The 576,716-nt window shown below is 35.7% G+C and overlaps 3 protein-coding genes and 1 long non-coding RNA gene across 4 annotated transcripts; 1 reads left to right on the top strand and 3 right to left on the bottom strand.

The window, feature by feature from the left end:
- The first annotated feature begins 15,401 nt into the window (after window positions 1-15,401).
- Window positions 15,402-160,616, top strand: HMGCLL1 (3-hydroxy-3-methylglutaryl-CoA lyase like 1). Its single transcript, XM_063632830.1, is given in 11 exon segments — window positions 15,402-15,606; window positions 17,358-17,392; window positions 17,394-17,445; window positions 52,932-53,012; window positions 53,335-53,442; window positions 74,788-74,883; window positions 77,421-77,569; window positions 91,792-91,855; window positions 95,487-95,675; window positions 153,878-154,003; window positions 157,675-160,616. Coding segments are annotated over 11 exon segments (1,110 nt in total). The 5' UTR covers window positions 15,402-15,498; the 3' UTR covers window positions 157,777-160,616.
- LOC134735738 (uncharacterized) lies at window positions 34,614-50,993 on the bottom strand. The gene is made up of 3 exons (XR_010119155.1): window positions 50,853-50,993; window positions 35,370-35,487; window positions 34,614-34,872 (listed from the first exon to the last, which is right to left on the bottom strand). It is a non-coding gene; the product is annotated as an uncharacterized lncRNA (long non-coding RNA).
- A 30,665-nt stretch (window positions 160,617-191,281) lies between the features above and the next one.
- On the bottom strand, window positions 191,282-257,809 carry GFRAL (GDNF family receptor alpha like). The gene is made up of 9 exons (XM_055263905.1): window positions 257,788-257,809; window positions 253,515-253,649; window positions 251,400-251,558; window positions 232,822-232,875; window positions 231,110-231,440; window positions 224,083-224,333; window positions 193,861-193,956; window positions 193,695-193,767; window positions 191,282-191,345 (listed from the first exon to the last, which is right to left on the bottom strand). The coding sequence occupies exons 1-9, from the start codon at window positions 257,807-257,809 to the stop codon at window positions 191,282-191,284; spliced, it is 1,185 nt and encodes a 394-aa protein (XP_055119880.1).
- Window positions 257,810-294,765: 36,956 nt separating this feature from the next.
- Window positions 294,766-554,062, bottom strand: HCRTR2 (hypocretin receptor 2). The gene is made up of 9 exons (XM_055264032.2): window positions 553,941-554,062; window positions 415,096-415,695; window positions 332,172-332,350; window positions 325,665-325,908; window positions 317,279-317,394; window positions 302,228-302,448; window positions 299,424-299,545; window positions 297,422-297,647; window positions 294,766-295,339 (listed from the first exon to the last, which is right to left on the bottom strand). Exons 2-9 carry the CDS (start codon window positions 415,316-415,318, stop codon window positions 295,285-295,287), a joined length of 1,386 nt encoding a protein of 461 aa, XP_055120007.1. The 5' UTR covers window positions 415,319-415,695; window positions 553,941-554,062; the 3' UTR covers window positions 294,766-295,284.
- Window positions 554,063-576,716: the final 22,654 nt, after the last annotated feature.

Genomic DNA, 576,716 nt, shown 5'->3' with positions numbered 1-576,716 from the left:
TGTCATTGAAATATTGTACTGAAAAATGAAAAGCATTAACAGAAATTAAAAGCCAAAAGACAGTTGTAGATTTATACTGCACAATATAGGTTCTTAAAGAAACACAATATCCAGAGTGTTTACTACTCTGTATACTTGGTAGCAGGACTGCTTAGCCTCCATTTCCCCATGTAATTCATGTATATCTTGGCTATAATTTTAATTATTTCCCTCTGACCAAGAGGATTTGTATCCTGACCCCTTCAAGCATCTCATCACACTAGGCACAGGTCATGGGACAACTTGCTGTTAAACCAAGGGACCATCAGGGCAACAGGACAGACTTCTTCTCCCACCACCACCACCACCCAATACCAGAGGGAGTTAGCTGTCCCTAGCTGCTTATCTCAAAGCACATCTTATCAGCTAGCACCCTGCATGCTCTACTTGAAAGGGGAATAGTAGATATGTTGCATCTGGAAATGATCAAGTAAAGAAAGAGGTTTGTTGTTGGTTTTCCTGCACATTTAACCATGTGTTAAAGTGAGAACTCGATTCTCAGAACAAATGTTTCACATACTCAAGAAGAGATTGTGGCAGAAGCTGGAAGTACAATGTGAAGGTTGACTTAACTCACCTTGGCTCATTTTAATGCAATTATTAAGCAAAATTCTTGGTTAAAAATGATAAATTCAGGAAATTCTGAACAGTAGAGGACACCAGGACAGTGTAAACTAGACCTGAACCAGGAAAACTGGGACATGTGTTCTCAGTGACCTAGATAATGTGATGACGTGGGGAAACCCAGACATTTGAACTAGTGAGAAGGAAAGAAGAAAAATAAATCAACTGTTTAAGGAATAATTCAGAATCATTAGATTCAAAATTTTTTATAATTATGAATTCACTTCTTTATAAGATAAAATTCTTACTCTCTGCTGCCAAGAATTTCATAGATGGTACAAGTTTGAGACCAAATATATTTTTTCTCCTGTGTCAATATAAGACACATATTCCAATTTGATCCATCTAATAAAATGATGAATAATATATTTGGTGATGATTTCTCTTCTTTAGGATGGCAGTATATATAAGTAATAACCAGCACAGCTTTGGTGCCAAACCGTTTAGGTTTATAAGCTAGCTAAATCACTTATTAGCTATGTGACTTTAGTCAAGTAATTTACCTCTCCGTGGTTCTGATTTTTCACTTGCAAAATCGGGATATTAAAAATACCAACCTAAGTGATTATTATGAGGAATAAATGGGCTAATACATGAGAAACTGTTAGGGCAGTGCCTGGCACATGGAAATGTAAGTTAGCTATAGGTTGTTATTATTATTTCAATCAACTGTCTAAGAAACTTGAAAGATAATATATACCATGTATTTCAAGTTATATGAATTAGTTGTGTTTGATTAGATATAAAACCTTGGTTATTACACTATATTCCTTTAAAAATTAAAACAAGGTTTAAAACAAGCTAATTCACATTTCCTGAAGACAAAGTACTTACAAAGATGAAAGCCTTATAAATTACGCTGTGTGATAATTTTTGTTATCCCACGGCATAATTTATATAAGTGATGGTAGAAATATCGCTTCTCCCACATGCAGTTCAGATGGAGAGGTAGAAAAATAAATTTAATTTTGCTGGCTGTTATTTGTAAAAGTTAAAAGGAAATGATGTTTGAATGCTGAGAAATATAGGATAAATCCTAAACAATTAATTTTAATTGTTTTCTTCTGAACTACTGACACTAAAAAATAAACATTTTCTAATATTTGAATGATGGTTATGAACAAAGCATGGAAGCAGCTTTGTGATATTCATGGGTCTCATACTCATGAATGTGGTTCTGTCAGGATGTGATCCCAGGAATCTGACTCCTTGACCTGGTCTTTAAATATCTGCCTGGGGAATCTGAGCTTTGAAGGGCTCTCAACAGCTCAGTGAACAGGATGAGGGGAATAAGGAAACTTACTTATCTTGGGAGGTTTTGAATTTGTAGGAAGTCTCCTTTCCAAGGTTTGAATGTTTGAAATCATGGGAAAAAATTTTTTATAGATTTCACTTTAGCTTAGTGTAATTTCAGCAAGACAGCTATAGCCCAACAATTTAAAAAGTGGGCTCTGATGTCAGACTTCTTGGGTTTGAATTCTGGCTCTCTTACTTACTAGCCATGTGTTGGTAGTAACTTAGTTGACTTCTCTGTGCTCAAATGGTCTCATCTGTAACATAGGAATCATAGGACCCTTCTAATGAATTAGATAGTGTCCACTTAAATATTTAGAATGGCATTTGAAAAATGCTCAGCATATGTTAGTACTTGTCCTCATTATCATTATTTAAACCAGCGCTTCTTGTTTAGGAATGATTTTGCCTACCAGGAGGATATCTGGCAATGTCCAAAGATATTTTTGCTTGTTACATATCAGAGGCTACTGGCATCTAGTGAGTAAAAGCCAGGAATTCTGCTAAAATCCCCACCACGCACAGGACACCACCCACAACAAAGAATTATTAAGCCCAAAATGTCAATAGTGCTGAGGTTGAAAAACAACATTTTAAGCTATTCTATTGTTGAAGATGAAGCATAAAGACCAACAAACATTTTCAAAATGTTGCACATAAACTTGAGTAATTCTAACTTAGTAAATCCGTATCTTCTAAGCTTTTGTTAAGCAAACTATGAATTACCAAGAATCAGAAATCTTCATGTACTTATAACTATGCAATAGGGAAAAGTTTCTGAAAGAATAGTATAAAAATTAGGGTAATAAATGGTAGTAAATAAATTAAAAGACAGAAAGGTAAAATAAAAGACATTAGAGGAATGTCTTAATTTCTGGGAGCAGAAATTAAGTGGGAAGAGGGGAATCTGAGGAATATTGCTTTAGGCCTGTTGTTCCATCTCTCCCTGACCTCCTTCCCTCCCAGGTCTTTAGCACTGGCTTATAATTTTGGGGGTAATTTCAAGCTTTAAGTGAATGAGCAAAAAAGTTTTCCAAATGTAATTTGAAAGTTTTACAAATTAGTATTTTATTATAAAATAACTATAGATTACTGCCTTGAAAAGTAATGATTCCATATTGGTGTATTTCCATGTGTAAATTTAGTGGAGATTTGAGATTAGTGAAATATAGGGCATTGAATAATACCAGTTAATAAAGCACTCCTATAACTTTCTGCCCTTACAATATTCAACTAAAATGTTCTTGGAATGATGGCATTCTAGTAAGAAAAGAATTCCATTATTCAATCATTTTAATGAATTCTTTAGAGAATTGTACTTCCATGGGAACTCTGGGAAACTTTTGGCAAGAAAATTATGTTTTCCCTAATGGAAAAAAAAAAAAAAACTTCCTTAAGTGGTAGAGTAAAACTTCATTAGTTTGGGAAAACAAAACAAAACCACATGATATGTGGGAAAATATATTAATGAGTATGCCAGGCCACCAAGGGGAAAAAAAAGTGAAAGGAAAAAAAAAGTGAACAGGAACTCAAAAATCTTAATTCCTATCCAATACATAGATGTTTTTATAAATGTATAGCAATAAAAATATCATGGCTTGCATGATTTACGAAAAGAGTAGTCGCACACCCACCAGGCATGATTATCAAGATGAAATGCCTCTCTGTAAGTTTGCTTCGAAGACCTGGAACTGAAGTTTAAACCCTAGAAGAAGACAGAACACACATCACTGCTGAAGATATTAAGAGTTTTTTAACTTTATGATGTTCTCCTGGATAGTACCTATGATGTTATCAGGACTGAAAACATTCTTGAGCTTCATATTTAGGACAGGATTGGGTCCTTCACATAGTGTGTGAATCTCTAGAATGAAGAGTCAGAAGACTGAATTCAAATTCTAGCTCTAAAGAAGTTCTCTTGGAAAAAATTTAACATCTCTGAGCAAGGGTTTCTTTCGCTAAAAGATATAAGAACTGGGAAATACATGTACATAAAAAGTGTCTTTTTATTATTTATTCTTGAAAATCATGAGATGAAAAAGAAAGAGCAAAGGCTTTGACAGACACAATTTTGAATCCACTTTTTACACTTCCTTGTTACTTTGGAATAGTTTGTTCAAGTTCTCTGAGTCTCAGTTTCTTCATATGTTAAATTCATACACATAGTTAAAATATCCAGTGAAGTGCTTCATAGGTTTAGGCAATTAGTGAATACTATCTTTCCTTCTCTGCCCTTGGAGAAGTGGCATGCCACACTTTAAGACATCTAAAGCTGAATTTCAGAATAAATACTTTAAAATTAGTGTCTTTAGTATATATGTTAAAATTTATGTGCTTATGTTTATCTGTGGAGAAATAAAAAATGATCATTTTACGTATAGTATCCACAGTGAAATAAACATGAGATAAAAATCTCATGAAATCAGACAACTTTATGAAGATTTTTTATTAAAAACTGATTTCCTGTTCACTCTGATTGTAGTTTCTTTTGCTGTGCAGAAGCTCTTTAGTTTAATTAGATCCCATTTGTCAGCTTTGGCTTTTGTTCCATTGCTTTTGGTGTTTTAGACATGAAGTCCTTGCCTATGCCTATGTCCAGAATGGTATTGCCTAGATTTTCTTCTAGGGTTTTTATGGTTTTAGGTCTAACATTTAAGTCTTTAATCCATCTTGAATTAATTTTAGTATACGGTGTAAGGAAGGGATCCTGTTTCAGCTTTCTATATATGGCTAGCCAGTTTTCCCAGCACCATTTATTAAATAGGGAATCCTTTCCTCATTGCTTGTTTCTGTCAGGTTTGTCAAAGATCAGATGGTTGTAGATGTGTGGCATTATTTCTGAGAGCTCTGTTCTGTTCCATTGGTCTATATCTCTGTTTTGGTACCAGTACTATGCTGTTTTGGTTACTGTAGCCTTGTACTATATTTTGAAGTCAGGTAGCATGATGCCTCCAGCTTTGTTCTTTTGGCTTAGGATTGACTTGGCAATGCGGGCTCTTTTTTGGTTCCATATGAACTTTAAAGTAGTTTTTTTCCAATTCTGTGAAGAAAGTCATTGGTAGCTTGATGGGGATGGCATTGAATCTCTAAATTACCTTGGGCAGTATGGCCATTTTCACGACATTGATTCTTCCTACCCATGAGCATGGAATGTTGTTCGATTTGTTTGTATCCTCTTTTATTTCATTGAGCAGTGGTTTGTAGTTCTCTTTGAAGAGGTCCTTCGCATCCCTTCTAAGTTGGATTCCTAGGTATTTTATTCTCTTTGAAGCAATTGTGAATGGTACTTCACTCATGATTTGGCTCTCTGTTTGTCTGTTATTGGTGTATAAGAATGCTTGTGATTTTTGCACATTCATTTTGTATCCTGAGACTTTGCTGAAGTTGCCTATCAGCTTAAGGAGATTTTGGGCTGAGACAATGGGGTTTTCTAGATATACAATCACGCCATCTGCAAACAAGGACAATTTGACTTCCTCTTTTCCTTATTGAATGCCCTTTATTTCCTTCTCCTGCCTGATTGCCCTGGCCAGAACTTTTTTTTTTTTTTTTTTTTTTTTTTTTTTTTTTTTTTTTTTTTTTTTTTGAGACGGAGTCTCACTCTGTCGCCCAAGCCAGAACTTCTAACACTGTGTTGAATAGGAGTGGTGAGAGAGGGCATCCCTGTCTTGTGCCAGTTTTCAAAGGGAATGCTTCCAGTTTTTGCCCATTTGGTATGATATTGGCTGTGGGTTTGTCATAGATAGCTCTTATTATTTTGAGAAACATCCCATCAATACCTAATTTATTGAGAGTTTTTAGCATGAAGGGCCGTTGAATTTTGTCAAAGGCCTTTTCTGCATCTATTGAGATAATCATGTGGTTTTTTTCTTTGGTTCTGTTTATATGCTGGATTACATTTATTGATTTGCATATGTTGAACCAGCCTTGCATCCCAGGGATGAAGCCCACTTGATCATGGGGGATAAGTTTTTGATGTGCTGCTGGATTCGGCTTGCCAGTATTTTATTGAGGATTTTTGCATCATTGTTCATCAGGGATATTCGTGTAAAATACTCTTTTTTCATTGTGTCTCTGCCAGGCTTTGGTATCAGGATGATGCTGGCCTCATGAAATGAATTAGGGAGTATTCCCTCTTTTTCTATTGATTGGAATAGTTTCAGCAGGAATGGTACCAGCACCTCCTTGTACCTCTGGTAGAATTCGGCTGTGAATCCGTCTGGTCCTGGGCTTTTTTTGGTTGGTAAGCTATTAATTATTGCCTCAATTTCAGAGCCTGTTATTGGTCTATTCAGGGATTCAGCTTCTTCCTGGTTTAGTCTTGGGAGGGTGTATGTGTCGAGGAATTTATCCATTTCTTCTAGATTTTCTAGTTTATTTGCATAGAATTGTTTATAGTATTCTCTGACGGTTGTTTCTATCTCTGGGGGATCAGTGGTGATATCCCCTTTATCATTTTTTATTGCGTGTATTTTATTCTTCTCTCTTTTCTTCCTTATTAGTCTTGCTAGCGGTCTATCAATTTTGTTGATCTTTTCATAATATCACCTCCTGGATTCACTGATTTTTTTTGAAGGGTTTTTTGTGTCTCTAACTCCTTCAATTCTGCTCTGATCTTGGTTATTTCTTGCCGTCTGCTAGCTTTTGAATGTGTTTGCTCTTGCTTCTCTAGTTCTTTTAATTGTGATGTTAGGGTGTCAATTTTAGATCTTTCCTGCTTTCTCTTGTGGACATTTAGTGCTATAAGTTTCCCTCTATACACTGTTTTAAATGTGTCCCAGAGATTCTGGTATGTTGTGTCTTTGCTCTCATTGGTTTCAGGGAACACCTTTATTTCTGCCTTCATTTCGTTATGTACCCAGTAGTCATTCAGGAGCAGGTTGTTCAGTTTCCATGTAGTTGAGCAGTTTTGAGTGAGTTTCTTAATCCTGAGTTCTAGTTTGATTGCACTGTGGTCTGAGAGACAGTTTGTTATAATTTCTGTTCTTTTACATTTGCTGAGGAGTGCTTTACTTCCAACTATGTGGTCAATTTTGGAATAAGTGTGGTGTGGTGCTGAGAAGAATGTATATTCTGTTGATTTGGGGTGGAGAGTTCTGTAGATGTCTATTAGGTCCGCTTGGTGCAGAACTGAGTTCAGTTCCTGAATATCCTTCTTAACTTTCTGTCTCGTTAATCTGTCTAATGTTGACAGTGGGGTGTTAAAGTCTCCCATTATCATTGTGTGGGAGTCTAAGTCTCTTTGTAGGTCTCTAAGGACTTGCTTTATGAATCTGGTTGCTCCTGTGTTGGGTGCATATATATTTAGGATAGTTAGCTCTTCTTGTTGAATTGATCCCTTTATCATTATGTAATGGCCTTCTTTGTCTCTTTTGATCTTTGTTGGTTTAAAATCTGTTTAATCAGAGGCTAGGATTGCAACCCCTGCCTTTTTTTGTTTTCCATTTGCTTGGTAGATCGTCCTCTATCCCTTTATTTTGAGTCTACGTGTGTCTCTGCATGTGAGATGGGTCTCCTGAATACAGCACACTGATGGGTCTTGACTCCTTTTCCAATTTGCCAGACTGTGTGTTTTAATTGGAGCATTTAGCCCGTTTATATTTAAGGTTAATATTGTTGTGTGTGAATTTGACCCTGTCATTATTATGTTAGCTGGTTATTTTGCTTGTTAATTGATGCAGTTTCTTCCTAGCATCGATAATCTTTATAATTTGGCATATTTTTGCAGTGGCTGGTACCGGTTGTTCCTTTCCATGTTTAGTGCTTCCTTCAGGAGCTCTTGCAAGGCAGGCCTGGTGGTTACAAAATCTCTCAGCATTTGCTCATCTGTACAGGCAACCTACAGAATAGGAGAAAATTTTTGCAATCTACTCATCTGACAAAGGGCTAATATCCAGAATCTACAAAGAACTTAAACAAATTTACAAGAAAAAACAAACAACCCCATCAACAAGTGGGCAAAGGATATGAACAGACACTTCTCAAAAGAAGACACTTATGCAGCCAAAAGACGTGAAAAAATGCTCATCATCACTGGCCATCAGAGAAATGCAAATCAAAACCACAATGAGACACCATCTTACACCAGTTAGAGTGGCCATCATTTTAAAAGTCAGGAAACAACAGGTGCTGGAGAGGATGTGAAGAAATAGGAGCACTTTTACACTGTTGGTGGGACTGTAAACTAGTTCAACCACTGCGGAAGTCAGTGTGGCGATTCCTCAGGGATCTAGAACTAGAAATACCATTTGACCCACCCATCCTATTACTGAGTATATACCCAAAGGATTATAAATCATGCTGCTATAAAGACACATGCACGCATATGTTTATTGCAGCACTATTCATAATAGCAAAGACTTGGAACCAACCCAAATGTCCAACAATGATAGACTGGATTAAGAAAATGTGGCACATATACACCATGGAATACTATGTGGCCATTAAAAATGATGAGTTCATGTCCTTTGTAGGGACATGGATGAAGCTGGAAACCATCATTCTCAGCAAACTATAGCAAGGACAAAAAACCAAACACCACATGTTCTCACTCATAGGTGGGAATTGAACAATGAGAACACGTGGACACAGGAAGGGGAACAACACACACTGGGGCCTGTTGTGGGGTGGGGGGAGGAGGGAGCAATAGCATTAAGAGATATACCTAATGTAAATGATGAGTTAATGGGTGCAGCACAACAACATGGCACATATATACATATGTAACAAACCTGCTCGTTGTGCACATGTACCCTAAAACTTAAAGTATAATAAAAAAAAAACTGATTTCCACATTTTGTTAGTTTTTGGTAATAATGAGGCTGTTTTCAGTGGCTCTTACTCACCCTTCCCCTGCGCTGTCTCTTCATCATGATAGGCTCTGTCTACCCAATCCTCTCAAATGTGGTCTCTTTCCCTGAAGTGTTCTCTTATTATCATAGCTAAACGAGAAACCTACTGTCTTTACTTCTATGGTTCTAAACTTATTTTCTCACTTGGCACTTATCAACATACTGGCCTATTTTAGTTAGTTAAGCAACATTATATTTCCCTATTAAATTAGAAGTTTCTTGTGTTGACTACCTTGTTTAGCATTACCCGCCACACAATATTATATGGCCCCGTATTTATTTAGCATTAATTATTCAATTCGCATTTGATGAATATGCAAATTATACTATAAGTAATGTTTTGTATATGGATCCTACAGCTTTAGAATTTAATTTCTTATACTCTTCTAATTAAAATAGATATGCTTTGCATTCTTTTATTTTAGTTATTTTTCTTAAGTTGTTGCCACAGGAATGTGAGGTATTTAAAGCCAACAAGGCATATCTTAATCTTAAATATATACTCAAACTTATTTTTCCATTAGCTATTGAGTATTAAATTTTAAAAATATCTGTAGTGGACTAAACAAATGTCCTAAATTTGGTTTTTACAGATTCCCACTCGCTGTAACATTGTTACTATGTCTTCTTAAAAATGGATGAATTTGATTCAATAAAGGCATAAGAAAGCTGAGTTATTGAGCAGTTATTATGTGCAAAGAAAAATACTAAATGCTTTATAATTATAATTGATAGTGAATTGTATTCTCATTCAATAGTACTTGATACAGTTTCAAAAGATGATATAATATCTGGATAAGAGATAATACAGTTTACCTATTAAGATCTTATTATAACCCACCAAAATTTATCAACTAATTGATAAAATATTTTCCAAGTGAAGTTTGAGCTTGTAGTTAATGGAAACAAAGATACTTTTACATCTGTTAGCAAAAAATATGTGGACCGCAACCATCTAACAAAGTAAAACTATGAACAGTCCATGTCTGTGTCTTTTATTTTGCAATATAGTTGGCAAAGCTAATGCTTTTGGATCCTTCTGAATTAGTGAGAGAATAAATAGACTCCTACATCTGGATAAATGTGGTTTATGGCTTTGTTCTGATTTCAGTATTTGCTGCCAGGTACTCATCACCTGGGGTGGGGTGTTATTTTGGTAAAATAGAACTCATTACTTATTCTCAAAAGAATGCTCTATTTCAGAACAATGCTATTGTTAATAGAACTTTGAACTTAGAACCAAATGCCAAGAATGTTTATCAACACTCTGTTATCCTTCTGATCAATTTAGATCAGCCAGACCTAACATATGTGAGAAGTTATCTAAAGTTTTCAGCAATAAAACTGATATGATGAAAGCTTTTTTCCCCTTAGGTATCATCTAGTATTGTTAACCAGGTTGTTCTCGTTGTTTCTTTTTTATTGTTTAAGGCTGTACCACATCACTCTTGTAATGCTCGCCAAAGTTCTATGGAATCATTGTTTGAGATTCACCATATGTGTCTTTTATCCCTATCCAATGGGTATCTTGGCTACATGTCAGTTTGGCATTTGTTACTATAAGAACTTCGATTGGTTCACTTGCTTCTGATTCTATCCATGCTGTCAGCATAGAGACTTTCAAATAGCCATCTCTGGGACCAAAGAAACTCACAAGATACCAACCTGTTTTAACTAGACCCTTCTCACCCAAGTACTTCCCACTTGAGACAATTGGTATAGTCAGTCTACCTAGTTTGGGGTTGACTGATCTCTGAAACACACATCCCTCCTCACTCTGTTTTTGAGACCCTTTGTCTAGAATATAAACAACCCTGTAATGTATTATATGGTAGTAATTTATTGTGGTCATTTTATACAGAGAAGAAATAGGGAGAAGAATGGGAGTAAGTGTAGAGCAGGTGGCTTCTGTTCAGTTTTCTTTCTTGTGAATTAGTCAAGACATCAGAACCATATCATGAGATCCTCAGGCTCTGAGTTAAATCCAGTGTTCTTCATTCTGTTCAGCATCTCTTGTTCCCTATCTTTATTTATAGAATGATAGGAACTCCAGAATACATTGAAAATTATGGAACAAATATAATACCCAGAGAAAATTTCAAGTAAGAATTCTGTTAAATATGGAGCTTATCATGGAGATTCTTTCCCCTCCCCTCAAACTACTGATATCAAGAACATTCTCAGAAGCTAAATATTGCCAAGAGGCTCACAAGAAGGCACAGGCCTTGCTAGTCAGGATCTGAGGTCTTAAGCACCACATAGAAGCATACATTTAAGCAAATGGCCATGTAAGTATGGTAGCTAACTGGGCCATGAACATGAACCATTGGTCTCAAAAGGCCATTCCATATATGAGAGTTGAAAAGAAGGTCACCTGGTTCTGTGGGTGAGGAAGTAAGTCTCCGTAAGAAGACTGAAAGCAAGTGCCATCATGCATGATTTTAAGTTTTATATTTATTATATCGTTATGAGACTCCAAACTAAGATGTTAACAAAAAACAAATCCTAGCACCACCAAATTAAATCCATTAGATATCCCAGTCAAGCAAAAGTAAAATCATCCTTTAGGAATATTTCAATAACCCATGAAAGATTCCTATAGAAAAATAAATGGCTTCATCAAAGATAAGTCTACATAAGCAAATTACCAAGCACGCAAATTTTGCTTTGTATATGTATTCGCTTTGCACATACAAAGCAAAACTTTAAAAATATAAAGAGAAATTGACAGAAACAGAACTATAGTGGAGGATTTCCACTGTCATGCTGTTTTGGCAAATTAATTATACATACAAACGTTCGTATGATCATATTCTACCTACCTACTTCCCTCTCAAAAAATAAATAGCATGCTATACTTTAGAAAGTTATTATAAGAAATGATTTTGATTATATGTGTGTGTGTGTACATACATATATGTATACATATGTACAGATACCATACAGCCAATAGCATCGTGGTTTCAAATAATTTAAATTAAATAAAATGGGAAAAACAAAAAGTATATACAAGAAATATTTTTTCTGTCTGAAATAAAATGTATTAAAATATTTCTAGAATTAGAACAGTGTCTTCATTGATATCTTTATGCATCTTCTGAAATTCTCAAAATTGCTGTAATAAGAAACATAATTAGAGTGATAGGACATGAAATAATCCTAAAACTTGGGGAAATATACATAATTTGATATTGCTGAAGTTATGGATAAGTTTAGAAAATGGGTAGGAGTTGAGACTGCAAAGACTGCTAAGAGTCTCTTCACGAAATATTAATTGAACCATTTTTAAGAAATATGACTTCCCCCCACCCCCAGAGGTTATGGGACACCTCTAAGAATTTTAAGTTCAGAAATGTTTATCAGATATATATTTTCAAAATCTCTCAGACTATACAGTATGAATTGTTGAGCGCAAAATCACCCAGGAAGCCAGACTACTGTATTAATAATAATAATAGCTAACATTTGTTGGCTGCCTGCAACATGCCAGAGACCAAATGTTGAACACTTTATATATTCTGTCATTTAATTTTGGCAACAAGTAAGAACTGTTATTGTCACCCTTTTACACATATGGATACAGATGCTAATGAAGTTGTCCAGGGTCACGCAGTCCCTGTTAGAACCTGGCTCCCATCATAGATAATCTAGAACCAGCTCTTAGGCCCTTCCCCACTGCATTATGGTGTTGCTTGTCAAACAGATAGGAAGTGGAGCAGAGAGAAGTTCTTAGCAAAAGAAAAAGAGCAAGGGATGAGTCCAAGATGTTTAACTCAAATCACTTGTTGACATATCGGTGGGATTAAGGAGAGAAGGAAGTCAAGAATAATTCAGGAGATACAGGTTGAATTGAATGCTTTTGCACATAGTAAAATCATTAATAAAGTCACTAGAGAAAATAGAAAATTTAATTTGAGGTGAATGTTCATATCTTCTTCTGTTTGAGTGAGTGAGTAAAATGCAATGAAATAAAAATGGCTTAGTCATATGATGCAGCAAGCACAGTATAGAGTGCAGTTGCAGGATATGGCATTTACTTACTTCGTAGTTTTTAACAACTGGTTTCTTTATTTTTCTAATGGAGCCCAAGCTTCTAACCTGTTATATTGCAAGAGGGAACTATAGAAACTTCCACAAACTTCCTTTTATTCTCATTTTATCTAGAGCTTTTTAGAACAGGGGTACATATTGAAAATGTTTTATTTGAGTAATCAAAACAGAAAGATGTACATTAATATTAAGTACAAGAACACATGCTTTTCAAATTTATAAATTTTAAGCATTCATAAATTAACATCAAACTTTACTTACCAGTAAAAGCACATCTATTTTAACTCCTGTTTATTCATTAGATTAAACATTCTTAAGATATTTGGTCTTTAAGATTTTGGCATTTGTACAAATTTTGTTTAAAAATGTGAGATCACAGCATTTTCCATATGATAGGAATTAAAATAAAAAACAAATACTTTTATATTTATAAGACTTTTCCATAAAAAACACATATTACTATGGTCAACTAATTGGTATATGAAATTTTCTTCAGACCCTTTTAATTCAGAAAACGATTAAGCAATAAAATTTTTTTTTCCTAAATATTCTTGTTCTTAGTAGCAGAAGATCATATCATATCTGACTTACCTTAGAGGTCTTATTCTCCAAAAGTTTAGACTTCAATATTAATTGCCAATCCTTTTTGAGGTTTAGAATGATTGTTGACTCCATTTTGAAGGTTGCCTTGCTAAATTATTGCTGTTCAAGTTGGATCTTTTAAAATTATTTTAAATATCATGTTCCCTGTTGCAGAATTTAAATATAGAGAGAAAAATGATAGTAAGCATAGATGTAACCAGTACGGTCTATTTCACTTGCAGTGGAACAATAACTAACAGCTGAGCTCTGCTGGTACAGCTAATAGATTTAGCTCTATGAATGTACACCTATATGATAGTCGTGCTTAGGTAAGTAACAACCGGAGTTTTGGTGCTTTACAGAGTTTTAAGCGCATCCAGGAATTGCATAACTTCACTTTAGCAGTTCAGAGAATGTTCTCCAGGTTAAACATCGGGCTGGGCGCGGTGGCTCACGCCTGTAATCCCAGCACTTTGGGAGGCTGAGGCGGGCGGATCAGGAGGTCAGGAGATCGAGACCATCCTGGCTAACACGGTGAAACCCCGTATCTACTAAAAATACAAAAATTAGCTGGGCGTGGTGACCGGCGCCTGTAGTCCCAGCAGCTGGGGAGGCAGAGGCAGGAGAATGGCGTGAACCCAGGAGGCGAAGCTTGCAGTGAGCTGAGATCGCGCCACTGCACTCCAGCCTGGGCGACAGAGCGAGACTCCGTCTCAAAAAAAAAAAAAAAAAAATCCTTGGTTCACCGTGAGAAGACTATGACCTCCTCACCCTCTTTGCCGTTTCTAGTGCAGTTTTACCAAAGGATCTGCATGATTTCTCTTCCACTCTTTGTCTTTTTCCTCCCTTAACCCATTTATTTTTATTACCTGTGGAAGTCTCACCGCCCACCCCCCAAACCCCCACCCATGCAACACACAAGTGATAAGGATGGTTTGACTTTGAATGGTAAATTTCTCCTGTGTGTTTATACCACGGTGTGCATCAGTTGGCTCCTGGTTTACATTTGCTCCATCGGCCATCAGGGCTGGTGGGTATTCCTGGTCATGGACACCCTGGCTGGGTCTCCGGAAGACCCTAGGTACCCTGCACGAGACTATTCTTGATGACTATGTCATTTTAGCTGCAAACCACCGAACCCACTGCGAAGAGTATTAGGGTGTGACAATACACATAAGTGTGCATGTGAAAGTGAGGTGGGGAAGGTAGGCCGGTGGTCTGCTCGAAGGCTATTTTTTCAATCCCTCTCTTCCACTAAAAATGTCTCCAATTCTAAGATCCTAAGAACTTGTTTAGAATTTTCCGTTTGGATAAATCTAGTCCTTAGGGCTTTAATAATTTTGTGCCATGAGACTTTTAAACACGCAGTTCCATTTCAGCGCTTAACTGCAGCACCAACTTACAGCTTACCTCTCATTTAGGAACGTACCTCTGAGAGTACCTCTGACATCTAACCTAATTTAAGACTGTCTTTTCCTTTTTATTAGACTGTTGGATATGTTTTAACCTTGCTGATTGCCTCAAAAACATTTTTAAATAGAGCTTATTGTTATAAAGCATAAACTCCGTGAGCTCAACGGTGGGCAAATCTACACTTCAGCACCCAAGGCTGCAGCTGGGAATGAAAGAACTCATCAACACAAACACTCATGCCCTTTCCTTTTATTTTAGACCCCTTTTCTTCTACACGTGATCTGAGCCAGGTGAGAAGTAGGTGGGCACGTGAAGATACAGTCAGCCCTGGGCGCTCAGTGTAGCGCGGAAAATGAGCCACCCCTGAACGTCCTCTGGCTCAGCTCCTTTCTGTCCTGTTCAGGTGCTCTGCATTTCTGTCTATTCCCGCAGGTGCTCCGTGCACCCGCTGCCCCGGGCGCGGCCACCTGCCACGCCCTGCTCCCCGCCCTCTCGGCGCTGCGCAGTGCGCAGAACAGCTCGCCTCCTCACAGCCAGTGCACCGGAGGGGCGCGCTCCCGAGCTGGCGCAGTTTCCCAGCGCGGTGCCCGCCCCTCATCCTCCTCCAGTCTCCCTCCCCTCGCCGACTGCCGCCCCAGGCTCCGCCATGGGGAATGTGCCATCCGCGGTGAAGCACTGCCTCAGCTACCAGCAGCTTCTCCGGGAGCATCTCTGGATCGGGGATTCAGTGGCAGGGGCGCTCGACCCCGCGCAGGTACCACCTCGCGGCCCAGGGTGTCCCTACCCTCATGCGCACTGACAGCCAGCCTCCCTGCAGCCTCTTGGTGCCCTCCTCCCTTTATGTCACCTCCTCACCCCAGGACCCTTCCTGCAGCAGTTCTGTCGTGTTAGGCCGCACCCCTTAAACGGTTTCCCGTTATCTCTCTTCGGTGAATGTATCGACCCGCCTCTACAGATCAGACCCAGCAAAATCCCTGCCTGTGACAATTTGCTGGTCGCCTAAAGAAAAGAATTCCTTCTCTGTGTTTTCCTGGAAAGGGATGCATTACGTAATACAATTTGTATTCATAGGTATTCCTTCAAGGGTACCATCCTTATTATCAGTGCTCCTTGTACTAACAGACTACAAATTTGTCACAATGTGAGGCAGAAAAAGGAATGAAACCGGTAGAAGGTTAAGAATACATAGTAGGATGAAATAATCCATCAGAACATTAATTATCCCGAATGTATTTGTGCTTCAACAAACTTGAAAGAAAGTGTAAATAACAGCAATTTCAGACTAAAATTTATTCCCACATTGTTCCTGAAAGGCCATGTTAAGACAATAGGCAATTTAATATTATTCATATACTTATGATTTAATGCACTGTCAAACAGTGTCAGATAAATAAAGAAAAGGTGTATAAAGAAATTAACTTTTTCCTTTAAAGAGCTGAAAATCTAAAATTCCACAAAATATTAAGTAACTGATAATTGTTATGAAAATGTTGAAACATGGAATAAAGGAGGAGCACTGTGAGGACTTCTTGTTGAATTACAGGTGCTGGATAGAAGATTATTTCTGATTCGACTAGTGAACAAAATAACTTCTCTTATCTTAATATTTTAGTCATTAAGCATAATTGTACCATGTGGATTTAAATCAACTATTCTAATATAAAATATTCATTTTCTATTGTGTATTCTCAGTTTAGTGTATCATATGTGAAACTGCAATCTTATCTCTACAAATTGGAATTCAGCATTTGTGTTCTTTAGAAGATATTTTGTTTCTCGTTACTTAAAAGATGGCCATGGTCATCTAACTCAAAACCTGTTGATGACAGTGGTAGAGGTGAAAAGTTATCCCTTATCTTCCCACATGTGAACATGTCTATTTAATTTTCCTACCTTCTATTTTGACCTTCCTGATGTAACTTTTATCTTAATGTTCTTGACTTTTTAAATTCAGTCTGTTATTTAATCAGGAACCATTAACTTATAAGTCTGAGACTTTATATGACTTTTCTTTTTGAGTGAATATTATATTTTTCTCTCTCTCTTTATTTTCTGATTTACACATTTTGTGAGTTTTATGGACAGTGATAGAAGATTGGCTGCAGGTAAGGATGTCTTATTTGCCCTGCTAAGATATGGAAGCAGGTTAAATGAAAATGACTAGGATTCCTGAGAAATAAAATTCTGGGGCATTCATCAGCTTAATGAAGACTTTTTTGGCCCATTCTGAAGAAATAATAGGGCTTCTCTAAATATTGCCTTTTTACCCACCAACTGCTTTGCCTAGAAAACTCTTATTTGTCTCTCAAGTACAGATTTTAAAAATCTTTTTTTTTTTTTAGTCCAGCCCTTTGCTCCCTCCAGAGTTGTGTTCTCAAGAATTTTTAAAGATAATTCTGTTTTAGTTCCAATACTGTTGAATTGTAATTTTTTCTATCTCATGCTATTTGAACTCACAGCAGCATTGACATCTGACACTTGGCTTTTTGAACTTTATCTTCCTAGACTTCTGTTCTAACAAACCTTCACTGCTTTCAGCCCACTGCTTTCACTGCCAGTCTCCTTGGCAGGCTCGGTGGCTTGTATCCACTGGGTAAATATCCAGATGCCCCATCACTATCTACACTCTTCCTAGTGTGAGTGTGAGTGACAATCTACACTCACTGATTTGGTTACTGTTTGTGTACCAGTGTTTTCTAGACTTACATTCCCCTGTTTCTCTTGAATTCCAGTCCAGATGTTCAGCTGCTCATTTGACATCATCGCTTGGGTATCTCAAAAGCAACTCAAACTCAAACATTTTCAAAATTTTATTAATGTTCTACTCCTTCCAACACCGGACTTTCTCCAATATTTCCTATTGCAGGGAATGCCATTATAATTTATTCAGTTCTACGAGCCATACACCAGAAACTATCTTCTTTCATTTCCCTCACACCCAAAGTATCACTGAGTCCTGCAATTTTACTTCTTGAATTTCTTTCAAATCTATTTTTCCAACTTCACTGCACCAATCAATTTTAAAATGGCATTATCTCTCATATGGATGACTGGGCTGTTGCAGTAGTCTTCTTACTTTCCAGGAATCCCTCTTCAACCCAATGTCTATATAGCCAGTCGGAAAGTGTTCCCTATTTCAAATAAAATAATGCTATTTCCCTGTTTCAAAACCATCTATGAATTTCCATTGCTTTTAAGAATGGACACCAAAACTTAATGTTTTCTAAACCTCAAATGATCTTTTCATTGCATCTCTCAGCAACATCATCTTAAGCTATTCTTTTTTGTTCTTGCCACTTTAGCCACAGTGGCCTTCTCGGAGTTCTCTAATAAATTGTGTTCCCTCTGGAACCACAGTGTTTGCTTACTTTCCTCTCGGCTAGGAAGATTATTTTCAACAAATTAACTTCTAAGTAATCTTCCGCCCTAGACTTGCATGTTACCCTCTCGTGAAATCTCTCCCAGACTCTCCATGCCAGCAGCTTTTGTTCGACTTCTATGGCATAGTAACCTATTGTAGATAATATACATTATATATTTATTTTCATGATTACTTGATATTAAATTGCTTTGCAGATATTAAGTGTAGTAAAATAAGGAAGCAATTCATCACGGGATTCTCAACACTTATCAGAATGTCTGGTTCATTTTTTATGGCCAATAATAGTTTTTGAATGAACAAATGAATTAATGTTTTCCCTTATAGGCCATAAGCATCACATGCCTATGAAGACCGTGAACTTCTTCTTGGCATTTGTTCAGGTCCAACAAAATGATTGGCACACTGTAGCATTGTGATAAATATTTGCTAAGTGAATACTAAACCAGTGAGAATGGGGACATGGTATAGAGTTTGGTCTTAGCACCAATCGTTGAATATTATTACTGTTTTTCTCTTACCTTTTTGTCTCATAGGACCTCATAGTAGTTGAATGGAGAGATGAGGTAAAAATGGTTTCTGGAGGCTGTCAACACAGCAGAGAGCTTAACTAATTCTCTATTGTTGAATCTGGCAGAGAGAATCATGAATAAACCTGACTCCTGTGATATGAAATAATTTGATTGTAGTTAGAACAGATAGAAAATTCTATATTTTGCACACGTATGTTTATTGCGGCACTATTCACAATAGCAGAGTCTTGGAACCAACCCGAATGTCCAACAACGATAGACTGGATTAAGAAAATGTGGCACATATACACCATGGAATACTATGCAGCCATAAAAAATGATGAGTTCATGTCCTTTGTAGGGACATGGATGAAACTGGAAAACATCATTCTCAGTAAACTATCGCAAGGACAAAAAACCAAACACTGCATGTTCTCACTCATAGGTGGGAATTGAACAATGAGAACTCATGGACACAGGAAGGGGAACATCACACTCCGGGGACTGTTGTGGGGTGGGGGGAGGGGGAGGGACAGCATTAGGAGATATACCTAATGCTAAATGACGAGTTAATGGGTGCACACCAACATGGCACATGGATACATATGTAACAAACCTGCACATTGTGCACATGTACCCTAAAACCTAAAGTATAATAATAATAAAAAAAGAAAATTCTGTATTTTGAAATAATTATGTGTGTGCAATAGAATATTGAAAACCTAGATATTTTTCTGCTACCAACTTATTCCATGGTTTTGTGTGTGCAAGAGCATGGTCAGACCTTAATTTTTCAGCTTACATATTAGAGATAATATATCTCTGACGAATTATTAGACTTAAATTAAATATTGTGTGTATGCATATATACACATATACATATTAGAAGTTTAACAATGTACTATCAAATATAAAAAGAATAAATATGAATGAAAGGCTTATTCTATCACAGGTCCACTAATTAAATTATTTGGGTCTCTGTTTTTGCTAATGACAATGGTTTTGCAGAAAATTCCCTTAATAGACCAAGAGGTTGAAATTGCTCATTCTGTGATTCAAGCTATCTCTTAGGACCTGTTTTATTTTCTGTAGTTGTCTCTGTTAAAAAGAGTATAATGAAGCTGGCTTAATTGGTATGTTTTAAAGTTTTGATTAAATTTAAGTTTCCTAGTGAAGCGATCCACCTTTGATTTTCAAGTGTTCCTTAAGCAATAACTAAATCTCTTCACATATTAATGCCCTTTTGCAAAAATAAAGATCCAGAGACCTAAATGCTAATATAAATAATGCTTCAAACCTATTATATTTCTAAAATAAAATAGTAGATTATGTGAGATTAAATTTATAGTTATTTTACATTCGATTCTAATCCTTTATGTTACATTTGCTGTCAGCAAAAATTATGATTCAGCGTAAAGTTATTTGGTGCTAAAGGGTCTCTGGAATTTAAATATATTATATTTCTGCTTAAATGTAATCAGATGACGATGTATCTTTATACTTTTGGCTTGCAACTGTGTAGTTGTTAGTACATTTACTAAATATCTTAGGATTATTGAGGAGGAATTTTCAGACAGGGACCAAACTGCCATCATACTGTTTTCTATTTGTCTCATGTATTTTTTATTTGTCTCCTTACCATTTTTTATTCTTTTCCAGCTTCTTTTGAAATCATGTAGCATTTTAATTTCTCATTTTCCCCTGAATTGACATGTTAGTGATATACATTTTTTTACTATACTCTTTTTTTTTTTTTTTTTTTTTTTTTTTTTTTTTTTTTTTTTTTGAGACGGAGTCTTGCTCTGTCACCCAGGCTGGAGTGCAGTGGCACAATCTCGGCTCACTGCAAACTCCGCCTCCCGGGTTCATGCCATTCTCCTGCCTCAGCCTCTCCGAGTAGCTGGGACTACAGGCGCCCGCCACCACGCCCGGCTAATTTTTTGTATTTTTAGTAGAGATGGGGTTTCACCGTGGTCTCGATCTCCTGACCTCGTGATCCGCCCGCCTCGGCCTCCCAAAGTGCTGGGATTACAAGCGTGAGCCACCGTGCCCGGCCTACTCTTAATTGCTATCTATAAGATGTCAACATACAACCGTGGCTTATTAAAATAATATATTAGTACTATTACAACCTATTAAAAATGCAAATATGACTCTTTAACTTCATTTTCTGTCCTCTGCCTTTTACGTTTTTGTTTCCATATACTTATTATCTATATGGTGTATTTACAATACATATGTGTACAGTCAATATCCATTTATATTTGTGCACATATTTTCTCTTTTCTCTTTATTCCTTTCTTCATCTCCATTTTTTCCTCAGATTACTTTCCTTCAACCAGAAGTATTTGTTTCAATATTTTCTTTAGTAAAAAAAGTACTAATATTGATTTTTTTCAGTTTTTCTTTGTTTGAAATTATATACAAACATATACACTAATGTATATATATACACACATATATGATGTTTATAAGTATAAATGAATATTTACTATAAACATAAGTTTTATCTAAAAAATTAACAGACATGATAGCAGTGCAAAATGCAGATTTCTCAACAGATACAGTGGAAGCCAGATACATTAAGATCAGCGATTTGTCTTATTTTTGGTCCTTTGATGATAATTTATCTTTCATTCTTTTCTTTTTGTATTTGGTTTCTAATAGTATGACTATGGCATATCTAGGCATACTTTCTTTTGCATTCATCTGGCTAATAATGTACAACACTTCTTGGATCTATGACTTGATGTTTGTTGGGTTTCACATTTTGGAAGCTTTTCAACCATTTTTGCTTCAAACGTTGTTTGTTTCTTGTTTCCTTTTAAACCCTCTCCAGTTAGGCCTACAATATGAAGAATATTAGAACTTTCTCTGTACCTTATTTATTTCTTGCATTCATTTTTTTCATTCTTTCTTTTCTTCTCCATATTCAATCTGAATATTTTCTTCTCATTTATATTCCATTTCAGTAATTTCTTCTTTAGCTTTGTTTAATTTGCTGTTAATCTATTTTATTGAGTTCTTAATTTCAGTTATTATATTTTGAGTTAAAGCGTTTCTATGATTTCTAAAAGATAGGCTTCAGTTCTTTGCCACGATTCTCTATCATATTATAAATTCTTGAATATTTTTTAGAATTATTTTAGATCCCATGTCTGACAACTCCAATATCCAGATCTCCAATTAGTCTGTTTTATGTATTTTCCTTCCTGGTATGCCTACAAAATTTAAATAATATGTTAGACACCTGGTATGAAAATAATTATAGACATAATTTGAGACTCTGAATAATACTGTACTTCTCAGGTGGGATTTCTCTTTGGTGTTATCAAACAATAAGCGTAGAGATAACTTATATTAAGCTAATCAAGTGCTTACCTGATATGAGGTTTAGCCTACTTTACTTGCGAGGGCTTGACTTTTTTCTCTTCATCCTTACTTTTTGTATTCTGCAGGCATTCAGAGGTCCTAACTAAAACCTAAAATGTTTACTAGGGTTGCTCCTCCTTGCTGAGACCTGAATTCAAACTATTTCCACTCCAGCCTTGCTAGGCTCCTGGAAGATCTGATGGTTTTGGCTTCTCAGTTGCTCATACAGAACTGGCAAATGCCTCAAAAACAAAAGTTCTGCTGACTGTTGGGCTCACCACTTTATTTTTTTCTCCTGCATAGTATATTGGCTGCTGAAATACTCATTAACTAAATTTCTGAGACTATTAAGCGAGTGTTTTTCATTAATATTTTATCCAACTAATCTAGTTGTTGTCAGTGAGAGGTTTGTTGTGAACAAGCTAGTCAGCCATTATTGAAAGATTATATAATAAGGAAATTAAATTTAAAAATGCCAATTGTGCAATTGAGTTTAAATTGTAAAAATATATTCATTTACCATACTACTTGAACTTGTTATATTCCATTATATATGTATAGTAGCATACATACTATTCAGATTACCAATTTGAATTACAAAGAAAGAATAAAAAGATTATCTGCCTCATGTAAAATATTGTATGGAAAAAATGACTATTCCAAATGGTTTTTGGTATGAAGAACAAGTTATAAAGGTAATGAATATATATTTTAAATAATGTTAAAAGTAATATTATGCCCAATTTTAGGACCTGCTCTTTGAAGAACAATGTACTATCTACTCCCTCTTTATGTGTGATATACTTTAATAAAATTTTGATAGTTTAATAAAATAGTTTAATAAAGTTTGTTAAATAAAGTAGTTCCTTTATAATATTTTACCTCTATTGGCATAATGTGTATCAAATCTTTTCATTTTATTAGCATAAAGTTGGTAAAAGTATTTTCTTATTATTATTTACTTTTCAATCTTATCTTTTGCATTGCCTCTTTCTGATTTGGGTACATTCTCTTTTTCTTTCTCTCTCTATAAGTCTTCCTACAGTTTATCACTTTACTCAGAAGTATCTTGTAGGCTTGTTTATTCTCTTGACTGTATGTATATGTTTGTATCTGCTTATGCATATGGATGATGTGCTAGCAACTTTCTATTCTTTGAAAAAATTCTTCTCTACTTTTTTTACATCAGTATTTTAATTTTCTTTAAATATTTAGCTCACTTGATTTTAGTCTTTTTAAAAAATGCTTTAAGACTATACCTGCCCATTTCTCTATTGTTTTGCTTTAAATGTATGTCTTATAAGCTGCTTATATGATTACTCTCTAGCTTTAATTAGATGAATTTACCTTTAATCATGTTTGATCTATTATTTTTTATCTTTTATTTTTTGAGATGGAGTCTTGCTCTGTCACCCAGGCTGGAGTGCAGTGGCGCAATCTCGGCTCACTGCAAGCTCCGTCTCCCAGGTTCACGCAGTTCTCCTACCTCAGCCTCCCGAGTAGCTGGGACTACAGGCGCCTGCTACCATGCCCGGCTAATTTTTTTTTTTTTTTGTATTTTTAGTAGAGATGGGGTTTCACTGCGTTAGCCAGGATGGTCTCGATCTCCTGACCTCGTGGTCCTCCCGCCTCGGCCTCCCAAAGTGCTGGGATTCCAGGCGTGAGCCACTGCTCCCCGCATTTGATCTATTACTATGTTTATCCTACTTTCTGCCATATCTATCAGCCTTACTCACCATTTTACATTTTCTATTTTTAAGGCTGTTTATGCCTTTTCAGCATTCTTATTTTATATTTAAATCAATACTATTGTTTAGAGCAAAATATATATTTTAAAGAATGAATTCACTTATTTTGAGGAAAAGATTGTTTAATTGTTACACCATGATCCTTCAAATAACATGTACCAGGCATATTACCATTCTCAAGATTCTTTTTGTTGATGTAAAGCATCTAACAGATGAGGTGAAGGTAGGGAGTTCCAAAGATTTGTAATTTTTACTTGAGGTTAAAGATTTAATCATGAACACAATAAAGTTAGAAAGTTAAAAGGATAGGTATTTGATATGGTTTGGCTGTGTCCCCAACCCAAATCTCATCTTGAAGTGTAGCTCCCATAATTCCCACACGTTGTGGGAGGGACCTGGTGAGAGATGATTGAATCATGGGCGTGTTCCCCCCATACTGTTCTTGTGGTAGTAAATAAGTCTCATGAGATCTGATGACTTTATAAGGGGTTTCCCCTTTCGCTTGGCTCTCATTCTCTCTTGCCTGCCGCCATGTAAGATGAGCCTTCCACCATGATGTGAGGCCTCCCTAGCCATGTGGAACTGTGAATCCATTAAACCCCTGTTTATTTATAATTTAGCTCGTCCAGATATGTCTTTATCAGCAGTGTGAACATGGACTAATACAGTATTTGTAGTCACAGACTTAATAGGTGAGCTGCTACAAACAATAATAAGCCCCTTTTATGACCATATAGATTATGGTCAGAATGGAGTAAAAGTCCAGTGAATTTCACTGAAAACCAAATATTGGATGGAAGGTCCACCAGGACATTGAATAAAGTGCTGAATGGTGTCCGAATTTGGGATGAAGAGAATGATGGTAAATAAGTTCTAATGGCCTTGATATATGAAGGATACCAATCATCAAGCAGGGATAAAGACTATATGGCCAAATTACGTAGATTCCAAAAGCAGGGCCTTTAAAATTAGTAAAAAGAAGTGGGAGTCTTCAAGAAGTAATGGAAATTAAAGATGCCATCCTTAATTCTAGTCTCTAATCAAAGAATAGGAGACTAAACAGTCTCTCCTTGAGAGGGTTACAGGAGAGGTGCCTCCTTCTCAAAGGTAATTGAGACCTCATTTAAGGCCAGGAGATCATAGGAATGTTCAGTAAAGAGGCTGAGAATGTGGTAGAACTTTTTAGGTATGAAGCTGAGTTTATAGCTGGAAAAATAAAGAAGACTTGAATCTTACTATAACAGGAAAGTCAGAGAACTATGTAGGGTTCTACAGAAGGAGGAGACGATTCTTGGGAATAATATATTGGGAAATGACTAAAGAAAGCTGGACTGTAAAATAAGTGGCTTATCAAGTGAGTAAATCTCAGTAGTCTTGAGGTGGCTGTGAGTCTTTTTGGGTATCTCAGCCTCAGCCAAGTCCTGGGTTTATTGCATTTTAAGAGAGTCCTTATCTCTGTAGCATGGAGAATCTAGCTTTTATTTTTTATTTTATTTTATTTTTTTAAATTTTATTATTATACTTTAGGTTTTAGGGTACATGTGCACAATGTGTGGGTTTGTTACATATGTATCCATGTGCCATGTTGGTGTGCTGCACCCATTAACTCGTCATTTAGCATTAGGTATTTCTCCTAATGCTATCCCTCCCCGTTCCCCCCACCCCACAACAGTCCCTGGAGTGTGATGTTCTCCCTCCTGTGTCCATGAGTTCTCATTGTTCAATTCCCACCTATGAGTGAGAACATGCAGTGTTTGGTTTTTTGTCCTTGCGATAGTTTACTGAGAATGATGTTTTCTGACTTGACTTACATGCGCTTTTGAAGGAAAGCTTAAGGTTGTTCACATTTTGATTCCTGAAGGGAAGTGGCTGGCTAGTGCATGCTGAGAACAAGGCCAGCATCCCCGGGGAATCTGGCTTGGTCTCTGTGCCATTGGCAAGTGTGTTCCTTGGTGTTTCATCAGAGATATAGCCGTGTTATGCCCTCCTTATTTTTTATTTTTAATCAAGTCACATATGTTATTTAGTATGAGTTGCTTGTTATAAGGACATTTGTAGCTATACAGCTACCACTACTGAATGCTCAATATGAACCCGGCACTCCCTGCTTACATCCAGTAACTCATTTAATCCTTACAATCATCCATTTTACAGATTTGGTAACTGTGGTTCAGAAAGGTTTAAAAAATGTGCCTGTGATCAACAGCTAGTAATCTAGAATTTTAACTCAGGCAGTTCTAGTTCTAAAGCCTGCGATTTTTGCCATGATACCAGTGCCTCCTAAACTGTTCTTCTGATAAGAGTCACCTAAAGTGTTTATTAAATATAGAGGAAATTTTGATTCAGTAGCTCTGAGTTGGAGCCCAATTATCTTTATTTCTACTTAACCCAATTTTAGTAAACACTGTGTTGGATGATGCTGCTACTCCTCTACCCCTGTATCTGCTGTCAAAGGTCACGTTTCCTCTAATCTGTCTTTCCAGAGCTCCTGGCTCCTGCCCATGAAAAAAAGACTGCTATGAGTTTTGACTTCCCTTCTATCCTTTTTGAGGTTGAGACTAGAGTTCTGCCTGGAATAGAATTGCATTGGATACAAAAGGAAAAACAACTTGGTTTCCAATAAATTTCCTGTTCCCTTCAATCTTCAATACTTTCTGTCCTTGGATTTCTGTTGGCTCCTGTATTCCTTGCTTTCTCAGATTCCAGCTGGCTTTCACGTCCTTCCCTCCCCCTACTCTATGTTCTTGTTTTTTTCATTAGCACTGAGCTCCTCCAAGTCTTCTGGCTTTCTTTATGCTTATTCACTCTGCTGTAACTTTCCCTGACCCTTTCTTCTTTCTGTGTCTGTCCCCTTCCAAGTTTAGCTGTGTGTGTGTGTTTGTGTGTGTGTATGTGTGTGTGTGAGTGTGTGTGTTTCATTTTACTTCCCCTAATCAACCAAGGGGTTAGACCGTGCACACCCCTAACTTCATGGGTTACTGTCATATGACCCATAGTTCTTAAAAGATATAAAGCAAAATTGTGTATTTGGAGGCTATCGTTTTTATAGAAATTCAGATTTGAAAGGGATTGTCCAGCCTGCTTAAAGCCCTAATAATGAAAACAAAGTTTAGAATCCCAGTTTCCTACCATTGTTCTGACTACGTATTGTTAGTCTACCTAGGAGTTGCAAATTAGCAGCCTAGGTGAGCCCAATATAACTCCTGAAGTATTTTGTTTGGTTGAAACTGCAGTTAAAATATAAGTAAACTTGAATGCCTTTAAACAGAATTTGCACTATTTATTAATATACTTAGCTTCCTCAGGAATCAAGATTATCTTCCTGTGATTATAGATGTTTGGTTTTATGATCTTTCACATGAACAATTACATATTTAAATGAGACCATTTCTGAACATTGGATTATTTTTCTACAGGGTGGAGCCTAATCATTCATTATCATTCAGCAAGCAGGAAATTATCTTTAAATTGCCAGTAGGTTGCCATCTTCCCTTTTGGACAATCTCCCTTTTTCTAAGTGATCAGAATTTAGTCCTAAATGAAAACTCGGTGTTTTTAATTTCTTCTCTCAGATATAGACATATTTATAAGCCAATTTTTACATTTTTTTTCCTATAGAAAATAATACCGATTAGTAAATCTTGTTCCCAAAACATTCATTCCAAAATCAGACCTTAAAAAGAATTTTATGTGAAGGTCATTTTTAGAATTATTTAGATTTACGGAGGTTTTTATTTTTAAAATGTTTTTCCCCCCATATAGTTTATATGACTGCCAAGTAATAACAAGAATAGAAAAACTCTCTGAAAATTAAATAAGTAAATAAACAAAAGCTGTGGTTTCTAAGCAATAATGAAGGGACCAGAGCTGTGAGTTCCAAACACATTTTTAGTACAAGGAACTGAGGTTTACTTTCCTGGTTGAGAAAGAAGAGCTGGGTTCTGGCACTCCGATGCTAGCAGGGCTGTAAGTATCACTGTGGAAGAGGAGGGACAAAGTGTTATGAGAAACAGAACGCCTAGAGCTTCTATCTCAAGGGCATGGCCCAGACCACATTTTCATTCTTCATTGCTGTGTTCCTTTGAAAGCTCATTTCTCCATTTTGCTATTTATTTAGATCATGTTAATTTCTTTTCCCTGTAATTCTTTCTTGCGATTCATTTAAAAACACAAGGCTGTAAACTTGTTTTAATTCGGCTTAATTCAATTAATGATAACAATAGTAATCTTTGTGGTGAAGGTGGTTGTGAGGGTCAGGTGGGATTTGGATAGAGAGAAGGCATTCCTGTTCAGAGTAAGATGATTGATGATTTTGGTGGAATTGACAGAGCAAAATCATGGGAGTTATTCATTTAGTTATGTGTGTGTGTGTGCGTGTTTGTGTGTATGTATACCTATAAAAGTATAACTATTATCGATATTCATCCATCTATCTAATCTATCGCTTTACAAAAATAATTTTAAGACCCCATAATCTTATAAATTGTTTTATATATTTTCTTTCAAATTTGATGAGTTTGGAGGTTCACTGACTTTTTACAAGTATTGAGACTATTTCTTTTGTATCCTTCACCTCTCCCAATGGCCAATCTCAATACTTTTATAGTACTTAGGATACCCATCCTTGTTTTCTTCATGTTCCCTTTACAATATGGTTGAATAGAATGAAATATCTCTTTATTAAATGTATAATATTTGCACTGCTATGTTGAGGTCTTTTTAGGGGGTGTGGCTATATTTTATTTAGTTTTCTGTTATCCCAAGGATATAAACACTTAGGTCTTCATTAAATGTTTATAGAAGTAAATATAGCCAACATTTCTGGTATTAAACTTTAGGTGAGTTTAGCCAAATTAACTGCCTTTCTGATTGGCACTATATGTATTTAATTACATCAAATAATATCTTTGAGTAGTAAAATTAGTAGCTGTAGTTCTTGTTTAGTCTTTTTCATATTAGACTATAATGCCTACTTTTAAATCCTGGTGGCATTTTTAGAAAATTTGAAAGCCTATTTGTTTCTTTTCTTGACTGCTGTTGTAAAGATCAGAGAAATCAGATTCCAACTTTTCATTTCTTTTCCATATCTGTGTTTCTATTAAGTTAATTCACACGGTGCACAATATGCATGTTCACATGACTCTGTTTTACAGGAGAAGGAGTAGAAACATTGAAGGGTGTAATGATCCCCTCAGGGTTAAGCAGCTTCTCTGTTGCAGTGTCTGAGCTATGGTCTCCGGTTTAGGATTCAGTGTTCAGGCTCTTTTTTCCACCAATAGTAAGCGCCTCAAATGTCACCTTACGCTTATAACTTTCCAAGTCACGCTTCCTTGATTTTGTGAAGTAGAGAAATACAGATGGCAGAAAACTTCAACTACATAAAAACGCCTTTAACACAAGTTTTATTCTATGAAATCAGCATTTCATAAAGTCTTTTTGGTAACTTTATTAAGAAGCAATAGGGTCTAGGAAGCTTGGCAAACAATGAGGCAGGAAGCCCCAAAGAGAACATGTCTGTCAGACATTTTTCCTTCTGAGTTTTCCTTCCAAATATTTTTGGACCTTGAAGGAAGTGGAGTGGCTCTCTGCCACCACTTTCATACATCTGTAACCCACTGGGTGTACAGAGTCTGGCATTCACTTTTTAAATTCTCTACTCAATTTCATATTTATTTCACTGTGAAATAGAAACTGATCATAGGTTAATGTTGAAGTCAAAATATGAATCTTATTTTTGTTAGACACAATTTCTATTTTTGAGAATTTTGATGTAAGAGCTGATAACTCCTTAATTTTTAAAATGATATGAGACAGTTCAAACCTTGCATTTTATAGAAAACTGTGGACCTGGTCAAATGTTAAAGCTGAGAATAATTTGGAACTCTGCTTGCTTAGGTTTTAGGACTGTGTCTAAAAGACAATTTCAAGACCTTGGAGAAACAGATGTAGTTATTCAGGGTTTCACTCATGAATGTCTGCTATCATTTAGCCCCCATTCCCTTATGACAATATTTTAATATTTAATTTAATTCTGCTAAATGTATGTTCTAGAAAATACTGAAAGGAAAACTTGAGCTAAAAAAGATGGAGCATAAAGCTTGCATAAATACTCATCTCTAGAGAGCTGGATCCCTTAAATCTACTTGCTCTTTGAAGAATGTGTACAGATGTTGACTTTTTGATGGGAAAGGTATAGTGATAATTTATTAAATAAAATGTCAATCATTTGTCTTAATTAAAAAGTGTTTTATAAGGGCAGTAGTATTATTTTAACATACTTGCTGTCAATTTGCAACTTACATCACATGGGACAAATGAAATAATATACAATATACAAAATACTATATTAACCATTCATAGAGTATTATTAATAGGAATCTGGAAAATTATATGATTAGAATCATACTAACTCCTCTTTAACAAATAGCAAAATAATTTCAGTGACTTTGCTGAAGGCTTTACATAATTTTTGAACTCTTAAGAGTTTTGCAAAGGAGATCCTGTTATTCTCACTTTCAATATAAGGAAATGGAGGCTCAGAGAGTTAATAAAACCCACTCTAGGCCACTCACCTGGTAGAAGTACTGGACTTTAACCTACACTAGGTACCAAAGCCTGAATTTTTTTCACTGCATAATGTCAGTCTATTGACTAGTAGGAACTTAGGTTATAATAATACAATTATTTATCTAGTACTCATTGGAAGATAACTTTTTTCTTTTAATATATTAGTCAAGTTCTAGATTAATCTATCACTTTAAGGAAACAAATTGTACTTTGTTACAAATGCTTAGGATGAAGTAGCTCAACTTCCATCATTAATTTATGTTGAGACTCAACATTCACAGGCTGAGGTGGAAAAACCTGAATGAATCACTTTTCTCTCAGAGACAGGTTATTCAGACTCTGTAAAGTTATTCTATACTGTTTTTTTTTTTTTTGAAAATTTTCATGACCTTCTCCTTTTGTTCTGTATGTGCCACACCACCAAATTCTTGTAAGCTTTATAGGCTATTTCTGATACACAGATCCTTCCTTAGTTCTTTAGAAAGTAGCTCAAACTCAAAACATGTACAGTTGACTCAAAGTCATCAAAAAGATCAAATTTATTTAAAATGTATTACTGCATTTATACCAAATATTGTGTAATGTAAATTTCATGTACATAATGAAAATTCTTGGATAACGTCTGTTGGGAAATATATTTACTTTGCTTCAAACCACTGAATATTTAGTCTTGTTTATGAGACCATCTGAAGCCATAGTGTGTAGGGTATAATGCAATAAATGTAATAAGAAAACCTCAGTCACCTAAAAGATGCTGAGGTGCTATTTTGAGGTTAATGAAAATCTTGGTTAATAAGATATGAATTGAGACATATAAAACAATAATTTTCCATCGTCTTCACAAGAAACATAAAAGTAAAGATAATGCAACAAATTGTACATGATTGATCAGAGAATGAAAAAGATAATGTATGAAAAAAATAATGACAAGGCAGTTGTCCTCATACCCACAACCCCACCCGTAAGATAAGAGCTTCATTATATTTTCATTTAGGAAATGAGGAGTCTCAGGAACCCAGAGCCAGTCACACTGTGACCAAACACTTGAACTTATGCTATCACTGAATGCACTTTCATGAGGCTTTGCTGCCTTTCCATTTCTGCTTAGCATTTCAAAAAACTGCTGCACGTGCTGAATGCTGAGGTAGCCAGAAGTTTTCAATGCGTTGTTTCAACAGCTCCTCATTCCTCCTCTCCGAAGGAGCTTCAGTCTGTGATGCTCATGCTGCACCATGGACCTCTCAGGAAGCCCTGAGCCCCATCATATTTGATGGCACCTCTCCCTCTTTTACTAAAGGTGAGAATAGGAGAAGCCTAACAACTTCTCAAACTGTTTGAAAGGAGAATTAAAATATGATCTTTGTCATTAATTTTGTATGAACTCTTATTTAGCTAGTTTTGATGCAGCCGTATGTAAACTTTGGTATCAGGTTCTTTGATTATTCAAACTATAGGTGAAAACTGTCTTCTGTCTTTAGATTCATAGTGTGCTTGGAAACGTTTACTATTAATCAGCAGGGACAGAAGAAAGTGAATGCTGAGAACACTTTCACAAAGTTTAAAATATTTAAAATGGGCTGAATTATACCATAAAATAATGATATTTCACTAATTCCCAGGAGTGAAAAATAAGTGTGAAAAATTAAATTTATGCATAATCAATAAAATATAGAATTTCCATATACAATAGAAATCATAGGAATTGAAAACCAAAAAAACTGGGCATCTCTTACGCAGTTTTTCTATCTGGACTGCCATTGCAGCAGAACATAATTATATTTTGTCTATAGGGTGTATGTTTAATTTTTTACATTTTGGCTTTAATTCCTCCCACCCCTTGCCACCCAAGCACATGCCAATACTTCTTAGATCACTAATTTATAATTTATCGGTTATCAGCTAAACATTTGAATACTTTCCAAGTGTTTATAAAATTTAGTTGTTATAATTTTCATAAGAGCAAACATTTATTGCTTATAGACTTGTTTTGTAAATATGTTTTTATATATCACCATGTGTGTGCATATACACATATCCCTGAAATTGACACGATCCATATCCAAATATATTTGTGAGTATATGAATGTGTCTTTATGTATGTAGGTTTATGTATATGAATCTACATAATATATGGACATATTTACTATTGTTGGGTAAATGGTAGTATATCAAAGCATTTTTTTTTCTTGGAATTAGAGCTCTCAAGGGGAAGTAATGAGTTGGCCAAAGAGAAATTAGGAACTTTAGCAACTGAGGACATTTGTGTATGAGATTGGTATAATGAGAACCGAACAAACCACTGAAAATTGGGTATATATGAGAAAGCATTGATAGAGTAGAATCTCCACTATCCTGCACTGTTTCATCAGCCTTGTAGTTGATCGCTTAGCCTGTTCTACTCTTGTCTTTGAGTGTCCTTGTGACTGTAAAACAGTATCTCAAGTAAGTTTCCCAGTGACCATTTTAAGTTTCTAAATTTCTTAAGTAGCTTTGGACAGTAAAACGTAGTCTTACTATTACTGGACAAAATCCATGTAAGTCAGCTGTTGATGTTTCAATGTTTTCTCTCCACAAGAACTGAAAGGAAACCCTTCCAGGGCAGGGCATCTGGTGGTGGCAATAGATGTTGAGGCCTTTACTGAACAATCATCTCTCATTTTTTTCGAAGTACTCAGCGTTAAAAATAATGTCTCTCTGTGTGTTTCTTTCAGTGCCCTGTAATACATGTACTGGTACTTCTAAAATACCACTGGAAATTTAAAGAAGGATAGAAAAATTTAAATTTAGTCAATCAACTAAATTATCCCAACACACTATATATTCTAAACAAATAGTATGTAATGTTTATCAAAATTATTACTTCCCAGAAGATTCTCATATTAATAACAACTTGGAATATATCTAAACTACATTATCTTACAAAAATCATCTTGAAAACTTTGATCCTTTTCATCCTACAATCTCAGGAAATTTGGGTTCCTCACCTAAAAGAAGGAAATCTATAAACTACATTAGAGGCTTAGTTCACTTATAACCTGTTTGTTAACTATTCCTTTGAGGGGAAGTTGAAATCAACCACTGTGGTTTGTTTTTTACCAGAAATTTAAAATGACTTATGAATTTTGTAAGGAAATTTATAGACTTATTTGAGAATATTTATGTTATAGTTTATAATTTCTTCCATCATTTAGTTTACTGTATGCTGAGAAGACCTACCTGGAATGGTCCAAGTGAAGAAAGATAAATCATTTTCACTCAAAAATCAAAGAGTGGTATGAAATGAAATGAAATAAAATGAAAGAAGAAATTAGAAAATGCTCTTCAAACTTTGGAATTAGAATGGATAATAATATAAAAATTGGAATCTAAATTTTTATATGTGCTGCATTATACTGATAGAAGAATTGTTTAAATCAATTTTACAGCTGATGATAAACTTATTTAACCATAATCATATACCTTTTTTAAGTTGGCTTTTAAGTGAGATCTATGGTTTTCAAATAGTGCTCCTTGGATCGACAGCATCACCATCATCTGTGAGCTGGTTAGAAATGCAAATTCATGGACCCAGTCTAACCTAATGAATTATAATCTCTGGAGAGCGATCCCAGGAAATGGCTTTAACAGGTTCTACAGGGGATTCATATGCACATTAAAGTTTGAGAACCACTGATCTATGAAAGTCCATGGCTGAAGGGCCTTATGATCTATATAGCAAACAGCTGGGAATTAGCAGGTTGGGTTTCTTTTCTCAGTTTTACTTGTAGGGCCCTTATTTCCTTCTTTTAGATAAGGAATCTAAATTTCCTGAGATTGTAGGATGAAAAGGATCAAAGTTTTCAAGATGATTTTTGTAAGATAATGTAGTTTAGATATATTTCAAGTTGTTATTAATATGAGAATCTTCTGGGAAGAAATAATTTTGATAAACATTACATACTATTTGTTTATAATATATAGTATGTTGGGATATTTTAGTGAATTGACTAAATAATGCTGCTGAAATGAACTGTTAATATACAGAATAAAATTAAACATAATTGACCAACCTGATGAATTGTGTTAGAGATTAGTTTTCCAAATAGAGGCTTAGTTCACTTATAACCTGTTTGTTAAGTATTCCTTTGAGGGGAAATTGAAATCAACCACTGTGGTTTATTCTTTACTAGAAATTGAAAAGAAAAACATTGATTTATTGTCTAAGATGGCTGATAAAGTTTGCATCCAAGTTTAGCAGAAGTGTGCACATTTTTTTCTTTGTTTTGGTGTTTCAGTCTGCAGATGTTAGCTGTTTTTGTGAGGAAATAATGGTGTTAGCTATGAGTTTTCTTGGAAAGAAAGAGCTTAAAAGCTTTGGTGTGCTGGAATCACAGTCTGCACAGCCAAATGAACATAGACGGAATGTTAGGTGAAGCCCATGGGGAGTCATTCAACAGCAGCATCTGGAAGGAAACAATAAGTGACTGGAAGGTTTACTTTTCAGGCAAATGATTAAGAGGCGATTAAATGAAGGTGTTAGGATGTGAGGGAGGGAAGGAAGCACTGAAGGTGTATATATAATATGGAACGGAGGGATTATGGAAAAGACTTAACAGAATGAACTACAGATCACAGCTGAACTTATAAAAAACTGAAATTGGAATTTGGACAGAACAGCTTATAGTTATCACATGAAACAGAACATGAGATTCACGTAATACAGAACATACTGGAAAGTATTTTTCTGGAATAGTAAAGGACAGTGATGATGTTTAGTTATTCAGAGCCACTGGACATCATTTCCTAGAGTTGCAAAGACATCCTGCTATTACACCTTTATAGTTTTGCTCTAGTTATATTGGCCCTACTTTAAAGTCCTAAGAAAATGCTGGCCTTTGGAAATGGAAATCCAAGGCTTTGATCAAGTGAGTGGTTTTGCTTTAGAAGTTTGATAACTTACTTATACTGCAGCAATGTTGATTTAAGTTACTTTGAACAAAAATTTTGTTTTACTCTTCTCATGAACAATCATGTCTTCTGGCTCATTTATCTTGCCCAATGACACTTTCCACTCTCAACTGTGAATGAACGAATGAATTAGTGAATACAGGAATGAATGTATATATTAACAAAGCTCTATGTTTAGATGATATAAGAAGTAGTTTATTTTTTCCTTAAAGGTTCATGTTTATTTTAAAAACAAAATGAAGTTTAACTCTGAATATATCCTTTTCTTCTTGATGCCAGACATTTGGGCATCTGGAAAAGTGAGAAATTACAGAGAAAGGTAAGGCAGCATTATGGAAGCCAGTGTTCTTCTCTAGCCCCTGTCCTACTTCATAATCATCCCTCAGAGGTCGTTTAATTTAAATGTATGGAGATTTTGCAAACACAAGATTCCATCTCTGCACATTGAAGAATTAGATTTAATTAGCCAGTATGTCTAAACTCTGTAACACACAACTGCGTATTCTCTGTGGCTTATCATAATTGCAGGTGAATTTTTGCTCAAGTCCAGTGTGAATGATCTGGTCATTCCAGGACCCATGCTCCTCCTTGGGCCCCTGCTCTCCTCTAGGTCATTTCCATTTCTCTGGGAAAAGAGACCATGGGAGGACACATCCACTTCCTACCACTTCACTCAGAAAGTAACATGACTTTGCTTCACTCCATTGTCCAGAAAGAACTTCAATGGTCACACTCAGATGTGGGGATGGCAGCAGAATTTTACCTATTTATGTTCACAGTAGTCTCTGCCAGATAGACTTAACCTTCTGGTCAAATCTCTAAGAAGGCTCCTCTTTTTCTTGATTATAAGGAAATGTTAAGCTAATTGGGCACATTTAGAAACAAACAAATGCGGGCAAATTAAATAAAGGACTATATTTGTAGTATTTGCTCTACACTACAACTTAGGGGAGCAAAACGTTTTTGTGGACTTTTTTGGCGGGAACAAAAAGTCTCATTTAATTGTATTTCAATAACTCTCTGGCTTGTATTGTATTTCAATAACTCTCCTCCTGTCCAGCCTTGCTGCTTGTCTGTCTCTTTAGAGTGGCGTTCCCTTAGGGTGATGGTTTCATTAAGTGCCTCTGAGAAGTCAAAATGTGTCTGCTAAAATGTGTCTTAGGGTTGGATCCATTGCTAAATGAAAGGTACGGAAATGCCTCCCTTCCCAAAATGGCTACCTTGGGGTGAAAATCGGGTTTAGATAACCAAAACCATAGTCCTGACAGATTATAAACAAGGTTAGATAAATTGTATTGAGATTTGGAAGGAGAAGCAGTTTGGATACTTCTGGTCATGGTGGAACCATTAAGGGATAGAAAGAAAATTGTTTTAAAGAGCCAAGGAGCAGCTCTTGGGGAAGCACGGTTGAAAACAAAGTTCCTTTTTCGCATGTTTGCCCAGAGCTTACCCTCTGGAAAAGAAAGTGGAAAAAGCTCAGTCTCCAGGATGGCCCACGTATGGGATTAAGGGATTCTTGGAGCAGTGGCTCTGCTTATTTGTGATTGTTATTGGTCATCATATTCACATGGAAGGACTGAGATCTAGAAACAGAGCCAGGTACAGTGATTTTGTTCTGTCACTGTGAAAGCTATGGATTCTGATAGATCTGGAAGGGAAGTGTAAAATCATTAAGTCTGTATTCTTTCAGAGTAAATTTATATAGTAAATTTAAGTGGGACAATCAAGTAACTTATGGTCCAAACAAGGACCATATGAGAGAATATGGGGATAGGATTAATTACCCTCCGAAAACAGGTATAAACCAGGACCACCTCAAACAAACAGAGATGTATAACCACCTTACTTTTAAAAAGTGATGATGCATTCATCTAACAATAACCCACAAGTATTGAATGGCCCTCACTTTAAGAAGCTTTCATCTTCAACCTATAGTTTAAATTTAATCCTATGTTAAATAAAATTTGACAGAAACATTAACCTAGTAGGGTAACCCTTTGCACATTTAAGTTATAAATTTGCATGTTAGTTTTCTATCCTTCTGGTTATGCATTTCCAGTATGTTTTAGCCTTGCTTGTCCTACCTATAAGATGTGCTTTAATCATTTGGCTGACCTTTCCTAATTCCCTTTCTCCATTTAAATGGAGCCTGAAGCATGACAGGGTTCTGTAGCTAGTTTTCAACCAAACCTGAGTAAGGCACCAGTATTTTAGACAGACCTAGACCTAAACTTTTATCTAAGTATCCTGTTTCTCACTTGTTCAGCTTGAGGATAGAAGGTTGTGGAACAAATTAGGCACAGCCTGCAAGTACATGAAGCACTTTTAAGTACAGTACGGGCACCAGCTGTACTTTATACAGGCAACATAATTTATTGCTAACCCCTTTCCCTCTTGTATACGGAAAACATTTAAGCAGGGCTAGATTTAGGTTTACATGGAATGAGCAAATACACACATGATGTGATTTAAGAAGGATTAGAAATTCAGTGGCCCCAGACCACCCCTCACCAGCCTGCTCACATTCCCAACATTAGAGACACCTCTGGGGTTCAAAATATGGTGTCTCTAAAATGAAATAGGCCACCTGGAAAGGAAAGTATGATAAAGCAAATAGTAACCTCATCAGCTGGGTACAGAGCCCTAAAGAAAAAATATACAAGTTTTAATTAGAATCGGGGCTAGCAAAGGTCAGTGTGTTAGAAAGCGAAGCCAAGTGAGGGGTCAGTGAGTGAGAAGCAAACTAGATATGGCTGAGAGCAGAGCTGGGGTTGCTGATGGCAAGCACCGCCCAGGAGCACAGACGCGCTGCCAGGCAACCTGAAGTGCGGTTATTTTGTGGCGCACCAGCCTGATGTTAGATGTTACAGGCAGGAAGACAGAATAAGTTAGTGTCTGGCTTAAAGGCTCATCCCCTTAAGTAGGATCAGATTAAAGACAACCATATACTTTAAAGCTTAGTGGCTGGAAAAATATACGAATAAATCTTCGTGTAAGACTATGTAATATAAATTGGTATCTGTAGATGAATTCTCAGTTTGGGGGTTCTTGGGAGTAAAATGGAGAGAGCAAAATATTGGTATCATTAGGGTGATTGAATCTAACTTTTGTGACAAAGCTTCTAGGAAAATATTTAGTAGTATTCTGGGGGAAGGGAGGAAAGTGTTTAACTGAGAAGCAGGTTTTGAATACATTTAACAATTTACTTTACTTTCTATTACATTTGGGACTATTTCCCTCTCATAAGTATTCCGACTTTCTATGCATTTTACATCAAACTTCCAGGGGAAATCAAGATGTAAAGTATGCATCTGCCCTGCCCAGCCTGGGAGTCAGGAGACTTATTTTGTCAGGGTGAAAAGTTAATGTACTCTCAGCGTCTCCACTTGGCCCTCGTACCCAAAAGATCCTAATCCAATCGGCTGTCATCTCTCATCTGGATTATTTCTATGAACTCCTAATTTTTAGTCTCCTGGTTTTTGCCCTGGCATTTTCAGTCTATTCTCTATAAAATCCCAGAGTGAGCGCAGTCCAATGTACCTCAGATCATATCATCCCCCTGCTGCCAAGCCCACTCTCTAGTGGCTTTCCATCTGCCTGGGAACAAAAATCTTTACCCAGGCCCTCTTTACACTTCCAGTACCAATTTGCTATTTCCCTACTCCTTGCTCACTCTTCTCCATCTAACACTGGTCTTCTGGTTCTTGCTAGAACAGTTAACACCCTGGGCACATGTCCCTCAATCAACTCACAGAACATTGTGCTGGCTGTCCCCTTGAATAGAAGGCTGTTCCCCAGGACGTCTGTATAGCTTTGCACCCATCCCCACCACTTACTTCATTTTATTCTTTGCTCAAAACACAATTCTTACACACAATGGCAACCTATTTCTTATTCCCTTAGTTCCTCTCCTCTTTACTTGATTTCTTTGTTTTTATAACACTTATACTATATATTTTAATTATTATTATTTTTTGCTATTGTCTGTAAGTTTGTGAAGACAGGGACTTTTGTGTGTCCTGTTTACTGCTGTCTGCCAGGTCTCATCAAATAAAGTAATGATTTGATGAGCTTTTTAATAGCTTATCAATAGTCACAGAACTCCATTGGGCCTTTGGTAAGTTGATGCTGCTAGCAATTATTGCAATTTTTCTCCTTCCAGTTTAGGGAACCCCCTCAAAGATCCTGCATACTGGCCTTCAGGGTCAAAAATCTTTATTATGGCCAGTAATGCCAATGGAAATGTTCACCTCTACCTCATCCTGCCCGAAAGAACCCCCACAACAGAAACATATGTATTCCTTTAGACCATGGGACCTACAGTTTAAAAGAGCAGTGATCCAGGCATTCAGCCTTCCTTTTTGTCGACATTTCCTCACCAGATGCAGCTCCCATTCCGAGTGTTTGTGAAGGCTTCCTTGAATAACTAACACGCAAATAATGATTCTACTTGTCTTCCCCAGAGTATCAGGGCACACCATGTATAGTGAATTCTTGTTAGTTTTCAAAGCCATAATATGAATATGAACATCCTTCATTAAGTGGCTGACAAAAAGTTCATCACTTCTTTGAAATCTGATTGGGTGAATTATACCCATTTATTTATTCCATAAGTGTTTACTGAGTGTGTGCTATACACCAGGCTCAGTTCTAAAGATTGGGACACAGCAGTGAACCTAACAAAATTAAGAACCCTCAAAGGGCTCTTAGTTGAAGAGAAGATACAGGAAATAGACAGACAAATAGTTGCATATATAACATGCTAATGATGAGTGCTAGAAGCATAATAAAGAGCAAGGGGAGTAGAGAGTGGAGTTTCCTTTTTGTTGTGGGATTATTGTTGTTGACTTTTTGATATTTTATGGAGTATTTTTAAGGAGCAGAGCCCCTGTAGGCAGTGAGGAAGTGAACCACAGACACATGTAGGGGAAGAACAGTCCAACAGGGGCAAATGCAAATGCTCAGGTGTTCAAGAAATGGCAAATAATTCAGTGTGGCTTCAACAGAGGCAAAGGGTGAGTGGGAGAAGGCATAAGAAAGGTGGTAAGATGTAAGTTCACGGGAGCCTCCAGGGCTGTGGCAAAGACTTTGGATTTTTCTCTGAGGGAAATGGAAAGTTATAGAGGATATTGAACAGAGAAGTGATGTGATTTAGTTGATGTTTTCAAAGTGCTAGGAAGGCTGCTTTCCGCCTTGCAGAGGAGGTGGCAAGAGTGGAAGTAGAGAGATTGCTTATAATGTTCTTGCAGTTATCCAAGTAAGAAATAATTATTTTAAAGATAGAATATGATCTGCTGATAGATCTGATATAGGGTGTGAGAAGAAGAGAGGAATCAAAGATGAGTTCATGTGTATTTCCAAAGAACAGGAAGTCTGTTGGGGAACAGAATGTAGAGGAATGGATTAAGTATCAGTTTTAGAACAAACCCCTTAAACCTGGGCAAGTAGGACCCCTTCCCTGGCCATGGTGCCTAAAGGGGTCCTGTGTATTGGCATAGCTTCCTCAAAATGCCTAAGTCCCCCTCTACTGCTTGGATTGTTCTCAGCATATTTCATTGCCCTTATAATTTGAATGTCCCAAATATTATGGTTTCTGAAAATTCTGATACATTTTGAGGTCAAGTTTTTTTCATTGCATTAACTATAGTGGCAATTAGAATCACTAATGTACCCCAAGAATGATGGCTAAATGAATAATTGGGATGCTTAAAGGAATCGTGAAGTCTCTTTTGCTTGAGGGTGTAGGTGAACTCAAACCTTATCCTGTGATGTGAATGTCTAACTATTCATCTGCCAGCTCCGTATTCTGCAAGAGGATCTGCATTAAAAAAATTTAGATCTTTTACACCCCAAAACTATGTTTTGAAGTTACAAAGAAACTCCCTGGGGTGAAAGAAGAAGTTAAAGCCTAGCTTGTGAAGAAGATAGGACTTTTTTGATACTCTTGCCTCTAAGCGTATGATGCCAATCAGAATTATTAATGTATTTAATTTGCTTTTTACATTAGTATTTTTTCCACAAAAACATTTCTAACAAGTAACTAGCTGTGCCGCCTGTATTCACTTATGGCATTATTGAGCCAGGTTTTGAATACGAGCTCTCATTTATCCTCATGTTGAAGTGAGTGCCCCTCTGTTGCCTCTCAAAGGTTCAAACTGATGTTGACATTGCCAAGTGGAACAGGATGGGTGGAGTTGATGTTGTCAGCACTGGAGGTGGATAAAAATGTTGGCAGGTTCCAAAATGGGATAATGTCTCCAAAGTGTTTTGAGCTCCTTGCTGAAAAAACTTGAATAATTTCCAGGTATTATTTTGATTGTGGCAAGAACTGTGTAAGGTAATCTGCTCTACTATCAACAATGATTCCTTTCACTGCAAATTTTAAACAAGTAGTTATATTTTAAAATGATCAATGGAATAATTTAAGTTACCGTTTTTGCAAAATATCAGAAAAATATGTCCCATGTCTTCAAGTTAGGCTTACAAAAGGGAAGCGACAAACGTTGATGAAGTATTAATTCTTCATTAAACACCGTGCTAAATGCCTTGTATACACATTCTCATTTAATCCTTAAAACAGACTTATGGGCTAAATGCTATTAGTATTCCCACTTTTAACAGAGGAGAATGAGGAAGACTACATTATTTTCTCATGTTTTCTCATCAGTATATGATAGAGCCAGGTTGTTTGTCTATAGAGTTTTTCATCACCAGTCTGGATGCCCTACTATACCATCATTTTTTTTTTTCTTTGGAGACAGAGTCTCCCTCTGTCACCCAGGCTGGAGTTCGGTGGCCCGATTTCGACTCACCACAACCTCCGCCTCCTGGGTTCAAGCAATTCTCCTGCCTCAGCCTCCCAAGTAGCTGGGATTACAGGCATGCACCACCATGCCCAGCTAATTACACACACACACACACACACACACACGTATATATGTAAATACATGTATATACATATACATATATACGTGTGTGTGTATATATATGTATATATATGTGTGTGTGTGTGTGTACATATATATATATATGGAGAGAGAGAGAGAGAGAAAGAGAGAGATGGAGTTTTGCTCTTTTTGCCCAAGCTGGAGTGCAATGGCGCGATCTCAGCTCACTGCAACCTCCTCCTCCTGGGTTCAAGTGATTCTCCTGCCTAAGCCTCCTGAGTAGCTGGGATTACAGGCACATGCCACCATGACCAGCTAATTTTTTGTATTTTTAGTAGAAACAGGGTTGCACCATGTTAGCCAGGTTGGGTCTTAAACTCTTGACCTCAGGTGATCCGCCCGCCTTGGCCTCCCAAATTGCTGGGATTACAGGTGTGAACCACCACAACTGACCTATACCATCATTTTTAAAACCTTTCTAAGATTTGCTTCAGTAGAGCTATTGGAAACACAGCTGCTAAATAAACTAATGATTTATTTTAGGAATATTTTAACTAGGGTATCTCCTTCAAAATTAATCTCTGTATCCACATAGGCTTTCTCTGACCAAATTCTAGCACAGGGTATTACACATGTTAAAGGTCCAGTCAATAGTAAGTGGATGAATAAATGAACAAAAAATAGTTTTCTGTACCTATTATTTGTATAATGGTCATCACATATATACATACAGCACTATGTGTGGCTTTGCCACAACTCTTTTTAGCTATTGTAACCTCCATTTTTTATAGATGAGTAAATGAGGTACAGAGTAGTAATAGAATTTTTCACTATACCAGGGATGGAAAATGGATTTTTTCTTGCAGAGTAGAGTCAATCATTGATGGTAGATACCTGAATTTAGGTAGTAGTTTCTAGCTGGATAGCAGATACTGGAGTAGGTGGCTCTGTTGAGAAGGTCTAGCAGATGCACCTGTACTCATTGTGAAAAACTGCCATATTGAATTACTATTGTCTGCCCCAAGTCTGAAATGGAGGACTGGTAGCATTCATGTTTAGGATTTTAAATCTCTGTGCTACATGTATATGCCCTAAAGAGATAGATCAGTATAGGGTTGTCTATTTGACACTTTAGATTCTGTAATGAGTATTCAGCAATCATTTTTCTTTTTTGTGTGTGTTTGTTTTTGGATCCCTGCATTTTTTTAAAAGGCCCCTTAAATTACTTTTATAATTCATTAATTCATTTTAATTGAGTTTCCTTTCATATAGTTAGAACTTTGATTGGTCTTGATACAGTGGATCAATGTGATGTTCTGCAGAATGTCCAGCTATTTCAGGTCCCTTTGAAATATATTATGACAGACAATAGGTGAGTGAATATAGCACTGAGAGAATTCTATAAAATCTACTCTTGTCTGTCCCAAGCAAATTGGAATTTTAATGCTGTTTTTTCTTTCAGGTATAGAAAAGAAAGCATTCATCCATTGGAGGCTGCATACCATTTAAATAAGGCAGTGTAAATTTGGTTTTGCAAAAATACTGCAACTGGGACAGAAGCTACAATTGGGGTTTATTTATGGTAGCTTAATGTCATCTTCCAAAATCATAACATCTTTCTGGTTTGGGTAGAGGCTGTCCTGGCGATTAGGGGAGTTCCTGATGAGGCCATCACCCCTATATCTTTTACTTTCTTTAGATTCTTGAGGATGGTAATAATCTCTGCTGGTTCTCCTAATATGCTTTCTTCTTCTCCTCTCCCTCCTTCCCCTTCCTCTTCTTTTTATTTTTTTACTATTTCAGCTGAAGGAGAGGAGGGAGAGATTTCAGAAGCTTCTACTTGCCCTTCCTTGTTACAATAGCTCTTACATTACAAGTCAAGGAACTAATATGCAGGAAGGGCTGTTCCTAATACTAAATATGTTATTTCCAATTATATACTCAGGGACTGAGAAATAACCACGGGGAATAAGGACCCAGGACTCCACTTATTATGTGGCCCTTGTATTTCTCATTTTAACAAGGGGGATATAATGATACTTTGGGTCTCCAAGTATCATTGTCATATTGAACCTTGTATCCAAGAATCTGAAATTTTTGGTATTCTTCTTTACCCAGTGTAAATTTACTCAAATGAATGGCTATAGATCTCTTTGGGGAAAGATTATATGAATTACTTTATATAGTTCTCTTAGTATTACAAGGTCCTCATCATAAACATCTGGCTGCTGGCTGCTTCTTCAGTCAGTTGTTGTGGTTTGTATTTTTTTTTTTTTTTTTTTTTGGTCTGAAAATTGGCTACGATGTATAGACTAGGCAAGGGATCATGACTTTTACATTGAAGCAGCTAACCAAAGCTAATTGATGAATTATATCCTTCATTAATTTTTATTGTATAGGTCAGGATGGCTTAACCTTAACACTATGGATTTTGGATGTCTTCTTTGTTGTGGAGTCCTGTCTTGTGCATTGTAAAATTTTTACCCTGCTAGATGCCAGTAGTGCCCAGCAATTTTGACAACCAAAAATTTCTCCAGACATTGCCAGATGTCCCTTGGGGTGCAAAATTGTCCTGAATGAGAACTAGTGAATATGTTAATAATTATACTGCTGCAGGTTACCAGGGAGTAGCAATATCCCACCTACTTCGAAGAATATGAAATAACTGAAAATTAACCAGCAACTCATCTAGCTCCCAAATCCCATTTTAGAGACCACTTCCTCAGCTCACTCCTGGCACTAATTTTCTTAGGTCTGGTTCCCTGGGAACAGTCTCCTGGACAGGGATTTGTTTGCAGGATGTTATTGCCGTTGGATTCAATAACTGTGGGGAAGTAAAGGATATAAAACTAGGTAGAAGAATGAGTTGAACTATGATGTACTCACAACAGAGGCTTCAGTGAGTCACACAGGAATCCCAGGAGCTGGTATGGCCCTTCCAATTGGGATGGGGGCATGACCTGGGATAAAGTGGTGCTGTAGCTGAGGGCAATTACAGAAAAGAGGCCCAGTGAAATGCCATCAGCTGCCAAAACTTCAGTTTCTGAGAATTCCTCCACCCTAGGAGTACCTGAGCAGCATCTCACAACATCCGCTATAGTCTATTAATCAGAAATAAAAATTTCCAAAGGTATAGATTTCACCTAACTTCATTAAGATACGGTAACATTTTTCTCAACCCCTTCTGCCACCTTTAGCACTCAATAATTCATCTCCAACAAATATAAAACACTGTTCACGTATCAAGAAGTATAAGGAACCATAGATTGTTGTTTTCTGAGAATTTTTGTTGTGTGTCTGTAATCATGCAAATGCTCATTTTTATTTTTGCCAATCAGAAAAGAAACATTACATAAAGCTGTATTTTGATGGAAGCTTCATTAATGTCTCAAAAATTTTATTTGAACTTTGAATGGATTTGGGTCGATGACTGTGTGGATGACGGAGTAGTCTTACTGTGCTTAATAGAGTGTATTATAAAGCCGAAAACTCACAGCACATCACTGATGTGATTTGCCAACTTCACATTGTTATATAACTAACATGGCATAACAAAAAAAAATGTGTAATGAAATTTGATTGCTTTTTGTAAATAACAACAGCCCCAATTTGAATAACTATTTAGAATGATGAATTAGGTCTTCTTAGCCAAATATTAAACCAAATGTCCTCAGCTAACACACTGCTATGCCATCTTAGGAGTTTGACTTGAAAACTCTGGCAATTTATGCATTTCAGTAGTTTCCTTCAACTTTGTGGCTATCAGGACATGCTGCTGGTATAACTGGCTTAATATGAATAGTTTCGTTTTCTATTATAAACCACAGTTTTCAGAAATGTATCATCCCAGAAAATATTTCCATGAGGAAACTTGGCATATCACAATTTTATCCCAGAAAATTAAGCTTTACCAAATACACACACACACACACACACACACACACACACACACTTCTGTATTTGCAGAAGGCAAAAACAATTTTAGTAGTTTTCAAAATAAATTTTGGGACTGACAGCAAGATGGGAGAATGTGAGATCAAACAAATTTTGTTGGTGAAGACACTAAGGAGAGGAAATTTTCTATATAAAATATTGGAAGTCAAACATTTCCTTTTGATTTTCAAAGCAACACTTTTATTACTATCTTAACCTTCAATATAGCAATAATGTTTGTAATTGCAATGAAACACCTATAGGTCATGTTGGCTATTTTTCATAGTTTATTTTGTTTCAATGTTAAGTTGCCATGAATACAAGAATGAATAATTTTATTAAAATAATGTAAATAACAGCCACCATTTAAAGAAGCATTATCATGTTTACAGCATCTCATGCTCTATCAATTCATAGAAGTTTTTCTGTTTTGAATTATTTTAATGCTTTATTAAATTCTTGCATTAAAAATTCCTATTCTTGATTTCTTTGATTTTTTTCTTCTTACCTGTACTTTGTCTCATTTTTGTTTTTTCTACATTTTATTACTATCTATGTTTAATAAACTTAATATTCTCCATTTTCTCTATTGATATTCTCTAATCTACTTACTATTACTTATTTTAATCTACTTATATTTTCTATTTTCATCTTTCATAGTTTGTTTTATTCATGATATAGTTGTTTTATATTAAAACAATAATTGATGAATAGTAAACACCTGGCTGCATCTATTGCTCAAGCTACTTTTTTTTTTTTTTGAGACGGAGTCTCGCTCTGTCGCCCAGGCTGGAGTGCAGTGGCGTGATCTCGGCTCACTACAAGCTCCGCCTCCCGGGTTCACGCCATTTTCCTGCCTCAGCCTCTCCGAGTAGCTGGGACTACAGGCGCCCGCCACCACGCCCTGCTAATTTTTTGTATTTTTAGTAGAGACGGGGTTTCACCGTGGTCTCAATCTGACCTCGTGATCCGCCCGCCTCGGCCTCCCAAAGTGCTGGGATTACAAGCGTGAGCCACCGCGCCCGGCCAGCTCAAGCTACTTTAAGAAAAATTGAATTTATTTAACTAGTAAGTGAACACATATGGTAAAGATGCTAAAAACCTCATTTTAAAAATTAGAATAAACAATTTTAGGTGATCTTCTCTTGTCCATCTTTCTACTACATTTCAATCTGTCACATGTGGCAAATGCCCCTTGTATAATCTTCTTTTGCTTTTTTGTAACTACTCTTGATTGATTCAAGTGTTCATGAAATGTATATATTTCCAGGAGAAACTTGTATTTATTTATGCTGTATGTCTACACTGACTCTGTACTGATTTTCCATTGAGTTCCAAGAGTTAATATTAGGATACATATACAGAGAGGGCTTTTATTATTTCTAGAGCTTGTTTTCAATCTCTCCTAAAGCTTTTACTGAAGGCTGTTGAAAACAAAGTATAGCACAACTCTCCACTTCTCTTCTGGCTGTCCAAAAACTGCTAAAAAGTAAGCAGATACCTTCCTTTACTTTTGGATTTAGTAAACAAAGACATATTGTTTTTGAGTCTTAGATGACATAATGGTACATTACCAACTTATTTTTACATGGTTACAAATAAATTCTTATTAACCTGCCAAAGATTGCCTGTGAATCAACACTGGCACATAGGTATTCTGAAAGAACAGTTTCACTGTCAGCTTTGTTGAGTCAGCCTTCCATTCTAGAGAGATACCCAGGAAGAGAAATGTCTTTTGATTGTTCTGGAGGATCAAGGTTTCTATGGATATTTGCTATATAAATGATAATAGTCTGAATTTCTCATTATATTTGATTAAAACAGAAATTAATATCTAAGAAGCAATAAACAGCAGAATGTGGAGAGTTTAACATTACCACGAAATGCACCATGTGCATATTTCAAATGAGACAACAAAAATAGATTTTCTTGGAAAAGCTGATTTCTAATGCCCCCTTAAAAAGCCTAATTTAATTTTGAAAGAAAGTCACACAATTTCCTGATTCAGCCCTCTCATTTGTGTAATGGGAACATTTGATTGGAACATTATAGCAGTTCTTGGGAATACTGGCTATGAAACAGAATATTTCAATATTCGTAAAGACCTTATTTACACAAGAAGTACTCCTCAAGAAATGAAGTGCATGAAACATAAGCAAATCTGTCTAGAAATTTCTACTATAGATGAAGTTATTTTCCTAGGGAAAAAAAAGCAGTACTTGTAGGGTGACTAATAAGCAATCATATCTATCACTATTAGAAGGGTTGATTGTATATATAGAAGTCATCCATTATTACTGCGGAGAAACGTGTGTGTTACACACAAGCATACACACACTGGCATACACCCACACACACTCTAAAGATTTCAGAGAAATCCCAATCAAAATATGCCTTCCATTTAATTTTATGTAATATTGAAAAATGTGAGTGAAGCACATTACTTATGTTCTGTATAAAAGAATGATTCATTATTTTCTTCAACCATAACTCAATAATCGGTGATGTATTTAATCTTAACCTAAAGAAAACTAGAATAAGAGCCAGGGAGCTTAGCTGGGTAAACTTAGGAAGTCATTTAATCTCTTTCAGGTCTGCCTACCTCACAGAGTAGCTTCACAGATGAAACGTAGATAGAAAAGTTCTTTGGAAAAGTAAAGTAACATATAAATTCAAGATAGTGTTTCTTTTATTGTTACTCTATGAAAGTGAACCATTAGAAATCTGATGCCAAACGTGGGCATACACTCAGCCATAAAACATAGCCTTTTGCAACATTCACTCTGGATAAAACATCTTTTGTTTTTTCGCTGGTATCATATACTATACTGCACATTAAACAGGATACACTGAGCTCTGTAATGTAGGACGTTAAATGCTGTAAAAATAAATTTTAGACTATTGGCCTGTTTAAGAAGTATGTTTCTAACTTCTCCAGGCTACATTAAAATGCAACATAATTCCTTGTAACTTACAAGTCATTCGTTAATTTTCATATATTCAGTGTGTAAGAAAAGTGTCCCTCCCCATCCCTGCCTCACAGTTGCTTCCAGGTCTCTATAGCACTAAAATGTAAGCTAGTTATGGGCAGGAGTTTTGGTTGACTGATTCACCTCCTATACCCAATAGCTATAATAATGTTACTTAGCATGTGTTAGCTAAAAGAAAGGTCAATTTTACTTGTCTAAATTTTAGATGTGAATTTATTCATTCATTTAGTCATTCATTTAACAAACATTGATCAAGTGCTTACTATGTATCCATTGTGATAACTCTGAGGGTTTTAATCAAAAAAGGAGAAGCAGGCAAGCAAAGAAGTACTCATAGATATGCTTTAAAATAGGCTTCTACAAAATGTTATGAAAATATAGAAATGAAATGACTTAATTCCATCTGTGGAAGTCAGAAGTCTCTTGAGTAGATGACAAATTGAATCTTGGATGATCAATAAGAAAATAATTGGGTATTAATGGAGGTAATAATAGTATTGAGAAACAATTTTTATGGAACCCTTGCATATCTGCATGTTTTATTAGCAAGGCACTGAGTGCCTTTCTTTGAGAATACCTTTTCAGGAATGTTTGTCTAGCAAACAGCCATAGAAAGAGAGATAGTATCTCTCTCTAAGGCAAAGGGCAGGTATGCCTGCAGCCCATTGTGAAATTCTGAGGTTCCCCAAGTGCAGCTCCTGCAGTGTGACCCACTGCATGTGCTGGTGTTACCTGGTCCTTCTCTAGTTTCTCATTTTTAAACGGGTTGCCTTTCATACTTGTTGACTATATGTGATTTAAGAGCTCTCTTTTACTGATCTTTAATCTCTTCCTGAGCATTACTATCTGTGTATTGACTTTTTTTTTCTAATAACCTTAGATATGCACAAGCAATGCCTAGTAGGCAAATCCAACTAAATGTTATACTAGCATGTGGAATTCAATAATTCAAAAATAAGCTCATTATTTCCCCACCGGAACATACTTCTCCCCAGATATTCCCCAGTACATGCTGTTCCTTACCTTCTATCTTACACTTACGTAGAATTGGACTGTTTATTACTGGGTCTACCTTGGCATATACCAGCCCCAGCCCAATGCATGACATATGGACTGTGCTCAATAATTACCTGTTGATCATATTGGATAATTTCTTCTGTCACTTCTGTCACTGGCTTAATTCAGATAGTCTAGAAAGACTAAATACTAACATTAGATTGAAGAGTAATCAAAAACAGTATCAAATGAACACATATTCTGCTTTGACTGAAATGGCCATAATTGTTAATAATCAGTGGTTTGATTTCTTCAGATTACTTGTTAATAATGCCAGCTACAATACATTGATGCAAAGAAAGGTCCTCAGTTCTTCAATTGTATTCAGGAGGCATATGGTTATTACCTTAAAAAACACTACGTACCTTTTTTTTTTCTTCTTTTTTTTTTTTTTTTTTTTGGCAAACATTGTCATTGAGTAAAAGAGAACTCTTCTGCCATGCATGTGCCAAGCTAATTGTTGTTGAAATGCAGTTTCAAGAAACAATCAGTGATAATGAGACCACATGGCTTAGGATTGCCTAGTTTTGTTTTTTGCCAACTGAAGACTAGAGGTAATAAGAAAGAGGAGAGAGCTTTTCTTATTTACTTCACCTTCCCATGTCATACCTTGTATTTATTGTTCGGTTGAAATTGTAGACATCTTGTAAATCAGGCATGATTTCATGTTGTCATCCAAATGGAGTCTAAAGCTGAGGAACCCTAGGCCTTCCTGTCATCCCTCCACTCTCTCAAGTTAACTTCATGCATCACAACCTGCACAGAAAATGCAGAAAAGAAAATCATTTTTCTTCTAGGTTGCTTTTTCTGCTTATTGAATTGACTAATTTCATGGACATTGTAGAGAGTGGTCTGTAAACATTGTAATGGGGACCATCTGGGCTCTTTTGCTGATAGCTCAGAATACTGATAAAACCAATAACAGCTCTGGACCCTAAAAATGGCCTTTGAATATTTTTTGTTCCACAGACTTGAATTTGGTTCTGCATTCAAAACAGCCACCTTACCCATGTATGCTGTAATTTTTACAAGGACAGAGTGTGACAATATAAACTGGTTGGCTTGAATTCATCATTCCTGATAAAAGGCAAAAACAAACAAACAGAAACTTTTGAAGTACAGATTCTGTCAACTATCCACTTAAAGAACTTGATAATGGGTTACCCAAACTTAACTCGGCTCAGAGGTACCAAGAGACTATGTTGGTACAGTCTGAAAAGATGGAGTATGCTTCTGGCTTTAACTGCAATATACAATTTCAAAGGCTGTTAAATTTTCCCCCAATTTTAAATAACAGCCTTCTAAATGGGCATATTTAGAAGGCAAATATATCTTCTAAACTAGATCCATAGTACCTAGTCTAGGGGCAGAGGTTTCAGAAACCAGACCATTTACCATCTCAGATTTTAGCAAAAGGTAGAACAAGGGGTTTGTTACATTTGGCTGGAGCTAGGCTGCTCCCAGTGGGTTATTGTGGTATAGGTTCCACTAGGGATGGGTCTGTCTTTCAGGGAGCGACACTTAGGTGGTAACTGTGCTGTGTGACCTAGAGAAAAAATAAGCAGCACATTGTCTTTTCTAGCCTCAGTTTTCTGGGCCCAATTCCCAAACCAAATTCATATTCAAGTTCAAGGTATAGAGGGTGGCATCCTGTATACCTCTTCATGGAAGTAGAAATAGTCTTTTAACTTAAAGAGTTATTTATTTATTTAGACAGGGTCTTATTGTGTCACCCAGGCTGGAACGCAGTGGCATAATCACTGCTCACTGCAGCCTTGATCTCCTGGACTCAAGCAATCTTCCCACCTCAGCCTTCCAAGTAGAGTAGCTGGGACTTTAGGATGCAGCACCCCCACCATGGCTGACTAAGTTTTGTATTTTTTTTTTTTTAAGAGAGATGAGGTTTCACTATGTTGCCCCGGCTGGTCTCAAACTCCTGGGCTCAAGCATATGCCTTGGCCTTCCAAAGCGCTGGGATATGTATGTATGTATGTATATATATATATATATATATATATATATATATATATATATTTTTTTTTTTTTTTTTTGAGACGGAGTTTCGCACTATCGCCCAGGCTGGGGTGCAATGGCATGATCTCAGCTCACTGCAACCTCCGCCTCCTGGTTCAACTGATTCTCCTGCCTCAGCCTCCCAAGTGGCTGGGATTATAGGCACCTGTCACCATGCCCAGTTAATTTCTTGTATTTTTAGTAGGTACAGGGTTACACTATGTTGGCCAGGCTGGTCTGAAACTCCTGACCTCATGATCCGCCCACCTCAGCCTCCCAGTGTGTTGGGATTACAGGGGTGAGCCACTGTGCCTGGTCAACATGTAATTTTTAAATGAACTCTAACAGTAATTAGTTTATCGTCATATGCAGACTCACCCAACAGATTTGCTTTTTACGTCCTGAGTAGATCAATTATTCTTCAATTATATTTTATAAATTAATCTTTTGAATTTTCATCATAACTAGACTAAATATCACTTGGTTATAAGGAAAAAATACATCATGTTGCAAGTAATATAAATAGTGCATTTTCATGATATCATTGTATTGATTTTTCAGTATTTTAATTCTCTGGGGTAAGAGTATAACAAAGTGCAATTGTTTAACTTTTCAAATAAGCAAGTGTAACAATCTAAAAGTTACATTTTCTTGTTCTTATGTTTTGCATTTCAGGAAACATCCCAGTTATCTGGACTCCCTGAGTTTGTTAAAATAGTAGAAGTTGGGCCTAGGGATGGATTGCAGAATGAAAAGGTAGTTTTACATCATTTACTTCAAATGCTGTCTAAATATTAATAGATTTAAGATTGTAGAGAGGCGGAGCTTGCAGTGAGCCGAGATCGCGCCACTGCACTCCAGCCTGGGTGACAGAGGGAGACTCCGTCTCAAAAAAAAAAAAAAAAAGATTGTAAAGATTTACATGGATTTCATATGTTATGTGATTATATATTTTTTCTCAATGCTACTTGAATTTATAAATTACAAATAATACTCACTTTGACTTAGGAAGTAATTTTCTGTTTCTGCTTCAATAGAACCTATACAATTTACTTATAAAATATTTTTGTTTTCATAGGTTATAGTTCCTACAGATATAAAAATTGAATTTATCAATCGACTTTCCCAAACTGGCTTGTCTGTAATAGAAGTGACTAGCTTTGTGTCTTCCAGATGGGTACCACAGGTATGTAAATCCACAATTTCTTAATTAGATCCTAATTCAACTTCACCAAAAATTATTTGGTAAATACTGTGATATTAACTTGATATAATTACTAATTTTCCATATTCTTACAAAATATTAGCCTGTGGACTGTGATATGATTAAATAAAAACCCTTTGATGAAGTCCTACAAGTTACTTAGAACTTTATACTAAGCCTGTGTGAGTATGGTTCGATATAATGAATAGGGGACAAGGCTGTTAAATAGCATTTTAGGGGGTCTGACCTTTCTTTATCATTTTATGGCTGACTTTCTAAATAATGTGCACGTCTCCAAATGCATTAGTCATTTTGTCTGTTAGAGGCAAATGATAATAAGTAGGCTGATAGCTTCCTTCTAGAATCCCATATTAAAGAGTGAGAAATGGAGACACATACTCCTTTTACTTTGCTTTTTTTGACACTTGTATTTGCTACAGGGGTATGTCATCAAATATATCATTAAAGATAAAGCAGAGAGTCATCTAGAATTTTGCCTTGAAAGATGATGAGAGAGCTTTCTCTAGGGTTTTCAGGCATGTGGCAGCAGTCATTACTTCTGAGACTTGACTCTGATCTTTGAAACATCACTAGTAATTAGCAACCAGTAAAACTCGCTCTCTTCCTAATCCAGTGTCTGTTCTCAGTCTTTGGATCCCTTAATTTCTCCACAGCACTTAGTTTCACTGACTACTCCTGATATCATTTCCTTAGTTTCCATTATTCTCTATTCTAATGAATCAGTTATTTCCCCAATTGCTCTTTCTCTGTCATTTCTGACATCTTTCATGACCTCTTAGTTTAAGGTTCCCCTAAGATTCTGTTTTCAGTGCTTTTCTCTGCCTATCCTCTCTCCTTTGGCTGTCTTTCCAACACGAACAGTCACTTCTATGAGAATGACAAATTTGCATTTCTAGTGCTGTCTTCCCTGATAAGCTTCAGGTGGATGTACCATCTCCACCTCAATCTCATTCGGTTAAAATCAAACTCATTGTCCATCCTGCTTTATGCCAGGAGTGCAAATCTTTCCTATAAAATCCTGGATTTTAAGAGCTGACTTTGTATCCAGTTACTGTTATAGTCAGTTAGGGATACTATAACAGAATAGCATAGACTGGGTGACTTACACAGCAGGAGAACTATTTCTCACAGTTATGGAGGCTTGGAAGTCCAACATTTAGGTGCTGGCAGATCCAGTGTCTGGTGAACACCCACTTCCTTATTTGCAGATGGCCACCTTCTAATTCTATCTTCATATGGTGGAGAGCAGAGACAGGGAGCACACTCATGTCTCTCCTTATCATGTTACTAATGTCATTCATGAGAGCTCCACCCCCATCACCTAGTTATCTCCCAAAGATCCTTCTTTTTAATATAATCACATCACAGGTTAGGATTTCAACATATTAATTTTGAGGAGGTGCAAACATTCAGTCCATAACAGTTACTGATTTACGAAATGTCTTCTTCTTCAGTATGGCCTATACTTGTGTCTTCTTTTCAGTCTCATTGATACATTAGTGATCTAGGCCCTCATTAAATAATCATTGCAGTAGTGCCTTAAATGGTATTTATAAGGGTATTTATAAGCACCCTTCCTTCCTTCCTTCCTTCCTTCCTTCCTTCCTTCCTTCCTTCCTTCCTTCCTTCCTCTCTTCCTCCTCCCTTTCTTTCTCTTTCTTTCTTTCTTTCTTTCTTTCTTTCTTTCTTTCTTTCTTTCTTTCTTTCTCTTTCTTTCTCTCTCTCTCTTTCTTTCTTTCTTTCTCTTTATTTCACTTTAGGGGTACAAGTGCAGGTTTGTTACTTATGCAAACATCTGTCGTGGGATTTTGTTGTACAGATTATTTAATCACTTAGGTCTTAAGCCTAGTATCCTTTAGTTATTTTTCCTTATCCTCTCCTCCTCCCACCCTCAACTCTTCGATAGGCTCCAGTGTGTGTTGTTCCTCTCTATGTGTCCATGTGTACTCATCATTTTGCTCCCACTTGTGTATGAGAACATGCAGTATTTGGTTTTCTGTTCCTATGTTAGTTAATGTGCTAGATAATATGTTCGATAATGGCCTCCAGCTTCATCCATATCCCTGCAAAGGACATGACCTCATTCTTTTTATGGCTACATAGTATCCCATGGTATATATGTACTACATTATCTTTATTCAGACTATCATTTATGGGCATTTGGGTTGATTACACGTCTTTACTGTTGTGAATAGTGCTGCAATGAACATTCACATGTGTGTGTCTTTATGATAGAATTATTTATATTCCTTTGGTTGTATACCCAGTAATGGGATTGATGGGTCAAATGGCATTTCTGTCTTTAGGTCAAAAAGTCACATTCTAAGTTCTTTAATGGTTCCCTTCCTTCCATTGACAAAGTCTGGAAACATTGGTTGGGTGTTCAAGACTGTCTATACCTGGCCCCTTTTTTTCCTTCTTAGCGTTAACTGTATTACTTTGTGGAAGCTACTGCTAAATTAACTGTTTCTTGTCCTCTATTTACATGTCCTGCCTCTTTGTCCATATAGCACTTTACCTGTACTTACTTATGTATATCTGTATTTCTGCATTTCTCTGCAGTTAGAACTCAATTAGATAAAAAGGCTTAAAACATTAAAGGCTTTTTAATTGTATTACATTTGAAGTAACAGAAGCCACAATAGGATTAAGAGTAGTAGTAATATGTCACCTTTCACAGCGGGTTACTTTTATTTATCCTCAAAAGAAACTAATTTTCTCTATCCCATTGTCACTGTTTATAGTGTGTGTGTGTGTGTGTGTGTGTGTATTTTGTTTTGATTAGCCACTACCTGTACCATAAATATTATAAAAGTAGTGATCATGTATATTTTATCTTCTGCTTATCACTGTACACCCATTTCTTAGCACATAGTAAGTAGGTGCTCAATAAATAACTGTAAAATAAAAAAAATAAATCAATCAGTCTGAGAGCACAATACCATATTACTTTCAATTCTCTGGTATCAGCAAATGACTCTCACTTTGTTCATGTATTTGGTCCTGTATAATGAAGGTCACAAAACTATTTTTTAGGAAAACACTACTAGTTTGATTAGGCTAGATACATTTCCTTGAAATTGTCAATTTGTAAAATGCTAGCCATTATTTCACGAGCCACCATTAATTTTAAGAGAGCTCTAGGCATTTTTACTATCATTATATCTTCATAAATTTACTTCTGTCTTTAATACAGTCTTTGCTAATTTCACATATTTGATTATTGCTGGAGAGAAACTGAATAGGCTGGTATAACTTTAGAATTAGTGTTAGGAAAGAGAATAGATTTTGCTAATATTATTTGATGAATATTGACCAACTGAAGTTATATTTCAGGTATGAAATGTTGCTAGCCCTTTTCAAAATTCTTTTTTGTTTCCCCAGTGGTTTTATAAAGCTGCCTACCAAATAGTCTTTCCTATAGTAATGTTCATGGCCACATTCTAGTATTATGCAAGAGTGGAAATTGATGATAGATTTTTTAAAACTGATTTAGGACATACTCAGTGACATTTAGAAGGATAAGGCAGAAATCCTTTTTAGAAGGCTACACTTCTTGCATAGCTAGTTAAGAGAAAAGATGGACAAAAGGAAAAAAAAACAGGTAGTCCCTTTGTGAGAAGTAATTGGAAAATGCCTCCTGACCTTACATTAAGTAGATACATGTGATAGGACTATAAAATGATATGATTTATTCTAGGTTTGCTCCCAAGTTGAATTTAGGGCTTAACCTATTGAAATTTAATGAACCCTTCCAAGGCTCAAAGTATTATTGAATAAGTACCTGAATTCGCCCACATAGCTTTTGAGGACAGCTGTGGTGAGAGGAAGTGCTTTGAAAATTGTGTCCCTGTTCACATTCTGCCTTGAAGTTGAGTAAGTGACTTAACCTCTCTGAACCTTGGAAATCCCAGCATCGATGCCTGCAGTATCAGAGTGTTGGAGATTATAAGGCACGTGAATAGTCCCTGAGTGTGAATGCCCACAGCCCAGAGCACCTGACTCCTGACCAGTGCTCAGTACTGTTATTTAAGGGAATGCCTGACTAGTAGACAGACTGATGGATGGATCTTGGGCTCTACACAAGTTAACTGCCTTTTCTGGTAACTAGCCTTTATTCTGAAGATTAAAGTATGTGTATAGTTACAATATTGAGTTGAGCTCAAGTTGAATAATTGAAGATATTTTGCCTTTCAAATACTAAAGACTATGTTATATATTTTACATTAATATTCATATAGTTATCTACATTCCAATTTTTCAGGAGTTTAAATAAATCACATACTTGTAAAAGATCAGTGTGCCTGAATCCAAGACAGATAGGAAATTTATCTTCCAAAGTTGTATCAGTCACTTACTATATAACACATTAAATGTTTGTCAAAGGCAAATATTGAGGATATTCTACTTTTCCAATTTGATTTTAGATTTCAGGGAGCTTGTCTGAGCAGACCATTTTAAAATTTCTCTTTTGAAATTTTATATTACTCTCTTATTTTAGAAAAAAAAATCTTACGAAGTCAGACTTGTCTAACTTAACATCTGAGGTTTTGACAATAATTTTAGTACAACAGCTTAAGTATATATTGGTTGAAATAATTCTACTTTTAAGGACAATGTGTGTGGATCTAAATTGGTATTCTATTAATTCTCTGCATCTTATATTTTTTTCCTCAAACGTAGGTCATGGGAATAGTCCTCTAGTTGATGTTTAGATTGCTGCTTGATCACTTATTTCTTTTTTTAGGATTTTAAAACTTTTTTACAGTTTCCCTCCTACTGTTTTGTTTGGCAAAGACTTTCTAACTCAAACAGCTAAAAGAAAAGTTCCACAGTAGCAGGGTGCCATATAAAACAGGATCCCACACCTATAACCTGAATGGCTAGAGATGATAAAATACCTGTCATTAAAAAATACATGTTCTTTACAACTTATCTGGAAAAAGCTTTCCTTAGAGTGACATGAAATATAAGAACATTTGAAATGAGTCCAGATAGCCCCTTGCTCAGATGGAGTGAACAATAGCAGCAGAAAGAAAACATGTTTATAAAAATAGATAAAGTTTATTGCAACTTTAGAATGTGGCTGTTAGTAGTAAGCTATTTAAACTGTAAATACAATAATCTTTTAAAAAGTGAACTAGAGTTTTACATTCATCTTTAATTTAGCCATTTGATTGTAAATATTTTTATTCACAAATGATTAAAATGAATATCACTTATTTAAAAATAAAAATACATTAAATATACATAACATATGCCATAGGCAAAGGCTTAGTTTAAAAATATTTGCTCCCTCATTAGCTATTTTTTAACTATTGAAATAGATAGGTCACAAGTCCCAACACCAGGGAATAAAAATAGATTTTTTTTATAAAAGTAGAAAGAAATGTATGTGAAAGACTAATAATTATTTTCAAGTCACTCTAAAATTTAAAAATATGGCCTAAGCACAATGTTAGCAAGAAGGAACGAGTAAATTACCCCTACTCTCCTTTTGGTGTGTGATACAAGTAGCCTTTATTGGCACTGAAGACGCATTTACTGGATTGAAGTTTAAAATTCAGATTTACGTTGATGAGATGCAGGAGGCTATACCTTCTGCTACCGAGTCCAATCCTGATGTCTCCTCCTAGCTCTTTTCTTTTTGAGGAAGGTAGCTGTGGAAAAGAGTCAAAGAAGGAGGTAATTTTGACGAGGTGTATGTGAGGGTGCATGAAGGGGCTGAAAGAGAGAGTGAGAAAGAAAGGAGGCAGAGAGCCCCCAGATTGCTTGCTTATAAGGCACAGTTCATTCAGAAAAACTTTACATTTGGGAAATTTTCCAGAGTAAGACTCATCCATTATTACCCAGATGAGTTGGCCTCTGTCACCTTCCCAAAGAGGCTCCTGGTGAAATTTACCAAGATCACAATTCTTATTCCCTGGTGCTATAGGAGTCCTTTACCCAGGTAGGTAGAGGAGGAGAATGTAGGCTGAAAGAGGGAGGGAGACTTAAACCAAATTATCTCCAAATGAGCCTGAATTAAAATACTCAATTCTGTGCATAGAGCACTATTTCCTCCTGCACACTAAGATGCCAGCATGGAGGTCAAAACCATATTATGACCCAACTCTCACTTAATTGATGATCATCTCAGAAACTGTGGGTCTTCCACATATTTTTATGACAGAAGTAGATCTATTTAATTATACAGTTATCCTTGGGAATCAGCTGATTAAAATCACTGAGAATATTTATTGGTGAAGTCTTCATATTCTTGTCTTTTCTCCTGAATTCGTAGAGCAGGTATGCACACTAGTGTTGCTTCCTTGTAAGAGTTGTCATGGTTCATTTTCTGTTTCTAAATATGTGAGGCTCGTTTTGTTTTTCAACTTATATAAACGCGTTGAATTTCTTATATAACAAATAATTGCTGTTTGTCCAATATTTGGTTTCAGAGAAGCAATGAAGACACTTAGTTCTTTAGTAAATGATCTCAAATGGTCATTGAAAGTTAAATGTAGGTAAAATTGTGCTCTGAGAGCTAGATCCACATAGATAAAATATGTTAGCTCTTCCAGAAAATTGAGAACAAACATACACCATTTGCCACCTCGTTTTTCCCCAGTGCTTAAATGGCCTGAACCATAGACTCTACACTGCTTCAATCGGTCTAACGTGTTTTCACTGACTGTGCAGCTTGTGGGAAATATTTCATGTGTTTGTGCAAATGTATATATTCAAATATATGTAATTGCTACATATCCTTGAGTGTTAGTAAATTTGTGTTGGTTCTTTGATTACCCGCACACCAAATAATCTTAAAATTTAATGGCTTAAAACAATAACAACATTTGTTTTTGCTTATGGTATTTGTGTATCAAGAATTCAGTAACGGCTCAACTGAGCATCTCTAGCTAGAGATTTCTTAGGTACTAACAGTGAGATAGACAGTGGTCAGAGCTTGAACAGCAAGGGCAGGGGGCTGGGGCAGCTTCAGGCTTGCTGTCTACCTCTCTCTTCCTGTGTTCTCAAAGACTCTCCACGTGGTCTCCCGCAGGGGCTAGTTTGGACTTTATCACAGCATAGCAGCTTTAATCTAACATAAATGGCTCAGAGTTCCAAAGATGAGTGTCTTAAGGGGTAGGCAAATGTGGTATGGCTTTTATAATCAAGCCTTGTAAATTTTATAGCATTACTTTTTCATAAGCTATTAGTTGAGGCAGTTACAAAGCCCATCGAGTTTCAAAAGGAGGGGACAGATACCACCTTTATATTGGGTTACAGCATTCTGGAAGAGCAAGTGGGAGAGGAAATACGACTGAGGCCTTTTTATAATCTGCCACTTTTATGTTTTTAAAACTGGCCTAATAACTAACCTAATTATATGCTTTTTCTTACTAATAGTTAAATAGTAAGTACAGTTGATAGATAAACAAAAAACTCCCAAATTAAAAAGAATACCTATTTTAGTACTGTCATGGCTACCAATACTCACCTCACTCCTATCCACTCCCTTTATAAAATTAATTGCTTTGCTTTAAATGAGATTGAGGTGTTGAAAACAGTGAGCACACACTGCCACACAAATCACTGTCTTTACTGTAGAATGAAATTATGTCCATGTATTTCTGAAGCTGTTTTTAATGTCCGGACCTGTTCATCAAAGTCCTAACTCTGTACTGACACCATTTCAGAGTCTGTTGTAACTTCTATGGCATGTCTGGCATACACACATCATTCAGTTCTATATGTTAACTTATTTATGAATACCTATTTACTTTTGAAATAATACACACTAGAAGGATCTCTTTTCAGAGCAAAATATCAATGTACTCTAGAAATGAAAAGTAGCAATTAGATTTTTGTTGCTCTTTTGTTAGCACAAACACCCTGAATTATTTTAAGTTGCTGTGTTAAATGTTTCTCTAAATTTGCAAACTTATCTCTTATTGAATGAAAATAATATAATAATAGTACATATTTTGGATACTAAAATAATATAATAATAAATATTCTGAATACTATCCTAGACACTCTATAATGTGGCAGTATATTTGATTTATATCCTATACAAGTGTTACTTATGTAATAGTGGTATTATTTACTATATCTTTACAAATAGTGATGATATAAATTCCTGAATTCCTCTGGTTAAGAGTGGGGGCTACTAATCAATTCCTGTGTTTTTAGGTAGGGATTAAGTGGAAATGCAATACTTTAAATCTATTCCACTGTACAATTAAATCATTGTTTCTGTTGCCACATAGGAGAAACAATTGCCCAAAGCATATTTATAAATGTTTCAAACACTCTTTGTCTCCCTCAAAAAAGAATATGGAAATGTTAACATTATTTTTGTTGGGATGGTGGAAACTATTTTTTTTTTTTTTTTTTTTTGAGATGGAGTCTTACTCTGTCGCCCAGGTTAGAGTATAGTGGTGTGATCCCAGTGCACTGCAAACTCCACCTCCTGGGTTCAAGCGATTCTCCTGCCTCAGCCTCTCAAGTAGCTGGGATTACAGGTGCCTGCCACTGCACCCGGCTAATTTTTGTATTTTTAGTACAGACGAGGTTTCACCATCTTGGCCAAGCTGGTCTCGAACTCCTGACCTTCTGATCCACCCGCCTCGGGCTCCCAAAATGTTGGGATTACAGGCGTGAGCCACTGCACCTGGCCACTATTATTTTTTCTCTTTGAACTTTTTTTAAGGTTAATATGCAATAAAATGGGGGAAAATACTTGTTGCTAACATCATTTGGTATTACTCAGCATTCAACAACAACTTCTACTGTACCTGGGATGTAGTTTCACTACTGTATCCTAAGAAAAAGCAAATCTTATAATGAAAGCAATAATGTCAGCAATTTTATTGTTTAATATGCTTATATTTTCAAGCAGAACATATAATTCAAGCTTTTTTGGCCTTTTTACTCCCACTAGTCTAAAAAGTATTATACTCAAAGATTATTATGCTCAGCATGTACTACTTTTCAATATGATGAAAATTAATTTGTTCAATTACACTTTGACTAACAAGTTGGGTTTTCTTTGTTCTTAGATTTATAAAAATAACCAAAACATAATAATAAAATAAAATATTCTACTTCAGAGGTCCCCAGCCTTTTTGGCACAAAGGACTGGTTTTGTGGAAGACAATTTTTCCACAAACAGCAAGGTGGGGGGTAGTTTCCAGATGATTCAAGTGCATTACATTTACTGTATCTTTTTCCTATTATTAATATGTTACAATATATAATGAAATAATTATACAACTCACTGTAATGTAGAATCAGTAGGAGCCTTAAGCTTGTTTTCCTGCAACTAGACAATCCCATATCGGGGTGATAAAGACAGCGACAGATCATCAGGCATTAGATTCTCATGAGGAGTGAACAACCTAGATCCCTTGCATGCACTCCTATGAAAATCTAATGCAGCTGCTGATCTGACACAGGAACTAATGCGAGTGACGGGGAGTGGCTGTAAATACAGATGAAACTTCACTTGCTCTCCTGCTGCTCACCTTCTGCTGTGTGGCCCCATTCCTAACCAGCCACAGACCAGCACTGGTCTGTGGACTGGGGGTTGGGTACCACTGCTTTACCTTATCTTTTATTCAATTGTATTGAGTTCATCATGTTTGTCAATTTTGTAAATAAGCTTTTCCATGAGAAAGAGAAAAAAAACCTTTGAAAGCCGTTTTGGTCACATTAAAATTCCACTTTTGTATCTGACTAAAAGTATCTTAAAATTTGGTCTTGTAGAACTGTATGCATGCATTGACATTTGAAAGATCTGTATATAATTGTTTAAAACCCAAATAGAGGTCCAGTATGGCTCAGAAAGGCTTGATTCTGACTCTTTAGTGGTCTTTTTTGCATTACTGTGATTAGTCTGTTGATAAACATTGTTGATATTATTTTAGTGCAAACTCATTTCATTGATATGACTCCTAAGCCACTTAAATGCAATCCAGTTTGGGAAATGCAGAGTATGCCCTAGGGACTAGACTAGAGGGAATGAAAGTATTTAGTAATACTTATTTCCAGTGTGCCATAGTTACAACTTGCTCACTTGGAGATTCACATCCATTACTCAAAACTTGGTTTAAACTTTAAAGCATTAAGATATTAAGCGTGGTCTGGATAGCCCAGTTTTGAGTATGTTCTAGCAATACTTATTTTCAAGAATACATTATCCTTGTATCCTTGAGCACTTAAAATGAAACATATCCTAGCAGTTATTTTTAAATAATTAAGATAATGAGTTTTAAAGACATATGTTTTGGCCGATGTTCATAAAGAGTTATGTTATTTGAATATTTTTTAAAAATAAAAATAAAGTGATTTTTCTAATTTTTAGGTACACATGGATTGATCTAATATTATCTGATTAAACTGCTGGAAAATTCTCTAGAAGTAATACGTAGTAAACATAGAGACTTAGAAAGAGAAACATGAATGCCAAAAGTAATATTGTATCCCGAATATCACATTAGACAATGGATTTTACATGTCAAAACCTACACATTAGTGAAATGTATATATGCTAATGTTTCACTTGTTTTACATTTGATAAAAGAAAAAGAATATACATTTTTTATTTAGAGTATGCCTGTAAATCAAAAACATATTTCATAAAATATTTGATTTTATTTTGCTTTTAAAAATTTTATCCAAACTTATTTATCTTGAACATTTGACCTATCAAATCAGCACTGATTGGAATTATAATTTTTAGAATAGTAGAATATTTTGTAACATCCATGGATATTAGGTATTTTCATTGTTAGTATATAAGATATATTTTGAAGAATGCTATTTATTTTATAAATGTCTTGGACAAATTTAAATTTGTCATTGCAAAAGCTTGTAGGTTATAATTAAGAACTTCGAAATATCAACTTGTTGAAGCAAATTCATGCTAATAACCTTATAGCACTAATACTACTTACTTCAGACCTTCTTATACTGCTATAATGTGCAATCTATTTATAAATTTAACACTATTATTAGTCAAGATGGATGCATCTTATATTGAATTCTGCTTATAATACGTAGTAAGAAATATATTTCTGAGTAGCCCAAATACAGTAATCCGCGCCCCCACTCTGTCCCCCTCCAGATCCTCCAGGTTTCAGGTTTCCTGAGGTTTTTATCGTCTGTTTAACCCATGCTTTCTGGTAGAGAAATACAAAATCTGAGACCTGACTCTTACTCATGTATGATGTGATTTGGCCAAGTATTTTCATCTCTCTATGCCTTGGATTGTTTCCATTTATTCACTCACCCATTTATTGCTTTTATTGTGTCTCTATTCAAAACTGTATTGAGTTCTTTGTTGGACCCAAATGTTGAATAATAAGTAGTTGCCATCAATAACCATAATATATACCTAATAAGGTAAGTGTAAAGTTAAAATAGATAATTGGAAAAAATTAATAAAAAAATCAAACTCATACAAATGGTGTTTTAAAATCAAGTGAATATCTGTAAATGAGTTATAAAATAGAACTTAGTGGCCGGGCGCGGTGGCTCACGCTTGTAATCCCAGCACTTTGGGAGGCCGAGGTGGGCAGAACCTGAGGTCAGGAGATCGAGACCACGGTGAAACCCCATCTCTACTAAAAATAAAAAAAAAATTAGCCGGGCGTGGTGGCGGGCGCCTGTAGTCCCAGCTACTCGGGAGGCTGAGGCAGGAGAATGGCGTGAACCCGGGAGGCGGAGCTTGTAGTGAGCCGAGATTGCGCCACTGCACTCCAGCCTGGGTGACAGAGCGAGACTCCGTCTCAAAAAAAAAAAAAAAAAAAAGAACTTAGTAACCAGGGTATGTTAAGCAGTTTGTCATCGAGCACTCTGGCCAGTGTTTTTAAAGTTCTGTCTTACATCAAAACAGAGATCTCCGGATCTATATGATGGCCAAACCACAAATTTGCCGTGATGGCATTGCTTGTTGTGGTAATAAGACCCTTTTTTTCCACAGCCAGTGTCTTATTACTTATTTCCAGTGTCTTATTACCAGTGAGTTAGTCTCCTTCCAACAACCCAGGCCTACCCTCCACTCTGGGCAAGTTGGCTTACAGAAAGAAGTGTAAGTATAGAAGGGAAACTGCGTTTACAGTCTGTATACAGTAACTACAATTAGATACAGTATTTCAAAAATCACTTCTGCTTTCATGCATGGGAAATAACAACTTTGACAGTGTTATTATCAAACATAAAGACATGATATATGAGAGGCAGCACAGTTGAGTGGAAAGAAAATTATACTGGGAGCTTTGAGACTTCTTGCCCTACTTCAGAACGATGTTGGGAACATGATTGTTTTGACATGGGAAGACCAGGAGGGTGGTCACAAAAGGCATTAACCTGAACAAAGAATAACTAATGCATATGTATTATGTTTATCTTAGGAAACTAGGAAATGCTATTGAATAAAATGACTTTTATTTCTTTATCCGGAATATTAGTCTCCCAGTTTATAACTCCCAGATCCATTTGGGTAGCCTGGGTCTATTTTATTAATTTAAAAAATGAATACTTGTAGACATTAGTGGATCATGACTGAAATGTCTTGCCTGCATTTACAACAGAAGAGTATGGGTCATATGCTTCCTATTTTGGTCACTCTTGAGACATGTAAGCATTTCACCCAATAGAGGGCAGTACAGAGGTCCTTAGTACACAAAGGTAATGCTGAATAAGGAAGTACAGGAAATTATACACAAGACCAAATTAGTTTCAAGACTTCTGGACTTAAGAAGTTTTGTGAATATGGTGTCAGTCTATTTTAGCTTTGGCAGCCAAGGCAGGGTATTGGGTAGAAAAAAAAAAAAAAAACTGGATGTTCAATTTTCCAGAGATTTCCTGTGTTTATTATTGTAAGACTGTGATTTATTAAAACTGTCTTACTTCTTCAAGCAGACCAAGATTGCCTCTGTGCTACTGAGGCTAAGATATATGGGGTTTGTGCAAGGAGTCCGTGAATGACACAGGGTTGCTGTACCCAGGCTACAGTGCTATTCATAGCTGGCTAGAACATTTTCACCCAGGGTTGTCAGGAAGAGCTCTAGTCTCATTTTTTCTCATCACTGAATTTACGAATGTATCGCCTTTAAGAGGAGTTACTGCTCAAATTGAGTTTTGAATTATAGGGTCTGAAACCACATTATTTACATTTTTATAGTAATCGATGGCATGTGTGGAAGAAATTGCATGCTCTATGTCTCTTTCCTGTTGTACGCCTGCATACAGAAAGTAATACTGTCAGTTACGTCTAATCCAGCTACTAGAGATTGTAGACAAATAGCTTCTGACATTATCTGCTCATTTTGAAGAGATAATGAATATTGTCCTGGGTGATAGAGTTGGTGGTGGGGCAAAGAAAGCAAAGAATCCTTCAAAAATATATTTTTAAAATTATTTAGCAATCTATATTAGTGAAAAGGAAAAATGAGGGCTTATAGGTGCATGAGTTTAAGTGTTTTCCTAGCAAAATTTAGGATAGTTGATTAAACAGAGAATTTATGAACATGAGATGTACTCGGAAGTCTTATGGATGTACCAATAATAAGACACTGTCACTTAACAACAGTGCTAACTTAAACTTTTAATATTTCCACCCCATCACACAGTTAAATTTTCTCATCTTCAGCAGAGCTACAGAAACACATTGAATAATTTCTATGGTAATACAGAACACACCCAAAACATTCTCCTCTTCTGTAGTTTGCAAACTTGTAGTGGACTAATCTCTCATTAAGTTAAAATAGTAAACGTAGAAGTGACATGTATCATAAATGGGTATGAGAGAATTACATATAAAAAGTGTATTACAAATGCAGCTCCGGAATTTAGAGACCTGTACATGGAGTAGCTTTGTAATTGCATTTGTTCAGGGCCGGTGCAGTGGGGAGTTAATCACTGATTAAAATCTAAATGAATAGGACAACTCTTGTCAAAAATTGAATAGGAACTCTCAGTTCCTTATGTACTTCCATCTAAAGTAAATATTTATTTCACTTTATTGAACATCCCACATTGCATGTTATCAGTTGGGACTGAGTAAACTTTACTCAGTGAAAGTTCTATTTTCTCTAACTGTCATTATGAAGAGAAGTAAAGGGTGATAGGTATTTTTACCTTTAATTTTGTGGGACTTGAAAATGAAAGAATTGTATACTTGGAAAAATGTTAAAAATTAATTCCTATAAATAATTTCGCCCTATAATTTTTTGGAGTATTTTAATAAACAGTATGCTTTAAGTTTAGGGTTATTAAACATTTTTCTTTTACAATACACTAAAAAGTAATAATTTATCATACAAATATATGAGTATATATAAATAATCTTGCTCTTTAAGTAGTTTTCAATAGTTTCAAATGCTATGAATAATTTTACTCTCTTGAAAAACAGGCCCCTGAGTTATTTACATTTGGCCTAGATAAGGTGTGACTTAAATATTTGTCATAATCATACCTTGGTTTGTTTGTTAAGAAATATGCTTCTTATCTGTGCTGCATAGAATTTCAGATCACATGATAGTTGATTATTTTGTATTTTGGTATATATTTGTATATAATATGTACACATGCATGCACACACAAACATATATAGCTTCGCTCACTAGCCTATATATTCTATCCATGTAAGGACTGCATCTGCTTCATTTTTCTATGCCATGATGTTAGATATGTAGTAACTGTATAAATATTAAAATGGAGCAATATTCAAATATTGAAATTAATTTTAAAAATCAATTATGAGGTCTCATAATATTTTAAAAATTGGTTAATTTTTGTATCCCCCCAATTGTAAGTTAGTAGAGGCATACCTTAGAGATATTATGGGTTCAGTTCCAGACCACTATAAAAAAGCAAATATTGCAACATAGCTAGTCATAGAAATTTTTAAGCTTCTCAATGAATATAAAAGTTATGATTGTAAAATGTGGTAGTCTATTAGGTGTACAATAGCATTACATCTAAATAAATAATGTACCTACCTTAATTTTAAATACTTTATTATTAAAAACCTTCTAATAATCATCTGAGCCTTCAGCTTTCTATTGGAAAATGCCATGTTTTGTCTACATCGAAAATCTGTTGTTCAGTGTAGCTACCTTAATTAATAATCTTAACTAGACCTTCTGAATAACTTGCTGCAGCTACTTCATCAGCAACTGCTGCTTCACCTTGCCCTTTTATGTTATGGAGATGGCCTCTTTCTTTAAACTTCTGTGCTAGCTTCAAACTTTTTTTCTGCAGCTTCCTCACCAATCTCAGCCTTTATAATATTGAAGAGCGTCAGGCCTTTCCCTGGATTAGGCTTTGGCTTAGGGGAATGTTGTGGCTGGTTTGATCGTCTGCCTAGACCACTCAAACTTTCTCCATTTCAGCAATAAGGCTGTTTCACTTATTATCTGTGTGTAAACTGGAATAGCACTTTTAATTCCCTTCTGACTTTTTCTTTGCATTTAAAACTTTTCTAACTGTTTGGCATAAGAGGCCTGGTTTTTCACCTGTCAGGGCTTTCAACATTCCTTTCTCACTAAACTTAATCATTTTAGCTTTTGATTTAAAGTGAGAGATATGTGAGTCTTCCTTCACTTGAACATTACAGGCCATTTTAAGGTTGTTAATAGGCTTAATTTCAATATTGTTGTGTCTCAGGGAATGGGGAGGCCTAAGGAGAGGGAGAGAGGTGGGGAATGCCCAGTCGATAGATCAGTTGAACACACACAACCTTTACTTATTAAATTTGCCATCTTTTTGGGTGTGGTTCATGGTGCCACAAAATAATGACAATAGTAAAATCAAAGATCAGTGATCACAGATCACCATAACAGATATAATAATAATGAAAAAGTTTTAAATATTGTGAGAATTACCAAAATGAGATACAAAGTGAGCACATTCTGTTGGAAAAATGATGCCAATAGAACTTGATCAACTCAGAGCTCCCACAAGCCTTCAATTTGTAAAAAACACAGTACCTGTGAAATACAATAAAGCAAAGCTGAATAAAGCTAGGTCTGCTGTAGCCTATTTACAAAAAAACAGTTGAAACTTCCAATATGATTCTCTTTCAGAAGTTTTTGAGAAACTCTTTCATTGTTTAGCACTGCATTCTCATATGCATTATCTTTTTTTTTATATATTTTTTTTATTTTTATTATACTTTAGGTTTTAGGGTACATGTGCACAATGTGCAGGTTTGTTACATATGTATCCATGTGCCATGTTGATTTCCTGCACCCATTAACTCGTCATTTAGCATTAGGTGTATCTCCTAATGCTGTCCCTCCCCCCTCCCCCCACCCCACAACCATCATTCTCAGTAAACTATCTCATATGCATTATCTTGAAATTCCACTAATCTCAGGAAATTTGGGTGAGCTGAGGACACTAACAACACTTAAACTGTATTTTAGCCATTGCCATTGTCTGGAGAACATATTGAAAGCCTAAATATTTAGAACACATTATAGTATTCAGGTAATTACAACATCGTAGGATGTCTAAATGTGTATAGTATGAACTATCCCAGTTTAATTACGTCATGATAGAGTTAGTAGCAAATAAAATCTATAAGGTTGTTAGGCTATAATTCTCGTGATGCTTTGCATATCTTGAAAACTCTTGCAAAGTGTTACACAAATATTGTGATGATTTGGATCTATATCAAAATTTGCATGCTTAAAACAATTCTTAACCATGGTAGGCCTATTTTTTTTAAATTTTTTTTATTTTTTTATTTTTTGGCTAGAGATATACAGATATTGCCATTTCCAGACTGTGTGCTGGTGATGGCAAAACTTGTTACTAACCAAATCATGAGGATTTTTATCATCTTAAATTTAAAAAATCACTGCAAAATCTGAAAAAAAAATTTGTTAAATAAAACCAGATGTAGAAAGGCTTTTTAAAAATGTCAAAACAGTAATGTAAATGAATTGTTAGTTTCATTGTTTAAATTATAGTTAAACTTTAGACATTAAAACAACATTAAGATTGAAGTATAACATAAACTCCCCAAGAGAAAAAAAAAATAAAGCAAGGACTTTGTACCTTTAATTGGAACTTGCCCTTTTTTATTCATTGTAATAAAATGATATTCCATCAGGATTTCCCAAAACTCTTTACTTACTTGCCTTTACTGACTAGATTAAGACAGAATACTATTATTTTCTTGAATGGCCTCATTATATTGTGACCATTTTTAAAAATGTAAAAGTAGTGATTTTTTTGGATTCTACTTTCTGTATTTATCATAATTTTATTAAGATACCTTCAGTGATTATCAATTTTTAGTTTTTGTGATCTGGGAACTTCATTATCATCTCTGTTCATTTTCCTTTTTTTCTTTCATTTATTTATTATTATACTGTAAGATCTGGGGTACATGTGCAGAATGTGCAGTTTGTTACACAGGTATACATGTGCCATCATGGTTTGCTGCACCCATCAACCCGTCATCTACATTAGGTATTTCTCCTAATGCTATCCCTCCCCCGGTCCCCCACCCCCTGAGAGGCCCCGATGTGTGATGTTCCCCTCCCTGTGTCCATGTGTTCTCATTGTTCAACTCCCACTTATGAGTGAGAACATGTGGTGTTTGGTTTTCTTGATCTATTGATTGAAACATCTATTTAAAAAAAATTATTGGCCGGGCGCGGTGGCTCACGCTTGTAATCCCAGCACTTTGGGAAGCCGAGGCGGGCGGATCACGAGGTCAGGAGATCGAGACCACGGTGAAACCCCGTCTCTACTAAAAATACAAAAAATTAGCCGGGCGTGGTGGCGGGCGCCCGCAGTCCCAGCTACTCGGAGAGGCTGAGGCAGGAGAATGGCGTGAACCCGGGAGGCGGAGCTTGCAGTGAGCCGAGAGTGTGCCACTGCACTCCAGCCTGGGCGACAGAGCGAGACTCCGTCTCAAAAAAAAAAAAAAAAAAAAAATATTGTTTGCTTCATTATATAAGCTTCTTCCCACTGTCTCAAGATTTTTGTTAAATTATGTGCAGAATTAATTAAATATAGGCCAAGATTATCTATATTTATTGTAGATTAAAATTTGTTTATTTGCCCATTATTCTGTTTTATGATATGCCGCCAGTTTCTATCCAAATCTGTATTTGGTTAGGGACATGCTCTTAATTAACTTTTGTTATCATGAGAATACATATGCCTCTAATAAATACTTACACATACTATGTTTACTTAGGCTTAAGCATTAATAATATTGATTAACATTATTCTTTAGTGTTGTTTTACATTTTATTATAATATCCTAAAGCTTTACTTTTCTTTCTGCTTATTATCGGAAATCGATTTGCTTATTTTCTTTTTGTAATTTGTGTGTGCATGCACATTTGTGTGTGCATGTTAGAAAAACAGAGACAGAGACAGAGAGAGCTCACACTCTAAATAGCATCAAGCACAAAAGTTAAATTCAGGGATATGCAATCAAGAACTGTGTTTAAATATGTACAAACTATTTACAAAGGAAGGCTATAAAATGGTGAGAATTACAGTTTTGAGTAAAGTGCTCCTCTGTGTTATTAGCCACTGTGTCCTCTTCATTTTTCTTTAGTTTTATTCCCAGTACCATCTTTTTCTACCACAGAACTTGTCACAAGCTGGATTCTCACAATTACCTGAGAGTTGGCCTCTCCTATCTCGATTATCCTTTGCACCTCCCCTAAATTAATTGTTCTATAATACTACATTTAGTCCAATCTTCTCCTTTCTCAACGCCCATTCTCTGTGGCTTTCTATTGCCTTCAGGATAAATCAGGATCTTTATACTAACGTGAACCTAACTCAAAGACACATCACAGTGTGTGATTTCCTCTTCGTTTATAAGCTTATCCCCAATTGTTCACTAATAATCTTCTCTAGCCAAATAATATGTTACCACTTATGCAACCGTCTGTCTTTCTTTTCCAACCCTATTGGTTTTTCAGTGTTGCAGCTTTAATAGCTGTAAAATGAATTACCTGAGAACTTAGTGGCGTAAGTAAACATTTACTATGCTCACTAATTCTGTGGGCCAGGATTTGAACAGGACATGGGGGACAGGTTGTCTCTGGTCTTCAGTGTCTAGGGCCTCAGCTGGATGACTCAAATGCTGGAGGCAAAAGTCATCTGGAGGCTACTTCAATCACAAATTTAGGGGGTGACACTGACTATTGGATAGGGGCCTCAGTTCCTCTTCACATGGGCTCTCCATGAGGGTCCCCTTATGTGGCCTCTCTGTGTAGGCTAATTTGAGCTTTCTTACAGGATGTTGGCTGATTTCCCCACAGTGGCTTTCCCCAAAAGAGAAAGCCATATGGAAGCTGTATCCTTTTTTATAACCTGGCTTCAGAAGTCATGTAGTAGATTTCCACTACATTCTAATAGTTGGAGGAATCACAGCCTACCCAGCTTCAAGGAAAAGAGTAAATAAAGTCTACCTCTTTGTGAAAAGTGGTGAGATCCTTGAAGAACATACAGGACCAGAAATATTGGTGTGCCCATTTTTTGCTGGAACAATGCCACAGTCAAGGACTGCAGTTTGTATTGCATGTGCCCTTTCAAACCCTCCCAGACTTTTATAGGCCATACCAACCTTTATTCATTCCGAACTCTTATAATCTGTGATCTCATTTACAACCAGTATATTTCTTTGAATTGTTAACATTCCATGTGTATCTGTTTTGTCTCCCCAACTATACTACTAACCACTTCAGCACAATAACCTCATATTCCCCCAGGAATGTAAGGTCTGTATTTTTATTTTCCACTGGACCTAGCATAGAGCTTTGGACATAGTAGGGGCTCAATAAACAGCTAGATTAAAGTCAGATAGATTTAGAATGAAATGAGAGATATCACTTTTGTGCATTGTAAATGAATGTGGTAGATACTGTTTGGAAAAGACGGGAATGGGTGAGGTAGGGGATAGTGGATACAATAGTATAGAAATAAGTGAGAAAGGATCACCTGGTAAACACAAATAAATGTGTTTATGAATGAAACACGAAAGCTTAAATGTAATAAGGCACGATGGCAGTCAAAGGAAGGTACTTCTTTACATCTTAGGTATTTAATTTCAAATTTATATGTATTTGAAAACTCATTTAAGTAATCCAGATTATACTAATTGAAAGCATTAAATTTAACTCTGCTGGCATTTGAGAGTTGACAAGATGAATGTATCAATAAGAGTAAATATTGTAACATGTATTGTTATATTTAATATTATAATATTTTTCAAATGTGTTTAACTGTATTTTAAAAAGCATTTTTTGTTTGGATTTATTTGCTTTTAATTTTTTAAATTTAAAAATAATGCATTCTGATGATAGCAAGCCAAATTATATAAAGAAAACCCAATAGCCCCTTTTCTGCATTTCTGTATTGAGGATTCCAATTTTGGTTTGGTATGTTTTCAAAGCTTTTTGCATGTTCATTTTGTATACTTTCCACTGCTTATATATTATTCTTCACATTTATTGTTCATGCCACAATTTATTATTTTTAAATATGTAAGGTTCATGGTTATGTCAATGGTAATTTCTCTGTGTGATGATTATGGGATCTGATTAATAGTTATTGTTTTAAGAAGCTAATTCTTAGACTTTGTGGCAAACTGGTAAATTTGATATTTTAATTCAAAGTTGAGTTTTTAGAGATACAGAAAACAAAGTGTCGACAGGGTAGGTTAAATTTTTCAGGTGAGAACTCTACTGTATTAATTTGTTCACATATGAAAACGTGCTAATACTATGATAGTGCTACATAAAGCTTTATAACTATTACTAACTAAAACACCAATGCTCACCAAATAACATTCTGGGATCTCAGCCTTGTTAAGCTGTTCTAAAGAATATGTGTAATTTACATTTTACTAAGCATTGTAAAATTTCATACACTGAAAATTATTTGGACATAAAATTTTCATGTGTGTGGTAAATGAATAGCATATTGCCTTTCCAACTCTCCCCAATCTCAGGAGTATTTCAGCCTTGGACCATGAAATGAAAGGAAGGGAATAAAGATTGGTCAAGTGAAAATAGTAAAAGTTCCAAATTCCTATCTGTAATAACTCATTTTACCAGATCCCATTCTGTAAAACAGTTAAACTCATTTCTACTTATTATACATCTGTGAGACTCAGAACTACTTTCCTTTACATTCACTGGCATAATTTTTTTATTTCAGATATTAATTTAAAGACTCTAACTGTCCATGTAACTAGAACCTACCTGAAACTAAAATGATTCTCAGTAACATATTCGAAGTTACACATTTACATATAATTATTATGTATTTAAGATGGCTGATCACACTGAAGTAATGAAAGGCATTCATCAATATCCAGGAGTTCGCTATCCTGTCCTTACTCCTAATCTTCAGGGTTTTCACCGTGCTGTAAGTGTGCTACTAATATTCCTAAAATTGATATGCCTCTTATTGTTTAAAGATATTTACAAAGTTAAAATTGTGTCATATGTAACTCACCTGTTATATAAATACTATGCTAACGTACTAACATAAAGACATAGAGCTCCAGGTCCTCACAGCATTGTTGGGGACTAACGTGGTCTATATACCTGGCTCTTCCAGCTTCACCGTTCAAAAATCAAAACACAAAAGTAAAATTCTGCATTTTTTTGTGAAATTTCTTAGAAGTGTATTTTGTGCTTCTTCTTAAATAAGTAATATAGAATACTATTTAAGCATTTTTCAATGCAATTTTTATAGTTATTAATATTGTTGAATTTGGTAATTATTTTTGTCAACCTTTGTTGATCAGCTTTTTGTGTCTGTTATTTTCTCCCTCTGGGTGAAAAGCTAATTGTCATTTTATCTGGCTCTAGTTACTTTCCCTATTTATCTTCTGGTTTGTTTCTTTTGATCCTCTGTGACTTAGAAATTTATATAATTTAAATAAAGCTTTAATAATTATACATATGAGATGATCCTCTTCAATTTTAAGGTGTTATCCGTATATGGGCTTATTGCGTAGGTTTTGCAGCAGCTATTTCTGGTATTAATGAATGTTAATGAAAAATATTCATTATGTGAAACTGCATTATGTAAAGTTGAGATTGTGGGGTATTAATCGTATAGTGTATTTTGTTAGAACTATTTATTTTTCTCTTGGGTTTGATTTGATAAAATTTTTATAGCATTGTTTTAAAAAATTATAAATATTGGTGTCATCTAGTAATCCTAACAAAGTAAAGAATGTATCTTACCCTGAAGAAGATACCAAAAGGACACTCTCATGTTAACTTAGAGGGGCAAGCACTGGAGTGGAACTAATTTTGACTTCGCAGTCAGGCAATTCGGTGCTCAAAACGTGACTCCAGAACTTTTACTCCCTGTGTGATCTCATGCTAAGGATTTACCTTTTTTACGCTACAGCTGTTTCATCTGTAAAATTGGCATAACAACATAGTTTACACAGTTGTTTGTAGGTCACAAAAAGCACATCCATAGTACTAAAAACAGTACAGACAAATAGTAGGTGTTCACTAATAGGGTTTTTATTTTAGAAATTGAAAATGTATTTTGGATAGAGGCATGGAAGCCAGTATTTTTTAAATGTTTGAGCAAAGATGAAAAGATAGCTTTTAAGTTTTTCTCCCCCCATGTATTTATTTATTTATTTTTTTGAGATGGAGCTTTGCTCTGTCACCAGGCTGGAGTGCAGTGGCGTGATCTGGATTCACTGCAACCTCCTCCTCCCAGGTTCAAGTGATTCTCCTGCTTCAGCCTCCCAAGTAGCTGGGACTACAGATGTGTGCCACCACACCCAGCTAATTTTTTTTTTTTTTTTTTTTGAGACGGAGTCTCGCTCTGTCACCCAGGCTGGAGTGCAGTGGCGCGATCTCGGCTCACTGCAAGCTCCACCTCCCGGGTTCACGCCATTCTCCTGCCTCAGCCTCTCCGAGTAGCTGGGACTACAGGCGCCCGCCACCATGCCCGGCTAATTTCTTGTATTTTTTTAGTAGAGACGGGGTTTCACCGTGGTCTCGATCTCCTGACCTCATGATCCGCCCGCCTCTTTTAGTAGAGACGGGGTTTCACCATGTTGGCCAGGATGGTATTGATCTCTTGACCTTGTGATCTGCCTACCTTGGCCTCCCAAAGTGCTGGGATTACGGACGTGAGCCACCACGCCTGACCTCCCACCATGTGTTAATGGGGGATTAGCAAGAGGGGAGAACATAGGCAAAGTGCTAGAAATACGTTAACAGAAGGTCTTAAACATCCAGCTGAAAGACTGAGAGGCTTGATATTTGAAAACAAGTCACTGGAGAGACTGGAGGAAGGAATAAAGTTGACAAAAAGTGCAAAAAGGAAATTGACTAGATTAGTATTTTGGATTTAAAGACTGGCAAAAAGATCAAAGCATTAGGTACACAAGAGTATGGCTGTATAAGTCAGGATACAAAAAAAATAAAAGCTAGGTTAGGAGATCAAAGAAAAACGGGGCAAAATCTAAATGATGAATTGGAAAAATATTTTTCTGTTGGATTGAAGGAAGAGAAGAAAAACAAAGTATTTAGTATCTTCAATTTGATAATTGGTTTGAAAATATTTTTTCATGGAGGATAAGGGTTTTATTGGGGTGCTAGTATTTTCCGTAATTAGGGTTACAGTATTTCTGAAGATAATACATAATTTATAAAAGGCATAATTAAATAGAACATCCTCATTGTGTTTTTGTGTCTCACAGACTTATGAATATTGCCGTCTGTGGATTATTCTGTTATTACAAAATGTTTTTACATTTCAGAAGAGTATGTGTGGCAAGATGAGAGGAATCCAATTTTAAATTCTAAGGCAAATATTAAAGAATACATGTATGCCTTCATAGAGTAGTTAATCTTTCTTCTACCACTATCATTCACATTTTTGAAGTTATTAGCTTTGGCTTTAAATTCTATATTTTTCAGGTTGCTGCTGGAGCTACTGAGATATCAGTTTTTGGAGCTGCATCTGAGTCCTTTAGCAAGAAGAATATTAACTGTTCCATTGAAGAAAGTATGGGAAAGTTTGAGGAGGTTGTTAAGTCTGCAAGACACATGAATATTCCAGCACGAGGGTACTTATGAAATCCCACAAATTCTGTTTTGTTAATGTTTATTGTTAAAGCTTACTCATACATTATCTAGAGATTCTTATATCATTTATAAAAATATGCATAGAATATTGTATTTCTATTTTGTTTAATCAAGGTAATCACTATATAGTTACATCTCGTTAACATCACTGATGATTATTAGTGAGTATCTAGCTTGTGGAATGTGTAATGCAATTGAAATGAGACGAACTAGCATGCAAATCTGGCATTATTAACTATTTTATTAACACTGTATCACCCAAATGCAGCCCTCTTATCTCAGCCTACATGTGCTGATAAGTTGGTATAAACTCACAACAGCTTTTGGAAAAGAATCACCTAACTTGGTTTTCAAATTTTTTTTAAAACATGACTTTTTCTTCAAAGAGTATTTTATGTAGAACTTCAATAGAATACAGCAGATATAAAATTGAGCTGTTCTGGGAAATCATTTTACCCATTCTTTCTCCCCCTCAATGGCTGACTTTTCTACTTCCTCTGGGTGATCCCAAAGCACCTCCATAGTATCTTGCAGAACACTGTTTAAAAATACTTGATAAATTGCTTATAGAAGATAAATATAAACTTTCAGTTCTTTACTATTTTCTATTGTATATGATTTCTGTAAATTTAGGGGTATCAGAGATATCAATCCTTTTCTCCTCGCCTTGCCTTTTTCTTGTAGAAACTTACCAGCTCTTCATTCTAAGAGATGTTGATTACAGGACATGGCAAATAAAAACTGACCCAAGATCCACAAACCTAATTTTCTCTCTTAGGAGTTTAGAAATGGAATACCAAACATGGTTACCTGTATTGAAATATTATGTGATTTTGTCACTGAGTTCACTATTTTGGGGTTCCTAGGATGGAGCCACATGCAAATCAGTGACAGGACAGAGCAGTAGAAAGCAGAAATGGAAAAAGGAGGCTCCTAGCGGTGATGAGAGATACTGGGGAAGGGAGGAGAGACAAAAATCTGCCTTGGTGCTTGCCTGCTTCCAGGACCAATAGTTGCTTCAAGTATTATAACCAGGCCTATGTGCTGTGAAACCTACAATGCATTTTTGTGTATGTTTGTTACTTAAGGAAGAATTTGTTTCTAAGATATTGGCTATTTTTTCTATTAATTTTATAAATATGGAGATATGATGAACACACATCTTAACAAGTTAAAGTGCATAGCGATTGGTAATAGAAGGTTGAAAGCTGGGGATGGATTTTGGTGCAGGCTGTACTTCCCTTAGTTGAGGTGAGCAAAGTTCATGGTAGCGGGCAAGATTCAACAGTTAATGAGAAATGCAAGTGAGTCAATTTTGACTGAGAGTATTAGTGAAATGATTGGAATTTCAATCAAGGTGTTTTGGGGGAACAATTAGAGTTAGACTATACCTAGTAAAATATTTTGTTGGTTTGTTTTCTATTTATATTTTTCTTGTCCTCCATAGTAAGTCTGCATGAGTTTCTAAAATTCGAAATTACTTTTGTAATTAAGATAGATACATATCATGTAAGGACTATATGAGAAAAATTTAAAATCCAAGACAATGTATTTCCAAAGACATAAAATAAAGGATATTTATTTTTCAGGCAAAAGTTACAAAACCACAATCAAAAAGGAGAGATATACTATCGGTTTCTTAATTTGAATATAAATAAGTTGTCTCAATTTTCTTTAAAATAAAGAGAAAGATGAAGACCCTATTCTATTTCAATATGTGTTTAAAGTGTGGGGTATAAGCTTTAGAATAAAGTAATTCTCATTGGAAAGTTAAAAAGCATGTGAATATAAGAAGTAAAGTGCTTATGTAGCTTGCTCTTCAAATAGGAAGGGTTTTTTTAGTGTCGAAAGATGGATGCAAATATAAGTTGTAGGAAGTAACCTTTTATTATCTTAGCTTTCTCTTGTAAAATGGAATAGTTAATATAACTGGGCTAATAAAAATCTTAAACCCTCTTAATACTCGTTGTTTGACAAATAATACTGGCTCATCAGAAAAATGAAAACTTCTAATCGTGCTTTTGCTTAAGTTTTCCAGGCTTTGATGAACAAGAAGTGACCCACAGTAAAGCAAAATGACTAGAGTACAGTGGGGACTTTACTGTAGAATTATAGACAAATGTGTGTTTTCCATTGTGGATTTTGTTCCTTTGGAGTACAACTCCTGAATTTTCTGAAACACTCTCATTTTCAGAAATATGTCTTTCAGTATTAGAGTTCAGTAGCTATTTGTGTAGTTGAAAATATCTTATTCCTCCCCACAATTTATACAAAATTTAAATAAGATTTTATTTTTACTGGCAATCTGATTTTAGGTATTCACCATTCTAAGTCATAAGCCATTAGTACCTATTTAAGGAAAGGAGCCATGCTCAGCTAGTTGAAACTGCAGTAGATGCTTCAGCATGTCTTGCATGGCAACAGCTGCATCAACATATACTTGATAATCATCCAGAAAATTTATGTTGTCAGTTGTCAGCTTTAAAGGCCATAAAGCAGTACCCGTTTTATAAAAGCACACTAAAACTACTTACATTTGTATAAAATAGTTAACATGCGTATAGTCCAAATAGTAGCTTTTATTACAGTTATGAAGGCTATTGTTAAATTCCCCCCCATGCACACACTGAAACACACACACAACACATGCATGTGTACACACTTTTAACACGTGCTCAGAACTGTACATAACATCTGGGACACACTGTGAAAAGATACCATGCCAAATCAGTGACATAAAATGCAGAGTCAGCTAACTACTGGTGCATATACATTATATGCGAATGCAAAATGAAATATCTGCAGTTTGGATTTTATTTTTTAATGTGCAGTTCATGTGACTTTTTTTAAATCTAGATAATTTTTCTATTAACTGTCTGAATTGTAAAAGGTTAAGAGGGCAAAGAAAAATAAAAGCCTATGACAAATGTGATTATTTTCCTTTTATCAGTGGTATTTATTGAAAGAAATATCTATTGGCTTGCCAGGATCCTTTTAAAATTGAAATTCTTCAAGATATGAAATAGTGCTTTAATATATAAGACATGCAGAATTTATTATTTTGTCTAAAGTGATTATCAGCTTCTCTTTATTGAAATGACATTAATCACATGTTCACTCTTTGTGGGAGTATTAATTTAAAAAGGAAATTCTTAGTAAGTTGTGATTATTAATTTCATGGTTAAAATGATTATAAATAGAAATTATAAAATTACAAAGTCAGCAGGTTTGTATATTAAAGCATAAACCAAGAAAGTTTCTTTACATAATTACATCTTATATTTCTCCTATAAAATGGCCTAGAATCATTTGATTCTTGATTAGCCTTCTGCAAGTTTATACTGAAAGTTCAAAGAAGAGTATATTTAACATTTTTCCTAGGAGCCACACAAAATTATTGATTCATTGTTTTAAAAATTATAAAATTTTAAAATATTTATCTGTGAATTGTAACTGGTTGAATTTTTTTCAACTAATACAGACAAACATAGATTACTTTCAGATACAGAAAAACAAAGACAATTGTCAGGTGCGATAATGTCATACTTTAGTCATAATTTTTTAAATAAAATGTGCTTAGTTTTTAGGAGGAGGTAAGGAGTCAGATTTTCCTAGAACTGTAATGAATCTAGGGTGTTCATTTTGTCCATCTCTTCATCTACTATTTTTCTCACTGTTGACTTTCTTCTTATGCAAAAGCAGGGAAAACTTAATTTGGTCTTAAATGCTTCCAAAAGGGATTGCATTACATACAATCGTGAAGAATTCCTTTGATAAAAGATCCTCAATGTTAGGAAATTCTTCCTGTGTTTAGTTATATTTTTTTAACCTATTCAGCTCTATATAATTCTCATCCTTTAAAATGGCAATCTTCCCAAGTGCCATGAAATCAGGGCACAGTATTCTCCTTTAAAACACTGGTTTTTTCCCTTTGAGAGATAATTTATAACTAAACATATTTATTCATAAACTTGCAACCTACTTGCTGAGTTAGCCAAACCATCTAGGTCACGTTGCATTGAGTTTGTCTTTCCTGTTCTCCTTGTCTAATGTAGAATCTCAGTATGGACTCAGATCCTGACCCTGAAGAAAATAGCAGTCTTGTTGAGTGAGATAATGAGTCTCCTTATTTAGGGCTCCATTTTTAAGTACACTGTGACTAGTAGCTAGCGTTTCTTATGACAAAGCATCAAATCCCTTCCATTGGATGAGCTATCTCTATGGAACACTTGCATTTCTAGCATCATATTCTTGTAAGTGGGCAGCAAGAAGCTGCCCACAGAAGTTCCTTTCCAAATTCTATGGTTCAACCGAGGCCTAGGTCTGGAAGAACGATTCAATCATCACTATGTATCACCAAAATATGGTACATAAAACTCTAAAAATAAGGCATCTGTTAAAGCTATTTTCTTTCATACATATGGTTTAAGGGTTTATACTTTTTAAGCTTTATATATTCTTCAGGCACTGCTGTGTGCCAGAATAACACATACCCAGCAGCAGTTAATATTTGTAAGCTGGGTTTGTGCAGTTGTGTCTAAATAGCCTTCATTTAGACATTTTGAGGTAAGAATATGTTTAATCATTTCTCATCAAATTAGCATTAATACTTTTTCGTTATTAAATATTCTTTTGCTAGATTGTACCTTGCCATACCTGGACAAGAAGTAGAATTTTAATTTACACAAGTAATTTCAAGAAAGTTAATGGTGTCCCTAAGGTGTGAAATTAATTCACATGGATTGTGGTTGAATGGTATATGTTTATAGTCCATACATTCATTTACAATAATTTAAAATTATTTTTAACATGCTTTTTCTTTTATTATATATGTCAATGTGAAACAAGTATATAACAAAGTGAATTTAATAAGTATGAAAAGAGAGTTGTGCAACATATGAAATAGAAAAATGAACATTTAGAAGTTTTTATCACGAGATTAACTTTACTATGAATTCCTTAAAAGCGTTTACAAATTTACTTTTATTTAGAAACACTATTCATATGAAATTAGAACACAGAATACCTGGAAGAAGTACTCTGAATAAAGTTTGGAAATACTAAGCATTCGATGAATTTATTTTTAATCCTATTTAACTTTGTCAATATAATTCAGTAGAAAACATACTTAATCCTAGGCATTCTTCAATTAATTCAAAATTGAATAAAAAATTTATTTTAAAAATGTAGTTAGGGATTGAAATGAGTCAGTCTCAGAGCTTTACCTTGGAAACATCTAACCAGATTCTCTCAAAGCATTACTCAACATGTTGAGTAGGGTTACATTAAAATTAAAACAGTAGTGGAGGTAGAGGTAAGGGGAGAATTCATGGTTCAAAAATTTGTGGACACCTGGATTAAACATGGTTATCCTTGTTAACCAGGCCCTCCAAATATAGGACTTCTTTAAACTAGGGCTGGAAGATGGCTGTTGTGTTGGACTGAGTTTCTCAGATTTACTGATCTTTGGAATCCCTTTTTCACCCATCATTTCATGTGGCCAGTGCTCTGAAATTCTCACTTCTACATTCATCAATCAACTGGAAGCTAAATATTTTGAGTGGGTAGGCCAAAAAAAAAAAGTGGCGATTAAAGTTTTAGCACTATATCAAAAAGGCAAGATTAGTTGGGTTTCTAGTAGCTGAATTTAACATTGATGCTTTTTTTATTGTTTTCAAAAGCAGACATGCTATTGAAGTTTATGAAATAAAATATAATGTGGGAGCTATGAAACGAAGTGTCTTTCATATTGAACATAAGAGAACAAATTGCACAGTGATGTAAGTTTCAGGTCTCAGAGATTTGGGTGGATCATTAAAAATTTGAGAGCTTGGCTAGAGACAGAGACAAAAGCCAGGACAAACAGAACTCTGAGAAAAGTCTCTGGAACTACATTGGTTTAATTTGGTGAATAAAATAATATTTTGTACATAATCATGCTATTTAAAAAGAGAGACTATTTTACAAATTTCTTCTAAAGAACAAACAATATAAGTCATCATAAAATGGAACCTGAAGTATTACCTGAAGTGTCTGGCCCAGATCATTGGGAAAATATTCAGATATTGAGTTGGGTTTAGTTTGAGGGCTGGGGGAACAGGGAGTCTGCCATGCAGGTCCCATTTAGAATTGTCCCAAAGGACACTTAGAGTAGTCCCCCTTGTCTGCAGGAGATGTATTCCAAGCCCCCCAGTGGATGCCTGAAACTGTGGAGAGTATTATACCAAACCCTATGTATACTGTTTTTATCCTTTACATACATATGTATAATAAAGTTTAATCCACAGATGTAGCCTCTCCAGTAATGTTTGTATGTTTGAGTCCAAACCTATTCCTGAATCTGTGAAATGTCCTTTACCTGCAGTAATGGCTTGGGGTCACCAGTTTCAGGAGATCCCTTGCTGAAGTCTTACAGGTTCAATGCTTTCTGGTACAACACACGGTCCTCAGTCAGAACATGTTTTCTGTTCATGTCTTCCACACACAAATTTAATGTCTTTCCCATCTTAACTAAGAGCTTATCACATACTGTGGCTGTGATTTTTGTAGTTTGAGGTACGACAACAAAACCAGCATGAATTTATTTTTTCCTTCTTCACAATTCTATTGATAGGAGTTTTATATTCTTACTATAGATGTTAGCAACTTCAGCATACAATATTTTTTTTCTTTTTAAGTTGAAAACTCTCCCCATTTTACTTAAAGGAGGCACTTTGCAGATTCTTTTTGGTGTATCCAAGTTGCCAACCTCACTACTTTTGGGCTTTGGGTCCATCATTAAGTTAAATAAGTGTTACTTAAACACAAGCACTGAGATGCAGTTGATCTCATAACTGAGAGAACCATTAAGTGACTAATGGGATGGGTGCATCTACAGCATGGATATGCTGGTCAAAGGGAAGAGTCACATCTCAAACAGCACGGTATGAGATTTCATCATGTTATTCAGAGTGGCCCACAATTTTAAGCTTATGAATTGTTTATTCTGGAATTTTCCATTTCATATTTTCAGACCATGGTTGACTGCACGTAACTGAGACTCCAGAACGTAAAACCTTAGATAAGGGAAGCCTACTCTACCAGTATGGGACTCTTAACACTTTTCCACATGGCTCTGGGTGGGGCTGAGGCCATTTATTAAAAATTACTCCAAGGATTCATCATTTTAAGAGGCAAAAACACAAAGGATCAAATGAGGTAGTTTATCAATTAGAGTGGAAAGACAAATAGAGCAAAAAGGTATAGAAAGTTTCACAAGCTATGGCAGAAAATAAGATCAAGGTAAAGATAATTTAAAAGTCAGTCTGAACCAGTCTCTATGTCTGGCTTCCTCGGTCTGAGCTTGTAGTTAGTGTGGGAATCTGAGCTTGACACAGGAAGCTTTCTCATTGTAAACAGCTCAATTGATGTAGTAGAAAGACCCAGCCTTCAAGTTGGACAGACAGTTTGGTTTTAAAGCCTAGTTCAGCAGTTTACTCTATTTGTATTCTGCAACCTATTTAATTTACTTGAGGCTCAGGTTTTCCATTGGTAAAATGGATTTATTGTGGAGATTACAAAATTTTAAGCAAATGTCTAGCCCCACATATGATTAAATATTTTATGCGGCAACTTTTCCAAGGATGAATTGCTGAAGGAGGTTATGCCATTTTCTTTCAAAGAAAACCCTAAAATATTCTAACTTGAATACAAATTTACTTTTTAGTTTCATCAGGAACTAAGCAGATAAATTAACCTCACAGGCATATACAGCTTTAGGAACAAAACTATATGTAAAGTAAGATATCACATGAAATTTTTTTTCTAAACTTTGCATATATTTATAGAGAGATCACAGTTTATACAGAAGATATTTTTAATACATGGTATTCTAATAGTAGGCTTAGGAGAAATAAAATCAGTCAAGTATTCTAGAGCAAAAATTGAATCTTAGCAGAATTACTCCTTGATGCCATGAAACAGTCTTTAATTTTTATGTTATCCACAATGATAAATGCATTACAGGCTCTCAAAATATACTGTTCATTCACTTAATAATAATGGCATGTTATTTTGTGTTGCTTACAGAACGGTATATTCCACATGAATGTAGCAAAGTAGCTCCTATGTTTATATATCTTAATTCCCTTTATTTGAGATTACATGTAATTTCATCACTCCTGGCATTGTTCTCTTCTGAGGATAAGCAATAGTTGACTCCACTCCAAATGTTTGTGACATTTATACATGGCTTCTACTTATACTTTTTGTTTCAATTTTTGCCAGGATGATTGGAGGAACATGGGATAATTGTGAGAAGGTAGGCTGGGATAAGGTCTAACTGTAGATTCTTTTTCATGATTTAATTCTTCTAGGTAAGGTTATTAAAGACTGAAACATTTCACGTCTTGTTTTATATCATGTTTTTACAGACTATTAAAAATGACCTCAACAAGCACAAATACAAATAAAACAATTCATATTCATTTCCACAGGATTTATTGTAATGCTGTGTTTTTTGTTAATTTTAGCAAGATTCATTTCAATATGGTTGATGACATATTCAGAACTATGTCATCTGAATAATGTTTAAAAATGGATTTCAAGTTCTGATCTCTCAAATGTGTGCTATTATTTCTGGCTACAGGATTTAGAACGTAAATAACCCTTACATATTTGTTTACTATAAAAATTAGGAATGTCTCAGACAAGTATTCAGAAGGTAAAAATGACATTTTAACTAACGTATTTGTGTATTAATTCATACAAGAAATAGGAATTGAATACAGTAGGCCCTCAATATCCACGGGTTATACATGTAGGGATTCAACCAACTATGAATCAAAAATATTTTTAAAAATAAAGAAAAACAAAAATACAATATAGCAACTACTTACATAGTATTTACATTATATTAGGTAATATAAGTAATCTAGAGATGATTTAAAGTATATAGGGAGAATTCCCCACAAACACTGAGGGACGACTATATTTATTTTAAACAATGTGCTGTCTTGTGATACCATGTAAACTATGAAAATGAAAATTCAGCATAACTTCAAAGAGTTTTTACCAGACTGGGAAAATAAAATATGTACGAAAATAATGATTGTACTGCCAAAACCAGCAAGTATATTAAGAGAGATAAAGATGCATACTATTGAAGTTTAAAGTAATTCTAATCTCTGGGGTGATTTAGAGAAACTTCATAAAGAAGGTACCAGTACAATGAAGTCATTAAAAATATATGAATATATGGAAACATAATCAAAATAATGGCTTTTTCAGGCAGGGCAGGGAATCTACAAAGAGCAAAGACATAGTGAAGAGAAATCTCAGGAAATGTTTGGGTAATAGAAAGAAGTTTACTTTTATTGAAATAAAGTTTTTTGTAGATGTATAGTAAAAGAAAGGTAGAAGGTTAGATTGGAGTTTCACAGATTGCTAAACTTGAACACCAGCTTATTCAGTAGAAAATAGCAAGCCATTAAAGATTTTCAAAGTGGAAAACTAAGTAATCAGATCCATGCTCTAAGAATATAATTTTGACATTAGAAATTGAAGTAAAATGGAGAGCCATGGGACTAGAAACAAGGAGAGCACTTAGGAGAGGGTTCTTGGGAATGGTTCTGTACACTCAAGCTGCTGCTGGCAGAGGCTAAATGCCACAGAGGCTAAAGGGGAAGAATCAGCTAACCTTTGGTTATTGAATAAGTTCACAAAGGTGTCCATCAAGTGACTTAGCAGGACTGACCCTGAGAATAACTATGTAATTTTTTTAAATGGCAAATGCAGGGGAAACAGGTTTATGTGAAAGAAATAGGGACGATGACCGCTTCAGACATGTTTAACTAAATATGCTATGTGAATGCATCAAGCTTGTAATATACATAAGGCACTTTGGGGTTGATCCTGGGGTTATGGGCATAATGGTGAGCGAGACGGACTATGGAGGACTTAGCTAACCCATAGACCCCCTTTTCCATTCTCATTACACACACAGAAATTTTATAACTTTTAAAACATATCACCTAGCTGAGAAAAAAAAATCTCAGGTTTCATCAATGAAAATGTGGCAATCATGTAGGTTGATACCACAGAAGCATATGGGGGTATCTATCCCAGAAAGAGTACCTAGAAGTATAGTAATGGGATTTTAATATCTACATGGGAAAAAATTCAATGTTCTGCTAAGGTATGAATTTGGAACTATGTCTTGGAGTCTGGCATCACCTCTTTGCCAATGCAAAGTCATTGAGATCCATGCCAGCTATTTTTATGGGTTGTGGATTTGTGACACATGAGTGTTGTGGAAACCCAAATTGAGAAATTAAGGTAGAAATTTGTTCAAGAATTGATAAATTCCACAGGGTAAGGGCAGAAAGCAATCAGATTCTTTTGATAGGATCATTTAAATAATTCAAGATGCTCATAGAATTCCTACAGAAACTAAAATTACCATGAAAAGTCACTCACAATAAAAACTATAAAGCACATGAGAAAACAAGCTAACTTAAGGAAAACAAGCACAGGAGACAACAGAAAAAAACTTTAGCAGAACAGAAAGTAACAGAACAATCTGAAAAAGATTATAAATTAACCACATGAAATGTTTATAGAGGCAAAGGAAGCACATAAGACTTAAAGTATAATAATAAAAAAAGATGTAACATCTTTGTGGATGAGAAAAATAAAATTCAGAAGATGGATAAACTTGAAACAATTTAGCAGTCTAATCAAGTATAATAAATAGCAAAATCATGTATTTGAAATGAATCTTTAAAAAATTAACAATGTAAGCAAAAAAACAGATCTTTACAGAAAACAAAATTAGTATTTGACAAAATGAAACATTATCTATAAATGGGAATATATTTATTAAAATACAAAAGTGAATGAATTAATTGAACAGCAGATTACATGTAGCCAAAGGGAACAGCAGATTATGTGCAGCTTAGCCTGCAATTAAGATTTGAGAAAACTGTAAGAATGAAGCCCAGAAAAATAAATTAATAGAAATTATAAAAGTAAGGTTAGTAGAAAATGCCTAATAGAATTTCCATATGGAGTAAACAGAGAAAATAGATATGAGAAATATGTTTGAAAAGGTAGTACCTTGAGAATTTTCTAGAAATTAGGAAAAGTACTAATGTTAATATTGAAGAAGTATAGCAGATGCTGAGATAGCTAATAGTAAAATGCAGATAAGGTAGAAACAGAACAGTAGAGAAAAAAATAGACTACCCTAAAAGAATTAGCTTGACAGTAAAATTCCTATCAGCAATAACTGAGACCAGAGACAGTAAAATAACATATTCAATGTGCCAAGATAACTGTCAACATAGAATTTTATACCTAGTCAAACTATTGCTCAAGAATGAAGATGAAATAAAACCACTTGCTGACAAAACAGTCTGCAACATCTACCACACTCTTGCTGAAAGAACTACTAAGTATTCACTTAAGTCAAAAACATTGAACCAGAAATAAGGGATAAGATGAAAAAATAAATGGAGCAATTGGAGTTTGCGGCTTCAGAAAAGTAGAAATTATTTGGAACGGGTCTGGGTAAAACTTAACCACCAGGCAATCAAAGCTGAACGAAAATATTAAGGCATAGTTGTGAGGAAATTCCTGAGATTAGTTAGATATGGTCAGGTCCATGTAATACAACTTTTTACACAAGGGAATCAGTAGAGCAATCCAGGTGATGCAGTATTGTTGAGTGATTTTCAATGTTGGCAGTATAATAGAACTTTAAAAATTATGTAAAATAATACATTGGTGGTTGGATTTCATTCCCGAGGTTTCTGGTTTAATTGTTTTGGAACATATCCTAAGCATCAGTGTTTATCTTTTTTAAAGCACCAAGGTGATTCTGTGCAGCCAAGGTTGAGAACCACTGTAATAGATTGTTAGAGAAGAGCAGAAGTCCAGAAGCTGGCTTTGGCCACTTGTCAAAGACGAGAATTCAGTTCATATTCATGATGGTAGAGGCCTTTTCTCACTCAGGAAAAGTAGCTTGACTTCTTTAGAAAGGGTTGGCAAGCTTTTTCTGTAAAGTTCCAGACAATAACATTTTAGGTGTTGTGGGTGAGATGATTTCTGTTGCAATGGCTCAACTCTGCTGCAGTGTAAAAGCAGCCATAGATAAGTATGCAAACAGATGGGCATGGCTGTATTCTAATACAATTTTATTATTAAAAGAGCAATAGTCAGGATTTGGTCTCTGGGCCTTAGTGTACCAACCTCTGCTTTAGAATGTTAAAGTATACAGTTAAGGGAACATAGTTGAGAACCATCACATTAGCCTTGGAGAAAGTAGCCACATTCATGACTAGCTCAAAGCAGTGTTCCCTCACAAGGTAAGGAAGAGCATATGAACATGAAATGAGACAGAGTGTGAAGATCTCAGAAATACAGGCATGGAAATGTCCTGGAGGGAAAGTGTGAATAAATAAAAATGTCCACATAAAGAGTTAAGGTTCTGTCAGTAAAGTGGTAGCTGTGGCCAAATAATAATTTGAAAATGCAGGAGAGCTTTGTTTTGTTCTGCATTTGTTTTATGTTTGTTTTTCACATTTAGAAGAAGAACATGTAAATAAATACCTTAGATTTTCTATTTGCTCACATCTAGATGTTTTGGGTTCAAAAATCAATGTATTTATATATTAGCACGTTATTGTAATCATTACATTTGTATTAAAACTTTTTCTCCTTTTCCATCCTTAGCCACCTTCTCCAGTGTTATGTTCATTTAAGAACATTTTATTTTCACACATCTTGATTAAATTTACAGATTATCTAAAGCATCAACTTAGATTATAGTGATTGGAATAACGGAGGGATGAGCTTCCTGTCTGGCATAACTTTTCAATTTTACTTGAATTTTATCCTCTTTTATCCTTTCCTATCCCTCATAACCGCTTGAATGGCTTATACAACTACTTAATACTAAAACATATTTTAATTGACATTTTAACACTTCTATAATTTCTGTAACCTAATTTCGTTACATCTTAGAATCAATAGCTATGTACTGAGTCATTGAATATGTATTTTATTTTTCTACTCCAAAGACTGTTAGGAATTTATTTCATAGTGCATCTTCCGATCAATAGCATATTAGAATTAAGGAAATAGGATATTTCTTGTGTTTTTGCCTCTACCTTTTCTCTGGCATCTGCTTCCACTGCCCCCACAGAGTTATATTTCTGGGAAACAAATCTGATCTTGCCACTACCTTACGTAATAATTCTCAGTGCCTCGAAACAATTTTGAGTGATCTCAAAGTCCAGACAACTTGGAATGGCGTTCAAAGGCTTTGCTTTCTAAACCCTTTCGTATTGTGACCCCCATATTCGATCTCCAGCCTCATTTCCCCCCATCCCTCTCCCTTTTATGCAGCTTGCTTCATTCATTCCTAAATATCATACTCAATATGCATTATTTCAATACAAGAATTGTAAATGTCTCTGAAGTAAGTTTAATAAAATGGGATTGATGTTCAGCTGGAAATAGCTAAAGCAGGCTTTTCCTAAAACTTAATTATTTAAGATTGAAATGGATGTTTGTCTTTGCAGGAAATGCTTGACTTTTTAATGTTAGAACGAATTACAAAAGAAGCTTATAGAATATCTTTATTCTGAGCCTTCTAAACACACTAGACACTCTTCTGTTTGGAATGATTTAGGTAAACCCATGAGAGAGAGAGAAAAAATGAACTCTGAGGCTATGCCCAGTTCCAAGACCTTTGGATGATTAATGACTGTATCTAAATGAGGCCAAAATATCCAGATGGGAGTAAGAGGAAAAATTCAGTTAGTTTCCTACATGGTCTCCTTGTATGTTTCCAAAGACCCAGATATTTAACAGTTGAGTGTATGTAATTATTTAAATAAAACCATATATTTCACTGGTATTTTCTGCTTTGAATGTTAATATGTTGCTATGGTATGAATAACTTTACCAGATAATCACTTACTATTTATCCACATCTGTCACAAAAACACGTATCAAATTGTAATTATTATAGAAAGATAAAAATGTGAGCTGATTGAAAATGCTTCAAACTTTATTTGGTTTGGTCTAATGATAAAATAATAATAAAGTAATAGTGCAAAATAAATTTTCTTGATGCAGTTTCAGCTAATTCTTAATTTTTATAAAATGGAAATGGCTTATTTACCATACGCATATTTATAAGGCTCTATTTTTAATCTAGGTATGTGTCTTGTGCTCTGGGCTGTCCATATGAAGGAAGTATTACACCGCAAAAAGTGACAGAAGTAAGCTACATCTCCAGCTTTTTTGGTTTATGGTAACATGATATATATTATTTTTAAAAGTGGGCTTTCTTAATATTTATTGAATCTGCATAGCATGAAGCCATAGATTAAGAGACGAACCCTGAAGACCTATTTGATCACTTAACTAATAGTTTCATTTTAACAGTGAAGTCCTGTACATTGGCTATAACTTTTCAACGTTAAGGGACAGTTGAGTCCTATAATTTGGGTGCTCAAAGGTGGAAGGAATAAAAATATCTATTTTGTTTTTTTGTGGCTATAGCATAGTTAGTGGCCTGTCCCATCTCCATCAGAATGTCAGGGCAGTTTTTGGAGAAACACTTCAACTTTGCCTTGGTCGCTGAGGCAGCATCCCTGTTTTTCTCCTGCATACTTTGGCACATTATATCAGAGTATACACTATTTTTGTGTTTTTGTCCTTTTGTGATCCTGTAGATCTTACTGCTGTGATTAAGTTGCTGTTATTCCAGAACAATTTTACAGCAATAGATTATAGTCATTAAGGCCTTGATTACTGAAGTTAATTTTCTTCCTGTCCTTTATTACTTATTTATACCAATGAATACAAAATGCACTGTCTTTGAGATTATATTAGATTGTCTCAGAAATTTATTTGCATATAAAGTATATTAATGTAGACCTGTTTTAAGGTTAATTTTGACAAATTTAGTAACTTTTGAAAAATTTGGCACCAAAGCAGTGAAGATGGCCTTATAAGAAAATCCAAATTTAGGCAGGATAAACTTTCAGTTTAGCTAAAGCTGTTCCTCTTTTGTGCTTTCATTTGAACTTTTGGAATCTACTGCAGATTTTTCAAATGAAACATATCCTTTTATCTATTATTTACACAAGACCCTTGCACACAGAGGCACATATACTAAAATAACACAATTCAGATTTTTTAGGTTTTTCACTTGCATGGGACCCTTCCAAGGCTCTGTCATTAATTTGCATTCCAATTGTATATATTTTTTTAAAGAATACCTCCAAAGGGCATAACTTCAGGCTGGCCCAACAAAACCTGGATGCACCTTTGCTTACCAGCACACTTGCTTTCTTGCTTTTGCTGTGCGCCACATAGGAATGAACCACACACACCTTGGGTGAGGATCTCCATTTCTGTACCTGAATGCCTAAGGTGCTACTGCAGAGTCATGAAACAGGAATAACTCAGGACCAGAAACTTTAAAGGGGCCTTTTGTGTGATTCTAATACATTTTGTGCTTAACTCGCTCTCTTCTCTCTGAAATTACTACTTCAAACTGTGATTACTCTGTTCAGGCCTCTGGTCGTTCCCCTCATTGTCTCCCTCCTCAGTTTTTGCTTTCTCATTACACTGTCCTTTGCATTTAGCTTTTTCCCTACCTGGAATGTTCTTTGCATTTTATATGTCAGCTGCCTGGAAGCCATTAACATTTGCATTTGATATTCTTCCTAGAACATTCTTCTCAGATCCTTCCTTCTCACCCTCTTCAACGAGTTAGTAAGCACTTTATAATAAAGCTTACTTTATTTCAAGTGGTCACATAGGTCCTATGTGACAGATCCAGGTCAATTTCCTTTGCTACATGCTCTTAGAATCCTGTTTCTTTGTTTGAAAATTCTTATTTTAGCTAGTATTTATTTATTCCTCAGTAGGGTTGACTAAGATCTATCCTCACTTGACTTCAGGATCTGTAATAACATAAGCCATGTCAATATTCATTTCCCCATTATATCCCGGGACCTAGCACAGCACCTGCCATAAAATAGGTATTGAAGAAATACGTATTAAATGAATGAGCAAATCAGTATCATGTGCCAGATTGTGTGTCAAATGGCTTTTATACATTCTCATTTCACTTTTACAACCAAAAACATCTTCATTAAAATTGTTTTTATCTTTTTTTTTTTTTAAGAACAAAGTAACCAAGGCTTAGAAAATATGCTAAAAGAAGGTGTTTTGTTGTCTGTATTCTACAGATTAGGGACTGAGGCTTAAATAGGCTAATCTTCTGCCCAGTGTCACATGAGTAGGATAAGTGGGAGCTGAGATTGAAATTCAGACCTCTCTGATTCCAGAACCCATGTCTTTGTCAAAATACCATGCTGCCTTTATGCATCCATATTGCTCTTTGAAAGTAACGTTATTCAGCTTGAAGAGATTTTGCAATTTACCTTAAAGTATATATATTTATGAGCCAGATAAATTAGGCCAGAAATATTAAATGACTCTACCAGTTGCAAAGCTACTTAATGAAAGAGCTGAACTTAATATAGTTGATCCATGAACAATTTGGAGGTTAGGGACACCACACTCCACATACACAGTCAAAAATCTAAGTATAACTTTTGCTCCCAAAACTTAACTACTAATAGCTTACTGTTGAGTGGGAGCCTTTTAGATAATGTAACCCACCAATTAACACATATTTTGATTTCGTTATCTTGAAATGGTGGGCAAATGTAGCTGGAGACCTCAATCTATGGTGCATATTGAGCAATTCAGCTTTCTCTTATGCCGTGACTTTTTTCTGCTTCTTGGGAGCACTTCCAGCGTCACTAGTTGCACTTCCTATGAGTTCACTGGTGTTATTTAAGGTTTATGGTATTGCACTAAACATAATGAAAAACACATCAGAACTGCAAGAAATCACTTTGTGCTGTGATATGCAATTTACTGGAAATATGAACTGTTCATACAGAGATGATTAGCATCACCAGGATTTTAAGTGGATACCCTCACTGGAGCTCACTGGAATAGCAACAGAAGGTGGCTACAAAATTATTACAATAGTACAGTATGTACTATAATTAATTTTATGCAGTTATGATTTAGTACTGAATCATTACATGCACATTTCTCTTGAATGAGAATGGCACTATCTACAGTCTGTGTGCTGAGTTTTGATAAATTTTAACCTTTTAAAATACATTTGTATTATTTCATAGTAAATGAGAAAAATAGATTAGTATTAACATATATTTTATATATTCATGACATACCTTTTTCTTTTTTTGGCATTGCTATGCTATGGGATTTGTCTGCAAGTTTTTTCAAATTGTTGAAAATCTCCTAAAAAAATTAATATAGTTATTTTAAAAAAATTCACGTACAAGTGGATCCATAGAGTTCAAACTTGTGTAGTTTAAGGGTCAGCTGTATATATATATATAGTGAAATATTTGTAAATTTCACATTTTTTAGGGCAATGAAGATCTCTTATTACTGTTTTGACCCCTAAACTAATAGCTTGAGAAATACTACTTCCAAAGTAGATCTGTAATGCTTTGGTTTGATTATAGTGTTGAGAAACATACACCTCCCATAACTGACACTGTAGATTATAATTTCATAGCAGAACAAACAGCTGGATAAAAAGATAGGCAGATATGACTCTAAGGCAAACTTGAATATTAGAAAAAGATAACTGCAATAATCTCAAAGTCTTACATAATGTTTAGAATATCAGAAGCAAAGAAAAAGGACCAGAAAATACATTATATATTTTTCATGGACATTGCTGGTCTCAGTTGTAATTTTTACCTTTAGATGATGTTAGTTGTGGCACAAGAGGGTTTGAGTCTCTTCATTTCCATTATTTTACTAGCACTTCACCTTTATCAACAGGTGTCTAAGAGATTGTACGGCATGGGTTGTTATGAGATCTCTCTAGGAGACACAACTGGAGTGGGAACTCCAGGAAGTATGAAAAGAATGTTGGAAAGTGTGATGAAAGAAGTCCCACCAGGTGCTCTTGCTGTTCACTGTCATGACACATACGGACAAGCCTTAGCAAATATCCTTACGGCCCTTCAGGTATTTTGTACTCTTTGTGTGTTGTGTGTGCATAGGGTGTTCATCTTTATCTGTAATATAAACATACTGAGAGCTGTATTGTTACAATTTTTATAAAATATTATGAATCTAATTTTAACCAGTGTCTGCACATGGCAGGCACTTGGGAAATATTTGTCAATTTCACATTTTTTTAGAGCAATGAAGATCTCTTATTACTGTTAGTTTGATTTGATAAAATCTGTAATCTGTTCTTTTGAAAACTATTAATCTTAGCAGAGTTATGTCTGCTTGTTTCTCTTCCCATATTCTATCAACCGTAACATTTAATAGACTGAAATATGAGGGCATTTTGAGCAGTGCAAAACACAAAAATAGTAGACTACCAAAATCCTGAAACTAATGCTTTCTTTGGTGATTTCATGCTCTATGATGGGAAGATATGGTGCTGAAATATATTTTGCTTAAAATGTTTTCCTGGGGTTGGCAAGCTTACTTTTGACAGAACTTTTGTCTTTTAATCAACTATATTCCATTATATGATAAAGTGAAGAGATCTAGAAAGTTGGAAGATTATGAATTGCTTATTACATTCTGTGTTATTTTAAATGTATTCATTTGAAAGAATTGCTATAAGTAGCATTAAAAGAGTATTATTTTAAAATTAATGTCAGTTTCTTAAATGCAGCTAAAAATGATTTGTTTGATATTCTCAGAATCCAAGATTTTGACATCCAGAGATAAGACTATATAAAAGCTTTCTGGTTGGAGGCTGAAAACCAATATGTAAACTTAGTATCGCAGTCCTAAAGTATACAGTTGTTGGCAGAAGTTAAAAAACAATGGGAAGATCAAGTTCCACAAGGGCTTGTATTGACTTTGTAACATATGTGTACAAATCCTTATTTATCCTCTGGAAGCAAGCAAAGAACGTTCTATTGAATCAGAGAAAAGAGAAAATGTTATTCCATGGTCTTTGGGGCGTGGGAATTTTTGCAATTTTCCTTCCTTAGGTATTCTAGTTTCTGAAACAATAGAAAACTAGGCAGCACTTCAGGATCCTGTGTTCAGCTGCAACTGGAAGTTGTTTCTGAAGGGCTGTTTCTCTCTCTTTCTCATTTCTCTGTATGAATATATCTTCTATATTTTAACACTTTGAGTAATCATTTATTTGTGTAGCATATTTATTATAGAATGAATGACAGTTTAGGTCTTCAGGATAAAGGGCTGTAGAACAAGATCTGGGACCCCAAACTTCTGCTTCTGGACTATGTCTGCCTCTTGAAAATGCCCAAGTAACAAAACATTGCTAATACTCCAATGCGGTTTTAATGGTTAAGGAAGGCCTATCTGAAGAAGTAATTGTTGAAATCATATCTAAAGAATGAGAAGGGGCCAGGTGCAGTGGCTCAAGCCTGTAATCCCAGCACTTTGGGAGGCTGAAGTGGGCAGATCACGACGAGGTCAGGAAATCGAGACCATCCTGGCTAACATGGTGAAACCCTGTCTCTACTAAAAAAATACAAAAAAAATAGGTGGGCGTGGTGGCGGGCGCCTGTAGTCCCAGCTACTTGGGAGGCTGAGGCAGGAGAACTGCGTGAACCCAAGAGGCGGAGCTTGCAGTGAGCCACTGCACTCCTGCCTGGGCGACAGAGCGAGACTCCTTCTCAAAAAAAAAAAAAAAAAGAGAAGGAACTAATCCTAAAATGGTGTGTATGTGTTGTGGTGTGTGTGTGCACGTGTGTGAAAAGAATGTTTTAAGCTGATGAAACATCGTTTGAGCAAAAGTCCTTGGGAAGCAGAGGATTATGTCCTAGTAATTAAAAGAAGACTAATGTATTTAGATAAATTAAGGTTTATAAAATTTGCTAAATTGGTTGAATTGCATTGTCTCTATTTTCTGAGAGATTCGGACTGAAATTCTGGGCCATTTTTCCATCTTATAACAGCCATACAGGGGACAGGAAACAACCTTGGGCCCAAGCAAGATGAGGAACATGAATGAGAACATATGTAATGACAGGACTCCCCAAAAGACCACAACCCCAGTCAAAAGGTGAATCAGCAAAAGATCCATCCCATAAAGGGAGAGAGCAAGCATATTCACGTCTCATGGCCTCAGCTACGAGTAGAGGAGAAATAGGATGTATCTCTTTATACTACACAACGTTTTGTGGATTTAGGGTTCAAGTTCACATACCTGCAGAACTGGAAAGACCTAAGCAGATGAGTTATTTTCAAATACTTATGGGTTAGTAGCACTGCAGGTGCCAGAAGAATATTCTTATAAAATATACAGTATTAACGTATACATATTATATATACATTATATGTACATATTATGTATATATTGTAAGGTATTTTATATGTTAACCTATAATATATAAATATATTTTTTAAGGAACATATTTTCAGCTTACGCTAAACTATTTGAGATCTGTGTGTTTCTGTGGGTGTGTGTGTGTGTGTGTGTGTGAGGGGAGAGATTGATACTATACCCCTCAGTGGCTCCTGTGATAGTAGAATGTCTGTCTAATTGTCAGGATCTGAGGATCTGTGTTTTCTGTTTTTCTACCATGTGCAGAAGCTCTGTTGTGTGCCTGGGACGCTGGGGCAGAAGGGAGGGAAGGGGGCTAGGAAAGCAATAGTATACTCTGTGTTACATTGCCCCAGAGCTTATTTTATAGCCACAGTGTAAATACATGAATAAGAGAGTAAAAGTGGCTTGTGTAATAAGCAACATGATATGAGGCCAGAGAAGCTACTATAAATGAGTGACTGAGAAAATGTTTAAAAAGCAGAGATGTAGAGCTTTCTGTCTTTTCCGTCATCAGCTGGCGTAGAGTTTGATAACGCATTGACATCCTAAGAAAGATACATACACAACTGCTTTCTTGAAACTGTATGTAACTGAGACAGTATTCAAATGTTTTGAAACTTTTATGTTTATGAAAGACAGCCACATGTGGTACTGGAATGTCACAGCAAACACACATGTGGACTGGTCCTGAGTGGCGCTGAGTGAGGTGTTCACCAATGCTCTCTTCTCACTCCTCTTCCAACAACAACAAAAACACAATAAGCAGGTTTAACTTTAGAGGAGAAGAAGAAAATATATTGAAGAAAACTGTCAGTGTTTGAATAGAAGGAGAATCAGAGAAAATCTAACTGCATTATGAACAAGGCCAACCTTGGCTTCAGGAAGCAGAGGCCATACTTCATTTTTAAAAAGTGGAATCTTTGAAGTGGCTTCTAGTAAGATTGGTGGTGGATGTGGACTAGCTATCATTTGCTTTAATTTAGGGGTGGAGAAACAGTTTACAGTGCTTCAGACTGGAAGTTAATATTAAGGCAAGGAGACATGTAGTAAGTGGAAACTTGGCCACAATGATAGGAAACAAATGAAAGTTATAAACGGAACATCCCCCACTGTCTGGAAAGCACACACTAATAGTGTAGTAGAGGGATCTGAGGGATCTTTCTTGGGTTCCTGGGTTTTATTGTTTTTTTTTATTACTTAAATATATGATTAATGGGACCGGAGATGGTTGTATGGAATTCAAGAATAATTATCGTATTATTTAATATAGAGAAATTATTCTGAGCATGTCGATCCCAGTGTGGGATATTTATAATCCCTCAAAACCAAAAGAGCAAGAAAATGAGGTGACAAAACATACAGCATTTTAGTAACGGAAGAAACGGATGTGGCCCAATATACTTATCTTAATTTTTAATGTAAAAATTTAGCTTCACCCTTCTGCCAAGTACCTAAGTAAAAGGCCAGTTAACAAATTGTTTAATCTAGTTAATTTCTCAGCCTCTATTTTTCTCCACTGAAATGAGGAAACAAATGAGATCCAGTACTGAAATAACAGCTACACATTGATTGGTAGCATAAAGACAAAGAACAGGCAATATTTACATTTCTTCTTCTGAAGTACTATGTTCCCTTTTTTCTCTTCAGCTTAATACATCTTAATGTGCCTTTTCTCATAATGTTTTTCATATGTTTACTATTCTCTTTTAGAAAGACCAAATATTTACCTAATTTTTACATGAAAAGCTTTCAGTTTTCAGATTGACTCTTTTTTTATTATTATACTTTAAGTTTTAGGGTACATGTGCACAACATGCAGGTTACTTACATATGTACACATGTGCCAGGTTGGTGTGCCGCTTAATAAACCATTTTTAAAAGCTACCAAATAGCAAATCTTTCTTCATGTAATTTAGTTTTGAGTTTCTCAAGAAGAAATTTTTTAAATTCCCATTACTAGCCAGATAAACCTGTTTGTTTCTCAGTTCTATATTTGTAAGAGTGGATGTAATGATGTCTACTTCCCCGAGTTGTGCAAAACTGAGATGAGATACAGAATTTCTAGAATGATGCCCTGATAACAATACATGTGGTTGGACTGTTGAATTTTCAAGTGTGTGTAACCTAGGGTCCTGAGCCACAGAAGTCTGAATGAACAAAGATGAACAAAGTGCCTTTATATATGCTTTTTACAAGTGGCTGGATTGTTTATATCAGTGTTAAAAAAATGGGTATACATTCTAATACTTTTATTTCCTTCAGTTCATCTCCAACATCTTTTTATTAATATAAGCATCTCTCTGATTTTGGCAATAGGTGATCAATTAGTTTTTGTCTTTAAGGATAATATAATCTTCATGTATTTCTAGATATCCACAGGTATAATGCATAGTTGGAAAAAGCTGTTTTTGAGCTACAGGAAATTTTAAACTGACATTCATTTAATCAACATTTACAAATAACACATATAAAAGTTCTGATTCTACTGTAATAAGCTAAAAATGAAAGTGGTTAATCTTCATGCAACAGACTATACTTAGATCACAAACTTCAAGCTTACGAAGAAAGCAAACATGTCTAAACCCACCCTCCCACTCCCGCAGCACTTCATCCATGCTGATCAAATGGGCAAGTAGAAAAATTGATTGTCAAGTGTTTCCTGAGTCAGAAAAGTAAAAAAGAATGAACACTGGATTCATCAGTAGACGGGTTTTTTGTTTGTTGCTTTTCTTTTTAATCACAGTTTAACAGTTTTTTGTTTGTTGTTTTTGTTTTTTGTAAATCATTGTTTCCACACTTACATCAGCACCATTAATTTATGTTGGTTGACACTCTAGGATAAAAGGGTAGGCGCAGAGAATAACATACATTGTAATCTCCATTCTCACAAGTCACAGCTCACTGGACCAGGGAAACTCTTTTAACACATATCTGATAGTTAGAACATCTTTTTTGGGATCCAGAGGCTGAGAAGGTCATAGGCAGAGTCTTCGAGTGCAGATACACACAGAGAAGTAAAGTCGAGGCTCATGAAACTGAGAGATTACAGGACGGAGAATATGGCTGGTAGCTTTTCACTTTCCATGGGGCCAAGTGTTATGGTTTTCTGCTTCATTTTCTTGAAATTCTCCAGTGTCCTCCTAATGGGTACTTCAATTTTTTCACTGACTTTTCCATTATCTACAGACTACGATATTGGGATAATTGCATTTCCTCATATGCAAAAGAATTCTGTTACACTAGAAGATAAATCAAAGTATATGCCCATACCCTGTTCATGAAAATTTCTTAGATTCAAAACAAATATAGTTAATCAAAATATTTTGTTTGCTTTTCTTGGCAATTTTGATTAAATTAGTGTGATTATAGTAATTCCAAAAATTAAAGATATGGATGTTTCTTTGTTTTTATCACTAATTGCACCTCATATGACATTAATCCTAGGTTTCAGCTGTTATTTTATTTCCTTCAGACATAATAATGCAAGTTTAAAATCAGTACAACTCATTGTGGTTAATTTTTACCTTTTAAAAATAAACATTCTTAATTTTAAAATGATTTTTTCTTGCTGTTATCTCCTTCAAGAAAAGAAATCTGTTAATACTATTAGTTTCTTCTCAGTCTAATCTTTCTTCTTTTGGGGACTTAAATTTGGCTTTTATAGTATAGTAAGAATAAAGGCCAGAAAATGAAATGATTCTTCCCTTGGCATAAGAGATGGAAATTTCAAAACTCATTACCTTTTTGATCAACTCTTACCCATTCTGTAAATGTCTCATCTTAATAATCTTGTTTTCAATATCTTGTTTTTAACCAAATACTTGTCACATACTTCTTAACACATATGGCCTTAATTTGGAAATTTTCTTGTTATGCCATGGTATTTGCATAAAACACATTAAGCTTTTTATTTTTAAATTTCTTTTCATGTTTATTTTCAATTTTTTCTCACTTGAAAGTTCATATTTACAAGGAAATTTTATGCACATACATTCTTGCCCCTGAATATAATGTAACACAGAATTTTCCTTTGGAACATTGGTTTGAACTGGCCAGTGTTGCATTGAACATAAACTATTATCACATGACTCTTTTTTAGCTTAATGTAACATAACCAGTTAATGGTTATATGCCCAGCCCTTAGACACACCACCCCCAAAACACACAATTAGAAGCACTGATAACTCCAGTAGCCCAAATTCAGGAATCTCTTAGCTTTTTAGTTGAACAACTTTCTCATATATTGCCAAAATATTTCTAACTCAGGGTTTAGACTAAATAGAAGTAATATATATTGTTAGATCACTGTGGCTCATTCTTATAAAATTACCACTCAGTTTAGAATACCAGACTTATTTAATAGTATCAGTGAAGGTTAGGTTAAAGAATGAAAGCCAATGGAATGGAGGATGTGGAGAATTTAATAATCTTCAGTCAAACAGTTGGAACCCTCTTCTAGAAGTGACAAAGGTTTTTTTTTTCCATTTACTTATAAATCTCTCTTCAATAGAGAGCATAATATACAACATAAATTATTTCTATCAATTATGACCATTTAGAATTATTTTATGAATTATTTAAAAATACTAATTTAACCAAACAAAGGTTTATTGGTTATCTTCTGTGTGACAGTCTCTCTGCTGTTAGGCAAACTGGTTAATTTAAAAAAGCATGATGAAGCACCATCCTTTTCCTCAATAATTTTTTAATCTATCAAATTAAATGTGAAAATCATGTCAAATTGCGTAATCAGGAAGTTGTATTTATCCACATTCTAAATTTGTTGCACTGACTTAACTTTTAAAAAAGTCGGTATAAATATGATTAACTGTAAGAATCATGTATGGCTACATACTTCTACTAAAGACTTTTCAGGTTAAGTAATACTATTTTATAAAAATTGTGTCTTTTTCTAATGGAACTTTTAACACATTTCCCAAGAAATGTAAAAATCATAGTACCCTCTGTCCTCCTAGCCCAAAATTACATTATGCATTTTATTTTCATACATTGTATTGAAAAATTTTCTATTCTGCTTAACAGTTTATTTACTTTATATACGGGTGTATGTTTGCATGTGTGTGTGTATGTATGTATGCATATATCTAATTCAAAGAGTGAAGTGGTCTAGTATTAGGAAGGATGCATACAAGAGTAAGCTCAGATTACTGACCTTGGAGAGTTTCCAGTAGGAGCAGAGACAAACTTAAAGTGTCATAATAACCCAGGGGAGATACTTGGAAGCAAACCTGGGGTGAGGTATTTCTTGTTTTTGTCTTTATTTTATTTTTTTTTATACTGAAAACAGTGGACAGCTACTGGAGGTTTTTAATCAGGGATCATTTGATTAACACTTTGCGTTAGAGAACTTAATCTAAATTTTATTTAGGAGATGGACTGTCATCCTGGGTACTGTAAAGATCAATTATAGACTGGATTAAGAAAATGTGTCACATATACACCGTGGAATTCTATGCAGCCATAAAAAAGCATGAATTCATGTCCTTTGCAGGGACATGGATGAAGCTGGAAACCATCATTCTCAGCAAACTATCACACGATCAGAAAACCAAACACCACATGTTCTCACTCATAAGTAGGAGTTGAACAATGAGAACACATGGACACAGGGAGGGGAACATCACACACCAGGGCCTGTCAAGGGGTACGGGGTTAGGGGAGGGATAACTTTAGGAGAAATACCTAATGTAGGTGACGGGTTGATAGGTGCAGCAAACCATCATGGCACATGTATACCTATGTAACAAAACTGCACTTTCTGCACATGTATCCCAGAACTTAAAGTATATATAAAAACAAACAAACAAGATCAACAAAATTGACAAACTTTTTGCTAGATTGACCACGGCAATTAAGTAATAAAAACAAATAAAAGGCACATAAATTGTAAAATAAAGTACAAAAGGTCTGAAGACCAGAGACCCGGAGACTAAAGAGAACACTGTTGCAATAGTGTTGCTCCTGGTGAAAAATGATGAGGGGTGCTATGGTCTGAATCTTTGTGTTTCCAAAATGTTTATGTTGAAACCTAAATCACCAGTGTGATGTTCTTAAGAGGTGAGGCCTCTTGGAGGTGATTAGGACTTCCTTCATGAATAGAATTAGCTCCCTCATAAAAGAGGCCCAAGGGAATTTATTTGCCACTTCTGCCATGCGAAGACATGGTAGGAGGAAAGAAGATGCCAGGCACCATCTACAAAGCTAAAAACAGCCCTCACCAGATACCGAGTCTGCCAGCACTTTTATCTTGGACGTCTCAGCTTCTAGAACTGCTAGAACTGTGAGAAATAAATCTCTTATTATTTATAAACCACCCTGCTTATGGTACTTTGTTATAGCAGCCCAAACTGACAAGGGGGGAGATAAGGTGGAAGAATCATATGATAGAGGTTATTCCCATGCAGAAGCAGTGAGACTAAGAATTGCTTGTGAGTGTATGTAAGGTGAGGGTGCTAAAAGATAAAGGTTTGAGAGAAGGACAGTGAGTGATGACTCGAAGGGTGCAAGTTTGGAAAATAGGTGGATGTCTTTAAAATATTGGTCTTTCCAAGGCATTGGCAGCTTCATGAGAACAGATGCAGAGATCTATTTGCTAATGATAATAATCCATATTTTATGAGTTCACCTTCCACAGGGCCACAAACCTGCTGCAGAGTTGCCCCCCAAATTATAGTGGGAATAATTTTAAGTTGTATCTCAGCCTCTTGGGCAAGTAGACTTCTGGAAGGCCTGCCTGCCAAATAAAATAGTGTGTACTATGAAACCTACATTTTACATCTACTACTTTATTGTTGACCAAAGCAGTTGTAGTGGAGTTTATTGGCTTGTTTTCCAATGATTAAAAAAATTATTTTTTAAATATTTAGAAAATATGGAAAATCACAAAAAATACTTATAATTCTACCACACAGAGGAAACATACTAAATTAGTAAAATAAGTATTAATATATAAGTATTATATATATAGTCATAGACTATATATATATATATACACACACACACATACATATTGTGTATGTATGTGCATATAGGTTATAGGAATGAGGTACATGTTTATTTTGCTTAATATACTATGATTAGCATTGTTATTGAAACTTTTCCAGACATGATTTTTAAAACCAACATAGCCTACCCTTAACATGTGTGTATGTTAAATGTGTATGTTAATTTAACTGATCCCACTTTTGATTGGGAGCAGTTATTTTAACATAATTTTAATGAACATTCTTATTTCTAATATTTTATTCATCTTAGAATGGATTTTCAGGGAAAATATAGGATCATTAGAGGTGTTTTTATATATTATGTAAGTCAAGTGTTTTTAGAAAGGCTATTTCCGGCCTATGCACTCACCAGGTTTATATAATATTGCTAAATTCAGCAAACCTCACTTATAGATTATATTATAATGTAAAATGTATGCCAACTCGATTTGCATTTGATATGCCATTGTAATTTCTATTTGCATTTGTTTCGTGGGGCTGAACAGTTCTTTCATATGTGTAATGATTATTTGTACTTTTTAAATTAATTGTTGTTCTGTCTACTCTGCATTGAAATGTTTTTTCTCACAAATTTTAAGAGCTATTTATATATTATCTCTTAAATATTAAGGTATCTAACATATATATGTATATATGGTAGGATTATTTTTCAAAGCTTGCTTTTGTGTTTTAATGCATATTTGCTTTACATTTATATTTACTAGTTTATGAATTTATTTTAAGAAACATATCTTGAATGCTTACTACTATCAAATATGTTCTAGTCACACAGCCACGATAAAAGGCATTGTCATGTCTTCAAGTAGCTCATATTCTGGCAGGGGAGTACGGATGATTAAAAACACCCCCCCCCCCCCCAACACACACACACACACACACACACACCTAATATAGAAGTACAGTTTAGAGCATATTAATTGGTGATAAAAGCTATGCAAAAAAATAAAGAGAAAGTGCAGTAAGATACAGAGGATGGGAAATTTGGAGGGGTGGTGAAAGGGGGCAGGTTGTAGTATTAACTAAGTGGTCAGGAAGGCAATTTTAAGAAGAGATGTAAGCAAAGAACTGGAGAAGATGCGGGTATTACTCCACTTCACAACTGGGCACAGAGCATTTCAGTCTGAGGGAATAGTTACAGTCAAGATTCTAACGTGTGTTCAACAAACAACATGTGGCCAGTGTGGCTGGAGATAAGTGAGTAAGGAAAAGAGTAAGAGAGGATCCTTGAAGGCTATTGTAAATCCTTTGGCTTTTTCTTTGAGTGAAATGGAAAAAAAAAATTACAGGGTTTTGAGCACTCCTGGCTTGCATTTCAAAAGGGATCATTCTGACTGCTCTGTTGAGACTAGACTATAAGGAGGGGGCAAATAAGAATTAGGAGACAAGTTAGAATGCAATTGCAATAGTCCAGGAAACAAATAATGATGGTTTGCATAAATGTGGTAACTACAGAGGTGGTGAGCATATTCTAAGTATATTTTTAAATTTGAATTGATTTCATGATGAATTAGATGTCGAATGTCTAAAAGGGAAAGAAAATGATCACAAATACATTCGAGTGAGCAACTGGAAGGACAAAACTGCCATCAACCAAAATGGAAAAAGCTATGAGTGGACAATATTTGCGGGCAAATATTAGAATTTCAGTTTGGGGCATGTTATATTTGAGGAATCTGCTACACATCTAGATGGATCTTTTGAGTAGGCAGTTACATATAAAAGAATTGGGAAGGGATATGAAGTCTTCAGTGAGGATATAATAAGCGGCATATAGATCGTATTTAAATCCAGCAGACTGTACAAGATGATAAGTGGGGCACCGAGACATTCCATCCTTAAGAGATCAGAGCAGTTTGAGGAGACTGAGAAATAGTGATTTATGAAGTAAGAAAAAACTGAGAGTCTTGAGCCCTAGAGTCTATAAAAAGGGTTTCAAGAAGAAAGAGGTGTTAAATGCTATATATGGGTTACGTATGATGAGGACCAAGGATTGTCCACATTGTCATCCCTTTATGGCTTCTGCTTTTGGAGTTATGCTTAGAAAGACCTTTAATACTCCAAGAAGAGGTACATGACTACCTATCTTTTCTTTGGCTTCATTTCTTACAATAAAATATTTAACCCAACTGGACTTTATTTTTATTCAAGGTGCAAGATAAGAATCTATTTTCTATATAAACACATTTTTTATCCATTTATTACCTAACCCATTCTTTCCCTACTAATACGAAATGTTCACCCATGACACATACTGTGCTTAAATTGGGTCTGTCTCTGGAATTTCTATTCTGTGATAACAATAGCTGATCCTAATAATTTTTAAAATCATGTCTTACCTGAGTTATTCTATGTTGTCCTCATGACAATCCCATGAAGTAATTTTTGTAACTTTTTTATTTCAAAAAATGACATAATTGTAGCTTAGCAAGGTTAGGGAAGTTGTCCAATGTTTCCTACTGGAAAAATAGTAGAACTGGGATTTCAACCCAACTCATCTTGTGTCTTTCCATCTCTTTAGTCTATTTATTTCGTGCAAATGCCACACTTTTCATGAATGTGTCTCTATATTACATTTTAAATCTGACATAACACGATGCCTTAGTCCTTTAATAAAATCCTTCTTGGCTGGGCTTGGTGGCTCATGCCTGTAATCCCAGCACTTTGGGAGGCCAAGGTGGGTGGATCATGAGGTGAGGAGATCGGGACCATCCTGGCAACATGGTGAAACCCCGTCTCTAGTAAAAATACAAAAATTAGCCAGGCATGGTGGCACGCGCCTATAGTCCCAGCTACTTGGGAAGCTGAGGCAGGAGAATCGCTTGAACCTGGGAGGCAGAGGCTGCAGTGAGCCGAGATCATGCCACTGCACTCCAGCCTGATGACAGCGTGCGACTCCATCTCAAAAAATAAAATATAATAAAATCCTTCTTGACCATTTCTATGTGTATTTTGTCTAATTGAATTTAAATTTGTTCAAAACTACATCCCCCAAATATCCATTATATTAAATACGTAATTTACAAAGAGTTGACTTAATGATAATATTCAGTCATCCCATCCAAGAAATTAGTGTATTTTTCAATTTATTCAGGTTATTATTTGTATAAAAATGAGATTTGGTTATTTCTTTTCCTATCAGAGGCCCATGATTCCATAGATTTCTTCTGATTGGGATCATTGTAATACATGTTTCGTTTATCTTCCTGATTTGAACTGCATCTTCCTTGAGTTTTATGAATCGCTCTTCCCTTCATTCAAATTTTTCATAACATTCTTATATTTATTTGTATATAAAAGTTTAAATTTATTTATATTAAGCATATGAATACCTTGAGAAATTTCTTGGGGGGAAACTTTCCTTGCGGGATATGGAAAATATTTTCATGACATCAATTTCCTGAGGTAAAAAAAGTTGAGGTTTGAAGAGGATGCTTTGAGAATTAGGTTCCTTTTACTTTGATCTCACAGTAACTACAGATAACTAAATAAAGCTCACATTTCTTAGTAAAATGTTTTCGGTTCGGTAAACATTCTTAAAGGAAACATTTGCTTCAGTAACCAAAATCCATGACTTTCAGTTGAAGGTCCAAATTAAAAGAATACTGTTTCTATTCTGAAAGGAAAGAAAATGTTATTTATTTTTCTAAATAGACATTTTGGAACACTTTCCTCTGAAAATATGCAAGGCTTTATAGATAACAGACCTTAGAGTTATAAGTGTTAATGCCCACTTCAGTTGTAAGGGGGCCAACAGGGTAATTTTAAAAGAATATCCATGGCTGAATCCACTAAAAAATATGAAATATTAAAAAGAAGGAAGACTTTTTATTTGCTAAGATGCAACTTCAATAAAGAGGTGAAGGCAACTTCTTAAATTTTACCCTGATTCATTATTGCCTCATTTGCATTCTTTTATAAAAAGACACAGAACTCCCTAAGGATTAAGGGTATACCTAAAACCATGTTAATTCAAAATAATTGTGATTTACAAACATTAATGTTTGCCAAAGTGATAATAGTGTTTGCTTACTTAAAATCATGGTGTCTTATTGTAGAATCAGAGTATTAGAAGTGTGTTTCTGTCTCAAATTCTAGGTGAGTGAGTTCATATAAGTGGGAAGATGTGACTACTTTATGAAGAAGTGGAAATAAAAGCACTATTTTTTTTTAGGAAATTCGTATGTTCACTGGGTAAAAAATGGAAGAAACAGTAAGAGAGAGGCAGATGGAGGAGGAGCCTCTCTTGAGCATTTAACTTGAAATGTTCAATTGAAAAAGAACACTAGTAAATAAATATCTTACGGCAAATATTAATACTGCTTTACCCTTTGGTCTTGGTGCACAAAGATAAATAGGTAGGTAGGTAGATAGGTAGGTAGATAGATAGATAGATAAGATTGATTGCTTATTTTCCAAAATTGTGAAAATTCATATTGAAATTCTGTTTTATTGTGAATTTTAACTTTAAACATGTCTACAAAGTGAGTTTATGTTATTGCATGGCAAAAAAAAAAAAATAGATTGGAACTAAGTTGCAAGTAGCCCCTTGAAATAGGGCATGCCTTCACTAGCTTACACAGACTGAGCCTACTCTAAGAGTGTAGATATCACTTGTCTCTTGTATCCCACTTACTTATTATTTTTCATTTTGGGGAGTACATAGTAGTTATATATATTTATGGGATACATGAGATATTTTGATTCAGGCATACAATATGTAATTATATAAGGATAAATGGGGTATCTATCACCTCAAGCATTTATCCTTTCTTTGTATTGCAAACATTCCAGTTCTACTCTTTCAGTTATTTTTAAATATACAATAAATTTTTTGAGACAGAGTCTCACTTTGTCACCCAGGCTGGATAGCTCACTGCAGCCTCAACCTTCCGGGCTCAAGCCATCCTCCCACCTCAGCGTCCCAAGTAGCTGGGACTACAGGCATAACAACCATAACAACCAATTTTTGTATTTTTTTAGAGACAGGATTTCACAAGTTGCCCAGGCTGGTCTTGAATTTCTGGGCTCAAGCAATCCACCCACCTTAGCCCTCCAAAATGTTGAGATTCTAGGCCTGAGCCACTGTGCCCAGCCTGCAATAAATTATTGTTGACTGTAGTCATTTGTTATGCTATCAAATACTAGATCTTATTCATTCTCTCTATATTTTTATACCCATTAACCATTCCCACTCCTTATGACATTACCCTTCCGAGCCTCTGGTAGTCATTGTTCTATCTCTATGAGCTCAATTGTTTTAATTTTTAGCTCCCACAAGTAAGTGAGACTAAGTGAAGTTTGTCTTTCTGTGCCTGGCTTATTTCACTTAACATAATGACCTCCAGTTCCACTCATGTCATTGCAAATAGCAGGATCTCATTCTTTTTTATGGCTGTATCTATATACCACATTATCTTTAATGATTTGTCTATTGATGAACACAGGTTGCTTCCAAATCTTGGCTATTGTGAATAGTGCTGCAGTAAACATGTAAGTACAGATATCTGTTAGGTACACCAATTTCCTTTATTTTGAATATACACATAGCAGTGGGATTGCTGGATCATATGGTACCTCTATTTTTACTTTGAGGAATCTCCAAACCACTCTCTGTAGTGGTTTTACTAATACAATTTCTAACCAACAGTGTATGAGAGTTCCCTTTTTCTCCACATCCTCAGCAGCATTTGTTATTACCTTGAGTAAAAGCCGCCTTAACTGGTGTGAGATGATATCTCATTATAGTTTTAATTTCCATTTATCTGATGTTCAGTGATGTTGAGGACCTTTTTATATGCTTGTTTGCCATTTATATGTCTTCTTTTGAGAAGATCTTTTCAGATCTTTTTTCCATTTTTGGTTGGATTGTTAGATTTTTCCTGTAGAGTCATTTGAGCTCCTTATATATTCGGGTTATTAATCCCGGTCAAATAGATAGTTTTCAAATATTTTCTCCCATTCTGTGGGTTGTCTCTTTGTTGTTTTCTTTGCTATGCAGAAGCTTTTTAAGCATATGAAATCCCTTAAAATTACATTATTTTAAGTTGATGTAATTTGTCCATTTTGCTCTGTAGGGTATTACTCAAGGAAGACAAATCTAAGACCTCAAACTGAAACTACTAAAAGAAAGCATTGGGGAAACTCTCTCACTTCTTTAACCTCTTCAAGCATTTGAACCTGTTTTAAATTTTTGAAGAAAAAAAATGTTGGTAATGGGGATGGGAAATGGTAAATTCATAAAAAGAATTCTGAGCTTCTTAGTAACCCAAGATCCAATTAGAAAGACTGCCTTCTTTAGTAAGCAAAGGAATTCTGGATTCGATTAGTGGGTATTGGACTTTATAACAAATCCTGTTGAACTGTGGTAAGCTAAAGTGAATAAAAGCAATCGACATGCACACACATTTGCAATTAACTTTCTGCTTATCCTTTAAATCTTCAGGCTTTCACATACTGAAGTCAAGTTTTCTTTTTTCATTCTAAAAAGGAAATCATTAAATGTCTGTCAGTGAGTGTCTACATTGTTCTGACCTACTGTGCTAATATAAAAAATGAAAAATGGATATAAAGGAAAATATAAAGAGAAAGAATAATATTGCATGAAGATCACTTATGATTACATAAATGAAAAAGGTAGGATGAGAGTGGCAAGTGATTAGTAATTGTTCTGTGAAAGTGATTCAGGAAATGTATTAAACTGCCCAGATTTTTTTAGGAGTCCATATTTTAAATAAACCACATCTCATAGTTTCACATATATCCCACCACATAGTATAATGCAAACAAAATAGGCAGCACCAAAATACAAGCATAAAATAAGGAAAAATGTGTAGTTTATATGTGTATAAAGTGTTGTGGTTAAGAAAACAGGACTGGCAAAATTGTTCTCAGCAGATACTAGACTGCCCGACAGTTAAAGTTCCCATGACAGATGTGGAAAGGCTGCCATAGGACTTTCCTGTTGCATGGTAAATGGTCCTTTTATGAAGCCCAAGCCTGGTGAGGATAGTCCCTATCTCCATAAACTCAGTCTTTTCAGCTGCAAAATGCAAGTGTCAACTAGGTGATGAGAGATTTCTTTCTGCTTAAACTTGGTTTAAGATTAAAACTACTTAAAGCTGTACATAGTTCAATTCACTGGCAGATGGTAGGCAAAAAAAAAGAGCAATTCAGAGGCACAAGGATGCTCAGAGCCATAGTATTCCTTTTTTGAATTTAGGTAGAAAGATAATAGTAAAGAGTAAATTTCTAGAGAAAGATTTCTTCCTTAGCATCTTTAATGTATCTATTTACCATGAAAAAAAAAGATGTGAAATTCTCGTCCAATCAGTACAGTCCTATGTGAGAACAGCCTAAATAAAAATTAGTTTGGTAATTAGATCAACAAGCTGTCCACTACAAATGCAAACTTCGACTCCACAGAAGACAAGCGATGACCTTCACTAAAGACTTGAGTGTTTTGCTATATTATAGGGAAAATAAATATATATATAAATATATATATATGAAAAATTTTTAGGTATCTACATGACTACTCATCCATATCCATATTTGTTTTCAGGTTTCTGCTAAATAGTTTCATTTTTAAGAATTAGTTTTTGGATTATATGCAATATTTTGGTAATACATTTTTAATTATTTTAAAACATATATTTGTTCCTTTATAATCTGTGAATCTAAAGAAGTCACTGCTCAGTAAATGTGTAAATTTTCTCTCTACCCTATCAAATTTGTAGGATTATTCATATATACTATTTTATTTGTCCTTTCACTTCTCTTCTCCAGTTTAAAATGTCTGTAGAAAGTAAGCTACATTTCTTACCAAATTCTGTTCGAAAGCCTTTATTGATTTTCGGTAGAACTTTGAATTCCTTCATGAGCCGCTTCGCAGTGTCTTATTTTTGATGTCATACGGAGAGGTGAGAAGGTAGAGGGAATGAAAAAGGGCAAAATATTACAGATGTAGCAGAGATAAAAATGTAATGAGATTATTATGAAAAGGTTATGCCAACATATTTGAAAATTAGGTGTAAAATAAAATTCATAACGTTATATAAACTATGAAAAATGAAAAAAAGAAATAGAACCTCACTGAATCAGTAGCTCACATATTTTTCCACAATAAAAACATCAAGCCCAGATGCTTTATAGGTGAGTTATATTGAATGTAAAATAAGCAAGTAATTCCTATATTATACAAACATTTTCAGAGAATGTTAAAATACAGAATCCACTCTGTTTGATTTTTAAAAGTAATATATTCTTGGTTCCCAAATCATGTAAGAACAGTATGTGAAAGGAAAATTACGGCTATTGTTACTCATGAACATTGATGACAAATTCTAAACAAAACAGTAAACCAAATTTACTAACGTATAAAAATATAACATCACAGAAAAGTTTTTTTTGTTCCAGGGATTCAAGTTTGGCTTTACATTAGAAAATTTATTAGAAGTCACTGCTTTAAAATACTAAAATTGTAAAGATATGATTACCTCAATGGTTATATAATATATATAAACTGTAACTCATATATTTATTTATCTATTCCCCCATTAAAAGACATTTAGGCATCCGGTACTTTTTACTATTCAATTTTTGTGGGGGGTTTTTTTGCCCATAATTTATATATATATATATATTTTTTTTATTATACTCTAAGTTCTGAGGCACATGTGCACAACGTGCAGGTTTGTAACATAGAAATATCATTTGACCCAGCCATCCCGTTACTGGGTATATACCCAAAGGATTTTTGCCCACAATTTTTATAAACAAGGCTTACACATAAGGACAGCAAATTCATAACTTGCTTTAAGAGCAGCTGTTGTTGTAGGGGCCCCAGTGTGATGTTAGATGCAGTCATTCGGAGTTCCACTGTTCTACCCCCTCCTAATTCATTTCCTGAGTCCAGTATAACCTTGATCACAAATCCTACAAGATTATTACAAGAAAGGAAACTCATAGCCAAATCTATTTCACTATATCCTAACAAAATATTTCAAAGGGAATCTACTGACATATTAAAAGACTAATCCATTTCAACCAAGTTGGATTTATCCCAGAAATGCTAGTTCAACATATAAAACCAATCAGTAGAATTACCACATTAATAAAGAAAAAAATCTTGTGATTATCTCAAATGATGTCGAAAATTATTTGACATACTTAGCAAAGTAGGAGTTTCTAGCCAGTGCAATAAGGAAAGGAAATGAACAAAATGTACGAGTTGGAAAGGATGAAATACAATTATCATTATTTCAAATGTCATAATTGTGTATTCAAACTTCCAACATAAGTTATAGGTATACTATTAAAATCAATACATAAATTTAGGAAGACTGTGGAATATAAGCACAATATATAAAAATTACCAGTACTGTTATATATACTAGTAAAAAATATTCATTATGAAATGAAATGACACATTTCCAATTGCAATATTATTAAAATATAGTAAGGCATAGATTCAACAACAGACATGTTATATTACTGTATAGAAAGTAACATAACACTATAAAGAGAAGTTTTATAAATATAAGTAAACGGAGAGATAAGTTTCAGGCTTGGAAGGCTCAATATTGAACAAATACCAGTTTTCACCAAATTGATTCATAGATTCAATGCAAGCTCAGTAGATCTGTGTGTGTGCAAGGAATTGACAAATGGATTCTAAAATTGATGTGAGAATGCAAATGGCCTACAATAGCCAAAGCAATCCAAAAGGGGAATTTCAAATCTGAAGAACTTATCAGATGACAAATCTTAATATAAAGCTAAAATAATTAAGACAGCATGATAGCAATACAAGAATGGACATATAGACCACAAAGACAGAAAAGAGAGCTGAGAAAGAAATTCAGACTTATACAGTCACCTGATTTGTGATAAAAGCATCACTACAATTCAGTGAGAAAAGCATGATTTTTTCAATAAATTGTGCTAGTTCAATTGGATATTCATATAGAAAAATACCTTAATCTTTATATACAAAGATTATAAGTCTAAATATAGAAGTAAATAACATGAGAGTAATATTTTGCATAGACAGAGACTTATTACATAACACATGAGAAAGGCTAACAGTGGAAAATAATTGATAAACAGGCTATATTACAATTAGGATTTTCTGCTCATAAAAGGATACACTGAGTTTCTATGTTAGCTCCAAATGTAAAGAGTTTGGAAATCACCCTTATTTTTACAGCATGGACAAGCTTGAAAAATTGAACTGAAATAACTTTTCTTGGATCTATCAGAAAACAGAGGTTGAAGAGCAAACTTCTGCCCTGAAATCTAGAGAGAGGCAAATCCAGAGCTGAACATTTGAGATCTCCCTAACTAGTAATTTTGACAAATTGCCGGAGTCTGAGTGTGGATAAGCATAAAAGTGAGAAACACTTGAAGCCAGAGTTTTAAGGGAGTCACTAATTTTGTGAGTTTTACCTTCTATCAGGGTCTAAAAGTGAGAATTTGAGAAAGACCTTTCTGTGACTCTGGCAAGGAGAGGAAAAGAATAATCACTTGAAATATTATCAGAATATTCTTCATTACAAAGGCCTATTCTCAATAGAAAGAAATTACTAGTACCTTATCTCAGCTGGGGAAAGGGTATTCATCATTCTCCAGCCCACACTAGACTTCCTGTAGTACCAAAGGGATAAACAAAAGTTGATACCACTGGAGAAACACTTGGGAAGGTCAACATTTAAAACACACAGGCCCACTACAAGTCTGAAATTTAATCACCAGATTAAGGAATGCTTCTCTTCTTTCACACCTTATCACCACACCAAAAGGGCTCCAGTCTAATAACAGTGGATTACAGCAGAAAGAACTACAAGAAGCAGACCCATTTATCTGAGAAGGAATACTTAGGAAAGCCCGCCTTATATAAAAAAGGCAAAGACGGGGAAACTAGAGAAATTTGAAGCCTCTGGCAGTTACAGCTGCAGCAAACATTAAACGCAACCAAGCTCCTAGCCAGATAAACATATAATCTCACACTTATAGCCTGTTTACCTCAGTTACTATTACCAGATACAATGTGTAGGCTTTCAACAACAACAACAAAAAAAAAAAATCAGAGGCAGATGAAAAGCCAATAAAAAATACAGCCTGAAGAGGCAAAGCAACCCTCAGAATCAGACTCAGATATGACATAGATATTGGAATGATAAGACAGGAATTCAAATTAACTATGACTAATATGTGAAGGGATTTATTGGCGGTAGTAGACAACATGCAAAAAAGAGATGAGAATGTAAACATGTAGACGGAGGCTCTAAAAGAGGAATAAAAAAGAAATGCTAGTATTCCATGGTGTATATGTGCCACATTTTCTTAATCCAGTCTATCATTTTTGGACATTTGGGTTGGTTCCAAGTCTTTGCTATTGTGAATAGTGCCACAATAAACATACATGTGCATGTGTCTTTATAGCAGCATGATTTATAATCCTTTGGGTATATACCCAGTAATGGGATGGCTGTGTCAAATGGTATTTCTAGTTCTAGATCCCTGAAGAATTGCCACACTGACTTCCACAATGATTGAACCAGTTGACAATCCCACCAACAGTGTAAAAGTGTTCCTATTTCTCCACATCCTCTCCAGCACCTGTTGTTTCCTGACTTTTTAATGATGGCCATTCTAACTGGTGTGAGATGCTGTCTCATTGTGGTTTTGATTTGCATTTCTCTGATGGCCAGTGATGATGAGCATTTTTTCCTGTGTCTTTTGGCTGCATAAATGTCTTCTTTTGAGAAGTGTCTGTTCATATCCTTCATCCACTTTTTGATGGGGTTGTTTATTTCTTGTAAATTTGTTTGAGTTCATTGTGATTCTGGATATTAGCCCTTTGTCAGATGAGTAGGTTGCAAAAATTTTCTCCCATTTTGTAGGTTGCCTGTTCACTCTGATACTATGCAGCCATAAAAAATGATGAGTTCATGTCCTTTGTAGGGACATGGATGAAACTGGAAATCATCATTCTCAGCAAACTGTCGCAAGGACAAAAAAACCAAACACCACATGTTCTCACCCATAGGTGGGAATTGAAAAATGAGAACACATGGACACAGGAAGGGGAACATCACACACTGGGGCCTGTTGTGGAGTTGGGGGAGGGGGGAGGGATAGCATTAGGAGATATACCTAATGTTAAATGATGAGTTACTGGGTTCAGCACACCAAAATGGCACATGTATACATATGTAACTAACCTGCACGTTGTGCACATGTGCCCTAAAACTTAAAGTATATAAAAAAAAGAAATGCTAGGAAAAAAAACTCTAGTAGAAATGAAGAATGCCGTTGATAGACTCATTGGTAGACTAGACGTGGCTAAGGAGAGAAACAGTGAGCTGAAAAATATGTCAGTAAACACTTCATAAAACTGAAATGCAAAGAGGAAAAATTAATGAAAAAATTCAGAACAGACTATCCAAGAACTATTACACGATTTTAAAAGGCTCTGTAGAGATCCATTATGTATGTGTAATTAAAATGCCAGAAGGAGAAGAAACAGAGAACACAGTAGCATAAATATTTGAAGCAATAATCATTGACAGCTTTCCAAAATTAATGGACAGCCATGAACCCATAGATCCAGGAAGCTCAGAGAATGTCAAGCAGGATAAATACTGAAAATCAACAGCTAGGCATATCATATTCAAACTTCAACAAAACAAAGAGAGAATTTTGAAAGAAGCCAGAGAAAAATAAACACCGTACCTATAGAGAAATGAAGTTAAGAATTGCATTTCAACTGTCCTTCAGAAACCACAAAAGCAACTAGAAAGTAGAATGAAGTAACGTACTGAAAATAAAAACCCACCAACCTAGGATTCTATGTTCAATAAAATTACTCTTCAGAAGTGAAGTAGAAACAAAGACTTTTTCAGAAAAACAAGAACTGAAGGATTTCACCAATATATCTGCCCAACTAGAAACTTAAAAAGACAGTCTTCACAAAGAAGGATACTTATGTATGTATGTATCAGAAAATTAGTTCTACATAAAGAAAAATAAGACACCAGAGATGCAATATATGAAAATAAAATATAATCTTTTATTTTAATTATTCTTAATTAACCTATTAACTGTTCAAAGTAATAATAGTAACAAGGTACAGGGTAATTGTAGCATATGTGTAAGTGAAATGAAGGATAATAATGTTATAAAATATGGGAGGAATGAATTTGGGATACTTTATTACAAGGTACTGGTGCTACACATGAAATGTGTATAGTATTATTTGAAGATGGACTTTAGTTAACAAGGTGTATTGGAAACTGTAGATAAATCACTAAAAATTTTAAGAAGTATAAATGATATGCTAGGAGATAAAGTACAAAAGAATCATATAAAATTATCAATTAAAACCAGAGAAGGTTGAAAAATGTGGAGAAAAAAGAATGTAATGAATATAATACATTTATAAATATGGTGGATATTAATCCACCTATAATCCAACTACAATCATTTCAAATGTGAATGGTCTAAATTTGAAGACAGAGGTTGCCAGAGTGGATTTTAAAAAGCAAGACCCAACTATTTGTTATCTACAAAAAATCCATTATAAATATTTAATATACTCAGGTATGTTAAAAGTAAAGAGATAGAAAAAGTATACATGACATACTAACACCAATCAAATGAAAGCTGGGGTAGCAATATTAATTTTAGAAAAAAGTGGACTTCACAACAGAAAAAAATTATCAAAGATATGGTAGTATATTACACAATGATAAATACATTATCCAAGAAGAAATAACAGTTGTAAATGTTTATAAACCTAACAACACAGCATCAAAATTCATGAGGTAAAAGAAATAAGAAATAGGCAGATTCACTATTATAGTTTAAAACATTAACATTCTTCTTTTGGTAATTGATATATCAAGCAGACAGATAATCAACAAGAATATAGTTTATTTGAACAGCACTATCAAGCAGTTTGTTTTAACTGACATTGTGAAATCATCCATCCAATAATATCAGAATACATACTAATGCAAGATGTTAATAACAGGAGGAATTGGGTGTAGGTCTATGGTAATTCTCTGTAATCTCTTTACAATTTTTCTAAAAATCTAAAACCCTATTAAATAAAAATTAAAACAAAAATATATGAGATTGAATAACAAGTCACAATGTGGGAAAATGTATTGAATTAATATATATGACAAAGGAATAATATCAAGAATACATGTAGAACTCCTACTAATCTATGATAAAATAAATACTGACAGTGGAAAAATGGACAAATAACTTGACACTGCACAGAAAAGGTGTATTAATAGCAAGTAAGTTCTGAAAAGTCATTACACTTCACTAGTCGTCAGAGAAATGTAAATTAAAACTACAATGAGATACCACTACACAGCCACCAGACTGGTTGCAATTATAAAGTCTGAGGATACAAAGTACTGGCGAAAATGTGGAACAAATGGTACTCTCACACATTGCTGCTGGGAGTTTGAAGTGGTGCCTCCACTCTGTAAAACATGCATACTTTAGAACCCAACAATTCCATTCCTAGGTATACAACCACTAGAAATGTATGCATGTATTCACCAAAAGATATGTTCAAGAATGTTCACACTAGTACTCTTTATAGTAACTCCAAATTGGAAGCAACACAAATACACATCAGTAATAAAATTTGTACATAGCTTGTGAATATATATATTCATCACTTATGAGAATGAAAAACTGCTACATACATGATTGAATTTCAAAACAACATGTTGAATGAGAAAAGTCAGATATGATAAAGTATATTGTTTGATTACATTTTTATAACATTCATGAACATGCAAAACTAATCCACGGTTATAGATGTTTACATGGGAGTAGGATAATAAGGGAGAAGGTGTGAGAGGGACTTCTCATGCTGCTAATGTTCTATTTTCTGACCTGGGTGGTGTTTTTACTTTGTGAACATTTATTGATCTCTATACTTATGATTTGTGCTCTTCTCTATATGTATGTTATAAACTTAATAGTTATAAGTTAATATGTTATAAACGTAATAGCTTACAGAATTACATCAGGATTACTCAGAAAAGGGAACACAAATGTCACATAAAATATGTTCAACATTAATCTGAAAAATGCAAATTTAAATGTGATTTCATGTTATACCTGGTATATTGACCAAAATAGAAAAGCCAGACAGTATCTAATGTTGGTAAAGATGTAGACTTACAGAAAGTCTCACATACTATTGGTGATTTCAGCATATGTGTACTCTATGACCCAGCAATGTATTCCTTGGTATATACCTGATAAACCTCTTGTATGCAGCAGAAGACATAGAAAAACAGTTTGTAGCAGAATTGTTAATAGTGATAAAAACTGAAACAATTTTTCACCTCAAAGGAATTGGATCAAACTGTGCCATATTCACACAAATAAAAACCATGTAGTCAAGACAAGGAATATTGACAGCTACGTGCAGTCACACAGGTTGAACTGAAAAACCCAATAATGGGTGGGCAAAGCAAGTTATTGAAGAATAGAATAATATTCTAGTTATGTAAAGTCCAAAAACAGACAAATTTACCAATCATATTATATTGTAACATTTTAAAGTAAAACAGGAAATGATATGCAGAATTTTCTGGGACAGAGGGGTCATTCAATGAAGGCAGGCTTACATGGAGATTCTAAAATATTGTAATGCTGATATGGTTTGGCTCTGTGTCCCCACCCAAATCTCATCTCTAATTGTAATCCACACGTGTTGAGGGAGGGACCTGGTAGGAGGTGATTTGATCATGGGGGCAATTTTCCTGATACTGTTCTCATGCTAGTGAGTGAGTTCTCATGATAACTGACGGTTTTAAAAGCGTTTGGCAGTTCCCCCCTTTACCCTCTCTCTCCTGCCACCATATAAGACGTGCCTTGCTTCCCCTTCACCTTCCACCACTATTATAAGTTTCCTCAGACCTCTGCAGCCGTACAGCACTGTAAGTCAATTAAACCTCTTTCCTTTAGGAATTACCCGTATTTTATAGCAGTGTGAAAACAGAATACATACTCTTATTTCTTAAACTGCATGGTGACTAAAATTATGTTCATTTTATTGTATTGTGTTTTAAACTGTGTCTACCTTAAATATAATTGTTATATTAACGGTAGCAGAAATCTAAAAGTTAAAGAAAAAAATGAAATATGTCAATATAACCATTTTGGGACTTTTTGCCAAGATTTCCTCAACCAAAACTATCAATTACAATATTTTAAAAAACATTGTGCTAACTCCTAAAGTTATTTTAGAAAGTGTCCATCTGGTATCTTTCAGACCATGGTCATTTGAGAACACAGTGAAGAGACCAACAGAGTAAATCACCAGGACCTGTTTACACAACAAAAAATGTGGCTGGTAAAATATTCTCTACTGATATTTCTGAAACCAGAGACCGGAAACGTACAGTGGAAATGAAACCCTGTACTATTCTAGTGCCAACACAAACAAAAATTATCGTGCGATGTGAGAAAAGTTTTAAGAAATATTTCTGGGTTTCAGTGGTTCAACCAAGTCAGCATATTTCTGTAATTGTGGCAGATTGGACCCAAAACTTTAGAGTCTTCAGCAAGGAATGACTCTTAGACATTAAAGTGATCCCTGATAAAACAACCCCAGGGTCATGAGAAGGCTACTCTGCCAATTTCATTTCACTGTGGGACCCACTGACATCTGGCTCAGCTGCGGAAGCTGGAAAACTTCTTTAAAATTCTCTCGACAGTAAAAATGGACATGTGGAAAACATTCTAATCGGTTAATCTTTGGTGCTTCTGAAAAAGGGACATTTGGCTTTATACTTCATGATGATAAATATGAAACCTCCAGATCTAGTCGTAAATAACTTAATGGCATTTGAATATGGAATAGAATTTTCATTTTCCAAATGTGCCAAAAGATGAATATGCACCTGCATCAATCCCATGACATAAGAAGCCCCCTGGATTCTTTATTTACACTTGAGTTTTATAATTTGTCCACCTTACATTGGTTCCATTTGGCCAGTGAAAATCCGTGAACAGTAGCAAGTCATTTATTCTCTTTCCTCATCCTCTCTTCCTTTCCTCTCGACTTTGCTAACTCCCATGCTTGCTCAAGCAATTCCTCTCTCTCCTCCCCTTCTTTTCTCCCTCCTTTCCATTGTGTTACATATAATCAATGATATCAAGATAACTAACTTCACACATATATACATGTATGTATATATACTTATAAGTCTACATATATGTGTATATATGTACATATATATGCGTATATACATATATACTTATATATGTATACTTATACAAGTATATATGTATATATAAGCATATATGTATATATAATATACATATATTAGTATATTATATATACTTATATAAGTATATTATATATACATATATAAGTATACTTATATAAGTATATATACATATATAAGTATACTTATATAAGTATATATACATATATACATATATACATATATAAGTATATATACATATATACATATATACATATATACATATATACATATATACATATATAAGTATATATACATATATACATATATAAGTATATATACATATATACATATATACATATATAAGTATATATACATATATACATATATACATATATACATATATAAGTATATATACATATATACATATATACATATATAAGTATATATACATATATATACATATATAAGTATATATACATATATACATATATACATATATACGTATATATACATACATACATATATACATATATATACATACATAAGTATATATACATATATACATATATACATATATACATATGTATGTATATATACATATATACATATATATGTATATATACATATATACATATATACTTATATAAGTATATATACATATATACATATATACTTGTATAAGTATATATACATATATACGTATATACTTATATAAGTATATATACATATATACTTATATAAGTATATATATATACTTATATATACATATATAAGTATATATATACACATATATACATATATAAGTATGTGTATGTGCATATGTAAGTATACATATATAAGTATATTATATATACATATATAAGTATATATACAAATATATGTATATTTATATAAATATATGTATATTTGTATATATACATGTATATACATATATGTATATTTGTATATATACATGTATATACATATATGTATATTTGTGTATATATATATATGCATACATATATATGCACTATCGATAAGTGACCTTTAGGATCACTGCATAATATATTAAGATGTGTGAATATGTAGATGGGAAGCAAAAAAAATTGTACTTACCATGTTATGGGCTTTTCTTTTTTTCTTTTTTTGAAGAAATGAATAATTTAATTTTCAGTGTAGTGCTGGAGGTGCTCCTATCTATGACATCATATTTCTTTTATTATTAGTAGTAGTAGTAAATAAATGTCAGGCTTCAAGATCAACAAATTATAGAAGTTGTCCCTATCTTGTAGGTTTTTCTTTTTGTTGTTTAGACTATCTTTTTTTCTTTTTTTTTCCAGTTCTTATTGATTCCACTTAATTCCTCTTTCAGCATTAATATTTGTTCTAATTTCAAAATACTACTTCAAAAGCTCTGGGTTTAAACTCAGAAAACTAATTAGTGAAGGAAGGAAATGCTGCACGATTAAATAGAGGCCTACATAGTTTCCTGCTAAATACATGCTATTCAACAAGTTTTCTTTCCCCTACCTCCAAACATGTTTTGTAGTCTCTAGTCAAATATGCACATAAATAAGTGCATAGCTAAATGAATTAAAGGAAATTAAGTGCAGCTATTGCTTCTGATAAATCAACTCATGATTTTTTTCTTCCTGATTCTATCTGGTATATATTAGGTGGTAAAAAGGAGAGTGTAGCATAGTAGTTACAAGCACTGCCTCTAAAATCTAAATGTCTATGATTAAATTTTGATTTTTGTTTTCTTAGGCAAATTACTTAATTTTTCTATGCTCCATGTTCCCTCGTCTGTAAATTTTGAATTTGTAAAGTTTGTACTTGTGAGCTGTTGTGATGATTAAATGAATGTGGGCACATATTAGGCACTAGGGGTGTTAGCTTTTCTTGTCCTTCTCTATTGGCTCCATTCCTCAGCTAACAGTCAATCTAATCTCCATATCAGAATCAGAACAGTCACTCCATCATTCTACCTTTCCACTAGAAGGTTGGCTTCTCTCAATCCTGCGTCTAAAAGATAGGTATTATAATTGGATGTTGACACATCTCATTATGACAGCATTCTTGTATTCCTCATAGGAATTCATCAAACATCGATTGAACACCTTCCATAAGGCATTGTTCTCTGCTAGATGCTAGATTTGACTGGTTGTTCTATAACTTTATGGTGGGATGTGTTTGTATTTGGGAGATGCTATCAGGCCATTCATTTTCAAAAAATTCAAAAAGCATTAAACCTAAATTTATCGTTGCCTTATAATATACATCGTTACACAGAACTCAAGTTCTGCATACAGCCTTTAGTGGCTCCATTGCAACCTTAATATCAAGTCTGCAAAAGAGATCCCAACCCTTATTAGGTTGCCCTCGATCTGCTACTACAGCTTTGTCTCTTGTCATGCTCCTTCTCATTCCCAAATCCCCTGGACTGGGGGCCTTCACACAGGCATTCTGTATGGTGCACTTCACTTTCTTTACCTCTAGACAATGCCTATTTAAGTCATAATTTAGAAAGACTTCCTGAAGAGGTGTTTCTAAGCTATGCTCTTGTACCATATGGCACCTCACCTGACAGTGTGCTGTTCACATAGTGTCTCCACTGCTTATTTACATATCAATGCACCACTCATTAGTAAGGAGAAAGACTGTGCATCACAGTTGATTGTAGCCTCTACCACTGGGCCTAGCATATCGTATATGCTTTATGTTCAACACCTATCTTCAGGGAATGCTTCAATACTGTCAAGATATAGTTTCAATAGAAACACTCCATTTTTTATATCCCGATGAGTAATTTGTTTTAACTCGCTTAATTTCCTTTTGGAATTGTAGATGATTACTTGATGCCATAGTAGCTAGGAATAGAAAATGAACAACATACCTGCACTTAATGAGGGTATACTCTGGGAGTCATTGCAAAGTGATTTAAAATTCAGAAGCTCTCTGTTTCTAGGTGTGCCAGTTTTCCTTAACGGAGCTCTTGCTCTTATCTGTATATAATTTAGTTCTAGTTGAGATTGGATATAAAGTGGAGCAGAAATGAAATAATATCCATTCAAGTGGCATGGCAACATATTTCTACACGCTTGTACATAAGAAGCCTAAAATGACATTTGGTTGAAACATTTGCAAAAAAAAAAATATGAAAATATTCACATAGAAAAAATGTATTTTGTATTACATGGAGGCAATATAGTTGATCTACACGTGTAGGAATACATAGAATAAATGTTTTTACACGTGTCCAGGAGCTTCTTAAAGTGAGACCTTTATTAGTTGATGCCATAATTTCACTTCAGAAATGTGGCTTATTAGAAGAAGCAATGCCTTGAGTTGAGGAAGAATTACCTAATTTATAGACAAGGATTCCAGGCAAAAAGACATTATGGTAAGGCCATGGAGGTTAGAAACAGTGTAGGGGAATTTACAAGAAATTTTGTGTTGTCGAAGCATCAAGTTCAAGACAATGGTAACTTAAACAATGGTAAAATTATATCATGTAAGACGATGATAAATGATGAGGCTGAAAAACACATTCTGATGCCAAAACTTCAAAGGCCTCACTGATAAGGGTAAAACTCTCGAACTTTATCCAGCAGGTGATGGAGGACCACAGGAGTTTTAAGCAGGGAAGTGGTATTTGCACTTCAGATTTGTATTTTAGAACTCTTTCTAGTATATCTATAGAAAGTAGATTTAAGGAACATAGGACAAAACGGATCAGATCATAGACTCCTTCAGTGAATCAAGAAAGAAATATTGAAGGCCTTGTGTGTAAGGTGTGCATAGTACAGAGGAGTGAAGGGCATATTGGAAATTCATTTAAGAGGTAGTAGGACCTCAAGATTGACTTAACATGGAAAGCCAGAGAGGGGGAAGAAACAGCTGAGTTGCATACTTTTTGCATGAGTGACTAGGTGACCAGTGATCAAATGTTGTCATGTAGAGACATTTGTTAAATGTGTAACTGTCCTCCAGAGCAGACACTTGGGCCTAAACTATGCCAGGGCAGTAGAAATAAAAGAGGCAAAGCATAAGGGTCATTGTAGATTCTCAAAGCAGATTCTCAAAGCAGATTCTCAAATTAGCTCAAAGAAATGGAACTTGGTCATCAGTTTCCTGTGGAACTTGACAAAGCTCTTGTTCTTGATGCTGCCTCTCTCATTCCCTTGAGACTACTGCTCTCGGGTTCATCTCTCTTCAAGCTTCCTACAAAACCATGTTTCCCCCTGCATAGCTAGTGATATTGCCTCTTAATTAGTTGAAATAATTAAGTCCATCAGGCATAATCTTGCTCAGATTCCTGCCCCACTTCCCATAGAGGCTTGTAGGGTTCTGGATCTCAATACTACTAGGCCTCAGAAAAGCAAGATCTCTACAAATGGACCGTGTTGTCTAGAATCTTACAGTCTGGCATACTTTCAGCAAACTTTTATTTTTACCTTGATATGTCTTTGGAAAATTGTTAACTTCTATTAGTAATATCCTTATACAATAAAGGTTAAGGGCAGTGGTTCTGGATTCAGACAATCCTTAAAGCATAGATGAATATACATGGAAGTATAAAAAAAAATCCTCATGGAAAACAAGAGTTAGTTTCAGTATCACTGATTTTAAACTGTTACAAAATGGAATCTCCTAAGAATGAATACATTACCAAGTAAGGTTTATACCAGAAATAAATGAAAGATTAGTTCAGTCTCTGGGAATTGACGTAATCAGAACATTACCAGATTAGAGGAGAAAAACATTTCTTAAGGAATACAGAAAAAAATTGATAAAACTAAACACTGTCTTATAATAAAATTTTATAAACTAAGAGTAAATGGGAACCACCTGAAGCTCATAAAGGGTATCTATCAAAAACTTCCCATGAATATCAAATTAAATGATTAACTCTTAGAAATAGTATCAATTTAAAACATTAAGCAAGGTACCCATCACTGTTTCGGCATTACAGAGGAGATTTAAGCCAATGTACTAAAATAAGAAAAATAAATGATAAAAAATAATTAGGAATACAAAAATTATCTATATCTGCAAATGATTTATCTATAACATGTATTCTCTTTGATTTTCATATAGTAATCATATCATTTGCAATAAAGATAACTCTGATTTTGGGTGTGTGAAGTAATGGCTATATATATAATATAATGGACACATGTATTAACGTGTATATTTATAGTAATAAGAGCATTTGACAAAATTTCAGTTGGAAATAGTAACCAATCAAACATAAGAGAAAAATGTAATATTCAAGTTAGCAGCAAAAACAATAAAGTACTAGAAGAAACCAGGTATGTGTTTAAACCAAATACATATTAAAAACTTTATTATAAAACCTGTATATCACAATTCCAAAATGTTTTTGAAAGAAATACAAATAAATCAGAGTAAATGACTAGATATATAATGTTCACAGATGAACGAATTTGGTATCTTAAAGATGGCAATTGTCCTGATTTTGATTTATAAACTTTCCAATGAAATCCCTAGCAGTCTTGTTCATGAAAGTTGATGATCAAATTTAACTTCAAAAAGAGGAGTAAAGAGCACAGAGTAAACAAGACATATTTTAGAACAAGAGAGGAGAACTTGCCTTATCAGGTTGAAAGAATTAACTATGATAATAAAGCAGCCTCCAGGACTGATTCTATCCTGAAACCAAGGTAGGCTCACAGCGCCTGGGATGAGATGAGTGGCAACACGTAATTCCAAAAAGGCTGGAAAGAAGGAGAGTGTAGGGGAAGACCTGGGCTCTGAGTGTCAAAACTCTTAAAATTGTAGGAATTTGAGTTTACCTGTAGGAAATTTTGGGAGCCTCTGTAGATATGTACAAGGAGACGTTGTTTAATCATTAATCTTGAGTAGATTGTTAATCTGAATGAAACTGAATCAAATTCAGAACTGAGTGTGAGGCTGATTATTGTCATGCAATTTGCCTGTGTTTTGGAGAACTTGGTAGTAGGTTATATTTATTAAAAATATCCTGTAGGTGGTTATCCATGTATGTACACAGAAGCCTGGCAGTAGAAACGGCCTTTTAAACTCAAAAAATAATTAAACCACTAAAAGTCACATTAGTTAGTGTTATGGTTGCAGGATAGAATTTTTACATCTTTCACTTTTTCCTTTTCAATCTGATTTCTACTTGCAACTAGGAGTCTAATGTTTTTATCTAAAATAATCTTGTGAGATTTTTTAAGACAGTAAGTTATCTTTATAAAAATCTAATGACATAGACAGGTTTAATTATGCTTTCAGTCGATATTATACATTAGTAAATTAAGAGAACTAAATTCTCTTGGAATTTAATGTTAATATTATTCACAGCTGTTGTCCTTCAGCATGCATATCTTTCAAAATGTTAATTCTAGATAATTCTACAGAGCCCCTTTACCAATTTAGTATTTAAAATTCAAAGAGTATGAACAAGTGAGGAATGAAACAAGCTATTATCAAACTATTTTAGTCTAAAGCATTGGGTGGTTTCTGGACTTCCACCTTTTTATATTCTCATTTTTTCTTCCTATTTTTTTTATGATTCTGAACATACAAAGTATTGCCCTGGAGGTGAGACTTAAAACATTCAAAAGAGGTTGAAAATGTTTTATTCTGAAAGTATATCTCAACTATTCTCTCAGGAAAGCAGGAATACGTGGAGCAGAAAAACGGACAGCTCAATCAGAAACAGAACAACAAACAAAGCTCACTTTCTTTCCATGATTATTCCATCTGGAGAGATGCCTAGGGGTTACTAGATTTAGGAAAAGAGGAAAGTAGACATTTTGTTTTAAATATGTAAATGTCTGCAGTTGCCCCTATGTTTTAAGCCAAAAATGTTGTATTTCTATTATTATATTTTGAAGCAGTTGTATTACAATTTATTTCACTTCAGGGGGCTCTTAGAAAATGTGTATATTTTAGAATAACTTTTCTGGAATTTTCTCTTCAATAGAGAGTTCTAAAGTAAGAAATCTGAGGCATAAGAGTGAATAACTTAAATCATGAAATATAACTTTTAAAATTTATTTTTAAATAACCATGCAATTTTCACATTATAAGGGCCACTTTTTCATGTATCATTTATCTCTTCTCAGCTAAAGGCTGTTTGCGGCCGGGCACAGTGGCTCATGCCTGTAATCCCATGACTTTGGGAGGCCAAGGTGGGCAGTTTGCCTGAGGTCAGGAGTTTGAGACCAGCCTGGCCAACATAGTGAAACCCCGTCTCCACTAAAAATAGAAAAAAATTAGCCAGTCATGGTGGCACGTGCCTGTAGTCCCAGCTACTTGGGAGGTTGAGGCGGAAGAATCCCTTGAACCCGGGAGGCAGAGGTTGCAGTGAGCTGAGATGGCGCTACTGCACTCCAGCCTGGGCAACAGAGCAAGACTCCATCTAGAAAAAAAAAAAAAAAAAAAAAAAGAAAGAAAGAAAAAAGAAAAGATTGGACTCAACACCAAAAGCCCAGCATAACTCCTTTGTGAGTTTTGACCCTGCATATTGTTCCACTTCTGGGGAGATTCCTTGTACCTTTCATGCACAACTTTCCTTTACATAAACGATGTTTTTAATTGTGATGGAGTCAGTGCTGTGTCTACATGTTCTGCAGTTAACTACTCCTGAGAAGCCTATTGACTGAAATGTATAGCAGCAATATACTACCTAGAAAACTGATATATGTGAGTTACACCTACAACATAAGAAGTTTGTATAATCAGTTTAATATTAAGTGGTGTTCAAAATAATTATTAGACCTTTCCATGGCAGCTTACCTAAGCACAGGTAAAGATGGCTGGCATTTTCATTAAATGCTCTAAGTCTAATAATTATTTGCATGCTGTAGGTTAGATACATTTAAATAATTTATAAGATTCTATTGGCACAATATATATGGATTATGTTTTGAAACTTAAGTCTCTAGAAAAATTAAAGTCTCTATTTAAATGTAAATTTCTGGACAAATTAAAATCATGCAATTGTTATTCCCAAAATAGGGTGTGAAGGCAGATATGTGAGGGAGAGAGGAGAATTCGAGAGGTCATGGGAGCAGGGGAGACAGCTAAGATGTGGTATAATTGAGAAAGGGAACAAACCCATGGACTGAAGACATGAGCATACATGGTGAGCATAGGAAGGGAGGAAGTTATTTCATATGTAGTTGCAACAGATAAAGATGACAGTTTTAAGAAATGGAAGGTCCCAAGAGAGCAGATGGCAGCATTTGAGACGAGAAGTAATTCATGTTTTAGAAAGGTAAGCATAGAGAAGCAAAGCAGTCGTTCTTACCACATTTCCACATTTATGAGGTATTGTCACATAGTCTTCCTTATTTATTCTAATTTTTGACAGAATTTGGCATTAAATTACCCAAAGGCCCCATAATCACATGAATATATGGCATATCTGGTGGTCTGGAAAGATTGTTGGTGTTGATTTGCTGTATTTGGTAGGAATGTCATTCATATGGACCACAATGAATCACATGACCCTACTGCCAGATTAGTTAACAATCAACCTGAATTATATTCTTTTTTATTTTTTCCTGCTACTTAATTGTCTTCTTCTAAAACTAGAGATATTATCATTTTCATTAGCAAGGTGCTATTGAGTAGTTCCTCACAGGTATATATTTTGGAACATCCAGGGTAATCACTTTTTTATTGACTATCTTGCGTACTTTTTATTTCAGTCTAAATAGTCAAATCAAGTGTACCTACATTTAAAATACAAACTATTACTTTGCTTATATCTTGATCTAATTTCATGGTGCTTTAAGTTCTGATAACATCATGGTTACCTTCTCTTGTTTACAGGATGATTTTAATTTTAAATGAAATACCAAAAACAAACCAGTTTATAGCAGGTACATTTACTAGTCAAAGCAACATGAAAAATAAGTTAGTTATATTCTTGTTCTTACCATATTTCAAGTATCCTGCCTAAACCTTACTGTATTTCAAATTTAGCAGCATTTTCATATTTTTGATCGCAGCATCCCCCATCTAGGCATTGAAACGCTAGCCAAACTTTCATGGTAACAATAGTATTTGGTGGACATAGTATTATTTTACTTGGAGAATTACAATGTGATTTGCCTTTCTTGTTTCATTTCTTTAAACTTTAAAAGCACTGTATATGTGTTTCTCCCAGTTGGAGATTTAAGAAAGCTAAGGAATGGGTTCCACATATTTCTTCTTTTGACTCTTTAAAAAAGCACTTACAATAAAAAAAATCTTTACTTCCTTAGATAACGGTCTAGATTACTAAAAAAAAAAAAAAGTAGATCATTATTCTTTAGAATGTTCACATTGCTTGTCAACAAAGCACTCCAAAATAGATGCTTTTTAATACAAGTTAGATTTTTTTTCTTACATTCAGGGCAGAGAGTTAAATTATTTTTCTTCCAAATCCCGTAGCAGCGCCCTAAGGGCAAAGAGTCTTAATAAAACACATTAAGTTGCTTTTCATGAAAAGATATTGTGTCTCATATTTTATATGTCTCCTAGATATTTCTTACTTTACGTGGTCAAATAAATATTTCATTGTTGCTAGTGTTATAACAATAAATAAGCAATGTTGACATTAAAAGTTACTGTCATACTAAATTTCAAAAATTGCTGGGTTAAAAAATACTGACACCAAAAAAGTTGCATATCCGGACTACAGAGCTCAAGATACAACAGAATAATACTGTCCCCCTTACTTTTAGATATGGATGACAAGTAAGTGAATTCAATAGATTTATTTTAGAAAAGTGTTTTGCCATGGATCGGATAAACATATACAATTTTAAGCGTGTGTCTATGTATGTATTTTTTCCTAGTAATAAGATATTATGTTTTCTTCATGTTCTTAGAGGAATCTATGACTTACAAAATATTTAGAATTGTGATTTACAAGAAGAGCTTTTTTTGGTCTTGAAAAACATGAAGATTTATTGCATCATAAACATGCACTTTTTGTTATAATGTTTATAAAGATGTGGCTGATAAAAACAGATAAAATATGATTAAAATTAAACTTTAGTGCTTTCTATGAGTTTCAATTGCCTGTCATTTGTCTCTAGTAATGTGAAATAAATTGGTTGTATACATAAATTATTTGGTTTAGAGCTAAACACCAACTTGAAAATAAATGATATTTTTGGTTTTATATGTATTAAAATAAATCAGCCCTTGTGAATATAGCTATACTTTATGGTACTTCATTTTGTGCATAGTTTTCTACATTTGTTATCCTTAGTGAGAGACTGCCTGGAAGAGTCCCACCTCTCTAAAATTTCTAAAACACAGCTATATATTACAGAGGCATGCATGCATTCGTTAGATGGTTCAAAACCCTTGATATATATTCCTCCTGGACACATGGGGTCATGTGAGTAATTGATAAAAGATTAGGTACCAGCCTAAAATACTGAGCAATAACAGACGTACTTTTATTAAGAAATGCCATAGTACTCACAGATGTTCTATAGACATTAGCCGAAATGAAGTTTCTCTAAAATGACAATTCGAAGTTAAACAGTTGCTCTATAACATAACCAAAATACAAACATATACACACACATGTACAGAGTTATGTAGCCAGATACAGATATATATCTATATATTTACCTACCTATATATTTATCTGGATATCTACATATTCAACAATATAACATTTGAGTGAAATTTGAAAAGTGTGTGTTTGTATAGGCATCATAATTTTATATAAAACTTATTCTAGTAAGCATCTGATTTATACATCTCAATTTACTGCATCTTACTCTTATTTGTATTCTCTCTCAGTGGATTGTACATAGAAACCACTTAATAAATGCAAATACATTTTAATAAATCGTTATTAAGTAGTATTTTGGGAGACTTGTACCAAATTGTGCTACATAGCAGGAGGGATCCAGCATTATGTCAGAGCTAACATCAAACATCAGTAAACAGGAACCTGCTATTAACAAATTCAGTCATTGACGTTATTTATATTTTTTAAGGTCTGCTCCCCATGCCTCACTCTTTGCTTGTAGAATCTCCCTACTTTTCAAGGCCAAGTTCAAATGTCATTTCCTCTATAAAACCTGCCTCAATTTAAACAGTCTAAAATAATTTTCTTCCCCCTTAAACTCTTAATATTTTCCTAGTTGGCCTGAATTAACACTTCTCATAATCTCCCTTTTAATTATTCATGTATACATTATATCTTTTCTACTAGATTCTAAGTTGTTTTGAGTCAAAGGCTTTATATTAAATATGATAATGTGGTAAGCCTTTTGTGAGTGAATAATTAGTACATGTTGGCTGACTGCATGATTTACTCCTTAGCTGACATAAATACAAATGCTGTTCTAAAAGCTAACGTTCTGTACTAATTTTGACAGGAGAGGAGGCTGCTCTGTGAAATTTGAACTCATTCAACTAATAGATATTTATAGAATTCATATTGCATTCTCTAGTAAGAAGCTAAGATCAAAATACAGGAGATTTTTGTTTAAACATACTTTATTGGGCAAGAAAGTATACATGTGACCCAAATTACCCAAATTAATTTGTTAATGGCTTCATCTCAGCCTTGGCCCATAGCATACTCCCTAGTACCTGTGGTTTATTCATCCAAAACACCGTAGTCTATCGAACAGCAAAGTCTTTTGTGATATGGAAGAAAGTGCAATGCACAAATATATAATATTTTCTATTCTATTCTTATTAAAAAATGCTAGTGTGGATTCCAAAGTGATTCACTAATGATACTGACTTGATTAGCAAACACTTATTCATAAGACACGGCCCTGCTACGTGTCTGATATTACTTTGTAACACTGTCTTTGTGACTCCCTCTACTCCAAGCACAGTGGTCTCCTTAATTCTCTCTAAACACACCAAATACTCCACCTTGTCAAAGCATTTGGTCTGACCGTCTTCATTTTTGCCTAACACACTATTATTTCAGACCAGTTCATAGTTAACCTCCCACTTCATTCAGGTTTCAGCTCAAATACTCCTTTATCAGAATAAAACTTTTGGGACAGTGATTTTTATTAACCCACCTTGAGTCACACACGCATCTCTATCCTGTCACTTGCTTTCCTGTATCATTATTATCTTGTTTAGCCTTCATAAGTGTGTTTCTTCCCCATTAAAAACTGGCTCCTTGAAAGCACAGATTTTGTATGCTTTATTTTCTACTACCGTTTATACGTGGCACCTAGAACAGTATAGGAACTCAATAAATATCTGTTCAATGATATGATGAATACTTGCCACTAGCAAGCATCACATGTCATTTTAAATTTCCTAAAAGCAAAGACTTAAGGAAAAACATGAGAGTTTAACACTAATAAATCTTTTTCTGGTATTACACTTCCAATGGAATATATTGAATAGTTTCTAGAAAAGGTATCTAGTGAATATTTATTGTTTAGTATGTTCAAAATATACCCCACTTCTAGGAAAACATGTCTTCATCACTCCAAACATGTGGTTCTAGTGAGGACCTAGGAATTGCAGCATACTTCTCCCTTCCTCCCACAATGTCTAGCTTACAAAGTGCACTCATGGCCCCAGTGAGGGTGCACTGGCTTCAATTTCTGGTCCACTGATGGATGTGAGACTCACGGTGGGTTAATAAAAATCACTCTCCCAAAAGTTTTCTAGTTAGAGCTTATGAAAAACAGTTCCTTTCTCTTATATAAAACTCTGTGACTTTTGATATAGCTGACTTGAAAGAATAAAGCCAACACACAGAGAAGAAAAAAAATAATGAGAGAGATGAAGAGAGAGAACGAAGGAAAAAAGAAGGGAAGAAAGAGACAGAAAGAAGGATGTTGGAATCTCTGGTTCAGTGTTTCCCAAGATTAACCAACCAAACTTTTTCTATAATTCACTTAAGGGAACCAATGAATTTCTCTCCAGCCCATTTCTTGGCTTTGATAACTCAAACTATTTATCCTGGCTAATATATAACAAAATAAATGGACAGTGTCTCCAGTAGGGGTTTTTAGAATAAATGTGGGGGGAGGGAAAGTCCTCCTTCACAAGTCTTTTATTTCTGTGTGTATTTATTTATTTATTGTCATGACTTTGAATAACCTGAAAATGGGATTCAAGGAAGCTATCTCTGCAGGAGTCTGAGCTAATGAGATCCAGAACTTTCTGGTGAAATTGGCATAAGGATAGAACTAAAATACTTAGAAGATGATAGACAGTGAATCTCATAAGGTGCCTTTGTTTAGTGTCACTTTGCCCAATCTGCCTTTGATAAGAGTTTGGTAGAAAATAATTCAAGATTCAACTCCTTGGAAAGGATGATTAGGTTTTTCTGGGATCAGTCAGAAAGCAGAAGACACAAAAATAATTGAATGTAGGAAACACAGGTGAGAGTAAAAGTATAAAACTGAACATCAGACAAAAAACCATCCCAGAGGTTAGCAGGACCTAGAATAGGGTAAGGCAAACCAGGTAACTAGAACACAACATTTAAGAGGCAGCTGAACATCGGACAAAAAACCATCCCAGAGGTTAGCAGGGCCTAGAATAGGGTAAGGCAAACCAGGTAACTAGAACACAACATTTAAGAGGCATTCTTTCTCAGGTGCTGAGGATTTTCAACTTGCTGACCAACTGAGTTGCTGAATGGTTTCCTACAATTTGCACCCTGTTTGCTTCACTGTTAAGGAGGCCCTCCTGGAGATTAGCAATAGCAGGAGACCACCGTTGCAATAGGAGTGAGTCCTATAGGCTGGATGGACAAAGAAAGAAGCGCGTTACTGGAGCCCAGCATCCAGAGTCACTGTGAGAGAGCTGGAACCATGATGAGACTGTCCATGGTCAGCAGAAGGCATTGGAGACCACAAAGAAAATATAGGCTCTGCTTGAGATACCACCTAAAGCTGTTAGTGGGAAATATTATGACTTCTTCCTAACACCAGAGCTTACTGTTGGCTGAACTCTTCAGGAATCCAGCTGATATGAGAACTGGGGAAATGCATCCTGAAGGAATCAGTCTCCTGTGATGAAGAGCAAAGAAGTGACGGACAAGAAAGAACTCTTGTTCTTCATTGGACATTAATCTGTCCATGATGAATATTTTGTGTATTTTCCTGCATACCCCATTTTTTTTAAATTATCTAGCCTGCGAGTGAAATAGCACTTGAATTTGACTCATATCTAAAGATTTTAATCTCTTATATATTTTCATTTTTAAGTAAGGATGACATTGAATTTCAGGTATTTCGAATCGTTGAAGTTAAAACAGAAACGTAAAATATGTTACAGGTTACACAGGAGCTTTTGTAAGCCTAGTGGTATTTGGCAGTTTTGCTACAGCACCAAATATGTGTGGGTTTGGCACTCCTCTGTGAGAATCTTCAGCAAATGTTTTAGGAGTTTTGTCTTATATGACTTTTTTTCTTGGCTATCAGCACTGGCCATCATGGTTGTATGCCATCTGGAAGCTTATATGCATGCGACCTTCCCATTAAGTCACTATGTCTTTGCTTGGCATTTGGTCTATGTCATATCTTCAGATGCCAAGGGAATGAACCTATCACAATAATGCTGTTGCCCCAAACTATAATAGCAAAAGCCCTTAATATTCTAATTTTATTTGGGTATGTTTATAATTTGATGACATAATTAGATAAAATTGAGCAAACCAACTTCAATATGTATTCATAGAAAGCCATAGGATTGGAGAAAATCCTAGAGCCGTCAAAGCTGATGGCTTCACTAACAGTAGAAGGGATTCCTTCTGCAACCTTCAGATTGTCTTTCAATACTTCAGTGGCAAGGAGATCATTATTTTGAAAGCTAACCCATTTGTGTTTGGGCAGCATTAAATGGCTAGAGAGTTATCCCCCATAATCAACCAAAATCTACATCTGTCTATTTGGCTCTGGAATCATACAGAATATGTCTACTTTCTTGACCACATAATGATCTTGAACTATGCCACTACAACTCTCATCTATCTCTGAGCTTTTTCCAAGGCAAATATGCACAATTGCCTCAACCATGGATTATATTATGTTTTTTAGATATGCGAGTTTTCTCCAAATCTGGTTTTCTTCTATATATTTAACTGTAATTATACTTATGTTTATTTTCCTACCTTCTTTGAATAACTGGCTTCAACTGCACCATTTCGGGTGCCTTCAGCTGGACTATTTCTAGTGGCAGAAAAAAAATTATTTTATATATTCACAGCCTTCCCTCTTCCTCCAAGTTGTACCCAATGCTTTAAAAAATTAATACCATTGTTAACATAAATATCTCATTAGATATTTTGATCAATGGTGGGTCTCAAGCTAGCAAGGTCCTTGGTAAGTCGTTTAGAAATCAAGCTGAACTTGAGCTGTTTGAAATTCACAATAAGAATGTGAATGGTAATATTCATATAAGTAATATCATAAAATCTTCTATACTTTTTTGCTTTTATTTTTTTAGAGATGGGGGTCTCACTCTGAAGCCCAGGCTGGAGTGCACTGCTGTGATCATAGCTCACTGCAGCCTCAAACACCTAGGCTCGAGTGATCTTCTCTCCTCAGTCTCCCCAGTAGCTGGGACCACAGACATGAGCCACTGTGCCTGGCCTGTAATATTTTTTGTACTTTATAGCATACATAATATTTTATATCTATGTAAAAACACAGCAGTGTCCAGTTTAATGAATTCTGAAGTTTACCCCCCAAATAGATGTATCCTAATAAATGGTGGAATACATGTGTAAATCCGCTTAGCCACTTCTCCTTTAAAACAGGTTTCAAGTTCCTCCTATTCTCTTCCCCCTCCCTCCTATGAGTGAGCTAAGTTTGAAGAGGGCTTAAGTATCATCCTGGCATTAGTGGGGAGTTACCTGGTCTGCAAACATTCTTAGTCCTCCCTTGTTTCCCCTGAGATATGACTATTCGGCCCATTCAGCTCTGTCCTTGTGATGGTACCCAAACCATGATCCACCCAACTCTAGCCCATACTCTGTACCACATCCTGGTCATGATTTTAATTCCCTCTTGCCCACCAGTGATCTTTCAGCTCTGCTAGGGAAAATGGGAAATTGTTGTATGCTTTCTATGTCAGGTGTGAGTGTTCTGTATTCTTTGAAGTTACCTGAGAGCCACGGGCTAGGTATCTCACTCAGCCTTTGCTGCCCTGTTCCCTCTGTCAGCTGGATGCTGAGCTTCTGAGTCTTGTATGCCCTCCAGTACACACCTTTGAAAGCAAGACCAGTCTCCTTTGTTATAGGGCTCCCCAAAACCCATATGAAATTCCTATCACTCATTATCCCTGCCCCCACCCCAGTACTCAGCAGATGGGAAGCCTCGTGCTTTTCCTAGAGACCTAGGAATCACTGTGTCATATCTTTTAAATTACTGACCAGTGGAGTCCAATTATTTGAGTTACAAGAATATTAAACTATAAATATAAACATTACCAAAGACATGAAATCACTCCAACTGCAAATGGGGAAGTGGAAAAAAAGTTATTTAACGAAAGATAAACGTGAATTTAAATTAGTTTTGAATAATTAGGAATGCTTCAGGAAACATGTGGTAAATAGCCAGTTTTCTTTATCTATAATGATTTTCAAGACAGCAACTTTCACCTTTCACTAAGGACGATTCTACATCCCACTCCAGTTAATGGATCACCCTCTATTAAGTTGTTGCTAAGCGAGAGATCTCAGTGCTTTGTTAATGGTATTTCTTTCTTTAGTCATTCCTCATTCATTTAGACAGTATTTTACCTAGTAAATTTATCTCAAATTTATTCCTTAACAACAATCTTTTTTCTTATGCTTCATTTTAAATAGTTGTCACGAATGATTTGATGTATTGCACTAATTTTCTAACAAATGTTTCTACTTACATATTTCTCAGCCTCTATCCATCTCAATTATTGCTCCCTTGCTAGCAAAATTAGAAAAAAACAAAGTGCTGATGATGGCATGATTATTCATAAACCTTAGCTAGACCTTCATTTCTTACAGAATAAAGCTCATATCCTATAGCAAGGCACAGGGACTTGCTCCATCCATATCCCAAAAGGCCCTACAATAAACATCTCATTAAAATCTTCTGGCCAGGAGCGGTGGCTCACGCCTATAATCACAGCACTTTGGGAGGCCCAGGTCAGGAGATCAAGACCATCCTTGCTAACGCGGTGAAACCCCCGTCTCTACTAAAAATACAAAAAATTAGTTGGGCGTGGTGGTGGGCGCCTGTAGTCCCAGCCACTTGGGAGGCTGAAGCAGGAGAATGGCGTGAACCCGGGAGGCGGAGCTTGCAGTGAGCCGAGATTGCGCCACTGCACTGCAGCCTGGGTGACAGAGCGAGACTCCGTCTCAAAAAAAAAAAAAATACCAAAAAAACAAAACAACAACAACAACAAAAAACTGCTTAGTACATACTTGGCATGTTCATCGTATGTATGATTTTCCACGTTGCTTCTTCTCTGTAGAATACCTCTTCCCACATCCTCTCCCCACCCTTGTCAATATCCTTCAAAGCCCAATTCAGAGGCAAACTATGTGACAACATTTTCACTATCCCTCCTCTCTTCCACCCGTTCCTTGCTCCACTACAAAATATACAAACCATCTCACTGGTGTTTCTGAACAGCTTTGTTTATAATTCTTATAATAACTATGACATTCTACTTTGTATTAAAGTTCTTTATATTAATGAATATCTTCTCTGCCAGGTCATTAACTTAATGATGCTAGTTACTAGTCTTTGTTTCCCAGCAACAGTAGCCAACTCAGGCTACCTTAAACAAAAGAGGAAAATTTATTATGAAGACACAGGGGTGTCTCAGGAAACTTCTTGGATAAATTATGCACACAAGTCAAAAACAGAGATTTAGAAAGAAGTCTTTTTTTACCTCATTCTGAATCTCAGCTTTACCTTTTACCAAACATGTAACATTATATATGATCATATTAAACATTCTATTCCTCAGTTTCCTCAATTAAAAAATGAGGATGATAATAATAGTACCCACCTCCAAAAACAAAGCTGGTAAGGGAATGAAGCTGGACCTCAGGAAGGACTGAAAATCTGTCTGAAATTCAGGCCATGTTTCTCTGATTCACCTATGCTTCACTTCTCATTTTACTAGAGATTGAATTTCTCTGCTCTCCATTATTCATGGAAAAAGTTACTGGTCCACAGCTCATTTGCTGTACATCTCACCTCTTATAAAGATGCATTCTGTCTTTGTCTGTTCCAAGTCTGGGTGAGAAGACTGTGATTGACCAAATTTAGGTCCAATCAGCTGCAGCCAAGATTAATAAAAGAGTCACTGAGCAGTTTCCAGAAACCCTTCTTTATGAGAGGCACTCCCAAGAGGAGAAGGTTTAAGGAGGAAATGAGATAGGTAGTGATCCACTCCAATGTTTCTTTATTTTTGTGTCCTCAACCATGTAGTGCTGTGTCTTCAATTTTTACAATATATAGGCCTATATGCACCCTGATCTTGATATTACATATTGTGCCATACTCATTATTTGTTCAATTATGCCTTCAAGAATATTTGAGTAATAACTTATTATGTTCTAGGTATTATGCCATATGCTGAAGGTATAATGGAATGAGATAAAGTGAAATTCCAGACATCATGAAGCTAATATATACTGCCTGCTGCTTTTGCTATTTTCAAAAATCTGGTCTGTATATTCTCACAAGCCATCCCTAGCTTATTAATATTTATAACATTGCTCATTCTTTGTCAGAACCACTGTTTTCAATTCTTTTGTCTTTCAATATACTTAAAAAAACTTATTAACATTTAGTTGTATTTTCACAACATTAGGTACATCTCGCACTAACATCTATATTGGAACTGGAAGTTATTTACCTCCTACCTCCTAGTGAAATTCCAGGAACAGAAAGGCCTAAGTTCTAAGTTCTATATGCATCACTATAACTGCCTATAACTGACCACCTACCTGACCTTTTTTTTTTTTTTGGAGATGGAATCTCACTCTGTTGCCCAGGCAGGAGTGCAATGGCGCGACATCGGCTCACTGCAACCTCTGCCTCCTGAGTTCAAGTGATTCTCCTGGCTCAGCCTCCCGAGTAGCTGGAATTATAGGCATACACCACCATGCCCAGCTAATTTTTGTATTTTTAGTAGAGACGGGGTTTTGCCATGTTGGCCAGGCTGATCTTGAACTCCTGACCTCAGGTGATCCACCCGCCTCAGCCTCCCAAAGTGCTGGGATTACAGGCGTAAGCCACCGTGCCCAGCCCTATGTGACTTTTGATAACCTCCAAAAGTTCTTTGTTAAGAACTATGGGGCCTAATTCATTTTAAATCAATCAATCATTAAACATATAAGGGATTTTGGCTAAATTATCTAGTTGTAGAAGTCTGTGATTTGCAGATTAGTATGAAAAATACATGGGGACCTCCACCTGAATAGATATTGTCAGTACAATACTGTTTATGGTCTCTCTCCTTCTCTTCCTACTTCTCTTCCCCATAACCATTAGCTCCATCCCCCTCTCTTTGTACACACACTGAAGACTATTGTGAGAGCAGGGCAGGGCTGAGTCCACAAGAAGCAAGTGTTAGGGAGCTAGAAATGAGATGAACTCTTCGTAGGACTTTCAGCCAATGAACTCGATTACTATGTTTTTGAGATCGGTTATTTGTTTTCCACAAAAGCTTCAGGGCCCTTGTTCCTTTAACATATCTCTGTCAAGGGATATATATATTGTCGCTCCTTACACCCTAACTCAAAGGACAGTTTTTCCTATTTATTTCCTGGCTCACCTCCTTGTTTCTGCCCTGGTCCCAAAACTCATCCTAATCTATAAGATTTTTTCTTTGTTAATTTTATCCTCTGTTCATGGCATCATTCCTTACTTCCATTTAATTAGCTGTCTTTTATGGTTTTCTACTTACATTTCTCACATAACCTTGATATCTCTCTATTCACATACCCCCCTCAACTTCTTCCTCAACTCTCTTCTTCCTTTTATCACATGTCTTCTGTCTGCCTCTACATCCTTGTTAGATATTTTTAAAATCCAGCATTTTGCTATGTGCCAACCTATGTGATAAGCACATCCCATGAAAGACCTCATAGAATCCTCAACAAGCCTGTTAATTGGTACTATTATACTCATTTTACAGTTGAAGGAACAGAGGTAGAACAACATTATCAAAATCACACAGTTAAAATGGCACAACAGGTTTAAATGAAAGTCTGTCTTCTGAAACTGACAAGCAGTAGGCTGCATGCTCTTCATTTGTTCTGAAATTTTCTGCCAGCTCTACCCTGTCCTACTCTGCTGAAATGATCAAAACTTCAAAATTTGTCAATGGCATAAATCCAGTGGATTTTCTCAGCTGTCATTTTCCTTAACCATCTGTTGCACTCATCACTGTGATATGTATTTAGAGAAACTTTTTCTACCCTGGCTTGTGACATTGAACTTCCTCCTGAACTCCTTGTCTCTTTCATTAACCCATCTTCTTTCTCCCACCTCCAAAAAGTGAGTGTTCACCAAAAACCAGGATTTGAATCTCTGCCATTTTTATTCTAGCCAAGTTCCTTCAGGGAACTCAGAAATGGAATAAGTCAAGATGAGATCACTTTTTTCCTTATTTTTAATTGCTCTAAGAGATAACTGACTACCTAACGTAAAAAAAAAATAGTAGCAATATATTATCAGTTTATTTATGTAAAAGTAACAGGGAAACAAGAGCACAAAGGCTGCATGGAAGGAATTGAGAATATACTGTTAGCAGCTCCTTGCCTATGTGTGACTGGTTATTTGAAGATAGATTATGGTTAATTAAAGATGTGTATTGTAAATGAGAAGACAACTACTAAACAATTTAATGAAATCTAAATATTAAGTCAACAGAAGAGATCAAATAAAATCATAAAACATTCAATTAACAGAAGAGAACGCAGAAAAGAGGAAAAAAAATAAAAACGTGGAACAAATAGAAAGCAGCCAGCAAAGCGGCAGATTTTAATCTAACCTTTTATCAATTGGTATATCCGTTCCAATTGGCTATGCTGATATAAAAACACATCTCGAAATGAATAATGACTCCAACACATAGATGTTTGTTTCTCACTGGTTTAACAGCCCACCACACATGTTCCTGGTAAATGAGTGTGTTGTCTCCTCCAAGTGGTCATTCAGGAACTCAGGCTGCTTCCATCTTGTGGCTCACCACTCCCTAAGGCCTCAGTGTCATCTGTGTTTGGCTATTAAAGAGGAAGAATGCTTGTAGTCTCTAAGAAGACTTGTTTTAGAAATGGCCTGTATCACTTTGCTTGCATGTCATTGGCTAGACTGTAGTCACATATCCATACCTAAGTACAGGGCAGCTTGGTACTATCAGCTAACTGAGGGTCCTGGAAGAAGAAACTGATTTTTGGTAATGAACTAGCTCTATCTGCCACAGATAAACAGTTCAGCCACAAAGTTAGAAATTTTCACAATGTTTTTATCCATAAAAACCATCTTGGAGTTTGAAACAATAAATATACTTTACAAGAAAAATTCAGTTTTGGGGGTAGCACCTTTTTGCATTTTTAACTAGGACATCAGGTGACTCCAATACTTAGATGATATCATTCTGAGAAATACTGCACAAGGCAGGAGGGAGCCACTGTGACTGAAGCTGGATATATTAACATCTGAGATGTTTCCAGGAAGATCTGTTGTCTCTTGCCACTCAAGTGTGTTCTGGGGGCCAGTAGTATTGGCATAATTCAGGATTGTGTAAGTGATGCAGAATCCCAGGTACCACCTCAGACCTATTAAGTGAAACCATATATTCATTACAGTTTTAGGAGCACTGGTCTAATTATTTTATGCCAAGATGTTAGAGAACATGGATGGCTACAGAAGTAAAGTGATAGGAGCATTATCCAATCAATAACAGGAAAAGCAGATGATTCTGAGATGAATCATCTATAGAATTTGAATGGAATTCAAGCCATGTGAGCCTGAGGTAGACCAGAATACTTTTGGGGGTATGATACTGGCAAAAGAAGGAAATGACTATGAAAAAAAGTAGATAGACCCTTATTAATAAAGTTCATTTGTCGTAAATATATGAGTGGTATATATTTATTATAGAGGATTGGAAAAAATCTAGAAACACAAATAAATGGAACTATAGTTATTATCCTGTTCTTTTATCTTCCGCTTTCTCCTATTCGTTTTTTCATATTATATATTTTTGTATATATATTGTACTGTTTATATATTTATATATTTATATTTTTTGTATATATAATATTGTATTATACAGAAATATTTTACTATTTCATAATAGTCAATCTTATGTAATTTATTAACTATCTCTGTTTTTCCACATCTAACCTATGAACTTATTTTCACTGTTAATATTGAGTAATATTACAAAAAATATTCATCCTTGAACATAGATCTATCTGAATATTTCTGGCTGTCTTCTTGGGCTAGCTTCCTAGAAATACAATCACCAGGACAACAAATATTTACTTTCTGAAGTTGTTTGCTAATGTTGCTAACTTGTGTGGAAACTTTTCAGAAAGTCTCATAAGAAAAGGAAGTTTTTTGATTTGTCCATGTTATTTTTCTAATTCACACCCTGCCTCCTGGAGTTGTTATATGGATTCAATGAATCAATGCATGTGAAGTGTTTAGTAATATGTCTGGGATATAGTCAGCATTTTGTTAACTATTAATATTGTGCAGTAGCACACAGTTGTTAAACCTGGATTTGCATTCTTACCTTGCCTCATACTAACCATATGAAGCACTTGCACTTCATGAATCTCAGTTTACTCGTGAGTAAAATGGGCATGAGTTACTAACCACTTCAGGTTGACTTTGTGGAGCTTTATCATATGTGAAGCACATGGTACAATCCTTGTGAAAAAGTAAGCAATTCAGCAAATGTTCGCTAATAGTATTTATTATTTTTAGTCTTATAGAAATTGAAAATTTTCTTGCTTTTTTTCCCTTACTCCCTTCAGTGTACACACTCCCATTTCTATCTCAATCTGAATGTATCCAATGAAGGTAGAAATATAATCTGTCTCCTTTTGAAGGCAAGGAGGAGTGAAGCATTTAGGAAAACCAGTTTTAAAGATGAGAAGTATAATTACTTTGATTAATAATCACAGTAGCTTAGTCATTCCTCAACATAGCTCTCTCTTTACATCTATATATAATCCTATTATTTACTTACCAATTTTTATATATGCTCCTGTTGACCAAAACGTTGACATTATTCATGTATGCTAACTGTTCATTATCTATGGCTTACCTATTGCATATATTATGTTCACAATACACATCAATGGCAAGTAGGGTTCTCTCTCAGGTGGTACAATAGCTCATATAGTATCTATTTAGAGTCTTGGTTGAGAAGCAAACATCTGGACTTATTGGAAATAAGCCTGGCCACTGGAGTCCGAGTAATTCTTCATGTATGGGTAATTTCAATCCTTTGGTAGAGTGAATATCCGCTATGAGAAACAAGTTGAGAATAAAAATATTGGAAAATAAGCATATTTTGATATTTTATTCTACATGAATATTGATGTTAAAATGAATAATTTTCACTTTCAGAAATTTTATTTTAAATTAAATCTAACATTTCTATAGATTATTAAATAAAATACTGATCTTAGGGGATAAAAAATGTAGATGACTTCAAAAATAATAATCCAGATCTAATTGTTTTTTGGGACTTTAGTAACCTCAATAACTAAAATTTTAGGTTTCATAAAATATTTTGAAAACATGTATAGATTAGAAATTTTGCAAAATGATTTTTTACTCCCTTTATTGTTGTATTTATTCATTTTATTTGGGTTATAAGATCATATAGCAACAAGAAAAAGTTGTGATGGTACCTTCAGTTAGCATATCAGCAACATCAGACCATTAGAACATCATACAGAATCAATACTCCCCGGAGCTCACCTAAGATTAGAATACAGACATGACATGTTTATGATATATCTACAGGCAATTTGCTCTCCTCCAGAAAAAGTTGCCAGTAACATTTTATTCATTTCCCTCTGGCCTTAGGTCCAAGCACATATGCAGAGAGCTCAGGTAGATAGAGCACACACAACTGAATTCACCAGGTTTATGGTATCCTGGGCCACTGAGTTAATAGCTTTGATTGTCAACTTTGAGAAAACGAGAAGCCAAGGACATCTCAGTCCTTAGAGTTAGAATTATATAAATGTATTTATATATGTTATATAAAAATATATTTATGTATTATGTATGTTATAAATATTTAAATATGTTATAAATATACATGTTATATATGAATATATAAATAAACATGTATATAATTTAGAAAGCATTGGTTCCCTGAGCACTAATAACAGTTGCTTCCCATTAGATAATCATAAGCTACTTCTCAGTAACAGCCAAAATATATAGTCACTTTAATTTATAATGCTAAATTCTGTGAGCTACAGGACTTTTATTTATTCCAAGTCCCTGGCACAAAGAATGTGCTTAATAAACACTTTAAGTCAAAGGAAAAATAGAAATATGCTGAATATATTGAACCACATTTCCATGTGTTCTACACCATTAGTAAGAGTGTCCTTATTTTAAATGCAGAAAACCCATTTGTTTGATAAATATAAAACTATTCACTATTTACAATTTTGAGGGACTGCAACACAGTGGGGTTGTAAATGTTTGACTTTAACTTGGTGGATTTTGGTGCTGTGTTGCCACCTTGTGGTTACTCAACTAAAAATGGACTTTTCAAAAACAAAAATCAAAAATAGACAAAACAAAGAATAACTGTTTTGCTTTTGTGATATATGGTGCAAACAGAAGTTTGTGCTGTGTGCTTACACACACACACACACAGACACACAGTCACACACACACACACGCATGCACACCAGGAAACTGAGTCTGAAAGTAGTGATCACTCTTGAAAAGGAGAGAAACAGAACAGCTTTCCAAGAGTAATCCTTTAATGCCGAAAGTCTCTCGTATAGGAAAATTAGCTAAGTGGCCTATTATTTTCAAACACAAAATGATATGATTTCAATGGTTAAGTGAAAATGTCTTTCCACTCTTTACAATAAAGAATTAATAATAAGAAATAATGTTTTTCTTCCTAGTTTTTTTCAGAGCTTGTTTACATCATATTAAAATTATTTCTGATGAAATAAGGTAGTAGATGTGAAGAAAACATACGTAGTGAAATCAAATTTTCTTAGAAGACTATGACTAGAAATTTCCAAAGCAGCTTGTTTAGAAAAACGAGCATATAATTTAGTATAAGGATAAAAGTATCATTGAGAAAATTTTTATTTCTGAGAAGAAAATTACACACTTAATAAAGTAGAGAATTTAGGGGAACTTGTATTAAAATATTTTTAAAGTACTGTGATTTTTTTAAAAAGAGAGACTTTAAAGGGAATTGAGGCCTTAATATTCTCCTTTATAGGTCATATATCCTTGAATAAACTCTTTAAAATTGCTTAAACTTTAAATCCACATATTGCATTTAGAACTGAGTCAATTAATTTGTGAATAGAGCTTGCCGAAAGAGAATCTGTGTCTAGCGCTAATCTGGTACTAGAAAATCAGAAAGACCAATTTACAAGTCAAGTCCTCTTTTACTCAGATTATGTCTGCCTTCACCAGAGTATGTTTGCAGATTAGTCTTGTAGTCTTAGATCCTAGAAAGATCCATTATTGCAAAATATGAATAAATTCAGAGTCTCGGATTTATTTACATTCATTTTCACTTATTTACAGTCATTTTACTACAGGTTAAAATTTCCAAAAACTTTTATATTTTACTTTTTCTACTTAGGTAGGTAATTATCATTCATCGTGGAGGCACTGGAAAACAGAGATAGAATTAAAGTAAAATAGGCCGGACACGGTGACTCACGCCTGTAATCCCAGCACTTTGGGAGGCCGAGGCGGGCGGATCACGAGGTCAGGAGATCGAGACCATCCTGGCTAACACGGTGAAACCCCGTCTCTACTAAAAATATAAAAAATTAGCCGGGTGTGGTGGCGGGCGCCTGTAGTCCCAGCTACTCAGGAGGCTGAGGCAGGAGAATGGCGTGAACCCCGGGGGGCAGAGCCTGCAGTGAGCCGAGATCGCGCCACTGAACTCCAGCCTGGGTGACAGAGCGAGACTCCGTCTCAAAATAGTAATAATAATAATAATAATTTATCTGTAATCACAGCACCCATGATCATTACTGTTAGCACTTTATGTATCTCCCAAATCCTTTTTGTTTTCAGGAAATTGTATCATGACTCTATGTACTGTCATAACATCTTCTAACCTGTTTTTCCCTTAATCATGCAGTTAAATAGCATCATCATTTTGTTTTCTAGCTACACCATAAAGCTATACTCCATTGGGAGACATTTGGATGGTTCTCAAATTTTCATTCTTAAAAAACATACTGTGATGAGTCTTTATATAGATATATGTGTGTGTGTTATATATCCTATACAAAACAAATATACAATATACATCACCCATATGTATTTGTTTTTATCTAGTTATTTTCTTAGGATTCGTTAAATATTTCTAGAAAGGACTCTTTGATAAGGAACTGTTAGGACAAAGAATATTGACGAGTGAAGATTTATTACTAAATAATTGCTCACCCAAAGAATTCCAATTAACTGTACATTCCTACTCATTTAGGTTTGACTGTTTACCTTCAGTTCCAACAACACTCCCTTTGTCATTGATATTTATTGAACTATAATGCATATATGGAAATGTGTACAAATTATAAGCTCAATGAATTTTCACAAACTGATACTATCAATGTAATCAACTTAGTTCAAGAAATTTATTGCCAGCACCCTCGAAGCTCTCCTTGTGTCCATTTATATTCACACTTCAAAGGATAATTATTAACCTCTCACTGCTTTGATTAGTGTGGTCTGTTTTAGGACTTTATCTAAATGAAATGATGTATGTCTTCTTTTGAACCTGACTTTTTTTTTCAAGCAACCTTGTGTTTGTGAAATTAGTCCATGTTGTTGAAGTTGTAGAGTGTTTCATATATTTGAATATATTATACTATATTATACTATTTCAATGCCAGCATTCTTTTTTAATTGTTGTCAGTCTGAAAGTGTAAAATACAGTGTTATAGTTTTCACTCACAATCTTTGATTTAATGTGAGGTTGAACTTTTTTTTTGGCTTCACTGGTTATTTATATTTGCTCTAGTGTGACATTGGTCATTTATTGTTCCTCTGTGATAATACTGGTTTCTCTATTGTAAATAAATCTTTCACTTTTGCCCAAGCAATAGGTTACATTGGCCTTTAGTTACAAAATAGAAGAATGGCTGTTGTTTCCTCACTCTTTCCCAAAAGACCAATTAAGACTAAAAACTGTTCTTTTGACAAAGTAACAAGTTTTCCTTCTGGGACTCCTGTAGTTGCAGGGTCTTGATCCTCAGTAGTGAGAAAAGGAACATGATACGTGGATTCCAGATCCCAAAAGTGAATCATCCACATTTCGGGCTGAAGCCATTTCTCACCTATCATGCTGATTCCTCTGACTTTTGCTACTTTATACTTTTTTGGGTATTTTTTCAAAACCTGCTTTTCTTTAAATGCTGACCAGTCCTGGTTAACTGTTTGCTGCCCCAGGGTACAAAGTTTTTCTAAAGTTAAAGCTGACCCATACCCCGGATTGATAAAGGGTGAGATAGATAAGAAACTCTACTTTAGGGATTTGAGAATCACTGGGTAACAGGAGATTCTAGGACAGAGACTCTGATTTAATTAATTTAGGGAGAAGCTTGGACATTGGTCATTTGAAAAGGGTTCCAGGTGATTCCAGTGGGTTGACAGGGTTGAGACTAATGGAAATTTCTGGCTCCTAAGCTGATACATTCGGGTCCACCGAATACATCAGTTTTAACCTATAAGTAAAGAAATGCCCCTGCCTGTTTATATCATGGCAGACTCCCAGAGACGGGTCAACATCTTAATATTTGTCTCTTCCAAGTACTGAACAATGCCACAAATTTCACTTCTAAAGTATAATTCCCCATTCTTACTGCTTTCATAGTAAATGAAAATTGTCCTAAAGGTACCAGTATTTTACTGCTGAATATGACTGAACCTGTCAGATCATTATGTGAGAAATGTTGTGGTGATGGAAAGAAGGCAATAGAGACCTTCCCATGTTGGAGAGTATAAGAAGAAATGGAGGTAGAGAAACAGTCTATCCTTTGTAAACTTTCCTTAGGTCCCAAAGAAGTCTAGGGCTTTTTAAGGACTGTAGTTCTTCCTTTGTGAGACTTTGTGAGTATCCTTTTCAGTCTTGCAAAGGAAACTCTACGAAAGTGGTTGAAAACCCACAGTCCCTTTGGCATGCCTAAAGGACACGGGAGCCAACTGAGAGAGCTCCCCAATGGCCAAATGTTGAACAGTTTGAGCAACAAAAGACATAAATTGGTATTACATTATAACCCAAAGTGCAAAATAATTACCTATAATTAGCTATGAGTCCTCCCTAATATAAATACATGTTAGAATAAGTAAATAAATGAGAATGGACAAATTTTCCATACAGAACAATTCAAAACTTTTGTGTAGATACTTCCCACTCTTTAAGTGTGAGCTATGTATAGTGACATTTTTCCAAAATGAACAATATAGAAAGACTTTGGGGAGACTTTATAGTGCTGATACCTGGAAGACACCACCTCAGCCAGACAATAAAAGTTAATACCAGCCATCATAATTTATATTGATATTATGTATCCTTGATATAATGCTTTCAGGATGGCACTTTACCTCTGTGGTCTTCTCCCAAAACTCTATAACTCCAGTCTTAACAGGAGAAAAACTTAGACAAACGCAAATTTAAGGACATTGTACAAAATACATGATGAGCACTTTGGGAGGCTGAGGAGGGCGGGTCACATGAGGTCAGGAGTTTGAGACCAGCCTGGCCAACATAGTGAAACCCTGTCTCTACTAAAAATACGAAAATTAGCCAGGTGTGGTAGTGCGCACCTATAATCCCAGCTACTCAGGAGGCTGAGGCAAGAGAATCGCTTGAACCCAGGAGGCGGAGGTTGCAGTGGGCCGAGATAGCACCACTGCACTCCAGCCGGGCAAACCAAGCAAGACTCCATCTCAAAACAAAACAAAACAAAACAAAACAAAATCATGACTTATACTACTCAAAAAAAATAGTTCGGAGAAACTGTCACAGCCCCTAGGAGGCTAAGGATACCTGACTACTGGCCGGGCGCGGTGGCTCACGCTTGTAATCCCAGCACTTTGGGAGGCCGAGGCGGGCGGATCACGAGGTCAGGAGATCAAGACCATCCTGGCTAACACGGTGAAACCCCGTCTCTACTAAAAATACAAAAAATTAGCCGGGCGTGGTGGCGGGCGCCTGTAGTCCCAGCTACTCGGAGAGGCTGAGGCAGGAGAATGGCGTGAACCCGGGAGGCGGAGCTTGCAGTGAGCAGAGATCGCGCCACTGCACTCCAGCCTGGGTGACAGAGCGAGACTCTGTCTCAAAAAAAAAAAAAAAAAAAAAAAAAAAAGATACCTGACTACTAATGTGGTATACTGGTAGGCTCCCAGAACAGATAAAAGACACCAGTTTAAAAATGTCTTTAGAAATGTCATTTTAAAAGTCTAAAGAAATCTAAATATTGCATGGATTTTAATAAAAACATGTCAACGTGTGTTCTTTAGTTATGACAAATATACCGTAATAACATAAGATATGACAAAGAAGCCAAACTTCAGTCAGGTTTCTAAAACTTCTCCTAAGCCCACCTCTTCACTTCCTTGTAAAATCCAGTTTTAGCGATTCCTACTAAATCAGCTTAACAAGAACCCCTATAGTCAATATCCAAATGCCCGATCTGATTAGGTCTGTCCTCCTCCACCAACCCGAAGGTCATGTCTGATCACCCTATCCTGTCTTCAGCAAAAATCCTGGTAGGTCAGTTGAGCCAGAATTCCTTTCACTCCTAATGTTTTCTCCTAGTAATTTTTAATCCACTGACCCCCACCCCACTCCTTGGCTATAAATTCTCACTTGCCCATGCTGTATTTGGATTTGAGCACAGTCTCTCTCTCTCCTGCATTGCATGTGGTCCCTGTACCTACTGCAATGTTCCTAAATAAAGTCATCCTTGCTGTGCTTTAATAAGCATCATTGAATAATGTTTTCTGTAACAGATGTTAACCATAGAGAAAACTGAGTGTGCAATATATAGGAATTCTGTTTTATCTTCACAAATTTTGTGAAAATCAAAAACTATTTTAAAATTAAAAGTTTATCAAAAAAGTAAAGAAGGAAAGGAAGGCAGGAAGGAAGGGAGAAAGACATTCCCACATGAGCAGCAGCCGTCAGAATCTTGTCAAAATTTAAAATTCTCAAGTCGCAGCCCAGAACTTCTGAGTCAAAAATTCAGGGGATGTAGCCGCAACCTGCGATTGAGAACCATGATCTAGTTGGTTGGACAAGAGCTCTGCTTCCAGGTGCTTCTCATTTTTGATGTGGTCATGTTACTTTTTCTTTAATGCCCAAGAGTGAAGAATCAGATTAGGCTTTGCTGTATCTTCTGATTACCGAATTGTTACCCTTCACAGAGGAATGGCGTGCCTGCCTCTGTTCTTCTCATCTTATTAACATTTGAACTCCGGGGCCCTTCTCAGACCCTGTTGTGCTCATGTCTTCCCTAACTTCTCCAGCACACACAGACAGCTCTTCCACCTCTGATATCCCCAAGCACATAATCATGTACCAACACTCATGTTTCCAGAGGCTATAAATCAAGGCAGAGTGTAGATGCCCTGGAGACAGAAGATTTCACCTACCAGATGGTGACCTTGGGTAAATTGTTTATTCCCTCTGTACCTGAGTTTTCTTTCTGTGAATTGGGGATGCTACAAGAGTATCTACTTCATGGGTTTGGGGGAGAATTGTGAATTAATACACATAATTTGTTAATAACAGCATCCAGCACTTAGTGAGGAACCAATAATATAAGCTGGTGTTACTGCTGGTGGCAAGTGTTTTGTCTCTTAAATATTTCTTCCTTCTCCCAAAGTAGTGGAGTTTTGTGTGCAAAACAATGGATGTCTCGATAAAGACTGGGTGAGTTGAATGGGTAAAGTGAGCCCACAAAATCCTATTTCAAACCCAGTGACTTCTCTCTCCCCTGCCCTCACATACCAGTCATGTAAGGCATTTTGATGTTGAATTAGAATGTTGAAAATATTTCATATTGCTTGTAAAATGCTTTTAGAATTAAGCTAGAGAATTGGATAATATGTGAAAATCTGGAGTAAATTAAGCTTACTCTAAGCTTCACCACCTACAGTTGAGCTGTTACCAATGAACAACACCATTTTGCTTTTGATCAAAGATTATTCTAGTTCCAGAGAGCCTTAGCAGAGTTTCTGTTAGCCTCAGAGACAAGATTAGACATAAAAGAAATAAGCACCCCGGGGACCGTTCTAGAGGCCAGTGGGTAAGTGAATATGTTTGAACAACCAGTTCAGATTTTCCTTATTTGCTCTTTACCACAGGTAAAATAGAAATGCAACAATTTACATGCCATAAACATACAAGCTTTAGGTGGTTTGGTTTGTTTTCCAGATGGGAATTAACGTGGTGGACTCTGCAGTATCCGGATTAGGTGGCTGCCCTTATGCAAAAGGTGCTTCTGGGAATGTAGCCACTGAGGATTTGATATATATGCTTAATGGCCTGGGGCTCAATACAGTAAGTTACTTTAACATATTTTAATATTCATGCATTCCTTGCAGCTCCAAATTGCAATGCTTCTAAGATGTGGGAAGCAATTTTGAGGTCAAAGTTTTACTACACTTTTGCTATTTGCTAAAATGCACAGTTGGAAAATGCAATAAAAATTCTTTTGGGGTCTTTATAAAGTAACTCATTGCTATAGCTCAATCACCAATAATGCTACCATTTCACATTTTTATAGTGCTTCATGACCTCTAAAGTACTTTTTCATGTATTATCTGATTTGATTTTATACACTTTGTGAGTTGGAGCCTGTGTCTTTGCTGTTATGATTGTTGAGTTTTGCAGTTTTGTTTTCTGTATGGATGTTTTTCTTGGAGAAAACTGATATCTTGATTGTCTCAGTGACAACTATAGCTTCTGGAAGAACTCCCAGGGCACTTTTTATATGATCAGTGAAAGAGGGGAGCTTCATAATACTTAGCATGTGAGACACTAGATGGCAAGCATAGTCTCTTTGCAAGTTTACCTGAAAAGTCACATGCTATGTAACCACATCCACTAAATTCAGCACCTTGTTTTGCCCTGTGATTGTTAACACAACCCGTTAGTCTATAGAACAGATTTATTTAGGAAAAAAATAAAAATTACAGATGATTAGACATTTAGAATTTCTGAGATGTGAAATAATCATCTGTATTGTAAAATGAAGTTTTTTACTCTCCACTGCTCCTATTCCTCCTTTTTCCTCACTCTACTTACATTGATGCTCCTGCTTCATTAAACTTGCTTCTAGTCTACAGTTCTATACCATTTTATTCCTCACTTCTACTCCTTGCTCAGGTTTTCACTACCACATGAAATGGCCTTATGCCTCGTATTCCATTTGGCCTGGAAAGCAAGACACCACCATCCTAAAAATAAGCCGTCTAGCATCTCCCTGCCTATCCTCCAGGTCAAACTGTTAGGTCCCACTCCTTAGTGTTTTCATGTTTTCCTCTGAACTTACCACAAGGTTATGTAATTATCTTGTTTATGTGTCTAGCTTCCCTTGCAACCACAGAGCAATTATGACAGCTTATTCGTACTTTAGCTTGGTGCCTGTGGCATAAAGATGCTCCATAAATATTTATTGAAAGACTGATTTCACTTGGCACTAAACACCAACAGCTGTTGCCCATAAACACCAAAAACTATTGCCTATTTTCTCTGGTTAGAAATAAATGTTATTTCATTTATATTGTATCTTAATCATTTATATTGGAAGCTAATGACATAAAACGAGCATAAATAGTTCCTTTCTTAGAAATTTAGATGACTGAATTGAACTCCATAGCTGATAGCTGATGCTTAATATATACCAGTTATGTTCCATAACTCTGGAGTCCAAATGCAAATAAGTCAAGTCTATTCCGAAAAATTTCACCATCCAAGGATTGCTACATTGAGTAGCTGCCACAACTCAACTAGTCACCCATGGCAACAAACCAAGATTCTCTATAGAATTTAATCTCACTATGGATTCCATGTCCAATCAGTTACCAAGAGCTGCTAATTTGACTTTAAAATATTTTGGTTGTTTGTCCCTCCCTTATTACCTCTGCTATGACTACATTGATGCAGGTCTGCATCTCTTCCCTGGGTGTTCATCCTCTATACTGGTCGCTGGCCCCAGACTTGCCTTTAAATCTATCCTCCATGCTACCATCAAAGGGTTACACCTAACGTACAAGTATGAATAGGCTCTACGTCTGCCTGAGCACGGATCAGTGGATTCTAATTTCCTGAAAGCAAGCCTGTGCTCTATCACATAATCTGGCCTATTATTACCTTTTCCAGGGTTAATGGTATATTTTACCTTTATCCATGTATGCCATAGATATTTAAGATATCTTGGACTGCTCTTTTCTCTGCCTGCATACAGTGCCCCATACATCCTCCATCCTCTTTTAAACTTTTTGTATAAACCTCGGGTCAGGCTTTACCCTTCTTGGCACTTTTCCCTGACACATTCCTTTCTGCATTTTTTTCTCCTCAGTGGGTTGGTGGCCTCACATCTCTGCCTCCATAATAACCTGGGCATATCTCTATTTGTGGCTTTAACTATGGTACAGAATTTTCTGTTGTGAGTCCACATTGCTTGCTTGAACTTGAAGGCAGAAACCACATTCTACAGGAGGTTCTTGAAACTCCAGAATCTATCATAGTACATGAGACATATTTAAGCACCTGATAAATGATTTAAGAATACATGCAGTGTTGTTTCATAATGATATCTACTGATTAAGTAAAATGGTAGAGAAAAGCCAAAATAAAATTCTACTTTGGTGCAATATCAACAAATTCTACTGTATAATTGTGACAAATGGAATTACTGAAAAGAGAAGAAAGACATTAATGACAAAAATCTTTCTATCAACTCTTGCTGGATGTAATTTATACGTGAAAGCCATCTGAAGGATAATTGTTTACAGAATTTAAGTATCATTGGATTAAGGATGTTAAACAGATACTCCACGTAAAGCCATTACCATGACAAAACCAAATTTCTCAAACCAAAGCAAATGTTAGTATCCTGAAAACAACTTTGTAATAAAAAGATATCATGAAAATAATTTACGAGTATCATTTTACAAAATATTTTTAATTCTTAAAGAGATAAGTACTTAGCTATATCGAAATGTCTCCAATTTCTAAAAGGATATTCATCGTTATGAAAAGCCCCTGTGAGTTTTTATATTTGTCTATTTTATGAAAGTGACAAGTTTTCATAGATATTAAAAAGTACTTTATAATAGCAAAGGAAACTGAATATTTTCCATTTTAAGCCCACATTGTTCTAGTCCATATTGAGGGGGAACATAGACGCTTATGAAATGCCACATAAGGGCAAGTTTGTGCTTAATCCACTTAATGCTTTGCCTCCTCCTGTGACAACAAAAGTGCCGGGTGGAAACTTTGATAGTGACCCTTTCATTACACCAAAGCCAAGAGCATGCCCTGAACTTGGCCTTTATACCCAACTGCATATCTGTCATCCATGGATTTACCTGAGCTTTTGTTGATCCTATTTATACTTTCAGACAGTACAACCTCTCAGGCAAACAAGTTCCAGATGTGTACTAAATACCACTTCATTTTATTTCACTTGCAACTACCTCCTTCAGTATCATACTAGTAATAGTATTTCTGGCCTTGGTTTAAAAAATATATATGTATATATATGCATTCACCTTTTCTGTAATCCTTATGGCTTTTTCAAGTTTGTTTCTTCGTGTAGTAAAGAGGATAGTTTTTTTTCTAAGTCAGTTCTTATCTATAAACTGCTCCAAAACATTATTTTGATTGTCCTTCACTGCTGCTTTGTCGACTGTTTTTGTAGTTCCATTATTGTCCTTCCTAGACTCTAGATCCAGCCTGAATTATGATGTTTTTCACGTGTGTTTACCTATATTATTATACAAGGGTCAGATTCAAGATATGCTGTAATAAAGCAGAAAAATCTAAAATGTTAACAACGTTATTCATGAAAACAAATGTTGCCCCAAAATTGATAACGACCAACACCGCTTTGTTTAGTAACTTTAAATGGTTAAGTAACTACTAATAAAATTTAAAAGGCTATGTTTTATCTTTTTTCTCTGTAATCCCTCTGCCTTCCTGATATTCCTTCTTTTCCTCACTAGGGTGTGAATCTATACAAAGTGATGGAAGCTGGTGACTTTATTTGCAAAGCTGTGAATAAAACCACAAACTCTAAAGTGGCACAAGCCTCCTTCAATGCTTGACTTGAATGGATTTATGACATACAGTTGAGAAGATCAATTTCAGCCCCAATACTCATCTGAAAATCATTAATGTCAACTTGCTCTGCTATGTGAAGTAATGGACAAGAGTGGGAGAAAAGAGATCCTTTTCAAAAAGATTATAACTGGATAGATTAAGTCAACAAAATGCAATATCAGTCATCAGGTAAATTGCAAGCTGAGGATAAATAATAAAACTTGTCATACTTTTGAACTTGGAAAAAAGTCTCTTTTGCTCTTGTAGAAATAAATTTTTAATTTAGTAGATGGGAAAATTGACTTCATATTTCCCCAAGTATCAAATACTGTGTTAATACTTAATCAAGCAGGCTTAACACAGTGTACATATCATCAGTAGTTTATGAGCTTCTGCATAGTATGCAGAGTGTGTGGCCTCAATGTTATGCATTATGCCTCTGGATCACAACTATTCGTTTGCCAAGTCAGTTATGCTATGGACAAAAAGCCAAATCTCCATCTGACCCTACATAATTTTAGCAATAGAACTTTTATATTTCGAGTATGGCTAACATCTGTTAACTATTTCAGTGACTTTATCTGGTTCCAAGAGGCTGTGGCCAATGGCAAGATGCCATAGCCTGGAAACATATTACGACCTCCCATGTTTGTTCCATGCATCCAGTTTACCATACTTTACCTATCATCAGTTATAGTAAAAACCAGCATGGGGTTACTCAACTATTGAGAAATTGTAAGCTATTATTTTTGTCCTGATGTCTAAATTGCAGTGATAAGAATAGGTTGATACATGTATCATAATCTACCTTTATAATTTTCAGATCACTTTCAAATTGCCCCGTGAAATATTGTGATCCTAAGAATATTACGATAATTTTAGGTTAATGAAATACCTATTTTCCTTTGATTCATGGTGCTTTGAATACCCACATTATCTTTTGGTGTATTTTTTAGTGGTTATTTTAAAAGTTGAAGTGACTGAAATTTTGTCTATTGTCCTAGAAGTGATTGCCAGAAATTGCAAGATGTAATATATCAAAGTCAGAGATGAGGAGCAGGAGGACTATTCAAGATAAACTTCTGTAACCTATGCAAATTTTATGGGGGCAGTATTATTACACATGGATCTGAAATGTCAGTTCTAGTATTTAGAGAGACTTCTCTAATAATACCGTGATATTATCTTTGAGTAAATTTGAATATAAATTGAAACATAAAAATGAGTACTGTGAACTTTCTAGGAAATATTCATTAAAATCATTGAAATAAAAATAAATTCAAGAAAGAAAGAGAAGTACTGATTGTAACTATGTTGCACGGTTCTGGAGGAGGAATACTGAGAGCAATTCTCTGCTTTGGGGTTAATGTTTGGGGGTTGGGGGAAATGCAGGGAGCAGACAAAAATCAAAGCTGGGTATGAATCTTTTTCAGTTACATCTCCCTGTGCATCTCTCTTCATGAAACACATGACCCTGCAGACTGGCAGTCATGGGACACCTACAATTAGCGTGTACAGCTAGATATGTACCCCATATTCTGAGGAGACTGACTTCCTATCTCTTACAAAGCTATGCAGTTCTTAAGTTGAGATATTTGGAAAAGCATCTCTTGTTACAAACTGCCTATATTAACAACTAAGGGGATGATGGGAAAGCATTGCTGTTTTGAAATGAAAACCATGGACTTTGAAAGGCAGAGCAAGTAGTCAGAAATCCAGGTACAGTCTAGAGCACAGTTACATAGCATCCATATCCCTCTTGTCATTGAGGTCTACTGAGTCACTTCCATGAATACCTTGATGCTACTGAATCACATTTGGTATGGGAAAGCTTGTTGTAGGTATTTGGTATCCTTTCTCCACACAAACCATCTAAATCCCTTTGATAGTTTAAAGAGGGTTTCTTTTCTGGTTTTATTTTCTCCACCTTATTTATCTTTTGGCCTCTTCCTTCTCTATGTTTGACTGCAGACTCACAAATGCACAGTTGCCTTCATTCTTATAACTCAACATGTGGTCCAAGACCAGCAGGATCACCCCCTGGGACCTTTTGAGAAACAGAATCTGAGACGTCACTCCATACCCATTGCATCACAGTTTGCATTTTAAACAAGATCCTTACATGACTTATATGCAAATTAACTTTGAGAGGCACTTGCCTATTTGATACCTCCACTTGGGTATCCAACAGGCTTCTCAAGCTTCATATATATTCAAAATTCTTGTACCATTTTTCACTTTGTGCACTGTAGTCTACCCCACTGTCTTATCTCTGTTTTTGGAACAAGGCACACTCAGATCCATCTCAGGTCCTTTACCTTAGTTTTTTTCTCTGCCTGTTTCCCTGGCTCTTTCCTTGGGCATGATTGGCTCCCTCTTGTCATTGAGGTCTCAGCATAAATTTTACCTCCTTAATGAATCTTCCTGGACAAGTCAGTTTAAAGTAAGTCCTGTTACATTCTCTCACATCAACTCATTGAATTATTAATTATAGAATTTTTACCTTGTTTGTTTATTCTTTCTTTTTCCAACAGAATATATACACCATGAGAGCAAGGGCTTTGCTATCTTCTTCACTCTTAGTTCCACAGTGCCTAGAACATAGTGCTAGGGTCTGGCACTAAATACCAATAAATGTTAGTTAGAGTGAAGAATAGAAACGGGTTTAATTCAAACATTTGGGAATTGAAGAAGGAAACTATTCTGCATGAACTCTGTTTTCTGAATATATACATATATATTTCCTGAGCCCTTAATAGATTTTTAAGGTTTATTTTTTTCCAGTTTATATGTTGAATGATTGAATTAAGGAATGAATGCATATATACACCAAAGAGGTTGTTAAGAAATGTTGGATAAACCAAAATTGTAAGTGAAATACATATCTTTTTAAGCAGAATAAAATAAAAGTGAAACTGCTGGAATTGATAACAACAAATGGACAATATCAATAACAACAAAAACCTTCCTGAGGTAAAGAGGCAACAGCTATAATAAGCAACTAATCAGCTTTGCTGTGGGCATGCCATTGCTTTCTGTGTGTCTTACACACATGCACACGGGCACACACACATGCATACATAATACACCATTCCAGATATGGCCAGAAAAATTGTTTTCTCAAATTTCTGTAACCTGTCTCTTCTCTATCAAAGAAACAAGAACTTCATTGCCTATTTAAAAGTCCACTGTAACATGTTATCAAAGAAAAGCGAGCCTGTTATATCAGCTGTCATCTATATTATTAAGAGATAAAAATTTCATAATGACTTGATATCAAGACCTCATTACTTCAGTATTCCTTAAATTCCTCTAGTAATTTATAGGTATTTCAGAGTCAAGTCTTAGCAGAGACATACTCTTAATTTTCTGTCGCTGACACATAAGCAAACTTATTCTCTGTGATCTCAATTCATGTTGTACAGATTAATCAGTGGATGATGGGAGAGGAGTTTAACAATATTGATGCCTGAACTTCACCCTCGGATATTTTGATTTAATTGGTCTGGAGTAGTACTTCAAGCATCAGCATTTTTTAAAAAATGTATACAAAGCAATTCTCATGTGTAAGTTTAGTTGAAAATCTCCAATTTAGAGCAATGGTTTTGAAAGTGTAATCCCAGGAGCAGCAGCAGCAGCAACATGGCCTGCTTTTCTCAGGAGCTTCATCCAGAGAAAACTGCATCATCTCAGAGTCAGCTATAAAATCCAGATTGTGAATCTGTGTATACTACAGAGATAAAGGACAGTAAGAGGACACCAACTGTATTAGCCCATCCTTGCCTTGCTATACCTAAGACCAGGTAATTTATAAGAAAAGAGATTGAACCCCATGGTTCTGCAGGCTGTACAGGCAGCGTAGCACCAACATCTGCTTCTGGGAGGGCCTCAGGAAGTTTTTACTCATGTTGGAAGGTGAAGCAAGAGCCAGCACTTTACATGGCAAAAACAGGAGCAAGAGAGAGAATAGGGAGGAGGTACCACACTTTACAACAACTATCACCAGGACAGCACCAAGAAGATGTTAAACCCTCCATTAGAAATCCACCTGCGTGATCCAATCACCTTCCACCAGGGCTCACCTCCAACACTGAGGGTTACAGTTCAACATGAGAATTAGAGGGAATACATATCCAAACTACATAACCAACTCATTAGAATTCAAATTAGGATTCACTAGAGATGCAAATTCTCAAACTCCAACCTAGATGTACTATATCAGAAGCTCTGTTTTTACAGATCCTCCAGGGGATTCTGAGGAACCCTAAAGTTTGAGAATCACTGACCTTCTAAGGCAGTGATTTTACCACACTTGTAATTGGTAGAGGAGAAAAATGGATACGATTTAGCTTATTGTATGCCCTATATCCACACAACAAAGCATCATTTTGAACTAGCACTCATATAATCCAAATAGGCATACATTTCCAATGTGAACAGTGCTTTCAAGAGAAGAGTGAAGTATAAAAACAGATGTCAATGTCCTCTGCCACATTCCTTCCCTTGACTCTGTTTCCCAGCTTCATAAGTTGTAAGAGGCATATGAATAGACTCATCATTAGATTTTCTCGAGGAGGCTTGAGTCTGCGAAAAATTCCGCCAGGGTTCTATCGATTCTTCTTTGGCACCAACTGATCTTAGGGTCTGGAAGCACACAATCCAGTTTTGAGTCTTGGCTCTATTACTCAATGGCTATGCAAACTTGTTCCATTTACCTAAGGTCTTTAAACCTAATTTCAAACGTCACTTCCCTCACCTGTAAAACTCAGATGATAACAGCCTTTATTTATACAGCTATTGGAAGGATTTCATGAAATAATGCTTATAAGTGTTTGGCAAAGTGCCTGGTACTTAGAAAGTAATCAATAAATGTTAACAATCATAATTTTTGTTATCCTTTCCTATAGCACTGCCCTGGAGTGGAACTTCCCCTCCACTGAGAGTTAACAATTAGAGAGGTTCTCTTTCTATATCCTGTTCCATGTAAAGTGTGTGTTGTCTTAAAGGGCCTGTAATAATCCCCAAAAAGGCTGCTCGTCATCAAACTCCAGGGCCATATAGTCTTAAATTGGCACCAGAGTCCCATGCTTTCCTTATTATGCTATACCCCTGAGGTATGTGTGCTGAGCTAATTCTTTTCTGCATTTCATATGACATTAGTTTCCTACAGGAACTTGTTTTGAGACTTTTGCTGAGTACACTTATCTAAGAAATATCACAGTACGCTTGGACTCTATATCCTGCGCATCATCTAAAGTCAAAAACTTCATGAACATTAGGAATTTGTTTCAGTCTTTTGGCAGTTGGACAGGTGAGCAGATAGATTTTGATATCTATTTTTATATGAGTTGTATTTATTTGGTGGACTACCTAGAAAGCTTCTGCTTTCTTCTTATTCTTCCTGGTTCCATTATAAAGTAGAACTGTGTGCTTAGTGGAGTATTATTTTCTTCCATGAGGGTCATCTTTCCTTTGACTTGAGCCATAGTATGAAACTTAAAAGGGATTATGCTCCTCTAGGAATTAAGAGGAAATAAATCAAAACTTCTGATGATCATTCCATCTAAACTTTCCTTTTCCAGCTGGTTATTTAAGGCTCCTGTCATTAGTAAGGCAGAGCAAAATATCACAGGTAGCCAGCCAGACCATTATCCTGAATTATATGAATCCTGAAAAGGTGGCCTCAGTCAGAAGGTTTTCACAGTGACCTCTCACTATCTGTACACTAATACCAGTATATTGGATTGTTGTGCAGACATTCCAGCAGCATTCGGAGGGTTCCACAGAATTACGAGGAATCACTGCCTGCTTTTTGCAGTAGCTTCGTTTAGATAAAACCGAATTATCTGGTAGTCAGCTCACAAAATTTGTACTGTAAATGTGTGTATACTCCAGAGGTGAAGGGAAGCTGTAGAGTGCCAATGCCTGTCTCCTTATAACAGCCTGTATGCTCAGTACCTATCACATTAGTATAAAGGAAAACATATCTATGGACCTTCCTTTAATCATAGAACAGTATGTCTTTGTTTTTCTCAACTGTAAACATCTTCAGAGAATTTGAAGACCAAAGTAGTTCAGGCTAGAATTATCGGCATGAGGAAGAAGTGAGAAACATGTGATAACAAATGCTAAGAGAATAAGTGGGGATAGATGTGTTTCTGTAAGGGGTTTGTACGTATATGTAGAAGATATGTCCATCTAAACATTAAAAGCCTCTTAGTATTGTTCTACCTCGTGGACATTTTCTTTTTCTTTTTCTTTTTTTTTTTTTTTTTTTTGATACAGAGTCTCACTCTGTCACCCAGGCTGGAGTGAAGCGGCAAGATCTCAGCTCACTGCAACCTCCGCCTCCTAGGTTCAAGCGATTCTCATGCCTCAGCCACCAGAGTAGCTAGGATTACAGGCATGCACCACCACACTTGAATAATTTTTGTATTTTTAGTAGAGACGGGGTTTTGCCATGTTGACCAGGCTGGTCTCAAACTCCTGACCTCAAGTGATCCTCCTGCCTCAGCCTCCCAAAGTGCCGTGATTACATGCATGAGCCACCTAACCTGGCTGGAAATTTTCTTTTACCACTAACTGATTAGAGGCTGTTCCCTGAACTTTCTGGATTTCTATAACAGTACACCATTTTTATTGGGTATTTAATGTTTGCAGTCATGATTGTCCTTCAAAGTTGTCATTTTGGGAAGCTATGCATTCATGTTAATGACATTATCTTTCAGAATTGGAATTACATTGAGTCTTTTCCATAAAAGAAACTAAATGTCACTACTATAGAGTCATTTTGTTTTTATATTGTTCTAATATTGTTAACAAAGACAGTATTAACCATATTTTTCTTGTTAATTTAGTTAACATGTATTTATCAATTTATTTGTCTACTTTATTCACACCAGATTTTTGTCCAAATGACATTCAGTTATTTCTAAAAATCGAATCCAGGCTGAAAAAGAAAAAACAAATTTCTACTTCCTAGGTAATTCAAAAGAATATGTCATATGTTTCTAAGACAATTTCAGTGAGCAGTAAATAAACACATTTGCTTTACCGGCAGAATGTTTGAATAGTTGTCTAGAGTTGCAAGACAATAATTTTGAAAAGGTATCATTCACTTCTATATTAGTTTAAAAATCATATTTTACTTTTAAATTTCTTATAACCCATATATAATACCATGTTCTTTATCTAAATAAAGATGAACTATTAAATATATGTGATTCCCAGGTAAGTGAAGTTTCCACTTTATATCCCAACTATTTAAAGAATAAACATACCTGTAGGAAGTATTGTTGTGGTCGGACTTATCTTTCTTTAAATCAAATATAACTTATTTTCCCCAGTTTATAAGCTCTTTGTGGTACACAGGGCCAATCCTAATGTAGATTCTATATACTACCTAGCAGAATTTCCTGGTATCTACTTCCACCCTCCCTTTCACCACCTCTGTTCAAACCCCCTCAAAACAAATCAATAGTTTTGAGTTCCCTTCTTTCTTTATATTCATTTCTTCTCCCTGAAGTATCTTGTACCCACCCAGCACTTTCCCAAGGCAATTTATTCACATTTGATCACTCTTTTGTGTGATTATTTGCTATGTGTTAGTCTTGCTCACTGGACTATGGGCTTCTAAAATGCAGAGACTGTATAATATGTACCTGTATATCCCCAGTATTTCTCATGATGTCTAACACATTATAACATTTCAAAAGTAATTAACATGACTTTGCTATCTTGAGATATTGGGAATGTTATTATAAGCTTTAGTAATAATTGTAGTTGCTATTGAGATGTGTATGGTAAAATATAAGCCCTGTTCTGAATAACCTGAATTATTCTGTTTTGAAAAGCTGTGCCTTTATTTTCCTGATTTGGGAGTGTACTTCTTCTTAAGGGACCTCTTGAAATTTTCCATTTTAATTACTATTTGAAACACCTGAAGATGGAGAGTCCTAGCAAAGTGTAAGTAGCCAAAATATAGCTGATGTTTGAACCGCTCTTGCTAGACTGGTCTCACATACAAGATAATAAACTGTGAATGAACTTGTAAGTTCTTCTGAAAATAATTTCAATAGCACAAATACAAATCAGAGCTTACTTGCCTATAAGATTCAGAATAATTTTGTTCATTAATTTAACAAATGTTTCTTGTGCGTATGTATGAAATAAACATTTTGCTATGTTCTCACGTTTCAATGGTAAATAAGGCAGACACAATGCCTGTCTTGATGGATATTATACTGTAGTGCTGAGAAGGTAATTCAGTGCAAGTTTTGTGTGCACTCTGTAAGTTGACAGGTTTAGATGCACAGGTCAAATGACTAGATGCAACTGGGTAACTCTAAAGTATATCTGATGTACTTGGCAGGGTCTTCCAGGTAAGACTTGTGGAACCCAAGATCTAGACCAGCCTATGTTATTGGGGATCAATGGTACTTAGGTGGAAAAATATAAAGGAGTTTCTAAAAGAATTTAGTTAAGCTTAATTATAGTTCTTTCTGGCAAATCATATACTTCTATGTACTTGTCTATTTTTATGTCAATTTCTATCTTCCTCAAGATTATTTATCTTGGTTTTGACTATTTGTCCTCAAATTCTAACATCTGTAGACAATCAGGTACTATTCATAGGTTTATAGTATCAGTTCTCATATCTTTGCCACAACATCAAAGTTAAAGAGCATAAAGTGCGCACACACACACACACACACACACACGACAAATTGAGACTCTGAAAGTCTAAGCCATTGACTACCTTATAAATTCCCATTCATTTCTTCATCATTTAAAAATATTTACTGAGCACTTACTGCACAGTTAGGATTGTGTTTACCTGCAAGTAATAAGAATACAGAGTACATGGCTTCAGTTATTGTCCTAATGCCCTGTGTAACAAGCATAGGTAAACACCGACAACTTTCAGGTCTCCTTTTTCTGTGCTACATGTGATCAAGAAGGTAAGAAAGCCAAGGTACTCTCTCCATTGGTACTGGTGAGGAAACTCAAACCACTACATGATCACCATGAGTTTCATTGGCCATAACTGTGTCACATCACAACTAATCACTTAGTTGTTAAAGAGTCTGGGATTTCAAGAATTGTATTTTGGTGTATTGCCACACCAAATAAAATCATAATTCTATGTATGAAAATGGATGAGACTGAATCCTGGTAAAGCAACTATTTAAGTCAACCTTACCAAGTAGGAGCAAGGATGTGCTATGTGCTAGGGATATAACAATGAATAAACTTATCAATGGTTCTTTATGGAATGGTCTAATGGGGGGATCACAGAAGTTATGATACAATGACAATTACACTTGTAATAAATGCTATGAAGGAGAAGTTCTTTCTCTAAGTTCATCTTTCTCTAAGAAGTTCATCTTTCTCTAAGTTCATTTTTCTCTAACTTGGGTGTTGTGGCAAAGATCTGAGAACTGATGTTATAAATAAATCTATAAATGGTACACGATTGTATATAGATGCTAGAATTTGAGGACAAACAGTGAGTCAAGGCCGGGCGCAGTGGCTCACGCTTGTAATCCCAGCACTTTGGGAGGCCGAGGCGGGCGGATCATGAGGTCAGGAGATCGAGACCACGGTGAAACCCCGTCTCTACTAAAAATTCAAAAAAAATTAGCCGGGCGTGGTGGCGGGCGCCTGTAGTCCCAGCTACTCGGAGAGGCTGAGGCAGGAGAATGGCGTGAACCCCGGGAGGCGGAGCTTGCAGTGAGCCGAGATTGCGCCACTGCCCTCCAGCCTGGGCAACAGAGCAAGACTCCGTCTCAAAAAAAAAAAAAAAAAAACAGTGAGTCAAACCAAGATAAGTAATCTTGAGGAAGATAGATATTGACATAAAAAGCACAATTGTACCTTGTACTTGTAATAAGTGTTATGAAGAAGTTCATCTTTCTTTAAATTCATCATATTCGCTAGAATATAACAAAACATGTCCATGCGAAGGACATGATTCATGAGATGAGATCTGAAAGAAGAGCAAGGTGTTAAATAGAAGATGAAGGGGAGAAAACATTTCTTGTGAAGGGAACACGTGGAAGAACCCTCTGGAAGGAGGACGCACGATGCATTTCTGGAAACTGAAAGTAGGCTAATGTGGTTGAAGCACAGGAGAAAATGGAGGAAGCTGTATGTCCAATTAAGAAGCTCATAAATTATAATTTGCAAAGAATTCATTTAGACAGATGCTTGGACATTATGTTTGGAGATTCAAATACCTATGATCTTGTGGTTAGTGTTTGAGACCACATCACTCACCCACTTATGTATTTGTTTAATAAAATAAGTCATAAATTACAAAAGACAAAAATTACTTAACAGGAATTTTACTATATGATATGATAACATTAGTTCAATAAATGTTTCTCAAACAACACTTATATTCCTTAGGATTGAATAAATATAAAGGAAAGAGACATTTTTTTTTTCCTTCTTCCAATTGTCGGGCTGCTAAGGAGCATTTGGAATGATGACCATCTTCATGACCATCTTTTTAAATTTTTGAATTACCTTAAGATTCTTGTAGTGGAAGGAAGGGGATGAATTTCCAACTCCTTCCCCATTATTGGCCATACAGTTGATATTCTACTGGAGGCTAGGGGCTCTAGCAAGTATAGCAAAAGAAAAATTACTATATATTTGGATATGTATACTGAGACGTGAATCGGTAGGTAAAGCTGTAAAATATGATCCAGGAAAATAATAGGGTATAATAACAAACTAGAAAAGCATAAAGACCAAATATAGGCATACCTCATTTAACTATGCTTTCATTTATTATGCTTTGCAGATATTGTTTTTTCCTTTTTTTTGGAACAAATTAAAGGCTTGTGGCAACCCTGCATAGAGGTTGAGCAAGACTATCAGTACCATTTTTTTAACAGTGTGTGCACGCTTTGTTTCTCTGTTACATTTTAGTAACTCTCACAATATTTCAAAATTTTCACTATTATCATATCTATTATGGTGATCTGCGATCAGTCATCTTTGATGTTACAATTGTAACTGTTTTGGGGAGCTACGAACCATGCCTGCATAAGATGGCAAACTTAGTTGTGTGTGTTTTCTCTTTCTCCTTGGGTCTTTCTATTCCTGGAGACAAAACAATATTAAAATTAAGCTGATTAACAACACTGTAATGGCCTATATATGTTCAAGTGAAAGGAAGAGTCACATATGTCTCTTTAAATCAGAAGATAGAAATGATTATGCTTAGTAAGGAAGGCATGTTGAAAGCCCAGATAGGCTGAAAGCTAGTCCCATTGTGCTAGTTAGAAAAGTTTGAATGCAAAGAAAAAGTTATTAAACAAAATCTAAAAGTGCTACTCCAGTGAACACACAGATAATAAGAAAGTGAAATAGCATTATTGCTGATACAGAGAAAGTTTGGGTGGCCTGAACAGATGATTAAACCAGCTACAACATCCCCTTAGTGAAAGCCTAATCTAGAGAAAGGCCCTGATTTTCCTTAATACAATGAAGGCTGAGAAAGGTGAGGAAGTTGCAGAAGAAAAGCTTGAAGCTAGCAGAGGTTGGTTAATGAGGTTTAGGGAAAGAAGCCATCTTCATAACAAAGTGCAAGGCTAAGCAGCAACTGCTGATGGAGAAGCTGCAGCAAGTTATTCAGAAGATCTAGCTAAGATCATTGATGAAGGCAGCTACACCAAACAGATTTTCAATGTAGACAAAACAGCCTTCCACTAAAAGAAGATACATCTAGGACTTTCATAGATTGGAGAAGCAAATGCCTAGCTTCAAAGCTGGAAAGGACAGACTGACTTGTTAGGGGCCAATGCAGCTGGTGACTTAAACTGAAGCCAATGCTCATTGACAATTCAAAAAATCCTAGGACCTTTTAGAATTATGCTAAATCTACTCTGTCTGTGCTCTGTAAGTGGAACAACAAAGCCTAAATGAAAGGACAGCTGTTTATACCATGGTTTACAAATATTTTAAGCACACTGTTGAGACACACTGGTCAGGAGAAAAAAAAATTCAAAATGTTACTGCACCTAATCACCCAAGGGCTCTGATGGAGATGTTAATTCCCTTATGGGAAATTAATGTTTTCATGCCTGCTAACAAAATACCCATTCTTCAGCCCATGGATCAAGGAGTAATTCTGATGTTCAAGTCTTATTAAGAAATATGTTTTGGCCAGGCGCGGTGGCTCACGCCTGTAATCCCAGCACTTTGGAAGGCCGACGAGGGTGGATCACGAGGTCAGGAGATCAAGACCATACTGGCTAACACAGTGAAACCCCATCTCTACTAAAAACACAAAAAATTAGCCGGGTGTGGTGGCAGGCGCCTGTATTCCCAGCTACTCGGGAGGCTGAGGCAGGAGAATGGCGTGAACCCGGGAGGCAGAGGTTGCAGTGAGCCGAGATCGCGCCACTGCACTCCAGCCTGGGTGACAGAGCGAGACTCCGTCTCAAAAAAAAAAAAAAAAAAAAGAAATATGTTTTGTTAGGCTATAGCTTCCATAGCTAGTTATTCCCCTGATGGATCTGGGCAACAAAAATTGAAAATCTCCTGAAAAGGATTATCTCTTCTAGATGTGATTAAGAACATTTGTGACTCATGAAATGAAATAAAAGTAACAATATCAACCAGGAGTTTAGAAGAGGTTGATTCCAACTCTCATGGATAGCTGAGGAGTTCAAGACTTCAATGGAGAAAGTAACTGCAGATGTGGTGGAAATAGCAAGAGAACTAGAATTAGAATTGGAAACAGAAGATGTGACTGAATTATTCTAGTCTCATGATCAAACTTGAGCTGATGAGAAGTTGCTTCTTATGGATGATCAAAGGAAATGGTTTGTTGAGATGGAATCTACTGATGAAGCTACTGTGAATATTGTTGAAATAAAAAAGGATTTAGAATATTAGTTTATAAATCAGAGGCAAGGTTTGAGAGGATTAAATCTTTTTTTTTTTTTTTTTTTTTTTTTTTTGAGATGGAGTTTTGCTCTTGTTGCCCAGGCTGGAGTGCAATGGTGGGATCTCAACTGACTGCAGCCTCCACCTCCCTCCTGGGTTCAAGTGATTGTTCTGCCTCAGCCTCTGAGTAGCTGGCATTATTGGTGCCCACCACCATGTCCAGCTAATTTTTGTATTTTTAGTAGAGACTGGGGTTTCACCATGTTGGCCAGGCTGGTCTCAGAACTCCTGAGCTCAGGTAATCCACCTGCCTCAGCCTCCCAAAGTGCTGGGATTACAGGCGTGATCCACCACTCCCGGCCAATTAACTCCAATTTTGAAAGAAGTTCTATTGTGGGTAAAATGTTAACAAACAGTACAACATGCTATAGAGAAGTCTTTTATGAGAGGAAGAATTCTTTTTATGAAAGGAAGATCAATGTGGCACACTTTGTTGTCTTATTTTAAGAATTGCCACAGCCACTCCAACAGAACCCAAAAACTGTGTGCAATTATTTATTTGATATTTTTGTCAGTATGTAGGTCTTTTTCAAGAATATTGGGCATTAATCTGGACAACCATCTGTATTAGAGGTTTCCAAATGTAGTTATATAGAATCATGACAATGTGAAACAATGGCAAGTACTTAGGATGAAATTAATAAGAATTTTATTGATTCAAGGTGCTTTACCCCAGCTGTCAAATACAGCCTAGACTCCCTCGCTATTCTTTACCCTGAATTCATAAAAAATAGTATCCCCATAGGACAATTTTAATTGGAAGCATATTTTACTCCCATGATGCAAACTCAGGGTCAAAACAGGTAACCTGAAAGATTGTTCCACCATATGTTATCCCCAGAAAATATATTCCCCAAATAGCATGATACACAAGGGGCAAAAATTACATAAGTCTTAAGATAAACTTCCCATCAAGTCAGTTTACCATAACTGAATGGTTGGGTTTCCAATGAAGGAAAGATGCAATTTAGATTCAGGTATACATTAGGAAAATGAAAATTATGTTATCCACCTGTGTGAGGGCCTGTAACTTTTACTCTAAGCTACATAGTATGTATCAAGACATTCAAAGATTAGCTTAATACATTGTCATATAGTCTGGAAATCAGAAAATTTTAAGTTTTTTTATTCAATAATTTAAATAGATAACACTATTTGTTTTCAAGATAGACCCTAAAAGATGTCTATTAGTAACATAATCATAGTTCTTATAAGAAAATGTGGAAGAAATTTTAATCAACAAAAGGTATCTTCATATGTTATTGTTTACTTATAAATATATTTAAAATAATTTCTGAATGTTGACACATGCTTTATAAATTATTAAATATAATCATTTAAATTTTATGAGAAATTTTTTAAAAATTTAAGCCTTCAAAAATGACAAGCTTCAATGTATAAGTTTTCAATTCTGATAAATGTGTTTCCAAATCTTTGCTGTATAATTGTTGTGGCATGAATTGTTACATTCAAGACTAACAAATACCTACCTTCTACTGTATAGTGTAATCATCATGTTAGAGTCAAGGTAATTAAATTCGCATATTGATTTTCTTTCTAATTCAGGATACCAAGTAAAGAGAGTGTAAATAGAATGTGCTGCCAAAGTGCTTCAATGTTGCCAGAGACTAATAATGATTCGCAAAGTTATTTATGTAATTACATGTTTAAGTCACCTCCATTTGGCTTTCAGCTTTATAAAGGCCAGGCTTTTGTCACATCCAGGTCCAGCACAAGAACTGACACACAGTAGTGTCCCAAAATTTGTTTAATTATCCACTCTCTGTGGGATCATAAGAAATCACTCTGAAGAATAACAGTGGGAAACCAAGGGCCACAGTGTATGGGAAAGAAGAAGCACTTACCAAACTATTAAGCTGCCTATTCAATAATTCTAAAATGGGTTAAGTCTTTGATTGCCTAATTAGGATGCCAGTGACTTAATCTAATGACTACAGTTCTGTTTTCATGTGTAAAAGGATGACATCTTTAAAAAGACAAAGGCAATCAATATGTTTGATCTTAATTCTCCCTTTGGTACTTTCTTGCATATATATTTTAATGTACATAATTTTTCCGTTTCAAAAATCTGGTTTTGACCTCTTTGAGCCATCTCAGTTGACCTCTTATTTTATTGGTCTTCTGAACACCAACTGATAGGTGCCCCCAGGTTGCAGATTAATTAGCTGCCACTGAGAGATTATTAGCTCATTAGCAGCTACTTTGACCCATTGGCAATTGATTCCTCAGGCAGGGTTAGGGGAAAACTCACTGCCATCAGACTGGATTTTCTTAAAACTGGAGTGGTAAAGTGGATCATTCAGCTTCTTATTGGTTTCTTGTATTTAAAAATGCATCCCCCTTCTTTATCTCAGGACAGGTACCATATACAAGAGTAAAGACTGGGTTTAGAACAGAAAAATCCAGTTCCAATCTCAACTCTGTTTCTTACCAACTGTATAACTTTGAACAAATGTCTTGGTTTCTCTAAACTCATTATTGTTCATGTATAAAATGAAGAAAAACCTAGTACATACCAAACAGAAGTCTGATGAGTATTAAATATATAAATATTGCATGAATGATGCATTGAATAATTACTTAAGTAAATGCAATCTATTTTATTTGACTGTATTGTTATCCCCTGGTGCCCCTTGGCTTCTCTTGGGGAAGAGTACAGTTGCTTGCCTTGCTGATGTAGGCAGCAAAGTGTGAGCAGGGAAGATGTGTTACTCCTAGACAGAAGTTTTAAAATGAAACATGTGCTTTGTTATAATCTTTAATTTCCTTCTAGTAGTATCCCAGAGAAAAGTTGTTTTGTCAGCCTTGGCCTCCCAGTGAAGGCAATAGAGCAGTCTGAGCTGACTTGTAATGGGCTTGTAGTGTGAGCAAGAAATAAACCTTTGTTATCGTAATCCACTGATACTCCATTGTTGCTTGTTACTGTAGAATAACCCAACCTACCCTACTCGATACACCTACCACTAGTAGCAGTATTATTATATGTAATGTTGACAATGAAGGCAAATACAGATACTGAAAAATAAAAATATAAAAATCTGTACAATCAAGAATACTTTCTAAAGATTAAATGCAAATGGAACTCTAAGGTTTCTAGCAGCTATGTAATAAAAAAGAACATATCTAGATACTGGATTCAATGTCTGTGATATACAAAGAAATCATTTACTAAAGGGAATCCAACTACTTCTAGTTCAGAAATCTTAGCTTCTTATGGATCTTAACAAAAGGGATTATATTTGACCAGCCAATAGAATCAGATGTGGGGAAATGTCTGATTTGGGGTCGTCTTCTCTGATTGATCTGTGGCAATAATAACAATGACTTACAAGATGATAATGAGGCAACTAGCCTACAAAGTCTACGAAAGTTGTCTTACAGGTGGTTTTATATTTGAAGTTCTTTCTACCATAATAATAACTCTTGTCTTCTACCTGCAATAGAGTTAAGACAATATAGGAGATGAAAAGAGGAAAAGAGGTACAATTTTTTATTTTTTTTAAAAAAGAGTCTCACTATCGCCAGGCTGGAGTGCAGTGGTGTGGTCTTGGCTCACTGCAACCTCTGCCTGCTGGGTTCAAGTGATTCTCATGCCTCAGCCTCTCGAGTAGCTGGGATTACAGGCACGCACCACCACACCCAGCTAATTTTTGTATTTTTAGTAGAGACAGGGTTTCACCATATTGGGCATGATGGTCTCGATCTCCTGACCTCTTGATCCACCCACCTCAGCCTCCCAAAGTGCTGGGATTACAGGTGTGAGCCACCACGCCCAGCCAAGAGGTACAATTTTTAATACCCTGTAGCACCCTGTTCTTTTTTCCTTTCTGTCTTCTCATCTCATTTCTTTTACTTGAACTAGCTTTTAATTGAGACATTGTGTATAAGTTATAGGAAATAATGCATAATCTTAAACCATCAGTATTTAAAAATTTTCCTGAATTATGAGGTTCTACAGCTCCAGTGAAGCAACAGTGTTCATCACCCCTAGGATAGGTTGGGAATTGTCTTAGAATGAAGAAGTCAACGTTCAGTTTGAGCTTAAAAGCCAGTCTTTTCAACAACATTCAAAAAACAACAGCATTGAGAGTCAGGCTTTGTTGAGAGCAAGTGAGCAGTGTTTTCTATATTTTTAAAACTTCCTTGTACGTATCATGATCCTACTCTGGCAGACTTGAGTTGTAAAACCATACTAAAATTATAGTGCAAGAACAGTGGAGGATATGTTGCAGGAAAAGACCACAGTAGATAGGAACTTTCGACATTGGAGAAATCGAGGGCAGGCCTGTCCCAAACCCTTCCCAAGATTACTTCCATCTCCCCCATCACCATCCCCTCCCACCCACTGTTGATCCCACCATGGGCTTGGGGTCAGGATAGAAATGAAGAACAACTCTCTCACCTATATAAGTTTTGGGGAGATTCCAATATAAGAGGGCCTTACTTCTTGCCTCTCAGCAAAGCTGTGCATTGATATTGATTATATTGCCAAATCAACATGGCACTGAGACTGCAGCAGGAAAGAAGCCACTGCTGAGGGAGGGGTTTGAAGTTAGCTTCAACCAAATATATCAGTGTGCAGAGAAAGTAGCTATTTTACTCTCCAGAGGAATGCAGTAGAGTTGAGATCCTCTCTAGAGAGCCAGAAGAGTCATAGAACAAGGAGCCATTGTATATAGAAGCCATAAAACTGGAAGCCATTAGAAGAAACCCTGGTACCCAAATTATCAAGATGAACCAGCCCCTCCTCAGCTGGCTTTGCTGCAGTATGACAAGAGGCCAGACAAGACAGTTGTCCCATAGCAGAGAGCACCAAAGATCCAGAAGGCAGCATGCACACCTCAGCATTCTCTCCATTCACAAAAATACCCTCTTGGGGAGGGAGAAGAGTAAAAGAGATGAGAGTTCTCCAATTGAGAATTCAAAGTTAAAATAGTTGATTAATTATTCTACAGGGATTTAGTTAATATGCATATTCGGGTTGCCTTTCTTGGTAATTTTTTTCCTTTTTTTTTTTTGAGACGGAGTTTCGCCCTGTCGCCCAGGGTGGAGTGCAGTGGCGTGGTGATCTGGGCTCACAGCAAACTCCGCCTCCTGGGTTCACGCCATTCTCCTGCCTCAGCCTCCGGAGCAGCTAGGACTACAGGCGCCTGCCACTACTCCTGGCTAATTTTTTTTTTTTTTGCATTTTTAGTAGAGACGGGGTTTCACTGTGTTAGCCAGGATGGTCTCGATCTCCTGACCTTGTCATCCACCCGCCTCAGCCTCCCAAAGTGCTGGGATTATAAGCGTGAGCCACCGCGCCTGGCCCTTTCTTGGTAACTTTAAGATATGTTTCTTATCAGGAGCAACAGAGTCTTCTCAGATCAGATTATGAATAAATATACAGATAAATATTTACTATCTTTGGGTACACTATGTAATAAATTGTAAAGTAATAGCATAATGTTTTGATCCTTATTTTGTACATTTCTTTGATTACATAGAACTAACTGTCTCAGATGTTCTTGTGTCAGGCAAGTTATGAAGTTATTAGAGGTGCCACTATAGTAAGTATAGAGTCAACAACATAAAAAAATCCCCAAGTAACATATTGCAAAGCAGAAGATGGGAATTTGGCATTATAAAATGATGATCTTACAGGGAGAAACATCCATCTGTAAAATTATGCTTCTCTTCCTAAAATATTTACTTAAAATTTTTTTATTCTTTGTATACTTCCACCTCCAAGTCACTCAAGGAAGACGGAAAACTAAAGTTGAAACCAGTAGCAAAAGCCAACTTCTCCAAGTGCTGCCTGTCCAAATGGGCATTACATCAAATAACCCAGATTAATGGTGGTATTCCTATACTTTAATGCTTGGTCCCTAACGATTCCAGTTAGCAATTTTATGAATGTTTATACACAAATATGTAAATTAGTTTTAATAGTGCTGTTTCTTATTCTTTCCTGCTGAATGATTCAAAGACCCAAACATAGAATCGAATCCATTTTGGATGTGACTGAAAAGCAAAGTTAATTCGGAACGAAACTTACCGTTATATACTTATGAATTTAACCCATGTTCACCCAACTTAGCAGTTGCAAATTTATAATAATTTCTAAACGTTGTTTCTTATTTGTTCAAAACCCATGCATTTCTCTAACAGGAATTGCACCAGGTATTGCTGATATACTGGTGAGCAAAGCAGAATAGGTCTCTGGCCTCATGTAGCTTGAGGGTGTAGAGGGGGAAAGAGCTTAATCAGATGACCACACAAATATATGATCACACATTTAATAATTGTTTTAAGTGAGAGGCACATGGTGCTAGAAGAGGGGCTACTAAACTAGTCACAGAGGCCAGTGACCATTTCTCCAAGGAAGTGACCATCTAAATTCTGAATGATGCATGGGAATTAACTCGTGGAAGAGAGAACTAAGGATTCCAAATGGATAGTAAAGCTAATATGACGGTTTACTGGTAAAATAATCCTATTCATTGTAAGGGATGAAAACAAGGACTTTATGGCTGGAACCCAGTGAGTGAGTGGTAGCCTCATGGGAGATGAGTGTGGGGGAGACAGGGACAATCACATAGAACCTGCTTGGAAGAGCATCAGTAATAGCGAGCATTTATAGAGCTCTTGCTCCACACCAACACTGTTCTATGCATTTTGTAAGTACCAAGGAATTTAATCTTCATAACTTTATGAAAGAAGTATTATTTCTTCATTATACATAAGCAACAAAGGCACAGTTTAACTAACTTGCCCCAAATCACCCAGCTGATCATTATGAAATAATTAACTTCAACCCCAGGAAGTCTTGCTCTGGGGACTGGGCTTTCAATCACGAGTTATGCTAATTGTAGCTTTAGAGCTATGGTAAGTAATTTACTCATCAACCTGAAAGCACTGACTAGCCACTGAAACATTTTAAGTAATACGTGGACAGGTGGAAAATCAAATTGTCGGCCGGGTGCAGTGGCTCATGCCTGTAATCCCAGCACTTTGGGAGGCCAAGGCAGGCAGATAGGCTGAGATCAGGGGTTCGAGACCAGTCTGGCCAACATGGTGAAACCCCATCTCTACTAAAAATACAAATTAGCCAGAAGTGGTGGTGTGCACCTGTAATCCCAGCTACTTGGGAGGCTGAGGCAAGGGAATTGCCTGAACCCAGGAGGCGGAGGTTGCAGTGAGCTGAGGTCGTGCCATTGCACTCTAGCCTGGGCAACAAGAATGAAACTCCATCTCAAAAAAAAAAAAAAAAAAAAAAAAAAAAAAAAAAAAGTTGTCAGATTGGAGGGACATGCAGGCAAATGGGCACAAAAATTAGGGAGCTATTATATTACTCTAAATAAGAAATGATGACAACATGACCTAAGTTCCTTCTTTAACTAAAACTTTTTTTCATGTTGAAACAAGTACCAATCAGCAGGCCCGAAGAAACTGGTTTTCTTCCTGTAGTAGCAGGCTTTAGAAATGCTTGTAAACTGAGCCTATTTATACCTAGCTGTCCTTCAGTTGCCTATTTTCAACTGAACAAATCCATTATAGCCAACCATGGGGCATCAGGGAATCAGATAATTGTTCATCCATTTCTATTGTCTTTGAAAAAGGATTTTGTATTTATGTTTGAATATGAGTTATCACTTGCAGATTTTCTTTTAGTGCTTACTAAGAATAGTACTTCAAACCATATAATTGTGCAACACCTACAAGGTCACAGTTTGCAGGGGCTTGGGACACTGCTTGTTTCTCCTTCTCCCTTGAAAACTTCCTTTCTTCTCCCTATGAGGAAAGAAGAATTCATGTCTAATGATCTCTCCAGCGAGGGGCAAGACTGGCCACTCTGAGTTCTTCAGACAGCCACAACATTCCAGCTTACATTATATCAATTATTCCAAGATCCTTTATTCATGGTGATTTCCAGGACAAATCCAAGAGAGCCTCAAATGCTATGGGAAGACCCAGCTTTCCAGACCAACCACTGTCTTGTGCTTATTTCTTCACTCTGTGTTTCCCAGTAGGATCTTGTCTTCCATTCCTCTTTGCCCTTTCAGATCCTTCCACTGGGCTTCAGGAATTCACTCCTGGCTATCGGCCAACTCCCTTACATCTTTAACCTCTTCATGCTACTTTCTCCTTGCTCTCATTAAATTTCAGTTATACAAGGGAAATACGTTCAAGAGGTTTATTATAAATATGGTGACTACAGTTAATAACAATATGTTGAATACTGAAAATAGTTGAGAGTAGTCTAAGTGTTCTTGCCACAAAAAAAAAGCACGTGAGGTAAGGCATATGTAAAATAGCTTGATTTAGCCTTTCCATACCATGTATGCATATCAAGACATTATACATCATAAATATATACAATTTTTACAGAAGAAAAGCAAGAATTAGAGGGTGGACTGAGTCAAACACTGGACTCATGAATGAGAGGGGATTATAGGAAGCATAGTAAGTGATATGGTTTGGCTGTGTCCCCACCTAAATCTCATCTTGAATTGTAGCCCCCATAATTCTCACATGCTGTAGGAGGGACCCAGTGAGAGGTAACTGAATCATGGCAGTGGGTCTTTCTCACACTGTTCTCATGATAGTGAATAAGTCTCATGAGATCTGATGGTTTTATACAGGGGAGTTCCCCTATACAATCTCTCTTGCCTGCCACCATGTAACATGTGACTGCTCCTCATTTCTCTTCCACCATGATTGAACTGTGGAACTGCGAGTCAATTAAACCTCTTTCCTTTATAAATTACCCAGTCTCAGGTATGTCTTTATCAGCAGAATGAGAACAGACTAATACAGTAAATGAAGTAGATAATAAGGAAAAAAATAGCTAACCAAGTTTAATGACATTCTCCTCAATGATTTGGAGTATTTTTAAGCAGCAATAAGGAGACACATTTTGGAAGCAGAAAAAGAGAATCAAGGAGAATATAAAACATACCTCAAGGTCCTGACATACATGAGCTGTGGGAGGAAACTGCCAAAAATAATGGGACTATGGGGTGGAGTGTCCAGGCACCAGCCATATTGCAGTTGGCCCAGTGCTATGATTCTTAAACATTAGTCTTCATCAAAATCACCTAGGGGGCTTGTTAAAGACAGCTTTCTGGGTTCCACTTCCAGAGTTTCTAATTTAATTGGTCTGGTGAGGTGAGAATTTGTATTTTTAACAGCTTCCACATGATACTGACACTGCTGATCTGGAGGCTAAGCTTTGAGTACCATTGATTTAGTGGCTTTCAACTCTGTCTGCCCATTATAATCACCTGAGAAACTTTTAGCGTCATTGATACCCATGCCTCTTCCTAGAAGTTCTGATTTAATTGATGTGTCATGGTCTTAAAGCATCATTGATTTTTTATCTGAGGATCGACATCTCTTTATTCCCTTCAACTTCCTGTCTCTGGTAACCACCATTTTAATCTAATTTTGATTTTTTTTTTTTTTTTTTTTTTTTTTTACACTCCACATGTAGGATTGTGCAGAATTTGTCTTTCTGTGCCTGGCTTATATCACTACTCTTATTATCCTTGGTGGCTTTAATATTTCCACACATACCCTGACCTCTTAGTTCTTGTACACTTCATTTATATGTAATATTTTCTCTCGATGCCCCCTCCAACTCAGGCGACCATTCTAACACTTTTAGTGACTATAACTTCTGAAATTGATTTTACTCCCATCCCCCATTTTTTCCAGCTTTCTCAAACTGTTAGCAGTGGAAGAGATTCAAGTTCCCGTCGGTGAATCCATACCAATTCCATGGCAACTTCAGTCCTTGCCTCCTCAGAAGAAAGAATTCAACTGAGGGGCATGCAGCAGAAAAAGAGACCAAGGCAACTTTCAGAGCATGAGTGGAAATTTAGAAAGGCTTTAGAACAGGAAAGAAAGGAAAATTCTCTTGAAAGAGACCCAATCAGGCACCTGAAGTTGGAAGAAAGAAAAGAGAGCAAAAGAAGACAGCAAAAAAGGACCTTTAACCTTGATCTTGGGACTTGCAGGCTCACCTCTTTCCCATGATTCTTTCCATAGGGTGGGCTTTCTGCATGCCCAGTGCTTTCCTTATCCTTTGGGACTGAGCAGGCACCTTGTGTTTAGCAAGTTATATGCAGCCCCATCTAAAGCTTTCTTTCCTCTTCCAGTGGAGTGTGCTCCTGAAAGAATATACTGCACCATTTTTATCTCTTGATGCTCAGGCCTAGGGAGTGTGCTTCTCCTTAGGGCCTGTGTTCAATTAACATTCTGATGTTAACAGGTGTGGATGGAAATGGTCTCTCCCTGGTGCTGCCAAATTATCATTTTAGAGAGGCAGAGATTTTTAGTGGGTGGCAGTAGAGCCCTCTCCTGTCCCGCTCATGCCTAATAACTACCTGTACCAAATCCAGCATTTTTCTTTCAACGACTCTTGATTTCCAGTGAGACCACTATGCCTGGCCGCCCCAACTATCTTTAAGTGCCCATGACCCGTTTGCTGTATTCCCATCATCCACCAGAAGGGTTCAACCTTAAACCACACATTTGTAGGTAACTTCTGCTGCTGCAGCTTCTTCTCTCCATCGAACTTACTTCAAAAAACTCCAGCTGTGGTAAAATCTAGCTCTCTGCATCTAATGGAGAAAAATCACTCAACTATACTGACGTATTTTGTGTTTTTGACCAAAAAATCTCAAAAAGTCAGGTGATTTGAGAAATTGTAATCATTACCTAGTAGAAAATTCACATGTACCTCTTACTAATGACTTTACACATATTAGCAAAGTTATTCCTTTCAAACCCTGTAAGGTAAGTGCAATTAATTTCTTTGTTAGGGAAATTAACAGGACATATCACTGTTAGTTGAGAAGACTGAGGTTCAGATAATTTAGGTAAGTTGACTCAAATTATAAAACAAGTAAGTGAGTCAGTGAGGATTTGAATGCAGGCAGGCTTAGCAATATTGCTTCTCCTATACTCCCTAGTAAATTTATCTATTCCCCAAGATAACCATTTCACATTCTCTCTCTTCTCACATCTCTAACATCTTCCTCTCAATTCTGTTGATGATCTCGTGCTTTACAGAAATTCCACATAAACACCCATTGTAGTGCTCCTCTTGAGTGCAAAACTTCTCACAAGTGTTGTAAGTATTCATTGCCTTCGTTTCCTCAATCTCTCTTCAATCTACTGCAACTGGGCCTCTGTCTCCACCACATCTATAAGATCGGTTTAAAATCTCAGTGACTTTCCTTCTACCAAAGCCAAAATTACATTCTAGACCTTGTTTTATTCAGTCTCTTGGCAATATCCGACATTGTTGAACATGCCCTCCGTCTTGAAAATCTCTACAGTTTTGGCTTGTTTCTGCTAGCCTTCATTTCTCATTAGCCACCCATTTATAGTAGCCTTGCTTTCTCACTTTCTCATCTTCCTCTTCCAGACCACTAAGTGTTATAATCATCCAAGTCATTTTTTGGTCATTTTCCATCTTTTCTCAGGTTTTTTTGTTATGTGGTTTCTTCTACTGTCATGATTTTAAATAACATTCATACACTAATTTGAGGTAGACTTTATTATGGGTCTCTACTTTCATATAAAAACTGCCAATTAAAAATATTTGAACAATTACATCTACCTTAAAATAACAGCTGGATACAAACAAAAACAAAAGATCAAACACATATTTTCATTTTCAGCTAATCACACTCTACTCCAGGCAAAAAAAAAAAAATGCCTGGCTCGGTGGCTCACATCTGTAATCCCAGCACTTTGGGAGGCCAAGGCGGTCAGATCACAAGGTCAGGAGATAGAGACCATACTGGCTGACACAGTGAAACCCTGTCTCTACTAAAAATATAAAAAAAAACTTAGCCAGGCATGGTGGCGGGCACCTGTATTCCCAGCTACTCCGGAGGCTGAGGCAGGAGAATGGCATGAACCTGGGAGGTGGAGCTTGCAGTGAGCCGAGATCGCACCACTGCACTCCAACCTGAGCGACAGAGCAACACTCCATCTCAAAAAAAAAAAAAAAAAAAATCTTGTGTATCCACATTGAATTCTAGGTTTTCCCTATTTCCTGTATCTGTTACATCAATAAGCATCACTAGCTTTATTTCCATCAAAATGTATTTGTGAAAGATAATTGGGTATTAAATAAAAGAGTTGAGCTAAGCCGGGCACGGTGGCTCACGCCTGTAATCCCACCACTTTGGGAGGCTGAGACGGGTGGTTAACCTGAGGTCAGAAGTTCAAGACCAGCCTGACCAACATGGTGAAGCCTCATCTCTACTAAAAATACAAAAATTAGCCCTATGGGGTGGTGGGTACCTCTAATCCCAACTACTCAGGAGGCTGAGGCAGGAGAATCGCTAGAACCCAGGAGGCAGAGGCTGCAGTGAGCTGAGATCGAGCCATTGTACTCCAGACCGGGGGACAGAGTGAGACTCCATATCAAAAAATAAAAATAAAGTTGAGCTAAACTTGTTAGCTATTTTCAGAGCATTCTATTTATTGCCTGTTGCTAACTTTCCTAAGCTTGTTCCCCTCCTGTTATGAAAAAAGAAAAACAAGATGAGAGAAAAGGAAGAAGAAAAATAGAAAAAGATCAATACTATGATGAAAGAAATTTGCAGTATTTCTAAGATGATGAAGTAAATGAATAATTATATAAAACATTTTGTTTCCTTTATTACCTAGTTGCATGGTTAAAATATTAACAAATACAATAGAATATATTACTTCATATGAAAAATACTTCATTATACAATAAACAATACACCTGTATTTCAATATTGCTGCCAATAAGGACTCCCAGTTCTATTCACTACTACCCTATACCCCATCCCCAGTTCCATCAAGTTTCAATGCAATCATGAAAATGCTAGATAAATATTTATCTTCCATTCTATCATTTCATTCTGTCAAACTCCTCAAAACTTATCTCCATGTTCTTTCTCTATTATTGAGATGTTAGGGGCAGTAACACATTTTGTTTTCCTTTCCTACTACATATCTTTAAATTCTAATATTTTATTCCTATCACTTTTTATTTGCAGAGACTAATTTTGATTCATCCAAGAGAATAGGGTATCTGTGAAGACTGCCTAACAAACAACTATTTTAAGTTTCCACTTTTTAGAAGTTATTTCCCATTGTTTCCTTTCATATATTACATCTCACCTTTGGCTTCTAAACACTCCCCTCCTCTTCTTAATGGTACACTGATTTGGCCTATCTTTTTTACTACCGGGGAAGCATTTATTCCTTTACCCTTTCTGATCTACTAAGGGAAAGGTGTCTAGCCAATAGATAAGTAGTCTAAACAGTACTTTCAGGTGGAATGGAATTATCAGAAAAGAGGAGTGTATTAGTCCATTTTCTTGCTGCTCTGAGGATACCTGAGACTGGGTAATTTATAAAGAAAAAGAGGTTTAATGGACTCACAATTCCACATGGCTGGGGAGGCATCACAATCATGGTTGAAGGTGAAGGAGGAGCAAAGGCATGTCTTACATGGCAGCAGGTAAGAGGGTGTGCAGGGGAACTCCTCTTTATAAAACCATCAAATCTTGTGAGACTTATTCACTATCATGGGAAAAACCCACCCCCATGATTTAATTACCTCCCACTAGGTGCCTCCCATGACACATGGGGATTATAGGAGATACAATTCAAGATGAGATTTGAGTGGGGACACAGCCAAACCATATCAAGGAGAAACCTAGGCAGTGGTGATTCCTCCACTACTCACTGTATTCTGCAACTCAATTGTCAGTTGCATAGCCTTTAATCTCTTTCCTTCTCAATGAATGAATGATCCCCAAGTCTCTGGAAAAGTTTTCATTAAAAGGTAATATTTATTTTGCTAATAGAAAACAATCAACATTTTTTTTGTAATAGACGAATGTTGTTCATTAGTAAATAGAAAATCCTAAATTGGTAGAACTTGAGCACTTCCATAGATGTCAACATAGAGAAACACTGTCTTAGGTGTGGACTATTTAGTTCCAAATAACAAAATGAAAAGTAGAACCTATTTGATTTATTTATTTGAAGCCATTTTACTTTGTATTTAATTGGTGAAGTTAATCTAGACTTTTGTAGCATAAACTATTGGCTACCTACCCAAAAGCCCTCTCCTGTTCATCCTTGCTAACAGATTTTGTTTGGGAGTCCACCCTTCTTCTAGGTAATTCAGGGTCAATTCTGACTAGACTAAATCAATTATAGTAATTTGAATTCCTTTGTTTCTATGTCTTCAAATAAATCCTGAACTGTACCATCCACTCAGCAACTGTAAGCATGGCAGAAATGAAAAATTCGAGTCCTTGAAGGTATCATTGAGCCATTAAGTTCACCAATCCCACGGATGCTTTCGTCTGGAATTTATGTTATAGGAATTATGTATTTTTTATTAAGATTTTTAATTACAGGTAAAAGTATTCCACCTCATACATGTGATTCAGACATGCAAGTTAATAATGATAATACTTTAGAGAAGAATATTTAAAATAGATATTTCCTGGTCCTTTTTTAAAGTATAAGAATTACATAATTACAGCTGGAGATGGCTGGTGATAAAGCTTAGAAATTAAGATGGAAGATTCTGAAATCTGATATATCTGTCCTCAGTTACCAATTTTCTGCTTTGAAGCTTGGGAAATTGCTTAACTTCTTAATTATCAGGGTTTTTTGTTTTTTATTTTAATTCTGTAAATAGACAATTGGCACAGAGTTTGTGTCAGAATTAAACTACATAATGTATGTAAAGCATGTAGAATAATCTTATATAGTTTAGTTGCTTTTACTATTTTCTGTAATCCCGCTGATTGAAATAATTATATTGTAATGAGTATGTGATGTTTGTAGATGTGTGTTCCACCTTTGAATTTATGACTACTCCTTTTCTTATGTTTACATTTCCTTTTTAATACCTTCTGCTACTCTTAAGAGGCATATTATCTTCAATACTCACTAAATTAGAATTTTCAGGCAGAAGAGTAAAAATTACATTTGTTTCCAAGTATTTAAAGAATGTGGCCGGGTGTGGTGGCTCACAGTTGTAATTCCAGCACTTTGGGAGGCCAAGGTGGGTGGATCATGAGGTCAGGAGTTCGAGACCAGCCTGGCCAATATGGTGAAACCCCGTCTCTACTAAAAATACAAAAATTAGCCAGGTGTGGTGGTGGGCACCTGTAATCCCAGCTACTCAGGAGGCTGAGGCAAGAGAATCACTTGAACCCAGGTGGTAGAGGTTGCAGTGAGCCAAGATTGCACCACTGCACTCCAGCCTGGGCAACAGAGCAAGACTCCATCTCAAAAAAAAAAAAAAAAAAAGAATGTAACACATGTAATTAAGCATTCACTAAGCATTTAATTATACTGACCTTATAAAAATAGACTTCTGCAAAACCAGCAATGTAACTTACATTAGAAAAATCAAGTGAAATCTCAAAAATATTTTAATGTAATTTTGTTTGACTGCCACCCTAAATAAATACATAGAATTTTTCTGTCTTCCAATATTATTTTATGGAAAGTAATAGACAGCTTTTGGGTAACCATGAGAATATATTCTCCTTAACTTCTTTCAAGCATGTATATCCATAGAAAATAAAACATGTAAGTTTTATGTTAAAAAGCATTAAGCTGTGAATCAAAAACTCTGCTTACTATGTACTATATACATATATCCAAAGCAAACTGGGTTTACAAATGAACATTTTACTCGAAAGATGGCTGTTTTATATTTATAATTGTTTTTACCCAGACATAAAATATTTAGAAAATATACCTAATTATGTCTCTAGTGCCACTGGTATAGATTTTAAAATTATATGCAAATATTAAGTAATCCATTATACCCAAGATAGTTATATAATTCATAGACACATTAACGTAATTATATGCACTAGTTGGAGAATCTCTACAGTTCTATGAAGTTTTATGACTCTATTATCTATATTTAAATCTGACAATATTGCCAAAATATAATTTTAAACCACTGTGTTTTAAAGGCACGTTTCCTTCTTAGTAGAACGAAGATTATAAACAACTGTATTATGGAAAGTCTTATTAAAGATACATTTATTGCAATTGACTTGTGTAAGGTTTTGGAAACACCAATTCTACTACCCTAAGTTTTGGGGTGCAATCAGTGTGGTCTGAATAGACATTGAAGCCTCAAAGAGGCACTTTGGGAACAACTTGAGAAACTCCAGTGCAGTAAATCATTGCAGCCCAGATGGTATTCATCTCAGAGTTCTGAGGGGGAACAAGTTGTGAAAGAACAGAGCAAGCAGACAGGGATACGTAAAAATTGCAGTGTTGGTTCACACAGGGTACATGCCAACCCGGCACTGCCTTTAAAGCAGTGGTGCCATCGTTTGACCATCAGTCACTCAGATTTGATTCCTGCATTTGTTGAGCTCACAATTTGAAAAATTTAGAATATTTTTATTCTAAAAAATAAAAAAGAAATATTCTATTCATTCATTTGTATTCATTTCACTGTACATGGCAATGAAAAAGGATGCATGTTTTAATAACCCCAAGATCTATTTCTCAGGACTCTCACAGGAAATTCAAAAGTAGGAACAGACACAAGCCTCAGCTTTGGAGTAACCACAAAGTCCCTGTTTTCCTACTGCCCTAAAGCCCTTTCCAGAGAAAACTTTCTTACTCACCTTGCAGAGTTCTAGCTGGTACTGCTCGGCTGACTCCCGGGTCCCAGGAACACCTGTGGGTTTTATGGAAAGGATTCTGTGAAGGAAAAGAGGCTGTGGGTAAATATGCAGAAGCAGCTAGGGGTACAAAAGCTTATTAGGAAAGAGACTACTCTGGAGGGAATTTAATCAGTGGTGAAATTATTCTGCGGGTAGGTCTGTGATCTGTGCCACCTGGTGATCTGGCTATCCTATCCTACAGCATTTTCCCCCCCAGAAATCACAGGGGTAAATTTGCTTTCTCATCTGTTGTGAGAGAGAGGTGTAAGGAAGATATTGGACATCTTGAAATTTAATTGTTCTAGCTTGATCCCACTTACCAGTGCCAAAATCATATTTTCCAGTTGACTATTAGGTGACTCCACATGGATACGTCACTGGTGTTAGGAAGTCAATTGATCTAAACTTGAAATATTTACCAGTGTCAGTCAGGGAACCAACAGGAAGCAGATGGCGTACTCCAGTAGAATAAACTGCAGGTTATCTGAAATTGGATGACTCTTAAGAATGCTTGATTTAGCTAGTCTTTATACAGGTGTAGGTAGTTGAAAAACCTCAAGGCATAGTCCAGTAACTCAGGAATGGCAATGACTGAGCTGTTAACACCACTAAGCCTGCAGGGAGAAGGCCTGGAAAGGTTTACTGCCATCCAGGAAAGATGTGTGTAGAAAAGGCCACACTGATAGAAACACTTGAAGGAAACAGCCAGCCTGTGGGGACATCTCAGCAAGGAGTCCAGGAGAATTTCTCCCCCATTTTCCACCATTTTTCACTATCGACAACCAAATGGAAGCCAGAGGACAAAGGGGCTATGTTGCATATATCTCAGCCTCCTAGGGGTGTATGAGAGGTGGAGGAAGATTGGAACAGACCCTAATATAACTAGCATATTCCCCTTTCCCATTCCAAGTTCCACTTGTATGAGCCAGTTTTCTAATTGGCAACATGGTTTACCTAATGGCACAAATCAAAATATACTCAACATTCATTCCTACCATGATCCTTACAATCTCAACTCATACAAATATCTGACCCCAAGTTTCCGTTGATTCTAAATTGTGAGATTTATGAAGTGCCTTCCATTCTCTCACATCACTGCTCATTTTTCTCTTCACATCACTCTACCATCACTCCAGCCTGTTCACTTCTTTATGGCATCTATCACTTTCAAAAATTACGTTGTTTACTTTGTTTTTCAAATTTACTGGAAGACTGTGCTCAGGTTTGTATCTCCAGTTCCTAGTATAGTGGCTGATACATAGCATATGCTTGATAAATAAGTATTGAACGAATAAATTGGTGCAGGCTTCCAATATTTATTAGCTAACTATTTTAGTACACTTTAAAGCAGTCTCTTCAGCATCAGTTTTAGTCCTTTATAGTCCACCATTTCTATGTCTGCTAGCATAACTTTTTTATTCAAAAATCTGCTTAAAATTATTTTGCAGCACTTTGTAGGATTCCAAATGAAGCAATTCTGTCACTGAACACTTATTTATTGAGCATACACTATGTGCTAAGGAATCGAAAACAAAGATGAGCCAACAGACTCAATCAGGGTGTTTACAATTTACTAAGCAAAGATAATAAATGAAGCTGCGGCAGCGAAGTGGAGTATTCTAAGATGGGGGAGCACCAGGTGCTGGGATGCACTGAACAAGAATCTATGACCTACAGGGAAGAAAATATTAGGAAAGGCTTCCCAGAGGACTGAAGAGTAAAAGAGGACAACGAACATGGTGGCCATGTCCTAAGGGGCCCACACTCCACTTTTATAGTGTCTCCTCAGCCTGGTATCTCAGTGTCTTAGTCCTGATGTTTACTAGCTGTATGTCCTACACTTTCTCAGTTTGGACTCTCTGCTCTAGAGACAGGTGACTATTTAGTGTTCTCTAAATGCTTCATGCTGATTCCCCCTTCTGTGATTTTGCCTACTAATTCCTGCTGTCCTAAGAGCCAAGATTCTGTTTCCTAGGGAAGCCATCCATTTTATACTCTGTTCTCCCCTTCTCTGCGCAACACAACATGTTTCTAGAAGAAACTTGACTTCTTTTCTCAGTTTTCCAGAGAACAGTTTGCATTTTCCCAGACATTACCAAGCCTAAATTAAATGGCAGTGATTTGGAGAAGGAAATCCCTGCATTCTCTTCATGTTAATACTCTGCATTAGCTACCGGAATATATAGAACTCCTTGAGAAACATCTGTGACTCATCAATTTATTCTTCTCTGTTTTAAAAGATAAACGATGGCTTCTCAATTACTTTGAGTAAACATAGCCAAATGTTAACTCCAAATTTAATTTAATGTAGACAGTTTAATCTGAAGTGTAGTGAATAGCGATAGAAATGAGACCAAATGAGCAGAAAATATTTGAATTTTAATTGTATATATGCCACGGTTAGTATGATATCCTTAGGTTATTGAATATTTGTGCCTCTGTGGCACTATAGATAATACAGCCTCATGGTTATTCTGAGTAATAGGTACTAGTATAATTGCAGGCGGTTGAAAAGCAAATATGTATTAAAATTCTAACTAATAAACATATTTTCTACAATTTTCTAATCACAATTATACTCTGATGTCAAACCAGGCCGAAAGTCACAGTATAGGAACATTATAAAAAGTAACAATTATGGTGTTACTTTATTATTGCAGAAGTTCCTCATAATTAGCCTAGAAAGATTTAATTTAATTCACAAAAATCTATGATTATTGAAGTGCACATTTTCTTTCAGCCAGTGTAGTTGTTTTACATTTTATGGTAGTAAAATGAAGATATCAAGGTCAAAAAGTAAAATTCAATAGTATTCAAATTACAAAATTCAAACTGTCACTTCCAACTGTTTAAGGCTTTCATTTAATCAAATATATATAGGAACTTAAAGTCAATGCTAATACGTTAGTGACTGATTTCAAAATGGTCGAAAATATACAAATAACACAGACACTGGATATATGTATTAAGTTTTTTTTGGCAAGTTAATGGGAACTTATGTAATTGATCAGAAAACCTGCTAACTATGTCATATTATGATGCAAATAATTAATATGATATGCGTTTGTATTCATCATAAAGCAAATTATGCAAAATGTGACTTGGGATAACACTTTTTGCCTCAAGGGAAACTTCATTTCTGTTCCGGTGTTGTGAAAGATGCCATCATATATTTTTTCTTGAGTATTAAGAAAAAATATAACATCATCATGCCATATTATTATACTTAATAAAGCAATATTTTTAAGTCTATTTTAACATTTTCCTTCTCGATGACAGATGGAATAGCGTGTTGACTGGCTGTAGGATTTGCTTTAAAGAAAGTGATTGTTGGCTCGACGTGGTTGCTCACGCCTGTAATCGCAGCACTTTGGGAGGCTGAGGCAGGCGGATCACCTGAGGTCAGGAGTTTGAGACCACCCTGGCCAATTTGGCGAAACCCCATCTCTACTAAAAATACAAAAAAATTAGCTGGGCATGGTGGCGGGTACCTGTAATCCCAGCTACTCGGGAGGCTGAGGCAGGAAAATCGCTTGAACCTGGGAGGCAGAGGTTGCAATGAACCAAGACTGAGCCATTGCACTCCAGTCTGGGCAACAAGAGCAAAACTCCACCTCAAAAAAGAAAAAGAAAAAGAAAAAGAAACAGAGAGGGGAGGGGAGGAGAGGAGAAGTGAGGAGAGGAGGAGAGGAGAGGAGAGGAGAGGAGAGGAGAGGAGAGGAGAGGAGAGGAGAGGAGAGGAGAGAAGAAAAGAGGAGAGAAGAAAAAAGGAGAGAAGAAAAGCAGAGAAAAGAGTGATTGTTATGGGTCCATGACTCCTGATGAATCAGAGTTCTCCAGGTATTTGGATCGGTGAAGGATCTCTTGCTTTACTTGATATTCTGGAAGTTCTGTATAAAATAAAAGTAAAAGTTAACGACATGCCATTTTAAGGATTTCACAAATGTGCTTGTATGTGTTTGCATTTTTGCTGGAGTCTGCACCTGGAGGAAAAAAATAATCAAGTTCCAGAATGTAAAGTCCCAATAGTAAAATATCATATTGTCTTTCTAGGGAGCATCACACCTTTAACTATGATGTCCAAGTAATCATTTTTTAAAAAGTCCTTTCTTTTCACAAATATTTAAATTTTTAGTTGTTTCTCTGCAAACTTCTTTGAAGGCTCAGGGCTATTTGAATATAGCATAACATGAAACAAATGCAACTATCTTATTCCTTACAGAAGACACATATTCACATGGGTTAGGCCTGACCATTAAGTGAGTGAACAATGTCTGAAATAGCAACCATTCTTCTTTCTTTAGGGAGCATTATTTATCTCCAGGTGTGGGGCAACACAGTTTTTGTTGCCAATGATGCTTTTGTTTCGGTTTGTTCCTTTAATAATGGCTTTAAATTTTGTCTCTTTTATCCTGGGCCTGGAGTTTTCAGATTACACATTATGATAAATTTTAAATTATATGAAAATAATTTGTAACTAAATACAAATATATTTAATAGTATGAATAATTTGCTTTAAAATACACATTAGAATAAATGCAAAACATTTGTCCATAATAATAACACCCCCACTGCCATCCAAAAAAGGGGTATGCCTTCTATGCAGGTGAGAAAAAAGATGAAGTTACAGCAAATACATAGGGAATTATGAGTAGTCTATACCTTGTATCTGTAGCACAACAGTAATATCTAAAAACCAGTGGAATCATGGGACAGGTGTAAATTTTATACATTCTGTATGTAGTTAAGAAGTAAAGATTGAGAACCATTAAAGTATGATGTTTTTGCTGGGCCAGAAAACTGTCCATATTTTTTTGTGACAATGTTTGTCATGGAATATCTAGACAGGAACAGTAATTAAACCGTGTTCTCAAGTACTTAAAACCAAATAAAGTAAATTTTAATAAATTCCAAATGCTATTTTTCCCTCTTAGCAATGGACTCTAATTATTTGGCTTTCAACCCATATCTTAGAACCCATGGAATGTCTTCTTGTCCAAATATAACTTTTAAGGCCTTGGCGAAAAGCAGTGTGTTTTGGTACTGGTTTTAGTTAACATCAAATTAAATGCTTAGAGGGGTTGGGTCCAAATAGTGGATACATTTTGTTTAGCTGGCATTGCATTTAAAAGTAAATAAATTAGGATGTCTGTATGTACCTGACCCCTTGGTATCACCATACACCTTCTCATGCCAGTCTTTTATTTGCCTAATTGTCAAGGCCTTTTTAAGTCTGAGATCTCTGGAGGAGAAAGGTATGTTTACATGCATTGTATAGTTGACTGAATTAATCTTTCTAGGTGTCAGATGTCATAAGGTAAATCTCCGGTGAATACTTCTGTTCCTCTGAAGGCCCAATCTTACTGATATAGTTTGTGTATGTACTTACATGTATATATGGCTGTATACACACTTATGTATATTACTTCATTAACATTTATGCTACTCAAATTTTACAGACATGTACCCATATGTATAAAGAATAAGCAAATGAACACGATTCATGCTTAAATATGAGGGTTTTTTTTAATTAAAGGCAAGTCTACACTATTTTATGTATAGTTGTAAATGCTAAATAGTGGAAAAATTTTAAACACTAGACATTTAGAAATCTAGAGGTTGATGTATATCTCATCTCAATGTCTCACATGCCTGCTGGAGTATTACTACATTCCAGCAATAAAAGCAGCCAAGATTTGGAGAATAAATTAATGTCAGGCAATGGTAATGTCTTTCTAGGGGCACTCTGTGAGGCCTTATTAAATGTCTTTTTCAATAATTGCCTATTAAAAATGAATAAAATGTATTAGCATGTAAGAAATTAGAGTGAAGAATACATCTTCAGGTAAATATAAACTGTATGCAGTAAACAATAGGTCAGTTATGTCAGCCTATCAGTCATGCAAATGATTTGAATAACAAATGCAGCAAAGTTCAATTTGGATTTGGTAGGGAAGCCAAGGGGAAAGATTGATAAGAGTTTAATTGGAAGGAACATACAATGCATGTGTGCTTGTAAAATGCAACATAAAGAATCTCCTATGATCACATTTTCCTTACGTAGGAAGACTGAAAGTAACGTTTCCATGGACCTATGCCACATAAAACTTGATTTAGTATGTCTTAACAGAGAAGCTTTCATTCTCAGGCTCTTTGTAAGCTCAGCCATTGTGCAACATGCTTTAACACAGCTAAGTGACTCCCTTTCAGACCTTTCCTTCTAATTTATATTCAGTTACCTAAACTTGACCATAACCAAGAGAAGGATTCCACAGGTGACTGTCATGCACATGGCAGCATAGATTACTTCTCCTAGGAAAAAAAAAAAATTAAGAAAAAATAGTCACTGGATTTTTAGAGGAAATAAATAATATAAATATTATAGAGGATTGAATTTTAACTGACCATTGAAGGGGGAATGAAATCCAGTTAAAGTGATTTTGTTTGCATGTTTTCTTGCATACGATGCCATGCCTTTGACATTAGGCAGGGTTGGATAATCTGAAAGAAATCGTAAACATGAGATTAGTTACATATCATACATTATTTTAATTTTATGGATTACAATTTGCTTTATCTTTTAAGGCAACAATTTATTTCTATTACATTATTTTAATCTGATAGATTTGAATAAAACTAGGAAGAATTTTCTTAAATTTTAACAGCCTGTTTTTCCCCTTTTAATCAGATAATTTCCCTATATAAGCTTTTATTTTTTGCAAACCAAGATAAGTACAATGATTATATTTTATAACATAAATCATTGTATCTTATATACAGACAAGAAAATAAAAGATGGTAACTTTAGGCCATCTTTGGGATATTGAAAAAGATCCTTTCTTTACAAAAGTGATTGCTTTAATGTACCTCTGCACTCAGATACTGGAATACCTAGTTTTGCTTTTTTCCCTTGTTCTGTCTCTTTTTCTCTCCATTAGCTAAACCTTCAGTTTCTCCTGTTACCTATTTTTGCCTCCCTTCAGAGCTATTCCTGGCCAGTCTGAGGCGCTAGTCTTCTTGGCCATGTTTCTGATAAATACATTCCCACCAGTTTCCAATAGCTCACAACTTTAGAAATCATGCTTTAGAGTGACCAGGTCATAAAAAGAAATGTTTTCCCATGAGGACAGTCTTTCCTCTGGCTTTTCTACTTTAACAACAGAAAGATGCAATTGTTAAAATTAACTGATATATCTCTTTTGGTGACTTTTATCAATAACTTTAAAGTGAAATCACTCCGAGTTTTGACTTAATTGGACACAAATACGAATGTCAAACATACCAATAGTTTAGTAACCAATTTATGTAATGAAGGTTAAAGTTGGTTTTGAGGCAGTAAGAAAAATGAGATAAAGCTTCCATTTTAGAGAGGTTTTGCTGTCTTCTGTTATAGATGCTTCATGCATTTTTGAGACCTGACACTAACTATGAGTAGACAGTTGTTTACAAAAATGAATGTATCAAACAGTGGAATATTACATCCGATGAAAACTAGTGACAACAGACTCTGAGCAGGAAGGGAGATAAGAAAATCTACAGTGATGCATTGCTTAATGATGGGGATATGCACTGAAAAATGCATGCTGAGTGGATTTTGTGCTTGTGTGAACATCACAGAGTGTACTTGCACCAACCTGGGTGGTATAGCCTACCACATGCCTAGGCCATATAATACAGCCTTTGCTTTTAGGCTACAAACATGCACAGTGTGTGCTATTGTACTAAATACTTTAGGCAACTTTAATGCAATGGTAAATATTTGCATATTTAAACACATAAACATAGAAAAGATACTATAAAAAATACGGTATTATAATCTTATGGGACCACTGATGTATAGTCTGTCTGTCTGTCTGTCGTTGACCAGAATGTCCTTACGAGGTACATGACTTTATTACCAAATGTTTCATTCAGTTATCTCTCCACCCAGGGCTGCTGCTGTTCAGAAGACAGCTTATTGGGAGCCAAGATTTGAGCACTATGTTAACAATAATCGGTAGACAGATAGATTGGAGTTTCAGACCAGTAGTAAACCTCCCAGAGTGGGTTGGAAAGCAGCAGCCCAATACAAGACTAGAAAAGTGAGGATTTTGTCATCAGAAAACTCATTCTCAGGGTGTCTGAACTCAAATACAGTTAAGGCATTTTTTAAAATAGTTTTAGTCTCCAACTTGCATATTGGATTACCATCTATTTAAGAAACCTCCAATGTGGCTGATGCATGTAATACCAGCACTTCGGAAGGCTAAGGTGGGAAGATCACTTGAGCCCAGGAGTTTAAAGCCAGCCTGGCCATCATAGCAAGACCCCATCTCTAAAACGTTTAAAGATTAGCTGGGCATGGTGGTGCACACCTGTAGTCCTAACTTCTCTGGAGGCTGAGGTGTGAGGATCACTTGAGTCCAGGCGTTCCAGATTGAAGTAGCTGTGATCAAGCCACTACACTCCAGCCTGGGTGAAAACACAAGACTCTGACTCTAGAAAAAAAAAAAAAGAAAGCCTCCCCCTTGTTAGAATGCAAAATAAACCACTTAAGAATGTAAAAGTAGTAGAGGTAGAATTTGTGAATTATTTTGTTACTTTTGTGATTGTAAAATTACTTTTGTATTCACTATAAAGTTGAAAGCGGACAAATGAGAAATTTTAAATAATACTGTTTTTTTATAAGGGGTCCTTGAAAAAAATTAATTTTAATCACATTGATCATACAGACCTTTAGCATAATAAATGATCACAATAAAATTGTGTATTTAAATCAATTCAGAATATGAAGAATCAATAGTTTTACTTCTTTTTAAGTTATATGGCCTTTTTAAGAAAGTTGTAGCTAATATACATTAGATGATTAATTATTTAAGTGATGCTATGGTTTTTCCTTATGAAATTCTATCCCTAAGTACATTTAGTCTAGTTGGGTGTTACAGTTCATCTTTGCAAAAGAAAAAAGTATTATTTTGAAACAAAAAAGGCTTTTTTTAGATATGTAAGTGCCTTAATTGTTAAACGCTCACCTAGCAGAGTTTAGAAAGAATCATCTCATTTACTAAATTTCTCTCACATGGAACTCATTAACAGAGTTATAATAGATCAGTGACAGAAATGTTAGCTAATTATCCCAGTGAAAATTTAAATGCATCTAGCAATCACTCCACAGTCTTAAATATTGCACCCTAGGAGGATACCGAATATCAGTTAGAGAGATTAATGTTACTGAGGGTTTCTTGGCTACTGAAGCCCACTGGAGTTCCTTCCCTGCCTTTTATAAACAGTGAGGTTTACAGCGTTTTATAACCACGAAATTAAAGTCAGCAAAGTTGATAACTAACCTCAGTTCCACACCATCTGCTCTATTTATAGATAAACACTGTCAGTGACTTGTTTATCTTAACTTGTACCCTGGAGAAATTAAACAAGATTATGAACTATATTGTAAAATCCTTGTACATTTGATGGGAAATCAAGATTAATTTCAATCTTGCATTGGGAACAAATTTAGGTAGTATTCTCCCCAAATGAGCTATGGAGAGGTGAGCCTTACTATTTCTTTTTTTTTTTTTTTTCCAAAATCCTTGTGCAACAGTAGTTGAGAGTTCGTGGGGACTGAAACTGCTTGTATAATTCATATGAAACAGTAAATGCATTGTAAAAGTTATGGTTGATCAGAGACAAAGCAATGATTTAGAAATAAATGTCAGAATACTTGAGATATAATTCGAAACAGAGATTTAACATATCACAAACTGCAAATTTATAAACCTTCATTTCATTTTAATCAAAACATAATTTAGAAGAGTCAGCTTGGGGGAAACAATGCCTGTATCTAGAATGAGTTTCATAGGAAAAAAAATTAGTTCACAAAATTAAACAGTAATTTTTACCTTGAATTATATTACACAAGCACTAGGCGAGTTTGTAATAAATAAGACAAATGAAAGATAATGAAAATAGTTTGTACTATAATTTATAAATTTCAAGACTTTATATTTCATATGTGGAGGTTTCAATGTATGGAATACTTTCAATGAAAAAATATATAAGTGACAGTGCCACTGATCGTCCAGAAAGGTTTTGATGTCTTCATTTGACATTGAATAATTCACTTATAGCTACGCTTTGGAAAATGTGTAAAATTTTACCTAGCTGCATTATATATATATATATTTTTTTTTTTTTTTTTTCCACAGGGTGATTGAAAACAACAGGGGAGAGTTAGGAAAAAATAAAGGAAAGAGAACACTCTTTTGGAGAGTGTTCATAGTCATTTCGAATGATGAGATAATCCAGAAAGTTTTATACATTACTGAGTTTTGAAATGGAGAACCTCCATCAGAAAGAATGCACAATTGTAATGAGAGTAGAAGGGAAAACAAGGATAAAATATGGGATTTCTTTTTGGTTCTTTTTCTCATTTTTCTTTCTTTCCTCCTTCTCCTCCTTCTCTCATTCCTATCTTTCTTTAAAAAGTATTTAGTGAGCATTTACTATTAACAGACAGTGGAGATTTTTTTAAAAAGTGATCCACGTGTACTTTTTCAGTATTGTTGAATGTGGTGTGAAAATACATCAGATTTGCTGTCTTTGCAGTCATTACCCAAAGACCACTTAAAAGCTGACGGCTCAGGAACCATTTTGTTACCTCTAGTTCTCCCTCCTTTCTCATTAGTATATTTTCAAGCCATCTTGAAAAGATCCCACGCTACTGCACTAAACTGTCAATATGACAACTACCTTCCACCTTTTGTGACTATCCTTCAGTAGCCAAATGTCTTGAAATAGTTGTCTTGATAATTGTCTCTGATCCTCAACCCATTTCACTTTACAACATTTCCAAACAGGTTTTTGCTGCACTATTCCACTGAAATTATTACTTCAAGATCAGCTAAGGCCTACTTGGTCATTTCAAATATTCTTCTTCATTGGCTTCTTCTGCTGTCTTCAACTTCTAAAGGCTGGAGTTCGGTCCTGGCCCTTCCCTTTAATAAGGTTCAGTCCTGCCCCTCCCCTTTAGTAAGAAGAAACCTAATAATCTCACTGAGTGTTCTCAATTTTCCAATGATTTTAAGTAAACTACAGATTCATTTCAAGCTACCTTCTTGATATTTTTGCTTGCATATCTTATAACCATCTCAAATTTAACAAGTTCTAAACCAAATGTAGGTTTCCTCCTACTATACTAACTTCTTTCACTGCGTTTCTCATCTCAGTAAATGATATGACCCATCCATATCATTCAGGTAATCTGGAAATTATCCTTGATTTTTTCCCTTCTTTCAATCGTATATCCCATTAGCCAGTTTGTCTTATTGATTTTACATAAATAAGTATCTTTATTCTTCCTCACTGCAAACTCCACTGAACTAGCTAACGTGATCATCATATTCCAGGATAGGTGCTTCAATAAATACCCCCAATAATCTCAACTTTTTTCCTGTTTTCACTTCTGCCTGACTCCAGTGAAAGCAATCAGGGTTATCTATTAAACATCCAAATGAAATCATTTATTTCCCCTACTTCAAATCTTTAAATAGCCTCTCATTGAACTTAAATGAAAACCTAAAGCCTCTACCATGTCTAGAAAGTCCCACATGACCTAAACCCTAGCAATTTCTTTGGTATATTAAGTCTCGTCTTTGCCCATTTCATTCCAGCCACCAAGAGGCTTCTTTCCTCCGTCCTTGCCTCTTTTCCTTCCTTCCTCTTTCTCTTACTTCCTTCTAGTTTACCAAACACATTAAATATTTTCTTTACTGCTGGAGCACTTAATCCTTGCTATTGCCTCTTCCTAGAACAGACTCCTTCTCTTTCTTCAGGTGTCTGCCTAAAGACCACCTTCTGGGAAAGATTTTCCCAGGCCATTTTACTCGAATAGAACCCTCTGTCATTTTCTGTTTTCAAGGGGACACAGTAAATTCAACATCTTTTTAGAAGAGGCAGAGTTTTTAGAATTATGTGCCATAAAACACTGGCTCTGCAGAATACTTTTATGGGTTAGGCAAACAAAAGATCCCATAAGTAAATGACTTTAAAAAATTTTGGGTTAGATGTAATATATGCATTTAGTTGCAAGTAATTTTCAGTTTGTTTTAATATAATATAGTGGCATACATTACCTAAATTTACTTTCTCCAGGGGCTATATTTTAGAATTCAAGAAAACAAATTGGAAAACATGGATATATGTGATTAAATGGCAAGGATTTATAAAATTTGTGCAGGCATAAGATGTTCATTGAGGATTTTATTTTTGCTTAGTCAATGGAAGGCAAGAGAACACCACACTGAAAATATTGTGTGTTGATAAATGTAAGTACTAATTTATAATCCTTACGTCTACTAGACACACATATATACAAATGCTAGGTACCACAATTTCTCTTCATCTGTTTTTCTGGGAGCCAAGCAAATTTTTCTTTTCTTTTTTCTTTTTCAGTTATTTATTTTACGTTATGTTATTCTATTTTTCTTTTTAATTTTTAAGTTCAAGGGTACACGTGTAGGTTTGTTACATAGGTGAACTTGTGTCATAGAGGTTTGTTGTACAGATTATTTTATCGCCCAGGTATTAAACCTAGTACTCAATAGTTATTTTTTTTAATCCTTTCCCTCCTCCCACCCTCCACCCTCCAGTAGGCCCCCATGTGTGTTGTTCCCCTCTATTTGTCCATGTGTTCAAGCAAACTTTTCACCCTGAGGTTTGAAAGATGCCTGACCTTTCAAGTGCTACTCCTATTGTTGCTTACAGAGGGTGATGAGATGCAACATCAATCCCACTTTTGCTGCCAGTTAATCTGGCATTCTTCAATTTCCCAACATGTCCCCATGAGATATGGAGAATTTAGAATCTGCTTTCTATTCAGGAGACCCATTACAGCAGAACCAGAAATAAATTCATGGATCATTTATTCCTAGTTACCTGTAAATGTCCACAGAACAATGTGATGAAAAGCACCATATATGGACCCAAGTAAAGGTTACCTACGTAAGTAATTACTTCCTACTTCAAAGCTAGCATAATGACAATCAATACGGAGAGATATTCATAAAATGATACATGACCTTGCTCTCGTAAAGTTCTTGATCTAGTTTCCAGTAAGGGGAAAAATATAAATGAAGCAAGGTTGAATCAATAAGGGACAACCAGGTAAATGGTACACCTTGAGGACTAGTGCGAAATAAGAATAATTTGCACTCTGGGTGTCCTTGGAAATCAGATGAAGGAGTTTATATGAGGGAGGGATGAAAGTAGGAAGAAGGGAGAGCAATGAATGTCTTCTGCACACAAAAGTGATCAAGGCAGAGTTTAAGAATTAGTCTAGTCATGGTATATAGGTTGGTTTCATGAGTGAAATCCAACTAGAAAGCAACAGCAGAAATTTAGGCTTAAGAAGATAAAAACTAACAATAGGCAACAGAAGCTGGAGTCTAGAAGAGAGAAGTGTAGGATATATTTAAAACAAAGAGATTTTCATTAGAAAGCAGAATGATGCAGAGCGTAGAAGCACAAGTGTTATCATCAGATATGGATTAAAAACCAGCTCTACTTCACTCCCGGTCAGTCATTTTAGGCAAGTTATTGAGATTTTTTCCTCAGTGTTTTTATCCTTTTTTATTGAGATAAGGTCTTGCTTTGTTGCCCAGGTTACACAATCATACTTCACTGCAACTTTGAACTCCTGGGCTCAAGCAATCCTCCTGTCTCAGCCTCTTGAGTAGCTAGGACTACAGGGGCATGTCACCATGCCCCACTAATTTTGATTTTTTCTAGAGACAAGGCCTTGCTATTATTGCCCATGCTGGCCTCAAACTTCTGGCCTCAAGCAATCCTCTTACCTTGGCCTCCCAAAGCTCTAGGATTACATGGATGAGCCACTATGTGTAGCCCTTTGTCTTTAAAGTGATATGATGCCTACCACAAAACTTATGGCTCAAAATTAAACAATATGTGAAGAGAGTTTGAAATAGTGTTTGGCACAAGTTAAGTGCTCAAAAAATTGTATCATTATTAAGCATTAGACAATGTAGAGTTTTATTTAATATGAAAAAATGAAGAGGATTAAATCAAAGATTATTCCTAGATCCTTAAGGTGACATGATGTTTTAGAAAATATTTGGAATGAAAGATGAAAAAATAATAGAAGAGAGAACTAAGTCTGTCTCCCCTCTCTTTAACCTGGCTATGCAAATCTAAGAACAGTGGCCGTGGAATTAGAAAAACATTGACTACAATCTTAAATGAGTCGTCCACTAGATGCACTACTCTTGGACAGTTTAACCTCTGAGCCTCATGTTTCCCCTATATAAAAAGGGTATTGCGATAGATTGTATTTTTTTTATAAAGATTCACTTCTCTTTTGCTGTAAAAATATATGCATGCACCATCCAATGCCCTGTGAGTTAGAGCACTACTTTTGTGTGTGTGTGTGTGTGTGTGTGTGTGTGTGTGTGTGTGTGTGTGTGATGGAGTCTCGCTCTGTCGCCGAGGCTGAAGTGCAATGGCACGATCTTGGCTCACTGCAACCTCTGCCTACTGGGTTCAAGTGATTCTCCTGCCTCAGCCTCCTGAGTAACTGGGATTACAGGCACTCGCCACCACCCACGCCTGGCTAATTTTTGTATTTTTAGTAGAAATGGGGTTTCACCATGTTGGTCAGGCTGGTCTCAAACTGCTGACCTCGTGATCTGCCCGCCTTGGCCTCCCAAAGTGCTGGGATTACAGGTGTGAGCCACCGCGCCTGGCCTAGAGCACTACTTTCTATGGGAAGTGTATATTTACTACTCCACTGATATTGGGCTTCACCTTGACTTGCATTTGTCAAAAATGTAAGAAAGAAAGGACATATATTATATTCACGCAGATATTTAAGAGTGATCTTGTTGCTTGTTTTTATCTTTTCCATAAAAATGGCATGTTCCCAATGGCAACTGTGCCTTCAGCCTGAGTCTAGAAATGGGAAGCAGAACCCAGCTGCCTACATGCAGCATGACCTAGAAATCAATCTTTGTTTTTGTATGCCACTGAAATTTGGCAATTGCATGTTAGTGTATAACATAGCAAAAGCTAATTCAGGGGGGTAATCATAAACCACAAATGAAAATTTTTGACAGATTGCAGGTGCTTAATAAATACTAGCTTTTTCTTTTCTCTCCTCTTACATACCTGTCAATAGACTTGCAGGTGAAAGGACTATAAATCATGCTGCTATAAAGACACATACACACGTATGTTTATTGCGGCACTATTCACAATAGCAAAGAGTTGGATCCAACCCAAATGTCCAACAACGATAGACTGGATTAAGAAAATGTGGCACATATACACCATGGAATACTATGCAGCCATAAAAAATGAGGAGTTCATGTCCTTTGTAGGGACATGGATGAAACTGGAAAACATCATTCTCAGTAAACTATCGCAATGACAAAAAACCAAACACCGCATGTTCTCACTCATAGGTGGGAATTGAACAATGATAACTCATGGACACAGGAAGGGGAACATCACACTCTGGGGACTGTTGTGGGTTGAGGGGGATGGAGGGACAGCATTAGGAGACACACCTAATGCTAAATGACGAGTTAATGGGTGCAGCACAACAACATGGCACATGGATACATATGTAACAAACCTGCACATTGTGCACATGTACCCTAAAACCTAAAGTATAATAATAAAAAAATAAATAAAAAAAGAAAAAAAAATAAAAAATAAAAAATTTAAATTAAAAAAAAAGTGAAAAGGGGTTAAAGAAAGGTGAGAAAGGAGGAAACTGGAGAAAGGCAGGAGAGCGTTGAAGAACATTCCCACTTTGGAAATAGGAAGGCTTTCCCTTCTCTTTTGGGAAACATTAGGCAGTGAGGTATGCATTAATTGCACTCACTCCTTATTTATTATGCACCAGTGTTATTTTAAAGTCCACCATATTCTCAAAAGTAAGTATGGAATGCAACATCGTTATCTCTACTGAGATTTAAATTATTCCACCTCAGTCAGGGCCACATTCCTTTTATTCATAAACATCTCACAGTACTGCATTACCACATGAGGTAGTAGCACCTTTTGTAAATGTGGATTTTCCAGCTGATTTGTCACTTTACATATACACACAAATACATAATGAGAATTAGAAATAAAAATACTAGTAAACATAGATAATAGAGTGGAGTGAGGAGTAGTGTAGCATAGTAGAAAGGGGGTCAGCCTTTGACTTCCAATCATGGATTGAAGACCTTGCTCTAAAATTTGTACTTTTGTTTTTCCTTCTTTATTCTGACTCATTTGTGCTCCAGTTTTCTATCCTAGAAAATTTTAGGATAATAATACTTACTGTTTTTTTTGTGAGGATTAAATGAGGCAGGGCATGTAAGGTAACTTGCAGAGGGTAAACATACAACAAGAGCTATTTTTTTTTAATTAAGAAATTATGTTTTGCTAGTGGTTACACATTAGTATTACCTATGGAGCAATGAGAGATTTCTGGGTTCTATTGCTGTAGGTTTTGATTTAATAGGGCAAGGGAAATGTAGAGATAAATACTAGGCATTTGTAATTTCAAATATTTTTCTATACCCTTTCAATATATGGTCAGACACATAGAGGGAACAACACACACTGGCTGGGGCCTTTAGGAGAGTGGAGGGTGAAAGGAGAGAGAAGATCAGGAAAAATAACTAATGGGTACTAGGCTTAATACCTGGGTGATGAAATAATCTGTATAACAGACCCCCACGACATAAGTTTACCTGTGTAACAAATCTGCACATGTACCCCTGAACTTAACATAAAATTTTTAAAATAATAAAACAAAAACATGTAAAACATATATCTATACAGTCAGGATGTAGACCATTGGTAGAAAGGGGAAAACTCATGATTCTGGAAATGAAAAAGAGAAATCAGATCATAAACAACATTATAGTGGGCTAGTGGAAATGAAATACTTAATTAGTGAGGGGAGCTGGGGGAAGAACAGGAAGAGGGAGAGGTTGGGGAGTTATGTTTCTTAGGAAAACTCCTTTAAATATAAGCTGGTAGAGAAGAACCAGACATAATAACGGTAACTGCTAAGCCAGTTTTACCAACTGAAGAAAAACATATTTGGATCAGTAAGAGACGTTACCACCTCAAAATTTCCCTTTCAGCTACCTGGCAGTATTAAAATAACAAAAGCAATTAAAAGGAATAATATTTCCATTTTAGGGTAGGGGTGCTGGAATGGCAGTTTGGGCCAAAGAACAGTGAGAGAAATTGACTGAGTCAAAGCAGTTGTGTAGAAGTGTTGGAAGTAGCTATTAGGGTTGTAGACATATGCTTAGTGTAAATTTTCAATGTAATAGCTACCATATGTTCTTTCAACAAAATACCATTGTAAGTTTTAGACTGTCTGTCATACTAGAAAGAGCTAGTGAATAGAGATTCAGGGATTGAATCATGTCTGGCCTGGAAACTTAAAACATCAAGAGTAGCATCTTCCTACACAGACCCCAGTGACGCACAGCAGTGTATCACTAAGATGAGTCGCCCTCTGAGAAAACACTGCAAAGGGAGTCATGTGGCTTTTCTTGTTTCAGATTGCCTTCACTCCCAGCTAAAGCAGACACGCACTCAGGAACTAGTGGACTCTGGCCTCCTTTGCAACTGAGTTTTTTTGAAAGACACTAGCATGTGTCTACAGTTAATGTCTGGCCACCTGACTCAGGTGCTAATGCAGAAGTAGAACATCAGTCCCAGACTTATGGCAAACTTGAAGTGCATTGATGCTTGGGAAAGCTTAGTCTCTAGCTTCAGCGGCAACCAAGGGAAAGCATTCCACCCTAAGGCAGCAGCTAGAAGAAAGGACAGAGACAGTGGGGAGCAGTGTCTGTCACAGAGGCTCAAAACACCACCAAGGGCTGACATGTGCCATGCAGTGGCTTTCATCCATTCTACATTCTTTTATCTAGTTTGAGAACTAATTTGTTTACTAATGATTTGTACAACATACCCTAAATAAATGCTTTCCAAAGAGTAATGGTTGCACAGAATAAAAATTATGTTGTGCTCATTTTACAGCTTATTAGCTGTAAATGTGACATTAAAACATTCTTGCGACTTTTAGCCTGAGAGATATTTATTGATGTTTGCAATGTTGTAAAGGATTTTCTTGGACCCATGAAAAGAACTCTAGCAGATGGGTTGAGAAAATCTGCTACTAATGGAAGATGAACTGTTGCCATCATCAATGGATTCTTTACAAATGTCTACTCATTACTCACCTATCTCATCCAAGGAGCTTTATCTGTCTAAGTACCAAACATTATTTTTTTCTAAAGAGTCCCTCTTTAAGATGATATCCCAGCATGTAGGTGCCAGGGCAGTAACTATTAAGTGCCCACATATGGTGTTTTATGGCAATACATCTGATGCTATTATATTGTTGTCACAAGAATACTTGGCTCTTTAAGCCAAGAATACACATGCTCATAATAAATGATTTTTATGACTTCGCATACACAATCACGATGCAAAGAAAGTATAGAGGAAAGGCTGCTTGTTTTATGCAGCTTTGGCACTAACCCTATCCCCAATTATAGGCAACAAGAGGATTGTGTGAAGCCAATGAAAATATAAGGGTGGAAAATGGAAAAGATAATACTATGATTTCACGTACTGAAGGCTGTTATTGTTCAAATTGCAACAGTATTGTTTTGTTGTTTCATTTCCCTCCATGATCTTAAATGCTCCTTTCTTCTCTAGTAATGCCAAAATGTGAATTGTCTCACTCATCAATGGCAACTCTTTAATCTTTATGTTTTGGTTTTGAGCAAACAACAAAGGTAGTCAAATGATGATTCATACAACATTTCATGTTCAGTGGAAGATTTTCTCCCCTCCCTTAACAACACCTATGCCTTAAGAGTAGAGTTAGGAGAAAATGAAGGTAGAAGACAGCCGTTCTCCTGTTGTTTCTGTTCAGGGTTTGTACACTTCAGTATTTCCAGATTATAGCCCTGTGAAGCATTTACTGCAAAATAGGAAGCCTTGGCCAAATATGCAGTGTTTCAGGTCTGCAGACAAAATTTAAACCAGCTGGATTTTATTGGGAACTTTTGAGTGCAAGTAAACCTAGTGGTGAAACTAAAGCCCGTATTTGTCTCCATTGGAATGGGCTGCCTCTTTAGGAACTACTCCTCCATGTCTCCTCTCTTGAGGGAATTTTGAATTTTGAAAGGTCCTAAGATAAAATCTTCCAGATAATTCCTTAGAGTATCTGGTTGAAATCTTAGCCAACAAAGGTGGAAGTTGCAGCCAGGTATGATGCCTCTGTTAGTTAAATCTTGAGAGAGATGAGGGGAAGCTGGGTCTCTCTCAGTAATCTAATTTTAAGTTGCCCAAATTAAAACAGATAAAGATTCCCTATACACATATACTTACAAAAACAGAGCCAACAGACACGCATTCACTTAAACTCACACACATTTACAATAGTGTCTGGTCAAAGTGGCAAATAATGGCCAACATACTGGATTTGTAGATGACAAAAGTTCCACATCATGATTTTGAATGTCCCTTAGGTGAAAATTATTGTGTTCCTTGCTTAAAAATAAGCAGTTTTATAGATTCAAACACGTAAGTACTAGAAGCAAAGAAACATGCCTTATTATGATTGTTTATTGAATCTGGACACATTATTAGCTATTTAGAATTTTTAAAACAAAGCAATAAAAGGTAAGGAATCTGGAACTAGAGAAAACTCTCTTATCCCAAATTTCAATTTAGCTCTCTGAAAGAATAAGTACTTTTTTCAAGGGCAAATAAAGAAATAATACAGGCTTTCTTAAAATTTTAGTATAATATTAGGAAAGGAAAGTTATTTGTGGGCTACTGGTCTTTTTAATATTAAATAAATTGTCACTCCAGAGGGGGCCACATACACAGTCAGTCTGAAGTTTGCTTAAATGGCCCTGAACTTAGCCTCAGTTACCTAATCCAGGACTATCAGAACACATCTAATATCAGAGATCATCTATTTCTTTGAAATCTTTACTAGCATTTAATACGTGAGAAACCTGAGCTCTAGGGAGAAGATAACTAATTTCCTCTACACCACCTGGTGGAGGTAGGGATGGAACTTGCTTCCTAGGCTGTTCTTCTTTATATTGCAACAAATTGCCTCTCATCAAACAAACTTTTTAAATAGTCTCTTATCATAATCCTGTGTTCCCTGTGAAATGTAACATTTATAATCAATTGACAATTATAAGGTTTATATCATTGGACGAGAGCAGTATATTATGGTGAATAAAATCACAGCTTCTGGTGCCAAAAACAGCTGTATTTAAATTCTGGCTCTATTGTCTTTTCTGTGATTTGGACAAGTTACTAATTTCTAGGCACCTCTGTTTTCTTTTGGGTAAAAGAAAGAGCACCTACTTCACATATTGCTTGTAAAAATTAAATTAATTAAGTCACATAAAATGAATAGAACAATGTCTGACACACAGCAGTCAATTAGGTCTCAGCATCTCGAGCAAACAAAAGACAAGTCAGCTAGCATTAGTAGTCAGAATGTAGCTTCAACAGGGCAAGCAATATCTTTAGATGTTTATTAAATCTCCATTTTTAAGATACATCTTTTATAGCTTCAGTTTTCTCCATGTCATCATTTTACAATGTTGAAATAAAGTGACAAGCAGATCCATGAGAAGATTCTTTACAGTTGGTCCAATGGGATAATTATTTTCAAGAGTTTGTCCAGATTCTTACACTATTAATATTAATGTAATGTTTTCTTGATATGCTTCTGGCCGTTAGTCATTCACTATTTCTGTAGTTTCTTCGAGGAAGGCAGTAGTGTGCTCAAAGGGAAACACCTGATTATCTTAGTGCTTTCCGTCAGAAGTGACGGCAAATGTAAAGCCAATTGCACAGGTGGATCTCATGTATAGGCTCCATCTCTATTCTAAAGACTGATGCTTTCCAGGATAGTCCCAAGTATACCATCAGCAAGGTTGGAGCATTCCTCATAGTCTAACCCCGTAGCTGAGTCTGACTCTTTTTTTGCTGCTTTTTGGAGAAATTTAGGAAAATCTAGAATGAAATGAAGGGACTGAGATTTTCCTATTTGCAAAGTTCTGATGCAAATTCCAACTGCCATGACCAAAGAACCTCTAAAGTTACAAAAGTTACTGTGGAAAATATGACTTACTCAAATATATTCAGGTTTGACTTAAATGTTAAACAACTAACCTTATCCAGCTGATCTCTCCCCGACACACATCTGTTGGTTGCTCTTTACTTCCAAGTCTAATTTTACCCAGTGCGAAGCAAAAATTCTTCACTACTTTCTAAACACAGTGTGCTTGATGCTGAAACTCAAGTGATGACACTCAGTGTTCAGATGTTTTCTGACTCTTGACTTTTATCTGTCCAATCAGTTGTTATCAATGTAAACAGTAAAATTGTGGGGCCAATGGGAATTCTTCCAGTTATCCAAGTCTACTTTTTCATGTTTATAACACAATAATCTTGATACTAATGCCTCTGGAATATAGTAATAGTTTATTTTTAATTAATAGAAAAAAAATAATGCTTCTCTTTCTGTTGAGTCTGGGGATGTTTTATTGTGTGGGGATAAATGGAAGTTCTTGAGGTTTTTTTTATATACTTTAAGTTCTGGGATACACATGCAGAACATGCAGGTTTGTTACATAGATATACACGTGCCATGGTGGTTTGCTGCACCCATCAACCCATCGTGTATATTAGGTATTTCTCCTAATGCTATCCCTCCACTAGCTCCCAACCCCCCAACAGGCCAGTGTGTGATGTTCCCCTTCCTGTGTCCATGTGTTCTCATTGTTCAACTCTCACTTATGAGTGAGATCTTTTTTCCATTGACTTAGTAAGCAAATTCAAAAACATTGGGATGGTATCTCAAAGGAACTAGTGTTGAAGTTCTCCCTATGGAGTTAACAGTAGTGTATGCTATGTTTATGATTTACGTAAGTGAACATTGCCAGATTCCACCTGATTTTCCGAAAAGAATCAATGAGTACTCTAAGCCAGTGTTTCACGGAGTGTGGTACCTGGACAAGCAATTTCAGCATCACCTGGAAACTTGTCCTAAATGTAAATGCCCCAGTTTTCAAGCCCATTGGATTAGAAACTGTATCATATCAATCAGGTTAGTCTATTTCCCAGTAAAGGGCAGGAAGGTATGTACAATCATGTGTAGCTTAATGATCAGGACCAGAATACATTCTGAGAAATGCATCATTAGGAGATTTTGTTGTGCAAACATCAGAATGTACACAAACCTAGCTGGCATAGCCTACTACAGATCTAGTCTATGTGGTCTAGCCTGTTGCTCCTAGGCTGCAAACCTGGACAGCATGTTACTGAATACTGAATACGGTGGTCAACTTGTAACACAATGGTATTTGTGTACCTAAACATAGAGAAGGTAAAACACAGTATAACAAGGTATAACACTGTAAAAATATGATGTTATAATTTTATGGGACCACCATCATTATGCAGTCTGACTTTGACAGAAACATCATTATGCAGCGCATAATTGTATATGAGATTGGATAGTAAATTCATTTCTTCTTAAAATGTCCTCAAGAAATTGTTGAGGTAATTGCTATTTAAAATGTGATCCTTAGACCAACAGCATCAGCCTCACCTAGTTGCTTGTAGAGATGCATATCTCAGGCCCTACCCCAGACCTAATGAATCAGAATCTGGATTTTAACTGGAAACCATGTGATTCTTATGCACAATGAAGTTTGCAACTAATAGCCCCAGTTGATTATCTACCCTAAAATTATTCAAAGATAACACCATACTTAAGAAGTCACTTATTCTAAGAAAATATACCTTAGATCTTCCAGAAATTTTCTACCCATATTACCTGTTTAACATCATAATTATTCAAAAAGTATTGATTTGCCTGATTTTTCAAATCCCTCAAAATCTATGATAAAAGATAGTATTTACTGCTTTTTACTATGTTCCAGATATTTCTTTACTGATATAATCCTTGTACCAACATTCTCAGTTAGAAATGTTTATTGTGATTTTCATTTCACAGACTGGAAATTGAAGGAAAGTGAGAGAAGTAACTTGTTTATGGTTACTTATCTTGTAAAAGATGGAAAAATTATTTGAACCCAGACATTTTCGTGCTATATTGCCTCTCTACGTCTATGCTCTGTAATAAGGTCTATTTACATTTCCAAGCACAGAATTTGACTTTTACAGTCATTGTTGCCGATCATTGTTTTTAATCAAAAATGTAAGAGTCAGGCTGAGGAAGGAGAGTGGAAGAAGGGGCACTATTTATATTTTAAATTTGAAAGCTAATAATGGTTAAATACACTGATTTTTCCCTGAGGACCCAACCCAAAGAAATATCTAGAATTCTAAGTGTATATATTAAATAGCATAATACCTGAAAGTTGTAGAGCTTACTATAAATCGACATTTTTACATTGGATGGTATTTAAAGTAATTTTAAAGAAACAGTTTATTTGTTATTATTCTCTTTATTGCTAACTTAAAACACATATGCCTGTTCTCTACAGAATTCAAAACAATGCAAATAAAAAAAACAAGATCCTTAAGGAATAATCCCTTATTTCTAAGAGGAAAAACAAACATTTATAAGTGAATGTCTATGAATCTGATGGACTACAAATTCACCATGGAGCCATTTTAATCCAGAAAATACCAAATACTGGACTGTTTAGAGGCTATGATAGAAATATGAATACAGAGTAGAGAAATTCTGTTGAATGTTCCTTGGAAAACCAAGAAGCTTTTTTAGCACCTGGACTGAATTTGAAGGAAACTAGACTTGAATTAGAGTTTTGTGTAGAAACCAAGAAAAAGTCAGTGGTTTTGGCTAGATGAAGTGATTTATTTAAAGCCAAAACTTAACATAAAGCTCCTGAAATCCTAATTTATATGAATTGGCTATACTAGAAGGTGATGTATGCGCATTTATGTATATATGTATGTATATATGTGTGCATAAGACAGGGAAAGAGAGAGAGAGAGAGGAGTTTTTGCAGGGGAAGTGTCTTTCACAATTCACTTAGCTCGGGGTTTTATTTATAGTCTGTAATCTTCTTTCTTCAGACAGTCAGTGATCAGATAATAGTAAGAATTATAACATGTAATTACAAAAGTGAGTTTGAGCCTTTATTAATTCATTTTACACAGTTTTCGCATTATTTTGGTAAAATTAAGTTTAAATTTTTATGTACTTAAAGAAAAAAATGTAAGACTATGTATCATGCACCTCCATATATAAATGGGTGTATTTAAAGTACTTTCTATAAAAGTGCTCACTAATGGAATGTTATTTTTAAATCCAGACCTTCACTGGGAGTAGACAGATGAAATGTCATAAGGCAGGATGAAATGCAGCCAAATAAATCATCTATCCATTGAATGCAGACAAGTAAGATGAATAAACCAATCTTACTAGCATCTTGACATCTAACATGAGGGATCAATAGACAGATGGGTGAGAAGTATGGCAATAAAAAGAAATGAAATGGTAGACACAGGTACGGAAAGGCTCTTTTCTAAAGCTTCTTGAAAAAGACTATATACATTTTGAGGAGTTTTTATGTTAATATTTCACAAAAGCCAGCTGGTTCTGGAAATCAGTTGGGAACAATCTTCTGTCATTCACAGATGGGGCTAACCATATCAGTCATTAAAGGAATGCACACATTTAAGAGCAAAAAATGTGTTAGGGTCAATTGCTTATTTACAATGATGACACCACTCGAGGATCAACTGTAAAATTATTTCCTATTACTCGAACTTTTTGAGAGCAGATCTATAACAAGGAAAAGTGTTGGAAAATATAAGGAGCTTGAAATGTTTTTATTAAAGTGAGCAGTAGCAGCCTGCTCTTGTTAATTCCTGATTCTTTTGCTCAAATATTTGAATGAAAAATTCCAGCCTGAGTGGAAACATAAAGAATTGAGGCTCTAAATAGAGAAGCAGTATTAGGATACTTCCAAAAAAGCAAGGAAAAACTATTGAATTCAAGAACAGTGCTGCCATAGAACTATGGTTGACTTTTATTCATTTACTCATTCATTCATTCACTACCTATTGAGTGGCTAATGTGGACCAACAATTGTCTTGGGCACTGGAGCGAAGCAGGCCACCTTGGGAGCTGCATGGCATTAGTCTTATTGGTCTTTCCTTTCTGAGCACAGACTTTTCTTATTCCCTGAGAGGTGTAAGTGAAAAGAGGATCTGGGCCCTATGGCTGGCGACTGGGTTTTCCCAAATGTGGATTAGAGAAGTGGTGCCCAAACTTGCTTGAAAATCAAAACCACCTGGATAACTTTTTAAATACATGTTGCTGAGCTCTACCCCAGGCCTACTGAATTAGAATTACTGGGGTTAGGGCTAAATACCTATATTTTCAACATACTTTCTCTATATTTCTGAGGATTAGCCAGATTTGAGAATCAAAAATTTAAAGTCCAGTAATACTCCTCAATAGTTTGGGCTTGTCTTTGTGACTATGTTTCTTCATTAATAGTGGAAAGATTGTTACTAATAGAGTTGGGGAACCAGCTGGCTTTAGTAAAACCTTAATATAGAAACTCCTAGCACACTGTTGGTGGAAATAAATTAGGACAGCCATTATGGAAAACAGTATGAAGTTTCCTCTAAAAATTAAAAATAGAACTACCAAATGACCTAGCAATCCTATTACTGGGCATACATCCAAAGGAAGTGAAATTAGTGTGTTGAAGATATATCTGCATTCCATGTTTATTGCAACACTGTTCACAAGAGCCAAGATATGGAATCAACCTAAGAAAATGTGATATACATACATAATGGAATACTATTCAACCATGGAAAAAAAAAGGAATTTTTTTTATTTGCAGCAACATGGATGAAACTGGATAACATTGTGCTGAATGAAAAATGCCAGGCACAGAGAGACAAATACCACATGATCTCACTTATATGCGGGATCTAAAAATGTTGATCTCATAGATACAGAGAATAGAGGGATGATTATTAAAAGCAAGGGTTGTTGGGGAGATATTGGTCAAAGGATGCATAACTACAGTTAGATAGGAAGAAAAAATTCAGGAGATGTACTGTACAACATGGTGACTATAGTTAATGAAGATATATTACATTCTTGAAAAATGCTGAGTGAATGCAAAGTGTTCTCATCACAGAAATGATAATTATGTGAGGTTATGTATGTATTAATTAGCTAGATTTAACCATTCCACAGTGTGTGTGTGTGTGTGTGTGTTTGCGTGTGTGTATTTCAAAACATTATCTTGTGTATGGTAAATACATATAATTTTTATATCAATTTAAAAAATAAACAAATTTGGGGAAAAAGCAAAACATAAAAAATAAATTCCTAAAAATGTGTAGCAGTATTCACTATAGCCTTTGTAAGGCATCAAATAAAAGAAGTCTAATGGTTCAATTCTTAATCTGAATCAAAATAATGGTTTTAAAGGCAGACAATTAAAGAAGGAAACAACAGACACTAGGGTCTCCTTGATGGGGGAGGGAGGAGGAGGGAAACGAGCAGAAAAGATAACTCTTGGGTACCGGGCTTAATACCTGGGTGATGAAATAATATGTACAACAAATCCCCATGACACGTTTACCTACGTAACAAACCTTCACATGTACCCCCAAACCTAAAATAAAAGTTAAAAATATAAAAATAAAGGCACAATGTTTAACATAGACACAATATTTGCTATTTAATAGTCACTTTATACACTTAATCTCATTCAAGCTCTCAGGTTGGTATATGGAGTCTCTGGCAAGAAGTTAATAGGAGAGTTACAGCACAGACACGTTGGGCTCTGAAGCAAAGCCATTCCATCTGCAGTAGAATGCTCCTTGCCATTTGAAATTTAGTGCCCATTGGATATTATCAGATCTGTTAAGTAAATGATTCCCAAAAAGATGAACCCGGTATATCAGTGTTTACTGTCCATGCACAGGTGACTACAAACACTCACAGAGGTGGCTCTAGAAGACAGTGGTAAAAGGAAATCCATCCCACAGGCAGAACATGAGCAGTACTCTTGACTGTTCACTTTGTATGGAAAGACAAGTGGCTAGAAGTAAGACTCATGGTCAGTGGTAAATTGCTTGGTCAAAGGGATTAAAAAAAACAGCAGACTTGGAAGACTGTAGAAAAGGGAATGAGGGAAAAAGACTTGTGGAAGGACCCATGGTAGTGGCAAGACGTGGGCAAATTTTTATATCTCAGATTTTTGCCAGCAGAGAGTATCTGCCACAGAGAAGACCCTCCATGACCATACTTGTGCAATGAGCTTGAAGAATGTGGCTATGGTGGCAAGGATGGCAGCTATGCATGGGCCTGACAGAATGGATTTCCTCTCCATAAGTCTGATCAGTTAGTGTTCTGCCAATGCTGAATGGCAAACCTTCCAGCAACAACAGATACCTATACCAAGATCTTATTTTAGCAGGTTGATGGCAGATTCATAACACCATAACCCTTCTACTTGAAAGAGGTAGTGATGCTTTCCAACTAGAATTTATACTTACTTTGGATATGAATTTGCCTTCCTTCCCTACCGTCAAAATGCTTCAGAGAATGCTTAATCTTTTTTTATGCAGCTACAACCTAAGAGTGCTTCGTCTTGGACATTGTATCATGCTCTTCATTTTTCTTTTCCCAGTGCTTTTCTGCCACTGAAGCACGAAATGTGGGGACCCACTCAGCACTCATGCATACACTGTATGCAAGTTTGAGGGAACCAAGTCTAGTGGGGTCACCCCAAATCAGTGAGGGACAGGATCCGAAGGTCAAATGCTTTCCCCTTTCTTCTCCTATGAATAAAGTTCAGCGATGTATTTCACAAAGCATCTTAGAAGGTCCCAAAAGAAGCAAACTTTAGTAACCTGAATTAGAAAACAACTCAGTATTGCATCTTTGTACTGACTATTGACACCCCATCTCCTTTATATGTGCTCCCAGATAAACTACTGCACACAAGTCATTGCTTTATGCTTTGTTCTCTGTTATATGTACTGGCCATATTCAAAAATAATTTCAGATCTTTCAGTATCTATCTATGATAGAGTGGTACAAATGATAATTAAATAGGACTAGTTTTAGGGAGACAGATTATACACTTTGTTGGAAATACTGTGGCAAAGACTGACAAGCCACTCACCAAACTCACTTTTCTTCCTCCAAGGTATAAACTACATTTCCCAGCCTCCCCACAGATAAGCATAAACAGAAGTACATGTGCAATGCACTTATGACTGGCCCCTAAAAATTTCCAGTGTAATGTCTTTTTCTGAATCTGCAGGATGAATGAAGAAGCATATGTGAACTTAGAAGAGGGTGTGGCCATACAGTAGAAACATTTGGAATCACTAAATAGCTGTATAACACCTAAATTCCTCTAACTCACTCAACCCATCCCACCTCTTCCCTCTGTAGTTATATTTCATGTGAGTCAGAAATTAATTATCGTCTCCACCTACTGGTATTTGATGTGTTATCGGTGATGGCTTAGTGATGCCTAGCCTATATAAAAATTGACACCTTGAAGTAGGGCAGCTGCCATAGTTTAAACCTAAAATATGGAGAATTGTCTTAACAGTCAGGCGGTGAGAAACTGCCTATTGGGGGCTGGAAAGATAGAGACCCTTTTTAAATTGTGAATTGGCAAATTATTTGGTACAACTTGCAAAGGAGATCAGATATCCACCCGGCCAGTAGCACCACATGAGGTTGTTTGAAAGAGCTGGAGTGAAAGTATGAATGGCTCACTCTTGGCTGCTTGAGCAGGGTTTTACAAAAGAGACATGAACTCAGGTAGAAATTGGTTGTCAAGCAAAGATTAGAGGCATTAAAATAAGAATCCCCTAACATTTAAAAAGCTGACTACTTGTAGGTCTGAAATAGTAAAAGATAAGATTGAAAAATATCCAAGAGCAAATAAACCCCAAAGCTAGCAGAAGACAAGAAATAACCAAGATCCAAGACGAATTGAAGAAGATAGAGACATGAAAAACCTTCAAAAAATCAATAAATCCAGGAGCTATTTAAAAAATAAAATAAAATAGCTAGCTAGACTAATAAAGAAGAAAAGAGAGAAGAATCAAATAGACACAATCAGAAATAGTAAGAGGGATATCACCACTGACCCCAGAGGAATACAAACAAACATTACAGAATACTATAAATGCCTCTATGAACATAAACTAGAAAATCTAGAAGAAATAGACAAATTCCTGGACACCTTCACCCTCCCGAGACTGAACCAGGAAGAAATTGAATCTCTAAATAGACGAATAATGAGTTCTGAAATTGAGGCAATAATAAATAGCCTACCAAGCAAGATGGTATTAACACCTGAATCCTACCAGAGGTACAAAGAAGAGCTGGTACCATTTCTACTGAAACTACTCCAAAAAATTGAAAAGGAGAGACTCCTCCCTAACTTATTCTATGAGCACAGAATCATCCTGATACCAAAACCTGGAAGAGATGCAACAAAAATAAGAAAACTTCAGGCCAATATTCTTGATGAACATTGATGCAAAAATCTTCAATTAAATACTGGCAAACCGAATCCAGCAGCAAAAAAAAAGCTTATCCACCACGATCAAGTTGGCTTCATGTCTGGGGTGCAAGTTTGGTTCAACACAGCCCAGTCAATAAATATGATTCATTACATAAACAGAACTAAAGACAAAAACCATGTGATTATCTCAATAGTTTCAGAAAAGGCCTTTGATAAAATGCAACATCGCTTCATGTTAAAAACTCTCAATAAACTAGTTATTGAAGGAACATACCTAAAAATAATAAGAGCCGTCTATGACAAATCCACAACCAATATCATACTGAATGTGCAAAAGCTGGAAGCATTCCCCTTGAACACTAGCACAAGATAAGGATGCCCTTTCTCAGCACTCCTATTCAACATACAATTGGAATTTCTGGCCAGGGAAATCAGGCAAGGGAAAGAAATAAAGGATATTCAGATAGGAAGAGAGGAAGTCAAATTATCTTTGTTTGTAGAAGACATGATCCTATATCTAGAAAACCCCATTGTTTTAGCCCAAAAGCATCTTAAGCTGATAAGCAACTTCAGCAAAGTCTCAGGATATAAAATTAATGTGCAAAGTGACACAAGACAAGGTTGCCCTTTCTTAGCACTCCTATTCAACATACTATTGGAAGCTCTGGCCAGGGCAATTGGGCAAGAGAAGGAAATAGTGTATTCAAATAGGGAGTCAAACTATCTGTGTTTGCAGATGATACGATCCTATATCTCATTGACTGAGCCCAAAGGCTTCTTAAGCTAATAAGCAACTTCAGCAAAGTCTCAGGATACAAAATCAATGTGCAAAAATCACTAGCATTCCTATACACAAACAACAGACAAGCAGAGAGCCAAATTATGAACGAACTCCCATTTACAACTGCTACAAAAAGAACAAAATACCTAGGAATACAGCTAACAAAGGAAGTGAAGGACATCATCAAGGAGAACTACAAACCACTGCTCAAAGAAATCAGAGAGGATGCAAACAAATGAAGAAACATTCCATGCTCATGGATAGGAAAAATCAATATCATGAAAATGGTCATACTGCCCAAAGTAATTTATATGTTCAATGCTATTCCCATTAAACTACCATTGACATTCTTCACAGAATTAGAAAAACGCTATTTAAAAAATTCATATGGAGCAAAAAAAGAGCGAAATAGCCAAGACAGTCCTAAGCAAAAAGAACAAATCTGGAGGCATCACACTACCCAACTTCAAACTATACTATGAGGCTACAGTAACCAAAACAGTGTGATACTGGTATAAGAACATATGCATAGATAGATAGAAGAGAATAGAGAGCTCAGAAATAAGACCATGCAGCTACAACCATCTGATCTTTGACAAACCTAGCAAAAACGAGCAGTGGGGAAAGGAATGCCTATTTAATAAATGATGCTGGGAGTACTGGCTAGCATATGCAGGAAATTGAAACTGGATTCCTTCCTTACACCATATACAAAAATTAACTCAAGATGGCTTAAAGACAAATGTAAAATCCAAAACTATGAAAATCCTAGAAGAAAACCTAGGCAATACCATTCAGGACATAGGCATAGGCAAAATCTTCATGATGAAAACACCACAAGCAATTGCAACAAAAGTGAAAATTGACAAATGAGACCTAAACTAAAGACCTTTTGCACAGCAAAATAAACTATCATCAGAGTGAACAGACAACCTACATAGCGGAAGAAAACTTTTGCAATCTTTCCATTTGGCAAAGATCTAATAACCAGAATCTACAAGGAACTTAAATAAATTGAAAAGAAAAAAAAACAAACAACACTATTAAAAAGTGGGCAAAGGAGAGGAATGACACTTCTCAAAAGAAGACATTCATGTGGCCAACAAACATATGAAAAAAAGCTCAACATCACTGATCATTAGAGTAATGCAAATCAAAACTACCATACAATCATTGTGAAGACAGTGTGGCAATTCCTCAAGGATCTAGAAGCACAAATACCATTTGACCCAGCAATCCCACTACTGGGTATATACTCAAAGGAACATAAATCATTGTATTATAAAGATACGTGCATGGGTATGTTCACTGTAGCCCTATTCACAATAGTGAAGACATGGGGTCAACTTAAATAACCATCAATGATATACTGAATAAAGAAAATGTGGTACATATACACCATGGGATACTGTGCAGCCATAAAAAGGAATGAGATCATGTCCTTTTCAGGAAAATGGAGGGAATTGGAAGCCATTATCCTCAGCAAACTAACACAGGAGCAGAAAACCAAAGACTGCATGTGCTCACTTATAAGTGGGAGCGGAATGATGAGAACACATGGACACACAGTGGGAACAATAAATGCTACAGCCTGTCAGGTGGGTGGTGGGAGGAAGGAGAGTATCAGGAAGAATAGCTAATGGATGCTGGGCTTCATGCCTAGGTGATGGGATGATCTGTGCAGCAAACCACCATGGCACACGTTTACCTATGTAACAAACCTGCATATCCTGCACATGTATCCCAGAACTTAAAAAAAAAAAAAAGTTGAAGAAAAAGAAGGAAAATATCTCCAGTCATAAAAGGCCTAGTATTTCTAAGTTAAATACATTGATTCAATGATGGAGAAAATCTCAGATTACGAGTATTACCTTATTATACAGTCTATTGTTTAGATTAGCTTAAATTATTAAATGAGAGAGAGAGAGAGGCACAGAGGTGAGGAAGGAAAGAAATAAGGCAAACTTGGGAACTAAGTCAAGAAAAATTTTTTATTGTGAATACTGGCACATGTAACTGATAAAAAGCAAGTACATGAGAAATCTAACACATTTTTAAGAGATTATATTGCCAAAGGAGCCACAAGTCTGCTTGCAAAAGTCAGTGACTGTTAAGCTTTAAAACAACTTTCAGTCCTTCAAACTATATGAACAGGATTTGGCTACGAACATTCCATGTTCCCCGAGGAAGGTGTACTCCGCCAAACCTATTTCAGATATGGCCGTGGAAAAATATGGTCAAGGAAGAACCTTTCAGAGGATAAAATAGGAACCACAGAAGGTGGTACTTCACAGATATCTGATTCAGGTTCTCCTTACTGAAATCTACACTGCCAGGGAGGCTGCATAATGCCTATGGTATAGGATCTCACTGTGTGTTGTTGTTCTCCCATTTTTCCTGATTTTGAATAGAAGGGCTTTTTTTTTTTTTTGAGGTTTTGCTGTCGCTGATGCTATATGTAGGTATATAGTGGGGGTTTGGGTGTGTTAGTGTTTTGTGTCTGTGTCGGGAAGATGGCAGTGGGTTGCCTGTCTATTACAAGGTGCCACAACATTTAGCTTGCACATCTTTTAACATTCAGGGCTTCGAGTTGGTGGCTGATGCTGAATAAAAATTTGAAAAACATTAAGATGTCTCCACTGGAGAAGGAATAAGCATATTCTCTGTGTGAAGAGAAAAATGCAATGGAAATTTGGGAAGAGGAAGGGTAAACTCTGGCAGAGACTTACTTGTTGATTAACAATTACAATTGCCTCTGGCACAAAGCTAGGAGATAGGTCTGGCCTTGTGACTGAGTTGGGGCCAGATGACCATGAGTGTGTGTGATATGCACTGTTGCCACCATCAAACCATAAAATGCCCCTTTATGACTGTGAGGCAAACTACATTTTTTTATTTTCCTATCCTCTGTTGAGTAGAGAGCACTTAGAGGTCCTATGCTGAGGTAGAGCTGCATGTAGGAAAGAGGCTAGTCCTCTAAATGACCAACGTTAATGCTGATTGGACTTATGCTCCCAAGAAATGAACTTCCATTCTGTAAAGCCACTGAGCATCTGGAGCTTATTTGTTATATCACAATCTCAAAATCCTAAAGAATATATCAAGTAGGAGGACAGGCAATTGGGCTGGAATCTTAGAAAAGATGTCTTCCTTGAAGATTGTAAGTCAATGTAAGAAGTGATGATGCTATGACCATGGATGGGATCTCCTTGGGGAAGATTATAGCGTTACTTTAGCAGAGAATCTACAGCTGAGTCTTGAAACACAAATATTAATTCGCCAATTGGAAAAGCCTACAAAGTAGAAATAAGAGGATCATTCAGGGTGATCAGAGGAATAGGAGCCAAGGTGTGAGGGGAGTACACCAAGAAAGAAAAGTATATCAATTGTTCTTGAAGGTAGCTTAAAATCCAAATAAGACAAGGACCTCCAGGCCCTCTTAAATGGATGTGGTTGATAACCTATGGGAAAGCTGCTTTTGTGAGTGGATCTATACCCAGAAGCCAGACTGGAAAGGGTGGATCAACCTGTTAGAGAAAAAGAAATTGAAACAATGAACCCAGGCAACTCTTCTGGAAAATTTGTCTGTGAAAGGGGAGAAGACAGGGTGCTAATGAATAAGTTGGGTTTATTTGTGTCTGGTTTTTTTTTTTCCTTTTTGTACAAATAGAGATTCTTGAATGTGTTTAAATGAATACTTTAGTTCTATTTCTGGTAGTCTAACAATATTAGAACCACGACCAGTCACTCTACCACAAGACAATGACTAAAAAGTACTAAATAAATTTCAGATGAGATCCTCAAATGTACAGTAGCATTTAATAAAATTCATCATTCATTTGTTGTTTAAAAGAGATTTGCATTCCATGAATAGAAGAGAACTTCTTTATTCCAATCTGCAGTATCTACAAAAAACTTGTGACAAATGTCAGACTTAATGGTAAATGATGAGATAATTCTCTTCAAGATCAGGAACAAGGCAAGGGTGTTCACTATCACCATTTATATTTCACTTTTTTTCTGTAGATCCTAGATATTATAGGAAGTGGGGGGGGGGAGGATTAAAAACAAGCATGAGTATTGAACAAAGGAAACAAAACTGTGATTATTGAAGAGTATATGGTTATCTAAAAGGAAGAACAACATAATTCCGTACATTGTCAAAATCTATGAGTGTTTAACAACTTTGCTACATATGAATTTATGTGTGGAAATCAAATGAATTTCTATAGTTCAACCATGAAGAGTTTGACAGTGTAATCCTGAGAAAATATGACTTTCAATAACAATTGTAATATTTGGGCCATACCTAGAAATAATTGTAGACAGAAAAAGCTATGAAAAAAATTATTTAGAAATTATTTTTCATTGTGAAAGTAACAAAAATTTATTATAAGACAGAAAAGAAAAAAATATATATCTGTGGATTGGAAGGCTCAATATCACTTTTTAGAAAATAGACAAATGTCTGGCAGCAGTTGCAGGATGGCAAGGTGAAGGGGTGTTGGGCAGGGCCCAGCATCAGAGGATGGGGAGCAGGCAGCTGAGAACTTGCTTGCCCCTAGGAAGATGTGAAATGGCAAGACATAGAAACACACATGTGCTGAGGCTCCAAGCCACCTCTTGTGTGTTTTATTGTTTCATTGAATTTCAAAAACGAAAGCAAAAGAAAATTATTAAGAATTTCGACAATGACTGCAGAGCATTGAACCCCAGATCTGGGATTCTTCTGAGCACAAGGCCTATGTAACTACACTGGCCACATGCCCATGAAGCTGGTCCTACTGTCATGTCCTGTCATTATATAATGTGATTTTATTGGTTTATGGGACATGAGAATTTTTAATCTCTCAATGATTCTCATGTTTAGCAAAGATTGAGAACTGCTCCCTAGAGAATATCTTGCATGTGCGTATCAAGAAAGATGTACTAAAATGTCAAACATTTTCAATAAATATAAAGATTTGGTTTGCTATGAAACAGTAAATATCCATTACCTCCTTCTAGAAACAGTATCTGCAGATATGGTAGTTACAGCTAGGGATCTAGGGGTAGGGGCCTGGGGAAGTTTGGGGACATCGATGGCTGCATGGTCTAATCCTGAAGATGGATAATAGAGTGGTTTTGAATTATTACATGATCACATCCTTAGGTTCTTTCCTTAAGACTCACAAAAGTCCTTCTTGACCATTTGCTCACTTTGAGATGCTGAACAAATTATTTAAATTCCTAAATATCAATTTTCTTGTCTCCAAATTAAACAATAACTTTGGAAAATATGTTTTCCATCTCATCATTATAGGTTGATCAGCAGATATGTTAAAGACCAAGGGGAGAAAAACTAAAGAGTGAAAATATTGTACATAGGCCAGGACAGCCAATTATAGTAGGTTGTTAGAGTAATGATCCTTGATTAATCTGACCTTGAATATTCACATCCTTATGTAGTCCACTCCCACAGTGACTCTGAGGTTGGCCATTGTGATTTGCTTTGTTCAGTGAAATATTTACAAATGTGACAGTAGCAGATACTAGATAGCTGCACAATGGGGTTTAGCCATCAGGAACTCTTCTGCTTCCACGTTAAGAGTTTTTGGCTATATTGCTGAAGATGTCATATTGAAGTGAACCACACCACACCAGAAAATGGTGTCTGCTAATACCATCTTGGATGAAACAGCCTCAGCCGAGCCTATAGGTACCAGATGACTATAGGCACATGAGTGACCCCCCAAAAGACCATCAGAAGAGCCATCCAGCTGAACCAAGTCCAATGTGCAGAATTGTGAGCAAATGAATGGTTATTATTTTAAGCCATTGTTTTGTTAGTATAGATACTTGTGGTTTGTTATGTAGCAATAGATACTTGATATATCCATTTATCTGATAGAATAAATCTTCTATGCTTTTTATATTGAAATCAATAAATGATAATTAAGAGTGACCTATCATATAAATTTTAAAAATGTACTATTTTCAAGTAAGTGAGTAAAATAGCAAATACACGGAACATAATCAGAAAGCAAATTTTCAAATGCAATACCAAACACAAAAATGTCTGTGCTGGATTACCTCTTTGTACTGTATAGGCAAAAACAAAATAGATAGATAGATAGATAGATGATAGATAGATAGATAGATAGATAGATAGATAGATAGATGATAGATAGATAGATAGATAGATAGATAGATGATAGATGATAGATAGATAGATAGATAGATAGATAGATAGATAGATAGATAGATAATTTTAGTTGGGGAACTTACTGAAACATGATTTTCTATGAAGCATGTGCTGGAAAATCTTGCACAAAGATTCCTCACTTTGTGTAATGGTCCTACAGGTACATTGCACTTGAAGGACCGTCCCAAGGATATCTATGTAAGCAGCTTTGCAGTCATCACTTCCTGAACAAGTGAGGTCCTGTTTGCTTAAGGCGCTAATGCAATTCTCATCTTCATGGCACTTTCTAGTCACACGCTGCCAGCATTTTGACTGAAATGTTCTATAGTGCCTCCTAGAGAAAGAGTGAAGAAAAATAATTAGTTTTGAATAATATTATTTCACATTAACATGCGATCCCCCATCACCTAATGAAAGACATGGAACACAATGCGTTTGAGATGCCAGTACATAGTTGAAAAGTAAATTTGTAATTTCAAAAATCAGTATAGGGAGTGTGGAAGAAATTGTAGAGTAATCTTGTGAATTATTGTCCCTTTTTGTGATGAAAGACAGTGGTTAAGTTGAGGATTCCACGGACGGATTTTCCTTTATTACTAATTTTATTCCAATGTATGACAATTTGAGGCATGAACTACTTCAGAGATTTATAGGCAATTTTTTATTCCGAATATAGTTTTGTGGCTAGCCTTTGGCCACTGTGTCACACCAAGTGATTTCAAATAAGGTATTTGACCTTTCAAGTCAGTTATCCCACAGGATGGGAAGTGCTTTAGTCAAGGGACTAAGCAGACTAATTAGAATTTACAATATGTTGTGAGGTATAAGATTTCTGACTATGTACTTGATTACTGTTGTAATAAAATTGAATAAATTCTGGATAATGCACACTAATTTCATTTTGCATTTTTTACAATAAGAATATATTTTTATTAATGGATGCAAGAATAAAATTCTTTCAATTTAATATTTGTCCCCTAAAATTGCCTTTTACTCTTTCTTGAATAGGTTGACATCAAACATGTATGAAAGCCCTATAAGTACATGACATTTTCATGAGGTTATTTGTCCACATGGATGCTGCTATGTTAAAAAACCAAAGTCACATTGTTTTTAATAATTAAATATGTAAGTCGTCTTAAAGGATAAGCTTTTAAATATAATAGTGAAGATTGAAGATTAATTCATGTATATTAAATTTATAATAAAGGAAGTACTACAAATTTTCTGAACATATAATTATTAGGCCAGAAGAACAAACATATTCCTTCAATGCAGTTAATGGTTACATATAAGATATCTTCTAAATTTAAGTTTTGGAAGTATTGATTGTCATTCAGATAGAGAATAGATCTGTACCTACATGCTATTTATTCATTTTAAATATGTGTTTTACTAAGTTTAAATTGCATGGTTTATCTACTTATATATAAGTAGATAAATTTTCACTCAGGAAAAAAGCCATGAAATTTTGCCAGAATGATGAACGAAAGAATATTTAATTAAAAATAAAATACTACTTTGGTACACTGGATTCCAAAATTATTTGAAATGTAAATGGACTAAAGTCTCCAATTAAAAGACATAGTATGGCTGAATGGATTAAATGGATTAAAAACCAAAAGAGCCAATGATCTATTACCTCTAAGAAACATACATCATCTATAAAGAAACACATAGATTGAAAAATAAAGGGATGGAAAAAGATATTCTATGCCAACGGAACCAAAAAAAAGAAGCAGGAGTAGCTGTACTTTTATTAGACAAAATAGATTTCAAGAAAAAAACTATAAAAAGAGATAAAGAAGGTGATTATATAATGATAATAGATTCAACTCAGCAAGAGGATATAGCAATTGTAAATATATATGCACCCAACACTGCACTACCTAGACATGTAAAGCAAATAGTATTAGACCTAAAGAGAGAGACTTCAACATCTCACTTTCAGCATTGGACAGATCATTCAGACGGAAAATTAACAAAGAAACATCAGTCTTAATCTGCACTATAGATAAAATGTACCTAATAGATATTTACAGGACATTTCATACAATAGCTGAAGAATACACATTATTCTCCTCAGCACGCAGATTGTTGTCAGTGATAACCCATATGTTAGCTAAAAAGCAAGTCTTAAAATTTTCAAAAAATTGAAATCATATCAAGTATTTTCTCTGATGATAATGGAATAAAACTAGAAAATCAATAACAAGAGGAACTTTGAAAACTATACAAATACATGGAAATTAAACAATATGCTCCTGATTATCCAGTGTGCAAATAAAGAAATTAAGAATAAAATTTAGAAGTGTATTAAAACAAGGAAAATGAAAGAACAACATACCAAAACCTATAGGATATGGCAAAAGCAGTATTAAGAGAAAAGTTTATAGAAATAAGCACCTACATCAAAAAAGTAGAAAAACTTCAGATAAACAACTTAGCAATACATCTTAAAGAACTAGAAAAGCAAGAGCAAACTGAACCCAAAATTAATAGTAGAAAATAAATATGAATAAATATCAGAGCAGAAATAAATGAAAGTGAAACAAAAAACAATTCAAAAGAGTAACAAAATGAAAAGTTGGTCTTTTGGAAAGATAAAATCTCCAAACCATCAGCTAGGCTAATAAATAGAGACAGAAGACCCAAATAAATGAAATCAGAGATTAAAAAGGAAACATTACAAATGATGCCACAGAAATTCAAAGGATCATTGGAGACTACTATGAGAAAATATATGCCAATACATCAGAAAATCTAAAAATGGATAAGTGAATAAATTTGTAGACACATATAACCTACCAAGATTGAACCACAAAGAAATCCAAATCCTGAACAGACCAATAACAAGTAATGAGATCGAAGCTATAATAGAAAGTCTCCCAGCAAGGGAAAACCTAGGATATGATGCCAAATTTTACCAAACACTTAGAGAAGAACTAATACCAATTCTACTAAAAATATTTCCAACAACAGAGGAGGGAATACTTCCAAACTCATTCTTTGAGGCCAGTATCACCCTAATACCAAAACCAGACAAGACATATCAAGGAAAGTAAACTACAGGCCAATTTTCCTGAACATTAATGCAAAAATCCTCAACAAAATCCTAGCAAACCAAATTCAACAACACATTAAGATTTTTCATCATGACCACGTGGGATTTATCCTAGTGATGCAAGGATGGTTCAATATATGCAAATCAATCAGTTTGATATATCATATCAACAAAATGAAGGACATAAAACATGATCCTTTCAACTGATGCTGAAAAAGCATTTGCTAAAGTTCACTACATTCCTTCAAGATAAAAGCCTCAAAACCAGGATATAGAAGGAATATACCTCAACAGAATAAATGCCATATATGACAGACCAGACCAATAGCTAGTATCATATAGAATGGGGAAAAACTAAAAGCTTTTCCTCTATGATCTGTAATGAGACAAGGATGCCTACTTTCATCACTGTTATTCAACATAGTGCTGGAAGTCCTAGCCCAGCAATTAGACAAGAGAAGGAAAAAAAAGGGGGGGCCATCCAAATTAGAAAGATACAAACACTTGTTTGCAGATTACATAATTTTATATTTGAAAAGACCCAAAGACTTCACCAAAGAACTCTTAGAACTGATCAACAAATTCAGTAAAGTTGCAAGATATAAAATTAACATACAAAAATAAGTAGTATTTCTATATGCTAACAGCAAACAATCTGAAAAACAAATCTTCAGAGTAGTTCCATTTACAATAGCTACAAATAAAATAATTGGAATATGTCTAAATGTCCAAAAAAGACTAAGCAAATTAATTAAACTACATCCATGCAACGGCATACTCTATAGCCATTCAAACATTTGAGAATTTTCCTTTTTTAATTTCTTCTAAGAAAAATAAGATAGATGTGCAGAACGTGCAGGTTTATTTCATAGGTATGCATGAGCCATGGTTGTTTGCTGCACCTATTGACCCATCCTCTAAGTTCCCTCCCCTCCCCACCCCGACTCCCTAACAGACCGTGATGTGTGAATTTTCTTGTACGCAATTATGGAAAGATCTTTAATCCACATTTAGGGAAAAATAACAAAAATAATGTATAGAGAAGTATATAATATGATGTCATCTGTTTTAAGTCAGTTGAATAAAGAATACATACATATTTAAAAGTATTTAGAATATTTTCTAAGCAAATACCTTGTCATTACTTTTTTAAGTTAATATATAAAAATATAATGTATTATAATTTTCTGTAAATACCCAGACTTTTGTGAAATTGGCAAGACATAGTCTCACCTCCCAGAGGGTATCTGTACTAGAGAAAGGTAATTGAGAAATGGCCCTTAAATTGTCCTCTTTGGCTGTTAATAAATAAAGGAATTTCAAAGCCCATCGTGAATTGAAAAATTTGGAACAGGGACAGAAGTTGTATTTTAAAACTGAAGTGCCCTGTTTTGCCTATGTACAGGCTCTTCTGCAAAAAAGATAAGTATCATAAGGGGCTTAATATTCTCATTGAAGAAGTGGTTTTCCACTTGGAGATTTGTTTTTCATCTGAATTACATTAACAATAATTTAATATAAACTCTGGAAATCTCCCTAAGGCAAAATGTGCTCAGGAAAATGATAGGATTTGTCTTTTCACATTGACTACTAATATTATATAACATTTCCATCACCGCTATGAAGTACTCATTAAGGGACTATTTGCACATAGTGAAAGGAAATTGAAGACATACAGTCCTTACACTTGAACTAATCTAAGAAAGAAATTACATGAGAAGAAATACATATATGTACATTACAATATAAAAATTAAGTGTACAATATTCAAAAGTGAGAGGAAGGGAGATGACGTTTTTGGAGTGCTTATCCCACTCCAGACCCCACACCAAACATTTTGAAAAGGTGGTTAAATCTGGGGGTCCTTGTTGAGGAAAATCATCAACTCTGCCAGTCCATCTGAGAAGGTGTTGATACCAAGGGGAGGTTAGTGTAAGAGTGTGTGCTTCAGAGTCTATCACAGGAATTATCAAGGACTGCAGCAGCAGAGCCATCACTTGCTATTAAAATATTTTCTTCGATGTGGATGCTCAGAAATACCATGCTTTGAAGGTTGAATGCTAATGGCTTCCAGATAATTAGATAGCACCTCTAAAGCCCTGGCACTGGAATCACACAAAGCTGGGTACCTACCTGTGGATAAATCTGATATTTTTATAGTGATTGCTATTGAAACAATGGTGTCCCCTGGCCCTGGCTGGTTAAAATATTATTAGGTTTCATTGTTGAGGTAAGAATATGATAGAAAGGCAGAATAGTAATAGTTTTAGTTTATTTGATGTGAGAAAAGTAGTGTAATCAAATGTGTTTGATATTTCATTGATTTCATATTTCATTGATTTCAGAAGATATCATTATTTTATGTACAACAACAAAACAACAAAAAACAAGTGTTGGAACTTAAATTATGACAAATGTCTTTGTTATTGACCTTAAAGGCTTGATCTTAAAAATATGAAAATTATGATATAGGTCGGTTCACACCCACTCAATTAAATCTCTCATCTTGCCCCTATTTCTCTCCTCTTTGCACACTCTACCCTCACTGCTTTTCTAAAATGCCATATACATGTTTTCCTAAGCACTGGCTGGTCAGTTTGCTTAGTATCTCCTCGCTCAGTATCTACTGTTTGCCTAGTGTTGTTTGCCTTAAAACAACACATACATTTTTAATTTAATATCTGTCTTCTCTCTGGACTATAAGATCCACAGGCATTTGTTTCCCTTATTCACCATTGCCTATAGTAGTAGTAGGTGCTTGATAAACTTGTTTTGAATTAATAAATAAATGACTAACATTACTCCCCCAAGAATTACAGGTGTGAGGTTGGAAAGAGGAGAATGAATACATTTCTATGGTCATGGCATACATGTGTGCTAGGGATGTCCAAATCCTACTTGTATAGAGCACCCTTGACATAAATAACTCCAAAAAAGACTCCATCTTAGATTTCATAGGGTGCTTTTCCAACAGGGACAAAATATTTTGCTAAATAAACAAGACTGCATCCAACCAGATAAGGACATAAACAAGCATACTCTTCCACTATCAGTCCTCTCAAGAGGACTCTGTGGCCATAAAGAGAGTAGGACTTTAGCAGCTCAAAATGGCCATCTTGCCTGACTGACACCGCCTTGCTCTCGCTCATGATAAGCACCCAGCATCTGCTGCCAACAATTCTCCCCACATCAGACTCTTCCTTGCAAGATCGATGGACAGCCCAGATAAGACCCATAGAATCTTTGTTTTTGTCACTCTTCCTGGACTTGTTTGTTAGCCCTTTTCTCTATCCCTTTTCTCTTAATGTTAAATGTTACTTTGTTGTGGACTGTTTAACCTATAACGCTTATATATTGATTAAGTATACTATTATGTGTGGTTTGCAATATTGACTGATTTGTGGAGTGGCTTGAGCCCCTATACCCATGGCTCTGAAAACAAAGTGAATGAGAAGTACTGAGAACTGCCTCCTTGGGAACTCCACGTAGCTTGTGGCTTTTGTGATTGAACAGTATTAAAGCCTGACATTGTGAAAAGACACAAATGTGTGTGGACCTGGTTATCTCTGACTTTGCACCACTCATATGAGTATTTATGCTACCTTCTTCTTCCTGATCTCCAGCCTAAGACAGAAAGAATTTATTTCCAAGTTTGTAGAGTCTCCTTGCCAAAATAATAAATTCCTAACAGCCTTATATAATTAAACAAACAAAAAAACAAATTGAAAAGCGGATATATGTCAGGTCTGTTAACCAATTCATTAGTCTAACTTGAACACATAATTTTTATAATATTATTTCATGGCTACCATATTTTGACATGCTGATTTTTTATTTCAAAAATCTATTCTGCATTTGAATTTCAAAGATGATACTGCACATGTACCACAGATTCAAAAAAATATTAATTGTCTGGCTTTATTTACACCATGTTGGATGATGGTGGGAACTCTAGCTAATGTAATGAGATCAAGTGTTAGTTACGACTGGACTATAACGAATCAGGTGCCGAAATAAGAAAGTAAGGTATGAGTGTTTTTACCCACCTGCATAATTCATCATTTTGGCAGCTGCGAATTACATTGAGGCAAGTAGGGGGAGGAACCATGTTCACTGCACATGGCTTGCTGTGAAGAGCTTCTTTGGACTGCTGACAAGGTATATCAGATTGAGCACAGTCACAAAAAGCCAACATCTGGGCAATGTTAAAAGGTATATTTTGATAGAAGAACCGTATGGCTGCTTGGCAGTGTTTCACATCACACGGATTTCCATTTGCTGAGCAAGCTTTAAGGTAAGAGGCCAACTGTGCATTACAGACCACATCCCCTACACATGCCTCTGCCACTTCCAAACAGGACCACATCCCTTTGAATCCTGAAAGAAATGATATGCCCAGATCGTGGAAAAGTAAACACAAAGCTGTACATACAGAATCTGTAAAACACTGTGAGAAGTCTATGAGCAAAATACAATGATGTACCAATGTCCTATTTTTGGCAAACATTATATCTTTTAGAGTAAGGATGAATTTACTGAGACCTAAATCGTAGACTTACTGGAATCATCTTTCATCTATACAGGATACACATTGTGATCTAGAGTGATGAGAAGTATGCAGGGCCAAAACTGAGCTGAAGGAAAAATCTCCCAGTCCAAGGTTTTCAAATATAAACGATAAATCTTCAGAAATTGCATTTGAACTATATAGCTTATGGTTAGCTCATTGGCTCAAGGCAAAATGATTCTTGTTCTGCTGCACGTTTTTGTGAGGGGAATCTTGAATAAAGGCTCCACATAGTTATTCTAGCATATATAAATGTTTATACTCCTACAGATACACAAGTGTACACAAAAACAGTTGGTGCCAAATAACTTATATGATCACAAATACCCATTAAATGTAATCAATATCTACTATCTGGGTTTTTGTTTGTTTGTCTGATTTTTGAGACAGGGCCTTGTTGTACAGTGGCATGATCCCAGCTGACTGCAGCCGCCATCTCCTGGGCTCAAGCAATCCTCCTGCCTCAGCCTCCCAATGAGCTGGGATCACAGGCACATGCCTCCATGCCCCGCTAAGTTTTGAATTTTGTTTTTGTTTTGTTTTGTTTTCGTTTTGTTTTGTTTTCGTAGAGACAGGGTTTTGCCATGTTGTCCAGGCTGGTCTCAAACTCCTGGGCTCAAACGATCCACCTACCTCAGCCTCCCACAGTGCTGGGACTACAGTTGTGAGCCACTGCGCCCAACCTAGTATTTGGTTTCAATTATTAAGCATTTCTTAGTGCATGTATAAATTGATAATGGATGGGCAAAGCAATTGATTTGATGCATCATTAGTAAAAGAAATGAAATGATTTTGTTGCATTTTATTAGAACTGTTAAACCACATGATTTATTTTGTACTGGCTTATCTTTAAGAAGCCTGGTGGGAGGCCGAGGCAGGTGGATCACGAGGTCAAGAGATCGAGACCACGGTGAAACCCCGTCTCTACTAAAAAAAATACAAAAAATTAGCCGGGCGTGGTGGCGGGCGCCTGTAGTCCCAGCTACTCGGGAGGCTGAGGCAGGAGAATGGCATGAACCCGGGGGGCGGAGCTTGCAGTGAGCCGAGATCACGCCACTGCACTCCAGCCTGAGCGACAGAGCGAGACTCCGTCTCCAAAAAAAAAAAAAAAAAGAAGCCTGGTAACTGCATTTTAAATTATATTATCAGGTATTTGCAATGCAGATCAAAATAATAACTTATAAACATTACCATGATGGGAACGTGTAGTTAGATTCCATTTGAATTTATCCTCTTTCACCTTATCTAGAAGGAAAACAAAGAAACTATTTCATTATTGAACAATTTTCTGAATTTCCTAGGAAAACATGGGCCACATTTATAAATGAGTAAAGTCCACATATATTTAAGCAAAAGTACATACAAGGTTATGTAACATGTATTTAGCCCTTGATATTCAAAATTAATGTGGTATAGATGAAGAAAACAAGCCTCTGAAATATCATTCAAGTGAGCTAAACAGCCCTGCTCTGAGGATTTAGTTACTTGAAGACTTAAATAAATGCTAGTGATTAGACTGTGCACAGAGTAAACAAACACTGGACGCTGACTGGGGGAAAAAAAAAACAGAAGGAATATTTTCTGAACACTGCCTCTCACCCCACCCAGCATAAAAACTCTTCTCAGAAGGGTCTTCATTAGTTTGAAATGCAATTTTAAAACCAGTTTGACCTCTGATTATCTTATCCTCCAAGAGTTCTTAGAAATTATAATTATAGTATTGAAAAAACTCATCAATGAAAATGAACTCGGTTTTCATCTAATTCCAAAATCTTTAAAGGAACATTGGTTGGTTCCCTACTATGTACCAGGTGACAAACTGAGGATGCAAATCTGCTGTCCCTGTCATCGAGCATCCCACAGCCCAGAAGGAAATACAGACATATAAAACAAAGCCAAAAGAAACTCTAAGGAGCACTAATGTATCCATAAAGTGGCAGGGGAATCAGATGATAAGATTTTCATTTTGAAATGAAAATTATTATTCTTTTTTTTTTTTTTTTTTTTTTTTTTTTTTTTTTTTTTTGAGACGGAGTCTCGCTCTGTCGCCCAGGCTGGAGTGCAGTGGCGCGATCTCGGCTCACCGCAAGCTCCGCCTCCCGGGTTCACGCCATTCTCCTGCCTCAGCCTCTCCGAGTAGCTGGGACTACAGGCGCGTGCCACCACGCCCGGCTAATTTTTTGTATTTTTAGTAGAGACGGGGTTTCACCGTGGTCTCGATCTCCTGACCTCGTGATCCGCCCGCCTCGGCCTCCCAAAGTGCTGGGATTACAAGCGTGAGCCACCGCGCCCGGCCTATTATTCTTTCATTGGATATTAAGATATTAACTTTTGTTATGGCATAAATGTCCCTTCATGATTCAGTATGTCCTAATCTGAGCTGTTTGTTCGTATTTCCTGCCCTCTAGTCTAGTGCACAGGTAAGATGGTACTATCACAGGAAACTTACTTCTACCCACAGGTGTGTCATGGCCTTCCAGACTCCTTATATTGTCAAAGCTATTCTCATTATGCATTGTTTTTCGTCTTTTTCATTGATCAAGTCTCAGCTTGAGAACCATTCTTTCTTCTTGATCCCACCCATTATCCCGCCTCTCTGAGGAAAATCTGGAGGTTCCAACTTCTGTGCTACTATTCCTTATCTAATAAAATCCCAACAGATCCCAGGGAGTCATATAGCTTTTGTAACAGGTACAAAAGTCTAGGCTAGACATTCTTTTATGGATTAATACCCCTGCATTGGGTCTGATTGGTAAGGCTGTGCCACTGACTAAAATATATTCAAGAAACTACTGTGTAGACCTAAATAGCAGCTTCACTCACTGTTATTGACTGAATGTTTTTCCCATTACCCTTTAAGTTGGAGCCATAATCTCCCTGTGCAGTTGTGGGGTGATGGTGTCTTTAGGTTAAAAGAGGTCATAAGAGTGGGGCCCTGATCGAATAGGATTACTGTCCATATCAGAAGACTTCAGGGAGCTAGCTGTCTCTCTCTCCTGGAGCACTCACTGAGGAAAGGTCCTGAGAACACAGGGAAAAGGTGGCTGGCTATCTACAAGCTAGTAAAAGAGGAGTCCTGGCCAGGAACAGATTCTGGGGACCTTTATCTGAGATTTTTCATAATCCAGAACTGGGGAAAAATACAATTTTTGCTTTTTAAGCCACCCAGCCTGTAGTATTTCGTTATGGTAGCCAGAGCAGTCTAATTTACTTACTATATGAGTACTTGTTACCAACACAACAAAACAGTTATTTTTAGTGTCTGAAAATAAAGTGCTTCATAGAAGGTATTACATTTTAATACTTATACATTAAATGCTAATTTTGTATGAAATTAACATTTACACATTAAATATAAAACTAGCATTTACACACACACACACATACTCACACACACACTCATACATTTTTTCCCAGAGGATATTTTAAACAGTGGCTTTTACTGAAAGAGGAGTTGAAGGTCAATATGTTTTGGAAACGAATAAAATTATTCACCAACAAGACCTACATGTGAGTTATAAAATCCTATACAATTCATCAGAAAATATCCAACAATCCCTAAAATCTGATCTAATATCTAATATTAGAATCAGAAGTACTTCCATATATCTTCTTTTTCTTGACATTGATAGTATCAGAAACTAAACTCTTGTATATGTAAATATTTCGATTTATATTTTATAATCTGATAAGAAATATGCTTACAATAAACTAGTAGACAAACATGTTTCTATAAAATGACTAGTTGAATTAAATGCAACAGAGATTTCTTTTTTAGAGAGTATGCAGCAACTTTTAAAGCAAAAGCAAAAGAAGATGCTCAAAGGAGACAGAAGAATCACCCATGGAAGCAAGAAGAAAAACAGAAGAGTGTAGTATCGGGGAAGCCTAGCTTTTCTCTAGCCTCACTTCCCTGTAGCTCTTGCTAGTGAATCCCACCCATTTCCCATATAGATCATACCACGATATCATCAGAATGTGTTTATATCTGCTTTTCCAGCTTTGTAGCTTCCAAAATATTAATTATTCATCCTTATAAAACATTTCTCCTTCTTTGAATTTTATGCTATCTGGTTGTGCCTCCCTCTTTTCTTTTGTCAAATATTAACCTCGAAGTCTTGCCCTGATATTCAGCGTTGACTCAGGTACTGTCTCAATATTCTCCTCTACCTCAGATCTTGTCATTGTGCTAAGTTATCTCTATGTCTTTTGGGAAAAAACCATCTTCCACCCTTAATTCACAATTCTTTAACCATAGCTCTTATGACCTTCACTGACACTCCGACTATGCCACACCAATGATCAATTTCTAGACCCGACATTGACATGAAGTTCTCTCTCTTTCAGTTGCAAATATTAATTACCTTACTCGCTTCCAAAGCTTCACATTCTTGATCACTTCAAGTGCATATATACTTTCAGAACTTTCATCTTTTTATTCATTCCCAATCTTAGCATCATCTCCTGGATTCATAGACTCTTTCCAGCTTAAATCACTCACCCATTCAAATAAAGGAACAGTTTCTTGTTATTGTCATTTCGTCCTTTCTTCTTTTACTTTCTCGTGATTCTCTATAAAACTCCAATCCTATGAAATTTTACTGAGTGGTTTTTCTGCTCCTTTATACCGTTTGGTTTTCTCGCAGAAAAGTCACACTATCATCTTAACTAGCATCCCAACAAATTAAAAAAATTACCCCCAATTTTGCTTCTAATGTGTACAATTTCAGATGTCACCACACATTATGCATTTACATCAAGCTGCATATCCTACCATTTCCTTCATCATTCTCATAAGATGACCTTGACTCATATGTTAGTAGAGTTTCAACTGGGAATCTGTTTATGCTGGAAGACAATGCTGGGAAAATGGCATGTGAGATCCATGAGACCAGGGACTATATCTTATTATCTCGTATTTCCACTCAATATTATTCAATAAACATATTTGAATAAATATCGAATGAATATTATTCACCATTTAACCCTGCATAATCAATTATACCACCCTATCTAAATCATTCCCATTCACATACGGAATTTATTTTTTCCATCTTACAGGGAAAAAAAGCCCTCTTCTTACCTCAGTTATTTATCCAAGCACTGCCCTATTTTCTCTCCTCTTTATAACAGTCTTTCAAAGTGCTGTCTGTATTTTCTGGCTCCAATTTCTATCCCCTTATGTACTCTCCAACCTCCACCTCACATCCTGCCATTGTGCTTACCCTGCCACAGATACTGTTCTTTTTTTTTTTTTTTTTTTTTTTTTTTTTTTTTTTTTTTTTTTTTTTTTTTTTTTTTTGAGACGGAGTCTTTCTCTGTCCCCCAGGCTGGAGTGCGGTGGCGCGATCTCGGCTCACCGCAACCTCCACCTCCTGGGTTCACGCCATTCTCCTGCCTCAGCCTCCCGAGTAGCTGGGACCACAGGCGCCCGCCAGCACGCCCGGCTAATTTTTTTGTATTTTTTAGTAGAGACGGGGTTTCACCGTGTTAGCCAGGATGGTCTCGATCTCCTGACCTCGTGATCCACCCGCCTCGGCCTCCCAAAGTGCTGGGATTACAGGCTTGAGCCACCGCGCCCGGCCTACAGATACTGTTCTTATCCAGCTCATTCATAACCTCCACAGTGGCAAGTGCAATAGCTGATTTCTGACCCTGAATGTCTCTACCAAATCATTTGATCTTCTTGAACTTTCACTCTTCCTTGAAACTCTCTTCATTCTGCTTCTGGAGGCAATACTTTCCTAATTTACTCTTTCTGGCAGATCCTTATTATTTCTCATTGCTGATTCCTTCCTCTTCTCTCATACTAGTACATGTTGAAGTATCTCATAGACTAGTCCATGGACCTCATTAATTTCCTCTTTTATTGACCCACTGGTATCAAAATATATCCAGAGTCTGATATCATCTCACACTGTTACCACTCTGGTCCAAGACGCCATGCATTTCTTTGTTAATCTCAACCTGAAACAACATCCTGATTGAATCCATCTTAGTCGTCATAGAAGGCTGGAACCTCATTCATTTGAGCATCCTGTATACACATTTATTCAAACTTTCCCAAATCTGAATGCAGTCTGCTTTTGAGGAATCACTGCATTAACAATTCCACAAAATAATTTCTTTCAGGCTTTTTCTTAATACTGCACACATTTGGCCTTCATCAAGGGTCTTTGATTGTTCTGTTTCTCTCTCACAGATTTTCCTAATATTCTTTTCCAACAAAGTAAAATGTTCAGATTCCTGACAGACATGTGCTGCTGCTATTACAGTCTTGTGAAGCCGAATCTGAGGACAGGGCTGATTCTCCTACAAACAGAGTAAGGTTGACTAAAAATTAAATAAACTAATTTACTTATGACTTTTTAATACGTTTCAAAAGTGTACAGATATACTTTTATAAATATTCCAATATCTGTTATCTTTCAAAAACCATTTAAAATTATTTCAAGAGAGCTATAACAAATGATCTTGCATTTTTAAAAACTGACATGTAAAACACTGATAAATTACAGGTTATAGAACCACATAATGTTAATGTTCAATTTCTTTTAGTGATATTTTTCTTTATCACTTATTTGGTTTTTTCTTTTTATTGGGGGGGGATTTTCTAGTTTATTTTTTGTACTGATATCTAGGTTATTTCCACCGAGATAAAATGACATATTTCTAATTATTTCAGTGTCTTAAAATTTGTTGATATTTGCTTTGACTCAACATATGGTCAACTTTTTTTTTCTTTTAATATTATACTTTAAGTTCCAGGGTACATGTGCACAACGTGCAGGTTTGTTCCATATGTGTACATGTGCCATGTTGGTGTGCTGCATCCATTAACTCATCATTTACATTACGTATATCTCCTAATGCTATCCCTCCCCTCTCCCACCACCCCACGACAGGCCCCAGTGTGTGGTGTTAACCTTCCTTTGTCCAAGTGTTCTCATTGTTCGATTCCCACCTATGGGTGAGAACATGCGGTGTTTGGTTTTTTTGTCCTTGGGATAGTTTGCTGAGAATGATGGTTTCCAGCTTCATCCATGTCCCTACAAAGGACATGAACTCATCATTTTTTATGGCTGCATAGTATTCCATGGTATATATGTTCCATATTTTCTTAATCCAGTCTATCATTGTTGGACATTTGGGTTGGTTCCAAGTCTTTGCTATTGTGAAAAGTGCTGTAGTAAACATACCTGTGCATGTGTCTTTATAGCAGCATGATTTATAATCCTTTGGGTATATACCCTGTAATGGGATGCCTGGGTCAAATGGTATTTCTAGTTCCAGATCCTTGAGGAATTGCCACACTGTCTTCCACAATGGTTGAACTAGTATACAGTCCCACCAACAGTGTAAAAGTGTTCCTATTTCTCCACATCCTCTCCAGCACCTGTTGTTTCCTGATTTTTTAATGATCATCATTCTAACTGGTGTGAGATGGTATGTCATTGTGGTTTTGATTCGCATTTCTCTGATGGCCAGTGATGATGAGCATTTTTTCATGTGTCTGTTGGCTGCATAAATGTCTTCTTTTGAGAAGTGTCTGTTCATATCCTTCACCCACTTTTTGATGTGGTTGTTTTTTTCTTGTGAATTTGTTTGTTTGTAGATTCTGGATATTAGCCCTTTGTCAGATAGGTAGATTGCAAAAATTTTCTCCCATTCTGTAGGTTGCCTGTTCACTCTGATGGTAGTTTCTTTTGCTGTGCAGAGGCTCTTTAGTTTAATTACATCCCATTTGTCAATTTTGGCTTTTGTTGCCATTGCTTTTGGTGTTTTAGACATGAAGTCCTTGCCCATGCCTATGGCCTGAATGGTATTGCCTAGGTTTTCTTCTAGGGTTTTTATGGTTTAAGTCTAACATGTAAGTCTTTAATCCATCTTGAATTAATTTTTGTATAAGGTGTAAGGAAGGGATCCAGTTTCAGCTTTCTATATATGGCTAGCCAGTTTTCCCACCACCATTTATTAAATAGGGAATCCTTCCCCCATTTCTTGTTTTTGTCAGGTTTGTCAAAGATCAGATAGTTGTAGATGTGTGGCATTATTTCTGAGGGCTCTATTCTGTTCCATTGGTCTATATCTCTGTTTTGGTACCAGTACCATGCTGTTTTGGTTACTATTGCCTTGTAGTATAGTTTGAAGTCAGGTAGCGAGATGCCTCCAGCTTTGTTCTTTGGCTTAGGATTGTCTTGGCAATGCAGGCCCTTTTTTGGTTCCATATGAACTTTAAAGTACTTTTTTTCCAATTCTGTGAAGAAAGTCATTGGTAGCTTGATGGGGATGGCATTGAATCTATAAATTACCTGGGGCAGTATGGCCATTTTCATGATATTGATTCTTTCTATCCATGAGCATGGACTGCTCTTCCATTTGTTTGTATCCTCTTTTATTTCACTGAGCAGTGGTTTGTAGTTCTCCTTGAAGAGGTCCTTCACATCCCTTGTAAGTTGGATTCCTAGGTATTTTATTCTCTTTGAAACAATTGGGAATGGGAGCTCACTCATGATTTTGCTCTGTTTGTCTATTATTGGTGCATAGGAATGTTTGTGATTTTTGGACATTGATTTTGTATCCTGAGACTTTGCTGAAGTTGCTTATCAGCTTAAGGAGATTTGGGGCTGAGACAATGGGGTTTTCTAAATATACAATCATGTCATCTGCAGATAGGGACAATTTGACTTCCTCTTTTCCTAATTGAATGCCCTTTATTTCTTTCTCCTGCTTGATTGCCCTGGCCAGAACTTCCAACACTATGTTGAATAGGAGTGGTGAGAGAGGGCATCCCTGTCTTGTGCCAGTTTTCAAAGGGAATGCTTCCAGTTGTTGCCCATTCAGCATGATAATGGCTGTCGGTTTGTCATAAATAGCTCTTATTATTTTGAGATACGTCCCATCAATACCTAATTTATTCAGAGTTTTTAGCATGAAGGGCTGTTGAATTTGTCAAAGCCTTTTCTGCATCTATTGAGATAATCATGTGGTTTTTTTTTTTTTTTTTTTTTTTTTTTTTTGAGACGGAGTCTCGCTCTGTCACCCAGGCTGGAGTGCAGTGGCGCGATCTCGGCTCACTGCAGGCTCCGCCACCCGGGGTTCACGCCATTCTCCTGCCTCAGCCTCCCACGTAGCTGGGACTACAGGTGCCTGCCACCTCGCCCGGCTAATTTTTTGTATTTTTAGTAGAGATGGGGTTTCACCGTGTTAGCCAGGATGGTCTCGATCTCCTGACCTCGTGATCCGCCCGCCTCGGCCTCCCAAAGTGCTGGGATTACAGGCGTGAGCCACCTTGCCCGGCCAATCATGTGGTTTTTGTCTTTGGTTCTGTTAATATTCTGGGTTATGTTTATTGATTTGCATATGTTGAACCAGCCTTGCATCCCAGGGATGAAGCCCACTTGATCATGGTGGATAAGCTTTTTGATGTGCTGCTGGATTCGGTTTGCCACTACCTTATTGAGGATTTTTGCATCAATGTTCATCAGGGATATTGGTCTAATTCTCTTTTTTTGTTGTGTCTCTGCCAGGCTTTGGTATCAGGATGATGCTGGCCTCATAAAATTAGTTAAGGAGGATTCCCTCTTTTTATATTGATTGGAATAGTTTCAGAAGGAATGGTACCAGCTCCTCTTTGTATTTCTGCTAGAATTCAGCTGTGAATCCATCTGGTCCTGGACTTTTTTTTTTTTTGGTTGGTAGGCTATTAATTACTACCTTAATTTCAGAGCTTGTTATTGGTCTATTCAGGGATTCAACTTCTTCCTGGTTTAGTCTTGGTAGAGTGTATGCATTCAGGAATTTATCCATTTCTCCTTGATTTTATGGTTTATTTTTGTAGAGGTGTTTATTCTCTGGTGGTAGTTTGTATTTCTGTGGGATCAATGGTGATATCCCCTTTATCATTTTTTATTGCGTCTATTTGATTCTTCTCTCTTTTCTTCTTTATTAGACTTGCCAGTGGTATGTCAATTTTGTTGATCTTTTCAAAAAACCAGCTCCTGCATTCATTGATTTTTTTGAAGGGATTTTGTGTCTCTATTTCCTTCAGTTCTCCTCTGATTTTAGTTATTTCTTGCCATCTGCTAGCTTTTGAATGTGTTTGCTCTTGCTTCTTTTAATTGTGATGTTAGGGTGTCAATTTTGGATCTTTCCTGCTTTCTTTTGTGGGCATTTAGTGCTATAAATTTCCCTCTACACACTGCTTTAAATGTGTCCCAGAGATTCTGGTATGTTGTGCCTTTGTTCTCATTGTTTTCAAAGAACATCTTTATTTCTGCCTTCATTTAATTATGTACCCCGTAGTCATTCAGGAGCAGGTTGTTCAGTTTCCATGTAGTTAAGTCGTTTGGAGTGAGTTTCTTAATCCTGAGTTCTAGTTTGATTGCATTGTGATCTGAGAGACAGTTTGTTATAATTTCTGTTCTTTTACATTTGCCAAGGAGTGCTTTACTTCCAACTATGTGGTCAATTTTGGAATAAGTGCAGTGTGGTGCAGAGAAGAATGTATATTCTTTTGATTTGGAGTGGAGAGTTCTGTAGATGTCTATTAGGTCTGCTTGGTGCAGACCTGTGTTCAATTCCTGGATATCCTTGTTAACTTTCTGTCTCATTGATCTGTCTAATGTTGACAGTGGGGTGTTAAAGTCTCCCATTATTATTGTGTGGGAGTCTAAGTCTCTTTGTAGGTCAATGAGGACTTGCTTTATGAATCCGGGTGCTCCTGTATTGGGTGCATATATATTTAGGATAGTTAGCTCCTCTTGTTGAATTGATCCCTTTACCATTATGTAATGGCCTTCTTTGTCTCTTTTGATCTTTGTTGGTTTAAAGTCTGTTTTATCAGAGACTAGGATTGCAACCCCTGCCTTTTTTTGTTTTCCATTTACTTGGTAGATCTTCCTCCATCCTTTTATTTTGAGCCTATGTGTGTCTCCGCAGGTGAGATGGGTCTCCTGAATACAGTACACCGATGGGTCTTGACTCTTTATCCAATTTTCCAGCCTGTGTCTTTTATTGGAGCATTTAGCCCATTTACATTTAAGGTTAATATTGTTATGTGTGAATTTGATCCTGTCATTATGATGTTAGCTGGTTATTTTGCTCGTTAGTTGATGCGGTTTCTTCTTAACATCGATGATCTTTACAATTTGGCATGTTTTTGCAGTGGCTGGTACTGGTTTTCCCTTTCCATGTTTACTGCTTCCTTCAGGGGCTCTTGTAGGTCAGGCCTGGTGGTGACAAAATCTCTCAGCATTTGCTTTTCTGTAAAGGATTTATTTCTCCTTCACTTATGAAGCTTAGTTTGGCTGGATATGAAATTTTGGGTTGAACATTCTTTTCTTTAAGAATGTTGAATCTTGGCCCCCACTCTCTTCTGGCTTGTAGAGTTTCTGCCAAGAGATCCACTGTTAGTCTGATGGGCTTCCCTTTGTGGGTAACCCAACCTTTCTCTCTGGCTGCCCTTAACATTTTTTCCTTCATTTCAACTTTGGTGAATCTGACAATTATGTGTCTTGGAGTTGCTCTTCTCAAGGAGTGTCTTTGTGGCCTTCTCTGTATTTCCTGAATTTGAGTGTTGGCCTGCCTTGCTAGATTGGGGAAGTTCTCCTGGATAATATCCTGCAGAGTTTTTTCCAACTTGGTTCCATTCTCCCCATCACTTTGAGGTACACCAATCAGATGTAAATTTGGTCTTTTCACATAGTCCCATATTTCTTGGAGGCTTTGTTCATTTCTTTTTACTCTTTTTTCTCTAAACTTCTCTCCTCACTTCATTTCATTTGTTTAATCTTCAATCACTGATACCCTTTCTTCCAGTTGATCAAATCGGCTACTGAAGCTTGTGCATTCATCACATAGTTCTTGTGCCATGGTTTTCAGCTCCATCAGGTCACTTAAGGACTTCTCTATACTGTTTTATTCTAGTTAACCATTTGTCTAATCTTTTTTCAAGGTTTTTAGCTTCTTTGTGATGGGTTCGAACTTCCTCCTTTAGGTCGGAGAAGTTTGATCATCTGAAAGCTTCTTCTCTGAACTCGTCAAAGTCATTCTCCTTCCAGCTTTGTTCCATTGCCGGTGAGGAGCTGCATTCCTTTGGAGGGGGAGAGGTGCTCTGATTTTGAGAATTTTCAGCTTTTCTGCTCTGTTTTTTCCCCATCTTTGTGGTTTTATCTACCTTTGGTCTTTGATGATGGTGACCTACAGATGGGATTTTGATGTGGATGTCCTTTCTGTTTGTTAGTTTTCCTTCTAACAGTCAGGACTCTCAGCTGCAGGTCTGTTGGAGTTTGCTGGAGGTCCACTCCAGACCCTGTTTGACTGGGTATCAGCAGCAGAGGCTGCAGAACAGTGAATATTGCTGAACAGCAAATGTTGCTGTCTGATTGTTCCTCTGGAAGCTTCATCTCAGAAGGGTACCCAGCTGCGTGAGGTGTCAGTCTGCCCCTACTGGAGGGTGTCTCCCAGTTAGGCTACTTGGAGGTCAGGGACCCACTTGAGGAGGCAGTATGTTCATTCTCAGATTTCAAACTCCATGCTGGGAGAACCACTACTCTCTTCAAAGCTGTCAGACGGGGACATTTAAGTCTGCAGAGGTTTCTGCTGCTTTTTGTTCAGCTATGCCCTGCCCCCAGAGGTGGAGTCTACAGAGGCAGGCAGGCAGGCCTCCTTTAGCTGCAGTGGGATCCACCCAGTTTGAGTTTCCCAGCTGCTTTGTCTACCTACTCAAGCCTCAGCAATGACAGGCGTCCCTCCCCCAGTCTCGCTGCCACCTTGCAGTTTGATCTCAGACTGCTGTGCTAGCAATGAGTGAGGCTCTGTGGGCCTGGGACCCTCTGAGCCAGGTGTGGGATATAATCTCCTGGTGTGCCATTTGCTAAGGCCGTTGGAAAAGCGCAGTATTAGAGTGGGAGTGACCCAATCTTCCAGGTGCCATCCATCACTGCTTCCCTTGGCTAGGAAAGGGAATTCTCTGACCCCTGTACTTCCCGGGTGAGGCGATGCCTCACCCTGCTTCAGCTCATGCTCGGTGGGCTCCACCCACTGTCCTGCCCCTGCTGTCCAACAAGCCCCAGTGAGATGAAACCAGTACCTCAGTTGGAAATGCAGAAATCACCTGTCTTCTGCGTTGCTCATGCTGGGAGCTGTAGACTGGAGCTGTTCCTATTCGGCCATCTTGGAACCACCGCCAAACACTTTTGTTTGCTCATTTCATTTGAAAATGCTCTTTATATCCTCCAGGGTTTACACATAAATATTTTATGAATGGAAACATGATTTTGATGCTCAATGTTTAGTTAATGAAAAATATTTACATTATATATTTACTAATCATTTGCTAAGTGTCAGGCATTATGCTGGGTGCTTTAGCATATTTTTAAAAAGAAATAACAAAACTGATTTTCTTGAGAATAGAAAAGTGCATGTCTGTGTACTCTGGAGAATATTTTGAGAATGCAAAGCACAGAGAGAAAACCATTTTGTTGAAGTGATGATTAGAAGGTTTGTGGAGGATGCTGCAGTTGACATAGAAGGAATGGCAAGATTTAAATTATCATGTTCTTTCTCATATTTAAATTATCATTTTCTTTATAATTCTTTTTCACGAATTATAAGAAATCAGCTGAATGCTTTCTGTAAACAGAAAAACCAGGTTAGGTCCTTTACTAAGTCCATCGGGAATATTTAGGCCTTCTCCTTTAGGTCTTCTCCATATGAAACTCTCATTGAGTGCAAGGTTTTTGTATGCCTGAATCATCAATATTTCCACATAGCAGTATTTAATAAATTTCTATTGTGGAAAAAATAGTTTTAGTATGTAAACTGATTTCAACTTAACTGCTCTAAATATGTATAGTTCTGTTGATATACAATATTTTGTCAAAATTTGATGTGCTAAAAGTGGCAATTAAGGCTACTAAGTTCAGATGTCTTACCATCTTGAAAAAACTCAGTAAATATTTTAATAAGCATTTCAGCATGCTAACATTTCAGCCTAATTAATCTAAAACTGGTAACATCTACTAAGTAGCAAATTAACGCCATTATCAGGCCCTATCTTATTTGACTTTTCAGAATTGTGACAATTTTCTTCATGTCCTCTCTTTCATTGGCTTCAAAAATTCCACTCTCTGTAGTTTCTTTTCCTGTATTTAAAAAACTTCTATTTGGTTTCTTCAACTAGATCATAAAATTCTTCTGAAAATATCTTTCTCCTCCCTTTGTGTTTTTCCCAGGCAGTCTTACTCTCCTTTATGTTTTTTATCTACTCATAAACCTCTGTATCTCTGTTTTAGATTTCTCTCCTCAAGATCCCTGCTTCCCAATGCCAGCTTGATGAGACATGTTCCTTTACATTTTTAGACTATTTTTTATCATTGCAAATTTAGAAAAACAATACCAACATTCCTAACTCGAATATTCCAAAGCATGCCTCAGATGAAATATTTTCAGAATACAACTCATCACTTTTGTCCCCAAGTCCTGTACAATTTTTCATTTCTTGGCTCAATGTACAGCAATCCCCTTGTCCCAAGCCAGCCATCTGGAGATTATGCTTAATACATTTTAAACTCCTCATATCCAACTGGTCACCAATTCCTATTGATTATTATTCATAAATATACCTTAAGTATATGTTTTATTATAATTCTCAGGACCAATGCCTTAGTTCAGGCATGCATTACCTCTCTCTCCAATTATTTTGATGGCTTTTTAACTGATATTCTTGACCTGCATCTTTCTCTGCCCCCCATTCCATCCTCTCTACGTTACTGCCTGTGATATCTTTTGAGAAACTGATGATACATTCCTCTATTTAAAATATGTAATAGCTCCTCATAGCAATGGTTTAAAATCTAATCTCTTTAGAAAGATATGTAAGTTCAGCTTTCCTCCTTTTCATAAATATCTGGTTTCTTTCCAGTGTTAACAAATACTTTTCCATTCTAGTATCCAGCTTAACAAGAGAATTGTTGCTCCCCAAATGTTCCCCACTTCATTCTATTTCTTCTGCTTAAAATATCCATTTTGTTTTGCCTCCCTAATGAAACCAACTTACCCTAAAAGACCCAAGTCTGACAATTCTGTGAAGTCTTCTGAGTTACCATTATTTTTCACTCTATGGCTTCTGGTACTTTGTCTGTGTGTGTGTGTGTGTATGTGTGTATCCTTATCATGTGTGTAGCATGTATCACATTGTACAGGTGATATTTGGAAATTATTATTTTAATTAAGAATCGAGTTCATACAAAATATGTTATATGATGATACTGAAATTAAACTAGAAATCAATAATGAAGATATCTGAGAAATCTCAGATATTAGGAAATAAAATAACCTTCTGGCTGGGCGTGGTGGCTCATGCCGGTTATCCCAACACTTTGGAAGGTCGATGCTGGCAGATCACCTGAGGTCAGGAGTTCGAGACCAGCCTGGACAACATGGCAAAACCATGTCTCTACTAAAAATACAAAAATCAGCCAGGTGTGGTGGCAAGCACCTGTAATCCCAGCTACTCAGGGAGCTGAGGCAGAGGAATAGCTTGAACCCAGGAGAAGGAGGTTGCAGTGAGCCGAGATCACTCCACTGCACTCCAGCCTGGGCGACAGAGAGAGACTCTGCCTCAAAATATAATAATAATAATAATAAAATAAATCATAACAAAGAGGAAGTCACAAAGGAAAGGAGAAAATATTTTGACATAAATATAAATTAAAACTACATATCAGAATGTGTGGCTATAGCTAAATCAGTACTTGGAAGGAAATTCATAGTATTAAATGCTTATATGAGGAAAGAATAAAATCTCAAATCAGTGGTTCAAGGTTTTATGTTAGGAAGCAAGAAAATGGGGAACACCTTAAAATCAAATCAGACATACACATAAAGAAACAATGAATAGTAAAATCGAAAGGACACAAATTATACAAATTATCAATATGTAAACATAAAAAGGACATCACTGCAACTGCTACAGACGTTAAAATGGACAATTAGGAAATACTAGGAGCAATTTTGTAGGGAGATAGAAACCAAAAAGAAACAGTAAACTGAAAACTTTAAGGATAAAAATCCAGCATAAATTCAGCAAACGGAAGACATAAACTACCAAAGCTCACTCATGAAGAAATAGATAACAAGAATAGTCTTACAACAAGTTAACACATTGAATTTATATTTTCAAACCTTTCTAATGAAGCATGGGCCAGATATCTTTACCGGTTAATGAAACAGATGATGTAAGGAAGGAATGGCACCAATTCTTTTTGTGCTTTTCCAGAATACTGAAGAGGAGGAAATACTTCCCAATTGATTTTACAGGCCAGCATAACTTAGATACCAAACCAGGCAAAGACATTGTAAGAAAACAAATCAACATGCCAATATGCTTTATGAACATAGCTTTTTAAACAAAATATTAGCAGTTGAATCTAGAAATACAAACAGAATAATACACCATGATTGAACAGAATTTAGCCTTGAAATGAAGGGCTGGAACAACAGTCAAAAATCAAATAATGAATTTTGCCATATAAAAATCTAAAGGAAAAAATGTGATCAAGCTTGGCAGGACATGGGGGAGGAGAAATGGAGAGAAGTTGGTTAACGGGTACAAATATACATTAACATAGAAGGAATAATTTCTAGTACTTGATAGTACAGTAGGGAGACTATAGTTAACACTAATCTACTGTATATTTTAAAATAGCCAGAAAAATTGAAATACTCCCAACAAAAAGAAAAGATAAATGTTTGAAGTAATTAATAGTAATAGAGGCAAAAAAGTATTTGCAGAATTCAGCATTTATGCATTTATGATTTTAAAAATGAAGAAAACCCAAAATATAAAGGAATTTCCTCCACTTGATAAAGAGAACCTGCAAAACACACACACACACACACACACACACACTCTTTATGGTACAAAACTGAATGCCTTTCTCCTAAGACAGGTGAAAAGGTAAGATGTCCACTTTTGACAATTCTATTTAATATATTGAAAGCTCTAGTTAGGGTAATAAAGCAAGGAAAATAAATGAAAGACTACAGATTGGAAAGGGGAAAATGAAACTCTATCATAGATGACAAGACTACTTATGTAGAATTTCCTGCAGATTCTACAAAAAAAAAAAGAATAATTGCATTTAGCAAGTCATAGGCTATAAGTTCCATATAGACAAATCAATTGTATTTCTATATAATCATTATAATCAATAGAAAGTTAAGATGTAAAATAAATTACCATTTGTAACAGCACCAAAAACTGAAGTGTGTTTGTAGAAGTCTAAAAAGTTGTGCAAGGACTATATACTGAAAGCTATCAAATACTGATGAACTAAATCAATGAAGTTATAAATAAATGAAGAAATATATCATGTTAATAAATCTGAACACTCAACAGAGTAAATTGGTTTATAATTTCAAGGTAAGTTCATCAAAATGTCAGCGGGATTCTTTGCAGACATTGACAAGCTGATTCTAAAATGTTTATGGAAAGACAAAGAAGTGATCCGGCCTAGTGGCTCACACTTTTGGAAGCTGAGGCGGGCAGATCAATTGAGCCCAGGAGTTGGAAACCAGCCTGGCCAACATGGCAAAAACCCGTTTCTACTAAAAATACAAAACTTAGCTGGTGTGGTGGCACATGCCTGTAATCCCAACTACTTGGGAGGCTTTGGCATGAGAATCACTTGAACCCAGGAGGTAGAGGCTGCACTGAGTGAAGACTGGGCCACTAAGCTCCAGCCTGGGTGGCAGAACAAGAACAAGGCCCTGTTTCAAAAACAACTACAGCAACAACAACAAAAATAAAATTAAAATAAAATAAAATAAAGACAAAGAAATAGAATAGCCAAAATTATTTTTAAAATAACAGTTAAAGGAATCATACTACTTGATTTCAAGACTTTCTGTGAAGCTATAGTAAGACTATAAAATATTTGCAAAAGTACAGAATTAACTCAATGGAACAGAAGTCTAGAAATAGAGCCACCAACATATGGCCAAATGACTTTTGAGAAAAGTAAAATTAATATTATTTTCCACAAATGTGGGTGGAACAATTAGATATTTGCATGGAAGAAAATCTGACTTATATCTTGTACTGGATACAAAAATTAATTCATAATGTAACACAGGCCTAAATATAAAACCTAAAACTACATCATTTCTAGATCTTATGAGAAAATCTTTGTTAATGTGAATTAAATATTTATTAGATGCAACATCAAAAGTATGATCTATGAAAGAAAAGATAAACTGAATTTCACTAAAATTTTTTAAATTCTGTTTTTTAAGACACTCTTAAATGACACAGACTAAAAAAATACAAAACACATATTCTGATAAAAAAGTCTATTCAACTTACAGAAACAGCTCTCAAAACTCAATGCAATAACCAAACACCAATTTAAAAATAGGCAAAAGTTTGAAGAAATACTTTACCAAATAAGATAGATAGATAGATGGCACACAGCACATAAAAATATGCTTAACATTATGATTAAGTGCAAATTAAAATCACAATGTGGTACCACTAAATATATATTAGAATGGCAAAAAAAAATGTGTTGCTGGGAATGTGAAGCAACTGGAAATTTTATACATTGATGGTTACATTAAATCTGGATTACAGTTTAGAAGCTTTTTGTAACATTAAGCATATACTTACCATGTGACCCCACAATTTCATAAGTGAAATAAAACTTATGTTTGTCTGAATCTTGTATGTGAGTATTTATAGCAGCCTTATTTTTAATCCCTGAAAACCTGGAAATAATGCAATTTACTTTCAATAATAAATGGATAACCAATCTGTGATATACTCACACAATGAAATACTACTCATCAATAAAAATAAACTTACACATGAGAAAAATTAATGAATCTCTAATGTATTATGTTAAACAAAATAAACTGAATTAAAACGGCCACATGTTGCATAACTTCATTTGTTGATATTCTGGAAATGGCAAAATTATGGGACAGAAATTTGTCCAATGAGCCCACCATGGATGGTTGAATGGGTTGGACGATGAGACCATTCCGTGTACATGAGAGGTAAATCTACCTCTTGTAAAGTGAGAGAAGGTTGATTGTGAAAGAATTGAGGACTCTGTGATAACAGGTGCATTCCTCTGCTGATTACTCTTCAGAGTATATAGGGACATTGAAGACTGGAAACTGTTCACTTTAGAACTGTTTGATCTTGCACATCTCTTGGAATGTTGTACAGTTAAGGGTACATGCAGGCTAGCTGATCACCACTACACCATTGTATTAGCCTGATTAAATGTCCCCATGCAAAGGCAAGTATAACTCTAGCAATTATTTACATTTTGATTTCTCCCAGGAGACTCTGAGTTCCTTAACAACAAAGATAATATCTTATTTGCCTTCTATCATCTAGGTGTTGTGCAAGGCCACAATAAACTCCACAAATATACGAATTGAATGAGTGAATCTATAATTCCACTGACTGGAATGAAGCTTAGAATTGTGGCTACCAATGAAATAAATATGTCATGCACTTACTGAGGTCTATGGCTCACAGAACCCCAAGGTACATCAAGAACTGTATCAAAACTCCTCACGTACCCCTCAAATATATACACCTACTATATACCAAAAAATTTTTAAAATAATAAAGCTTTGAAAAGAATTAATCAAATTACAAAAACATTAATCAGATTACATAAATGTGGTTAATTTTGAAATTGTTGCTTTCTTTCTCATGACTATAAACATTTCTTATAACAAAATATTACCTGATTTATTGATACATTTTTTTCCAAGCAGTTTGTTCACAGTACAATAGAAGTCATCAGTGCAAAGACACTCTTTAAATTGGAAATTGCTTTCCACTAAGTACTGGATACTCAGGTTGCAATATGATGGATTCCTCGTCTTGCAGGGGTCACCTGGATCTCACAATCAAACACATAACACTATAGATAGTAATCTGATTATAATTTTGAATTCTTCCTCCCCAAAGTACTTTTAACATATTAACCTGAATAATGAATTAATATGGTAAAATAATCTGGGGTTGCTGCAGGATGTCCATATAAGTGACTTTTTATGAAAAACCTGTATTTTCATTGAATATTTTCCATAATGTACTTTCTATATTAAAACTTTCTGCATTTCAAAATAGCTTTTTCCTACTTAGAATATCATTTCTTGCTTTTCGGTAAAAATAAGGCTACTCTTACTGGAGGTGACCAGAATGCTCTCTAATCTTAGCATTTTGTCAGCTTATCTATTTTATTAGCCATTTTGTCATAATCTGATCTTTTATTTTCATGTCATTCTCAGACTGTAGTAAGATATGTGCAGATGGCTCTAAATTTATCATTAAAAATTATGTGGTCCTGGCACATAGCACTCAATAAATATTATTGAATAAGTCTTTCATAATTACCAATATTTCATTTTCTGCATTAATTTAAAAATACATAATCCTCTACCTGAACATTTTCTTTTATTTATTATTCTGAATAAAACTACTTGAGTTTATTTCATTTGTACATTTGAGAATATGCATGTTTCAGCTTCATACATAAAATAATTATGCAAATATTGCAATTTACTGCAAAAGACTTACTATTTGTATACTGAAATTAAATAAGGTACAATCTGTGACACCTAAATATAATATTTTGACAACATATTTTAAATTGCCTTATAAAATGTAGCAAGAAGGTTAATCATCAAAATAGACTATTTTTAGATTATACTGTAGAACAGATTATACTGTAGAACAATGTTCTACTGTATAAATTGACTATGTTCTACCACATAGACAGTTTATTCTATTTACTTATTCTATTTACTTTATTCTATTTATAGTTTATAGTATTCTATTTACTTTATTCTACTTACTTTTAAAGAAAGGAGTCTTACTATAATGTTCTCATTCAAGGCTTATTTAGCTACTTGAATATTCAATATATATATATATATATATATTTTTTTTTTTTTTTTTTCTTTTTAAGGAAATACAGGCCAGGCACGGTGGTGCACGCCTGTAATCCCAGCGCTTTGGGAGGCCGAGGCGGGCAGATCACGAGGCCAAGAAATTGAGACCATCACGGCCAACGTGGTGAAACCCCGTCTCTACTAAAAATACAAAAATTAGCTGGGCGTGGCGGCATGCACCTGTAGTCCCAAGCTACTCTGGAGACTGAGGCAGGAGAAAGAATCATTTGAACCGGGGAGGCGGAGGTTGCAGTGAGCCGAGATCACGCAGCTACATTCCTGGCGGCAGAGCGAGATTCCGTCTCAAAAAAAAAAAAAAAAAAGAAAAGAAAAGAAAATACCAGTCACTCCCCAATCTTCACATTCTCAACTCTTGAACATCCCCACAAATGTCTGTAAGGTAGGCCAAGTTAAAAACAGAACTATAGCTTTAATTGTTCTTGACATAGAATTGGAAATACTGTATATATGTTTCCAGAATATAAATTTTACATTATACATGGACAAATACACAACAATTATTATAACAAATCTTATTTTTTCTATTTTATCATTGACATATGTAATCAAAATTACCTCTTATTTGAAAAAAAATACTGCCATGTTTCTGAGAAGAATGCATAAAATTGTGGCATTATACATGGTGAAAGAGGTAAGAAAATAATCTGAAATCTTGAATAATGCTGCTCTCAGCATCAGTAATTAAAGTCCTTTAGTAACTAAGAAAATCCTTTTGTAATTAAATTTGCTAATACATGATTAAAAGTGAATTGATTGGGGGTCAAGATTGAATAAGATACTTAGAGAAAAACTTAGTTCTTAGGATAATGACAAAATGTCAAATCCTGTTTTTATCTTAGTAAAAATAAATCATTTGAGTGTATTTTTAGCAACTTGTTTACCTGAATCATTGCAGGCATCTTCCATTACTCTCCAAGAGTGTTTACATCCATTTGCATCACGTAAGCATTGCTCTCTTAAATACGTGCAATTATTGGTTTGTGAAGTGTATTCATTTTCCAAGCTTAGCCCCATAGCTTGAATAACAACAAAAACACGGTTGTAATATAAGTCTGGCATCCGTTTTCTTCAAATCTAAGTTATTAATGATAAAGAGCAGAATTATGGAAAATAACATGTAGCGAAATTATTGATGGTGGGAATAACCTGAACCTCCTCTCTAGCTGTAGATCTGTTTTTCTTTTTATAGATTCTTAAATGAATATTTTAAATTTGCTCATTTTGACTTCTCATCATCTATTTATTCCTCAACTTATAATTTATTTTTATTACTATCGTTCCATTAAAACTGCTCTTAAAAATGTCTCTAATTACCCCTTTAAAATCTAACTTAATGGCTTTAAACTTTATCTCACCATTGAGCATTTTGTTGACTTTTTGTTTTTGAAACTCTTCCTTTGCCAGCCCTCCCTTCTTGTTCTCTTGATATTTATCCACTTTGTGTTTTCTGACCATAGCTAAAATCCTTCCCAGGATCATTTTATTCTTCTAGTAAAGTATAATTTTAGCTTAGGTTCTCTTCTCAGACCTTTTCTATTTTCATTTTATACATTCTCTGCAGAAAATTCCATGCACTCTTATGGTTTGAACTAAAATCGTTAGTCTGATGATTCTCAAATGTGTAATTCAATCTCAGTATTTCCAGTTTTCCTGTCATAGGTACATAATTGTTATCTCTACTTGAATGTTTCAGAAACACTTTCACAGGATCTTCATCATCATTGTTCCACTGTGGACCACTCTACTTCATCCGCAATGCCACAATTAACATAAGAACCCAAACTAGAAATCTTGGTTTTGTGGAAGACTGTTTTCCATCCTCAACTTCACTCTCCCATGTTCACTCTTATTAAATTTGCTGACTTTCACTTTGAGCATTTGTTTAACTTATTAGTCAGTCTGCCTCCAGTTTGAATCTTATTCAGAACCTTATTCAGACAGGTTCCTTATAACCCCTAATCTACCTAATGCACTATTCCAGTCTTGCCATTTTTCTGTTTTATATCCTTTGAACTATTTCTCATATCAGGGCTCTGATATTTCTCACCATGTGCTATCTGGAAGGTCTCAAGCATTTATCGTTTCCCAAATGATCCGTGCTGTCTTCTACCTCTGCATACATACTGTCTGGTCCCCGATAAGCATTTTCTTTCTTTTTCTTCTGGAATAACCCTTTTTGTTGTTTAAAACTGAACACAATCATTAGCTGTTTTCTGGAAACTTTACTTGAATTCTATACTCCCCTTTTTCCACACTCAAATTGAATTTGACATCTTCCATCCATTTACTAGAACTGTGGGGATCCCGCAATTACAGGTTTTGCTGTTCTGTAGTGTATATATTCATGTGCCTGTCTCCACCACTGGATTGTACAGTACAGCTTTACCCGCAGACATTAAGGATAATTTATAACTGTATTTTTGTCACCAAACACAATGATGCAGTATAGGTATTCAATAAATGAATATTGACTTATACCCAAGTTATTAGTTGTTTATATGTAAGATATGTAAATAACTGATAACATCTAAAAAATAATACCTTCCAGATATTTACAAGTTACTTTTGCTAGAGGAGAAATCCAGCAAGTTTTCTAAAAGCAATCAAGAAAATAGCAGTGTTAATTTAATATGTTACACGGATTAGTCAAATTGATTCTGCAAACATATGAACTGACACTAGCCAAATCAATTAATAGAAAAAAATTTAGGGATTGCAATTGTGTTACAGAGACAGTTACAGTAACTGTCATCAAGAGAGTCAAGCTATAACTAAATAAGAGCCAAATTATTTGAATTTTTAAATGCTGTTGTTAATTATGAATCACCTGTGACAATGTAGAGTGATAGGTTTCAAGTAAGGCCTTGAAATCTTTTTTTTTTAATCTTACCTCTTTCCAAATCTCATCTTATAAGAAGAATCCAAGACAACTGATTGGACCATGTGTACTACTTGCTGGGTCACTGCATTTGGAGATTAGGCCCATGGGTGTAGCTTGGTAACATTTTTCTTGCTGAGGGCTGGAGTGGAAATGGACATATCAGCTTTCTGTTTTCTCATGGGTTCATGGACAACCTCATCTAGCCAAGCCCTTGTACTCCTTAGTTGGCTAGCCCAAAGAAAGAAAAAGAGGACTCTTTTGATCCTAGCACAAAGTTACTTGGTCAAATCCAGTTTTCCAAAGACCCAGACATAGAAATTTGAAGACATAAACTCAACTTACAAGCAAATGGTATTTTATTTGCCATTAATCATTATATCTTGTGAAAAGCCCCCTCAAGAATCTTATAAGTGATAATATCCCAGATATATCATCAAAACTTCATCAGCACTTCAGAGTAATAATCACTTAGAAATACTACATGTTATCTTCCCCAAATATGTTTTACTTCCTTTCACATTTTCAGTTTTTAATGTTTTACTTCCTTTCACATTTTCAGTTTTTGGTTGAACGAGCTACTTAATAGATTATTTTATAGGATTTTCCACACTTTCTACTCAACAAAATATTGACTCAACTGAGAAAACCACCTCAATGATTTGGTCCACAAGAATCAAGAATATATTACCTTTCCAAAATCTGCCTTATTCATTCCTGACTATGATTTGTGGTTTTGTATTTAACCTAGGATTTTTCAAGAATTTTCCTGTAATACTCAATGAAAAATAACTTCTGTTTTTAAATTAATAAGATGGATAATGCTGCAAATTATATCACTGTTTTTAAGATGTATGGGGTTCATTATCCTATTAAATGTTCTGAGATTTTAAAATTCACTGTTTTCCACATTTCTTTATCAACAGACATTTTCCTTATTATAAGACCTATTTAGATAATGTCAAACGAGCATTCTAAAAAATATAATACTGGAAATGTTGGTACAACCTATCAAATAGTATAATTTTAGTTCTAACAATGTTAAGAAGTTATTTCCCTCCTTCATGCAACCTGGTGTCAAGTTAATTTAGAAGTAAAAGATGAAAATAAGAGGCCATTGCCTTTTCAACTGAGGCCATAATGAGTCTGTAATGTATTTTGTGAGCTTCATTATATTGCTGCCTGATCTATAAAAATTAAAGTTTCCCATATTTCTCTTTACCACAAAAAAAGAACTAAAGAAATATTAACAATCTTTATGAAAATAAGAAAATATTTTAGGAATAATTACAAAAAGCAAAATTATGGAACAATGGAAAAATATTACTTAAACCAAAGAAAAACTGCAAATATAAGGGATTTCTCTTCTTCTTAACTTGTTTCCTTGAATTGATATGACTCTCCTTTTATGTTCAATACAATTTAAAGTAAACTTTTTTGCTTTCTTGCCCACAATTATGCCTTTATTCATCAAGTATATATTAGCTTAAACATAAAATGTCATATTTTTAAAATTATTATCTAGCTACAATTACAATTATTCCTTTTCTGAATTCAGTTTATAGATTCTACCAAATGCTAAAGAAGACATAAAATATTCTCCAGTCACACATCTAGCAAATAGATTTTCATGGATTCTACATTAAATAAAAATAAATTATTTTTCATCAACATCTTATAATACGTTCATCAGATGCAATACAAGAGAAGTAAGTCCACACTTGAATTTTAGGTCATAAAAATTAATCAAAATATGAAGCATTCTGATATGGTGTTAAGTTGTTTTACTTCACTAAATTACTTCTAGTTAGCAAATATTAACACGGTAGGTAAATTGAATGTTTTAAATTAATCTTATTTTTATTTAATTTCAAAGCAAAATAAATAAAATAGATAATAGTTTGAAATTTTTCATCTTATAACTTGTAAATAGATACTGGAAGGTTTTATTTCTAAAAGGTTCTAACACATGTGTGAATTCCATTAATCCTAATAAGTAACTCAAAGTCATTGGGTCACTCTATACAATAAAACAGAAACAAGCTAAGAGATTAATGCAATTTTCACATTCTGCATTGTCTATAGAGTTAGAAATAAGTGAGTAAAAGTGAGTGTACATTTTTGCAAGAAGAATAAACCATGTTAAAGCATAAATTTGTAATTTACTTGGTACTTCATATTATAAGCCCCTGTTAAGCTTAAGTGTGATGGTATTCAATTTACAAAGAATTAGTATTATGAATAATTCAGATAAACCAGAAGCACCGTTCACTTACCCAAGAAAATAAACACTATCATGCTGGACAACTCACGGCAGTTCACCTGGAAAAAAAGGCAGATGGGTTTCTTCTGACAACTTTCTTAACAGTAACTGTCCAGAATAAGGCTTCAGCCTCTGTGTTTGCTTCCTAAAGGCATTACCAATTCAAGTCAGCTTCCTATGTCATCATTTCCTCCCCAGTGTTTCCTAAGCTGTGAACTGTTCTAATTATATTCAAATTCGATTATTCTCCTGAGGGTGCTGGTCTTGAATATTAGGATATTATGCCTCTAAGAAAGCCCATGAGCCAAATACTAAGAGAAATGATACATAATCTGCACATTCATGAAAAAGGTTTATTTTCCTTAACTAAAATACTACACTACGTAAAAGCCTCCCAAATATGACCCAAAATTTTCAAAGACACTTGAGTATACTCAGTCTCCACTTGTTTAATTAGCCTCATTAAGGCAATTTCATGTCATTTGAGGATATAGAAAAGCAGAAAATGCATAATAGCCCTGGAAAATGTTTGCAAAATCCAAGTTCTACTAGAATTAGCCTGATATACCTCAAACATACTGGGAAGCTGCTTCCCAAACAAAGAATGTTGTATTACATGTGCCACAAACCCCAGTATGCTTAAAACTTATGCCACCTCAGCTACAGTATCTAATACCCTCCAAATACAGCTACAGTGTAAAAAACATATTCTTCCCAGTGATGCAGAAATTCTATGTTCCACTGGAAAGATAATCATCTACATTTATGTTCATCACTTGACAACTATTTTTTTTCCTAGTCTCAATGAAGGGACTTATTTATCTTATGTCTTAGTTTGGCTATGCCCTTCCTCATGTAAACCTACAGCACATCATCTTTCTTGGGGTGTCATGAGACTTCTATTTTTAAATCACTTGGAGGCCTTTCTAGAATGAATGCTTAAAAAATAAAATGCTGCTTTGGCAAGAAATTAAGAAGAGATAGGGATGGGAGAGAAGTATTTGTGCAGTTACGCAATTGAGTTCTTGATTGCATATTGTTCATGTTTATTTTATACCAGTAGAGAAGTTATACTATATTTTGTTTTCAGCAGGCATAATGAAAAAACACAGACTCTAGAGTCCAACAAACAAAAATTATAACACTGTTTTTCTCTATAGATCTAGATGAGTGACTTAGCATTGGAAGTTATTCACTCCTTTGTAAAATGTGCTGATTGTATTAATTCTTGCTGTAATATAAAGTATGTATATGAGGGGCTTATCTCACAAAAAATTGATTATATTACTTTCACTGACTTAATTATTACGTAATAGAAGGATTATAATATCATAAAATTAATCCATCTTTTCTTCTTTTCAAGGGATTGAGTCACTAAACTTTCCTAATGACTTCTACCAAGATAAGCTTAGATATAAGCCAACTTAAAAGGGCTTAAGCTAGAACAGAGTTGGTTACTACCATAGTTGAAGAGTCCAGGGGAAGAATTAATTTCAGGTGTGTTTTAAACTGTTTTTTCTGGGTCTAAGTTGTTTGTTTCCTCCTGTCTCTTACCCGCATTCTTCTCTACCGGTCCTATTCCTATAAAGGCTCTTACCTTCTGGTGGGAAGATGGCTGTGAAGCCCTTGGCAAACATCCTTCTCTCAGAAAGCAGGGTAGAAAGTGTGATTCTTTTCCTATTAAAGTTGCAGAATTAAGTCACATCAGTTCTAGATGTGTCAAGTGCCAATCAGTTTTACAAAAGGAACTTACCCCATGTCAAGTATCACAGATATAGGTTGTCAGTGTAGTTGGCCCTTTTCAAAGCACAGAATCTGATGGTGCAGAAGGGGTGCATCACGAAGGAAAATTATGGTATTAGAAGAAGCAGCTGAAGGGATCTTGGGGCAGCAAAAACCACATGCTTAGTAAAGTATCTAAGTGCTGAGTTTAAGAAGAACAAGCCCAAGGAAAATAAACTTATGAAACAAAGGAAGAGGATAACATAATTTTCTGTTCAAGGAAGGCGATATATTTATGACTTTCTAGAGTGCAGTGTAAGCCCCGTGAATGGTGCTAATCTTTGCCAGACAAGTACAGCTGCTGAGGTCTATAACTTATAGGTATAGAAAGCACCTGCGGTCATATAGCTGTTTATCCAACACAAAATACTATCAGCTGTGTTACCGTTGAATGCCTGTTTATCGAGCCATCAGTCCTCTTTGTGTATAGACTCCTTCTCAGAATAATATTTTCAGGGCAAAAAAATTTTTTAAAGATTACAAAGGAAATTAAGTGTGTTAAAATATACTTGTCAAAATATGTTTTAAATTTGTGATAAAGTAATACATATGCTTCCTCATTGCAGAAGTAAATATCAAGATCTAAGTGAGTCTAAAAATATTGTTGTTTCAGTGTAGTGATTATCATAGATCCTAATTTGAGAGAACTTCCACTAATAAAGTGTTATATAAAAATATCTGTAACTTCTATTAGTGACAAAGATAGCACAGGAAGTACTGAATTTCAATGAGTTTAGTAAAAAGATAACACAATTTTACCCCAAGCAAATTATAGACACCTCAAATTAATAAACTCCAATTTAATGTCAATGAAAATAATATTCTCGATTATTTAAATGAAAGCTGCTATTGAATCAGAACATTGTAGAAATAGAATCATCAATTTTGATAGTTTCTAATTATAATGTGTGCCTAATTTTAAAATGTATTCTACATTTCAAGTAAGATGTTGTAATGTATAAATGAAACAGAAGAAAGTACAGCTGCTCTGCTGGGAGTTTTCATGAGTAGTCCTAAGCTCTACTTATTGGGCTTTGCCAGCACATCCACAGCTGCTACTGAGGCATCCAAAGGCTCTGAAATTCCCATTCAAAATTCTCTAAATGTGCGTAATTGCTGTTTGATAAATTTTGTTTTAGCTAACGTATCATTCTCATGACAGTTAAATGCACTAGACCTCACTCCTTGGCAAAAGACATGTAATATTTACTAAAAGACTTTTGTATCAAAGACTCTACAAAAACAAAAATGAGGAACAGACACTAGTTGCATGAATTGGATAAACTAGAATGCAAATTAAGCTACATATAAAAAGGGAAAAAAATTGTTAAATAAAACTATGATAAATCAGTGAAAAAAACTTCATATTAAAGGGCATTTCTTTTTGGAACATAAAGTTGTTTAAATCTTTTGTTCGATGACATTTGACTTCCTCCAATCACCTTTGCATTACCACTATATTTGTCTACTTAAAACTTTTGTCGCATGCTACTGTCTGGAGGAGTCTGGTCAGCTCTAGCCAACCTAAAACTGACATTCTGAAAAGAATACATACATATGGTCATGAGGTTCTTGGCTAAAAGACCTGTAAACAGAGTTCTAAGATGCCGAGTAATAAAAGCAGACACGATGCAGTATTTTTTGGAGAAATTAAACAAACAAACAAAAAAACCTCTTGCTTTTTTTTTTTATTGGAGGACCCCACCAAAAAAATAATAATAATTAGGTATACTTAATAACCCCACCATAACTTGCCCATCAAGCTCCTCACTAACAACCTGTTGAGATGTGGCCAGGCATGGAGGGACAAGGCCACCAAAATTGGGAGAAGCTGAGAAACCACAGAGAGGCAAGACTCTGAGGTTTGTTCTGTGGACTTGAGATGGACTAACATTACTGAGACTCAGTGGATGAAGAGGAAAAGATAAGTGCTAATTATGGGTGGCCTTTTATGCCTTACCAAGAAGACTAGGGTTTAACAGAAGAAAGAGAGGCTTTTGTTGAGTTCCAGAATGGAGTAACCTGGTTGGGTTTTGAAAAATTGCTTAAGCAATGCTATGGAAGATGGTTTGGAAACAAGGCAAATTGCCTGTCACGAAGCTATGTCAGTAGTTTAGGGGAGAATGACAAGGGCTGAACTAAAAGTAGTAATGCTGCAGAGAAAATGGTAGGTCCAAGAAATTTCAGAATTTAAAATTTACAGGATCTGGCGACCATTTGAGATGGTGGGCGGGTTGAGAAGGAGGAATGAATTCTTACTTTTGTTTTGTGTTACTTGGTGTTGGTTGTCACCATTTATCAAGGCACAAGACTCACAGTTCAATGCTCTATATACAAAATCATTCAATCCATTGATGAAGTTAAAAACTTTAATTAAACAGCCATTCCTTTGGCTCATGTCATCATTTGGGAAGATAGGCTGGCTGTCTTCAAGAGAATCAAAACAGCTCCAAAAAATAAGATTGCCTTAGAGGATTATTATTAAGTTCTGGCCCTCAGTCTAGTATGAAATAAAGAACGGACTCATTTATTATTTATTCTTTAAACAATGATATTAATGGAAGTGTTAATGGTATTGCCAATTTATTTACTTATTAAAAAAAGCTAAATGCTAGCCAGTATCTTAATGTAGGTATGCTAACATAAAAATGGTGGGTAAAAATATTTAAAGAGGATTAGTTCCATAATTCATTCTATATAACCTGAATATTTAATGGCATCAGGTTAGAATAAACCCCATGTAGCCCTTCATGATAAGGAAGTATATGTCATATTCTGTCTTTTTTGGGTAAATTAATATTCTCAATCATATCAGTCCAATTTGGCTGAGACAGTGCTATCCCCTTTCAGCTAAAATTGAGCAAGTCTCTGTGGTTGTGTTTTGGTGATGGTTGTCTTACTCTATTAGTTGGGTCTGATTTTCAGAAATTTATTACATCTCTAAGACCATAATTAAGACCAACTATTAAAAAGCATTCTTAACTCTTTTAAATTCCTTATCTTAACTCGTTTGCTGCTCTGTTTCCTATTTTATGTAACTGTTAGAGTCTAGTGCACATTCTAATTATCACCATGAAAAGATGTTATGTACCTGCTGATCCAGCGAGGTTATTACTAAATGAAGGAAGACCAACATCTTACCAGATCACCTCAAAACATTATACATTTGTATTCAAATTTATATGTTCTAGTTCTTTTTTTTTTTAAATAGGAGAGAGTAACCTTTGAATTGCGGCCAGACACTGCCAGCATTGTCTTTCAGAGAGACGACTGAATGGGGGTAGTGTATGGTCCTGCTGAATTCCAGACTGGGCAATTTTGTAAGGACAGTTCTCTCAATGATGCATGGGAAAGGGGCTTTGGACATTCCATGGGGGAGATGTCCAACAGGAACATAAAAGGATTGTTAGTAAGTTGCTAAGGCTACTGAAAACAGATCTATAACTGTTATAATTATCTTTTCCTTTTCAAAATAGTTTTTACATTGTAAAGTTTTGGTATTTATATATATAGCATTTGAAAAATATAAGAAATAAAAGTAGCTGGGTCCAGTGGCTCACGCCTGCAATCCCAGCACTTTGAGAGACCAAGGCCAGTGGATCACCTGAGCTCAGGAGTTCGAGACCAGCCTGGCCAACATGGTGAAACCCCATCTCTACTAAAAATACAAAAATTAGCAGGTAGCAGGGCAGGGTGGCGCATGCCTGTAATCCCAGCTACTCGGGAGGCTAAGGCAGGAGGATCACTTGAACCCAGGAGGCGGAGGTCACAGTGAGCAGAGATCATGCCATTGCACTCCAGCCTGGGTGACAAGAGCGAAATTCCAAAAAAAAAAAAAAGAAAGAAATAAAGAGAAGGAAAGAAAGAAAGAGAAGGAAGGAAGGAAGGAAGGAAGGAAGGAAGGAAGGAAGGAAGGAAGGAAGGAAGGAAAGAAAGAAAGAAAGAAAGAAAGAAAGAAAGAAAGAAAGAAAGAAAGAAAGAAAGAGGAAAGAAAGAAAGGTATTCATATTTAAGACACCCAGATGTATCTACTGTTACTTTTTGATGAACTTTCTTTAAACTGTTTTCCTTAGACTGATGTCAGCAACTTGGCAGAATAGGAAGCTCCTGGCACTCCCAATACTCACAAATGCACAGAATGAACATCTCAATTAATTCCCTGTGAGAGAAAGTCAGAAATAAATTGAGAGACTCCTGCCTACCAGGCAAGAAAGAAAACATGCATGGCCGGGCGCAGTGGCTCACGCCTTTAATCCCAGCACTTCGGGAGGCCAAGGCTGGTGGATTATTTGAGTCCAGGGGTTCGAGACCAGCCTGGAAAACATGATGAAATCCTGTCTCTACCAAAAACACAAAAATTAGCTGGGAAAGGTGGTACGCATCTGTAGTCACAGCTACTCGGGAGACTGAGACAGGAGAATCGCTTGAACCAGGGAGGCAGAGGCTGCAGTGAGCCAAGATCGTACCACTGCACTCTAGCCTGGGCAACAGAATGAGACTCTGTCGCAAAAAAAAAAGCCAAAAAAAAAAAAAATCAAAAACCAAAATAAAAACCCAAACATGCACTTCAAATGGGTGGGCAAATCTGAGGCATACTTGAGCATGGACCCCCTTCCAAGTACTTCACCATATAACTGGAATCACTAACACTCAGATTCTTCCTGTGGAGAGGATTGGGACCTTACATATAGCACCCCAATTATAAGATGCCCAACAGTTTGGCTCTTAATTCACCGACTCTGGGAGTTAGAATTAGACATACGCAATTTTATTTAGACCGCAGGAAAACAGTGGCAGTTTTATATGTGTGTGCAAGCACTTATTCAGGTGCTTTAACACTGTGAATTAGTACAGAGACAGGACTCAAAAATACCACTACCTGTTTCTCCCTGGAAGAGGTTTACAGCATACTCCACTAGTGGCTACTTGACAGTCTGGTTTCTAACTAACGCACCTGAGAGTTAAAGGGGCAAGCAAAAAGCAGCTTTCTAACAGCCTGAGCAGCAGCTTAGCACTTCCTGAGACTCTTCCTCCAGCTCAACTCAGCAATAATCCCAGCTCTCCCAATTCTCCCTGGAAGGAGTGTGTTCACCCACAAAATGCTCTTTTACAGCATTTACCAGAAATACTGTATCCCAAAATTCCTGGCTCTAAGAGCAGAAGAGACTAGGCGTATACGAGTCTCCCTAGATCACAGAACAAAGAGGTGGTTTTAAACAGGCATGCTGATTCTTCCAGGAACTGTATCTCTTGGAAGCAGTATAGAACAGGAGCTAGAATGCACAGCTCCCTTTTTTTTTTTTTTTTCTCTAGCAGCTTACTGCACACTCATCCAGTGACAACTACATAGCTTAACCTCCAGCTTGCATCAGGGAGCTAACAAGGCAGACTAAAAGTAGCTCTCAGGTAGACTAAGCAGAACTTGGCATGTCCCTAGCCTGTTTTTCCTAAAAGGAGTTTGTTCACACACCAAGTGTCACAACTTCTATAGCTCTATTTATTTCTTCTATTATTTTATAGTCTACCTATTCTTCTTGAAAAGAGTTTGTTCACAATTAAGTGTCACAACTTCTATAGCTCCCGCCCAAAGGACTGAATTCTTAACAGCCTAAGCTTGGGAGTGGTGGGGCTTTGCATTCCTAACTTACTCTAGATCACAGATAACAAAGATGTAGACAAACAGTGGCCCCACTTCCAAAAGCTATCTTCCCAGAATCAAAAAGTGTGGCCTGAACACAAATGCAGACAGTTTCCGTAGAACCTCTCCCTGGCTTCGTGCAGAAAGAGTGGAGGAGTAACACCTGCACCCAATTTCAACATGAGGATAGAAGGAACTGGACCACACATCTAATACTTGGCATTTTTCTGGCTACATTTTGAAAGTCTGGCCTCTATCTTACAGTTCACAGAGTATTGATAGGACATGGCATATCCCAATCTCCTGGGAGCCACCAATAACAGAAACAGTGGCCTGGACAAACAAAGCTTTGAGAGGCACATTAAAATTTTTTGTCAAATGGACAAGTGATATTTTTCTTCTTCACAAGTCCTGTTTCATAAGACTGGGAAAGGCAGCTGTCTTATCTAATGTGCAGTAAACAACACAGAGTCAAGGAAACTAAAGAAGCAAGAAATATATATTCCAAATAAAGGGCAAAATAAATGTACAGAAGTTGACCCAAGTGAATGGAAGAGATGTAATTTACCCAACAGAGAATTTAAAATAATGATTATAAAGACTGTCACTAAGGTCCACAGAGAAATGCAAAAACAAACTGAGAACTTTAACAAAGAGAAAGTATATGAAAGTATCAATCATACCTTAAAGCTGAAGAATATTAAACTAAACAGAAAAAATCAACAGAAAGTTCACCCACAAATGAGATTAAGCAGAAGAAAATATCAATGAACTCAAAGACAAGTCACTGGAAATCATCCAATCTAAGCAGCAAAAAGGAAAAAGAATGAAAAAGAATGAACACATCTTAAGAGACATACTGACACCCTCAATCAGAGCAGTATACACATTATAGGTGTTCAGAAGGCAGAGAGACAAGCACAGAACATATTCAAAAAATAATGGCAGAAAATTTCCCAGTACTGGGGAAGAAAATAGAAAGCCAGATACGGGAATCCCAAAGAATACCAAATAAAATGAATCCAGATAAATCCACATCGAGTACATAGACATCATGAAATACTGTGAAGCCATAAAAAAGAACAAAATCATGTGTTTTTCAGCAACATGGATAGGCTACTGGAAGGTATTATCCTATGCAAATTAACACAGAAACAGAAAACCAAATATTGCATGTTCTTTTATGTAAGTAGGAATTAAACATTGGGTACACACATACATAAATATAGAAACAATTGACACTGCATGCTCCAAAAAGGGAAGAAGAAGGGTCTAAGAGCTAAAAAAAAAGAAACTTCGTACTAGATACTATGTTCACTACTTGAGTGGTGGGATCAACAGAAGCCCAACGCCACAGAATATGTCCTTGCAGCAAATCTGCACATGTACCCTCTGGATCTAAAATTTAAAAAAAGAAAAGAAACCCACACCAAGGCACATCATAACAAAACTGTCAAAATTTAAAGACAGAGTATGGAAAGCAGCAAGGGAGAAGTGAATTGTCACATATAAGAAAACCCTGATAAAACAATCAGCAAATTTCTCAGCATTAACCTTGAAAGCTCAAGGGAATGGGATAATATATTCAAAATTCTAAAAGAAAAAAACCTGCCAATCAAGAATAGTATACCTAGCATATCTGTCTTTAAATAATGAGGGGTGTTAAAGACTTTCTCAGAGAAACAAAGGCTGAGTTTCTCACCATTAGACCTGCATTATAAGAAATGCTAAAGGGAGTTCTTCAAGCTGAAGGAAAAGGATTCAAAATAGAAACATGAAAACATATGAAAGTATAAAATGCACTGGTAAAATTAATGGCATTTTTCAAATCCAAAACATCCTAATATTGTAATGATGGTGAACAAATCAAGGATTTCTCTAGTATAAGGGTTAAAAGGCAAAATTCTTAAAAGCAACTACAGCTACAGTAGTTTGTTAAGTATACATATTATAAAAAGTTGTAAAGAATGACATCAAAAACATAAAATTTAGAAGGAGGAGAGTAAAAGTGTAGCCTTTGTGTAAGTGATCAAACAAGTTGTTATCAACTTGGCATAGCTTGTTAGAGGTATAAGATGATTTATGTAACCACAAAGCATGAGTCTATAATAGATACACAAAATATTTTGAAAAATTCAAAATATATCACTACAAAAAGCAATCACATCACGAGAAAGCAAGATATAAGAAAAAAATGTAGGATCTAGAAAACAACTTGAAAACAATAAAATGGAAGTAGCAACCTCTCATCTATCAATAATTACTTTAAAGCTTAATGGATTAGATTCTGTAGTCAAAATGCATACAGTACCATGATACATACCAAACAAGATCCAACTACAGAAGACTCACCTTACCTTAAAGGAAACTTGCAGGTTGAAAATGAAGTGATGGAAAATGATATTCCAGGCAAATAAAAGAGAGCAGGGGTGGCTATACTTATTTCACACCAAATAAACTTTAGGTTAAAAAAAACTGTAAAAAGGGACAAAGAAGGTCAGTATATTATAATAAAAAGATCAATGCATCAAGATAATATAACAGTTGTAAATATATATGCACCCAACACTGAAGCACCTAAATATATAAATCAAAGATTAAGAGTTCTGAAAAGAGACATAAATGCAGCACAATAATAGTAAATATTTTTAATATCCCACTTCCAACAACAGAACTATTATCTAGACAAAAAATTAATAACAAAATATTAGACTTGAATTATACCAATGGAGTTAATAGACACATACAGAACATTTCATCCAACAGCAACAAAATATACCTTTCTCTCAAGTATACATGTAACATTCACTAGGATAAATCAATTGATAGTCCACAAAAAAATCTTAACAAATATCAGAAGATCAACATTATATCAAATATCTTTCTCAATCACAACGGTATGAAGCTATAAATCAATACAAGGAGAAACCAAGAAAAATTAACAAGTATATGCAAATTAAACAACATGCTCCTGAAAAACTATTGAGTCAAAGAGGAAATTCAAAAATTAATTTTAAAAATATTTAGAGAAAAATGAAAATGGAAACAATATATTAAAACTTATGGGATTCAGCAAAAGCAGTTCTAAGGGGAAAGTTTGTAACACTAAATGCCTACATCAAAAGCGAGAGTGAGAGAAGGAGAGAGAGATCTTAACATTAACAACTTAATGTTACACCTCAATGAATTAGTAAAAGAAGAACAATCTGAGCCTAAAGTTAGTGGAAGAAAGGAAACATTTCAGAGCAAAAATCAGTGAAATAGAAATTAGAAAAACAATACAAGAGATCAGTAAAGCTAAGGGTTGATCTTCCAAAAAGACAAACAAAATTGACAACCCTTAGCTAAATTAACCATGACAAAATAGAGGTGATTCAAGTAAACTAAATCAGAAATGAAAAAAGATGTCACAATTGATAATACAAAAATACAAAGGGTCTTATGAGACCACTATGAACAATTGCATGCAAACAAATTGGACAATGGAGAGGAAATAGATAAAGGCTTTGATACATAACCTTCCAAGATCAAATCATGAGGAATATAAACGGAACAGTAATGAGCAAGGAAATTAAATCAGTAATGAAAAGTCTGCCATCAAGGAAAATCCAAGGAAAAGATATTTTCATAAATGAATTCTACCCAACATTTAAAGAAGAACTAGTAATAATTATTTTCAAACTTCTTCAAAAAATTGAAGAGAAGGAAATATTTCCACAATCATTTTGTAAGGCCAACATTAGCCTGAGACCAAAGCCAGACTAACAAACACTGCGTGTTCTCATTCATAGGTGGGAATTGAACAATGAGAACACATGGACACAGGAAGGGGAACATCACACACCAGGGCCTGTTGTGGGGTGGGGGGACCGGGGAAGGATAGCATTAGGAGATATACCTAATATTAAATGACGAGTTAATGGGTGCAGCACACCAACATGGCACATGGATACATATGTAACTAACCTGCACGTTGTGCACATGTACCCTAAAACTTAAAGTATAATGAAAAAAAAAAAAGAAAGAAACTACCGGAAAAGAAAATTACAGGCCAATATCACTGATGAACATGGATGCAAAAATCCTCAACAAAATACCAAAAACTATATTCAACAGTACATTAAAAGGATCATTCACCATGGTCAAATGGAATTTATTCCTGGGATGCAAGAATGACTTACCATATACAAATCAAGTGGGGATTGTTAATGGGTGCAAAAATATAGTCAGATAAAATGAATAAGACCTACTATTTGATAGCACATCAGGGTGACTACAGTCAATAATAATTCATTGTATATTTTAAATAACTAGAAGAATGAAACTGAAATTCCCTAACACAAAGAAATGATAAATGCTTGAGGTAATGAACACTCCAAATACCCTGATGTGATTATTATACATCATATGCCTGTATCAGAACCTTGCATGTACCCCATGAAAATATATACCTATTGCGTACTCGTAATAATTATAAATAATATTTTTTAGATTCACTCTGCGTCTAGGTCTGCAGATGTGCTTTTCTACCTATCACAAAATAAATTTATGGAAGTAAAAAACAATTAAAAATGTGAATCACCATAGTAACAGAATGAAGAATAAAAACAATATAATCACCTCAATAGATGAAGAAAAAACATTTGAAATAATTTAACATCCTTTCATGATAAACTTTTGAAAATCAGTTATAGAAGGAATGTTTCTCAACACAACAAAGATCATATATAAGAAGCCTGCAGTGAACATCATACTCAGTGGTGAAAAGTTAAAGGCTTTTGGATCAGGAGCAAGACAAGGATGTCTGCTTTCATCAATTATGTTCAACATAGTACTGGAGGTCCTAGTCAAAACAACTAGGTAAGAAACAAAAGCATCCAAATAGGAAAAGAAGAAATGAAATTGTTTGCTGATGACATAATCTTATATATAGAAAACCCTATAAGACCACACCCAAAAAATTGTTAAAACAAATTAACAAATTTAGTGAATTTGCAGAATACAAAATCAACTTACAAAATTAATATTATTTCTATACACTAACAACATACAACCTGAGAAAGAAATTTTAAAATTACAACAGTATCTTACACACACACACACACACACACACTCTCATTCACTTGGAAGTAATCAATGGAATATGATAGAAAGCCCAGAAAAAAACCCACTTGACTATGGTTAGTTGATACACACACACACACACACACAAACACACACGTGAGTAAATTTAACCAAGGAAGTGAAAGGTCCGTATACTAAAACTATAAAACATTGTTGAAAAAACCCGAAGATGACACAAATAAATGAAAAGCTAGCCCATGCTCATGGATTAGAACAATTAATATTGTTAAAATGGTCATACTACCCAAAGTGGATTCAATGTGATCCCTATGAAAATTCCAATGCATTTTTCACAGAAATAAAAAAATTGTAAAATATATATGAAACCACAAAAGACCACAAATAGCCACAGATAGCATTCTTGAGAAAAAAGAATGGGGCAGACATCACACTATCAGACATTAAAATACATTACAAATCCATAGTAATCAAAGCAGCATGGTACTGGCATAAAACCAGACATATCAATCAATGGAATATGATAGAAAGCCCAGAAATAAACCCACACACCTATGGTCAATTAAATTTTCATAAAGGTAACAAGATCACACCATGGGGAAATGACAGACTTCACAATAAATGGTGTTGGGAAAACTAGATATACACATACAGAAGAATCAAAATGAACCTTTATTTCAGCCTTTGTACAAGAATCAACTCCAGATGGATTAAAGACTTAATATAACATAAGACTTGAAGCTATAAAGCTACTAGAAGAAAACACAGGAGGAAACCATCATGACCTGGATATGAGCAGAGATTTCTTGACCCCAAAAGCACAGGAAATGGAAGCAAAAATAGACAAATGGAATTGCATCAAACTAAAAAGCTTCTGCAGGAAGGAAAGGAAACAGCAGGCTAAAGAGACAACCCACAGATTGGGAGAAGATATTTGCAAATTACACATTGGCTAAAAGGCTAACATCTAAAATATGCATGGAACTCAAACCCCTCAATAATAAGAAAACAAATGATCCTCTTAAAAATGGGCAGGCAACTTAAGTATACATTTCTCAAAGGAAAACATAAAAGTGGTCAACAGATATATGAAAAAATTCTCAACATCTCTGATCATCAAAGAAATGCTATTTAAATCACAATGAAATATTATCTCACACTTGATAGACTGGCTATTATCAAAAAGATGAAAACTAACAAGTGTTGATGAGGATGTGGAGAAGACGGAACCCTTGTACATTGTTGATGGTATTGTAAATTCGTACAGTTATTTTGGTAAACAGTATGAATGTTACTAAAAATCTAAAATTACCACACAGTCCAGCAATTCCACTTTTGAGTACATAGTCAAAGGAATTAATATCAGTACATCAACAAGATGTCTGAACTCCCGCATTCACTGCAGCAATATTAACAAAGCCAATATTCGTAAACAACCTACGTGCCCATCAACAGATGAATGGATTTTGACAATGTGGTATATACAAACAATGGAATACTATTCAGCCTTTGAAAGGCAGGAAATTTTGTCATTTATGACAACATGGATTAACCTAAAGGACATTATGCTACAGGAAATAAGTCAGACACAAAGCAACAAATACTGCATGATCTCTCTTATGTGTGCAATTTAAAAAGGCAAAGTGATAGAAATACAGGGTACAGTGATGGCTACCAAAGGCTGGGCTAGGAGGATGGACAAAGAAAGGGGAGATGTTGGTCAAAGAGTACAAAGTTTCAGTTAGATAGAAGAAATAGGTTCTGGTGATCTATTACACTACATTGTAAGTAAATATAGTTAGAAAACAATATATTTTATATTTCAAAATAGCTGAAAGAATGGATTTTAAATGCTCTCACGAAGAAGAAAGGATAAGCATTTGAGATGACAGATATGTTAATTAGCCTGATTTGATCATTCCACAGGGTATGCTTGCATCAAAATGTCACATTGTATCCCTTAAATAAATACAACCATTATTTGTCTATTAAAGATAAAATATTACTTAAGAAAAAAAAAGATAGGCTAATTCCCCTTGAGGAAGGGCACTGAATACCACAGTAAGTGTGTATGCTAGTGATTCCTCTAGTTCTTCCCCAAGGGGACCAATTGCCAGAATTTGCCGGAATTGGTTAACGGCAGTATCAGTATTTGGATAAGAAGAATACCTAGATCTATTGTGGAATCTTTAAAAAATTCAAAAGTATTTTACTTACATTTATTTATTGGATTTTTAAAGCGTGGTTGTTATATTTGTATACACATTTGTACATTAAAATGTAAATAGCCTCTTTATTATTTTTCTTGCAAAATCAAGAAAATGAAAAAAACACCATGATTTGACTACTTATATGTATGTAATATTAATATTTGGCTACATTTCTTAGATTTTTGCCATATATACATATGCACCATATATATCATTGTTTGAATGCATAGATAGTGCAGGATTATTCATTCATAAATTGTAGATGAAAAGAATGTGAACAAAGGCTTGGTGAAAGTTAGTATCAATTCTGAGTTTCCAGCTGACTATTTCCACCAAACTTCCACATTTACTTATTGGATTTAAAGTGTTAATTTTTTTTTTAAGAAAACAGACCCTCCAAATTCTACATGTTAAAGCAAAAATTCAAGTGACTCAAATTCTGTGAAGAGAATATAAACATTATGTCCATGTAATAGTACATTTTTTGTTGTGGAAATTAGTTGTACATGTGGTACATATACACCATGGAATACTATGCAGCCATAAAAAGGAACAAGAGCATGTCCTTTGCAGGGACACTGATGGATCTAGAAGCTGTTATCCTCAGCAAACTAACGCAGGAACAGAAAACCAAACACTGCATGTTCTCACTTATATGGGGGAGCTGAATGATGAGAACACATGGTCACATGATGGGTAACAACATACACTAGGGCATGTCAGTGGGCCAAGGGGAAGGAGAGAATCAGGAGGAATAACTAATGGATGCTGAGCTTAATACCTCGGTGATGGGTCGATCTGTGCAGCAAACCACCATACCACTCATTTACCTATGTACAAACCTGCACATCCTGTACGTGTACCCCAGAACTTAAAATAAAAGTTGATGAAGAAAAAAAGAATTATTTAGCTGTCTTTTGTGATTATACAAGTAACCTGTAATAACAGACAAAAAATAAAAAGAAAATTTTAAACAATAAATTGAAAATATGCAATTAGCCTTCTAAAGATAAATGATATAATATTTGATACATAGCTTTCAAATTTTTCTAGACATATTTATAAACATACGCTGTATGTATTTTATACAGCTGTACTCTACATAGTGTTCTGTAATTTGGTTTGTTCCCTTAACAATGCACCGCAAAGACCTTTCCATGTCCATATGTGAATAACAAAACTGTCATCTTGACATCTACCCAGTGTTCTATTATGATGTTTTAAACTTTATTTAGCCTAGTATTTATTCATTTATTCAATAAATATTTATTGAGCACCTATTACATACCAGGCCCAGCTTTTGCTTTAGAGATATGTATTAAGCCAACCTTGTATTGCTATAAAGAAATACCTGAGACTGAGTAATTTATAAGAAAAGAGATTTAATTGGCTCATGGTTCTGCCAGCTGCACAACAAGCATAGGGACATGTGCTGCTGAGGGAGGGCCTCAGGGATCTTTTACTCATGGTGGAAAATGAAGCAGGAGCAGGTACTTCACATGGCAAAAGCAGGAGCAAGTGAGAGAGGAAGTTCAGGGGAGGTGCCACACACTTTTAAACAACCAGATCTCGAGTGAAGTCAGAGCCAGAGCCCACTTCTCACCAAAGGGATGGCCCAAGCCCTTCATGAGGGATCCGCCCCATGACCCACATACCTCCCACCAGACCCCATCTCCAACACAGGGAATTACATTTCAACATGAAATTTAGGTGGGAGCAAATATCCAAGATATATTAGATAGATAATAAAAGAGAAATAGCTCCTCTTTTGGAGTTTATATGCTAGGTGATTAACGCAAGCATAAAAAAAAAAGTAAATACTATCTACATCAGGTATCTGTAACTCCAAGAAAAAAACATAAGGCAAGGCAAAGAAGACAGGACATAATGGAGTTATAGGGGTAAGAATTACTATTTTATATAGGTCAAGTAAGTAAAGCAACTGCAGAAACAAGACACTCAGAATAAGTAATGAGAGATTACAACTAGAGAAAAGAATGATTGAAAAAGCCTTGCGATTAAGTATGTGCTTGATGTGTTCACAGACCAGCTATTGGGCCACTGTGGCTGGGCAGAATGGGCAAGGGGCAGAAGGGACAGGGGTCAGAGGGGCTATGGGGCCAGACCCTATGGGAATTTACAGGCATATAGTAAGGACTTCAGTTTTTTACTTGAATAAAATAAGGACCCCTTGGAGAGTATTGAGTAGTGACAGAGTTTTACTGACATTTTTAAGGGATTATAATTCCTTTCTTGTAGAGAATAAACCATAGGGAATTAAAGTGAAAGTAGGAAACCTAGTTGGGAGGCTAGCAGGGCGCATTAAAAATATAAGATCAACAAGATATTGAAAAAACAAACAAATGACTGATGAAGTGAAAGGAAATCCATGAGATCAGGGCATCCTAGAAGCCAAATAAGGAAAGTGTTTCAAGGAGAAGGGGGTAATTAACTACAAATAAGTAAAATGAGAACAAAATACTGATACAGCAATGTAGAGGTCCCACGTGACCATGATAAGACAAATATTTGTGGGATTTGGCAAGGAAGATCTAGATGAAGTGGATTCACGATCAAATTGAAGCAGAGGAATTTCTCATCCAGGTGGTCCCTCTTTCAAGGGAATTTGCTGTAAAGAGAAGCAGAGAATTGAGGCAATATCTGGAGAGAGATGTGAGGTCAACAGAGAGACACTGGAAATACCAGGTTATACTTGTTCCATACCTAAAGCACTTTTCTGACTAAAAATAAAAATCAAATTAGTTTTTAAGTCATGTCTATGATATAACTTTTGCTGTTTGCTATCATCTGTCTTTCTCTAAATTAGAAGTCGCTGCCAGAGACCAGCTTTCTCCTTCCCTGTTGTGGTGTTAGTCCTAGTTTTTCTCTCTCATCCATATTCTAAATTGGTCTGATTCTTTTACTGGAATTAATACAATGTTATTTCATTTTATTTTTTTTTCTTTTAAGAAATTTAAAATTTTGAGATGGAGTCTCTCTGTGTTGCCCAGGCTGGTCTCAAACTCCAAGTCCTCCTTTGGGAGGTCCTCCTGCCTAGATTTCCCAAAGTGCTAGGATTGCAGGCATGAGCCATGGCTCCCAGACTGCTGTATTATTTTTAAGCAGATCACCTCACCTTCATTTTAATCCCTTTCCTTAAAGGACTTTGTCTATTTAATGGAATAATCTTAAAAACTTTTCCAATGGCTTTTATTCTTTTTCTTCTTCTATAGATTTCTAAATAAATTTAAGTCGATCTTCAATGCATAATTTACAAATAGTTGACTTACTACAAATAGAATTTAGCATTAATGATATTTGTACCTGATACCTTCCAATTTAATCTGACCTTATATTCATTAAGTTGCTCAGAAAGAAATTTCCTTTTGATCGTCATCCTATTGCCTATTTTGCGCAATACTACTTTCCGCTCCTTGTATTCCTCCCCATTTTATTCTATTTGCATTTCTCTCCATGTTTCCCATTCATCAGTTTTTTTTTTTCTGTTGCTGTGTGTAAATAACCCCCCAAAACGTATGTGCCTTACGACAACAATAGTGATTTACTATCATTCATGTCAAATTTGGAATTTGACAGTGGCCTGGCTGGATGGTTCTGGCTCAGGGACTCTTTTGAGGTTTCAATCGGACAATCATTTCAGAGGGATGATCTCGAAAGCCTTTTCTCCACTTGTTTGGTGCCTGAATTGGGAGGCCTTGAACCTCTGAGACCCCTTGAACATAATCTCAATATCTATGTAATTTCTCCACTTGGTCTACCCAGTAGATAAACTTTAGGATAGCTGAGCTTCTTGCAAATAAGCTCATGGTTTCCATGGCACATGTTCCAAGAAAGAGTCAAATGAAAGCCATTATTTTCTTGTGTGTATTAGCCTTTGAAATCATCCAGCATCACTCCTACTGGAATCACTTGATCAAGGCGATTACAAAGTTTCCTTTGGTTTCAAGGGAGGGGACATAGGCCCCACCTCCAGATGGAGGAGTGTCAATACAGCATGGTAAAAACAGCTTGTGGAATGAGACATATATTGGTGTAGCCATCTTTGAAGGATACAATCTGCCACACCTCTCAAGCACCAATCTCCTTCTTCCTTGACTCATGTTTCTCACTCTAATTATGTTCTTACACTTCAACATCATCTCCAGTCTTGTATGATTTTCTTATTTTCTAATCATCTCCTGGCTTCACTTCCTTGCCTTCTAGTCTGACCCTCTGGTTAGGAATATCTTCCCACTCTTCAGTACCCTCAGATGTGTGTCCCTTGTGATCCTTAAGTACTCTAAATATAGTCTACCCTCAGTAAATGTGGGCTCTGTATCCGTACATTCAGCCAACTGTGGATCAAGAACAATTTTTTTTTTTTTAAAAAGAATCTGTTACTGAACATGTACATATATTTTTTATTGTCATTATTCCCTAAATAATACAACAACTATTTCCACAGTCAATTATAATGCATGGGTATTATAAGTACTTTATAAATGACTTAAATTATAAAGAGGGTGTGTGTAAGTTAAATGCAAATATTATGCCATTTCATATAAGGGACCTCAGCAAATTGTGAATTTAGGTATCCATAGGGAGTCCTGGAACTAATTCCTCATGTATGCCAAGGGACAACTGTATGTCAATTTCCAGGTTTCATTATCTCTCCTTCTCCACTACTGAATCATACTGAAAAAAAATTGCATTACTGAGTTTTTTTGGCCCTATTATTAGCATTATTTTAAGTTATATTCTTAACCAGTGTATTGACACTGCCCAACAATACTTCCTCAACTAGTTACAAATATTCTGTGTTCCTAGGATGGCTATTACAAACATTTGCCACATTTATGAAATCATCTTTTCACAATTCTCTGTTACTAGCAGAAAATTCAGCTGCTGCTAACAGAAATTTCTCTTATTATCTGACCTAATCCCTCCAACATTTAATTTTTAAAATTCTATGTTTTAGTTTATTTATTTTTATAATTTTCAAAAACATTAAGAACATGTAATACTCCACATTTTTGTCTTTTATTGGTATAGCTGCCTTCCATCCATACTGTTTAAAGTCTTCTCTTTTTTTGTTATTTTTAAGTTAGTAATGTCATTTCAGTTTTGATTTTATTCTAAATCTAGTATTATTTAAGATCACAGTCTTAACTTTTTAGGCTGACATTGATTTATACTGACATTATTTATACGTACTATATGTTAACAGTGGATCTAAGTGTTGGATAATACATACGAGTCATTTATTCCTCAAAAAAAAACACTGATGATGTAGAAACTATTGTTATCCTAATATTACTGAAAATTAAGCTGAGGTAGAGAGAAGATAATTAACTTTCCCAGATCACAAAACTAGGAGAATAGAGCTTATGTTCACAACCACAATGTGATACTTCTTCCATTTTTACCCAATGTTATTAAATTATTAAGTTGGCCTATAATATCTCTACTTTCCTTGCTTTACCAAGGTTTTCTGAGTGGCCAAATTATTAATTATTGTAAATGTATAACATTTTAAGAAGAAATCGTATATTCTTATTTTGTAGGCTGCAAAGTATAGTATACATGTAGTAGATACACATATATTCTTATTTTAGTTTGATATATTACTTTCTGCAATAAATATATTCTTGTTACCTGATAATTTGCATTTTATCAAGGTATTTTAGTTTTATATTGTTTGTGTTTTGTTAATATAATTTCAAGTTTATAAAAGTTTGTCACCATCGATTGTACATTTATCCTTATTTAATGTCCCTCTTTGTCATATTTTCACCTTAAATTTTACTTTGTCTAATGACAACAACATCTGACTTTATTTTTGCTTTCACTTCCCTGGGAGATCTTTGCACTTAATTTTAGTTTCATTTTTTCCTAACCACCTTAAATACACTTTTTATAAACAATGTATGGCTGGAATTTATTTTACTAGGGTTATTCAATCCATTGATTTTTACTCTAATAAAATATAGTTGCTTTTATGCTTTCTTAGTAATTTTGTGATGCCATTTTTCTTACTCTTGCATGCCTTGTTCAAATTCTCTTTTTCTCCCCAATTCTCTACCAATTTTCAGATTTTTATCTTAAATTTTTTAAAGTTTTTAGTCCCAGGCTGCTAAGAAGCTTTTTCTCAACGATTACTCCTTGTTTTCAAGGATCTTAACATTTATTTTCCAGAAATGTAATCATTATTGCAGAAGGTACTGTTTCCTATCAGATATCTGTTATTATTTTCCCCCTAATTTTATTTGAAGTGATGTCATGTGCCTTTCTGTTCCTTCTTCCTTTTCTCTTTCTTGCTACAATTTGGGCATAAAAAATGGAGCTTTAGTAGTCACCTTGCACATAAGGCAATCCTGAGGCGGAAACCTTCCCTCTAAGGATATTGGGCAGAAACACAGGAGCCTGGCACCTTGAGAATGGGAAACCCACGAACGAATCTTCCCCGCAACTCCCCAGATTGCATGTAAATGAAAACAAGTAAACTTTAGCTTTTTAAAGCCAATCATTTAAACTTTCTAATTTCTGTAGCTAAAGTTAATCCTATCTAATAAAAAATCAATTTTTGACTTGACTCTGTCAATGTATATGCAAATGTGAATATTTATGTCGTGAGATGCAGCTTAGCCTAATTCTTGTTAAGTTCATTTTTCCTGTTTTGAGATCTCAGTTCAATTGTATTTTAGTTTAAGTGCTTCAAAAAAAAATCTTCCTAGGAAATAGTCTCTGACTTATTAAATGTCCCAAAATGTCACCCTTCGGTTTGACACATTCTGGATTCAGAATCCACAGACCCCTGATTCTGCTGCTGCCAAAGCACAGATTTCAAGATGTGAGGGACCGCACGCTTGGAGTACTGTAGTGGGTTGTTAAAATCTCAACTGACAGCAAGGTAGCCCTTGAGAAGTAACAACCCAAGTGTAGGCTGTGCCAGTAAAGAGTTTCTAAGGCTTGGAGTTAGGACAGGTTTTGATGTGAGACACTCCGGGAAGTGTATAACATGAGTAGAGAAAATGTGGCCTGCTTTCTTCTCATTACAAAAGACACACACACTCAAAGAGAGAAAGTGGGAGAGAACAGAACCCTCAAAACCTACACTTGTACATCAAGGCCAGTATTGGCAGGAGAGCAGCTAGCAGAGCAGGCTGTGGTGGGCCAGGTGGTGGCAGATTCTTGGCTCTAAGACCAGCAGATTGGCAGCAGTGTTAGGATCTTGAGGCAACATATGCCAGAAGGAAGAGGTGGGGATCATTGTTTGGGGGAAAAGAGAAAGAAAGCATTTCAAAGACTGAACTTCTATGTGTGATCCTAACTCTGCCTTCCCCATCAACCTACACACAGACAATAAAAAAGCATGTTGACAATGGGAGGACAACTTCACAAACGTATCTAAAGCACCTAGTCCTCTTAGCTACTGGAAAAGCACCTCTGTGTTAAAGCGGATGGTGGCTGGGATCCATTGTAAATAGAATTAAACATTAATGTGGCCTTATTCCCCAAATCTTCATCTAGATGTGAAGTCTAGTGTTTATTTTCCAGCCCCATTGCCACTGCCTTGATTTAGTTCCAAATCATGTTTCTTGAGGATGAATACTGCCATAAAAACCTATTTGAGATCTAAACTTTTGAGGCCCAGCTTTCAAATTCACCAGCGGTAATGCTATTATTATGCTCCCCAGAACACAAATCTAACCATGCCATTCCTCTGCATAGAATTTTTAAATTGTTCCTCATTGTATACCGCAAGTTTCAAATGTCCTTGAATATTATAAAATGCTTTTTACTATCTACCCTTTTCCTGCTGTTCAATTCCATTTTCTGCCATGGGCTCCCATTTTCCTTTTAAATTATGTGTAATTTCCTGAAGGGTTCATGCTGTTTCATACCCCATCCCATTGTGGGTCTGTCCTTGTGGCCAGAGTGGCCTTCCCCACCTCTGCCTTTAAACTACAGCAAAACCTCTCCCAAAGCCACTTAACTCTAGGCAGAGCCAGAAGATTTTGTCCTGTCTAATCTCTAGCACCTAAAAAATGCATTTTTGACTTTGTTTACGTTCTTCTTTACAAAAGAGTTAGCTTAATACAGGCAGAGATTTAATCCTTTTGATCTGTATATCCCTTCTTAGTAGAGTGTTTAGGTAAGCAGTAAATACTATTTTTTTTCTTCATTAACAAGATCTCCACTTGTTCTTAGCACTTTTAACAATTGATTGAAATAGGCCAGGCGCTGTGGCTCACGCTTGTAATCCCAGCACTTTGGGAGGCTGAGGCGGGCAGATCATGAGGTGAGGAGATCGAGACCATCCTGGCTAACACAGGTGAAACCCCGTCTCTACTAAAAATGCAAAAAATTAGTCAGGCGTGGTGGGGGGTGCCTGTAGTCCCAGCTACTCAGGAGGCTGAGGCAGGGGAATGGTGTGAACCCGGGAGGCAGAGCTTGCAGTGAGCCAATATTGTGCCACTGCACTCCAGGCTAGGTGACTGAGTGAGACTCCATCTAAAAAAAAAAAAAAAAAAATATTGAGTGATAGGGGCTTTTTTGTTAATCTATTCAACAAGTTTATTGAGAGTCTACATCTTATGAGGCACTGTGCTAGGCCCAGGACATGACTCACAAATTTCTCAAAGTAGTTCTTGTCTACAAACTTAGATCCTAATAACTTAGGTCCTAATAACTTAAGTCCTAATAGGGAAAAAAAAAGCTCAAATTAAAAGGCTAAGATCTACAATTAATTGAGAAGAAAACTAGTCCTGCAAGATTCTAAAATGGTATCTAGCCCATTATTGAATTAAAATTTTGAGAGAGGACAATTCCATATATATATATATATAAAATATTTACTTTTTCAATCCTTTTTTTTTTTTTTTGAGACGGAGTCTCGCTCTGTCACCCAGGCTGGAGTGCAGTGGGGCGATCTTGGCTCACTGCAAGCTCCTCCTCCTGGGTTCACGCCATTCTCCTGCCTCAGCCTCTCCGAGTAGCTGGGACTACAGGCGCCTGCCACCACGCCTGGCTAATTTTTTTTGTATTTTTAGTAGAGACGGGGTTTCACCGTGGTCTCGATCTCCTGACCTCGTGATCCGCCCACCTCGGCCTCCCAGAGTGCTGGGATTACAAGCATGAGCCACTGCGCCCGGCCTACTTTTTCAATCTCAAGAAAATTATAACTGAGATGTTCATCAAGTCCTGAAATCCATCAATTGGAAAAGGATTTTAAATGTAGTTGGCATTTCCAAGGACCAAACTAAGAAGGCAATTCCATTTATAATAGCTACAAAAAGATAAGATAAAGTAAAATGCCTAGGAATACATTTCACCAAAGAGGTAAAAGATATCTATAAGGAGAACTACAAAACACTGATGGAAAAAAGCCCTAGATGACAAAAACAAATGGAAAAACATCCCTGGCTCATGGACTAGGAGATTCAATATTATTAAAATGACCATGCTGTCTAAAGCAATCTACAGATTCAACACAATCTCTGTCAAATTACCAATGTCATTTTTCACAGAATTAGAAAAAAAAATTCTAAAATTCATATAAAACCAAAAGAAAAAGAGTCCAAAAGCCAAAGCAATTTTATTTTATTTATTTATTTTTTTATTATACTTTAAGTTCTAGGGTACATGTGCACAATGTGCAGGTTTGTTACATATATATACATGTGCCATGTTGGTGTGCTGCACACATTAACTCGTCATTTACATTAGGTATATCTCCTAATGCTATCCCTCCCCCCTCCCCCATCATTGATAGATTAGATTAAGAAAATGTGGCACATATACACCGTGGAATACTATGCAGCCATAAAAAAGGATGAGTTCATGTCCTTTGTAGTGACATGGACGAAGCTGGAAAGCATCATTGTCAGCAAACTCTGGCAAGGACAAAAAAGCCAACGCAATTTTAAAAAAAGAGAACAGAGTTGTTGGCATCATATTATCTGACTTCAAATTATGCTACAAAGCTATAGTAACCAAAACAACATGGTACTAGTATAAAAATGTACACATTGATGAATAGAACGGCATAGAGAACCCAGAAATAAAACCACACATCTATAACCAACTGATTTTTGACAAAGCCAACTGAAATATTTACTGAGTAAATGACTCCATATTCAATAAATGGTGATGGGAAAATTGGATAGCCATATGCAGAAGATTGAAACTGGACACCTACTTCTGACCAGCTACAAAAATTAACTCAAGATAGATTAAAAGCATAAATGTAAAACCTGAAACTATAAAAATACTAGAAGAAAGCCTGGAAAAAAATCTTCGGGACATTTGCCTAGGCAAAAAATTATGACCAAGTCCTCAAAGGAAAATGCAACAACAAAAAAATAAACAAATGGGACTTAAACTAAAGTTTCTGGACAGAAAAATAAACAATCAACAGAGTGAACAGACAAACTACAGAATGGGAAAAAAATTGCAAACTATGCATCTGACAGAGGAATAATTTTCAGAATCTACAAGGAACTCAAACAACTCAACAAGAAAAAAAATAAATAACCCCATTAAAATGTGGGCAAAGAACACGAACTTTTTTTCAAAAGAAGACATACATGCCACTAGCATAGTGATGTTGAGACAATACTCAACATCACTAATCATGAGAGAAATTCAAATTAAAATCACAATAAAATATCATCTCACACTAGTCAGAATGGCTGTTATTAAAAAGTCAATAAGCAACGGATGTTTGTGAGGATGCAGAGAAAAGGGAATGCTTATACACTTTTGGTGGAAATGTAAACTAGTACAACCTGTATGGAAGACAGTATGGAGATTTCTCAAAGAACTGAAAATAGTTCTCAAAGAACTAACATTAGATCCAGAAATCCCACTACCTGGTATATATCCAAAGGGAAAGAAATCATTATTTTACAAAGATACCTGCACTCACATGTTTATCACAATAGCAAAAATGTGGACTAATCTAAGTGTCCATCAACAGAGGGTTTGATAAAGAAAATTGAGATACACACACACACACACACACACACATACATATAATGGAGCCATAAAAAAGAATAAAATCATAACTTTTGCAGCAATGTAGATGGAACTGGAGGCCATTATCCTAAGTAAAATAACTCAGAAACAGAAAGTCAAATGCTGCATGTGTTCACTTATAAGTGGAAGCTAAACAATAGGCACACGAGCATACAGAGTGGGATAATAGACCTTGGGTACTACAAAAGATGGGAGGGTGGGGGGGATGAGAGTTGAAAAATTACTTATTTGGTACAAGTTCACTGTTCAGATGATGAGTACAGTAAAAGCCCAGACTCCAACACTATGCAATACAGGCGTGTAAGAAATCTGTACTCTTACACCCTAAATATATAAACATAAGAAATTAAAGTATCTGGCATTTCAAAAATCTTTTATGAGAGACTTGGTTAATACAAATTATTAATGTGATGTGTTATGGCATAGAGGGTTACCAAATTTCATTTGGGAGGTTTTGAGATATATATAGTGGAGATATTCACTCTTCAGCTCTGACACAGCAGAAACAACTTGTTCAATCACCTGTGGAATTTGGAGCCAGTGCAATCTCTTCCATAGAAGCCACAGTCTGGGAGACTGGGACCCCAAATCTGCATTTGTACCTTAACCATATTTTCAAGTTCAAGTCCACTCTCTGTGATACAGGTTAGAATTTTTAAAAAGAAATAACTTGCTAAAATGATATAAACTTAAATGTATCTGCAGCTAGTTTTCAGTTTTACATAATATTTAACTCCTTAACCTTTTCCAAGTACTTTTATTTTTTTGCTTTCTTTTTTTTATTATTATACTTTAAGTTCTGGGATACATGTGCAGAACGTGCAGGTTTGCTACGTAAGTATACACGTGCCATGGTGGTTTGCTGCACCCATCAACCCATCATCTACATTAAGTATTTCTCCTAATGCTATCCCTCCCCTAACTCCCATTCCCCAATAGGCCCCGGTGTGTAATGTTCCCCTCCCTGTGTCCATGTGTTCTCATTGTTCAACTCCCACTTATGAGTGAAAACATGTGGTGTTTGATTTTCTGTTCCTGTGTTAGTTTGCTGAGAATGATGGCTTCCAGCTTCATCCATGTCCCCGCAAAGGACATGAACTCATCCTTTTTTATGGCTGCATAGTATTCCATGCTGTATATGTGCCACATTTTCTTTATCCAGTCTATCACTGATGGGCATTTGGATTGGTTCCAAGTCTTTGCTATTGTGAATACTGCTGCAATAAACATACGTGTGCATGTGTCTTTATAGTAGAATGATTTATAATCCTTTGGGTATATACCCAGTAATGAGATTGCTGGGTCAAATCTTATTTCTGGTTCTAGATTCTTGAGGAATCACCACACTGTCTTCCACAATGGTTGAACTAATTGACACTTCCACCAACAGTGTAAAAGTGTTCCTATTTCTCCACATCCTCTCCAGCATCTGTTATTTTCTGGCTTTTTAATGATCACCATTCTAACTGGTATCTCATTGTGGTTTTGATTGGCATTTCTCTAATGACCAGTGATGATGAGCTTTTTCTCATATGTTTGTTGGCTTTGCTGTTCTTTTTTGTGCTTTGTAACGGACTTTATTTTCTTATTTTATTTTTTTATTTTTTGAGACAGAGTCTCGCTCTGTCGCCCAGGCTAGAGTGCAGTGGTGCGATTTCGGCTCACTGCAAGATCCGCCTCCTGGGTTCACACCATTCTCTCGCCTCAGCCTCTCGAGTAGCTGGGACTCCAGGCGCCCACCACCATGCTTGGCTAATTTTTTTTTGTATTTTTAGTAGAGATGGGGTTTCACCGTGTTAGCCAGGGTGGTCTCAACTTCCTGACCTTGTGATCCACCCGCCTCAGCCTCCCAAGTGCTGGGATTACAGGCGTGAGCCACTGCGCCGGGCCTCTTAACAGACTTTATTTATATTTATTTCTTCCAAAAATCATTTAAGTAAAAAATACAATTTTAAAACATTAAAATGCCAGGAAATGGAGGCAGATAGGAATATAAAGTGAAGCCAGATAGAATTAGCACATTACAATGTTTGTCATGATATCATGTATGCAACGATGGGATTGGGCATGTTACAGATCTGCCTCCAATCCTTCCAGCAGGCAATTTGAACAGCAAGCACAATTTTTAAAAATACTCTATTGTGCAATGTTCTTAGGAAGAAAGCAAGGAAAGTACAAGTATTCTTGGCACTAAGTCCAGGCAGAAATTTCTTTTTATATATTCTTTTATATAACCTTGGAATGTCATGAGCAATGTCCTCAATACTTTTTTTTTTTTCTTTTTTTGAGATGGAGTCTCACTCTGTCACCCAGGCTGGAGTGCAGTGGCGCCACCTTGGCTCACTACAAACTCTGCCTCCTGGGTTCAAGCGACTCTCCCGCCTCTGCTTCCTGAGTAGCAAGGATTACAGATGCGTTCCATCATGCCCGGCTAATTTTTGTATTTTTTAGTAGAGACAGGGTTTTACCATGTTGGTCAGGCTGGTCTCTAACTCCTGACCTCTTAATCCTCCCACCTCAGCCTCCCAAATTGCTGGGATTACAGGTGTGAGCCACCACCCCAGACCTATTCTTTTAAGTAAACATAATAACATGTTCTTATATTCTTTTTGCAAAGCTTCTCCATGAAGGGTGCTATCATCATACCAGCTTGATGGGATACACACACACACACACACACACACACAGACTCACGTACAGTGCAATAAGAGGACACAGCTCCACCAAGGGTTATACTTTAAATAAGCTGGAGGAAAAGAAAGGCGGCCTAATCTTACAGAATATTCTCCAAAAATATTATTTACTGTCGTAGCTTTTGACATGCAAAGAATAGTTGTGAGTTCCATAAGTTTTTCTAAGTACCTCCAGTAGGTTTCTGAAAAACCATCTGGAAATCCACTTACAGGTAAGTCCAAAGTAATGTCATCTGCTGGTGGTAGAAAGAGTTTTGCTTTGGCTTAGAACTTTTTTGTGATCAAACAGTGTTAGTTACAAATTTGAAACTGGGAGAATATCTCTGAATCTTGACAATATCCAGGAATGCAGCTATGGTACCAGACAAGAACCGAGTCATATAATTTAGCTCTTAGAAAACTGAGATTGTACGGGCCTCGTTGGTGGTATAGCGGTGAGCATAGCTGCCTTCCAGAAAACTGAGATTGTGTTAATATATTCTGAGCATTAAGAAGCCAAAAAGGACAGTGTCTTGAATGAAACTCTGCCTGATCCAGTCAGAATCAGGCAAAGAGGCCCCAATCAGAAGTGGACAGAGAAGCCCACAGACTACAAACATTCTCCTCAATTATAATGAAGTCTGCTCTAAAACATATAAGTGGTTGACTTTCCTAGAATCCCAGATGATAAATCAATGGTCAAATGCTAGTCTAGATCAATTAAATCAGAATCCTTGAGTTTCATCTCAGACTAAATAGTGTATTGGGAGTGGTATCAAAGAATCTGCATTTTTAACAAGAATCTCACGGGAGTTTGAAGCAGAAATGGCTTGGTAGTCCTTGCCAGAAAATCCTGATGATATAGTTTGGATAGTCGTCCCTTCCAGATCTCATGTTGAAATGAGATCCCCAGTGTTAAAGGTTGGGCCTAGTAGGAGGTATTTGGTCATGAGGGCAAATCCTTCATGAATGGCTTGGTGCCATCCCCCTGGTATTGAGTGAGTTATCACTCTGTTAGTTCATGTGAGAGCTGGTTGTTAAAAAGTGCCTGGCACCTCTCCTCTCTCTTGTGCTTCCTCCCTCTCTTGCCATGTGGCATGCTGGCTCCCCTTGCCTTCTAGCTGAGTAGAAGCTTCCTGAGGGCATTACCAGAAGCAGATGCTGGTGTCATGCTCTTTGTACAGCCTGCAGAACCATAATCCAAATAAACCTCTTTTCTTTATAAATGACCCAGCATCAGGTAGTCCTATATAGCATTTCAAAACAGACTAACACACCTGGTCACAATATTTTTTAGCTTGGAAACAAGGTATAAGCAAACATCCCAGTAAATCATGCACATAAAGCCCAGCTTTAAGTATTACTAGTTTGTTATAAGCTCCAAGATCATCTGGTTGAATAATAAACACAAGCTGATTGGATAAAGCGCCCCATTAAATAGGAGACTGATTTATACTAGCTAAAAATCTTAGAGTGGGGGCATCTAATCGTACAAACATTGGTTGATGGTTTTATTGAGGTTTAGCTATAGAAAATAATGTTATTTAATTAAACTATGTTATTTTGTTTTGATAGTGGTAGCTTGAAGGCTGTTTCAGTGGTCTATTCTGGACACTCCTAGTGGCAACATGACTTTGCAATATATATGTAAAATATTAACTATTATTCTGTGCTCTGTAACAGGAAAAAGTATCCTAAATTCATCATATTTAAACCTTTTATTAAACCAAAATTTTCAAATACTTAAAGGGGGAAAAAGAACTCATTAATGTGTCACCCCATTGAAAAAATCTTGTTAAGGGAACATCTTGACAGACTCTGGCTCTTAAGAAAGTACTGAACTTCAAAACTGATATAAGCATTCATACGGAGCAGGACTTACCCACACTCTCTGAGAAATAAAGAGCCAGGAAGATGGCTCCTGTTATCTGAACAAGTAGCATTCAGGGTTGTTTTTTTTTTAAAAATTATATCTTAAGTTCTAGGGTACATGTGCACAACGTGCAGGTTTGTTACATATGTATACATGTGCCATGTTGGTGTGCTGCACCCATTAACTCATCATTTACATTAGGTATTTCTCCTAATGCTGTCCCTCCCTCCTACCCCCACCCCAAGACAGGCCCCGGTGTGTGATGTTCCCCGCCCTGTGTCCAAGTGTTCTCATTGTTCAATTCCCACCTATGAGTGAGAACATGTGGAGTTTGGTTTTCTGTCCTTGTGATAGTTTGCTCAGATGGCTGCATAGTATTCCATGGTGTATACATGCCACATTTTCTTAATCCAGTCTATCATTGAATGACATTTGGGTTGGTTCCAAGTCTTTGCTATTGTGAATAGTGCTGCAATAAACATACGTCTGCATGTGTCTTTATAGTAGCATGATTTATAATCCTTTGGGTATATACCCAGCAACGGGATGGCTGTCAAATGGTATTTCTAGTTCTAGATCCTTGAGGAATCGCCACACTGACTTCCACAATGGTTGAACCAGTTTACGCTCCCAGCAACACTGTAAAAGTGTTCCTATTTCTCCACATCCTCTCCAGCAAGTGTTGTTTCCTGACTTTTTAATGATCGCCATTCTAACTGGTGTGAGATGGTATCTCATTGTGGTTTTGATTTGCATTTCTCTGATGGCCAGTTATGATGAGCATTTTTTCAGGGCTGGTTTTAACCTGCATGTAAGTTGATCAGTGATAAGCATGGAAGAATCTCCTACAAGAATACATGGAATGTTGTTAACTTTTGAATCACAGATTACTGCCAATGGAATGAGGGAAGAATTTTTCTTTCTCAATCCTCTTAATTCTACGATCTCACTCCATTCTGGTTGTGTGCAAAGTAAGTTATAAGAAGAACACAATTTAGGGACAAGAAGGTAAGAAAGAGATGGGTTCTTTCAACAACAGGAATGTAACAATCATGAGGTAGCATTTGAAGCTGAATATTCATAGTCTATTGGAAACAAAACAAAACAAGCAAACAAATGAAACACGGTTGATAGATACTTTCTTGTAATAATACATTCTGAAGGCCTAGACTACATTTTCGCATAAAGAAAGTGTGCTTTTAGAATTGATAGACTATATAGATGCAACAAATAATACATACTTTGTAAAGAGAAATATAATTTTCTAATACAAATATTTTCATTAAATAAGTCAACTCTTTTTTGTTTGTTTTTTGTTTTTTGTGTGTGTTTTTTTTTGAGACAGAGTCTTGTTTTTCGCCCAGGCTGGAGTGCAGTGGTGTGATCTCTGCTCACTGCAACCTCTGCCTCCTGAGTTCAAATGATTCTCCAACCTCAGCCTCTCAAGTAGCTGGGATTACAGATGTGCACCACCACACCTTGCTATTTTTTTTTTTTTTTTTTTTTGCATTTTTAGTAGAGGTGGGGTTTCACCATGTTGACCAGACTGGTCTCCAACTCCTGACCTTAAGTGATCCACCTGCCTCAGCCTTCGAAAGCGTTGGGATTATAGGCATGAGCAACCACGCCTGACCTAATAAGTCAATTCTTAAACACCAAAATGTTTGACCGAGCACATGAAAGTTTTTCTTAGAAAAGAAAAAAAATGCAGTATGATTACTTCAATAATCAGATAAATAGTTCTGCTGCCTTTTCAAGATGCCAGCATACAGTGAGGTAAGTTCTGTTATTTTAACAGTTCTCAATGGAAGTAATAAAGCTACAGAATGTATGTAAAAAGTCCTTGCTACAGATGCATTTAAAGTGGATACTTTCCAATTTTAGAAGATAAATTTAAAAATTATTAATAGCTAGTACATTTTTAAAAATGAGATTAATTTATTTCTGCCTCAAATTGTACCCAATTAAAAGCAAAGATTGGACAATAAGAAGTGTAAGTTTTAGAGGGTTTGAGAAATCAAACTAAGCAGTTTCATATGGTTTAAAAATAATTTGTAAATAATAAAATTATTTTTTGCAACAATTTCTGAAGCAGAAAAAAAACTAATGTGGGCTCATAATAGCAGAGATAGGGTATAAAAAATGCTGTGGTTAGTGCCGCGGCAGGCTTCCCATCTGGAGTATTAGGAGTGCAATTCTGAACAGGAGAACAGTGCTTAGCTCTGCTGGCCTAGCCACCTAACTCCGTGAGGGCCTTGTACCTTACTTCAACCATTTCTTTTCAGTTCTCTTCTAAGAGGGCAGGCTTTCTGTTGTATGAAAACTGTCATGAATTTCATCAGGACAAAATAGTAAGAATTTGTTTGAAGTACATAATATCTAGTCATAAGTGCAATTCTACCTGATCATCTTGCTTTTCTCTAAGCAGAGAAGGAAGGAAGTCCAGGATGGGGCTGGTAGACTGGGATAAAATAAAAGGGTAAAGAATCCAGTAGTCCCTTTGGGGTTGAGAAGGGAAGCTGTAGCGAGAAGAAACGTATAGGAGGAAAGGATGGAGAAGGAGTTGTTGGCTTAACATAGAGTTTTGCATTTCAGTGGAGGATCTGTTGTTACAGGAGGTAATAAGCAGACGGTGCAGCATGTGATCTGCACTGTGCAAAACTGTGAGACTGGTTTGATGAAGAAATGTAGAAATAAAGGTCAGTCACATCAAAGAGACCAAGGAAGAGTTAAGTAAGCTGTATTCCTGGATGCATTACCCACATTGACCCACGGGCTAGACAGTATGACTTCAAGCCGGGTGCCAATGTGTATAAGTAAGGGGAGGAGAGCCCAAGAGGCTGAAAATGTCAGTAACAAAGAGAAGTTTACCATGATAAATCCTCTTACAGATGCCAGGTTTTATTCATGAAAGAAACAGTAGATGCCTGGGCATAAAATTGGTGAGCAAAAAGAACACTGGTGCTACCTGCCAGTTTGATGATGGTTAGACATTAGGATTTGGTGCTTCAAAGTATAGTTTAATTTTAATAAAAGGAAATATGTGCTTGTAGACACTGAGAATGTAGAGTGTTTTGTTCTCATAGAAAGATAGTTCCACAGACACATTGAAGCAACTGTGAGAAAATGAAGCAAAATGATGAGTTGGGGAAATAATTGTCATGCAGTTATTATTAATTCATTAATTGAAGAGATATTTATCAAATAACTTTTATGTGCCAGGCATTGTTCTAGGGAACCAATGAAACAACAGGCAGCAACACTCATGAGAAGGTCTTTGGCATCACAGAACTTTATATTCTTAAGGATTATTGGCAATGAATTTCAAAGGAGATAGGCGGTTTACAGATCACTCCTTTTCACTTGTCTCAAATTGTTATAACCATATGTTAGTTAAAAACAAACAAAAATAAAGAGAAAGAAAGAAAGAAAAAGAAAAATATATTCTTGAAGGAAAAAGCTCTCTAGAAAAGCAGAAATATAGAACCTGGATATTTGTAAAAGAGTGAGGAAAACTAGACACCAAGGAGTGAATTAAATGAAGAGACATTGAAGAGCTGACAGATGAAACTGATCTACACTGTGGGATGTATTTGGACTAATTAACTGAGTGTTGCATATGGAGAGACATACATAGACATACACACACACACGTTTGCATTTAGAAATCATGTAAAATTTTTGGATGTATTGACAATACTCTAAAATTGCAATTTTCTCACTTTATAATGGGGCTTGAAAAGAGAGTTGTCACAGATTCAGAAGACCACTGATAAGCATAAATGTTCTGGGAAGAAAATGAATGGGTTTTTAAAAAATGTATGATCTAGACTCAGCTTTACAGGCAAGTCCTTCACTTAGTCTACAAAAACCATATAAACAGAGCTTTTAAATCTGTACCTCTGTTTTAAGGAACATAGCTTCTTTTCTGAAGATGTTCTCGTTATCTCATCTATAATAAGTAAAGTAAGTTTCATGTTGCCAAGCACTGAGGATTTTCCAGTCCACGACATTTTGTTTGTACCATTCTTCCTTGGTAATTAAAATATTACCTTAAATATTTTGAAATTAATTAGAAATCGATCACCTAATAAACAACAGTTTAAAAAAATAAGTATTATCTTTTTGCTATTGCTCAGGGCCTAGGCCTATGAGATGTAAGGCAATAGCTGTTTTGTTTCTGAAGGTGTCACAAGCGGTACCTCCTCAGATATATCTCCCCACTGACCTGCCATGGCCTTAACACAAGACTCAAAACTGGGATTCCTTCTGGCTTGAGGCAAGAAGCTTAGCTGGGGCTTGAAAAGAGAGTTGTCACAGATTCAGAAGACCACCGATAAGCATAAATGTTCTGGGAAGAAAATGAATGGGTTTTAAAAACATGTAAAATTATAAAATTTGGGATATGAAAAAATAAATGTTTTACTTTTTCCTTCAGCTCTGCTTTATTTGTTCTCAAATTAGCTACTTGCCTCTTGTTCATCTCAGGAGACAACAAGAACCTAGGCAATTGGATGGGGTTGGGCTAAAGGAAGGACCAGGAGTTCTATAGGGCAAGGCACGCTGTGGAGGGAGGTCTGCTGATACTTAGCTTGGTGGTAAAACTGGCAGTGAGCATTACAGGTGGAGAGTGAGAAAAGAGTGAAAGAAGAGCAAGAACAAAGAGATGCTTCAAGAATTTTGCTACCCAACTTCTCATGCATGGCCATTGGCCTGGATAAAAATGAAGATGCTGTGACCACTCTTCAGGGCTGGCTCCAGAAGGAAGAGTGGCCAAGTAGCTAGTCTGTGCTAATGGATTACTTAGAGCAACACATTCTCACCACTGAATAACTTGTTTTTCTCGTAATTTCACCACAAGAAGGTTCACTTCCTCTTGAGATGCCTACTAAAATCACATTTTCCTAGGAGTCAAGTATTTACCTTGACGGGTTACTTTGGCTTCATTTTTTATAAACGTTAGAATAAATAGTGCTGAATAAAAATTGATTTTTAAATCAATATCCTTAGTATCTGATTCTGTAGTTTCTCAGAATTATTTCGAAAAAGTTTGAAAAGCTGAAAATATATATTTTAAAATTTATCAGTGAACATAAAATAGTCCTAAATGACTTATACAAAATGGCCCAGAAAAAAATTAATTATGTAAATGTCACTTATTAGTCTGATAATAAATTGAAAATTATGAGTTCATCATTTCATCTCAGTCAGTGTAGACTAAATCTCTCAACTCAGATAAAAGCTCCAAAATTTAATGCCATATTTATCTGGTTTTCATAACTTTCATGAAATATTTCTGTGCCAGTGTTAACCTTCTTTGTTATAGTACCTGCTCTTAAAAACAACATTAAAAACCTTTTATATCATTATTATCCTTGGTTATATAAACTTATTGGAAAAAATGTTTTGATCATTAGGTACCTCACCAGAGGGCTTAATTCAATCCTTAACTGCAGAGATTTGACATTAACTATGAGTGAATATCCAACTTATCTAATCAACAACAACAAGATTTTTCATACAATAGAGAGGGCAGTGTGAATGTGATTATAGAATTCTCAATATAGTTTTTACTTAAAAACTACATAATGCGCATCCTTTACAGCAGTAAGTGTGTAATCACATTGGATTTGATAAGAAATTTCTTCATGAAGACACAGTACAATCAGGCATAAAGAATTTCAAGATATAAGATAATTGTTAAAACAATTGACATAATGTTACACACATGAAATATAACAATTATAGAAATATATTTCATGAAAAACATAAAAGACATTTAACTCCAAAGATTATAAAGAAAACTTAAGAGAATAAAAATACGTGGCAAGTGGAGGGGGTTGTTGTCCCCTCGTTAGTAGCAGTAGTTGTGTAGAAAACAATTCCCTTTGAAGTTTGGGAAATAATAATGTTTTTCATGCCTTTGTACTTAATTTTTTTGTGGTACATAAGGTAATAGAGAAGACTTTTACAATATTTTCTCTATTTATATATTGTCTCTAAAAAATCTATTTTTTGCTTCATGCAATTTGAAAACTAATTGAATAAAACTTAGTGGAATTTACTTTTTTTGACTTGTGACTTGTAGAAAGTAGAAAAGGCATTTGTTGTAAAACTAACTGACACTGAAAAGCTTTCTAAATTGTAATGGCTAGCGAAATTTTTTTTGAAATGCAGTTGATGGCTATTACAATTTACATCAACTGCATTCTATTATTACACAAGTATTAAAATAATAGCCCTCCTCACAATTTGGGTCCATAAACAACTTTGGGGATTTTTGCCATTCGGCTATTTCAGGTTTAACCACAGCCAGACTAAATTTTATAAACATATTTACCTTAATCTTCATTAAAACAATGTGTATTAGGAGTGGAATTCAATATCATTGTGTCTGCTACTTGCAATTAACTCATCAATAATTTATAACAGGTGTTTAATATCCAATAAATTCTCCAAGCTTTGGAAACTCAGAAGTTAATTTCCTCACAAACTGGGAGTAATCTTTAGCCAGGAATAAATAAATTCAAGTATGAAGGTTTCTGTGGTTTTATAGAAATTCAGAAATAACAAAGTTAAAATGGATTCAATGTTAGATAAAATTATATCATCACTATTGATAACAAAAGCTCAATGACATTGACAACTTACATTAAATCTTTGAAATATAGCAAAAAAAGAGAGATACATTTTCAAGGTACAGCATAAAACAGTCCCAACACATTCCTTTCAAAAGATGTCTTTGCATTTGTGTCATTAGCAAATAATGAGGTAAATGGTTGACTCTTTGTTTCATAAGATTGGCAGGGTTTGGGAATACCTATTTCTTTACCATTTGTCCTATTAAGGTAACCATACTAAATCCAGACCTCTTAGAAGGATTCCTGGATTCACATGTTGAGTGCTATGTACATGGTCTATTACATTCCCAGAGTTTAAGTACTGGTTTTATTTTATTTTATATCTCCTTCCATGAAATGAACATTCTTAGAAACTATCTGCCTCTGCAAAACAAACTTTAGTAAGTATAAATAAGATAGGGATTTGAAAGTTTTAGTTAAAAACTCAAGTCATCTGGGTGGACATAAAGCACACAAGTGCCTTAAAACCAGTCTTTCACACTGCACTTATCAGTAGCAATTGTTTTGTAAACTGTATTTTTTTTAATAAGATGACATGAGTGAGAGTCAACATTGATACTCAGCGTCTTCTTTCAGACATCCAACCACGTTGATGGTAGCGATGATGGTGGCCCCTGTTGTAGACACCTGTGCAGTAAAAGACTATTTCACACAGGCTGATAAACTGATGTCAGATGGTATCACTTAAAGCAGTGGATCTCAAATCTTAAAATGCTTCAGAATCACCTGTAGGGCTTAACACACAGCTTCTGGGCTATCACCCCTAAAGTTTCTGGTTAAGTAGGTGAGGGATAGGGTGGAAGTCAGCATGTCCAGTAAGTTCCCAGATGATGCTGATGCTGATGGTATAGAAACCACATTTTGAGAATCACTGATTTAGAGCAAAGGAATTCTGACTTCGCATCTGTCACATAACTGCTGCTGAGTCAGTTTTTTCCTCTCTCTCCCCCTTTCCCTCTCAATCTCTCTCCCTTTTCTCTCTTTTAAATTATAAGTAGGTATATTTGGGTCTAAGGAATTTACTCTTCCTCTGAGCTATTACTTGGCTATTAAGGCATATTATCAACGTTATTTGAAGTTATCCTCAAACTTTTTAAAGTGCTGTCATCACGATCCGAAATTTACAACTCTCATGCAGCATAAATAAGAAAAGAAGTTCTGAAATATACAAAGGGGAGAAAGGAGAGAGTTAAAATACTTTGCTTTCCTGATATAGTGCTGATATTTTACAATATGATCTCAATAAACCTTGTATAAGAAGATAGTTTTTGCTTTGAGTCATAAAAGGCACAAGGTAACAGAATCCCAAGTTCCAAGATTTGAAAACAAGTTGTGGATAATTAGGCTGTATTACTTTTCTCTGAGAGTAATGGAAAAATGAAAAAACAACAAAAATTAATTTTTTATGGAAATTTTTCTTAAACACTGTGCTCCATATCTTTTGTTTCAATACAATCAGAACACCTATTACCATAATATGAGATGAAAATCATCTTTCATAAACACTTCTTTTACTTTTAATTTAATTTTCAAGTAAATATTTGAAGCAGAATAATTTTTCAGGGGAATAAGTTTGAATATTCAGTGCTTTGACTCCTAGATCTTACATTTTCTACAAAATATACGATAGTCTATTCATGTATGTGTGAGTTAAGAGCAAGCCCCTCTATTTTTTAACCACCTGGTACTCAGCCCCAGGCCCAGATAGAACCCACTGACATCAACTGTCATTGTAATTAAATTGAAAAAAAAAAAAGTGCAACTGCACTACAAACTTTCTGGTGAAGACCACTGTCCTTGGTCGCTTCACTGCTCTGCCATGACCAATAATTGTCCCCCAGATTGTTTGCTGCCTTGCACTCTGTCAACATGTCTCCCTCACTAGACTGAAGCTCTTTTGAAGGCATGTTTGCATCGACACCACCTCATTCCCCAGCACCTAGCATATCCAGCAAGGCTGACTATATCATTTTGTTGTTGTTGTTGTTAAAAGAACATAATGATGTGATTTAGCTTATTCTTAAATGTTGAAGTGTTAGAGATGGAAATTACGTTAAAACTTTTACTGTAATAGAGTCTTACTGGCCATATGTTGAGACAAGAAATGTTAGCAATGGTCAATTTGCAAACCTGAGAAAATTGTGTAAATGAGTGAGTATATAGTTTTGTAAGATAGTTTTTGAATTACCTAACACTGTATGCTATTTTATATATAAATATTTTCTCAGATACCACATAACAACGGTCTTGTGATTTTTTAAAAAAAAACTATTAAGTCAACTAACATGTCTGTTGTTAATTCATAATTAGTAATTGCTACTTCTTTTAGTAGCAAAAAAAATCATTGGATAGATTCTGGTAATTTTTAGGAACCAATTTGAATTTGAGAGATTAAAATAACAAGGGATTATAAAAAGAATTAGAAATGTTTAAACATTTAATTGACACACATTATAATACATGAAACTAAAAGTGAAATAGCCTGAAAAAAGCTCAGTTGAAGGTTAAACTTCCAAAATATTTAAATCAAAAGTTAAGAAATCATTTTAAACTGACTTTTTTTTATTTCCAAAGAGCAATAGATTAAAAAAAAAAAGATCCACAAGTAATTTTAGCTTCACATCATAGGATAATAAAATTTCTGTTCCCAGTGATTTTAAAAAGGATAGTTTTACTCAGGTATCCTTGTCATATGAATAAATATTCTACCAGTTTTGAAGTGGTCCTGCTCCATTGGCTGCTGGGAGTGTGCTTATGCTAGTGAGCACAACTTGCTCAGAAAGTTTTGATATGTTATCAAAGTTGCTGATTTGAGTGGTCAAGGACTTCCGGCTCTCTGTGCTAGTTCGTCCCCTGGTGAGCCGATCCTCCTGGCGATGGTGAACTCCAAGGCAACAGCAAGAAAACGCAGCTTTAAATTCCTCTCGAAATTTTCCTGGCAAACAGAGAGAATGAAAGGAAAAGGAATTATGCATAAATGCTTCAACAAATTATGAATAGTGTACAACTGAGTTGCTCCCTTGAGCCAAACTAACAATGAGGTGTAATATTTTGCAAAGATGGGGAAAATAGAAGAAGGAAATTGAGTTTATTGGAAGCTTGGTAGACTCTTGAAACAATGAGTATTTTCAAAAACTAATGAGGCTGCCTTTCATGTATGGTGCTTGGAATTTGCTTCATTCCTTTATAGTCAAACCTCGTATATTTACACATATTGGTATATGTTATCTACATAGCTATAATGGAAGTGATCATCAGTAGAAGAACGCTCAGAGATATTTAATAATTAAACACAATGAAACTTTACGTCATACAAAGCCAAAATTATACAAAAATTACCCCTGCATCTTACTCTAAATAACTGATACTGAAACAATTAAATCCACAAAATACCTAGAAAAATACACTCAAATATCCAGAAAATTTTCAGTTTCATAATCTATATGAGAAAGAACAAAAACTGAAGGGGGAAAAATACTGTAGAAGGTATTCCTTGTCTTTAAATTATGGAGGAGATATTGGAGAACTATGAGAATCAATCAATCACTTTTATTAGTGTGAATGGCAGTATTGTGAATCGTTTCCTCTCTCTTAGCCTCAGCTACCCACTGAGTTAGCAGTGATTAAATGAGAAGATGAATGTTCACGGGCCCAGCACAATAGCAGTCACATAATGAGTTATCAGTGATTATCAGTTGCCTCCTCTAACTCACTTTTATCCTCCATACTAGGACTTTGACCTGGTTCTGTGACTTCTGCTTCAAACACTTCTCATTACAACTTCCTCATAGCCTTTACCTGCTTAGTGTGAGGTTCAGAGCTTTCGACATTGTGCTAGATTTTGTTTTAAATAGAACAAAATTATTCCTCACCAATCTAATTGGTTGCCTTTTTTTTCAACCTATGCAACCAGAAGGCCAAAGATCAAGTTGGAAGATGCACAAGCTTTATTAAATATGCCACAAAATGAATTTCTATTCTTCCACATAAAATCACCATATATTTGAAGATAGAAATAACAAAGAAATCGCCAATGAGTTGGAGATTAAGGCAATGTAAAAATGTAGCTAATTAAAACATAATTCTAAAAGTCAGGCAAAATGTGAATAAACAATAGTGATTTAAATGACTTTTATAATTGTCTTGATTCCATAAACAGATATAAATTGTATAAGTTACATGTATATGTATGTGTGTATCATTTAACTTACGTGTTATTTAGGAGTAATACTATTTTTGGTAGCCAGTGGGAAATATTGAGATAAATCCAAGAGATGATACTGACAAGAGAAACGTGAATATAGCAAAATATCTAAAAGTGAATAGATCCCAATTCTGTCTCAATTAGGCTACACATTTTGGCAAAGGAATAATACAGCAAGGCAAAACAGAACAAAGTACTTTATATTTTTGTAAATCATGAGTTTAAAGTATGTCATGTAAGATTTTGTGTTATTGATTTCTCAGAACATTTACTGTTCTTCTATTATAACATTTCTTGTAAGTTTTACATGGAAAAAATCAGTTCATTTTCTCTAATGAGTTCAGTAACAAATATTTTGCCTCAAAAGAGAAGAAACTCAAGATAAATCAGGTCAGGGAAAAATATATCTCACATAGCAACTAAACTCTTCATAAAATTGAAGAGTGTTCACTGATTCCTCATCCTTAGTTAGAAATGTCGCTTATGGAAGAAAAGTTGAAAACTCACCACTGAGAAAATTATAAATAATTGGATTCGCAGCACTATTGGCATATACAAGCCAGTGTGAAAAGGTAAACCAGGCATACACAGTCTCTCTGTCTTCAGTATGGGTAAACATCCCAAATACCCTGCAGGAAAAGAAGCAACAGAAAAGTATCTTTTAACTAATTAAATTCAAAGGTGAACAAGGCTATTGGTAGAGGTTGGTCTGACCCCTGTCCTCTCAGGTTGCAGGAATTGACCACAGATTGGTTTCTGACCCCATAATTGGTTTAGAATAACTTCAGTGCCTGAACAGAAACTCCACAGCACAATCAGTAAATCAAAAGCCAAATCAGGTCAGAGAAGGGTCTCTCCCTCCCACAAATAGCAGATGCAGTATTTCTTTTAAATAAGAATACAGAAGTTGAATATATATATCGTCTTTATTTCATTTTCTTTCTAAATACAATTGAATAATGTTGTATTAATATTCCATTATGTGTATCATTTAAAAATCACTCCTAAATGATAGTCTTCAAGTACTTCTTCCTACTTTCATTTATGTATTGATCAAAGTATCATATGCCTTCAACTCCAATCTTCCTGGACTATCTGAAACTTGCCTTCTGGGACTCCTTAATACCCAGAGAAGAAACAGTTCTCGATGGGCAGAATTTTGGTAATTTTTAAAAATTAATGAGTGTTAATTTTTCATGTATTATTTTAAACTTTAAAAAATGTTTTATTATGCTATCCTTAAAGACTATTTAAAAATTTTCTTCATACTTAGTAATATTCCATCTATTAAATTCTAATCACTAACCTACAACAGATAACTTACAGCTACTCAATAAGATTCTAGGCCAAAAATCATATATATTTCCTGCTGAAGTCTCCATCTTTGATTGTCTGTGTGTGTGTGTGTGTGTGTGTGTGTGTGTGTGTGACAGCAAGAAGGCATGACAACAATGCATTTCTGGTATAAGGTGATACTCTAAAGAGTACTAGAGTTTTACAAAAACACTATATAGAATGAAACAATATGGACAAAAGAAATTTGTACTATGTTATGACCCTTTATCTCAAAATGTCTTTGAAATCTTGGACAAACCTGAACTGTTGTAAAGAAATTGGTTTTGACTAATTCGGCAAAAAGTTAAGTTTTAAGGAGAAGAAGCTAGGAATGGTTTTTGTGGGAGAAAGAAAAAACAAATTTCATATGCAAGGACAAATAAATACAAGCATTTGAAAAAAAAAGTGTGTGGTAACAAGAAAAACAATTTTCAAGTTCTTTTTTTCAAAAGTTTTTATGTTGTGGAAAAGAGTAGAATGCCCAAAAACTTGAAATATCTTAAATTTAACATGGCCTTGCTCCTTTGAAAGTTATTTGTTTTCCTTGGAAAGGAAGGGATTTGAGTCAGAAGAATAAGACAAATATTATTGACAAAAAAAAGTATTTGGAAATAAAAGGAAAGAGCAAGCTCTGAGATACAGGAAATCCAAATACGTAACCAAGAGAGAGGTAAATCCAATTTTCATTGAATTTACACTGACTAATGGAGAAAGAAGATTAAAAAGACAAAGAATAAAACCCTTCCAGTAATATAACATGTTTATAAAGTTCTTAAAAGCAGAAGACAGTATCTAGCAGGTGGCCATAATAAATTTGTATTAAATTTCTGTTAGCAATAATAATAATAATAAGAGGCAAAGCACAAAAAGATACGGAGGGCAAAATAATTTCTACTTTCTTGTGAGCTGGCATATGTCTCAAGGACCCAGGCCACAAGAAAATCATATCTCTTTAAGGCTGTGACTGTAGTAAATGGTATCACTGAACAAAAGTTTGCTCTCCATTTCTTCTCCATTGAAAAAGCCATTAAACCATCAAAAACAGGGGCCAAAGAGAATGAGAATCCTTTGCAGCTGGTTATACCACCTTTCTTCTGACTCCAGCCAAAGCTGCCGCTCTTCAGAGTTCCCAGCTGTGAGGAATATAATATTGATTCTGGATCAGGCAAAAGTGAGATGAGCAATTCTAGCTTCAGTTCGAAGCCCGTGGTAAACAAGAATTGGTATTGCCTTGGGAACAGTCTATGTGGAACAGTTTTGATAATTCCCAATAAAGTTGGCTGGCCATGAAGTTTAGTGTGTACCACTGCCTCTGCATCTGCTGTTCATGTCGTGGGTCAATATTTTTAACTTAATAGTTGTGCCTGCAGTGTAACAAATAACATACTTTCCCTCATTGATTTTTATTAATATCTGTCCTGAGCTTGATTCAGTGACTTCAGGAAATGAATTCTTCTGTTTAGACATTCGACATACATATCTGCCTTGATTGCTTTTTAAAAGTGCTCACCAATGCACTTTTAAGTATAATTAGAATACTAACATAAGCTCTTTTTACCCTTAAGATATAATTCTCTCACAATTGCCTATGTTTTTGAAAACGAAGTTTTGAAAAACCCGTTTGTTCTCATCAAGAAAGAACTGCAAGCTGTAAATGAGTTGTTACGCATTAGAACTTTGTCTGCATCTAAGGTTTAGCAACTAGCTTGAAGAGACTGGAGAAACATCTGTTTTATGTCTGCCATGCAACTGAGAATACGCATGACAAAAGCTCACGTCTGAGCACTCTTAAAGGCTGTTCGCCCTACCTGCTGGTAACAACATAACTGAGTCATCTGGCCTGACAAGGTATCTAGGCAGAAAGTTTAGATTTTTCACTGGCTTAGTAAAAAAAAAAAAAAAAAAAAAAAAAATGTTAATTAAGAATCAAGTTAAAAGGCAAGCTATTTCACTTTCAAATAACAGATAAGTTTTACCTCTTTAGCACATTGAGGATGCTAATTGGTAGATAGCAAATTGCAAATACCAAAAGCACAACCATCAACATCCGGGCTGTTTTCCTTCTGGCTCGGATCTGCTTTATTTCAGCTGCTACAGCGCTTATCCGGGACTTTGTGGGCTGTCCTGGCCCTCGAGGCTGTGAAACAGGCTGCAGGGGCTTCCATTTTCTCTGAACTACAGATGATGTTCCAGGGATCTGAAAGGAGAAGAGACAGACCCTTATTGCAATTTGACTTAGGAAAGTTCCACTTCGGGGAAGTAATTAGAAAACACAGTCAGGAAAGGCTTCCAGACGCCTGAGGTGTGGGAAGTTTGAGCGCCTGTTTCTCCAGAGCATTTGCTGAGCTTACTCTGTGCTTGGTATTAATTCAGACGAATGCCAAATAGGAGTTTGTGTGGAAAACAAAGATAAAACATCAAAATTTTGTCAATGTCTAAAGAAAGCTGCAAGTGGGAAAGATATTTCCTTGTAAAAAGAACAAAGCTTGGAAAAGGAGAATGATAAAGAGATGACAGCCATATTATCTCGTTAGGAATTTTTGTTGAGCTCAGATAGCAAAGTTTAAAGCAAAGGAACACCCAGCAAGTAACGTCAAGCAACCCGCATGGATTTTTTTTCACGGATCAATACTGCCATCTGCTGCCAGACAGAGAGATAGGACTTAACTACCTGTAGCTTTTCAGGTTTTCTGCTTCTCAAGTTCGGACACAGCAAACCTTTGAATAAAAGCATAGTTTTAAAAAATCAAGTATTTTTTTGTTATTCACTATTTGTAGTTATGAAATTGTTTGAAATCAATTTTGTGGTCCAGCCCTTTAAAATGAGCACAAACCCACTGAGGATTTTTTGTGGTCTTACATTAATATTTCAAATAGCTGGAATTTATAACAATAATTACACAACTTGTACTTTTCCATTTCTTTTCAAAGTTATTTGATAATAGCAGGGAGTCCCTCCAAGTATAATATTTTCTTAATTGTAAGCTCATGAAGATTGATAGTGTTTAGTGAACAGAACAATAAAATTCAGCATGCATAATTTTTTAAAGAGGAAAATGTGCCAACAAGTGCAAGAAAAGGCCACCTTAGTTCTGTTAAGATTATTCAGCTTTTGCTTTCTGTCTCTGTGCGGCAAACCAGTGCTGACCAATGTGTCCTTGTGGTCTCTCAGAATGGATGTTCAATGGATTTTGTTGCTTTTTACACCACAAGATCAAAGTCTGTTCAATAATCTTTGAGAACAGAATTTTACTTATATGTCCACACAGATAAATTAATATGACATTTCCTTTGACCATCTTCTTTCTTGAAGAGGCAAATGACGTTAACAAAAACCTGTCCTTGAATGGAAAATATCGGATAAATTATTTGTCTTCTCACTCTGTATGTCTTGTCATATAGACAATCTTTTTCACATAGTAGTGGTTCAACTCAATCTTTTAACCCACTGGTTGGGGACAGATAGGAACTTTCTCTTCTGTGACTCTCATTTTAAACAGCAATTTTAAAAAATAACTGATAAGAATGAGCAATGGATGCTGGAATGTTCCAGGAGACTTCTATCATGAAAAGCCTGTATGTGTCTGCTAAATTATCTTGAACTAAATGATCTCTGATAGATCAATTAAACTTTAGTGATTCTATCACTGACTGTTCCCCTGAAGGAGAGAATCAACATTCTGCATCTGATGACTTCTGCAGCCATTAGAAACAGTTCTGGGTCACCTGAGGTTGGGAGTTCGTGACCAGCCTGACCAACATGGAGAAACCCCGCCTCTACTAAAAATACAAAATTAGCTGGACATTGTGGCACATGCCTGTAATCCCAGCTACTCGGGAGGCTGAGGCAGGAGAATCGCTTGAACCCAGGAGGCAGAGTTTGCAATGAGCCGATGAGATCACACGATTATGCTCCAGCCTGGGCAACAAGAGCAAAATTCCATCCCCCACCCCCCCAAAAAAATACAGTTTTCATAAAGAGAAAGCTATGGTCCCTGAAATCGGGAAAAAAAAATGTAGTGATGCCCTTTTTAGACAATGATCTAAATAAGGATAGAAGATGCTGAATCCTGCATTCATTTTGAAGAGACATAAATTTCTCCATTGATAAGCTGTCTAGAGACACTGAGAATTCAGAGAAACTCGGTATAAAATTAAGAGGAATAACTGACATTACTGAGCTCCAGGAACTATGCACTAGTAATCCTTAATGCATCCCTAAAAGTACGTTATTGTAAATCTCATAGATTTCAATCAAGCAGGCACTGAGAAGGATTAAGTAAAATACATGCACCCCACTTTTATTTCACGATTATAAATAAACTTTATAAATTATATTTAACACAAAAATACACCCTGAAAAATGTATTACCACAGTTATGAATTGGAAATAGCATGTACATGATGGACCTTAAAACCTACTCTGTCTTAAAAAGTGTTTGTGACCAGGATAAAGTTATAAGGAAGAGGCAAACATGCTACAAACATTAAAAATATTATGAATAAACAATGAATTTGCCAACTTACATGAAATGGACAAAGCCTTTGAAAGACAAAGATGACCAAAACTGACTCTGTACTTACAAACTATGCTACAAAAAAATCTCCAGGCCCAGATAGGTCCATTAATGAATTCAATCAGACAGTAAAGAATAAATAATTCCAATCTTGTTCAGACTTTTAATGAAATGCACAGAAAATATAATTTTTCAACAAATTTCATGAGGCCACATTTATCTTTATAAGCAAAGATATGATAACAAAAGACAGCTAACAAGTAAATATCCTTCATGAATAGAGATAGAAAGCTCTTTAAAAATATGTTATCAAATTAAAGCCTGCAATATATAAATAGGATAATATCATTTGCTCATTCAGATTTATTCTAGCAATGCAGTGTTGGCTTACCACTCAAAAAATCAAGTCTTCTCTCACCACTTGTACCCAGCATTGTACTGGACTTTGAGCCAATACAAGAAGAAAAGAAAAATAAATAAAATGCCTACAGATTGGTTCTATTGAGAAGAAATTATTGCTTACAAAGATCATCCTAAAGAATCTACCAAAAACCCACTAGAACTTATAAAAGAATTTAGCAAGGAGCAGGTCACTAAATCAATAAACAAAAAAATCAATTATACTTATATATACTAGCAATAAATGGAAAATTAAATTTTAAAAGTTTCAATATCAAAAGAATGTGTTTTAGGCATACATTTCATAAAATATATATATGTATATATATTTCATAAAATAGATGTATAAATATATATATTTCATTATATATATATATATACTGAAAATGATGAAACATTGCAGAGAGATAATAAAGAACTCCTAAATAAATAGATTCACTGTGGTCATGCATTAAAAGGCTTAGTATTGTTAATATGGCAATTCTCCCCAAATTAATCTATAGAGTTAATGCAATTAATCACGTTCAATACCACAACAGTCTTTTTTGTGGAAATGAAAGTACTGATTTTAATTTTTTATGAAAGTGCAAAAGACCTGGAATAGCCAAAACAATTTAAAAAAAGAATTTATTCTTTTTTAAACTTTGGTTGCAGGACTTATAAAAACTCATTTCAAGATTTATAATGAAGGTACAATGAGTGTTTAAGTGTATTTGTGACTGTGTATATCCCAGAGGACTAGTCTGCTGTATATATATATTTGATACTCACCTCACTTAAAAAGTGCCTGGACAAGGGACTACCTAAAAGAAAAGTATGCAGCTGTGAAGAGACCTAGCAAAGTGGCATTTACTGGTCAGGGAAGGAAAGGTAAGTATTCGAAGCAAAAAGTATTCAAATCAAAGTAGGAAGAAAGTATATAAGCAATGAAACCACGAACAACATTGCTTAATGCTGCCAAAAGATCAATAAATAAACTTTAAAAATATATATTCTTTAGAAATCATTGGTAACTTTCATGTAAGCTGTTTCACTGTAATGATGAAAGTTGAAGCTACATTGACGTGGGCTGAGACATCAGTGGAGGTGGTGGTTAGTGAGAAAAAGATGACAAATGGAAATAAGTCGAGAATTTTATCTGGGAGGAGGAGGAACAAAGAGTTAAGTTTGTGGCTGGATGAGTCTGAGAGTTTGGATGATGCTTATTTTTTAATGCATAGCAAATGCCTGCTCCATTTGCTAAGTGCTAAGAAACTTGTAGGACAAGTCTCCTTTCCCCTTACCGTATTCCTTAACCCATTACCCATTTCATCATGATAGAGTATAACGGATATTTGGTAGGCACTGGTGGTCTTCTATGAAACAATAATCTCCTTACATTTCCCTGTTCAGCAGGGACCATGAAACTTTTCCTTGCCCCTTACAGCCACCACCATATGAAGATGACTGTGTTCCAACTCCGAGGGAGTTTTTCACATTAAATTCCATGATTTCTTGACACTTCTTGTTTACCTCAGTACTGCTCTGATAAGATTTGCATGCTAAATTCTTATAATGAGGACTATAATTTTATTTGTTCCTTTTCTTAACATCATTCTCACTATGAATAGCTCCAGTTTCAGAGTGTACAGATGGCCCTTATGGATGACAACTGCAATACCTGATCTTCTCACTATGCCTTCTGCCCCTGTCCAACTCCAGATCTGTTGTCTCGCAACATTATTCTGTCACACTGTCTATGACTTCTTCTTTGCAAAAAAAAAAAAAAAAAAAAAAAAAAAAAAAAGGGTTTTCCCTCTGCTCTCTGGGACTTGATACATGGTTTCATGGAATAGGTTCTCTCATTTTTTGCACGTCTATGGACCATTTTAAAAGTCCATAGAAGTACAGAAAAAAACTTTAGTCAGAAAGTACAGAAAAAACAACTCGTGGATAATTCCTATTATAGTCTCTCATTACATTAACATGTCAAATTGTGTGTTCAACCTTTTTTCCTTCCCTGTGGTTTCAGCAGCAGAACTTTCTAAAAAAAAAAAAAAGTCTTCAATTTTTAAAATTTTAAAATATCCCATCATTTTTGTTCTTTCTTTTTAAAAGAAAATGTTTTATTGAGATATAATTCACATACCATAAACCTCACTGCTTTAAGGGGTTCAAAAAATGATTTTTAGAATATTCACAGGGTTGTGCAACTATCACATCATCACTATCTAATCTAGAACATATTCATCACCGCCAAATGAGGCTCCAAATCCATTAGCAGTCACTTCTCATTGTTGCATTCTGCCAGCCCCTGCCAAGGACAAATTCTTTTGGCTCTATATATTTGCCTATTCTCAACATTTCATGCAAATAGAATTATGTAATATGTGGCCTTCTGTGCCTGGCTTCTTTCACTTAGTATGTTTTCAAGATTCATCAGTCTTGTGGTATCTATCGGTGCTTCATTTCTTTTAGTAGCTGAATAATATTTTATTGCTTGCATATAGAACAATTAATTATTCCATTTATTCATCGAAAACATTTGGGTTGTTTCCACTTTTTGGCTACTATGAATTATATACTGTTATGAACATTCATGTGCAAGTTTTTGTGTAAACATGTCTTCAGTTCTCTGGGTCTATAACTAGAGATTGAATTGGTGGGTAATGTAGTAATTCTCTAAGATTTTGAGGAACTACCAAACTGTTTTCCAAAGCAGTTACATAATTTTGCATTCCCACCAACAATGTAGGAGGATTCCACTTACTCCACATCCTGACCAATAATGATTACAGCCTTTTAAAACAAATCTATCCTGTTGAGTATGAATAGGTATCTCATGATTTTGATTAATACTTCTCTAATAAGTAATGATGTTAAGCAGCTTCTTATGTGCTTATTGACCATTTGTATATCTTCTTTGCAGAATTGTTTATTCAAGTCTTTGCCTACTTGTAATTTTTTTAATTATTAATTCATAAGAGTTATTTGTATATTCTGGATACAAATTCCTTAACACATATATGATTTGCAAATATTTTCTGCATTTATATGGGCTGACTTTTAACTTTTTTAATGGTGCAGTTTGAAGCACGAAAGTTTTTGTTTTGATAATGTCTAATGTATCTATGTTGTCATTTGTTGCTTGTGGTTTTGGTGTCATATTTAGAACCTATTGGTTAAGCCAAGTTCATGATGATTTTCTTCTGTGTTTTCTTCTAAGAATTAGCTTTTACATATAAATCTATGATTCATTTTGAGTTAAGTTTTGAATATGGTGTGAGCTGAGGTTCAACTCCATTCTTTTGCTTGTGGATATACAATTGTCTTAACACCATTTGTTGTCAGGACTATGATTTTTCCCATTGAACTGTGTTAAGACCTTTATCAATACTCAATTAATCATAAATATGAGAGTTTATTTGTAGGCCATGATTTCTATTCCATTGATCTATATGACTAACTGTATGCAAGTACCACACTGTCTTAGTTGCTGTGGCTTTTTATTAAGATTTGACATTAGGAAGTAAGTTTTCCATTTCTTTTTCAAGATTATTTTGGCTCTTCTCTATCCCTTGCATTTCCACTTTAATTTTAGGATCAGTTTGTCAATTTGTGTCCAAAATACAAAGCCATCTGGGATTTTCATAGGAATTGTATTGAATTCATAGATTAATTTGAAGATTGTTTCTATTTTAACAAGATTGAATCTTCCAATCCATAAACACAGAATATCTTTTAATTTACGTAGTCCTTCTTTAAGTTTTTTCAATGATATTTTGTAATTGTAGGTGTACATGTTGTGCACAGATTGAATATCCCTTATCTGAAATTCTTGAGACCAAAAGTGTTTCAGATGTGAGTTTTTTTTGATTTTGGATTATTTTCATATACACAATAAGATATCTTGTAGATGGGACTTAAGTCTAAACCCAAAACTTACTTACATTTTATAAACACCCAATACAAATAGCCTTTAAGCAAATTTATATAACATTTTTAATAATTTTGGATATGAAACAAAGTTTTGGTTGACTTCTGACACGACCTGTCACATGAGGTAGCAGGGGAATTTTCCACTTCTGGAATCATGTTAGCTCTCAAAAGTTTGGGATTTTAGAGCAGCTAGAATTTTAGGTTTTGGGATTAGAGATGCTTAACCTGTACTACATGTGATTCAAGGACTGTGTTGGTAACCTTTCTGAGACTGAATATGATGATGGAGAACGAAATGTTACAGAAATGGGCTATATGTTGCTTGAATGGAAATAGTTCCGAATTGGCTCGAGAAACTTGTATAACTGTGGGCTACTCATTGAAGTTGCTAATAATTATGATTGTAAATGATATTCATGTATAGAACTTGAAAATATTGAAGGAACCTTATCTATTTGATTGATTTGATCAACATACTATTTATTTTTAATAATCCAGAGCTATTTCCTTTTCATTATTTTTGTTGCCTATATAGAGACTAGAACCACATCATTTAATAGATGCACCTTTTTAAATACAAAAATAGGGTAATTTTCTTCCTGGATCTTTGGTGGTTATGTTAGAATCCTCAGCAATACAGTGAATTCATAATTCTCTTTTTAGGGAATTATAACTGCTGCATGGAATCCATGTTTCTATGATTTCTGGACATTCCCTAAATATACATGTTTATGTTGAAGAATTTTTTTTTTTTTTTTTTGGACAAGAGTCTAACTCTGCCACCCAGGCTAGAGTGCAGTGGTGCAGTCTTAGCTCACTGCAGCCTCCGCCTCTCAGGCTCAAATGATTCTCATGCCTCAGCTTCCTGAGTAGCTGGGATTATAGTCTTGCACTGCACCACCATGCCTGGCTCATTTTTGTATTTTTAGTAGAAACATGGTTTCGCCACGTTGACTATGCTGGTCTTGATCTCCTGCCCTCATGTGATCCTCCTGCCTCAGTCTCCCAAAGTGTTGAGATTACAGGCATAAGCAATCGAGCCTGGATGAAGTCTCTTATTAAGCTTCTTTAATTAAATCTACTTCTAGGTATTTGATTAATTTTGTTGCTATTTAAATGATTTTTGTTAATTTCATTTTAAATTTTTCTTTGCTAATGTATAAAAATGAAATTGATTTTTGTATATCAATCTTTCATCCTGAAAACTAGCTGAACTCATTTATTTGTTCTAATGTACTGTTTTGCAAAATAATTCGTTAGGATTTTCTATATAAAATATCACATAACCTACAAGTAGAAATAGTTTACCTCTTATTTTGTGATCGTCATGCCTTTTATTTTTTATTATTGTTAATATTATCTCTTGCCTGTTTGCCCTGTAAAGAATCAGTTCTATTCAACATTGAATGAAAATGGTTGTAGCAGACATACTTATCTTGCTTCTGACTTTAGTAGGGAAATATTCAGTCTTTCACCATTAAGTATGATGTCAGCTATGAAGTTTTCATAGATGACCTTTGTCAAATTGAGGAAGTCCCATTCATTCCCAGATGGTTGAGTGTTTTTATCGTGAATGCATATGGTATTTTTTCAAGTGCTTTTACTGCATCTATTAAGTTGATCGTGTGGTTTTAGACATTTATTTCATTAATATGATGCAATACATTGATTGATTTTCATATGTTAAACCCACCTTGCAATGGTGGGCTAATTTACAGTTGATCATTGTGTATAATTCTTTTTACATATTGTTGGATTTGATTTGATAGCATTTTGTTGAATACCTTCACATCCATATTTATAATTATATTAGTGTGTAGTTTTATTTTATTGTAATGGTTGTGGTTTTAGTATCAGGGAAATTCTGGCCTCATGGAAGGAAATGAGAGTGTTTCCTCTTTTTGTATTTTTTGGAAAAAGTTGTGAAGAACTGGCATTAATACTTGTTTAAATGTTAAGTAGAATTCAATGGGGAAGCCACTTGGGCTTCTCTCTGTAGGAAACTTCCTGATTACTAATTCAATCTCTATTCAGATTTCCTAATTTTCTTTGAGTAGGGTACAGTAGTTTCTGTCTTTCTATGAAATTGTCCATTTCATCTAGGTTATTTGTTGGCATAGACTTTTTTCTTACTGTTCTCTTATTGTCTTCTTATCTCTGTAATGACAGTAGTGATAGACCAAGCAAAAGCAAATCAAATGGGGAAGATAACTTCTGATGTTAGTGATTTTTGTTTTCTCTCTTTTTTCTTGATTAACTTAGGAAAAGGTTTGTCATTTTCTCTGATCTTTTCAAAGTACCAACTTACTGTTTTATAGGTTTTTTTCTATTGTTTTTCTATGCCTCATTTATTCCCTTTCTAATCTGTATTATTTCCCTCCTAATATTTGCTTTGGTTTTGATTTTTTCTCTTTTTTTGGTTTCTTTTGGTGGAATATTAGGGTTTTCTATTTAAAAGCTTTCTTCTGTTTTAATATAGATGCTTATAGCTATCAGCTTCCCTCTCAGCATTTGCTTTGCTGCATTTTGTATGTGTATATATGTTGTGTTTTCACTTTCATCCATCTAAAAACATTTTCTAAATTCCCTTGTGATTTCCTCTTTTACCTATTGATTATTTAAAAGACTTAATTGTCATACAGTTGTGAATTTCAAAAATTTCTATAATTAATTTCTAATTAATATAATTCCATCGTGATAGGAAAATGCATTTTTTATTATTTTAATTGTTTAAAATGTACTGAGGCTTGCTTTAGAGCATATCTTATGATCTAACCTGGAAAATGTTTTATGTGCAAACGGGATAAATATGCATTCTTCTGTTTTTGGTGGAGTGTTCTATAAATATCTGTTAAGCCCAGTGGTTTCATAATTTGTTTAAATCTTTTATTTCCTTGTTGCTATTCTGCCTGTTTATTCTTTTTTTTTTTTTTTTTTTTTTTTTTTTTTTTTTTTTTTTTTGAGATGGAGTCTCGCTGTTGCCCAGGCTGGAGTGCAGTGGTGTGATCTCTGCTCACTGTAGGCTCCGTCCCCTGGGTTCACGCCATTCTCCTGCCTCAGCCTCCTGAGCAGCTGGGGCTACAGGCGCCCCCCACCTCACCCGGCTAATTTTTTGTATCTTTAGTAGAGATGGGGTTTCACCGTGTTAGCCAGGATGGTCTGGATCTCCTGACCTCGTGATCCACCTGCCTCAGCCTCCCAAAGTGCTGGGATTACAGGCGTGAGCCACCGCGCCCGGCCTGTTTTTCTATCCATTACTGCAAGTGAGTATTAACATTTTCAACTATAATTTTCTAGCTGCCTACTTGTCTCCTTAATTCTACTGCTTTTTGCCTGGTATATTTTGGGTTTCAGTTGCTAAATGCATGTATGTTTACAACTTTTATATCTTCCTGATGGATTGACTCCATCATCATTATGAAATGTCCCTCTCTATGTATAGTAATATTTTGTTAAAATTTATTTTGTCTAATTTTAGTATAACCACATTAACTCCCTTTTTGTGATTGTTTTAGTACTTCTGTTATTTTACATTTAATCTATTTGTATTTGTATATCTGAATACAAGGTATATCTCTTGTAGACAGCATAAAGTTGGATCATGCATTTTTTTAAATTATTGGTTGGTTTTTATTTATTATGTCAATCTATGCCCTTTGATTGAAGTATTGTATCCATTTACACTTAATCTAATTATTAAGAAAATATAATTTATATCTGCCATTTTACTATTTGTGACATATATATTGTATCTCTTGTCTTCCTCTATTTCCTCACTACTGCTTTATTTTGTGTTAAATATTTTCTGTATACTATTTTAATTCTTTTGTTGCTTTACCTATATTTCTACATTTTTCAAAAAATTATTTTCTTAGTGGTTACACCAGGGATTAAAATTAGCAACTTAATCTAAACAATCTGCTTAGATTATGTCAATGTAATTTCAGTAGTAAAAAACCAATTTGCTCCAATATAGCTCCATTTCCTCCTCCTTTTTTGAATTACATCTGTATACATTATAAGGTGAATCTTCACAATTTTATGCAGCTGTTCTTTACATTAGATAACAGAAGATAAATATGTTTATTCTGTCTACAGTATTCACCTCTGCAGTTACCTTCACTGGTGCTCCTTATTCCTTTTTGTATGGACTCGAGTTACTGCCTTCTTGATTCTGCCCCTGCAATTGTAATTTGTTTGCTGTCTATTTTCTCACACTAGACTGATTTGTCATCATCAAATATTATTTATCTTAAGTTCTCTTAGAAGAGTGCTGAATAAAGAGCAGCAGAAAACTTTGTGATAAGAGCTGGGAACAGGAAGGTCTTCCAAAGGCCTTGAAAAGCTGAACTATAGTTTCAGACCCAAATATCCATTACAGTCCATCCTCGGTACCTCACACCATAGCTGACACAGAGTATGTGCTTAATGAATGTGAAATAAATTAACACAAGCACATGACGATTAAGATAATAGTGTTGAATTATATGAATGGTCTGAACTAGAAAAAATGCTGACCGATAAATGAAAGGGTCAAGCAAGATAAGTTCTTTAAAAAAATAAGTTTTAGCAAATAATCTGTAGAATTTCCTGAGTACTCTGAGTCAAACTGCCAAAAAAGAGAGAGAGAGAGAGAGAGAGAATTTAAGTAGTTCACAGCAATGCATTAGCTAATTCTTTTAATGAGGCTTAAACTTCTTGAGAAAGTCAGACAAGGACACACAATTTGCTCACTAATAATCTTACACTTACTAATTCAAAAGTGCATAACAGAGTTCATGCATCCCTGTAATTTTAAGCAAATAGGACAAGCTCTTCATTTGATGGCTCACTTGATGTAGGCTATGGCACACATAATGCCTTACAACTTTGTTTATAGACACTAACAGTTGGAAATTGAGAGTTGCTCAAGCAGAATTCTATGTAATCACCCATTTGGGGTTAATTCACTTTATTGTGGCTGCTAAAGTGAGTTCAGCTGAACCTAGTATTTTTCTATTCCAATCTGTTTTGTAAATGACTTTAGTTTCACAGCCCAGGCATTTTACTGCAAATCTTCTGAATCATGTGGCTTGTACTAATCAGGATAATTCATGAAAAGAATGTGGATTATTTATGAATCTGTGATGCAGTTTATTTTAAACTTTATTTTAGAGTTTGGGAAATGTCAAACTATATGCTTAAATGGTGGAAAATTAAATTGTTTGGATTTTGGTGTCACTCATTCATTTAACAAACTTTTTAAAACATTTTCTCTGATGGTACCATGTAAACTTTAGGGTAACCATGGTATCATGGTAAAGTTTTACCATGTAAAAGTAACAAGACAGATACATTACAACCTTGAAAGAGTTTTAAAGGTATGTCAATTTGTAAATAAATGAATAAGAAATTATAAGCATATCTTTTATACAATGCACACTAACTAGTAAAAATAAGGAAATAGGGGATAATCTTAACACTGAACATTCCCCAACAAAATCTGAATCCAAATCTAAAATATCTTCATTCCTACTTGCTCATTAATTGCTTTTCCCCTTCAAGAAATTTTTCAGATTCTAATCCATTTCTACAAATGTTTATCGGAGTAACTGGGCAATAGATTCTCTATGTCCTCTCTAAACTTCCCCAGCACTTTCTCCTCTTCTACTCACTTTGTTCTTATGAAAAAAGCAACTGATGTGTGCTGAGCACGTGCTATTTATAGGGATACAAAGATGACAGCGAGACTATCTTTATCTTAGTAGAGGAACCAGACAAATAAGAAGCACTATACTGGTATTTCAATGTGCATTTTTTAAAAAAATAGTCACATATACCAATTCAACACATGCTTGCTATTTAAATATAAGTACAATTAGTTGAGAGGCCATTATTCAACAACATCTATTAAGATATTTTGTTTAATGAGCACTTTCTGTATTTTAGGCATTTGAGTTAATTCATCTAAGCAAGCTTGTCCAACCCACCTTATTTTGTTGTTGTAGTTCTGTTTTGTTTTAGGCTTTTAGCAGCTTGAAGCCCTGGTTTTTAGTTTCTGTCTCTAGTATTAAGCAGAAAAGAGAGATGAGGAAGGGGTTTTACTGGCCCAAGCAGAAATAGAAACTAAGAACCCACGACGGTGTTCTCTCCCTTGGACACCCCTGAAAGCATGTAACAAACCTATGAGGAAGATGCTATATAACCCCATTTTAAAGTTAATAAAGGGAATCACAAGAATTTAAGCCATTTATAAAATTCATGTCAATGCTAAGTGGTGGAGTCAGGATTTAAATTCATGCAGTCTGGCCCTGTGTTTTTGACTTCTCTATAGTGTATCATGCCAGATCATTCATCCCCAGCTTGTAGGAAGCTCCCCATTGCCCTGTGATGTGGGATGTCTTTCTGTCAGAGAAGAATGTGTCCCCTCTTCGTGATCAAGTTTAACCACGTGACTTGTTTTAGCCAATGAAAAGTGAGATGTAACACATGCCGGTTCATAAAAGACATTAAGAGAAAATATACTTTTCTTCCAGTTTTCTTTTTCTCTCAGTCTCAGAATGGCATGTCCCAGAAAGTGCCATTTCTTCAGACTAGGTTCTGGAACGAGAAAACAAATGGAGTGCAGTGGCCCAGCGAGCCCTCCCCACTGACCTCTAATAGCAGTGAAACAGAACTCTTGTTGCAAACCACATTTTTTAATAGAAGAATAATAACCTAGCAGAACCTGACAGATACAATAATAGGTACTAGGAAGCAGGATGCTGCAGTAACAAACACCCTAAAATATAAGCATTGGCTTCATAGGGAGGTGGAGAGTGCTGAGAAGACTGTCACCAACATCTAGAAAATCACCACTCATATTTTATAGTAGTCTATATTAGTTTTTATAGTAAAAAATGATGGGAAACAAAATGTTAATAAATGTTGCTACTGGTTTCACTTATAACGTCATAAAAGAAATGACTTCTTTGTAAAAGTAGAGGGAAAGAGAAAATATTGAAGTTATGAGCCATATAGTGTTAAAAAAATATGAGTGTTGCTCAAATCCAGTCAGTGAAAGATGATCTTGAAAAACGCTTCGAATAACAAGGGTTGATTAAAAAAACAAAGACACATCCTCAAAGACCAAATAAAGTGTTTGTGTAATCTTTTTAATGAATTAAAGTGACTCCAGTAAATCTTTTCAGTTGGATAAAATGTGTCAGAGAAAACAGACTAATGGCATGGCCTTCCACAAGCCTCATAAAGTAAGTATTGGCAGTAAGTTTAGAGAACGAGAGAAATACATCTCTAAGAATTGTGGCATTTTAAGATACATTTTACAAAATGCCAGAGACCGAGTATTTTGTCTCTATATTACAAACGACTAAATGTGTTCGTTGGTGATATCCTTCAAATCATCAAGGTTTAAGTTAAATGTTACCTTTCCTGGATTAGATACACTTTTAGTACATTTTGCTCTGATTACCTGTGCTTATATTTAAAGTAATTTTCACCCTGCATCTGACGATGCCCCTCCTCTAGACTATGAATTCCTCAATGGCAAAAAGTAGAATTTTTAGCTTTTTTGTGAGAAATGTATGTGAAAGTTTCATGATATGTATTTGAGGAATGAATAACTGAGTAAATGAATACAAACATTCACTGATACAGCAGAATTATCTAACAAAGTGTAGTAACCCCAAATCAGCATTATATACAGTTTTTATATACATTCTGCCTGATTCTTGTAATATTCTAAAAAATGAGATCTTTGAAGTTGGAGATTTAACCTGTATGTTCAAATGTTTTAAATAAATCTGATTAAAAATATAACCTTTCAGACTTAGAGTCTCAAAAAACTCTAAAGGAATTTTTATTTGCTATTTCTCATAGAAAGTGAAATTAATGTTATTCCTAGACAAAAGACAATTAATCACAGATATTAAATTTTATTTAAAATGTAAAGTACTTAATCAGTTTATATAATACATTTCCTGAATATTATTCTAAAAATGCCTAGACATATTTCTATGTCTAGGTTCTCATTACTTTAGAAGAACACACAATATAATACTTTTCTGAAGATGTTATGTTGGTTCAACGCATTCTTAAATTTTGTTTATAAGTGCATCCTAAAAAAAAAAGCACAGACAAATTATTTGGAAGCAATAACAAATAACAAATTATGTGTGGAGGAATAACACACGCAAAATATTTGAAACTATATACCTGTCGACACCAGAGTTTGCGAAATATTTGCAGATAAGCCAACACCATAAGACACAGTGGTGCCATGTATGTCACCAGAAAGAAACAGATGTGGTACATCTTGGGATAAATTTCACCTAGGATGAAAGTCAAAACAACAAAACCTTACGTTACAATTGATGGACTTTTTAAAAAGATACATGTCAATGCTTTTCTTCAAAGTGCATATTTACCTTTTATATGATTTCATCGTCATATACTCAAAGGGGAAAAATAATTCATAATATTTAACAACTTATTTTACTCAGTATATGGGTACACACATGCCAAATGTGAAGTCGTAATTTCACTTAATATACTCAGAGAAATAAGAATTAGCTATTTCTTAATTTGTGCTATGCAAAGTCAAGTGTTCAGTTATTAAAAGGACCTTTATTTGACTTGATTACATCTGGCTAAGTAACAAAATTAATTTGGGTTGTTCTAAACTTTTATTTACAAAAAGGGACATGAATCAATGAAAACCTAAAAACTAATGCTTTGGTTAAAATGGGAAGAAAATATAAACTCAGTTGGTTGTTCCTTATTAGAATGTAAGTTCCCTGAGAAATGGGAGGCTATTCTCAGTTGTATCTCCAAATATAAATGTGAAAAAAATTTTGAAAACTAAATACAATAAAAATGTGACAATGATTCTTTTTGTTGACTTATTGGAACACATACAAAATTCCTCTTTAGCATAGTATGCCTGTGGTGTATGTATGCTTTTATTAAAAATACATATATATACTTTTAATAAAAATGAGAATTTTAAGGCTTTATAACATTAATTTTCTCCAATCCAATATGAATATTTTCTCACTTATTAAGCATAAACACCTCTAGGACTGTAGTAATTTTTTATTTATAATTAATCCTATGTACACAAATGATACACATCACAGATTAGCCACTTACTAACAAGTCGATTAATCACTTCATGGCATTGTGGTTTAATATTTTAGCTTTTCTAAATTATATTGATTACTAACTTTGTAAATGCTCTAGAAGATATATATTCCCTACCTAATACATACATATATTCCCTACCTTATAGATATACATAAATACATAAATAAATTCAGAGTCCCTACATAATATATATTTTATATAATCATTATATATTTATATATTTATATTTTATATATTAATATTAGATATAATATTCATATAATATATTAATATATTACATATTTAATATATAAATATATAAATATATAACAAATTATACATTACATATTTAGATGTAACATAAATAATATTATATATTAATAAGTATATGTAATATATGTAACATATACTATATTATATAGTATATTTTATATTTTATATATAACATATAATATATTTATATATTATGTCGGGAATCTGATTTTATTTATGTATGTATTTTTTAAATTTTTTATTCTGATAGGTGTTGGGGGAACAGGTGGTGTTTGGTTTTACTTCAGTAGGTTTTGGAGGAACAAGTGGTGTTTGGTTACATGAATCTTCAGTGGTGATTTCTGAGATTTTGGTGCATCCATCACCCATGCAGTGTACACTTTACCCAATCTGTAGTCTTTTATCCTTTACCCACTCTCCCACACTTTCCCCTGAGTACCTGAAGTCTATTTTATCATTCTTATGCCTTTGCATCCTCCCACTTATGAGTGAGAACATACGTTGTTTGGTTTTCCATTCCTGAATTACTTCACTTAGAATAATGGTCTCCAAATCCCTCCAGGTTGCTGGGAATGCCATTATTTCGTTCCTTTTTATGGCTGAGTAGTATTCCATGGTATATACATACCACATTTTCTTTATTCCCTCATTGATTGATGGGCATTTGGGCTGGTTCTATATTTTTCCATTTGCAAATTGTGCTGCTGTAAACATGCATGTGCAAATATCTTTTTAGTATAATGGCTTATTTTCCTCTGGGTAGCTACCAGAGTAGGGGAATTGATGGATCAAATCGTAGATCTACTTTTAGTTCTTTAAGAAATCTCCACACTGTTTTCCATGGTTGTTGTACTAGCTTACATTCCCACCAGCAGTGTAAAAATGTTCCCTCTCCACCACATTCATTCCAATGTCCATTATTTTTTGGCTTTTTGATTATGGCCATTCTTGTAAGAGTAAAGTGGTATTGGCCAGGCAAAGTGGCTCACGCCTGTAATCCCAGCACTTTGGGAGACCAAGGCAGGAGAATCGTTTGAACCCGGGAGGCAGAGGTTGCAGAGAGCTGAGATCACGCCACTGCACTCCAGCCTGGGCGACAGTGCGAGGCTCCGTCAAAAAAATAAAAATAAAAAAAATAAAGTGGTATTGCATTGTGGTTTTGATTTGCATTTCCCTGATTCTCAGTGATACTGAACATTTTTTCATATGCTTGTTGGCTATTTGTATACCTTCTTTTGAGAATTGTCTATTCATGTTCTTAGCCAACTTTTGATAGGTTTGTTTGCATTTTTTCTTCCTGATTTGTTTGAGTTCCCTGTAGATTTTAGAAGATATGTTTGTACTAGTATTCGAATATATCACAATGGTCTACCTCCTTTTACTGCAATGTAAAAGAGGAAGCAATATATCTCGCATAGACTCCATAGATATTAAACGTAATTAACTCATTATAATTCTAATTGAATGCTAACACAACAGAGCTGTTTTGTTTTTCTTCTAAAACTTACATATGTTATTTTGACTTTTCTATTGACAAGGGGGTTTGTCCCATAGTATTGTTGATGAATAATGCTATTACCTCTATGCATTTTATTCTTTTCATTACTTCATAAAGGGGGTGTAGAAGCATGAAAGCTTGGTTACGTGATCAAATTTGTGATAAGGGCAGTTTACAGTCGGGATTAATCAATAATAAGCATGATGATTGTCATAATAATAGACAATATTTATTGAGCAATCATGCATTTGATTCTTGCTGAATTTATTTTAACATATTTATGAGTTTAATATCCTCCACAATCTTATTTCCATAGGCTGTCTTTCAGATGCAGTTGAGTTTGAGTCTAATTTTCTCCATATTCATCCTTCTAAACCTATCTTCTCTTTCGGTTTAGATGTCTTTATCCACTGCAATCTTCAGCGGGGTCAGTAGGATGCATGTGTTGGCAGGTCTAAGAGACCAATTTGAGGTGTCATTTTTAGCTACTCTATGGCCCAGGTAGCACTCACCTACCTCATCAGTTTCTAACTTTCTTTCAAGTTGATCCTGTAAAGCAGGCCAGTTACATAAAAAGTGATAACATTCAAGCACTCTGACTGGAGGAATAACAAACAGTCTTTCCCTTTGAAGTGCTACAGCCTACACAGCATTTGGTGGGCCAATTTCAAAGGAATCTGAAAGTGACCTCAGCACTTCCCAGGCACCTAAGAGGCTTTGAACTTTTATTTGTTTTGAAGAAGTGTCACATGAGCTTTCCTCATTAAAAAGTCTATATAACTTTGAAGCTTACATACCTGTGAAGCCCTGTTGCCTGCATAAGACAAATTGAGTGGATAGAGGAAAGTAGATTTGACAGGTAAATTTTTTCCACTGCAGCTATGGATAGTATCACTGTGATAACAGTTTGACGTTTTGAATAGATGGTAGCAAAAGCTCCTATGTGGTTGGTATATTTATGAATAATTAGAAAAAATATGTAATTGACTGCTATGTAATATGTAAATATTGACTGCTATGTAAAAATATGTAAATGACTGCACATTATGATAATAAACACTGATATGGAAAAAAGATCAAGCAAAATTATACTTCCAGGATAGGATAGATTGTTTGAATAAGGAGATTATAATAGATAACCAGGGAAACATGATTGTCTAAGCTGATTAAAAACTCAGATATGCCATTGAAATTTTAAATTATGTGTGATGAAAATATCTTTGAAGTCTTTCTGTACTTCATAAGCAATGTCTTCAATGCATTTAAGACATTTGTATATAACCTAGAATATAGCTACACAAAATTTGTTTCACATAAGCATTACTTTAATTAAAAAAAGTTTTAAATATTGATAATCATTAATAATTACTCTTTTTACTCAACTGATGAATAAGCACAATCTAAATAAATTATATATATATACGAAACTAACTAATAAGGAACAAATGTGGATCTTTAGTCTTTGAAATCAGAGATTAAAGAGTTATATCATATATTTGACAGGCAAAACTTAATTTCTCTCAGATGAGTTAAGGTTCATTATTCAGCCAGCATGTTATCTTAATTATCTAGAAACTAGAAACATTCTCTTTCATGGTACACTTATCAGGAATTGAATGAACAAGTAAATTATATATAATTTCCCAGTATTCAATTTGGAATGTCTTTTCAAAGTTTAGGGGTTCATTAAGTTTACCTGAATCTTTAATATGTTTTACTATCTTCTCCCTAATAAATATGTTTAATAAATCTTCCCATTAATAGACATATACACATATTTATATGCTTTCAAACCTCATAATAGGCCAGATGCCATAATTACTTTGACTGTAAAAAGGGTTCCATTTTTTTTTAGCCTATCAAAGACCAATTTGTCAGTAATATTCAAAAAGAGAGATGTTACTAATCTCCAGTGTCCAGAGCAATTGACCAAGGGTACATGCTAATTAAACACTGGATGAATGAATAGTGAAGAAAATATAACTTTGAGTGTATAAAAAGAGTTATTTTCTTTCTTTTTGAAGACGGAGTCTCCCTCTTTTGCCCAGGCTGGAGTACAGTGCCGTGATCTCGGCTCACTGCAACCTCCGCCTTTGGTTTCAAGCGATTCTCCTGCCTCAGCTTCCCGAGTAGCTGGAATTACAGGCGCCCACCACCATGCCCAGCTAATTTTTGTGTTTTCAGTAGAGACGGGGTTTCACCATGTTGGCCGGGCTGGTCTCGAACTCCTGACCTCATGATCCGCCCATCTCGGCCTCCCAAAGTGCTGGGATTGCAGGCTTGAGCCACCACACCCAGCAAAGAATTTCTTTCTATAGGATCTTTCCTGTAGAACTATGCATTTACAAACCAAGCAAGAAAGAAATTGTGGGTTAATTTAATAATTTTAGAAGTATGAAATGATGTGACTGAAGCAAACAGTGAACACATACAAATGTATATTTTAAAGATTATTAAAATGAGTATTTACATTATTTATATGTTCTTGAGTGTTGTGTGTGTCTGCCAGAAATCATGGCGTATGGTTATTTTTATGAAGAAGTAATAGGCAATAATGAATATAATTAGTTTTAGAAATCATTTATCCATATATAATTACATATTTCTGGTAAATTTTTTAGTTAGACAGAGTTCTCAGTTATTTTGCACCATGAGTAAAACAGCATTTACAGAACTTTTCCAAAAGTTATTTGATAGATATGTATCAACTGACCAAATTGCTTTTCCAAATTTTTTTCCACTGCCATATTGGTTGTAGAATAATTATGATACTACTCTCTACTTTTATAACTACATTATTGATTTAACTTAGAATAAAGATAAGAAACACAGTTTATGAATTAATCTCAAATAGAAGATATTTTACAATAGTTTTAAAAATCAGGCTAAATGACAGTTGGCCTTTAAAAATGTTTGAATTTGGAGAGATGACACTGTAAAATATACTTTCTTACAGTTTTTTAAAAAGTTGTGACAATCACACGTATGCAAAGGTTTAACATTGTAAGTTGAACATGGACTTCTAGTTTACATGAACAATGATTTTACATGCTATGTAGAAATCATCATAATAAATGTCTAATAAAAAAGATAAAAATCTGCCTTGAATGATTTTTTCTTAAAAATATTCTTAGCAATTTTATTTAAAATTTAAATGACTATATAGCTTTTATTAAGTTGGATTTTGTAGCTAATCAATTCAGTCCAATAATACTTAATTTTAGTCTTTATAAGCATTTAATTATAGGCTATTATAAAATCACCTTCAAATAGTTTTCTTAAATGACTTCCGAAGGCTAAGTTTAGATTTTTACATATTCAACAATTGTTTCCTTTTTTTTAATGAAAATGTCCATGCTAGAGTTATGTAATAAAATATCAGAGTAGAAATGAGTTTTATGTACTTATATTTACCACTCAGAGGTAGTTTAAAAATCATACATCTATTTACTTAATCATAATAACTGAACAGGAATCCATGACTTTGCAATCTTTTTGTTAACGGAGGTTACTGTTACTTGATTATTCAGGGAAACATTAAAAAAAGAAAAGCTTATAAAAGCAACCCATAAACATATAAGTGAAACTAATTGCCGGAATATTAGAGAAAATACTGCTGACACATATTGAAAAATATTTTTATATTTTATCTAATTGCAATCTCTATAAAACTTAAGGAATCCCAACTTACGAGTAGGAAGCTTTAGATTTAAATATACCTATTTGCTTCATAATCTTGAAAAAATAATATAATCTTTCTAGGGCTAAATTTAGTCTTGAATTTAATACAGGATTCTGAGAAATACCTTTTTAGGCTTTCTAAATATAAATCAGTGTAAAAGGATCATATAAGAGACATGTCACAGTCAGTCCCCAACCCATCTTCTTTCAAAACTCAATTATTTACACTACCTGCCCCTATGCTCCAGAAACTACAAGTGCTGACTCACTTTCTTTCTGCTTTGTAATGTAGTATCCATGATGTGGATTTTCTTGCTTTCTGGACATCCTTTTCCCTCTTCTCAGTCTGGAGAATTTTTGCTTATCTTTAATATTCTGCTGGAATGTTAGCAGCTCCTCTGTAAACTTTTGTTCAAGTGGCCAGAACTGAGTTTGTTCTCTCATTTGTGTTCTCAGCATTTTGTATATAAATATATTAAAATACTGATTACCCTATAAAAATGTGTTTATTGGCCTTTGAGCCTTATTATATAGAGTGTGCTCCCATAAGCAGAGTCTGTTTCTCTCCAGGTGGGCACAATGCCTGACATATACTAAGTTCTCAGGGTGGTGTTTGAGCATTAAATGAATGGGACATAAGACACTTCATAAATATTCCTACCATTTTGGAAATTTCCATTTATTTTGTTTTTGTCTACACTATTAACTCGGAAAATTGGAAAAAACTGAAAATTATACAGAGAAAAATACAACAAAAAAAGTTGCAATGTTAAAAAGGAAAAGTAAATCCCAATAAAAGACAGATATTTGATATTTGGGGTAACGGATAAAGCAAATTATAAAATTTTAGTTATTATAGGTCTTACAACAATATATGAAATAATCCCAGCCTCTCTTAAATATTATCTTGCTGTAGATATATCCTGCAGTATATGCCTAATATATCAGTGATTGGCTTTTTTTCCTTTTGGTGTTCTAGTACAAACACCAAGGTAGGAAATAACAGAAATTCAAAGATTACAATATTTAAGAATATTATCCTTAATCAATCCCTGGCGTGCACTGCTTGTTTTGATACATCTTTCTAATAAAAAACAATCTTAATGTATGAATTCTCTAAATATGAGCCATTTTAGTATGTTATCTAGAAGAGGTCAGATTTTATATATATATATATATATATATATTTCATGTGATATATTGGAATCAGTGCATGTTATGCTGACATGCAGGGTTATTTTAGTTTCTGTCATTCTTTCCTGTGCCCAGATTTGTGCTAGCACCAGGTGTTGATAGCAGTATTCTCACTGTTACAGAAAAACCTCAGACTGACTCTAAGAATTTCTAACCAAAGAAACATAAAACCTTCAAGCCTGATTGTTTAAATTTCACATCATACATGTCAGATGGGAAACCAGATTGATTCACAATTAATATAATTCTTAAACTGGATAATAATTATGTGAGTAGCAAAACTCACCAACTGAATGTATTATGAATAGAGAAAACAAATTTGGATTATTTGACTTAGAGACCCACATGCTGACTCTGGCCATGTTCCCAGGACCATGCGATCCAGGACATGCTCTTAAAATGAAAAAATTCAGCTGTATTTGAAGCCCATTAGGGACCCTGACACTAGTCAACACAGTGTTGAACCATCTTATAAATCGTGGATCATTCCAGAATACATAATTGGATTTGTATTCCATATTGCTTTTTTGTTTAAGGAGTTTAAGAAAAACTAAAATAACCAAATCTGAATTGTAGAATAATCTCCTTTCATTTCCTAGCTGAAAGATATGAAAATGAGAAAATAGTAGATAACATTACCAAAGGATTCAGGTAGGTAGAGTTATTCTGTGAAATTGTTTTGAAATTCAAGTTGGCTTTCACGCTCTCGCAAAACTGTATTCACAAATGTCAATAAAATATATAAGCCCAGCTTTACGATGGCTATGCTAATCCAGTTTTCAATTTGCTGCTGTAATATAAATGTCAGTTGCTGGGCCATAAGGTACTTACCACCCCAGCGCTCATCACACACCGTAAAGAGGGTGGTTTTATTGGCTAAGCCCGGGAGCATGGTGCTGCACTCCATGACGATGGCCTGAGGAATCATTATAATGCAGGAGACAATCCAGATGATGACGATGCTGTTACGGGCCCGCTTTGCTGTGCTCTTAAACATCAAAGGGTGACAGATCGCATACCACCGATCCAAGGCGATACAGCTCAGTGTGAGGACAGACACAGACACCGACACGGTCTAGAGAAAAGAAAGATCATAGTAATAGAGAAGCACCAGCTGTTAAAAGAATTACTCTTAATATATTTACTATATGAGAAAGGTAGTGACAACATATGAGCAAATTCAAAGTTGCCAAAGATAAACAATCCATGCAAGTGCTATTTAAAAAGAAATTATATCAAAAAATAAAATATTAGAAATATACTTTTAAATGTAAATTTATTGTTAAACATGAAAAGGTATGATGAAAACTTTGCAATCTTTTTTTATTCCAAATGTCTTAATTTATAATATGGCATTCTTTAAATAATTACTTTAATTATTTTGTCCTGTAACTTTTCGACTGATTGGAAGAAATCATACCCTCATATAGAAAAAAAATAAAACACATATGTTTAGTCCAAACTGGTAAAGCCTCACTTATAAAGAATAATGTCTTTCTTTTAAACTATCATATAGGAATTTGATTGAAATTATATTTAATTAACATTTTTTAATTATGGGTAGCTTATTTCATACTTTCAAATAATAAGGGCTATTTGTACATCAGTGCATTTTCAACATGTAGCACCCAAGGGAAGTTATGAGTCATGTTAAAAGAGAATTCTGTATGCGGATCTCCTTATGACAGTTTGCTCACTGCTAGCCTAGTCAATGTGATTCCAAAAACTAGGTAAGTTCACCCAGTCAAAATTTTTATATAATTAGCAATGCCACAAATCATTCTTTAACTTGGCACTTTAAGGAAATAACAACAAAAAAACATGTTAAAAATACCTATATCCACATGATTAGTTAATGTAATTATGTTCAATGTGCTCTCTTATACTGGATGAAATATTGATTCTGATATCACTCTCAGAATAACCTCTCCCTTTAAAAAGACTTTTGATTTCTTTTACATTTTTTTACAGATTGTTATTTATTTTCCTTTCAGCATGTATAAGGCAGTAAATTACTTGTTTAATTTGCTTATTTATCGTCTGCTTTCTCTATTGGAACAAAGCTCTATGGTAGGAGGGACTGCTTCTGTTTTTTTCACAACTGTGTCCCCTATATGTGATAGAACGTTTGATGTCCATTATGCATTTAAGAAATATTTGTTTTTAACTTCTATTTTAATTTCAGGGGTACATGTGCAGGTTTGTTACATAGGTAAATGTCTGTCATGGGTGTTTGTTGCACAGATTATTTCATCACCCAGGTATTAAGCCAAGTATCCACTGGTTATTTTTCCTGATCCTCTCCCTCCTCCCACTCTCTACCCTCTGAAAGGCCCCAGTGCATGTTGTTCCCCTTTATGTGTCCATGTGTTCTCATCATTTAGCTCCCACTTATAAATGAGAACATGTGGTATTTGGTTTTCTGTTCCTGCATTTGTTTGCTAAGGATAGTGGCCTCCAGCCCCTTTCATGTTGCTGCAAAGGACATGATCTCATTCTTTTTTATGGCTGCATAGTATTCCATGATGTATATGTACCACATTATCTTTATCCAGTCTATCATTGATGGGCATTTAGGTTGATTCCACGTTTTTATTATTGTGAATAGTGCTGCAATGAACGTATACTTGCATGTGTCTTTAAAACAAATATTTGTTAATCCATTAATAGTGGTGAGCCTTAATTGAAGACAGTAGATGTAGTCCAGTCATCTTCTTCTATTTTTCTGTCCTGGTTATATTGATCTCATAATATGTGGAAAGGGTAGATATCTCTGTCTTTTACATGAGACCTTTCTTGTTGATATGTTGATTATAGGTACAAATGAGTGAAAGAGATCTAAGATCCAGTGCGACAGTGCAGAAAGTCTCTGGGCTGTCAGGAGGATCTATCTGTTCTCTCTCTCTGATCAGCTAGCTGCACACTATTGAGTCACTCACTTTACAGCTTTGGGCCTAATGTGTGTGTTGTGTGTTGTGTGTTGCGTGTGTGTGTGTGTGTGTGTGTGTGCTAAATGAAGGAAATCAACAGGATAAGATTCTCATCAAGTATGATTCTTTTGTTTCTCCATGGGAGAGGCAGAAGAGTATAGTCAGAATCAAGTCTGCAACCAGGTTTTCTGGGTATGAATCCCAGCTGACTTATGGAGTCATTTTAGGGAGATTATTTAACCTCTCCATTCCTCAGTTTTCTCATCTGTAAAATGTGGATGATTAACAGTACCTAACCATGGAATTGTATGGACAGTTAGTTGAGATGAACATGTCTATTCCATGGCTGGCATGAAAGTGCTATGTGTTTCCTCTTACTTATGATTATAATAATAATAATGATGATGATACTATTAGTTTTATCTTTCATTCTTGAGTCTGAAGTTCTATATTTTAATTGGAACAGATTGCTTTTCAGAGAAGAATATTCATAGAAATTAGAAGTGAAAGCCTAACCTTTGCTAAATTATTGGAGGCTGATTTCATTTTAAGTGTAATTTTAAAGGGCTGGACTCTATGAGAATGGGCTTAAGTTGATTAGTGATGCCTGGAAATTTCTTAGTGCTACCTTAGGGTACCTTCAACTCTCTTTCTCAAACCAATCTCACCTTATTCTCTACAACCTCCATTCCTTCTCTGCAAATAAGTTAAGCACCTAGGGCTCCTCAATACCATTGCTAACCTGGGAATAGAACTATGGTTGTATAAATTTGCACAGTCACCTTTTCATAGCTTCTGGGCTAGAGATATATCAATCCTCTACAGGAATTAGAAGTACAAAGTGTTCATCAAGGCTTAGTAATTTATAATCCATTAATTTAATCAACGTGGATAAATGGGATAGATGTAGCATGGTTCAAATATCAATGTCATTTCTAGTGTTTCCTAATGCCATTAGGTCATAATAATCAATTCATATCAGTTCACTTGAAAGACTGACATCCAGTGCCAACAGTGACCCAGGGAGCACTGCCCTTCGTCACACAGAAAAGGGAGGAATATGCTAGTGTGATTTATCTAATAGTAGAATGAACCAATCCATTGAATGAACCCTTGACAATCAGTGTGTTAATATTCATTGTTTGAACTACTATATTTGCTTGTGCATTTGACACATTAATATACAACTATGTGTAATGTATAAGATTTTCTTGAGGTGATGTAAAATTGCATTTTATCATGAGTAATTATAAGTGAAAGTTTTGTTGTTGCTTTTAACTTCTAAGAGTGCACTTCTGGGTGTCTTTTTCATTTGGATTCTGATATTAGCTCAAGTCAGTCGAATAGTAAGTCATTTGAGAAATGAATCTAGTGTGGATTATGAATGTTGAGAATGAAGTGGAGTGAGATAATGGAACTTTCTTCTGCCTTCAAGTACTTGGCCTTTGACCTATACTATGGGCACCCTTCGCACAGGATAATGTTTGGGGATTTCCTTTAGTAGAGAAGTCCACTGTTTTATACTAGCAAATAGATATGGCAAAGGGATCTTAAAGATTCACTATAAGGAGAAATGAAAATTTTGCCAAATCACAGATTTGGATGATAAGCACTAATAGGTAGAAAGGTTGCAAAGTATGACTGAAAGAGAGGGAGCTTGTTTGACCACCCACTACCCACCTCCCACATCTCACTTGGCTTCTTTTTTTTTTCTGGCATTTTCTGTGTAGGGCGTCTTCTGCAGTTAAAAAAAATCACTCTGAAAAAGTAACCAATGCTCTTGTCATTGGTGGAAGAGAAGTGAAATACATGATAATTATTCAGCAAATAGCCGAATACATGTTAATGGTCTTGGAGTTATGCAATTATTAAAGATACAAAAGAGTCATTTTAATTATTCAGCTAAGCTTTACAAGATTTGTGAGACTTTTAAGATTTTTGTGCATTTGCCAATGCGTTATAGCATATCACTCATAAATCTAAAGGCTGTACTGTATTTAGAAGAAAAAGAACATATAAATTATAGCAAATTAACAAATGTCCAAATAATCTAAAACGCAACCAAATAACTTTAAAATGTGGCTGGGCATGATGTAATGTGTTTTTAAATATTCAGTAAGACATACATATCATATCAGGGATGTAAGTCATTAGTTTCAGAATGTCACAACTAGGGAGAAAAACTGCTCAAATTTAAATTATATGTTTATTGCCCATTGGCACTGTTCATCGCATTTGGGAACATTCCATGAAAAATGAGGCAATAAATATGAAGAATTTGGAGATACTAGCTTTACCCATGCACCAATCTCTTGGTGCATTTACACCTTTCCGTCAAGAAGTAATGTTGGATGGGGTAACAAATGGATCTAGTCTTTTGCATCATGTGGTTACCCAGTAGTTTTTTCCCTTGCTCTGTGGAGAAGAGGATCAGCTAAGGAATTGATTAGATTGGACACTGTGTTCAGAGAGGCAGACAGAATCCTTCCAGAGATGAGGATGTTTCTTGGACTGTAGGACTGGTTAAGTAGTTCTGCTGTGTGAAAGAGGACTGTCAGTGATTACAAGAGATACCCATGCTCTGCATCACTCACTGGTTAGGCTGCTTCCATTGTGTCCTCTAATGCAAATACTCACAGGAAACTCTGACATGCCTGCTCTGCAGAAAGCTATCGCTGTGCATTAGCACATGACTGCACCTGCCCTTATCACTTCACTTCCCACCAGGGAATCTTCTGGTTCACAGAGAGAACACGAAATGTTACCAGTCAGTTGAAGATTCTGGGCAACTGCAGCCATCCCAAAATTAAGAGAATTCTCAAAATATTCTCCTGGGTAGTTATTGAAATCGAGAGAGGTAAAAGGCTTTCTGGAAGTACCACAGAGATAATGAAATATTAGAATTATCTGAAAGGTATTATTTTCCTAGTGCCTCTATGCAAACACCACCAGAGCCATTCATTTCTTACTAACTTTTCTTCTATGAGAATATTTTTCTCTATTGTCCCATGTACTATTTCTTCACACACAAAAAAATGTGCTCCCGTTCGTTTCATAATCCATTCATGATTTTCAGAAGGCTGACCCAAACTAGCTTTATAATTAAACATAATATATGCATGGAGCTTATAACTTCTATAGTATTTTCCACTTACTATTCTATAAACAATGTTTAACCTTAAAAATTTTTCACTTCTTTTTGTAAGAGGTAATTGAGGAACTATTGAACTAAATATCTCTTTGCAACATTTCGTTCCAAAAGCCTAATCAGCGTAATGTCTAGTAATAGGCTATTTGTGCCCCCCTCCCTAATTTTTTGTTACTGGGAGCTTATTTTCTGTTTTCTTAAAATATTATAATCACCATCTGAGAGACTGCGTGGAGTAAAAACTGAGGGTGCAGGAGGGCTATGGGAAGACAAGTAGAGAATGGTCACCATTTCACTTGCTGTCCAATTCCTAAGGGAAATCCATCCTTTACGATGGATGTGTGAATGTGAACATTATCTTATGAATCTTTTGTTTCAAACATTTTAGAGCTATAATAACAATCAGAACACTAATCTCTGAAAGTATTCATTCTTAATTACTGAAATCGCAATTAAATAGAAAAAGAAGGGGTTTTCACTGTTAAGGAAAGAAAAACACCTAGTAATGATGATTCTGATGCTGATAATTGATGTTTATTGAGAACATACTGTTTTTATTAGATCATCATCTTCCAGAGGGTAATCGCTGCGCCAAGTTATTTATATGAATTATCTAAGTAAATGGTCACAGCAACCATATGAGGTAGATCCCATTAAAATTATTCTTTTAAATAAGTGAATTACAACTATTTGGCTTGACAGCATAAAATTGGTGAATGGCAGAACGGAGATTCCAAATCCAGTGGTTCGAATTAGAATCTACACTAAAACCTGTTGATGGCACTGATTTGACCAAGTAGGTCTTAATTCTTCAGTATAAAATAAAATCACTTGTAAAAACAAATATCCTCAATGATTTGGACTAGAAGATCATTAATTGGTTCAAGAGAAAGATCAATAATTGGTTTGGGGAGATCACTAATTGGTTAAATCATTAATTGGTTCAAGGTTCTTATTTAACAATGGGGAAATTAGGAATCAAAAAAGTTTGTGCAAAATCAAATTTTGGAATCAAATTAGGAATCAAAAATGTTGTGCAAAAATGTTTGTGCAGCATCTAATGATGATTTGGCAGTTTGTTGCTTTATTTTTCCCAGAACTTAACTTATTTCTCCAGAAATTCTCAAGCATTATTTTCGTTCAGTTTGCCAATGCCTTAGGCAAATATATTTCTCAACTCACTAGTTAATTTACCGTAAGGGCCATCGCTATGGCCGAACATTTTTTTAGTAGCTTCAAAAAAGCATAAAAAACAATTACCTGTAGATAAGGAATCACTTTGCAAAGGGACTGTCCAAAAAACCAGGTCTCAGTGATATCCACGACCAGCGTGGCTGGAAGGCAGGTGATGGTCACGAGCACATCAGCCAGAGAAAGATTGACTATGAAGTAGTTGGTTACTGTCCTCATGTGGTGGTTCTTCCACACTGCCACACAAACTAATTTGAAAAGAAAAAGGAATAGTCACTCAACAAAGAAAATAGGTATTGGTGAAGAAACACTGTCAATATTTCTATAAAGTCCACAAAAATGTATTTAAAAGGAAAAATAATTGAAGGCTGTGCCGTGTTTTCACTGAATCTGTCAATCTGTGTGAATGCTAAGTACATGCTTAAAATCAGTTCATTTACCTTGCATGACATTTCTCAATAAATCATAAGGCTGTATTTATTTTTACTTGATTTTGAATTGCAAGTGCCAGACGTTTTAAAATGGTCTTTGATTCATCTTTCTATCCCCTCAGTACTCGATATGTAGTAGAGTCTCAAGAAACAGTTGCTGAGTTAAGATAAATTAAGAACTAACAATTTTTATTGAATTGTAGTGTTTGCCTCATCCATGACCTTGACCCATATCTGCTCCTGAACGCTGCATTTGGAACTTTTAACAAATAATTTTTTTAAGGTAAGAGCCAACAATTATTCAGCTCCTACCATTGCCAAACACTGAGCTAGATGGTTCATATACTTATGTTGTTTAATGCTGACAACAATCTTAAGGGACAATGATATTACCCACATTTTATTAAAGAGGAAGCTGAGACACAGGAAATTAACTCATGAAACTTGTCTGAGGACATATGGGCTCACAAAATATAAAACTACAGCTATAAGTTGGCTTTAGCTCCAATACTTGTGGTCTTCTCACCACATGGGTTGCCTTCTTTGGTGAAAATGAGAGTACTGTAATAAAGTACATAAAAGTTCCAGACACTCAATTTTGCTCCTTTCTATTACCTTAGGGCCTCTAAACATCACCCTGCAATCAAACATATTTTTGAATACTTTCACAGCCAGCCTCCCTCATTGCCTTGTAGTATATCCCCAGTTCAAAAGCTGTACTGTCTCATTCAGTTGCTCTTTACTGAAAGAACACCCAATTCCTCCATTCTCTGTCTTCCCTCGGTCTGACCTATGTAAAAGTTACATAATCACTAGCTCTGGAATTATATAGGTGTACACACTACCATCACATTTATTCATGGGTTTGCTTCACTGAAAGTTACTGAATTTGTCTGGGGCATCACAAACCTGTCAGAGCTGTCACCCATGCACCCAAATAATTCAGAGATTAGTATCTTTATATAGTGAATAAATAAAACCTAATTTTGTTAAATTTGAATCACTGAATGAGGATTTCTTTTGACAATTATGTGACATTTATTAATAGTTTCATAAGCTGGAAAACGTTCTTACTAGTTCCTGAAGCTGAAATTGGCTGTTAGCTACCAACAGATGTCAATTTAACAAGATCCTTGGATTTCAGAGGATTTAATTTTGAAAACTCCACATCATCCTCTAACTCTCAGGTGATAATATCCAAAACTCTGGTGAACCTTAATCAGGGTAACTGTAGTCTTTATTATTTGAAAATGATGCCATTGAGTGATTTATTTTCTATAAACACTTGAAACACACACACACACGTATTCACACACACACAAACCCATCCTAGCAGTTGACAAACACATTATCACAGTTTGTTATGAGAAAATTGGCAAAAATATTATATTTCTGGTACTTGGTCAACAAATTTCCAAATGGTACAATATTGGATCTAGAAAAATGCACAGAACTTTTAGAAAACATTCAATTATTTCTAATCTTTTAACTCTGTATTTTGGACACAAGGAATTGCACTGGTGGGAAGACTTAATGCATTGTATCTAGACAATCTAGACAACAGTAGAACAAATATATGTTCAAAAGCACTTCTTTCTTTAGTCATTACTATGTGCTGTGCCTTGTTCTAAGCATTTTTTAAATTATTAACTAGTGTCATCATAATAACACTATGAAGTGAATAGTATTAATATCTCTGTTTAACAGGTGGGAAAATAAGGAGAGAGAAGTTAAGGGGCCTACCTAAGAAAAATTAAGTACTACAGTAAGTAAAAACAAAACTAAGTACTAGATCTTGAATTTAAGTGTCATCCACCAAGCTATATCATCCATATATCCTCTTGATTGAAGCAGAAAATGAAAAGGAAGCCACCAACCTCTATTTGACAGGGCTTTAAGATAGGATCATATAATTTTTTCACTTGGAGATTATTCAGTTTAACCTTCCTTCTGATGCATGAATAATCACCTCTGCACCATCTCTGATTCATCCTGTTTGAACATTTATAATACTAGGTAATTTAAAACCTGCTGGAGCCCTTGAGTTCATTTTGTAGTGGCTTTAATTACTAGCAAGTTCTTGTTCATATTCTGTTTTCCCTTCATTTCTGCTTACTAGATCCTAATTATTTCTTGGAACTGAACGAATAAACTTTACCTATTTATGTATATTGTATTTGTTTTCTAGGGCTGCTGTAACAAACTACCATAAGCCTGGTGTCTTAAAACAATACAAACTTATTGTCTCACAGTTCTGGAGCTAGAAGTCTCAAATCAAGGTGTCAGCAGGGCTATCCTCTCTCTGAAAGCTGTAGTAAAATTCTTCTTAGTCTCTTCCTATTTTCTTATGATTTTCAGGCAATCTTTGGTGCTCTTTGGCTTGCAGCAGTATAACTCCAATTTCTGCCTTTGTCAGTGCATGACATTCTACTGTGTTTCTATCTTCACATGGCCATCATCTTATAAGGATCCCAGTCATATTGGATTAAAGGCCCACCCTACTGCAATATGACTTTACGATATCAAATTACATCTGCAATGACCCCATTTCCAAATAAGGTCACATTCTGAGTAATGATCATTAGGACTTAATCATATCCTTTTGGAGAAACACAATTCAAATCACAAAGCCATTCATTCAAGTATTTAACAACCACAGCTATGCCCACTTCCCTAGCCTATGCTTCTCCAGCCTAAAGATAATCAGAATCCATCATGTGAAACTTATGGGTTTTTCATTCCCCATCACCCTGGTTATTTTATTCTGAACACACTTCAGATTATCAGTAATAGCTCTAAGTGAGCTATCCATAACTGCAATCATTTCTCCAGGTGCAATCTACTCAGAGCAGCAATGAGAAGGATGATTGATTTGGTTACTGTCAGTCTATTAAGACAGTTTGAGATCTTGTAAGCTTTTTTAAAAGTATGCCAAGGCACACTTTTGGGGGAAGTTTATCTATCTATCATCTATCTATCTATCTATCTATCTATCTATCTATCATCTATCTATCATCTATCTATCTATCTATCTATATCTTCCTATGTATTCTATGTGTATATATGTATATATACATGTATGTATTCCTGTGTATTCCTGTGTGTGTGTGTATATATATATAGTACATAGTTTATATATATGTTTGTGTGTGTATATATATATACACAGATCGGTTCTCTTGTGTAGATGCTAGGATATTTATCTTTCAATGCTAAGAAGAAATAAAAAGAAAAAATATTTATAAAGAAAGCTACTGGGACAACTGGATACATTTGAATTTTGAGTTTGTGTTAGATAATATTACTGTGCCATTTAAACATATCTTAAGTGTGGTTTTCACATTATGTCCATTCAAATATTTAAAGACTGTGGCTATGCCCAAATAGTCAAATGAATCTTAAGCAAAATGAACAAAGCTGTAGGTATCATATTAACTGACTTCAAATTATGCTGTAAGGCTATAATAACCAAAACAGCATGATACTATTAATAGTATAAAAATAGACATATAGATCAATAGAACATAATAGAAAACCCAGAAATAAAGCCACATACCTACAGGCAATTTATTTTCAACAAAGTCAACAAAATGAGACACTGGGGAAGGACATCTTACTCAATAAATGGTGCTGGGAAAATTGGATTAGCCATATGCGGAAGAACAAAACTAAATCCATATCTCTCACCACATACAAATAGCAACTGAAGATGGATTAAAGACTTAAATGTAAGACCCAAAACTCTAGAAACCCTGGAAGAAAACCTAGTATCTGTCTTTAAATGGACTATTCAGAATTACATATATATCTACAACTGCACATCCTCTAAATTTGTGTTACACAAACATTTATTTGTTTATTCAGTAACCCACTCACCCATGCAAGGTTCTAAAAGTACAAAGTAAACATCACCTTCTCCTGAGAGCACATTGAATTTATACAACTTAAACTTATCACTGGACTTTATGCTTCTCTGAAGTATAATAAGCTTCCATTTTCTCCCATTAATTATGCCTGAAATCTCCAAAATATCTCTTTCCTCTATTATATTCTTTCTATTCGTATTGCAAATACCCAATGTCAGATTGTTGTAACCATTAGCTAGAGTATTGCAGTGACGTCCTAATAGTTTCCCCATGCATTGTGCCTGTCTGTACTCCTATATATTTTATCCATTATTGTCATTAATGGATAAATGTCATAAAATAATAAAATAAATGTCATAAAATGGATAAAATCCATTAATACCTTTAATGGATAAAATAAATAGGAATACAGACAAGCACAATGTCTTGTTGTATTAACTCTTCCATTTCAATGAGAGCTCTGTTTTCTCCTGGACAGTACAAAATTCTCAGATGGACAATAGTAACTGGGTTTCTGTTGAATTTTTACCCTTTATCCCTTATAATGTTTCCTGTAAAATACACAGAGCATCAGAGTGAATCTGATATTTCACTGTGTATCAAACATATTCCATGCCCAGACCATCACTCATGCCATTCCTCTGTCTGGGAATGGTTGATACTCCATTTCAATAGCTTTTTAACTAATTAAATAGTACCCAAAACTATCCAAATCAACTGATCAACCAACCAAATAAAAAGCTTTCTGCTTCACAAAATATCTTTTAATTAGCCTAAATTAACATGGCTTCTTTATTCTTTGATACCCAATCACATGTTGTACCCTTCATGGCCATAAATTGCATTCTAAAATTATTGTGGATCATTATGGATTTCTTTTGTATTTTTTCTTATCTCTCTACTGGCACAAAAGCTCTTTATCATTATGAGCTGCTTTTTCTCTTTCCCTTACTTTGCTAAGTTTCTGCTGCTTTTCTCCCAACAAAAATACTGCCTATAATATACTCTGCAGTAACTATATATGGAATTGATTTGCTCATAAACTTAGAGTATGTTGCTGCCATTTGTATGGTATATTTTCCCATGAGCAAATTCTTTAAAAGGAGAAAAAAAGCCCAAAGGCTAAACAGAGAATTTACTTTCTTCATTTCTTCTGAGTGAAATCTGAGAGCTCACAGAGAACTTAGCTGTTTGTCAATATTCTCTTAGACATAAAGTAGGCTATGGTTCTCAATTCGCCATGTACTGTCCTCTGATGAACTTTGGTAAATCCCAGGACCTGAACTTGATACCACATTTTAAATCAGTTCTGTGAATAACCATTAAATGCCAATATTAAAGTCAATTTATAGTTAGTCTGTAGTTAAAAGCCTGCCTTCATTAACCAGGAGTGAGGAATAATTGAGCATATGAGGGGGAAAGAAGATAGCAGAAGGCAGGAATGCAGATTCAATGAATTCTTGAATTCCACCTCTAACATGGACTTTACTGAAATAGTATTTTTGAAATGCAGAGGTGCCAAGAAGATACCAATTCTTTTTTTCCCTTTATCTTTCAGACTATCATTTGTCTTACCAGCTCTTTCTCTGAAAGAATCTGATGATATACAGCTCCTGCACATTCGCCGTAAGACACGGAAAGTGGCTCAAGCTGCATGAAAACCTCTGCAGCCATGATGCAAAGGAGGATATCTTTATAAAATATGTTAAATAATATTCAGATATAGTCTTTATGATTTATTTTCCTGTTATTTTATGGGCTAAAGACTAAACTGATTTTCAAATGAGAAAATAATACAATATTTTTAAAACGGCCTTTGCCATTATTTCACTTATAATAAACTAGCTTTTGTTTTAGTATCTTACAGATTGTATATGAGCAAAATTACATTCCAAACCAATACTTGCACTTAGATAAATGTAAACTAAGGTGATATGCTGGTGCTAAGACTTGATTAAGAACATGTAAACTGCATATGTAGGATTGCATCTCTTATTAAATATATACTTGGGCCTTGAAATGTCAACTAATAATTGACTATAAAATTTATGATATTGTGATGTGATTGGACATGGTACATAATTAGTGGACCACTGAGTGTCTCAAAAGGACCTATACTAAATATATCAATTTTATTTTAAGAATTTGCTTATTTATTTAGTTTTGGTTATATTAAAATAAGGTAAAAACAGAAAGGGAAAATGATTACATGATTCCACTTATATGAGGTACTCAGAGCACTCAAATCAGACAGATAGAAAGTAGATTCTTTTTCCCCAGGGGCTAGGAGAAGAGGGGAAGGAGACATTATTGTACCATGAGTAAAGAGTTTCAGTTTTAAAGAATTTTAAATGTTCTGGAGGTGGATGGTGACGATGGTTGCACTATGAGGTGAATATACTTAGTGTCATTGAACTATACACTTAAAACTGATTAGGTTGTTGAATTGTATATTATGTATATTTTACCACAGTTTTAAAAATCAGTTGCTGACTAGGAGTGGTGGCTCAAGCCTGTAATCCCAGCACTTTGGGAGGCCGAGGTGGGTGGATCCCCTGAGATCAGGAGTTCGAGGCCAGACTGGCTAACATGGTAAAATCCTGTCTCTACTAAAAAATACAAAAATTAGCCGGGCTTGGTGGCGGGAGCCTGTAATCCCAGCTACTCAGGAGGCTGAGGCAGGAGAATCGATCGAACCCAGAGGTGGAGGCTGCAGTGAGCCGAGACTGCACCACTGCACTCCAGCCTGGGCGACAGAGTGAGGCTTTCTCTCAAAAAAAAAAAAAAAAAAAATTAGTTGCCATGATAAGACAGACTACAAAATGTGAAATACACTTTGAATTAATAATGATGTCCCTCAAAAACCTTCAATACAGAATGAAAATGCCCAGAGATAATCTTAATGACTCATTTTATAAATATGGTATTTTTTAAAAGATTGAAAGAAAACACGATTTTTCCAAAAACCTTAGTTCCAATATATCAATGGAATGTTAATCACAGCAATTGTGATTTTTATATGCAATTCAAATTATTTTTGAAACAAACTATTATTTGCAGTAAGTTGTGATATTTCAGTTTAGATATCATCTTAATAAAACACTTCGTGATTTCTTGGTTAATTTACAAATAAGTACATAAATAGCATAACAATTTCTTGATTGTTATTTGTTATATTATACACATAAAAAATTTATCAGGAAACAACTTGGAAAAACAAACTGTAGTTCCACAATTTGCCACAAAGTGTCAGGGAAAGCATTTGAACCTGCTTCCATCGTCACTTCCGGAATGAGTTTTAAGCGTTAAATTCATTGTAATATTTTTTATAATGTAGAACTGAGTATATTTGTTTGAAGTCAGATTTTCTAGATAGAAAATAATGTTTAAAGATGGATAAAATGTCCAACACCTTCTCAATTAAATATAAATAAGGGAACGTGAAATAAAACAACATTTCTAAATGAAAAAGAAAAAAACGCAAATGAATACATAGGGAAGAAAGCCTATATTTAACTCCTATTTTCAAAAAACCTACCTTAAAACAGGTCATGGAATGCAGTCATCCAAAATCATTACAGTGTCCAGACTTAAGAAGCTGGGAAGCTGACCAGGAGTATTATCTTAAAAAGGCGAAACAAACTCTCCACCAAATCCTGAGGCATTTTTCTTTTTCTTGTTTTCACTCCATCCCACTGCTATGGCATTGGCCCTCCTTTCTATTGCTAGTTTTACTCCCTTGTCTTCCTGGGCCAATATGCCTGTCTCAATCTCCCATTCTTCCACCTACACACCTTGGCAAAGTTGTCCCTAAATCTCCGTCTCAGAAGAACTACATGCAAACGTGCCACTTCCTTTTTTACAACGCTGACGGATGGAGGACTTTTAAGAAGTGCATCTGTGTTGTGAAATGTGCCACCCAAATGGTTATCTAATATGAATATAAATAAAACTATTTTTTTTTTTTTTTTTTTTTTGAGACGGAGTCTCGCTCTTTCGTCCGGGCCGAACTGCAATGGCGCAATCTCGGCTCACTGCAAGCTCCGCCTCCCGGGTTCACACCATTCTCCTGCCTCAGCCTCCTGCGTAGCTGGGACTACAGGCGCCCGCCACCACGCCCGGCTAATTTTTTTGTATTTTTAGTAGAGACGACGTTTCACCGTGTTAGCCAAGATGGTCTCGATCTGTGACCTCATGATCCGCCCGCCTCAGCCTCCCAAAGCGCTGGGATTAAATAAAACTTTAAAACTATTTACTGGCTGGGCGCGGTGGCTCACACCTGTAATCCCAGCACTTTGGGAGAACGAGGTGGGTGTATCAGCTGAGGTCAGGAGTTCAAGACCTGCCTGGCCAACATGGCGAAACCCCATCTCTACAAAAATACAAAAATTAGCTGGGCATGGTGGTGCGGGCCTGTAATCCCAGCTACTCCGGAGGCTAAGGCGGGAGAATCGCTTGAACCCAGGAGGCGGGGGTTGCAGTGAGCCGAGATGGCGCCACTGTGCTCCAGCCTGGGCGACAGAGCGAGACTCCGTCTCAAAAAAAAAAAAAAAAAAAAAAAACCAATTTACCACATATGTACAAACAGCAATATATCTTAAATGTATTTTGGTTTTTATTTCCTCAAGAAAAGAAAATATAAAAGTCTCTAATTAGACAAATATTTTCTCATTGCCACTTGCTCATTATGTTAATGTTGACAAAAGCTCTCACTTTTGTCAACCAATGGTGCCTCTGTAGTGTTGATAACCGTTAGGTACAGTGGAGAATAATTAATATATCACAATTAATAATTTGTCTTGAAAGGGATTTAGAAAGAGTATCTTCACACACACAAATGTGCAGGGAGAAAATGCATAGAGGAATGCTATACCACTGAATCCTGTGATTATCTCTACAGAAATCAAATCCATAAACAAATTCTTCAGTCAGGAAAAATACAGTGAAGAAAGTGGGAAAATAGGCTTGACTTATCAGCTGTCTCTGAGTGGCATGATTTCTCCCAGGGAGGGGCTCAACCACAAATTGGCACCAAGCCTTCTGGCACCAAGAGCTGCCAGAGAACAAAACAGCAGTGTTATTAATAGATCTTCACAGGCCTTTAAGGCTGGCCTGAGGGGAAGGTTAGGAAGACGGAAGGTTCCATAGTCTTAGTGTCTGTAGTTCTATTAATGGCTATACCTGGTAGTTACAGTTTCACTTCAGGAAAACTTGTTTTGGAGGAAATGACAACCTTTTGGTTACCCACAACTTTTTACACTTTGTAGATAAGTCATTACAAGTCCCCGTTCCCAGTGTGATGTCTTAGAAATGCATCTGGATTTTGATCCTGTTCTCAGAGCTCTACAGGGCCATAAAGTCAGTCCTTCTCTTTGACCCTTTTGCATTAATTAACATACACAAGCAACCAGTCCGATCCTCCCCAAGACATTTGACTTCTGTTCACCTTACTACCTGCAATTAACTTATTTTGGGGGTCTTTTCTGTAGAAATGCTTTTCTCTTTCACCACATATCTGTCTTTAATCCACTTGTCTTTTGTTCTTTCATTATCTTTCTTTAGTTGTTCTTACTGACTCTCACAACTTTATGTCTCATCTATAGAAGACCAACCCAATATTATAATTCAAAGTTATACAACTAATTCTTGGCTCTCTCTCCTACTTTGCATACCAGAATCTCTGACTACAACTGTTTTCGTCTTATAGATGTTCTGTCTTTCTATCAAACTCAAAGTATGAATCATAAAATGTGTGTGAGCATGTGTGTGTGTTTGTGTGTGTGTGTTTGTGTGTGTGTATTCAGTTAAAACATTTGGATATTGTCCTGCAGACCATGGAGAATTGGAAAATTACAAAATTACTAAAGGATTTTAAGCAACAGAATGGCAATATCCTGCTACTATTTTTCAAAGATTACTTAGGGGGAATATGTGGAAAATATATGTCTTTATGTTGGAAGTAGGGAGATTAATATTGACAGTTCCAAAATTCCAAGGAAGCAAGTTGGTAACCAAAACATGGAAAAAGCTGAATGCCAAAAATAATAATGAGGTTGAAATATCAGGCCTTAGTGAGGGATTAGATATGAGGATGACAGAGTAAGGAGAACTGAGGATGATTAGCAGGTATATTGCTTGACGGCTGGGGATGCTCACTGAGCTAGGGGATAAAGGATAATGAGGTAGCTTTGTTTGGAAGAGTAGATAGAAGATGAGAAATTCAACTTTGTATATGTAATTTTGAAGCACCTGTGAGTTATCCTAGTGTCAATATCCAGTTGGCATTTAGATTTATGGTTCTATGCTTCAGGGGATACAATTTCTTTACATGTAAATATTTGGGATTCATCAGAATAGAAATTGTGATTAAAGCCTGTGGAGTGGATAAGATCAACCAGTGACAGAATTAGAGTAAGAAGGGAAGAACCTAAATCATCTCCAGAAAACCGTGCAGTTTCAACTACATATTCCTGGTTGGGAATATCCAGAAAGTGCCAATTGTTCTCTGAAGTACTAAATATTGTAGTACAAAAGTATACATTTGTTTTACTATTACAAAATAATTTCTATTTCTGGTAATGTCAGATAAGCTTACTGCAGAACAAACTTCCCACCTAAAACAACCAGAAGTGTTACACATTTATTTAAGACATTGGAAAGCTACTAAGGCAGAGGGGACATCAAAGGCCAATATCCTGGAGAAAATGCAAGGGGGAGATGCTCTGGCATTTAGCACCTCTTTTCTTCTCAAAGTTTTTGGCAATTTGCAAACACTAGCTAAAAACAGGAGAAGAGAAACAGAGAACAAAGCTGATAATATGAGATGCTGAGCAGGAAATTTAGTAGTCTAATCAAAAGTAAGATGATAATTGGAATTCAAGGCCTATCGAGTAGGTATACAACCATGGCTTTCAGCTGTAACTCCAAGTTATGAACTCTAATAGGGATAAACCTGAAATAGACAAGCTCTCCTAAAGAATGAAGCCCAGCTTCCAATGCCTCCAGTGACTGACTGACGGGATATGGTTTTCTGTCCCAACACTAGCTGCTGGCCAAAGCAAAAGCAAATTCTCTATGAAAGAAGATAATATTATCTAGAACATCAAATAATTTCTACAATTTTTCATAAAATATTTCAGAAATTTTAAAGTGATTGAATCAATAATGTCAAGAAATTAGATATATTATAAAGAATATAAAAAATAGAAAAATAGTCCAAGAAAATTACAGAATTTAAAAATATGTGAACTGGAAACACAACAAATAGATTTAACAGAAAAAAAGATTAGATAGAACCATCTAATAGGAATATACAAACTAATAGAAAACATCCAAGCTAAAGAACAGAGAGGAGAAAAGGAAAATGCAGAAGAATGTGCATAACACATGGTGAAAATGCTATTATACATGTGATTGGATTCTCAATATGTGTGTATAGAAGTAGCATGAGGCAAAAGGAATCTTTAAAAAGATATTGGCAAGGCAAATATATTATCTAAGAATTTTTCAAAACTAATTAAAGGTATATATTTATAGATATAAGAAGTGCTATAAATTTCAACCAGGATACATGTAAGAGAAAATCACACCCACTTATATTATCATAAAACTGCTGAAAAACCAGTGACAAAAGGAAAAATCTTAAAGCAGGAAGAAAAAAAATGCATCACCTCCAAGTTGTCATATTGGGATTGACAGCTAAATTCTCAAAAGTTAATATCTACAAATATTTAACTAATTCACATAAATAGTCTTTCCTCCAGTGATCAGGAGTAAGTGCACAAAGTCTTCTATGGTAATTTCTACTTAGCATTGTGCTGGAGCAGGGGTAATAAAGCAATAAAAATAAATAAAATAATGAAGTTTGGAAAGGATTAAATAAAACTTATCATTATCCACAGAGGTCATACTTATTAAGTGTGAAAGAATCTCCAGATAAACTACTAATCTTAATAAATACTTTTGTAACACTTGCTGAATATAAAACAATATATAACATAAGAGCTATTTGAAATTGATATATAAAATATAACATATGCAAAATCAATCATGTTTCTATTAAATAAAAACAACAAGAAAATGCAATTTAAATAGATGATACTATTGACAATAGAATAATAAATGTTCAACATCTAGGAAAAAATTAATGAGAAACACATGATTTCTACATTGTAAAATATGAGGAATATGAAAAATAACCTAAATGGATAGGGGGATATACCATACTCATGGAATAGAAGAATAAGTATTGTAAGGCTGTGAGTTTTCTCTAAAATTGATATATGGATTCAATGCATTCCAAATTAAAATGCTAGCTTTCTTTTGGTAAAGACTGGCAAGCTGATTTCAAAATTTATATAAAAATACAATGGGCCAAAATTAGTCAGTATTATATTATGGAAAAACAAATTTGAAGGATTTACATTAGCTACCAAACATTAATACAAAATGTCAGTAAACAAAACAGTATAGTACTGGTACAAGGATATAAATGTAGATCAAGGGAATAGAATAAAAATTGAGATCCAAAACAAAAACTAAACAAACAAAAATAGTTGAGATCCACACCTAGGTATATAAGGACTCTTGACATATGACAAAAGTGCCATGTACTGCATTATCAAAGAAGTATCTTTTCTACAAATGATACTGAGTAAATTGATATTTACATAGAAAAAATAAAAATTTGATTTCTACATCATATACAAACATACACAAACATAAATTCCAGGTTACTTATAGATCTAAATTTGACAGTTAAGAAAATAAAATTCCCATTGATAAGATGATGGGGTAGATAAGCATTTCTTAAGCAGATTTCCTCAAATATATTAAACATAAAGGACATATTTGAAAAATTAAACAAACCTAAAATTAGGATATATCAAAAGAGGACAAAAATATATGCCAAAGAGAGAGAAGTTATTTACAATACATTTATTTGAAGAAAACAATTTATAGGATTATCTCTTGCGGTTAATGGGCTTTGTTGTTGCCACTGCTGTTGTTGCTCTTCAGATATTTTTATTGAAGTATCATACATGTATAAAAATGTACAAACCATCATGTATCACTGGACAAATTACAGCAAAGTGTACATACCCTTGTAACTACTATTCAGACTGAGAAGTACAATATGACCAGCACCCCAGAAGCTCTCTTCATATTTCCTCTCCAACAACATCCCCCCTGCCAACCAAAGGAGATCCATATACTGATTTGTAATACCATAGATTAACTGTTACCTGTTTTTTACTTTATCTACGTGGAATCAAAATTTATGTGTTATTTTGTGTCTAATTTCTTTCACTTATGATTACGTTTGTAAGATCTAGGTTGTATGTTTAGTAGTAATTTCATTATTTTCATTCCAGTGTGTGATTATATTATCATTGAAATACTCTACAATTGATGGAAATGTTGGTTCATTCTAATTCAGGGCTATTGTAAACAGGGCTGTTAGTAACATTCTTATGTATGTCTTCTGACACATATGTGTAGATTTCTGTTAGTTATCTATCTAACAGTGGAATTGCTATCATAGAGTATGCATATGATCACCATTACTACATAACTGCCATTAAGTTTTCTAAAGTGCTTGTTGCAGTACTAGTTTTTACACTTACCAGCTGGTATGAGTGTCCCAGCTGTCTGCATTTTTGCCAACATTTGGTACTACCTGTTTTTTTCCATTTTTTTAATTAGATATTCTGGTGTACCCATATTATACATTTGTTGCCAATTAGAAAATGGAGTTGAACATTACTCTCTAGGGCTTTCATTATCTTACAGAAGTTTTATCCACATTTATGGGGCAATTTCATGCCTTCTTTAGGACGTGATCTTTTTCAGAATTAATAAACTTGATTTAAATCTGGACTTATTTTAACACTAGGTAATCCTCAAATTAATCTAGTCATTTCTCCCCTCTCTTCTTATAGTATTTTATAATCTTCTTTTAACTATCGAATATAGATAGCCTATTTTTCCTTAAATTGTATGTGTCATTTTACAAAACCAATCTTTTACTTTTTTTTCTGTAAGTCAGGTGTTCCATTCTAAACATAGTAGATTCTCAATGGTTGCTGAGTGACTGACATTGATTGTGTAAAATTTACATGACCCAGGTTTTATTTTTTGACATTAGAGAATCTATCACTAATATCTGATCCTGGAGAGAAGAAAATAACTAAATATAGGTAAAGCAGCATAGCGCCTATTTCTACTTTGGCACCTTATATAATTTTGCTCTCATAAATTCCTGAAATAGTATCTGAGAGTGTCTTAGATGAAGGCTGAAAACAACAGAATGACCTTTTAGATAATAGGATGGACCACATTAAATGAATTTGCACCTAATCTAGAGACTGATGGCAAACCTTTCTGTGATGGTGTAGGTACAAAATGGTGTAGATAAAAAATCTAGGTCTCTGCTACAAACCACACTGATTTATATTTTATAGTAATGAAAACATACACGGATTTGCAAATTATTATAACATGTTTAACTTACTAAATAATATTAAATCATGTTTTACTTCCTATTTTTGAATATAGTTTCAATAATTGAGTAAATAAAGCAAAGACTATTTGCATATTCCCCAAATATTACTGATTCTAGGCTTGTCCAGACTTTATTTATTTACTTATTCGTTATTCTTTAGAGACAGGGTCTTGCTCTTTTGCCCAGGCTAGAGTGCAGTGGCACGATCCTCCCTCATTGTAACCTTGTCTCTGTACTCAAGTAATCCTTCCACCTCAGCTTCCCAAGTAGCTACAACTATAGGTGTGCACCACCATGCCTGGCTAGTGTTATTTTATTTTTGTTTTTGTAAAGATGGGGTCTTGCCATTTTGTCCAGGCTGGTCGCAAACTCCTGGGCTCAAGTTCCTTCTTGCCTCAGAATTTTTGACATTCAAATGAAATTTGATAATAATGTACAATGACCCCTTTTAAAAACCAGCTTTGGCCATGCGCGGTGGCTCATGCCTGTAATCCCAGCACTTTGGGAGGCCGAGGTGGGTGGATCACCTGAGGTCAGGAGTTTGAGACCAGCCTGGCCAACATGGCAAAACCCCATCTTTACTAAAAAATACAAAAAATTAGCTGAGTGTGGTGGTGGGCGCCTGTAATCCCAGCGACTCGGGATGCCGAGGCAGGAGAATCACTAGAATCCAAGAGGCGGAGATTGCAGTGACCTGAGATCGCACCATTGCACTCCAGCACGAGCAACAGAGAAAGACTCCATCAAAAAAAAAAAAAAGCAGCTTTATTCATTTTTCAAAAATCCACTTTTTGTCTGTCACTTTTCTTTTAAAATGTACCTCACTTTTCTTGAATCATCAGACATTCATTTCTTCAAATTACTGTTAAGAATCTAGAATTGCATAAAAATATTTTCTTCTGAAATAAAAAAGCCTCATCTTTAAAATCATTCTCTTTGAAGACAGATAATATAGTGGTAAAGTTTATGCACTTCAGAGTTAAAAATCTATTTCAGACTTCACCTTCAATATCTTGTTTAGTCAAGTTATTTAGCATCTCTGTGCTTTAGTTTTGACATGTATAAGATTGAGATACTTGTACCTATTTTATAGGACTGTTTTAATGGACATAAAAACAGTTGTCCCAAAGCTTGGAACATAATGGATGATAGATGTTCACTAAAAATTATATATTTTTCAACCAAATAAAACTTAATAAATTTCTTCACAAGTGATCTCTGTCATCCAACATCAAGATTTCTATCTCTGAATATTTTAAAAAATTTTACAGAAAAGTTAATCTGTATCTGATAGTTAAACTTGATCTGCAATCAGAGATTGATAAACATTTCCTAGTTTTAGGGCTCACACTGAGTAGGGTAAGATGATATCCTTTTAGACAACATGTCAGAGAAAGTTAGATTTATAATTTCGCCTCTATTCAAGGAAAGAACAACAACAAAAAAGAATGTCCACTTGGCTCTATTGGACAACAAGAGCAACGGCATAAACAGCTGCAGCTGTTTCAAAATTTACATCCCATAGATTTAGTGAGAACTCCCAATAAATTAGGAATTGTGTGGTGCATTTTAATAAGTGAATATATAAAGATTGTATTAATTAATTGCCCATTTGACTAATATTCATATCCCAGTGAATGAGTATGAAACTGAATTACATGCAAATTAATGTAAATAGTCACACATTGACAAAGAGGGGATGCTCTTTGAGGCAACTATTAAGTATTGTTAAGTTTTTAATTACAGGTTGAAGCCAAATGTTTGTCAGAATAGATCTTTGAAATAAAAAAAAATGGAAATTATTTTGTATACAAAAATGTGTTTAGAAAAATGGGTTAGGACACATTTGTTCTGTAGAAGATGATGGACAATGAACAAAAATGGAGAGATTGATCACAGCAGGAGGAATGAGGTGGATGGAGATGAAGAGATTATGAGTTTTCTTTGGAACACGTTAAATTGGATGTATTTAAGGGACATCCATTATAGAATGTATAAGGTAAGGTTAAATTTAGAGCAACAACAAAATGTATGATTAAAAATAGAGAAACAACTAGATCGATACAGCATTTATTAAATGGAAGGCACGTCAAACAAAATAGCTCATATTGGCTAGTCTTTAGTTTGTTATTTCACCACCTCACAAGTTTGCAAGCCTTGGCAATCTTTTCTCTTTAACAAGTAAGTCAATTTCTTTTTCTTTCACTCAATTTTTCGGATGGAGTAAGTCTTTATAATAACTGTCTGCTGTATTAAGATGATACATTTCTCTTCTAATTTGGAAAGGCACACAAAGCAGATTTTTACTTTATAAAATCTTGGCTTTCTTTCCTTAAAAAAAAAAATACAAGTACTTTCCATAGTTAAAATTAGAAATAAATAAGTGGGACACTTTCAGATATTCCGTTAAATAAAATGGGTTATTCCTTTTGATTCTATTTGCCATTAAAACAAAGAGAATAATGCAGTGTATTTCATATGGATATTTCATTCTTACTTCTCTTAAAAGAGAGTATTAGTTTCCCTTCACATGTTTAATTTCATTACAATAACTTAAACTTAATAAAAAGGGATATTGAAATTTTTACTTGTCAAACATTAAAAAGTTCCTTTAATAGAATACCTGTATGTCTATTATTATAAATATAAGTGAGGGTTATGTATAAATTTCATTTTTTTACCTCATTACTGAAGTGTATGTAGTTGACTTTTGTAAGTAGAATATTGATTGGATCATGTGTTTTGGAAAAACTGTATATCTTTCCTAGTGCTTGCCTAAACCATATTTCTGAATGACACTCAAGTCTAGAAATAGCGAGGGCCTATGGGTATCAGAGTTATGGGAAGTACCAACTAACTTGACTAATTATGGAAAAGATTAGATGTGATACTTCTTACTGCCTCCTCGCAGCCCCCAACAAAGGATTCTATACAGAGGTGAAGTGAATGAACCTTGGTCTTATTGGCTAGAAATCAACCAGAAAAAAAAAAAAATCTTTGACCTGTTTCATTGGATAATAACATTCAGATGACTGAGCCACACCTGAGTTTTTGCCTGAATTTTTATTCATTAATTCATTCGTTCAGCATATATTTATGGAAGACAACGTTTCAAGTTTGCAAATATGCCTTACACATGTTTTAAAATGTGATTATCCATTTCGTACAAAATACAAAACTGTGTACTGTGGTTTAAGTCCCATAAATCTGTTTATCGGTATTAAATGGAAGAAGAAATTTACGTAGTAATTAATCTATGTCAGTCATCAGGCTAGGTGACAGTGAAAAATGTTTTGATGTATTCTTTCAACACATCCCATATTACTTCAATTCAGGGGAAACAATATCATTTACCCATGTTTTCTTTAATTTAGATTATACATTTTAAAGTGTTAAACTCTTGGGAGTTTCTGGGTTAGATGATGACTGCTGCTTTCTAGGGATTATTCTCTGAGTAATGAAGTCCTAAGAATCCTGTCATCTTTTTTTTTTTTTTTTTTTTTTTTTTGAGACGGAGTCTCGCTCTGTCGCCCAGGCTGGAGTGCAGTGGCGCAATCTCGGCTCACTGCAAGCTCCGCCTCCCGGGTTCACGCCATTCTCCTGCCTCAGCCTCTCCAAGTAGCTGGGACTACAGGCGCCCGCCACCACGCCCGGCTAATTTTTTTTTGTATTTTTAGTAGAGACGGGGTTTCACCGTGGTCTCGATCTCCTGACCTCGTGATCTGCCCGCCTCGGCCTCCCAAAGTGCTGGGATTACAAGCGTGAGCCACCGCGCCCGGCCCCGAATCCTGTCATCTTAAACTCATTTTTGTTATTGCTATTGTTATTATTATTAGAGGCATTAGTGTAAAACTGCCCATAAAGCAAACCATTTATTATGCTTATAGTTGTTGCTCAAATCTTAGCAGTTTATTACATCTAAAATCTGTACTAAAGACTTTAAAACAGAATGGAGATTTTATGGAATTAAAGGAACGTTATTTAAAGTTCTCAGTCTATTCATATCCTGGTTAGTAAACATGAGCTCTCATTCTCAATTATCTCAGCAGTAAACTATAATTAAGGCATGAGAGTATTGCTGGTTGGTGCCTGACCAGTCAGAGAGCTCCAGGTACTGCCATTTTGACCATGTACCACACCCTACTTCCCTCACGACTCTAGGGACCTTCCATTTTGTTTCCCAAGTAGTTTTTGCCTGTGAAGCAGTGTGTGTAAAGCCTGCTGTATTATATTTCATTTCATTTTACTGTACTTTCATTATGAAAAGAGAACTCAACATGGCATCTACTCTCTTGATAAATGTTTAAGTGCATAATACTGCATCATTAACTGTAGGCACAATGTTTTACAGCAGATCTCTAGAACCTATTCATTTTTTCATAATTCAAACTATATACTCATTGGACAGCAGTTCCTCATTTCTGCCTCCTCCTAGCCCCTGGCAACCACCATTCTAGTCTCTGTTTCCATGAGTTTGACTATTTCAAATACCTAACATAAGTAGAATCATGCAATAATTGTCCTTCTATACCTGGCTTATTCCACCTAGCATAACATCCTGCAGGTTCATCTACGATGCTGCATTCAGAAAGATACCCTTCTTTTTTAAGGCTGAATAATATTCCATTGTATGTGTAGGCCACATTTTCTTTACCCATTAATCCATGGATGGACGTTTAGGTTGTTTCGTGAATAGTACTGCAATGAACGTGAGAGTGCAGATATCTCTTCAAGATTTTGATTTAAATTATTTTTGATATATACCCAAAAATGGAATTGCTGGATCATTTGGTAATTCTATTTTTGATTTTTTGAGGAAAATAAAAAAATTCCAAGCCAGCACAGTGGTTCATGCCTATAGTTCCAGCTCTTCAGGAGGCTGAGGTGAGAGCATCACTTGAGTCTCGGAGTTTGATGCCAGCTTGGACAACATAGCAAGACCCATTCTCAAAAACAAAAAAATTTTATAGTGGCTGCATCATTTTATATTTCTATCAACGTATACAGGGGTTCCAATTTCTCCACATCCTTGCTAGCATTTGTCATCTTTGGTTTTGCTAATGTTTGTTATCCTAACAAGTGTGAGGTGATAGTTCTGTGGTTTGATTTGCAAAAATCCCTCCTTTTAGCATCCCACCATGAAAATCAGCCTAATAAACATGCACAGTAACCAAGGAAGTGAAGCAACCCTACTTAGTGGGTTAATAAAATGAATATGAAGTTTGTTCCTGAACTCACCCAAAAAAAAGTGCTGAAGAGCTGTGAATAGCTAGTTTTGGTTAAGTCATTTCTACATGTTTACTTTCATTAAAATATGTTATTTTGTCAAGAATAGGATAAAAAAACCTTGAAAAGTATTTGTACAACAATTGTTTTAGAAAAAGAGGTTAAAAATCTTAATTTTTCATTCTGTGAAGTTTTAAGAATACAAGTGAACTTACTAATTGCCTAAGAAATTTCTTGGTACTTAATACAGAAAGTTGAATAAGACTTCTGCAGATAAATGGAACGTGATAAGATCTCAGGGGCTATTGGTGTGATAGCTGCAAAACATTGGGGCATGTTATTGGATATTTTTTGTTTATTTATCATGTCTACTGACATTATTATTGAAGAAAATATTGTGGTTCCAATAAGAAAGAATGAATGTACTGAATAATATGGCATTGACTTCTCAAGAATCACAGACTGTAAGATACAGACATTCTTACATTTTGATATACATGTCAAGCCAAAGATGCTAAGAAGCAGCATCAAAAACTGAATTTCAGTTTTAAAGTATTCAAATCCTACAATATTACATATTAAAATTTAATATTTTGATTTTTTTCTTCCTAAACTCTAAACTCTCTTGCTTTCTTTTCAACTCCTATGTAGAAATTCTTTGTTGTATAAGTTTTATTAATAACTTTCTTCATTTAACTCTTATACATAAATTTGAAACCTTTTTTCTATCCCCATTCTGCTTGACTTCTTTTCCCTTGGTCCTATCATTATTCATATGATGCTGTGGGTCCACATGCTCCTTCTGCTGAGGTTCCGTTATTCATCACTGTCCTGGAAATCCTCTCACTACCTCAACCATGACTTCTGCATTTGTATAAGTCTTAATTGACTCCTCCCTCACTGTCTGTTTGTACTGCAATGCCTGAGGCCCAAACAAGTAAGCTACCACCTCATCTTTGAGACTATAACCAGTGCTTCGATAATCTCTTGTCTTCCAACTGCAACGACACTACTTATTAGGAAAAATAATCACTGTTATACCCTATCTTATTTCTCTTCCTATGTTACTGACATCTTCATTACATAGATTTATCTACACTCTCAATTTCATTTTTAATTTAATTCCATTTATCTCTCCTTTTGCTTTTTGCTTTGTTAACAATAGAAATTGACTCTTCCTGTTTAGTGTCCCCTTTCCCCCCACCAAGTATAACCAACAGCATCTAATTTATATCAAGTATTATGCACCATGGGGAGACTAGTGATGCATATGATATAGTAGCTGTTCTCAGACTGATACAGTTTTCATGGGAATAGAAAACAATTCAATGAACATACTAAGAGAGTCAATAGTCAAATATTTGATTGTATGTAATATACAGGAATAATCTTTAATGCAGTACAAAATTCCCTGTTCAAACATACATGTTAAACATTAATGCTTTCCATGTTGCATAAAATTAGAATAGGTTTTTATGTGTGCAAACGCACACACACACACATACACCCATTCGAGGGATAGGGAAAAGAAATAGAATTGGATAGAGTTAGATTTCAGTTAAAGTCCCCATAGTAATAGCTTTTGTGAACTCAGCTAACCTATTTAAATAATCTAAAACTAATCCTGACGGCTTGGGAGTAATGTAAAAAGTAATCAAAATAACCCGTTGATATCTCCGTGACTAATTATCAATCAATAAATATTTTTCAGTAAGTGGATATCAGCCACTTAACATAATGCATTACTTTGGCTAGGTGCTTAAACCTTTCTAAGCACTAACTGTAACACATGGATAAAAAAAATCATAGAATACTGCAAGGGTTAAGTAAGGAATCCAAGTAACAGAATAGTAAATATCAATTATAAGTATTACTATGTTATGCTGATTTTGTTTTTCTTCATTCATATTTTAAAATTTAAATTCTATAACTTTTATAAATAGATGCGTTAAATTTGAAATAAGAAAAGTTACTTTGTTAATGAAAAGAATCCTTCACTAATCTTCATATCCTGTTTTCATGAATTCTTTGATAATGTAAAGAATCGCAATTAGCCGGGCGTGGTGGCAGGCGCCTGTAGTCCCAGCTACTCGGGAGGCTGAGGCAGACGAATGGTGTGAACCCGGGAGGAAGAGCTTGCAGTGAGAAAAGATAGCAACACTGCACTCCAGGCCTGGGCGACAGAGCGAGACTCTGTCTCAAAAAAAAAAAAAAAAAAGAATCACCTGGAATTTGGTATCACTCTACAAGCAGAGCCTAAGCATAAATACATGATTTTGGATGTTTTTATGCTTACCTGTGCCCTAAGATAAAAATTGCAGTTTTGGGTAGGGCTCGGTGGCTCACACCTGTAATCCCAGCACTTTGGGAGGCCAAGGTGGGCGGATCACCTGAGGTCAGGAGCTCTAGACCAGCCTGGCCAACATGGTGAAACCCCATCTCTACTAAAAATACAAAAATTAGCCGGGCGTGGTGGTGCATGCCTGTAATCCCAGGTACTTGGGAGGCTGAGGCAGGAGAATCACTTGAACTCAGGAGTCGGAGGTTGCAGTGAACTGAGATGGCACCATTGCACTCCAGACTGGGCAACAGAGTGAGACTTTGTCTCAAAAAAAAAAAAAAATTGCAGTTTCATTTTTCAGACTTCATCCTGAAAAAATAGGAAGCACTTCAGAGCACTATTATTTACTTTGTATTGTAATATGGGATTAATGAAGCCACAGAGGGACAAAGAGAAAGTGGGAGGAGAATAGAAAAGAAGGAAACTAAGAAGAATGTCAAGGCATAAGATTCAGCACATCTTTTAAAGATACGTGAGTTGGTGACGTTTTATAAAAGCTGCTCTTACAAATTTCCCAATGATGCTGCAATTGGATGTTTCTGACCTTAAAACCACCTTGTTTGTCCCTCTCATTGCACAAGAATGCCCAACTAGGGAGGAAGCACAAAACAGCTTAGGCTGTCTTTTTAACAGTATTGTGGTGAGGACCAAATGAAAAGATTTTGAAAATGTTTTGTCAATGATAAGCCTGAGTAGGGCTTCCCAAATGTCTTAAGTATAAAGATCCTTATATAATGTGAAGAATGTGCAAGGCATTTAATTGCATTTATACTTAAACGGAGTTGACGGAAATTATACTTTTAGTTTCTGTTCATTAAGAAAATAATTATAATTACAGTTTGATTACAGTAATTTTAAAAATACATTAAGACTATTAATTATAACATAACCTTCATATATATTAAAAATATTAGTTTATGTATATGGAATTATAGAACACTGCATTAGCATTACCAGGTACTTGATTATTGTTGAATGTATGAATGGGGAGTGGCTGTGTGGGGTGCACATTTTTATTTTCTATGCCTTGTGCAAGTCTAGCACATATTATATTAGAATCTCTCAAGAAGCATTTGTGGAGTTATATGCTTTGCCTACACAGACCATGCTTATGACAACTCATATGCCTTTGTCTCACCATATGGTCTGAGAAAGTAGAGTCACTAATTTAACTCATAGAAGGATGAGGACAAGAAAAGATGTTTTATTAGAAAAAAAAGACAGGGCTAAAATAATAACTAGGGACATAAAAGATCAGATACACCATTTGTAAAGTCATGTTTCTAGATGGGTGTTTGTATAACGCACTTATGGAGGGAAACAAATACTATGTAAACATAGACCAATAATAAACACTATAAATAATTTTTGTACCTTAATTCCTAATTTTCTTTCATTTATCTACATTAAATCTTTAATATTTTTTACTTTGACAAATAAAAATTGTATATATTTACCATGTACAACATGATGTTTTAAAATATGTACACATTGTGGAATGGCTAAAGGGAGCTAATTAAAAAATGTATTACCTCACATAATTATCAGTTTTTGTGTCAAAAACACTTAAAATCTACTCTCTCAGCAATTTGAGGATACAAAATATTGTTACTAACTATATTCAACATGTACAATAGATCCCTTGAATGTATTCTTCCTCTTTAACTGAAATTTTTTATTCTTTGACCACCGTTTCCCAACCACATCTCACTCCAACTCCCAGCACCTGATAATCACCATTCTACTCTGTATTTCCATGAATTCAACTTTTTTAGATTTCTCATATAAGTGAGATCGTTAAGTATTTGTGCCTGGCTTGTTCCTCTTAACATGTTTTTCAGGTTCATCCACGTTGTTGCAAATGACAGGGTTTCCTTCTTTTAAAAGGCTAAATAGTATTCCATTGTGTATATATACCACGTTTTCTTTCCTTTTTTTTTTTTATTTATTGAGACGGAGTCTCCCTCTGTCGCCCAGGCTGGAGTGCAGTGGCGCAATCTTGGCTCACTGCAAGCTCCGCCTCCCGGGTTCACGCCATTCTCCTGCCTCAGCCTCTCGAGTAGCTGGGACTACAGGCGCCTGCCACCATGCCTTGCTAACGTTTTTGTATTTTTTTAGTAGAGACGGGGTTTCACCGTGTTAGCCAGGATGGTCTGGAGCTCCTGATGTCATGATCCACCCGCCTCGGCCTCCCAAAGTGCTGGGATTACATGCGTGAGCCACCACACCCAGCCCATGTTTTCTATATTTATCCATTGATGGGCACTTAGATTGATTCTATATCTTGGCTATTGTGAATAAAGCTGCAATGAATATGAAACATCTCTTTGACATACTGAACTGATTTTCTTTGGATATATACCCAGAAGTGTGATTGCTAGACCATATGGTAGTCCTATTTAATTTCTACTGTTTACAAAACAAAATTTATTTAATACGACACTTTGAATTGACTTTCATTTACATTTAAATTAAGACTAAAGAATACTTACAAGATAACTCTAAGATGCCTCATTATCTAATAAAATCTCTCATTGAAAAAATGTCAGCAACTGTCTTTGAAGTGTGAATTTTGGGAAATTCACCCATATAGAAATATACATTTGTTCAACTATTTCATTGCTTATCAAGTAGAAATTTGGCATGTAGATTGCTGCCATTAACAGCTCTGCATATAAATAATTTCCCTGCATATAAATAATTTTCTCCATATTGATAATGAATAAAATTATTTTTAAATGGCTGATTAGGTAAAAGAAGTACTGAAATGTAACTACTTTTTTTTTTCTAGGTAAGTTGCCAGAATTTTTCTGCATCATAGCCAGATTTTTAAATCAACCTACAGTTTAACCTAAATTTGGAGTGATTGCCCACCATATAGAGGTTGAAAAACTAAAATATTCTCAAGTGATAAAAAATATCAACAGAGAATAAATCTAGAGTTGAATTTAGACACAAGAATAACATAAGTAACAAAAGTAATTACAAATACATAGTAATAAAAAGACCCTTTTCTTCCCTCTTCCAATTGAAAATAATTTTGCAAGTGTAGTTTGTTCCTGAATGCTAATTAGGGTCAAAGAACACCAAACAAAGGAAATTTCTTCTCTTTTGTAGTGTTAAAAATTACTTCAGGATGTTTTACAAGTGATGCTGTATTTTTAATTTATGGTTACAGGATAATGGTAATTTAAAGAGAAGGCACAAAGGAGAATAGAATCAATTTACGAAAGGTAAGTAAGGGCCTATTCACTAAAGAAACCAGATGGCTTGTTGTCACAGAATTGATCAATCTAATTGTTTGGCATCACATAGATACAGCTGCAAGGATCCCAGTTACTAATAAAAAAGCCAGAAAAAACGGGAAACATGGTGCCAATAATTTTAGGAGATTAACTGGCAGTCTAGCTACATAAAAATGGGAAACAAACTAAAAGAAATGGATCATTAGAACAAAAAAATAGTTTATATACTCTACTTTAGTAAAAATTCCCTAAAATGATAATATGGGTATATTAACAAATTAAGTAAACTGTACTGTTTCTCGTTTTTAAATTTTATTTGAACTCGTGTCACTATAATTCCATTTGGCAAACTCTTTAGCAACTTGGTTTCAAAAAATGTGGTAAAAATCACATAACATGGACCTAACACATTTTTAAATGAACAGTACAATATTGTTCATTATATGCATATTGTTGTACATCAGATATTTAGAACTTTTTCATCTTGCATGCTTTAAACTCTATACCCACTGAAATGCAACTTTCCTCTTACTCTTACTCCCAGGACCTGACAGCTGCTGTTCTGCTTCCTGCTTCTATGACTGACTACTTTAGATACTTCACAGAAGTATATTCATGCAGTATTTGTCATTCTGTGACTGGTTTATTTTATTTAGTGTAAGGTCCTCAAGGTTTGTCTATGTTGTAGCATGTTATAAGATTTTCTTCTTTTGTAATGCTGAACAATATTCCATGATATGTACATGCCACATTGTATCGACTCATCTGTCATTATATATTTCATTTGTTTCCACCTCTTGACTATTGTAAATAAGGCTACAATAAACATGAGAGTGCAAATATCTCCTTGAGTTCCTATTTTCAAATATTTTGGAAAAATATCTAAAAGTGGGATTACTGGATCATATAGTTTTATTTTTAATTTTCTTGAGGAACTTCCAAACATTTTTTCACAGTGGCTGTACAAAGGTTCTAGTTTCTCCACATCCCTTTCAACACTTTTTTTTTTTTTAATTCTCTTTCTTTTGTTTCATAATGGTCGTCGTACCAGGTGTAAGATGATAGCTCATGTGGTTTGGTTTGCATTTCCTTGATTACTAATGATGTTAAGCGCTTTTCATATATCTGTTGGCTATTTTTACATCTTCTTTGGAGAGATATCCATCAGGTCCATTGTCCATTTTTTTAAAATTTTATTATTATACTTTAAGTTTTAGGGTACATGTGCACAATGTGCATGTTTGTTACATATGTATACATGTGCCATGTTGGTGTGCTGCACCCATTAACTCGTCATTTAACATTAGGTATATCTCCTAATGCTGTTGCTCTCCCCTCCTCCCACCCCACAACAGTCCCTGGAGTGTGATGTTCCCCTTCCTGTGTCCATGTGTTCTCATTGTTCAGTTCCCACCTATGAGTGAGAACATGCGGTGTTTGGTTTTTTGTCCTTGCAATAGTTTGCTGAGAATGATGGTTTCCAGTTTCATCCATGTCCCTATAAAGGACATGAACTCATCATTTTTTATGGCTGTGTAGTATTCCATGGTGTATATGTGCCACATTCTCTTAATCCAGTCTATCGTTGTTGGACATTTGGGTTGGTTCCAAGCCTTTGCTATTGTGAATAGTGCCGCAATAAACATATGTGTGCATGTGTCTTTATAGCATCATGATTTATAATCCTTTGGGTATATACCCAGTAATGGGATGGCTGGATCAAATGGTATTTCTAGTTCTAGATCCCTGAGGAATCGCCACACTGACTTCCACAATGGTTGAACTAGTTTACAGTCCCACCAACAGTGTAAAAGTGTTCCTATTTCTCTACATCCTCTCCAGCAGCTGTTGTTTCCTGACTTTTTAATGATCACCATTCTAACTGGTGTGAGATGGTATCTCATTGTGGTTTTGATTTGCATTTCTCTCATGGCCAGTGATGATGAGCATTTTTTCATGTGTATTTTGGCTGCATAGATGTCTTCTTTTGCATTGTCCATTTTTAATTGGGTTAGTTTTTTGCTATTGAGTTGTAGGTGTTCCTTATGTATTTTGAATACTAACCCATTATCAGATATATGGTTTGCAAATATTCTCTCCCATTTCATGTTCGCTTTTGTACTCTGACCTTAAAACCACCTTGTTTGTCCCTCTCACTGCACAAGGATGCCCAACTAGGGAGGAAGCACAAAACAGTATTGTGGTGAGGACCAAATGAAAAGATTTTGAAAATGTTTTGTCAATGATAAGCCTAAGTAGGGCTTCCCAAATGTCTTAAGTATACTCTGACAACTTAATGTCTTAAGTTGTACTCTGTTTTTACTTTTTATTTATTTTCTGTGCATCAGTTTTTAATCTTATGTAGTTCCACTCATCTATTTTTTGTTGCTTTTACTGCCTGTTCTTTGGTGGTGTATACAAGAAATTATTGCCAAAACCAATGGTATAAAATTTTTCTCCTGTTTTTCTCTATGAGTTTCATAGTTTCAGATCTTGTATTTTTTTTCTTTTTTTTTTTTTTTTTTTTGAGACGGAGTCTCGCTTTGTCCCCCAGGCTGGAATGTAGTGGCGTGATCTTGCCTCACTGCAAGCTCCGCCTCTGTGGTTCATGCCATTCTCCTGCCTCATCCTCCTGAGTAGTTGAGACTACAGGCGCCCGCCACAATGCCCAGCTAATTTTTTGTATTTTTAGCAGAGACGGGGTTTCACTGTGTTAGCCAGGATTGTCTCAATCTTCTGACCTCGTGATCCGCCTGCCTCGGCCTCCCAAAGTGCTGGGATTACAGGCATCGAGCCACTGCGCCCCACCCAGATCTTGTATTTTTTAATCCATTTTGACTTGATTTTTTTGAGTAGGGTCTAATTTCACTCTTTTGAATGTGGCTATCTAGTTTGCCCAACACAATTGTTGAAGAGACTATCCTGTCCATAGTCTTTGCACTTTGTATATTATTTTACCATGTATGTGTGGGCTTATTTCTGGGCTCTCTATGCTGGTTTGTTAGTTCATGTATCTGTCTTTATGCCAGTGCTAAACTGTTTGTATTACAATGGCTTTGGAATATGTTTTGAAGTCAGGAAGTATGAGACCTTCTACTTGTTCTTCTTTCTCCAGATTCTGTTAAGTATCCAGGGTTCTTAGATTTTTTTTCTATGTCTGAAAAAAAATGACATTATAATTTTGATAAGATTGTATAGGATCTATAAATTGCTTTCAGCAGTGTGCACATTTTAACAATATCAAGTTTTCTAACCCATGAAAACAGAATTATCTTTCTATTTATTTGTGTCTTTTAAATTTTTTTTTTTCGGTAATGTTTTTATGGTTTTCAGTGTATAAGTCGTTAGCCTCCTTGGTTAAAATTATTACTAAACATTTTAGTCATTTTGATAATATTGTAAGTGGGATTGTAATGTCTTTTTCAGACAGTTTGCTGCCATTGTATAGAAACATAACTGATTTTTGCATTTTGATTTTATATTCTGCAATTTTGATGAACTTACTAGTTCTAACAGTTTCCTTGTGTGATTTTTAGAATTTTCTACATATAAGATTATAGGGAATAGAGATAATTTTCCCTCTTCCTTTCTGATTTCAGTGCTTTTTATTTCTTATTCTTGCGTAATTGTTCTAGCAAATACTTCTAGTAATATGTTGATGAGAAATGGCAAGAACGGGCATTCTTACCTAGTTCCTGATCTTGGAGGAAAAGCTTTCAGTTTTTACCATTGAGTATGATGTTATCTGTTAGCTTTTGATATGTGAAGTACATGCCTTCTATGCATAGTTTGTTGAGTATTTTTATTACAAAAGGGTATTAAACTTTGTCAAATGATTGTTCAGCATTTATAGAGATTATCATGTGATCTTATCCTTTGTTCTGTTAATATAGTTTATCACATTGATTGATTTTCATATGTTAAACCATTCATCATTCCAGAGATAAATTCAACTTGGTCACAGTGTGTGACCCTTTTAATGCACTGTTGAATTCAGTTTGCTATTTTTTATTGACAATTTTTGCATTTATATTCATCAGAGATAGTGGCCTGTAGCTTGTGTGAGAGTGTGTGTGTTCCTTGTACTATCTTTGTCTCGTTTTGGTATCAGGAAAATGCTGGACTCATAAAATGAGTTTGAAAATGCTTCGTCCTCTTCAATTTTTTGCAAAAGTTTGAGAAGAATTGGCATTTTTTTTTCTATTAAATGTTGGCAGAATTCTCCAGTGAAGTTTTCTGATCCTGGGATTTTCTTTTTTGGGAAGTTTCTGATTATTGATTTAATCTCCTTACTAGTTACAGATCTGTTCAGATTCTGTATTTCTTGATGATTCAGTCTTGGTAGGTTGTATATTTCTGAGAATTTATACATTTCTTCTAGGTTATCCAATTTGTTAGTGTATAATTGTACAGAATAGCCTCAAAATCTTTATCATTCCTGCCTCTTTGATTGTAATAGCTCCTTTTTTATTTATAATATTATTTATGAGTTTTCTCTCTTATTCTTAGTTATTCTAGCCAAAGGTTTGTAAATTGTATTGATCTTTAAAAAGCGGCTGTTAGTTTCATTAATTATTATAGTAATTTTCTACTTTCTATTTAATTTATTTTTTCTAATTTTTATTATTTCCTTTCTTTGCTAACATTAGGCTTAGTATTTTCTCCTTCTTCCACTTCTGAGGTGTAAAGTTAGGTTGCTTACTTAAAATCTTTTTACTTTTATAATGTAGTCACTTACCACTATAAACTTAACTCTTACCACTTTTGTTGCATTCCATAAATTTGGATATGTTGTTTTTTTATTTCATCTTGAGACATTTTCATTTATCTCAAAACATTTCAAATATCCCTTATAATTTCTTCTTTGACCCATGGACTGTTCAAGAATTTATTGTTTAATGTACACATATTGGTGAAATTGCCAATTTCCTTTTGTAATTCATTTATAGTTTCATTCCACTATGTTCAGGAAAGATATTTGGTATGATTTCAGTATTTTTAAGTTTGTTAAAACATGTTTTGTGACATAGCATATGATCTATTCTGGATAATATCTGTGTGTGCATTAGAAGAATGCATATTCTGGTGCTGTTAGATGGAATTTTCTGCATATGTTTGTTAGGCTTATTTGGTCTACGTTGTTCAATCCGCTTCTCATTGATCTTCTGTCTGGATGTTCTATCAATTTTTGAAAGTTGGGTCCTGAGCACGGTGGCTCATGCCTATAATCCCAGCACTTTGGGAGGCCCAGGTGAAGGATCACTTGAGCCCAAGAGTTCGAGACCAGCTGGGCAATATATGAAACTTCATCTGTACAAAAAGTTAAAAAATTAGCAGGGTATGGTGCTGCATGTCTGCAGTCCCAGCTACTCAGCAGGCGGAAGTGGGAGGATCACTTGAGTCTGGGAAGTGGAGATTGCAGTGAGCTGAGATTGTACCATTGCCCTCCAGCCTGAGTGACAGAGTGAGACTCTGTCTCTAGAAAAAGAAAGTTGAGAATTAAAATCTCCTACTATTGTTATATTGCTGTCTTTCTCCCTTCAGTTCCTTTAATGTTTGTTTATATATTTTAAAGCCCTAATACTGGATACATACATGTTTAAAATTGTCATATCTTTCTGGTGAACTGACTCTTTTAATATTACGTAATGTCCGTCTTTGTTCCTTGTGACAGTTTTTGACTTACAATTTATTTGTCTGATATAAGTATAACGAGCCCTGCTCTGATCTGGTTACCATTCATGTAGAATACCTTCTTCCATCCTTTTAATTTTATCCTATGTGTGTCTACAAATTTGGAGTGGGTTTTTGTACTTCTTGTAGACAGCATATAGTATTTTTTAAATCCAGTGGGCTACTCTTTGTCTTTTGTTTGAGTTTAGTTCATTTATGGCTAAAGTAACTATTGACAGATAAACTCCTATTGTTGCCATTTTATTGTTTTCTATATATCGTATAGCATTTTTATCCATATTTTGCTCTCTTACTGTACTCCTTTTCAGTAAGTAAGTAAGTTTCACAAGCATTCTTGTACACCAATAACAGACAAACAGAGAGCCAAATCATGAGTGAAATCCCATTCACAATTGCTTCAAAGAGAATAAAATACCTAGGAATCCAACTTACAAGAGACGTGAAGGACCTCTTCAAGGAGAACTACAAACCACTGCTCAGTGAAATAAAAGAGGATACAAACAAAAGGAAGAACATTCCATGCTCATGGGTTGGAAGAATCAATATCGTGAAAATGGCCATACTGCCCAAAGTAATTTACAGATTCAATGCCATCCCCATCAAGCTACCGATGACTTTTTTCACAGAACTGGAAAAAAACTACTTTAAAGTTCACATGGAACCAAAAAAGAGTCCACATTGCCAAGTCAATCCTAATCCAAAAGAACAAAGCTGGAGGCATCATGCTACCTGACTTCAAACTATACTACAAGGCTACAGTAACCAAAACAGCATGGTACTGGTACCAAAACAGAGACATAGATCAATGGAAAAGAACAGAGCCCTCAGAAATAATGCCAAATATCTACAACTATCTGATCTTTGACAAACCTGACAAAAACAAGCAATGGGGAAAGGATTCCCTATTTAATAAATGGTGCTGGGAAAACTGGCTAGCCATATGTAGAAAGCTGAAACTAGATCCCTTCCTTACACCTTATACAAAATTAATTCAAGATGGATTAAAGACTTAAATATTAGACCTAAAACCATAAAAACCCTAGAAGAAAACCTAGGCAATACCATTCAGGACATAGGCATGGGCAAGGACTTCATGTCTAAAACACCAAAAGCAATGGCAACAAAAGCCAAAATTGACAAATGGGATCTAATGAAACTAAAGAGCTTCTGACAGCAAAATAAACTACCATCAGAGTGAACAGGCAACCTACAAAATGGGAGAAAATTTTTGCAACCTACTCATCTGACAAAGGGCTAATATCCAGAATCTACAATGAACTCAAACAAATTTACAAGAAAAAAACAAACAACCCCATCAAAAACTGGGCAAAGGACATGAACAGACACTTCTCAAAAGAAGACATTTATGCAGCCAAAAAACACATGAAGAAATGCTCATCATCACTGGCCATCAGAGAAATGCAAATCAAAACCACAATGAGATACCACCTCACACCAGTTAGTATGGCCATCATTAAAAAGTCAGGAAACAACAGGTCCTGGAGAGAATGTGGAGAAATAGGAATACTTTTACACTGTTGGTGGGACTGTAAACTAGTTCAACCATTGTGGAAGTCAGTGTGGCGATTCCTCAGGGATCTAGAACTAGAAATACCATTTGACCCAGCCATCCCATTACTGGGTGTATACCCAAAGGACTATAAATCATGCTGCCATAAAGACACATGCACACGTATGTTTATTGTGGCACTATTCACGATAGCAAAGACTTGGAACCAATCCAAATGTCCAACAACGATAGACTGGATTAAGAGAATGTGGCACATATACACCATGGAATACTATGCAGCCTTAAAAAATGATGAGTTCATGTCCTTTGTAGGGACATGGATGAAACTGGAAATCATCATTCTCAGTAAACTATCGCAAGGACAAAAAACCAAACACTGCATGTTCTCACTCATAGGTGGGAATTGAACAATGAGAACCCATGGACACAGGAAGGGGAACATCACACTCCGGGGACTGTTGTGGGGTGGGGGGAGGGGGGAGTGACAGCATTAGGAGATATACCTAATGCTAAATGACGAGTTAATGGGTTCAGCACACCAACATGGCACATGGATACATATGTAACAAACCTGCACATTGTGCACATGTACCCTAAAACTTAAAGTATAATAATAATAATTTAAAAAAGTAAAAAAAAAAAGTCACACTTGGTATAAAGTAGCAAACAGCTTACTGGAACTATGTCCATACTCTAGGGCTGTGTGGAAGGCCAAACTTGACAATAATAAAGTAAAATATCTGATAGAAGAAATTTTTAAGGAGCAAAGCATTCACGATGCTGTTTGGCTACTTTTGGCTGTGTGGTTACTTTTGGCCAATTCAGGAGCAAAAGGATGACTTAAAGACAGATGTATAATTAAAGAGAATCACAGCAAAATGATTTGAAAAGTTTGCAGCTTGCTTAGCCATGTAAACAGCAAAACTGCTTGCTAAAGAGATTAGCACTGATAGAAGGGAGCCAGATGTTATTCATTAAGACAATGAGGAGAATGTTCTAAAAATATTTTACATATTTTTAAGACTGCTCTCATGAAAAGCCCAGGGGCCAAGGAGGGTAGAATAGTTTCAGGGGACAGGCCCAGTGTACTCTCCACTGGCTTGCTGCCCAGGGTTGCTCAGGACTCCTCCGCTCCCTTCATGTGAGCACATCATTCCTCAGCCACTCCAACTGGCTCAAGAGGCTCCAAGTGTAGCTCACGTCACTGCTCCAGAAAGCAAAAGCCATAAGCCTTGGCAGTGTCCACCTGGTGCTAATTCTGCAGGGATACAGAATGCAAGAGTTGTAGGACCACTATGGCCTTCACCTAGATTTCAGAGGATGTATGTAAAAGCATGGGGACCCAGGCAAAGACTTGTCACAGGGACAGAGCCATGGCTGAGAGCCCCACTACAGCAATGTTGAGTGAAAATAAGGGGTGAGAGCCAGAGCTGCCTTTGAGATCCTAGAATTATAGAAACACCAGCAGTGTGCAGTGCCCACCTGGGAAAGCTGCAGGCACCAACGAGCAATTCCAATCTGAGAAAGCTGAAGTGTGTTCTGAGCACAGCAAAGCCACAGGGGCAGAGTGGCTCAATGTCTTCCCTGCATTGTGCAGAGAATGCTTAACATGGACCCAAAAAAGAATATTCTTTAACTTTACAATTTAATATCTGCCCTGTTGTGTTAAAGACTTGCTTGGGGATCATTACCCCCTTCTCCTAGTTTATTGTCCCTTTTGACAAGGGAATGTCTGTCTTATTCCTGTACCACCATTGTATTTTAGAATTATATTACTTGTTTTGATTTCACAACTGAAAGGGAACCTGCCCAAGGATGGATCATGCCTTGAGTCTCAGATGAGACTCTTGACTTCGTATTTTAGAGTTGGTGCTAGAACAGGTTAAGACTTTGGGGCTATGGGAATGGAATGAATGTATTTGTATATCATAAGGACATAAATTAATGGAGGTCATGGGTGAAATGCTATGGTTTGAATATTTCTAGACTCTGAAACTCATGTTAAAACTCAATACTAATGTAACAGTATTAAGAGATGGGTTTTTTGAGAAGGGTTTGCGTCATGAGGGCTGTCCCCATATGGATGTATTAATCTATTCATGAATTAAGGGATTAATGGGCTAATGGCTTAATGAGTTTTCATAGGACTATGTAAGGTGTCACAAACTAGGCCTATGATAAAAGCCAGTTTGGCTCTTGCTGTTGCTTTTTTGTCATGTGATGCCTTCTGCCATGTTATGATGCAAAAAGAAGGCCCCTCAACAGAGGCAGCCACTAAATCTTGAACTTCACAACCTCCAGAACTGCAAGAAATAAATTTATTTTCTTTATAAATGACCTAGTCTCAGATGTTTAGTTATAGCAAAAGAAATGGACTGAGACACACTTTCATTTCTTTCTCAATTTCTTTTGTTTATTACCTGTAGGTATTTTCTTTGTAGTTGCCATGGGGCTTAAATCAAACATGTTATAATTATAACAATCTATTTTAAGGTGATAAAAACCTCACCTCAGTCTTATTTAAAACTCTACACTTTGACTTCTCCCTTCCACACATGGTATGTTATCAGTATCACAAATTACATATTTTTACATTGTGTATTCATTAATAATTTTATAGTTACAGTTATTTTAATACTTGTGGGGTTTTTTAACTTCTATGCTAGGATGAAGTAAGTTATCCACCACCATTATAATATTCTGTTGTTTTTCCTTTATATCTATCTTTGACCAAGGAGCTTTATACTTTATATGCTTTTGTGTTGCTGTGCAGTGTTCTTTTATTTCAACTTGAACAACTTCATTTAGCATTTCTTGTAAGGCAGGTTTAATGGTGATGGATTCCTTTGGCTTTTGTTTATCTGGAATAGCCTTTATTCTCCTTCATTTTGAAGAAAATTCTTCTGGATAAAGTATTGTTTGTTGGCAGACTTTTTTCAGCTCTTTGAATATGTAATCCCACTGATTTTTGTTTTGCAAGTTTTCTGCTGAGAAATCTGCTGATATTCTCATGAGAGCCCTCGTGTATCTGATGAGTCACTATTTTCCTTCTGCTTTCAAAATTCCTTCTTTGTCCTTGGCTTTTGATAATTAGATTATAATGTGCTGAAGTACAGACTTTTCTGGGTTCATCTTAGTTGTAGGCCATTGTGCTCTGGATACGGAATGTCTATTTTGTCTTTCATAATTGGGAAGTTTTGGGTCATTATTTTGTCAATGATGCTTTATGCCTATTTTTCTGTCTTTTTCTTCTAAAACTCTGATAACACTTATATTGGTCTACTTGATGATGTCCTTAGGGTTTCTTCACTCCTTTTTAGTCTTCTTTTTGTTTCTCTGACTGAATAATTACAAATGACCCATCTTCAAGTTCCCTGACTCTTTCTTCTGCTTGTTCAAATCTAGTATTAAACTCCTCTAACGTAATATTCAATTTGGTTATCGTATTCTTCCACTGAAAATTTTGTTTGAATCTTTTTACATGTATCTCTTTACTTATAGTTACATTTTGTCCATTAATTGGTTTTCTAAGCTCATTGAGTATCTTTATATTTGCTATTTTGAAAATTTTCTGAGTTTTTTACAACAAAACAAAACAGGTCAGGCATGGTGGCTCATGCCTGTAATCCCAATGATTTGGGAGGCTGAGTCAGGAGGATCACTTAAAGTCAATAGTTCAAGTCCAGCCTGAACAACAAAGTGAGACCGCATCTCTACGAAAAATAAAAAATAAAAAATTAATCAAGCACAGTGGCATGCGTCTCTAGTCTCAGCTACTCAGGAGGCTGAGGTGGAAAGATCACTTGACCCTTGGAGTTTGAGGCTGCAGTGAGTTATGATTGCACCACTGCACTCAAGTCTGGGTGACAAAGTGAGATCCCCATCTTTTAAAATAAAAATGTAAAACAAACAAAAACCACCTCACCCAGTCTTTAGGGACTAGCTTGATATAGAGAAAGGCCTTCACCAAAAAACCCATCTACAAATTCTGGGGCTTCTATTGTTTTTTTGCAGATTCATCTTCTCTGTACCAGTGTGTGTAAATTCTCAATTAGAATGAATTGCTTATTTCCTTTTTCAGGAGCTTGTAATCTCTTCCTCCCTTTGGTGTCTATCTGTGGTACCACAGTTCTTCTGGAGCTGCTGAAAGTTGCCTGGCTCTCTTTTGTTCTCAATGGCCCCCAAGCATCTAGAATATGCTAGGTTCCATCTACACTCTGAGATTGGTGTGGTAAAAACTCATTTTTTTTTTGATACATCACTCCCACAAAGCCATAATATTGGATAACTGCTTTGACTGTTTCTCTCCCCAGGAAAAAAACCTTGAGAGTTAAGGTTCTTCTACTCATTCTACGAAGTGAGGGGAGGAACTATGGCAAATGAGTGCATGCTAGTCCAAACTGTTGCCCTTGTTTTCTGCAGCCCCCAACATTGTGGCCTTCCCTATTAGCACTTGTATTTAGGCATGACAGAAGCTAGTCCTTTGAGCAGCCCACACCCCATCCCCATCAGAATATTAGACATATAGTATATTTTTCTCTTTCCTTTCCAAGAAAGTAGCCAGGAGCTGAGAATTTCTTCTATATTGCACTGTGCTATGCCAGAAGAAGTAACCATGAAGAGTGAGTACAACAAATTTTCTGCTGGCTTTGTTGCAGCTGGCTTTGCACTCATCTGAGATACAGGAGCCTCTTAACTGGCTTCTTGATTTCTCAGAAAGTAAATTGTTTCCATTTGTCATTTCTGAGTCAGTGGTTCCATGGAGGGAAGGAGGTCCTGAAGATTGCTATATCTCCATCTTGCTGATGTCACTCCCCAGCAACTAGTTCAGTTTTAATTCTTCTTAAATTATAAATAAATGACAAGACCCATATGAGAGGTAATTTAAATAATTATTGTTTGTTTTATATGTTGATAATTTTAAGAAGATGCCACAAGGTAGATTGTTGCCTATTCTAACCTTTCCTAAACAGTATCCCTGAAACCCCAAGATTCTATGTGCTGCTATTTAGTGTTTTTTTCTTTTTCACTCCACTCTACCTTTCTATGTTCTCCAATACCTTAGGCATTTGCTTTCTGTACTAGCTCCTTCTTATTTCTACCTAGGGTTTGACCTTATCCTGTTGTTCTTCCTTTTCTTCCTTCTTGTCTGCTCTCTCTCTTCCTCTTTTCTTTCATGTACTCTTACTTTCTTCTCGCCCTTGAGAGTCACCCTGCAACCATCTGATTCACATACAATTGGAAATCAAATGCCATAGCTACAATACCAATGAAAGAGGATTGGAAGTTGTCCCCAATGGACACATGAGAACTTTAGTAGTATATTTTTTGAGATACCGACTTTGTTTGAGATGTCTACATAGCTGGAATTTTAAATTAGATAGCCATTTGTCAGATGCATTTTGATTGCCTTAAAGGAAGATTACATCACTTATGATATGTTTGTTTGCAGAGAACAGCTTAAACCACAAAGACACTAGTTATTTAAGAATCCAGATAAATTATGTCTCAGGGTTGGTTCAGCATCTTGTGAAGTAAAACAGACTCAGTCTTTCTCCATTCTTTTATATGTTTATTTATCCTTAGGTTATTCATCACATAATTATAAAATGTCTACCTAAACTTTGGGTATCATATGCTCTCACAACTACTTCCACACCGGGAAGTGGGAAAGAGGCCCAAAAGAATCTTCTCTTGTTTCTGCTTTTGATTTACATCAGAAAGCAAAATCTTTCTTAGATGCTTCAAAACAGAATTCACGTTATTGGCTAAAACTTGCTGAAATGTTCACTTCCATACCAATCACTGGGGAAGGGAAAGAGGATTGATATTGTTGCTTTAGAAAAATCATGACTCATTTCTGAAGCTGGGCATGTTACTACTTGAACAAAGTTGGGATTCCTATAGAAATAAAAAAGGGGGAATGGCATGTGTAGTTATCTAACCATGTTTACTTTGGAGTCATTTCCAAATTTGTATGGTCTTGAGTAGTCAAAGTTCCTACTGTCACTCTAGCAGCAAGCCTCACACTCAGGGAACAACCACAGCCATAACTGGGTTCTAAAGATACCTCTTATTCATCTTTCATTCTCAGTCTTCGCACAGGAATTTGTTCATGAATGCTGGCTTTTCAGCATGATCTTGAGATATGGAGAAAAACAGGTATTTCTTTGTATGCATGTGTGTGTGTTTGTGTGTGGGTGTTTATTAATGTGACACTTTTTGTTGTTGTTCTTGAGCACTTACTTTTAGAGAAGCCCTGTGCTAAACAGGGGACAAGATAGCCATAGTTTCTGCTCAGACAATACTCAGGGGCTCCCTGGCAAGGTGTCGCTGATCAAATACTAACAATAAAACGAGGTAGCCATTGTGACATCAGCCCAGCATGCTGTGCAAGAACACATCCCAGTACCTTGGGAATAACAGAAAGCTTCCCAGAGGAAGTGATGCTTAAATTGAGGCCTGAAGGAGAATTAGGAGTTGGTCAGGAAGCTCCGCATCAACACTGTATGTGCAAAGGCTTAAAGGTCAGTGAAGCATGCTGTGTTTAAGAATTTGAGAGAAATCAGATAAGGCTAGAGGGCACAGTTGAAAAGGAAAAGTCATAGAAGATGGGGCCACATCATGAAGGGCTTTTAATAACATCAAGGCATTTGGAATGTGTCTTCACTCCACAACAGATAAAGATAAGTAGCATATAACCCCTGAAGTAAATGAAATACTGAGTAAAATGTGGATTGTAAGAAGAGAGGGAAAAAGTCTATATTCTCTCGTCTATATTTACAGAATATGCCTTTTCCAGAACTGAGTAGCATATTAATTCCAAGTTGCCTTAACAGTGATCTGATTTATACCATTTGATGCTTTGCAAAAGGCTTGTGAGATGGAAAGTAGAGAACATTCAGGATTTGAGACTTATTGTACTTCTAAAAATTATATTTATTTTCACATATCTCATGATCAAATGCTATAGAATAAAATAGACCTAATAATAGAGTCTGTCTTTGCTTAATGACTGGGATATATGATGAGAAATGCATCCTTAGCTGATTTCATCATTGTGCAAACATCATAGGGTATGCTTACACATATCTAATGGTATAGCCTACTACACACCTAGGCTATAGGGTATAGCCAATTGCTCCTAGGCTATAAACCTGTACAGCATGTAACTGTACTGAACACTGTAGGCAATTATAACACAATGATAAGCGTTTGTGTATCTAAACATATCTAAACATAGAAAAGTACAGTAAAACATGGTATTATAATCTTATGGGACCACCGTCGTAGATGCAGTCTGTCATTGACCAAAACATCACTATGTGATGCATGAGCGTACTCTTAGGAAGTAAAAACAACACCAATCAACATTTAGAAGGGCTTTTAAATCCAGAAGTTAATAAAATCAGATTGTACCCAACAAAATTTTTTGTTGTCGTTGCTGTTGCAAGTTAAAGAACCCAAGTCTAGTTTATGAAAAGAAGTAGAAATTTGTCGTAAGGATGCAAATATGTCTTACAGAGCCTAGAGACAGTTCCTTATCCAGCCACAGGAAGGGAAAGTGATCAGGAAATGGAAAACTATCAGGGTCATGTCTGTGTGTTTTGGCATTTTTCCTGTTCTCATTTACTTATTTTATTCTCCATGTTTGTTCTCCCTGTGGACTGGGTTTCTCAATTCCCCACTGCAACAGTGGATCTTATTCTACTATAAGTGATGGCAGAGATGAGTTACCACTTTTGAATTTGTAGTATAAATTTTAAGAAAAAGTAATTGAATTGCCCCAGGCCAGATGTCTACCCCTGATATATTCAGTGAGGATCAGAATTACAGCATCACAGAGTGTGTCTGCAGGCCACCTATTCCTGTGTTTGCAGAGCAAGTGCCTACCACATTGTATCAATCTAAGCTAGGAAGAAAATCCAAAAGTCTGTTCCAACACTAACAAACTAAGAGCAATCCTAATGACTGTACTACTAATTTATTTGTATTTAGTAGTTTAAAGTATGTATGCATACATACTTTAAATAAGCATACCTGCCTAAGAAGTAACACATTTCTAATAATCCTTTTTATATATGAATTTTATTATTACCATAAAAGTGGCCATACTGAGTTTCCAATGGTGTCATTCCAAAAGATAAACAAAAAGGCATTTTGTGGGTGGACGGTCCCTTTGAGTGAGGTAGTTTTTTTATCTAAAAGTTTTCTACTCCCTTTATTAGTTCACAAACTTGACCAACGTAATAATTTATCAATTACAAACCATCATAAGCTCTATGCAGGAGCTCACTTTTGTTCTAACCGAATACTGTTCTTCAAAGACGCAAATGACATTAAATGTTTTGTAAATAAACTCACTGGAGTGCAGGAAGAATATTATATTGGAAAACACTAAACAACCTGAAACAAAAAGCAGATCATTTCCCAACCACAAATTGCAAGTTAATGAAAAAAAAATTTAAGCTAAGTATTAAAACCTACTTTAAAGTAAGTACTGCCAACACTTGAAGTGGTAAGATTTACAAAAACAAAGAGAAGAGAGTAAGGAATTTCAGCATTTCTTTGGGGATGTATAATACATTGGAAAGAATCCAGTTTTCAAGTTTTTGTAACTAAGCCTCATTTGTGGCTACCTAGTTTAAAAGTGTGAACAGCCTGGCCCTGCCTCCTACAGGCCTCTCCTTTCTTCATAATTGATTGTCTGTGTGGCATGTGAACAAACACACACCATAATAAAATGACAGCCTCTTCATGTAAAGGAAAAGTTTCTGACATCAGCTTATGGGGAAAAACAAAAACCAAAACCATGAAGCAATCCTATAGAAACCAAATATTGTAAAAACTTGAATTTGTTTCATTTTCACTCATTGTCCAAGTGGGCTTCCTGACATTTTATTTTCTTAGTGAGATATTTTATAACTTTTTTCTAATTAATTTTTCCCGACCAATAAACTTTTTCCATGACACTTAAATGGCATGATTAAGCCTCCTTTGTTATATGACTCACTAGTTCTTGAATTCTGATAGTCTAGAGATTAAATCATGTCTCCTGAAGCATGCCAATAATATGCAGTAGAACATAATTGTTTTAACTCCCTTAGGGAACTCTATTTTAATGAATTTAGAAAATATTGTTTGATTTACCTTATTATTATATTAACATAGTACAAACTAATGCACAGTAGTTATCTTAGAAAATGCATATGTAATAAAAGAATCATGATAAGTAAGATAAAAGTAGTCTTCATTTTGTAAATATTTTTCAGTACTTCATACCTCCTTTCTGAAAGTCGCCTCAGTACCAGTATCCACATTTGGGCCTTGACTTAAGGCCCAAATAATGCTTTTACACATTTGTCATTTTAATGCATGGTTCTTTTATTTATATGGTTCCTCTAAATCTGATGCTCATTAAAACATAACTCATCATTGAGTTCATCTAAATGTACCTATAAATAATCACGGCTGCATTACATTACAGATGTAATCTGGAGATCTTGAGTACACATCACAGCAGAAAATGGGAAGACTGACACCAGCTTAAAGTGTGAGGTGTAACTTCATCCACATGAATCAGAGCAGAAATCAATAGATGACACAGATAACATCACAAATAAAACTTTGGATAAACCCTCTCATTTCCATCAAAAGACATAATCTTGCAGGATTAAATTTAATCATCAGTGAGGTACACTTATGAGTAATTCATTCTTTTATTGTTTTTATTTTATTTTATTTTTTTGAGGTGGAGTCTCGCTCTGTCACCCAGACTGGAGTGCAATGGTGTAATCTCGGCTCACTGCAACCTCCACCTCCCAGGTTCAAGCGATTCTCTCACCTCAGCCTCCTGAGTAGCTGGCATTACAGGCACACACCACCACACCTGGCTTTGTGTGTGTGTGTGTATTTTTAGTAGAGACTGTTTTTCACCATGTTGGGCCAGGCTGGTCTGAAACTCCTGACTTCAAGTGATCCACCTGCCTCGGCCTCCTGAAGTGCTGGGATTACAGGTGTGAGCCACCGTGCCTGGCCAAGTAATTCATTCTTAAATGGAGGTTTATAGATACAATTAAGAATTCTGCTCCTTTTTGTAAAGAAATTGCTCTTGTTTAAAAGACTGAATATCATCTCGTTAGGGTAACAATCCGTGATTTTTCAAAGCTCTTCCAAATATAAATCTCAAGTCATATCACATGATGATGCCATTAAAGCTCAGCTAGTTCCAAGGAAGAGATACTAAAACAAAAAAGTTGACATGATATTAAAAGCTAAATTTGTTCTAGGATCACGGATACTACAAACTTTCTCTTTTATCTGTAGTTGTAGCAGACTTTTAAAATGAATGCAGATATATATTAACATTCAGAAGTAGTTTATTGCTCACTTTCTTTTGATATTAATATACTCTTAGAGGTTAGAAAAAAAGTGAGTTGTGCTATTTTATCATTAGAAGAAACTTTATCAGTCACTTTGACTGATCTTCCACCCAAGACAGAAAATCTTTGCTACAATGGCCCTGGTACAATGAACCGCTTAAATATTTGAAGTGTTTAGGAGGTTATATCATTCTTTCAGCCTGTTCTATCATTTTGCAACAATTCTTAGTTCTTCCCTATTGTAAGCTACAATTTTTTTCCCCATTGTTTCTACCCTTTTTTCCTAATACAATCCCACAAAACTGTCAATATGGTCCTCGTATCCTATATGCTCATAACCTAATTGAATCTTTTGATTTACTTCAAATGGTGAGGTTTAAAAGAAATCACATCCATATTTCTCAGACTTGATATGGAAACCATTGAAAAGAGAGATAATTATTAAGTTCATGAAAATGCAAATCCTTAACTTATTAATTTCTACATTTAACTGAGTTCAAGGCAAAGAAAACATTCTGTTCTACACGTTACATTTTTCATTCAAAATGCCAATAAATGCTTTCATAATTGAGCATTTTTATTTCATGAGCTAGACACACACTAAGGTAAAATAAATTTTCCTTATTGTATTAGTGAAATGTAACAATTTATTGATCAATATAAGTGAAATAAAATTTATAATTTATTTCCAGCTTTGCTACAATGCATAGCAACGAGACTCCATCTCAATAATCTATAAATTTCCATATCTAAATCCAAAGATTGTTAGATTTATAAGATAATTTGAAAGTTATTTTCTATCCTCCCATTTTATAGAAAAGCAAACCAATGCCTGGAAAATTAGGCATATTTTAAATGGTCTTACATTAATTAATTGTAAAGAGAGGAATATAATGAAGTCTCCTGTCTTCTAGACAAGTGTATTCTTTTTCACTGCATGATAAATCCTGAACTTGGAAACTTACACTAAGTCAAAAATACTCACAAAAAAATTATTCTACAATAGTTATGCAATTATTTTGCCTTTTTTGATGCGATCTTTTCAAGAGGAACATGTCATGTTAAGAAGTTTCTGAAATTAATTAAATGATAAAAATATTTCTGCATATAGAACACTTCAGGTTTTCAACAAATGTCACATACATTTATTTGGCCTTCTTTATTTTTGATCTAGTTATAATGAGCTAAGAACATAAGCCTTAATTCTGGGTTTGCTGATATTTTTAGAAAAATTACTGGCTTTGCAAATCCTTATAGGTAGATGCTATTTTTCACCATACTCCTTGCACTCATTAAAAAAAAAATAGAAATAACTATTAAACTCTTTATAGTCTCACACAACTTCCATTAATTCTAGTTTATGTTTGAAAATCTGTATCTTTTCTACATAATTCATCTTAGCTAGTTTCATAAAATAACTATAAATAGATGTAATACTTCTCTTACTAAGGAGATGAAGAAATTTCTCAGGTACTATCACAGTCGTGAAATCATTTTTTTGTTTTTAATTGTCTTGCAATTTTACATTTTATGACTATTTTAAGTGATTCTTCAATATGAAAATGGTTTCAGATATTACAAATTCAAATAAAGATTTTAATGAGTAGTTTGTATAACTCCACTCACACTTATTAAAAAACTCTTGAGCCATAACTCAGTTCCTTCTACTACCAAGATATTTGAAATTTCCTTCAACTAATACTTGGTTATTTATTGGTCTTATTAAATCCTTCTCAAAGTCTGATTAAATATTTAATCAGACCTGATATTCCAAAAAATGAGAGAATGATTTCAATAAATAAAAGAGTTAGTAAACGTTATTTAACAAATTTTTAAAAATCATAATTTTTAAATTTTTTTATTTCTAATTTTTGTAGGTACATAGTAGATGTATATATTTATGGGGTACATGAGATGTTTTGAAATAGGCATACAATGCTACAATTATAATAAGGGTGGAAAAAAATTCAAGCTAGGGAAACTATAATAGCAGAATAACAAATAGAATTGCATTATACCAGGCAGCTAGGGCAAGGCTGAAAACATGGGTAAAAACACAAATAAAAGTATTTCTCCAATCCCATCTAAAAAATAAGCACACTAATCAATCAAAAACAAACAAACAAACAAAAAACAAACTCAAGAAATTATTCTTGAGTATAAATTGGCCTCCAAACACTTGCCATTTCCCTTCTTTTTTTTTATTTTTTTTAATAGCAGAAGTCTTGGAAGGAATTGTCAAGATAAATGTCTTCAATTCCTCTCTTTCTATTCTCTGTTGAATTTGAATTCACTCTACTCACCTTCTGCATCTTTCTATTATTACACTAAAAGCACCTTCTTTAAGGTCATTAATGATCCCTATAATGCCAAATTTTATGGTTGACTCTCATTCTACATCTCTCTTTACTTATCAGTAGCATTTGAGCTAATTACTCTCTTCTCTCCTTGACACATTTCAATCTCTTCACTACCTTAGATTTCTTCTCCCTCAGTCATTCTTCTCGATCTCTCACATTTTCTTGTCTTTTCAACATTTATGATAGTACTCCATGTCTTGATTATTAGATATTTTCTCTAATTCATCTATATTTACCTACCTAGTGATCTCATCTCAGCTCACAGCTTTAGATACCAAGTATGTGCTCCATTTCCCAAAAGTACATCCTCAACCCAGACTTCTCTAGAAAACTCTATTCTCATATATTCTAGTTGACTTCTTTACTTGGTTATCGATTAGACATTCAAAACTTAAATATTTGAAAATGTTGGGCCAGGCACAGTGGTTCACACCTGTAATCCCAGAACTTTGGGAGTCTGAGGAGGGTGGATTGCTCGAGCTTAGGCAACATAGCGAGACCTCATCTCTACTAAATATAAAAAAACTAAAAAAAATCAGCTGGGCTCATTGGTGCATGCCTGTAGTCCCAGCTGCCTGGGAGGCTGAAGTAGAATTACTTCAGCCCAGGAGGTCGAAGCTGCAGTGAGCCGAGATCGCGAAACTACACTACAGCCTGGGAAACAGAGCAAGACCCTATCTCCTAAGGAAAGGGGAGGGGAGGGGAGGGGAAGGCAAGGGAGGGGATTTTGATATTTTAGGATTTTTGATTCTCCCGAATCTAAGTTTCCACTTGCTTAAGACAACTTTGGTGACATCCTTGACTTTCTCTCCCACTCTTTTTATTACTTCTCACAATCCATTTTTCCACCAAACCTCTTGGCTGTGTCTTCAAAATATATAAAGAGTGTGATAGCTTGCACAATCTCCTTTGCTACCACCTTGATCCAAGCTATCAGGCTCTGTCCTACATCACTACAACACCTACAAAATATTTCCCTGCTTCCACTCTTTGCCCCAGTCTTAGCTCAGGTTTGTATAGAAGATTCTAAGAAAAATATTCAAGTAAAGGTAATTTATTTTGGAAGTGTTCCCAATGAACACTATTAGAAAAATGGAGAAGTAAGGTCAAATGGGGAGAAAATTAATAAAAATTATGTTAGTAAGCAAGATACTAATGTCAGCAACTTGAGCTTAATCCAGAGGGTGCCCTCTGGGTAATGGTGCAGAACACATATCTCAGAGCTCTTCCACCCAAGGAATATGAGAGCTGGGGTATTCATCTACCAACTTCCATGAGTCATAGGTTGAGAGTGCTCCTGGTGAGTGCTCTGTGTCATTCCCAGCCTGCTGGATAGGTAAGCAGATTAGGCCCTCACAGCCCTTATGAGACGGAATAGAAAAGCTCTCAAGCAAGAAGTCACAGAAGTTGGCAACTGGACTATTTAACAGGCTTGTGTGTTAAATATTGAGCAGAGAAGGGTAAGATCAATATAAGATCATATACACCCTTAGAGACAATTTTCAATTCAGCAAAAGAATAGTCCTGTTAAATATAAGTCAGATCATGTTACTTCTCTATGCAAACCCTTCTAATGGATCTCCATCTCATTTGGAGAGGAAAAGAAAAAAAAAAAAAAAAAACCTTAAGTCCTTACAACGACTTACAATTTCTTACCAGAGATTCTTTTTGGTTTCCAAGTACATCTGTCTTTCGTGCCACTAATTTCTTACTGTTACTCGTATACCTAAGGTATGCATCTGCATCAGGGCTTTTGCACTGGCTGTTACCTTTGCTGGAAATGTTCTTTCGCAGGATAACTGCATGGCATTCTCCCTTCCTTCTGAAGACTTTTGCTCAAATGTCACCTTATCAGTGAGAAGGTGACCATCCACTTGTAAAGCGAACCCATACCCAAACAGGCACTCCGTAACACCTCTTCCATTTTACTTTTTTCCATAGCACTTAACTTCATCTAATATTTTAATGTACATATTTTACTTACTACTTGTGCTTATTGTTTCTCAACCCCCAATGAAGGTGATCTCCAGGAAGACAGGATTTGTTTTGTTTTTATTTTACCAACCCCTCACTATAACATAGTTGGGCACATGGTAGGCCGACAGTATAAAAAGATAGAAAGCAAACAAACAAAAACCCGAAACCATGGTTGCAATATTAAATGTCATTGATTAGTAAGAGAGATATAAACCAATCAGGAAAAATAAGCTATTCTTTGAGCTTGGAGCTATGCTTGTTATTTGTCAAATGAGTTTTTATGTAAAGAACGAAGTACAAATTCTATCCTTCAGAGAAATTATATATATACATTCATACATATTTCCTTTATTGAGTTTTGATAAAGTTTCAGTTTTTCTCTGTATAGAGGCAAATTTAGAGAGGGGTTCCTAATTATGTAGTTCCAATTTGATGTAACAGTAAAACTGGAAGAACTCTGAATAATGAAAAGGGAATAGGCTTGGCTTTTTAAAGCAGTGTTTTTACATTTTTTTAAGGTAATGGAAGTATATTCAAAACAACTTTGATGTGGAGCCAAATATTACACAGATAAAATTGGAGCTGCTGAAGCTTAAGTGGGATGTGTGTGTTGGGTGGTGGGGAGAGTTTTCCTCATACCACTTATCCCTGCCATGCTTTAAACTGCCATATCAGATGGAAGTTTTTCCACAGGCAGCTCCTGGAGATAGGCACTGCTATAGATTGAATGTTTACCAATCTCCCCCTGGCTTCATTTGTTGAAACCTAATCCCTAATATGATGGTCTTTGGAAGTGGGCCGTTTGGGAAGGAATAGGTCATGACAGCAGAGCCTTCATGAATGAGATTAATATTCTAAAAAAGAGACAACAGAGAGCTCCTTTGCCCCTTCTATCATGTGAGGACATATAAGACAACAGACGTTTATTAATTAGGAAACAGGCCCTCACCAGACATAAAATTTGATCTTGGACTTCCCAGTCTCCAAAACAATCGGAAACAAATTTCTGTTGTTCATCAGCCACCTAGTCTATGGTATTGTGTTAGAGCAGCCCAAACTGACTAAGACAAGAATGTATAAAACAAGATAATAAAGACTAGGATTTAGATCAACTATTCCATTGATGAAGGTCTATCACCTCCACAAAAGGGAGCATATTGTATTTACAGGTAGTTGATAAATATTTTCCAATGTGCTTTAATTTCATGAGTGGGTTGAGAGTATTTAGCAAGAGTAGGTGGTGAAAAGAGACAAAACAAATATATGCAGCTATCAAGTAGCATTTCTTGTCTGAAGAGCAAAAATGGAAATAAAAACAATATTTATTTTATTAAGATCACCAAAGCTGTTTTAGAAACACAATTAACACATTATTTAATCTGAAAAGTTTTTTCTATTCTCTTCTTTCCAAATCTCAGAATCTATAAGCTCTCTTATAACCTTGAACATAGCTCTATTGTGAGTGCAGGAACTTATGTTTAATTTTTTAATATTATTGTATCTATAGTTTCTTTCTAAGAATATTACATTCTTAAAGTTGCTTCTTGAATAACTTCATTATTCAGATCCATGGTCAAGAAACATTTCAAAACCAACAAAAGCAGAAATCATATATTAAATTTGAGCAATGTAAGTAGCTGTTAATAGTATATGCTTCTGACTTACTTTTCTTACTTGCTATAAAATCTGAGTTTGTGGATGTAAATAATTTGGAAAACTAAGTCTTCTTGAAGTATAAAATATTTTAATTATCTTCTGGCTAAGCAAGAAGTTGAATATCAGTCATAGATTTATGCAAATTCCCCTTAAGCATTGCATATGTAACTTACTAATTCATTTACACTCATGAAAATTAGTTTTGCTTAACCTTTTCCACCACTAGTAAATCAATGCAGCTATGTAAGGAAAAGCTTAATTTATATATTGTGCTTACCATTTAAAAATATATTTATAAATGAGCAAAAAGAATTACCAGAAAAAATCCCTTAGTTTGTTCTCATTGTAAATGAGAATTGCACTATTGAGATTTGCATTTAGAATTCCACAAAAATGTGCTTTTGAAGTGAACATATATGAGTATTCTAGATGTACCTTATTCAAGTTTTCTGTACATGGTACTGTGGAAAACTGCCAGAATCATTGGCATGACTTAAAACAAGCAGAGAAAAGAGAACAGCAAAGGTCTAAGTTTAAGTAGAATTCTACTACTTGTATTATTGATGTAGCTGGATAGAAAAGCACGTTCTTGGACTACATGTGCTTCTCTGCCTAAAGCAGAGAAGGAAAAATGGCACCAAAGAAAAATAAAAATATTTGATACATTTTCCCTGCCTACACTTAATCCAAAATACAAAAAAGCTTAAATGACCAAGGCAGGGGAAAAAAGATGTCTGTCCTCTAAAATCTGGGAGAACCTACCAAACAGGTCTATCTTAATTCCTACTCTCATCAGCTTAACTCTTTCTCTACCCATGAATGTATGCAATATGGCAGCAAGCAGAGGAGATATGATTCTTACTTATCCAAGTAAAAATTGCATTCTCTGATGGGAAAGAGGAATTTGGATACACAAAATCAATACACATATCAAAATCAAGACAACACTAGATAACAAAATATTAAACTATAATTGAATATTGAAATAAATTACAGAATAACAACAAATAATTTCTAAATATCTAAACAGAATTAAAGAACATGCTGAAAGCTATTATACAAAATAAGATTCAGAGAATATACAATAATATAGAAAATATATTGATTCTGTAATTGCAGACAAGAAGCATCAAAATTCTACTAATTGTCTTGTCATGAATACCAAATATCAAAAATTAGTTTTTAATTTAGTGAATAAGACTAAAGACATAGTAAAAAGATATATGGACTCATGGAAAATTATAAGCAGGGCAGAAGAAGAAAGAACAGTGGATGCATTTATGAAGCAATTGATAGACTGAAAGACAACCATTAGTAGAATTACAATTGTGAGTCCCATCTTCTGAATCAGGAAAAAGTCTTTTTAAAAAACACCAGTCTGGCCAACATAGTGAAACCCCATCTCTACTAAAAATACAAAAAATTAGCTGGTTGTGGTGGTGTGCGCCTGTACTCCCAGTTGCTCAGGAGGCTGAGGCATGAGAATCACATGAACCCAGGAGGCGGGACTTGCAGTGAGCCAAGATCCCACCATTACACTCCAGCCTGGGCAACAGAGCAAGACTCCATTTCAAAAAAAAAACCACACACACACAAGAAAGCAAACAAGTACAAAAACATATATAGTAAAATTGAAAAAAAAAAAAAAGGACTTTTTTTTTTTTTTTTTTTTTTTTTTGAGACGGAGTCTTGCTCTGTCGCCCAGGCTGGAGTGCAGTGGCGCAATCTCGGCTCACTGCAAGCTCCGCCTCCCGGGTTCACGCCATTCTCCTGCCTCAGCCTCTCCGAGTAGCTGGGACTACAGGCGCCCGCCACCACGCCCGGCTAATTTTTTGTATTTTTAGTAGAGACGGGGTTTCACCGTGGTCTCGATCTCCTGACCTCGTGATCCGCCCGCCTCGGCCTCCCAAAGTGCTGGGATTACAAGCATGAGCCACCGCGCCCGGCCCAAAAAAGGACATTTTAAGGAAAGAGAAATTATAGAAAAGATTTTGGGGTGGGGGAGCCAAGATGGCCGAATAGGAACAGCTCTGGTCTACAGTTCCCAGAGTGAGCGACTCAGAAGATGGGTGATTTCTGCATTTCCATCTGAGGTACCAGGTTCATCTCACTAGGGAGTGCCAGACAGTGGGTGCAGGACAGTGGATGCAGTGCACCATGCACGACCCAAAGCAGGGCGAGGCATCGCCTCACTTGGGAAGCACAAGGGGTCAGGGAGTTCTCTCTCCTAGTCAAAGAAAGGGGTGACAGACAGCACCTGGAAAATCGGGTAACTTCCACCCTAATACTGCGCTTTTCCAACAGGCTTAAAAAAACGGCACACCAGGAGATTATATCCCGCACCTGGGTCGGAGGGTCCTATGCCCACATAGTCTTGCTGATTGCTAGCACAGCAGTCTGAAATCAAACTGCAAGGTGGCAGCGAGGCTGGGAGAGGGGCGCCCACCATTGCCCAGGCTTGATTAGGTAAACAAAGCAGCCAGGAAGCTCGAACTGGGTGGAGCCTACCACAGCTCAAGGAGGCCTGCCTGCCTCTGTAGGCTCCACCTCTGGGGGCAGGGCACAGACAAACAAAAAGACAGCAGTAACCTCGGCAGACTTAAATATCCCTCTCTGACAGCTTTGAAGAGAGTAGTGGTTCTCCCAGCACACAGCAGGAGACCTGAGAACAGGCAGACTGCCTCCTCAAGTGGGTCCCTAACCCCCGAGCAGCCTAACTGGGAGGCACCCCCAAGTAGGGGCAGACTGACACCTCACACGGCCAGGTACTCTTCTGAGACAAAAATTCCAGAGGAACGATCAGGCAGCAGCATTTGCGGGTCACCAATGTCCGCTGCTCTACAGCCACCGCTGCTGATACCCAGGCAAACAGGGTCTGGAGTGGACCTCTAGCAAACTGCAACAGACCTGCAGCTGAGGGTCCTGTCTGTTAGAAGGAAAACTAACAAACAGAAAGGACATCCACACCAAAAATCCATCTGTAGGTCACCATAATCAAAGACGAAAAGTAGATAAAATCACAAAGATGGAGAAAAAACAGAGCAGAAAAACTGGAAACTCTAAAAAGCAGAGTGTCTCTCCTCCTCCAAAGTAACACAGCTCCTCACCAGCAACAGAACAAAGCTGGATGGAGAATGACTTTGACGAGTTGAGAGAAGAAGCCTTCAGATGATCAAACTACTCTGAGCTACAGGAGGAAATTCAAACCAATGGCAAAGAAGTTAAAAACTTTGAAAAAAATTAGAAGAATGGATAACTAGAATAACCAATGCAGAGAAGTCCTTAAAGGAGCTGACGGAGCTGAAAGCCAAGGCTTGAGAACTACGTGAAGAATGCAGAAGCCTCAGTAGCTGATGTGATCAACTGGAAGAAAGGGTATCAGTGATGGAAGATGAAATGAATGAAATGAAGCCAGAAGGGAAGTTTAGAGAAAAAAGAATAAAAAGAAATGAACAAAGCCTCCAAGAAATATGGGACTATGTGAAAAGACCAAATCTACATCTGACTGGTGTACCTGAAAGTGACAGGGAGAATGGAACCAAGTTGGAAAACACTCTGCAGGATATTATCCAGGAGAACTTCCCCAATCTAGCAAGGCAGGCCAACACTCAGATTCAGGAAATACAGAGAATGCCACAGAGATACTCCTCGAGAAGAGCAACTCCAAGACACATAATTGTCAGATTCATCAAAGTTGAAATGAAGGAAAAAATGTTAAGGGCAGCCAGAGAGAAAGGTCGGGTTACCCACAAAAGGAAGCCCATTAGACTAACAGCTGATCTCTTGGCAGAAACTCTACAAACCAGAAGAGAGTGGGGGACAATATTCAACATTCTTAAAGAAAAGAACTTTCAATCCAGAATTTCATATCCAGCCAAACTAAGCTTCGTAAGTGAAGGAGAAATAAAATACTTTACAGACAAGCAAATGCTGAGAGAATTTGTCACCACCAGGCCTGCCCTAAAAGAGCTCCTGAAGGAAGCACTAAACATGGAAAGGAAAAACTGGTACCAGCCACTGCAAAAACATGCGAAAATGTAAAGACCACCAAGGCTAGGAAGAAACTGCATCAACTAACAAGCAAAATAACCAGCTAACATCATAATGACAGGACCAAATTCACATATAACAATACTAACTTTAAATGTAAATGGACTAAATGCTCCAATTAAAAGACACAGACTGGCAAATTGGATAAAGAGTCAAGACCCATCAGTGTGCTGTATTCAGGAAACTCATCTCACGTGCAGAGACACACATAGGCTCAAAATAAAGGGATGGAGGAAGATCTACCAAGCAAACGGAAAACAAAAAAAGGCAGAGGTTGCAATCCTAGTCTCTGATAAAACAGACTTTAAACCAACAAATATCAAAAGAGACAAAGAAGGCCATTACATAATGGTAAAGGGATCAATTCAACAAGAGGAGCTAACTATCCTAAATATACATGCACCCAATACAGGAGCACCCAGATTCATAAAGCAAGTCCTTAGTGACCTACAAAGGGACTTAGACTCCCACACAATAATAATGGGAGACTTTAACACCCCACTGTCAACATTAGACAGATCAATGAGACAGAAAGTTAACAAGGATACCCAGGAATTGAACTCAGCTCTGCACCAAGCAGACCTAATAGACATCTACAGAACTCTCCACCCCAAATCAACAGAATATACATTTTTTTTTTCAGCATCACACCACACCTAATCCAAAATGACCACATAGTTGGAAGTAAAGCTCTCCTCAGCAAATGTAAAAGAACATAAATTATACCAAACTGTCTCTCAGACCACAGTGCTATCAAACTAGAACTCAGGATTAAGAAACTCACTCAAAACCGCTCAACTACATGGAAACCTGCTCCTGACTGATTACTGGATACATAACGAGATGAAGGCAGAAATAAAGATGTTCTTTGAAACCAACAAGAACAAAGACACAACATACCAGAATCTCTGGGACACATTCAAAGCAGTGTGTAGAGGGAAATTTATAGCACTAAATGCCCATAACAGAAAGCAGGAAAGATCCAAAATTGACACCCTAACATCACAATTAAAAGAACTAGAAAAGCAAGAGCAAACACATGCAAAAGCTAGTAGAAGGCAAGAAGTAAGTAAAATCAGAGCAGAACTGAAGGAAACAGAGATACAAAAAACCCTTCAAAAAATTAATGAATCCAGGAGCTGGTTTTTTGAAAAGATCAACAAAATTGATAGACTGCTAGCAAGACTAATAAAGAAGAAAAGAGAGAAGAATCAAATAGATGCAATAAAAAATGATAAAGGGGACATCACCACCGATCCCACAGAAATACAATCTACCATCAGAGAATACTACAAACAACTCTATGCAAATAAACTAGAAAATCTAGAAGAAATGGATAAATTCCTCAACAGATACACCCTCCCAAGACTAAACCAGGAAGAAGTTGAATCTCTGAATAGACCAATAACAGGCTCTGAAATTGTGGCAATAATCAATAGCTTACCAACCAAAAAAAATCCAGGGCCAGACAGATTCACAGGTGAATTCTACCAGAGATATAACGAGGAGCTGGTACCATTCCTTCTGAAACTATTCCAATCAATAGAAAAAGAGAGAATCCTCTCTAACACATTTTATAAGGCCAGCATCATCGTGATACAAAAGCCTGGCAGAGACACAACCAAAAAAGAGAATTTCAGACCAATATCCTTGATGAACATTGATGCAAAAATCCTCAATAAAATACTGGCAAGCCAAATCCAGCAGCACCTCAAAAAGCTTATCCACCATGATCAACTGGGCTTCATCCCTGGGATGCAAGGCTGGTTCAACATATGCAAATCAATAAATGTAATCCAGCATATAAACAGAACCAAAGACAAAAACCACATGATTATCTCAATAGATGCAGAAAAGGCCTTTGACAAAATTCAACAACCCTTCATGCTAAAAACTCTCAATAAATTAGGTATTGATGGGATGTATCTCAAAATAATAAGAGCTATCTATGACAAACCCACAGCCAATATCATACTGAATGGGCAAAAACTGGAAGCATTCCCTTTGAAAACTGGCACAAGACAGGGATGCCCTCTCTCACCACTCCTATTCAACATAGTGTTCGAAGTTCTGGCCAGGGCAATAAGGCAAGAGAAGGAAATAAAGGGTATTCAGCTGGGAAAAGAGGAAGTCAAATTGTCCCTGTTTGCAGATGACATGATTGTGTATCTAGAAAACCCCATTGTCTCAGCCCAAAATCTCCTCAAGCTGATAAGCAACTTCAGCAAAGTCTCAGGATACAAAATCAATGTACAAAAATCACAAGCATTCTTTTACACCCATAACAGACAAACAGAGAGCCAAATCACGAGTGAATTACCATTCACAATTGCTTCAAAGAGAATAAAATACCCAGGAATCCACCTTACAAGGGATGTGAAGGATCTCTTCAACGAGAACTACAAACCACTGCTCAATGAAATAAAAGATGATACAAACAAATGGAAGAACATTCCATGCTCATGGGTAGGAAGAATCAATATTGTGAAAATGGCCATACTGCCCAAGGGAATTTACAGATTCAATGCCATCCCCATCAAGCTACCAATGACTTTCTTCACAGAATTGGAAAAAACTACTTTAAAGCTCATATGGAACCAAAAAAGAGCCCACATCACCAAGTCAATCCTAAGCCAAAAGAACAAAGCTGGAGGCATCACGCTACCTGACTTCAAACTATACTACAAGGCTACAGTAACCAAAACAGCATGGTACTGGTACCAAAACAGAGGCATAGATCAATGGAACAGAACAGAGCCCTCAGAAATAATGCCACATATCTACAACTATCTGATCTTTGACAAACTTGACAAAAACAAGCAATAGGAAAGGATTCCCTGTTTAATAAACGGTGCTGGGAAAACTGGCTAGCCATATGTAGAAAGCTGAAACTGGATCCCTTCCTTATACCTTATACAAAAATTAATTCAAGATGGATTAAAGACTTACATGTTAGACCTAAAACCATAAAAGCCCTAGAAGAAAACCTAGGCAATACCATTCAGGACATTGGCATGGGCAAGGACTTCATGTCTAAAACACCAAAAGCAATGGCAACAAAAGCCAAAATTGACAAATGGGATCTAATTAAACTAAAGAGCTTCTGCTCAGCAAAAGAAACTACCATCAGAAAGAACAAGCAACCTACAAAATGGGAGAAAATTTTTGCAACCTACTCATCTGACAAAGGGCTAATATCCAGAATCTACAATGAACTCAAACAAATTTACAAGAAAAAAACAACCCCATCAAAAAGTGGGCGAAGGATATGAACAGACACTTCTCAAAAGAAGACATTTATGCAGCCAAAAAAACACATGAAAAAATGCTCTTCATCACTGGCCATCAGAGAAATGCAAATCAAAACCACAATGAGATACCATCTCACACCAGTTAGAATGGCCATCATTAAAAAGTCAGGAAACAACAGGTGCTGGAGAGAATGTGGAGAAATAGGAACACTTTTACACTGTTGGTGGGACTGTAAACTAGTTCAACCATTGTGGAAGTCAGTGTGGCGATTCCTCAGGGATCTAGAACTAGAAATACCATTTGTCCCAGCCATCCCATTACTGGGTATATACCCAAAAAATTATAAGTCATGATGTTATAAAGACACATGCACACATATGTTTATTGCGGCACTATTCACAATAGCAAAGACTTGGAACCAACCCAAATGTCCAGCAACGATAGACTGGATTAAGAAAATGTGGCACACATACACCATGGAATACTATGCAGCCATAAATAATGATGAGTTCATGTCCTTTGTAGGAACATGGATGAAACTGGAAATAATCATTCTCAGCAAACTATCACAAGGACAAAAAACCAATCACTGCATGTTCTCACTCATAGGTAGGAATTGAACAATGAGAACACTTGGACACAGGAAGGGGAACATCACACTCCGGGGACTGTTGTGTGGGTGGGGGGAGGGGGGAGGGATAGTATTAGGAGATATACCTAATGCTAAGTGACGAGTTAATGGGTGCAGCACACCAACATGGCACATGTATACATATGTAACAAACCTGCACATTGTGCACATGTACCCTAAAACTTAGAGTATAATAATAATAAAATAAAATAAAAGATTTCTAGATTCGGCTATAAATTCTTTTAAAGTTTTAATGATACATATTTTAATCTTGTTATTACAACAGGGTGGGCCTGACAGGTGGAGAAATCTGATGGATGGCAATATTTACTTGGGCAGTAAGTGGCAAAACTTGGTCTACCCAGCACCAAATACCAACCATGCTCTGCTCATTTACATTCATTGTAGAAGATGTGGATTTCTTTAATATATTCATTCAGGTAGTGAGCAAATTGATAGTATGCAGTGAATAAACCTGTGATGTATTTAGAATTTTGCCTGACTGATTAAATCCTTCCCTTTTATATTTTTCATTTCATTCATGCAAACAAGGGATAAACCTAGAATTTTAATATAATATTTTCCCATATTGTCAATTATGATGAAGGCTTTTTTGCCAGCTTTAAATTATCCCCAAATTACAATTTCTTGTTAATATTTTTTTCAAAATAAAACAAATGTAATTATTTTGAAGTACACATAAGAGATGTTGAACACATTTAGAGATAAATGCATAAGTGCATTTTGTTTTCACCTTCCCACTGCTATTTTTGTAATGCATAGAATGTATTACTAGCAAAATTAGTTCAATACATTAATTTCAATATGTGTACTATAAGTGGGTACATTAGGAGAAGAAAGGAGATAACTTTACAGTCTGACATAATTCATATTAATGAATTAGAAAGAAAACAGTCATGAGTCAGCTGTTTTCTAGCAAGCATCTACATTGCCTGAGACAGAAGACCACCATTTACATTCCTAAAAGAATTCAATCCTCCCCTTTGTAAATATCTTTTAAGTACTCTCCAAATTTTCAAAGACAAAATGTGAACTATTCCCAACTTTATGACATGCTGCAACAAAAAAAAATAACTGGTCAAAACCACAAAATTAGAAATTAGAAAGTTGGGCTAGATGATCATAAAGGAAAATTCTTTCTCAACATTTGTGGTAGTCATGTGTGTTTTTGTCATTACAATATCCGTTTCTCATTCTCCCATTAACAGTAACCTAATTTTCCTTTCAGAGAACCCCCTTAACCAACTCTCCCACTCTTCATATTAGTGTTCCCAGTTGTAGTAATCCCTTACCTGAGCAAAGCTAACTAGGTTTGATATAAACTAATCTTGGAATTTAGGCTTGAGCAACCAGGGAAACAGAAATACTATCTTCTGTTGTAATCGATCCTAGTGTGTTACAGGCCTGAGGCCATTTCATCTTGCCACAGGAAACCTAACAATGAATCCAACAGGGAGGAGGAAGCGATTGAAGTGAGTGACAGATTGGATCCTGATGGCAGTATGGGGACTAGGGAATCCAGGTATTTGTGAAACTCAGTCCTGAATTATTCTGTTCCTTGAGCCAATAACTCTCCTACTTCTCCCCTGCGCACACATTTTTATTTTTTTCCTTGTTAAGCTAATTTTCAGTGTTTTATCACTTGCAGCAGGACAAACTCTGGATAATACAATAATTCAAAGACCCTGATTCCACACCACTATTTTCTGATTCATTATCCAAAATTAGTAAAGAAAGCTGGATGAGAGTGAAGCAAAGAAATGACACCCAGAACACTAGTGGGTGCTAGTATGCCCAAGTCATGATCCAGATTTAAATTTAGTGTTTGGATTAGAGGTAGGTTTAAGGTTAGGGTTGAGTTTAGGTGCAGGATTTTGTGTAGGGTGAGGGTTAAAAGTAGCCTGAAGGTTAGCATTAGGGTTACAGTTGGAGATAGTGTTGGGGTTAATTTTAGAGCTAGGGTAAGAGTTAAAGTTGGGGTTAGGTTTAGAGCTAGATGTATGATTAATGACATGTTTGGGGTTAATGGTAGGATTAGGGTTGGAGATATAGTTAAAGATAGGTTTGGAGTTAGTTTGAGACTTAATGATTAGCATTAAATATTGGGATTTGGGTAGTGTCAGTGATGGGGTAGAGATGCAGATTGGGGTTTGTTTTAGCATTAGTGTTACTGATAGGATTGGGGTTAGGGTTACATTAGTGCTACATGTAGTTTTGTGAAGGGTAAGGTTTGAGGTACATTTTGAGTTATGTTTAAGTTTAGATTTACTTTTGGGATTGGGTGGAATTGAGATAGGATTGAGTTTCTTGTTAGAATTAGAGGGACCTTTGTAGTGAGTCATCAGGTTAGGTTTACAATTAGAGTTACAGCTAGGTTTACAATTAGAGCTACAGCTAGAGTTACAGCTAGGGTAGGTTAAGAGAAAGGGTCGGCTGGGCACAGTGGCTCACACCTGTAATCCCAGCACTTTGGGAGGCCAAGGCAGGCAGATCACAAGGTCAGGAGATTGAGGCCATCCTTGCTAACACGGTGAAACCCCATCTCTGCTAAAAATACAAAAAATTAGCCAGGCATGGTGGTGGGCACCTGTAGTCCCAGCTACTCGGGAGGCTGAGACAGGAGAATGGCATGAACCCTAGAGGCAGAGCTTGCAGTGATCCGAGATCACGCCACTGCACTTCAACCTGGGCAACAGAGTGAGACTCCATCTCAAAAAAAAGAGAAAGGGTCAAGTTTAGTTTTAGGATTATGGTAAGTGGCAGTCTGGGGTTTGGGTTATAATTAGATGTAGAGTTAGGTCTGAGGTTAGTTTAGGTTTTGGGTTAGAGGTCGTGTTAGACATAGGTTTGATGATAATTTTCGGATTAGGATTACAGATAGAATTGGGGTTAGTGTAAAGGTTGAATTTCAAGATAAAGTTTGTTTAGTTTTTGACTTTGAGTTAGAGTTATATTTGGGCCTATGTTTAGAGTCAGAGTCAGGGTGGGAAGTAGAATTGGAATTTGTGTTCTGATGAGGGTTTCAGATGGATTTGGGATAAAAGGCTTGGGGGTGGGTTGGTGTTTAGATTACAATTGGAATCAGAGTTAGATTTGAGGTTATGGTTAGGATTAGAGTTAGAAGTAGGTTTGTGGTTAATGTTAGGTTAGAGATAGGATTAGAGTTAGGTTTGGGGTTAACATTTGGGTATAGAGATAAAATTGTTAGTTAATTCTTAGTTTTAGGCTTACGTTTAGAGTTAAATTTAGTTTTACAGTTGGTTTTAGGGTAAAAGGGGCAGATGGGAGTAAAATCAGAATTAGTTTTAGTTTTGAAGTATAGAGGTAGGGTTGTTAATTGTAGGGTGCAATTAGGGCTGTAGATAAGATTGGGTTTAGTGTTAGTGTTAGATTTTTATCAGGCTTGCAGCTAAATTTGAGATTACTGAGGGAGCAACATACTCCTTGCCTCATTCAGTCAAGGCTTCCTGGAAGACCAACCATGCTACAGTGCATACATCATCCTCACTCTAATCTCTACATATATTTAGAGAAGAACAGTCTGTCAGAAGTGTAAACTATGTCAAAGAGGAGAGGTAGTCAGAGTTTCTTGTTTTCCTTCTTTCTTTTTCTTTATTCTCTTTTAACCTCATTTTCTCTCTTAACCTCATTTTCTCTCTTTTTCTTCCTTCTCACCACCTGAATAATACAGGTTGGTTCTTATTTTAATCAGTACTTTGAAGCACAGCCATTCAAATCTGATAAATGTAAACAAAATAAAGCTCAGGTAACTGGGAAGGAGTAGAGAAAGCCTGAGTGACTAGGTCTAAAACTAATGTCATGGTTCTCTGCATCTCTTTGTGTCTCTGAAAGCTGGTCTTGTATGCTCCTACCATAGATGATTTGTTTTTAACGTGGCAAAGGGAAAGATCTTAGGCACCTCTAGGTTTAATCATCCCAAGTGGCTAAAGGTTAGGTGGGGAAAAGTTCATTTATCTCCCACAGGTGATATGTAAAACCCAACACACAAGCTCTGATACTTCCTTGTGCATCAAATTATAATTCATTTGCTGCTGTGGTTGGGGGATGGGAGAAGATCAGGCATTTTTGCCGCTGGTCCCAGCTGCTGGGGTACTGTCATTGACAACTCCCCCACTCCACCATATGCATGAAATGGCAAAAGGATAGTTTCCTAAAGAAAGATGTAGTGCTGTTAGAAGAAGGGGGAGTGTGAAGAAACAGGAGTGTAGTTGTTGGGAAGACAGAAGCAACAATGATCGACAAGTATTAATTAGCAATCCCTATGCTATAGTAAAATTTTAAATTACTGATATTTTATTTTATTTTAAAAATAATTTATTTTAATTATTATGAATACTGTTTGTTGTTGTTGTTGTTGTTGTTTTATCGAGACAGAGTCTCACTCTGTCGGCCAGGCTGGAGTGCACTGGTGCGATCTCAGCTCACTGCAACCTCCGCCTCCTGGGTTCACCCCATTCTCCCGCCTCAGCCTCCCAAGTAGCAGGGACTACAGGCGCCCGCCACCACGCCCAGCTAATTTTTTGTATTTTTAGTAGAGATGGGGTTTCACCATTTACAGGATGGTCTCGATCTCCTGACCTTGTGATCCGCCCACCTCGGCCTCCCAAAGTGCTGGGATTACAGGCGTGAGTCACCACGCCTGGCCATGAATACTGCTTTTATATAAGCATACAATGTGTAAAGATCAAATCAGGGTAATTGAGATATCCATTTCCTCAAGAATTTATCATTTCTTTGTGTTAGCAACATTCCAATTCTACTCTTTGAGTTATTTTGAAATATACAATGAATTATTGTTAACTATAGTCACTCTGCTGTGCAGCCAAAAACTGGATCAGTTCCTGACATTTTAGACATGGTTAAGATGTTCAGGATTGTATTCCTCCTTATTTTCTTTCTATGCCTGCTTCAGTCACCTTCTCTCTATCTGATTTTAATTTAAGCTATTTTTAGTTTTATCTTCAGTGATTACCTAGAACAACTTGATCACTTTCCTCATGGTATCTTTACCTAAATACATTTTAAAACTTTGTCAGTCCTCAAGTTGTTTTGATATGTTTTTTTCTTTCAGTTTATTATTTTCTTGGGATTTCCCTTTCTGAGGTGTTTCCTATTGTGATATTTCTGTCTTTTAAGAAAGTCGCTATCTTACTGATTTTTCATTTTATCTTCATGCACTCTTATTATACTATATGGTTACTGTGTTTCCTCTTCATTCACTCTTTTCTCTTCCTGCCTTTAATTCTGAAAGTAAATAATCTGATAATTATCATTTTCCTGGTAAGTTTGGTGATCATTTTACTGGAAAACCCAATGTCTAGCGGAATTAATGTGTCTCGATCTGTATTATTCAGTTTCTAAATATTTTATATGAGTCACTCCATGTTTGCTTTTTAATCTAATTTTGTCTTCTCATATGATTGTACTTTAATTTAAAGCCATAAAATTGTGTTGTTTTATAACAATCCAAGAGGCCAACATCTCTTTCATTAAAAAAAATTACCAGATTCAATGATAAAGCATTGTCATTAATGTCTCATTGTTTTGATCTCCCACTGGTCATAATTCCAGCCTACTGAATGACAAACACACATAATTAAATACCAAACTCGTAGAAACTGAATATTATGAAGCTGAACGGAACACAACAGAACCCCCCAAAGTAAATCTCAAAATTTTTCCATAACTTTTTTCATCATGTTTATTAGAAAATCAGACTCATGTTAAGATTTGGAGTACCATAGTATTGATAGTGAAGTAGAAATCACACCTATAGTTAAAGATTAGTCAGCATCTCAGATATATTTTATTATTTGAAATTTGAAAACGAATATCCATATTTAATTATACATAGAATAATTTTTAAAATTTCACTAAATTATTTGCATTTCTAGATTATATGCCTGCTGTTTTTTAAACAGAATGGGTAATAATATAAAAGTATGTGTTTAAAAGGAACTCAACTTCTTTTACTATTGTTGTTTAAAGGGAAAGCATTATTATCGTTTAAAGGGAAGTCACATACTTAGCAACATGAAATATTTTTTCCTATTAGACTTTTAAATAGGTGAACTTGTAAATAACTGATGTTTCTAATAATATATGCATCCTAAAGGTATTGTCAATAAAACTCAAGCCTGCAAGCTAGCTTGGAAACTCCCATTCTAAGGTTTTTAAGATTCTACTTCTCATTCCTAATAAAGTTAATAATACAAATGTAGGACACAATGCTTATTTTTGTTTTTTCTTTTTTCTTTTTTTACCTCAACTATCTATGATCATGGGAAAGAACGGGAATTCAGACAAATGAAACAAAACATTTTTAGGGCACTATTTTTAAGTCTGTTAGAGGAAAAAAAAATCTTTATTCAGTGTTAAAGAGACAGACAACCTACTTGAGATTTTTCTCCCTTTTCTGTTTCATTGCTGACATGATAATAAGCTCAGAACCAATCATCAGGGAGAAGCAGAGGAGGAAAGGTCAGAGAAACCCATGGTATCAACATATCCATTAATGAAATTCACACTGTACTATTGTATTCTTACACTGATAAAATTAGTGATGCTAACATAGGTCATGAATGACCTATTTTATTAAATCAACTAAAAAGAAAGTAATAATAGAAAATTAAACTAATGTATTTTATGAGAAATGTGGAGACAGTATTTTGATCAAGTTTCATAGGTAAAACAGAAAAATGGGGTGAGGTGAAGACCATAGGAATGACCCCTAAACTTTGGTTTGCTAGAAGGTAAATCCAAGGTTTGCAACTTGGAATGAGAGGAAAAAAACAAAAGAAAAACAAAAAACTCTCAAATCCAAAGTTTTGTTGTTGTTGTTGTTTCTTTGTCATTCTGTGGATAATAAAAACTGAAGGTAGCAAAGGTTTAGCTCCTTTATGCCCTGCCTCTGCAGCACTGTCTGCTTTTTCTTTTGCCCCTCCTGTCATTCACTTTCTTAATGCTCTGCCTCCTGAAGTTAAAGTTGCCTTCTCATCCATTAAGGAAATGTTACATATATGATTCTAGATCATAGTACTCTGTTTATATCTCTTTAATAGTAAACACTACACTGTGTTTTACTTTAATATATTGCATTTCTGGCCTTCCCATGATGCCGTCATGTCCTTGAGGTTAATGATAATATCTTTTTTATCTTTGCTTCTTCTAATGTCAGAAGAGTGCTTGCCAATTAATAGACTTTCAATATTTGTTTGATGAAGGAATGAATGAGTGAATACATGAATGTTCTCTCACTATTTTTATTTAGTTTATACCTATTCAATAGTAGGACACCCCCAGATTAGATCTCAGCAGAACATCAAGTTCTAGACTGAAAGATGTTGACATATTCTCTCCGAAAATGGTTATCGCTGAGCTTCCAAAGGAGTCAGTCCCTGTGACCTTGCAGTCATTATCCAAAAGACCTCCAGTATATTTTCTTCATTTCTTAAATCTGAGCACAGATACTGTTTCCTCATACTCATGCTTAGTGCTAAATATAACATTTAGCAGAAAAATGGGCGACAACTACAGCATATATCCAGTTCTTATGTAGACTGAGTATGTAGATCAACGTGATTCTTAGAGACTGCATGCAAAAGAGGAAGGCCATTCGATTTAGTGAAAAATGAGTTTGAAATGTTTTATCAATCAATACTCATCTTACTTATCCATGTTCTATGTAAATACAAAACAATAATTTGGGATCTAGATGCAGAAAAGTGTGTATGCACAGTGTTGAAGATAATGACTTTCTTTTTGTCACCCAGGCTGCAGTGCAGTGGTGGAATCACGGCTCACTGTAGCCTCGACTTCCTGGGCTCAGGTGATTTTCCCACCTCAGCCTCCCAAGTATCTGGGACCAGAGGCGTGTAATCATTCCCAGCTAATGTGTGTGTGTGTGTGTGTGTGTGTGTGTGTGTCTTTAGAGAAAGGGTCTCACCATGTTGCCCAGGATGGTCTTGAACTCCTGAGCTCAAGCAATTTGTTCACCTCAGCTTCACAAAGTACTGGGATTACAGATGTGAGCCACCATGTCCAGCCAAGAATTACTTTCTTAGCAAAAGCCAAGACAGATCCTAATTTTTTTTTTGTTGGAATGAAAACAGAAGATTAAAATTTGAGTAGCTTGAACTGAATGTAAAAGAGATGCAAGTTATCTATTACTAATGCCTCTGATATTTCCTTAAAGTTCATATGAGTATACACAGGATTTTATGTATATATAAGATATATTTGCAATGAATAGGAAAAAATTTAGACTTACATATTTTATATTTTAAATCTGAATTATTACAATTTAAAGTAAAAATGTCTTGTCTCTAACCTACTATGGCAAATATATTTCAAATCTTAGAAATCTTGCACACAATGTTTTGGTAACACCTATTCTTTGAAGGTAGAATATTTGCAAACTCCAATATATTGAAGAAAAGATAGGTAACCATATGTTTGCAAGTGGATTAGATGGAGCTTGCTAAAGTCTTATGTTTTCTTCTCATTTCTATATAGAGGATTAAGGATATTTCCATGAAAAAAAAATGCATTTCTAAAATCTTAGTGTAGACTAGTCCTTGGAGGAGATTTTTATTCATTGTCTTAATCCTTATTCTTCTGGTACTTCCATATCTTCACTATTATTGCTGGTTTTTTGTTTTTGTTTTTAGACTGTCATATAATTCTGGTGTTTATTTTGTGACCAATAACTCCTGACATTTATGATTTAATATATCAGAGATACTAGATCTAAGTCAGCGCCAGTATTTCACAATGTTTTTGAATAGTGAAACACCTTTAAATTTATAACAACCCTTCAATTCTTTCCATGACATAATTGACTAATATTTACTATGTATAGCAATATGTGTATAGATTTTAACAGTTTAAAGGACACACGGTAAAAAGAAGTGACATTCATTTTAATCCTGAAAGACTGACTTTATATAGAAAATCATAAGCTAGAAAATATAGAACAATATTTTGCACTACTGATTCTATTATGCATTCTACTTAGTAGCCCAGACTTCTGATTTGAACTTTTTTGCAAAGTTGTATAAGTTTAAAAGTATATTGTTGGCTTAATATAATAATAAATTACACCAATGTACACACTAATAACTCTACTTTAAATTTAATATAACTAAAAATATAACTTCAAAGTTGTTACTAAGAAAACTTTTTGGGTTCCCACATCTTTGCTCCTTCCTTCATTGCCCCTGATTCCTCTTATTGTTCTTTTTGCTGTAATTTCTTGTTTTCTTGCCAAATTCCATTTCAAGGTAGGTGTTTTAATCTTCTCCCCTCTGATAGCTCTTCATTGGTACAATAGAATTTTTGTCAAATGGAAAACTACTTGGCTTGTCAATTGGCCTCTATCAAATATAACAGGAGGTTACTTTTCCCTGCTACATGAATTCTCATATTTGGTGAACTGAGGCTCTATTTAAAGTGTAGATTCCGGGGTCTTCGCTCCCTGAAATTCTGACTTGATAAGTCAGGCATACGTTCTGAAATCAGAATTTTTACCATGCACCCCTGTTTTTGTTTTCTGGATGTTTAAATGCATCGTTCAAAGTAATGCTTTTTAAGATTTTAAAAAATGTAACTGTGATGATTCACACAGGAGAAAACCAAGAGCAAAATAACCTGTAAAAAAGAATTTATGTATAATCACTTATTCACTATCCAGTCCCTTCTATAGTCTTTGATATATATGGGGAATGTATAAAAAGGTACAGACACAAAAGATAATACTGGTTATAAATATCGGATTTATTTCACCATACCTATCTCCTTATCTGAACTCTTACCTTCGTGTTCTAATGGCCACCATACACTTACCTGTACTATATCAAATTTAGTATGCTCAAAACCAGACTTCTGAGTCTTCTCCTTCCCTGCTGCAAACATACTCCTCCTCCACGGCCCCTTATCTCAGTAAATGGCACCTCCATCAACCTACCTGGCATGAAAGAGTGGACTCCTCTCTTTCTCTTATATCCATAAGGCAATCCATCAGCAAATCCTGTTGGTTCTATTGTCAAAATATATACCAAATATCACTAGAGTATAAGTTCCCTACAAGAAGGAGCTTCATCTGTTTTGTTTGCTGCAATAGGCACACAATAAATATTTTTTGAACCAATGAACTTATTTATTGTGGCAAAAAGGTCTTGCCACATTAAGAGATTTACATTCCCTTGTATGCTTTTAATTATTCTAGAAGACATTTTCTAAAACATTTTCACATAAACTGTATCTATTGCTTGCATAGCCACACAGAAAAACAAATACCTGAGAGTAGTAAACTGATTGTGAATAGCATGTTGGGGAACAAGCCCTAATTTCTGCTGGACAACTGCACATGGGTACTCCTCTAGCAATTCAAACTCCACATACCTTTGTCCAATTCATCATGACCCTTCTACACGCTACAGTTGATATATATTATATATTTCCCATTTTAAGAAAAAAAAACGAATAAGACAAGCACTGTCTTTTTCTTTTTTTAATAATTTAATTTTATTTTAAGTTCTAGGATACATGCGCAGGACGTGCAGGTTTGTTACATAGGTAAACGTGTGCCATCGTAGTTTGCTACACCTGTCAACCCATCACCTAGGTATTAAGCCCCACATGCTTCAGCTGTTTATCCTGATGCTCTCGCTCCCATAGTCCCCACAACAGGCCCCAGTGTGTGATGCCCCACTCCCTGTGTCCATGTGTTCTCATTGTTCAGCTCTGCTTATAGGTGAGAACATGCAGTGTTCAGTTTTATGTTCCCATGTTAGTTTACTGAGGATAGCCACTGTACTGTCTTTGGCAGAAAATTTCTATTAATCAGCAGGTTCTTTTTTGTTTTGAAACGGAGTCTCACTGTTGCCCAGGCTGGAGTGCAGTGGCGCGATCTCGGCTCACTGCAAGCTCCGCCTCCCGGGTTCACGCCATTCTCCTGCCTGAGCCTCTCCGAGTAGCTGGGATTACAGGCGCCCGCCACCACGACCGGCTAATTTTTTGTATTTTTAGTAGAGACGAGGTTTCACCGTGGTCTCGATCTCCTGACCTCGTGATCCGCCCGCCTCGGCCTCCCAAAGTGCTGGGATTACAAGCGTGAGCCACCGCGCCCAGCGGTTCTTTTCTGTTCCTATCAATTTCTCACATTTGATGAGTTGCCAGCTTCCATCTTCAGACTGCCTATCATATTTGTTTCATTTTTTTTCATATTCTATCCCATTGTCTTGACTTTATTCTCACAACAACTGCCCTGAAGCGTCTCAACAGGCTTCTAACTGGTTTCCCAGTGTCTGGTCTCTCACAACTTTAATCCATTCTTACCATTGCGCCAAATTAATCTCCCTTTAGGAAACTCTGATATAACACAACAGTCATTTTAAAATCACTCCAGAGATTGCAAAACATGTTTAATCCAATCCACCATAATACACTACAGACAAGACTGGGCCAGATATCCACAAAATAAAGAAGGCCACAAAAACAATTGAAAGCAGTAGAGGAGATTAAGACCTTATTACTCAAAATTACCCAGATATGTGTTTAAAAACCTGTGTATTATTGGAATTCCTGAATGATTTTTGGAATGGTTTATAAATAATTATTTTTGTGTCTTCAAGCTATCATGCATTTAATGTTACTACTTCACCAATGCAGGTGGAATTTTTCATTCTTTGAAACTTTTCAAAATCGTATTCACGTGTCAACAATAACTCAAAATGCTACCTCCTCAGCGAAGGTATCTCTTTCCTCATGTCAAACCCAACTCTTATATTTCAATGTTCTGAGACTTAGCATATGCTTCTTCAGTAATCCTCATACTAAAGTTTATTGTTTACATGTTAGTCTCCCCGACAAGATTAGAAATTCCTTGTAGGTAAGAACCATGCCTCATTCACTTCTGTATTTCCTCCACAGAATGTAATAGAACAGATTACACATTGTGGGTGTTCAATAAATATTTGCTGAATGAAATAAGAAAAGGAAATAGCTCCAAATTAGATAAGCCCTAGAAAGTCAGCGTGTTGGTTCAGGATGCTTTATTTTTCTGTGTACCTTTTGCTGCTACAGTTGGATTTAGCCCACTGGTGCTTTATGATGCTTTTGCCTCCATTTGGATAAAAAAGATATGTTTGCATGACTTCAAATCAACAATCTGCAGATATTTCTATTATTGCTGATGCTAACTCAGCATTCAGAGCCATCTTCTGAACTCCTGTTTACAAAGAGATAAAATCTGTGTCTGGCTTGACTCTTGCTCTTATATTCATCGCTCCTCTTTCCCTTTAGTAACTGTGATCAGGTACCTATGAGGAGTTACAGATCACTGAGGCATCAGTGATTAGTTATGGAACCCAAGTCCGTTTTGGTTAAGTTTACCAGAAAACGTGTATGACACTGTGTTTTGTTTAAATCCCACAGGTCATATTTTTTCAATTTGCTACGCAGACTAGCATAGCTGTACTGTCAAAGGAGGAATGGAAGTGGGGAACACAAGACTGCATTTATGGCTGGGTGTGGTGGCTCACGCCTGTAATTCCAGCACTTTGAGAGGCTGAGGCGGGTGGATCATGAGGTCAGGAGATCGAGACCATCCTGGGTAGCACGGTGAAACCCTGTCTCTACTAAAAATATAAGAAAAAAAATTAGCCTGGCATGGTGGCGGGCGCCTGTAGTCCCAGCTACTCGGGAGGCTGAGGCAGGAGAATGGCGTGAACCCGGGAGGCGGAGCTTGCACTGAGCCGAGGTTGCACCACTGCACTCCAGCCTGGGAGATAGAGCATTCACTCACAACTCAGGAATGGAAAGGCCAGTTGATAATATGTAAAGGTATTCAGACAACTAACACAATAGCAGCTCTCTAATACTGAATGTCACTACCTGTAAAAAAAAAAAAAAAAAAAAAAAAAAAAAAAGATCAAATAATAGTCCTATCACACTAGTTGTTGTAGAATTAACTAAAATAGGTATGACAAACACTTTTATTGAAGAATTATGTAATAAGGGAAATGTAACAAAATGTAATAACTCCAAAAAGTCTATTCTGTAAATTTTATTCATTACTGATTTTCAATAATAATACATATTAATAAATTTGGTTCAATTGTTCTAGGGTCTGCTAGAATTACCAATATCTGCTTTCTTTTCTTTTCGTTTTCTTTTCTTTCTTTCTTTTTTTTTTTTTTTGAGACGGAGTCTCACTCTGTCACCAGGCCAGAGTGCAGTGGCTTCATCTTGGCTCACTGCAACCTCCGTCTCCTGGCTTCAAGTGATTCTCCTGCCTCAGCTTCCCGAGTAGCTGGGACTACAGGCGCATGCCACCAAGCCCAGCTAATTTTTTGTTTGTTTGTTTTTTTGTAGAGACGGGGTTTCACCATGTTGGCCAGCATGGTCTCGATCTCTTGACCTCCTGATCCACCCGCCTCGGCCTCCCAAAGCGCTGGGATTACAGGCATGAGCCACCGGGCCTGGCCCTAATATCTTCTTTCTCTGGGTGAGGTTACACTTTGATTTTTTTTTTTAATTTATAATGATGAACATTTTAGGAGTTTGAAAGCAGACTTAGATGGGATTAGTGTTTCTCTTATTCTCTATTAAATAAAGTGTCTAGAACTATGCATCTACTATGAACATTGGTTTTGTGCACCACCTGAAAGTATTATTTTTTCCATTGTTTGCACAATCCAGAACCCTAGAATTGGCACAAGTCACTGGCAATGGAAAAGAATGACAGAGGATTCCTAAAGCTTAGGCTTTATGGCATGCCTGAAACATCCCAAGGCTCAGGTGAGGATATGTCTGTCCCTTTTTATTATAGAAAGTACAGAGTCATAGTAACATTCTGTCACAGCTATTTCACCTCATTTGGGACACAGATCATTAAGTATTTGCTTAGACTTTTATCAAAACAACCAAGACTTATTTTGAAACGAACAGAGTTTAAGAGTTTTGCACATTACACGTTCTTCTCAGTTGTCGCAGAAATATAGCATATCGTTTAAAGAAATCTTGGTGTATCTTACTTGAGAAAACAAAAGAACAAAAAGCTACCAAATTTGTAAATTTCATTTTGCTTTTCTTGAGAAGAGCAATGTAATTACATAGTATAAATCACTTGGTAATGTCCAGGAGATCTCGGTGTTGGGGAAAGATTTTCAAATGGTCTTTCACAATCATTACTAGAATAACTACAAAATAGTTGATGTATAAGTTACTTAAGATATAAAACAAAATAATCACAAAAGCAATTCAAATTATTGAAGTTTTAAATATTTATATAGAAGAAATTTAAAGCCAGCAATGCTTAATTTAAAAAATGTATTTATATCTAAAAAATTCCTCCTGCTGGAAGTCTTACACTTTAATTCATTTGCTAACTAAAAACTCTGTATTCCTGACCCTGTTCTCGGCACCGAGGATACATCGGCAAACAGGAAAAATAATGAAACTATTCTCATGCAGCTTACATTTTACTTAAGGGAGACAACAGAAAAATGAACAATAAATTAACAATTCAATTTCAAATGGTAATCAATTCTATGACAAAACTAAAATGGGATGCTATCACACACAGCACATGAGGGAGCAGTGATTCAAAGCTGGCATTCTAAGAGAATTTCCATGAAAGTGTGGTGTGAGCTGAGCAGAAGCCAGTCATAGGAGGATCAGAAATTGTGAAAACTCTGGAGCAGCCATATATGGTTTAGGGAAACATTGTATTCTGTTTACAGAAATATTGTCAAGGAATATTGTCTGCTCAAGGAAAAGAAATCACGCTACAGTGATCAATCATCCAAGGGATGTGCCTTCTTGTGTGGCTGTTAATTCAAGGACTTATTCATCTTTAGTGTATTTATCATTTTTACTTCTGTAAATGTTATAGTTCATTTACTCAGGGGATAGCTGAAAATATATCTTGAATTTGGGAAACTCAAGGCCTTATGTCCAGTTTTTAGCATTTTTAATGTTTGGAAGATACTTTCTTAATCCTGCATGAAAAATTAGGGTGTATTAATCATATTATTCATATCATCCAATCCCCAAACTGTGTGTGTACACATGTGTGAGGTATGCACATGTTTTCATTTGTTTTTAAGTTCTTAAATTTTTATTTTCCCCCTTTTCTCTAAGATGATTTGGCTTCTTGTCAGTGACAAGTTATACAGTTCATTATGCCTGGGGGAAAAAATAACACATATGTCTATAAACTAGGGTAATCTCACTGATTTTCAGGAATTTGTGAGTCACCATCACCATCTCTAATGATTTCAAAGAACCAGGTCTCTCTAGGTTTTCCTGTGTCCAAAGTATAAATCAAGCCCAAACACATAAATGTCTCAATAATTATGAAGTTATTTTCCTGAACCAGCTGGTAAGATTTGTTAATGTATTTTTATCTTCAGTCTACACAAAATTGGAAACTTTTGTATAAAGTATGTTGAGGATGCTAAGTTTTTATCTATTTTTAATAATAAGAAGTTGATTCAGTTTAATATAATAACAAAATGGTTTCTTAAGCCTTTAATCACACCTCCATACCCCTGCCCAGAAAGATCAGCACAATCTTCACATTTTATGAAAAACGAATTGCCTTCAAAACAGTATTTATGAGCAATATGGTTCCCTACCAAAGTGGTTGACTCATCAAATTCATTCCGAATTGATGAACTAAATTATTAAAGCTGGTGGCTTTCTGACCCCATTTCTAGCAATGTAGTAATAAAATCAAGGCCTCACGTGGTTACAAACCATGTGCCTTATAAATTCATTTTAGAGTCACTGAGTAGGAATAAAAGCTAAGAATCTACAAAAGGATATTACAATTTTTAATCATTGTTGTATTTCCATTGTGAACTAGGAACAGCAAATAAAAGCTTCTAAACTATCCACAGATTTAGAAATTGTGAAGTGTGTTACCATGCCAACCTGTAGGGAAATGGTCATGGAAATTCCCTAAGGGCTCACTTGGGGTCAATGTAGCATCTTCATTGATTATTTGAATGAAATACATGTCATTTAAAATAAATTTTCAAGTGAGAATGTTTAGGAAGTTGTAGAAAATTTAGAAAGAAGTGGGGATTTAGTTGGAAAATGTGAAAATTGTTTATTAGATCTCAAATTTTTAATATTTTGAGTTTCAGTGTGAGGCCAAAATGTGATGTAAAAGCTAAAATGAGAGATGGTTAGGAGTACAATGATGCATTGAAACCTCAATCACTAACTAATCATAAAAATGATTTTAGTAAAAAACCATGTAGAATATTGGAAAATACTAATAGAGCTATCGTATGCAAGATTCCTACATATATGTTCCAGGAAAGATATAATTAAAACATCATAAAGAAAACTTGGGGCTGGGTGCAGTGACTCACGCCTGTAATCCTAGCACTTTGGGAGGCCAAGGTGGGCGGATTGTCTGCGCTCAGGAGTTCAAGATCAGCCTGAGCAACACAGGGAAATCCCATCTCTACCAAGAATTCAAAAAATTAGCTGCGCGTGATGGTGCATGTCTGAAGTCCCAGCTACTGGGGAGGCTGAGGCAGGAGAATCACTGGGACCTGGAAGGCGGAGGTTGCAGTGAGCTGAAATGGCGCCACTGCACTCCAGCCTGGGCGACAGAGTGAGACTTTGTCTCAAAAAAAAAGTAAAAAGAAAAAGAGAAATTGCTTCTCAAATTTAAATATTCAGCAAAACAAAAACAGCAACAGTTTTTCCAATATGTATTCTTTCTTTCTCTTCTCTCCTTGTTTTTCCTTAATTTTGTCACTTTATGTTTTTCTTTCTTTGTTTTGTATGCAGCACGTAGAAAGCCTCCTGGAAGTAATTATCTGGAGAATTTGGATTATGTTCTTTATTGTTTGTTTGTTTTCATTAAAACAAGCTTATTGCCAAAACAGGATGCAAACCCCAGTGTGAAAACCTTCACTAGTCTTTCCCCTTTTGTATTTATTCTCTGCATTTTCCTCAAAATGCTCTCATGGAAAATGCAAACCAAGGATGGTACGCTAATTTAAAATCCTTTAACAGCTCACCCTAAACAACAGTGTCAAAGCCTAGATCTTAAGAATCGTACACAAGGTCTTTTATGGCCAATCCTTATCTACTGCTTCAGCCTCATTTCCAGACTCTCCTCATATGCACTTACATTGGACTTACCCAATTGCCTAACACTTTCTTCATAGCTCATTCTATTTCACGCCTCTTTGATTTTGCTTATGTTGTTTCCTCTGCTTAGAACATCCCTACCCAATTTTCTTCACCTGGGTAACTTGAATTCATCTATTAAAACTCAGTTTAGGTATCGTCGCCTCCTGTATCTCTCTCTAATCCCCCAGCAGAGCTAAGTGTCCTTCTCAAATACTTCCACTACATTCTGTGCAACCATCTGTCATAGTGGCACTTACCACGTTATTTTGAAAGTATGTGTTTATGTGTCTATCTTTCAAAAAGAGTGCAGGTTCCTTGGATTCTATTACCTTTGTACCCTCAATCCAGGCACAATAATTGGCACATAGTCTCCTAATATTACCAATTACCTCTATTGTCAGAGACCCAAATTGCACTGATATATCTATCAGCTTATCTTAGTGGTATGCCATTAAGTATTGAATTCTTCCAAATTCTCTTGTTCTGAGTCTATGCAACTTAAAAATACTTTTAACTATTATATAGATTCTATGACAAAGACATCACCATCTCCCAATTCCCTTTGTAGTTAGGTTGATACAATATGATTGATTTGGGCCAAATGAGTATGAGCATGACTGACAAGTGTTAATTTTTGGCGAAGGTGGTTAAGAGCCAGTATACTTCTTCTAGTTCACAACTTTAGAGGCTGTGCAACAACTTATCCCGAAACTGAAGTCAAACAACAAAAATTTATTATGGCACAGCTTCTGAGTGGTCAGGAATCTGCAAGAAGCTTAGCTGAATAGTTCTGACTCAGTGTCTGTTACTAAGCTGCAGTGAAGCTGGGGGTGGGTTGGGGTAGTGGCTGTTGCAGTCACCTCAAGACTCAACCTGGTCTGAAGGATTTGCTTCCAAGCTCACGCATGAGGTTGTTAACAGACCGTATTTCCTCTCTGGCTGCTGGCTGGAGATTTTAACTGCCACAAGCCAGCCTACTTCCTCCAGAAGAAGAGATCCAAGAGCTAGAGAGAAAGTGGATACTTGAGCCAGAAGCTGTAAGCTCCTGTTATGTAATCTTGAAAGTGACATCGTTTCACTGCTGCTACAAGCTGTTGGTCACCCAGACCAATTCTGGCATAATATGGAAAGGGACTACACGATGGTATGACTATCAGGAAGTGGGGCCGGGGCCTGGGGGCGGTCATTGGAAGCCATATTGGAAACTGATTACCACAGAGTCCACCTTTTAGGGGTAGTGCACAAAATGTGGAGGCTGCCTGAACCGTGACTCATTGGATGAAGCAGACTCTCCAACCCACCTTAGATGTTAAATGAGCAAGAAATAAACTTTCGTGATACTAAGCCAATGAAAATTCAGGGTTTCTTTGCTACTATGGCATAGCCTAGCTATTCAGAACAATAACAGTCCACATGGATTTCTGTCTACTGAAAAAGACTATGATAACTGAAAGAACTTTGGGTATTTGAGGACTTGTAAGAATAAACTCTTACTGTAAATTAAAACATCGAAATTATTACCTTATGTTTAACAAGTTTATGAAGTTTGTTAATGTGAGTTTTTCCTCATAGTTTTGACACAATCACATATCAAAGACAGGATAGCTGAAGACCACTAAAAGGTAATTACACGCCTCATCCTGGCCTCTTGAAATAAAGGAAATTTGCAAACTTTTCCCAAGTCGACACACAACCACTTGGTTTTTCTGTGTGCCCACGCTTTTCTTCCACGGTGATTTTAAATCACTTCAAACTCTTGAGTTTTTTTCATTAAAAAAGACCTACCTCATAATGTCGTTGTGAAGAATAACTGAGACAGAATATGGACAAATATCTTCTGAAGAGTAAAATACTATATAAATATTAAACATTGTTCTCATGTGTTTAACATTGAAGGCAAATTACTTGTAAAGGCCCAATAATAATAATCTCTAAACATTTTTTAGAAATAAAGATATAGTCATTTATTTTGAGCAATTTATTTTTTGTTTATGAAAGAACAGTTTTTCTGGCAAGAAATGTAATGTTATTTTAAATATCGATTTAATTCATTTACTTGGTTAAGAGATCACTTCTCATTGTGAACAAAGGTGAAATGAAAAAATTTTATCCTCGGAGTCAGCAATTCAAAAGACTGGTCATATGTGTCATGTGTTTCATCCAATAGCATCTCAAACTGTTTCAGAGTCAGTATCTAAAGGTCATTTCATGTCTGATGTAATAGGTAATGATTCTTTGTACATATAATACATTATTCTGCTCCAGGAACACTGTCCGGTGATATAGAAATTGACCCATTCAGGTTAGGCACAGTGGCTCATGCCTGTAATCCCAGCATTTTGGGAGGCTAAGGTGGGTAGATAACAAGGGCAGGAGTTCAAGACCAGCCTAGCCAAGATGGTGAAACCCATCTCTACTAAAAATACACACACACAAAAAAAAATAGCTGGGCATGGTGGCATGTGCCTGTAATCCTAGCTACTGGGGAGGCTGAGGCAGGAAAATAGCTTGAAGCCAGGAGGTAGAGGCAGCAGTGAGATGAGATAATGCTACTGCACTCCAGTCTGGGTGACAGAGCAAGACTCCATCTCAAAAAAAATTTTTAAAAAAAGTTGATCTATTTAATAAAATCAATAGCAACATGATTTGTTTAAATAAATACTAATTATTTATTTGACAATGCATGACAAAAAGAAAAATAAACAAATATCTTTAGATTATGTGAAGTGTTAAGTGTTTAGGCTCTCAGGCTCAAATTGTGTCTAAAAATAGCACTTTCAATAACAAAATAATCCTTGGCCACAATTATCTAACATTTTTTTTTCCAGTGAGTCACCCCTCTGAACAGGTAAAAGCATTTTTGGCAGCACCTATTTTACCTTGAAATTTTCTCTTGTAAAGTAACCCTAGCCCGACCTTGATTAGCTTATCAAATGAGCTCATCCTCAGAGCTGAAGAACTGTAGTCTATCAGAAAAATAGCATGGCAACATGCCCAAACAACTCTGTAAATTGTCTAGAGGGCACATCTAAGTATCTCTTCCTGCCTCTTTTTTCCTATGCATCTCCAGTCAGGGTTAGAAGCTACGGAAAGTGGCAGGATGAAGTAATGGAACAAGCGTGGACCATGGAATTTGTTAAATCCATATTTGAAACCTAACGCTGCTATTTACTCCCTGACTAAACTTTTGAGTAAGTTAACATTGCTCTTTGAATTCATTTTTCTTATTTATAAAACCTATTAATCTTCTCATTATAAGTTTGCTGTAAGGCATCAATAGAGTATAAGTAAGTGGAGCCTGACATATAGTACCTGGCATATAGTACCCAATAAATATTCAACAATTTCCTTTGCAGGCAGAAAAGGAACTGAAGACAAATACCGTCAGCTTCACCAAGCACATGTCATTGACTGAACCATACTTAATAAAGCCAGTATTCCTTAGGGTGTAGAGGATGTCAGAATGCTATAAGAAGAAACATGGAAGGATCTTCTTTCACTAGTTAAATAACATCAGCAGTGGATGTTTCAGAGCTGAGTGAGAATATGGAGACTTTGAGATACTAACATAGCTGCAGTACATGAAAATTTTCAAATATAATCTAAAATACAAAATAAGGAAAATTAATATAAATCCTATGATACAATTTAGTATGTAGGCACTACTAAAATCAAGACAGTTTTCTAAAAACTGGAGCATGGTGTTTATATTTGAGTTTTAGATTTGGTCTCTTGAAAATTGGTATTTTTAATTATCCCATTTCCCAAATATATTTTTTTGAATACAGAAATAACTCATTACATTTAAATTATCAGTTGCACATGATATTCTCATTATTGTCTGTCCATGATAAATGTTGCTGTTACCTATGAAATAGCCATCTTAAAAGTTATCATTGGGATCTTGTTTAAGTCAAAGATATAATTTATTTTACTAAGTAAGACTAAACAGTTATGATTTTAGCAAAAATGCAGAGCCATCAGATTAATTCTTATTCAGATAAGCATTTTTGCATTTTAAAACTAAAATGTACAATAGGTTTAAAGCTTAATAGTTAATATTACCTTTTACAGTCACTATTCATGATTCTATTGAGTCTTGGCCGAGATGAGTGATGTAATATTTCTATATCTAAAAAGGGTTTAGAAATAACCCCTTTTTGCTTCCTGTGTAGGAAAGGATGGGTTTACAAACACCCACGAAACTAAAATGGGCATTCAGAGAAGCAGAAAATAAATGTCTCCAGGCTTAGGAGTAACATGAACTTGCAATTCTGCCACTTACATATCTGACACAAGACTAACTCTGTAGGAAGCAAACCCATTACAAATATTTCCCCATTCCACACACCTAACTTGGGTAAACTGTTATTAGGTAAATTACTTAATGGATAATGTATTTTAACTATGAATACTTCACAATGTATTTTAACAATGTATGAGTTAAATCAACATATTACCAATGTGTGTGTTATTTAAAACATTAGTAGTGATAGACCTGCCTGTCAACAGCCTATTAACAACTCAAAAACTCTAAATGAATGGGACCCAGCACAGGCAAATTTAAGTTGAGAGAGAAAGCAAAGTATTCCAATAGTTAGGAATGGCTTTCATTTAAAGGCAAGAAGGCAATGTTAAGTAATCAGTATGAAGGAGATAGGTGGCTGGAGCTAGTGTGGAAGAGGAGAGTAATGTGTGCCAACACCATGTTATTCACACCTTTTAGGAAAATATGCAATTAAGGAAAAGGCTGGGGCAGAGGCCATAAAGAGCTACAGAAATACAGACTGGCCATGAAGGCAGAAGCTGGCTATACACCACATCACAAAAAGTTCAGTCATGAAAATTAAGGGATAAAAATTGACATTAATTAGTGTCTATGTGTCAAGAAAAATATGTATGTGCCTGTGTCCCTTTATATGTCTTTATAGAGGGTATATGTACATTATATCCTGATACTATTTCTATAATGCAGGCATTATCAATCTTAATTTATAATTATAAAAAAATTGACTTGGATAGCTCAATAACTTGCTAATGGCACACCAGAAGCAAGAAGCATAGCTAGACTGATATTGACATTTATTACATATTTTCCCATTTTCCATATGGAGACAACAACAGATATGATAGAAGCATACCAGGTGAAACATATGATATCTTTGAATGCAGATATGAGAGGCAGAAAATTGATCATTTTCCCCAGGTACTTAATGTTTAAACTGACTAGAACACATTTCTCCTTACAATTGTCATTCAAGGAATCAGGAGTAAAGATTAACATCAGTCACATTTCTTTACATTTCCCCAGTGGCTCCCCGATATTCCCACTAGTTTTAGAAAATGATAATGCTCACAATATACCAATTGAATAAGCTGATACATCTACTTAGCTGTAGTAGAAGACATAGTTAGGACATAGTTAGGAATAGGTTTTAGGTGGCATTATTCTGAAGATACTGAAAAGATACTCCTTCCAAAAAGAACCTTATCCTATGCTCCTTCCCTAGAATTTGAAATTTCACAATAAACATGCTTACAGCTTTTCATTGAATGTAAATACTCATAACATTCTATTTAAAACTTCACTCCCCCAGGAAACTGCTTTCCATCTTTGGAAAGAGTATATGAGAGTGGAGAGGTAGCATAATGATAGAGAGGGACTATGGGGAGAAGAAAAAGAGATGAAGACAATCAAGACATTGTCATGCTACTCATAGCATATCCTATTACATCACTTCACGAAAGGACATCGTGGGGAAGATGACTTCTAACTGATGGCATTATATGTGTAATCCCAAAAAGGTTGAGATTTTCCAAGTAGTTATATGAAAGTACAAATGGTGACTGGACCTGAAGGCTCAGTGATTACATCTGCTGCCTACACTGTGGTATTTTACCTTCGTATTTAATATTGCATCTTTATTTTGCATAAATCATGTGACATCCTGTCCTACCACTCTATGTGTAAAATTACTTATACCAGAGGGGCAAAAAAGCAATTCTCAATCTAATTCACTTTGCAAATTTGACAGTGACATCAAAGAGCAGGGAGTTGTCTGTGAGTAACAACACTACTCGTTTGTTTAAATGTCAAACCTAAACCTCATCAACTTTCAGGCAGTATGTCAGAAAAGAATGCATTTCAGTTCAACCAGAGAGGATTTCAGTGTTATTCAGTCCTGAGGAAAATAGCTGTCAGTTTCTTTAAGGCAGAGTGCTTTGAGTAAATCTTTCTTTCTTTTTAAGCTGAATGGAATTGGCCATTTCAGCACCTGGGGCTGTGGACAGTGCTATCTTCCTTGACGTTATGAAACAAGTAGCCTTACTGTAGAGGTGTTTCCTTCTTGAAACTAAAACTCCCCAGGCTAGCAAACATGTATCCCTAAACTATGCAATTAGGATATGGAGACTATTCACTACAAGGTCTGTGCAAGGTAAAAATGCAATAACAGCAAAGAAGAGCACATTTTACCACGAAGATTCAGCCTAAAATTAAAATAAGGAAGGCAAATAGTTACTATTCACAGCTATTCATAAAAAAATTACTGCTTCTCTGGACAGGTTTTTGGTGAAGAGAATGACAGTGCCATTAATCCCTCATTGTACTTTATTGGCAGTGGGCATTGATGCAGGGGAGAACAGAAACACATCCAATAAGCTTGCAGACAATCAGGAGCAGAGAATCTATTCTCTATATGCTTTCTAGCTCTAGAGTGGAATAATAATAGAGAATTCTGGATCTGAGGTCAGAAAAAATGGAGCTGAATCTAAATTATGTCCCTTAATACGTCATTTTATTTCTCTAAGTCTTGTTTCTTCTTCTGGCTAATGTGGGTTATTTTGATGTTTAAGGTAGAGAATGTACATGAAGGGCTCTGGCACACAGTAGGTACTCAATATATGTTCAATTTTGATTATTCACTTAGCAATAAGTGTTGGCATAATGCAGTAAAATGTTGCTATGCTGGTAGCCATGTGTCTTAAGAGATGTAATCCTAAGGATGGGTAACAAGAAGAAGGAAAGCAAGATTGGGATTATTATCAACAGAATTATGCTTATAACAACAGTTCCAATCCTGTGTATTTCCACTTTTGTTTCATTTTGTTAGTATCCCAAAAAGATTTCCTTTATTTTTACTTTTAAATCAACCAAAGGAAAACAGTCTAAAAATAATATTTAAAAATGTACTAAAGTTCTCAGAGGTTTCTTGTCTCCTCAGATAACATTCTACCGACTCTCTGGAGAACTCCTCTCATTCACATACTATCATCTATTCTGCCTGCTGAGTTGGCGAGAGACTACTCGGGATGATTTCTACCCAGACCAACACACTTAGGAGAGAAGGTCAAAATCAGGCTAGTCTGAAAGCCTGATAATTTCCTTGTCAGTCCCTATTGCAACTACAACTTCTTTGCTTTTGACTGCAAAGCCTTCCAGCCTATCTCACCTCACTCACTTTCTTCCCCTTTTATAAATGAAAATCAAGAGCAACTCCTAGCCTCCTCCATCTCCTGTCATTTTCAGCAGAGACTTCCTCCACACTGCCCTCTGCATGTGAAAAGTCTCCCAGCCTTCTACTCTTCATTCATCAAGGTACACTCTCCTTCCATTCACAATTTATTTCAAGTTATCCCTCCCTTCCAAAGCGTCTTTTCTGGAGGTATATTCACCAACTGCCCTAATACATTCCACCATCGCACTCACCATGTTGCCAACTCACCCCTTCCCCAACCCTCAGAAATTGTTTAGGGTGAGGGGGATGGGGGTCCAGGAAACCCATGTTTGCATACAGACCTAGACAGGGACAAATAGTCCAGCATTAAGCTTAGTCTCATCTTTGGGGAAAACAAAACAAAACAACAACAACAACAACAACAAACAGTTGATGTGAATAATTCCTGAGCCTGGCAACAAGCAGACTGAAAGAAATAAAAAACAATATTTGGCTGAATGGATGTATGAATGAATGGATGGATGGATGATTGAGATCTCTGTGGTACTTTTCTCCAATGCCCCTCCTTCTCCTTGCTCCGGGCATGGATGCTGTTTAATTCAGCTTCTATGAGTGAGTGCACTTCCCTGCTTTGCCTCCGTCTCCACTCCCTGCTGGTTCATTACCACCTCTTGAGTGGAGACTAAATCTCCTCGCCAAAGGGCAATACCAGCTAGCTCACAAATGCTTTGTGACTTCCAGAGCCACAGAGAGCTTGCTCCTTAGGGATGTAGCTTTGCATTCTGCAAGCTCTGCCTCGTCCCAACCCCCCTGAAACACCCAGCCACGTTACACAAAGGGATGACTGACTCCCCCACCCACACACACACACACACACTCAACAAAATCCACCTGGAGATCCCTGCCGCGGCCCCTCTCCCTGCGCTTGTAATCTAGGTGCTCGAAAAAGAAACGCGGTTTCCCCGTTATTCCTGCAACACAGGGAATAACCTTTCCAGGGCTCTGTCCTGGTTCGGAAAATCAGAAAACTTTTTATTATTATTATTATTTTATTAGAAAACCCCATCCGAGAGCAGCGACCTCTTTGTTTGCTTCCCAGGGGGAGGGAGGGGTCTCTTCAGAGCCTTCTCAGCCCGGGGAGGAGTGGGGGTGATAGCCCCTGGGAGGGCTGTCTGGGAGAACACTCACCCAGGACGTTCCCAATGAGAGCCACGACGAACACGATGATGTACCCGGCGATCAGGACCCACTCATATTCTTTCGGGTGCAGGTATTCCCTCCACAGGTACCGCAGGAATTCCTCGTCGTCATAGTCGGTGGGGTTTAAAAAGGGCTCTTGAGTTTCATTCAGCTCCGAAGCAGATGACCAGTTGCGACAAGGGGGGGAGTCCTCCAATTTGGTGCCGGACATCACGGGCTCAAGTCCGGTTCCGCTCAATGCTGCAAGCTCCTCTCTGCCTGCCCCATGAGCACTGGTGGTTTGCGGTGGGAAAGGCTGCGCGGAGAGGCGACAAGGGGCTCCCTAGCAGAAAATGACGTGAAAAGTTACTGAGCCAATGCCTCCGGAGTCTTCTGCCGGGCAACTTCTGCGGCGGCTTTGCTGTCTTTACAGGCGATGTTGCACCGGGAAGAGAGGCAGATGAGGAACTAGGGACCGGGCACTGGAGGCTGCAGCAATCACGCCAGGAGGAGAAAGCTACGTCCGGCTCAGCTGAAGCTCAATTACTCCTCATTCCAGCACTCAGTCCGCAGCCTATAGCCTCCTCCCGCTCGGAGGGAGAGCTGAAGCTGAAGAAAAAAAAAAAAAAGTAATGAAAACTAATTTAACCTGTGTTTTTGTTGGGGGGGCGGAGAGTTAAATCTCTCTCTTTTTCTACTTATTTTCTCTATTTTTACGTGCACTTGTTATAAACCATGCACAGACATGCATCAGTCTGTGGATATGACAAAAATGTCAACATACAGTTAATACAGAGCATGTTGATACATTTGTCTTTGTAAAGCAAATATAAAAGTAATAAGGAGGCGCCTCTGTGTTTCTCAAGCAGGACAATGAAAAAGTCATTCCAGGCAAATACTTTAACATTTAATATAAACTTATTTTAACATTTGACATTTGCCAACTTAGTACTTGCCGAGTCTTTAAGACATCTCCGTCTTTGCTTTCTCCTTAAAATTTGAGAATGAGACTGTTTTTAAATTGAAGGGTATATGTAGCTGGAATTTGTGTTTGCGATAGTTAAGTGTCATATGAAATACAGCAACAAATTCTTGAAGGACGCCAAGGATCATAAATATGATCACAGTTAATGTTGTCAAGCAAGACAGACCACCAATATACTAAACGATATTAAACATTCATTGTAGGATGTAGTAATCTAAGCAGAAGTGCTCTCTCTCGTAAATACCACATCCCATTGGGTCTTTCTTCCCATTGATTCAGGGCTGATGTCACCTGCCATTCTCTCATGCATTGGTTTTGTCTCTAATAATAAGTATTCTAGCATTTGTCAGAATGTGAATTCATGATCCTTTTATTCTTAATAAACATGGTAAAAATATTGCATTTGAGTAATTACAATCTTGCACTTGAGAAGAGCCTGAAAATCTTGTCTGAACTTCAGCTTAAGGGTAGAAGCCTCCTGATAACATTGATGAAATGTCCCCATCTGGCTTGAATGTGACCACCATAATTCACTACTTCCACCCTTATGGGAGTGCTCTAAAGGTGAGAAAACTGTTTCTTACATTAAACCAAGGTCTTAAGCCACGATTTGCCTTTTTGAGACTTTTACCTCTAATTCCTAGTTTGCATCTTGGTACTACACAGAATAAATCTTCCACATGACAATGCTTCACAGATTCAAAATAAACATCACAGCCCCAGCGCTCCTTATTATGCCCTCATGTTTCTTTTTTTAGTATTTTTCTTTTCAGTGTTGTTCAAGTGACAGTAGCTTCCAACTACATCTGTTTGGTCTTCCTTTAGACAATTGTCAATATCTTGCAAAATATTTAACTGGGAGGAAGTAACAATAATATGGTTTGAGTCTTGCCAGTGCAAAAAGTACATTATTCTTTGGATGCAACCAATTTTTATATGTAATTATTTTTTCAACACACACAAGACATTGGTGGTTTACACTGAGATTTAACTACCCCACCCCCTCCTCCAATCATAATTTTTCATATTTGTTTTGTACTTTATGGTTTATAAAATTATTTCATATGCATTTTTAAACCCCTGAGAGCTTAACTATTACTAACCCTCTTTAATAGATGAGGAAGCTGTTCCTGGGGAAATTAGATGATTTACGAAAGATCAATGGATTAATCAGCAGCAAAACCATCTGTTCTTTCTTCTATTTATAGAATACTTTTTGGGACCTAGTACTTCTGTTATTGTATAGATATCATGTTTTATGAGAAATACTGTTGTATTTCCCCAATCTGCACTAATTAAATTTCTTTTTAAGAGGAGGGCATCAATGGGCATTTTATTATTTTACCAAATATTTCCTGAGGGTTATTTTTCCACTCTTAGTGATACAAAGTTAAACGGGTTGCTGTTTCCATGCATTTTACTTTCTAGTTAAGTTAGATTAAAAAAACAAACTAACAAATACATAGGGAAAACATTAGGAAGAGATAGATGCTATAATGCAAACTAAACAGGATGAGGTGATGATGAGTAGAAAATCCCAAAGGTCACATTAGAAATGATTGGTCAAAAAGGCTCTGTTAAGAGATGATATATAAGAAAAAGACCCAATTGATATGTGCATATATTAATTTAATTCTGTTAATTTGAAGTTTAAACAGACCTTAAATTCTAATGCTATTATCCAAAACATTAGCCATTTCTCCAGACCTGTTGTCACCAGTAAATTTGACAAGCAGGCCTTCTGTGGCTTCGTTCAAGTTCATTGGTATAAATCTGTCAACTTTATACTCTGATACAATGTCTTCCTCTGATTTATTAATATCTGCATTTTACTCTTCCACGCACTATTCATCTCAAAGTGGGAAAGGTTGTTGCAACTTAAGTTCAGATCTCTATTCACTAACATCTGCAAATTCCTTGTCATTGACAATCTATAAATATGGACCCAGTCTGCTATTTCCTAAGTAGTCAGTGTCATTTCCTAAGTAGTCGGTGTCATTAGCTTTCATTTTGTGGCACTTCAACTTGTCTATACTTCAGTCTTCTCTTCGTAAATCTTCTACCTACAATTAATCATCACAGTAAATTGAAGTTATAAATAAGGAGAAATGAAAATATTTTCGAGATTTTATCCTGATACCTGCTTTATCTTATGACAAGCCGAATTTATCTTGATCCTACAAATATTCCATTTCCTTCTATCTATGATTTCTCTGGTGCTTTCTTCTAAATATGTGGTACTCCAATGTCATAAAATATTCACTTAAATCTTCAAATTATTACTTGTTTTCTTTTTTGCAAGTGCATCATAGATAATAAATATTATAATATTAATTTTTGATGTGAACATCTTCCTTAGATCTTTTGATATCTTTTGAAACATAAGAAAGGAATTTCTAGTTCTTAGGTATTACTCTTCTCTTCAATTCAAATATTTCTGCTGGATGTAGGGAAAAGGAATCAATCCATTTCACAAACACAAAAGGAAGCTCTAAATTTGTCCCGTGATATCCCCTTAAGGTTGTTAAAAGAATTAAATGAATTGATATTTTTAGACCAGTGCCTGATATAGAAAGTAATTGGAAAATGTTTGTTAAATGACATTTTAAAAATATGTGATATCCCTGGCCATCAGAGAAATGCAAATCAAAACCACAATGAGATACCATCTCACACCAGTTAGAATGGTGATCATTAAAAAGTCAGGAAACAACAGGTGCTGGAGAGGATGTGGAGAAATAGAAATACTCTTACACTGTTGGTGGGACTGTAAACTAGTTCAACCATTGTGGAAGACAGTGTGGCAATTCCTCAAGGATCTAGAACCAGAAATACCATTTGACCCAGCCATCCCATTACTGGGTATATACCCAAAGGACTATAAATCATGCTGCTATAAAGACACATGCACACGTATGTTTATTGCGGCACTATTCACAATAGCAAAGACTTGGAGCCAACCCAAATGTCCAACAACGATAGACTGGATTAAGAAAATGTGGCACATATACACCATGGAATACTATGCAGCCATAAAAAGGGATGAGTTCATGTCCTTTGCAGGGACATGGATGAAGCTGGAAACCATCATTCTCAGCAAACTATTGCAAGGACAAAAATCCAAACACCGTATGTTCTCACTCATAGGTGGGAACTGAACAATGAGAACACCTGGACACAGGAAGGGGAACATCACACACTGGGACCTGTCGTAGGGTGGGGGGATGGGGGAGGGACAGCATTAGGAGATATACCTAATGTAAATCACGAGTTAATGGGTGCAGCACACCAACATGGCGCATGTATACATACGTAACAAACCTGCACGTTGTGCACATGTACCCTAGAACTTAAAGTATAACAAAAATAAATAAATAAATAAATATGTGATATCCTATTGCAAATATTATTTGCTATACATATCAATTAGTCTGTGTTAATGATAGTTAACATCAATGTACATTTCAAAATAGCTAAAAGCGAGGACTTAACATGCTCCTAACACAGAGAAATAATACATACTTAAGGTAATGGATACTCTAAATACTCTGGCTTGACCATTACACATTCTATGCATGTAACAAAATATCACGTGTACCCTATAAATATATACAAATACTATGTATAAATAAAAGGTAAAAAAGAAATGTAGCTCACAACATTCCGAATAATTCTGTTTAAATACCTAGGTTAAATTTTTCTTGTCACTTATTTTAGCTCTTTCACTAACTGGAATATATCAAAAATGAGACGGAAAAATAAATCTCAACTCAGGTATTTTTTTTTTCTTGGTGGTTATAGGTAGGTTGTTTAGAGATCTCATATATGGGCTGTCCCAGATTTTATTTTCTTATTCCTGGTGAGAGATCATCTTTTTTGCAGGCACAACTTTCTATATGCATTTCAGTAAATGTATCTGAGTATCTATTGTGTGTCCAGGAGTTCGGCTAGGAGCTGGGGTATAAGGATTAATAAGACTAGTCAGCCTCAATGATCTCTCAGTCCATTGGTGACCTGGAAATGTTGCCATTATTAAGAAACTCTGTGAAGGTAGAGAGATGCAGAGTGGCATGGAAGCATGAAAGAAGTTGCTTTCTTTCCTTTGCTGTTGGAATGAAAATGAAATCAAGTCTAAGCACTGTTGGTAATGACGATACTGAGCTTATATATTCCCAAAATAAATGCATTAGCTTTGCAGGAAGTTATCTGACACCTCTAGGCTCCAAATACTACATTTTAAAAAACAATATGGTCTTCAGCTAAATTCTTCTAGAAAAGTCTCAAATCACAGGGAGTCTAGAAATGTATAAAAAGGGAAAAGGGGACTTACATAACATGTGTCACTGTATGCACTCTCGGTGGGCTACAGAGAATGAAATAACCTCATGCCCTAAAAGATTAGGCCATGAACAATCGAAGCTACTTGTCACAAATTACCACAAACATTTGTGTCTCTCTGTCTCTTTTTCCTCCAATCTTTCTATTACCTCCCATGCCCTGTTTTAATTATGTCTCTTTTCAGACAAGGTTCTCTTCATTCCATCTTGCCTCCTGTCCTGAATTATTAGATCTGATATTTTCCCCTTATGTTTTTTATTCAACAAATATATGCGAAGTTCCCATTATATTCCTCTGTTATGTTGAGCATAGATAAACATTCTTCCTGTCTTATTTAGTGTGTCGTGAAAAGCACAGAGTAGGGGGCAAATAATTTTGGTCAGTAAAGCAAATGCTCTAAGGTATACACCTAAAAAGGTCTGAAAATGCAATCAGAAGAGACCTCTATTTTCCCAAAGTGGCATCAATAAAACCACATGGAAAAGACATTGTTTAAGCTGAGAACTGAAGAATGAATGGTAACCAGATTGTGGGAAGTGGGAGAGGCAGTTGGTGCCAGACGGAAGTAAGTAACTTTTTGTGAGACAAGTAATGTTAGCACTCATTGAGAGATTACATGGGCCAAGCTCTGTGCCAAGTACATTACATACATCAACTCAATTGATCTTCACAACTCTAGGAGGAAGATTTTATGAATTATTCCAATTTTCCAGGTTAGACAACTTAGTGAGACACTATTTCTACGTAAAACCTAAAAAAAGAATCACCCAGGCATGGTGGCATGTGTCTGTGGTCCTAGCTCTCTGGGAGGCTCAAGTTGGAGAATCACTTAAACTCAGGAGGTTGAGGCTGCAGTGAGCTGTGGTCACGCCACTGCACTCCAGCCTGGACAACAGAATGAGACACTGTCTCAAAAAAATCATCTATTATTCCAATTTTCCAAATGAAGAAACTGACACACAAAGAAGTTGAGTAACTTACCCAAGGTCATATAGCTAGAAAGTGGTGGAGTGTTTAAGCAGAGTTGTCAGGGTCCAATTCCAGAAATACGCTTTTTGCTGTTACTCTATTCTGTTTCCACAGTAAAGAACCAAAATGTTTTCAATTTTCCAGCTGTGTCCTTTACTAATGATAGTTTTAATTCTTAACAAAAACATTTGTAAAATTATATAAATTTTGCATATTTAAAAAAATCCAGTTGTATGTTAAACAGTACTGAAAAGTAGAATTATGGGGGAACTTGTTATACTCTTCAAGATGACATCTCCCTCAAAGAGAATCAATCTCCTTCTCTATTCTCTGAGATAAAGATATTTGTTTTTCTCCTAAGGGCATAAATATTTTCTCATTCATCTTTGTATCCCCAAACTTAGCACCCACTTTGCATTTAGCTGTTGGCCAATCACTACTTGTTGATCAGGCCTGAACTCAATTGAAGGGAGGAATTCCTTCTTCAAACAGTGAATATTTTGTGACAAATATACATATGTGTCACCTTTGTTTATGTAACACCAAGGAAATTCCTGGATATGTATATTCTAGCCTATTACTAAATCTTTAGACTGGAGATGGATTAGCAATCTTTATGTATGGTGTACTATTTTATTAATTCACTTCCTCTTTCCATATTCTAAAAATTCTCTTTCTTTTCAAAATAATAAATGGTTAAAATGCAAAAATAATAATAGAGGGCAGAAAAAGAGTGGGTTCAAGTCTTGCAGTACAAACTATAACTTTGGGGGTACTTGCCCATTCCAGTCACCCTGCTAGAAATTATCCATTATCATCAGGTGCTCTGAAGGGTGGGATCTGGGGAAGGAAAGAGTAGGAGCAAAATATGTGTATTTTCAAACATCAGTCCCAGGGTCACATGAGAGTTTTCTACAATCTTGGGTTTGAGTTCATTGAAATACTTCTGTGTTCTTTCAATACATGTTATTTCTTCTGGATCTCAGTTCTCTGGGCTTCTATTCCTTGAAAATAATATATTTGTCTGAGTTAGAGGAAATTTACTTTTAGGTGAACAGCAGGTGATGCATGTAACCATTAAGGCACGTGTTCTGATTTTCCACATTAAAAAAAATGATCCATTGTGTTGCGAAATTCATCTTAATTCTATTTTAATAAATATACATACAATGAACTCCATATAGTTATGGTGAAGGAGGTTTGCATATTGGACTCCAATGTTAAAAGCAACGTGACATGCTTTTACTCCAATACAAATGCAATCGCTAAACTGCACTGAGTAGCACTGTGGAAGCGATCCCACCTTGTGTGGAAATTTCTTTTTGTTATTGATAAGATTTTTTTCTTTTCTAATTGAGATAAAATTCACATAACATAACAGTAATGTTTTAACCATTTTGAGAGGTATCATTTAATATTTTACAGTATATTCACAATGTTTTGTCACCATCAGCACTACTAATTCCAGAAACCTCCTAACTACTCATTTTCCTCTCCTCCCACATGCTGGCAAACACTCATCAAGTTTCTTCTTCAGTGGATCTGACAATTCTGGAAATTTCCTTTAAATTGAATCATAACATGTTGAGTTTTGTATCTGATGTCTTTCACTTAGCCTAATATTTTCAAGGTTCTTCCACGTTTTAGTGTCTATCAGTATTTTATTATTTTTGTAGCTGAATAGTATTTAATTATATGGATATACCACATTTTATCTATTCAGCAGTTGATGAATATTTGGATTGTTTCCATTTTTTGCCAATTATATATAATGCTGATCTGACTGTTCTTGTACAAGTTTTTGTGTGTACTTATGTTTTAGATGCTCTTGGGTACATGCCTGGGAGTTGAATTATTTCATACAGTAAAACTCTATGTTGAACTGTTTAAGGAATTGACAAACTGTTTTCCACAATGGCAAGATTCTTTTACATTACCACTGGCAATGCATGAAGGTTTCAAGGTTTCCACATTCTTATCAACACGAGTTATTTTCCACTTTAATAAATTTAATGGGTGGAAAGTGATACTTCATTTTGTATGCGCGTTGTGTGTGTTTTAAGTCCCTTAACAAAGAAAAGCCCAGAACTGGATGGCTTTATGGCTGAATTCTACCAAACTTATGAAAAAAACTAACAACAATTCTCAAACTATTCCAAAACACTAAAGAAGAATTGTTTTGGACTTCCTGACACGCTCAACAAGAACAGCATTACCCTGATACCAAAATCAGATTAGAATACAACACAAAAAGAGAAAACTACAGGCCAATATCCTTGATGATTATAGATGCAGAAATCCTCAACAAAATATCAGCAAAGTTAATCCAAAAAACATCAAAAAGAAAATACACCATGATCAAGTGGGATTTATCCCAGGGGTGGAAGGGTGATTCAATATATGCAAATCAATAAATGTGGTACATCATATCAACAAAATAAAGGACGAAAACCATATGATCATCGCAAAAGACACAGAAAAGGCATTTGACAAGATGTAACATCTCTTCATGATAAAAACTCTCAAAAAATTAGGCATAGAGGGAATCTAACTTAATAAAGTCTATATATGACAAATCCATGGCTAATATCATTGTGATATTAATCTGTATTTGCCTCCTGAGTAAAGATGATGAGCATCTTTTGATGAACTTGTTGGTCATTTGTGTATCTACTTTGGAGAAATAATAGCTATTCAAATTAGTTGCCTTTTTTTTTTAGATTGGGTTATTCATCTCTTTATAGTTGAGGTGTATGAGTTTATATATATATATATTCTGTATACTAGTCCCTTAACAAATACATGATTTCCAAACATGTTCTCCTATTTTGTAGGTTTTCTTTTCATACTCTTGATAGTATCCTATGATGCAAAAAAGTTTTAAATTTTGATAAGATCCAATTTATTCATGTTTTCTTTTGTTGCTTTTACCATATTTTATCATATTTAAGAAACCATTGACTAATCAAAGGTCAATTTACAAAATTGACCTTCGTAATTTTGTACAAAAAAACACATGTAAATACAAAAATTTACATGTGTTTCTTTCTAAGAGTTTCATAGTTTTAGCTCTTATACTTCGGTCTTTAATGTATTTTGGGGTTTTATGTACATGACACAAGAAAGGTTTCCAAATTCATTTTTTGCATATCCAATTGTCCGAACACTTCTATTGAAAGGACTTTACTTTTCACATTGAATGAGAGTTCGATTATTAAATGTCTTGAGGTAGTCTTCTTTGGATTAAATCTGAATGGTGTTCCATAACCTTGTATTTGAATAGTGATACTCTATTGTTATCCCTTTGAATAAACTTTCTACCCTGTCTCTCTCTCTCTTTCTGTCTCCTTCCTATTTAAGGCCAGTAACTCTTAGATTTATGCTTTTGAGGCTATTTTCTACATCCTGTAGGTATGCTTCATTGTTTTTAATTTTTTTCTTTTGTCTCCTCTGACTGTATATTTTTAAATAGAGTGTTTTCAAGTTTACTAATTCTTTCTTCTGCAGGATCAATTCTGCTGGTAAGATGCATGCTTTTGTATATCAATTGAATTTTTCAGCTCCAGAATTTCTGCATGAATTTTGAAAAAATTATTTCATCTTCTTTTTCGAATTTATCTGATAGAAGTCTGAATTCCTTTACTATGTCATCTTGAATTTTGTTGAGTTTCCTCAAAACAGCTATTTTGAATTCTCCATCTGAGAGGTCACATATTTCTGTCACTCCAGGATTGGTCTCCAGTGACTTATATAGTTCTTTGGTGAGGTCACGTTTTCATAAATGGTCTTTTTTTTTTTAATACTTTAAATAATGGGATACATGTGCAGAACGTGCAGGTTTGTTATGTAGTTATACACGTGCCACGGTGGTTTGCTGCCCCATCAACCCGTCACCTACAATAGGTATTTCTCCTAATGTTATCCCTCCCCTAGCCCCCCACTGCCCAACAGGCCCTGGTGTGTGATGTTCCCCTCCCTGTGTCCATGTGTTCTCATTGTTTAGCTCCCACTTATGAGTGAGAACATGTGGTGTTTGGTTTTCTGATCTTGTGATAGTTTGCTGAGAATGATGGTTTCCAGCTTCATTCATGTCACTGCAAAGGACATGAATTCATCCTTTTTTATGGCTGCATAGTTTTTCACGGTGTATATATGCCACATTTTCTTAAACTGGTCTATCTTTGATGGACATTTGGGTTGGTTCCAAGTCTTTGCTATTGTGATTAGTGCCACAATAAACATACATGTGCATATGTCTTTATCATAGAATGATTTATAATCCTTTGGGTATATGCCCAGTAATGGGATTGCTAGGTCAAATGGTATTTCTGGTTCTAGATCCTTGAGGAATCACCACACTGTCTTCCACAATGGTTGAACTAATTTATACTCCCACCAACAGTGTAAAAGGGTTCCTATTTCTCCACATCCTCTCCAGCATCTGTTGTTTCCTGACTTTTTAATGATTGCCATTCTAACTGGAGTGAGATGGTATCTCACTGTGGTTTTTATTTGCATTTCTCTAATGACCAGTGATGATAAGCTTTTTTTTGTATGTTTCTTGGCCACGTAAATGTCTTCTTTTGAGAGGTGTCTGTTCACATCCTTCACCCGCTTTTTGATGGGGTTGTTTTTTTCTTGTTAATTTGTTTAAGTTTCTTGTAGATTCTGGATATTAGCCCTTTATCAGATGGACAGATTGCAAAAATTTTCTCCTATTTTGTAGGATGCCTGTTCACTCTGATGATAGTTTCTTTTGCTGTGCTGAAGCTCTTTAGTTTAATTAGATCCCATTTGTCAATTTGGGATTTTCTTGCCATTGCTTTTGGTGTTTTAGACATGATGTCTTTGCCCATGCCTATGGCCTGAATGGTATTTCCTAGGTTTTCTTCTAGGGTTCTTATGGTTTTAGGTCTTACGTTTAAGTCTTTAATCCATCTTGAGTTAATTTTTGTATAAGGTGTAAGGGAGGAGTCCCGTTTCAGTTTTCTGCATATGGCTAGCCAGTTTTCCCAACAACATTTATTAAATAGGAAATCCTTTCCCCATTGCTTGTTTTTGTCAGGTTTGTCAAAAATCAGAGAGTTGTAGATGTCTGGGGTTATTTCTGAGGCCTCTGTTCTGTTCCATTGGTCTATATATCTGTTTTCGTACCAATACCATGCTGTTTTGGTTACTGTAGGCTTGTAGTATAATTTGAAGTTAGGTAGCATGATGCCTCCAGCTATGTTCTTTTCACTTAGGAATGTTTTGGCTATATGGGCTCTTTTTTAGTTCCATAAGAAATTTAAGGTAGTTTTGTTTTTGTTTTTATTTTTGTTTTTTGAGATGGAGTCTCGCTCTGTCACACAGGTTGGAGTGCAGTGACAGAATCTCAGCTCATTGCAAGCTCCGCCTCCTGGGTTCAGGCCATTCTCCTGCCTCAGCCTCTCTGAGTAGCTGGGACTACAGGTGCCCGCCACCATGCCCGGCTAATTTTTTGTATTTTTAGTAGAGACGGGGTTTCACCATGGTCTCAATCTCCTGACCTCGTGATCTGCCTGCCTCGGCCTCCCAAAGTGCTGGGATTACAAGTGTTAGCCACCGTGCCCGGCCAGTTTTTTACTAATTCTGTGAAGAAATTCAGTGGTAGCTTGATGTACATAGCATTGAATCTATAAATTACTTTGGGCAGTATGGCCGTTGTCATGATATTGATTCTTCCTATCCATGAGGATGGAATGTTTTTGCATTTGTTTGTATCCTCTCTTATTTCCTTAGCAGTGGCTGGTAGTTCTCCTTGAAGAGGTCCTTCACATACATCCCTTGGAAGTTGTATTCCTAGGTATTTTGAATGGGAGTTCACTCATGATTTGGCTCTCTGTTTGTCTATTATTAGTGTTTAGAAATGCTTGTGATTTTTGCACATTGATTTTGTATCCTGAGACTTTGCTGAAGTTGCTTATCAGCTTAAGGAGATTTTGGGCTGAGACAATGGGGTTTTCTAAATATACAATTATGTCATTGGCAAACAGAGACAATCTGACTTCCTCTCTTCCTATTTGAATACCTTCTATTTCTTTCTCTTGCCTGATTGCCCTGGCCAGAACTTCCAACTATGTTGAATAGGAATGGTGAGAGAGGGCATTGTTGTCTTGTGCCAGTTTTCAAAGGGAATGCTTTCAGCTTTTGCCCATTCAGTATGATATTGGATATGGGTTTGTCATAAATAGCTCTTATTGTTTTAAAATACATTGCATGGATACCTAGCTTATTGAGAGTTTTTAGCATGAAGGGCTGTTGAATTTTGTCAAAGGCCTTTTCTGCATCTATTGAGATAATCATGTGGGTTTTGTCATTGGTTCTGTTTTTGTGATGTATTACATTTATTGATTTGTGTATGTTGAACCAGCCTTGCATCCCAGGTATGAAGCCAACTTGATCGTGGTGGATAAGCTTTTTGATGCGCTGCTGGATTTGGTTTGCCAGTATTTTATTGAGGATTTTTGCATCGGTGTTAATCAGGGACATATTAGCCTGAAATTTTCTTTTTTCTGTGTATGTCTCTGCCAGGTTTTGGTGTCAGGATGATGCTGGCCTCATAAAATGAGTTAGGGAGGAGTCTCTCTTTTTCTATTGTTTGGAATAGTTTCAGAAGGAATGGTACCAGCTCCAGTTTGTACCTCTGGTAGAATTCAGCTGTGAATCCATCTGGTCCTGGGCTTTTTTTCGTTGGAACGCTATTAATTACTGCCTCAATTTCAGGACTTGTTATTGGTCTGTTCAGGGATTTGACTTCTTCCTGGTTTAGTCTTGGGAGGGTGTATGTGTCCAGGAATTTATCCATTTCTTCTAGGTTTTCTAGTTCATTTGCATAGAGGTGTCTATAGTATTCTCTGATGGTAGTTTGTATTTCTGTGGGATCAGTGGTGATCTCCCCTTTATCATTTTTTATTGTGTCTATATGATTCTTCTCTCTTTTCTTCTTTATTTAGTCTGGCTAGTGATCTATCTATTTGGTCAATCTTTAAAAAAAAAACAGCTCTTGGATTCACTGATTTATGAAGGGTTTTTCGTGTCTCTCCCTCCTTAGTTCTGCTCTCGTCTTAGTTATTTCTTGTCTTCTGCTAGCTTTTGAATTTGTTTGCCTTTGCTTCTCTAGCTCTTTTCATTGTGATGTTAGGGTGTTGATTTTAGATCTTTCCCACTTTCTTGTGTGGGCATTTAGTGCTATGAATTTCCCTCTAAACACTGCTTCAGCTGTGTCCCAGAGATTCTGGTATGTTGTGTCTTTGTTCTCTTTGGTTTCAAGTAACTTATTTATTTCTGCCTTAATTTCATTATTTACCCAGTAGTCATTCAGCAGCAGGTTGTTCAGTTTCCATGTAGTTGTGCGGTTTTGAGCGAGTTTCTTATTCCAGAGTTCTTATTTGATTGCACTGTGGTCTGAGAGACTGTTTGTTACGATATTAGTTCTTTTGCATTTGATGAGGAGTCTTTTACTTCCAATTATGTGGTCAATTTTAAAATAAGTGCAATGTAGTGCTGAGAAGAATGTATATTCTATCGATTTGGGCTGGAGAGTTCTAGAGATGTCTATTAGGCCTGCTTGGTCCAGAGCTGTGTTCAAATCCTGAATATCCTTGTTAATTTTCTGTCTCATTGATCTGTCTAATATTGACAGTGGGGTGTTAAAGTCTCCCAATATTATTATGTGGGAGTCTAAGTCGCTATAGGTCTCTAAGAACTTGCTTGATGAATTTGTGTGCTCCTGAATTGGGTGCATATAAATTTAGGGTAGCTAGCTGTTCTTGTTGCATTGATCCCTTTTTCATTACGTAATGCCCTTTGTTGTCTCTTTTGATCTTTGTTGGTTTAAAATCTACTTTATCAGAGACTAGGATTGCAACCTCCGCTTTATTTTGCTTTCCATTTGCTTAGTAAATATTCCTCCATCCCTTTATTTTGAGCCTATGTGTGTGTTTGCACGTGAATTGGACTCCTGAATACAGCACACTGATGGATCTTGACTCTCTATCCAATTTGCCAGTCTGTGTCTCTTAATTGGGGCAGTTAGCCTATTACATTTAAGGTTAATATTGTTATGTGTGAATTTGATCCTGTCATTATAATGCTAGCTGGTTATTTTGCCCATTAGTTGATGCAGTTTCTTCATAGTGTTGATGGTCTTTACAATTTGGTATGTTTTTGCAGTGGCTGATACTGGTTTTTCCTTTTCATGTTTAGTGCTTCCTTCAGGAGCTCTTGTAAGGCAGGCCTAGTGGTGACAAAATTTCTCAGCATTTGCTTGTCTGTAAAGGATTTTATTTCTCCTTCACTATGAAGCACAGTTTGGCTGGATATGAAATTCTGGGTTGAAAATTCTTTTCTTAAAGAATGTTGAATATTGGCCTTCACTGTCTTCTGGCTTGTAGGGTTTCTGCAGGGAGATCCACTGTTAGTCTGATGGGCTTCCCTTTGTGGGTAACCCTACCTTTCTCTCTGGCTGCCCTTAACTTTTTTCCTTTATTTCAACCTTGGTGCATCTGACAATTATGTGTCTTGGGGTTGTTTTTCTTGAGGAGTATCTTTGTGATGTTCTCTGTATTTCCTGAATTTAAATGTTGGCCTGTCTTGCTAGGTTGGGGAAGTTCTCCTGGATAATATCCTGAAGGATGTTTTCCAACTTGGTTCCATTCTCCCCATCACTTTCAGGTACACCAATCAAATGTAGGTTTAGTCTTTTCACATATTCCCATATTTCTTGGAGACTTTGTTCATTCCTTTTTATTCTTTTTTCTCTAATCTAGTCTTCACACTTTATTCATTAAGTTGATCTTCAATCTCTGATATTCTTTTCTTTGCTTGATCGATTTGGATATTGATACTTGTGTATGCTTCACAAAGTTCTCGTGCTGTGGTTTTCAGCTCCATCAGGTCATTTATATTCTTCTCTAAACTGGTTATTCTAGTTAGTAATTATTCTAACCATTTTTCAAGGTTCTTAGCTTCCTTGCATTGGGTTAGAACATGCTCCTTTAGCTCAGAGGAGTTTATTACCCACCTTTTGAAGCCTACTTCTGTCAGTTCATCAAACTCATTCTCTGTCTAGTTTTGTCCCCTTGCTGGTGAGGAATTGTGATTCTTTGGAGAAGAGTTATTCTGCTTTTTGGAATTTTCAGCCTTTTTGTGCTGGTTTTTCCCCATCTTTGTGGATTTATCTACCTTTGGTCTTTGATGTTGGTGACCTTCAGATGGGGTTTTTGTGTGGATGTGCTGTTTTTTTTTTTTTGATGTTGATCCCATTCCTTTCTGTTTGTTAATTTTCCTTCTTACACTCAGGCCCCTCTGCTGAAGGTCTGCTGGAGTTTGCTGGAGGTCCATGTCAGACCCTATTTGCCTGGGTATCACCAGTGGAGGCTGCAGAACTGCAAAGATTGCTGCCTGCTCCTTCCTCTCAAAGCTTTGTCCCAGAAGGGTGCCTGCCAGATGCCAGCCAGAGCTCTCCTGTATGAGATGTCTGTCGACCCTTGCTGTGTGGTGTCTCCCAGTCAGGTGACAGAGGGGTCAGAGACCCACTTGAGGAGGCAGTCTGCCCCTTGGCAGAGCTCTAGCGCTATGCTGGGAGATCCACTGCTCTCTTCAGAGCTGGAATGCAGGAATATTTAAGTCTGCTGAAGCTGCACCCACAGCTGCCCCTTCCCCCAGGTGCCCTGTCCCAGGGAGATGAGAGTTTGATCTATAAGCCCCTTACCACAGCTGCTGCCTTTCTTTCAGAGATGCCCTGCCCAGACAGGAGGAATCTAGAGAGGCATTCTGGCTATAGTGGCTTTGCCGAACTGTCGAGGGCTCCACCTAGTTTAACTTCCCAGTGACTTTGTTTACACTGTGAGGGGAAAACTGCTTACTCAAACCTCAGTAATGGTGGACGTCCCTCTCTCCACCAAGCTCAAGCATCCCAGGTTGACTTCAGACTGCTGTGCTGGCAGTGGAATTTCAAGCCAGTGGATCTTAGCTTACTAGCCTCCATGGGGGTGGGATCCACCGAGCTAGACCACTTGGTTCCCTGGCTTCAGCCCCCTTTCCAGGGGAGTGAATGGTTCTGTCTCACTGGCATTTCAGGCACCACTGGGGTATGAAAAATAACTCCTACAGCTAGCTCAGTGTCTGCCCAAAGATCCACCCAGTTTTGTACTTGAAACCCAAGGCCCTGGTGGTGTAGGCACCCAAGGGAATCTCCTGGTCTGTGGGTTGTGAAGACCAAAGGAAAAGCATAGTATCTGGACCAGAATCCACCATCCCTCATGGCAGTCCCTCACAAATTCCGTTGGCTAGGGGAGGGAGTTCCCCATCCCCTTGTGCTTCCCCAGTGAGGGGACACCCCACCCTGCTTCGGCTCACCCTCTGTGGGCTGCACTCACTATCTAACGAGTCCCAATGAGAGGAGCTAGGTACCTCAGTTGGAAATGCAGAAACCACCGCCTTCTGCATTGATCTCACTGGGAGCTGCAGACCGGAGCTGTTCCTATTCAGCCATCTTGCCAGCCACCTCCTGGATGGTCTTGATGCTTGTGGATGTTCATCAGTTTCTGGGCATTGAGGAGTTAGGTATTTATTGTAGTCCTCACAGTCCAAACTTGTTTGTGCCTATCTTTCTTGGAAAGTTTTTCAGGTATCAAATGGGACTTGAGTGTTATAATCTAAGTTTTTGATCATTGCAGCCATATCTGCACTGGGGAAACCTGAAAACCAATAATGCTTTGGCTGTTGCAGACTCTTAGAGGTCTTGGATAAGATCTGGAAGAATTCCTTGTATTACCAATGGAGACTTTTATTCTCTTCCCTTACTTTCTCCCAAACAGAGTCTCTCTCTCTTTGCTGGCTGCCTGGAACTTAAGGAGGGGTGACACAAGCACCCATGTGGTTACCACCCTTGGGTTGTGCTGGGTCAAACCAGAAGCCAACATAGCACTGGGTCATGCCTGATGCCCATGGTAACTGCTATCTGGCTACCACCTGTGTTCCCTGAAGGCCCTAGGCCTGTACAATCAGCAGGTGGTAAAGCCAGTCAGACTTGTGTCCTTCCCTTCAGGGCAACAAGTTCTCCCTGGTCCTGAGTGGATCCAGAGATGCCATCCAAGAGCCAGGATCTGGAGTCAGAAAACTGCAATGTGCTTAGATTATCTTTAATTATTTTTAATGACTTTTTTTTTTTATTTTTCAGCACATAAAACTTGTACATTCTTGGTAAATTCCTTCCTAAGCTTTCCATGCATTTTTGATGCTCTTGTAAGTGGAATTGTTTTGTTATTTTCATTTTTAGACTAATTTGCTAGTGTATAGAAATACAAGTGTATTTTGAGAATTGATACTGTATTCTGCAACTTTGCAGAACCCATTTATTAACTCTGGTAGTTGTGAGTGTGTATGTAATCTCTAGGCGTTCTCCATGTATAAGATTATGTCATCTGCCAGAGATAATTTTACTTCCTTTCTAATCTAAATGCCTTTTTTAAATGATTAATTGACTAGAACTATCTTTCCAATGTTGAATAGAATTAGTAGACCTCCTTGTCTTTTTCTGATCTTAGGGGGAAATATTCAGAGATTTTAGTCTTCCACCATTAAATATGATGTTAGCTGTGGTTTTGTGGTAGATATTCTTTGTAAAGTTGAGGAAGTTCCCTTCTATTCCTAGTCTGTTGAATGCTTTTATATTGAAAACATGTTGGATCTTGTCATTTTTTGTATATCTAGTAAGATAATTATGTTTTTTAATTACTATTATTTATTGCACTGGTTGATTTTCATTAAGTTTAGCCAACTTTATATCCCAGGAATAAATCCCATTTGTCCATGGTGTATAGTCCTTTAAAAATACTGCTGGATTCGATTTGCTATTAATGTTTTGAAAATTTTTGCATCAACATCCATAAGTTATATCGATCTGGTGTGCGTGTGTGTGTGTGTGTGTGTCTCAGAGAGAGAGGAAGAGAGAGTGAGAGACAGTTGTCTTGCTTTAGTATAAGAGTAATACTGGCCTCATAGAGAAACTCTAGTTTTAATTCCAGTTTTACTATTGTTTAAAGCTGGAATAGTTGCTTGATAATTTAGAGTTTTAGATTCCTCATGTCTGGATTAACAGTAACTCCACAGAAATTGTTGTGATAATTAAATAAGATTATTATGTGTTCTTTATAAGTTTTAAATTTCAGTATTTATCAGATTATGAGAAGAATTGGTGTGAGTGGTAGGAGTAAAAGCAGCAAGCGGAAAATGTAATTAGAAATGGCTGTACCTTAACTAGGATTATTATGCTTAATTTCTCTTGGTCTCCATCGCAGCATCTTTAAAATGAGCCACAACAATTCCAGTCATGTTCCAATAATATTAATAAAAATAACAATGTAACTACAAATAACAATAATATTACTAATACTAATAGAAAGTGCATAAAACCTAAGCACTTAATATATATTAACTTATTTCATCCACATAACACCATATTAAAGGTGCTGGGGTTTTTCCCCTCATTTTGCAAGTGAAGATGGTACCTGAAGTTTAGATGACTTTTCAATATCACACAGCTTAGAAGCAGAAGAGAACCAGTTAATTCTATGATATAACAACGGTCACAAAATTAGTCATTTTTCACTCACATCTAGGTATTTCTCTCATGTCTACATAGATAAGATGAATCAAACTTTGTTCATATAGTCTTCAAAAACAATGTGAATTTCCTAAGATAGCCAACGAGTTTAAATTAAAATAAAATAAACATGATTCAATCTGATTTTTCTGTCACCTTGAAAATTAACTTCTTTACAAACTTTTTTTCTATAATGTTTGAATGAATTAACATTATGCATGTAGAAAATGTCTAACTACCACCTCCACAAACCTCTACGATGAATAGCTCTTAGGCCTTGGGAATTCAGAGAAGTGTTTCTGAAATAAAACACCGCACATTCATATAAAACATTTAATACCAATGGTTGAATATCTTCCCTGAAAGACAACAGCAAAATTATCACCTGATGTTTTAGATTGCTAGTAATGATGTGAATTAGTGTTGATTTAGACTCTTGGCTTTTTTGTGCAAATATGTAACACACTATTTAAATACAAGTTTGGCTACTAAAACTGGCTCAGAGCTCATTAAGCGGGTTTGTTATTTGGTATTTCATGTGAAAATTAGGAACCAGGCTTTGAAATTTGGAAGACACAAATTCAAAATAATAAAAGGAAATCCATTCTAACACATTTGACCAAATTGAAATCGTAGGTTTATTTAATTGGTTTAAATAGAGTCAAGATTGTGTTTTCATTTCTGTAAAAAAAATATATTGGTATTTTGATAGGGATTGCATTGACTCTACAGGTTGTTTTGGGTAGTAAGTACATTTAGCAATATTAATTCTTCTAAACCATGACATGGAATGTCTTTCCATTTATTGTATCTTCTTTAATTTTTTTATCAGCATTTTATAGTTTTCAGTACACAAGTCTTTCATCTCCTTGGTTAAATTTGTTCTTAAGATTTATTATTTATGATGCTATTGTAATTGGGATTGTTTCCTTAATTTCCTTATGAAATAGTTTGTTGCTATTATATAGAATTACAAGTACTTTTTGTATATTGGTTTTGCATTCTGCAACTGTACTGAATTCATTTCTTTGCTCTAGCTGTTTTGTTTGTTTGTGTGTTTGTTTGTTTTTGTGGAATCTTTAAGGTTGTCTACACATGAGATCAGCTCATCTACAAACAGAGGTAATTTCACTTCTTCCTTTCCAATTTGGTGGATTTTCTTTCTTTCTTTCTTTTTTTTTTTTTCCCAATTGTCCAGACTAGGACTTCAAGCACTGTGCTGAATAGAAGAAGCAAGAATGGGCATCCTTGCTTTGTTCTTGACGTTAGAGAAAAGCATTCAATTTCTCACCAATGTCAAATTTTGTTATATGCTTTCTCTGCATCTATTGAGATGATCATATGGTTTTTATCCTTCATTCTGTTAAAGTGGTATATCACATTCAATTTTGTATGTTGACTTATCCTTGCATCCTAGGGAGAAATTTCATTGGTCATGCTATATGATCTTTTAAATGTACTGTTGAATTTAGTTTGCTAGGATTTTATTGAGGATGTTTGCATATGTATTCATGATAACTCCCACATTTGTAGTTTTTATTTTCTTGTATTTTTGCCTAGTTTTGGTATCAGAATAATGCTGACCTCATAAAATGAGTTTGAAAATATTCCCTCTTTCTTTTTGGAAGAGTATAAGAATGAATGATTGGCATTAATACTTTAAATGTTTGGTAGAATTCATTTGTAAAGACTTCTGGTCCTAGCCTCTCCTTCTTGGGAAGTTTTTGATTATTTACTCAGCCTCCTTACTTGTTACTGGTATGTTCAGGCTTTCTATTTCTTCTTGTTTCAGTTTGGTAGACAGTGTATTTCTAGGAATTTATCCATTTTTTTTCCAGGTTGTCCAATTTGTTGGTGTATAGTTGTTCATAATAGTACCTTATGATCTTTTTGTTAGCATCAATTGTAATGTCTCCTGTCTCATTTCCAATTTTATTTATTTGAGTCTCTTTTTTTAGTCAAGGTAAGGGTTTGTTAATTTTGTTAGTCTTTTCAAAAAAGTACGTTTTAATTTTGTCCACTTTTTCTAATTTTTTCATTCTCTATATTATTTATTTTTGCCCTAACCTTTTTTATTGTCTTTCTTCTGCTAACTTGGTCTTAGCTTTTTCTGTTTGTCTGTTTTCCCTAGTTTTGAATAACTAGACTCCACCAGTATGGATCTCAAATGACCAAAGCAAATTTGAATCATAAGAACACAGCTAGAGATATCACACTTCCTGATTATAAAATATATTACAAAGCCACAATAATCAAAACAGCATGGTACTATCATAAAAAGCAACATAGTCACAAATTGTATAATGATGTTTTCATCAATGACTGACTGCATAAATGATGATGATTCCATAAGATTATGATGCCATATTTTTACTGTATCTTTTCTGTTTAGATATATGTAGATACACAAATGATTACCATTGTGTTACACAATTGCCTATAATATTCAGTATCCAGTAATATGCTATACATGTTTGTAGGCTAGGAATAAAAAGCTATACCTTATAGCCTAGGTGTGTAGTAAGCTATACCATCTAGGTTTCTGTAACTACACTCTGCAGTGTTTGCACAATGATGAAATCATGTAATAAGGCATTTCTCAGAATGTATCCCTTCCCTGTAGTTAAGTGATATATGACCATATGTTGACCAATAGAACAGAACAGAGAGCCTAGACATAAACCCATGAATTTACAGACAACTGTTCTTTGCTGAGGGTAACAAGCAGTGCTGTGAAAACTGGATATCCATATGCAAAAAATAAAATAAAATTGGACGCTTATGTTGCACCACACATAAATATCAACTCACAGTGAATTAGATTTAAACTTAAAAGATGACCATAAGCTCCTAGAAAAAAAACACACACACAGGGAAAAACTTTAACATTGGCTCTGGCAATGATTTCTTGGATATGACACCAAAAACACAAGTAACAAAAGCAAAAATAGACAATTGGGGATTTTTGTGCAACAAAGAAAACAAAAGAATGAAAAGTCAACCTATGTAATGTAATAAAATACTTGGTAACCATATGCAAATATTTGTGTCCTCTCAAAATTCACATGTTGAACTGCTAACTGCCTGTGTGATGATACTAGAAGGTGAGGCCTTTGGGAAGCTTTGCCCTCGTGAATGGGATTATTTTACTTTTCAATGGGACTTCAGAGAGCTCTCTTGCCCTCTTTCTACCATATGAGGATACCACCCCAAAAGAGGGCCCTCACCAAACCTACCATGTTGGCACCCTAATCTCAAACTTCTAACCTCCAGATCTTTGGCAAATAAATTTCTGGTTTTTATAAGCTACTTAGGCTATAGTATTTTGTTAAAGCAGCCGAAACTTACTAAGACACTGTATATCAGATAGAGTTAATATCCAAAATATATAAGGAACTTCTACAACTCTACAGCAAAAGACAAACAAACAAACAAAAAAATATACCAATTAAAAAATGGACAAAAGATCTTAATATATAATTTTTCAAGAAAACATATGAATGGCCAAAAGGTATATGAAAAGGTGCTCAACACTTCTAATCACCAAGGGAATGCAAATCAAAACCACAATGAAATTTTACCTCACACCTGGTAGGATGGCTACTATCAAAAAAACACAAAGGATAACAAGTATTAGCAAGATGTAGAGAAAAGGAAGCCTTGTACAGTGTTGGGAAGAATGTAAATTGATGTGACCACTGTGGAAAGCAGTATGAAGATTCCTCAAATAATTAAAAATAGAACTTGGTTATGCAGGCATATCCCTAAGAATTAAGCTAAACCTACTCTGCTTGTGCTTTATGTAAAATGGAACAACAAAGCCTGGATGGCAGCACGTCTGTTTACAGCATGGTTTACTAAATAATTTAAGCCCATTTTTGAGACTTACTGTTTAGGAAAAAAGATTCCGTTTAAGATAGTACTGCTTATTGATAATGCACTGGTTCCCCAAGTGGTCTGACAGAGATCTACAGGGAGATTAATGTAGTTTTCATGCCTACTAACAAAACACCACTTTGGAGTCCATGAATCAAAGAGCCGTTTTGATTTTTAAGTGTTATTTTTCTAAGAAACAAATTTTGTAAGACTATAGCTCCCATAGATAATGATTTCCCTGATGGATCTTGGGAAAGTAAATTGAAAGCTTTCTGGAAAGAATCCACCATTCTAGGTGCCATTAAGAACATTTGTGATGCATGGGTGGAAACCAAAATATCAACATTAACAGGAGTTTGGAAGAAGCTGATTCCAACCCTCATAGATGACTTTGAGAACCTCAAGATTTCAGTGGAAGAAGTCACTGCAAATGTGGTAGAAATAGCAAAAGGAAAAGAATTAGAAGTGGAGCCTGAAGATGTGACTGAATTACTACAATCTCATGACAAATCTGTACGAGATGATTTGCTTCTCTTGATAAGCAAATAAAGTGGTTTCTTAAGATGGAATATACTTTTAGTAAAGATGCTGTGAACACCATTGAAATGACAAGAAAGGATTTAGATTATTACTCAAACTTAGTTGATAAAGTAGTGGCAGACTTAAGATTAACTTCAATTTTGAAATAGTTCTATTGTGGGTGAAATAGTATCGATCAGCATTGCATAACACACAGAAATTTTTTGTTAGAGGAAGTGTCAATCGATGTGGCTGGCTTCGTTGCTGTCTTATTTTAAGAAACTACCACAGCCACCTCAACCTTCAACAACCATTACCCTCATAAGTCATCAACCATCAACGTTGAGGCAAGACTCAGTGGTCTGCAAAAAAGATTATGATTCACTAAAGATTCAGATGATTGTTAGCATTGTTTTAGTAAAAAAATGTTTTTAGTCAGGGTATTTCATTTTTAGATATAAAGCTATTGCTCACTAAGTAGACTACAGTATGGTATAAACATAACTTCCACATGCACAGGAAAACCAAAACATTCGTGGGACTCACTTTATTGTGATATTCACTTTATCGTAGTTGTCTAGAAACAAACCTGCAGTATCCTCTAAGGAAAGTGTACAGGGACAAAGGAATTGAAATCAGGATTTCAAAGAGATTATCTGCACTCTCATGTTTATTAAAACATTGTTTATAATATCAAAGGCATGGAAGCAACCTGCATTTCCATCAATGGAAAAATGGATAAAGAAAATATGACAAATACATAAAATGGAATATTATTCAGCCTTTAAAAAGGACATCTTGCCATTTGCAATGATGTGGATGAACCGGAGGACATTATGCTTAGGGAAATAAGCCAGACATAAAAAAGACAAATACTCCTATCCCACTTATACAAGAAATATGAAAAAGTCAAACTCATAGAAGCAGAGAGTAGAACAGAAGTATCCAGGGCCGGGGGATGTGGAAATGGGGAGGTGTAACCAAAAGATAGAAAGTCTCAGTTATAGAAGATGAGTAGGTTCCAGAGTTCTTCTGTATAGCAGACTTCTTACAGTTAGCAATGTGTATTGTATACTTAAATATTTGCAAAGAGTGTAGGTCTTATGCTGTGTTCTTATCACACCAATAATAATAATAATAAGAAGAAGAAGAACAAGGAGGGTAGGAGGAATCTTTTGGAGGTAATGAATGTGTTTATGGATTTGACTGTGGTGACAACTTCCTGGGTGTTTACTAATCTTCAAACTCATCAAGTTGTATACATTGTATATATTTACAGTCAACTTTTAATGTCAATAACATCTTAAGAAAATGTTTTTTTAATGTAGAATATTAAATGTATGTGATGGGTTGCCAGCAGAATGAGAGCTGATTGATAAGCACACTTCGAGGCTGCATCCTGGAAACTGAGGTCGACCTGACGGTGACATCATGATGTGTAATGTTCCTTAGTGCTTCTGTAAAAGATAGAATCTTTAATTTGATTGCAATATCTATTTTTTGTTTTTAACAAAAAACATTGATTAGAATTTAAAAATTTAAAGTTTAGTGAAATACAACATTAAAGTGATTTAGCTTTATCATTCTAAATGATTTCCAGTCAGAAGTTCTGAAAGCCAAGTACATTTGTCTTGTTTAACTAATGTATTCAAATATTTTCTGAGAGTAGGTCTTCACATTTTATATAGATGTAATTAAATATAGGAATTAAATATGAGTAAATACCCCTTCAAACTATGTTTAAATTTATTTTTATCATTAAAATATTTTTAAAAGTTCTTTATATGGCCAAGGTGTTGGTTTCATGATCTCAAGATATAAATGCTGGCTTGCAAACTTTATTTAAAACCTGCATTAAAGGGTTTACATTCAACTTCTAATTTATTGTTTATTTATGGATGACCTGTTTGGCTTTGGCTAGATATTTTGATATATCCTCAATTGACCTTTCTTGTACTCATGCTTTATAGAAAGAACAGAAAGAACACTAAATATTAATCATAATAGCAATTTGCTCACCTCACTTTTTACCCACAGTTGTGTCCATTTTCGCTTGTTGGAAAGAGTGGCCATATCTGCACTGTCTCAGAGAAAATCCCTGCTGTGTAGTATTAAACCCTGTTGGGTGCCCATATTGGTACAAATATGAAACACATTGATGACTTCTTTTGAAATACTGTAACAGTTATGAGCAAACATATTTTGGACTTTTAGCATCAAAGTAATTTTTTCCACAAAACAAAACTGTATTTGGTTGAGAAAAAAAAAAACAGCTTTAGAAGAATAGCAAACATAAGAAATGACAGGGAACAAAAGATTTTAACGGTCTCTGTGGTGGGAAAGCTTACTTTTTTATAAGGTTCTCTGGCTATGTTCACACTAATCAACTAGACAATTGCCCTAAGGTTATAAGTATTCATGGAAATGTTTTGAGTGAAAGATATTAACTTTCCCCATTTTATGGCAATATGTAGGTTCACAACTAAAGCATAAAGCAGGAAAGAAAAGAAAGTATCTATCAGAAATAGTCATTTTATTTTCTTATCATTCAAGTTCTCTGTCTGTAAAATTACACTGCAATGCAGTTATCCCTGTAAAATAGTGGTTCTTAAAATTTGGTAATTCCCATATGTGTTTAAGCATGAAATAAAATGTCATAGATCCTATCCCTCTTAAAATGCTCATATAAACATATACTACCTGAATCCCAGCCATGGACTTTGATGTTCACAATCTCAGCCTTATAGAGATTTAATTGGAAGCATCTCAGAGATACAGTATTTTCTAGCCATAATAAGATGCTCCCATTAACTAAAACTTTGTAGGAGAAGCATATTGGCTTCCCAACACATCCCAGAGTTTCCTCAGCAGCTATCCTGCAGGCTACTCTAGTCAACTGCTTCTGAAACAATTCTTACACTCAAGTTTGAAGTAACATGGAGAAGCACATGGTAGGTGGGTAGTAAGTAAGGCTGTTACTGCCTGACATCCATCTGATATAAGAGCAAGGAATGCCCACTTCTATAATTTCCAATCAACGACTGATAATCCAGAATTTTAGATGAATAATGTGGGAGGAATTGAGTTTTGAAGACAGCTGCTGTTTACCAAAACAGACCCTCTAGAATTCTTTTGGTCATCATTTACTTTTAAAAGAGATTGATACAGTTCCCACAAAAATAAATGAGTAGAAACACACACACATGCGCGCACACACACACACACACACACACGATCATTACACAGTAGAAAACAATTTTTGAGTATTTTAACATTTGAAATTAATTTTGCCCTTTGCTGCCATTTTTAATAACTCTTGCAATATTAGATAATTTGGCTAATTTAAATAAAGGTACTATAAACCTTGGTTTGCCTCACCGTTGGAAACATCAATGACATTAGTTTCTATTGAAAAAGAAATGATCTCCAACAACAAACTCTAACAAGTCCATTCAGGCAGATTCTACAAATCCGTTCTACCTCCCATCATGATTTCACTAAAACACCTTTCCCATTGGAAACATCAATGACATTAGTTTCTATTGAAAAAGAAATGATCTCCAACAACAAACTCTTAACAATTCCATTCAGGCAGATTCTACAAATTCATTCTACCTCCCATCATAATTTCACTAAAACACCTTTCCCAGAGCTAAACTGTTTACATCCTGAGCCTATACAAAGTCATGTAAGATACAATCAACTCTTTTCTTATTGCAAATAACTCTATATCATCATCTTTATGCAATAATTTCAAAGGGACACTACATTAAAAGGAAGAAGTATCAAACCCACCCAACAGATCATCAAAATGAATTATTGAAAGATAGCATCATATAGCAGTCTATTGTACTGAACCTGAGAGACCCTTGAGTTAAAATCTCAGTTCTGCCTCTTGCTGGTTGTGTCACTTAGCTAAAATACCTCTCTGTGTCTGTTTCAATACCCTTAAATGGGGATAATAATAGTACCTATTTCATAAGATTGGTGTGAGTTTATATGTAAAGCACTTAAGTCATTATCTGACTCATAAGTGCTATATACATCAGTAAATAGCTGTGTGTATGCATATGTCTGTGTAAATCTATAGTATTCTTAAGCCACTGTATTTATTAGTTAGCATATATTCCCCTTGTACATTCACTAGAAAGAGTAACAATATTTATTTTTATCAATTATGTAGATTTTTGGTAAAATATGATGAATTAATGTATATATTATACTTGTATCCAAATATGAATTCGCAGATAATTTACAAATATAACTAATAAAATAGCTATATTTTGTATTTATAATAACTGAATATAAGTAATTAAAATAGCTTTATTAGAATAGATTATTACCTTACATTTTGGAAGAAAATAAGTATGTAATAGTTTTAAATATCCCCTAAGCTGATAGCTCCCTAAATTTGCTGTCTCTTAAAAACATTTGGGATTTTTTAAAAATTTCAGTGCTTAGGTAGCATCCCATACCAATTAAATCAGAGTGTATGGCAGTGAAAACTAGGCATCAGTTGTTTTTAAAGATCCCCTGGCTATTCCAAGGTACAACAAAATTTAGAAGTACTGCCCTAAACTCTTTGTTCAAAGTATGGTGCACAGAACAAAAGCATTGGAATCACCTTGGAGCTTGCTAGGTATGCAGGAACATGGGCCCCACTCCAAACCTACTAAATCAGTGACTATATTATTAGCAAGATTCCCAAGTAATTCATATGTATGCTAAAGTTTGAAAAACACTGTTTGAATTTTGAAAGAAATTAAACAAAATCCCTGGGCAGAATAATGTAGAGAAATTAGTTTGGACAAATACATTGGCATCAAAAATGGTTGTAACAGTCATCTTAAGGAGAAAAAAAAAAACGCTTGACTTTTTTTTAACCTTTGCTTTAATCTGATGATTTTATTAATCAAATGTCAGGTACTTTATCTGCAATATTAATTATTCCAACTTCTTTCCAATAAGGCATTCTTGCATTTGCCCAGGAATGAATTAGCATTTTTGACCTTGAAATGTCATTGTTTTGTCATAGATCTGTATTGTGAAAATTAATGCCTGCAAGTCTTTTTTAGTACAGTAATAAGAATTCTATAACCATGTGGCATTTGTTTGCTACTATACAAATGAATTATTACTTTTGCATTAATGCCAGTGTCCTTCCTTCAGGTTTTATGGCATCAAACTAGATGTCTTAAACTGTATATTATCCCTCTCTGAGATAAACATGGAATATATGCCAATTCCATATAAATCTTATAATTGTTCTCCACTATTCAATCATTTATTAGCTTAGTAGCATTTGTTGCATGTTTACTGTGTACCAAGCAATTTTACAAGGGAAGTTTTTTACCATAGCCTGTGCAACTAATAATATATTTTTTTCAACTTGGAACTTAGGTTGGAAAACCAATAAATTAAGAAAAATAAAATTCAACAACTCCTTTCCAGCAGTAGATGGAAAACAAAGTGCTATCAAAGAGATAAAAAAGGCATATTTTTCCTGCTGATGGTCATTTTTTTGTTGTTGAGGGATTACAATTTATATGATGAGTAGAAATGTAGGATTATTCTGTTATACGTATATGGTGAAAGAGAGCTCCAAGAGATTGGATACCAGTTTTTTAAAAAAATAAGTAAGAAGTGTTATATACAGGGAAGAGAATATGGTATGGTATGTGGCTATGGTGTCATGTGAAGGGAGAAAGGGTAAAGGAGGTTGGTTAGCAATGTTAAGAGACGGCCGGGCGCGGTGGCTCAAGCCTGTAATCCCAGCACTTTGGGAGGCCAAGGCGGGCAGATCACCAGGTCAGGAGATCGAGACCATTCTGGCTAACACGGTGAAACCCCGTCTCTACTAAAAATACAAAAACAAAAATTAGCCGGGCGTGGTGGCGGGCGCCTGTAGTCCCAGCTACTCGGGAGGCTGAGGCAGGAGAATGGCGTGAACCCCGGGAGGCGGAGCTTGCAGCTAGCCGCGATGGCACCACTGCACTCCAGCCTGGGCGACTGAGCAAGAATCCGTCTCAAAAACAACAACAACAACAAAAAAAACAAAGAATGTTATGAGACGACTTTGTATGCCATATCAGAGAGCCAGGACATCTTCCGTGGATACGTGGAATGATTAGACATTGACATGCAACAACGTCAAGAATGTGTTTTGGTTTTTCTTTGTTTTGTAAAGGGATACCTGGTTTTAAGGTGAAAATGAAACCAGTTGAGAAAAGAAAACTAAGACCATTTAGGGTCTATTACACAATTGACATATCAGAATAGGAAGACAAAGTAAATGAGTAAAACAAGGAACGAGAAGGAGGGAGCACATTTAAACAGAATTTGGTAAGTAAAATCTATGTACTTTGTAACTAGAAGAATATGACGGGGAAGGGCAGTAAAGGACGCAACAAAGTAGACTGGTAGCTTTTCTCTGGGGTTATATGCTAATGGAGAGGATAATTAATTTAAAAAAGAAAAATGGGAAGAAAAGACAGTTTGAATAGGGAGAACACGGACGACTTTAATTCTGGCATTTGATCCCTGTAGAAGATCTCAGCATAACTCTTAAAGAAACAATGATATATATTAATCCAGAGCTCACAAGATAAGCATGGTCTAGACAAGAGGATTTGGAAGCCACTAATGCACACAGGTAGTGTTTGGTGTCCACTGGTCATATCACTTGGAAATTTATGGAGAAAAGTCCTGAGCCAAAGATCCTCTAGACCAGGGGTATTGGCGGGTGGGTGGGCAGGCGAGGGAGCAGATTATCATAAGAGCGTGAACCTATTGTGAACTGCGCATGCGAGGGATCCAAGGTGCGCTCTACTTAGGAGAATCTAACCTGATGATCTGAGGTGGAAGTTTCATCCTGAAACCATCCCTCTGCTTTTCCTCTTTCTGGTCTTTAGGAAAATTGTCTTCCACAAAACTGGTCCCTGGTACCAAGAAGTTTGGGGACCGCTGCTGTAGACCACCAATATTTGAGGGACGCATAGAAGATGAGTCTGCAGAAGACAGAGAAAGAGCTGTCACGGTGGAAGACAAAAAGGCAGAAGATCCCAGCACTTTGGGAGGCCAAGGCGGGTGGATCACTTGGGGTCTGGAGTTCAAGACCAGTCTGACCAATGTGGAGAAACCCTGTCCCTACTGAAAAAAAAAAAATACAAAAGTAGCCGGATGTGGTGGCGCATGCCTGTAATCCCAGCTACTCGGAAGGCTGAGGCAAGAGAATTGTTTGAACCCGGGAGGCGGAGGTTGCTGTGCGCCGGAGATAGCGCCATTGGACTCCAGCCTGGGCAACAAGAGAGAAATTCCGTCAAAAAAAAAAAAAAAAAAAAAAAAAAAAAAAAAGGCAGGACGGGAAAGAATGGCGTCACACACTGATTTTTATAAAAGAACTGAAATGAAATGCATCGCTATCAAACTCTGTTGTGGTTCCCTTTTCCCAAACATGATGCATGACTAATATGTGACTTCTATTCATTGTTTTAAGGGCTTGAGAATTATATAAAACTAATATAAAAGCCTAGATTGAGAAGAAAAGCTGATAATGACTAAATGCTGCCTAAAACTTGGCTTTAATCCGTATCATAGAAAAGCTGGAGTGAGACCCGGCACCAGGCTACCTGCGTTCATATTTTGGCCCTACCCACAGTACATAAGTGATCCTGAACATGGTGCTAACCCTGCAGTATGTCTCATTTTTCTATGTATTAAATGGAGCTCATTGTTACCCATCCTCATCAAATTATTGTGTAGATTAAGTGAGATGCTAAAAGTCAAGTATTTGGAAAGAGTTGGCATAATGCACATGCACTAAATAAATGTTAGCTATTATTATAATAAAAATGTTTCATTAGCTTGGCTGCGATCCTGCAAGGTTACATCAGTCACACAATTCCAAATAAAACAAAAAACCAAAAAGGAATAGAAAACATTTTCTAAGCAAGGCAATAACTTTCTGGTCTTAGGTAAATCCTCTTTTAGAATAAATTGGTTTTTGTTTTAATCTTGCAGGGAAGGCAAAGACATTTGGAATAAAAGTTTCAATAGCAAGACCTAAATGATGGGTCTGTGGGATACATTATATTGACATAATTACAAAAACTAAAGAGAAGCATTTTATTCTGTCTTCTAGAGAAAAATACAAAAGAAAACATTGTAGATAAGGATGACAGAGTTCTTAAACTAAAAAGCTAGATACCTAGAACATACTATAAGAAGTCAGGATAATTCAAGGGTTGACTTTCTAAGGTATCCAGGGCATTATTTAATTATATTATAATTGGTAAATACTGGAAACTTTTATTCTATTAACTTAAAAAATATTTGAATGGTCACATTTTGCCAAATAGTTTAAAACCCCCTATGATTATCTAGAAATAGTTATTTTTATATATAATGTTTCACATATAATATTCAGGCTGTTCTATCTATCTATCTATCTATCTATCTATCTATCTATCTATCATCTATCTATCATAATCTGCCTCTATCCATCTATTTATTTGTAAATTGTGCCCAAATTCTGAGGTGTTATGGGAATAGAAGTGTGTACAAATTCAAAATGTTATTTCCTCACCCTAAAATATTTTTCTGTTGACCACTTTTAATGGACTTGAATCATAGGTGTTTCCTTGAATAGAAATAAACATAGATGATTCATGGGTCTGGTAACATACACAGTGGGGAAATAATACATTATTATTAAATCTCGGTGTGCATTTTATCTCATTGCTACCTCTTTAATTAAAAAAAAATGCTAAACTACACATGTGGAAAACGCTGCAAAAACAACAAAAATGATGTTTTCTATTAACTATTTACATATACTTATATAGTAAGATTTTAAAAATCTTTGATGCACAGCTTTATATCCAAGAAAATAAACATACCATTAATGTGCATTAAATATAAAAATATTTAAACATGAAATGGTCATTTGAGGCTGGGCGCGGTGGCTCATGCCTGTAATCCCAGCACTTTAGAGGCCGAGGTGGGTGGATCACGAGGTCAAGAGATCGAGACCATCCTGGCTAACACGGTGAAATCCCCTCTCTACTAAAAATACAAAAAAAAAAAAAAAATTAACCAGGCATGGTGGCGGGCACCTGTAGTCCCAGCTACTCGGGAGGCTGAGGCAGGAGAATGGCTTGAACCCAGGAGAGGGAGCTTGCAGTGGGCCAAGATCGTGCCACTGCACTCTAGCCTGGGTGACACAGCAAGACTCCATCCCACCCAAAAAAAAAAATGTAAATGGTCAGTTGAAAAGTACTCTGACAAATGCCATCGAAACGATGGTCTCTTAAGGACTCTTTAACTAATTCTCTTCAATAAGTTGTTTTCAGTTTTTTGGGAGATAAACCTTACTATTTAATTTACTTTATGTTGGCATACGTCACATCTTGATTTTACTATTTAATTAACCACATTTAACTTTTTTGTACTTTCTTTGATTATAATGTGGAATATTTTATCAACATAATTTTACAATTTATTTCCCATTTCTTGGTGTTTGACATCCTTTAATTTATGAAGAATAATTCTTGCATGTATTTTACATGGGTTTCTATAGCTTTTACTTCTTTTAGCAATAATTCCTTTGTACATATCTAATATTTGCAATGTCCTGAATGTGCATGCACAAGTTATTAGTCACCCCTAATATATTTTCTGTTAAAAATACCCTTTTTATTTCCTGCCTTATTTCTCTAAATTCTGTCCAGTTGTATTGTTTGTTCTCTAGGCTTCTCTAGATATCAGTATCACAGATTTTTGAACATCCAACAGCTGGGTTCAAACATCTCACAACCTATATTATCCATTTGGGATACATCTTTATTTAAATAAATTATAAGCTCTTCTATAGAAATAATATTTTACAAAAGTAATGTTCTTTAAACAAATAAAATCAGTATACTTATTACCAATAGGAGCACAGTTTGACCTAAGAGACAGATAATTAAAATAGAATTTAGATGTATTTATCTCTTCTTCTAACTTCACTTTGTAAACTTAGGTATTTGCCTTTCTTTCCTGGTTTTCTCATCCAGACCATGAAAAACAGCCATTTCTAACACATTTTTCTTTTTCTTTTTCTTGTTTTTTTCTTTTGAGATGGAGTCTCGCTCTGTCGCTCAGGCTGGAGTGAGTGCAGTGGCACAATCTCGGCTCACTGCGAACTCCACCTCCTGGGTTCACGCCATTCTCCTGCCTCAGCCTCCCGAGTAGCTGGGACTACAGGCACCTGCCACCATGACCGTTTTTTTTTTTGTTTTGTTTTGTTTTTGTTTTTTTTTTTTGTATTTTTAGTAGAGAGGGGATTTCACCGTGTTAGCCAGGATGGTCTCGATCTCCTGACCTCGTGATCCACCCACCTCGGCCTCCCAAAGTGCTGGGATTACAGGCATGACCCATCGCACCCGGCGTCTAACACATTTTTCTAGGACATTGTCTGTCACTTGATATATGATCAATACATATTTGTGGAATAAATAAGCACTTGTTGAAGTGCTAGTAAGCGAAAGAGCAGGGGGATTCTAACTGAGGCACAACCAGCTTCCGAAGTCTCTTTTCCTCTATGTGCCTAATCTCCATCAGGGCAGATATGCCTGTATGTAAATTATTAAATTACTTGTGGGTATACATTTGCAAGATTATGCTAACACTTTTTCTACGCAACTATGAATCAGTAGAAAAAAACTGGAATTAAAATTGAAAGGTTAATTTCCTGGTTCTATGATATACTTTTGTATATGTGCTTCAGTTTCTGCATCACAAAATGATGTTAGATCTTTCATTTTGTGTGAGTGTGTTTGTGTGTGTGTGACAGTATTTTTTAACAGATAATATATTTTAAAAATTTTGTAAAATCTAAATATTTATAAATGCTAGTTCTGATTATAAATAATGTGCTGTGATGCTAGCTGAAAAAGTCTTTTTGGGAATGAAGGGCAACATTTTCAAAAGGGATTTCTCCTTCTACCCTTCCTCACCTCCATTTGTTTCTGAAAAGAAAGGTTTTGGTTGTGGAGTTATCCCTCAGAAAACCTTGGCAAGATTTGAGTGAAGAGCTTGGAGAGTAACTGAATCTAATTATAAGGAAACAATTAGTCAATACAGAGCAAAGGACCTTAATAGACTAAAACTCACAAAGACAGACTAGAACTCCTTGTCTAGTCAATTCAATTCTAGGCCTTAATATTTTCTATAGGCCTTAATATTTTCAATATAATGAAAAAAAAGAGACTGGACAATAAGTAAAACAAAAGACAGGGAGATTGTGGGAGATTGTGGGAGACTGGGCAATAAGTAAAACAAAAGACAGGGAGATTGTGGGAGATTGTGGGAGACTGGGCAATAAGTAAAATAAAAGACAGGGAGATCGTGGGAGATATCTGGTTTGTTTTCCATTCACTAAAAAAAGGGTCAGATTAAATGCTACAAAAATCAAAGCACCATATCCTTTTTCTTCTCGTTTGGTCTCAATAAGAGGTCAGGGTGCCCAGGAATAATATCCACTATGCATGGGTGTGTTCATGTCCCGAGGTGCAGCTTTGCCGTAGTCTACTAAACCACCATGGCTCATTTTCATAATGACAACTCGGACATTTCACAGAGGCATTTTTAAAAGCTACCCCAGCAGCTATAAGTATTTCAAATCGGTCAATTTTATGCCTCTTGAATTTCAAGGAAGAACTCACTTTCTAGAAAAAAAATCTCAAATGGTCATCTTCTGAGTCTACCTACTTTACTAGGGGTACTAGTTAGCAAGATTTCAAGTAATTTGCAATGTTGCTTGGCTCCTCTCTGACCAATCTAGAGAAAACAGGGTTTTTTTTAACTGAAAATCAAATCAAGACCAATAATTATGCATAATAATGCCCAACATTTATAAAGCATCATGCTTTGAAGTTTATGGTTTACCCAGTGCTTTTATTACACATTACCTCCTTTGATCTTGCCACCATTGCACGTGGAAGGGAAAATAGCTATCACATTTTACTGATAAGTGGAGCTGAGACCTTAAAGATTTTGGAATTTGTCAGCTCTCTCAAGGAATATTAAACAAATAACCGAATAAAGTCACAAAGCTCAATGATATCAAAACTAGGTTTTTGGAGTTTCCAGTCTTTAGTTAATTCACTATATCAATCTTCCCGTAAATACCAGTAATTGAATCTCAGATACATAGAGGAGGGCTTCTGACTTGCTTCAGTTTTCTCCTAACTAGTGTCCCTGTGTGTGCACTAATTTATTTTAGTCTATTCTTTAGGCTGCAGCAAGTGTGGTCCTTAAAACATAAACTTAGTCTCATCAGTTTCCCCTATTCCCAAACCTCAAATGGCTGCTACCATGTCTAAAGGTGAATCCACAATTTTCATTCTGACCTATGAGGACTTCCAGGACCTATGTTTGGGACCCTTCTTTAACTTTCTCACCCTAGGATAGCCACATTTACTTTTTTTTCAACACATCAAGGCCACTCCTACCTTGGGTTTCTATGTTTGTGCCTGAAACTTTCTCCTTCCAGACACAAATGAAATGTGTGCTCCCAATTTACACTTCCAATTTTGTTTGGCTGAGTGATTTAGGTCTCTGCTTACTACCAACTCCTCAGAGAGGGCTTCCATATGTCAAGGGTCCCCTAAACCCAAAGGCACTTTCTGTCCTGTTACTGTGCTCTATTCCTAGCATCTGGAAGAGTGCCTAGCAAAGATGGGTTTCAACAAATATATGTCAAATGAATAAATGAACAAACATATATAGCTGAGAGGAAAGAGATATAGCAAAGGTGACTTTTGCTCATGTTAGGCTGCCCATTTAGAAATATTTGAATACGTGTGCTGGGGAGTAACTATCTATAGAAAGAATGACTTTCTTTTCTAACCCTCTGCTTCAGCAGTTTAAAATGACACAGTAAAAATTCTGGCTCTAAATAAAATGTAAAGGCGAGGATTGGATTTTAGAAGGAATTCATATATGTAAAGCAGTGACTGTAACAAAAAATACAGTTTTAACATCTATTTCTCAATCTACTAGCTTGAATAAAATATGACTACCATGGCAGGCACATGCGCATATTGCTTTGCAACACTGGCCACATGTTTTAAGCAGGAGAGATTTACATTCAAGGAACTAATAGTGTCTTCATTTATTTGACCAAGTTATTCATTAATTTGATCAAGTTCACCTTAGCAGTTAAAATAGCAGGATCTCAAATTTACAGAATTTTGTTAAAAGGGGCTTATCTTACTTGCTAGAAGCAAATATGAAGACTACATCTTTCTTAAAATGGATTAAGTCTCATCACACTGATCATATGAAATGCCTTTATAGGCAAATGTTTCAGGACAAAAATAATTAACCATTCTATCTTTTCATCTTGCTTAAAATCTTAAAGCTTCTTTTTTATTTATTTTTAACTGAATACATGGTTTATTTGCTGATCATGCAAAATAAGCTTTAAAAATATATTTCTAAAAGTGATCATTGTTCCTAATCATAAAATAAGCTCTACTGCTGGCACATTAAATGCAGTATATCCCATTCTCCCTTCCTGTATGCAAGTCTTGCATTTAATGTGCCAGCAGTAAGAACTAGGAAATGAAGAAACTGAAGGCTAAATTCCTATGGCCACATATTTAATGGTCAGATGGTGGTTCCTGTGTATCGTGAAATTTAGTCTTTTTAAAATTTATATAAACCTCAAACATTTCCAATAGCAACTAAGGTATTTTTGGTTCTTTACAGCCTAGAGAGTGCTTTCATAAAAACTATCACATTAGTGGCTCACAGTTACCCAGTAGGTAAGGTGTTAAGATTCATGTCTTTTTTGTAGTCAGCCAGCCTGAGGCTCAGTGAATGGCATAATCAAGAACCAGAGCAAGGACATTTGACCTACAGATCACTCTTTTTCCACTAAATCACACTGTCTCTTGGATTTCCAAGATATAAAATGGTCCAGGTCATTTACCTAGCTACTCTCTCAGGTTTCCCGAGTTCAAGGCAATACTGATTAATAATCACAGCCCTACCTGTCTGAAGTATCACAATACTTCACAGTAGATCTTGGAATTTGTAATGTCTTGCTCTCAGGAAAAAATTTAATTAATTAACTAAAAGCAAAAAAGGAATATATTTATTTCTTCTTTTTTGACATTCAGTTAGATGCACCTAAAATGCCAGTCCCTAAATAAGAACTGTCCGTAATCTCAGAGCAATACGGGCTACTGTTTTCAGAGTGTAAGGAAGGTTTTAGCTGGCTGCCTTTCAGGCTGTTTGCACTTTAAATGTGGCTAGCATGCTTGATGTGTTTTGTATCTGCTCTAAAGGGTTTCTCATTTCTTAGTTCTGGCATTTCTGTCATAGAAATAGAAATTAATTGTAGAAAGCCCTGCTATGGGGAATCATTTTGTAAGGGTTTTTAATGTTCATTTGCATACCTTTGATTATTAGTCATCCAAGGTCATCTTGAAAGAAGGCTCCTAATGCTTACCCACATCCAATTCTCCTCCCTTTCTGGTCCCACAGAGGAATGAGATTTTCCACCATGTGACTATTTCTGGATAATGGTTTTTGAGCAGAACTGATGAAACATTTAATTGCTGGTTTGAGACCCTTCAATGCCCTCTACCCCTGTATCAGCAACTGAGGACACATCAAGTTCCAGATGCCATAGCCACAAGGTGGAGAAGCTCCTTCAGCCAGGGTCCCCATGTCCAGAAGGACACCGTGCCAATCCAGAAGGCCACGTAAGCGCAAGTGAGAAACGAGCCTTGTGGGTTACAGCTACTGAGATTTGGGGGTTACTCTGTTACTGCTTATCCTAATTAAAAATTCTAAGGCAATAGTCAAAGGTGCACAGGAATGGGATGCAGGAGACTTGAATTATATCCAACTTAGCTTTATCAACTTGGGTAAATCACCTAAATTTGAGTTGATTTTCTTCCTTCCTAAAACCAAGATGATATAATATATTTTATCTATTTGAAAGAATGATTATGAAAATCAAATTACACAGTGTACGCAGAGTTACTCCGTAATTTATATTCAATTCATAAATGTGGTAACATATTTTTTATTATTTTGTAATTGTGATTTCCCAATTGAAGGAATTTCTTTTCCCAGTGTCTAACATTCTACTCCACAGACAAAGTAAATAAAAAGACCAAAGTTAGAGTGTGTACGTGAACAGGATGCCATTTTTCATTAGTTAATTTGACTCATTATTATAATCATACTGTGGCTCTAGTAGTTAAATTCAAGGTTTATAATCAGGCACTGAAGACTCAAGCTCAATTCCATGACAACCAGCTGTTTCAAAATTGTCTATATATTTTTCCTTTAAGTAGCTTTGAGCTTCAGAGAATAAAGACACTCCCTTATATTTTTTTCAGCACAATGTGGAATACAAAGTAAATTATGTGTTAAGAGAGTATGAGATCAATTTCTTTTATTCTGGAATAGTTAAACCCTATTCCCTAATCTAGCAAAGCAAGTAGACCAGCAAAGCTTCTAGGCACTAATTAGATATTTCCTTTATTAATTAAATAGACTGAGAAGGGAAGCAGGCATGCAATTAATGTTCTACATTTTAGAGCCATGAAAATTGACCATGTCTTGTGTCCTCTCAACATAAGAGATGCTGGGGATATCGTTTGACTCCTCAAGTTATCACAAAATTTCCTTTTCCATGAATAAGCAACGCTACTGCAGTTCTTAGAGACCCTCTAGGTTGTGGTTAAAAGCGGGCTTTCTGAAACCAGGCTGAATTCCAGCTCTACTACTTACTGAGTTACCTGGAGTATGTAAATTCTTTATGCCTGTTTTCTCATCTATAACATGGGTAAATGATAGCATATAACTTACACAGTTGTTTTGAAAACGAAGGAGTTAATATATGTAAAGTGTTTAGAAAGGGGATCAAGATATAGCAAGTACCATACGGCTTACTCATCTATTGTCTCCTTTAATCAAATCTGAAATTTTTAACCCAAACTCCAAACTCCAACTAACACAAACTGAAGCAAGTGGATGCTCGAAAATATGGAGGAGTTTGTGAGAGGAGAGATAAATGAGTTTTTGGGCAACTTTCCTGAATACATTTAAGCCATAACAGATGAGTAATGATATTATAGAGGTTTTACGATATTCTGATTGGCTAGAGGTCTTTAAGAGTCCTGAATCTTCCGGGCTTAGATTTGTGTTTCTTTTGAAGGGAGACCACATTTAGGTGAACTAATTATGGTTTTTATCTAAACTGAAATTTCTCTACAAAATTATCTTTTTCTCCTTATTTTCAACAAAAGTCTAAGTGTTTTGCCAGGTACTCTAGCATGAGATCTCAAAGTCATTTTTAATCCTGTATATTTCCTTGTTCCAAACCCAATTAATGGCCAAACTCGGACAAATATTTTTTACAGTAGAGTCTTTACCATTCCCTTTCTGTTGCCATTTCATAAATTTCTCATCTTTCCACTGCTTCATTACTCTGGCCTTTCCACCACATTCTTTGCTACTAGTGAAGCTTTCTTCATCCTTGTTGAAGTAAATAGAAGACTTTGTTTTTATTTTTCCTTCCAAGGATATAGATTTCAGAAGAAATATCTGCACTCCCATGTTCACCGCAGTATTGTTAGTAATTGCCAAGGTATGGAAATAACCTAAGTGCTGACAAATGAATAAAAAAGAAAATATTTCATATACACACAGAGAAAGAGAGAGAGAATGAAATATTATTCAGTCACAAAAAAGAAGGAAATCCTGCCATTTGCAATGACATGGATGAACCTGGAGGACATTATGCTAAATGAAATAAGCCAGACACAGCAAGACAAACACTGTATGATGTCACCTATATGTGGAGTCTTAAAAAGTTGATCCCATAGAAAGAGAGAATAAAATGTGTAGTTACCAGGGTCTGGGAGAGGGAGGGCAGTGGAGAAAATGGGGAGATGTTGGTCAAAAGATACAAACTCTCAGTTATAAGATGAATAAGATCTGGGGATCTAATATATAGCATAGTGACTATAATTAATAATATTGTACTATATACTTGAAATTTGCTGTGAGGGTAAATCTTATGCTCTCACTATACGTACACACACACACACACACACACACACAAATGGTACCTATGTGAGATGATGCATGTGTTAACTAACTTAATTTTAATCATATCACTATGTATATGGGCATCAAGTTATCATATTATAAATTTTTTGTCAATTATATCTCCATAAACCTGGAAAAATAAATAATGCAAACATAAATTTCTTTATCATACTGTGTTCTGTTTTGCTTGATAAGATTTTGGTAGAAAATTTTAGAGTGAGTTGAAGCAAAAAACAAACAAACAAACAAACAAAAATAATCAGTCTCCTCAACTTAAAAGGACTATCACCCAACTTATGAAATCCACTAGATAACCATAGAAATAAAATGTGCTTAGTTTGTTTTGCCACAATTTTGGTGGAGTAATGAAGAGGTATGTAAGAAGTGGGGGGATCAAAGAAAAAAGAAAAGAAATAAGAAATGTATATATTCCTAAGATGTGTGAATTTTCATTAGGACAATTTCATTTACTAAGTGATCTTTGACCAACTAACTAAATGATAAATATTCTCGCTTGCTGAATAAGAAAAATTGCTTGTAATAACCACTTTTTATACTATGTTATAGCAATAGAATGAAATCAGGAAATTTTTTATAAAAGAAAAACAGCCATATAGGTTCACTTCTGCTAAAATTATTAAATTATTTAAGAAAGAACTATTAAAGGTAACCAAGTAGTAGATTTATTCCTAATATAAAAAGCTATGTTTGAGCTTAAAAGAATACCAAGACAGACAAATATACCTAGATAGATAGAGATATAGGTAGATAGATAGATAGACAATGCATATAGATATATAGCTATGTCTTCTTTCTTAGAATGTACAATGTTTCATTGCCAACAGATATCCATACTGTCATGAAAATTGATTTTAGTGAGGTCATCAATCAGTTATTCCTGACTTTCAGATCACTATGCAGCAATTGAAGAAAGCTTTGAAATGGATATCATAATTTTACTTTGGACATTTGTTATTCCTAACTTGATGCATACCCTTTCTGAATTTTAGAAATGCCTTGATGTGTGTGTGTGTGTGTGCATGTGTGTGTGTGTGTGTGTGTATACAATCTCTCTCTCACATACATACATGTATGGAAACAAAGCAAGTGGGAAGAATATGTCTGTTAGCTTCAATTTTGCATACATACAAATGCATGAGAGAAAGGACTGAAAACAAGAGCAAAGAAGACACAGAAGACAGGAAATGTCAGGCTTAATAAACTGTACTGAGAGAAAAAAATTTTACTCTAAAAATAAGTCCTACATTTTACTTACTGGTGTTAATTTGATTTTGTATTCAACACAAACATATTGTATCAATTAGCGATTAAATCAAGCTTGTAATTGTACCAAGCTAAGACTAATATTGCACAGTGGATATCAGCATTTCAGGGATCTTACTTTGAGATTATCAGCTATCCCTGTTTTTAAGGATTGTTTGAATATAACTGCACAAAACACGAGTTTATCCTCTATTGGTGTTGAAAAGTCTTCTGTAACTTAAAAGCTGTGGTCATCATGGGTCTCTGGTGTCTATGTAAAAAACTGGTTGATTTTTTTCCCCAAAGAATGATTCATGAAGATCAACCCCATCTAAACCATAAAGCAATACCACTTTCAAATATTTTGTTTGTTTGTTTCTCTTTGCAATTTTCAGGGGGAAAAAAAGAGAGAGAGAGGTATAAATGGAGTTGGTCTGAGTAGGGCTCCACTGTCCCATTCCTTTGCTCCCTAACCATGTCTTCTTTCCCTTAAGCTTAAGAGCTGACCTCAATCTGAAACGGATGTCTTACTGGGGTGGCTCATCTTTGAATGACTGTTTATAACTTATGTCTCCCAGAAAACATTTAACTTTAATGCACCACATTCCATCTGTTTATCTGTTCTTAAGGCTAATTGTGTAACATCTAATGCTGTTAACCTACTCCAGGATTGGCATGCATAGTGTGTCAATATTCCCCTTTCTTGTGCCCATAGCACATATAGATAATCAGTAACTACATTCTTTTCCACTTTGCCGAGACATCTTTGGAATCCTTCTTGCTACTGCACTTCAGACAGTCTATAGCAGCGAATCAAGGCTAAAACTTACTTGCTACCCTTAGGTTACTCATTCTCACTTAAAATGTGTGCATTTTATGAAAGAGTTTAGGAGACACAATGATTGACCTCAAATTTACTTTTATTATGACTACTTGTTATTAAATAAACAAATTATATATACAAATGTGTTTAATAAACTCTTGTGATAGTCATTAACTTTTATATGTTTATTCAAAAATATAAAATTAAAGTGTTATTCAAAGATTATTAATTTTGTTAATTAAAGGGATATCTATATATGTTTAGAATTGGCCACAAACACATGTACAAGTCATGCTATTTATTTAGTCTACAGAAGAACCTTGCTGAGAGTATGAATTTAAGGCATTATTCTTTCATTTGTGCCCTAAAACGCATTGCCTTTAAATTGATTATAAAGCTTGCCACATGGTTTCATAGTTGCTTCATTTCCAGGTTCATTAACTAGCTCCTTGGAAGCAGGAGTTTCTTATTTTCCTCAGCACCCTATGCAGAGTTTTTCACATAGTATTGGCATGACAAATATTTAAAGAGTAAATAATTGACTAAGTGGATAAAACATGTTATTTTTCAACAAGTGCTCTTATATTACTCTGTTGTCATGAGATTAATTCTATTCTTAGCACATCTAAAACGTTTTAATAGTCTTACTCCAGTGAAATTTTGTACAAGGACTATTTTCAAAATTGTTATTTCCACTTAAAATTTTTCCCTTTTTTTGCTTGTTGAAATGTTAAATTAACTGACTTTAGTGTTATACAAATAAACTTGATGCTATTAATGACTTTAAATTTTGAAAATATTTCATAGCTATTATCCTTAAAACCACATAAGTAATTGCATGAATCTAGGAGACTGTAAAAACTTTAATACCTACACAAGATTGTTAAGTTACAAACATCTTTGAAGAAGTTCAAACAAATTAAATCATCTTTGGACCTTCTGAGGAACATCTAGAATTTGAATGTTTGAAATAAATTGTTTTTAAAGATAATTTATGTTTGTTTTTCCTTTCTTAACCCAAATACATTCCCCAAACAGGAAAAATCTGAAAAGGTAAAATCTTATAAAAGGGGAACTACTGTGTATTCATTATCAATAATAACAATAATAATATATGTAAAACCACTCAGCTGATCCCTAAAGATGTGACCTCCTTGACATCATGAAAAAAAAAAAAAGAGATTTTAATTGCAGAAAATGCTGACATGCTATTAAGTATATGTGAAACTATCCCTTAAGCCTTGTTGATTAGAAGTATAGTGCTAGTTTTATTCAAGTCAACCTCACTCTTACTGAATCATCAGCTTAATCTCACCACTTGGAATCTTGTTTTTCCTTTTGAAATTCACCTAGCTCTAGTTCTTTCCAATTCCTTCTAGAAATTGTTAAGTCCTGATGGTTATGATTCATGAATCTCAAGCAATCTTTATTTTGTACATGAAGATTTGCCCAAGCCAGAGATGCTGTCATTGAGAAAATAATTGACCTGATATTAAAACAGTTGTGTTTACAAGTCATTTCTGTGTATATGTATGTTGGGGTGGGATATTAACAATGCAGGAGAAGAAAACTATATAAAATATAGAAAATCTCTGGGGTAGGAGAAAACATTTCAGTCTTCAAGGAAGAGATTGGAGATTTAAAGGCCAAGGCCAGGTTCTATGTGCTTTGTTAAGAATATTTGCCTTTACCCTAAAAGTAATGAGATGTTATTGAAATATTGTAAGTAGAGGATTGATACCATCAGATTTTAACTTTCAAAGTATCGTTTTGGCTTCAGCCTTGGAAATAAACAGAAGGAAGAGAATTGTGGATGAAGAGGACCCGTAGCCCATGTGACAGGTAATGATAGCTTTGAAAGAAATAGGAATATATTGGAGATGAAATTTATAGAAACTGGTTGGATTACTTTTAAAGAATGAAGGAGAGGAAAATGAAAAAAAAAGGTTACCAATTCTCCAACTGGTAAAAGTTACTACATGGTGGTAGCATTCATCGCATGGGGAATACTGGAAAATAATCAGCAGTGGAAGCAATTATATATTGGTCCCACTGAATTTGTGCTGCGTTTGAGATTCACAAGTGAAGAGATCAGGTAGGAAGCTAGATATAGATGTCTATAATTTAAAGAAAGGCCTTAGATTAGTGATCAAATGTTTAGGTCACTGAGTATAGATCAGTGCCTCTGACATGGATAAGGATGAAAGTACTGACAGATGAGGGAAGGGATTAATGCTTACCTGAGGAAGTCTATCTCAGTTGACACTTAAAATGAGTTTGAAACATTAGTAGGTGTTAAACAAATGAGGACATGATGGTGTGAAACTCACTGGTGGGTCCAGGAAAATACATGTGGGTTAGCATTACTAAATACAAAGTAAGGGAAAAGCAGTGGAAATAGATGAGTAGGGAGACTAATGGGTTAAAGTAAAAGAGAACTTATTCTCAAAGGCAACTTCTGTAGAAATTTGAATGTCATATTGCAGGAAAAGTGAAATGATTGAAGAATATTGGCTGAGAAGACATGTGATCAGATTTGTATTTTATAGGGACAAACTAAAAACAGCCTAGAGGATGCATTTAAGAACAAACAAGACTGGCATCAGGAGAACCAGATAAGTGGCCATTGCTTTTATCCAGACTAGATGCTGGTGGAAGGAATAATTGGAAAAGAAAAAAAAAATGTGCTAAAAAATATTTATGGAACACAATATTGTGTATGTCAGAATACAAAGACTGGAAAAGAGGAGACTGTGGAATAACTTGTAGATTTCTGGTTTTTATAACTAATACTGCCATTTATAGCAACGTTCCATCACTATTTTAATAATACCAACTCACACATATTTTCCTAGATCTATGATAGGATTTCATGTCATCTTCATTTGATTAACTCTTACTTACATTTCAAAACCCATTTTAGATGTAAACTGAGTTGGATTTCCACAAGTAAGGCTTAAGCCCTTACCTTATACATTATGGAAGTTGGCACATTTAGGAAGGAGTTTCCATTTCTGATACGTTGATTTTGAGGAGATTTGAATACACAAGGGGATATGATTAGTCAACATTTTGATCCATGAGTGAGAAAACTTAGAACAAGGTTTGAGCTGGAGAGAAAGATTTATGAGTCATCAGCATGTAAGCAGTAATCAAAAGTAGGAGAGTTGATTAAATTGCATAATTAGCATAAACAAAGCATCATGCCAAAGACTGTTTTCTAGGGAACTTGGGTTTTAAGATTTAGGCTGACAAAGAGACGACCAAAATAAACCCAAAACAAAACAAAGATCAGAATTGTTGAAGAGAACCAGGAGAAGCCAAAAAATTTCAAGAATGAGAAGTCTTCAGTATCAGATGCAGAAATAAACCATTAGGTTTGGAAGCATGGTGCATGGAATACTGACATCTATTCCTGATAATTTTTAGATGTTTCCAAATCTCTTCATGATCATGTTATTATATTAAATCAATACTAGTGTGCCACAGTATATTAAATCAATACTAGTGTGCTACAGTGGTGTAAACCTAACTATTCCCTATTCTTCCTACTGATTACACCTAAAATGTCTGTAAAATATCTTTTTTAAAACTAAACTACATGGATATTCTGAAAAGTAAATAAAATCAGGCAGATTCACACAAAAAATAAAATATTTAGGAATACAGCTAACTATGAAGGTGAAAGATCTCTACAAGAACTATAAGCCACTGTTCAAATAAATCAGAAATGACCTAAACAAATGAAAAATATTCCCATGAGCATGGATAGGAAGATTCAATGTTGTTAAAATGGCCATACTCCCCAAAGCAATTTATAGATTCAATGCTATTCCTATTAAACTATTAATGACATTCTTCTCAGAACTAGAGAAAACTATTTTAAAATTCAAATGGAACCAAAAAAGAGCCTGAATACCCAAGGCAATCCTAAGCAAAAAGAACAAAGCTGGTGGCATCACGCCACCCTACTTCAAACTATACTATGGGGCTACAGTAACCAAAACAGCATGTTACTGGTACATAAACAGACACATAGATCAATGGAACAGAATAGAGAATCCAGAAATAAGACCACACACCTGCAACTATCTGATCTTCGACAAACCTGACAAAAGCAAGCAATGGGGAAAGGGCTCCCTATTCAATAAATGGTGCTGGGATAACTAGCTAGCCATATGCAGAAAATTGAAATTGGACCCCTTCTTTACACCATGTACAAAAATTAACTCAAGATGGATTAAAGACTTAAATGTAAAACACAAAACTATAAAAATCCTGAAGACAACCTGGGCAATACCACTCAGGGCATAGGAATAGGCAAAGATTTCATGACAAAGATGCCAAAAACAATTGCAACAAAAGCAAAAATTGACAAGTTGGATCTAATTAAACTAAAGAGCTTCTGCACAGCAAAATAAACTATCAACAGAGTAAACAGACAATCTAACACATTGGGGAGAATTTTTGCAAACTATTCATCCAGTGATAAATTTAGGCAAGGTCTCCTTTTGGACATTGATGAGATTGTTTCTGGCTTCTGGCTCAAGCACATGACATGCCTTGAAACAAACCCCAGAGATCTATAATGCAAGAGGCTGATACTGATTTTACTCATCGGTGTAGCTTTGCCCTAGGTGTGAGGAAGATGCTGAAAATTGCTTCTAGTTAGTTAGGCATAAGACAATTAAGGAAGGAATCAAAACAACAACAAGAAAGCAAGAACAAAGCTGTCTCAGACCTCACAGATCAATCACAAAATACTGCAGGAGAGGCTTTTAAGAAAGATTCTGACAAGATGGCCAAATAGGAATAGCTCCGGTCTGCAGCTCCCAGCAAGATCAACGCAGAGTGCAGGTGATTTCTGCATTTCCAGCTGAGGTACCTGGTTCATCTCATTGGGGCAGGTTGGACACTGGGTGCAAAAATCACAAACATTCCTATACACCAATAACAGAGAGCCAAATCATGAGTGAACTCTCATTCACAATTGCTTCAAAGAGAATAAAACACCTAGGAATCCAACTTACAATGGATGTGAAGGACCTCTTCAAGGACAACTACAAACCGCTGCTCAACGAAGTAAAGGAGGACATAAACAAATGGAAGAACATTCCATGCTCATGGATAGGAAGAATCAATATCGTGAAATTGGCCATACTGCCCAAGGTAATTTATAGATTCAATGCCATCCCCATCAAGCTACCAATGACTTTCTTCACAGAATTGGAAAAAACTACTTTAAAGTTCACATGGAACCAAAAAAGAGCCCACATTCCCAAGACAATCCTAAGCCAAAAGAACAAAGCTGGAGGCATCACGCTACCTGACTTCAAACTATACTACAAGGCTACAGTAACCAAAACAGCATGGTACTGGTACCAAAACAGAGATACAGACCAATGGAACAGAGACAGAGCTCTCACCACTCCTATTCAACATAGTATTGGAAGTTCTGGCCAGGGCAATCAGACAAGAGAAAGCAATAAAGGGTATTCAAATAGAAAGAGAGGAAGTCAAATTCTCTCTGTTTGCAGATGACATGATTGTATATTTAGAAAACCCTATCATCTCAGCTCCAAATCTCCGTAAGCTGATAAGCAACTTCAGGAAAGTCTCAGGATACAAATCCAATGTGCAAAAATCACAAGCATTCCTATACACCAATAACAAACGAGAGCCAAATCATTAGTGAACTCCCATTCACAACTGCTATGAAGAGAATAAAATACCCAAGAATACAAATTGCAAGGGATGTGAAGGACCTCTTCAAGGAGAACTACAAACCACTGCTCTAGGAATTAAGAGAGGGCACAAACAAATGGAAAATCACTCCATGCTCATGGATAGGAAGAATCAATATCATGAAAATGGCCATACTGCCCAAAGTAATTTATAGATTCAATGCTCTCCCTATCAAGCTACCACTAACTTTCTTCACAGAATTGGAAAAAAATATGGAACCAAAAAAGAGCCCACATAGCCAAGACAATCCTAAGCAAAAAGAACAAACCTGGAGGCATCACACTACCTGACTTCAACCTATACTACAAGGCTACAGTAACCAAAACAGCATGGTACTGGTACCAAAATAGATATGTAGACAAATGGAACAGAATAGAGGCCTCAGAAATAATGCCACACATCGACAACCATCTGATCTCTGACACAAACAAGCAATGGGGAGAATATTCCCTATTTAATAAATGGTGTTGGGAAAACTGGCTAGCCATATGCAGCAAATTGAAACTGGACCCCTTCCTTACACCTTATATAAAAATCAACTCAAGATGGATTAAAGACTTAAATGTAAGACCTAAAACCATAAAAATCCTAGAAGAAAACCTGGGCAATACAATTCAGGACATAGGCATGGGAAAAGACTTCATGTCTACAACACCAAAAGCAATGGCAACAAAAGTCAAAAATTGACAAATGGGATCTAATTAAACTAAAGCTCTTCTGCATGGCAAAATAAACTATCATCAGAGTGAACAGGCAACCTACAGAATGGGAGAAAACTTTGCAATCTATCCATCTGAAAAAGGGCTAATATCCAGAATCTACAAAGAACTTAAACAAATTTACAAAAAAAAACCCATCAAAAAGTGAACAAAGGATATGAGCAGACACTTCTCAAAAGAAGACATCTATGCAGCAAACAGACATATGAAAAAATGCTCATTATCACTTGTTATTAGAGAAATGCAAATCAAAACCACAGTGAGATACCATCTCATGCCAGTTAGAATGACGATCATTAAAAAGTCAGGAAACAACAAATGCTGGAGAGGACGTGGAGAAATAGGAATGCTTTTACACTGTTGTGGGAGTGTAAGTTAGTTCAACCATTGTGGAAGACAGTGTGGCATCTCCTCAAGGATCTAAAACTACAAATACCATTTAACCCAGCAATCCCATTAGTGGGTATATACCCAAAGGATTATAAATTGTTCTACTATAAAGACACATGCACACGTATGTTTATTGTGACACTATTCACAATAGCCAAGACTTGGAACCAACCCAAATGCCCATCAATGATAGACTGAATAAAAAAATGTGGCACATATACCCCATGGAATACTGTGCAGCCATAAAAAAAGAATGAGTTCATGTCCTTTACAGGGATGAAGCTGGAAACCATTATTTTCAGCAAACTAACATAGGAATAGAAAACCAAACACCACATGTTCTCACTCATAAGTGAGAGTTGAACAAGGAGAACACATGGACACAGGGAGGGAAACATCACACACTGGTGCCTGTTGGGGGGTTGGGGGATAGGGGAGGAATAGCACAAGGAGAAATACCTAATGTAGGTGACGGGTTGATGGGTGCAGCAAACCACCATGGCACGTGTATACCTATGTAAGAAAACTGCACGTTCTGCACATGTACTCCAGAACTTAAAGTATAATTTAAAAAAGAATAAATAAATAAATAAGCAAATTTACAAGATAAATAACCCCATTTAAAAGTGGGCAAAAAATGAACAGGCACCTTTCAAAAGATGACGTACATGCAGCCAACAATCATATAAATAAAAAAGCTGATCCTCAATAATCAATAGAGAAATACAAATCAAAACCACAATGAGATACTACCTAACACCAGTGAGAATTGCTATTATTAAAAAGTCAAAAGATAACAGATGATGGCAAGGTTGTGGAGAAAAAGGAAAACTTATCCACTGTTGGTGGGAGTGTAGATTAGTTCAGCCATTGTGGAAGACAGTGTGGCAATTCTTCAAAGACCTAAAGACAGAAATACCATTCAACCCAGCAATCTCATTACTGAGTATGTACCCAAAGGAATATAAATCATTTTATTATAAAGACACATGCACACATATGTTCATTGCAACACTATTCACAATAGCAGAGACATGGAGTGAAACTAAATGTCCATCAATGATAGACTGGATAAAAAAATGTGGTACATATACACCATGAAATACTATGCAGTTATAAGAAAACCCAAGATCATATCTTTTATAGGAACATGGATGGAGCTGGAGGTCATTATCCTAAGCAAACTAACTCAGGAACAGAAAACCAAATACCACATGTTCTCACTTATAGGTGGGAGCTAAATGATGAGAACACATGGGCACACATTGGGGAACACACAAACTGGGGCCTTGTGGAGAGTGGAGGGTGAGAGGAGGGACAGGATCAGGAAAAATAAGTGGATACTAGGCTTGATACATGGGTGATGAAATCATCCGTATAACAAACCTCCATGACACAAGTTTACTTATAAACCTGCAGATCCTACACATGTACCCCTGAACTTAAAATAAAAGTTAAAAAAACGAAAAACAGAAAAAAAAATAAAACAGACTGTGGAGGAAAGTAAAAATTAGAAGAAGTAACTGGCAAGAGGATAAGTTTTCCACTTCCCTATTTTTTTTTTTCTTGAGACTTTATCCCAAGGGCAGGTGCAGCATGTTGGCTAAAACCTCAATAGAAATTCCCGTTTCTACACAGTGGAATCAGGAAGTGAAATCCTGTGGATGGAGAGTATGCAGAAAATAATTACAACAGGTGCAACTGCTCTGTAATTAAAGAGAGTACAATAGGGTGATTGTAGTTAATAATTTATTATATGTTTCAAAATAGCTAAAAGAGAAGATTTTACAGGTTCCTAGAACAAATAAATAGTAATGTTTGAGGTGATGAATATTCTAAATAATCTGACCATTATGCATTGTACACACAATGCAAAATATCACATGTACCCCATGAATATGTACAACGACGATTGTATATCAGTAAAAAACAAAACAAAACAAAAAAAGGGCACTTATCTGAGATTCAGTAGATTGGATTCTAATCCCTTGTTTACTACTTTAGATCTGTTTGATTCAACCTCTTTGAGCATTTAGCTTACCTTGTAAAATGAAATAGCTACCATGATACTTTCTCACTTAATTTATCAGAGCAATGACAAATATCTAATATAGCAATGTATTTGAGTGCTTTAAAAGATTATAAATTTGTACTTCAGTATTACTCACATTTACATTTTCCTTGGTTTATAAACTTTGATATTTTTACAATATGGATCCATATTCCAGACATTATTTGAATGGTGTCCAAGTTCAGATAATTATCATGACTTAGCTTTTCTCAGTCCATTTAATGCAATTGTTATTTGATCATCTGACATCATACTGTACATGTAGTTTTTTCATTGGTTCTCTCTTTTATATACAACTGTAGATGGAGTGCCCCGGTCTTTGTCAGATGTTTTATTTAATGTCCAATCTCTAATAAGTGAGGAAAGCCCATTTAGCAAAGATGGAAATCTGCTGCCTGTGGCCTGTGACTTCTTCACACTTTCCTTTTACCACAAATTAGAGTTCTGGGGGGTTTCTGAACCCACTTAGTCACTTAGAGCTCATCATTTAGACTGTTAGTACCTTTCATAATTATGACCTTTGAGGAGAGGCTTCTGATCTGTTGCCACTGGAATAAGAGCTTTCTTCTCTCTCTCTCTTTACAGTACTGTTCAGAATAACCACTATTTTTGATACAGTCATTTGGAAGCAGATGTCCAGGTCTAACTGAATATGAACAAAGAATTTTTTTTAGATGAATTGTATTCTAGGTATTTCAATAAGAAATATTTTTAATTGTAACCACAAATTGGTGATTCTTTTCTCTCCTGGCTTCTCCCTTCTTCCCTTTTTCCTTTCTTCTCCTCTTTCCCTCATTTTTTTCTTTCCCTCTTCCTTTTCCTTCTAACTCTCTCCTTTTTTATCTTCCCCAGAAGTATTTTAGCCTCTTTTAATATTTTTTAAATACAAAAACCAATGATAAAAAATATATATATTCCCTAATTAAATCTAAACACATCGAAATATTTTCAAGATTATGCAGACTAAAAGTTAGTCGACTCAAATAATTTGCATTAACAAAATAATTTAAGTCTCATACATGCCAGTAAACAATGTTATACTATGTGATATAGTCTATCTGTTTTACTGGCCATTTCTTATAAATAAAAGAACTTCTACATTAAGACCATAGATTCTAGATGAGGAAAACTTCTCAAGCTTTACATATAATTCTGTTTCTCTTTGTAATTAGTAAATTTCTATTACCACAGCACAAGCCAATATATTGACAATATTTTGTAAAAGATAAAAAAAATGGAAATGTCTTGAGACAAAAAATCCCATGAGGCTACAAGAAATAAATTTGGATTTAAACATTCTTGAATACCTGAGACATTTTGAAGCTCTATGGAAACATATGCATGATAGATAATTTGATACATTACACACATATGTCATGGAAACAATATCAACCTCAAACAAAACAAATGTAGTAATTGAAAAATACAAATATATATATATATTTAAATTTTAACTTAGAGTAATAGTTTGAATGAATATCTCTGTATTATTTATGTTTCATCTTCTCATGGTTCAGCTATTACCATTTTCTGATTAAGTAACAGCTGATATCCCTAAATCTACTAAAAGCTACATAAAATCGAGGTGGGCATGTCAATTGCTTTCCATTTGACTTAATAAAGATTATGGAATAACAATAACAACAATAAAAATGGTAACTACCATTCTAAAATTCCACTGGAATAAAATGGTAGCAAGCATTTTAGAGAATATGCCTGGCACTACGCTAAGCACTTTACCTGCTGCTACTACTGCTAGTACTACTACTACTACATACACACACACACACACACACACACACACACACTCTCTTCAGCAACACAATGCATTTGATATTACTATATTTGTGCCACAGGTGACTAAGCAGAAGTTTAGAAAATTGATTAAATAGCCCAATTTAATACAACCACTTTAGCAGTTGAAGGACTTCAACTTGGCCTGATGGATTATTCTTTTAAATGAAAAGTCTCTACTCTGAATCTCTGGGATTGAGAACTAGAAGTGATCAACACCTAGATTCTGTGCTCAAGCCACAACAGTCAAAATTGAATAAGTAGGTTGAGGAACTCATAAGTTAATAAAATCAATAGAGTATACATGGATAAATGAAAGATAGAAATGTTTGCATGATAAGGTGCAGAAGTAGAAGAAAGAAGGTAATAAACTCAGGATTATACTAACTATACTAATGTGGTACACCTTAATTCTGCAAACACTGTTGGAAAATTCTCACCCACAGCTCTGTTCTCTATCACTTGACTACAGTTCCAAAACCTTAGCATGCACATTTCTAATTTGTATGCCTGCATGCCTCTGAAAGTGCAGCAGTGTCATTGGAAAATAAGGGTCTTTGGTAGTGAAAGCCTTGCTTCTCCACACCCACTCACCCTTTAATTATAAACTTAGATTTGAGTGCTGCACTTTGTAGTCTGACTAGGGTAAGTATCTTCTACTCTACAGAATAGGTACTATGTTTCTCTATTAGGTAACCAGCTCAAATAATGCTTTTGTGTAGGTCAAATTATAAAAATACAAACATTAATTTATTGGAATATGGAGTCTTTCTTATAGCATCAGCACTTTATACTCACTTTTGAAAATTTTGGAAGACAAATTATAAATTTTTAAACGACTATTGTATAGACAGCAAAACTAGCAGCATTTTCCTTTTCTATATTAGTATCCTGTTTTTGTGCAAGGTAGGTGGACGTTGCAAATACAGAGGGTAGAAATTCTGAATGGCTTTCAAATGTTTGGATAATCTGGTTTAATGGAATTTGATGGAAACATATTGTTACTTGATTGTACTCAGCTCAGGGAAACAGGAGCATTACTGGGAGGAAATACTGTTAACAGTGTTAGTGCACAGGATGAACGCTAAATAATCGGGAGAAAAGGGACTGAAGTTTCCAAGTAGCTCACATAGGTAGTTGTTTGTTCTATTTTGTGTTGTTTTGTGTGTAGAACAAGTTTATCACTTTTTTTGAATTTGAATGATACATTTTTTTTTTATTTCAATAGGTTTTTGAGAAACAGGTGGTGTTTGGTTACATGAGTAAGTTTTTTTGTGGTGATTTCTGAGATTTTGGTGCACCTATCACCTGAGCAGTGTGCACTGTACCCAATCTGTAGTATTTTAACCCTCACCCTTCCACTCTTCCCCCAAAGTTCCTAAAGTCCATTGTATCATTCTTATGCCTTTGTGTTCCCACTTATGAGTGAGAACATATGATGTTTGGTTTTCCATTCCTGAGTTACTTAACTTAAAATAATGGTGTCCGATTCCATCCAGGTTGCTGCAAATGCCATTATTTCATTCCTTTTTATGGCTGAGTAGTATTCCATTATATATACCAAATTTCCTTTATCCACTGCTGGTTCATGGGCATTTGGGCTGGTTCCATATTTTTGCAATTGCAAATTGTGCTGCCGTAAACATGCATGCACAAGTGTTTTTTTCGTGTAAGACTCCTTTTCCTCAGCAGTCAGATTGCTGGATCAAATGGTAGGTCTACTTTGAGCTTTTTAAGGAATATCCACACTGTTTTCCAAAGTGGTTGTACTAGTTTACATTCCCACCAGCAGTGTAAAAATGTTCCCTTTTCACCACATCCACACCAACATCTATTTTTTTTTATTTTTAAATTATGGTTTAAATGGATAAAATTACTCTTGCAGGAGTAAGGTGGTATCACATTGTGGTTTTGATTGGCATTTTCCTGATAATTAGTGATGTTGAGCATTTTTTCAAATGTTTGTTGGCCATCTGTGTATCTTCTTTTGAGAAATGTCTATTCATGTCCTTAGCCCACTTTTGGATGGGATTATTTGTTTTCTTCTTGCAGATTTGTTTGAGTTCCTTGTAGATTCTGGATATTCCTCATTTGTCACATGCATAGTTTGTGAAGATTTTCTCCCACTCTGTGGGTTGTCTGTTCACTCTGCTGATTATTTCTCTTGCTGTGTAATAGCTTTTTCGTTTAATTAAGTCTCATCTATTTATCTTTGTTTATGTTGCATTTGCTTTGGGGTTCTTGGTCATGAAGTCTTTGCCTAAGCCAATGTCTAGAAGGGTTTTTCCAGTGTTATCTTCTAGAATTTTTATGCTTTCAGCTCTTAGATTTAAGTCTTTGATCTATCTTAAGTTGATTTTTATATAAGGTGAGAAATGAGGATCCAGTATGATTCTTCTACATGTGGCTTGCCAGTTATCCTAGCACCATTCCTTGAATAGGGTGACCTTTCCCCATTTTATGTTTTTGTTTGCTTTGTTGAAGATCAATTGGCTGTAAGTATTTGGCTTTATTTCTGGGTTATTTGTTCTGTTCCCTTGGTCTATATGCTTACTTTTACACTAGTACCATGCTGTTTTGTTGACTATAGCCTTGTAGTATAGTTTGAAGTCAGGTAATGTGATACCTCCAGATTTATTCTTTTTGCTTAGTCTTGCTTTGGCTATGTGGGCTCTTTTATGGTATCATAGGAATTTAAGGTTTTTTTTTTCTAGTTCTGTGAAGAATGATGATAGTATTTTGAAGGGAATTGCATTGAACTTGTAGATAGCTTTTGCAGTATTGTCATTTCCGCAATATTGATTTTATATATCCATGAACATGGGATGTTTTTCCATTTGTGTTGTCTATGATTTCTTTCAGCAGTGTTTTGAGGTTTTCCTTGTAGAAGTATTTCACCTCCTTGGTTAGGTATATTCCTAAGGTTTTTTTTTTTTTTTTTTTCAGCTATTTTAACAGGAGTTGAATTCTGAATTTGATTCTCAGCTTGGTCGTGTTGGTATATAGCAGTGTTACTGATTTGTGTACCTTGATTTTGTATCCTGAAACTTTACTGAATTCATTGATCAGCTCTAGGAGCTTTTAAGATGAGTCTTTAGGGTTTTCTAAGTATACAATCGTATCACTGGCAAACAGCAACAGTTTGATTTCCTCTTTGCCAACTGTAATGCACATTATTTTGTTCTCTTGTCTAATCGCTCTGGCTAAAACTTATGGTACTATGTTGAATAGAAGTGGTGAAAGTTGGCATCCTCACCTTGCTTCAGTTCTCAGGGGGAATGCCTTCAACTTTTCCCCATTTAGTATAATGTTGACTGTGCATTTTTCATAGATAGCTTTTATTACCCTAAGATATGTTCCTTCTATGCTGATTTTGTTGAGGGTTTTAATCATAAAGGGATGCTGAATTTCGTCAAATGCTTTTTCTGCATCTACTGAGATGTTCATGTGATTTTTCTCTTTAATTCTATTTACGTGGTGCATCACATTTATTGATTTGCATATGTTAAACCATTCCTGAATCCCTACTATAAAACCTGCTTGATCATAATGGATTATGTTTTTGATATGCTGTTGTATTCAGTTAGCTAGAATTTCAATGAGGATTTTTGTATCTATGTTCATCAGGGACATTGGTCTTTAGTCTTATTTTCTCGTTAGGTCCTTTCCTGATTTTGGTATCAGGATGATGCTGGCTTCATAGAATGATTTAGGGAGGATTTCCTCTATCTTTTGGAATAGTATCAACAGGATTGGTACCAATTATTCTTCGAATTTCTAATGGAATTCAGTTGTGAATCCATCTAGTGCTGGACTTTTATTTGTTGGAAATTTTTAAATTATCACTTCAATCTCACTGCGTGTTATTGTTCTGTTCAGAGATTTGATTTCTTCCTGGTTTAATGTAGAAGCTTGTATATTTCCAGGAACTTATCCATCTCCTCTAGATTTTCTAGTTTGTGAATGTAAAGGTGTTCATAGTACCATTGAATAATCTTTCATATTTCTGTGGTATCAGTTTTAATATCTCCCATTTTGTTTCTAATTTAGCTTTGGATCTTCTCTCTTCAGTTAATCTTACTAATATTCCATCAATTTTATCGTTTCAAAGAAACAGCTTTTTGTTTCATTTATATGTTTTTTGTTTCAATTTCATTCAGTTCTGCTCAGATCTTTGTTATTTCTTTTCTTTTGCTAGGTTTGGGTTTGGTTTGTTCTTGTTTCTCTAGTTCCTTGAGGTGTAACATTAGATTGTCTATTTGTGCTCTTTCAGACTTTTTGATGTAGGCATTTAAGCCTATGAACTTTCCTCTTAGCACCACTTTTGCTGTATCCATTTCCATCTTGATTTCATTGTTGACCCAAAGATCATTCAGGAGTACGTTACTTAATTTCAATGTACTTGCATGGTTTTGAGAGTTCCTTTTGAAGTTGATTTTCAGTTTTATTCTACTCTGGTCTGAACGAGTACTTGATATAATTTCGATTTTCTTAAATTTGTTGAGACTTGTTTAGTGACCTATCATATGATCGATCTTGAAGAATGTTCCACGTGCAGATGAATAGAATGTATATTCTGCAGTTGTCAGTGGGATGTTCTGTAAATGTCTGTTAAGTTTGTTTGTCTAGGGTATAGTTTAAGTCCATTGTTTCATTGTTGACTTTCCGTCTTGATGACCTGTCTAGTTCTTTCAGTCGAGTATTGAAGTCTCCCACTATTGTTTTCTGTCTATCTCATTTCTTAGGTTTACTATAAATTGTTTCAAAAATTTGGAAGCTCCAGTGTTAGGTGCATTTATATTTAGGACTGTGATATTTTCCTGTTGCACTAGACCTTTTATATTTATACAATGTCCCTCTTTGTCTTTTTTTTTTTAACCGTTGTTGCTTTAAAGTTTGTTTTGTCTGATTTAAGAATAGCTACTCCTGCTTGCTTTTCGTGTCCATTTGCATGGAATATTTTTTTCTACTCCTTTACCTTAAGTTTATATAAGTCCTTATCTGTTAGGTGAGTCTCTTGAAGACTGCAGATATTTGGTTGGTGAATTTTTATCCATTCTCTCATTCTGTATCTTTTAAGTAGAGCATTTAGGCCATTTACACTCAGTGTTAGTATTGAGAGGTGAGGTATTATTCTATTAATCATGCTAGTTATTGCCTGAATACTTTGTTTTTGTTGTTGTTGTGTTATTGTTTTATGAGATTTATGCTCTAAGAAAGTCCTATTTTGGTGTATTTTGAGGTTTTGTTTCAGGATTTAGAGCTTCTTTTAGTAGTTCTTGTAGTGCTGGCTTGGTAGTGGCAAATTCTCTCAGTATGTGTTAGTCTGGAAAAGACTATCTTTTCCTTTACTTATGAAACTTAGGCACTAGATACAAAATTCTTGGCTGATAATCATTTTGTTTAAGGAGGCTAAAGATAGAACCCCAATCCCTTCTATCTTGTAGGGTCTCTGCTGACAAATCTGCTGTTTATCTGCTAGGTTTTCCTTTGTAGGTTACCTGATACTTTTGCCTCACAGCTCTTAAGATTCTTTCATTCTTCTTGACTTTAGATAACCTGATGACCATGTGCCTAGGCAATGATCTTTTTGTAATGAATTTCCCAGATGTTCTTTGAGCTTCTTGTATTCAAATGTTTAGATCTCTAGCACCTCCAGGGAAGTTTTCCTCAATTATTCTTTCAAATATGTTTTACAAACTTTTAGATTTCTCTTCTTCCTCAGGAACACCAATTATTCTTAGGTTTGGCTGCTTAACATATCCCACACTTCTTAGAGGCTTTGTTTATTTAAAAAAAAATCTTTTTTCTTTGTCTTATCAGATTGTGTTAATTCAAAAGCCTTGTCTGTGAGCTCTGAAATTCTTTCTTCTATTTGATTCTATTGTTGAGAATTTCCAGGTATTTTGCATGTCTATAAGTGTGTCCTTCATTCCCAGAAGTTGTGATTGTTTCTTATGCTACCTATTTCTCTGGAGGTTTTTCCATCCATATCCTATAACTTTTTTTTTTTAATGTCTTTAAGTTGGTATTTACCTTTCTCTGGTGCCTCCTTAAGTAGCTTAAAAATTGACCTTCTGAATTCTTTTTCTGGCAATTCAGATATTTCATCTTGGTTTAAATCCATTGCTGGTGAGCTAGTGTGATCTTCTGGGGGTGTTAAAGAACCTTGTTCTGTCATAGCACAGGAATTGTTTTTCTGGCTCCTTCTCATTTGGGTAGATTATGACAGAGAAAAGATCTCAGTTTTTTTGTCCAACAGGTGTTCCTTTGATGTGGTGCTCTCCCTCTTCCCCTAGGAAGGGGGCTTCCTGAGAGCTGGACTGCAGTGATTGTTATTTCTGTGTCTAGCCACCCAGTGGAGGGACCAGGCTCTGGGCTGGTGCTGGGAAGTGTCTGCAAAGAGTCCTGTGATGTGATCAATCTTTAGGTCCCTCAGCTGTGGATACCAGCACCTGCTCCAGAGGAGGTAGCAGGGGAGTGAGGTGGACAGCCATGCTGCCTCAACAGCACCAAATTTATATCCAGGCAGCCAGTGAGTGGAGCTGAGAACTTGCCCCAGGCTACAAGCCTCCCTGCTGAGAAAACTAGCAGGATTTCAGGCTTCGCCCCTCCCCACAATGGCTTCTGTGCTCTCTCTGTTCACCCCAACCCCCCCATTCTGCCCTGGAAAATTTGCACTCTGTTGAAATTATTACAAAATTCCAAAAAGCCAGATGTTTTCTTCTCCCTGTGGTCTTTCTCCAATTCCACTGGCAGCTCTCCCCAAGGACACCTGTGAAATAAAGTCAGAAGTGTGTTCCCCGGGCTTCCTTAGGGGCCGGAAGTGCCTACAGTGCTCTTCCTTCTGCTGCTTCTACTTTTATATTCCTTTCAGCTCTCTAAATTCATTTCAGCTCTAGGTAAGGTTAAATCCTTCTCTCTCTTGTGAAGGACTTAACCTAGAAGGATTTAACCTTACCTAGAAAAATTTAACCTTACCTAGAGCTGAAATGAATTGAGGTGAGGATGTGTGTTCAGAAGTGGACTTTCTCCATCTCACATTTTGGGCACTCACAGCTTTTCAGCTGTCTCTTGGAGTTTGCAGCAATAAGCTGTTTCTTTCAAAGGGTCTGTGAATTCTTTTGGTTTTACTGGTATGTTCCTGTGGTAGTTCTTGGAGCAAAAGTTCATAATGTGAGTCTCCACCCGCTGTTCTGTCCATCCGGGTGGGAGCTGCCAGTTAGTCCTGCCTCCTATCCACCATTTTCCCAATCTGAAGGATATAAAGTTTATCTCCTTATGAAGCAATAAAAAAAGTTGCCTTCAGAATAAAACCACTGATTATCATATAGGAGTTTGATTTCACGTAGCATTTTTAAAAACCATTTTTAAATGCAATTTTAAAATTTCATTTAGTTTTACCTCTTATCATCATGAATTTATTGATAATAAAATATAACGTGCATCAATTTTTTTCTTTTCTGATTTTAGTGCTATTATATTTTCAACCAAAAGTATGGATAGGTGGTTTAAAGTAGAAAACTTTAAGCATAGCAAATCATAAGCAATGAATATGCACAAAATTATGAGGGGTATTTAGAAACACCCGTGAAGTATTACAATAGTCACAGCACACTTCCAGAGGCTGACTGTGAGTAAAACAGAAAATGATATAAGCACTCATCTAATTACAATGAGTAGATGGCTGTAAAAATCAGCAGTAAACTTAGAAAATCAAAACTATACCAGGATGTATATTTAAAATATTATTCATATCGTTTGAAATTTATGTATGTGTAAAACTTGATAAGAAAGGAACCTGAAGCAAATCAAACATTTTGTGAAACTATTATTTTTGCAACAATACTAATATATACATTTTTTAAAGATTAGGCCTTTCAAAATATACTGCCAATTTTAAAAAAGGTCAAGGAGAAAATATTTTATAGTGTATATGTTACAGAACCTATAGGGGAGGAAAAAAGGGAGAAATAAATATATTTGTACAGTTCATGCATGCGTGTAGCTATCTATCATCTATCTGTCTATCTACTTATGCCTATCCCTTTATATATTGAAAAGAGACAGAGAGACACAGATAAAAATAAAGATATCTATATATTCATAAATGTATGGATTATCTCTGAAACCAAAAACAAGAAGCTAGTAATGGTAGTTGCTTTGGGGAGCAAAGAACTGGGAGGCAAGAAGTCAGGGTATGAAGGAGACTTACTTTGAGTCATATATCCTTTTATAGTATTTGAATATTTTTGCAAGCATGCTCATTTCCATTTCAAGAATAATGCTATAAGACTTTATAAATGATCAATTTTTAAAAATCATAAAATTTTAAAGAATAATTAGCAGAAAATATTTTGCACCTACAAACAAGACATCTACACAGAAAGTAAGAAAATGACAAATATAGATAAACCAGCAAGCAGTAATTTGCTTATGTGCCCTTTGCAATCACTTGCAGAATCACCTTGGAAAGAAAGACAGTCATAGCAATCACTTACAGAATCATCTTGGAAAGTCACACTAGAAGATGCTTTGATGACTCCTTGAATTACATATAGTCACATGTGTTTGAGATTGAAAATGTTAAGTATCTTTTTTGATAGACAAGCTAAACACAGGCCTCTTTACAGCCTACGTGAGTGATACCAGCAAAAGGGGCATGTAGGCATGTGCAAAAGATTTGTGTAAAATAACAGCACATAGGCTGAATTTAATCCAGGGTTTTGTCAGGACTAGCTTGATGTATTTACCATGATGATGTCTGAGAAAACAGAATCTGTAGAATGCTTGGTGGTTAACAAAAAGTTGAAGAATAGTGGCAAAATATTTAATAAGTTATCTTTAATAAATCGGAATATTCCTTAGGACAATTTCTAAAACATGGTTGTTATTCAATAAATATTTATTGAATTGACTTGAATAAACAGAAAAAATACAGAATAAATGAATTAACGTAAGTACATACCTTGAATGCTCAAATTGCACCTTCACTAAAAATAACTCACTTCAATATATTCACCTCTTGATTTGTTTCAGTGAGTCAAAAGGAATGCTGAAAACACTAACTTTTATTATACATAATAAGATCTTTTGTAATTACATAAGCAGTAACCTTGAGATCTTGCTGGGCTCTGATAGGTTGGCAGGGAAGGTGCTAGTAAGAGTTTTTAAACTCAAGGTTGAATTAATATCTGTCTCCATAGGAGAAAATAGTCAGCACAAAGGGGTAAGAGCCATAGGAGGTGAGTAATTCCATGCATTTTTAAGAATGAAGAATAGTCCATAGTTGACAAACTCAGCAGAATTTTTTAAGACTGACTTTCCATTAACACTACAAGGCATTATAATAATATTCTTCTCTTTTCTTTTTTAAGTACACTTAAGACCACTCCAGTGAAAACAGAATTTTAGATTTCAATCTAGAATGCTTCTTGCGGTGGTATAAGTAATTTGAGTATATTAATCCACACATTAAAAAAAGCATAATTAGTAATCTGATTTAGTTGAGGAAAGTACTTGAGCTGGTATTTCTTTTGACCAAGAGAAAATACTAACTGGTTGCTCAAAAACCATTTTACTCTCATATATATATGTGACTCTACTCTCAAAGGGAAGATATTTCTAATGATATTTTCAGCAGTAACCTAAAAATATTGCTTTACCCTATCCTTTGGTGAATGCTATGCTGAATGCTTCTCTTCAGTGATTACTATGAGATATTCATTAATCAGTGAAAATACGATATAATTTGAATCCATACATGTATATACATCAGAACTCTTAAAATAGTATGACACCAAGATAGATAGTAGTCATTTCCAAGAAGCTGCAAATGATATGAAATGAAGGTTCAGTTGCCTGAAATGCACATAAAACATTGCCTGATCCATACAGGGGGTTTAATACTGTTCTAGGCAATAGGCTAAGTTCTGCATGTGACGTTACACTGAAACTTCAGAGCAACACTTACTATGTAGTAAGTGCTGCTTTCTTCCTAATTATATAAGGGAGAACGACTGTATGTAGGACATACTATTTCTTTCCCAATTGTGTAAGTGGCTTGCCCAAGATTGTAAGTGGTGAAGACAAACTTGAACCCAGGATGTTTGACTGCCTGTTCTAACTACAAGAAAAACCTTGCTCTGTAACCCCCTGAGACGGGTAGGAAACTATTGTTTTGATGGTAACTCACTTAAGATAATAATTAGTTAATAATAAAGTATTTGTATTATAGAGCAGATTGTAAAATATCACATTTTGTGATAAAACTTCAAAGAAATTTTCAGAGATGTGCATTCGTCTCTGTAGTCTGGTATTTCTTGATGGAAAAGATTAAGAGGCATTGCTACTGGCGTAATTATTATTGTTGCTTAAGTTTCTCTTTGACCCATCCCAAATTTGAAGGAAGGGCATAAAATTAGGGAGTAATTTCTTCCACTTCATAACAACCATATGTTCTATAGTTGCAGCTACATTTAAAAGGTAGTGTAAATTAGTGAAGAGATTCTAATAAGACATATGGTGAAACTATCATTTTAAATATGGACTTAACAGAAAGAGAGACACAGGATTATCAGATCAATGATCTTAAAGTCATTGTATTTCTTCCCTCAAATGTATGTCTTTCAGATTTTCCATTAATATATAAAAAGGAAGCCATTTCTTTTAACATGCAAACCAGTTGGTCTTTTAATACTTTCTATGAAAGAAATGTTTGCTTAGTAAATACATTTTTTTTCCAGAGGATGTGCTATAATTTGTTTCTACTTGAATATTTCTACAAAATACTATCCCTTATATAACATGCATTTTCAGACATTTAAAGAAAGCATACTAAATGTATACAGCAGATCAACACAAAACATACATATCAAAGCTGTTACTGAATTTGTATCAAAAATATCAAAAAATAGATGTCTGAGTAACTTAGGTTGTATAATATAGTCCCTTTGAGATTGTATACAAAGGCTTAGAAAGCCACTCAAAACTGCAATATATTTCAGAACTTCAAAGGACAAGAAAAAAGCATGTAAATGGTTTTGTTTTCCTTTGTTCTTGCTTTTTTGAGTTGTGAAATAGGAATTCATTGAGTCCTATCAAGAGTGATGCCTGAAAACCACTGAATTAATAGTAATGCTATAGAACCTAACCAAAGGCCTTTGTTTCCTGGCCAGATATCATTAACAGTTCCCCAAAGCTTACCTAAAGCATATGGAAATACTTTATTTGGAGCACACAGTGTTAACCTTTTAAAAAAATGAATTATTTACCAACAGTTAAAGTGAGAGTATCTCTGAATTTTTAGTTTCTCTTGGCAAGTCAGATGATCTGATTACTTCTATCTCCCAATGGCTGGAGCTGAATATCAACTGGCCCCTCCTTGCCTCCCATCATCCTCTTTCCTCCTTCCCCCAGCCTGTTTTATGCCTGCCTACTGCTTGACTGGTTATTGAAAACACTTGAGTTTAACAACCCTTGCACTTACCCAAGTTTCATCATTTAATTTCCACATTTCTGTTCATAGCACACGTATTTCTATAGAGTTTAAGCCAAAACAATTTTCCAAACATCTTTTTTTATCCCATTTTATTCTTTAATTCCAACTCTAGTCAGTCACAGAGTCTGCGTGTCTATAAGACATACCACCACTGCCCTCATCCAGGACCAAAGACTTCGTGGCTGGATAACTGTCAATAGCCTCCTAGTTTAATTTCTGACTCTCCTTTCTTCCAAACTTAAGCCATTACTAACCAGAGTCATCTTCCCAATTTTTTTCACCTTCTTACTTACCTATGTGTACTTACTAATCTTGCCAATGTACGCTGTTTTTTATTTTTAGCACTATTATATACTTTGGGTTCCTAAGTACCTTATTATGGATGGTTATCTTAATCTGAAGTTATTTTTGCCACCTTCTCCAAATGACTGCTATTGGAAGACTTAGAGCTTTCCTTTTTTGCCATTTATGATCAATGACCTCTCCTTTCTCGAAGATCTTACTAATTATCTCCTCTTAGTTTTTGTTTCTTTCTTCCCTAATTCTCTATTCCCTAAAATATCATTGCTGTGGTCTGAATGATGAAGGTTACAAGTACCCCTCAAATCCATATGTTGAAACTGAATTACCAATGTGATAGTATTACCAGGTAGGGCCTTTAGGAAGTGGTTAGATCAAGAGGTCAGAGCCCTTGTACAAAAAATTTCCAGAGAGCTGCCTGTCCCTCCCACCATATGAGGACACAGTGAGAAAGCGCCATCTGTGAACCAGGAAACCAGACCTCAGCAGACATCACATCTGTCAGCACCTTGATATTGGACTTCTCAGCCTCCAGAACTGTAAGCAATAAATGCCTGTTGTTTACAAGCCACCCAGTTTATGGCATTTTGTTAGCAGCCCAAATAAACTAAGATAATCAAGACTTTTAAATGGTAAGAGGTATGTTTTCTTCTGTGTATTCAGCAATGTGATTGGCAGAACATGAATATTCAATACATTTTTGAAATGAAGTGAATTAAATTATATAAATCATCAATACTACTCCCCAGCCTAATTTTTGACCAAGTTAAAGAATTTTTAAACAAGAAAAAGGAACCAGCAACTCAGAGAATGAGGTATTGAAACACATTTAAGTTTTGAAGTAAGACAGATACTGTCTGAATCTGATTTGGATCCCAATCACTGCTTAATAGCTAGGGAACAAGAATTAAGTTGTTTAAGATCAGAATTTAATAGTCTTCAGTTATAAACTGAAGTTAATTATTCAGAAGAATAATATCAGCCTCCCAAAAGTATCTCAAGAATGAAATATGTTCATCTATTTAGCATGAAAATACACTGGCTGTTTACAGACCATGCTCTGCACACATGGAGTACCTCGTAATACTAGAATTATATTTCAGAAAAGCCAACCAAAGTAAGATCATTCAAATATAATTCATCACCTTCATAGCTAACAGTTCTAGGTTCTACATGCAAAGAAGTAAAAGCACCTGTTGATCCCTATATATTTATACAACAAATATTTCTTTATCTACTGCTCTGTGCCAAGCACTATGCTGGACAGTGATGATATTGTGGTGAGAAAAACTGGAACTGATTTCTAACCACATGGGATTAATAATCTGTCAAAGAAAATAGGGGCAGACATTTAGAAAACAATAGCAAGTGTTACTAAGTGTTAGAAGGAAGAAATGCACAGTACTGTGGCAACATATATCAAAAGAATCTAATACAGCAGGAAAGGAATGCCCTGAGAAGTCATCTTTATTCTCAGATCTGAAAATCAGTAAATGTGGACTGGGCGAAAGGATGGGTTCAGTGGAGAGAAGTGAGGATTCGAGTAAGCATGGGAATGAAAGAATGAGATGAGTTTCGGAGACATTTCTAATAAAAAACTACTAACTTCATGGTACACTGTAATGACACAGAAAGAAGGCCCACATGGCTGAGTGGAGAGCATGGGCCTAAGGGGTGGCACACAGAAAAGCTGGAGAGGCAGAGGCTACCCTAAAAAAGTCTTATGAACACATTCAGGATTTTGTATATAACTTTTTAGTGCAATAGGAATCCATGGAGATACTTCAAATATGGGGAGCATATAATCGTATTGCCTCTTATTATTGGTTCAAGGTTTTGAAAATTTATTTTATTTTGAGATAATAGTCATAATTATTTTACAAAAAGACCTTTGCTTAGGAAGTGATAAGGGAGAAAAAAATTGAATGTGAAGAAATGAGTATGACTCTAGTGATTTAGGTAGAGTGAGTCTTTTTCTTTTTTTTTTAATTCCATCCTTTATCTTTTTGGGGAACCATCTCACCCCTATTTCTAATCTAAGTGGTATGCTGAAGCTAATTCCACTCTTTCTATCCAGGGGTTGGATGCCCAGAGTAGCCACTTTTCTCATCATTATATTGGTCCTGGATTTCATAATATACCCAAAGAGGGAAAACCAGTTCTTTTTGAGAAGCTAATACAGATGCTGAGAGAAGAAAATCTTCCCTTGTTGGGAAAAGCTGATGCTAAAGATCATGTCAATCTGAGCTTCTGAGGGTGCATACTAACCAAGCTAAACCCAGCAGAAAGGAGAGCTAAGTGGTCATTTGGATTTCTGTCACTGGAAACTACAAAGTGCTGATTACTAGACTAGGTGAGAGATGATGGTGGTTTGGACCAGTGTGGTGGTTGGTAGAAAGAATGCAGAAAAGAAAAAGAGAGAGCAATGCCCTATATAAAACTGAAGTTAAAAAGAAATGTAAATAGGTCAAGTTTACAATTTAAATAGCGCTACTCAATTTTAAAATATTGAATTTATGTGAGAATGCTTCCCACATGCAAGATACGCAATACATATTTGTTGAATTTCATCTGATGAAGAATGAGAAACCAGCCAGGGAATATTTGTATTGATTTACTTTGTCACCAGAATTCTGGCAAAACCTGGTATAAAAATGTCTAGCCCTTGCTTTCCAAAGCAAAGATGACATTCACAATTTTATTTTCTCTTCTTCTGTCTTTCAGCACAGCTCTGAAGCAGTACGCTGCCCAGGTGGCAGAGTTAAGTAACACTTCTGGGTTTGTTCTGTATATAGGCACTTCTGAGGCAGACTCCTTCATGACTCTGATCTTTGTTGGGTTTGGCAATCACTCTCTTGATTCTGAAATTATGAACTCAGTGAGTTCATAAACTAACAAGTTACTTTTTTAAGTGGTGCCAGCATTCAAATTGTGATGCTTTTTCAAGGAGTCATGCTTAACACAGAATGATTTTAAAACAGATTCAAAAACCAAGACATAGATTGAAGCAATTTCATCAACAACAACTCTGTGCTTGCTATAACACAGTTTTACTACACTGATTTTATGGAAAATAGACCAAATTGTACCAAAACGTGTCAATCAAAGCTACCTAAATTTTCTTTTATTTTAGGACTTGATCTTTCCAAGAAGGACAACTCACTAGCAGTGTGTGGTTTAGTGGATTGACTCCCACAGCCCCAGTTGTCACTTACCTAAACCCTGACAGAACTTCTCTAAAAAGTAAGTGATTCGTTATAACTACAGCCTTTTCTTCACTATGGAGCCCATTCACAGTTTTACCTACTTAGTTGGGAAAAATCTTTCCAGCCTGAAGTTTCTGTGATCTTAAGTTTCTCTAATTCTCCTGCATTACTGACATTTGATTTTTCAATTTCTTTTCATTTTCTGAATCTGTGCCACAAGACTCTATCTGAAGTTACAGATCCCTCATTTTCTACATCCAGTTTTCCCTGACTTTATTTTAGGCCCCTATGTCTTATTATAAAAAAAAAAAAAAAACCTTCCCAAATAGATATTTGTCTTTCCATCATGTTAAACTCAACATTCCCAAAGTGAAATAATTACTTTTCTTCCTAAATGTGCCTTTGGATGTTTTTCTCTAAATAAAGTGAGGCACAACAGAAACATCACTTATTTTGAGTATTAAAATGAGAGAGGAACATATTTTAATATTTTATTTTAATAAATGTGGTTAAATGAACTTTCTCATACAAAGCTATAAATTATGTTCAGAAAGGTGTCCTATTCTCATTCATATTATATTGTATTTTAGAAAAAGAGAAAAAGGTGCAACTGTTATTTTCCTGTCACATTGTTTTGTTGACTAATAATTTGCATTTTTATCTTTGTTTTTGTATGACAAAAATATGAATGTACCTACTATTTTCCAAAAGTTGGTTTCTAGTAGTCTATACAATTTATTTTCTTCAGCATTTAAATGAGAGGTGCTCATTCAACTGGATTCCTTTACTATGTGCTGCTTTACATTGGCTGAGGAAAGCTAATATTAATTGGTACTGTCTATATGACACTGAACTAGTCATTTAAAATGAACTACCTATTTTAATCTTCATAGTGGCATCAGAAGGTAACAATGCTAGATGGTGCAGCCAGCATTCGAACTCAGGTCACTTTAACCCCAAGTTCACATTATTTCCATTACTTCAAGATGGCATCATAATAAATAAGACATATTCCAGACAATGTCCTACATAGTATGTGTGTGTTCACTTTTAAGTGGGTGGTTGGATTTACAAAATGCTGGAGATATGTGTTGTTAATCTATTCCTATCTTTGATTTCTAATTTTTACATTAAAAGATATAAGACCAGAATTAAATACTTCAACCTGAGCTAAAGACACGTACTCATGAAACCACGAAGAGATGCTTAAAGTTCCAAAATTAACAAACTTTAAAAAAAAACAAAAACACAAGGAAGAATTTATTACGGAAAGCCCACCCCCAGAGGCAAAAACCATGTGCCTCCTTTGATTTAGCCTTTTCAACAGTTGGTCCCATCACTTTAAATATATATATATGTGTGTGTGTTTCTATGTGTTCAGGCATCAATTTTAGACAGTATCATTGTTTAAATGTCATATAAATATAACTAAATATATATGCATTGAGTAATCACTTTTAAATAACATAATTCACTCTCTACTGCAAAACTGAGGAATTTCTCACACTATACTCCTAATGGAATCTTGCTCTGTTGCCCAGGTTGGAGTGCAGTGGCACGATCTCGAGTCACTGCAACCTCCTCCTCCCAGGTTCAAGCAATTCTCCTGCCTCAGCCTCCTGAGTAGCTGGGACTACAGGCACAGGCCACCACACCCAGCTAATTTTTTGTATTTTAGTAGAGACAGCGTTTCACTGTGTTGCCCAGGCTGGTCTCGAACTCCTGAAATCAGGCAATCCACTCTCCTCGGCCTCCCAAAGTGCTAGGATTACAGGCGTGAGCCACCATGCCTGGCTTAAATTATACTCTTACAGCTCTATTTTTGTTCCATTAACTTCAATCAGTAATTTGTGGGCTCTGCTATGAAAAATGAGAATATTCTTCCTCTACACTTCCCTCTTCCTTTTTCTCTTCTCCCATCATACCTCTTTTACACATCTACTTTATATCACCAAGATTGCAAAAATTTGCACACTATTTTATATCCAAACATATATCACCCATGGTTAATTCATCAATTGTCTCTAATTGTGATAAACTAATAAAAGATTATTTAAATTTTGTTCACTCTAAACTCAGACTTGATTGAAATCTGATAGTAACTATGAATATATTATATTGAAATATAATAATTAAAACAAAATTGGAAAGGATTTCAAACACTAGTGAAACCTCTTTCCAATTTGCTACGCCTCCTCCTATTATTGCTCAGCGCACTTAGCATGGTGTAGCTATACATTGTTAGTGTTAGCATAAAGGATGTTCTGCAGGCTTTGTTCTTGTTGTGTGCCTAACACACTGCATTATAAAACTTTGATTTGGAGATATCCCTATTAGAGACAATTAAGCTTTTCTTAGGAAGAAAGATATGAATAAAATAGGAGAATAAATGCCTCTCCTACTCAGTCTTCAAAATCAAGGTAATTTATGATTTGAGATATGTGACATACGGTTGCCAAAGTGGCTGACTATAGCCTTTCTGAAGTAACAAAGAAACAAGACACTTGGAAGAAAATAATGCTTAGACCAGGATGTATCTCCACAACCAGGGCATGGGGATATTTAGTTTAACAATAAGTAGTACTGAGATTATGACAGTTAAACTACCCATGATTCATATAATATTCTTTTGAGAGATCCCAAGAGTCAGGGCTAGAGGGAACTTAGTTTTCCTAGCCAGAAGTAGCATGATTAATAAATGCGCAAGAGATGAAAAGTTTTCGGTATACAACAGGTAATGCAATTTTGTCACGTCTCAAAAAAAATCAGAGTGGATTCCCAACCTGTGATAATACTAAAAATAAGAAGCAGAAGGCATTAAAGGGTAGCTCTATTAACATATTCTTTGATGTAGCTGAAGCAATGTTTATCTCCCATTTCCATTTTTATACATGCACATACAAACAAACTCTTCACTTGAAAGTAGGGCTTTAACTTTGCTAAGATAATTTCCCAAAATCAAGGAGAGCAATTAACTTTACATTCTGCATGTATCTGCCAATCTATGTGAATCAGAAAAATTACCTTATCAATGTAAAATAAGTCAGATGATTTAAGATATGGTATATCTAGCTTGGCTTTTCTCTCCTGTTATATACACCGCAGCATGTGGCGCAAACATAATTTCACATTTATCCTGGCATAGAATAGTTGGACATTTCAAAAATAAGAGAAATAACCCAAATAAGCAAAGAAACAAAAATGACTCTGTCTATCTATCAATTTATCTATCCATTTATCTATCTAATCTATCTATCTATCTATCTATCTATCTATCTATCTATCTATCTATCATCTATCTTATATATAGAGAGAAAGAGAATGGACAACCACAGACCACAAAAACAAACATCTTCAAGCTATATTAGTAAAAGAAGAAAGGACACAAAAATTGTGCTTATCTCTATGAATTTCAGTAGCGGGTGGATTTATTTGATTGAAAGCAAACAGTTCGGTGCGGGGAGGGGGGACAGCATTAGGAGATATACCTAATGCTAAATGACAAGTTAATGGGTGCGGCACACCAACATGGCACATGGATACATATGTAACAAACCTGCACGTTGTGCACATGTACCCTAAAACTTAAAGTATAATAATAATAAAATTTAAAAAAAAATTAAAAAAGAAAGCAAACAGTTGTTGAGAAACCATAACCAATAAGCTTTTAATTCAAAATGAAAGGACAGATTATGAACAAGACACAGGAAACAAATAAGTTATTTGACTACAGAATCCATGGCAGGTAGAAATGAAGGAGGACAGAAAGAGAGGTAAGTTTTGGTGTTACCATTCCTTTGAATAGTGGCATTGATCATTGTGCTTTTCAACCTGAACACTTAAAAATCAGAGAAACTGGATGTCTGTGAATTGGGTGGAGAACCAAACAGAAGATAAAATTAGCTCTGCAGCTGATGATCAATGTGAGCTAAAAAGAAATGAATAAAATACAAACTGAAGACCTGTTACTTGTAAGACACAAGTGTTACTACAGACTTACCATCTGGGTGATTCATCTGCTGATGTATAAAATAAAATGTGGTAACTGGGCATGGTGTCTCACACCTATCATCGCAGTGCTTTGAGAGGCCAAGGCAAAAGGATTGCTCGTAGCTAGGAGTTTGAGATAAGCTTGGACAACATCACAAAGCCCTGTCTCTACAAAAAAAAAAAAAAATGTAAAAAAAATGTAAAAAAAAATTAGCCAAGTATGATGATACATGCCTGTAGTCCAAGCTACTCAGTAGGTTCAGGCAGGAGAATTTCTTGAGCCCATGAATTTGAAGCTGCAGTGAGCCATATGATTGCACCACTGCACTCTTAACCTGGGCAAAAGAGCAAGACACTGTCTCTACAAAATAAATAAATAAATAAATAAAATGTGGAAATATGATGGAAAAAGAGAACACCAAGGCAGATAACATGGTAAAGTTAATAAGAGAGTGTTTCAAGACTGAATGACCAAATGGACATTTAGCCCAAGTCATTCCTCTGACCATCATTATACAAGTCTAAAAAAGAGGAGGCCCAAACAAAATCTCTTTCTCATTAATTATAAACAGAAAATATCTGGAAAGAAATAAAAACATAGATACTACTTCCCCAGCAACCCCCCACAAAGTGAACATAACAACAAAAGAGGCAAGCAAATGTCTTTTAGTAAAAGACTTATTGAAGGAAAGATACATTTAAATACATTGAAAACAAACTCAAAAGATGAAAAAAGACATAAGTAAACAGCTACAGAATTTGAAGACACAGTAAAAAGAAAATGTTAAAGAGGTAAGAATATATAACAGGGACACTAAGATCAAAAAGTGAATATTTGTCTCATCTTAAGCAACCAGAAAACTAGACAAAATTTATAAAACGACAGTTTCCATAACGTGATCACTTTCTTTTTTTTTTTTTTTTTTTCTGAGACATAGTCTCTCTCTGTCACCCAGCCTGGAGTGCAGTGACACAATCTCCACTCACTGCAAGCTCAGCCTCCTTGGTTGACGCCATTCTCCTGCCTCAGCCTCCCGAGTAGCTGGGACTAAAGGTACCCGCCACTACCCCGTCTCTACTAAAAATATAATTTGATCTCTAAGAGACAAGACACAGAGTTGCAGAGTTAAGTTTTAGAATGGAGGGAGTTTGATTTAAAAACAAAACAAAAGAGCTCCAGGGATTTGCATGGAGTTCCATGGGCTCCTTGCTGTCCCATAAGATAAACATATGTGGGTTCAACTCTATGAGGTCATGGAAGGGGGAACCAGTGAGACCAGTGAGTTTTTGTTGTTGTTGTTTGGTTTTTTTTTTGTTTTGTTTTTATTTTTAATTTTTTTATTATTATTATACTTTAAGTTGTATGGTACATGTGCACAACATGCAGGTTTGTTACATATGTATACATGTGCCATGTTGGTGTGCTGTACCCATTAACTTGCATTTACATTAGGTATCTCTCCTAATGCTATCCCTACCCCCTACCCCCACCCCAGGACAGGCCCCGGTGTGTGTTGTTCCCCACCCTGTGTCCAAGGGTTCTCATTGTTCAGTTCCCACCTATGAGTGAGAATATGCAGTGTTTGGTTTTCTGTCCTTGTGATAGTTTGCTCAGAATGATGGTTTCCAGCTTCATCCATCTCCCTACAAAGGACATGAACTCATCCTTTTTTATGGCTGCATAGTATTCTATCCTGTACGTGCCACAATTTCTTAATCCAGTCTATCATTGATGGACATTTGGGTTGGTTCCAAGTCTTTGCTATTGTGAATAGTGCTGCAATAAACATACATGTGCATATGTCTTTATGGCAGCATGATTTATAGTCCTTTGGGTATATGCCCAGTAATGGGATGGCTGGGTCAAATGGTATTTCTAGTTCTAGATCCTTGAGGAATCACCACACTGTCTTCCACAATGGTTGAACTAGTTTACAGTCCCACCAACAGTGTAAAAGTGTTTCCATTTCTCCACATCCTCTCCAGCAGCTGTTGTTTCCTGACTTTTTAATGATCGCCATTCTAACTGGTGTGAGATGGTATCTCACTGTGGTTTTGATTTGCATTTCTCTGATGGCCAGTGATGACAAGCATTTTTTCATGTGTCTGTTCATTTGCTGAGGAGTGCTTTACTTCCAACTATGTGGTCAATTTTGGAATAGGTGTGGTGTGGTGCTGAAAAAAATGTATATTCTGTTGATTTGGGGTGGAGAGTTCTGTAGATGTCTATTAGGTCCGCTTGGTGCAGAGCTGAGTTCAATTCCTGGGTATCCTTGTTAACTTTCTGTCTCATTGATCTGTCTAATGTTGACAGTGGGGTGTTAAAGTCTCCCATTATTATTGTGTGGGAGTCTAAGTCTCTTTGTAGGTCACTAAGGACTTGCTTTATGAATCTGGGTGTTCCTGTATTGGGTGCGTATATATTTAGGATAGTTAGCTCTTCTTGTTGAATTGATCCCTTTACCATTATGTAATGGCCTTCTTTGTCTCTTTTGATCTTTGTTGGCTTAAAGTCTGTTTTATCAGAGACTAGGATTGCAACCCCTGCCTTTTTTTGTTTTCCATTTGCTTGGTAGATCTTCCTCCATCCCTTTATTTTGAGCCTATGTGTATCTCTGCACATGAGATGGGTTTCCTGAATACAGCACACTGATGGGTCTTGACTCTTTATCCAGTTTGCCAGTCTGTGTCTTTTAATTGGAGCATTTAACCCATTTACATTTAAAGTTAATATTGTTATGTGTGAATGTGGTCCTATCATTATGATGTTAGCTGGTTATTTTGCTTGTTAGTTAATGCAGTTTCTTCCTAGCCTTGATGGTCTTTACATTTTGGCATGTTTTTGCAGTAGCTGACACCGGTTGTTCCTTTCCATGTTTAGTGCTTCCTTCAGGAGCTCTTTTAGGAAAGGCCTGGTGGTGACACAATCTCTCAGCATTTGCTTGTCTGTAAAGTATTTTATTTCTCCTTCACTTATGAAGCTTAATTTGGCTGGATATGAAATTCTGGGTTGAAAATTCTTTTCTTTAAGAATGTTGAATATTGGCCCCCACTCTCTTCTGGCTTGTAGAGTTTCTGCTGAGAGATCAGCTGTTAGTCTGATGGGCTTCCCTTTGTGGGTAACCAGACCTTTCTCTCTGGCTGCCCTTAACATTTTTTCCTTCATTTCAACTTTGGTGAATCTGACAATTATGTGTCTTGGAGTTGCTCTTCTCGAGGAGTATCTCTGTGGCATTCTCTGTATTTCCTGAATCTGAGTGTTAGCCTGCCTTGCTAGATTGGGGAAGTTCTCCTGGATAATATCCTGCAGAGTGTTTTCCAACTTGGTTCCATTCTCCCTGTCACTTTCAGGTACACCAATCAGACATAGATTTGGTCTTTTCACGTAGTCCCATATTTCTTGGAGGCTTTGTTCATTTCTTTTTGTTCTTTTTTCTCTAAACTTCCCTTCTCGCTTCATTTCATCTTCCATCACTGATACCCTTTCTTCCAGTTGATCGCATCGGCTCCTGAGGCTTCTGCATTCTTCACTTAGTTCTCAAGCCTTGGCTTTCAGCTCCATCAGCTCCTTTAAGGACTTCTCTGCGTTGGTTATTCTAGTTATCCATTTGTCTAATTTTTTTTCACAGTTTTTAACTTCTTTGCCATTGGTTTGAATTTCCTCCTGTGGCTCGGAGTAGTTTGATGGTCTGAAGCTTTCTTCTCTCAACTCGTCAAATCATTCTCCATCCAGCTTTGTTCCATTGCTGGTGAGGAGCTGCCTTCCTTTGGAGGAGGACAGGCGCTCTGCTTTTTAGAATTTCCAGTTTTTCTGCTCTGTTTTTCCCCATCTTTGTGGTTTTATCTACTTTTGGTCTTTGATGATGGTGAGGTACAGAAGGGTTTTTGGTGTGGATGTCCTTTCTGTTTGTTAGTTTTCCTTCTAACAGACAGGACCCTCAGCTGCAAGTCTGTTGGAGTTTGCTAGAGGTCCACTCCAGACCCTGTTTTCCTGGGTATCAGCAGCGGTGGCTGCAGAACAGCAGTGGCTGTAGAACGGCGGATCTTGGTGAACCGCAAATGCTGCTGCCTGATCGTTCCTCTGGTAGTTTTGTCTCAGAGGAGCACTCGGCCGTGTGAAGTGTCAGTCTGCCCCTACTGGGGTGTGCCTCCCAGTTAGGCTGCTCAGGGTTAAGGGACCCACTTGAGGAGGCAGTCTGCCCATTCTCAGATCTCCAGCTGCGTGCTGGGAGAACCACTACTCTCTTCAAAGCTGTCAGACAGGGACATTGAAGTCTGCAGAGGTTACTGCTGACTTTTTGTTTGTCTGTGCCCTGCCCCCAGAGGTGGAGCCTACAGAGGCAGGCAGGCCTCCTTGAGCTGTGGTGGGCTCCACCCAGTTCGAGCTTCCTGGCTGCTTTGTTTACCTAATCAAGCCCGGGCAATGGCAGGCACCCCTCCCCCAGCCTGGCTGCTGCCTTGCAGTTTGATCTCAGACTGCTGTGCTAGCAATCAGCGAGACCCCGTGGGTGTAGGACCCTCCGAGCCAGGTGCAGGACACAATCTCCTGGTGTGCCGTTTTTTAAGCCCGTTGGAAAAGCGCAGTATTAGGGTGGGAGTGACCTGATTTTCCAGGTGCCATCTGTCACCCCTTTCTTTGACTAGGAAAGGGAACTCCCTGACCCCTTGCACTTCCCGAGTGAGGCAATGCCTTGCCCTGCTTCGGCTGACACATGGTGTGCTGCACCCACTGTCCTGCACCCACTGTCTGGCACTCCCTAGTGAGATGAACTCGGTACCTCAGATGGAAATGCAGAAATTACCCATCTTCTGCATCACTCACACTGGGAGCTGTAGACTGGAGCTGTTCCTATTCGGCCATCTTGGCTCCACCCCCGACATCTTGATTTCATTCAGCAGTGTTTTGTAATTCTCATTTTAGAGATCTTTTATCTTCATGGTTAGCTGTATTGCTAGGTATTTTATTCTTTTGGTGGCTATTTTGAATGGGATTGCATTCTTGATTTGGCACTCAGCTTTGACTTTGTTGCTATGTAGAAATGTTACTTATTTTTGTACATTGATTTTGTATCCTGAAATTTTGCTCAGTAAGTGCCCACATAGCTCCCACTTATAAGTCAGAACATTTGGTATTTGGTTTTCGGTTCCTGCATTAGTTCACTTAGGATAATGGCCTGCAGCTCTATCCATGTGGCTGCAAAGAACATTGTCTTTTTAATTTTCCTGGGTGCATAGTATTCCATGGTGTTTATGTACCACATTTCCTTTAACAGTCTATTGTTGATTGGCATTTAGGTTGATACCATGCGTTCCAATAACAGTACTTTTAGCCATAGATATGTAAATTCACACATCTTTCAGAGGAAAATAGATAGATAGCAAAGAGCAAATATTGGATATAGTGCCCGCTTTAGTCAAAGAAACTACTAGACTAGAGGAGCCTTTTTCTCTCTGCAGTTTAAGGGTATGATAAAGCAATCTAAAGTGCAAGAGAAAATACCTTTTAAAATCCATTTTTGTTTTGACTATAAAATATATCTGTAACTGAGGACCATATATACTGTATATGCTAAAACCAAAACAACAAAAAAGGAGGGGACAGAGAAAATATTCATGCAGTATGAAATTGTAAATTGTTCTAATCCTTAAAAACAAAATAATTTCTTAGTAATTTACTGATTGAGAAGCTTCTGGATTATGTGTATGTTTGTTAACGTTTTCAATCAGTTTGGTCTTGGTCTTTTCTACTCATTGCTTCATAAATATTAAGCATACAAAAGATTGCCATTTGAAAGTACCTCATAAACAAAATTATTTATTTTATCTAGGGGTAAGAAAAACATATCTTTCTTTCCAATCTTTAAAACAAATTAATCTATGATGCCCTGAATCTTTAGAGTTGTCTGGTTTCTTTTATAACATTTATAAAAATTAAATTGAAATAACCTTCATGTTTTCTGATTGGGAAGATATATTATTTTACCTCAAGAGTAAACCAGCCTGTAATCGCAGCACTTTAGGAGGCCAAGGTGGGCAGATCACAAGGTCAGGAGTTCGAGACCAGCCTGACCAATATGGTGAAACCCCATCTCTACTAAAAATACAAAAATTAGCCAGGTGTGGTGGCAGGTGCCTGTAATCCCAGCTACTTGGGAAGCTGAAAGAGGAGAATTGCTTGAACCCGGGAGGCAGAGGTTGCAGTGAGCTGAGATCGTGCCACTGCACTCCAGCCTGGGTGACATAACAAGACTCCATGTCAAAAAAAAAAAAAAAAAAAAGAGTAAACCATTATTATTTGAATAGAAATCACAGGAAGTATATCTGAATAGGCACTATTTCTATCTATAATGACCAATTGTCAGTATCTCTTTAATATCATTACATTCTGAGTTCTTGCAACCTTAGACAATTTGTGATATATGAAAAGAAGACATTATTCTCCACTGACATCAATCATTTTGTGTCCCACAAGAAAAAACAGGCTCCTCATTGTAGAACACACATTGCTACAGGAATGGAATAAGCTTAAACATGTTCAGAAAAGTGAAACTGCCTATATAAGTAAAAGGTAAAAATAACAAATAAAAACTAAAAACCAATGTCTTCCTGGCAAAAAGAATCAGTAAGTTGGTAATAGAAATATATGCAAAGTAAGACAAAGTATTACACTAAAAGGAAGCATTATAATTAAATTGCATTAGTTTTAGAAACTATATAATTTACTAAATTCACATGCTGTTCATATTTTAGGAAAATGTATTAATTACAAAAGTGTTTTGCTTTAAATTTCAAAACTATTTTGTCTCTGTCATTAAAATTTCCTCATTTTTTTTTCTCATGTACCATTTAAATGCAATATAGAATCTGTCTCCAGGCATAAACATTTAAATAGGTGTCTAGCCACTACCTAATTTTTTTTGTCTCAGAATATTTCAGTGCTATTTAAGCTCATCTTCTAATTTCCCTGTTGAGTTTGAAATAACGATACAAGATGATGTAAATTCTACAATGAGAAATAAAGCCAGTGGGCCATAAGAGCCATCAAAAAGCAGCACACTAAAATTGTCACCACAAATATGTTTAGGTTCTGTAGTGTTGTACTTTCTTTATTCTACTTTGGATTCCTGTGATTTTGCATCTTTATCTGACTCGACTGTTATTGGCAGTCCTCAGAGATCCCACTGCTTATACCAGTGGACCTAGTCTTCACTCAACCTGACAAGTGTTATGAAACTGGGATTAGAGCAAATAAACCATGTCCCAGGGTTCAGAAGCTCTAATTTGCTAAGTTTCTCTTAAATACTTATTTGCCTTCTGTCTTTTCTGGAAGAAGGTGGTAAACAACTACACACATAAAATCCCACACTCATGGGGCTGGGTGCAGTGACTCATGCCTGTAATCACAGCACTTAGAGAGACTTAGGTGAGAAGATTGCTTGAGTCACTTTGGAAGACTGTGGTGGGAGGATCGCTTGAATGCAGAAGTTCAAGACCAGCCTAGGCAAAATAGTGAGACCCTGTGTCTACAAGAAATAAAAAATAAAAAATTAGCCAGGCGTGGTGGTGTGTGCCCATACTCTCAGCTACTGGGGAGGCTGAGGTGAGAGGATCACTTGAGCATGGGAGGTTGAGGCTACAGTGAGCTGAGATCATGACACTGCACACTTGAGTGACAGAATGAGACTCTGTCTCAAAAAACAAAGAAACAAACTGATACTCATCTATTGCCTATTCAATCATTCATATATTTAATATAATTGACTGAGTACCAAATATATGTGTGGCGCTGTAAAGCTAGTCAAATACTTTGGGAAAACAGAGAGGCAATGTTATTGTCCTCATAGAACTTATAGTTTAGTAGGCATAGATTTAATACAACCCTCTTCATGTACAGTACTTATCTTAATTAGTTACCTAAACTTGCGAACTTGCTCTAGAGATCTACCTTAAATCTTAAACTGGACTTTCACAGCTGATCCTTTCTGGGAATTTGCCCAGTTGTGTACTATGGCCATCTGCATGCTAAGGAAACAAGGGAATGTCAAGTATGACCATAATAGAACTATGAGAGAATGACAAATCTCAGTATTTCTATAGCAGAAGGACAATATAGCTATGACCTATGAACTAGAGACTGCTTGTCAAGTTCCACGATCCACAACAATGCCCCAGTAATTACGGGAACAGAAGAATAACCGTTCTTTTCAGCTGAGACTCTTTAAGACCTTCCACAGAGCCTTTTGCTATTGGTCTAATTATTTTATTGGTACAGTTAGCAAGAAAATCTTTCCCTACATGACAGAGTCGAGTACATAGGAAAGTTAGCTCTGGGGTATTATCGAAACCAGAGTATTTTGATGGCAGATCTCATATAGCATTCAGGAAACCAAAGCTCAGCTTTCTTTGATTGTTTCCAACAAGAATTGTATGGCCCAGAAAATGTGCAAAATAATCCTCAAAGCAGAACATTAGGGTATTTTAACGTAGAATTGAAATATTTTTAAAAATTTATTAGACCTCATATTTTTAGAGCAGTTTTAGGTTCACAGCAAAATTGAGAGAAAAAATAACAGAAATTTTCCATACGTTCCCTACTCCACACATTCATAGTTGTCCCCATTGGGGACATTAATGAATGGTCCATCAGAGGGGTACATTTTTTAAAACTGATAAACCTATCTTGACACATCATTATTGCCCAGAGTCCACTGTTTACCTTAGGGTTCACTCTGGATATTGTACATTCTGTGGACTTGGACAAAAGTATAATGACATGTATCCACCATTACAGTATCATACAGAGTAGTTTCATTGCCCAGAACATGCTGTAGCCCCTCCTATCACTTCCTCCGCACAATTCCTGGCAACCACTGATATTTTTACAGTCATCTTAGTTTTGGCTTTTCCAGAATATTAATTAAATAGTTCGAATTATCCAGCACGTAGCCTTTTTAACTGGCTTCTTTTATTTAGAAATAAGCAGTTTAGTTTCATCCATGTATTTTCATGGCTTGATAGTTCATTGTTTTTTCTTAGCACTGAATAACATTCCACTGTCAGGATGTGCCACAATTTATCCATTTTGAAGCACATCTTGGTTGCTTTCAAGTTTTGGCAATTATTAATAAAGCTTCATTAATGATTTTGTGCAATTTTTTGCGTGAACATAAGTATTTAACTTTGGGTAAATACCAAGAAGCTCAATTGCTGGTTGTATAGTAAGAATATGCTATGTTTTGTAAGAAATTGTGAAATTTTCTTTCAACATGGCTGTGCCATTTTGTGCTGCCACCAGCAATGAATCAGAGCTCCTGTTGAACCATGTCCTCACTAGCATGTGGTGCTATCAGTGTCATGGATTTTGATTATTCTAATAGGTATATGATATCTCATTATTATATTATCTATCATATTATGATATCTCATTATTATCAGAGAAATGTAAATTTCTCTGATTATTTATCTGATTATTTATTATGTGGAACATCTTTTCAAATGCTTATTTGTGATCTGTATACCTTCCTTGGCAATGTATGTGTTCAGATCTCTTGCTCATTTTTAAATGTTTGTTACTTTTCTCATTGTTACATTTTTAAAGGTTTTTGTGTATTTTTGATAACAATTCTTTACTGGATACATCTTTTGAAAATATTTTCTCCTAATCTGTGGCCTATCGTTTTATTCTTTGGCAGTATCTTTTGCAGAAAAAAAATCACTTTAATTTTAATGAAGTCCCCCCTACCAATCCGTTTTTCATGGATCACGACTTTTGTGTTGTATCTAAAAAATCATCTCCAAAAGCAAGGTCACCTAAATTTTCTCCTATGTTATCTTCTCAGAGCTTCACAGTTTCATGTTTTACATTTAGATTTGCAATTCATTTTGAGATAATTTTCGTGAAAGTTGTAAAGTCTGCATCTAGTTTTTTTTTGCATGCAACTGTCCAATTGTTCCAACATCATTTATTAAAAATACTTTCTCCATTGTATTGCCTTTCTTCTTTTGTCCAAGATCAGGTGACTATATTTATGTAGGTCTATTTCTGGCTCTTTATTCTTTCCTACTGATATACTTATCTGTTCTTTTGCCGATACAGCACTGTTTTCATTAGTATAGCTTTATGCTAAATCTTGAAGTAGGGTAGTATCAGCCCTTCAACTTTGTTCTTAATATTATGTCAGCTATTCTTTTGCCTATACATAAAAACTTTAGAATCAGTTTGTGTGTGTATGTGTGTGTGTGTGTGTGTGTATCTTGCCAAAATCCCATTACTGAGATACATTCAAAAGAAAACAAATTATTATACCAAAAAGATACATGCACTAGCTCATTGCAGCATGACTCACAACAGCAAAGACATGGAATAACCCTAGGTGCCCATCAAGTGTAGATTGAATAAAGGAAATGTGGTATGTATACACCATTGAATACAACACAACCATAAAAAAGAATAAAATCATGTCCTTTGCAGCAACATGGAGGCAGCTGGAGGCCCTTGTGCTAAGTAAATTAGCACAGGAACAGAAAACCAAATGCAGCATGTTCTCACTTATAAGTGAGAGCTAAAGTTGGGTACTCATGGACATGAAGATGACAACAAGAGAAACTGAGGACTACTAGAGGAAGGAGAGAGGAAGGGGGCAAGGGTTGAAAAACTAACTGTTGTGTACTATGCTCAGTACCTGGGTGATGGGATTATTCATACAGCAAACATCAGCATCACACAAAATACCCCCAAATCTAAAATAAATGTTGAAATACACAGCATAAAAATAACTTGCTGAGACTCTGATTTAGATTGCATTGAACCTGTAGATTAAGTTTGAAAGAACTGCCATCTTGACAATATTGAGTGTTTCTCCCTATGAACATGGAATAACTCTCCATTTAGTTTGACCATTTTCTATGTTCTGTCATTTTTCTCATTTGTTAGATTTATATCTATGCATTTCATTTTCAGGAGTGTTTTGTAAATGGTATTGTGTTTTTTTTTTGTTTTTTTTTTTTTTTTTGAGACGGAGTCTCGCTGTCGCCCAGGCTGGAGTGCAGTGGCGCAATCTCGGCTCACTGCAAGCTCCGCCTCCCGGGTTCACGCCATTCTCCTGCCTCAGCCTCTCCGAGTAGCTGGGACTACAGGCGCCCGCCAACACGCCCGGCTAATTTTTTTGTAGTTTTTTAGTAGAGACGGGGTTTCACCGTGGTCTCGATCTCCTGACCTCGTGATCCGCCCGCCTCGGCCTCCCAAAGTGCTGGGATTACAAGCGTGAGCCACCGCGCCCGGCCGGTATTGTGTTTTTAATTTCAAATTCCATTTGTTCATTTCTGGTATATAGAAAGCTATTGACTTTTATATATTAACCCCGTATCCTACAACTTTGTTATAATCATTTATTAGTTCCAGAAGTTTTTGTCAATTATTTCAGATTTTCTGCATAGGCAATCATGTCAGCTGCAAACAAAGAGTTTTGTTTCTTCCTTTTCAATATTTATCCTCTTCCTTTTATTGTCTTGTCTTATTGCATTAGCTTGTACTTCCCGTATGATGTTGACAAGCAATGATAAGAAGGTACATCCTTGCTTTGTTCCTGATCTTAGTGGGAAAACTCGTAGTTTTTACCAGAAAGAATTATGTTAGTTGCAGGTTTTTTGTAAATACTCTTTATCAAGTTGAAGAAGTTTTCCTATATTCCTATTTTACTCGTTTTTTTTTAATTTCATTTTAGGTTCAGGAGTATATGTGCAGGTTTGTTATACAGGTAAATTTGTGTCACAGGAGTTTGCTTTACAGATTATTTCATCACCAAGATACTAAGCCTAGTACCCAATAGTTATTTTTTTCTAATCCTCTCCCTCCTCCCAACATTCACCCTCAGGTCCCAGTGTCTGTTCTCCTTTTAGTGTCAATGTGTTCTCATCATTAACTTCCACTTATAAGTGAGAACACATAATATTTGTTTCTTTGTTCCTGCATTAGTTTGCTATGGATAATGACCTCCAGCTCCATCCATGTTCCTGTAAAAGATGTGATCTCATTCTTTGTATGGCTGCATAGTATTCCATCATGTGTACATACCACATTTTCTTTATCCAATCTGCTATTGATGGGCATTTAGGTTAATTCCATGTTTTTGCTATTGTGAATAGTGTTGCAATGAACATATGCGTGTATGTGTCTTTATGGTAGAATGATTTATATTCCTTTGGGTATATACTCAGTAATGGGATTGCTGGGTCAAATGATAGTTCTGTTTTTAGCTATTTCAGGAATCACCACACTGCTTTCCACAATGGTTGAACTAATTTACACTCCCACCATCACCGTATAAGTATTCCCTTCTTTTGGCAAGCTCACCATCAGCTGTTACATTTTTACTTTTTAATAATAGTATTCTTACTGGTGTGAGATGGTGTCTCATTCTGGTTTTGGTTTGCATTTCTATAATCATCAATGATATGGAGCTTTTTTAAACTTTAAATTATGGGGTACATGTGCAGGTTTGTTACACAGGTAAGCATGAGGATATGGAGCTTTTTAAAATATGCTTGTTTGCTGCATCTATGTCTTCTTTTGAAAAGGCTCAGTTTATCTTTTTCACCCCATTTTTAATGGGGTTGTTTTTCCTTGTAAATTTGTTTACGTTCCATATAGATGCTGGATATTAGACTTTTGTCAGATGCATAGTTTTCAAATATTTTCTCTCATTCTGCAGGTTGTATGTTACTGGGAGTTTTTATCATGAATGAGTATCAGATGTTATCAAATGCTTTTTCTGCATCTATGATTATGTGATTTGTATTAGCCTTGTGATATGATGGATTACATTAGTTCATTTTTCAATGTTGGACCAGTTTTGCATACCTGGGATAAATACCATTTGGTTGTGGTGTATAGTGTTTTTCATGCATTGTTGAATTCCATAATATTTTGTTGAGAATTTCTGCACCTATGTTCCTGAAAGATTTTGATCTGCAGTATTTTCTTGTAATGTCATTGTCAAGTCTTGGTATTAGGGTAACTCTGGTCTAAAAAGGTGAGTTAGAAAGTATTCTCTTTGCTGTCTCCTGAAAGAGATTATAGATAATTGGTATAATTTCTTTCTTAAATGTTGTTTATAATTCACCAGTGAACCCATCTGGACCTGATGCTTTTTCTTTCAGAAAGTTGTTAATTAAGTATTCTAATACATAGAAGCCTATTCAGATCACTTATTTCTTTTTGTATAAGTTTTGCTGATTGTGTCTTTTGAGGAATTGATTAATTTTATGTGAATTATTAAATCTAAGGGCATAGAGCTCTTCATAGTACTCCTTTACCTTCCATTTAATATCCATGGAATCCACAGTGATACTCCTCTTTCAGTTCTGCTATTAGTCATTTTTTCCCTTCTCTCTTTTTTTTTTTAGACTGGTTGGGGGTTATTGATTTATTGATCTTTTTAAAGATCAATAAAGTCAGCTGTTGTTTTCTTCATTTTTCTCTATTGCTTCTCAATTTTCAATTTTATTGATTTCTGTTGGATTTCTTCTCTTTGAATTAAATTTGCTCTTTTACTAATTTTCTAAGGGAGAATCTTAAATTATTGATTTTAGATCTTTCTTCTTTCCTAATATGTACACTTAATGCTATAATTTTTCTCTATGCAGTGCTTATACTATATCCCACAAATTTTTATATGTTGTGTTTTCATTTTCATTTAGTTAAAAATAATTTAAAATTTTCTCTTGAGACTTCTTTCACCCAAGTATTACTTAGAAGCGTGTTGCTTAACCTCTGAGTGTTCTGGGACTTTCCAGTTATCTTTCTGTTATTGACTGCTAGTTAAATTCAATTGTAGTTTTAGAGCAGACATTTGTTTTCTATGCTTTCAATTTGTTAAAGTGTGTTTTGTGGTTCAGAATGTGATCTGTCTTGGTGAATGTTCCACATAAGCTTAAGAAGAATGTGTATTCTGCAGTTGTTAAGTTAAATAGTCTTTAGATTGTCAATTATATCCATTTGTTTGATAGTGTTGTTCAGTTCAACTATGTCCTTTCTGGTTTTATGCCTGCTGAATCTGTCCATTTCTAATAGAAGAGCTATAATAGCAGAATCCTCTAATTCTTTTTGTGATTTTATAACATTTTTTCTCATGTATTTTGACACTTTGTTGCAATGATGCATACTTATTAAGCACATATTCATTAAGAATTGTTATATTTTCTTGGAGAAATGACCCCCTTATCATTAAGTAATGCCACTCTTTATTCGTGATAACTTCCTTTGCTCCGAAGTCTGCTCTGTCTGAAATGAAAATAGGTATTCTTAATTTCTTTTCATTAGTGTTGGCACAGCAAACCTTTCTTCATCGATTTTCTTTTAATCTATATGTGTCTTTATATTTAAAGTAAGTTTCTTATAGACAACTTATAGTTGGGTCTTGTTTATTGATATACTCTGACAATCTCTGTCTTTTAATTGGTGTATTTAGACCACTGAAATTCAAAGTAATATTAATATGGTTGGATTAACATCTACCATAATTGTTACTGTTTCTTCTGTGTTGCTCTTATTCATTTTTCTTACATTTGTCTTTCACTCTTTCTGCCAAAAGGCAAAATACCACAAAAGTGGTTTTGAGTATCTTATATAATTCCATGCTATCTCTTTTGTTAGTACATCAGTTATACTTCATTTTGCTTTTTAAATTGTATCGTTTAATCGACAAATAATGATTATTTATACTTATGGGGTACTTAGTGTTATTTTAATACATATATTGTATAGTAATCAGATCAAGGTAATTAGCATATCTAGCATCTCAAATGTTTATCATTTCTTTGTATTGGGAACATTCGAAATCCTCCTTCTAACAAGTTGAAACTATATATTATTCTCTTAATTTTTTTTTTAGTAGTTGCCATAGAGTTTCCAATAAGCATTTACAAGTAATCCAAATTCACTTTCAGATAACTCTATATTATACCATATCATGGGAAGCGTAAATACTTTATAATAACAAAATAATTCTAATTCCTCTCTCCCATCCCTTGTATCATTGATGTAATTCATTTCACTGGTATCTAAGCATATATATAATCTATTATACATATATTATATATGTCATATATACACATAAACATACATAATCAAATACATTGTTGCCATTATTATTTGGAACAAACTTCTGTTAGATCAATTAAGAATAAGAAAAATAAAAGTTTTTATTTTAACTTCAATTATTTAATCTCTATTGCAGACATGAGTTTATGAACTGTATCTTTTTCCTATTTTCTAAATAGATTTTTTAAAACATTTTTTACAAGGTACATCTATTAGCAGCAAATTCCCTCAATTTTTGTTTATCTGAAAAGATTTTTATTTCTTCCTCACTTTTAAAGAATAGTTTTTCAGGGAATAGAATTCTAGGTTGGTGGGTTTTTACTCTTAACACTTTAAATATTTAACTTAACACTTTAAATATATTTTAAATATTTTGTTTTTGCTTTTAGTTTTTTTCCTTGCCTGGTTTCTGAAAGTCAGATGTAATTCTTATCTTTGGCCTCTAAGCATGTGTTTCCCTGCCCTCTAGCTTCTTTCAGGATTTTTTCTTTATCTTTGATTTTCTGTAGTTTGAATATGACATACCTGGGTGTATGGGCTTGGGGGCACTTATTCTGTTTGGTGTTCTCTAAACTTCCTATATCTGTGTTTTGGTGTCTGACATTAATTTGGGGAAGTTTTCAGAAATTGTTGTTTCAAACATTTATTTCTTTCTCTCTTTTTTCTTATTCTGTTATGCATATTACCTGTATGCTACACCTTTTGTAGTTTCCCAAGGTTATTGCATATTCTGGGCATTTTTTAAGTCTTTTTTTCTCTTTCCTTTCAGCTTTGGAGGTTTCTATTGAGATATCCTCATTCTCAGAGATTCTTCCTCTATGTCCACTTTACCAACTAATCCATCAAAGGCATTCTTCATTTATGTTATAGTGTTTTTGATCTCTAACATTAAAGATTTTTTTTTAGAATTTTCATCTCTCTGCTTACATTGCCTATTTGTTCTTCTGTTCTGTCTCCTATATCTGTAAGAGCCTTTAGCATATTAATTATAGTTGTTTGAAAATCCCAATCTGATCATTCCAGTATCTCTGCCATATCTGTCTCATTCTGAGGAGACTGCTCTGTCTCCTCAAACTATATTTTTTGCCTTTTAGTATACCTGGTAATTTTTTCTATGTAGCCAGATATGATGTGTTGGGTAAAAGATACTGCTGTAAATAGAACTTTAGTAATGTGCTGGTAAAGAGTGTAGGGAGGGAAAACATTCTACAGTCCTATGTTTAGGTTTCAGTCTTTTAGTAAGCATGTGTCTCAGGGCTGTAAACTTCACAAGTGCTTCTCAATCTTCTCCCCTTACCCCTTAATGACTAGAGTGGGCTTGAGTTTAGTATTTTTCTTCTTACAAGTGGAAGGCTAGAGCCAGCTGGAATTTAATATTTCCCTTTTCCCAGATAAGTTAGCTCTAGTTAAATACTTTCTTCTGAGGGCAAACCTTGCTCAGGAAATAATTATCTGACATATTTCAAGATGGTTCCTTTTCTCTTCCAACCACAGGAATCATGAGGGGATTTTTCTCAACTACTGACTATGAGAACTCTGTAGTTTTCCAGGAGATAAAACTCACAAAATTGTATGGGCTCCCCTATGACTAGGTCTACCAGAAGCTTTTATCTATCATACTTGTCCACATCAAGTTTCCAGCAATTAGTCAATTGCAGTTCCATTTTTCCTACCCCAGCACTTGTTCCCATGTTTCAGTTCATGAATCGGTACTCCAGTAAGCCATGACTCTCTGTCTTTGCCTATTTGTCTTTCCAATCCTGGGAACACTGGTTTGCCCTGAATCCTCACTTCTCTTGCAGATCCAAGAAGAGTTGATTTTTCAGTTCGTTCATCTCTATATTTACTAGGGTGGAGTAGTGACATCCAAGCTCCTTACATGTTAGACCAGAAACTGGGAGAATATAATTTCTGTCTTTTTTTTTTTTCTTTTACAAATCTTTAAAGAGTAGAAAATAAAAGCTTTAGCATAGTGAATTTACTAAACTATTTGTATTCAAAAAAGGGTGATATATTTGATTTTTTTTTTTTTTTTTTGAGACGGAGTCTTACTCTGTCTCCAGGCTGGAGTGCAGTGGTGCGATATCGGCTCACTGCAAGCTCTGCCTCCAGGGTTCAAGCGATTCTCCTGCCTCAGCCTCCCGAATATCTGGGACCAGAGGCGTGCACCACCATGCCCAGCTAATTTTTTTGTATTTTAGTAGAGACAGGGTTTCACCATGTTGGCCCGGATGGTCTCGATCTCCTGACCTCATGATCCACCTGCCTTGGCCTTCCAAAGTGCTGGGATTACAGGTGTGAGCCTCTGCGCCAGCCATCTGAAATATTATTTTAAAACTGCGATACATTCTTAAACTCAAAATTAACATAACGAGATGGTGAGAAAAGGGTACAGGGGTTGAGGATTAAGGATGGAGTAGAGGGAAACTGTAGATGATAGAGCTCAGTTCCTGAAAAATGCAAAATATATCAAAGTCAAGCACTATGATGAAATCTATTTTGTCAGAATCATTGTGACATGGGATATCAACTCCTCTGAATGGTCACACTCAAATTTATCTCTTTTGCTCTCCTCTTCTTCCTAAGGCCCACCTCTAACATACAAAGGCACTTCTACTCTAAGCTTCCCCTCCTCTTGCCAAAATACTTGATAACCACTCTCATAATTCCCATTTTGCTTTCAGGCTGGTAACAATGGTCTACAATCATGCTAATATTATTATCTCAATGTCTGGAAACAAGAAAGCATGAAGTGTTGAAGGATAACAGGTAACAATTTGAGAGCAGAATGAATGAAGGTGCCTAGGAAGATAAGTATGTGTGCATCACGGCAAGTGCGTTGTATTTGCTGGCATATGCTTCAAAAATAAGCTTTGCTATGCCCTGATATGTTGTAGGTCACGTTTCTTTTCAGTGTTGACTTCAATTATTTTTATTAAAATGCTGATTAAATATTAAATTACATATAACCTCCTTATCCTTATATGTCCTACGTAATATAAAACCAAATAATTGAGGAATTAACATAAAATGAAAATAATTATTGAACTAAGTTCTCTGTTAATGAAGTCACTATGTGATATAACTACCATGTAATATAAAAATTAAAAATACAATGTCAAAATCTTTTTTTCTGATCATCTTTTAAATATGGGTTACTATTATAATTTTGACAAATTAGAAAGTTAATCCTTTGAAATTCTGTGTTATGAAAGCTAGTAATAGTTCAAGAACTAATAAAAGGACATTTTTTCTGAAGAAAACACAATCAAATAAAATAATTTCTGCCACTGAATGTACTAAAAGAAATTAAGATCACTATAAAACAGTAGTTGATAGATTTTTTTCCTGAAGTGGAGATTTTTTTCTTATTGTATATTTATTTGTATAAAATGTTACTGTTTTTAAACTAAGATTGAATTAATTTAAAAATATGATTGAATCTTTGTTGAAATTTGCCTCAAAAATTCAAAGAAGTAGAATTAAAGGTCACAATTTTCTTTTCAGTTTGAGATGTTAGAATATGACTTTAAATTGAATCAAGAGGTCTAGTTTAAGTACTTTTGGAGACCTCATCATGTCCACTGAATTATAATAAATACTACCCTCATGGCTAAAACTCTGTCCCAAGTCATGAATAAAAATAGGAAAAAAGTATCTTTCACCAATTATTACTCCTAGGGAATTGGTCTTTACCCAAATCATTTTACTTCCTTGGAATTTTTCTTTTCTCACCCTATTTCTTGGCAAAATGTTATACTTCAAGACAAAGATTGTGCCCCACCCCCCCCCCGCAAATAACTTAATATTCTATGTATTTCCTAATAAAATTAATAAAACTTGAAAAACAAAGAATGTGCCAAATTAAACAATATAAGACAATTTGGGTATGCAAATCTCACATGGTTAGGATATTTTTCCAAGCACAATTTTACTATATTCATTCTGCTTTATTCTGATTTAGAATAATTCATCTTACCTCTATTACTGAGACACTGGCATAGGTTTTAAGGGGCAAAGTAGATCCTTATACATATAACAACTTGTCTTTTTTTACAGCAGTGTAAAAATTAAAGTGTAGTTCAGAGACCTATTTTTCAAGAAATCCACAGGTCAAAAATATTTTAATAATCCAAAAAGGTATTATCTGTGTTTTTTGCTCTCAAACTTTCTGTATTATACAGTGTAGTTTTCCATAAGCTACATGGTGTGTGGTTTCTTAAAAGAAGAAATGGTGAAGCAGATTAGAAGAAATCAACTGTTACATATTAAGCCAGGTGTCAGGGAGATTTACATAAATGTAAAATGATGCCACTCTTCCCACTCAAGTTTTTATTTGGGAAATATAGTTACTGCTCAAAAAGGTATGTTATTTGTGTAAACATAATGGATTTATTATTGTCTTTCCTGAGTGAACAAACATATAACTATTTTTAAAGTATCTTAATTTATTAATAATTTTCATTATGGTAAATATCAATGTATTTAACCCACATAATCATAGAGTCTTTGGGGTCTTCAATAATTTTAAAGAATAAGAAGTTCTGGGAAGTCTCCAAATCAAGAAATTTGAGAACTGCTGCCATAGAGGCATTTCATGTAAGGCTTCCCTGGCTTGTGCATTCTACTTTACCCTTCTAGGTTGAAGCTGCATTTTCAATCTTCTTGTGATACTTTAAGAAGCATGATTATTCTATAAAGTCCGTAAGTCTTACTCACTGGCTGTGGGTTAAACCACGTTTGTTACCAATTTGACTAGTTTAGATATATTTTTGGTAAGGCACCTAGGCTTTAAATCTCAGAAGGTTAAGTAAATCTGTTGAGATCTCTAAGACACAATATATTATCCACAAAGCAACTAGAGTAGTACTGTTAAAACATGAAACAGGTCATGTCTTTCTTTTGTCCGGAAGCCTGCTTTAGAATCAAATGCAAAATGTCTACAATGACCACGAGAGCCCTACATGCACTGGTTCTAATGATCTCTCTGAAAAATTCTCTTACTACTCACAACCTTTACCCCTCCTTCTCCATCTACAATGCCTTCTCCTCTGTTGTGCCTTGAACATGCCAGGCTTGCTGTCACCTCAGGGCCTTTGTTCCTGCTCTTCTTTGTCTAGAATGGTCTTTCACAAGATAGCCACATGGCTAGCTCCTCACTTCCTCAAATGTTTATTCAAAAGTCACTTTCTTAAAGAGATCTTCCCTACATACCCCATCACAAATTTTAACCTCCAAGACATTTTATACTCCTTTCTCTTTTTTATTTTGTTCTTGTTAGCAGTTATCTCTATCTAATATTAAATGCATTTTTATTTATTTTGTTTATTGTTAAAGTTCCATGATATAAAAAATTTTGTTTTGTCCACAATAATTTTTAAATATATATCATCTTTTACTGTTTATTATTACCGTGGTTATTTCTTGATACTAACTAGATCCAAAACAAGGCTGTTCGTAACCAGCAGATGGCAGTACAGATGGAGGGTTGACAGGCAGCTGGAGAAAAGACAAACAATAGGAATAGAACAGAAGTTCTGAAAAAAGTCCTAAGAGTCTGGGTCCTGCACTTAGTCTAAGAAGAGACTGTGGTGTGCTCACTGGAATGTGGAGAAGGGAAGGAATGCCAAGAAGGCTCCAGTCCAGAGAAGGCACTGGGTTGCCTTTCAGGCCTTTTAAAAAGCAATGTCTTGATTTCTTTTTTAGATAGTTTATTTTTAGTGTATAGGAATGCTATCCCCAAAATAAAATAAAATAAAAAATTTAGGAACAAATTTAACCATAGTGATAAAATATATGTACACAGAAAACTATAAAACATTGATGAAAACATTGAAGTCACAAGTAAGCGGAAAGATATCCCGTGTTCATGGATTGGAAAGCATTTCAATATTGTTAAAATGTCCATTCTATCCAAAGTGACCAACAGATTCAATGCAGTCTCTACCAAAATTTCAATGACATTTTTCACAGTAATAGAAAAGACAATCTTAAAATTCACTATGTATAGAACCACAAAAGACTCTGACTAGCCAAAGCAACCCTGAATGAAAAGAGCAAAGCTGGAGGCATCATAGTACCTAATTTCAAACTCTACTACAAAGCAATAGTAATCAAAACAGTGTGGCACTGCCATAAAAAGAGACATGTAGGTCAATGAAACAAAATAGAGGGGTCAGAAATAAACCCAGGTATGTACAGTCCATTAATTTTAAACAAGGGCAGAAAGAAGACGCTATGGAGAAAGGATAGTCTTTTCAATAAATGGCATAGGAAAAAATGGATATCCACATGCAAAAGAATAAAATTGAACCCTTATCTTTTAAAAAATCAACTGGAAATGCGTTAAAGACTTCAACATTAGATCTGAAACTGTATCTTCCAGAAGAAAAATGGCATAAGAGAAAAGCTTCTTGACATTGGTCTGGGCAATGACTTTTCAGATATGATACCAAAAGCACAGGTAAGAAAAGCAAAAATAAGCAAATAGGACTACATCAAAAAAAAGAAAAAAAGCTTCTCCAGGGCAAATGAAACACTAAACAAAATGAAATGGCTTGAGTTGGGAAAAAAATATTTGTGAACCATACATCTGGTAAGGGGTTAACATAAAAATATGTAAAGAACTCACACAGCTCAATAGCATATAATAGGAATAACTATAACGATAATCTCATTAAAAATGAGCAGAGGACCCGAATAGACATTTTTCCAAAGAAGACATAGAAATGAGCAACAGGTGTTATATAAAAATGTGCTCAACATCACTATCATCAGTGAATCGCAAATAAAAACCACAACAAGATATCATCTCACACCTGTCAGGATGGCTTTTATCGAAAAGACAAGAAATAACGAGGGCATCAAGGAAAAGAAACCCTTGTACACTGTTGGTGGGGAATTTGATTTGTGCAACTATTATGGAAAAAAGTATGGAAATACTAAAGAAATTAAACATGAAACTACCATATGACCCAGTAATTCCTCTTCTAGGTATATACTCAAAGGAGTAAAGGCACCGCCTGGTAAAGATACTTACTTTTCCATATTAGTTACAGCAATTATTCACAATAGTCAAGATCTGAAAACAACTGAAGTATCTGTTGACAGATTAATGAATTTAAAAATTATGTATATAAAATTGAATATTATTCAGCCTTAAAAAAGAGGACCTTGCCACTTGTAACAACATGGATGAACCTAGAGGATATTATGCTAAGTAAAATAAGCCAAACACAGAAAAAAATAATTCATGTTCTCACTTATATGTGGAATCTTAAAAAATAATTGAAGACATAGAAACAGAGAATAGAATGGTGGTTAATGGGGGTGGGTTGGAGCAAGGGAGAAATGGGAAAATATAGGTCAAAGAATACAAACGTGCAGTTATGTAGGATGAATATATTTAGAGATCTAATGTACAATTTGAGGACTATAGTTAAAAATATTGCATTATATACTGACAATTTTCCAAAAGAGTAGGTTTTAGATACGCTTGCCACAAAAAAAGTAATTATATGATGATAGATATGTTAATTTGCTTGCCTGTAGTGATCACTTCATTATGTGTATGTATATCAGGATAAGTATATCAAAACATCATGTCAAGCACCTTAAATGTATGCAATAAAAGTAATTGTGCCGGACGCGGTGGCTCATGCTTGTAATCCCAGCACTTTGGGAGGCCGAGGTGGGCGGATCACGAGGTCAGGAGATCGAGACCACGGTGAAACCCCGTCTCTACTAAAAATACAAAAAAAAAAAAATTAGCCGGGCGTGGTGGCGGGCGCCTGTAGTCCCAGCTACTTGGAGAGGCTGAGGCAGGAGAATGGCGTGAACCCGGGAGGCAGAGCTTGCAGTGAGCAGACATTGCGCCACTGCACTCCAGCCTGGGCAACAGAGCGAGACTCCGTCTCAAAAAAAAAAAAAAAATTGAATAAAGGCAAAATCTTGGAGCAGAAATTTCAGAAATCTAAAGTTCCCTTGAAGAAATGTAAGATGCTGAAATATCACAGACCAAAACAAAACAAAACAAATAAATAAATAAATAAAAACAGGTTTCAGAATATCAGTATATTTCACTCAGAAACCCAAGTGCTTATCATAAAGGATCGGGGCAAAAAAACGAGTGCCAATGATGGAAGAAGGAAAAAGAAGTGTATGAAATCGTAAATATTCCCAAGTTACAGGGAAGTTAAATAGTATCCAGGCATGAAAAAGAGGCACACTGATGGCAAAAGTTACATCACTTGGTAGCTATCTGCAGCATTTGGATACTGATCCGAAGTCCTGTTCCTGCCTCTTCTGGCACTGAGGGTAGCCAGTCTGGGGTTGTGGCGTGGATACTTACAGCTCTGGCGATAGAATAGTCTCATTTCTTCTTCTCACCTTTCTCCAGCCTGTACAACCCAGGAGTCTACATTTCAGTAGTTTTCTACATCAAATACTACATGGGTTGGCCGTTTACTTCAGTACCTTCAATTTTCTGGCATCTTCCTTCTCTACGTCCTCCTTTAGATAAGTGTTGCCAATTCTCTCCCTTTCTCTTTAGCTTTCTTATGTATCTTTTCAAAGTCCTTGGGCAATTTAATCACCTGCATGAAACCCTGAAGAAGGTCTCTAATATTGTCCTAAAATCTGAATATTTTATCCCTATATTATACATTTATGTTATCAGTACTACACAGTTTGTCTGAATTTTAAAGGCAATTATACTTGTAAAATGCTAAAGATCCCACATTTAGGTTTTAACATCCACACTTCTGTGATTCTGGTAGAAGTATTCACCCCAGATTCATTTTCACCCTTAGAGAATATGATTCTGCTTTCGTTATCTTCCCTTTGGCATGCCATGCAATAAAGCATCTGATATTTATAGCAATGCCCTTTTTCGTTCTACATACAAAGTGCCTTTAGCTGAGAATTTTGATCCTTGTTCTACGGAACATTGTGTTCTCAGTAGCAGTTCTAAATTGAGGAATCAGACTGTTAAACCTTTCTCTGTTACCCATGTTCAATGTCACCTTTCAGACTGCTTTTCAGCATGAAAGATTTTTGCCACCTGTCCTCCTGACTGCTGCCAAGTCTAGAATATTAGCTGTTGCTTTCTGTTGGGCCCTTTTCCTTGCCCAATGCTTTAGCTTGCCTATTTTTCTTGGGCTGACCTGCAGCGTTCAGCCAAAAAGCCATGACTGTAACCTCTTCAAATGTGGTTTGAATCAAACATTACAAGTACCAATGTAGATAAAAAGCCTGTGAGTAATCTTAAGTCCTTGTTAAATTAAATGACTATGCATTTGTCTTTGATGAATGATTTTGACCTTGAGTATAATCACTGCACAAACTACCTTTTGGAACAGGACTCAATTATACCTCCTACACACACACACACACACACACACACACACACACACACACACACCCCATCTACAGGTGCTGAATGAGTTAGATTTTTTATTTTTTTACAATGAAGTCTTATAGACTCTTTCCACATTATTTGTCTCAGAACACTTTACTTAGCTTTTAACACAATACTTAGCTTTTGACACAACTTGTGGTCTTCCACTGCAGTTATATTCTCTGTGATTTTAAAATTTACCCCCTGAAATGTTTCTACAAACACTCAAGTCTAGTCTTCCATCTCTGTTTCCCTTATGACAACATAGTTTCCATTACTCTAATTCAACAGCAGTTCATTAAGCTGATCTTCAGTGCTTGTATATAGCATTAGTGTGACCGACCCTCTTTGGATTATTCTACTCTAGTTGTGTATACAGCCACTGTTTGGTGTCATTCTTCCTCCTCACAAGAGCAGCACAATGAATCCAAGATCCAAGAAGCCTACCTCAGATGGCAATAAAAAGACTGACAGCTCCATGATGTCATTATATGGTGCCCTGTCCAGTCATCTGATGCTTGCAATGGCAGGCAAAAACCCTGGAAAAACACATTTGGAAGGTTAAATATAATGTCCTATATCTATTCCTATGGTAGACTGAGCAGAACCACTGTTTTGTGACTTCAATATAGAAACATCTCAAAAAGTAATATATTTTAGATAACTTTCCTAAATTACAAATGTATTTTGCCTCAAATAACCTTTCTACATGACCAATGAATGACAACTCCTTCTTAGCAAAGTTCTGAAAGGGTATGTGGGAGGATTTCAAGACAAATGTCATGTGAGGAAATAGCTAAGTCGGAATGTACAAAAAAAGTAATGAATTTCCTCAAGTCGTTTTAGATTTTCACAATGGGACAAGGAAGCCACATTTTTTAAAAAGCAAATATGAAAAGCATGAATGCTACTTATGTGATTTCCTGGAAATTAGAAATATTTACAATAAAACATATTTTGAGCTGGTAGGAATTGGAAAATGATTAGCACTCAGCCTGTAGTAGTGGCTGTAGGTGCAAAAGCTTTATCTGAACATGTAAAAGTCCTCAGCAATGAACCACGTGTATATTTCCATGTCTGCCAGGTTTAGGGCAATTTAGAAAGAAGACAAAAGTTTTTAATAAAGGAGTTACTTGTTTTTCTGTTCAGAGAGATAAATAAAAGTAAGGACTCATTTCAGAGAGATATAAAACAAAGCCACGTTTCAAAAACATAGCAATTAGGAAAGCTTTCAACTGGTGACCTATGGGCAAAAGGAAGGAGCTAAAGTGGGAGGTATCCATCTATTGTCTATGCCCTCAGAGAGGCTATTCCAGAGAGATCTCTATGAAAAAAGGGAGTCATCCCAAATTTGAGCCAAACAGATCAAACATTATTAGACCTGGGAGGAATCAGAATAATGATCTATAATAAATTTCTGTTTCCTTTGGGGGAAAAATCTAAGTACCTAATACTAGATCCAACATATAATAGAGACTCAATAACTATTTGTTGAATAGAGGAAAGAAGAAAAAAATAGAGAGGTACCAAGAAAATATCTCCTTCAAGGATATACAAACATTCTGTGAAATTACTGAAATTTTAGGTAGGTCAGAAGTAATCAACCTGGACTGTAGATGTGTCATTGTTTAAAATCATTATAACACAAAGAAGAACCTGAGAAGTATAATAAATACAAAATCAGGCATTATAGAGGGAACTCCCTTAGATTTCCTCTGGCCATAGCCCTACTCTCACTACCAGAGATGAATTTACCATTACCATCATTTACTTATGCAGTTTTCTACATAAATTTGTAGTATAAGTAATAAAGTAATATATACTATTATTTCAAATGCTTCAAAACATCTATATAAATTATACACTCTGCATTCTTTTGCAAATTATGTTTACTTTTGAGATTATACTGACAAATTCCTCCACATTAATAAGGGTAGCATATTATTAGTTCATGCATTTTCATGACTATGTAATATTGTATTGCATAAAAATACCACAGTCCAATTATTCATTGTCCTATTTCTAGTTGGAGGCTATCGCAAATTATGCAGCTATGAAAAGTTGTAATTGATATGTCTTTACAGAACTGTATTTTCTTCATGGTGTTTGCCTTTAAAAATATAAATCTATTCCTACACCATTAAAGGGGGGTTTTAAATATACTTTTCAAGGTACATTTCTAAGAATTTGGAAGGTGTTCTTTCTGCATTAGTGGCTTTATCTACCTGGATTTGAGTTTTTTGTATGGCATAAGGGGGAAAATGCAGTTTTATCATAGAATAAATGACCGTATCATGTCATCATTAAGTATATTGTTTTATAGGTTTTGGCACATACAATTTATCAGGTTAATTTAAATATTTATATTCTTGGTGCACTGTTTTTCTATGGCTGCTATAACGAAGTACCACAAATTAAGTGGCTTAAAATAACAAAAATGCATTATCTCACAGCTCCAGCAGCTAAGAGTCTGAAATAAAGGTTTTGGCAGGCACATGCTTTCAATGACACCTGTAGGAGAGAATATTCCCTTGCCTCTTTTAGCCGCTCATGTTTCTCAGCAATCCTTAGGATTCCTTGGCTTGTAGGTACATCATTCCAATCCCTGCCTCAATTGTCATATGACTGTTTTCTCTCTGTGTGTCTCTGTTTCTGTGTTTCTTCTCCTCTTCTTAAAAGGACATCTGTTATATTGCATTAAGGACCTACCCTTCTCCAGCAGGATCTCATCTGAACTTTTATAATTACATCTGCAATAACCTTATTTCCAAATTAAGTTCACATTCTGAGATACTGGGAGTTAGGATTTCAAAAACCTACGATTTTGGGAAGTAAATATTTAACTCATAAGTTTTAGCTTACTAAAAAAAAGGAACCCTTTGACTCTTCTTTTTTTTTTTTTTTTTTTAAGTAGTCTCACTGTAACCCAGGCCAGAGTGCAGTGGCATGATCTCGGCTCACTGCAACCTCTGCCTCCCAGGTTCAAGCAGTTCTCCTGCCTCAGCCTCCCAAGTAGCTGGGATTACAGGTACACTCCGCCATGCCCAGCTAATTTTTTTATTATTATTATTTTAGTAGAGATGGGGTTTCACCATGTTGCCCGGGCTGGTCGCAAACTCCTGAGCTCAAGCAATCCTCCTGCCTCGGCCTCCCAAAGTGCTGGCATTACAGGCATGAGCTTCCATGCCCGGCCAAATATTTGACTCTTAGTGGGAAGCACTGGATGACTCAGATATCCTGGCTGCAGTGGCCAGAGCAGATGGGTGCACACCACAACAACATGGTCAATCCCCATGGCAGCTCCTGGTGTCATGATTTGCATGCACCTCCTTGGCAGATTCTGGCCCTGAGCATGAGAGCAGGTCAGGGAATGAGGAAAATGCTCTAAAGAGCTGAGTTACTGAGGAGAGGTCTGCCCTGGCTACCACTGGTGCCATGTCATCTGGTGCATGTCATCTGGGGGCAATGGGGATCAGCCTGCCTCACCTGCCACTGTTGGCTTCCATGCACACCATTTGGAGGCCTGAGGATAGGCCTGCCCCACTTGCTACCATCAGTCTCTGCACATGTTGTCCAGGGCCCTGGGAATCTACTTACTCCATCTGCAATAACCTGTGCCTGCATGCACCATCCAGGGTCCTGATGACAAGCCCACCCTGCCCACAGCTGACATTGCCAGGTCTACAAATGTCATCCAGAGCCTGAGGACAAGCTTGCCATGACCACTACTTTCTGAACATAAATGTGCCATCTGGGGGCCTGGACATCAACCCACTGCCACTGGTGACCATACCACACCATTGGGAGTTTTGAAGAGAGGTCACTCCACCTGCTGGCACCTACACAAATCTTATGGAGGCCTAGGAATTGACTCACCCCACTTGCTGCCACTGCCATTAACATACACCCTCAGGGTGTCTGAGGACAGGGTTGCCATGTCCACTGTCATCACTGCCAGCACCTGTGCTTAACACCTGGGGCCTGAGGACAAGTCCACCTCACCCACTGCTTCCTGTGCCCAACCATATTGTTTGTAGGTCTGGGAATCAATCCTACCCACCTGCCACAGCCTGCGCCTCCACACATCATCAGGGCCTGAGGCAAGCCCATACTACCTGCTGATGCTGCCACCAGCTTTCACACACAGCATCTGGGGACACAAAGATTGACCCATTCTGTCCACTACTGCTAGTGCCTATACAAACCATTCAGGAGCCTGAGAACAGGCCTACCTCACCCACTGTCACTGGCACCTGAACAGAACATTTGGGAGCCTGGTAATTGATCCACCTCACCTACCACTATAAGCATCTGCACATGCCATCCGGGGGCCTGAGGACAGGCCTTCCTTGCTCACCACTGCTACTGCTGGTGCCCAATTGCCAGCCGGCCTGGCATTCCCATCCCCAGCAAAGCCTAACAACGATCTCCTCTAACAACTGCAGTGCAAGCCACTGAGGAACTGACAGACACCACTCATGCTGATTACAGCTGAAGAAATCATATGGATACTACACTATTGCCTCCACACAGAATCAAAGCCAAAGCACCCTACCCAACCAACACTATAAATCCATCTATAGAAAAAAAATATTTTCCTAAGAAAGCCAACCCATAAACAATGAGAGAAGCAACTGTTACACTAGATGCACAAATATCTACAGAAGGACACCAAAAATATGAAAAAGCAAGGAAACATAACACCTCCAAAAGAACACAATAATTCACCAGTAACAAATTTCCTCCAAAAAGGAAAGTTATGAAATGTCTGAAATATAAATCAAAATAATAATATTAAAGAAACTCAGTGAGATACAAGAGAACATAGATAAAAAATGCAAATAAATAAGAAAACTAATTTATGATATGAATAAGAAATTTAACAGAACTTATTTTTTAAAAAATGAAAACCCAGAAATCCTGGAATTAAATAATTCAATAAATAAAACAAAAATGCAATTGAGTGCTTCAACAATAGACTAGATCAAGCAGAAAGGCTTTCTAAACTTCATGACAGGCATTTTGAAATAACCCAGCAAGACCAAAAAGAAAAGAAAAAAAAGGATGCAGAAAGCCTATAAAACATATAGGGTACCATAAAGCACCCAAATTTTTGAATTCTGAGATTTCCAGAAGGAGAAGAGATAATTTAAAGCATAGAAAATCTATTTAATAAAACTGGAGCTGAAAACTTCCCAAATCTTGGAAGACATTCAGATACAGGAAACTCAAATGTCCCCAAATAGAGTCAACTCAAAAACATCTTCTCCAAGGCACAGAAGTCAAACTTCCAAAAGTCAAAGACAAAGAAAGAATTTTTAAAACAGCAAGAGAAAAGATTCAAGTCACATATAAGGGAATCTCTATCATATATTAACACTGGATTTCTCAGTAAAAACTTTATAGGTCCAGAGAGGATGAGATGATATATTCAAAGTGCTGAAAAAAAAATTGCTAGTCAAGAATACTATACCCAGTAAAGTTGTCCTTCAAAAATGAAAGAGAAGTAAAGTCTTTTCCAAACAAATAATAAAAATGGAAGGCATTCATTACCATTAGACTGACTTTACAAGAAATTCTTGAAGGAGACCTACATCTGGAAGTGAAAGAATAATATCTACCATCATGAAAACACAAGAAAGTATAAAACTCACTGGCAGAGAAAAGACACAAATGAAAAGGAGAAAAGAGCCAAATGTTACCACTACATAAAATACACTCACAATGAGAGAGAAAGTAAAAAAAAGAAAGGATATACAAAACAGATAGAAAACAATTAACAAAATGTCAGGAATAAGTCCTCACCTATCAATAGTAACCTTGAAGGTAAATGGATTGAATCCCCCATCTAAAAGGTATAAACTGAATTAAAGGGTAAAAACCATAGTTCAGTTCTGTGCTGCCTACAATAACTCACTTCATCTCTAAAGACACATATAGACTTGAAAGTGAAGGGATGGATAAAACATTCCACACAAATGGAAACCCAAAGTGAGCAGGAGTAGCTATACTTATATCAGAAAAAAACAGACAAATCACCAACTGTAAAAAGAGACAAATAAACTCATTATATAATGATAAATGAATCAATTCAGCAAGGGGATATAAGAATTCTAAATACATATGCACCTAACAACAGAGCACCCATATATATATAAAGCTAATATTATATCTGAAGGGAGAGAGAGACTCCAATACGATAATAGTTGGGGATTTCAGCACCACATTCTTAACATAGGACCGATTATTCCGACAGAAAATTAACAAAGAAACATTGGATTTAAAGTGTATTTTAGACCAAATGGACCTAACAGACACTTACAGAGCATTTCATCCAACAACTACCAAATACACATTCTTCTCATTAGCACATGGAACATTTTCCAAGATAGACCATATGTTGGCCACAAAACAAGTCTTAACAAATTTTAACACATATTTAAAAATTTAAATCATATCAAGTATCTCTCAGATCACAGTGAAAAAAGAACTAGAAATCAATAAGAGGAGAAACTTTGGAAACTGTACAAACACATGGAAATTAAACAACATACTCCTGAACAACTATCTTAGTCTATTTTGCGTTGCTATAAAGGAATATCTGAGATTGGATAATTTGTAAGAAAAAAAGATTTGGCCGGGCGCGGTGGCTCACGCTTGTAATCCCAGCACTTTGGGAGGCCGAGGCGGGCGGATCACGAGGTCAGGAGATCGAGACCATGGTGAAACCCTGTCTCTACTAAAAATATAAAAAAATCAGCCGGGCGTGGTGGCGGGTGCCTGTAGTCCCAGCTACTCGGAGAGGCTGAGGCAGGAGAATGGCGTGAACCCGGGAGGCGGAGCTTGCAGTGAGCAGAGATTGCGCCACTGCACTCCAGCCTGGGCGGCAGAGCGAGACTCCGCCTCAAAAAAAAAAAAAAAAAAAAGAAAAAAAGATTTACTTGGCTCATGTTTCTGATGTTTGTAAAAGTTCAAGATTAGGTATCTGTGTCTACTGAGGGCCTCAGGCTACTTTCACCCATTGCAGAAAGTGAAGAGGAGCAAGCATGTGCAGAGATCACATGACAAATCAGGAAGCAAGAGGGTGAGAGGTAGGCACCAAGATCTTTTTAACAACCAGCTATCACAGGAATTAACAGAATGAGAACTAATCCTTCACTCAATCCCCAAGGGAGGGCATTAATCTATTCATGAGGAATCCACTCAATGACCCAAATGCCTTTTATTAGGCCTGCTTCCAACATTGGGGATCATATTTCAACATGATTTTTGGTAGGGACAAACATCCAAACTTATAGCAACATTCATTAAGTCAAAAAATAAGAAGAAAATTTAAAAATTTATTGAAACATATAAAAATTGAAATACAACATACCAAAACCTATGGAATACAGCAAAAGCAGTGCTGAGAGGAAAATTTATAGCAATAAACAGCTACATAAAAAAATTAGAAAGATGTTAAATAAACAACCTAATGATGCACCTCAAGGAACTAGAAATACAACAAACCAAACCCCAAATTACTCAGAGACAAATAATAAAGATTAAAGCATAATTAAACAAAATAGAGACTTAAAAACAATACAAAGCATCAATAAAACAAAAGATTGGTTTTTTAAAAAGAAAAACAAAATCAAAAAACCACTAGTTAGACTAGAAAAGGATAAAAAAAGAGAGAGACCCAAATAAATACATTCAGAAATTAAAAAGGAGATATTACAACTGATACCACAGGATACAAAACATCATTAGAAACTACTATGAACAGCTATAATTGACAAATTGGAAAATTTGGAGAAAATGAATAAATTCCTGGACACATAAAACCTACCAAGATTGAATCAGGAAGAAGCAGAAAACCTAAACAGACCAATAACAAGTAAGAAGATGGAATCAGTAATAAAATGTCTTCCACAAAAGAAAAGCCCAGGACCAGATGGCTTTGCTGCTGAATTCTACCAAATTTTTAAAGAACTAGCACGAATGCTTCTCAAACTATTAAAAAAAAAAAGAGAAAGAAAGAAAGAAAGAGAATGAGAGAAAGAAAAAAGAAAGAAAGAAAAGAAAGAAAGAAAGAAGAAGAAAGAAAGAAAGAAAGAAAGAAAGAAAGAAAGAAAGAAAGAAAGAAAGAAAGGAAGGAAGGAAGAAAGGAAGGAAGAAAGAAAGGAGAAAATTGAAGAGGGAATCTTCTTAACTCATTCTGCAAGGTCAGCATTATCTTGATATCCAAACTAGGCAAGGACACAACAAAAAAGCTACATATTAATATCCCTGTTGAACACTGATGCGAAAGTACTCAATACAATACTAGCAAACTAAATTCAACAATAGATCAAGAATAGACATTTCTCAAAAGAAGATGTACAAATGACCAACAGGTATAAAAAAAATGCTTAACATCACTAATCATCAGAGAAATACAAATCAAAACCACAAGATGCTATCTCACCCCAGTTAGAATAGCTATTATCAAAAAGACAAAAAATAACAGATGCCGGTAAGTATATGGGGAAAGGGAACTCTGATACACTATTAGAGAGAATGTAAATTAGTACACCCATAATGAAAAAGAGTATGAAGGTTTTTCAAATGCTAAAAATAGAACTACCATATCATCCAACAATCCCACTACTAGGTATTTACTAAAAAGGAAATCACTATATCAAAAGAATACCCATGATTATTGCAGCATTGTTCACAATAGCTAAGATATAGTATCAACCTAAGTGTCCATCAATGGATGAATGGATAAAGAAAATGTGGTATCTATACTTAATGGAATGCTATTCAACCATAAACAATGAAATTCTGTCATTTGCAGCAACACGGTTGGAAGTGGAGGTCATGTTAGTGAAATGAGGCAGGCACAAAAAAAACAATATCACATGTTCTCACTCATATGTGGAAGCCTAAGAAGTTGATCTCAAGAAGGTAGAGAGGAGAATGATGGTTACCAGAGGCTATGAACCATGATGGGAGGAAGGTGAAGAGAGGTTGGTTAATGGGTACAAACACACAATTAAATTGAAGAAATAAGTTCTAGTGTTTGGTAACACAGTAAGGTGACTATAGTTAATTTATTTTATATTTCAAAATAGCTAGGAAAGTTGAAATGTTCACAACAAAAAGAAATGATAAATACTTGAAGTGATGGATATTCTACTCAGATTTGATTATTACACATTTTATGCAGGTATCAAAATATCACATGTCATCCCATAAATATGTACAATTATTATATATCGATTTTAAAAATGTAGCTCACGGCCAGCCGCAGTGGCTCACGCCTGTAATCCCAGCACTTTGGGAGGCCGAGGCGGGTGGATCACTAGGTCAGGAGATCGAGGCCATCCTGGCTAACTTGGTGAAACCCCCGTCTCTACCAAAAATACAAAAACTTAGCAGGGCGCAGTGGCGGGCGCCTGTAGTCCCAGCTACTGGGGACGCTGAGGCAGGAAAATGGCGTGAGCCCAGGAGGCGGAGCTTGCAGTGAGCCGAGATAGCGCCACCGCACTCCAGCTGGGCGAAAGAGCGAGATTCCATCTCAAAAAAAAAAAAAAAAAAAAAAAAAAAAAAAAAAAAAAATATATATATATATATATATATATATATATATATATAGTTCACAAATGGGTGCTGAATTTGGCTGAATGATTTTTTTTTCTGCATCCTTTGGGAGATCATGTTTTTCCACCTTTAAACTGCATTAATATAATTTGGTAGTAATCTATAATTTGTATCATATGCATTTATATTCACATTTGGTATTGTCCACTGTTTCATTTTTATTGTAGCCCTTGGTCTCTTCTTTCATGCCTCTTTCATTATTCCAGTCATTACAGGAGTCCTTTTCCATCTCACATAAAGCTGCTATTCAGTATTTTAGTTCTGCCTTGCTTTTTATTATCTACAAATGGTTCTTTTTTTACAGTCAATATGTATTTAGGTTTAAACTCATGTTTGTCAATATTTTACCATCTACTTCTCATACTTCAGGTCCTCCTTCTGGGATTATTTTCCTCCATTCTTAATTGCATTCTTTACAAGTGCCTATAGTAAAGTACTGTTAGTAGGAATATCTCTGAAAAGATTTTTGTTTTAATTATCGTTGTTTCTTTCATATGAAAATGTTTTTATTTGCCCTCATTCTAAATGGATGTTTATCTGGGAACAAAGTTATAGATTAGCAATGACTTTCCCTCTGAACTCAAAGGAAGTTGTTCTACTGTCTTCTGATTTTCATGGTTGATGTTGAGGAATCCCCTGCAATTCAAATTGTCAGGGTTTTGTTGTTGTTGATGATGATAGTTCTACTCATTCAGCTTTTAAGTTTTTTGGTGGCCTGAACTTTCACTAAAATTCCTGCCAACAAATTTCACTTTTCCTTTTTAAAATTCTTTAAGCTTTAGAATCTAAAGATTCATGGGTTAAAAAATACTATTTAATCATTATGGAAACATATATTGTGTTTCCCTCACTTGTCATGTATATATAATTTATTTATTTTCATGATATATACACATGCGAATGGTTCCCAACTTAAGATGGTTTTGACTTATGATTTTTCAACTTTACTATGAGTTTATCAAGCGAACTGAGAAAAGTCGATAAAACCCCATCATAGATCAAGGAGCATCTAGGCTTATGATGGTTCAATTCACATTTTTTTTCACTGTACAATGGGTTTATCAGAGTATTAAATGCATTTTGATTTACAATATTTTTGGCTTATGATGGGTTTATTGAGATGTAACGTCATCGAGCTACATTTGTATATGCAAGATAGTATAAAATATTAATAGACAAATCTAGGAAAATATTATAGAGTGTTCCTTGTATTATTTTTGTCTTTATAATTTTTAGAAGTTTGAAATTATCATGTAAACTAAAAAAAGTCTATTTTGCTTATACTCACTTGTTTTATGCTGCTATTTTCATTCCTTTTAAAGTTTACCTATTTTGACTAAACATTTTTTTATATATTCTAAATGTCCTATCTTCTCATCTGTAAAATCCTTAGGATAACTATTTTGACATTGTTTCTGCTCATACTCACTTGGTTTGTTTCCTTATGTGTTTTGTAGCTCTTTTTATTGGAGAGTTTATTCAACTGCCTGATGTAAATTCATGGATATTTTTAAGGCCTGTGCTGAAGTTACTTTATTTCAAAGAAGAATTATATATACTTTATTGTGAAGTGAATGGTGTCCCCTTTAAATGTATTTATTGAATCCCTAATCCCCAGTGTGACTATCTTTGAAAAGAAGGACTTCAAAGATGCAATTGAGGTTAAATGAGGTCATCATACTCATTAAAAAGGGTCCTAATCTGAAGATACTGGTGCTTCTATAAGAAGAGAAAGATACACTAAGGGTTTGTACTTGTATTCTCTAGGCCATGTGAGGACACAGCAAGAAGACAGCTGTCTACAAGCCAAGAAAAGATATCTCAGGAGGACCCAAACATGCTAACACTTTAGTCTTGGACTTCCAGCCTTCAGAAAGTGAGAAAATAAGTTTCTGTTGTTAAAGCCACACAGTTTGTGGTATTCTGTCACAGCGACCCTAGCAAACTAACACAGTCAGACCTTCACATCCACAGGTTCTACATCCATGGATGACAGTAACAGTAGACTGAAAATATTCAAAGAAAATTAATAAAAATAACAATACAACAATAAAGATACAAATAAAATTACAGTATAACAACGATGTTGATAGCATTTGCATTGTATTGGGTATTATAGGTAATCTAAAGAAGATTTTGAAATATATGGGAGATATGTGCAGGTTATATACAAACGCAATATCATTTCATATGAGGGACTTCTAAGAATTTTGGTATCCACAAGAGTCCTGGAACCAATCCTTGGAACCCCAGGACTCTACCAATCCTGGACAATCTTAGGTTCATATTTCAGCTTAGGCTCTCCTACAATGTGTGTGACATATAAAGTGAACCCTAACCCATGTGAAGGCAAGATTTGGTTTTACCTTTCAAGGGTAGATGTGTATGTATGTATGTATCTATTTATTTATTTTAAGTCACAGCAGAAGCCACAACACTTAAGTATCGATTATCGTGGGCACATTATTTTCTGCTCCTTTCTTTTTCTAAATACACTTTATGTCTGTTCTGAACTTGAAGCTTCATCTCCTTTCCTCTGTGCACTTCGTAAAACTCCAATGCTAGAGGTTACTAATATCAGCAACATTCTCAGACGTCTGTATTTTTATATCTTATTTATCAATCTTTTTAAAAAAGAAAATAGATAACTAGCTTAGAACAGGATGTTAATAGCAGTACACATTTGTAGAAAAATGTATACTCACATATATACTCACATATATGAAGTTTGAGTTTGATTTTTTTTACCTCTGAAATATCTATTTACCTCCTAAATATCTATCTAAGCCTGCATCTTTGTCATTATGGTTGTGGCTACTATCACAATTAAAAGACAAAAAAAAAAAAGATAACTTTCAGAATGTGTCCTGAACATTTGGCAACTATTTATGACTCCATATTTTTAAAATCTAAAATGTATTTTTTCACATTTTAATTTTTCTGCAATTGGAATTAGTCTTACCCATTCATAGGCATATTTAATGTCACAGTATTTTTCTGAAAAATTTGAAAAATCACTTAGTACAAAATTTTATTTTTTGTTATCTATATAGTTGCAATCTCCTTTAGGGTTAGTTTCTAATTCTCTTTGGATGCCCATAGAACCAAAAATCTGGTGTTAATGATGGACATTGACCTTAATAACAAATAAGCTAACTTGAGTGGTATGACAGTGCAGACTCAGGACACTGTGGTGCTACAGGAGGACTTTGCTAAACTTAGGGCAGAAAATGCACTCCAGTAAGAGGGGAGACCCTACAGAGAAAAATCCAATGCTCTAAATGAGCCCTAAATAATGAGTAATTGTTAGCCATTGTGAAATATGGATAAGAATGTTAGAGCAAACAGTATTGTCAAAAACTTCCAGGCAGAAGCTAACATTTCAGATCTGCATTTAGTTCATGGAATTGGAATGAGAGAGAAATAAGATGAGACCTGGGAGTAAAGCAGGGACCAGAGTGTGTAAACCAGGGATAAATCAGATGTCAGTTAACTGTGAGCCATGAAAAGGATTTGGGCTTTGAAATGACAGACAATGGGAACCATTCTGTAAATCAGGCTGCTTTTGTTTGAAGCAGTAAAACTTAAAATTAAATTTGAACCACTGTAGAGATCAGTTAAAGTAAAGGCCCCTGAGTCAGGCAACCTAAGCTTGCTCCCCAGCTTCCCTAGTTTTAGGGTGAATTTGGCCAAATGTTTAACTTCTCCACCTGTCAGGCTGTGTCTGAAAAAGAAAATGACAATAGTACTCCATCTTAGAGTTTTTTAAGATAACTTACCTGGTACCAAGTAAATGCAGAATAAATTCTAACCACTATTATTTAAGTATTTTTAAAGCCATCTAATAGAAGGATAGAAAATTCTTTGATAAGAATTCAACTTTGAGGTAGAGAAAATGGTTAAAAGACTATTTGAAGTATTTCATGTTACAGAAGATACTATTATAAATTAAGGTTGACAGTATGGATGCAGAGAAAATGGCAGACTTTAGAGATAACTTTACATGCCACTCATTTGTTATTTTAATACATACTTTCTTTTGATATATTTTGTATTGAAATATTGTCATTTAGTATGACAATTCAGGCATCTTGGTGACACGCATTATGTAATTTATTTAGTTGAATCTTTCCAGAGCAATCTAAGGACACTGTGGCTACTCAATAAATAAAGTCTTGTAGAAGGAAAAAAAGGAGGGTGGAAGGCAGAGAGGGGAAGGAGGGAAAGAAGCAAAAAAAGGAAGGGAGGGAGGTAAGGAGGCAGAGAAGTAAGAAAGATTAGTATATATCAGGTTTTTCTAGCATTTTAGTCTTCAAGGGGATGGTATTAGGAAATGAAGACCAGGAATCTGATTAGATTGTGGTTGAATTTCCTTTAAGAATTTGTGTTATACTTCAGATATTCGATTTGACTTAGATTGCCTGAGAATACCCTATAAAGTATAGAAAGAACTCAATCATCCAGAGATACCCCAGTGTGTGTGAGAAACCCCTAGAAGAATTCTAGGCTACATCAGTCCAAAAGCCAATCTAGGCATCTCCCTGCCTATCCCAGTTAATAATGGTACAGGTTACTCACTCCCTTCTCCCTAACTTAAGCCTACAAAAAATAAAACTAAGAACTTATTTTGAAGATATATTTTCTTGTCTGTCCAAACGTGTCCAGCAGGAAAATCTTGTAAATTGCAGTGATTATCTATTTCAATAATGACAAAATGTCCTAGTGACTAATTTAGAATTATTTTATGTTAGTGAAGACTCACAAAATTAAATAACCAATTCTTTATACCACTTTTTTCTAAGATAGACTGTTTTAATTAACATTTAGTTTAAGTGGCCAGGCGTGGTGGCTCACACCTGTAATCCCAGCACTTTGGGAGGCTAAGGTGGGCAGATCACTTGAGGTCAGGAGTTTGAGATCAGCCTGGCCAACATGGTAAAACCCCATCTCTACTAAAAATAAAAAAAAAATTAGCCGGCCGTGGTGGTGCATGCCTATTATCTCAGCTACTTGGGAGGCTGAGGCAGGAGAATTGCTTGAACCCAAAAGGTAAAGGTTGCAGTGAGCCGAGATCACACTGCTACACTACACTCCAGCCTGGATGACGGAGTGAGACTCGTCTCAAAAAAAAAAAAAAAAAAATTAGTTTAACTAATTTTAAACTCTGAACGGGTAACTTAATTATCCAGGCCTTGAATTTCACCTCTAATATTATTTTGTTTATTATAGTGAATACACAACAATACTAAACGTAAGTTGAAGAGGAGCATACACGCTATATTTTTTGCTAATCATTTCAAAAGTGGATAAAATGGTTATGTACAACTGGAGCCCTATATTCTAAGAAAGCTAATTTAAAAGATGTCATTTGCCCTGCTAGACTTACAAAGCTCACTGAAACCGAGAGGAGTTGTTACCTTGCTTCTTTTGGGAAGCGTGACTTTAACATCCAAAATCCCTACGGCACAGTTCTACAAACATATGAAAACAAAGGTCTCATTTATTTAAAATATAGCCAAATTACCAGGGAAATATCCTAGTAACAAAATGTAGTCCTCATCAAAATGTGCTTAAGCTAACTCTGAGTGATTTCCAGGGATTTTTCTTTCCTGAGCCTACAAATAAGATCTTTGGTGTTTTGGTCCCATTTCCACATTTTTCTGCCATGCTGGTAACTTTGTTTCTGTTGGTCAAAGCTCTCTCCTACTGGTGACCATCCCCACTACTTGACTAAGGCCCAAACATCCACAGCCCCCATTACCTGAACAAACCCTAATTAGTATCCCAGCCTTTCTAAATAGCTAGCAGAAATTCACCACCATCCCCAGTGACATTAGGTCTCTCCACTCCTATTAATAATAACTGGACAGGCTGGGTGTGGTGGCTCATGCCTGTAATCCCAGCACTTTGGGAGGCCGAGGCAGGTGGATCACCTAAGGTCAGGAGTTCGAGACCAGGCTGGCCAACATGGCGAAACCTCGTCTCTACTAATAAGACAAATAAAATTGGCCGGGTGTGGTGGTGGGGGCCTGTAATCCCAGCTACTTGGGAGGCTGAGGCAGGAGAATCGCTTGAACCCGGGAGGTAGAGGTTGCAGTGAGCTGAGATTGCGCCATTGCACTCCAGCCTGGATGACAGAGCAAGACTCTGTCTCAAAATAATAATCATAATAACTGGACAATACTCTGCTCAAAGACACTAAGTTTTTTCCCCCACTTCTTTACTTGACATTCATAGTTTAAATTCTGTCTGTTTAATCCTTCCTCACAAATACCCTCTTCCCAGTAGAACTGAAAGTGAAAATATTTGTTCTCCTAAAGGCAGCTCTGTCCTCCCATATCCACATGGATGTGATCTGATTCTCTGGTCCCAATCAGTCAGTCACAAAAATAGCTTGATATGGTACATGTTCCTAATCTTTTACATGGTCTTCTTCTTATGTTTCTTTGGCTTTTCCCACAACATACCTATAAAGAAAACATCACTTTTCCATACTCTGTCTCTCTCTTCAAATGCTATAGTTATTTAATTAGTAAGCCAATACAAAATTAACTGAAAACCCAAATAGCAGTTGTTTTAAGATTCCTTCTTTTAAAAATGTATACAGAAGCAGTAAGTACCATATTTTAATATGTAAGAAATATCTAAAGATACATATATACACACATACATTTTATCCTATATACATTAATATATGAATATATATATATATTCAGTATAATTGACTTATTGTAGTTACTCTGGAAGGAAGTATGTAGTCAATTGTTTTCCATTATCCTCTGTAAGTTTCCAATGCTTTTCCTTCTAAGAGCAGTGCTTTTCTCCCGCAAAATGTATGTAACTACTGAAGATACTTCAAAAAATGTTAGAAACAAAAACTTTTAAAAAAACCCTTTGTACAATACAAATTATCTTCCCGATGTTCTAGTAGAATAGTTCAGACCATCAGAGTATTTTGTATATACTATTTAATAGCAAATTATAAATGATAAAAAGGCATATGCTGTGTAATATAAAACTACTGTTAATGTTGACTGGTTATCCAAAAATTTCTACATATGTCTAGAATTAAGGTTTTATGGAGCACCAGAATTGATGACATGAATGCACTCAGTTGAAAAGGTGGCTAGAACTCAGAGGGTATGATGTCTAGTTCTGGTATTGTCCTTTGCTCTGTGTATAAGACATTTACTTTTACCTTTACATTGCTGTTGGGTGAGTGAAATGAAATAACATTTAAAAATAATTTGTAGACCAGGCGCGGTGGCTCACGCTTGTAATCCCAGCACTTTGGGAGGTCAGGAGATCGAGACCACGGTGAAACCCTGTCTCTACTAAAAATACAAAAAAAGTAGCCGGGCGTGGTGGCAGGCACCTGTAGCCCCAGCTACTCAGAGAGGCTGAGGCAGGAGAATGGCGTGACCCCGGGAGGCGGAGCTTGCAGTGAGCCGAGATTGCGCCACTGCACTCCAGCCTGGGCGACAGAGCGAGACTCCGTCTCAAAAAAATAAATAAATAAATAAATAAAATAATAATAATTTGAAAAGCATAATACATTTTACAAATAAAATGCATTATTATTATAAAAAGAATGCTTTATGAGCTATAAACCATACAAGAAATGTGTTTTCATTATTTTCAGCACTCCATATAATTAGATGGGCTTGATGCTTTGGATGTAATTTCAACCATGAATTTTTGTTCTTGTTGGACAGGTGATTCTCAATTATTACTGTGGTTATTTAAATTTCTACTCTAGTAATGACTCTGTCCATAACCAGCACTTAAAATCTGAGGCAAAACTGTATACTTTTGTTTGTCCTCTCCTTTCTTACTGCCTTGTGGGAGCATCACATCTGTATGGGATTTAGTGGAGAGCATGGAGGAATCCCAGTGACTGGTCCCCACAGGAACAAATCAGCCGAGCTTTGATACAGCAGTGAAAAGCAAGGAGTTTTATCACATTTGTTTAAAATTTTCTCCAAGATATAAAGATGATTGCAATCTAATTTGAGTTCATATTTTGTTTCATACTATTCAGTAACTACAACTTTTCAAAACTTAGATTCATGAATCTGAATATGAGAATAGCAAGATCTTTACACACACAATAAGATGTATTGAGATCTTAATATATGAAAAGCCTTGTTCTAAGTGCTTTACATATGTTAACTGGCTTAATCCATAAGACTTTCGTAACTGAGAATATATAATTTTCATTCCCAGTTTAAAGATGGAAAATAGAGGCATTAAATGATTAAATAGCTTATCTGGGATCACGCTGTATGTAGTAGACTATACGTAGTAGACAACAGAGCTGGGCTTCACACTTCACTCATACAGTTTGGCTCTACAATCTATACTCCCCAGCCACTAAACTGTACTATTTTTTTAAGGGAACTGATTTTTTAAGGGAACTAATGATCCAAGTGACAATGTAAAGGTAAAAATAAATGTCTTATACACAGAGCAAAGGACAATACAGATAAAAATGATTTATCTTGTCTCAAAACATCCACTGGAAGGTCCAGAGAAGCCACTGCTATATATACACATGACCCATTATATTTCTGGATATCTGCTTGCCATCTCATTATCTCAAAATGGAATTTCCACAAGTATTTTTGAAACAAAGAATCTGTACAAATGGCTGAGTCATTCATCATGAAAATGATCAATAAAATTTGGTAATTTTCATCAACTGAATAAAGCATTAGAAGTAGAACTGTGACAATTTAAAAGTATATATATATATATATAAATTTAAATTCTTTCTGTAGATATATAGGACAGTATGAACAAAGATAAGGGATGTAAAAGCTGACAGTCACAGTCACCGCTGAGAGGAAATGGGTGTCACAGAACACCACAGACTATAGTGTAATTTAATATTTTAAGTAAAAAATTAGAAGGATGAATCATTTTATCTAGTGCCAGATTTCCTAGATATATAATAGAATACGACTGAAAAGTGACTTCCTAAAGTCCACAAAGTCACAAAGCCACTACGTGAGAGAACCTATTAATGAACTTAAATGTGGACACCAAGAATAGACAGGAATGAGTCACATTCTCTGCAAAAAGAAAAAAGGAGAAGAAGAGAAAATCCTTACTCAGAAAGAGTTTTGAGGAACTTGTGACATTTGCTGCCACCTTCCTTTTTTGGGTCTGTAAGAAATTACACAGTATTTCAGAGTTTCATTCTGCACAGTTTTTATAGCAATATTAAGTTTTCGAAGTGAGGGTGAAAACTGGGATTGTGTGGGCTATGTGGGCAAAGAAAGACTTGCTTACAATGATCTAGAAGGCCAGCCCCATTGAGGTGACATGCCCCTTTGGAGACTCAAATCTTCCTTTTGTCAATGATTCTCCACCCTGTTGAACACTAGAAACCTTTCAAGAGATTTTAAAAATTGCAATGCCCAGGCTGCACCTAAGAATAATTAAAAACTCTGAGGTTGGGACTCATGAATCAGTACTTTTTTAAGGCTATCAAGGTTGAAAACTCTTCTTGTGTGTTTCTCAAACTTTAGCTTGCATCACAATCACCTAGAGGATTTGTTAAAACACAGACTGCTGGGCCCTAAGCCTCAGAGTTTCTGATTTAGGTCTGAGCTGGGATCCAAGAGTTTGTATTTCTAACAAGTGTTAAGCAGTTGCTGCAGCTTCTGCTGTTTGGGAAAATGAAAGATAAGAATTTGACCTCTGTTACTGGGGAACAGAGCTACTATAAGAGGTAATCACATTGAATTGAGATGGGCTTGCTCCTAGGTTGGTCTCGTTCTTTAACTAAATGCTTTGGAAGCCCTGTAGAGCTTGGGACTATGTACCTAGTATGCTTCGATGATGACTAAACCATAACCTCTCTGGGTATCCTAACCTGACCCATGATTGACATCTACTTATGATACTGATCTTCCAACTCATTGTCAACTAGGTGTTATTTACACAATATTGGTAGTCTTATTGGAGATCACAGCTAGTTTAGCTCAACTATGCTTTGCCTTTCCGTGACCTTCTGGAGTAATGATGATGTCTAAGTTTGAAACTTTTTTTTTTTTTTTTTTTTTACAGTTTCAGAGAAGTTTGATGTAAAAAAAAATCCTGTTTCCCTTTCTTCCATTTAAGGTTAAGGCCCTTCCCTCTTAACCTCTACCCTCACTCTGCCTTATCCCCCCATTCTCCCAACTCCCCAACTTGGCAAAAGAATTAGCTGCCTTTAAAAAATGTATTAAATGAAATAATATCTAATCTGTTATTTCAAATCCTCTGCTGCTCTGGCACTTTTTAAAAAATACATTGTTGTGTTTTTTATTTAGAAAAGTTAAAATAATGATGAATAAGAATGCCACTGTGATGTGTGTCTTTATGATAACATTTTTTTCTGCACTCAGAAACAAGTTTTTAAAATAAATTTTCTTTACTTCTCTCACAAATTATTTCTGGTATTTTGAAATGTACACCAGACTTCCTAGAATAAACACCTATGTCTCTGCCATTTTAAAATCTGTGTCATCAACTGCTCTATATATAGTCTAAGTTTTGTGGAGAATGAGTTGAGAATAAATTTAAAACTATTTTCAATAAAATCAAATTTTTAAAGGAAAGACAGGGCCAGGCGCGGTGGCTCATGCCTGTAATCCCAGCACTTTGGGAGGCTGAGGCGGGCGGATCACGAGGTCAGGAGTTTGAGACAAGCCTGGCCAAACCCCGTCTCTACTAAAAATACAAAAATTAGCCAGCCGTGATGGTGCGTGCCTGTAATCCCAGCTACTCAGGGGGCTAAGGCAGGAGAATCACTTGAACCCAAGAGGTGGAGGTTGCAGTGAGCTGAGATCTTGCCATTGCACTCCAGCCTAGGTGACAGAGCAAGACTCTGTGAAAAGAAAGGAAGGAAGGAAGGAAGGAAGGAAGGAAGGAAGGAAGGAAGGAAGGAAGGAAGGAAGGAAGGAAAGAAAGAAAGAAAGAAAGAAAGAAAGAAAGAAAGAAAGAAAGAAAGAAAGAAAGGGAAAGAAAGAGGAAGGAAAAAGAAAGAAAGAAAGAAAGAAAGAAAGAAAGAAAGAAAGAAAGAAAGAAAGAAAGAAAAAAGAAAGAAAGGAGAGAAAGAAAGAAAGGAGAGAAAGAAAGAGAAAGAAAGAAAGAAAGAAAGAAAAAGAAAGAAAGAAAGAAAGAGAGAAGGAAGGAAAGGAAAGGAAAGGAATGGAAAAAGAAAGAAAGACAAAAGTAGATTCTTCATTGGGTTATGGTATTTTAAGAGTCATATAATGTTTGAATAAATTGTACTGATTTGGTTCTCAGATTTCCAGAAAGATCTTTCTCCTTGAATAAGAATTCTATTTAAAGACAAAACTAAAGCGCACAGCACCAGTTATATTCATTTTGCCTTCCTACACCATTTTCTTGAAAGTGGATGCTTTTTTTTATTTTCTTTCAAAGAGAGAGAGAAATGAGAGAATTACTAATTTATTCTCTTCAATCTTTAATTGAAGAAAAATATCCTTAAAAATAAGCTAAAATGCAGTTTTATTGACTAAGTAAAACTTTATTTTTCTTTGGTTTCAACTATGCTGTCTTAGCTAGAATGAAATTCCAAAGTAAGCAGTAAGAAATACTCTTTCTTTTTACAATACAATAGCATGAATATAAGCTTTAAATATATTTAGACTAGTTTGGCACATCTGAAATCCAAGAAGAGATTTTTAATAGTGATTCTACTTATAAGAAGGCCATGACTTTCATTTGGACCACTATGATGAATGCTTTACACAATAAACTCTAAGTTGAGGTAATATATTTTTTCTTGTGAGTGGAAAAAAAAATGTTTTAAGAGTTGCATTCTGAAGGGGTGTGTTTTGTTTGCATGTGTGTGTGTTTTATAGAGAGTTCCTATTCGGCATTCCCTTCCTTTTTGACTAATAGGATGTATCCTTATTTCTCAGTTGTATATTCTATTTTTATGCTTTAAGGAATTTTGAATGTGAGCACATAATAACTGAGAAAGAAGCATCAACATCATAAATAGTCTTTTCATTTATTTAGACATATTTCTAGATGAGCAAAGAACTGTTCTTCAGTTCATTGGAGAGGCACACAAAATACGGGATTCTTCAGTGGAAGATTTTGTAATTCCTATGGAAGTGTACTGCCACATCTCCTGTATCTAATTTAACAGTAAGTCCATTTAATTCTATTTCCAATAGTTGCTCAGTCCACTACTTACTTCTACAACCATTTCTCCCACACAATCCCTTTCTTACTTTAGAATATTTCTGGAGCCTTCCAGCTAGTCTCCTTGACTGTACTTTTCTGATTCATTTTTCACACAGAAAGCAGAGTGACCTTTCTAAAACATTATTTTTCTTTGTTTAAAACCTTCAGAAGGTCTCCCATTGGGCTTAGCATGAAATCCTACAAGGCCAGAAAGGATCATCTTTCTCCCTGTCTTTATAATTTTGCTTCAAACCACATGAGCTCTCACTCTTAGTGAGTGAGAGCTCCTGTTCTTTTTCAGCTTCTAATCTCTTTTTTAACTCAAGACTTTGCTAGGAGCACTCTGTCTTCCACTCTTTGCTTAGAGGGTTTCCTCTTATCATCCATATCTCAAATTAATTATCATCTCTGATTTTTCTTACTGTGCCATCTAAAATATTTTCCTTTACATTCTACAGACCACTAAAGTCTTTTTATAGTTTCTCTCATAAAATGTTTCCCAAGTAGCAATTACATTTTTATTATTTGACCTTAGAAATTTTACTCTTAATATTATCACTATGGTAGAGCTTATCACAAATTTTAGTTATGTATTCTTTGGTTATTTGTTAGTCTTCTCTTCCATTAGATTACACGGTCTGTGAGGTAGGGACCATGCCTGTTTGTTTATTTATTTACAATAGCCAGCATAATGTAGGGCCCAAAAGAGGAACCTACAAAAACATGTTTAATGTATGAATAAATGTGAAGATACATTAATAACATCTACCATATAGCCTCTTTTTGCTCTTAAATATTAGAAACATCTTCAGTTTGCAATCATCTCTTGAGCATTAATTTTATAGACAAATGAAATTGTATCAAACTAAAAGGTTTCTGCACACCAAAAGAAACAATCAACAGAATGAAAAGACAACTTAAGGATGGGAGAAAATATTTACAAACTTTTTATCCAACAAGGAATTAATATCCAGAATATACAAGAAACACAAGCAACTCAACAGCAAAACAAACAAACAAACAAATAATTCAGTTAAAAATGAACAAACAATCTGAGCAGACATTTCTCAAAGAAGACATACAAACAGACAACAAATGTATCTTTTAAATGCCTAACAACATTTCATTCATGGAAATGCAAACAAAACCACAATGAGATATCATCTCACTCCAGTTAAAATGGCTATTCCCAAAAAGACCAAAACAAAACAAAACAAAACAAAACGCTAGTGAGGATGTGGAGAAAAAGGAACTCTTATATACTATTGGAGAGAATGTAAACTGGTAGAGCCATTATGGAGAATGATATGGAATTTCCTCAAAAAACTACAACTAGAACTATCATATGATCCAGCAATTCTACTACTGGGTGTATATTCAAAGAAAAGGCAATCAGTGTATTGAAGAGATAGCTGCACTCCCATGTTTGTTACAGCACAACTCACAATAGCTAAGATATGGAATCAACCTGCGTCCATCAACAGATGAATGGATAAAGACAATATGGCATATATGCACATTAGAATACTATTTAGCCCTGGGGAAGAATGAAATGCACAGCAACATGGATGAACCTAGACATCATTATGTTAAGTAAAATAATCTAGAAACAGAAAGTGAGAAAACCACATGTTCTCACTCATATGCAGAAGCTAAAAATGTTGCTCTCACAAAAGTAAACAGTAGACTAACGTTTACTAGAGACTGAGAAAGTGGGACTGAGGAGAGGGTAGGGATAGATTTGTTAAGGAATATAAAATTACAATTAGATAGGAGGAATAAGTTATAATGTTCTATAGCACTAGAGGCGGACTATAGTTAACAATAATTTATTATATATTTTCAGATAGCTAGAATAGAGAATATTGAATGTTCCCAACACAAAGAAATGATTACTGTTTTAGGTGCCAGATATGCGTATTGCCCAGATTTGGTCACTGCACATCGTATATATCAAAATATCACTTATGTACCTCCTAAATATATATGTGTACTATGTTTATTTAAAAAATAAAAAATGTTTTTAATAATGAGTTAATAACTTCTAAGAAAAAAAGTTTAAAAATAAACCACAGACTATCTACTTGTTATCAGCTGAAAATTGCATTAACCAAAATTTCACTATTCAGATTGCTATTAAAACGTACTAAATAACCAACAGATACAACCGAATGTAGTTAAAGCTACTAGGTTACAGAAAAGTTCCATATGGCATTAGATAATGTTTTCATTCTCTTGAAAGTCTGTATCTCTAAAACAATGCCTTTATGTCTTGATATAAAAAGGCATATTAATAGGATTTACTAGTAAATCTAATTTATATAAACAATTCTTCAGTTGAAATTATTTAATGTAATTTATTTGTGCTCTGAGGAAATCCATTAAAGTATCAAATGAAAAACAGTAAATAGCTCTCTAAAGAAGTTATTACTTCTTTATAGTGAACAAAATTTGAAGCACATTCTTATATTACATTATTGATAGGGATGCTACTCTACAAGTAAATTTCTCTATAAAATCATATCATGACTAACGTTTTGAAAGGTTTCTGAGAAACTCAGCAGGGAACTTCTCAAGGTATTTTAAAAGATCACTTTCATGAAGGTTCTGTGCTTCAGCTTTGCAGATTTGGAAGTCAGATAAAAACACTTATTTTTAAAAGATCTAATAGATTCAGTGAAACTTCTGTGCTAGGCACATAATAAAACAAAAAGATAAATTAGTCTCCATTCTACATCTCTCATTCTCCACTTTAAATCTATTTTAATTAGACTTTTACTTCCTCTCCTATTTCATCAAAGGTTCCTTGATGGTGTCACCGATGATCTCCACATTTCTGAATATAATTAAAAATTCACGATCTTCAACCTTTTGCACAATCAGGGGCATTTAAAACAATTAATTAATTACTCCTTTGTATAGAAAACAATTTCTTGACTTGGTTTCCAGGATATTTCAATCTGTTAATTTCCTGACTGGTCACTCTTTCACAGTTTCTTTTGTTGAGACATTTTTGTTCTTATCTCCAGCCTCTAAAAGTGAAATTTTGCAGGGCTTATTTCTTGGATTCCTTCTATTCTTTATCTGCAGTCATTCTCTTTGTAATCTCACCCAGTTTAATATCCTTAAATACCCTCTGTATGACAATGACTCCCAAGTTTGCTAGGGCTGCCACAATAAAGCAACACAATCTGGGTGGATTAAACAATAGAAATTCATTTTTCTCACAATTCTGGAAACTAGAAATTCAAGATTACGGTATCAGTAGGGTTGGTTTCTTCTGAGACCTCTCTTTTTGGCTTGTAGATGGCTGCCTTTTCTCTGTGTGTGTCTGTGTCCTAATATCCTCACCTATGACACCAGTCATTGGATGAGGGCCCATCCTAATCACTTCATTTTAACTTAATCATCTCTTTCAAGGCCCTATATCCACATAAATTTACAATTTACATGGGGGGCTAGGTGTTCACAACATGAATTTTGAGAAGACCACAATTCTTCCCATAGTAATGTCCAAAACCGATTTACTCAAATTCTCTCACAAGCCTGTAATGTGCCAGTCTTTACCAAGAAGGAAGTGGCAATTTTATCCTTCTAGTTGCTGTGGTCACAAACTTTGGAATCATCCCTGACTCTTCTTTTTCTCTTATTCCCACATCTAGCTCATTAGTAAATCTCACTAGTCCACACTTAGAAAATATACCCAAAGTCTGATATTTTTTCACTGTCTCTACTGCTATCACATTAGCTGAGCTACCACTATCTCTTGCCTTGATTCTTTCAATAGCTTTTTAACTGGCCGACTTTCTTCTTTGTCCTCCTATATTCTATTCCCAGCTCAACAGCTAGAGCAAGACCTTTGACGTGAAGTAAATGTATATCATTTCTCTTCTCAAATTCTGTCAGTGACTCACTTTTCACTTAGAATAACATCAATCTTTAAAATGGCCAATAAGGCTTTCCATGGTGTGCGCCTCTTACCTTCTCACATTATTTCCCACTATACTCCTTCTTATTCACTCAGCTTCAGCTACACCAAACTCCATGTTTTCACTTTAAAAGTCTAGGCACTTTCCTGGGCATCATGAAGTCTCCTTACAAAGACCATTAGTGAAAGCTGTTGACCATATGAAGTTGAATTTATTAAATGTGTTGAACGTAGGAAAGCACTGCTTTGGCAGAGTCTCAGAAGTGTCTCAAAAGAGGAATTTGAGGTTGCAGTTAGTCATATAGAGTGGTTTTAGGGAATTTGAAGGTTGAGGTTAGTCATATAGAGTGGTTTTAGGGAAAAAGTTAGTAAGGAAGGTCTAGCAGTGATTGGTGAGAATTTGTAAACTACTCAAGTTGCTCAACCAGTCAGTGGGCTTTGGAACACGTTAAGTCCTGTTACATCAGTTTCTCTTTTATTTTAACTTGGAATATGTGGGTCTGAACCGTTGATGTTCAATTGGAACTTAGTTTGTGTTGTATGTCAGTTTCATCTAGTTCTTCTGTTTTACAAGTCAGTATAAGTTTAAGACTCACTTATTGTGATGACTAATGCCTCTTAAAAAATAGTTTTTGTTAAAACTTTCACCCTCAAAAGTTTCCTGGTTTATGTATTAAATAATAATATAAGCTTATACATAGATCACATCTGTTGATTTTGTCTTACAAGGACCCATTCATTCTTCGTGTAAGTAATAATTCCAATTTTTTGGGAAAGCATTTCTTCCCATTCTTAACCCCTGTAATTCAGAGAGCTTGCACCACTCCTAATGCACAATTATGGTAGACATTGAAATGAAACAGGGACCCCTCTTAGGAAGGTGCTAGGTATCCCCTCCCAAACAAGAAAATTAAAAAAAAAAAATCCTGAATTTTTTCAAAGGAAATTCCAGACACCTAGCAAGCTCCACAAAATAAATAACAAAAAAATAATAGTAGCTTAAAATAATAGCCAAAAAATAATAGAGTCACAAGAATAATTCCCTATAAAAACTGAAGATAACATCTTAACATACGTCCCTGAGCTGTTTTTCAAGAAACCCATACCCCCACCAACCATATATCTCAGATAAGGTGGTTTATGTCTTTATGTGCTGACACATGGATCTCAAATAAGAGAGAACTGAAGACTAAACTCTGACCACTTTCCTTTGTTCTAAATTTCTTCCTGTGGAGGCCCAAAAAAGTCACTCTCATGAGCCAGAGCAAACATTATCTTCTGCTAATTCCAAATTTTTAGACAAAGCTTCACTTCCATAACCAATCTCAAATCAAAAAATCTAAATCCACCTATAACCTGTGGACATGTGGTTCCTCGCTTTGAGATGTCTCACCATTTTAGGTCAAAACAACGTGTAGCCCCTATATGTTGACTTATAACTTTGCCTATAACCTCTGCCTCTCAATCTTTAAAAGCCTTTATCTTATAAGCCATAGGGGAGTTTGGGTCTTAAACATTACCTGTCCAACTCTCCTTACTTGGTGCTCTCCAATAAATGTCTCAGTTTCTGTCACTTCAATACCAATGACCATGTTTGGCTTTACTGCCTTGAGCAGGCACACCTGAGTTCAGTTGGGTACCCTGCTCCCAACTAGGTCACTCAGAGCAATTCATTTTCCTGGCTCCAATGTTGGTTCTAAGATTTCCTATAATCTAATCTAGGACAAAAACCACAGATGCAGGGACCTCAACTGGACGTATTGGGGATTCCCCTCCCCCCCGACAGAGATAATAAACTGTTTTTTGCAAGCCTGAAGATACTGGTTGATGTCCTACTTGAGAATGAAGTCAATGCCAAAGAAAGAATATTTCTGATGAGATTATTTGAACATCAGACTTATTATTAAATGTAGAAATATAGAAAAACTTCAGACTTTCAACAAGGTAAGGCAAAAAAATTTCTTAAAAGTCCTTTGCCGGCCGGGTGTGGTGGCCCATGCTTGTAATCCCAGCACTTTGGGAGGTCAAGGCCAGCAGATTACAAGGTCAGGAGATCGAGACCATCCTGGCTAACATGGTGAAACCCCATCTCTACTAAAAATACCAAAAAATTAGCTGGGCGTGGTGGCAGGCGCCTGTAGTCCCAGCTACTCGGGAGGCTGAGGCGGAGAATGGCGTGAACCCGGGAGGCGGAGTTTGCAGTGAGCCGAGATCACGCCACTGCACTCCAGCCTGGGAAACAGAGCGAGACTCCGTCTCAAAAAAAAAAAAAAAAAAAAAAAACTAGAAATCCTATAGAGTTTAGCAATAGAATACTGCCAGATTTGAAAGACTTTGAACATCTTTGGTTTTCTATTAATCACTAATAACAAAGCATAAAAATAATCAGCAATTGAAACTATATAGAAGCAAAGTTTCTACGTGTCACTAGATTATGTTAATATGGTGCTGAGGTAGATTTAGATAAGTTTATTATTGTAAACCCTAGAGAAACCACTAAGAAAATAATTTAAAAAATAGAATTATTAAAGGAATTAAAATGCTACACTAGAGGATATTCATCTAATAGAAAAGAAAGCAGTAAAGAAGACACAGGAACAGAAAATATTCAAGACATTCACATGATGCTCAGTTATTTTGAAACTGAACAACATTTCACATGATGCTTCTTTTGTTTTGATACTTTTAATCTATGCAATCAGAAAGACATAAATTTTCGATATAAAATTTGGAAGAGACATATTCATTTACAAATATATAGAGAAAAAAGAGAATATTAAAGATATTTTATTAGTAAAAAATAAAATTAATAAGAAAATTTGAAAATGAAGCTTCTGCACATATACGTAGAATATTAAAGATACTCTATTAATAGAAATAAAATTAAGAAAATTTGGTAACGTGGGTAATGTACATAAGACTTAGGAACAGCATGGATTAAAATGAGCATTTAACGGTATATCTCCCTTCCATAATGTTACCAATGCCATTATTAAATAATTTTTAAAAATGTAAATGAAAGGTTGATATTAAATATCGCATATTAAAATTGATACCAAAAATTAACTCCTTATACAAAAATTAACTCAAGATGGATTAAAGACCTAAATGTAAGGCCTAAAACCATAAAAGCCCTAGAAGAAAACCTAGGCAATACCATTCAGGGCATAGACATGGGCAAAGATTTCATGACTAAAACATCAAAAGCAATGGCAACAACAGCCAAAATAGACAAATGGGATCTAATTTAACTAAAGAGCTTCTGCACAGCAAAAGAAACTATCATCAAAGTGAACAGTCAACCTACAGAATGGGAAAATATTTTTGCAATCTACCCATCTGACAAAGGGCTAATATCCAGAATCTGCAAGGAGTTTAAACAAATTTACAAGAAAAAAACAAACAACCCCATCAAAAAGTAGGCAAAGTACATGAAGAGACACTTCTCAAAACAAGACATTCATGCAGCCAACAGACACATGAAAAAATACTCATCATCACTGGTCATCAGAGAAATGCAAATCAAAACCACAATGAGATACCATCTCACGCCAGTTAGAATGGCAGTCATTAAAAAGTCAGGAAACAACAGATGCTGGAGAGGATGTGGAGAAATAGGAACACTTTTACACTGTTGGTGGGAGTGTAAATTAGTTCGGCCATTGTGGAAGACAGTGTGGTGATTCCTCAAGGATCTAGAACTAGAAATACCATTTGACCCAGTGATCCCATTACTGAGTATATACCCAAAGGATTATAAATCATATTACTGTAAAGATATATGCACACATACGTTTATTGTGGCACTATTCACAATAACAAAGACTTGGAACCAACCCAAATGTCCATCGATGATAGACTGGATAAAGAAAATGTGGCACATATACACCATGGAATACTATGCAGCCATAAAAAAGGATGAGTTCATGTCCTTTGCAGGGACATGGATGAAGCTGGAAACCATCATTCTCAGCAAACTATCACAAGGACAGAAAATCAAACACTGCATATTCTCACTCATAAGTGGGAGTTCAACAATGAGAACACATGGACACAGGGTGGGGAACATCACACACCAGGGCCTGTTAGGGGGAAGGAGGCTGGAGGAGAGATAGCATTAGGAGAAATACTTAATGTAAATGATGAGTTGATGGGTACAGCAAACCAACATGGCGCATGTATACCTATGTAATAAACCTGCACGTTGTGCATGTGTACACTAGAACTTAAAGTATAATAAAAAAGAAAAAATGTAAATGAAAGGTAGATATTAAATATCAAATATTAAAATTATGAAATCATATTGAGAAATATAGAAAGATACATGAAATATTTTATACATATGAAAAGTGAATACTAGCATATTCTATAAATATAGAACAATTCTATAAGTATTTTGAATTCCATAAATAATATTCTTTATTCCACTAATAAAGCCATAGAAACAATAATTACTCATTCAACAATATTTTGACCGTCTACCATGTATCAGCCTTATTCTTGTCAAAGGAAAAGCAAACGTGATCTAAGTAGTCTCTATCTTATGGGGAAAGCCCTTTAGCAGGAGGAGGAGAGATAAAAAATGCAAATAAATAAATGATACAATTTTCTGTTGTTATAAATACTATGATGATAACTAAGTGGAGTAAGGGGATAGAACATGCTGAGAAGTGCTATTGGAAAAATTGTGTGTGGGGAAGGCATCTCTGGGAAGCTTACCATTGATGAGGCCTAAATGATATAAAGGCCATTGGTAGAGTTTTCCAGGCAGGAAAAGAGCTCATGTTAAGGCTCTGTGATAAGAATGGCCTCAAGGTGTTTGAGAAACTGAAAGAAGGCAGTCTAATGCATGGAAGGAGGGGGGTGAGTAGAAAGAGGGAGAGCAGAGGGATTTTTGGGGCCAGATCATGTAGGATCCTGTAGGGCTTAGCAAGGATTCCGATCTTTATTTTAAATGAGTCGGGGAGGCCAAGTTTAGAGTGCTAGACCAGAGGAGTGATCTAATTACATGTGTTTATAATGAATATGCTTCTGGCTGAGAAGGAAAGACCGAAGAAAATAGACTATAGAAAAGCAAATGTAGAAAACCGGAGACCATTAAGAAATTAGAGTGATTCAAGTAGCTTGGTAAAGAGTGACTGGAACAAAGCTAGTACTAATTGCAGTAGTGACAAGTGGTCCAGTTTGAAGTGCCTTTATCATAGAGCCATGAGGGCTAAATTTGGATTCGAAGTAAAATAGAGTTAGAAAAAAAGAAGGAATCTTAGAATTGAGCCATGATCAAGAATATGAGGAGGGGCCTGGTGTGGTAGCTCACTGCAGTAATCCCAGCATTTTGGGAGGCCAAGGCTGGAGGATCAGTTGAGCCTAGGAGTTCAAGACCAGCCTGGGCAACATAGGGAGACCGTGTCTCTACTATATATATATGTGTGTGTGTGTGTGTGTGTGTGTGTGTGTGTATGTGTATATATATGTGTGTGTGTGTATATATATATATCTGTGTGTATATATGTATATATATGTGTGTGTGTGTATATATATGTGTGTATATATATATGTATGTGTATATATGTATATATGTGTGTGTGTATATATGTATATATGTATGTGTATATATAGAGAGAGAGATATATATGCACAAAAATTAGCCAGGCATAGTGGTATATACCTATGGTCCCAGCCACTCAGGAGGCTGAAGCAGGAGGATCAATTGAGCCTGGGAGAGTGAGGTGGAAGGAAACAGTGGTCACACCACCGAACACCAGCCTGGGCAACAGAGCAAATAAACAATATGAGGAAGTCTACAGTTTGTGGGCAGAAGAAAAAAAAAAAAACTACAATTCTGTTCACCACACTTTCAGCACCAAAAAGGAGAGATTTGATATTTTGATGAATGAGACTGGAGCTCAAACGATGGTTTCATGAGTGTAGGCATATACCCAAACTTATAAAATTATATACTCTAAATATGTGCAGGTTTTTATATCAATTATAATTCAATAAAGCTATTAAAATACTTTTTCAGGAGTATATTGGCTATAAGTAAATGTCAATAAAAATGTATTTTAAAGAAAATAAAAGAAAATGTCTAATTTGAAAGCACATGCAAAACAAAGAGTCAAATGTAAAGTCAGTTTAGAGGGCAAGAAATGCAGTGGGAGGTGAAGACTGACATATTTGAGCCTGATAAGAGAAGAGAGGCCAGAGCAACTTCAGAGAGAAAATGATGGCAATAGCTAGAAAGGAAATTTTAGATTAAAGCCAGACTCAGTAAAAAAAAGAAAATGAGAAAGAAGCATGAAAGGGGATTACTGTATCTGTTATTTTGGTGTAAATATTCAGTACAGACTGATAAAAGCTAGAGATTTAACAGAGCAAAAGTCCTCTACAGTTCACCCCCTGCCCCCCAAAAAATATGTTTCAGCTAAGTGATCAAAAGGCCATATTTATAAAGTGATTTGACTCCTTCACACATGTTTGTTTTCCCAGGTAAATTGTAAGAATTTTTAATGCTGACACCATATCTTTTTAATATTTTTGCCGTCAACTTCCACATGTATGTAATGGGGGCTCATTAATTGCCTATTGTTAAATTAATTTTTATTTTATTGTAGATTCCCATTATATTAATTTTCTATTTTTAAAAGAAAAAAATCCAAATGCCTAAAATAAAACTTGAAATACGAGGAGTTTAAAAAACAAGTTTATAGTAAGGGAGACATTGTGGTATTTGGAATATTTTTATATGCTTCTAGAACTTTATAGAATATAATATTTTCTAACTGTATCTTTTAGCCTTTGTTATTCATGTCTCCATCTCATTTTTCTCAACAGATTTCAGAACAGTGGAATATGTCACCTTCTTAAGATTTATGTTTTTCTCCAACTCACAAACCTCAGAGCTTACGTCCACACTTCATTGAAAAAATTTGCATTAAGCAACCTCATTTCTTAATTGAATTAGAGTTTAACCTCACTTTATTGGCAGATACCAATATAAAATATATATGTATTTAAAAAATTTTAAAATTTCCATTTAGAAGTATATATCTCTTTAGTATAAAATATATGTGTGTATGCATGTATACATCTGCATGAAAATAAAACCTACATATACACTTGTGTTAATATATGTGAATGTTATCTCTCTCACACACACACATAAAACTATTTTATCAATAAAACAAGTTTGAAAAATGTGTATATAAGAGGACTAATTAAGCGTTACTACATAAAAGAGAGAAATCTTAATTGACTAGAACAGCTAGGAAGAAAGTTGTTATTTTTTGTTTACTTTTTTTTTGTCTCTTGACCCATTTACCCAACTATATGCATTAATTAGGAAACTGAAAGTAATCTCACCACTGCTTTTGTGCTGCTTCATTTTTTTTCTTCTTCCTTTTCATTCTCACACACATGCACATTTCTACAGCCATTGGGATCCCACAAAGACCAGAAAACAGGGATTGCAAAGACAGAGTATACAGAGGTTCATACAGTCATGGAAATGGAATTTCTCAAAGTAAAGCACTGTGCCATGGCTCTTCTTTTAGGATATAGAGAATCCGGTGGTGTGATTTTAAAAATGTCCCATTTATCACTAAAAAAAGACAAACTAGATTAGTGGTTTTCAAACTGTCCTCCTCAGAACTCTTAGTACCATATTTCCCAAATTAGAAGAATGCAAGATCCATTTTAATGGGGGGGGGGGGGGACAGAAAACCCTATTGTCAGATTACATTTTATTGTATCATAAAATAGATTAAGCATGGGGAAATATATAAGCTCTTTATGCTTACAGTGCTCACGCCAATATAGAAAACAAACACTAGAACTTCCGGGGATCATAGCGGACGGGAGACAGAACTAGATTGCAGCTCCCGCTCAGATGGAGAGAACAGCATGTGGAGGCTTGTATCATGAACTTTTGCTCCAGAAGGACTGCAGGAATACATTAGGAAATCCAAGATAACCCACAGACCCTCCGAAGGAAGCAAATTGCTCCTGCAGGACCCGGGAGACAACCCAAATACTGTGAGTACCCAAACTATGGAAGTGGGAAAGGGAGATCATCCACCCCCAAACACAAATCCCCCACTGGGGAACCTGAAGGTCTAGATTAAAGGAGAAGATTCTGACCTTACCTGGAGTTGAGTCAGTTTAGAGAACCAAGTGAAATACAGGGGTAGAGGAAGCAGCAAAAAGATCCCGGTAGGCTCGCTGGGTCCCCTACCAAGCCATTTCTGCCTTGCCTCACAGGGGTCCTTGAGGAGGGCTGCTGGAGGCAATGGGAAAAGGCCAAGGGAGAAGGAAACCTCCAGCTGAACATTTTAACAATTTGAACCAATCAAGAAGTCTCCTGGCCAGAACTTGGGGGAGGGCATTAATCCAGTGTACAGACTCCACAGGTGGGAAAAGAAGGAAAGCCCTATTTATTTTCACAGCTGGGAGGCAGGTAGCCTGGGGCAAGTTCTCAGCCCTGCTAGCCCACTGCCTGGAAACAGACTTGGTGCTGTTGTCGGGGACAAGGGGGAATGAGACAGGCCCTTTGGGTTGCATAGGAGCTAGGTGAGAACTGACTGCTGGCTTTCCCCCGCTTCCCTAACAACCTGCAAGACACAGCAAAGGCAGCCATAATCCTCCCAGGAACATAACTCCATTGACCTGGAAACCACCCCCAACCCTCACAGCAGCCACAGTAAGGCCCACCCAAGTAGAGTTTGAGCTCAGCCCTGGCCCCACTTAATGGTCCTTCCCTACCCACCCTGGTAACTGAAGAAAAAGAACATATACTCTTGGATGTTCTAGGGTCCTGCCCACCACCTGTTCCTCCCCATACTACCATAACTGATGCTCTCTTGAATGCGCCAGCTACCAGCAGGAGGCCAACCAGCACAAAAATAGCGCACCAGTCAATGAAAGCTAAGGATCCTCATAGAGTCCATTTTACCCCCTCCCACCTCCACAGGAGCAAGTGCTGGTATCCATGGCTGAGAGGCCCGTAGACGGTTCACAGCACGGGACTATTTGCAGACAACCCCCAGTACCAGCCCAGAGACTGGTAGTCTTGCTGGGTAGCTAGATTCAGAAGAGAGATAACAATCACTACAGCTTGGCTCTAGGAAAATGGGGAGAGTACTACATCAAGGAAATACCCTGTGGGACAAAAGGTACTGAACAATAGCCTTGAGCATTAGAACTTCCCTCTGATAGAGGCTACCCCAATGAGAAGGAACCAGAGAACAAACTCTGGTAATATGAAAAAACAAGGTTCTACTTGTTTCACAATAACTCTCCAGCAACGGATCCAAACCAAGAAGAAATCCCTGATCTACATGAAAAAGAATTCAAAAGGGTAGTTATTAAGCTCATCAGGGAGGCACCAGAAAAAGGCAAAGCCCAGTGTAAATAAATCAAAAAGATGATATAAGAAGTGAGGGGAGAAATATTCAATGAAATAGATAGCATAAATAAATAACAATAGAAATTTCAGGAAACAATAGACACACTTACAGAAATGCAAAATTCTCTGGAAAGTCTCAGCAATAGAATCAAGCCAGCAGAAGAAAGAACTTCAGAGCTCAAAAACAAGGTTTTCTAATTAAACCAATCCAACAAAGACAAAGAAAAAAGAGTAAGAAAATATGAACAAAGCCTCCAAGAAGTCTGGGATTACATTAAAGACCAAACCTAAGAATTACCAGCATTCCTAAGGAAGAAGAGAAATCTAAAAGTTTGGAAAATGTATTTGGGGGAATAATCAAGGAAAACTTCCCCAGCCTTGCTAGAGACATAGAAATCCAAATGCAAGAAGCTCAAAGAACATCTGCGAAATTCATCGCAAAAAGATCATCACCTAGGAACATTGTCATCAGGTTATCTAAAGTTAAGATGAAAGAAAGAATCTTAAGACCTGTGAGGCAAAAACATCAGGTAACCTACAAAGAAAAACCTATCAGATTAACAGCAGATTTCTCAGCAGAAACCCTACAAGCTAAAAGGGATTGGGGCCTTATCTTCAGCCTCCTCAAACAAAACAATTGCCAGCCAAGAATTTTGTACCCAGTGAAACTAAGCTTCATAAGTGAAGGAAAGATACAGTCTTTTTCAAACAAACACTGGAGAATGCACCACTACCAAGCCACTCCCAAAAGAACTGCTAAAAGGAGCTCTAAATCTTGGAACAAATCCTGGAAGCACATCAAAACAGAACTTCTTTAAAGCATAAATCTCACAAGACCTACAAAGTAAAAATACATTGGTTTGGATCCATTGCTGGAGAGCTATTGTGAAACAAGTAGAACCTTGTTTTTTCATATTACCAGAGTTTGTTCTCTGGTTCCTTCTCATTGGGGTAGTCTCTATCAGAGGGAAGTTCTAATGCTCAAGGCTATTGTTCAGTACATTTTGTCCCACAGGGTATTTCCTTGATGTAGTACTCTCCCCATTTTCCTAAAGCCAAGCTGTAGTGAAAAAAAATAAAAATAAAAATAAGTATACAGGCAACAAATAGCATAATAAATGGAATAGCATCTCACATCTCAATACTAACATTGTATGTAAATGGTCTAAATGCTCCACTTAAAAGATACAGAATTGCAGAATGGATAAGAATTCACCAACCAACTATCTGCTGCCTTCAGGAGACATACCTAACACATAAGGACTTCCATAAACTTAAGGTAAAGGGATGGAAAAAGGCATTCTATGCAAATGGACACCAAAAGCGAGCAGGGGTAGCTATTCTTATATCAGACAAAACAAACTTTAAAGCAACAGCAGTTAAAAAAGACAAACAGGGTCATTACATAATGATAAAAGGCCTTGTCCAGCAGGAAAATATCACAATCCTAAATATATATGCACCTAACACTGGATCTCTCAAATTTATAAAACAATTACTAATAGACCTAAGAAATGGAATAGACAGCAACACAATAATAGTGGGGGACTTCAATACTCCACTGACAGCACTGGACAGATCATCAAGACAGAAAATCCACACAAAAACAATAGATTTAAACTATACCCTGAAACAAATGGACTTAATAGATATGTACAGAACATTCTACCCAACACTGCAGAATATACATTCTATTCAACAGCACATGGAACTTTCTCCAAGATAGATGATATAATAGGCCACAAAATGAGCCTCAATAAATCAAAGAAAACTGAAATTATATCCAGCACTCCCTCAGACCACAGTGGAATAAAACTGGAAATCAATTTCAAAAAGAACCTCTAAAACCACGCAAATACATGGAAATTAAATAACCCACTCCTGAATGATCATTGGGTCAAAAATGAAATCTAGAGGGAAATTTAACAATTCTTCTAGCTGAATGACAATAGTGACACAACCTATCAAAACCTCTGGGATACAGCAAAAGTGGCGCTAAGAGGAAAGTTCATAGCCCTAAATGCCAACATCAAAAAGCCTGAAAGAGCACAGACAATGTAAGATCACACCTCAAGGAACCAGAGGAACAAGAACAAACCAAACCCAAACCCAGCAGAAGAAAGGAAATAACCAAGATCAGAGCAAAACTAAATGAAATCGAAACAACAACAAATTAAAAAGATAAATGAAACAAAAAGCTGGTTCTTTGAAAGGATAAATAAAATTGATAGATTAATTTTATAAATTAACAAAGATTAACAAAGGAAAGAAGAGAGAAAATCCAAATAACCTCACTAAGAAATGAAACAGGCCGGGCACGGTGGCTCATGCTTGTAATCCCAGCACTTTGGGAGGCCGAGGCGGGCGGATCACGAGGTCAGGAGATCGAGACCACGGTGAAACCCCGTCTCTACTAAAAATACAAAAAAATTAGCCAGGCATGGTGGCGGGTGCCTGTAGTCCCAGCTACTCGGAGAGGCTGAGGCAGAAGAATGGCGTGAACCCGGGAGGCGGAGCTTGCAGTGAGCCAAGATCGCGCCACTGCACTCCAGCCTGGGTGACAGAGCTAGCCATATTAGAAAGCTGAAACTGGATCCCTTACTTACACCTTATACAAAAATTAATTCAAGATGGATTAAAGACTTACATTTTAGAACTAAAACCATAAAAACCCTAGAAGAAAACCTAGGCAATACCATTCAGGACATAGGCGTGGGCAAGGACTTCATGTCTAAAACACCAAAAGCAATGGCAACAAAAGCCAAAATCGACAAATGGGATCTCATTAAACTAAAGAGCTTCTGCACAGCAAAAGAAACTATCATCAGAGTGAACAGGCAACCTACACAATGGGAGAAAATTTTTGCAACCTACTCATCTGACAAAGGGCTAATATCCAGAATCTACAATGAACTCAAACAAATTTACAAGAAAAAAACAAACAACCCCATCAAAAAGTGGGCAGAGGACATGAACAGACACTTCTCAAAAGAAGACATTTATGCAGCCAAAAAACACATGAAGAAATGCTCCTCATCACTGGCCATCAGAGAAATGCAAATCAAAACCACAGTGAGATACCATCTCACACCAGTTAGAATGGCCATCATTAAAAAATCAGGAAACAACAGGTGCTGGAGAGGATGTGGAGAAATAGGAACACTTTTACACTGTTGGTGGGACTGTAAACTAGTTCAACCATTGTGGAAGTCAGTGTGGCGATTCCTCAGGGATCTAGAACTAGAAATACCATTTGACCCAGCCATCCCATTACTGGGTATATACCCAAAGGACTATAAATCATGCTGCTATAAAGACACATGCACACGTATGTTTATTGCGGCACTATTCACAATAGCAAAGAGTTGGAACCAACCCAAATGTCCAACAAAGATAGACTGGATTAAGAAAATGTGGCACATATACACCATGGAATACTATGCAGCCATAAAAAATGATGAGTTTGTGTCCTTTGTAGGGACATGGATGAAACTGGAAAACATCATTCTCAGTAAACTATCGCAAGGACAAAAAACCAAACACCACATGTTCTCACTCATAGGTGGGAATTGAACAATGAGAACTCATGGACACAGGAAGGGGAACATCACGCTCCGGGGACTGTTGTGGGGTGGGGGGGGGGAGGGACAGCATTAGGAGATACACCTAATGCTAAATGACGAGTTAATGGGTGCAGGAAATCAACATGGCACATGGATACATATGTAACAAACCTGCACATTGTGCACATGTACCCTAAAATCCTAAAGTATAATAAAAAAAAAAAAAAAAGAAACAAAGCAGGAGATATTACAACTGACACCACTGAAATACAAATGATCATTCAAGGCTGCTATGAACACCTTTACACATATAAACTAGAAAACCTAGAAGAGAAGGATAAATTCCTGGGAAGATACAACCTTCCTAGCTTAAATCAGGAAGAATTAGATACTCTGAACAGACAAATAACAAGCAGTGAGATTAAAATGGTAATTTAAAAATTACTAACAAAAAAAATCCAGGACCAGATGGATTCACAGCATAATTCTACCAGACATTCAAAGAAGAATTGGCACCAATCTTACTGACACTATTCTACAAGACCGAGAAAGAGGGAACCCTCCCTAAATCATTCTGTGAAGCCAGTATCACCTTAATATCGAAACCAGGAAAGGGCATAACCAAAAAAGAAAACTACAGACCAATATCCCTGATGAACATAGATGCTAAAAGCCTTAAAAAAATTCTAGCTAATCAAATCCAACAACATATCAAAAAGATAATCCATCATGATCAAGTGGGTTTCATACCAGGGATGCAGGGATGGTTTAACATATGCAAGTCGATAAATGTGATACAACACATAAACAGAACCAAAAACAAAAACTCACATGATCATCTCAATATATGCAGAAAAAGCATTTGACAAAATCCAGCATCCCTTTATGATGAAAACTTTCAGCAAAATCAGCATACAAGAGACATACCTCAATGTAATAAAAGCCAACTATGACAAACTCACAGCCAACATAACACTGAATGGAGAAAAGTTGAAAGCATTCCCTCTAAGAACTGGAACAAAACAAGGATGCCCACTCTTACCACTCCTCTTCAACATAGTACTGGAAGTCCTAGCCAGAGCAATCAGACAAGAGAAAGAAATAAAGGGCATCTAAATTAGTAAAGCAGAAGTCACACTGTCACTGTTTGCTGATGACATGATTGTTTACCTAAAAAAACCCTAAAGACTCCCCCAGAAAGCTCCTAGAACTGATAAAAGAATTCAGCAAAGTTTCTGGATACAAAATCAATGTACACAGATCGGTAATTCTTCTATAAACCAACAGTGACCAAGCAGAGCCCAGAACTCAACCCCTTTTACAATAGCTGCAAAAAGATAAAATACTTAGGAATATACCCAACCAAGGAGGTGAAAGACTTCTACAAGGAAAATGACAAAACACTGCTGAAAGAAATCATAGATGACACAAACAAATGGAAACGTATCCCATGCTTATGGGTAGATAAAATCAATATTGTGAAAATGACCGTACTGCCAAAAGCAGTTCACAAATTCAATGCAATTCTCATCAAAATACCACCATCATTCTTCACAGACTTAGAAAAATCAATCCTAAAGTTCATATGGAACCAAAAAAGAGCCCTCATAGCCAAAGCAAGACCAAGCAAAAAGAACAAACCTGGAGGCATTACTTTACCTGATTTCAAACTATACTGTAAGGCCATGGTCACCAAAACATCTTGGTACTGGCATAAAAATAGGCAAATAGACCAACAGAACAGAATGGAGAACCCAGAAATAAACCCTAATTACTTACAGCCAACTGATCTTTGACAAAGCAAACAAAAACATAAAGTGGGGAAAGGACACCCTATTCAACAAATGGTGCTGGGATAATTGGCAAGCTACATGTAGGAGAATGAAACCGGATCCTCATCTCTCACCTTATACAAAAATCAACTTAAGATGGATCAAGGACTTAAATTTAAGACCTGAAACTATAAAAATTCTGGAAGACAATGCCGGGTGTGGTAGCTCACGCTTGTAATTCCAGCATTTTGGGAGGCCGAGGTGGGTGGGCTACTTGAGGTCAGGAGTTTGAGACCAGCCTGGGCAACATGGTGAAACCCCATCTACACTTAAAAAATTAGCTGGGTGTGGTGGCAGGTGCCTGTAGTCCCAGCTACTTGGGAGGCTGAGGCAGATGAATAGCTTGAGCCCAGGAGGCAGAGGTTGCACTGAGCCGAGATGGCAACAGAGTGAGACTCTATCTGAGAAAAATAAATAAAAATTGAAAAACAATTCTAGAAGACAACATTGAAAAAACCCTTCCAGACATTGTCTTGGACAAGGATTTCATGACCAGGAAACCAAAAGCAAATGCTGGGGCTTAATTAAACTAAAGAGCTTTTGCATGGCAAAAGAAACAGCAGAGTAAATGGGCAGCCCACAGAGTGGGAGAAAATCTTCACAATCTATACATCTGACGGAGGACTAATATCCAGAATCTACAATGAATTCAAACAAATTCGCAAGACAAAAACAAACAATATCCTCAAAAAGTGGGCTAAGGTCATGAATAGACAATTCTCAAAAGAGGATATACAAATATCCAACAAGCATATGAAAAAAATGCTCAACAGCACTAATGATCAAGGAAATGCAAATCAAAACCACAGTGCAATACCACCTTACTCCTGCAAGAATGGCCATAATCAAAAAATAATACATGTTGGCATGGGTGCAGTGAACAGAAAACATGTCTACACTGCTGGTGGGAATGTGAACCAGTACAACCACTATGGAGAACAGTGTGGAGATTCCCTAAAGAACTAAAAGTAGAACTACCATTTGAACCAGCAATCCTACTAAAGGGTATCTACCCAGAGAAAAATAACTCATTATATGAAAAAAGATACTTGCACATGCATGTTTATAGCAGCACAATTTGGAATTGCAAAAATATGGAGCCAACCCAAATGTCCATCAATCAACGAGTGGATTAAGAAACAATGGTATGTATATATGATGGGATACTACTCAGCCATAAAAAGGAATGAATTAATGGCATTCAGTGACCTGGATGATATTGGAGACTATTATTCTAAGTGAAGTAACTCAGGAATGGAAAACCAGACATCATATATTCTCACTCACACGTGGGAACTAAGCTATGAGGATGCAAAGGCATAATAAACACACAATGGACTTTGGGGATTCAGAGGGAAAGGGTGGGAAGGGGGTGAGGGATAAAAGGCCATAAATTGGGTGCAATGTATACTGCTCAGGTGATGGATGCACCAAAATCTCACACATCACCACCAAAGAACTTACTCATATAACCAAACACCACCTGTTCCCCAGTAACCTATGGAAATAAAAAAAATTATTATTAATAATAATAAAGAAAACAAAACACTATCCACTTACCCCTTTGAGACATGGCTACACTCTCCTGAGTTCCTAGAATCTGTTTCTTTCAATGGGACTAGACCCCTATATGACAGTTCTCTTGGGCTTTGTATTCTTTGAATCTAAATGTTCTGCTTTGCCTATGAAATTCAGAAAATGAAACCAATAAGTAACTGCAGAGTCACATTCAGCCTCAACCCACAAATATTTGCAATATTTTGGAATGTAGAAAATATTTATCTTTCTATTAAAATCACCTAAAACAATAAGATAAAGAAAAAATAATTATTATTTCAAAAAAAACTTTCCAAAATGTCACAAATTTAATTTGTTAACAAACTCTCTAAATATTTCTTGCCTAGTTCAAGACTGGGTAAAGAAATAAACCACGTTGCAGCCAAGACAATATGTTCTACCAAATACAAATAAATTATTAACAATGTAAAGATTTATAGAAACAGCACAAAAATACACGATTGGCCAGGAACACAATAAATGGAAGAAATTAAAATGTGGCAAAATTCCTATTTCCAGGCAAAGATAATTTACATTTTTGAAAAGATGACAAATAGAAAATAAACATTTTCCAAACTACCAAATGTGATTAAAGCAAATGAATCTTATCATATAGTTCACATGCCAAAAAATAAAATAAGGAAAAAAGTTGAAAATGGTAATTACTGTGTAAAATACAGTGAAAACAATAGCTCAGAATTATTATCACATATATTATAGCTTACACTGTAAAGTATAAGATGATCTTATTATACAGTGTGAAATACCTGTAAGAATAAATTATAAATTGCCATTTAGAATATTACTAAAAGCTTGAATAAACTGAAAGATATAGCCCAGTAGACTGCAAGAGTATTGTTAACCAGTGTGTTCTCCATGCCTACTACTTGGATGATACTTGATAGAATGTGTTCTGTGAATGATAAAATAGATTAATGAAAAAAGTACAAAAAGTGAACTGTTACCAAGATTTAAAATATGTATGTCTAATTAAAATATCAATAAGACACATCTTAGAATATGATTAAATGATTATTAAATTTTGTCTATGTGAAAAATAGGTAAGAATGTGAAAATGTATCAAAAGAAGAATGGTAATGGGAATCTTGATCTATAAGGTATTAAAATATAATATTTAATGAGATTATAATAATTAACATAATATGTTGGCAATATGAAAACCAACAGGCAGGTTAATGGAATGGAAGAAATGAAAATATGCACATGCAAGCACACATATACTGTATTAGTCCATTCTCACACTGCTATAAGGATATACCCAAGTTTAGGTAACTTATAAAGGAAAGAGGTTTACTTGACTCACAGTTCAGCATGGCAGGGAAGGCCTCAGGAAACTTACAATTATGGCGGAAGGGGAAGCAAACATGTCCTTCTTCATATGGCGACATCAAGGAGATATATGAGCAAAAGGGGAAAAAGCCCCTTATAAAACCACTAGATCTCATGAGAACTCACTCACTATCATGAGAACAGCATGAGGGTAACCACCCCCATGATTTAATTACCTCCCACAGCGTTTCTCCCACGAATGTGGGGATTATGAGAACTACAATTCAAGATAAGATTTGAGTGGGGACACAGTCAAACCATATCATACACACACACATATGTATAATTTGACAAAATGCTTCCATAGATACTGCTCAAATACTAGGTTAAGTATGTATCTTAAAAAAAGAATTTAAATCTTCATCTTATAACAAACTTCTGTTTGAAGTTTACAAATAAGGCTATTTTTAAAAGATGAAAACACAAATGATCTCTAACTGGGTAAAAATCAGTTAATGCAAGGAATGATGTAAGCTTAAAAACAATGAATGACGTAGAAGATGTGCAGAGGAAAGGGTCAATTTACACTAATTAACTGCTTCCTGATAAATGGCCATAAATGTAAAAGGCGAGTGAGAAGATGGGTAAAATATGCATACTCATTCTAAGATAAATACTTCATCTCTTTAAAAAAGACCTTCTGAAAGTGGAAAAGGGAAGCCCTAAACCTATGCTAGAAAAAAAGCAAAACATATAAACCTCAACAAGATTCACTTACATCTAAGATGTAAATCAAAATGAAATACCATCCTATTAGATTGGCAAAGATACTTTCACCATTCTTTTTAGTGATGCTACCTAATTTTGAATTAGATTTAACAAAGTACCTCATGTACTAGTTTTATATGAAATACAGATTGATCTAACCCTTCTAAATAGAAAATAATTTGTTGAAATCTACCCAGAGTTTTGAAAATGCTTATGCACTTGGATTCTATATTTTTATCTCTACAAAGCCATATAAGAAATTGAAAAATTTGACATGAAACACATAGAGATATTTTGAGTTTTTAAATTACTGTTTTTAATAAAGATCTTATGTATTTAAGGTGTACAACATCATGTTTTGATATACATATACATAGTAAAATGATTACCGCAGTTAAGCAAGTTAATATATCCATTGCCCCACAGTTACCATTTTTTGTGGTGAGAAGACCTTAATTCTACTTTTGTAGCTCATTTTCAGTATACAATGCAATATTATTAACTGTAGTCATCACGTTGTACATTATATCTCTTGGCTTATTCATCCTAGATAACTGCAACTTTGTACACTTTGACCAACATCTTCCCATTTCCGCCACACCCAGACCCTGGTAACCACCATTCTACTTCCTGTTTCTATGTGTTTGGCTTTTTTAGATTCCACATACAAGTGAAATAATGCACTATTTTTCTTTCTGTATCTGGCTTATTTCACTTAGCGTCATATCTTCCAGGTTCATTCATGTTGTCACAAACACCTTCTTTTTTAAGAGTGAGTAATATTCATATATTATTATCATCTACATATGATATATATATCACAATTTCTTTTTCAATTCATCTGTTGATTGACACAGGTTGTTTCCATATACTGGCTATAATGAGTAATGCTGCAGTGAGTGTGGGAGCACAGGCATCTCCTTCAGATATTGACTTCATTTTCTTTGGAGATATATCCAAAAGAGGGATTCTTGCATTATAAGGTAGTTCTCTTTAATTTTTTTGAGGAACCTCCATACTGTTTTACATAATGGCTGTACCATTTTACATTATCACCCACAGTGTACAAGAATTCTCTTTTTTCCATACCCTTGCCAAGGTATTCTCTTCTCTTTTTCATAACTGCCTTTCTAATAGGTATGAGGTGATAGCTCAATGTGGTTTTGATTTGCATTTTCTTAGTAATTAATAATTTTGAGCACCTTCTTAGATATCTATTGGTCATTCATATGTCTTTCTTTGAAAAATATCTGTTCAAGTCCTTTGCCAATTTTTTAATTGAATTATTTGATTTTTTTGCTATTGAGTTGTGTGAGTTCCTTGTATATTTTGGATATTAATCCCTTATCAGATGTATGGTTTGCAAATATTTTCTCCAAACCCAGAGGTTGCCTTTTCATTTTATTGATTTTTCCATTGCCATACAGAAGCTTTTTATTTTGATGTAGTTCCATTTGCTTATTTTTGCTTTTGTTGCTTGTGCTTTTAGTGTCATATTCAAAAAAATCATTGCTAAGGCCAATGTCAAGGAGCTTTTCCCCTATGTTTTTTTCTAGAAGCTTTATGGTTCAGGACTTATGTTTAATTCTTTAATGCATTTTGAGTTGACTTTTGCATATAATGTAACATAATGATCCAACTTTATTCTTACTGCATGTGGATATGCAGTTTTCTCAACGCCACTTGCTGCATTGTACTTTTTTGAGAAAAAACAAATATGCAATAATAAAAAAGAGTAAGTCGTTCTAGTACATTCATATGATAAAATGTTAGGAAGCCATTAAAAATTATCTTTCTTCAGAAGCAAAGTTGTAGAAAATTCCTAAGTATTAAATATATAAAATATATAAGAACAATTACAGTTTCAATTATATAAAAGTATGTGTGTGTAGATGTGTGTATTTATATAAAATATTTTTAAAAATACACTAGATTGTTAAACACTGAATTACCATTAGAGAGATGAAACATAAAATATTTATTATAACTTTTTACGTTTTTGTATTTACATATGTTCCCAAAGTAGCTAATTTGATAGAATAAAATAGAGTATAAAATATGTTATTTCAATGATCAGAAAGAAACAACATTATTTAAAAATAATGCCAACAAAATACCTCTCTGCTAACTTTTAAGATTCATTTTTTAAATATAAGAATAAATGCTTGTCATGTGGGAAAATCATTGTCACCACTTGTTTAACAGACAGTATTAAAAATAAAGTAGGAATAAATATATTTCACGAATAAAATATAACAACAGTAGAATATTAAGAAGCAACCCAGCTGTGTGTGGTGGCTCACGTAATCCCAGCACTTTGGGAGGCCAAGGCCGGCAGATCACTTGAGGCCGGGAGTTGGAAACCAGCCTGACCAACATGGAGAAACTCTGTCTCTACTACAAATACAAAATTAGCTGGGGGTGTTGGTGCATGCCTGTAATCCCAGCTACTTGGGAGGCTGAGGCAGGAGAATCACTTGAACCTGGGAGGCAGAGGTTGTGGTGAGCTGACATTGCACCATCGTGCTCCAGCCTGGGCAACAAGAGCAAAATTCCATCTCAAAAAAAAAAAAAAAAAAAAAAAAAAGCAACTCATTCCATTCAGCTGACCACAGATAACTGTATTTTTTCCCAGTGTCTTAACAATAGAGTTTTTTTTCTCCATTGCCCTCATAGGAAAATTGTTTTGTGCTGTAAGTTTTCTCAATGAATTGGGTGACTTTATTATTTAAAAAATTGTATTAGAAGCACAAGAAATTGTGGCACACAAATTCTACAGTAAGACTTTCAGCCATAAAAATGATTTCCACCTACAATCTGGAACCAAGCAAGGTGGTCTTCTTTCACCACACCTATTTAAGTCATACTGGAAGATCTCACTATTGTAATAAGACAAGAAAAAGGAGTAAAATATTTACAGATTGAAAAGAAAAAAAGTGGTTTTACTTACAGATAACGTGATTGTCTATGTAAACAACTTCAAACAATTTACAGAAAATCTCCTGAAATTACTGAGCATAGAAAGGCCATAGGATACAAAGTTAATATTCGAGAGGCAAGTGTTTTTACTATATACCAGTAATGAAAAATTGAAATTTGAAAATAAAAACAAACAACAAGAATATTTATAACAGTATCAGAAAAGGAATACTTATGTAAAAATCTAAAGAAAAAACAAAAACAGGGAACTATATGCATAAAACTACAAAACTTGGATGAAATAAATCAAAGAAGACATAAGTAAACGGAGAGATATTCTACTTGATGGATTGCAAGACAATATTATTAACATGTCAATTATTGTTAAATTAGTGTATAGAATCAATGCAATTCTAGACAAAATCACAAGTTTGTTTGTAGGCATAGACAAACTGACTCTATTAATGAAGTTTACAAAAAAAAATTAAAAAACTGAATACCTAACACAATATTGAAGGAAAGAAATAAGTTGGAGGACTGATACTACCTAACTTCAGTAATGACTATTAAGCTACAGTAATCAAGGCAGTATGGTATTGATAATATAGTATTGGTGAAAGAATAGACACACAGATTAATAGAACAGAATAAGGAGCCCATAAATAGATACAGACAAACATAAGAAACAGATTTTTGACAGACGCAAGGCAATTAGATGGAGAAAGGAGAGTCTTCTCAACAAATGGCACTGAAACAGTGGGACATGCATAAGCAACAAAATAATAATAAATAAAAAACCTAGATACAGACCTTATACCTTAATAAAATAACTCAAAATGTATTTCTGACCCAAATGTAAAATATAAAACATAAAACTTACAAATAAAAACATATGAGAAAATCTATGTGAGATCGAGCTTGGGGATTAGTTTTTAGATACACTCAAAGTATGCTACAAGAAAGAAAAGGTTGAGAAGTAGGATCTTATTAAAATTAAAACATTTCCTCTGTAAAACACACAAAAAAACAAGTAACAGACTGAAAGAAAATATTTACAAATCACAGGTCTAGTAAAAGACTTGTACCCAAAATATACAAAAACACTGTTAAAAACTGGGGAGGAAATAGATCCAAATCTCACCAAAGAAGATAAACAGATAGCAAATAAGCATATGAAAAGATGAACGAAACCAACTGCAACTAGGAAAATGCAAATTAAAACAAGATACAACTACACACCTATTAGAATGGCCAAGATCCAGTACACTGACAGTACCAACTGCTGGCATGGATGTAGAGAAATAAGAACTCTACAGAGTTATTACAGAGAAATAAGAATTCCCACCACATTCATTGCTGGTGGGAATACAAAGTGCCAAAACCAATTTAGAAGACAATTTGGCAATTTCTTTCTACACAGTCTCACAATATGATCCCACAATCCTGCTGCTAGGTATTTATCTAACTGATTTGGAAACTCATATCCACACAAAATCTGCATGTAAGTGTTTACAGCAGCTTTCATTATAGTCACCAAAAACTGGAGGTATAAAAAATTGTCCTTAGATATGAATAGACAAACTGTGGTACATCCATACAATGGAATGCTATTCAGTGATAAAAAATGAATGAGCCATCAAACTGTGAAAAGATATAAATGAATAGCCAATGCATATTGCTCAGTGAACAAAGTGTGAAAATGATTTAATCCATGATTCTCTTCATTGGACAATCTGGGAAGGCAACCAATGATAATGGTAATGGTAATTTGATCAGTGGTTGCCAGAGATTTGGAGAGGGTTAATAAGTGTCACATAGGGGATTGTTTAGGGTGGTGAAACTATAACCTATAAGACAATAATGTATGATACAAAACACTAAGCATTTGTGAAAACAATTTATAAAATAGAAATTACAACAAAAAGAGTGTATCTTAAAGTCTACAATTTTTTTAATGTAGGAAGTCAGCTGATCCCAGTATGAAATGCAGACTATGACAAAAGAAGTTAGCTATATTAAAAATATATAAAAATAGCCTAACTGAAAAGGATAGGAGAAAAATGTGCTGAGTTTGGAAATAAGTGGAGTTTGTGAGACCACAGGTAAAAGAAGCTGTATGCAAGCCCATACTCTAGTTGATAAAGTTGTGTTTCATGGGAGTACAGGTTAGCAACTCTGAGACTGTTTTACATGTCTACTAGAATTGAACAATTAGGTAAGTGGACAATGAGAACCAAGAGTGAGAATTTATAGATAAGAACGAGGAGGGGGCTGGAATGATCCGTATGGTAATAGCTTAGCACTGAAGATATCAGTATGAACTCTGAACTCATGTTTAGTTTAATATGAACACAGATACATATAGAAATATTTACAGAGATGTACAGGTACAAAGGTTAGTAGATACACATATATTTTCTTGCTCGGTCAGCTGAGTGGGCCTAGAAGCAATGCCACCCTAGTAACAGCGAGCACACCCAGTACTCAGATTGTGGTTTCTAACAGAATTTTCCAATAAAAGAAACTTTCTTAGTCAGTTTGGGCTGTTATAACAAAGTACCATAGACTGGGGGCTTATAAACAACAGAAATGTATTTCTTACAGTTCTAGAAGATGGAAGTCCAAGATCAGGGCACAAGGATGGTTAAGTTCTGGGGTGAGGCCTCTCTTGTGGGTTGCACAATGTTGATTTCTCCTTGTATCTTCATATGGTGGGAAGGGAACTAGAGAGCTCTCTGTGGTCTTTTTTATAAGGGCACTAATCCCACTTCCAAAGACTCCTCCCTTGTTATCTAATTACCTCTCAAAGGCCCCACCTCCTAATACTATCACATTGGGTGTTAGAATGTCAACATACGAATTTTGGAGGGAACACAAACATTCAGTCCATAACAGGAATCTTAGAGAAATGCCTAATTCTAGGACTGAAGCAAGAATAAAAATGCAATCCTGGAGCAACTTGTAAGTGCCAAAACATAAGGAGGTACTAACACACACAGTCAAAGAAGCATGGGAGCCAACTAAAAACGCTCCCAGTAAACAAAGCTGGAATAATTTGAGCAATAAAGTATATAAATAGTATTGGATCATAATCCAAACTATAAATATCCATGAGTTCATACTCATAACCTAAATAATCGAATAAATAAATAAATGGGAGTGAAGAGACAAACTCCCTGTGCAGAAGAATGCTAAATATCTGATGTAGATTTCCAGCCCTTATAAAAGCATAGCCACTCACTCCTTAAATGTGGCCCTCGCACAGTAACTTCCTTCCAAATAATAGCATATGGAAAGGAGCATAAAACATTAACTTTACAGTTGATAAATATGACAAACATTAACTCAGTCATGGATTAAGGTTGCCATCAATTGCGATGTCATTGACAGCATATCTCCTTGAAACAATGTGTTGAGAATGGCTTTTTACCTCCTCCTCCGCAAAACCCATAACCCTAGCCTAATCATGAGAAAAATATCAGACAGATCCCAGTTGAGAGGAATTCTACAAACTATATACACTACTACTCAAAACAGAAATAGTCATGGTCATCAAAATCAAGGAAAGTCTGAGAAACTCAACTCTCCTTAAGCCAAGACCTTCAGAAGGTGTAACAAATAAATGTAATGTGGTGTGTTGGATGAGATCCTGAAACAGAAAAAGAGCACAAGGTTTAAACTAAGGAAATCTGTGTAAAGGATGGCCTGTAGTTAATAAAACAGTATCAATATTCATAAATTAACTGTAGCAACTGTACCATAATAATGTAAGATATTAACAATAGAAGAAACTGAGTGTGGGGGATATGGAAACTCTCTGTACTTTCTTCCCAAGAGAAGAAATAGGGAGTTTCATTTGGCAGGACCTTGTGCCCTTTTTAAGGACTTTGGTATTTACTCCAAGTGATATGGAAGCTGTTGGAGGGTTTTGAATAGAAGTATGACATAATCAGATGGATTTTTTTAAAGAATCATTCTAACTGCTGATTGAAAAAAACTGTTGGGGGAAAGCAGTTAATGATGGATGCAGTGAAAGTAGTTAGGAGGCTCTCAGAATATCCAGGCGAGTGACAATGATGCCAAGAGTCTGTCTGATGGACCAGGTAGGCAGGATGAGAGAAAGCGAGGGGTTATGAAGGCTCCAAAGCCCTTGGCCTGAGCCAGCTGGAAGGATGGTATTTCCATCGACCAGCATGGAGAAGTTTGAGCGTGAAGAAAGTTTTAGGGGTACTATGAGGACATATTAATTGGGGCTATTAAGCCTTCAGGTGTCAAGTAGATAGCTGGATGTTGAGTCTATAGTTCAGGGAAGATTTCCAGCCTAGAGATATTAATCTGGGAGTGCTTAACAAGTGGATGGTTTGTTCAAGTGTGAGACACATTGTGTCTACCAAGAGATTTAACTTTTTGAGAATAAAACTTTTTACCTACTTTTTTTGTAACGATGAGTCTACACCACATATAGAAAGTGCATGTCAGACTGAATTAAAGATTTGGATCACAGCTGTTTCTCAAACAAAATTTGATGAATGACATTATGCTTCCTTTGTACTTTGATTTTTGTTTTTCCATTTTAGTCATAAGAGATTGTTCCAACCCTCATAGTACACTGACCTTTGCAGATAGGAGCATTTGCCAGTTTGGGGTGTGGTATGTGCCAGAGAGTCCAGAAAGCTCTGTTCTAAAGATTGCTGAGCCCTGGGCCAAGGAACAGGGCTTTATCTCCAGCACCCAAGATTTATATACAGGGGACATAAATGGCATTGCTACAATTCTTAAGAGAAATTTTAAAATTCTATTTTTTTCTTCACATTTTTATCAATGCAGAGGAAAGCTTTAAAAGGCACAATGTATTTAAGAGAAATAATGTCAACATTTGATTTCTCTTTTACAACATAAAGGCAAATTCCTAATAATTACGCAGTGACTTATAGTAAATATATATATGGTTTATCAGTTAGCCAAGATTCAATTTACTGTCAAATATTTTATTTTACACATAGCAAATTTTCTTCCTTGCCTTGGCTGCCTATGAACTTTGCTGTGACCCAGCTGAAAGAAAAAATGTGGATCCTTTAATAAAAACATGCCATCGAAAAAGCTAGAGTAAAAACCACATTAAAAAGGACTCTAAAAATAGTATCCAGCAAATATTTAATAACAACTTTTTTATTGTTTTCAGATAATGAAATGGTACTACAAATCTGTTGCTGGTTAAAATGCAACACATATTTCAATGTACGAACAGCTGCAATTTTTAGAGTATAAAGACAAATATTACTCTTGCTATCTTTCCACATATGTCAACCTCATAGTCTCAAACAAATATCAAAGAGATGTTTAATTTACCCTACAATTTAATGCTATCATATCATTACATGTTTATCAAAACATCTATTTAAATAGATATTAATATCAATGTATTAATTAAAATAATCACTTAAATCTTAATTAAAATATTAGTATTTACCATTCACAGATTGAATCAGATGTGAACTTATTATGCCAGATTACAGTCTAGTATATGCTAAAACAGTTTTGTAACAGTATATTTCTCCTCACACAACTCTGTTCATGATGTTGGCTTGTCCAACTAGAGAAAATAGAAATTTACAAAATATCTACTTAAATAAATATTTATGTATATGTGCAAATATGTATATAAGCATTTATTTATTTAAATAGTAATTCTAATGTTAAGACTGAGTTTTAGATATTCAAACTTTTTTTGGCAAATCTTGACAATATAACAAATGTCAACTTTTGTAGTAACTGTATTTAATCCACCATGTTTTGGCAATGAGTATACACACATTGATGCTTTAAAATAACAACCTGTCAGATTTAATACTTAGGAAATATTTAATGGCCTTTTCTATATTTGTCAATACTAACCAAAAAGAATTCCGTGAAATACTTATGCACCTAGGACACAAAACGGTGACCACAAAAAGCACATGGTTTTCAATTAAGTTTGTGTTTCATGAGAATAAACAGTTTCTTTGGGCAAGTTATGATATTTTGTGCATTGGTGGGGGTGGGGGATCAACTATTGAGGCAGATGCCACCTAGCAAGCATTTTTCCACCTCAACTCATTGTCTCACCCTGACTAAATTTCCTCTTACTCAAGTGGCAGAGGGGACAAATTTGTTAAGGAGCTGTGTAACTGTTTATTCATGCCATCTGCTGTTTTGTCACCTCACTGACTCATTACAGCAACCCTAAGCAAGATAATGAGTTTAGAGTCTACTCTGAAAGCAGGAGATGGCACACCTCATGAGGAAGTAGGGATGAGAAGGTAATCTTCTATATGCATTCTTCTCAAACTGTTTTTTGTCACCCTCTTGTGCCTCTTGTTCTTCTACTCTGCCATTGACTTGGTTATGCTGTTTATTAATAGATTGGATCAGATGCCAATGTATTGTACTGGATAACAGTCTATATATAGGCTTTCCAATTATGCTGGGATAGTTCTGAAATAGTATATTCCTCTTCACACAACTCTGTCCATGATGCTGGCTTTTCTGACTAGAGAAACACTGAGAACTTCCAGCTGGCTTATGTTTTCATTAAATGAACAGTGAAAGGCAAATATGCATAAATTAAAGTTAAAAAATGAACATGGCATGACCTAAAATTTCTGAAATGCAATAATGTAAGCTTTGCAAAATCCAATTTGGCTGATATCAGTGAAAGACTATAATACAACCAGAAGGAAGCTATGCATTCCAAATCTTGCTGTGTCTGCCCCGGGCTAAATTAAAATATGAATAACCTCAACACTAAAATTTAAAACTTTCTTATAAAATACATGATATGGAAGAACTTCAAATCAATAATATGTGTTTTCAGCACTGCTAATTGCTAAGCACATTTACACCTTTAATTTACTCAAAAACTTTTAACATTATAAATATGATGCTTGCCCTTTAATGCTCCAAAGGCACAATTAACATTTAAATAGCTATCAACAGCTGGTATTTAATACAGATTTATTTATCTGCAACCCAGAGAGCTATTCCTCCAACTTCTTTTTATTTCTGAGGCACCATATTTTAGTGTGATCTTCTTAAACATACTTTATCTGAGCATATAGTCTTCAAAGCGTGTGTGACTCAAGCCTCATACAAGGCAAGCTAACAGCATAAAAAACTAAATAAGTTAATAGTATTATTTGATTTATCCAATTTGAAGATGAGTAGAACATTTTCTGAATATGTAACATTTTATTTTATAGTATAAGAACTGTAATACACATTCAATTAGACTTCTCTAAAGTAACTTGTAATTGTACACACACCTAGCTAAAATTGGATATCAAGATATTTTAAAAGTTAAATATGTAAACAAACTCACAACTAAAAAATAAATTTTCATTTTCAGGAAACATAAATATAGCCATTGCAAATACTATATTGAGAATGCTTTAGTAATACATTTACTATGGAAATATGTGTCAAGTTCTTTAGCTAGAAAGAAATATCATTTCAATAATGTTGGCTTCTTTGTAAATTGGCAATTCCATGAACTAATGCATATGGCATCTTGGCTCCTAAGTTACATATCAATGTATAAAAATACCATGATCCTTAAATAAATATTAAAACTCTCTGTAATTAAAACAGTGCAGTATTAACAGATGAACACGGAAAGCAAATAGATCAGAAATAATAAAATAAATAATTATAATAAAATAAAATTAAGAAGAGAAAGTAAATAGACGAGCAAATTTCTTAAAAAGACTCAGAACTCATGGAAATTTTTACATTAAAAATGTTGGTATAATTAGTGAAAGAACTATGATTTTTTTTCCACTTAAAATGCCTTAATTATTCTCACCATAGAATTAACATATTGGAAAAATATAAACAGATTTATTTGTATGTGTACATATTAAAATATATTCTGAAATTAATATATATTCTGAAATTAATATATATTCTCTTCATTTAAGTTATAATAAAATAATTTCAAATTAAGCAATATGTAATTTTATGAGACAAAGTAAAGGAAAACAAAGATTCACTACTATTAACTGCTACTAAGTTTTTTTGTCTGTCTGTTGGGATGTTTTGAGACAGGGTCTTGCTCTGTCACCCAGGCTGGTATGAAGCTACTAAGTTTTAAACCAGCTTTTTAAAAATTGAGTAGACTATTTTTAGAACAGTTTTAAAATTACAGAATAATTAAGTACATAGTACAGAGAGTTTCCATAGATGCCCTCACCACACATGTAGTTTCCATTATTATTACCATATTACGTTAGTGTGGTACATTTGTTACCACTAATAAATGAATATTTTCTTATTAAATAATGTCCACGGTTTATTCAGATTCCTTAGTTTTTATCTACTTGTGCGTGTGTGTGTGTGTGTGTGTGTGTGTGTGTATGTGCGTGCTAGCATCTCATCCCATTATATCTAGTTATCATGTCTCCCTTAGGTTTCTCCTGGGCTGTGACAGTTTCTCAGACTTTTTTTATTTTTGATGACCTTGACAGTTTTGAGAAATACCTGTATAATGCAAAATGTTCCTCTATTGGAATCTGTCAGAGAAGAAAACAATAATTCCATCTGACTTAGGTCATAGTGTCTTCAATGGGATATATGCCAAAAAAATTAATCATATTTCAGTTTTTTCATTGGTTTCTAATTATAATAAAATTGTTATTTTGAAATTATTTTATACATGTTGTATGATAAAGAATTATGCTAACAAAGAAGCATACATTTTAAAAAAGAGAGCGTATTCTTAAATATGACTGTAAATATCAATATAAACCCATATTTTTGTCTTTTAAAAAATACATATTGCTAAATTTCTATTACTGATCATAACAGAATTTTAACAGGGACTGTATTCATTCTCCTACCTTTCCAACAACTAAAAAAAAAAAAACTGGATAAAATATATGAAGCCATAGTTTTCAGATACTGGACATCAGGAAGCATGGAATTGTGATCCCTGACAGCAGAAAAACAAATGAGATGAGCACAAGACTTGTCCCAGCTTAATGCCTGGAGGCAGTTTCCAGGCCACAGTGCAGAACAGGGAAATCCAAACAGAGCGTGGCAGTGTCATTGAGTTGAGAAGACAGAAAATTCTATTTCAAAAAGGTGAAAGAAGCTAAACTTTATGAAACAGAATAACAGAGAAAGAAGTCAGCTGCCCAGAGAAGAGTTTCAGAAATGATAGAGAACGTTCTTGGGTTCTTTGCCTGAGTAATGATGTGCACATATTCGTGGAAAGAACTTGCCTCATACCCTTAAAAGAACCAACCTGAAATCATTAGGGTGAAACAAGCTGTGGTATTTTGTTATGGAAGTTTTAGCAAAGTTACATAGGTACCAAGATGGATGGTGAGGATATTCACCAAGTATTGGATTTCATGAGGAGAATCCAAATTGAAGAACAACAATAACAGTTTCAGATACTTTGAATTTAGTCCCCAAAGAAGTGACACTTAGATGCCAATATCTAGTATCAATTTGCATATATAGTTCTAGACTTAGGAAAAATTGTTAAATTGTAGAATTTATTATGGGTCATTGATTTACAAATGGAAGTGAAGTCTGATGATGCTTGATATAGAAGCACCACTTCACAAGCAGTTTCTCAAAATGGTCAAACAGGAGGGAGAACTTGTGTTGCACAAGCACTAGGAATTGTAGCTTTTTTTGATTGATATTTAATTCTTTTTTGATTGATATATAATAATGTACATATTTATGGAATACCTGTGATATTTTGTTACATGCATAGAATTGCATAATGATCAAGTCAGTGTACTTAGGCTATCCATCTCCTCAAGCACTTATCATTTCTATGTGGTGGGAACATTTCAAAACCTCTCTTCTAGCTATTTGAAATATACAACACATTGTTATTAACTATGGTCACCGTACTCTGCTATAGAACATTATAACTTATTCTTTCTATCTTACTGTATGGTTGTACTTATTTATCAACTTCTCTTCATCTCCCTCCAATATACACACCCTTCCCAGCCTTTGGTAAATACTCCTCTATTCTAACTCCATGAGATTAACGTTTTAGCTCCTACATGTTCTTACTGAGGTAAACATTCTATTGGAGAAGGTAAGTTGAGAAATCCTGGTGTGAATGAAGCACCACAAGTGTATATATATGTACATACATCCATTCATACATGCATATATGTACATGTGCGTGCATATATAGTAAATGATAAAGACCAAATGACCATGTTTAATTCCTTGTACTATGTCAACATGAAAAACAGCTAAATACAGTCTCAGTAAATTCTCATTAAAAACATTTAGGTAGGGTGTGGTGGCTCAATGCCTGTAATCCCAGCACTTTGGGAGACCGAGGTAGGTGGATCACCAGAGATCAGGAGTTTGAGAGCAGCCTGGCCAACTTGGTGAAACCCCGTCTCTACCAAAAAATGCAAAAATTAGCTGGGTGTGATGGCGCATGCCTGTATTCCCCGCTACTCGGGAGGCTGAGGCAGGAGAACCGCTTGAAACAGGGAGGCAGAGGTTGCAGTGAGCTGAGATGGTGCCACTGCACTCCAGCCTGGGCGACAGAGTGAGACCCTGTCTAAAGAAAAAAAAATAAATTAACTTCGGGTGGGGCCAAGATGGCCAATTAAAAGCAGCCGGGCTTGGAGTCTATCATAGAAAAAAAAAAACCATAATAAGCGTGCGAAGTCTTCACTGGCAAGCAAGGTATCCAGGTTCGCTCATCAAAATTGACTAGAAGCCTGGCGTGACCCACGGATAAAAGGAAGAGCAGTGTGGTGTGGCGACCCACCTGAGAGCGACAGGGGTACCCCGTCCCCACAAGCCAAGGAAGGTGGTGAGTGAGCGCGCTACCCAGCCAGGGAGACTGCTTCTTCCACGGAACTGTGGAACCCTTGGATCGGAAGATCCCACTCAGGAACCCACGCCACTGGGACCTAGCTTCCCAACCCGGGAATGTGAAGATTCTTCAGCCTCTCAGCTGGAATCTGCTTAAGCCTACCAAACTCCCAGGGAGAGGGGCGACCAGAACAAGCTTCAGCTGCCTGCTGTCTAGGCTATTTGAACTCCCTGTGGGAGGGGCAGCAGCCAGCACTGGGACTTGCAACTGCCTAACACGCTGAGCTCCCTGGGCAGGGGAAGGGCAGCACCCATTTCCATAGTTCCAGGCTGCACTTTTCTCCTTCTGGAGCCAGGGAGGCTGGATGGCTTTGTCCCAAAACTTGTCCCCACAGCCCAAGACACCAGCTGTGGCTGTCTGCAGTTAGAGTGCCTCTTCAGGTCCAGCCTTGACCCATCCTTCCTCAGTGGGTGGGGCTTCCCTGCAGGATCTCCAATAACTCCAGCCAGGGGCTCAGGGACAGAATTTGGCTCTCCCTGGTCCTGATCCCCTAGGGGGAGGGGTGGCCACAGTCTCTGTGGACCAGCAGACTTAGCCTCTACTCCTGAAGTTCTGAGGAATCCAGGCAGCCAAGACAAGTGGGTTTCCCCCCCAGCAAAACACACCCTCTCCACCAAGGAGCAAAGTGCTTCATTAAACAGGTCCTGCTCCCTGTGCCTCCCAACTGGGTGAGACCCTCCAACAGGGGTTGTCAGACACCCTATACATGAATGATCCTACTAGCAGCATGAGATTGGTGCCCTTTGAGGTCAGAGGTCCCAGAAGAAGGAGGAGGCACCTATCTTTGCTGTTCTCCAGCCTCCTTGAGTGACATCTCCAGGCATGGGAGCAAATCAGATGAATAAGGCCTAAAGTGAAACCCCCAACAAACTGCAGCAGCCCTACAGAAGAGGGACCTGACTACTGAAAGAAAAACAGACAAGCAGAAAGCAACAGCAACAGCATCAACAACAACAACAAAGGCCCCCACAAAAACCCCATCCAAGGGTCAGCAGCTTCAAAGACCAAAACTGGACAGACTCATGAAGACAAGAAAGAATCAATGAAAAAATGCTGAAAACCCAAAAGGCCAGAGTGTCTGTTCTCCTGGAAATGATTGCAATGTCTCTCCATCAAGGGTGCAGAACTGGATGAATCAGATGGACGAATTGACAAAAGTAGGCTTCAGAAGATGGGTAATAAAAAACTATGATGAGCTAAAGGGGGCATGTTCTAACCCAGTGCAAAGAAGCTAAGAACCTTGATAAAAGGTTAGAGGAATTGCTAACTAGAATAACCAGTTTACAGAGGAACACAAACGAGCTGATAGAGCTGAAAAACACAGCACGGGAAATTGGTGAAGCATACACAAGTATCAAAAGCCAAATCAACCAAGTGGAAGAAAAGATATCAGAGTTTGAAGACCACCTTACTGAAATAAGACATACAGACAAGAATAGAGAAAAATTAATGAAAAGGAATGAACAAAGCCTCCAAGAAATATGGGACTTCATAAAAAAAACCAAACCTACGATTGACTGGAGTACCAGAAGGAGCTGGGGAGAATGGAAACAAGCTGGAAAACACACTTCGGGATATCATCCAGGAGAATTTCCTCAACCTAACAGCCAACATGCAAATTCAGGAAATACAAATAACACCATTAAGATGCTCCACAAGAAGTTGAACCCCAAGACATATAATCATCAGATTCTCCAAGGTCAAAATGAAGGAAAAACTGTTAAGGGCAACCAGAGAGAAAGGCCAGGTCACCTACAAAGGGAAGCCAATCAGACTAACAGCAGACCTCTCAGCAGAAACTCTACAAGCCAGAAGACATTGGGGGCCAATATTCAACATTCTTAAAAAAAAAAAAAATTTTCAACCCAGAATTTTATATCCAGTCAAACTAAGCTTCATAATTGAAGGAGAAATAAAATCCTTTCCAGACAAGCAAATGCTGAGGGAGTTTGTTACCACCAGGCCTGCCCTGCAACAGTTCCTGAAAGAAGCACTAAATATGGAAAGGAAAAACTGGCATCAGCCATTGCAAAAACACACCAAAATATAAAGACCAATGACACTACGAAGAAACTGCATCGACTAGTGTGCAAAACAACCAAATAGCATAATGATGACAGGGTCAAATTCACACATATGTGGGGCGTGGTGGCTCATGCCTGTAATCCCAGCACTTTGGGAGGCTGAGGCAGCTGGATCACTTGTCAGGGGATTGAGACCAGCCTGACCAACATGATTAAACCCCATCTCTACTAAAAATACAAAAATTAGTTAGGTGTGGTGGCACACGCCTGTAATCCCAGATACTCAGGAGGCTGTGGCACGAGAATTGCTTGAATCCCGGAGGCAAAGGTTGCAGTGAGCCGAAGTTGCAGTGAGCTGAGATTGTGCCATTGCACTCCAGCCTGGGCAAAAAGAGTGAAACTCTGTCTCAAATAAATAAATAAATAAATAAAATTCACACATAACAATACTAACGTTAAATGTAAATGGGTTAAATGCCCCAATTAAAAGTCTGTAGACTGGCAAATTGGATAAGGAATCAAGACTTATCAGTGTGCTGTGTTCAGGAGACCCATCTTACATGCAAAGGCACACAAAGGATCAAAATAAAGGGATGGAGGAAAATTTACCAAGCAAATGGAAAGCAAATAAAGCAGGGATTGCAGTCCTAGTCTCTGAAAAACAGACTTTAAACCAACAAAGATTTAAGAAGACAAAGAAAGGCATTACATAATGGGAAAGGGAACAATTCAAGAAGAAGAGCTAACTATTCTGAATATATATGCACCCAATATAGGAGCACCCAGATTCATAAAACAAGTTCTCAGAGACCTACAGAGAGACTTAGACTCCCACACAATAACGGTGGGAGACTTTAACACCCCACTCTCAGTATTACACAGATTAACAAGACAGAAAATTAACAAGTATATTAAGGACTTGAATTCAGCTCTGAATCAAGTGGACCTAGTAAACGTCTACAGAACTCTCTACCCCAAATCAACAGAATATACATTCTTCTCAGGGCCACATGGCATTTATTCTAAAATTGACCACATAATTGGAAGTAAAACACTCCTCAGCAAATGCAAAAGAACTAAGATCATAACAAATATTCTCTCAGACCACAGTGGAATCAAATTAGAACTCAGGATTAAGAAAATCACTCAAAACCACACAATTTCGGCCAGGCGTCGTGGTGGCTCATGCCTGTTATCCCAACACTTTGGGAGGCCAAGGCGGGCAGATCACAAGGTCAGGAGATCGAGACCATCCTGGCTAACATGGTGAAACCCCGTCTCTACTAAAAATACAAAAAAATTAGCCGGGCATGGTGGCGGGCACCTGTAGTCCCAGCTACTCGGGAGGCTGAGGCAGGAGAATGGCGTGAACCTGGGAGGTGGAGCTTGCAGTGAGCCGAGATCACGCCACTGCACTCCAGCCTGGGCAACAGAGCAAGACTCCATCTCAAAAAAAAAAAAAAAGCACACAATTTCAAGGAAATTGAACAACCTGCTCTTGAATGACTCCTGGGTAAATAATGAAATTAAGTCAGAAATTAAGAAGTTCTTGGAAACCAATGAGAACAAAGAGACAACATACCAGAATCTCTGGGACACAGGTACAGCAGTGTTAAGAGGGAAATTTGTAGCACTAAATGCCCACATCAGAAAGCCAGAAAGATCTCAGATTGACACCCAAACATCACAAATAAAAGAGCTGGAGAGGCAAGAGCAAACTGATCCAAAACTAGCAGAAGACAAGAAATAAATCAGAGGGGAATTGAAGGAGATAGAGACACGAAAAACCCTCCAAAAAAGTCAACAAATACAGGAGTTGTGTTTTTTTTTTTTAAAAATTAATGCAATAGACTGCTAGCTAGACTTATACAGAACAAAAGAGAAAAGAAACAAATAGACACAATAAAAAATGATAAAGGGGATATCACCATTGATCCCACAGAAATACAAACTACCATCAGAGAATAAACACCTCTACACAAATAAACCAGAAAATCTAGGAGAAATGTATAAATTCCTGGATGCATACACTCTACCAAGACTAAAGCAGGAAGAAGTTGAACCCCTGAATAGACCAATAACAAGCTCTGAAATTAAGGCAGTAATTAATAGCCTACCAACCAAAAAAAAGTCCAGGACCAGACAGATTCACAGCTGAATTCTAGCAGAAATACAAAGAGGAGCTGGTACCATTCCTTCTGAAACTATTCCAAACAATTGAAAAGGAGGGACTCCTTCCTAAGCCATTTTATGAAGTTGGCATCATCCTGATGCCAAAACTTGGAAGAGACATAACAAAAAAAAATAAAACTTCAGGACAATAATCCTGATAAACATCAATGCGAAAATCCTTAATAAAATACTGGAAAACGAATCCAGTAGCGTATCAAAAAATTTATCTACCACGATCACATTGGCTTCATCCCTTGGATGCAAGGCTGGTTTAACATATGCAAATCAATAAATGTAACCCATCGCATAAACAGAACCAATGACAAAAACCACATGATTAGCTCAATAGATACAGAAAAGCCTTTGATAAAATTCAACATCCCTTCATCATGGTAAAAACTCTCAATAAACTAGGTGCTGATGGAACATATCTCAAAATAATAGCTATTTATGACAAACCTACAGCCAATATCATATCGAATGGGCAAAAGCTGGAAGCATTCCCTTTGAAAACTGGTACAAGACAAGGATGTCCTCTCTCACTACTCCTATTCAACATAGTATTGGAAGTTCTGGCTAGGGAAATCAGGCAAGAGAAAGAAAGTAAGGGTATTCAAATAGGAAGAGAGAAAGTCACGTTGTCTCTGTTTGCAGACAACATGATTTTATATTTAGAAAACCCCATCATCTCAGCCCAAAAACTTCTTGAACAACTTCAGCAAAGTTCTGTACATGTATCCCCTTTTGTTTTAAGAAGAAATAAAGGGGGAAAAAAAGGAAAACAAAACAAACTACCAAGACAAAATCTTAAAAAAATTTTTCTTAACTTGGTTTATAATAGATCCCTTTTCTCAGTTTGCCATGCATTTAATTCAAGTTAATGGAACCTAGAAATATTTGTATAGAAATTTATATTTCTAGTAAGATTTCTTCATTATGGAATTCCATGGAATCATGTAACTCTCTTTTATAGCACTTATCACTGTGTAATTTTAGTTTTTTGAATTATTTATTAATGTTTGTCTTTTCCACAATACCATAAGCTCAATGAGAGCATGGGTCATGTCTGCTTTTAAGCACTATTTTCTCAGCACATAGACCATTGGTTGGCACAATGTCAGTGCTCAGTGAGTGTGAGTGAACTTTTCAAGAATGCAGTCACTCCATTATTAGTTGAATACAGAGATCTGACTAAGAAAGTTAACTTACATAGTTTAGTTTTTAAAATTTCATTTAAGGGTTTAGCCAAATGCAATTTGTGACATCCAAAATGTCACTATTCTGCCACCTATAAATAATTCTACTTATTTTTCTCCATTACAAAACATTTCTAAAGCTAAGCTTACTCTACCATTTTTATCAGTGATACCAACATTTGTCAGCATCCGTGTGGTGGGTGGAGAGACAAGATAATGAGCTGGCTGGTACTACTATAGTGAAATGAGCAATTTCAATAACAGGTTTGAAACTCACATCAGATATTATGCTTTAACATATTAATATGATAATGATCACACATTTATTAATCCTTTTGGTGTCACTCATGACATTGAGTTATTTATATTCTTAAAATTAATCTTGCAAAAAAACTCTGCAATTTGGAGTTCAGGAGGTGAGATTAAGTAACTGTTCAAGGTCAGACAACTGGCAAATTGATGCCCGCATACACTCTCACATCTGTTTGTCTCCAAAGCTCTTGCTTTAACATCTTGTTCCAGGCACCAATATGGAAAAACACTTGAGATATCAGACACCATAAGGCTTTTATTCAGAAATGAGGTGCTAAATTATTCAGATTTTTAAAAATGTAATTCATTCACCGGTACGAACTTCCATTCCCTAGGCTGAATCTGAACTCAGCCTATAGACTAAAACCTACTTTTACCAATCTCGCTCAATAACGCCCCCCTCCCTACACCAATAACGTTCCTTTTTCACATTCTGGAAATAGCTCTGGTCATCTCCAAATATCTATTTGAAATACAGGTCTATTGCATAAATTTATCTTCCCTTCCAAGGACAAAGCCCATGTTTCTTCAAATTCAAATGTGATTCATCTCATTCAGAAAGTCCTACTTGATGAATGTTCCTCCACAATCATCTTCCCTTTCCCTCTTGTTTTTTTCTCTCAGCATTTCTGAAGATAACATGTACCTCATTATCAGGCAACTCATTTCTTTCTATTTATTCGTTCATATACTCATTATATGTATATATTCACTGAGCACCTGTTTGATATGTGGTAGCGATATAAGTGCTTGAAAATACAGTGGTGCCCAGCATGGTGAGGTCCCTTTAGCTGTGAAACTTACAAGGCAATCTGATGATATCTAGTAAACTAGGAGTATTTACACCTAGTGCCACAAAGAGTACCTAGATGGGGCTACCTTAAATTGGGTGCTAAGAAAGCCTCAATAAGGAAGGAATGGTCAAACTGAGTAGAAAGAAGAAGCCAACCTGTGCAGATATGCAAAGTATTTCAGATGTGAAGTATGAAGACTCTAAAGTAAATAGAAATTTGGTTTGCTTGAAATACATCAAGAGGCTTTTAGGTATGGTTTATACGGAACATGGTGAGTGAGGAAAACAATAGTAGAAGATGAGATTGGAGATGGAAGTAATGGCAAGGAATCTTTATGTTAATTGTAATAGAAGTCACTGTGGGATTTTTAAAAGGGAAGAAGCATGATTGAATTTATCTTG

Source organism: Symphalangus syndactylus, chromosome 23, assembly GCF_028878055.3.
Source record: "Symphalangus syndactylus isolate Jambi chromosome 23, NHGRI_mSymSyn1-v2.1_pri, whole genome shotgun sequence".
Classification (NCBI taxonomy): Eukaryota; Metazoa; Chordata; class Mammalia; order Primates; family Hylobatidae; genus Symphalangus; species Symphalangus syndactylus.
This window is presented reverse-complemented; position numbering and strand designations above follow the sequence as displayed.

Bases quoted from the DNA above. Each gene is read 5' to 3' on its own strand.
- HCRTR2 (XM_055264032.2), bottom strand. From the start codon at position 415,318: ATGTCCGGCACCAAATTGGAGGACTCCCCCCCTTGTCGCAACTGGTCA. The intron at 302,449-317,278 runs GTATATAGTTTC...TTCTCCTTTCAG, and splicing joins GCAAACTCTGGTGTCGACAG to ATCCCTGGAACATCATCTGT. The intron at 297,648-299,423 runs GTGAGTTTTCAA...TCTGTTTGCCAG, and splicing joins TATTTATAATTTTCTCAGTG to GAAAATTTCGAGAGGAATTT.
- GFRAL (XM_055263905.1), bottom strand. From the start codon at position 257,809: ATGATAGTGTTTATTTTCTTGG. The intron at 193,768-193,860 runs GTCAGTTAAAAT...TTTTTTTCCTAG, and splicing joins ATTTCATTCCCCCTTCAATG to GAGAAGTAATCTATGCTGCC. The intron at 191,346-193,694 runs GTAACTGAATAT...TATTTTATACAG, and splicing joins TTGGTTATGGTCAAGTTTAG to AACTTCCAGAATATCAAGTA.